This window comes from Equus przewalskii, chromosome 21, assembly GCF_037783145.1.
Source record: "Equus przewalskii isolate Varuska chromosome 21, EquPr2, whole genome shotgun sequence".
NCBI classification, from domain to species: domain Eukaryota; kingdom Metazoa; phylum Chordata; class Mammalia; order Perissodactyla; family Equidae; genus Equus; species Equus przewalskii.
Window position 1 is genome coordinate 30,630,602 of NC_091851.1, and position 576,716 is coordinate 31,207,317.

Sequence of the window (576,716 nt, forward strand, 5' to 3'; positions counted from 1 at the left end):
TGGACCGTTTTCCTGCTCTATGTGGCATCAACTGTGGTCACTTGGTGGTATTCTGTTAGCTGGGCTGGGCTGGGCTGGAGGGCCGAAGATGGCATCGCTCACGTGTCTGGATGTAGGCAAGGACTAGAAAACTGGGCTCAGCTGGGCACCTTCCCTTGTCCACATAGACTCAGGGCCTGTCCACGAAGTGTGCCCAGCAGCCTGGGCAGACTTCTCAGATGGCAGCTCAGGTTCCAGGAGACTCCAAGGAGTTACCAGTCCTTTTTAAAACTGGACCCAGACCTGCAACTAAGATATACAACTATGTACCGGGGGGATTTGGGGAGATAAAGCAGAAAAAAAATATATTGGCAATAGTTGTTAGCTCAGGTGCCAATCTTTAAAAAAAAATAAAAAGTAAATAAACTGGACCCAGAACTGGTGTAGCATCACTTCTTCCATACTCCTCTTTTGATCAAAACAGTAACAGGCCAGCCCAGGTTCAAGGGGAGGAAGAAATAGACCCCACCTCTTGAGGAGAGGAGTGTCAAAAAATTTGCAGCATCCATGAATTCCTGGTGCAGAACTGATAACCAGGCCTCCAGAGAGACTTACCAGGACTGGGAATCATCCAGAGAAAACAGCTCCTGAATCCCTGACCTACAGCAGCTGTGAGAGATAATCTATATTTATTGTTGTTTGAAGCCACTTAGTTTGGGGGTAATTTGTTACACAGCAATAGATTATGAATACATACACCTTCTCCAAACTGTCCTTGCATCCAAGACAGGGTCCTGAGTGGGAAGAAACCAGGGACTGAACCTGTGATGTATTTCAGGACAGGAACTTGAAAAGTTTAAAGAAGTTGTCAGACCACATCTTCAAAATCTGCTATCACAGGGACAGTTCTCATTCATATATTCATTTAACAAATATTGATGAGTGCCTACCACACAACACGCACTAAGCAAAGAGCTGAAGACAGAAGCATGAGCACAAACAGACATGGTCCCCCAAATTACAGGCCTGTCTAAGAATATCCGCTTCTGGACCCTGTCCTGCTTTGCAATGTGTTGCACCCCCAAGGCTGCTACTGCTGGATGAAATTGGGCCCCACGCATCTTTGATTATTCATAACCTCTGTCTATGCCCGTCTTGCACTCTGCTCTTCACTCTACTCCTTGGTTCTGGCCCCTGGGTTCATTTCTTGTTATCAGCCATCAGGCCCATTGCTTGGACCTAGCTCTCTGACTTCTGGCTTCCGTTGTAAGTTCAAACCCCAAGCCAGACGCAGGTGTTGTAGCCACATTCCTAGCATCAGAGCTATGAGCCAGCCCCGAAAGTCCAGGCCACCAGTCCAGAAGTTGTCCCAGCCTCATTCTTCCCAACAGCTTTCAAGGGCCAGTTCTGGCCTCAGCTGAACACAGGGAGTTATCCCTGGGCGCGTGGGCTCCTTGCTTCCCCTCGGGCCCATGAGCCATTGTCCCCGGCCAGCCAGGCGCATCTCAGAAGCACCATCTCCTCGGGCTCTTTTTCTTGCTCTGTCTGGATTGGGCTCATTTACTAAAAATTAGTTGGGAATGAAAAAAGCCCCTAGTTTATTAGCGTGCTATTATTCCCCTCCCGCCATCCCCCTGCAGCATGATGGATTGCCTGGTGAGGGAACGCAGCCCCAGCCGGGGAGTGAGTAAGCTCGGCCCGGTCCCCGGCGCAGACAGATGGGGAGGCCGAGTCCTGACCATGATTGATTAGCTCCGCAAAGCCTGTTGAGCGGAGTTCCATCAAGATTGATGCTTTCTCCTCATAACAGCATTTCCAAAAAGTTTCTATTACATTTTGATTATGTTTATAGAATCTCGCTGGTCCGGGGAAGATGCAATCTCGTTCCCAGTGTGTGTCTGTGTGGGCCGTGGCAGTGCCTCGCACAGCCCTGCCTGCTTGGCCTCTGTCAAAGGACCCTCACTTTCTGGGCAGCAGGAAGGACCTTCGTTGCCCCCCAAGATGAAGTAGAAGGAAGCCAACGTCCACTCTCCCGGAGCACAAAGTCCCGTCTCATGGCAGCTCTAGTTTTCAAGGGCCAACCGCCACAGGTGTTGTAAGGCTGGACCTGAAGGTAAAGAGAAAACCAGAGAGGAGAAGTGTTTCCTGAGAACTGCAGGATGCTGAGAAGAGACTGAACAGCCCCCATTTTTCTGCCTGCTTCCCACGGGCACACTGCAGGGCCTTCTCAAATGTCTGTTAAACTCCATGTTTAAATATTTATACGACTGCATCTATTTGTGAGTGTGTGCACGTGTGTGTGTGTGCATGTGTCACACCTTATCCCACAAGGCATTTGAGTGACTTACAGGAAATGGTGAAAAATGAATAAAGAATAAGAATTAGAACCAGGGAAATGCAAATCAGCCCAGAATGTTAAGACCAAAAGGAAAAAATAAAATATATATGCAGCAAGTAAGATCCCGCACAGTCTTTGTGCTTGGGCCTTTAATTTGGTCTGAGTTTCCTGAGAGTCGAAGAGAAAAAAGGAAATAAAATCAGCTACTTAGGTCCTACCATCATTAATAGAAGAATGAAAAAAGACAGTTCCTGAGGGGACTCTTAGGGTTTCTTCAATTTTGATTCTAAAGGAAATTTCATACTAGAGAGTTCTTACTTAGAAATTGTGAGAACTGTGTTAAAGCAGTTAAACTGTTTCTCAGTCTTGACACTATTGATGTTTGGGGCTGGATAATTTTTGTTGTTGGGGGTCTGTCTTTACACTGTAGAATATTTACCAGCATCCCTGGCCGCTACCTACTAGATGCCCGCAGCACCCCTCTCCTCAGCTGAGACAACCAACTATGTCCCCAGACATTGTCAAATCTCTTCTGGGGTAGGGTTTCTAGATTTAGCAAATAGAAATCTAGGATGCCCAGTGAAATTTGAGCTTCATATAAACAACCAATAATATTTAAATATAAGTATATCCCATGCAATATTTTGACATACTTATACTAAAAAATTATTCAATTTTTATCTGAAATTCAAATATAACTGAGAATCCTATATTTTATCAAGTAATCCCTCCCAGGGGGGCAACATCCTCTGATAGGAACAAGATCCTCAGGAAGCTTTCAAACAGGATACACTGCAAGGTGCCCACTCCCGACATCAGACTTTTTAAAGTGTATTTATAATAGTGAAAAGGTGTTTATCTTCAGTACTTCTATTTATTTATATGTAACCAACAGTTTGTCCTCTGTTTTGTATCTTTTTTAAGTAAAACTCCACTGTGAAATATCTTGCAAGTAAGTTAGACAAATTTTTTTCACCAAAAAAAAACAACCCTGATAACCGCTGTGTTAATGCCCTCGAAATAGCCCTTCAGATAATGCAGCCAGGGGGTTCCAGAAGGCTGTTTCTTGTAGCATCTATAGGAGTCAAGATTATAACTCTAGGGCCGGCCCAGTGGCACAGCGGTTAAGTGCACACGTTCCACTTTGGCAGCCCGGGGTTCGCCGGTTCAGATCCCGGGTGCAGACATGTCACCGCTTGGCACGCCATGCTATGGTAGGCGTCCCACATAGAAAGTAGAGGAAGATGGGCGTGGATGTTATCTCAGAGCCAGTCTTCCTCAGCAAAAGGAGGAGAATTGGCAGGAGTTAGCTCAAGGCTAACTTCCTCAAGAGAAAAAAAAAGATCGTAACTCTACAATATAACCTTTAAAAAAGCAATTCTTTAGAGTTCTCAACACTATCATTCTTCCACACCATTTCCCACTTAATGTAAGGTTAAAATCCAGAGACACTGCTGCAACCCACCCCTAGCCTACCTGCCTGGAATCCCACTGCAAAAAGCGACAGGTGAGTTTCACCTGCTGGCCCTCAACGACCCCATGCTGGCTCCCTGTGGCCACTGGGACTACTAAATAGACTCAAACCATCTTTAGAAATAACCCATTCTTGGATTATTCAATTGTAAAAGCTGGCTAGGCATTTGGAAAAGGAGCAGTTTGGAGGCCTTCTTCTGTCTTCATTTCAAAATGAATTCTAGATGTATTAAAAATCTTAAACATAAAAATGAAATCAGAATAGTACTAGGAAAAACAATATGGGATAATTTTTAGAATTTCAGAATGGGAAAAGGCTCCTTGTGGCACCTTCTGGACACAAGATCCAGGAGCCATTGAAAAAAAGAAAAGATTGAGAGATTTAACTACATTAAAAAAATGTAACTGTCTGCATGGCAAACAGAAAAGGGAAGAGTGACAAATTCTGGGGAAAATATAGGTAACATAAAGTAGAGAACTAGTTTCTCCTTTACATAAGAAGCTTTCACAAATCAATAAAGGGAAAAAATAGAAAACTGGGTTAAAAAAAGTGAATAGAGAGTTCCCAGAAAAAAAAATATATATATAGAAGGCTTTTAAACACATGAAAGAGTGGTCAACCTCACTCAGATACAAATTAAAACCACAATTTTAAAGCTCTTTTTATCTATCAGATGGGCAAAGATCAAAATGCTCAATGACATGCTGTCAGAAAGATTAGAAGGAAACAGACACAGACAGTGTTGTCAGGAATATATACATTGATGCTCACCCTTGGAAGGCATTGTGGCAGCACGTATTCAAATTTCAAATGTGTAAGTCCACTTTTGGTATTTATTCCACAAATATTCTCAGGTATGGGTTCAAAGACGTATATACAACGTTATTCATCAAATCATTCTTTTTATAGCAAAAGTTTGTGAATAAACTAACTGTCCACCACTACCAACTTCTTAAAGAAATTATGGTACATTCGTGAAAAGAAATGCTACGCAGCAATTAAAAAATATGGAATGGCTGTAGGACACGTAGTGATAAGAAATGATCTTCAGGGGCCCACTCCGTGGCCGAGTGGTTAAGTTCGTGTGCTCTGCTTCAGCGGCCCAGGGTTTCACCGGTTCGGATCCTGAGCTCGGACACGGCACTGCTCATCAAGCCATGCTGAGGCAGCGTCCCACATGCCACGACTAGAAGGACTCACAGCTAAAAATATACAACTATGTACCGGGGGGCTTTGGGGAGAAAAAGGAAAATAAAATCTTTAAAAAAAAATAAAGAAATGATCTTCAAGATATATTGTCAAGTGAAAAAAAGAAGGTGCCACAGATGTGTAGAGAATAGTAAGAAAAAGGGGGTATATGTACAAATATGCCTTTCATGTCCATCTCCATATTCTTGTGGACATACGCACAAAAAACTGGTTATATTGATTTTTCTATGGGGAGTAAATATAGGGACCTGGAATTAAAGATGAAAACAAGACTTACTTTTTAATGAATACACTTTTGAACTGTTTGGATATTTTTTATCATGTGTGTGTATTAACTTTTCAAAATGAAACACTTAAAAATTTTTTAATAAAAACTGCCCAACTGCACTTAAAGAAATTTATCTTCTGGAATTAACCAGAGACAGGTGCTAAAATTTATGTTCTAAAATATTTATTATAATATTATTTATAATAATGAAAACTTGGAAACAAACTCAAGGTCCAATAATAGAAGATTACTTTAAAGGAATTATGGTATATTCATATAGTAGACCATTTTACAACCGTTAAAAATCACATTCATAAAGAATGACTTAGGTCATGAGAAAATGATCATAATATATTATTAAGTGAAAAAAATCAGGTACAAAATAGTATGTACAGTGTGATCCTGATTTTTTCAAAAACACACACACAGAGAAATGTTTATGAGACAGGAAGGACATTCTCCAAATATTAGCAGCTGTGTTCTCTGGGTGGTGGATTTGCAGGTAATTTGTATTCTCTTCTTCATACTTTCTATATGTTCCACATTTCCTACGAACAAATATTAATTTTAAAATACAAAAGCATTAAATGTTATATGAAAAAGAGATAAATTCCCATTGGCCCACTAATGTTATATGAAAAAGAAATAAATTCCCACTAAGATGGGTACCAAGTTCCCTAGACTCTCCATGGGGCTTAGAGTCTGTCCTTATTAAATGAAAAAGCTGGGTTCCAGTGGGGGACTGTTTGGGGACAAGCCTAATCTTGGGTGAAAGACTCAGTCTTTCCAGTCGGAGGGCCATGTCTTAGTCCCATGAGAGTCACGTGAAGGTGAGGGGAAGCGGAGGACAGAGGTATTGGCCATTGATATCATCTGGAACTCTTCCCCACGTTTTTGGCTAAAACCATTACCTTTATTTCCAGCAGAAAGCTATAGCAGCGCTCCAAAATTCATCAGGCCTTCAAAGCCCACCACATCCAGGCAGCCCTCCCTGATATCACCTCCTCTGCTATCTTAGGACATAGTATGGGCACCTCTCCTCCAGTCCCTAGTTATTTACTATACCGTAAAAACATTTTAAATTTATTAATAACAGCTATCATTTATTTGGCACTTCATTTTGTACCAGGCACTGTGCTAAACCCTTTACATTCATTAGCCTGTTCAACCTTCACAACAATCCTGTGATGAAGCCTCTATAAATTGTACAGTTGAGCAAACCGAGGCACAGAGGGACCCAGTTACTCAGGATCTTGCAGCAATAATGGGAGCACCACAACTCAGTTCAGAGACTTCAAAGAACATAATCGCCAACTACTACGAAATGCTGAACTCTTTCATGATGTGCATCTCAGAATCAGAGACTTTTTCTACTGGGCAGACCCTGCCAAGTATTCACTTCTTCTTCTGACAGCAGCAACCAAATATGGCTTTGGGAAACGCTCAGCCCTCATTGCATGCAGCATTTCTGGGACTGCCATTCAAGGTATGCCACCCTTCCCATGACCCCAGCTGAGACAATCATATTCATTCTCAAGACTTTGAGTTTCATACGCATGATGCAAAGACAGAAATGGCAGAGGCCCCTTGATCCAACTGGTCTTTGATTCCTGATAACAGCCTAAGAGTTGAACCTACGCTCCGTAAAATTCCTGGGTTTGCTTGGGTTAGCCAGAGTCTGCTCAATTTAGTTTGCAACCTAACCCTACCTGAAAGGACTAGTATCTAGAATATACAAAAAAAAACTCTGAAAATTCAAGAGTAAGACACGAAAATCCTCAACAAAATAAAAATTTAGCAAACCAAATTCAGCAACATGTGACCAAGGGGCACTTATCCCAGAATGCAAGGTTGGCTTACCATACAAAAATCAATCAGTATAATACACCATATTAACAGACTAAAGGACAAAAACAATATGATCCTCTCTATAGATGCAGATAAAGCATCTGAAAAAATCCAATAGCTTTTATTAACAAACTAGAAATATACTTAAACTGGAAATATAAGCAAATTTTCTCAACCTAATAAAGGCCATCTACCAAAAAAAAAAAAAAACACACAGCTTATATTGTACTTAATGGTGAAAGACTGGATGCTTTCTTCCAAAAATCAGAAACAAGACAAGGATGTCTGCTCTTGCCACTTCCAGTCAACACTGTGCTGAAGGTTCTAGCTAGGGCCATTAAATAATAAAAATAAAGTAAAAGGCAGATTTTCCAGATTGGAAAGCAAGAAGTAAAATCATCTCTATTCACAGATGACTTGATCTTATATAGAGAAAATCCTAAGGAATCCACTAAAAAATTATTAGAAAAAATTAATGAGTTCAGCAATATTGTAGGATACAAGTCAATATACAAAAATCAATTGTATCTCTATATACTTGTAATGAATAATCCAAAACTGAAATTAAGAAAAAAATTCCAGGGGCCAGCCTGGTGGCATAGTGGTTAAGCTCGTGTGCTCTGCTTCGGCAGCCAGGGATTCACTGGTTTGGATCCTGGGTGTGGACCTAGATGTATCAAGCCTTGCTGAGGCAGCGTCCCACATAGCAGAACTAGAAAGAGGTACAACTAGGATATACAACTATGTACCAAGGGGCTTTGGGGAGAATAAAAAGAGGAAGATTTGCAACAGATGTTAACTCAGGGCCCATCTTCCCCACCAAAAGGCATACCTTTAAAAAGAAAAAAGAAAAGAAAACAATTCCATTTACAATAGCATCAAAAAGAATAAAACACTTGGGAATAAATTTAGCAAAAGCAGTGCAAGACTCATATGCTGAAAACTACAAAGTATCATTGAAAAAAGTAAAAGAAGACCTAAATAGGTGGAAAAATATCTGATGTTCACACATTGTAAGACAACGTTGTTAAGATGGCAGTACTCCTGAAACTGATCTATAGTATCCCCACCAAAAAATCTCAGTTGCCTCTTTTACAGAAATTGACAAGCTGATCTTAAAGATACATACGGAAATCAAGGAAGAGACAAAACCAACAGATAGAATAGACAAAATCATCTTGAAAAAGAAGAATAAAATTGAAGGACTTGCACTTCTCAGTTTCAAAACTTACTGTACAGCTACAGCAATCAGGCCATTGTGGTACTGGCATAAGGATAAGAATATAGATCAATGGAATAGAATTCAAAATCCATTTTGAATTTTACAATTTATGGTCAATTTATTTTCAGGAGGGGTACCAAGACAATTTAATAGAGAAAGAATAATCTTTACAGAAAGTGGTGCAGGGACAACTGGATCCCCAAGTGCAAAAGAATGAAGTTGGGCCCCTACCTCACACCATATGAAAATTAACTCAAAATTGATCAGTGGCCTAAGTGTAAGAGCTAAATCCTTAAAAGTCTTAGAAGAAAACATAGCAGTAAATCTTCATGTCCTTGGATTAGGCAACGGTTTCTTAGATGTAATACCAAAAGCACAAACAACAAAAGAAAAAAATAAATAAATTGGACTTCATCAAAATAAAAACTTTTATGCATCAAAGGGCATTATCAAGAAAGTAAAAAGACAATCCACAGAATGGGAGGAAATATTTGCAAATCATATATCTGATAAAGGACTTGTATCTATAATATATAAAGAACTCTTACAACTAAACAACAGCAACAAAGACAAATAACCCAATTTAAAAATGGGCAGATTTTTAATGGACACTTCTCCAAGCAATATATACAAATGGCCAATAAGCACATGAAAAGATGCTCAACATCATTGGTCGTTAGGGATGCGGAAATCAGAACTATGATGAGATACAACTTCATATCCATCCGAATGGCTACAATCAAAAATATGGAATAACAAATGTTAGCAAGGATGTGGAGAAATTAGAGCCCCCATACCTTGCTAGTGGGAATATAAAATGATGCAGCTACTCTGGAAAACAGTTTGGCATTTCCTCAAAACATAGCTACCATAAGACTCAGCAATTCTATTCCTATCTATATACAAAAGAGAGCTGAAACGCGTTTTTGAAAAGAAAAAATTGAAACAACACAAATGTCCATCCACTGTTGAATAGATAAACAAAATGTGGTATATCCACATAATGGAATATCATTCATCCATAAATAGGGCTGAAGTCCCAAAACATTCTACAACATGGATAAGACTTGAAAACATTATGCTAAGTGAAAGAAGTCATACACAAAGGATCATATAGTTTATGCCTCCATTTATATGAAATACCTAGAATAGGCAGATCCACAGAGACAGAAAACAGATTAGTGTTGGCCAGGGGCTGGGTGACAGGGAAATGGGAAGTGACCGTAAATGGGTATGGGTTTCATTCTGGGGTGATGAAATGTCCTGAAAATAGATAGTGGTGATCAATGTGCAACTTTGTGAATATACTAAAACCCACTCAATCGTAACTTTAAAATGGTGAACTTTATGTGAAATAGATATCAATAAAGCTGCTATTTTTTAAAATACATCTCAAAAAATATCTCAACAGTTAAAAAAAAAATCCAATTAGAAAACGGGCAAAAGATACAAGAAGACATTTCACAGAAGAGGATATACAGGTGGCAAAGAAGCAAATGAAAAGACGTTCAACATCATTAGCCATTAGGAAAATGCAAATTAATACGACAATGGGATAGCACCTATAAGAAAAACTAAAAAGTAATAACAACACCACATGGTGGCAAGGATCTGAAGAAACTGGATGACTCATACACGGCTGGTGGTACAGCCACCCTGGAAAACAGTTTAGCAGTTTGCTATAAAAACTGAACATAGGAGTACCATATTACCCAGCAATTGCACTCTTGGGTATTTATCCAAGAGAAATGAAAATTGGCATTTACACATAAGTGAAACTGCATGGAAACCCACGCATGAGTGTTCACAGCAACTTTGTTAGTAATAGCCAAAAACTGAAAACAACCCAGATGTCTTTCAACGGATGAATGGTTAAACAAACATCTGTACCATGGAATACTACTTAGCAATAGAAAGGAATGATTTCTTTGGCCTTCTTCTCCCCAAAGCCCCCCAGTACATAGTTGTATATTCTAGTTGCAGGTCCCTCCAGTTGTGCTATGTGGGATGCCCCTTCAGCATCGCCTGATGAGCTGTGCCACATCTGCACTCAGGATCCGAACTGGCGAAACCCTGGGCCGCCAAAGCAGAGCAAGCAAACCCAACCCCTCGGCCACCGGACTGGCCCCAGAATGAATTATTGATACACACAACCTTGATGAATCTTCAGGGAATTATGCTGAATTTTAAAAAAGCCAATCCCAAAGATTTTCATACTGTATGATTCCATTTACATAAGATTTTTTAAAAGACAAAGCTTAGAAATAAATAACAGATTGGTGGTTGCCAGGAGTTGGACACTGGAGGCTGGGGGAGAGGTGGGGAGGGGGTGGGGGGTGGTTATTTAAGGACAACAGGAAAGATCCTTGTGGTAATGGAACTGTTATATATCTTGATTGTGGTGGTGAATACACCAACCTACACATATGACAAAATTGTACAGAACTAAATACACACACATGCATAAGCACAAGCAAAAGTGGGGAAATATTAGTAAGATCTGTGGATTGTATCTATGTCAATATCCTGGTTGTGATACTGTACAAGATACTGTTGTGATGTTTTACAAGATGCTACCACTGCAGGAATATGGATAAAGGGTACACAGGATCTCTCTCTATTACTTCTTACAACTACATATGAATCAACAATTATCTCAAAGCGAAAAGTTTAATTTTAAAACCCCTTATCTGATATGATGGAAGGAAGAGAGGGAGAGAGGGTGGGAGGATAGAGGGAAAATAATTAACAATTACCATGGATTTACCATGATCCAACTATGCTCTTTAATCCCTGATTGGAGATAAATATTATTATTATCCCCACTTTATAGATGAGGAAACTGAGGCTTAGAGAATAACTGTCCTGTTCTCAAAGACACACTTTGAGGAGTCAGGAGGAGTCAAGCCCTGCTCTCTGACTCTCCCTCTGCCTGCCTCCATCCTTTAGGCAAACACAGCCGTCAATCAAACAGGCAATGACTGCATTACTCAAGAGGAAATTGAAGCCAGACTGTAGGATGCAGTCCACAAAATTCATGATTTCTTCCTCTACCCCTGCTCCTTCTACTTGGTCTCTTTTTCATATGGATCGGGTTTTTATTTCTGCATTTATTGCACACGCAAATTACAGATGAGAGCGTCGACTACACAAGTCATTACTCAGGCTTAGCATCTCCCCAACTGCCACTGGACGAGGACTGAACAGCTTGTGGTTAATTTGCTATATAATCACTGCCTGTGACAGGGGGGCAGGGCTGTGCCTGTGCTAATATTAGGAAAGGGGAAGCTGAGCAGAGAGGACTCTGGGGGCATGGGGAGGGAGGGTGGTATTGAACCAGGGGGAAAAGAAGGATGCTAGTGGGGAGCAGAAGGAGGGAGCTCTTCCCCAGTGAGAGGCTTCTGGGAGGGTCTGCTCCTCTGCCAAGGAGTAGAAATTCTCCATCCCATTAGTCACGTCTCCATGGAAGAGCCAACCTAAGCTCCGCCATTCCTGGCCGCTGCCCCTGCTGCCTCAGCTCAGAGAAGGGATATTTGTAAACACATACTGCAACCACTGGGATGGGTCATGGGCAAGAATGGGAAGAAATTTACCAAAAGGCAAGAGTTATACCACTATGCTAGTGTGCTAACAACTCAATAAGAAAAAAGGTCACCAATCCAAGAAAAAATGGGCAAAGGATGTGAACAAGCACTTCTCGGATTAGGAAACTCAAATAGTCTCTAAACATACAAAAAGATGCTCCACCTTAGTCTTAATAAAAAAGAAACGCAAACAAAAACTACCATGAGATACCATTTTTTACCTATCAGATTGACAAAGATCAAAATGTTTGATCACACCCTGGACGGGCCACAGAGTGGAGAAAATCCATGCTCTCAGAGGTCAGTGAGAGTGTCCATTGGCACAGTCTCCATGGATGGCAGTCTGGCAATCTCTATCCAAAGGTTTGCTGCACATACCCGTTGACCCAGAAATTCTACTGCTCTAGAATGTATTCCATAGACATTCTTGCATATATGTATGCAAAGTTGGATGTGCAAGGCCATTCAGTGCAGCATGGTTTATAATAACAGAAGATTGGAGGCAGCCTGAATGTCCATCAACAGGGGACTGCTTAAATAAATTGCCATGCATCCATACAATGGAAATCTTTACGGCTGTTAAAAAAGAATGAGGCAGCTCTTTATGTACGGATATGAAACAATCTCCAAGATATATTGTTAAGTGAAAAAAGCAAAGTGCTGAACAGTGTGATTAGAATGCTGCTATTCGTGAGAGGTTTTTTTGAGGATGTAGACACATAGACATCGACGCTTATAAATGCAGAGGATTCCTCTGGAAGGATGACAATCTTTGCAATATTTGGTTCTGTAGAGGGAAAAAGGCTCTGGGGGCATTCTAACTGATTAGTAAGAATTTTTTTAAAGCCTTGGTTCCTCTTGCCCAAGAATCAACCTTCTTGGCCAGACACTCAAGGCTGTTCATGGTTTGGCTTGAGCCTATTCACCTTGGTCTCCTAGGCGCCACCCCAGCACACTCCTCTCGAAGCACACTGAATTTCTCACTTCTCCCAAAGCACCATGATTTTTATACCTCGGGACCTTTGCACTTGCTGTTTTCTGAGTCTGAAATGCCCCTACACACTCTCATTTGCCATCCACAAGCTTATTCATCTTTCAAGACCCAGACAAACATGACCCCCAGAGTATGGCCTTCCCTGACCTCCCCAAGGAGACTTAGTCCCCCTCCTCTGCGCTCTCATGGCACCCAGACAGGCTTCCATCCTAGTACAAGTGGGATTGCACCTAGACAAGAATGAGCCTGCCTCTGGCCTATTTCCAAAAGAGGGCTACTGATTTGGTCTGTCCCCACTAGGCACCAGCATCTGCCAGCGGGGGTCCGCCCAACGTGGATGCCCACCTCCCCAAAGAGTGGGGAGTAGAACAGAGCCCCGCAGCACAGGCCAGGAAAAGGGATCCCATGGATCCATAACTGGAGATCTCAATGCACATTAATAAGTCGATGCCCCTTAGCAGTCCTGCAAATAAAAACCCCGCTAGGGGCCGGCCCCGTGGCCGAGTGGCTAAGTTCGCACATTGCACGTCAGTGGCCCGAGGTTCACCGATTCAGATCCTGGGCACAGACCTACACACCGCTCAACAAGCCATGCTGTGGCGGCATGCCACATGGAGGAATTAGAATGACTTACAACTAGGATATGCAACTATGTACTGGGGCTTTGAGGGAGAAACAAAAAGAGGAAGATTGGCAAGAGATGTTAGCTCAGGGCCAATCTTCCTCCAAAAAAAAAAACCTGTTAAATCTATTTAGCCAACATGACCCTCACTTTTTAACCACAAAACTTGTTTCCCTTAGAACGGCTATTAACATCCCACAGATCTAGTGTTTGATGGGCAAAGAAAACTTTGTGAAATACTGATCTATAGCAATACCTACAGGGGGTCTTTAATTCAGAACTTTAATGACAATAAAGGGATTTGGCACGTTGGGACTCCTCCTGAAGGAGATCTCCATGCAATGTGCTGACCAGGTGACTTCAGTTTTATAAGTCCTACAACTTTAATAAATACTCAGAGTGTTTCTTGTTTAATCGTCCAGTTGCTCCTTGCTAAAGAACTGGTGACCTCACAAGTAAAGGACAAAGGAAATCGCCACCCCGGTTCAGGATGCCACCAGATCTTGTTTGCCATCCATCACGGGTGCCATCATCGGATCTTGTGTTCCTTGGTATGTGTCCCATGTCCCACCTGTTGCCTGGGACAGTCTCTACCTTGTATCGGGACTTTTAACTCTAATTACAGAAAATTCTCAGGCTCAGTTGCAATTGTTCATTGTTCCCACTCTTAGAAGAGCCTTCACCTTTATCTCTGTGGTTATGGTTATTTCCACTTTCAATGGCAAAAGAATCAAGAAGAACCTTCTCTTCCAGTGGACACTGAAAAGGACCTGCCTCCAGTTACTTCCACCGAAGAATGAGGTCTCTCTCCATCCCCCTTCTGATCTGGCCCATGTGTCTGCCTGTTGAGCAGCCACCAAGGGAAGGGGCTTGGTGCCCCAGTCTTTTGGTGGGAAGATTATGCTCCAAACTGGATCCAGCTTGAAAAGGCTTCCCCACTGTTCAGAGGGCACGCGCCTTTGATGCTTTGAGGGTATCACTCACCATGTACACACCTCTGACCTCAGCCTCTGTCATGAACCATTCACTCCAACCACACACACTCCACTTCCAACTGCCACCACATCTCTCTGAACTCACTGTCCTGGTTATGGTCTTGTCATGCTCCTTAGAGCTATCGTTGCCCTTTCTTTCCAACTCCCTCACTGAGCCACCTTTTTGATATGTCTGGAGAGATATCCAAGTTTGGTCCAGCCATCCAGAAACCCTGCTCCTTAGTGCAGACTCTTGAGGCCAGTGTCCCCAGCAGATTCACGGCAGCCCTGCAAGCCAGACCCAGCCATGTGAGGAAGCAAAATCTTCTTCCCTCTCCACCGCCACAACCTAGACCAGGGCGCCAGTACCTCATCCTGCACATGACAACATCTTCCCAACTCTCTTCCTGCCCCTTTTCCACCCGGCTACCAGAGTGTTTTAAAAATTAAGATCATTCGTTTCTCTGCTTAAAACGGTTAAATGGGGTTTCCCTTCACTCTGTTTCATTTTCAACAGTTTTATGGATCTGTAGTTCACATCCTATACAATTCATCCATAACGGCTTTTAGTATTCACAGAGTTGTGTAACCATCACCACAGTCAATCTAACGACATTTTCATCACCCCAAAAAGAAATCTCTCACACCTTAGCTGTCACTCCCCAGTCCTCTCTCACATACACCCAGCCCGAGTAACCACTAATCTACATTCTGTCTCTATAGACTTGCCTATTCTGGACATTTCTTATACTATGAATATGTGTGCTTTTGTGACTGGTTTCTTTCACTTGGCTTAATGTTTTCAAGGTGTATCCATGTTGTAACACATGTCAGTACTTCATTCCTTTTTATTGCTGAATAATATTCCATTGTATGGATATACCACATTTTGCTTCTCTGTTCGTCAGTTGACGGGTTTTGGGGTATTTCCATTTTTGGCTATTGTGAATAATGCTGATACAAATATCTGTTTATAAGTTATGTGAAGATATGCTTTTATTTCTTTGGGGTATATACCTAGGAATAGAATTGCTGGATCATATGGTAACTCTATGTTTAACCATTCAAGGAACAGCCAGACTATTTTCCAAAATGGATTGCCATTTTGACATTCCCACCAGCAGGATATGAGACCCTTTACACTATGATAAAGACGAATCTCCCTGCCTAGGCCTCAAGGCCCTCTATAGTCTGGCTCCTGCCAACCTCAGTGATCTCATCTCTCCACACACTGCTCCTTGCTCTTTGTTCTTCAGCTACACTGTCTTCTCACTTCCTCCAAAATCTCATGCTCCCTAGACTTCCAGGCCTTTATTAACGCTGTTGCCCCTGCTTCCAGGTCCCTGCCTGATCCCGTTACCAGGATAATCCCTGACCCACCTGAGCTTCTCCTTTGTAGCACATACCACAGTTTCAATTCAATACATAATTGTGCTAAAACTTAAAGAACTGACAACACTAAGTGTTGACGAGGAACTGGAACCCACACATATGGCTGGTGAGAGGGTAAGTGGACCGTATGGTTTAGCAAATCTATTCCTAGGTATTTATCCATGAGTGCATATATCCATAAAAAGACTTGTGCACAGATGTTCATAATGGCTTTATTCATAATAGCCAAACACTGGAGACAACCCAAACACCCATCAATAAGAGAGTGGAACAAATTGTGGTATATCCATACAATGAAATATCACACGGCAAGAAGAGGGAGAGAAAACTACTGACATCCATGCAGATGGATCCCAAAAACATTATACTGAGTGAAAGAAGTCAGACATGAGGGTATGTATTGTACAATTCAATTTACATGAAATTCAAGAACAGGCCAAACTAATCTGTGGTGGTAGAAATCAGAATGAAGAGTGGGAGAGGGGCGTTGTCTGGAAAAGGGAAGAAGGAAACTTTCTGAGATGATGGAAATATTCTGTATGCTCATTAGAGATAGGCATATGTAAAAATTCATCAATCTGGATAGATACATGATAAAGCAAATAGACAAAATGTTAATTTTAGAAGCTAAAGGGTGGGTATGTAATGTCCACTGTACACTTCTTTCTTCCATAATTTAGTGACTTAATACAACAAACATTTATTTCCCACTGATGTAGTAGTCTGGGGCGGGTTTCACTGGTCAGTAAGCAGCTTTTCTCCTCATGGTGAGTCCTAGACCCAAGCTCCTTCCACCTGTGGCTCCGCCATCCTCCGGTACGGTGGTTCTCAGTTGGAAGCAATTTTGTACCCCCACCTCCAGGGAACATTTTCAAGGCCAGAAACACTCTTGATCATCACAACTGAGGGAAAGGATGCTGCCGGCATCTAGTGGGTAGAGGACAGGGATGCTGCTTAACATCCTACAATGCACGGAACAACTCCCCACAACAAAAATATATCCAGTCCAAAATGTTAATTTTGGTGCGGCAGAGAAACCCTGCTCTCACAGAGCTTAGCCTGGGGTCCACAACCCCAAGAAGTCCTTGGAGAGAACTGTATTTCAATATAATTGGTTTCCTTTGAAATCCTATGGGTTTTACTTCGTGCAATCAAAATCATGCTGAGAGAGGGTCCATAAGTGTCACTTTGGTACTAAATGGTCCATGGCACACAAAAAAGTTAAGAATCCCTGCTAGGGCCTTGGCATCGTCTGCTTCCAGCCGGGAGGTGGAGGAAGAGGTTGGAGAAGGCAGACCCACTTCTTAATCCCGTTGGGCCTAAAATTGACACAAAGTATTTCTGCTGATAGTCCACTGATGAGAATAATCATATAGTCCCACCTAGATACAAGGAAGTCAGAAATATAGTTCCTGTCTAGACAGCTGCACCAAAGCATCAGCTCTATTCTGTGAAAGAGGAAGCATGAATTCGGGGAGGCCAGGTAGCCATCTCTACCTCACCTTACCACCTTTAATGATGATGATGATAGTAAATAATAAGAATAATAATCAATGCTAAGGATAATAATAAGTAGCATTCGTTAAGCACTTCCTCTGACCCATTTGCTGTGCTGAGAGCTTTCTAAGCATCATTCCATTCGGTCCTCCATCCTGACTATGAGGTTAGAAGACTTCCGCTCTGTGTCAGATCCTATTCCACTCCTGCCCTCTGTAGACACCCTCATTGCCATGCTCAACTCTCAGGTCTATGCAATACGGGCAGTCATGGTACCTGCCCCCAGAGCCTGAAGAAGGAACACGGAGGCCAGCTGAAGGGGGCATGAGTTTACTTTAACCATATGTCACAGAGACTAAGACCCCAGGAGGCTGACAAGCTGGGCCTAGGTTCTGGATCTCTCGAAGTCCCCCCACTCAAAAAGGGTACTCTTCAGCCTGCTTGTGTTCCCCACTACACACACGTCTGCAACTGAGCCCTACACCAAGAGGCCCCTCCAGACAGAGGAGATCAGCCAGGAGAAATCATCATCAGATCCACTCTCTGTGGATCCACTCCTTGCTGCAGCAGGAAGCCCCCAAATGGTGGTTGTAAAAATATATCTCCCCTCTTTCTGTAGCTTACATTAAGGGAATGAATGATGGAACAGTGTGGTCCAGAGACCAAAAGGCAAGTGAAGGTTTGGCTTTATAATCAAAAGCAAGAGCTTGCTGGCCCAGTGGTGCAGCGGTTAAGTGCGCACGTTCGGCTTCGGTAGTCCCAGGTTCACCGGTTCAGATCCCGGGTGTGGACATGGCACTGCGTGGTAAGCCATGCTGTGGTAGGCGTCCTACATATAAAGTAGAGGAAGATGGGCACGGATGTGAGCTCAGGGCCAGTCTTCCTCAGAAAAAAAGGAGGATTGGCAGATGTTAGCTCAGGGCTAATCTTCATCGGGGGGGAAAAAAAAGCAAGAGCTGATCGCTGTGTCTGAGTTCTCTGGACCAATGGTACATACAGATATTCTCCCATTTTACAGATGGTGGAGCTAAGGCTTGTCTATGTTAAATCAAGAGCATGCAGTTATGGAGCTGGGAGAGATGGCCAAGAGATGGGCTGGGCTCAGGATGGGGGCTCTCAAAGCACTCTGCATGGTGCCTTGGGCTTCCTGCTCAGAAGTGTTGGGTCCAGGCCCAGCACAGCGGTCTTGGACCTGGAGCCCTCCCCAAGCTAATCAGGGGGAGCGCAGGATGGTCTGTGACCTAGAAGCAGCTGTACACGCAGCAGATGGTAATGGCTGCCTCTCAGAGGGTTTTTTTATCACGTAGCTTTTTTTCTTTCACACTGGGAATTTTTTCTAAAATCCTCTAAAAACATGAGTTTTACAGCAATGGAGGTGACTGAGTACTTCTGAGAGATCCAGAGCCCACACTCAGTCTATCAGCCCGCTGGGGTCTTGGCCTCTGTGACACATGAATAAAGTTCGAGCTCTCTGCCTGGAAACAATCCCTGGAGGTGGGCTGCCTCTTCTCCCTCTGTGGCTGGAGGAGCCCTGGGATTCTGGAACACCATGCCCCGGGACCATCTTATCCCAAGCCCCGAGGATAGTGGGCATCAAGTCCAGGAAAGCAAGCACTCAGGAGAATTAGCCCCTAATGCAGGTGACAGTTCTGGTCTCCAAACACAGGTGAGTCCCCCTGGGAAGGAATCAAGAGCAGCATAATCTCAAACAAGTGACTTAACCTCTCACAGCCTCAGTTTCCTCATCTGTAAAATGGAGATAATAATGTTGTCCCCCTCCTGAGCTTGTTGGGGAGATTGAATTAGGCTTGTAAAAGGGCCCAGCACAGGGCTGGATCCAAGCACATCTCCATTGAAAGTTAGCTTTGATGATTACTTTCAAGACATAAGAAAGAGGAAAGTTAATCAAAGGTGCCAAGGCCAGAGAAGATGAGACTCTGAAGCCCAGATGGAAGCATCATGGATGGACTGGCTGGGCCAGAGAAGCCCTTGACCTTACCAGCAGGAAGGAGGGGCTACCCCCAGGTGAGCCAGGGCTGAGAGGAAGGGCTTAGACAGCCAAGCCCCCAACCACAGCTTGGCTCCCACTTCAGTTCTTGCTCCCACTGCAGAGAAGTCTTCTTGTGAAGCCTGCTGGGTTGTATTGTCAAGAGGGGACATACTGGAAAACATCCTTATAGGTATGACACTTCTCTCCTGTAAAGATGCCCTCTACTCAGGTGCAGATGATACTGAGAAGAACATCCTTCACGTTCCCACTCAACATGCTGCAGCCTGTACAGAGCGAGCAGGGCAGGACCCTGAAGGGTAGCTGGCCATTCAAGTAGATGCTCCTCATGGGGGCCAAGGCAAGGAGACTTGGGAGCACTCAGCTGAAGATGCTGACTTCCAGGAGTCCGGATGCAATTCACTGATGTACAGAAGGAGCAAAGGGTGTGTTTCCTGCTGAGTGGGGATGGAGGATGTATTGGACCCTCAGAGGAGAGGTTCTCGAGGTCAGAATGGAACCCTCAGCTTGAACTAGACCTTGAAATACCAAACTCTAAGGGCCTTCCAGATGACAAAGTCTCACTTAAATGGAATTCGTCCTACAACCCAGTGACCTGAAGATTACGGTCCCCATTTTACAGATATGGAAAAGAGGCCAAAAGAAATGAAGTTACATCACTCATTCATTCACTCAACCAATTACTTCAATATTGATCACTTAATATGTGCCAGGCACAGTGCTAGGCACTGAGGAATACAGCCATAAATGGGTCAGGCAGTGCCCTGCCCATAGGGAGCATACAGTCTAGGGAGAAACAATTAACAAAGAAAGAAAGAAAGAAATCATTATTAATTATTCAATGTGATCAAACAGAGAACATGCAGTAGGTTGAATGACTGGCTCCAATTCTCCACCCGTCTCCGTATCAAGACTTTGCCATATAACATTGCAGTCTCTCCCACCAGTGGACTTTGGCCAATAGAATGTGAATCATTATGTCATATGGAGGAATTTGGAATGTGCATGACAGTGAGCTTGCCCTCTTACACTTCAGCCATAGCCATGAGAACTTACCCTTGTCAGCCTGCTGATCTCAGGAGAAGGATCAGAAGCGGATGAGAGCTGAGCCAGTAACTCATGAAAGAAATAAATATTTGCTATCAAATGCCATGGAGATTCTGTGCTTTTTTTTATTACATAGCAAAGCTGATCAACTAGAGTGTGATGATCAATAATGAGATAGGACAATAGGCCATAAAGAAAGACTGGATTTAGACGGGGGGGGGGGGGGGATTCAAATTCTGCAAAAGTAACATTTAAACAGAAAAATTAGTCACTCCTGGACACACATGAGTGCACAATTTGGGAGGAGAGCTTTAAAAGCACAGGGAACAGCCTATGCAAAGGCACTGAGGTAGGGGCCAGCCCCATGGCCAGATGGTTGGGTTCACGTGCTCCACTTCTGCTGCCCAGGGTTTTGCCAGTTTAGATCCTGGGTGTGGTCTCGTCGGGCCATGCTGGGGCAGTGTCCCACATGCCACAACTAGAAGGACCTACAACTAGAATATACAACTATGTCATGGAGGGCTTTCGAGAGAAAGAAAAAAAAAAAGAAGATTGGCGATAGATGTTAGCTCAGATGCCAAACTTTAAAAAAAATAATTTAAAAAAAAAAGAAGCCCTTGAGGTAAAAAGGAGCAGAATGTACTCCAAGAACTCAAAAAAGACCAGGAATCCAGGGGAAAGTTGGTGGCAGGAGATAAGATCAGAAAGGAAGTTGAAGAAGATTGTGCAGACCTGTGGGCCATGGCAAAAAGTTTGCATTCTACTGAAGGGCAGTGGGGAGCTACTGAAGGGTGTTGAGCATGGCAGTGACCTGATACAAGTTCCTTCTGGCTGTTTAGTGGGTAATGGATTACAGGGGCATGAGCCGGGAGAGGGAGCCCGGGAGGAGGCCGTTACAGACATCCGGGGGTAGGTGGTAGCCCAGACTAGGGAGTGACTGCAGAGACAAAGAAAAGAGGACAAATTTAAGAAGCATTTTGAAGGTAAAACTAACAGGACTTGAAAAATAGGCCGACACATACATGTCAATTGATTTTCAACAAAGGTGCCAAGGCAATTCAGTGGAGAAAGAATGCAAAAAAAAAAAAAAGGAAAAATTTTAAAATCTTGGTCCATATCTTGTATCATAATCAAAAATTAACTTAAAATGAGTCATAGATTGGACTTCATCAAAATTAAAATTAAAACTTTTTGCCTCAAAGTATACAATCAAGAAAGTGAAAAGATAACCCATAGAATGGAGAAAATATTTGAAAATCATATATCTGATAATGGTCTAGCATATGGAATATATAAAGAACTCTTATAAGTCAACACTAAAATGACAATCCAATTTAAAAGTGGACAAAGGATGGGCCAGCCCCAGTAGCCTAGTGGATAAGTTCAGCACACTCCACTTCAGCAGCCCAGGTTCGGTTCCCCGGCATGGACATACACCACTCTGTTGTTGGCCATGCTGTGCTGGCAGCCCACATACTAAAAATAGAGGAAGATTGGCATGGATATGAGCTCAGGGAAAATCTTCTTCAGAACAAAAAAAAAGGCAAAGGATTTGAGCAGACATTCTCCAAAGAAGATAGATATACAAACAGCCCAAAAGCACATGGAAACATGCTTAACGTCATTAGCCATTAGGGAAATGCAAATCCCCCAAACCACAAGACATCATTTCCCACCCACTAGGATGGCTATAATCAAAAAGATAGACAATAACGATTGTTGGCGAGGATGTGAAGAAAGTGGAAACTCATCCATTGCCAGTGAAGCTCCTCTGGAAAACAGTTCGGCGGTTCCTCAAAAAGTTAAACACTGAGTTACCATGTGACCCAGCAATTCCATTCCTCAGTATATACACACAAGAAACAAAAGAAATAGATCCTCACAAAAACTGGTATGCAAATGTTTACAGCAGCACTATTCATAATAGCCAAAACACAGCAACAACCCAAATGTCCACCAACAAATGAATGGATAAACAAAATGTGGCACATCCATGCAATGGAATATTACTCAGCAACAAAAAAGAATGAGGTACTGATTCATGCTACAACATTAAAAACATTATACTAAGTGAAAGAAGCCAGTCACAAAAGACCACATACTGTATGATCCCATTTATATGAAATGTCCAGAAGGGGCAAATCCATAGAGACGGAAAGCAGATTAGTGGTTTCCAGAGGTTGGGGAAAGAGTTGAGTGGACAGTGACTGCTAAAGCACACCAGACGGCTTTCTGGGGTGATGACCATGTTCTGGAATTAGAGGGTGGTGATGTCTGTATAACTCTGAATTTACTAGAAACCACTTAATTATTAAACACTTGAAATGGGGGAATTGTATGGTATGTGAATTTTATTTCACTAAAGCTGTTAACAAAAAGAAAGATCAGAGAACCAAATGTAAAACCTAAAACTATAAAACTTCAGAAGAAAATATAAGAAAAAAATCTTTGTACCTTTGAGTTAGGGAAATATTTCTCTCTTCTTTAATTTTGTGTGTGTGTGTGTGAGGAAGATTGTCGCTGAGCTAACATCTGTGCCAATCTTCCTCTATTTTTTTGTATGTGAGACACGGCCACAGCATGGCTTGTTGAGTGGTATATAGGTCCGCGCCCAGGACCCAAACCCACGAACCCTGGGCCACCAAAGCAGAGTGCACAAACTTAACCACTACACCACTGGGCTGGCCCACAAATATTTCTTATATATGACACCAAAAGCATGATTTAAACAAGAAAAATAAAAATTGGACGTCATTAAAATTAAGCACTTTTGCTCTTTGAAAGACTGTTAAGAGAATGAAAAGATAAGCCACAAACTGGGGGAAAAATATTTGCAAATGACATATTTGATAAAGAATTTGTATTCCAAATACATAAAACCTACCAAAACTCAATAATAAGAAAATAAACAGGGGCTGGCCCCATGGCATAATGGTTAAGTTCAGCACCCTCCACTTAGGAGGGCCTGGGTTCACAGGATCAGATCTCGGGCACAGACCTACACCACTTGTCAGCCATGCTGTGATAGCAACCCACATACAAAATAGAGGAAGATTGGCACAGATGTTGGCTCAGAGTTAGTTTTCCTCAAAGAAAAATGGAGGAGGATTGGCAACAGATGTTAGTTCAGGGCAAATCTTCCCCAGCAAAAAAGAAAGAAAGAAAGAAAAGAAACAACTGGATTTTTTTATAGGTAAGAATTGTGAACAGACACTACACCAAAGAAGTTATATAGATAGCAAATAAGCATCAGAAAAATTACTCAACATCACTACTCATTAGGGAAATTCAAATTAAAACCACAATGAGATACCACTCTACTCCTATCAGAATAGTTGAAATTCAAAATACTCACCATAGCAAATATTGGTGGGGATGTGGAACAACTGGAACTCTCATACAGTGCTGGTGAGAGTGTAAAATGGCACTACCACTGAAAAAAGTTTAGCAGTTTCTCAAAATGTTAAGCACATACCAACATATGACCCAGACATTTCACTCCTATGTATTTACCCAAGAGAAATGAAAGCATGTGCTCGTGCACACATTTGTGCAGGAATGTGCATAGCAGCACTGGTTGTAATAACCCAAAACTGGAAATAATCCAAATGTCCATCAACAGGTGAGTGGATAAACAGACGGTAGCATACTCATGCAATGGAATACTAGTTAGCAATAAAAAAGAATGGACTATTGACCCAAGCAACAACATGAATGAACCTCAAAATAATTGTGCTGAGTGAAAGAAGCCAGAAAAAAAGAATGCATTTCATATGATTCCATTTATATAAAATTCTAGAAAAAGTAAAATAATCTATAGTGACAGAAAACAGATCATTGGTTGGCTGGGGATGGGAAGGAGGAGAGATGTAAGGAGGGGCAGGAGGGAGGATTTCTAAGGAGCATGAGGAAACTTTGGGAAGTGATGGATATGTTCATGGTCTTGAATGTGGCGATGGTTTTCCAAGTGTATACATCTGTGAAACTTTCCAATTTGTACACTTTAAATATGTGTGGTTTATTGTAGGTCAATTATACCTCAATAGAGCTGTAAAAAGATTAACAAGACTTGTTGCTAGATTGGACATGGCAGGTGAGGGGGAGAGAAATGTCAGGTGTGACCCCTAAGTTTCTAGCTTGAGCCACTGATGGATGGAGTTGCCGTCTCTGTCTTGGGAATACTCAAGAGGGAAGATGACTCGCCGGGAGCAGGGTGCTATGGGCAGGTGGGAGAGAGAGAGGTCAAGAACTCCATTTTTGACATGTTAAAGTTGATGTCCCAGTGGAGATGTAGAGAAGACGGTTGTGTACATGAGTCTGTAACTGAAAGGAGAGATCACAGTTCGAGAATAGGGAGAGGGTACTCCATGGGGTGGTGGGGGGATGGTGAGCCAAGGTGTGGAGGACGGGAGCGAGAAAGAGAGGATGGCCTGGGCCAGGGATCCTTCCATGGTGGGAGAGGAGGGGGTGGACAGGCAGACGACGGCAGGAGCAGGGCCGTAAAGGCAGATACAGAGACGGGTAGACAGTGCAGTGGAAAGCGGGATGGAAGTGAACTTAGGGGAGGACTTCTGCAGGGCATGTGGTGGGTGAGCTGAGATAGAAGCACCCTGGTGGCCTCTTGGGACCTGCTGGTTCACAGACACAGGCAGAGAAGATGAGAAAAATTGGGAGCCCTAGAAAGGAAACCGATTTGGGGTGCTGGGACAGGAAAAATCAGGTGGTCGGCTCTGAGGCTGCTGCATGCTGGTGGAGACATTCCACAGGCAGCTGGATCCTCAGATTTGAATGACCAAGGAGAGATCTGGGCTGGAGAGAGGGATTCAGAGCTCCCCTGGGAGTCAGTGCCTCAGCCCAGAGGGAGAGTGTGTGGAGAGAGAGACAGAGAGAGAGAAGCAGAAGGCTCAGAGACAGCCCCTGTAGAGAAAGTGAAGATGGAGACAGGTCAAGGTAGGGGAGAAGCGGGGTGAGAACCAGACCCACAGAGTCCCCACATGCCTTACAGGAGCATTCCAGGCCAAGGGTCCAGAGCAGGGAATGCCCAGCACTGGCCACCAGTCCTGAAAAGGGAGGCGTCCTTGTAAGGACGCAGGAAGGAAGGGATGTGCTGCTCCTCCCCAGGACCTGGGACATACAGCACCGCATTGAATGCTCACAACTCCCTCATAAGATCAGTCTAATCGTCCCCAGTGGACAGACGAGAAAACTGAGGGGCAGAGAAATAAGGCGATGTCTCCCAATTCACAGAATTTATATCTAACCCACTTCTGGGGGCTCAATTGCTCCTCTTGGGCACTCAGGTGCCCAGAATAAGGTTCACGGGGGCCAGCTTTGAACCAAGCACCCAGTAATGCCCCCCAGGACAGAAGCACGTCTGAGACAGCTGGCATGAAGGAGGGAGCGCGGCTAATTGCCTGCACAAATTAACTCTAATGTGGTCGGCATTGACGTACTTATCTTTCTTTAATTACATTAATCAATTAATGAAGAAGGTGGCTTCCTCTTATTATGATTTCCGAGGCCCATATGTTCTCAGGAGTCCAGCTGGAGTGTGGGTTCCCCTCTCTGTCCTGGCTTCGGTGGATGACAGGGCAGGCATCAACAGGAGAAGCTGCCCCCAGGCCCTCTCCATCCTGAAGAAGCTGAGCTCCAAGAGAAGAGAGGAGAGAAAATGGAAGCAACGATCCCAGAAGAGGCACCAATGGAAGAAGTCCCAACTCCTTCCCCCGGCATTTGAGGCCTCTCTCCAGCACTATTCATCGCTCCTTTGACCCATGTTTATCATCCTGAGCTGATTGATTTTCTATGAGCTGTTCATGCATGCTTCAGCCTCCACACCCACATGGGTGTCATTGCCTCCACTGGGAAGGCCAGCTCCCAACAGTCAGGAGTCCAGGGGAGGCCAGAAGTTTCCAGTCACCTCCTCCCCAACATCCTATAGAAGGCTTGCCTACAATAGCCCCCTTCATTCACTCATTTTTGATTCAACAAATATTTACAGTCCCTGCTGTCATGTTGCTTCCAGCCCTCTGGGACAGACAGACATTAAACAGATCTATGATTACATAGAACAATGGGTCTCAGTTTGTAAGAATCAGCAGGGGAGCATTTAAAGTACAATGTCCAGGCCCCAGCCCAGACACATTAAAGCAGAATCTCTGAGGGTGGGGCCTGGGCATCAGTATTTTTTTAATTCCGCAGAAGATATTAATCTGCAGGCAGGACTGAGACTGTGTCTGCAATGCTGTCACCAGAGTTGCTTTTCCTAGAGGTTTTTGAGAGTATGATCAGCCAGTTGTGCTTTTTCTAATTCTTGGTTTAAATGGGATGAACTTACATTAGCTAGCCTGTTTTCCGTGTGTAAATAAGTGACACATCATTGAGAGCAGTGCTTCTCAAACTTTAGCACACGTCAGAAATTCACCCTGGAGAGCTTGTGAAAACACAGATTGCTGGACCCCAAAAATCTTAATTTTTCACAAGCTCCCAGGTGATGTTGATGCTGCTGGTCTGGGGACCCCACCATGCGAACCACGGACTGGGAGCAAGGTTTAAAGAAATTCAGGTGGTTTCATTTTTCCCTCCCTCATTAAACGTTTGCTGTTCACAAACTCTCTTTAATCAAACTCTGCTTCTTTCTCCCTTTTTAGGGGTAGAAGCCTGTGAAAGATCATAGCTCCCCATCCCACAGGCTCCTATTTTAACTGCGGGTTCTTCAGGACCAAGGCACTTCCGAATAGACAACTTCTCTTCTTTAACTACCAATTTTATAACAGAGCAGCAGCTCTCAGCATGTGCATCACCTGGGAACTTGTGAGAAATGCAGATTCCCAGGCCCAGTCCAGCCCAGCTGAATCAGACACTCTGGGAACAGAATCCCACCACCTGTGTGCAAATAAGCCATCCAGGTGACTCTGATGAACTCTCAAATTTGCGAACCCCTGGCTTAGAGAAAATGTGTTAACTGACCATTTGAATTCTTCAAGTTCCTACTCACTCTGATCATTGGTATTATTTTGTTCATGAAAATGAAAATAATTTTCTTTCATTTGTCAAGCCTTATCATGTGCTAGAAACACTAAGGACCTGGTTTAACCCCCAGAACAACCCGACCCTCATTGTATCAATTTTATAGATGAGGAAACTAAGTCTTGGAGAGGTTGAGGATTTTGCCCAAGTGCTAAGTGGCAAACTCAGGTGGGTGGGGTTCTTTGCTCTACCTTTTCCAAACAGTAACACCATGGGCACTTACCCCATCGTGTAGCTGTGGTTGATACCTCCATTATGTTGTTCTCCCTCTAACATAAGAGTTTCTTAACACCTCATCCATTTTTCCTGCCAGATACCTGCTTTTTAAAGCTAGTGTTCATTAAAGAAATAAAAATTTGTTTTTGAAAACCTGATCTGTTTTGAACTGCCCAAAATCATTAACCGCCCTGACACGTCATGCATTTTTCTTTTATGAAAATTATGGAACTCAATTGAATTGAAGACATGCAAAGAGCAAACACACACGTTTCCTCCCAGAAATACAATTTAGATGAAAAGTGGAGTTCACAGGTACAACTAGCTTAAGGTCCATATTGCTTGAAAAAGTTGAGCCCAGGGACCATTCTGGTGGCATAGCAGTTAAGTTTGTTCACTCTGCTTCAGCAGCTCAGGGTTTGCTGGTTCATATCCTGCGCATGGACCAGCACACCACTTATCAAGCCACTGAGGTAAGCGTCCCACATATGAAATAGAGGAAGATGGGCACAGATGTTAGCTCAGGGCTAATCTTCCTCCAAAAAAAAAAAAAGTTGAGTTCAAATGGAAAAGTGTGTGACCCTAAGAGTAATTCTCCAATACATTTGGAAGCCTATTACTCGTATCCAAAGGTGTTTCAATCAGCCAGTCAACCCAGCCATCCTAAGTGGCTGAACTGGTCAGCTTGGCTCCCCTGGAAATGTGCTATGGGATAGAGATTGTTCAAAGACAAGGTGATAACTAGTTAGAAATGTCCAACTGCCCTGTGTTACAGTCACACACAGACAGCCTAGGGTGAACAACTGTCCCAGTTTGCCCAGGACTGCCTGATTTTAGCCCTGGAAGTCCTGTGTCCCAGGAAGCGATTGGTCGCCCTCACAAGACTATGCTTGGCTCACCTCAGCACGCATGGGAAGGAGTTGCTGCTCCCCTTCAGCGAGCCATGGGTCCAGTCCCAGGACTCTGAGAGATGGTCCATGGCTCCCTGTGGGGCAGAACATCCTGGCCACCATCAATGGCAAACAGCTGGCGTGTCAAAAGGGATGTGTCTTCGCCAGTTCAGGCTGCCATAATAGAGTACCATAGACTCAGTGGGTGAAACAACAAACATTTATTTCTTATGGTTCTGGAGGCTGGCAGTCTGAGATCAGGGTGCCGGGATGCTCAGATTCTTGGTAAGGGCCCTCTTCCTAGTTTACAGCTGACCATCTTCTCATTGTATCCTCACGTGGTGGAGAGAAAGAGAGCTCTGGTCTCCTTGTCCCCTTATAAAGGCACTAATCCCCTTCATGAGGGCTCTACCCTCAAGACCTCATTACCTCCCAGAGGCCCCACCTCCAAATACCATCATACTGGGGGTTCAGGCATCAACATATGAATGGGGGGCCAAGACAAGCATTCAGTCCAGAGCAGGGTACTTGAGGACAGAAAGGAAACTAGCCTGAGCAGTGCCCTTGTCTCCTACTGACCACCCTCCCGTCCCCCAGATAAACTTGTGAAAGATCTTGCTTGGATGATTCTGGGGCAGGAAGTCCACCCCGGGCCAAGCAACCCTCTCTGAGCTTCAGTTTTCTCATCTACCAAATGGGGAGAATGACCATCTCGACCTCAAAGAATTTTGATGAGCAGTCCATGAAATAGGCCACATAAAATGCTTTGGACCTAGTGCTCTGTAAGTGGCCGTCATTGTCATTATTATCATCCTCCAGGGCCCTGGGCTGTGAGGAGGGGCTGAAGGAGGAAGGAGAGAGGATGGGTCCCTCATCCTCCCTCAGCCATGAAGCAGGAGACCGGAGTTCCAGACCCTACCTGCTTTTCCTCGAAACCAGAGCCAACTTCTCCACTAGGCTCAGGAGCACTGGGCCTGAGGCCAACTATGTTTTAGGACAATATCAAAATGTTTTCATTCCTTTTTATCTTATTTTATTGTGGCAAGAACCCTTAACAGGAGATCTAACCTCAAAAAATTTTTCAGGGTACAATAGAGCGTTGTTGACTACAGGTACAATGTCGTACGCCACATCTCTAGAGATTATTCATCTTACTTAAATGAAACTTTTTCTTAATTGAAATATATTTGACACATAACTTTGTGTACATTTAAGGTGTGTTTAACTGAAAGCTTACGCCTGTCCATTAGTAAGGCCTCATTTTGCCTTCCCCCCAACCCCTGGCAACCACCATTCCACTCTTTGAGTCTATGAATCTGACTATTTTAGATGCCTTCTATAAGTGAAATCATGCAGTTTTTGTCTTCCTGTGACTGGCTTATTTCGCTTAGCGTAATGTCCTCGAGGTCCACCCATGTAGGCACATATTGCAGGACTTCCTTCTTTTTTCAGGCCAAGTAATATTCCATTCTATGTGTATACTGTATTTTTAATTTCTTTTAAAACCAGGAAATAAATGAGCTTTTAGAGTAGACAAAAATGTTTCATTTTTTCCTCTCTTCAAAAGCAAATGAAATTTTTAGGACCCACAAAAATCTATTCCTGTGGGAGGGACCCACAAAGGCAGAAGTGTCTAGGGTTCACAGAAGTGATAAGGCAGCGCTGCTCGAAACCTCACCTGTGCCCACATTTTTGCACCCGCCCGCGTCCCTGTCCTAATTCATGCCTTGTTTGCCCCTCTCCTGGACAGGGGCACAGCCTCCCAGCAGGGCTCCCAGCCTCTTCTCTCAAATCCTCCTTTACCTCCTGCACACAGAGCAGCCACCACCATCTGTCAAAAGCACAAATTTGACCATGTCTTCTCCCTGCTGGAAACCTTCAGTGGCTCCCCATTGCCCTCAGGACAAAGTCCAAACTCCCCAGCAGGACATACAAGGCCTAGGGTGGCAGTCACGTGAGGACCTCCTGCCACTTCCCTCCGCACACCCAACCTGCTTACTTTCACACCTCCACCCTTTTGCATTTGCGATGCCATCTCCCCAGAATGCCCTTTCCCCTGCAAACTCCTAGCCATCCTTCAAAGCCCAGCTCCTCTAAGAGAAAGTCTACACATCCATCATGTTGTGATTTTGAGTGAATGTCTCCTAGAGGTCAGGTGCTGTGTTTTCTTCATCCTCTTCGCTCCAACCACCAACACAACCACAGTGCCTAGCCTAGAGAAGTTGTCCACAGGGTTTGTGGAGGCAGAGATGACGGCCAGCATCTGGGCCCTCCTCTGCACCGCCCCACCCCCAAGCCCCTGCAACCCTGTGGTTTCCAAGTGCCAAGGGACACCCTGTGGCCCTGACTACCCCGTCTTCCTCTGGCAGGCTGGGCATGCAGCACCTCTGGGTGCACAGCTGGCAGAGTAGCCCTGGTGGGGAGAGCTGTGGCTTCACCACCAACATCCCCTCAAGGAGACGCCGTCAGCAGCCAGGATTGAAGAGGAAGCTTCCTACCCTCAAGAAAATCCCAGGGGACATGTTCAGAGACCTGGCCAGGGACCAAGAAACCTGGTTCAGCCTTTGTCTCTGAAGGTGACTGTGCAGCCTTCTGTGCCTCAGTTTCCCCATCTGTTAAGAGTGGATTAGGCTAAAGCCTCTAAAGAAAGGCTTCTTCTTCCAACTCTGGCTGCAAAAGCTCTTCTGGGGCCTCGCATCAGCCCAGACCAAGTTGTCAACACAGAGGGAAGAGCGCCACCTACTGACTCCCAGGCTCCCTCCGGAACACCGAACCACCCAAGGAATCGTCAAAATATGCAATCTTGAAAGTGAGCGATTGTCTGCCTTCTCCCTTTCCAGAGCCACAGCCCCCTCCCCTTCCCTGGCTGAGGGGCTTTGGCTGCACTGCCCCCACACCATCCCCAGTCCCTAAACCCCGGGAAAGCCAGGAGCCTTCAGCCATCCTGCCCCGTGTCAGGCCCACCACCAGGGCAACCCCTAGCCTCCAGCTTCCCTCACATGGGCCGGTGGCTAGAGGTGGAGAATGATGATCCTTATTGTGACTAAATTTCCCCCTGAAGATCTCATTCAAGATGTTAGAGTGAGCGATCATAAAAGGAATTAATAGTTGATTCGCTGTATAATTTCCTAGTTCAATATACTTTAGTGCAGCGACTAAATGAGCCGTCCCGGCCGTTCAGTGGGGCCAGATAGCGACTTCATCACTGGGATCTCAGGCTGAGGAATAAAAGCAATTCTTCTGAAGTAATTGCGTCTAATTAAAAGAAACATTTAAAAAGTGTAACCAAAAGGAATTCATTTCAAATGGAAAATTAATGCTGAAAAATAGCCCTGAGCTCTCTTGTCGCAGCTAATAGCCAGGCAGCCACAGAATAATTAAACTGTTTTGAAATGTCGATACCATCCTCCTCGGGAGAAGATGGGCACGGCCGAGCGTGTCGTGGGCATCGGCAAAGGGGGCGGCTTCCAGAGAAGTGGCCGGCACGGCGACTTGGGGTCAGCCACAGGCTTCCAGGCGGGGTGAGCACCAGGCCACCTGGGACCAGACTGGAGGAGGCTCGTGCCGTGGCACTTAATGAGAGGAGCATCACCTATGAGCACATCTTGAGTGCCAGAGCATCCCACTGAATCCTCAGACCAACCCTGCAAGTCAAGTCTTATTATTAATATTAACAGCATCAGTTCAAAAAGAGGATTCCCAGTGACAAGATATCTTGCCCAAAATCACAGCCATTGTGTAGCAGAGTCAAGATTCGAACCCAGGTCCGCGTGCTCTGGTGTCTGTGTCGATTCCACTGCATTGGATGTTAGGACTCAGCATATGGAAAGAGGTCCCATGCTTGCTAATGCTGTGGTTCTCAGCTGACTCCGGACCTGGGGAGCTTTGAAAAACTCACCCCTGGCTCCACTTCCGGAGATGCTGACTTCATTAGTCTGGGGGCAGCCTGGCCATCAGTACTTTTTAAAAGCTGCCCAGATGATTCTACTATGCATCCCGGGTTGAGAGCCACTGGTCTAACCCCCAGTCAGCTGGCACTCTTCACCAGTGGACATTCCCTGAAATTTTCCCATCCATTTCCCCGGGGCGGGGGGGTTGACCTCATCACAAAAGGGCGGTGCAAATACATCCCTTGCACGGTTGTCACCAAAATGAAATGGACTAAGAGAGACTAATAGAGAGTCAGGCACTTAATAGATGATAAATAAATGTTAGTTTCCAAATGGAGGGCAGCAAGAAGGAAGAACCCAAAAGGAAATGTCTAGGGAGCATTAACTCTAACTTCTGACTCCATTAAAACCTGGGAAGAAAGCTAAATCTGAACAATTTAACAGTGAAGACAATGTGGCCAAAAGCGCTACATTCCACCTTGAATTCAGAATGGAGAAGTCAGCTGGCCTTAGAACCAAACCCGCATTATTGAATGTACACAAAAACCCACTTTTTTTTTCAAGTGCTTACAGTTACTCAAACTAAGCTAAGAGTTGCCTGTGATCAGTGATTGGGGGCATGCTTTAATGAAACACAAGAATAATTTGTAATCTGTGACTTGCTTATATGCTGATGAGCATTTCTAAAGACCTTGAGAATGTTGGCAAAGTAGGTTCAAACGTACACCTAAACCTTATTTACACCATTATGATTCTTGGAAAACATCTTCTTTATACATACGCAAAGATCCCCAGCCACTCTTCCTCAATTGCAAATAGATTCCAGTTTTCAAAGATCATCAGCAAAGCACCCATCTGCTCCATTAATGGCTGAACTCCTGATAAAGCAACCCAGGGTCTCTAAGGGTGATGGAGAACTTTGGAACCAGGAGAAGAAGAGCATCACCTTACCTTCCAATGAAATGGGGCTTACAGTGACCCCAGGATCTTTGCAAGTGTGAGGGACTTCCACAAAGTTCTGTTTTTGCCACTAACTGACCTTTCTTTGCCTGAAGACTTTCTCTGGCCATTGAGTCTACTTTGTCCACCTGTTTGGCAGGCCAGAAGTGCCACCCACACCCCCGGAGCAGCTCTCAACCAAGGAATGGTAAGAGTCAGTGGATAAATACCCCAGCTCCCTTGCCCCTTGTGTGGAAGAACCCTGTGGTGTGTTCTCTGCAGGTTCCCACAGCTCTGGGCCACGATTAAGCCTCGGTCACCCAGTGGGAACTAGCGTGATCATGTACCCTTTATTGGCTGCTTTCCCCTCCGTCTCACTTCCTCACTCCCTGTATTGTCTTCACCTCTCAAATCAACTACATGCATTTGAATCCATGTCCAGTAAAACAGAGGATAAGAACAACACCCTTGAGGTCATCAGGTTGGCAGTTGTAAAGGAGATCCACACCAAACTAGCCCCTGTGCATGCTGCACAGGAAAGAGTATGGGCTTTTGGAGCAGAAATACCTGGGCTCCAAATCTGTCCCAGACATTCCCAGCTGTGTGACTTAGGACACAGTCAGCCTTGCTGAGCCTATCTTTCCTTTACTATAAAATGGGAATGATAATGGACGCACTACACAGCGCCGTTGAGAAGACGCATTGAAATTCTGCAGGTTAGTTAAGCCCTTCGCACAAGCAGGTGTTTATCCAACAGGTGTTGGCGGAAGACTTATTCCATGCCAGGCTCGGGGTACGGCACAGTGAGGTACCCAAAGTTGCTCCCAGGGAGATAAGATGTAAGAAGACAACTCAGTCATGATGTTGCTGGGAAACCCACGGGCTGGGGGCAGCTGGGGGCTGCACCAAGGTCTCCAACAGTCTGGAGCTGTGCCGTCCTATAGGGTAGCTACCAAACACATGTGGCTACTTAAGTTTAAACTAGTTAAAATTAAACATAATTCAAATTCAGTTCCTCAGTCACACTAGCCACATTTCAGGTGCTCAGTAGCCATGTGTGGCTAGCGGCTACCTGCTATAGACTGAATGTTTGTGTCCTCCACAAATTCGTATGGTGAAACTGAACCCCCAATGTGATGGTATTTGGGGTGGGCATTTGGCAGGTGATTAGGTCATAAGAGTGGAGCCCTCGTGAATGAGATTAATGGTCTTATAAAAAAGACCTCGGAGAGCTCCCTAGCCCCTTCTGCCACTTAAGGATAAAAGGAAAAGATGCCTGTCTGTGAACCAGGAAGCAGGCCCTCATCACACAAGGCCAGTGACCTGATCTTGGACTTCCCAGTCTCCAGAATGGTGAGAAATAAATTTCTGTTGTTCATAAGTCACTCAGTCGGATACTTTGTTACAGCAGCCCAAATAGACTAAGACACTACAGTACGGGGCAGCATCAATATGGAACATTCCCACAGGAAGTTCTGCACTGGCCTAGAGTCCGACAGACCTGGGTTCAGACCTGGCATTGCCCTTGCTCGCTGTGAGATTTGGGCACCTGACCTCCTTGAGCCTCAGTTTCTCCTCCTGTAAAATGGGCTGTATTAATCATCTCACCCTGGGCAGCAGGCCTATACCAAGGGCCAAATTTATAGTTATATGTGAAACCTCCTAGACCAGCACCCTGACTGGTGGATCCTGGAAGTACAGACCGTGTTGACCGAATCCACTTCAGCACTGAGTTTTGCCCTTCTTCCTTGGAGATCTTTGGGCCCCAGCTACAGCCCCTCCTTAGTCCATCCTCCACCATCTCTGCCTCTCTCACACCCTCCTTTCTGCCCCACCTTCAAGCAATCCTTGGGGGCTGCACAGACAGAGCCCAAGGCATCAGACACTTGGGGGCTCTGAGAGGGGAGCCTGAGACATGGATGGCCTTAAATGTATGATCTAAGTGAAAGAAGCTACTCCGAAATGACTTTATGCTATATGATTCCAACTGCATGACATTCTGGAAAAGGCAAAATGATGGAGACAGTAAAAAGATCAGTGGTTGCCAGGGGGTTGAGAGTAGGGAGGGAGGCATAGGTGGGGCACAGGGGATTTTTAGGGCAGTGAAACTATTCCATATGACATCATAATGGTGGACATATATTGTTACGCATTCTCCAAACCCACAGAATATACAACGCAGAGACTGAACCCTAATGTAAACTATAGACTTTGGGTGATGATCGTGTGTGGGCGTAGATACATCAGTTGGAGCAGATATACCACTCTGGGGAGGGATGTTGATAGGGAGAGAGGCTCCTCTTGGCAGGGGATGTGGGTACTCTTTACTTCTCACTCAAATTTGCTGTGAACCTAAAACTGCTCTACAGAATAAACTCTATTTTTTAAAAAGATGCAACAGTCTTTCAATACTTTGGTCCAGAGCAAATACCAACAGCGATGACCAGGTTAGAGGAAGAGCCGTCATGTGGGGGGTGAATGAAAAAGACACATTCTGAAACACAATCACAAAAATAAGGATGCGGAAAGAAAAGCTCCAGCCAGGACATGAAGGGAGCAGCATCTAGCTCAGATCCTCGGGCCCAACCTGCCCCGGGGTCTCCTGGCCTTCACCACAGCCAGCCCTGGTCCAGCAAAGTCAAGCCTTTAAGGATGGAATGTTCCTAATCTCCTAGCCCTTACAGCCCCTGTGCCCCACACTTCTATTTCCCTTTATTTGCTCTTTCTTTTCCTTCCACCACAATATGCTCAAATCATCCAAAACTTCCCCTTTATCCCTGAGCCTCCCTAATTAAGCTAACATTATTAGAAGGTTGGAAAAGGAAAAAAAAAAAAAAACCTACCAAATTCTCTTTGCGTTTCAGCAGCTCTTTAATATGCGAGGCAACGAGAGATGAGCTGCTCCTAATTGCCAGTCCCTGGAGTAGCCAGTCAGAAAATGAATTGATGCATTTTTTCCTTATGAACAATGCATGTAGCACAAATTGCGGTGGCCGTCACCAGAGATTTAATTACAAAATATCATTACTTTCACACATCATTTCAGATTTGGCCTGATCAAATCAAAGTGAGGCAAGAGGGAGAGAAAACTGCACTCTTAGCACGGTCATCCGTTGGGGGGTGGCTGGAGCAGGGGCGGGAATTGGCATTGTTGAAATGTCCTCGGGGCCATGGCAGGGGAAACAGCTGCCAGAAACACGGATGGAAAAGGAGATTCCCGGGGTTGAGGGCTTCAGGGAAGGGGAGGTCGTGGGCTGTGGGAGGGTCCCCAGAACCTGAAAAGGACCCCTGAAGGGAGGAATCAGATTGCAGAGAGTGTCACAACCCTGCAGCTGGAAAGCACTGCAGAAACGCCCTTCGTCTGTGGCTTTAAGCAACCCATGTCTCCAGTTCGTTCATTCCACAAATGTTTGTTGAGCACCTGGTATGCGCCAGACACTGTGCTCGACCCTGAGGCTGCAAAATCGTTGGCAAACTAATGGGGTCCTTGTCTTCATCCAGTTCACACTCTGGTCAGAGAAACAGATTTGAATCAAATAACCACAGCAGAGTGACAGACACACAGGAGGGGTAGCAGAGCCAGACTGCCTGAGTTTGAATCCATGCTCCATCACTTACTTAATAGCTATGTGACCTTGGCTAAGTCATTCAAACTCTTGTTGCTTCAGCTTCCTCATCTGTAAAATGGGGATAATGCTAGTACTTACCTCATAGTCGTGTTGAGGATGAGATGATTTAATATTTATAACACCCCTGGAACAGCGCCTGGTAATGTAAGTGTTTGTTGAATAAATACAAATATAAAATTGCAACTGTAGGAAGTAGAATATGTAGTATTCCGAGAACCTATAATAAGAGGATTCAGCCCACTCAGGAAACTCAAGAGGGGCTTAACTAAAATGTGAATGAAGAGGAAGGGGAGACATTAATTAAGGGAAACACTAAAGCAGAGTAGTAATAGCAGAGAGAGCAGCATGTGCAAAGGCCCTGTGGCAGAGGGAGCATATTAAGGGCAAGGCACTGAACAAAAGGCCAACATGGCTGGAGTGTGGAGCTAAGGATAAGAAAGTTGGCAGGGCCAGTTCATGTAGGGCCCTGTAGGTCATGGTTAAGAGTTTGGACTATAAAAATTACCCATGTGCACTGGAGTCTTAGAAGTTTTAGTCATCTCTCAGCCAGCCTCATTTGTGACAATTACAAATATGGCCCCAATTTTCCCCTTCCTGTATCCACATCCCTTGCAAGGTGAGCTTGCAGCTCTCCCATCAAGAGATGAAGTCTATTTCCCCATCCCTTGAATCCAGGCTGGCCTTGTGACTTGGTTTGCCCCACAAAATGTGCTGGAAGTGACATTGTGCCAGTTCTGAGCCCAGGAGTCAAGCAGCCTTGCATGCTTCTGCTTATACTCTTGGAACCTTGCTCAGCCACCATTAAAACAAGTTTGGCTTAGCCTGCTGGAGGATGAGAGACCACAGAGAGCAGAAAAGAGTCATCCCAGCCAAGACCATTCTAGATCAGCCAACAGTGAGCTGACATGGGAGGCGGGCCAGCCGAGAGGAGTAGAACTGCTCAGCCAAGCCCAGCCAGGACCAGCAGAACCATCATCTGACCCACAGAATTATGAGCTGGATGAACAGTTGTTTTTTAAGCCACTAAGTTTCAGAATGGTTTGTTACACAGCAGTAGCTCACTGATATACACAGTGGGTAGGGGCGGGGCATGGTGAGAAATGAGAGAGAGACAGAGGGAGCACCGTAACATTGTGTGATGCTGACACATCTAAGACGTGCACAGAGAGACGGGAACACCTAGGAGGAAGGACTCCATTCTGCAGGGAAGAAAGAGGAGCCACAGTCAGAGAAGGTCTCCAGGAGAGAAAAAAATGAGCTCACATTTGCCCAGGGAGGCCAGATGGGAGGGGCTCCCCAGACAGAAGAAAGAATATGGGCAAAGGCGTGAAGTCAGGAAAAGAGAAGGGGCTCGGTCAAGAGCATGGAGCTTCAGGCCCCTCTAGGACATGCGACGGGGCAGACATGTGGAGCGCCACTCCCAGCTGGGAGGAGCTGGGGAAGCTGCTATGAACACCTGCGATGGCTGTGGAAGATGAGGTGAGGGGCTCGGACAGGGAGCTCCAGGACAGATAGAGTCAGGGCTGGAGGGCCCAGGAGGGAGCAAGTTTCCTCCGCTAGACCCACACAACTCCTGGAAGCGACAGCGGTCACAAGGTGTCCTGGACCAACCCCAAGACAAGACCATTTCCCTGCTGTACGGCTTTAGGCAGGTCTATCCTCTCTGAGCCCGGCTCCTCCACAGGCAAGTGTGTGTCAGACTCTCAACCTGGCTTCTTGGAGGTCCTACCCAGGAGCTCATGAAATGAAGCCCGGGAAGGCACTTTGTAAACTAGAAAACCCATGCACTTGGCTGGGGTGAGGTTATTCTCATTGCTCATTCTGTGTATCTTCTCTGGTTTTATCCAGGAAAGGGAGTTTTCCCAGAAAATTGTGCATCAGTTGGAATCCCAGAGAAAACAGATGGCAAGGGAGGAGAGTTTAATTTCTTTTTAAGTGAGGAGGATGTAGGAAAATCAAGCAGGACGGTGCCATGCCCCAAGGATAGCAACAGTGGGGAGCCCTTACCACACCAGGGCCTGAAGGGACGAGAAGAGAAGGGGCGCAGTCACTGGGACAAGGAGGGACAAGGGGCTGCTGATAGCAGCTGTGGCTCCTGTCACCAACCTGGCAGGGAGGGAGCTGGAGGAATAAATGCCCCAAAGCCTGCTCTCCTCCCACCCTCCAGAACTCCCCACCGGTTGAGCCCATCCAGAAGGTGGAAGGCAAGGAAAAGCAGGTGACACAGTCAGCCACCCAGGGCCAGAGCAGGGTGAAGAAGGTAGACAGTGGACCTAGGGGGCACACAGGAGATGTCCAGAGGCCCCTTCGTAGGAGACGTACAGGCTTCAGCAGGACAAGGCAGACTGCAAGACCTGACATCATGCAGGCCTGGGGCGGGATTACCCCCCTGCGTCCAGCCCCTTCTCCATGCAGTTGTCATTCCAGCAGTTCTCAAAGGGTGGTTGGGGGACACCTAGGAGTCCTTGGGATCCTTTCAGGGAGCCCACAAGGTCAAAACCATTTTCATAATAATAAGATGTTATTTGCCTCTTTACTCTCCCTCTGTCATGAGTGTATAGTGGAATTTTCCAGAGGCCACTTGACGTAGCCACAATTACCTAAAAAGGCTAGTAGAATACTCTTCCCTTTTTCCAACTGCATATTTGAGTGAGGCCACAGTTTCTTCATACGTCTGACCTAAAACAACTTATCACAACTTATCCCATCGAACACAGAAGCAGATACGAGAATCAAGCAATCTCCTATTAAGTCAGAAATTTAAAAGATTTGCAAAAATGGAGAACACTGCCACTCTTCTGACATTTTTCTTGTTTTGGAAAATATATATTTTTTCTGTGAAAAGTGTTATTTATATTGATATGTAATAGGTTAATTATTACTATAAATGAATTAATAATTTTTTTACTTTCTGTTTTAATTTGTGCTACAGTAAGTATTGATAGATATAGGTCACACAAGAAAAACTTTTTGGGGTCCTCAGTAATTTTTAGGTGTAGAAAGGATTCCTAAGATCGAGAAGTTGGGACCCATTGCTCTATCGGATGTTCAGAACAACTATCCATACGAGCTATAGGAACCAGAACTATCGCTGTCCGCCTCCAGGGAGGAGGACACTGAGGCTCAGAGATGGTGCGACAGCTCCCCAGGCTCACACAGCTGGTTGGTGATGCAACCGGGATTCAAATCTGGGCTGTCTGACACCAAGGCACACACACTCTCCCCGCAGCGCCCAGGCTGCAAGAAGCCAGGGGAGCAGAGGATGATGGAACAGCACCTGGCTTCCGCCACCTCCTCCAAGGAGGGAAAATGACAAGGACTGATTGATCTCAATGATCAGCTACAAATGGTCCCTCCATGTGGCCATGTTAATCAGCTTCTACCAGCCAGGATCTGACCAGTTTGAAAGGTTTATAGCAACAATGTGGTGCTGATTTATTTCTCCTTAATAAAAAAGTGATCAAGTGAAACCCGCATCTATCATTCTATTTATCACTCAGGGTGATTTATTAACTAATTACACTTGCAGTGGCCACCGGCTCTAAGTATGGACGACGGGGGGAGGTGGGGTCAGCGTGGCTATCGGTGCTGCCCTAGACCTGCCTGCCGCCCTCCGCTCCAGCCTTGCCACTCACGCCCAGGCAAGATGGAGCTCTCAAATGTGGGTGTCGAGGCTCCGAGCGAGAGGGGAGAGAGAAGAAATGGAGGCACCACCTGGTCCCAGCCACTTACTCCTTCCTCTCCTTGTTGCTGGAGAAGAGAGAGGGTGGGTGCAGTCAGCAGCTCTGCTTCCCCATGCTTCCTCTCAGTTCTTGGGAGGGAAAGGACTTGGGGCAAGATCTGGAGGATATCGATGGTTTGGGGAGGGAAAGATGAAAAGCCAACAGCCCAAAGAGGCGATTCCAGGCTGGTGGGAACCTACCAGAGGGCCCCCCTTCCTTTCCTTGCTGCCCCGCTTAGGGCTGCATATAAAACATGACACCCAGTTAAGTGTGAATCTCCTATAATCAATGAATAATCTTTGAATGCAAGAATGTCCCAGATTTCACATGGATATCCTGTAAAATCAGGCACCCCCAGCCCCAGGGCCTTGAGGGGTCTGTTAGGGTATTCAGCCAACTGGAACTGTGACAACTCCAGGGTCCACAACCATGGCCAGCCTCACTCTGCCCACCTGTTCTCTGCCTTTGAAACCTCCTGTGGGCTTCTGCCTGGGGGCTCTGGGAGGATGTGACTGCTCAGAGCTGGGAGGCAAGCCGCTCAACCTGGCTGAGCTTCATCTGTAAAATGGGGGCACCCATCCCGCCCCTGTCCTTACCCCTCATGTGGCACACGGCCAGGGGGCGTGGACGTCTGTGGGGGCCCATGGTGGGGGCCGTCATGGCTGAACCCCCACCCACCCCATGACAGTCAGGTTCCCTTTAGTCCTCTTGGAGACATAACAGCTTTAACTCCAGACATTTTTTTTTATCATTTTTCTTGAAACCTTAGGTTTGTGGTAGGAAAAGTCAGGAGGTAACTTGGCACAGCCTTTGTGGAAGAGCACGATGCAGTATCTAATAACGTTGAAAATAAGCGTGTGCCGTGTTAAAAGAATGCCTGGCATACAGAAGTGCTAGATGAGTGCCTATAAATCAGTCGGCCAACAGCCACCCCTTTGATGCAGCGATCCACTCCCGGGCATCCAAAGAGCGAAATGCTCGACTCGTGCACACACTGCACTACGGGAGCTTCATCGCAGTGCCATCTCCATCAACCCAGAAAGACCGGAAGCAGCCTGAAATTTATCAAAAGAGAATTAGATAAGGGGACTGGGATGCCATCAAGCTCTGCTGAAGTAAAAAAGAGTGAGGGAAAGATACTTACTAACCTGCCAAGATTTCCAAGATACACTGTTTTTAGAAAAAAAGCAAGCTGAGGAACATTCTAGAACAGGGTTTCTTAGCCTCAGCACCATCAACATTTTGGGCTCGATAATTCTCTGCTGTGGGGCCGTCCTGTGCACTGAAAATGTTTAGCAGCATCCCCGACCTCTGCCCACTGGATGCCAGGAACATCCTCCCCACACGTCGTGATGAGCAAAAATGCCTCCAGACATCAGCAAATGTCCCCTGGGGGTAAAGTCACCCCTAGTGAGAACCACTGGTCTAGACAGCATCAGGGATGTTTATGTGAACAAGAGCAAACAACACGACTAGTATTTCTGTAGGAATTTTGGTAAGTTTGTAAGTGCACAGAGAAAAGTCTGGAAGAAGGGAAGAAAGAAAAGAAGGAAGGGAGGGAGGAAGGAGGGAATCCCAGGTCTGGCCGAGGTGCTATGGAACACAGTGCTGCCTCTCCTTTTCTGTCCTCAGTGTCCTCAAAGCAAGATAAGGGGTCTGCATACGCCCCTCCTGCCCTGTCCTCAGCCAGGGGAGCCCCAAGGTGACCTGCGCCCCTCCAGCCCTCCCCTTTCCTCCCCTCCCTCGAAGCCAGCTGTTACACAGAGAGTGGAAGCCTTGGGCCGCTCCCTCTCAGCAGCTCTGATTGCGCCTCCTGGGGGAGGAGGGGAGCACGGTCTGGTCAGCGCCCAGCTCCACGCTCAGGGCTTGGTCCCGGCTTGATTAAATAATTACACGGAACCTACAGAGTAATCACGCGGTCGTCTCAAGAAGCAAGGAGCACCTTCAGGGGGAGGCCTCTTTAATGATTTGGGGGCGTGTGAGTGAGTGTGTCTGTCTCCTGCCTGTGACAAAATTATCATCATAAGGCCTCATTTGCAAATGCATCCATCACCCCCATCTCATCCGATATATAATGTATATTACATGTAACGTGACCCCTCTTCCACAGCTGAGGAAGTGAGGCTCAGAGAGGTTGGGGTCAGTTCAAGGTCCCCAGAGTCAGGTAGGAGCAAGTCCAGTTCTGCTGCCACTGCCAAGGGCTGGTCCCAAAGGTGATCACATGCCAGGAAGTTGACACAGAGCCAGGATAAGGTTCAGGATGGAAAGAGCCTAAGAGAGATTGTGTTTGTTTTCTGTTTATTGTTTTGTTTTGTTTTTTGTTTCCCTCTAGGATTATTTCTCTCTTTTCAATTTTGGAAAACAAATCTAAAAACCGGCCATGTGAGCCTTCCTAAGGTCTGTTGCTGCCAAGAAAACAGCCCAGCATGCGGGGTGAGAGGCGGGACCCCACTGCAGCTGCCCTGACCCCCACCCCAGGCTGGGGACGCTGCTGGATGATGGGGGTCCCGGGAGCCCTGGGCTCTGCCCTCAGGCTGGGCCCTCCTGGTCATTGGTGAGCTGCCCCCTCTCTGGAATAATGGCCACGGGCGGAGGGCGGACAGGCCTTGACACTCCAGCATCCTTCCGGCCCACTGTCTGGTTTAACTGGGGAGAGAAATAAATGACTAAAGAGAGGTTGGGTCGTTGGGCTCTCTGTGGCCCAAAGGGAGATGCCCACTCCCTGCTCGCTGCTCATCCAGCTACGTGCCAGCCAGCCCCATTGTCTCATTTACACTGGAGCAGCCCAAATTCATTAATAATGATTAGTCTCTCCTCAGAAGAGGCGCGCAATCAAAGGGCCATTAAAATTAAGTGCTGGAGGAGCGGGGTGGTGGGGAAGGGGGCTGGGGGCAGGGTAGAGGAGGGTGGGGGGGGATGGGGAGGCAGAGCTGGGCATGAATCCCCTCCAGACTCCGACACTTCCTTGCTGCAGGACCTTGGGTCGGTCGCATCTCGTCCTGCTGCTGAGGCTCAGTTTCCCCATCTCTGAAACAGAGGGGCAGTTGTGACTATGGTGTCAGTGATAATGTGTGTGGAAGCACCCAGTCAGGAGGAACAACTGTTGGGTGACCCTAATATGAGGCCCTAGGCACCATGACCCTGGGAGGCAGTTAGTGGAATGGGAGGAGGTGATGCCCCCCGGTTGGCCAGATCCCTGAGCAGCCACTTCTCACTGCCCAGCTGCCCTCACTCTGGTCCCTGGGCACCACACACTGTCCACCTCGTCCAGTCTCAGCACCCCCAGGACAGGGCGACAGCTCTGCCCCCTCTTCTGGTCTCTGAGAAGGAGCAGCAGAGGCATCAGGAGCAGCATGGGAGGGGAGAGAGGGGGGCCAGGACACCCCTTGACCTTGGAGGAGGCTGGACCAGACGGGGCTTCCCAGTCCTCAGCTGCCTCTCAGCCCTCAGCTCCCAGCCTGCCCTCTGGTTTCTCGGGGCCTTACGAGCAGAGCAGCCCTGCGACCCCACACCCACCAACTGTCCTCCAACTGCCCTGGGGGACAAAAGACCAAGACGGAGCCCTCTGCCAGGCACCAGGACAGTTAACACAGAGCCCCATGCATGGGCGGGGCTGTGTGAAACACTCTTCTTTCTCAAGAAACGAAATTTGAACAGGAACAAAGAAAGGAAGCGAAAGAAGAAAACAGCATCCTGCAGCGTGTCAGGTCGGGGCCTTCCCTGGGAGAAGGGGACACGTCAGACCTCCAGATGTGCTGACCCCTGGGCTATTCCGCCTCCCGATTCCTCTAGAGGACAGGAAACGAAATCTTCCAAAGGTCCCTATTATGTGCCAAGCTCTCAGCCTTGTTACTTCATCGAACAACCACAAGGACACCACAAGGTTGGTATTAGTCATTCCTGTTTTACAGAGGAAAAAAATCAGAAAGACGAAGCAGCTTGTCCAAAATCCCATGTTTGGGACAGTCACGGTGCCAAAGCCAGGGCTTAAGGCCAGGGTGTCGGGCTCTGGCTTACTGCTGCTTCCACTCTTCCACTTGGCGGCCAGGCCCCGTGGGTTGGAAGAGCTTCTCCAGTATGACACCAATAGGATTACACTCATGCTTCCCATGCCCTCCGTGTGCCCGGCCCCAGCTTTCCGCAGCTTTGAGTCGCTCCATCTTCCCCACAGCCTGAGGAGACCGGGACTATCACACCATGTCATCACGAAGACACTGAGACACAGCGAAGTTAAATGACTTCTCCAAGGTCACGGGATCAGGACATGGCAGAGCCAGGGCTCCACCTGACAGACTGTCACCTCCACAAGGGCTGGGCCCTACTGGCACAGTGCTTGGAACAGAGCGACTGATCAATAAGTAACTGTTGGACGGAAAGGGGAACTGGCAGTGGGAGGGAAGGACGACAGATCAGCACAGCAGTGGAGGGCGATGGGCAAGAGGTGGTGTCCAGAGCCAGACTGCCAGGGTTCGGATCCCAGCTCTGCCACTTTTTACATGCAAGCTTCTTAATTGGTCTCTGTGACGATTTTCTGATCTGAAAAATGATTATAATAACAGTTCTTACCAGCTAGCGTTCTTCAGAGAAACAAGCAAGTTGCTACACAGGCTGGCACCTGGTGAGAGCCCTACACTATTGTCGGTGAGTGGAGGGCAGGCAGGACGAAAGCTTTGGACTGGCCCATAGCTGGGCCCCATAGCGTCCTTATGAGGCCACCAGTGGTGGCCAGACTCCACACTTGCACAAGCCTGAGAGTGAGCAGCTCCTTCAATTCTGCCCCCTGGGCACCTCACCTGCCTCAGCCTAGTCCCCACCCTCGGCTGCCCACTACTTGCAAACTCTCCCAGTCTCCTCGGGTCCGGCTAACTCCACCCAGAGGATGGGGGCTCTCGGACCAGCCCTGCAAGGGTCTCCAGCCTGGGAACAGTGAGCTCCTCATCACTGAGAGGTTAGAGCGGAGACCGAATGGCCACTTAGAGACTTACAGACGGGATTCCTGCTGGGAGGGAGGCTGGAATCCACTTTGAAGCTTTGAGAGCGAGCTGACGGGCTGAGCATCACCCATGCGAATGGTCACAGCGCCACCTGATGGTACTGTGGGAGATGACCCAGCTGGCCCCAGAGGGCAGAACAGAGCATTCTCCAGGCCCGGCCCAGGAGCTTCTCACAAGGGGGGCATTTAGACATTCAACAAATTTTAACCGAGTTCCTAATACCAAACACTTTGATGAGTTGTTTTCATACATAATATTATTAAATTCTAACAACACTCTAAGGAAGGAATCATTATCATTTTTACAGTTGAGGACACCAAGGCTCAGAGACGCAAAGTTACTTGCCCAAGGTCACACAGCTAGCAAGGGGCAGACCCAGGATTTGAGCTCTGATGCCATAGCCTTCCCTCTTAATCGCTAAGCCTCGGAGGATTTAGTGAGAAAGAAAACAGACGCTCCCCCTGGTCTCATGGAGCTTACAGCCTAGTTGGGGAACAGAAATCACAAACTCATTTATTACATGCCCACTGCACATTAGACTCTAGGCTAGGTGCTGGGGATGCCATGGTGAGGAAGATGGCCAGGGTTCCTGCCCAAATAAAGCTGGTGGGGAAAATGAACATTAATCTCATAACCACACAAATAAATACACAACAATGACAAGAGACATGAAGGAAAGGCATGGGTTCTGAGATGGGATGTCAGGGTGCCTACCTGGCCCGGGGGTCAGAAAAGCCATCCCTGGAAAGGCAATGTGTTGAGCTGAGATCTCAAGGATGACCAGGCCTCGCCCAGGCAAAGAGGCACTCCTCTGTTCCTTGGCAAATGAAACCAGTGCTTCATTTTACCCATGTTTTCATTTTTTGTTGCACAGATATAAATCCATAAATAATGCACTGATTATATGCTTTTGCAAATTGCTTTCTAATGCTATATTGCTCTTCAGATCTTTGCATATCAATACATAGAACCATTCATTTTAACTTAGAAGGCCGTCATACCATTGACATCTGCCATATGCACTGCGATTTATTTATCCATGCCCCTGCTGATGACACTTGGGTTGTTTCCAAATTTTCACGCCTACAAACAGTGCTACAGCCACCAACCTCCAAGCTTCTGCATTTCAAAGTGCACGTATGTTACAGTTCTCCTCGGGTACATGCCCACATTCTTTGAAATACTTTTCAACATCATTTGGGTGGGGGTGGGGAGAAAACAAGTTTCTATTAATAAAAAATGTATACAAAAACAAATTCGTTTTCTAGTTTATTTACCCCAGCTGAAGCAGAGTCAAGGTTCTGAAAAACATTTGCCAAAATGTTTTCCACATTTCTGTAGACTTTGTTCTTTCTTCCCTTTTCTTTTATAATTTTTCCAAGACAGACAACTTCTTAGGAGACATCCTTAAAGGGTTTCAAATGATGTTTTTTTAAAAATAATTTGTTTCATAAACAGGACTACCTTTTGCAAGCCTGATTTCAGGATTTCAACTGAGAGTTCTGTGGCCTTGGGCTGGCGGGTCTCAGGGCACGTGGCACCCGCGTAGTTACACCACGTGACCTATGGGCGGCTAATACCTGGAGATGGGTGGTGCCCGGGAGGAGGGGCTTACGTTTCTACCCAAGCGTTTACATGTCGGCCCGTTTGCACGTTGCCCAATCTGTGAGGAGCTTCATGGGAAAACCTGAGCGAACCAGCACCATCCTTCCGGCTGATCCCCATCACGAGTTATGGCTGCAGGTGCACGTGTGAACTCCATATTCGAGGTTTCCAGAGTGTCAGGTCTGAGGGAGAAACCATTGACACAGACCTTGAGGTCCCACAGTAGTCTCTTTGTGCGTGTGTATGGAGGTTGAGAGGCGGCTGCCCAGTTCCCAGCAGCCTGTTTTCTGGCATTGCCCCTGGTTCTCAGAAATATGGTGAAGCCTGGGCGATGCTAGGAAAGTGAAGGGTGAAAGGGACTCTATGTTGAGGCCTTACCACCTTCTCTACCAGATTCATTCACTGCGCACTCTCTCGATCGTCCACTCTGTCAGGAGCTGACCTGAGCTGAGTTGGGCTGAACTTTCCAGTCCGACCCAAGGAGACATCCGATCCAGCAGCAGTTCCAAAATCGGCCACCAGGTGGCAGCACAGCTCCCGCTCTCGCCCGGGTCTCTCACGGATTCCGAGTCGACGGGTCCTCTCAGATCTGCACCCAGACCTCGCCTTTTGGTTCCTCTGCCTGTCTCCGCTGTGTTATTCATTCTGGGTGCCCCTGCCCCCATCAGAAAACCCCTCCAGCTGGATAAGATACTGCAGCTGAGGCACAGAGAATCTCCTGTGCCCCCAGAGAGTCTGTGTTTCCAAAGGAACTGTTCTGTTCCACCACCGTGGAGGCAGAAGGCAGGACTACCAGGCAGCCCTGGAAAACCCAGGAGGTGACATAAGGAGGCTCAGGCCAGTATGCAGCAGAGAGAGGATTCCCAGAGCCCAGTAAAGTAGCCCAGCTCCCTGTCCTGCTTCTGTCCCTTCACCTGTGGCCATAAGGCCTTGAACCCAGGCTCGGCTTCACTCCCTAAAGCCATGGTGGTCTTGGGCCCATCCCAGCCTGGGAAGGTAGGTGGAGGCCCAGGGATCAGTGGTTGTGGCCACATGCCAAGCTCCACCTTCTTCTCTGCCCACCATTCTAGGCAGCCTTGACCTCACTGGCCTCAGACCGCTACTCCCTATGCATCAGCACAGAGGGTCCCCTTGTGAGACCCCAAGTCTCTGGACCAGCACAGATCCATCTGACGGCCCTCGGATGCTGGCCTGGCTTCTGGCCCTTGGCATCCCACTCCCTGGTCAGGGCAGAACAGCCTATCTGGAAAGGTGAGCAAGGACAAGCCGCGACCCTGGAGAGCCTGCCCGAAGCCTGAGGTCTAGCAGGTCCCCAGGTCCACACTCACAGCTCCCTACACAACCCCTTCATCACACATGTGGTGATTGTAATTCCATGACGTGTGTGCTTGTGTGACCTTTTAATGTCCCCCTACCCTGCTAACCTGTAAGCCCCATAAAAGAAGGGGCCGTGTTCACCCCTGTTACCCCCTCACTGAGCACAGTGCCTGACACACAGTAGGTGCTCATAAAATAACTATGGATTAAGTCTAAGAATAAATGGATATCTTCCCGGAAGGGACCTCAAAACCTCTGTAAATTATTTACAAGGCACTTCCCACAGTGACCTCATTTCATTCTCCCCAGAACCTGCGGAGTAGGGATTATTATCACCCCCATGTTACAGTGCATCATTTCCTATCGCTGCCATAACAAATCTCCACAAACTTAGTGGCTAAAACAGCACAGTTTTTTTATCTTACAGCTCTGGGGTCAGAAGTCCCACCCAGGTCCAAGGGGCTAAAATCAAGGTGTTGGCAGGGCTGCATTCCTTCCAAAGCTCTCAGGGAGACCTCCTTGACTGTACCAGCGTGTGGAGGCCGCCTACATTCCTTGGCTCGTTGCCCACTTCCTCCATCTTCAAAGAACTCATGTGATTAGATTGGGCCCACCTGGATAATCCAGGATACTCTCCCCATCCCGAGGTCTGTAACCTTAACCACAGCTGAAAAGTCCTCTTTTCCATGTGACGTAACATATTCATAGATTCCAGGGATTGGGACATGGACGTCCTTTTGGGGGGTGTGGGGGGCAGTCCCCAGACTAACACATACAGATCCAAAAACACTGGTAAATTAACCTGCCCGCCCCCCCCCCCGCCCCCCCCAGCTTGTGACTGGTGACGTGCGGTTCAAACCCAAGTCTTTCGGGCTGCAGAATCTGAGCTCCTTCTCCCTTTGTTGCCCTTGTATGTAAATACCGGGGTCTCTGGACCCCCTTCCAGGAAACAGAAGGGCAGAACACACCAATCCAGCCCCCTTAGAATAGAAACACACTTTTATTTAATTTTATTAATATTTTTAAAAAGTGTTTGTCTAGCCAATGGGAGCTTGTGGGAAAACTTTCTTTTCATTTCCCTTTATTGTCATTGTTTTAACGTAAATACGTCTTTTTCAACTAGGAGAAGAAAGGATTAACCCACCTCACTGCCTGGAGTTGCGGGGCGAGGGGAGCGGACGTGATGCTCCCACCGCTGGATTTAACGCCGCTCCTCTCTGCAATTAAACAAGTGACCAGCAGGTGGCGCGGCAGGCTCACAGCAGGCTTCTCACCCTCTGGACCGTCACTTTTATGCGGGTGCTGAGGTGGCAGGGGTAAAAGAGGTTCTTCCCTTTTCTCCTAAACCAGCTCTGGGAGGAAATGTTCAGACGGGTTCCAGCAGAGCAAGGGCATAAAGTCCAGAGGGCCACCCAGTCTCAGGGCAGCCAGTTTTGGGGTCTGCACTGCCTCATGCCCCATCTTCTGTGCCAGGCACAGGGACCAGAGGTCAAGCCTGCACGAGCTGAATGAGGGGGTCAGGCTTGGTTGCAGCGGAGCAGAACGGAGGAGCAGCTAGTTTACAGGATGCTTAAGATGGCCAAGCACCTTGTGTACTTTTACAAACATTTATTATTTCATCTCTTCTTCCTGTGGCCCAGTATGGGACCCGTCATTAAAAACAGTGAACTGGCTGGAGAGATAGCTGCATTGCCAACATCATTTTTGAATCTCTCCAGATTCTCACATAAAAATAAGCAGGGCAAATTAGTAAAAGCAAAACCCACAGACAACATTTGCTTCAAAATTAGGTGACAACAGTATCCCCATAAACACCAAAATATGAGGCAGGGAGCACACGCCTTGGTAGCCACCTCTATGTTATCAGATGCCCTGTGATCCCCCCAGGAGGCTGTTCCTGGCTTGGCCTCTGCCTTTGGTGCCCCATCTGCTGGCCAGCAGCGGGAAGCAAGGGGGTGTCGGATGGAGCTGAGAAGAGAACCCAAAGCAGCCAGCAAGAATTCACTGGAAAGCATTGAGGGACAATTTGAGAAGAATGACTGAAACTGGGAGGGGTCTTGCCCAGTGTCGGCGTTGGGGAGTCCAAGAGTCCTCGGGGAGCACCGAGGGCCTGGAGACTCCAGCTCTACAAACCCTCAACACTGACCCATTTGGGTTCCCTTCCAGGACACAGCCCCATATTGAGGAGAAGATGCTTGGAGCAGGATCCAAATGGAGGGGGATCGATGAAGACAATCGAGAGGAAGGAAGGAGAAAATCCAGATCGAAGTGGCAGAAGGAGATCGAGCCAGGAAACTTCAGAAAGCAGGCTACCATATATGTGTGCACCACATGAAAACAACAGCAGACGGAGCTCATGAGGTTAGAGATGCCACCCGGAACATCACCTTCAGGTTTAGGAAAACCAATTTCACTAAAACTGGGCAACAAAGGAGTTTTGAGGTCAAATCCCATACAAAGTTAGTTTAAGCCAAAGGAGAATCAGGGGCAAAAGAGCACCCCTAGAAATAATGAAACCATGCCGGCAAGAAGGTTTCTTTGGAACAGATCAAAACCACAGCCTTCTATTTCAAAATGGCCTAAAAGACATTTTTAAATTATGCAAGATATGAAGGAACAACATAAATCAGATTTAGAAAATCTTATAAATAAGGTCACAGAATTCAGGAAAGCATTAGAAATATGAGAAAAAAGATCACTTTAGAAATAGAAGCAACACAAGAGCAAATTAACCCCACCTTAAAATAATGCCTTAAGAGACAAAGGTGAGGGGCCAGCCCAGTGGCTTAGCAGTTAAGTTCTCATGCTCTGCTTCTGCTTTGGTGGCCTGAGGTTCACTGGTTCCAATCCCAGGCACAGACCTATGCTTTGGCAGGCATCCCACATATCAAGTAGAGGAAGATGGGCATGCATGTTAGCTCAGGGCCAATCTTCCTCAGCAAAAAGAGGGAGATTGCTGGTGGACGTTAGCTCAGGGCTAATCTTCCTCAAAAAAAATAAAAAAGAGAGAGAGTGAGACACAGGTGAAAAGGGAGAAATACTTAAATCAACAAGAAATGAAGAAAGAGGATTTTTTTAATATTCTAGAGAAAGTGACAAATATTGAAATTAGGCAAAGAAGTTCCAGCATACCAATAATGAGTCTCTGAAAAGAAAACCAAACCAAGAGAACAGAATACCAAAAACCAGCAGCAATATGCATTCCTAGCACCCAGATAGTGATCACAAAATACTGTTTTCCATTATTTTAGAAAAATAAAAGGCCTTCTTGGAGAAAAGCCTAGATCCAGGTCTGGAACAGAAGATGTCCAAGATGAATCTGGCACATCTTGTCATACAGAAAGAAATGCAGCTCTCAGAGACCACGAGGGTTCTTGTGACAGGACTCAAGGGCCAACTTGAAGAGGCTCTTATTGGCATGGGACAATGGAATGGGCCAATTTGAGCTTCAAAAAGAATAATACTTGTAATTGATTGTAACCCATCAAATACATTTAAATCCTAGAATTCATAATGATGTTGAAAAGAAATTAATTGGTCTCCTTTGGAGGATGATAAAGAACCAATTCACTCTCTTGAAAATTGGCAAATAAAGGGAAAGAATCAAGCAAGTAGCCTACCTTTCTGAAATGAACTGTACCACTGAGTAACAGAGAGTAAATGAGAGGAAGTATCTCTTTCTAAAAGTTTCTTTCCAACTGATAAGTGAAAAAAGGATTGGGGGGCAAGATTGGGATGTTGCCACTGGCAGCCCTTGGTGAATTAATAGACTGATTCATAATGAGCATCAGCAGCTGCTAAGACAGAAAGAGGGACTACCCGGCATTGCGTGCCTCCAGACGAAGGAACACAGCCCACTGAGGATCTAGCCAAAGGGACTGAACCCAAGTCTGATCAAGCCTGTGGATCCAGCTGCCAACTTGCAGGAAGCACAGAGGACAGAGGAACACATGGAACACGTGGAACTGCACGGTGAGGACGAAGCCAGCAAAATCCAGCCTGTGAGAAACTCTACAGGCCAAACACGGTCCTTCTACAAATGGTTTGTGAGGAAAAGAAAGGGCGGAGCGAGGCCTATAGATTAAAAGAGACTTCAAAGATGTGTCTTTTTTTTAATGGGAAATTCTAAACAATAGTATCTAAGGTTACACACTGAGGTGATGAAACAAAGTTTTGCAAGAAAATGTCAGGCTAGTAGTTAATTTCAGGGGCCATGAGAGGGCTCCAACTGGAAAGGGGCACTTGAAGGGAGCTGGCGAAGGGGGTGCTTACGAAGCTGTATTAACTTGGTAGCAGTTATGAAGATGTTTGCTGTAAGATAATTCATTAAACCATACATTTGTTTTGTGTGGTTTTCTGTGTCTATGTTTACTTTACAATAAAACTTTTTTAAGAAAAGACCGAAATGACTGAAATGAACCCTAGTGGTCTCACTGTTCTTTTGATGGATGACAAAGGGAAAACTCAGAGAGGAAAGCAGTTTGCCCAATACCACACAGCTGCTAAGCTGCCCCGCTGAGCTCGAAACCCGAGGGAGTTTCACCTGTTCCTTCCACAAACAGTTGCTGACACCTGCTGAGTTGATTGCTGGGCAAACAGCTGAGTTGAAAGAGCCTGACTTCAGATCCACCTGCCCCGGGAGGGGGTGGGGGTGGGGGTGGGGGTGGGGGTATGGGGGTGGGGTAGGGGTAAGGGACACTTGCCCAGCTGGGTAAAGCCACAGCATGCCCCAGGGCCCCTCCCTTGTGCAGGGCCCATGGGGGGCTCTCAGAAGCTGCGCCCACGCATTCCCACCCCAGACTCTGGACACGGAAACTCATTTGATGAAGTTTCACTTCTGTTTCTTGACACCTCCCAGCTTGTTCCATCCCCTGGAGAGGAGAGAGGGTGTGGAAAAGAGTCCTGGCCTGAAACTAAGAGGTCAGCTTGACCCCCGCTTGCTACCTTGTCCAGGCTGCGGGGGGAGTGCCAATGAGTTGGAGCAAATGCGGGGAAGATGAAGCTGTGCCATCAGCTCTGCAGGCTGGAGCCCCTCCCTTGTCAGCCTTGGTTTCTGGTATCCCCAGCAGTGGGTGTCAGAGAAAAGCAGACGCACAATACATGTTTGTCAATTGAATGAGTGACTGAATTTGTACATCTCTTTTGATCTATTTCATACAGAGTCCGACCCTCAATCCATACTTTTAAAATGTATCATCTTTCCCTCTAAAATGGGAGCTATACTAAAGCTTACCCCTAGGGTCATTGGGAAGATCGAATCAGTTAATGAAGATAAACCCTTAGACGAGTGTCTGGCACATATTGAGCCCTCAATGTTATTCCTGTAAACTAAGAGAAGTTTGTCCAGGGTTAGGACCCAGTCAGTGCGGGATTAGGGGTCAGTATGGGGCGAGGGTCAGAGGTCAGGGGATGGGGAGAGCCAGGTTAGTATGAGGTTAAGATAAGAGGACCAGTTTGTGACCAGTCAGCAGTCAGATTTGTTTAATTAACCATTTATTTATTTAATTCCCACATTGTTCCAGGATGACTCAAGGCAGCTTTTAAAAACGCCGACTGCAGAAATCAGGAAAGAGATGGAAGTGGATGTGATCCTGGCCTGGCGCATTCATGCTGGCACCTGCGGCACTCTCAGCACAGAGCCACCATTCAGTGACAACTCTGAAGTCCACACTGAGAGCGCCGGGTCAAGCAGAGCCAGCCTCCCAGAGTTCTGGTGAGAATTCCGTGAGTTAAGCCGTGCAGAGGGCAGGCGCATGGTGAATTCTCAATAAATGTTTGCTATTAGCTTCAGCACACAGAGCTGAGGTGGACCCTGAGGGCCTGTTTGGAATGTGCAGCTAGCAGTGGGGACCGGCATTTCCTCACTGGCCAGACCGCACATCCTCTCCCCACGAGCAGCCCTCCACCCTGAGTCCGAGTCAAGGGAAGTGGATATTCAACGACACCAGGTTGGGGGGAGCAAATCCATTCCATCAGGGCTGCCCTGACCAGCAGCTCCAGGGTGCCCATTGGCTCTGAGCCGCTCTCCTCAGAATGTGCCTGGGTGGGCTCTGCCGGACCAAACCCCAGCCCCCAGGACACCTCTCTCCTTTATGTTGCGGAATATATTTGGCCAGATGGGGAAAAGTCCGCAAGGCATATTTCCAACGCTGAGCCTGTGTGTACTTGGGTTTGTATTCCTTTCCTGTCGCTACTGCAACAATTTAACCACTTAAACAATAGGTAGCATCTTGTAGTTCTACAAGGCAGAACTGACCTGAAATCAAGGGGCCAGCAGAGCCGTCTTCCTTCTGGAGGCTCCGAGTAGAATCTGATCCTGGCCTTTCCAGCTTCTAGTAGCTGCCCACATTCCATGGCTCATGGCCCTCATGCCTCTTTAAGCCAGCAGTTGCATCACAGGACTCTGCTTCCTGTCCTTATTTCTCCTTCTCTGACTTTGACCCTGCCTGCCTCTTACCAGGACTTTGTGATTCCATTGGGCCCACCTGGATAATCCAGGCTAAAGTTCCCATCTCAGGATCCTTAACCTAATCACGTCTGCAGAGTGCCTTCTGCCACGTGAGGCAACACAGTCACAAATTCCTAGGGTTAAGATGCAGCTATCTGGGGAGACCATTATTCTGCCTAGCACGGAGGCCATCGTTAGAAACTCCTAGGATGCTGAGTCCCCTGCTGTCTGCTCTACCAAGGGGGGCCCTTATGACCAGGAAAACAGCCCTGCTTCCCAGTCCAAAGAAATTTTGACAAAATGTCCTATCAGAAGATAAAGTGAATCATCCCTTTGGATCCTTACAAAGTTTAGACAAGACATTATGCTCACTCTCTGTGGTCCTAATGTTCACCTGTGACACCAGCCAAGGGGCAAGGGTTAAGGACAGCAGCCAGCACTGAGCTTTGCCTGCTGGGGGAAATGTGGAAGACTTTGTGACACCTCCTTGCTCACTTGCGATTAGAAAGACCGTTTCTTTACCTACTGAGATGGCCCAAAGAAGCAATGGCCATTTTGAAAAGCTGCCTTCCAGCTCTGCAGAAAGTATAAAAGAGACGCAAACAAAGAAAACACTGGCGTGCCCAGGGGCCCAGATCATGTCGCCCTCTCCTGCTTTATCTGACTTGCTGGCTCTGGGTCCGGACTCCCAGCCACAGAGACAGTGCAGGAAGACAAGGCAGAGATGCTCAGGAGACCCTCCAGCCCCCAGTCCTTGTAAGCTACCACAGCTAGGAACCAATCAAGTGTCCCTCTTGTAAAAATGGTTCTTTTAGCTGAAAGTCCTAAATCTCCTCTTGTTTAAGTAGCAGGTTGATTGTTGCACTTGATTGCAGGACACACACACACATAGGAAGTGGGCAACCCTCACAGTCTGAAGGGGGAAGTCGGTCAAATATCAAGATCAGAACTTAGTCTGTTAATTGTGGGGTAGGAGTGTGGAGAGAAGGCCGTGCTGGGGAACGAGGACACTGCTGGGGACCACACAATCCCAGGTTACAATCAAGTGTTGTGCCAGGAAGCTGTCCTGTCTCCATCTGGAGACTTTGCACTTCTCTGCTCCAAACAGACTGGGCTGATCCTTGCATTTAACTCTCATAGACACCCTTGTTACTCTCATTTCTATGTTCCTGAGGTGGCCACCTCACTGCATCCCCCAAAAACTAACAATTCAAGAGTAAAAAGGCAAAAAATAGGAAGGTGAAGAAATAGGGACAAAAAGGAAATGGGAGAAGGAAAGTTAAGAACAACCAGGGGTGAGTTTAGTGCAGACAACACAGCTCACCCAGTCCTAGGCATGGGTCACAAATCTGACTCTGAGCTTCCTAGCAACCATTGTGAAAAGGGAAACAAGATCCATCACATGATTCAAAAGCCCTGTTAGCTGAAAGTAAAACCATTTCCTCTGTGGGGAAATATCTATTCATATTATTAGGATGCGGAAGAAATTTATTCTGGAGTTCTCATGGAGAGGCTACTGTGAACAAAATGAATGAACACTGTCCTCAGCAAGATCCTGATGGTAAATCCAGCAACCGGTTTCCTAGGGCTGTTTCTCATAATTCTTCTTGATGAAGGCCCACAGTATAATGCTGAAGCCCAGTTTAGTAAAAACAGTTATTTTCTGGTGAATTCTCCAAAGTTAAGTGCTACAAAATACCTATTCAGATAAGGGTTACTAAGAACAAGCAGTTAAGTGATGGAAGTGGTCCTTTATGAGTTTATGGGTTTGGGAGATGTATAAATTTTTGCCTCTGTGCTTCCTGCAAGTTGGCAGCTGGATCCAGAGGCTTGATCAGATGTGGGTTCAACCCCTTTGGCTAGATTCTCAGTGGGTTGGTAAAACAGTGGGCACCAGTGTGTATGAACTATCAACCACTACACAGAGAAATATGGATTAATTTTACCAACACAATGGTGAGCAAAAGAAATCAGATGTCAGAAGGGATATAGTGTATGATTTCAAACATATAGAAGCATGAAAACAGACAAAACTTAAGATATGCTGCTAGAAGGCAGGAGAGTGTTTGCCTTGGGAGGTTGTGACTGGAAGGGTATGCGAGAAGGCTACTGGGATGCTGGCAGTGAGCATCGATTACATGGATGTGTTTAGTTCCTGAAAATTCTTGTGACGTGGGCACTTTTCGCAATGTTATGTTACATTTCAATAAAAAGGTTTTTTAAGTGGTGTCAGGTCATTACAGCACAAATTTTAAATTAGGGGTATTTGGGGGCACAGGGCCTCAGTCTGTGACCAGGGTTAGAGTTTGTTCTCGGGCTGGAGTCTGGGCTCAGCCAAGATAAGGTTCAGTGTGGACACAGGGTCAAGACCCATCTGTGGCTGGATCAGTCCTCCTGAATGAGGGCTCAGTCACTCCCCATCTTCAGCTTGACCGCTGCCATTCCAAGGTCTGACCACTTGATGTCTCCACTCGACAAACTGCCAAGTGAGGAGCCGGCAGGAGGATAGAGCTGCCTGGCCCTGAGCCAGGGGAGGCTGGAGGCGGTGGCTCTGGGGGAGGACTGGGAAACACCAGAGAATGAATGTGAGTGGAACAGAGCTAGCCAGTGTGGGGCTGACGTCCATCTCCCGTGGAACAGTGGATGGCAGGGGGCACCACAGAGGCAAGGCCAGCTCTGAAGCCCCCAGCTCTGTCCCATATCTCAGTCAGCATTATTTCACTTATTCATTCATTCGTTCCTTCAATGTTTAATGAGCTCTTGCTCTGGACCAGGCACTGAGGATTCCAGGAGGGCAAATGGGCCATGGTCCCTGTCTTCATGGAGCTCCACGATGCTCACACCTCCTTTCGCATTTGCTGGCCTCTCTGAGCCCATCTCCCTGCTCACTTCCACAGCACTCTGCAAGCCCAGAAGACCCTCCCATATTAGAATGCTCCTCCCAACCAGCTCCTCAGCCAGGACCCCCTTTTTCCTGTTTGTTGTCTGTCTTTCCCACTCAGATGGATGTCCAAAGGGCAGGGGCCCTGTCTGTCTTGTAGACTGTCGCAGGGGCCCCGTCTGTCTTGTAGACTGTCGTGTTCTCAGGGTCTGGCCCAGAGTAGATGACCCATAAACATTTGTTGAATGAAAGTGGGATAGCAATGAGACGGTCACTCTATCCCCATAGAACCAAGCAGAACAGAGCAGGGGGGCTACCTCTGGGTCTGGGGCACCAGGCTCCCCAGACTTTGCAATTCTGAAGGAAGGGCTGTTTGTGGGGTGGGTGTGGGTACCTCAATAGAACTGAGAGCTGGAGGTTTCAGAGCTGGGAGGGCTGCAGGAGAATGATGCTGTCAGCCCAGCTCATGGACCTTGGGGCAGTACCACTTCCCCCTTTTCAAAAGTAAACACGGTGGGGGAAGGAAGGGGCAGGCTTCCACGCTACCCTTTGACAGGCCCAGGGAACTGGCTACAGAAACAGGAAATAAGAGACAGCAGAGCTTAAGCAGGACCAGCAGGGGGTGCCTTGCTTGCCTCCACCTCTAGGCAGCCTACCAGCCACCTCAATCCAGCTTTGCCAGATGATAAGGGACAAATAGACCAGCTGGATGGGGGCCTGCTACAATCCCAGGAGGGAGACCTAGGGAATGAGGCAGGGCATGACTTTGGGGGAAACATCTCGTCGGAAGAGAGTGAAGAGCTAGAGCTGGAGCTGGAGGAAGATGCTCCCTGGAGGAGAGAGAGACCAAGACACAGACTTGGGCAACCTCATGGTTGCAGGCAGCTACCCCGGACCTTCAGAGAACCAGTTCTGACCCATTTCCTTGGTCACCAGAAATGGGGATACTAGGATGGGGCTTCTGGCACCAGGTCTTCATTCTACTGCCCCATGCACATCCGATCAACATTTCCATGTATGCTGTTCCTTTGGGGTCTAGAGTGGACCCCCACTGTCCACAGAGCTTTCTGCAATGAAGGAGATGTTCCACAGTCAGGTTTTCCAGTATAATAGCTATCAGCCGCATGGACTAATAGCTACCATATTGGACAGCACAGCTCTAGACTCATGCGTAAGGCGAGCAAAGCTGCCTCCCCATATTTCTTTTTCTCTCCCTCTCCTTCCATTCTCTGGCATCCTACTCTTCTTCCTACGCCTCAAGCTATCAGTCAATAACTATGTTGTAATGGGTTCGAATTTCACAGGCCACAAACTCACGTAAAACAAATATATAAAATACCTTATTTTTCTACCATTGAATTTAATGTCTACTCAAGTGCTCATCCTGCCTAGTGACAGACATTTACTCTAAATAAATTCAGGTTAAGTGCAGTCAAGTGAGAGTTTCCTCCTTCTTTTCTCCCAGAGTACATCTAAGTCTCAGGGCGGGTCAGAGCATGGAGGTGGCACCCAAGCTTTGGGAGGGGAGACATTGGGGGCCTGAGGGGGACCACTGTCCATGGCGGCACCCAGCTATTAGTCCATGTCCTATTCATTCAATCTCTTCTTTAAACTCCAAACTTTCTCTCTCGGTTCTACTATTCCTTTCACTCCTGGAGGGGCAGGAGGGGCAGGAGGGGCAGGTACAGAGTCCCTTCTCAAAGACTCATCCCAGCGTCTAACTCTGCTGTTCCCACCTGCCCACGCCGCATGCTCCCTACCTCCTACTTAACATTTACTGAACGCCTCCTCTGTACCAGGCATACTCTTGAAGCACTTTTAAACCATTAGCCCGTTTAGTTCCAGCAACCCTCTGAGGTTGCATGTGAGAAACTGAGGCACAGAGAGGTAATGCGGAAAGGCTCACACAGAAAGTATTCTTGGGCTAGGACTTTGAAAACCAACATTACGTATGCGTTCCTCAGCAATCCTACTTCTAGGAATCAATCCCAAAAATATGCTGGCTAAAGCCTGAGAGTAATGATGCACAAGACCATTTGTTACAGCACTCTTTTTAATAGCAAATGGCTAGAAACTACCAAACACACATCAACCAGGAATTAAGTGAATAAATCATCGTACGTTTACACAATGGAGTACTATGCAGCTGTAAAAAGGAAGAAGAGCTATCTCTATACACTGTAATAGAATGAACTCAAGAATATATTTACTGAAAGAAGTGTATGTGGTATGCTACCATTTATGTAAGAAGGAGCAAATATAAATAAATATATATATATGATCATACTTTTTAAATTAAAGAAACAAAACAAAAAAACTTAAAAAAAAAAATTACCTATGGGAGAGGGAGAGACCAGAGTGGAGGGAACAGGTATTTCCAGATTCATCCAAATATACTTTATTTTGAAGATTTGGCTATGGAATGGTATAAACGTTCTATATAATTACTAAGACAAAATTGAATTTTAAATAAAGTAACCCCTAAAACTTGAAAGCAAAATGAAACAGAGGTGTCAAACTATGAGTTAAATTGACAGCATAACCAGTCTGAGAAGAATTATTTTAAACGACTATAGGCACAGTCATTTGATTGTATGTTCCCAATCGGATGTACTCAAAGGACAAGAAGCACTGCCAAAAAAAGTGTGGTTTTTTTTAATTTATTATTTTTTTTGAGGAAGATTAGCCCTAAGCTAACAGCTGCCACCAATCCTCCTCTTTTTTTTTTGCTGAGGAAGACTGGCCCTGAGCTAACATCCATACCTATCTTCTTCCATTTTTTATATATGGGATGCCTACCACAGCATGGCTTGGTAAGCGGTGCATAGGTCCACACCCAGGATCCAAACCAGTGAACACCGGGCCATTGAAGTGGAATGTGCGAATTTAACCACTGTGCCACCAGGCCGGCCCCCCCAAAAAGTTTCTAATCTTGAAATGTTTTTGGTAATCATATTATTAGTAAAAATTGTTACTTTATTCATTATGAGATAAAACAAATAAATCTAATGCTATTGCCATTAGAAACCAAGACTTAGCCTAAGAGAAAAGAAATACAAATATAAAATCAAAGAGGTTAAGTAAAAATTCTGTAATATAAATTGAAGTTGAAAATATCAGTGTGAACTCAAAACATCTCAAAAATTTTTATCTCTATCCACTGAAAAGGCCTAGAAACTATTACCAATGCAGTAGCCATGAACACTCCTGGAGAAAAGATCACTAAAGATCTAAATATCATTTCCCATAAAAGAACCAGGGATCCTTGGAAAAATAGCTGATTGAAGGTCTGGGGCAAAAACATTCAAGATGAACCTGGAACATCTTGTCATTCTAGAAAGCAAGGAAACTACAGGATCGTGTCAAAAGAGGCCAATTTGAAGAGGCTTTAGTTGGCCAAAGATGAGAAAATTTGAGCATCAATAAGATTTCCAATCAAACAGGTTTAAAATTCATTAGTTCATAATGATACTCAAAAAAAAAGAGTAAAAAAGAAAACCTCATTGGATTTTCCCTGAGCACGTTAGGGAAGTAACTAATCATTTTGAAAATTGGTAAACAAAGGGAAAGAACCAAGCATTGTTCCTACTTTTCCTATATGAACTGAATTTCATTGTAACCAAATAGTTGGTTAGAGGAAGTTTCTCTTAATAGCAGTGCTTCTGGGGCTGGCCAGTGGCTCAGTGGTTAAGTTGGCTTGCTCCGCTTTAGCAGCCCGGGGTTTGCTGATTCAGATCCTGGGCACAGACCTATGTGCTGCTTATCAAGCCATCCTGTAGCAGGCATCCCACATACAAAGTAGAGGAATGTGGGAACAGATGTTAGCTCAGAGCCAATCTTTCCCAGCAAAAAAAAAAGAAGAAGAGGATTGGCAGCGGATGCTAGCTCAGGGCTAATCTTCCTCAAAAAAAAAAAAAAAAAAAAATAGAAGTGTTTCTGGTAATAAAGGAAAAAAATTTTTAAGAATTAGAATTTTGCATTTTGTATTTCGCAACCTTCAACACAACAATGGATTTAAGTCATGATCATCAATAACTAGGAATTTCACAGAAAGAGAGAGAAATATGCATGATGTGCCTCCTGGTAGAGGTACGCAACATCACCTGTGAAGTATTCTTGCCAAAAAACATCTAACCTGACGTTATCAAGATATTAATCACGTGAAATAAAGGGGTCAAGGGAACATGTTAAATGACACCACAGGGATGCAATCAGCAAAATCCAGAATGCAGGAAACTCTACAAAACAAATACCTCATTTCTTCAATAAATAAATTGAAGACAGAGGAAGGGAGTCCTGTCTATTCCACTTCGGCACTTTCAAAAAGAGAGAGAGGGAAAACCTACAGATTTAAAAAAGCTTGAGACATATCAGTCGATGGACTATGTGGACCTTGTTTGGATCTTGATTCAAACAAACACATCACATGTTTTAAAATTATGCAACAATTGGGTATATTTGAACACTGGACGTTTGATAATCTTAAGAATTTGTTGTTGATTTTTAGGCGTGATAATGGTATTGTGGTTACGTGTTTAAAGTTCTTATTTTTTAGAGAGACATAAGGAAATGTTTATGCATGAAATCATATGATGTCTGATATTTGCATCAAAATAATTCAATAGAGGAGAGAGGTAGATGGGCATATAATAAATTTATCCATGAGTTGACAACTGTTGAAGCTGGGTGATGAGTATGTGGAGGTTCATTATATTATTTTCTCTACTTTTTATATACTCAAAATTTTCTAGCATAAAAAGTTTTAAGGAAAAAAGCTAACATTAACTTATTATTCTTCCTGCATTTCTGCTATAAAAACCACCTCTGAGGCCAAAGGTACTAGTCTGAACCTAACAAAGGTGATGAAAAGACTTTGTTCAGAAAAAGCAATACATTGGTTAATATTTCAAGCAATTTTTTTAAATTGAGGTGAAGTTCACATAAGATAAAATGAACCATTTAGAAATATGCAGTTCAGTGGCAATTAGTACATTCACAACGTTGTACAACCCCCACTTTTGTCAAGTTCCAAAACATTTTCAACCCCCAAAAGGAAACCCCATACTCATTAAGCAGTTGCTCCTCATTCTGTCCTCTCCCAGCCCCTGATAACCACCTATCTGCTTTCTGTCTCTATAGATTTACCTATTTTGGATATTTCATATAAATGGAATCTTACAAAATGTGACCTTTTATTTCAAACTCTGTCCAACCACACATTTAGTGAGCTCTGTTAGGTACCAGGCACTAGCTAAGTGCTAGAGACAAGATGGTGAAGAAGACAGACATGATTCTGCCTTTGTGGGGCTTATTTTGGACATTATAGGCTATTTGCAATTTTTCACTAAAAAAAAATCTTAGCAAAATAAATGGTTAGAGCTCTGGCATTGCTCAAATTCGGAAAGCGCTTCAGGAAAGAAGTGATCAGTTTCAGGGAAAGTGGCTAGAGAGATGGGGTGGGTGTGGCTAAGTCCAATAGACAGCCATTATCCAAATAAACATTTGCCTTAAAGACAGCTATTATGCAAATAAATACAAACAATTAAGTATCTAATTACAAATGCACAAAAGCTGCAGAGTTGAAGAACAGACTCTAAGGGGAAAATAAAAGCAGGTGGGCCTGATCGAGTTTGGGGAATGAGGGAAGTTTTCTCCGAAAAGGTGGCATTTCAGCTGAGCCCTTAAAGAATGACTAGGGCTAAGTCAGGAGAAGAAGGAAGGACAAACCCTCCTGCCCAGGTTAGGGGGCCTGGCATTGAAAGGTCTAAACAGAGGAGTCATGAAACTAGATTTGGGTTTTTGTTGTTGTTTTTGTAGGGGATTTTTATTGACTAAAGTCCACAGTTTACATTAGGGTTCACTCTGTGTGTTGTACAGTCCGCTGGGTTTTGACAAGTGTGTAACAACATGAGTTCACCATTACAGTGTCATACAGACTAGTTTCACTGCCCTAAAAACACCCTGTGCTTCATCTATTCATCCGTCTCCTGCACCCCTTCACTGCTGGCACCCACTGTCTTTTCACCGCCTCCTATGGTTTTGCCTTTTCCAGAATGTCATGAAGTTGGAATCATGTAGTACATAGCCTCTTCAGACTGATTTCTTCCACTTAGCGATATGCATATCAAGTTCTTCCGTGGCTTGAGAGCTCATTCCTTTGTATATGTGTTTGTGTGTGTGTGTTAAAATACACAAAATAAGATTTACCATTTTAACCATCTCTAAGTGTACAGTTCACTGAAACTAAGCGTATTTGCATTATTGTGCAACAATCACCACCATCCATCTCCAGAACTTAGCTCATTTCTTTTTACTGCCGAATAATATTGCATTGTGTGGAGGTACTACAGTTTGTTTATCTATTCACTTATTGGGAGATGATTTGTTTTTAAACAAGACCACTGGCTGCCATGCGGAGGACTGATTGGAGAGGGGCTAAGAATGCTGGCAGGGAAGCTGGGGGGCTAGCTAATGCTGTCGTCCAAGCAAGAGATGATAGTGCCTTCAACCCAGGTGGTCTCAGTGGAAGTGGAGAGAAGTGGACAAATATGAGAGAATGAGTGGAGTGGAACTGGCAGGACTTGAAGATAGATTGAATGTGGGGGTTGAGGGAGAGGGAGGAGTTAAGGAGGAGCCTTGTGGCATGGGTGACAGAGTAAGTAGGTGGTGCTGTCATCGACTGAGATGGGGAAATGAAAAAGGAAGGCAGGTTTGGGAGAAGACCACAAGTTCAGCTTTGGATCTGATGTTTTGAGTCTAAAGTGTCTGGGGAATGTCCAAGTGGAAATGTGAAGCACCCCATTGAACTTAGGGGTTTGGAGCTCAGACCTCTGTCCCCTCCCTTACCAGGTAGACCAGCCCACCCACTGGCTTTATTTCTATTCCTGAACAGGCCAGGTTTCCTCCAGCCTCAGGACCACGGCATTGCTGTTGCCTTTGCCCAGAACTCTTCCCTCAAGATGGCCACATAACCAAATCCTTCTTAACATTCAGATCTCAGGACAAATATCGCCTACTCAGAGAATCCTTCCGCAGACCCAAGCTAAAGTCAGCATAGGAGTTCGCTAGGGATCCACACTGGTCAGAGTTTGCTGCAGCAATGCTACATGGAAAACAATTTCCAGAAACTCAGTGCTTGCAACAGTAGATGTTCATTTCTCACCTAGGGAGCTGTGGGTTGACTGGGGTTCATCAGGGCTCTCCTGGTGTAGGCTGAGCTGAGCTGCAGGCTGCAGGTTGAGTACAAGGCAGCCTCATGTGTCTTCTCATTCTGAGTCCAGGCTGAAGAAGCCCCCACTATCTGGGACTATGGTTTTCATGGCCAAGGACAGTTGTTCAAGAAGAGTGAATGGAAACACTCAGTGTCTTGGAGCTGGCCTCTGTCACTTCCACACATATTCTTTTGGCCAAAGCAAGTCACGTGGCTAAGTCTAGTATCAACAGAATGAGGAAGTATATTCCTGCCATGGTGAGGAGGGCTGGGGCAACTAAATATTTACTGAAAAATAATATAATCTACCACAGGACTCAACTCTTCCGTTCCTAGATGGCCATGTTTAAAGAGTAAACTCTCCACAGTCTTAGGAAATACCGTCCTTTATAAGTGAGTGAATTAAGGAATTAATGAATGGGAGAATGTGCCTTTCAAGGCAAGAAGATTCTCTTCACTCTTCAAATGAGGAACCTGAGGCTCAGGGAAGGGAAGCAACGAGCCCTATAGCACAGAAACCACCTGTGGCAAGCCCAGTCTTTCTAGCACCTTCTACTCAGTTCCCTACACACAGTGAATGAAGTTGGAAAAACCTATTCCCTGGGCAGGGGGCCACATCACCATTCTGCCCTCTCACTGAGGCTTGGCTGACATGCACGTAATCAGGCGGCAAGTACACCAGAGGGTCTCCTCGCTGATTCAATCTCGGGTCTCCCTCAAAAGCCACACAGGACCTTGATTCATCATTTCTGGGTCCCAGAGACCTGAATGTTAAGTGCATGCTGAGCGAATGAGTCATCAGTACAATGGTGGCTTTAACTGCTGATTAAGTGTTCCGTGAAATTCTGTGTCCCACCCCTGCAGTGTCTAACATAGAGAAGGGCCCACAGCAGAGCTCAAGAATTAAGTATAGGCACAGGAAAAGTCTGGAAGGACATGCCTCAGATAAACAGTGGGCACCTCTTTCAAAGCAGGATTAGTTAGGACCTTAACTCTCCACTTTCTGTCTTTATGTAACATTTGAACAGTTCACAATGAGCACAAGTTGCTTCTGCAATCAGAGAGGAAAATGCAGTCTGGAAATAATTTAAAGTTCATACTAGCTTGCAAAAAGCAATCGCTTGCTCGTTGGTCGGGAAACTCCTGAAAATTGTCTTCCTTTAAAATCCTACTCCCACATGTTGTCAGAAGCCTGTTGGCAGAAACACTGAGTCAATTCCCAACCACTCCTTCAGTCAGCAAGCCAGTGAGCACCTACCACACGCCAAGGGCTGAATGAGCCACCAGGGTGACAGGCTGGGGAACAGGTGGTAGCTGGAGTCAGCAAGATCCGCATTCATACCATAGCTGACATGGATGGAGCTGATCCATGGGCCAGACACTGTGCTAAGTGTTCCACCTGGATTATCACGTTTAATCCGCACAACAAGTCAATGCGGTACGAGCTATTATTATCCTGTTTTACAGCTGTGGAAACTGGAGTGCAGAGAGGCGGAGGAACTCACCCAAGGTCACATAACTAGCAGATGGTGGCACTGACATTTGATTTCAAAGCCTGTGCTCTCAACCGCTACCCCAGACAGTAGGAACCTGCCCAGATTCCACAGGCTAGAAGTGGCAGAGTCAGGATTCAAACCCAGCAAGGTTTGTCAGCCTCCGAAGACTATCCTCTTAACTGGTAGGACGTCCTTCTCCCTTCTACCTCTCCCCATTTCTAGATCCAACACCAACACGCTGGGGACCTTGGGGAGCCTGCCTGAGCCTCAGTTTCCATGGCTGAAAATGGGAAGAACGTTGCTTACCCTGGGGAGCTGGAGAGGCTTGTATGAGAGGACGGTTTCTCCCATGGAACGAGGTACACACTCAGTTAAGATATATCTGTGCTCTTCCTGCTTTCCAGGAGTTCGGTGCAGTTAGCCAAGCAGACATGGGAGCAAGCCCGTCCTGAGAGCTCTAGGATTAAGGGGTGTCCTAGTTGCCGTGGGGCCAGAGGCTGGGCACAGGATGAAAAGTCAAGGGTTACTGTGTATCCAGAAAACTCAGCTGAGGGAACACTGGAATAAACATCCCCCAGAAAGAGGGGAGTTTGATTCGTCATCTTTCCTGTTTTCCCGGCATGGCCCAGTCCCAAAGCCTCTTCTTAATCTTGTCAGGATTTTGGCCCTCGGCCCCAGGAAGGAGCTGCCAGGAGGCCCACAGTCAGCCAAGTCTTCAAGGAAGTGATGTCTTCTGTGGGCCAGGAGAAGGGAAGAGGCTTTCTGGGAGCGAGAAGAAGGCAGAAATAGAACCAGGGGAGGGCCCAGCTGGCAGGCCCCTCCTTGAGCCAGTGGAGAAACTGAGGCTTAGAGCAGGACAAGGTTTATTGATTTGCTGGTGGGTCGGGGCAAGTAGCCTATCCTCCTGCCTCGCAATCCTGAGTCTTCTCTGCTGCACAGTACCCCAACTATTCACTCCCTTCCTACTAGAGGGCCACCCAGGCAGGGGGAGCTGCCTTTCCCACAACTTTTTCCAGCAACGTCACTCCATCACTGCACTGGAAACTTTGAAAACACAGATGTGGGTCCCACGGGCCCTGGAAGAGGAAGCGGTAGCTGCAAAGATCTTGGTGGGCTTGACCATGTAGGAAATTGAGATGAGAGACCCTCTGAGACAAAGAATCACTCCTCTCTGAGCACCCACCGTGTGCCTGTGCAGTGCCAGGCACAGTCAACAGGCTACATCATCTAATCCTCACACTAACTCTGGGAAATAGATCCTGCTCCCATTTTGCAAATGAGGAAGCTGAGTCTCATAGGGAAGATGTTTCGTGCCAACTCTACCTCCACCTCATAACTCTTCTCTGAGCTCCAGATCTGGCTATCTACTTCATCTTGGGCATCTCCATTTCTATACCCCCTATGCTTCTCAAACTGAACTTGAACCATCCTAAACTCATCATCTTCCCCTCACACAGACTTCTGTTTTCCCATCACATCCTTAGTCAGAAACTAGGATATCAACCTTGACTCCACCCTCTTCCTGGTCACACCTCCAAGCAGTAGCCTGGACCAGTGGTCACATCTCTGACTCTTTCCCACACACTGGATTTCTTTAATCCAGGGCTTGTAGCATAGTCCAGAAGTTTATCTTCTCACTCCTAAGTGACTCCAAAGCTTCTAATAGCATCCTGCCTCCAGTTTTTCCCTACCCCCAACTATACCCCACCCAAATGTCAAGCTACTTTTTTAAAAATGCAAATCTGCCTAGTCTCATCTAACTGAAAACCTTCAGTAGTTTCTCAAAGCCCTCAAGAGAAATCCCTTACCAGGGCTTACCAGCCTCCAAAATCTTGGCCCTTGCTGCCCTCTCTGGTCTCATGTTGGGTCACTACCTACCCTCTGCCCCCCGAGCCTCAGACATCCTGGAATACTCACAGTTCCCCTTTCATGTCAAGGCTTTGGCACATGCTGTTTTCTCTGCCTTCCCCTGGCTAACTCCTTCTCATCTTTCAGGTCTCAGCTTAGTCACCACTTCCTGACTACCCTATCTTAAGTTTCATGAGCTGCCCCTTCAATGAATTCCCACAGTTCCCCTGTACTTCCTCCGCTGGGCTACCCGCCCCCTCCCTGTCACATGCCCCTGCACAGGCCAACAAAGGCTTCACAACTGTCACGGAACATTGGAGCAGCACTCTCCAATGGGAATATAATGCATGACTCTTGTATTACTATAAATTTTCTGGTGGTCACATTTTAAAAAATAAAAAGAAGTAGATGAAATTAATTTTAATAATACATTTTAATGCAATATTTCAAAAATATTCTATCAATATAAAAATTATACATTTTCTATTTTCTTCTTGTACTAAGACTTTGAAATCCAGTGTGTATTTTACACGCACAGCACATCTCAATTTGGACTAGCCACATTTCAAGTGCTCATATCACCGTGTGCTAGTGGCTACCAGACAGGACAGTGCCCTTTTGGAGGATGCTTAAAGATAACTGACGTGTGTCCTGACAAAGTAAAACAGGGTCTTTGTGCTTCCGGACCTCCCAGAGCCTTATCTGTGCTGATGTAAGATGTGATACTAGGAACAGACCACAGAACATGCAGCCTTTGCCCAACTCATCTGAGCTCAGAGGTCTATTTTTGTAACGCATTTCTGGGGACTGGCGTCCACTGCAAGGGTCTTTGGTAAATACTCATTTAATCACATCCCTGACTCAGTCAATCCCAGGATCCCCACAGGAAGAACTTGGGGCTCAGGGAACCCACCTCAAGTGCCTCTGAGACTGGCACAGAGGAAGCACCCCAAATCTGAATATTGAATTGACAAATTAATTCTGGGAGGCTGCAGAGGAAAGGACTAGAATCAGTGAGCAAAAATTGCAGCATATTTGAGCTCAAACAAGAAAGTTTTTTTGGGGTTTTGTATGTATGTGCACGTGTGCTTTTTAACAGTTTAAAGCTAACTTGTCAAATCTGTCTGGAAAATGCAATAGGTAGCCTTATGAGATCATGATTTCTCTACCACTAGGAGTGATCAAGGCTGGAGTTCTGGGGGCCAGGATACTCCCCAGAGTCTCTAATTTCCCTCTTTCAGAACTAAAAAGAAAAGAAAAAAAAGCAGCAGTGGGCATGAGACCCTTTACTTTAGAGGAAGTGATCAAGATGTGCATGCAGACATACTCTGGACCCTTTATTAAGAACACACTTTGAGATTCTGGAGGCCCAGTGGAGGGTCAGTTTCCAGCCAAAGCCCCTTTGAGTCTATAGCATTTTCATTCAATTCAGAAGATTCTTGATCCACTTTACACACAGTCAACATCTGGCCAATGACTAACTGAATTAGTCAATCATCAATCAATCAAAATGCGTGTCTGGGGTTGTCAAGAGGATGGTCTGTTTCTTTTCAAATTGCTTTTGTTGGACAAAACCAGGCAAGACCAATCTGTGCTGTTACAAGTCATCAGGATACTGGTTACCTCGGGGGTAATGACAGGAAGGAAGCACAAGGGGAGGGGTCTGGGGTGCTGGCAAATTCTGTTTCTTGATTAGGTGCAGGTTACACAGATGTATTCAATTGGTGAAAATTCATCAAGCTGCATTCTTTTGGATATGCACACTTTTCTGTATGTATATTACACTTTGATGAACAGTTTTAGAAATTGCTTTTGTGATAATATACAACTTTATCACACCGAGAAAAAAAGTGTGATTATGATTGACCTAACTAAAATTATCAGGCTGGTCTGAGATTTGAGCTGAGGAGGAAGAGGTTAACCAACAGCCAGGTGTTTCTCGTGTAGGGTCTGAGAAGCAGTTTTGCTGGCTCAGGGGGCAATTAAAGGTTAGCCATGCTGCAGAGAGGCCCCTAACCATTCACAATCAGGCAGCTGATGGATTCAGACGATCCATCTTAGAGCCTCCAGGTGCCCATCAGTAGGATACCTGGAAGCTGGAGCCTTTAAAGGTTGGGTTCCATGTCCCCAGGCCATGCATAGGGCCTGGCACTAAGAAGGTGCTCAAATAGGTTCCTCTCCCTTCCTCTTACCTGGATTTCAGGTATGGCAGTCCCAGAAATGCCAAGGCCTGCTGTCAGAAGAGGCTGGAGTGCCCCCAGTTAGGGCCGGCAGGGATCACAAAGGCTGACACAGCTGGGCTCAAAATGGAAGGGGAAATGAAACTGTTGCATGGCTCACATGTGCTCAAGCAACTGCAAAGAAGCCACCTGTGGTCAGTTGAAGGTGTGGATGGGGGAGAAGGAGGGAGCTTCAGAGAAGTGGGGGAGGTGATGAAGAAGATGCATTTCAGGTGATAGAGGTGGGTGGAGGTTTAAAAAAACCCAGCAGTTAAGAATAACAGCCATGGGATGGTGGGGCAGAGGTAGGTTTCAAGTGGTGGAGAAGGAGAAGGTCAAAGGAAACAGCAGTTTATAATAGGCAACACACCATGATGCAGAAGAAAGAAACCCTGGACTTAGAGCTATACGGTGTTGGAAAAACATCTAACCATGCAGTTCTCTCATCTGTAAGAATGGGACAACTATAGTTCCTTCCTCTTGTGGTTGTTGAGAGAATGAAATCAGCTGATGCGTGAAAAATGTCGTACAAATCTTGTAGCTGCCGTTAATAACAATAACGGTATTGGTAATAATATGATAGGGAGAAGATTCTGCTTCTGAAAGGAAACAAGGTGGGCTGATTTGGAAGCCCAAAAACAACCAGAAATCTAGGGGGAAGGAGAGAAAGAGAAAAAAGACCATCTAGAAGAGGAGTTCTTAATTGGGATGCACTTGAACTTCACTGCAAAATGATGTATTTAAGAGTATTTGCGTTTTTTGGAGGGAGAGGGCCCATAGCCCACATCAATTTCTCAAAGGGTCTATGACCCCTTCTCTCCAAGTTGTTAAGAATTACAGATCTAGAGAAATGAAGGCACAAGAGAGGGAAGCAGACGAGACAAGAGATCCACAATCATCCACGGATGGAGTGAGCCATCTCCATAAACCTAAGACAAGGTTTGCAGAATGGAGGAGAGTCTTGAAAGAAGAGGCAAAGGAGAGAGAGTTTGCTGGAATGAAGACTCAGAGAACCAAGCCAACTCACAGTGGAGATGGGGTGAGGGTGGGGTTTGGGGTTAGCTCTGTTATCACTGTGGTCTGGAAAAGGCTCACAGACGCTGTTGGCTGAAGGCTGAGTGGATGGATGGGCAGGCAGCCCAACCCAGCTGCTGAAGATTGGGGATATACTGGGGCAGACTGTGAATCAGGAAGGGGGTGGGGATAAAAGAGACTTTGTGTCTGGGGAACTGTGAATGGATTGAGTGGAGAAATTCCTTCTGTTTGCCTGGTGTGATGGGGAAAAAACTCTCAGCCAGTGTACAGTGGTCCCCATCTGAAATACTTCTGGCTCTGTGGGTGAGGATGTGCAAGAAGGGCACTCTGCTAGGAGGAGGGACTCTTAAATGTTGTTTAGTGGCTGTGTTAGGGACACCCCAGGGCAGAGTGCAGTGAGCAGAGACTTTGCTATATGAGAGTTGTGAATCTGTATCCTGATCTAGCCATTTCATTCATTCATGCATACATGCAACAAATATTTCTTAAGCACCTACGATGTGCCCAGCTTCCTACTAGTTAGTTGCTGGAGACGCAACGACGAGTAAGAGATGGTCTTTGAGCTCAAAAGTCTTACATCTAGTTGGGGACATGGAATATGACCGTGGAAAATGATAGCTGCGAAGGACATGCACAGGTTGCTGTGGGGACAGAGAGGAAGGGCGCTCGTAATTCTCCAAGTTTCAGTCTCCTTATCTGCAAAATGGGTAGCGTGTCACTCTCTACAAGGAGTTTCCTGGCACATTCCAGGCCTCTGCTTCACACATGTTAGGAGCTCCTTGCAGCCCATGATTAATTAACATATTCAACAAATATTAATTGAGCACCCTAGGTGTGCCAGGCACTGCTGTAGATGGTAGAAATTCAGCATTAAACTAAACAGATAAAAATTCCTGCCTTCATCAAGCTTATATTTGAGCAGGAGGAAAATAAGTAAAATATTTAGTAGGTTAAATAGTGACAAATGCCTTGGAGACAAATAAAGCAGGGCTGAAAGGTAGGGAAGAGATGAGGGGAGGGGGTTGTGATTTTAAATAGAGTAGTCAGAAAAAGTCTTCCTGAAAAGGAGATATTTTAGTAAGAAACCGAAAGAGGCGAGAAAGTAGGTGTTGGAGATATCTGGGGGAAGGATGTAGCAGACCGAAATATCCATGCATGCTAAGGTGCTGAGGCCGGAGGGTGAGTGGTGTGTCGTAGGCATCGTTTGGAGGCCACTGTGGCTGGAGAGGGGTGATCCAGGTGGAGGGAACTAGCAGATGAGATCAGGAGGCCAGGGAGGGGGGCAGGCAGGGTAAGACCTTGGGGGCCATTGTAAGGACTTTGACTTTGATTCTGAGTGAGATGGGAGCTGCTGGAGAGATCTGAGCAGCGGAGTGACAGGATCTTACATTTTAAAAGGATCACTGTCAGGGGCCGGCCCCGTGGCCAAGTGGTTAAGTTCGCGTGCTCTGCTTCAGTGGCCCAGGGCTTCGCCTTCGCCGGTTCGGATCCTGGGCACGGACATGGCACCGCTCATCAAGCCATGCCGAGGTGGCATCCCACATGCCACAACCAGAAGGACCCACAACTAAAAATACACAACTATGTACTGGGGGGTGTTGGGGAGAAAAAGGAAAAAAAAATAAAATCTTTGAAAAGGATCACTGTTTTAAAGGATTATTTGTTCTGAGAATGTTCCATGGGAAGATGAGCAGGGGAGCAGGGGATGCCAGTTAGGAGGCTCCTACATTAAACCTGGCGCAGGTGATGGAGGCTGGGGCTAAAGTGGAAGCTTAAGGAATGAAGAGAAATGTTAGCTTTTGGATATTGAAGATTGTGTCCACAGGATTTGATAACAGATTGGATATGGGGGGCAGGCAGGTGAGAGAAAGAGTCAAGGATGACTCTGAGGCTTGGCCTGAGCCATTAACTGTGAAGGGGAAGACCAAGAGAGGGGCAGAGTTGAAAGGAAAGATAGAAGTTTGGTTTAAGGTGTTATGTTTAGGACCCCCCCATTGGAAATCCAAATAGTGATGTTGGGGAGGCAGCTGGATATACAAGTCTGAGACATTGGGGCACAGTCCTGATTACAGATATGATCCTAGGACTTCTCAGTATGTAATTGGTATTTAAAGCCACAGGAGCAGATGAGATAGTGAATGACGAAGTCTGATCATTGAGCACAGAGGCTCTGCAACATCCAGCAATGGTGAGACTCATCTGCTTTTAACTTGGGGCTTCCAAGACTTGACTTGGACATTCGGTAAGGTTTTGTGCAAATATTTCACCAGTGTTCTGTCTCCCAGTTCTCAATCCACATGCTCACCAGGGAAGGGAAAAGTCCGCAGAGGGGAAAAAAAAGTCAATTTAAAATAGATTGTGTTGGGGCTGGCACTGTGGCCGAGTGGTTAAGTTCGCGGGCTCCGCTGCAGGCGGTCCAGTGTTTCGTTGGTTCGAATCCTGGGCGCGGACATGGCACTGCTCATCAAACTACGCTGAGGCAGCGTCCCACATGCCACAACTAGAACAACCCACAACGAAGAATATACAACTATGTACTGGGGGGCTTTGGGGAGAAAAAGGAAAAAATAAAATCTTTAAAAATAAATAAATAAATAAATAAAATAGATTGTGTTGCCACTTTCCCAAAAATAACAGAAGAGCCATGCTCTGGGTCTGTAGGAGGATTTGGAGTCTTCAGCTTTCTGCCCTCAAACCCTTGAGGCTGGGCTCCCACAGAAGAGTCTGCCCTGAGGGCTCTCTCATAAGGCTCTCAGAATGCTCTTATAATTGATGGTTTACTTGTCTATCTCCTCCTCTGGACTGTTGGTTCCTCCAGGTGAAGCCCCTCTCTAATTCATCACAGTACTGCCACCAGGGCATGGCAGCAAACAGGCATCAGGAAATGTTCATGGAACTTAACCACATTGCAGAATCTGAGGAGGAACACCCATCCCTCGGGCTCTGGGTGTCTTTCTCCAGCTCCACCACCAGAGCCGGTGTCTGTTCTGCTGAACCCATTCCCTGGCACCTGCAGCTGAGTCCTGGAAAGACAGAGACAAATCCTGCAGGGCTGGACTCTGCCCTTTGCGAGGAGACTATGCCCAGGGGCCTGCATAAGCCATCCTGAAAAACGAGTTCTCTGAGTCAATCCTCAAGCAACTTCCGGTGGGAAAGGCTCCAGAACCCGGGGGGGTGAGGCTTGAAGCAGCCTGTGGCCTCTTAGAAGCAAAGAAAGGTGTCTCCTCTGAAGAGAGCTTCATCCTTATCTAATCCAGAATTCCTGCCATATCAGCTCAGTTGTGCTAGCACTTTGTCAAAGGGGTTGGAATGATCCATAGGGCTCTGAATTAGAAATCAGCAGACCCTCTTATTAGATATGCATGTGCCCTTGTCCATCATAAAACAAACAAACAAACAAACAAAACACCTCTCTTAATCCCTGGTTTTTCCAGTTAGTGTATTATGTTCCTCCTCCTGTTTATAGCTAAACCTCTTGAACAACTTGTCTAAACTTGCTATCCTCCACTTCCTCACCTTCTATTCACTTCCTAACTCCGGCCCATCCCTAAAATAAAGCTTTCCTTCTAGGCCCTCCCAAATGACCTCATCTAGTCTAATTACTTCAGATACCACCTTGATGCTGACAACTTCCTGTCCCTCTCCAGGGATCCAAACCCATGTATCCAACTGCCTACTAACATCTTGACGTGGCTAACCCACAGACAACTTGAAATTCAAATGTACAAGCTGAAGTCATCATCTTACCCCCAAACCAGGTCATCCCAAGTGTTCCCTGACTTTGTGATGGCGCCTCTGTCCATATCCTTGGTTCTTCCCCTCTCCCTTTCACTGACACATGTAATAAATCACTGATACATCAGCCTTCTGTCATGAATATTCCTCAAATGCATACACTTCTCTCTATCCTCACAGATTTTTTGTGATCAGGGCTATCATCACCATCATTTTTGCCTAGATGATATAGGCCGTCTTCTTTTTTTTTCTTTGGTGAGGAGGATTGGCCCTGAGCCAACATCTGTTACTAATCTTCCTCTTTCTGCTTGAGGAAGAATTGTTTTTTTGAGAGTTTTTTTTGTAAAGATCAGCACCTGAGCTAAAATCTGTTACCAATCTTCTTTTTTTTTATTTATTTTTTCTTCTTCTTCTCCCCAAAGCCCCCCAGTACACAGTTGTAGATTCTGCTGTAGGTCCTTCTAGTTGTGCTATGTGAGATGCCACCTCAGCATGGCTTGATGAGCAGTGCTAGGTCTGTGCCCAGGATCCAAATTGGTGAAACCCTGGGCCACCAAAGCGGAGCACAGGAACTTAATCACTTAGCCATGGGGCCAGCCCCTGCTTGAGGAAGACTGGCCCTGAGCTAACATCTGTGCTAATCTTCCTCTACTTTGTGTATGGGATGCCACCACAGTGTGGCTTGATGAGCAGTGTGTAGGTCCACACCTGGGATTTGAGCCAGCAAACCCCAGGCCGCTGAAGCAGAGAGTGTAAATTTAACCACTATGCCACCAGGCCAGCCCAATATCAGCCTTCTTAACTGTGCTCTAACAAGCCTCCCATCTTGGCTACTTCAAATGCATTTTCTAGGTAAGTAATGTTTATTAAAATGTATATTGATTACATTCCTCCATTGCTTAAAACTCATCAATGGCTCCCCATTGCTCTCAGGATAAATTCTAAACTCCTTAACCAACTCAAAAGACCCTGCATGAGTTGGGCCTTGCTTACCCCTCCAACCTCATCTCTCACCACCCCTCCTCACATTTTACCCCTCAGCCACACTGAATTACCAGTAGTTTCCCAATGAACCATAGTCTACCCGATTTCCAAGACTTTGCCCATCTGTTCCCTCAACCTCTAGTGCTCATGTCCCTCACTTGCTTCTTTATCCTCCCTAACCTTCCCCTGGCTAATTTATCTTCCCACATTCAGGACTCTGTTTAAATGTCATTCCTACTGGGAAGCCTTGCCTTACTCCTCGATTCTGGCATGACAGCCACTCTAAAGGGTTCCTATAGCAAACATACTGTACTTTATCCCCAGAGCACTTATCACAGGAAGTGACAATTACTTGTTCTCTTGTCTGTCCCACTACCAGGTGTGAGCTCCTTGAGGGGACCTTGTCTGTCTGCCTTATGGCTGAATCCCTAGCACCAGGCATGGTACCTCGCTCATAGTTGGGGTGTGTGTGCAATGGGAACTCCGGGGAAGGAGGAAGGGACAATTACAGAAGTAGGTCTTGGCAGACTCTCAGAGGTAGTAGTCACTAATGTGGAGGGCAGGATCAATTCAAGAGGCTCCAAGGCTTTGAGACTGCCTGATTGGGAGTGGCTGGAGCTATCCACTAAGCAGGGACCATAGAAGGAAGAGGTAGGTTCAGGGAAAAAGTTGAACTCAGAAGCAGAGAACTGTGGTGGACACATATACTAGGTAGAGGGGTAAACATTTCTGTAGCTCCCAAAAGACGTCAAGGCTAGAGATATCCATTTGAGAGGCTATCTACAGAAGTCAACATAGAATCCATAAAACTTCCAAGAGTAGGGTGTATAGAGAGAAGAGAAGGTTGATGGCAGAAAATTTGGGAATGCTTACATTGTACAGGGAGAAGAGGAGGCAGAAAAATGGCATTTGTAGAGGTGGGAGAATTCACAGCCATCGGAGCCAAACTGACAGGGCCCAAAGAATGTGCCCCTCCACATCGCTGAGTGCTGCAGGAAGGTGGAGGAGAGTTCAAGGGAACAGGAAATAAAGCAAAAAAGGCAGCAGGTGTGGACCAGCCTTTCCAAATATTTCAAACAAGGTGAGAGGAACAGTGACCCAAGGACAACTTGCGAGGCAGCACAGGGATTCAGAGACTGGGCTCCATGGCTAGACTGCTTGGGTTGGAATCCTAGCCCCACCACTCAATAGCTGTGTGACTTTGGGCAAGCTAATTTACCCAATCTTCCTAAGCCTCAGTTTCCTGGTCTGTAAAATGGTGGAACTAGCAGTAACCTGTTTCATGTGGTTATGGTGAGGATTAAATGAGATAGCGTAGGTGAAGCATTTAGCACAAGCCAGAGTACACGGTAAGTAATCAATTAATGTGAGATGTTATTTTTAACAAAGTCAAGGGGGGAAATTGGAGAAGGGAGCAAGTGAAGAAGTTGCCATGCAGGAGGGAGAGAAGATGCTGGATTGTGTCAGACTCTGGGGTGGCAGAGAGGATGGGACTGAGGACTCGGAGGGCTGGTTGAAAGCATGGGGAGGAAGATCTTTTCAAAATCCGATCTTGGCTAAGCTGTCACCTGCTGCTTATTAGTGAGGCTGCCATTTTTGTTCCATTTTCTTGGAAAGTCATCCTGAATCAGCTTGGGGTTTTTCTCCCAGAATTTTCCAGTATTTCCTGGAGCCCTGGTTTCTGCCTCTTTGCCTCCCCCTGTCCGCTGGTTCTTGAGTTGGAGGCAGCTGGACATGAGCAGCAGCAGGACATCCCGGCAGCACACCCTGTGAGAGGGAGGTTCAGAGAGAGCTGCTGTCACAACTTCTCCTTGGGCTGTACCCTGGACACAGGCCAATATCCTGCTGTTCCCTTCACAGTCTGCATCTTTACAGTCATTCCACATGACCCGCTTTGGTTAACGATGCATCTGAAACACTTGTAATGGTCTTCTTCGGTCTCCTGACTAATCTGTCTGTCTCCAGTGTCAGCTCTGTTGAACTGTCCCCACTCTGGTACCCATGGTTATTCCCACGCCTGCTCAAAACCCTGTTATAGCTCACCCTGCAGTAGCTCCACTGTCCCTGCGGGAGGCCTCTCCACATTTCCAGCCTCATTCTCTGTATCTTCACATTTACCCTGTGCTCCATCTTGACCAAAGCTATTCACACCATGAGTCTCTGCCTTTGCATAGTCTGCTCTTCTTCCTGCAATAAAGTCCCTTATCTACCACAGGCTAGCTCCTCCTCATCTTTCAAGGATGGCATCCAACTGGAAGCCTTTCCAGTTGGATAATATTGCCCACCACCACCACTGGTCAGTTGGATGTTTCTCCCCCACCCCAGCATTCCCATAGCAACTGGTGGCTGGCCACCTCTTCTGTGATATTCCTTGTGCCTTATGGTAACAGTTGGGGAATATTTATGTCTTGTTACCAAACTAGGAACTCCTCCAAAATGAGGATTAAGTCTTATTAATATCTATATCCTCAGAGCTTAGCATAGTATCTACCTACCTCATAATCCCCATTCTGTTATTCCTCGGGGAATATTGGTTGAATGAATAAATGTCCTTATCACAGAAAGGAGGTCTTCTGGCAGGAAGACAAAGGAGTTACGTGAAAGTGGACTCTCCTCCTTGCCCGAGCCACACAGCCAGGCTCCTATATCCTTGTCGTCTGTCCTCTCATTCCGTGACTCAAGGGTTGACAGCTTTCTGTTCTTTTTATTTGACAAATTTCAACCTTTGTTGAGCTGTTTCATTACTAGCAGGCAAAGGGTATTTCTGGTTGTTGCTGGGATTGCCAGCCCGAGTCTTCTTTCTAGGATGTCAAGCAGGTTCCTTTCTGAGGGCATCCAAATCTCGAAAGGGCAGTGGGTCCTCAGGCAGGGAGAACTGCCAGAAGACATTACTGTCCAAGAACTGGCAAAGTTGAGACTGTGCTAGCACCCAAGGTCAAAATGCCAGGAGGGGTGTCCAGGTGCCATAACGTGAGGGGACCAGAGCTGGGGCCAAAGGGATAACAGAGGCCTTGAGAATACCCAGGAATCAAGTGTAGATTAGGACTGAGTATTATCAGAGCTCTCCGTCTTAAGTGACCCATCAGAGCAAAATCAAAAGGGGGAATTTATTTAAAGGTATAGGAAAGGAGTGAAATAAGGCCTCAGCAGATAGTAGGAACCAGGGCCTTGAACTCCATCAAGCCTTCTCTTCCTCTTCTCTTGTTTTCTTCTCTACTCTTCCTTCTGTCTACCTTCCCTTCAGCTTTCTCTGGCCCTCTTGGCAGAAAATACCACTAGGGCAGCTCCCTAATTTACATGTTATAGATCTAACTGCAAGAAGAGAGACCAAACCACTCTCTCCTTCTCAATTCCAAAGTCTCAAGGAAGTCAGTCTGAGTGGCTCAGCTTGGGTCAGCTTAGGTCAAATGACTGTAGCTGAGGGATGGCAGTATATTTGTACATTTGTGTACATTGTGCAGAAGGACAGGTCCCTGAAAAGCAGAAGTTGTTCAGACAATCCCATAGGTGTTCAGCTCTGGGAGCCAACAGTTGGGCCAAGGTGACAAGAACAATTTCAGGAGAGTCAGAAGCAAACGAGTGGGCTGCATATTGGGCAACCACCGAGATCAGGTGGCCTGAGGTGCAGACATTCCAAAGTGCTCAGTCGCAAAAGGGAGTATGGAAAAAAGGGTTTCTGGGCCTACATAGATTTTGGAGACACTCCGTGCTCTGTCCCTCTTTTTAAGATTCACATAGGTATTAGCATATTGATGACTGTGAGGAGTCCTGTGGGAAAAGACCTGTTTAACTTTAAATCACAACAATGTATGCATTTGTGCATGGAGCCCTTCTGTTAGTGGAATATCTATAAATCATCCACCTTTCCCAGAGTATACTTTGGAAACAGGCCTACAACATCAGCTGTCATCTGCTAGTATTTTTATGGGGGATGAGATGGCCCAGGAGTGAGCAGTCTTGATTTAAAGCGATGCTTCCCAAGCCTCATTTATTTGCCTACGACCTTCCCGGAGTTTGTCTTTTATGTTCCCTCTGTGCTATTTCTTGATATTTTTATTTAAATCAGCCAGCCAACTTTTTTTCAGCCTCATCCTAAACAGTTATATCCTTAAAGTCATGGATGTGATGTGGTGGTTAAAATGTTTTTTCTCATACACATGGAAATGTATACATAACGATTAAAATAAAAGTTTGTCTACGCATTACCTACAATCTTCTCAAGCACTAGTGGTAGATGGCCCATATTATGGGGACACTGGTTTGAAGTGTCAGGAGTCAGAGAGTGGCCATGTGGACTTAGGTAACCAGCCAACCTCTGAGCACTGCCTGCCATACATGCTGGCAGAGAAGTTCAGCCTGTGACAAGACGCCTGGAGACCTGCATGTTTGTGCATGAGGACCATGCGTGGTACGCCATTTTGACGTCTGTGCTCTGTTTTCATGCCTACCCACATCTTCCTTGGAGGGAGCTGGAAAGCAAATACAGATGCTCCCTGGGCTTTAGGGGGTGGTGGTGGAGTAGTGGTAGGAGGCACTGTTATACCTTAAGGCAGTCCTCAAATTATCTTGGCCTAACTGCAGTAAGCACGTTGGAGCCACATGCCTCACTTGCTGGCCTGGGATTGATTCTGAGATGGGAAGACTATGAGGAAAGACACCAAGAGCAAGGCAAAACTGAATCTGGTAGCTTGCTTGAGAGAAAGAGCATAGCTTTGAAGTCAAGCAGACCTGAATTTAAATCCGAAACTCAGCACTTACTAGCTGTGTTCTCAAGCAACTATCTTCTTTTGATAGTCTTTTAAAATTCCATTATTATCACAGTTGTTCAGATGAGGAAACTGGGACTACAGAAGTTAAGCAACCTGCCTGAGGTCACACAACTAATATATAGCAGAGCAGAATTCAAACCTAGATTGGTTTGATTTCTATGTTTGCTCCTAACCACTGTACGACCCTGCTTTCAGGCACGCGTTGATTGCACACCTCTTCTGTAGGATCTGTTGCTGTGTGCTGGGGATCAAGTGCTAAACAAGATAGACAAGGTTCCCATCCTCACAGACTTTACATTCAGTAAGTGAGAGAGACATAAAATCACTGATTATCCCCATTAGTAACTTAATAACAATTGTGATAGGCATTACAAAGGAAAAAGAAACTTGATGAGGAGCAGTTGATCTGGGTTGGAAGGGGGAGTCAGAGAGTACTGGAGAGGCGTCACTTTGAGAAAGTGATATTTAGGTTGAGCTTTGAAGAATTCACAAGAATTAACCCCAAAGTGTTTACCACGAGATGTGATAGAGATGATTTCAATTGCCCATAGATGAACACTTTTACTATTTATTTGTAAATGATTTCATAGACATTATTATTCATAGATATTATTACTTAGGATGAAGGTAAAAGGATCAATAAAAATATTAATATTAACAGTGGAAGTGATCATAGATATGGCAAAATTTACAAAAGTCAATCTTGAATTAAGAAGGTTATGCAGGCCTTTGGCAGCTACACTAAGAATTTTGAACTTTATACTAAGAGTGATGGAAAGTATGATGGGAAGGGGATAATGGTTAGATCTGCATGCCGAAAAGATCACTTTGGCTTCTGTTGGTGTGCAGTTTCCAGAATGGAAACAGGGACCTCTGTTAGGAGTGTATTGTAGTAATCCAAGCAAGAGATAATGCAATCAGCTGGACTAATGAGAAATGAGGGAGAGGAAGATGTCCAGGGTGGAGTTTTTCTAGCTGGGTGGAGGAGGAAGATGATGAGTTCAGCCCTGGAGAAGCTTGTGAGATATCCAAGTGTAGATGTCAGGTAGGAGGCTGTAGGTTACTTATCTGTGACACAGTTTAACTTTAGTAAAGTAGGCGACTTCACAGAGCTATTGTATGTATTCAGAGCGGAGTACTGTAGGGAACGGCAGTTCTTTCTCCAATTCATCTCCCCTCTGCCCCATAGCATGCTAGGGATACAGCGGTGGACAGAGTCAGGTAGTCTTTACCCCCAGGTCTGGTTCCCTTTGGCCCCTTGCACCAGCCCGTTTCTCAGCACAATTCCTGGCTCACAGTCAAGGCTTAATAAATGTATGGAGAATGGACGAATGAAATTAGGCCTCTTGTGATACAGGGCTACATGTACTCAGCTGAAACTGGAGCTAAACCTGACCTTTGGATGGTTGAAAAACTAAAATAAATTTTAGGAAGTGGTTGTGAAATAATCCAGAAGTTGGAAAGCCTGGACAAAGCCTGGGGCTCCTCTTGCAAAGCGGCCTCGGGGTCCGGTTAGCGAGAGAAGGCGAGCTGATGAAAGCTCTGGGGCGGCGGCCGCCAAGTTATTTGCAGCTCCGAGGATCTAACAAGCGGGCTACCAGCTCAGCTCGGCCCGGGCCCGGAGCGGTCCCGCCGCGGCCTTTAAAGGCCCACCACGTGGCCGCGCTGCCGGCCCCCGCCCGGAGGCGGAGTCTCGGCTGCGCCTGCGCACTGCCTATCAGAGGGCGCCCGGAGTTCCGAGAAAATACTCCGGGAGAGGAAGGGAAGCTTGCTCCGGGTGGGCGGCCGTGGGAGGAGTCCGCTCCTTATGCAAATCACAGAGGCGAGCGAGGGCTAGGGGCGGGGCTTCCGATGCAAAGCCGGGAACGCCTTTGGAAGCGCGAGGGGGCGGGCTTCGCAACCCTCGGCCTCTTTCCGCGAGTCTCTGACGTCGCCGACGTCCCATTTAAAAGCGGCCGCGCAGGCGCAGTGAGCCGAAATGCGAACTTAGGCTGTTACACAACTGCTGGGGTCTGCTCTCGCCGCCTGCCCGGCAGTCAGTCCGCGTCGCTGCCGCCGTCGCCTCCTCAGCCGTTCCGGGAGTCTCGGCCTCGCCGCCGTTGCCGCCTACGCGCGCCTCCGGGAGCCTCCGGGAGCCCTCATCCGCCTGCACAGGCCGGTGCCGACCGTCCGCATCTCCTCGGCACCCCTCGCCGCCCGCCGCGCTCGCCGCTCCGGCAGACATGAGCGGAGACCATCTCCACAACGATTCCCAGGTACGGCCCGGCCCTCCCGACCCCGGCCCCGCCCCAGTCCTCCCGACCCCCGGCGCAGGCCCCGGCCCGGCCGCTTTGACAGGCCGGAGCCCCCGGCCACAGGCGGCCGGCCGGAGCAGATCCGCTCCCTGGGCCCCAGGCGAGAGCCGCCAAGTTACACTCTGGGGGGCTGACTGCTCCCTCCGGCCGCCCCCGGGGCCACCTCATCTCTGGGGGCGCAGGGTGGGCTAGGCCCCCGGCCGCGCGCGCTCGCCGCCGGCGGGGCTCCTGTGCCTGTTGTTTCACATTCCCTCCTTTTCTCTCTCCAGATCGAAGGGGATTTCCGATTGAATGGTGAGTGTGCCCCCCGCCCCGACCCCGGGCCCCCCAGCCGCCGGCCGCCCACCCCGCGCCCGGCCCGAGCCGGGCAGAGGACAGACATGGCGTCCCAGAGACTAAGTCCCAGCTCCTCGCTCACCGGCCCCATTGTTCCCATCGGGCCGCCTCTGGACCCCCTTTCCGGGGACCCCAGCTCCCCCAGATCGCGGCCCTCCCAAGAGGGGGCAACGGAGACCCCGCGTCGCCCGCCGCCGGGCCTCGGGCGGCCTTTCCGGGCCCGGATTCCTCCCGGGAAAGTCGCCTTGTCGACAGTCGGGACTTAGTCTCTGCGCCATTTTCTTTTTCTCTCTCCTCTCCTTTCTGTGGCTGTGTCTCTTTCTCTCCCTCCCTCGGCTCCTTCCTCGGGCTGCCCAGAAGGAGCTTTCTGCGGAGCAGAACCGTGTAAATCACAGACCTCACCCGGGAGGGAAGGGTGGGAGGCTCAGTTGTTACTGTTTTTCCCAAAGAGAACTTTATTTTGGGGGGTTATTCCCTTTCTGCTTCTTGTTTGTTTCCTTTTCTGTTTTCAGAATGAAAGATACCCTTCGGCAACTGTTGATTTTTTCCTTTTTCTTTCTTTCTCTCTTTTTTTTTCGGGTAAGATGTGTATGATAGGAATTAGGGCTCTAAAACGAAAGCCACCCTTTGTGGAGTTCGTATTTTGAGGTTGTTTTGCCCAAGTTGTGTTCTTTGCGAGGGTAGTTGTACCTCCCTTCAGAAAGTTTGCAAGTTCTGTATGGGTCATCCAATGTAAATGTTGGACTCCGGCATACTGAGTTTTTTAAAAAAATTAAAGTATTACTGACTAGAACTTTTCGTGTGGCTGAGGTTCCTAAGGCAGTGTTTTTTAGAGACGCAGTTTAGTGTACTTGTCAGGAGGAAGGATTGTTGAGCATCTCATCTGGACCTGGTGTGTTGGCCTTTTCTTTGGGGCTGTGGGGAAGGAAAAAAGATTTTATTTAATGAAACAGAGAGTGGCCAGCCCCCACCCCTGCTTCCTGTTCCTTCTTTTTCAGAAGCTGCTGTTTTTCAGGAATCGAGAGCTAGCTTGCTTTTCCTGGATCTTTATGTCTTTGAACCCTTTTCAGCCAAATCAAGGCGTTTATTCTTTTGAGTGTTTCCACTTCAATTACCCAATGAAGATTCCCCCAAATAAAAAGCTCACCCTGTGGGCTTTTCAACTATCCCGTTGATGGAGAAGCTACCCTCTGTAGTGTGCTGGGAATTCCCACTGAGTCTGACGGTACATAATCCTGCTCAATTGAGTTTGGGTTCCGGGAAACTCTCCAATGGGAGAAGCTGATGAGTAGGTTTTCTGATGTTGTAATCAGCAGTCCATCGTGTTAGCCTGCTCTACTGAGAGCAGCCTTATGTTCAGCTTTTGAAGTGGGGCATCCAGCAGGAGATGGTACTCTGTGAGGAGAGAATCTGGTTAAATTAAAGTGTAGCATGTCTTGAGCGCCTGATATGTTATAAGCACTGTGCTTAGCGCTAGAGCTGAACCTTTGGCCAGAACAGTGCTCCTATCCTCAATCTAGTCTATTGGGGGAGACATAATTAGTTAATTATAAGGTAGGTGCTGGGGCATATGTATACCCAGAATGCTTTGGGAAACTAGGGGACTTAATTTTGTCTGGGGGTGGGGAAATTTCTCAGAAGGTGACTTCTGAGCTAGGTGTTGTGCAAGACCAGGTGCTGAGTGTCAGGAGTTGGAGTATTTCTTAACTATGTTTAGCCAACCTATCAGGATTTTAAAAGAGGTGGGAGATGAGGCCCTACAGTTCAGAAAGCTGCAAAGAGTATAGATATGTTTCTTTGGGATGTGGGAGCAAAGAAAGGATGTGGCAGATGAGGAGGCAAGAAATCCTTTTGACCTCTCTTGGAGGAACGTAAGATCTTAATACAGAAAAAGTGTTATTTTGACTTTCAGACTGGCCTGAGTAGGTAATGTATTCAGTATTGAAACAGAGTTTAGTCTTCTCTCTTGGAAAGTTGACTCCCATGGTTCTCACCTAAATTATACAAAGGAACTATTAAATACTTGAATGATTGTGGGCTGGGTGGGTTATTGATCTTTACTGCCATTTTTATAGAGACTAAGTAAACTGGCTATATGGACTTTCAGGATGTGTTTGTTTGCTTGTAATAGCAGTAATTGCTAATATTTATTCAATGCTTACTGTCTGCCGGAAGCAAATCTCACCTGTTTCTGTGGATCATCTAATTTAATCCTTGGAAAGACCCTCATGAGTTAGGTTCTGTCATCTCCTTTTGATAGATGAAGAAACTGAGTCTTAGGTATATTTACTAGCTTGCCCAAGGGTAGTGAATTGGGCACTCCAAAGCTTACAAGCTTAGCCACTATGCTATATATATGACTCTCATATGAAGAAATTAAAAGCTGCACTTCTCTACTTTCTTACAGAGCTGAAAGGCGGGAGGGAAGGACTTGGTAGTTTGTCACTTACTTGCTTTTTTTCTAAATCTACCCCTTCAAGAGAAAAAGCACGTTGCCTCCCCGCCACCCTAAGGGTCTGACACTGGAGTAATTATCTTTGTAAATATTGTTTAGAAGAAAGATGTAGTGTTAGTGACTGTGTGCTTGCTCCATTAAGTAATACACTGGTAACTAGAGATTGACTTATGGAACTATGAGAGACAGTTTTTAATAACTAAAAATCAATGTTTAATTATGTTCAAGTATGTTGTTATTGATCTTTGTATTAAGAAGAGTTTGCTTAAGCATGATTTTAAGTGGACCTAACCCATCTTACAGGTTAAATGTGCAATTTCATATATTAAAACATACATCCCTCATGTTGCCTGCCCTCATCCCCTAAGATCTAAAAGATTTTTTTCCCTTTGGAGCTCATTCTTTACAGTAGTTAAAACTGTTGCTATTCATATGGAATTTAGAACTTTCTGGTCACACTCAATTGCTGGGAAAATCTGTTATTTGTGAAATGTATTTATATTAAAATATTGACAGTGAGCTGCAAGTTTCAGGAGCATAATTCATAATCTCTTTTACCTAAGTGAAAAGACTTCTTTTCTCAGTGTTGGTACCACTAACTGTAATGGGGCTGAGATGTTATTACAGTACTATGCAGACTGCTGAACTGTCTGGAGAGTGGATAATGGTAACATCAGGTTGGGGGTTAGTGATCCTTTTGCTGTTTCAAGAACTTGAAGTTTTTGCCTGTCTACTTTGGAGTTGTGGGGTTTTTTCCTCCCTGGCATGAGCAAAGTATAATGCTTAATTCCATTAGTGATTATTCTAAGAAATGGTAACATTTGGGATCATGGTTTGACATCATCTTGTGATGATTCTGGTTAGGTTAATGGATTCAAATTGGATGGGGGAATTAAGTAGAAATTGTTTCTGATGCTAACAGATAGTTGTACTTCTATGCTGTTGGGCACAGGTTGGGGGTAGGTGGGAAGGCTGAAAATGTGGCTATCTGAAAATTCCATCACATTTTTTAACTGCAAACTGATGGCACCTTCAAATAAAATTTGGCACATCGTCCTACTCAATCCAGAAACACTTAAGCATTGAACTCCAGTGTTGTCTTTCCTTCCACTGCAGCTAGACTCCTTGGGGCACCTTTTCAGAATTAGTGAGCTGCTGTAGAATCTTTATACCACACTTAGACATTAAGCAGAGTTGCTTATCAACATGTGCTTTTTCAATTACCAGCATATCAGAACTCACAAATTTTAGATTCTGATGTTCCTCGTAAAACAAGAAAATTCAAGAGTTATTAAAGGAATCAGAAATACCTCATGGTGTGAAAGGTGAAAACTAGATAATATTGCTAACTGTCGCTAATTCATACTTTTCTTTGGTAAGTGGATAAAGTAAAATGGAAAATAGGAACCCAAGGTCAGTCCCCAAATCTCCTTTTAACCAGTAGTAGCAAAAAAAGAATTGAGTCTGACGACTTCTTTAACATCAGCGCAAAAATGGGGAATGGTGAGAATTTGAAAGAGCGATTCCTTAATTTGTTCTGGGTCTTAGTGAATTTAGTATCCTTTTATACATTATACAAGTACCAGGGATTCTTAACATGTCTTAAAGCTTATATTCCAAAGTAAGGCTGTTAGGGTTTTTTTTGGTTTGTTTTTGGCATGGGGGAGGGGGTGTGTGTGTGCAAAAAGTGTCTGCCTTTGAGTCTGTAAATGTGTTAGAGAAAACTTTGTGTTGTGTGTTATAGTAACAGTTATCCTCTGCTGCAAATGGTATAGGAAATGATTCTGTTGTACTTTTTGTAGGTATTTCATTTTATGAGCCTTCAGATTATACTGAAATTGTGTGTATTTCGTGTTAGTTGGGTGTGAATGCATATGTACATTACAGATCTTTAACAACTTTTGCCATACTTCCAGTGCAAAGTTAAAATGATTTTCTTCAAACACAAAGTTGTTTCCCCGGAAGTGTGTTTTGTGAGGAAATGCTTCCTTCTCATGAAAGTATGTTGAACTCCAGTAAAGTTCTAGATTCCCTTGGAAAAATGGATTCAAATATAATTATTTACTTTTGAGTGAGGCTTTAGAAGTGCTTGAAATGAGTATATGATGTAGCACCCTGAGGTTAAAAAAAACTTGAAAGAACAGTAAAATATAGTCAATTTGTTGTATTAGGAAGTGGAAGAGAGTCAGTTGAGTGACTTTTCTGTGTCCTGTGGTTTAGATTATCTGACTGCCCCTTAATTATTTTGAAACTTTGCAAATGAAACTTTGCATAATAAGGGCATTTGGGCAAACAATTGAGAATTTGGCTTCTTAAGGTAAAAGGTTTGGGATGAGGGAGGTTCCTAACTGGCCCATAAGAAGTGAATAAGGTATTGTGTTTAAAGGAAGCTTTCAGATTGTGTTTAAATTTTGAGTAGTAATAGTTGGAAGAAGTCTCCTTCTATTTCCATGCCTTGAAAATCTGAAGTTTCAGAAGCAACTTTCCATCCACATGGCTCCAGGCCAGTAGCTGAAGTAGGAAATCTAAAATAGAGGCCATCGGCATGGAATAATTAGCATTTTGCCAACCCCCGCTCTTCCCCCACAACCTGCCTATCTAGGTGTGCTCAGTGTGCTCTGTGTTGATAGCCCAGGGCTTGGGTACCGTGGAGGGGAATAAAGATGGAGGGAGGGGGGCACAGTAGCCTTAGTGTTGTTAGGTGGGAAAAAGCGTATCGTGGAATATTTGTTGGCTATTCATAGTATTTTTGTAGTGTTATAGGAAATAACAGTTTGCTGAAATGATTTAACACCAAGTAGATATTGTTTAACATGATTTTTATTCTGTATGTTCAATAAAGAGTCAAATATTTTTCATACTGGGAGAGAAGTATCTTTGTTGATTATCTCTAGAGTATATAGATTATAGTATTATCAAGCTAGACCACCCATTATCAAAGTTTGTATTAAGTATCTTTATCTCTCATTTATGTCTCTAAATTTAGTAAAGAAAGAAACTCCAAGGGAGATAGGCAACTTAAGTTTTTAGTAGGTATTCATTTTTAATATCCTGTCTTAAGTTTTTAGATCCACTCAGTTATCTCCCTGCTATCTTTACCTTTATGAACTGTTATTGAGAATTTTCCTGAAATGTATGTAAATATTTTTATTTGCATCTCCCTTCTGCCCTCCCCTGTAGATTTAGGGTAGAGGTGCATCTCTCCCGGGTTGTCAATTCTTCTCTGAGCCTTTGAAGTTAACTTTGCTTCTGTGGATTTAAGGAACCCAAGAACTCAGTTCATTAGCATTCCTCAGATACACCTCGATCAGCTCCAAAAAGTGTTAAAAGCAATCAGCATTATTGGGGACTTTAATTCTCTTGTCTTTGTTGTTGTTGTTGAGGGCAAGTTTAATAGATCCCTGGGTATTCTGATATCTTCCTGTATTTTTAGAACAAAAATGAATCAGCCAAACCTTAGTCCCAATATTTTTTTGTAGTTTTCTTAGTGTAACCTAGCAAAGATAGCTTGCCTGGGACCTTTCTTGCAGGAGAAGCTGTTTGGAATTAAAAAAAAAAAAAAAAAAGTTTTAAGTGGAAGGCTAGTCCTACACTTGAATACACTAGAAATGCACCCTTTTGCCACTTAGTCCGAATTTTAATCTTGCTACCATATATGAATGCCCAGATTTATAAAGATTGATAGGCAAAATACTGGTTGGGCAGAAGACTTACCTAGCAGGTTTCAGGATCAGTGAATTAGGGGATCTCATTTGCTAAGAGACCCCTTAACTCTACCAAACTCCTATAAGGTAGCCGCTTTATTTCTTTGTAGTCAGCTGTCTGAGCTCTTGCTCAGCAGCAGAAGGGTAAGTGGGAGTAAGGGAACTAATTTTGAGAACTTAGTAGACACCATATTTTTGTCGATCTGAATTTAATGGGAATAGTACAGATTGCATAGGTTTGTGGGAGAACCCGAGACCAAGAAAGGAAAATTTTTCTTTTTACACGTTCTCACCTCCCTTCTTTGGTAGAATACTGCCTTGGTCCAGATTCCAGAAACCTCACTCAGGCTGTAATTGGAAGGCTTCTATCTAGTACAGGTGTCACAGCCTGCCCTTAATTATCTGCTGATAGACATAGCTTAGACCCCTTCCACCTGGAATGTTAGGTCTTCAGGAGATGCTTTGGTGTCAAGGCTGGAACCAGATTGATGTTGAAAGTTATAAGTGATGAAGAGGGAGGCTATGGAGAGAGATTATGCTCTTGAGCAGCTGTGGTGAAAGAGAGATTAGGAAGAGAAATAAGAAAAATCTGGGTAAGTCCCTGTTCTTAGTTGTGAAACTTGCCCTGGCCACTATACCTTGTTTTCTCGTCCATAACAAGGATATTTCTGTGCTTCACAAGCTATTGAGAATTAAATGAGTATGTGAAGGTACCTCTCTGCCCACATTTTAAAATTTAAACTTTGGTCAGACAGCTGCTATTCTGAAAAGGATCTTTATTTTGAATGTTAGGTTTCAAGTAGTGATGTTAGTGACTCTTTGCTTCCTTCACTGGTATTCCCTGTTAACATTTTAAATCTTCATGACATTTACACAGTGAAAAGTAGCATATAACTGGAGTTGGTTGAGTCTTTACCTAACTAAACTGCATGGCTTGCTGATCTCCTTTGACTGTTAAGCAATCACTGTAAAATAAAAGGTGGTGTATCTATATCTAGGTTTCAGCTAAGTAGAAGCCAGGTGTCTGTCTGGTTCCTCCTTTTCTAAGAATAAGTCTAAGGCAAGATGGTCATTGTTGAAAGAATGTCTTCCAGCAGTAGAGAAGATGGGCTTAGAAATGAAGGAAGTGTAGGGATGTGGCTAATTTCTCAGGACTTTGATATAACTATGGATTTTCTATTAAAGATACCCAGGGCTTATATTTCACTTATATCTCAGTTTAAAAAAGAAAACGATACCTAGAGCTTTACCTTTTATATGCATTTAATAAATGAAATGCCAAGTCCATTATTTATGATTTTTTTTTTTAAACCTCAGAACTCAGTGTGTCTTGTGTTATCATGTTTTTTCAAAGGTGACTATTTTACTTCTCCCTCAAAACATTTTTAAACTGAGAAGACTCAAAGCACTTGAAAGTTACCTTAATTTTTCATTTATTCAAATGGTTCCTTAAAGTGACCAACTCGACTTCTTGTGAAATAGTAATTCTTGGGAACAAGAATGCCTTAAATAATAAAGCTTAGGCATGGGAATCTAAGTAGCTAACTCCATGTTAACAGTTGTGTGTGAGTATAGGCATTTGAGAGATTCTATGAAAAGACTTATCTAATCAGCAGAAATTTCAGTAATGGCTCGTAAGTCTAGGTAATGCTGATTATTGAATTACCTTCAATTTGTTATTTTGGAAGTGCTCCTTGAAAATAAACCAAAGTCATCTAGGGATGTGTTCACTAATGTCCATTTGATTGAGTCAAATAGACTTAGAGCTCTTATACCTTTTGATCAGAAAGATGATCAAGGAAGTTTCACAATAGGAGCGGGCTTCAAAACTAATACTCAGTTAAAAGTAGGCCAGAGAATATAATTTGGTAGGATAGAAATTACAGAATAGGGTGCAATTTTAAAGAGTCTTTAAAAGGATAAATAAATCAGGAACATATAGTTCTTAAAGTATATGGAAAAAACCTGTGGGAAGGTGAATATTTATTAAATACTGCCTGGCTATATTGCCCTCAGTATGTGAGAGTGTCCAAAGTAGGATTGAATAAAAGTCTTCAAAACTTGGGTCTCTCTCTCTTATGTCATGTTTCTCTGACCCAGAATGTGAGTAGTCTTGGGGCGAGGTGAGGGTGGGGGATTGTCCTTTCCCCTCTCCCCACACCAGGCAACCATGATATAGTGGAAAGGACAGAATCTCCATGAGTCAAAGGGATTTGAATTTGAGTTCTTGAGCTTCTGCTCAATAGCAAGGTCTTTGAACAAGTTAATCTCCCAGCCTTCGTTATTCACCTGTAAACTAGCTCTAATACTTACCTCCCAGGATTGAAGATTAAAGAGTATTTGAAGATCACTTTAGGAAAGGTAAAGCTTAGAGCAAAATTTTTAGTTCCTTACAATTTAAAAGAACCAACCAAACAAAGCCTGAATACCTTTTTCAGAGATTGCTTCATTAGTCTTTTGTACGAAGAGAGCATCTTTAATTTCTTTGAATTTGGGTATTGTGAGATTTTACCCCAGAGGGAGGGTCACTGGGGAGGCTTGAGTACAATGCTGTTGCTGTGCATCTGAGACAGGCTGGCTCAGGAGGGTACTACTGACTCGTCTTGACTTTGGCTGTGTATAAACCACTTTGTTTCTTGTAAGTTAAGTTACAGTTTAAGAATCTTTGGCAGGGAATAGCTTTTACGCCTTTGCACTTGGGATGGTGTAATATTTAGAGATCTACTTAGGAAGCTAAAAATTTCATGTTTAATTGCAAATGTAAAATTTAAGTTGCCATATTCATTCATTCAAACATTCAGAAAGTAAATACCAGTAACGACTAGACACACATGAACAAGACAAAGCCATATGGTTCTCAGAACGAACACTTTGTAGTTAGTATGACATAGGTCTGTATACTTGCTTCCTCTAGAGATTCCAAATTTTCCTTGGGCCTCAGTACAAAGGCTTCTGTCATACCAGGGTGAATAGGGATGGAAGGTACTTTCTGGCAGTTAACCCTTCACTATCCATGAAAGAGAGTGATGTCTCCATTTATTCGCAATCCTAGGAGGTTTTTTTTTCTTAAAGAAATTGGAAACCTAGGCCCCTCCATTTCCAAAGATAACCAAACTCGTAACTGTTCTAGAAAAAATTTGGGGGGCAGTATCTATAAGCTTATTAAACCTTTACCTGGAATAGAAGAAGAGTTTAGTTTGAGTACTGCGTATTTATTTCCCATTATCTTTTTATTAGACACTTGTATTGCACGAATTTTAGAAAAGTAGTTTTCAGGTTTCCCTGAACCAGGTAGATTTGTCAGAGTGACTAGAAATGTTCACATTCTGTGTGAGATCCATGTGACAATAGCTAATTCAGCTATTTGCTTGAAATAGTTTAAATCCTTGAACTGAATTGCCTGAAGTAAAGTGTGAAATCACCATCTTCATAAATTTGAAGAACTAAAATCTTAGAGATTAGACTCAGTACTTAAAGTCCTGGAAACCTAATTTTATGAAAGAGTTTAAATATATTACAGTTAGTTACTCCTTCCTAATCTATGAAGTGTCTTGATATGGGTAATACACAAAAGCTGTTAAACTCCTCAGAGGAAGGTTCAGAGTACATAGTGATATTACTCATAGTGATTTGAATAGTACTAGAAAAGTGATCAAGACTAAATGTTGGGCTTACCTGTCCCTTATTCTTACACTCACTACGTTTTCACAGGAATGGATGCACTGTCAGTAGTTGTTGCTGTTTAACATCAGAAATGCATCAAGAATCTCTCAAGGAATTGATCATACCTCAGGATCTGTTTTTTAATTTTTCATGGTTTCATTTTGCCAGGAAGAAAACAAAAAGGGAGAAATGGAACACAAATTGGGTAGTCTGTAACTGCTGGCTTCTTAGACTTGACTTGCAAACTGAAAGCTCTCCGAGGCCAGGCACTGCAACTCTGAGAAGACCCCCAGTTAGCTCCCTTAGCAGTACAAAAGTCCAGGGCAGATAGGGTGGGCTCAGTGAAGGTCCAGCTGGTGATGGTTTGACCATAATTATTACGTTTTCCCCCTTAAAAATCAGATCACCTTCTTCTTCCCTTGAATGCAGTGATATAAAAATGGGTACCAGCAGAACTTAATAGTCCTTTGTAGGTGTTAGCACCACCCTACACTCAGAATGTCTATTAATAGAAGTATCCTTGTTTTCTGTGGGGAAGTGGATTCTAGTTGGGCAAACAAGAAGCTAAAATTTTTCCTCCTTATTATCCTGAAAATACTATAGAACTTCTTTAGGACTGGAGCTAACCTCTAGAATTTAGATGTCAGATAGTGTTTGTGTTGAGCTCAAATTTTTAGGGGAATAGTTTAAAATTATAGTACAATATGATGAAATGTGTCCATAAGTGACTGAAAACATAGTAAAAGTGTTTGCATAAGTAAGACTAGCAGAACATCAAGCAGAATCCAAACTGATGGCACATATGTAAGTATGTATGCCAGTAGGTGCTGTTGTACAAAATTAAAGATAATTTTGCTAAGTACCTTTATTGAAAACTTGATTTTTTTTAAAAGGCCTTCTGCAGAAACCCTATTTCCCAGTAATAAAGTTCAGTGTGCATGCTTCTCCCACCACTCTACAATCGTGTTTTGTTCTGTTCAAGTATTCCTTTTTACCCTGGAATGCCTCTTTAGTCTTTAGAATTTGGTACAATTAAGGTAAGTATACCTAGTACTTATTTTTTACTACTTATTTTTACTACTTATTTTACTTATTATTTTTACTACTTATTTTTAGGAAGACACTAGGTATTGTAAACTTGAAGATTAGAAACATCTCAGAGCCTGTTTCAGTATTGAAGGCATAGTCAAAGATTGTTTCCTGGGAAGTCTGTCTGCAATCACCACTTAACTCCAAGCCAGAAGTAACTACTTTTCTCTGGCTTTCACTGAGCCTTTCTTGTCCTCTTCCAGTTTGTCATTCTAGTCTGGAGAATTTTACATGTTTTGCTTACTTATTAGGAAGTGGGCAAGAGCGCTGTCTCATCCTCTTTGGTCAATACAGATGCTTTCAACAAAAGTTTAAGTTGTGAAATGGGAACCCCTCTCTCTCCTACTTACCAGCTGGTTGAAGATCAAGTGAGAGACATTGAGAGCTTTACGCTAAGTTTTCATTGTTCTCAAGCTAATATGCATAAGACTCACCTGGGAGTGCTTGGTAAAAATATATATTCCAAGTCCTGTGCCTCAAAGTTGATTCTGTAGTGGAACGTACTGAGAAATCTGCATTTTTAATATATTTTTAACAATCCCAAATGATTCTAATTAATACAGGTGACCCATAAATCACCTTTGGAGAAACTGATCTATCTGGAGTTTACTATCTTATTTGGTTAAGGTGTGTGTTTTAGTTCATTTGATTGAGGTACTGCATTGGTTTAGCCTACAGGATTCTTTAAAAAGGACCAGAACAGTGTTTTCCAATGTATGTTTATAAAGCTTGATGCTTATGCCACTATTTAATTTAAATAAATATCGTCTACGTTTCAATGAGCATTTACCTAAATAACAGAGATAGTTAACTGCCTTTGCAGCTGTTTTATTATGTGTCTCATCAGAATCCTAATCCTTTCTCCTACTTCCATGTCTAACAAGCCATTATTTGATCCTGAAGTCATCTTTTAGGATGTATGACTGAGCAGGGCACAAAGAGCAGTAGGTTGTTTTCATACTGTTATTCCTAGCATAGTTCAGGCAGGGCTTTAGAAGGTAAGTAGAGGTATCAGCGTAGTTTAGTGGAATGCTGAGAATCTAATCTATGGAGGTCACTACCTTTAGATTAAATTAGGGGTCTTTAGCTTCTGATGGCCTTGATTGACATGGAAGGATTTGAATAGAGCAGTGGTTCTTAAAGTGTGGTTTCCTGATGAGCAGCATCAGCATTGTCAGAACCTGTTGGAAATGCAAATTCTTGGGCCTCATCCAGACCTACTTACTGGCTGAAACTCTGGAAGTGAGGGCTCAGCCATCTAGATTTTAAGGAGTCAACCAGGTGATCTAATGTGCACTAAAGTTTCAGAACCAGTGGAATAGAGTAAGATTTGAAGTTCACATCTTGGTTTGAGCCTCACGTTTTTAGGAGGAATGAAAAACAGTTAACAAAGTCCACATGCTCACTAGTGAAGTGCAGGCTTTGGAGTTAAACTTGAGTTCAACTCTTGTTAACAGAGTGGCCTTAAAAGCAAATCACGACTCTGATCCTAGTTTTCTCATCTGTAAAAATAGAGATAATAGCTACCTCAGAGTCAAAAGAGCACCTAATAATACCTGGTACTACTATATTCCTAAAGTCAAATAATTGACAAGAATAAGATAAGTTGACTGATCAAAATAAGCTTCTGGTCAAATTCTTTAATCCTGACATTCATATGAAGTCTAGAACTAGTATTGTAGTAATTCAGCCTCTTAAGCAGTGTTCCTTGTTTTTTACAAGTCCCATGGCTGGGCCTTGATACTTGTACTTCCTTATAGTTATGAAATTGGAGTAATTCATAATGGGAGGAAGGTCCTCTGGAACATAAAAAGGAGCCAGTTACATGATTACAGAAAGGTTTCTAAAGAACATAAATGTGTTCAGGCTTACTCATTCCATAGCTATTCGCCTAGAGAGTGAGCCCGTGCATTTCAAGGACAGTCAATAGTGATACTTTAGATAAAGAGGGCTCCTTGGTTGAGTTAGTAATAGGATGCATGAAGCAACGCATTAGCAACTTGACGACACCTTTATCGCCACATGAGGTGTGGACTTGAGGGCATTTTGAGTCCCATGCCCAGTGGAAACAAAGGCAGCTTAGACAGAGCTGTGGATTCCTGAGTAGCACAGGCAGGAGGTTTGTAGTCACTTTCACTACTTCTCAGACATTAAGGGCTCACTTAATAGTAGCAAAAGAGGACAAGCCTGCAGGAATGGGCCTGTCCTAATTGAGCTGGCCTGAGAAGGTACATTTTCAGGTTAGACAAGTCCTTTTTTCTCTTTTAAGTTCTGCCTCCCGGGAAAGGAGAAGCATTTTCAGTGCAGGAATGTCCTTGTGAAAATGTGACTCACTGCAGAGGAGTATATGAAATGCAAATACCCACCTTAAGGGTCTTGTACTGGTTAATTACTTTCAAAGGCAGGAGTAAAATGTTCCAACTTTGCCTTGTATTTAGAGAACAAAGATGAGTTAGTAAAATGGATTTGTTTTCCATACTTCGGGATCCGGACTGGTGAACCCTGGGCTGCTGAAGCAGAACGTGTGAACTTAACCACTGTGCCACTGGGCTGGCCCCTATTTTACTTGAATTTAAAATAGCTACCATGTACTTAGTGGCTGCTATATTGGACAGCACAGCTCTGGATAAAATTTAGATAAGAGTAAAGAGATTCAGGTTTAGATTTTGCTTGGATTATGGGTGGTTGGAGCTCTTGGAACTTAAAAATCCAAAACAGGTTTGAATTTGGTGTGTTATGAGTTTGAATAACAGTCTTCCTTCTGTATGTCTACATTGCCTTATTCTGAGTGACCTGCTAAGAAATCTTATGACTGGTAGGTAAAGTTGTATTTACCAACGCTGTTGGAAGTTCGGACAGGTCTCCATTTTGCTTGACCCCTTCAGTGCCACACAAAGATGAACATTTAAGGTCCTTTGAATAAATTTTCATTTTCTCTCAGCAACCCTATGAGGGTAGGTCATGTCTATTTTGTAATCTACAAAGCAGGTTAACTTATCTTTATTTACACCTTTATTGAACATCATCCTTTAAAAAATGGTTGGTATCAGCCTACAACTTCATTTGAAATTGCAAGTTTTTAGCATGTTGCTAATAGCAAGTTAATTTATATTTGTTAAATTATAGTCAGTAATAAGTGAATGTGTGACTATAAGTGGTAGAGAATCTGAGATTGTAGGCAAGCAAACAGTGCCCAAGAGGTTAACTAAGCCAGCTTCTACACCCCATCTAGGGTCTTCCACTCATTTGCATGCTCATAGTGAATGTAGACTGCATCTTACTTATGAGTAATCTAGCCCACAGTTAACTAGACAGTGTTAGTCTGATGGAACAAAATGGGATTTTGTAGCCTTGGCCACTATGAGGAACACTGACCTAGAGTGAGGTCTCAGGGAACAACTTGAGTAAATTGCTTCAAGACCAGGGACAGATCAGGTCCAGTGTCCTCCAGCTTTAGCCTCAAATTATGATGTTATTTTTGCATTGGGAAGAGGAAATGGAATAGGGATGAAGTAAATAACTTATATTTGAATATTTACTATCTCCACTTTTGAAGAAACTGAGGCTCAAGGCTTGCAGTTTGTGAGTAAGCCACAGAGCTGGGAGGCTAATCCAGGCCTATCTGATTCCACAGCCTGATTCTTAAATGTGACAAGGTAAAGTTCTTAAATGTAAAATAAGGTAAAGGGGAGCCTTGATGACTCGATTGCCTCGAGCTACTAGAGCTACTCATGTAGTATCAGACTAAGGACTCTGATTTCTCATTTACAGTGGATCTTTACCAGACTAATATCATTGACTAATAGGCTCTGTTGCACTTCACACTAATGTGTAATCCTTTTGCTGTTAAGGAAAGCTTGCCTGCCTGTGCAGCAAAGATGCCTGGATAATTTATTTCTTAGCAGTTCAGCTTGTGCTTGGAGCCAGTTATTCCAGAAATCAGTAAAACTTGTGTTTATCTGAGTACTCAAGAAAAAAGATCTTTTTGTTAACCAGGGATTAACTGGAACCACCACCCCCCCCCCCCCCCCCCGCCGGCCCCACCCTTGTTTTAAAAGGATCTCTGAAGTCTGCTTATTTATTGAGGAATTTCATTGAAGGTGGTTAGCACTATGTGAACAAGTACGATGTTGTTCCTACTTCAAGGGGGATAAATAACAAATTTAACCAGCTTGCTGCTTAAGAAGCAGAATTAGCAGTGGGCTCAGCATTGGCCTCCCCTTCACAGTTCTCATTCATGTGACTGACTTTGTCTAGTTTTGCAGAGCCGGAGTGAATTTTAACCACTTTTAAATCAAGTTGCTTAATGCTATTCATGGGCTGTTTGAAGGAAGGAGAGAGGTGAGAGCCAGGCTTAGCATGGGTGTCGTTTAGGAGAAAGCTGAGGAGTTAGAGAGGAAGGGAATCATAGGTACAGCAGGAAGGGTGTTCTTCACTTACACGCTGAGTTTAAGAAGGGCATCTCTCTCTGCAGGGGGCATTGGGGTAGTTTCTGGTCGCTATTAATTAGTGCAGGGTTCTGCAAACTATGCCTTCTTTTGTATGGCCCATGAACTAAGAATGGTTTTTATGTTTTTTACTGGTTGGGGAAAAAATCAAAAAGAGAATATTATTAAATACACCTGAAACTAATATAATGTTATATGTCAATTATGCCTCAATTTTAAACAAGAGAGTGTCATTTCATGACACAGGAAAATTATATGAAATTAAAATTCCAGTGTCCGTAAATAAAATTTTATTGGAATGCAGCCATGCTCATTCATTTATGTATAATTTATGGCTGCTTTTATGCTACACTGGCAGAGTTGAGTACCTGTAACACAGATTGAATGGGCCACAAAGCCTAAACTATTTACTACCTGTTCCTTCACAGAGAAATTTCTCTGACCCCTGGATTGGTGAGGAGTGCCAGTTGCTTACCTGACTGAGTGGCGCTTGTGTGTATCACAGACACTCTTTTCATGTTACTTGGTAGCGTCTAGACCCCAAAGGAATCTGTATAAGCCCACTGTCAAAAGTGTACTGTGTGAGCTTGCAGCTTTATTAAATCTAATCCATCTCTTTTCTAGTCATTCATTTTCCCAACTGAGTCCCACTGGCAGGACTCAAGTTGCCTGTTTCTCTCTAAGCATGGCTGTGCCAGCTGATGTCCAAACAACAAAGAAAATTTCTATTCTAAAGAGCCTGACTACGCTACTCTTTATAAGTTGGGTAACTGTGTCACTCCTTATGTAGCTTTTCCTTCTTCCTTTCACATAGGAGCTGGGGGAGTAGCAAGTGAAAACAGCCTCTTTCCTCCTCAATTGTAGAGACTCAATATTCTCAGCTGTAAATTAAAAAAAAAAAAAAAAAAAAATCCCCAGGGGCTGACTCAGCACCTTGTGCCTGCCTTTTAAAGGAACAGAGAGACCCAGTTGAAATAGAAACTGAAAATAAAATCAGTAGCATGTCCATTATTGCAGGTGGCTGGTATTTGGTATTAATTATTGTTCAAAGGGCCAAGAAACAACAAGGTGAGTAATTTCAAGATATGATTCTGGACAACATAGATTATAGTCACCTGGAGAGCTTGTGTTACAATACACATATCTGGGGATGATCTAAGTCCCAGGTCTCATATACAGTAAAGTTTGAGAACCACTGCACTCCCGCATTTAAAATTTTTCTTTTTACCTTAATCCATTTGAACTAAAAAAGTTTTTAAAGGTTATAAAATTCTTGTGACTGGAAGTGTAAGGGGTCAGTAGAGGTTACTTTACAGATTAGAAAACTGAGAACAGAGCAGAGAAGTAAATTACCTAGGACCCCATCAGGATGTGGCATAAAAGACTTGGAGTTGCTCTGAGGTTGTCTTACCGTTAGAACGTGGAATTGACTTTTAGAACGTGGAATTGACTTTTAAAATGTTATTTAGTTCCCGCCATAATAATGTAACAGTGAGCAGCCTGTTCTGGCTACTAGTTGTTTCTAGAAATGCCAGCTCAGAAGACGTTCTTTTTTATTTTATTTTATTTTATTTTTTTTGAGGAAGATTAGCCCTGAGCTAACTGCTGCCAATCCTCCTCTTTTTGCTGAGGAAGACTGGCCTTGAGCTAACATCCGTGCCCATCTTCCTCTACTTTATATGTGGGACGCCTACCACAGCATGGTGTGCCAAGTGGTGCCATGTCCGCACCCAGGATTTGAACCGGCCAACCCCAGGCTGCCGAAGTGGAACGTGTACACTTAACCGCTGTGCCACTGGGTTGGCCCCTCAGAAGACCTTCTTATAGTTAACTAGATAACGTATACTTTTTTGAAGACAGTTTTGTGGTCCCATCCCTTAAATCTGAATTCTTTTTTTGTTTTTTATTTTTTAATATAATTAATTGGTCCCTGGGAATGATGAACTTGAATTTAAGGAGCATAAAGGAAGGAGTAGGATGGGAGAGAAGGTTGTAAAATAAGTTAAAATAGGGTGCATAGGCAGGAAGGGGCTGAAAAGACAGATTAAGGTAATTGTAGTGTTGTAAAAAAATAAAAGTAGTCAAGGAAATTTAAATGCGGAAGTGGACTGGAAGAGAAAACATCCTCTGACCATTTAACCCTTTTTTGTGTGGGATTGAAGCCTAAAGCAAACGAATTGGCTACTTCATGTTGTGTCTTTTCCAGGATATCTGGCTGCTAATCTCAGAGTTGTTGATGTTTAAGAACTAAGGAAAGTTCTCTTAGATGTTTTTAAGTTAATTTTAAGGCATTTCTTCTGAACATGTAGACACTTTGGAAAATGTGGCAGGTTTTAGAAATTTGAAGTTGTGTTGCAGAGCTGATAAAAACATAATTGAAAATGCTAGGCTTCTATCTTTGAGCAACTCTGTCTTTTAATGCATTGTACTTCTAAGTTTCTGATGATGAAATTTTACCAAGTATTGAATATTGAGGAGAAAGACTTAAGCACTTTGCAAAATAATTGGCAACTTTTATTTGATTAAATTTGACCCCTTTTTTGACCTAACTTCTTAGGAAGGGCTTTTCTAGCTGCAGCATTAGTCTGATTCTGGAACTTCATGGGACCAAGTCCAGGGAAACTTGGGCACTTATGGAGACCCTTTTGTTCCCCCTCCCTTTTCAGAGTTACTTGCTGTTGGGAAGACCTGGGGCAGGTAGTATGCTTATTGTGGAATTTAAGGAGGACAGAGACTTGGTAATGTTTCCTGCTGTATTCCTACACCTAGAACAATGCCTGACATAGAGTTGGCACTCGGAAAATATTTGAATAAATAAATATTGTGAACCCAATCTTCCGTAAGGAGAGATGAAGAAATATTTATACTTTCATCTGCCTTCTCAGCTGGAGTTGTTTTTTGTTTTATTAGCCTGAGAGTATTAGGCCCCCAAGGGGGGAACCCCATTAGTTTCAATAGTGAACAAGTCTGTCCATGACAAAAGGTCTTGTTTATATATAGTACGCATCTGAGGAGAACAAATGATAATTTGGACTTTAAAAATTGGTAATGTCACTAGTTGCTTCTCTCATTCTTGAGTTTTTAAGGATTTTCTTTAGAGCTGAATCCTCCCAACATTTTCCTTTTAAATTCTGGAGCTCTTTGAGCTTTTAGCCAGAACACCCTCTGTCCTGCTTGCTTTTTAACTGTGCTCTGGAATTTTGGAAATGTTCCCATTGAGAATCGCTGTAAAATAGTGATAAGGACTCTTCTATGGGCTACAAATTAAAATCAGCTACGTTAAGATGGATCACTGACAGGGTTTCTTGGATTGAAACTGGACTGACATTGGTGAAGCCTGAATTGAGACAGCTGTGTTGGGGGAGAGGCGTGGGTAGAGTTCCTTCACACCTCAACCCATCCCCCTTCCAGTCATGGCCTTTCAGGCTTCCTGACTGCTTTTAGTTTGGCATTAAGTTCCCAGGGAGATTCACACACCCCTGATATGGACCACATCCTGGATGCCAGTCTTTATCACTGAAACCAGCTTGTTATCTGTCCTAGACAAAACCAGTCTTCTTTTAAAGTGTTAGAACTTACTGGGTGTAGAGTATTAAGTAGAAATGTTGATTTTGTTTAAACTCTAGCTTCTGGGGATGTGGTGGTATCCATGGGTTTGAAGGGTAGGGAGGAAGGAGAAGATGCGAGGATTTATCCCAGTAGAAGTGATTTAACAAATGAGCAGGTAATAAATATCTTCCTTAGAAAATTAATTTCATCAGCCAGTGTTTTCACCCAAATGTTTTTAATGCCCACTTTCCTAATGCACTGGTTGTATATTTGTGTGTGGGAGATGAGCAGAGATTATCTTTGACAAAGTTGTATTGTGGGTTCCTCTTTGGGGAAGACAGCTTTTGTTGAATAACTATTTCCCACCCCCTTTCTCCACACACTTGACTTGATGATGTATTTGAAGGAGGAGCCCATCATACTGTATAGCTGCTTTAAGTCTCAAAACTTGTCAAAAGTCAGTGTAAAGATGTCTGGCTCAAAACATGGCAAAGAGCCCTTCTTTATACCAGAGAAGTCTCTGCCTTTGTTTATAAGAGAGCAAAGGACTCGCCTCTCCTCCCCGTTGTGATTACCCTAATAGTTTGGAAGAATGGTAGAGTGGCAGAATGCTTTTAAGATCATGGAATAGTTGATAAAATGATCAGTAATCTGCTGATTCTTCAGCCTTTTCTTTCTCTCTTAAGAAAGTGTAAATGGTTATGCTTGGGTTGCATTGTGATTGCGTTAGAGACCCTGGGTGGAATAAGCTTGGCAGCACTGTTAGCCACCTACTGATTGCAGCTAAACTAATGGAAATGTGTTTCTACTTGGGGGATGTTAACTGGTATTAACAGTGCGTTGCTTAAAATCGGTAGGTTTTTTAGGCTTTTGAGTATAGGATTGTTAGAGCAGGCCAACTGTTTACTTCTTTCTTCATAAGTGCTTTTCTTTCCTGGATCTATGTACAGGAGAGAAAATCAGACAGCCTTTTATCCATCGTTGGCTGCTTGGGCAAGGTGACTGGGCGTGGTTTTTCCTTAAATGCCTGTATGGAACCTGAACCCCAAGTTATTTGGAATCATTGTGTAGGCTGAATGCAGTTCTATGTAAATTAATCATGAAAAGGGTTCAGTAATAATTGTACCTTATTAACAGTTGTCAACATGTTTATAATTTTGTGGAGGTTAGCCAGGAATTCTCTTACAACCATATACAAACAATTGATTGACTTTTGAAATAAAATTCTTTAAGCTCTCTTAAATTTTCTGAGCCCCAGTTTCTTTCTCTGTAGGAGAGGTGAGTTTACCAAGCTCACAGATAGCAAGTCAGTGATGTACAGAGATCTGAAGCTCTTAATCACTGACCTCTGCTGCCTTCATATAGACCCAGTAGTTAAGTGACTTTTACCCAAGGTCGGTCATAGAGTAAGTGCTAGAACAAGGATTTGAATCGGATCTTTTTCACTCTGTTGAACGAGTCTACTTCCTCTAGCTTCCTTCAGACGTCTCTTCCAGCCTTCTGTGCTACTCTGTGATGTCTCTCTTTGGCATTAAGGTTTAGCTATGATCTTTTGTGCTAACCAGATCATTCTTGAACATAGTTAACGAAGTACTTTATAGGCTTGATTTCCTTTTTCATATAATTTGTGTATGTGTCTGGTTTCCCTAGGGGAGTGAACTCTTCATCTTATGCCTTGGTTTGGCACTGATTTGGCTGCTTGGGGCTGACTGTGTACTTAGTTCCCTAGTTTCCACACCTGCAGCTTCATTGTCATCCTGGGATCAGGCCAGCTTTCAGGAACTTTATAACAGTTGGGTCAAGTTTTGCAGGACATATTTGATACTGAAGTTTCTCATTCCTAGGTGTTTTGTTTCTCTTTTATTTAAGCAGAGGATTAGGACTCTAAAGCTACAAGGAGTGTATTCATATCCTTTTTTAAAGAAACTGCTTTTGGGACACGGCTTTAGAAAGGCAAATTAAGTATAACTCGGGAATTTTATTTTTAATATGCTCCTGACAAGAATCAAATCTACCATTTCCAACCTGGAAGAAGTATATCTCACTTAATTTTGCTCAATCATGAAGATGAGTTTTTCAGCAATAATAATGATAACAGATATTTTGACTTTCGTGGCTCATCTGCTAAGAATGCCCTTTCTCCTCCTCCTACTTTGCTTACTCCCTCTTAGCCTTTAGTAAGACTTACTAGCTCAAACACTGCCTCCTCCAGTAAGCCTTTGTTGACTCCTCATTGCCCTCGCGGATCCAGACTCTATCTCTTCTTGTTCCCTGGTGGAATCAGGCTGTTTTCCCTCATTATATTACTTTTATTTGGAAACAAAGGAGGCAGTTAACCCAGATTCAGTATCTTTACTCTTAAGACTTTTTTCCAAATGCTCATAAATTAAGTAATCCTCCTGCCTTACTGAGAAATAGCAGCAAAGCAGAAAAGTAGAAAATTCTGCCATCGTGTAAGAGATGGAGGTAATGACACCCACGTGTTTCATGTGTAGACATTTGGGAAAATGTCTATTAGCTTTATAAAAAGTTTGCGTTGTTGGGGCCGGCCCAGTGGCGCAGCGGTTAAGTTTACACATTCTGCTTCAGTGGCCCAGGCTTTGCCGGTTTGGATCCCAGGTGCGGACATGGCACTGCTTGGCTAGCCATGCTGTGGTAGGCGTCCTGTGTATAAAGTAGAGGAAGATGGGCATGGATGTTAGCTCAGGGCCAGTCTTCCTCAGCAAAAAGAGGAGGATTAGCAGCAGCAGTTAGCTCAGGGCAAATCTTCCTCAAAAAAGAAAAAAGAAAAAAAATGATTTGCATTGTTTTTAAATATAGGAGCATCATGATGCAACTAAAACACTGTTACTTTAGTGTTAATTATTTGATGTTTGAGATTTTGAGGCTAGGAAAGGAATTTTAATTCATTTCAGCAAGTCTAAAATTTAGAGATTTTCTTCTCTGCTGACTTAATTTCATCTGCCTTTGTGTATACATAGAGCAGCATACATTTTCTGCCTTGGAACTGTATCTTGAGGCTAAACTCCTAGATATAGATTGCTGGGTCAAACGAGAGTGTGTAAGTTAGTTTCGTTGGATATTGCCAAATTCCCCGGTCATGGGGATTATAGGAACTACTTGCACCTTTTCAGAGATGTTAAGAGGCAAAAATGTGTCTTAGATTTGATGAAATCAGTACCACCCAGAGCTGTGAAAACTAGAGGTGATAGGTAAAGTATACTACCTTGTGTAGAGTATATACTTAGTAAGGGGTCGCTATTACTATTACCTTTTGTGAAATGGGGATAATGTTTCTTTATAAGAATGGTAAGAAAATGGAATGAGACAATGTTTGTAAGTACTCTACCATGGTTCTGGCACCTATATTAGTGCCCTTTTTCTTTTGCACGCCTTAGGCCATGGCTGTTTGCATTCATATCTTAATTACCTTACTTGGATTGTCAACTCCTTGAGGGCAGAGTCCATATCTGATGAGTCTTTAGCAGGGTACTTTGGATTTAAGAATATATTTAAAATGGTTATAAACTGAAGTAGCCCTCAGAATATAATTCTGAATCCAGTAGTAAAAGGTTTCCTTTTGTTTTGTACATTAACCATCAAGTCCTTGTGTAATGCTAGCCAGCACCTATGCCTGCAATCGGGAGAAGACACAGATACTTTTCCTCTTGTCATTTAGAAGTCTCTTTACTTAAAATCTTTGTTAACCTCAGGGAACACCTTAGATGACAATAACAAAAGTTGTTGATTCCTGTTCTCTTTATCTATTCATTTACTTATCTATGCTTATCAGTAACTCCAGTTAAGTTAGAGCGAAAGGAATTAACTGTTGCTTGTCTTCTGTCTTGTCAAGGCTGCCTTAGTTCAGGGATCTTCCTCCTATGTCTTCATCTTGAAATTTTGAATGCTAGGATTTGAAACAGTTGTTATCAGGAGGTTATTCGGTGACCTGAATTCACAGTGAATGAGGTTTTCTGATGATTTAATATACAGTGGTTTGCATCTTTCATTTCTAATCTGTCAAGTTCAATACAGTTCTTTTTGCATTTAACAGATGCTTCAAGTGGCAAGATCTTTTCTCCAAGACAATTTTAATAATATCTATTCTTAGATTAAGTCCAGTTAAGGGGAAAAGGGAATGTACTAAAAGTGATCTTCAAAGCCATTAGTATACTGTCTACAAATATTTTCACTGTGAGGGATATACATCAGTATGCCCTTATTGGCTTCGGTTTTTTACTTATTGTCTTCTCTTCTGACCAACATCTTCAGTCAGATGTCCCACTGTTACCTTAATATATTACCATACCTATGATGTGACTTCAGTTACTTGCAGCATTTCACCAGTCTTTTTCCTTCTCCCCATCTTTGTTCTGCACAGCTTTCCTGTGTCTTTGAAGGCACCTTGTTCTCCTACTCAGCTGGACCCAAAGTCTTTGAGTCTTTGACTCTTCCTCTGCGTTTATTTATCACACATAGTGAATGAGTTCCTGGAACTGGGTTCTACTTGCATTTTTCTCAACATGCTTATAGATTTTTTCCTTCCTTCTCAGCCTCTTTGCTATCGCTTTTTTCCTCGACTGCTTCAAAAACCACTAGCTGGTTGTTTTGCTTTTACCTTTCTACCCACACTGCCCTTCAATTAATCTTCCTTAAGTATGGCTTCTATTTTGTTCCTTTTTCTGCTTGAAGTGGCTCCTTGTCATCCTTAGAGTAGGACACCCTGACTCTTGGGTTAGTTTTATCTATCAAACTTTTTACTTACTGCTCCTTAACACAAATCCTCTCTTGGACTAGGCTCGTCTTCTCCTCGCTGTACCCTTATATAATAAGAAAAATAAGGGGTTGGAAGAGAAGAAGCTTAAAGATAGTATTTAACAATAGTGTTTAACTTTTTATTATGAAAAATGTCAAGCATATACAGCAGTAGCAGTAATGACAACCTCTTGCCAGTCTTGTGTTATCTATTCCCAAATCCCCCAGTTCTTCTTGCCTGAGGCTATTTTAAAGCAAATTCCAGACATCATTCACCTGGAAGTATTTACATATGCATTTTTAGAGGTTGTTCATCTATCAGTTTACCTAGTGCAGTTATCTCTACAGTTTCCTTGTCCGTTTGTAATTTAGTTTGTGTACACATTTTTGGTGTTTAGGAAGCATCTCATTCTATTTTGCCTCCCTGTTGTTTCTCCGCAGAAGTCCCAGTCTGCCGTGTGGAGCTGTATTATAGCCCTTCAGATATTTGAAGAAGTGGTCATTTATTTTACCTTTGGGTTCTTGTCACAGCACACATAGCACGGTTGGAGCATTTAGCAGATATGTAGTAACTTCTTTTTAAATTAGGGACACTTACAGTTCAGATATTTGACCGAGGTCATATTTGTATCAGTGGAATTATTCAGCTACAGCCTTAAAGTTTCTTACCAGACATTTTAGTTTTGTGTTCTTAGATTAGCAATCACTTTAGAAGACTTGGGGACCTGGCTTTAAAATAAATTTTGAAGTTCTGTGCATTTAAGAAGATAACGTTATTGGTAGACTAATTATCTGAAAGCTACCTGGAATTACTTTCAATTTATCTTTTACTTACTTTCCTTTTTCTTTAAATTTTAGTGCTTTTTAGTGAATTAAACTTCTTTTTCCTAGTGTACACCAGTACTTGTCAAAATACATTTTTAAAGCTTGGTAATTTTTTTTTTTTTAAAGATTTTATTTTTTCCCCCAAAGCCCCCTGGTACATAGTTGTATATTCTTAGTTGTGAGTCCTCCTAGTTGTGGCATGTGGGATGCTGCCTCAGCATGGCCTGATGAGCGGTGCCATGTCTGCACCCAGGATTCGAACCAGTGAAACCCTGGGCTGCCGCAGCAGAGTGCACAAACTTAACCACTCAGCCACGGGGCTGGCCCCAAAAGCTTGATAATTTTTAAAAATAACTTTTATTTTTTTTAATAGTTTTTGTTTTGAGGAAGGTTAGCCCTGAGCTAACTACTGCCAATCCTTCTCTTTCTTCTGAGGAAGGCTGGCCCTGAGCCAAGATCCGTGCCCATCTTCCTCTACTCTATAGGTTGGATGCCTACCACAGCATGGTGTGCCATGCAGTGCCATGTCTGCACCTGGGATCCAAACCGGCAAACCCCGGGCCGCTGAGAAGTGGAAGGTGCGAACTTAACCGCTGCGCCACTGGGCCTCCCCCTAGAAATAACTTTTATTTTTTATTATGAAAGTGATTCATCATGGGAGAAAGTTGGAAAACACGGTGAAATATACACACAAAAACTCAAGTTGCTCGTAAATTTACCACCCAAAGATAACTGCTTTTCGACATTTTGGTATCTGTCTTTCTAGTCTTTTTTGTATATGTTTGTTTATGTGTTTGTGTGTTGAATTATACAAAGTAATTAAAAAAAAATATTATGTCCCTGCCATATCTCTGAGCCATAATAGCAGATCCCATTGTTTTGTTTCTTGTTTGTTAAATCTGACCTATAGACAAAATCAAACAACACAGACTTCATTCCAGGTTATAGTGCTGGTGTAATGTTTTGTCATTATTATGGTTTTAACCAATAAGTGCTTAGTTTGGGGCAGAAGTAATGGGAGTGTTTGTTACTGTCAGGTAAACCGAGGCCACCAACTTTGTGTATCTGATTGACTCAGCATTTAAAAATTTAGACTTGAGAATTTTAGAAGTTGTAGGGTTCTGTATGCTGCATGGAAGATTGGGTTCAAGTCCTGCTTCTGTTACTGTATGATTTTATTCTTCCCATCTCTGTAGGGTGAGAATTTCTTATAACTAGGGGTATGGTCACGCAAATTTCTGTTTCCCTTGGGCCTGGCACAAAATAGTTGTTTAATGAATTATGCCAAATGTGGCTTCTTTTGCTGTTAGCTAGGAATTGATGAACACACACACTGCCTGTACATTATTATTAGTTATCTATTGCTGCAAAACATGTAATCTCAAAATTTATCTGCCTAAAACAACAAACGTTTGTTTTCTCACATAGTTTCTGTGAACCAAGAATCCAGGAGCAGCATAGCTGGGTGGTTTTGGCTCAGGGTCTGTCATGAGAGTGCAGTCATTACAAGGCTTAACTGAGACTGGAGGACCTACTTCCAGGATGGTTCACTCACCTGGCTGTTGTCAGGAAGTTTCAGTTCCTCACCACATGGGCCTGCCTGAGTATCCTAACAATATGGCAGCTGGCTTCCCCTAGAGCAAGGAGAAAGATCCAGTGCTTTTATGGCCTGGTATTAGAAGTTGTATACTGACATTTCTATTGTATCCCATCTTTTAGGAGTGAGTCACTGAGTTCAGCCAGTATTCAAGGTAAAGGAAATTAGGCCACACCTCTTGAAAGGAGAAGTATCAAAGAATCTGTTGTACGTATTTTAATGCCACAACATGTGTATTGGATACGTAGACTTACAGTTGATTCGTATTCAACATTGGGGTGACCTGACCCCAGAGCACTGAATATTTAATAGGCTCTTGGGTTAATTCTGATGCACACTAAAATTTGAGAGTCACTAACCTAAATAAGTGTAGAGAGGTACCATGTTCATGGGTCAAAAGATACAGTAATATTTTGATGTCACTTGTCTCCAAATTGTCCTGTGAACACGAACTCCTAGCTGGCTTTTTTTTTTTTTTAAGAAATTGACAAACCGAATCTAAAACTTATATGGAAATGCAGAAGACATTGAATAGCCAAAATCATTTTGGAAAAGAATAAATCTAAAGTACTTTTATTACCTGATTTCAAAATTTACTGTGAAAAAAGAACTTACTGTGAAGCTGTAGTAGTCAAGATAGTGTGTGTTTGTGTAAGGTTAGAGTCGAGTCCAGAAATAGACCTACAATTATATGGTCACTTCATTTTCAGTGAAGAGGCCAAGACAATTCAGTGGGGAAAGGGCCGTCTTTTAAAAAAAATGATGCTAGAAAAAACTGGGCATCTTTATAGATTTAAAAATGTATCCTGTCTCTTACCTCTGTAAAACTCCTAGAAACAAAAATTTGTAATATATATATAGATCTAACAAAAAATTGTAATCCAGAATGCATTAAGAGCTTTTAACTCAAGAAGAAGACAGACAAATATTTTTAAAATAGGAACGATTTGGAGAGATACTTAACCAAAGAAGATATATATGAATGGCCAGTAAGCACATGAAAAGACGCTCCTCATTTAATCAGGAAACTGGCTTAAAACCACAGTGTAATTACTACTATACACTTGCTAGAATGGCTAAATTTAAAGACTGATAATAACTAGGTGTTGGTGAAAATTTGTGGCGTTTGGAACTCTAATGCATTGTCAGTGGGAATGTATAATGGTGCAGCCACTCTGGAATATAGTTTGGCAGTTTCCTATATAATTGAACATATACTTACCATATGACCCAGTAATTTTACTACTAATTGTGTACCCAGGAGAAATGAAAACATGTCTATACAAAGACTTGTATGTGAATGTTCATAGCAGATTCATTCATAATAACTACTGCCTGGAAACAACTCACATGTCCCTCAATAAGTGAATGGATAAATAAACTGCAGTATATCCATAGATCGAAATATCATTCAGCAATAAAATCTAACCAACTTCTGATACATCCAGCAACATGGACGAATGTCAGAAATATTATGCTGAGTGAAACAAGTCAGGCACAAAAGAGTAAATCCTATATGATCACATTTATATGAAACTGTAGAAATCGAGACAAATCTAATCCATAGTGCTGGCAGATCAGTGATTGCTTCGAGCTAAAGGCAGAAGATGGGGAGTGGGAATGAGCACAAGGGAAACTTTCTTGGGTGATGGATTTGTTCTAAATTTTGATTGTGGTGGAGATTACACTTATGCGTATGTTTGTTTAGACTTATCACCCTGTGTCTTCAAAATGTGTCTGTTTTACTGTATAGAAATTATACTTCATTAAAGTTGATTTAAAAACAGATATCTCTTGAGATTTCCCAGAAGTTACATAGATAATCCTCTGATTTTGAGAGTCAGTGTTCAAGATTTATCCCTTGGTGTCTTTTGTGGCTTGGTCTTAATATTACCAGATCTAGGGAAAAGAATGCCAAACTCTCCCTTCCGTTTACAGTAGAATTGGCTGCCCTCCTCCTGCATGTTTGTAACACACATCTTATTTTAGAGGCAGGGTAATGGGATGCCTTTTCTGGGCTACTTTTGTGAAATCATTCCTTCCCGTGGAATGTGCTATTATGACCACCATGCCATTTGAATCCTCTCATTGTGCTTCTTGACCAGCTTGTCAAGGTAGATGGGCAGGAGATAGCTCATGACTCCTCCTTTTTTCCTTCTTCTTCTCCCCAAAGCACCCCAGCACATAGTTGTATATCCTAGTTGTAGGTCCCTTTGGTTCTGCTATTTGGGATGCTGCTGCCTCAACATGGCTTGATGAGTGATGCTAGGTCCACTCCCAGGATCCAAACTGGCGAAACCCTGGGCCGCCAAAGTGGACTACACGAACTTAACTACTCGGCCACGGGGCTGGCCCCATGGCTTCTCTTAACTGACTCATCTCTTATGGTTGCAGATTCTCATAAACACAAAGATAAACACAAAGATCGAGAACACCGGCACAAAGAGCACAAGAAGGACAAGGAGAAGGACCGAGAAAAGTCCAAGCATAGCAACAGGTAAGGGTTGAACCAGCAAGTCTCTCATCATTCAGCAGTGGGTTGGATGTGGCTTGGCTCACCTGGAATAGGCCTTAACTTGAGCCAGAGGTAAATAGCATGGATAGTGAAGTAAGCAGAGACTGTATTTGACTCCAGAGTTGCTAAGAGGATGGCCTTGATAATTCAGGCCTTACTGGGAATGCCATTGTTCAGATCAGGATGTAGAAAGCAAGTATGGTGAATTTTCTTTGAATATAAACCTCATTAAAAATACTGTTATGTTTTTTTTTTGCTGAGGAAGTTTCACCTTGAGCTAACGTCTGTTGCCAATCTTTCTCTTTTTTGCTTGAGGAAGATTAGTCCTGAGCTAACATCTGTGCCAGTCCTCCTCCATTCTGTATGTGCGTTGCCCCCACAGCATGGCTGATGAGTCATGTAGGTCTGTGGCTGGGATCCAAACCTGTAAACCTGGGCTGCTGAAGCACAGTGCACTGAACTCAACTACTATGCCACAAGGCCAGCCCCTAAAAATATTATTTTTAGTTAAGTTAGCAATGGCTTCATTATAATACATGATAGTATTTAATCAGGTGTCCAGACTTTGCTTGCCTAGATAAAAGGTGACTGGATTGGAGACTTGATGTATTTTTTTCTTCTTTCTGTACTTTAAAAGGTATAAGTTAAAAATTCTTAACTTGGGCTTCCATGATCTGTGAGCCCGTGAAATAGTATGCAAAAGATTGGGTATATGAAATTTTCCTGGAGAGAGTCTTCCTAGCTTTCATCAGGTTATCACGGTGGTTCAGCTCTTGCAAAAGCCAATGACTACCCATATAAATGAAACTCAGTAGTGCTGCCCTCTGGGATCCAAGCCTCAGAAAAATGTTTTCTTGTCCGTTTTGCCCCCATTTTTTGATGTTGGAGGCAAGTAGTTAAGCCCAAAGACTTAGAGTATCTTTGGATACAGGACCACTTATTGAAAATGAGGACTTATGCTTCCATTCTGAATAAAGGCAGTTGGTTGGTGAGAAAGCCATATGGTATTCCCATAGTGGCCCAGGTTTTGTTAGAAGGGAATGTAAAGATCAATCGTTCATTGGAACAAGTGCCTCCAGCCTAGAGTCTCTTTGAACTACTTTATTAGCTTAGCTTATTGTCTGTAGACAAGTTAAAGTGAGAATTGCTTTGTAACTTTGTTCTTTTTATGAATCATTAAAATTAAAAAAAATTTCGAATGAATTTTTTTCTCCCCAAATCCCCCCAGTACATAGTTGTATATTTTTTTAGTTGAGGGTCCTTCTAGTTCTAGCATGTGGGATGCTGCCTCAACATGACCTGATGAGTGATGCCCAGGATCCAAACCTGCAAAACCCTGGGCTGCCAAAGCGGAGCGCGTGAACCTAACCACTCAGCCACGGGGCCGGCCCCTAATGAATTCTTTTTGTGAATAGGTCTTTATGAATTATTAAAATAACCAGATGAGTTTTTCTCTAATGAGGATGTTTCTTCACAAATCATCTACCACTTCTGTGGTCTTTTCTCCCCACCACTCACTCATTTCTTAACACTTGATCATCTCGTTTCCCTTGTCAATACTCTAGTGAATTTAATCTCAGTGGTTGAATCCAGTCTCAGTTCACATGCGTCCTCTCCAATTTATAGTTGTCCAGCTCATACTAATATCTACCAGAGTTGATTTTAGAGCAAAGAATATTGCCGGGGATAAAGAAGTTCATTTCATAATGCTAAAAAGAGACCAGTTAATCAGGAGGACATAACCATTATAAATGTTTCTATACTAATATCAGAACCTCAAAATATATTAAGTAAAAACTGATAGAACTGCAAAGAGAAACAGACAATTCATAATTATAGTCAGATTTTACTATCTTTTTTTCAACTGATAGTATAAACAGAAAATCATTAAGGATGTAGAAGACTTAAACGTCATCGACCAACTTGCTTTATAGAATTTTACACACAGCAGACTACACATGGAACATTTGCCATGATACGCCATATTCTTGGCCTAGCCCTCCTTCTTAAAACCCACTTTTCCTTCCCTCCCTTCACCGCATCCCCTGGCAACTTCTTTTCTACTTTCTATCTCTGAATTTGCTTGGTCAGACATGTAAGTGGAATCATGAAATATTTCTCCTTTTTGTGTATGGCTTAATTTCCCTTAGCATAATGTTTTCAAGGTTCATTCATGGTGTGCCTATCAGAATTCCATTCCTTTTGATGGCTGAATAATATTCCATTGTATGTCTACATCACCTTTTAAAAAATCCATTCATCTGTTCATAGATGCTTGGGTTGTTTGCACCTTTTGGCTGTTGTGAATAATGCTGCCATGAACAAAACAAGTTTTTGTTTTGTTTTTGTTTTTTAAGATTGGCACCTAGGCTAACATCTGTTGCCAATCTTTTTTCTTTTTCTTCTTCTTCTCCCCAAAGTCCCCCAGTACCTAGGTGTATATTCTAGTTGTGAGTGCCTCTGGTTGTGCTGTGTGGGGTACCATCTCAGCAAGGCCTGATGAGTGGTGCCACGTCTGCGCCCAGGATTCAAAGTGGTAAAACCCTGGGCTGCTGAAGCGGAGTGTGCAAACTTAACCACTCAGCCACAGGGCCGGCCCTTCAAACAAGTATTTTTATCCTCCTTGCCAAGTTTGTGATGTGCTAGTTGATGTGAAGTGCCAAAAAAATATGCAATAATCTTTGACCATGAAGAACTTAATCATTTGAAGAAAGAAAAAGAAATGAAAATTTTTGTTACCAGAAATCTGTCCAAAAAACTTTAAAAAGACAGAATATTTAAAACATAAGCTTTTAAAAATTGATCTCTTCTTTGGCATGTCTTACTACACCAACCATAATTTGCAAATGTGGTAGGGAAAAAAGATTAGGTAGAAGTGGCATAAAAGGCTTTGGAACATAACTTTGGCCCTGCCCTGTTTTACCAAAATCTCCTTTTTAAAAATAAAAGATATGCTTTTGGTATCATTTTTCTTGAAAAGTCCAAATAGTTTAATCAGTCTAGGAGAAGGCCTTGTCCTGGTCCATCTACTTAAGTCTCATGTGATCCTGACTAGGTACCTAACCTTCCTCAGTTTCCTCATTAACACAGAAGGGGCCCATGGGAGTTTAAAAGCTCTTTGTGGACTGCTCTACAACTGTAAGGACATGATATTTTGTACATCTATCAAAAGCATACATTTCCAAGATTCTAGAATAGGTAAATTCAGGAATTTGTTCTATGTAGTTTTGTGCCTTTTAATATTTTCTTCATTTCTAATCAAAATACTTAAGAAAATAATAGCCTAGTTGCCAAGAGGCATTGGAAAAACCTGGCTTGAGTTTCTGTTTACCATGACTAAATCTAGCCCTGGAGCTCTAATTCACATGTGAGTAAGTTTAAGACAGTTTAACCAGATGATGTGTAGTAAGCAGACTTTATTTATATATTTCCTGTTTTGACCTCTCTTGACACAGTAGTACCTTTTTGCAGCAAAGCAAGTGCATTGGTTATATTCCAGTAAAATCCTATATGCCATGTTCCTTTTTAAGTGACTTCTGATCTTTCTAGTAATTTTGGGCTTTTTCATTTTTCTTCTGTAGTAGATTAAGGAAACCTTGAGGATTGTTTAATCTCTTCTGAAGCCCAGAATAGTTAAGATTTAGCAAGTTCTGTTCCAAAATGCTTCACTTTACTCCAATACTTTGCTACTCAATCCTGCCTAATTTCGTGGCTATCTATTATAAGGAAAGAAGTTTTACACTAACGTATTTCTATGTTCCTTCTTCTCTGCTAGATATTAACATCAGTCATTTCTCATTAGGCTACACTTAGGACCCAAATCCAGGAGGCACCTTTCTCTTGCATGGTAAAATGTATGCATACTTGGAGTGTCAGAGAATGGGAAACTACCCTTTCTGCTGAGACAGAATGGAATGTAGACCCACCCCTCAGGGGATCCTATCTTATTCATAATGTTTTCTTTATTGTTCTCACTCAAGGCGCAAAATAAGGGAGAGAGTATTAAAGATCATTCCATCTTACATCTTCGTGTGGACAGAGGTCTGAGGTGCTGTGCCCAAAGTCACATGGCAATGTGGTAACAGAGCAAGGAGGAGAGACTAGGGCTTCCGAGTCCTACTATGTTTTCCTTTCATTACATTATTCTTTCCAGTAGAAAACAAACAAAAAACTCCCTCCCTAAGGGAGGTTAGTTGTGTAGCTAAACTGTGTTTAAGTACAAGCACCTCTTTTCTCATATGCCTGTGGTAGCTCAGGTTTTAAAATACCAGATCATTTCAGGCATTGTCTCTTTCTTTGAGCCCCAAATCCCTGAAGTTTTTGGAGGGAGAAGTATTAGTCTCGTTAAATTCTGACCCTATGAAAACCCCGTCTCTGACTATCTCCTCTTTTGTCTGTAACATCACAGCAAGAGTTTATACTGAAGTCAAATTAAAAATAATTTCTTCTGTTATTTATCTCTGATACTGCTTCTTTCCATTAGCATTAATATTTAAAACTTCAGGTCCTTTTAAAAAATATGTAAATCCTCTCAAAAGAAACAAAGGGAATATTCTTACTAGTGCTGCTAAGGAATCATTGAGCTTGTAGGATCTCACCGGATACTTCTGTATTATCTTTAGTGCTAGACCTCTTATGTAAACAACGTTATTAAAAGCAATTGTGGGGGGGGGGTCCTGATTTTAGAAAATAAGGGACTATCACATGTGAAAAACAAGATTCCTCCTGCTAGTTTTTGACTGTGTATTCTTGCCAATTTTAAACCTGGCACTCAAGCTGGAGTGACAAATTTGTGGAAAGCCAGAGAAGACAGAAAAGCACTGCTGTGAAATAGTGAGGGAAGTGCTTTTCCAGCCGTGTTGGCAGTGCTAATCTATATAGTCACTGTGAGGAACATTGGAGAATAAGGATGCTTTTGATTTCTGGTTTCCCTTCAGTTCCAAATCCTACCTGAATTAGAATTGATAGAATGTGGGATTTTAGGAAAATGCACTAGAATTAAACAACTGGTTCTCAGGGGAAATTTTTCTGAAAGTAATTAAATTTAAATGATGTGTTTACTCCTTTTTCTGTGAACTGTTTACTGAAGCCCTTCGTTTATCTACATATCCCTCTATCAACCTGTCTAGGGGAAATGGACAGTTAATGTAGGTAGGTAGAGAAGGTTGGGTAGTTAAGAAATGAGGAACCTGAGTACCACCACCATTCATGTGGGAATCAGTGTGATGACTAAAATAGATGTCGAGAGGCCAGGTTCTATCTTACTAGCCGTGTGTCCTATATTACTAGCTGTGTGCCCTAATCCAAGCTTGTTTAACTTCTGGGTCTCATTTTCCATTTTGGTCAAGTGTCGATAGCAATACTGTCCTGGTCAAGCTTTCAAGTTTATTGGGGGGAATTCAGTGCAATTATGAAGATTAAAGCTCTTTGGAAACTCTAACATACTAAATAATTGAGGTCATGATGATGGTAGTATGATGATAATGGTGATGATTACTATAAAGCCTGGTGGGATATTATTCAGATAAATTAGAGCTGTGTGTTTTGGTAGTTGAATCTAATTTAGTAGTTACTTGTTGATAGCATCTGATTTGGAGCCCTAGTTTTCAATTATATCCAGCTCTATTATAATGAACTATAATCATTTTTTTAAAGATTTCATGGTGGAAAGGGCGTTTGAGCTAGCCATTGAAAGATGGTAAGATCTTGACAAGGGAGGTGATGGCTAGGAAGAGGGGCATTCCAGACAAGGAGAAAAGCATAACCAAAACATGGAAGCATTGTAATGTACTTTGCTCTGGGAAGAATCCAGTTAGGTAAATGCCTGGGTTAATAGAGGATGGGATAGAAAATGAGGCCAAAAAAAAGTGGCTCGAGGAATAACTGTTAAATGCAATTTCAAGAAGTTGGGTCTTGGTTCTAAAGGGAGCAAGAAGCCATTGAAAATAGTTGAGAAAGTGAGATATAGGACTTAGCCATAAATGGCAGGAGGAGTCTAAGAAAAAAGTTTCCTAGCTTGGATAACTGGGTGGATGTTTACCTTATTAATAGAGATAAGGAACTTAGGAGAGAAATGGGAGTTCAGAATATGTATTGGCTTTGGTATCTTTGGGTGCATCCCTTTATCCTCTCTGGCCTGCAAACAAAGGATTAAATAATTTCTAAGATTCCATTCAACTCAGAGTTTGATAATTCTTGTGATTTTGTTTAGTAACCCTTAATGGTGGTGAGCGTTAAGAAATGTTCATTTCTTAGAGCCTTTTAGAAACTGGCTGCTGCGTTCTTTTCCCAGAGACAACTTTTTTTTTGTGAGGAAGATTGGCCCTGAGCTAACATCTGCTGCCAATGCTCCTCTTTTTGCTTGAGGAAGATTGTCACTGCACTAACACCTGTGCCAGTCTTTCCAGTCTTCCTCCATTTTTTGTGGGATGCTGCCACAACTTGGCTTGGTGAACGGTGCTAGGTCTGCGCCCAGGATCCGAACCTGCAAACCCCTGACCACTGAAGTGGAGCCAGTGAACTTAAGCACTGTGCCACTGGGCCAGTCCTCCCAGAGGCAACTTTTGAGTTTACCTAGAATTTTTTATTTAACAAATATATTTTAAACTTTAATTGTCTGCTTTCCTTGAAGGGGCCATGGATTTCCTCCTTCCGCACAGCTTTGAACCTCTCTAGGGTCTCCCATAGGAATCTGCTATGATTCAATTGGGTGCACCCTGCAGAGGTCTGCTGCCTTAAGGAGTGGGCAAGTAGCTGGGATGAGTTTGTTCCCTTAGCCGTTAGTATCTAAGTCCTATTGTCAGAAGATAAAGAGCCTCCTTTTTACCCCTACCAGTGTTTCCTTTTTGCTTTCTTTGGAAGTAATGTAACAAGAGTGGTCAAGTACGCGAATCCAGAGCCAGACCACTTGAGTTTAAATCCTAGTTATTTCTCATTAGATGTGTTTTTGTGGGTGAGTTACTTAACCTTTCTGTGTCTCCATTTCCACATCTGTACAATGGAGATGTTAGTATTCATCTCAGAGTTTTGTAATGGGGGCTAAATTGCTTAGAAGGGTGTCTGGCACTTAGTGCTGTTCAAGTATCTGTTAAATGTTTTTATTGGTGATAGAAGACAGACCGTTGTTTTTGTTTTCTTTAACAGATTTAAATTGTTTCCTTTGCCCAACATCCTAGCTTCCCAGAATGTCAGACACAGATTTTTTTTTTTCTACAGAGGCAGCAAATGCCTTCTTGAGGCAGAAGGAAAATACTTTTCTCTCCTAGCTTCCAACTGCCATCCGCCTACTTCCACCCTTTCTCCTACCCATTTTCTAAGTGCCTTGGAGGAACCCTCGTCAACCTTCTCTGCTGTCTGCTTGGCTCTAGCAAGAGTCACAGACTAACGGTTTCACCATCATCACTTTAAAAATAGTGTAGATTGCTTTTTTCCTTAGTGAAATTTAGCTAATTGAAGCATAAGACAGGCATGAACACTCTGGAGTAGTGGCTTTGAATCTTTCCATTTGTTCTCTTTGGCACTGAATTTTGCTTGTCCAAGCTCTGCTGTTGTGGTGGATCTTATCCTCAGACAAACATGAGCCCTGAGCCAAGAAGTCAGCTTCTGTGCATAGCCAATAATTGGTGTTTTCTCTCTCAGTGTTCCTGATGATGAAATTCATATTTCATCCAAAAGTGTGACCATTACAGAGATTCTAGGAATGCTAGCTGCTGTCTGTATTTTGGCCTTCAGTGTATCCCAGACTAAACTGATTCTTAAAATATATTTGTTCTTCAGATCTTTGGGTTCCTTACTATAGTGGTCAGTATTAAGCCTTTCTTCCAGTTTATTTTTCTTATTTAGCCCCACTGAAATTTCTTCAATATCTCAATGATGTGTTCTCCAGCCTCTGAACTGGCCAGTATTGTAGCCTTCAGTTGTATTTAAAGCCTATTTTGTAAATTTGACATATTATATCTATTGTGTATGTGAAAATAGCAGGATCAATATAAAGACAAGGGTAACGTCTCTGAAAAATGACAGTCAACATATGAACTCCTCTTATGCACTGGTCAGAATTTCCATCATCTCATGATCAGTGGAAAAGGTGCTACTATTTAAGCCACCATGAAGGTCAAACTAGTTCTAAGCCTTTTGGAAAAAGAGGTACATGTTAGGAAATCTTGAATGACGATGAGTCAGCCTAACTGATCCCAGATTGGCTCTGTTTTCTACTACTGGCCAAATCCTGCTTCTAACTTCCATGGCACAGCCTTAGACATGCTTCTTTATCATAGGACTTTGTCCCCCAAGTGCATTTGCTGCTTATTTCAGGTAGATTCCTAGGAAAGACTGACACTGGGCCTTGCTCTCTGTCAGTACTCCTGCCCTGTGTGAGGGTTATGGATGATGGGGTAAGACTCTTGGTACTCTGCTCTCTATTTCTGGCGGTAGGGACAGGAACAGCACCTGACAAGGATAAGATATTAGCATTATGTTCAGAGGCCTAAAAGGGCTCCACAAACCCTGATTTCTAACAGTCCCCAATGGACTGCCTTGTACCATAAGATGTCCTTAACCCCGAATCATCTGAGCTCACTTAGTATAAAAATCCAAACCTGCTCTCTTACATCTGAACTGTTGGGAATAGAGGAGGGTGAGTTTCTTTTGGAAAGTCAAGTTGATAGTTTCATGTCATTCTGGTCTTTGTGATTATGACCTACAAAGGAGTTACTACTCTAGCAGGAACTTTGAGTTTCCTGAACAGATTTTTCTCTGATTAGCAGGCACAGGAAGTATCATTGACTTTTTTCACTTTCCTGGGGTAGCCTGGGTACTGTCGCATTGCCTTGTCATTTGTTGATTTTTTTTTTTTTTTGGCCTGGTCTCTGTTTGGTGTGTGTGATAATGAACAGCAAAGCTGAAAACTGGAGGACTATGTGCCCATGCTGTGATTGCCAAAAGGCCACAAAGCCAGTTTTCTAGTGAAACAGTCTAATATTCTAAGAATTGCTTTTATTGAAAAAGAGAACAAGAGGGGAAGGTAGAACATAAAGGAAGATAAAGTGTTCCTAATTAGATTCCTGAATCAGCCATAGTTTCATGGCAAGACACAATGAGAAGCAGCTATCCTAAAGGTTTGATCATTTCAAATATCCAAGATCTCTATTCTAGAAAGTATCTACTTTGATGGTAAAATAAAGTTTTGAGCTTATGTATCAAATCTCAGACTGGCCATGCGTTTGTCTCTAACACCAGTTTACCTTAAGTGTTAGGTATCAATTTCATGGAAATATAATGATACTGATTTAGTGGTAGGTGCTCTGAACTTGGCAATGGAAATAGTGAGTTTAAATCCCAGCTTCACGTCTCACACAGTAACTTTGAATAAGACCTTGAACCACTAGCTCCTCTGTTTCTAAATCAGTTTAAGGGGATAATAAAACCTACCTCACAGGAGTGTGGTGAGGTCTGAGTGAAATAATGTATGTGGAAACAGCAAGTACAATGCTTGCTTAGCAAGTAGCTTTTTTCCCCTTACTTTGGGAGGGAAAAGTATGTTCATCCATCAATATTATGGTTGTAATTGATCCAGACTTTTTGCTTTTAGGCAAAAACTTGTGTAGATGACCATTAATTCCTCTTAAGTTAATGTTAAAACACATCAAAACAAAACCAAAAACTGCAGTGCTTGTATAATGGAATAGTAAGCGCAAACATTTTGCTGATAATATCAAAATCATGTGCCTATGATTTCATATGTGTAAATTCCTGAGGAATCAGTTGCAATCTTGGCAACTTTGATATTTTCCCAGTCATTCTAAAGCTGGAGAAATTACTGAGAACTGGAAGTAAGAGTGTTAATGCAGTTGGGAGCCATTTCTGTACAAAGTAAAGGATAAATTTTCTGATAAAACATTGCATTTCATAATTTCATTCTCGTAAATAAAAACAGATTATGAGAACACATTGAGTAGAGAGTGACATGATAATGATGCTGAGAGTAAAAAGCATGGTGGGAAAACTTGGTCCCCATGTGCCTCTAAGCACACTGAAACTAGGCTCAGCCCTCATGAGTTAAAAAGAAGTTTGCGACACTGAAAAAGAGAACAGATTAGTGGTTACCAGAGGAGAAAGGGGTCAGGGGCTGGGTATAAGGGGTAAAGGGGCACATTCACATGGTGACTCACAAAGAAGAATGTACAACTGAAATTTCACAATGTTATAAACTCTTATGACCTCAATAAAATAAAATTTTTAAAAAGTTGTAAAAAGTAAAAACAAAATGTAATATAATGGAATCATACAATATATAATTTTGTGGGGATTGACTTTTTTCACATGGCATAATTCCCTGGAGAGTCATCCAAGTCATTGCCTATTTTAATAGTTTGTTCCTTTTTATTGCTGAATAGTATAATAGTATTCCATGGTATGGAAGTACGATAGTTTGTTTAGCCGTTGGCCTATGGAAAGACATCTGGTTTGTTTTTGGCTGTCATCAATAAAGTTGCTGTGAACATCTGTATTCAGAAGAAAAGAAAAGAAAAGTTTGCTCATGTAGAAACTTGTTACTTCAATGTGTGGCACGTCTAAATAACAACCTAATGAGAGCAACATGGAAGAGTGTATAAACAAGGAAAAGTGGGCATTGTTTTTTTCCCATCTGTGATAGTTCCTGGATCTTCCCTAAACCTGTAGTCTTGTTTCTACTAGTCGCCCCGCCCTCCTGGCTAGATTTCATAGCGTTTCTACTTATTTATTACCCAAACTCTTATCTCAAGTTGGGGTTCTTTTTGTGCACAGAGATGTGTGTGACATCTCTCCTGATCAAAGTTCTGTGGCTCTGTCCTAACTGGTTGCCATGACTTGTTTCTCCCTTTTTGGGCTTTGATGTAGCCAAGTATGCTGGCTAAAACTGTTTAGAACAAACTTCATGGGATGGATGTAGATTTTTACCAGCAATGAGCTCTTTAGGCTATTTTTTCTGGGCTGAAGGTGCTAAATGTGACAAACGGGAAATACAGTCTATGGTGGGAAAGGCAAGAGCTGATGCTGCCTGTAGGTCTGACTGTCCGTGTCAGCTGTTCTGTGTCTGGCGTGGACCCTCAGTTCAAAGCACTTGAATTCAAACTGCCTTTTGTTAACTTGTGGAATATATTGGTTGGTGCAGTGAGCGAGGTTCCTGAACAGCCTCCCCAGTGTGTTCAAGAAAACAGTCATCCGGTGTCCTGCCACCTTAAACTCCAGCTTGTAATTTTTGCTTATTGCTTCTTTAATCTTTGTCCACATGCATATTTTTATATAGTTGCACTCATTTTCTGTAGTCCTTTTTTCCATTTATGTTATAAACATTTTCCATGTATGTTTGTAGGACTCATAAATTATAGCATAAAAGCTACGTAATTTGATATATTACAGTTTCCTCTTTTTGTTACTCACTAAGGTATCTACTTTCTTGATGGCTTTTTGTTTGTTCTTATTTGCTTTTTGTTATGGGAAGCATCAAAATGAATATCTTTATGTAATGTTATTTCCCAAAGAGAAATTTCCAGGGTATGAACATTTTAATGGCTCTTGCTTTGTATTGTCATATTTTGTTTTCCAGAGGAACAGTGCCTTTTTACAGTGCTACCAGTATGTCCACAAACCACTTTAAAGCCATGGCTTTTAAACGTTTAGCACAGGACATGCCCTTTCTTTTTTGATGGATCTTTTCTTATTGTGAGAAAGGACCAAGCAAGACTTAGAAGCTCCCTCTAGAAGTGACTAGCTTCTCCTAGTTAAAGCGAGCAGGAAACGTCCATTGTGTTGGGTTGTTCACTGCACAAAGCCCTGGCTTGGCTACATGTGCGATATGTCTCCAGTCTGGCACAGAGCTACCAAATGCATTTTTGGTGAATTGTTTGATTTACTCCCTCACATCACATGTGAATGCTCAAGTTGGAGCTTTCATTGTAGTTTTTGCTGGTAGAATGTTGTGAGCTTGCTATATATTCTTAGTCACTTGAAAAAAATGTCCTGGTATGTTTAGAATGACTGTTGTTTCTGTATTTGGTTCCTTTGCTCCTTCGAAAAAATAAAAACGTCAAACAAGATAAAGTCTGATGTAGCCTAGAGCCTCTACTTGAACCTTTTGTCAGGACTGTTTATTTAGAGCATTCTAAGTTTCCATGGTTGGTGTTATCTTAGGGTATCTTGTGAGTTGATCTTGTCAAGTAAACCTTTGTGGTCCCTACTCTGGGCTAACTCTTTGTGTGTCTTATTTTTCACAGTGAACATAAAGATTCTGAAAAAAAACACAAAGAGAAGGAGAAAACCAAACACAAAGATGGAAGTTCAGAAAAGCATAAAGATAAACACAAAGACAGAGACAAGGAAAAACGAAAGGAAGAAAAGGTACCGAATTTTCCAGTGGGGAAGGAAAAGTTGTGGGGTATACTTTTCATTTGTTTACCTTTAAAAGCAGGTAATGAAAGTACCTTCATTGCATAGTAAGATCCCTTGGTCTTTGAGTGAAAAGGTCTCTGTTAGGAGACTTTGGAGCCACCACCTTTAGTCTTAAACTATGAAAACCAAAGCCCTTTGCCACTGTATTTCACAGTACCAAATCTGTCCATGTCATTATCTTACTTTATTTGGCAAATGCATAAATTGAGATTGTAGGGTTTCTGGAAATGTCACTTGTCTTTCATGGGGGAAATTAATTCTCTTTTTAGGAGATGACCTAAGGACACACTGGTCCTCTGTTGAATAAAGCTGCGTCCTGAGTGAAAATTTAGTGATGCTGGTGCCCTTTGTCTTTTGGTTCTAGCATAACCAGTACAAGTATTCTAAAAGTGGCTAGGCTTATCTGGCTGCAAATGAGTAGTACTGTGCATAGACTTTAACAAAATTGTTTTTATTTTACTTTCTGAGAAAGTAATATTGGTACCTGGTTAATTGAGACAATATGAAATAGGGAAATACAGTGAAAAATACATCTTCCTTTCACCCTGACTCCTTGTCCTCCATCTTTCCCTTCTGGAAGCAGCCACTATTCTTTCTTTTTTTTTTTTTTGCTTGAGGAAGATTATCCCTTAGCTAACATCTGTGCTAGTCTTTCTCTATTTTTTGCATGCATGATGCCGCCACAGCATGCCTTAATGAGCAGTGTGTAGATCTGTGCCCAGGATCCAAACCCATGAGCCCTGGGCTGCTGAAGTGGAGCATGCAAACTTAACCACTGCGTCACTGAGCTGGCCCCATATACTGACTATTTTTTTATTCTTCCAGAGATACTCTCTGTATATTTGTGTGTGTGTATGTGTGAAGACTTTTGAAAGACCTAGAGTGTCTGGGAATTTGAAGGAGGGGGAATGTTGAATATACTTTGGCTAAATCAGAGAAGGCAGGAAATAGACTATGCTTTTTTGTTTTGCTTTTTATTGTCTCTCTGCACTGCCAAGGGCAAATCCTTGAGAAGTAGAGTATATTTATTGAGGGAGGGGGACCTGCCATTATTTGAAGGTAAAAAGCCACCATTTTGAAGGGAAACATTTCTCAGTAAATTGGGCAGTTCACTCTGAAGAATTGTGAAAAAGGAGTCTTAGAAAGATGTCAAGACCTTTAGTTTACCTGTTCAGTTTTGCTAATAGAAGAGTCACTCTGGGATCAAGATGCCCCAAGAGTTGAGGCCAAATATTTTCAAATAAGAGAGAGGCTTCTTTAAATTTAGTCCTTTCAAGGTACTAATCAGTTCCTGTTATTTTACCTTTCAGGTTAGAGCCTCTGGGGATGCCAAAATAAAGAAAGAAAAGGAAAATGGCTTCTCTAGGTAAGACTCCTCTGCTTCCTTGGCTTCTCTTTCTCTGTGGGTGCCCATCAGTCCAGCTGCCTGTGTTCTAGTGTTGTTTGCACATACCTAAAACACACTGACCTGGCCACCTGCAGGTTTCCAGGGAAGTCGGCAGTGAGACAACTTGGGCTAAGCCGACTTGAGTGTTTCTAGACTCCCTAAAATAAGCCGTTTAGTGAGACCGACAAGCACATTTTCTAGAAGGCTACTTTGAGTGGAGATGGTTGACAGGAAGAGATTTTTTAAATTTGAGATATAATTTACATACCATAAAATTCACCCTTTTAAAGTATACAGTTTATTGGGCTTTAGTATATTCACAAGATTATACAACCTCTCCACTACCCACTATCTAATTTCAGAATATTTTCATCACCTCAAAAAGAAACTCCATACTCAGTTAGTGGTAATTATGAAGGTTCCTGAAAAACCCCTACTTTGAATTCTTCCTCAGTAATATTCAGAGGCTCATATATAGAAGCTTACTTGATCTACGTTTTAGGAATAGATCTAGATTTGAGTGGAAATACATGATCTCTTTTCTAATAGGAGAGGAAAATGCACACCATCTAGAGGTCACTTTTCTTTTACTATTTTTGCCATTTTGATTGTTTTCCTCATCAGCCTCAACTCCCTAAAGTAAGCCTGAAGGTTCCCTGTAGTTTAAAAAAACTAGAAGTTTATGATCATATTTTCTCTCTCACTCCACTGAATGACAGACTGGATTTACTAGAAGTTGTTGGAAGTGTTTGCATTATTGACTAGGACAAAGTGTTTTGAGAATTTTGCTTCCTTGACACTTTGAACTTTCAGTTTTGTTTGAGAACATTTTTGAACATTGTTCCGTGTACTCTGGGTCTTGTAAACCAGAGAAGCAGATGCCCTCTTCAGGCGTGTTTTGTAACTATTCTAGGAATGCAGAATAATACAATTCGAGAAGCATTAGAGCTGTAGGCTGCCCTAGGCATTCTGATTTCTTAGATAAAGTGACTGAGCACAGAGTGACTTTCTGTCAAGAGACCACCTGGGACTTTTATTAAACTAATAAGATTTGAATAGACTGGCTGGACTTGGTGTGTAGTTCTGGATTCAGTTTCAGACTTTCTGGGTTAAAAGATGAGGAGCAGACCCTTTGAGGCAGTGGTCTCTGTATGCACTTTGCTGGTCTGCTTGCTAGTTTGCATGTGTGTCTTTGTAGAGAATCGAGATGCTTTACTGGATGAAACACGGTTTTCTGGTAAATTGTTTTAGAAATTCTTCCTCCAGGCCTAATAACCCTTCCCATGTTTTTTTAACTTCACCCACGACAATACCAGGATCTAGTGTTTACTTAACTAGTTGGGTAGATGACAGTGTTTCTTTCCTTCTGGTGCAAAGCTTTTGGAAATTTTGGACCGTTGGGGCTATGTCAGTGATTTCCATGGTAGGGGGGAACCAACTACAGGTATAGAGGTTGGCATTTGGGCAGTGTGCAAAAATAAGGAACGAAAGCTGATCTCTTTAAACATTCCAATTCTGTTGCAAGCAAGGGAATCCAGTATGCTTGGAGGGTAGAGGGTGGTGGCATTGAAACCCCATGAATATCCTGACTTTCTTTGGCAACCGAATCTGGATGCTTATCCCTTCGACCCCTTAGAGATGGGTGGCTTTGTGTCAGGAGGCCATTCCCTCTGCTGAGTTAGTTAACTCTGTAGGTGCTTCTGACTCTGAGTAATGAGGTTCTGACAAGACATGCCAGGCCAGGGAACATCTCAAGGCTATGGTGATTGCTGGTCTTACGTTTTTTAACTTGTTTGTTCCTCTTTTTTATTTAAGATAGTTGTCTAACAGAATCATGTTTTTAAAGATTGGCACCTGAGCTAACAACTGTTGCCAATCTTTTTTTTTCCTTGCTTTTTCTCCCCAAATCCCCCCAGTACATAGTTGTATATTTTACTTGTGGGTCCTTCTAGTTGTGGCACATGGGACGCTGCCTCAGCATGGCCTAATGAGTGGTGCCATGTCCGTGCCCAGGATCCGAACCTGCGAAACCCTGGGCCGCCAAAGCGGAGTGTGCAAATTTAACCACTTGGCCATGGGGCTGGCCCCCAGAATCATCTTTTTATATTCATGCAAAATCTTAACAAAAACTAGGGCAAAGCACTCTTCTGTGTAAACCAAAGGAGGAAATTGAGCAATGAATAGATTTGGCTTAAAATGACTTTATTTTGTTCTAGGCCTCTCATTTAGCAAGTACACTTCTTTTGTTTTAATGTTAGCTTGGTTATTTTCCCATGTAACTAATGTTATTTTCCCTTAGAACTTTAAGGTACCAAGTTTGGGGAATAAATTTTTATTCTCTTCCTTGTAAAAGCTATATTTTAGCTTTTGGAGCACTAGAATAATCAGTTCAGATCATTCGTGGGGTCAGATACATAATAGATCCCCTGTATAAGGTGAGGAAACAGTTTAGATTTGTTTCTGTTGTGGTTTGGGTCATGCTGGCAAAGGCAGCTAAGATAGAGTGGGAAAGAATACTGACTGAGAGTAAGGAGTCCTGATCCCGAGCCTTGATGTTGCCTGTTCATCTGTAAAATGAGAACAATACTGTCTACTTCACAGGATTGTAGTGAGAATTAAGTAAGAAAAAGTGCTCATGGGAAACCTTTATAACAGGTACAAATGTATGTTGTTACTTTTTTATTAGCTGCTTCTCAGTGAGATCATTTATCCCTACTTTGGATTGCCTAGTATAATGTAGATGTTCCAACGCTCATTAACTAGCAATTTTTTCTCTTTAGTCCACCACGAATTAAAGATGAACCTGAAGATGATGGCTATTTTGCCCCTCCTAAAGAGGAAATAAAAGCATTAAAGAGACCTCGAGATGAAGACGAGTGAGTATTTCTTATTACTTTGATTTCTGAAAACAAAAAGGAGTTTTTTAAGGAGTCAATGTGATGTATATCTCTACAATACATAGAAAACTGCATTAATTGACTTTTACCCATTTGGGATTTGGGATTAATGGACTGGGCAGCTGATTTCTCTTTGAATTATGAAAAGCAGGGTTTGCTAAGCAAGTAAGTAGTATACCTCAGGGTTAAATGGAAAATATATATTTACATTTTTCTTATTAGAAAGGTAATGCATATTTATTGTAGAAATTTCAAGTAATACAGAATTCGTGAAGAATATTTAAGTTATTTAAGTTACTTTAAGTTTATTATCACCTACCACAGATAAGTTTTCACTGTTAAAGCAATTTCTCCTAGGATCTGTGCCTGTCAATACATTCTAAGTGAAGTTTCAGTGTATAGAAGTAATAAAATTGCTCATACTTAGGACAGTTTTTTGGGGCTTATATGTACCTCTTTCTCAGATTCAATCAGTGAGGTTAAATTCTGTTCATTAATTTCAGTCTTGTATAGCTTATTATGCTCCAGGAATCTACAAACGGTTTATTTTATGGTAGAAAGTGGGTAGAAAGGGAGCAGGGAAATACTTAGTGAACTCATTTGTATTCATGCAGAACTTCTTTCCTCCTCTTTCCAGCCGTTTATTACTTTGTGGTAGCCATTGTTGCACTGTACATTTGGTTCCCAGATTTCTGTCTTCTAGTGGTGTCTATTTCTGTATGTATCTCTCTACTCCACTTCCCTTCCAGGCCTGTGTGTAGTATAAAGTTGTTTGTTTTGTCCTAGATAGGGCTATAACTATTGGTCTTTGGTCTGGCCTTCTTTACTTTCTCCATTCCTATTCTTGACTGTAGAATGCCCAGCCAAGAATAATAGCAGCCATGCCTGCTGTGGAGACTTCCAAGAGGAGTTTGGAGGTCCTAGTCCTATTGGTGAGAACTACTGAGTCACAGTTGTGTTAACTGCATATTTATGTTCCCCTTTCTAGTGCTGATTATAAACCTAAGAAAATTAAAACAGAAGATATCAAGAAAGAGAAGAAACGAAAACTAGAAGAAGAAGAGGTTAGTAAAGAGATTTAGGCCCTCTGGGGCTTGAGTTTGAAATAGAGAGTTTTCCATAAAACAACTTATGAAGGCAGTTGGGTTTTAGGAATTTATTGGTCCATTGTAGAGGAAACACTGAGAAGAACTCTTACATGTGTAACAGTGGCTATGGCACCATTGGTTTTAAGATCTCTCTTAGCCTTCCTGGGTGTCTATCCATAACTATGCTGCCAACTGACGTTCTTGGAGAAACTATGCTGTCTTCATAGATACAGAGGAAGTGTTAACAAGAAATCATATTTTGGCTTACAACTCAGAAGAGTTTTCTCTAAGAATGTTTTTTAGTGCTCTCATACCTAACAAAGCTTGCTTGTCACTCACTTTGGGTAACTATCCCTATTTAAAGTCCTTTAATGGGTACCCCTCGGACATGGGATGAAATGCAAGCTCTTTACCACAACTCCACCCAATCTGGCCCCTGTATTTTGTTCCTCTTCTCTGATTTACCTTGTCCAGCCAAACTGACCTTCTTTGCTTCTTTTCCACACCAGATTCTTTTGTGCTTCAGAGCTTTATGTAGTACATGCTGTTCCCTCTGTCTGGAACACACATGTTCTTCCTCCCTTTTTTCTCCTGACTTATAACCTTTTTAAAAATCTCAGTTCAATTTAAGTGCTTTTCTAAGGGTTCTATTTGATGCTTGTGGTAGATTTTAAAATACAATAATATGGTTCCTTCTTTGGATACTTTTTATTTCTTATACTAAAGAATTGTTAGGAAATAATTCAAGATGATGTCAGAAATTCTCAGAGATCTTAATCTTGTACTCTCTGAAGAGGAGAAGGGGTTGAGTGAGTTCTTAGCTCTTAGGCTATGTTTGAAGTTAGCCACTGTTTTGAGCAAAATGGATTCACAAGTATAAAGTTGATAACTTGAAGTATGAGCAGTAAAGATAGTGATAGTAAGGGGCAGTGAATCTTAGGAGAGTAATTTGGGCCAGCCCCGTGGCCGAGTGGTTAAAGTTTGCGTGCTCCGCTTTGGTGGCCCAGGGTTCCCTGGTTTGGATCCTGGGTGTGGACCTGCGTACTGCTCGTTAAGCCATGCTTTGACAGCATCCCATAGAGAAGAGCTAGAATGACTTTCAATTAGGATATACAACTATGTGCTGGGGCTTTGGGGGAGAGGGGAAGCAAAAAAAAAAAAAGAGGAAGATTGGCAATAGATGTTAGCCCAGGGCCAATCTTCAAAAAAAAAGCATAATCTGTCATAGCAGTAGTAAGAATAATACTAGTAATTAAAATTAAATTTAATAAATTTAGAAAATTAAATGTAATAGGTGCTTACTGTATGCCAGGCACTATTCTTCATGCTTTTATATCATTTTATTTAATCCTTACAATGTTTTATTTAATCCTTACAACAACCCTTATAGATAAATATTGCTACTATTATCCCATTTTATAGATAGAGAAACTTAGGTATAGAGAGATTGAATGATTTGCCTTAGGTCACACAGCTACTAAGTAGTAAAGCTGGGATTTGATTCCATGCAGTCTGATTCCAGAACAGCACACTGGCTATCATGTTATCCTGCCTCCTGTAGGACTTTGCTTATCTTTAACTGCACAAGAGGGGTCTTTAATGAATTCATACTAAGAATATTAATGAGTAGGTGAGTCAGAGAGAAATGTTCAGGTCCTGGATTTAGAGAACTGTAGGTTTTCTGACAACTAGTCTGTTCTTGGCAGAAGTTCAAGTTTATGAGAGCTCATTCAAGGATTTGAGAGTGAAATGTTGAGTAATGATTATGATAGTCACTCCACTTTCATGTAGATTATTTATAGACTGGTCAGAAATGTAAGATTTCTGCTCTTCATGCTTTTCTGTATCACTTTTATGCTTAGGCTGCATTTTTGTAAAAACTCTGAGTTTGGAAGAGGTTAGTAATAATAATAACTTAAACCATTGGGAAGAAAGAACAATTGATTTCACTTTTTTATTTTTCTCTTTAGCAACCCTCTCCCTCCCAGGGGTGAAAAAAAATGCAAGCTGAAAGACTGAATTAATACGGTCTTATTATGGCAAGGACCCCAGATGGCAGGATTGGTCATTAAACCTTACTTGCTGGTTGTGGTTTTTTTAATTTCTGGGAATTGTTCTGGAGTCTCTCAGTGACTGCTTATCCCATTTTGAGGCTTGAAAACATACAGTGTAGCCAGTAGTTTCCTGATAGGACCATCTGCATGCCTGTTCAGAAGCTGTTCAGAGAATGTCTTAACTGAAAAACATTTCCCTTTCCTGTGGTGAGTTTCAGCCTAAAGAGTAAACACTGTCTGAGTTAATATGATCCTCTAGTACTTTCTCCTCCCAAACATACTTACACGTTTATATTCTCCATTCCTATTTTAAAATACATGTGGTGTTGTAGTCTTTCCCCTTCCTTCTACCCCAAAGGTCATTTACTTAAAGACCCTGAGTTTATCTTGATTGCCATTCTATCATGTAGTCCTGGAATGTTTATTTAGTCCAGTCATTCCCATGAGTCACATTCTGTTATTTTTCTGGTAAACGTGGGCTCACGTCATGGTCAATAGTAGCTGTATGACCTTGAGCAAGTGACAAAACCTCTGTTTCAGAGTTTCCTTGGTTGTAACTGGAAGAGGTCAAACCAAACTATGAAGTTTTTTCAAATTCTTCTATTTTGTAATTGATTAAGATGACTCAAAACCACGTTTCATAGCTATATAAAGCTTACTGAATAAAGACTTAAATCTTCTTGAATAGTTAGGACAAAGGAAAATACTCTTCAAAAGAGGTTGGCTTCTATTGAGTGGGACCCCCATCTGTTGAATAGTACATTTTTGTCTGTCTGTGTGTTTTGAGGTTTATCTCCTATTTTGGTGAATTGCACTTGTTTATGTTTGATGTTCTTTTTCTGTGCCACTGTGACAGCTAGTCTAGGGTCACAGTTCAAAGAAGAGCCATAAAGAAATACCACCTTAGGAATCGGTAGTCACTTTAGGCCCTCCCAAATACTTGCTTACTGCTTTGTGACTTTGCAAACATCAGTGATAGAAGGTATACCGTTAGACTCAATCAGAAATTTCCTTTCAAATTGTGTATTAAATATCTAATACAAAGCCCCCTATATGCATTATTTGATGGTGTTAAAAGAGATTTAAAGATGAGTAGATTTAAAAGTAAGTGAGGATAATACACTGGGATTAGTCTCTATAATAGTGCTTTCCCAAACTCCCTTTAGGCTAAAAAAAATACAGTTTCCCAACCTCTTCCCCTGAAGAATGAGTGTTTTTAACTACATTCTCAGATAATGTCATTTGTCAGGGAGTTTTGGGAAATACTGCTGTAGAGAAGAGAACCAGTAAATTTTTATTCATCTGTTAAATTGAGAGGATTGGACCTGAGAACCTCCCCAGTTCTAACATTCCGTGATTCCAGTTTTTCTTCCTAATGCCCCCCCAAAACTACTTCTAGAAATGTGGTTGGTCCTTATTTAAGTCCTTTCTCATCATGTTTCTTTGTAGGATGGTAAATTGAAAAAACCCAAGAATAAAGATAAAGATAAAAAAGTTCCTGAGCCAGATAGCAAGAAAAAGAAGCCGAAGAAAGAAGAGGAGCAGAAGTGGAAATGGTAACATCTCAGCACTGGGTTAAAAGTTAAAATGTCAACTCTTATTTCACAACCTAATTAAGCAAGACTATTGAGTTATTAAAATTAATAGCCTGATATTTGGGGAAGGAAGGAAGTACTTATAAGAATCTCTCTAAAATAACATTCTGAAATAAGTTTTGTGGGTCCTAGTGAAAAGCATTAACTAACTCTCAGCCTATAGGTCTCAAAACTAGGTCCCACCCTATTGATCAGAATGAACTATAGAAGTAGACCTGTGTATATGTGGGAGTTAGGCATATAAAGAAAATTGCATTTAAAACGTTAGGGAAAAGATGGATTAATAAGTCATGTTGGGAAAACTGCCTATTTATTTTAAAAAACAACCTCCACAGGAAAACCTGAGCGAGTATTTTTATAATTGTAGAATACTGAAGACCCTTTGAAGCAAGACTTACAACCAGAGCCATAAGGAAAAGATTTATAAATTTGATACATCAAAATTAAAATGCTCTATATGGCAAACAAACTCATGCCATTTAAAAGAATTCTTAAGGGAAAATATTTGCAATATAAAGGGCTAAGCTTCCTAATATTAAAAAAGGTCTTTTAAAAAAATAGGGGGGCCAATTCACAACAATGTGGATGGACCTCGAGGGTATTATGTTAAGCGAAATAAGTCAGTCAGAGAAAGACGAACTCTATATGACTCCACTCATAGGTGGAAATTAGTATATTGAGAAGGAGATCTGATTGGTGGTTACCAGGGAAAAGGGGGGGTGGGGGGAGGGTACGGAGGGGGAAGTGGTGTACCCACAACATGACTAACAAAAATGTACAACTGAAATCTCACAAGGTTGTAATCTATCATAACATTAATAAAAAAAATAAAAAAATAAAAAAAAAAAAAAAAAGGGGGGCCAGCCCTATGGCTGAGTGGTTAAGTTCACGTGTTCGGCTTCAGCAGCCCAGGGTTCAGATCCTGGGCACGGACATGGCGCTGCTCATTAGGCCATGTTGAGGTGGTGTCCCACATGCCACAACTAGAAGGACCCACAACTAAAATATACAACTATGTACTGGGGGGATTTGGGGAGAAAAAAGAAAAAAAAAAAGATTGGCAACAGTTGTTAGCTCAGGTGCCAATCTTTAAAAAAAAAAAAAAATTAAAGGAACAGTCTGATAGAAAGTGAGGAACAGGCAATTCATTAGAAAAAAATAAATGATTAGTAAACATCTTAAAATATGGTCAACTTCACAAGTAATCAAAGATGCAAAGAAAAATAATAAATGAACACCTAATTACCCAGATCTTCCTATTTTTTTTTAAAGATTTTTTTTTTCTTTCCTTTTTCTCCCAAAGCCCCCGATACGTAGTTGTGTATTTTCAGTTGTGGGTCCTTCTAGTTGTGGTATGTAGGATGCCGCCTCAGCATGGCTTAATGAGCTGTGCCATGTCCCCACCCAGGATTCGAACCGGTGAAACCCTGGGCTGCTGAAGCAGAGCGTGTGAACTTAACCACTGGGCCATGGGGCGGGCCCCCAGATCTTTTTATTTTTAACTGTTATGTCTTTTTGTTTAATGTCTCTCAGGTTGGGAAAGACTAATAAGTATCAAAATATATAGGGTTGTGAATATGAGAAAACAGGCATTCACCCTCACTATGGGAGGAAAGATTGAGACAGTCTTTATGAAGGACAGTTTAGCAATAGTTAACTTTGAGAAGTGTTTCGGTGGGAAATTTTTATTTTTTCTATTTAATAAGTTTTTGGTGTTTAGAATTTGGAAATAAACGTGTTATTTATTACACCAGTAATACATGATTTGTATTTATGTTTAAAAAATTCAAATGATCCAGAGGTATACAAGTTAGGAAAAAATGACAGTCCGCTTTACCTCTTTCTCTCATTCCCATTTTTCTTTCCAGCTTTGAGGTAGCCACTATTCATGGTTTGGTGTGTAGACTTCCAGACCAATTTGTATGTATCTACTCTATGGCTTTTATAATTGAGAACGGTAATGTCCCCAACACCTCTGAGGAAAGGGGAAAGATCAGTGACCAGGGAGGTGGCTGGGAGGAGCAGAGCTGCAGTGGCAGAAATGCTCAGCGAAGCTGTGTGATCAGCGTTGTTGGTGTGAACATATGTGGGGTTAAAAGGAAAACCATAGAGCAGAGGAATCCTGGGCCTTTCCAGAGGTCAGAGTCAGAAAACAAAAGAATATGTGTTTTTATTTTTCTCATTTTTATTTCATTTTTTCTTTGAAGCTAATCAAAGGTTTTCAGTGACAGACTATTGAAAAGTTTTTTATGACCTTTAGTAAAGTGATTTTTTAAGATAAAATGAAGTGATTGTATAGGTCAGGGGTTATTATTGAGAGTCAAGAGAATGATGAGTTGGTAATTCATCAGTCTGTTGTGTTTCTCAGGGTTCTGTGGTGGGTGCTCTTTAAGTGTTCGGTTGAATGAACAAGTTCATTTCCTTGTCATCAGTAGCTCTCTGCTATCTTCCCCCTTCCTTTGGAGCCTTGGCTCTTGCTGGGCTTTGAAGCAGAGGTACTCTTGTCCTGGTCTAGCCTTGTGTGTGGAGTTAGGTACCCTTGAAGGGTCTAATAGCCTAATTTTGCTTCTGTGGTTGAAATCCTTGTCACTGTTGCCGCACGTTAATTCTGAGAGGCTGTGACCTTTGGTTTTTATTCTTGTTTTGGTTTAGGAGGGCCTGGTTAGTATTTAGTCCAAGATGGTTGGCTTGGGGGTAAGCAGTCTTTGCTACAGCCTCCAATGCATGCTTTTCTCAAGTCTGACTATTCAGTGTTTTGCATTCTTAAACACAATGGTTGATGGTACACTAAGTTTTCAGAAGTAGAGAACAAGAATGATTAGCCTCTTAACTGATGTCTTGCCCTTTTCTTCTGTCACTATAGGCTGCCTATTATACTCTGAAGTCAGTGGTCCAGTCCTCAGTGACTGCCACTCATGGCCTACTGAGGGAACTTAAATGGCAGGGAACTTAAATGACAGATACTCTCACTTTTACAAATATTCCTCTGGGTATCCCACTAAGAGAATTACACACTTTACTAGCTTGGCAAATGTGCAGATCTTTTGCTTCCCCCTTGAGTCTGCAGGTATGTTCATCCTGCCAAAAACAAACGAACAAGCAAGCAAATTTTGATCCTCAGCTCCCTCTCTTCAGTAATTGTGGGAATGGGAAAATGGTCCAGGTTCCTCTGGGTTTCTTTACTGTATCACATTTTCCCCATAGAAATAATGTTAATAAGTGATGGCAGTATGCTCAGGCTCACCCATGAAAACCTGTTTAACACAGATACCCTGGTTTTTAACTTTTCCTGATTATAGCTGTATAGGGTTTCAGCTCTGCCTTAAGAACACTTTTGTGTCAGAGCTGACCTGTTGGAATGTAAGTCCCATGTTTATTCTAAACAGATTCTTCACCAAAAGACCTAGAAACTGGGTAATTTGTTGCTGGTGTTAGGTGTGACTTTATATAGAGTTTTAAGTTTCTTTTAGCAAAGATAAAATGCTGTAAGGAGTTAGGATATAAAGTAAGGAATTAGTGTTGAAAGACCAGGACTTACCTATACAATCAGTAATAGTGATAAGAAATTTATGGAGTATGGATGGACATTCTCCTCAAATCAGAGAAACTGTCCTTGATTCCAGAAATTAGCTTCTAGAAAGCTGTAGTATATGATCTTTATTTCTGAAACTTTCAACATTAAATATGCATTTTACAATGTACTGTGAGGTGCTTATTAACTGCAAGGGAACTTGATTTCAAGCGGCATATGAATGTTTACTTCCCTGTCTTACACACATTTCTAGCACTTTTCCACCTTCCCCCTTTCAAGCACATTTTGTTATCAAATTGATACCTACCTTCAATTCATAAGTCAAGCCTGCTATAGAAAAATCATTTTGATGTCTGAGTACATGTTTTTCTTAATTTTGTTGGTGAACCGTAGAGGGGGGGCCTAAAAGGCCAACACTGCTGTTTCTGTTTGTACAGTAATAGCTGTTGCTCCAATGACAGCAGCCTGTTGGAGGGTACGTTCTGTCTTTCTGTTTAGACTGAGGTTTGGTGTTGAGTGATTCACTGAATCTCTAACTTAGCTTAAATGGTAAAGAAGTTACTGTGCGTCCTCAGGGTGAACATAATGGAATAGGAGGAATTATAAAAATAGTTTGTAGTCTTAATTAAAAAACATTGGGGCTGATGAGAAGAATGGAACCAAGTCCCAGGATGAGGGAAAATATGGCGTTCTGAATCTCCTCACAGTTACTGTGTGACTGCTACAGAGGGGCTTCTTGTAGCAGTCCTCACATACACGCCTACATACATAATACCTACATATGTATTTTCTCTGATTTGGAGAGTAATAGACTCTGGGGTTTGGGTTGCTGCATCCAGGCTTTTCTATGCCAACATCTACTTGGGAGATCCTGCCACTTTCATATTTGTAAAGTAGTAGGTTGGTTATAGAAGATCTTTAGTGTTTCTTCTGGGTCTAAAATTTTGTTAAATCTTGACTTTGAGGGTTTTTTTTAAACTATTCTTAATATGTGGCAAAATACGAAAACATAAAATTTACCATCTCAGTCATTTTTAAGTGTGCAATTAAGTGGTATTAAGTACGTGCACATTGTTGTGCTACCATTATCTCCACCACCCATCACCAGAACTCTCTTCATCTTACAAAACTGAAACTCGGTTAAACAATAACTCTCCCTCATCCCTCTTTTCCCTTAGCCCCCGGTAACCATCCGACTTTCTGCCTCTGAATTTGATTGCTCTAGGTACCTCATATAAGTGGAAACATACAATATCTGTTCTTTTGTGACTGGCTTATTTCTCTTAAGAAAGTTCCTCAAGGTTCATCCATGTAGCATGTGTCAGAATTGCCTTTTTTTTTTAAGGCTGAATAATATTCCATTGTATGTATAAGCTACATTTTATTTATCCATTCATCTGTTGATAGATGCTTAGATTGTTTCCACATTTTGACAGTTGTGAATAGGGCTGCCCTGAACATTGATGTACAAGTATTTGTTTGAATACCTGCTTTCAGTTCTTGTGGGTATATTCCTAGGAGTGCAATTGCTGGATCATAAGGTAATTCTATGTTTAATTTTTGAGGAACTGCCATATCTTTTCCACTGTGGCTGCGCCAGTGTACGTTGCCACCAGCAGTGCACAAGAGTTCCAGTTTCTCCATATCCCCATCAACATTTGTTATTTTCTGGTTTGTCTTTGTTTTTATAATAGTCATCCTAATGGATGTGAGTGGTATCTCATAGTTTTGATTTATATTTTCCTAATGATTGGTGATGTTGAGTATTTTTTCAGATGCTTATTGGCTATTTGTATACCTTTGGAGAAATGTCTATTCAAGTCCTGTGCCTATTTTTCAATTGGGTTGTTTGGTTGTTGAGTTGTAGTCCTTTATATATTCTGGATATTAACCCCTTATCAGTTATATGCTTTGCAAATATTTTCTCTCATTCTGTGGGTTGGCTTTTCACTCTGTTAATTGTGTTTTTTGATGCACAGTTTTTAGTTTAGTAGCCCAGTTTATCTAATTTTTCTTTTGTTACATGTGCTTTTGGTATCATATCTAAGTGTGGTAAAGCTTTTCCCCTATGTTTTCTTCTAAGAGTTTTAGCTCTTATGTTTGGGTCTTTGGTCCATTTTGAGTTTATTTTTGTATATAGAGTAAGGTAAGGGCCCAACTTCATTGTTTTGCATGTGAATATCCAGTTTTCCCAGCACCATTTGTTGAAAAGACTGTCCTTTCTCTATTGAATGGTCATGGTACTCTTGTCAAAAATCATTTGACCATATATGTTGACTTTGGTTTTATAGTAGTGCTATTGTTACAGCACAGTTCAATATATGTAATTTTTATTTGGTGTTTTTGAACTTTATTTAAAATATTGGACTTGGGAGATGATAGGAAGTAATAGAATATGAATAATTGGCTTTCAGAAGGATTCTGTGGAACTATAGGGCTTTTCATTTTAAGATAGAAATAGTGAAGATTAAAATCTTTAAATAGATTATTAGAATTTTCTAATTATTAAAATATTCTAACTGTAAGACAACTGACTGACTCTTAAAAAAACAAAACAGTGATGGTAGTAAGACAGTTTGTTTAATTCCAGAGAAAGAAAGACTCACTCATATCAACCAATTGCAGTGCATCATCCTTAATTGGATCCTGGTGTATAAAATACATTTTGGATATAATTGGGAAGTTTTTAGTATGGTCTGAGTATTAGAATGATATTGGAGAATTAATTTCATTAGATTTGATAGTAGTATTGTAGTTATGTGAGAATATCCTTATTTTTATAGAGATGTTTGCTGAAATTTTAGAGGTAAGGTACCACATTTCCAATTTGTTTTGAAATGGTTCAGCAATAGGAAATTCAGCATAATAATGATTGTTGTATGTAGGTGATGGCTATATGGTGTTCATTGTATTAATTATTTTTCTGTATGTTTGGCCATTTTTAAAATAAGGTTAAAAAAAGTTATTTCCACTGACCTTTACAGTCACTTTTCAGTGTCTGCTAAATAGCTCTCGATAATGCATAAGTACCTTTAACTCAGTTTACCCTAGCTGAACTATTATTTCCCGCTCTTCTGTTCCATTATGCACTTTCTCATAGGATTGTTTTCTCCTGTATCTTCCCCTGGCATTTCCATTTCCAGGAGGGCTTTTCCTATATGTATTAACAGCATAAATAATACTTCTGTCATGTATTACCATTGGTTTACTGTTATACCAGTATTGTAAGACAACTGTTTCCATTTCCACACCCCCAGTTGTTGAGATCCTTGAGTGATGATCTCTTGTATCCAATATCTTTGAACCAAATTGTTGGAATGTATTTTCCTCCATTCACCTGAGTATTCTATCTTAGTTGTTGTGAATGTTGGCTTTTTCAAAGTGAAAGACACTGGTTATTTTGATCCAGGCCTTGAATGTGGGGCCCAGAGTCACTCCAGAGCATCAGTCAGTTGAGCAGATAATTATGTAGGCATTTAATAGATAATAATCTCTTTATTAGGTGAAGTAATCACTAAATAGGGATATATTTTGTCTTTGTAAGGTGGGAAGAAGAGCGCTATCCTGAAGGCATCAAGTGGAAGTTCCTAGAACATAAAGGTCCTGTATTTGCTCCACCGTATGAGCCTCTTCCAGAGAGTGTCAAGTTTTACTATGATGGTGAGTTATTCCAAGGTCGCCCAATTCTTGGCCAAGAAGAGTCTGCTTCTATTTAGGAATAGAAAATAAGGAAGGATCTTGTGCTATATAATCCTTTTTTGTTTATTTCAGTTCGTTTTATTGTCATTGTAGGGTTTGGGGGAAGGGTCTTCGGGTGTTCACTTAATTCTTAAAGGCCCATTTTGTGCTGACGAAGTACCCTGAGAAAGGGGCTGTTAATGTCTTAACTACATGGTCCCAAAAAGGTCCATCTACATAGCTCACAGAACCTCTTCCACCAGCTAAATATTTTTATCTGAACTTCATTTCTAAGCAGCTACTCTTTCCAAGATTTATTGAAATAGCCATACTTGTAATTTATTTTAGTGATATAATCCAAGCTGACAAACTGCTTATCACTAGAAATAGCACTAGTATTTGGCTGAGGATTAATTTGTCTGCCATCAGTCTCTAGATAGGGCTGGTAGGTGTCTATCACTCACTTTACATAGCACGACACTGTGCCTTTGCTATATGTCCAGTTAAGTGTGATGAGCTGCTTTGAGGAAATGCCCTGCCTGGTTCTCTTAGAACACTCAGAATTGTCCCTTACCTATCACTATTTCTGTCTTTGGGTTGACAAATTTGAGAGTAGTCTTTGACACTCCTATTGGCAGTGTTGGCAGTATAGCAGTATGCAGATGGTAATGCTCAACTGATTTCCTGCATTCCAAGAGTTCTATCCAGAAATGGATAGAGCATTTTTTCTCAAACCTGTATATGCTTAAGATTCACCAGCTGAATCTGGGCCCATTAAATAGGTGTGGAGCAGTATTGGGTGCTTCTGCTGACCAAACTTTGAGAAGCACTGGGCAGGAGAACTGCTGAAAAGTATCAGTGGTGAAGACTCAGAGAGTTCTGGTGCATCTCTCCGTCCACCAGCACTGACCTCAGGGCTACAGATGCTTGTAGGTCAAGGTAGTAGTTTATACTGAAAGGCTAGAGGTCTTGCAAGTGAGAGACATGTCAAACTTGGCAAGTTGGAATTCATTGTTTAAAACTATGTTTATTCAATGTGCCTATGTTCAGATGCCAAGACTCAGCAGTGGGCAGTATTGACTAATCCCTGATCTCATGGAGTTTGCAATCTAGCAGGATCCCATACCCTCAGTGACCAATGCTTTCATCAGATAAGCTTTCTGACCTGTGTTGACCAGAGAGCACAGGACAGAGTTCTACTGTCATCCCTCACAGTTGGTCATTCCTTGGAGACTCTTAAATATGACTCAAAGCCAAAACTCTAATGAAGAGAAAGAGCCTAGAACCTTAAAGAAGACAATCACAAAAGTGCAGATATTCTGTAGCCCTCGTCTGGGCTTACTTCAGAAGCTTCAGAAAGCTCAGCTTGTAAAACTTCACTTTGAGATTCAAAGTAATTTGAGGAAAAGCTAGATTCCTTAGTCTTTGAGTTTCTCTTACTTTTCAAGATGGTAAGCTGAGCCCTGAACCAGTCATCATCACTGGTTGCCAGGTCCCTTCCCCAGTTCTTGTCCAGTCCATCATAGGAGCTCCGGCTCCAGCGCTCTAGCATTTTCTCAGTTGGGTTTCTCTCTGGGATTTCTTCCCCTTGATTGTGTAAACTCTTGCTCTGCAGCAAATCAAGAAGTTGTATTTGACTTATTAGTCAAATTTGATACTGTAAGTCCTGCCTACCCTCTAGGGAAGAGAATTCTCAGACTCCTTTAGAACCTGCCAGGGAGGTGGGGCACAGGCTGGCTGAAGCAGTGAATTGCCTCTGCTAAGAACCTTCAGTTTTCAGCTCTGACTCAGCAGTTTCTTCTTCCTGGAGCTCAGCCTTTTCCACAAAGTGCTACCATTGCCAGGAACCTTCAAGTCATCCTCCCACCACTCTGCTGCTGGGAGCCATCATTTCATCTTTTGACAGCTCATCTAACACAGAGGGTGTCAAAATTGCTTTCTCTTTTGGGACAGAATTAAATAAAATTGCCCAAGAGCCTCCATTTTTTTTTTTTCAGATGCTGTTGGTATTTAGTCTATACCAAACAGACCCAAGAACAGTTCACATTCTTCTTGCCATTTATTTTATTTCATTTCTTTTATTGTTGGTGACTTAATGTTTTCCTTTTATTGGAAATATGTCACAACTTTACTTAACATCTCTGATTCAGACTTGAATGGGGGACTTGTGAAGAAGTGCAGGAAACCCTTGAAAGCCAGCCTATCTTAGAGGCCCAGAGTGTCTTCTTTCAAAGGCAGGAGCTTGGGGGTTTGAGTGGGGAAAGTGGCGCCACCTGTTGGCCTTTTAATTTATGGATTCAAAGCAGGTTCTTTTGTCTACCCCGACAATTTCAATATTGTGCTACAATTTCCTACATCCCTACAGTCAGATAGGATAACTTCCCAACCATCATGAGATGAGGTGTCTTGTGAGTTTTGAAGTGAATGGATTTCTGGTTAAGTTTTAGTTTTCTATAATGAATGTGAAAATCCATGGTGAATTATTAGTACCTATGTAATAGCAAGGCAGTAGAATAGTATTTAACCTCATTTAAGTATAGCCAGATTATTATGTCATGGATTAGTTCCAGATGGTGTTATAAAGTTGGGTTTTCAAGACAAAAATGGAAATTGGCCGTAAGAGTACTGTTAAAAGTAATCCGTTTGCAAAGTAGATTAAACTCCCAAGTACTTTTCCTTTATTGCTTTATTGACTAATTAAGATAGACAAAACCCCCAGGCCCCGTTTAGATTTTCTTTACCAGTTAGCAGTTTTCATTGTGTAACATCAGAACTCCTTTAGAACAGCTTTTGCTAAACATGTTATACAGTGCCAAGAACCCCAGTCATCCCTTGTGCTCTGGATGAGTCCTGTTTCCCTGGAAGAGGCAACCTCATAGTGCCTGTGTTCCAGAGCAGTATATCTCAAAGCCTAGTACGCACACAGCCACCTGAGGGTCTTGTTAAAATGCGCTTTCTAGTTCAGTAGGTCTGGGATGGGGGCCTGAGATTCTGCATTTCTAACAGACTCCCACGTGATGCCGATACTGTTGGTCTGTGAACCACACTTTGAGTAGCAAGGTTCCAGAGGAGGGTCTTATTTAGACTTCTCATGTGGGATATCTGGGCTTGCCTGCTATAGATATATATATATATTTTTATTCATATTCCACCCACCTAACTTTAAAGAAGAAAGATGCCTATTTCTTTTCCCCACAATTCCTTTCTTCCACTCCCTGCCCTATCCCTTCCTCCCCTTCTTGAACAGAGGCTGCTTAGCTTAGCAGTGGCAGGAGTCCCTCTGAGGATTTGATTTTTAAAAACCATTGAAGAGGTGTAAAGGACCCTGCTTGCTGAAAGGAAAAGGAAGAGTGACTGGGCCTGCCCCAGGTCATCCCTGTCCTGAGCAGGCAGCTGGGAACAGTTTACTGGCATAGTCTCCAGAGAATGACCCAGGTAAATATCTGCTAAAGAGAAGGAGAATTTATACAAGTAGATATAAATCAGTATGTTGTCTTTGTTGTTGTTACCATGTGTTACTAGACCTTTATAGACCTCGGGAAGGTAAACCATTAGTAAGATGTCTCCAGAGCTCAATATTTATGCTCAGAACATGAATTATATACCTCAACTTTTGGAACCACTTTTTCCTCTAGGTAAAGTCATGAAGCTGAGCCCCAAAGCAGAAGAAGTAGCTACGTTCTTTGCAAAAATGCTCGACCATGAATATACTACTAAGGAAATATTTAGGAAAAACTTCTTTAAAGACTGGAGAAAGGTATTGTAGCCCATGTATTAATATCCTAGCACTCTTCAGAAATATTAATCAACTACTAAGTAATAAAGCATACTTTTACAAAAAATTCGCTGATGTAAAATTTGTTGAGTTTTATTATAGTAAAAGTTTTTTTTTCCTGTTCATTTGCTTTATTATATAAAGTTTCTAACAAAAATACTTAATATTTCTTTTCTCTCAGCTCTCATTTGGCTGCAGGAGGGAGTTTATCAGATTAGATCAAACAGAAAACTTCAGCTCCAGTTGAGCAAAGGAAAATTTGTCTCTGTAGGACTGCCCTCTGTCTGCTGTTGCAAAGAGAGATGTTAATGTGATGTCCCATTCCCTCTTGATTCTTGCTTATTTGCTTTAGGTACTTTCTGTTCTTGAAACCGCATATCCTGTATCTGCCTAGGTGATTTTAAACAATCTCATTATTCTCAATTCGAATAATGTGGACAGAGGCTGAGCTGAAGTTTACCTTCTGAATAGCTCTGGAAATAAAATTTAATAAGTGAATAGAGCAGGGATAATGTTTCTGAAAGAGAATGAGTGGGAATATTTCTCTTATTAACAATATTCATGTTTCTCTATCTGTGGTATATGCGTAAGAGATTGTGGCAATGTGCCAAGGAGCCCAAGAAACTACCCAGGAGTTACCTTTTGTCAATGATAAGTCATTTAAAGTATTTTTATATTAAAATTTTTATTATAGAACAAATTAATAAATTGTATTTCCTTTTTCAGAACTCACTAATTTAGATTGATTATCTCTCTGGACATCTTTGACTGAAAAAATGGTGTTTTGCTGTAATCACAAAGAAACCTGAGTGCTTATTAGTGTATTTACCTTTATCTTCTCCTTTAACTCCCCCTTCTCTTTTGACTAGGAAATGACTAACGAAGAGAAGAATATTATCACCAGCCTAAGCAAATGTGATTTTACCCAGATGAGCCAGTATTTCAAAGCCCAGACGGAAGCTCGGAAACAGATGAGCAAGGAAGAGAAACTGGTACTACAGAATTTCTTAAACCTCTAGAGAATTTTGAAGTAGTGATTAGTTCATCTAATTTTCTCCTTAGTTCTTAGGACACAGCTTTAGTAATTTCACATGGCTCTCTACTAAAGATTTAGGATTCTTGGCCCAGCAAAGTCTAAATTTTCATATGGGTTTTACGTAGACTGAAAATTGTGAATAATCACTTTGTTTAATGGCTCAATATAAAAACCCTGGTGCTTTTTTGACCTAAAAACCAGTCAGTAACTTCAATAATATAATATTAAAGGATGGAAAGACCTGCCCCACAGTGGCTCCTGGATATTAGCGATTTAGGACAGATAAAATAATATTGGCCGTGTATCTCCCTATTCTTTGATCTATTTTACCCTGAAATCTAGCCACGCTCATCCATCTCCATCTTCCAGCCTTGGCCAACCTCATTCCTGAAAGATCTTTCTACTGTCCAGCTGGGATGTCAGTTTCTTCTAGAGTCCTGGAGGCAAACTATAGGCTCTTTTTGTAAGAAAGTTTTATTACAAGCCACGTCTGCTTGTTCATATATCATCTATGACTGTTTCTATGCAACAGTGACAGAGCTGAATAGTTGCGACAGAGACCATATGACTTTAACCCTAAAATATTTTCTATTTAGAAAAAGTTTGTTAAGCCTCAATGTAGAGGAATCCAGGCTAGGGTTTTGTATTTTCGAATCCAGGCTAGGGTTTTGTATTTTCAAATTGGAGGTCCAGAAGTTAAGGATTTTAGGGATTCTTTGCACTTCAAAGCCCCATAGTTTCAGTATTTTAATGGACTTGCATGTTTATATAATTTAGGCCACTGTATTTATATAGCTCATTGTTTAATGATACCTATTTGACCTTTAGTTTAAAAATTCTTGTTTCTATAAGAATGATAATTGCATCACACTTCAGTCTCAGTCTTTTCCCCAATATTCAAAATTAGTGGCATTTGGTTTATTACTCACTTTAGCTGTGTTTTTAAACTTAAAAACTACTTTGGAGCTTTGTTCTTGGAATAGTGATCCAAAGATAGGGAGATTCAGAAGTATCACCTTGTCAGAGCCCCTGTCGAGGACAACTGCTGCCAGCAAGTTCTGAATCTGTTTTCATCAACAAGGGAGCAGGACTTGGTTAAATTGAATTGCTAAGTATAATATGAACGAAGAATTAGCAGAGGGTAAGGAGGCTCCAGTTCCCTGCACCGCGCCCCCCACCCTTTGTAGCAAGGATCAGAAAGTGTAGAATCTATGTACCCATATATCTAGGAAAGAAACCATGACAGGTTTGTTTCAGCTTGAAAACTCACATGAAATGCTATTCAACTAAGTGTCTCTGGAATCTGTTAGAAAACATGGAGATGTTCTTTATGAGGACTTGTCAGAGACTCTCTGTCCCACATTTTGACAGTACTCAACAAAATGGTGTTAATTTTTAAAGTTATATTTAAAAATACCTAAGTAACATAGTTATGCACATAAATCCTTTAAGAGAATCAGTTTAGAATCGGATTAGTTTGAATTTGAATAGTTGAAGTCAATCCTTATAGGTAGATATCTCAGGGAACTTTTTTATATTTAACTTTGAAAAATCTTTTAGAGGTTTTCCCTTCTTTGAATTCATTTCTCAGTGATTTTTAGACTTTTCTCTACCTTGACCTGTTCTCACAGAAAAGCTAAGAATGTTTGAGTAGAGAATAGCATTTGAACCCATTTTAAGTACTTCCTTCCCGTCTTCCAGAAAATCAAAGAGGAGAATGAAAAATTACTGAAAGAATATGGCTTCTGTGTTATGGATAACCACAGAGAGAGGATTGCCAACTTCAAGATAGAACCTCCTGGGCTCTTCCGTGGCCGTGGCAACCACCCCAAGATGGGCATGCTGAAAAGACGGATCATGCCTGAGGATATAATCATCAACTGTAGCAAGTGAGCAGAGTTCATCCTTTGGGCCAGAAATGAAGTGGGGGGCTTCCTTTGTTCTTGGTAGTTGGCAATATTTCCCATGTTACAGAGGACTGTTTGAGAATGACACAGTATTTCCATGTATAGATCTCCAAATGTTTTTCAGTTATTGACTGGTGAGGAGGAAACTTGGAAATATATGCTCAGCAGATTCATCATATCCTTCAGGTCATGAAAGGTGAAATTGTTCCTCACTTCTCCTCATTTTCACTGCCCTCCTGCTTTGTTATTTCTGCAGAGATGCCAAGGTTCCTTCTCCTCCTCCAGGACATAAATGGAAAGAGGTCCGACATGATAACAAGGTTACTTGGCTGGTCTCTTGGACAGAGAACATCCAAGGCTCCATTAAATACATCATGTTGAACCCCAGTTCACGAATCAAGGTAAGGGGTAGTGAAGAGCTGCAGCAATGAGTGGGGCTAATAATCTCTGTCTTTTTGTTGAAATGTGATGTTCTCAGCCTCTGGAATCACTCTGACAAACTGAAAACCCTTGCCACAAAATAAGACAAGTACTTTCGTGGTTATCATTATCTAGTGACTTCCCTAAGATGTATGCGTTGTCTGCATCACATTGTAATCTTACTCATTTATTAATTCACAAACGTTTACTAAAATCCCAGTACATGCTTGGCACAGTGTATGCATGGTGCTAGGAAGTGTGTTGGTAAACAGATGCAGTCCCTGCCTTCACATTGCTTACTGTTCAGTGGTCAGATTGTGGTGAATAATGTGCTAAATTTATATTGGCTTCAACAGCTCTCTTCCTGTTCCTCACCTTTCTTGGCTCTGAGGAAAGGAATGTAATTGCTCTGAATCCAGAAAGAAGTTGTGAAATCTAGTCTTAATTCTTCTGGCTTCCTAAGGTTTCATCTGGGTAGTTTCCCTGAGGACCAAATGGGATAATATATGTGAAAGCACATCATAAACTGTTGTATACCCATGCGTTGTTATTTATTGATACTGCTATTTAAAGAGGAAAACTGTCTTGGAAGGGCAGTCAGCTCTTGTTAGCCTGCTAGGCACTCTGCTTGGGAGAATCCCACGAACTTCCACCCTCAGATGTACCATGGAAATGTGAACAGCAACCTGAAAGAGAGATGGGCTTCACAAAAAAACTGTCAAGGAATTAGTTCTCTATACACTGTGACTGTTTACATGCAGGGGACTGGGACTAAAGACCTTCTTAATCTTGGCTTGTAAATTATTAAACATCTGTTAAGATATGAAAGCCACAGCTCAAAAGGCTATGTGTCTTGTTGAGACTAAACTACACATTCTCTAGTTTATAGTGCTGTGTTCTAATGAAAAATACCCATCTATATGTTTTCTTCAATTCAACTGCAGAATTTCTCTTTTCCTAGTTTAGAGTAAATATAAAATCAGAAGGAGAACTCTCATGCTGAGCAAAAGTCAAGTCATATAAGGAAACTTTGTATTCTTCTTCTGAAACAGACAAAGCTGGAGGGCTATAAAGGCGGATAAACAATGATTTGAGCCCTCAAAAAACTTGTAGGCTGGTGGGCAAATTGGGTAAGAATTCAGTTAAATTAGAAGAAAGGCAAATGTTAAATGCTTTAGATAAATAGAGCAGTTATTTCCAGCAGTTAGAGATCAGGAACAACTTTATGAAGGAAATCAGGTTACAATTATATCTTAAAAGACAGGTATTCCAAACAGAGAGAATTGTGTTGTTATGGACAGAGGGGAGGGGTGTGAAAAGGAGTAGCAAAAAGAATTATCAAGTGGTGATATTTGCACAACATTGTGAATGTGCTAAATGTCACTAATGGTAAATTTTATGGTATGTGTATTTTACCACAATAAAAAATTTTATCAAAATAATGGATATTGGGTTACTGTTAAAAAAGTATTTTCACATATGTTGACATTTGATTGTCTTAACAACCATACCAGACATATACTAATGCCATAATTTTATAGATAAGTAAATTTAGTCTCTAGGAGGCCAAAAAAAGTTTCCCAAGATTCAATAGTTAGTAACTCTGACTTAGATCATCAGCCTCCTGATGCCTTCCTCTGACATCCTGCCACCAAATTGTGGCCAGCCTTAAATGTCATGCTAAAGGATTGGACCATGTTCTGCATCTGATGGAGAGCCATTGAAGTACTTTGAACAGAGGAGTGTCTTGAACATAATCTCACTTCAGCAAGATTCACAGGCGTTACACATAATACACCAATAAATACAAACTATTGTGAATGCTGCAAAGGAAAAGTATAGGGTACCATTTGAGAGTCTACCAGGGCACCTGATCTGGTCTCTGGGACTCAGGAAGGCCTTTCTGAGGAAGTAACATTTATGACAAGACTTACAGGATGAATAGGATTTATCCACGGAAAGGATAGGGGATTTGTATTTTAGCAACCTGTGATCTAATTGATCGTTCTGACTGCGGTTCTGTGGAGACTCGATTGGACACAAACAAGAAGTAGGGAGACCAGCAGGAGGCTGTCATAGTACTCTAGGCAAGAAGTGGAGGTGACCTAGACAAGCTGATGGTAGAGAGGATGGAGAGAGGGGAAGAGATTCCAAACAGATACACACTGTGTACTCTCACAGGCAGGATTAGAGGTGATTGTAGGAGAGTCTCTGAGGGTTGCCATCCTTGTTAGATAGGCTAGGTGGAGTACCTCAAGGGGAGAGAGCCAGCCAATTTATTCCAGACAATATCCAGATAACTCCTATCACTGTAGAGATTTGTGCAGGTTTCTGGAGGATGGTTACGGTGGTGAACGTAGAATGATGTAGGCCCTGCCCAGAAACTTTACACCCAGGACAGAGTGGCTGATTCTAGTCAACTGAGTTGGGATCCTAAAAGTCATGAAGATGGTTAAAGGCTTGGCAAGTGGTACTCTTGAGGGAAAAAGAAATGTGATTTCTTCAGCTTTCTGCCAGTCCTCATTGGTTATTTCCCACTAAGCAGAACAGTGAGAACTTCAGAGATTGGAGTTTGACAGTGCTTTGAATAGTTTTTAATTGCACTGACAGCAAGGAAAGCATTCTCTTTTTAGATAAAAATAGAAAGATATAAGCATTAGGAGTTTTATTTTTAATGAAATATTTCAAATATACAAGAATAGATAATATAGTGAACACTCATATGCCCACCATCTGGCTGTGTCAAACCTCAGGATCATGTCTGTTTGTTTAGTTAACTTCAGTTCATAAAACGTATTCTGATAAACACAGCTGAAGCCCCCTGCATACCGTTCATCTCCTTCCCTGGAGATTACCATAATGAACTTAATGTTTTCATTCTTGTGTATATTTTTGTGTTTTTACAGTATATTTATGTGTGCGTAAACAATAGGTAGTACTGTTTTCACAAGGTTTAATTTTAAATTAGGTATGTTATTGAGATCGCTGTGCAACTTGTTTATTTCACTCAGCTTTGGTTTTGAGACTTTGTTATCTTGACATCAAATTTATCCATTTTATTTGCTACGTAGCATTCTTATTATATAAAAAATCTGTTCTCTTTTTGAGACATTTAGGGTTGTTTAGTCTTTTGCTATAATAAACAGTGCTGGAATAAACACATTTTCTTTGTATGAATGAAAATTTCCCTTAAAGTTTCTTTATTAGATATTTCCAAATTGTTCTCTAAGTACTTGAACCAGTTTGTGTCACCACCATCCCCTCAACGGTGCATATAAGTTCTTCTTTTCTCCATATCCTTGCTAACATTTCTAAAGTTTCGCTCCACTAGAATGTATTTTTGTGTACAGTATGAGATTGAGATCTAACATATTTTTTTCAAAATGAATAACCGATTGTCCCAGAACTATTTAGTTGTATTACCCCCTGTGTCATATATCAGATTTTACATATGTGTCAGACAGTTTCTGGGCTCTCTGTCCTGTTTAATTAGTTTGTTTCCTCATCAGTAGCATACTGTCTTAACCACTGTAGCTTTATAAGGTTTTATTTTTGGGGGCTGGCCCAGTGGCGCAGCAGTTAAGTGTGCACATTCTGCTTCAGCAGCCCTGGGTACGCTGGTTCGCATCCCGGGTGCAGACATGGCACCACTTGGCAAGCCATGCTGTGGTTGGCGTCCCGCATATAAAGTAGAGGAAGACGGGCAAGGATGTTAGCTCAGGGCCAGTCTTCCTCAGCAAAAAGAGGAGGACTGGCAGCATATGTTAGCTCAGGGCTAATCTTCCTCAAAAAAAAGAAAAAAAAAAAGGTTTTACTTTTGAGTAGGACAGGTTTCCTTCTTCTCATTCTTCAAAATTGTCTTGGCTATTCTTGGCTCTCTGCTGTTGTACATTAATTTTAAGATAAAACACTTCGGAGCTTTTTATTAGAACTGCAGTGAATTTATAGATTAATGGGGGACAATATTGACATTATTTTACTGTCTTCCAATCCATGAATGTGTTAATACCTCTCCATTAATTCATGTCTTTGAATATATCCTCCAATATTTTTTTGTGATTTTCTCCACAAAGGTTTCACACTTTTTTTTTTTGAGGAAGATTAGCCCTGAGCTAACATCTGCTGCCAATCCTCCTCTTTTGGCTGAGGAAGACTGGCCCTGAGCTAACATCCATACCCGTCTTCCTCTACTTTATATGTGGGATGCCTACCATGGCATGGCTTGCCAAGTGGTGCCATGTCTGCACCTGGGATCCAAACCGGTGAAACCTGGGCCACCAAAGTGGAACGTGGCACTTAACCACTGCGCGACCAGGCCGGCCCCTCACACATTTTAAAAACTTTTTTTCTTAGAGATCTCACAGTTGGTAGTGCTATTGAATCAGATTTTTTCTATTACATTTCTGTTTCTTATTACTATAGAGTGGTAATGCTGTTGATTTTGAATATTGATCTTGTATCTGACAAAACATTGCTAAATTCTTATTCTAAAAGTGTCTGTGTCTTTTGGAGTTTCTAGATAGACAATTAAATTATCTATAAAGGAAGACAGTTTTAACTCTTTATTTCCAGGTCTTATACCTCATCTTTCTTTTTGTTAAAAAAACTCCACAAAAACACAATCATCCATAAAACTCTAACCCTCTCGCCAGTCAACAGTTGTCACAGTCAAATATTTGATTAATTTCTGTACTCAGTACCTTCCCTCTGGGTTTACTTCTCTTGTTGAAATACACCCTTTACTGTTTCTTTAGTGAGGATCCATAGGTGGCAAATTCTCCTTTTGTTTACCTGAAAATTTCTTTATTTCCATCCTCATAATCTATCTTTTCTTCAATAAATAATATATATCTCTATCATTGGTGATCTGTGGTTTCACTATCCTGTGTCTAAGTATAGATGTATTTTTATAGATACTCAAACTAGACTTTCAATCTGAGGGCTAATGTATTTTTATTTTAGAAAACTCTGAACCATTATTTCTTCCACAGCTTCTAGGCCATTCCTTCCATTTGCTTCTTTTAGAGTCCTATTAGATGAATGTTGGAGCTTCTCAATCTACACATTTTTTTTTTTAAACTATATTTTCATAGTCTTTATCTCTTTAGACCTAAATGGTCTTCATTTTGGGGAAGTTGTCTAGGACTCCCAATTCACTAATTCTCTTTTTTATTATATCCAACCTAAAGTTTATCCCTTCTATAATTTATTTCAATTATTTTTTGTTTTCAGAATTTCTAATTTTATTTTGTATCTACCTGATTTTATTTCATTTCTGTTTCATAATTTCTTCTCTTTAGTCATACTAAACATATTTATTTGAAAACCTTTGTCAGATTGCTCTTTAAAATGTTACCTAAAGTGAATTCATGTACTAAGTATTGTTTTGTCGACAGTTTTTCTAAGGCATTTTCCTTGTCTTTTGGAATTTCTGTTTGTAAATGCTTTTGACTGGGAAGTGGCTTTGGTCTCTGTATCATTTCTTTTCCTCCTCTTTGCTCTCCACTTCTCTGCTCATTCTTCCCGTCTTAGACGGAGTCTTCCAGCCCAGCTCAGCCCAATCTAACACAGCCCTTGGCTTCAGGTCCCCACTTCTTGTATGGAGCACTTTTATCACTATATGTTTGGAGCAAAGCAATAATTAAAGCATGATTTCACTGACCTGGTCTGATCCAAAAGTCTATAAAGAAGAAGCTTTTTTGTAGTAGAATGTGAAGGGTGGTAGTTGGTGGTTTTACTTTATGGAGGTCTTTAGGTCCAATTTATGGGAGGCTACCATCATGGGGCTTTGTTTTACACTTTTCTGCTTAGCCTCCAGAGATTTCTCCTATTCTAAGATTCTTTGCTTGCTCTTGTACTTGTATTTTACTCATTCACTTCCCGCATGTTATAGGTACTCACTGCTAAATCTAATCCACTGCCAAGTTTGGAAGCATTATCTAGTCTCATAACCTGGAAAAGTAGCCCTTAGTAAAAGTAAGGTTCTTCAAACACCAGTTTTAACTTTACAAACAAAATTTATCATGGTGAGTTTTCTTATAAATGAAGTACAGCAAACTTCAGGACTCATTTAATGTTGACATCATACTGCATTCAATTCTATTAAAATATTCTCAGTGCCAGATACACAATTCTGCCTTTTCTCTTTTTAGAACGTATAATTCTGTGGGGTTTCAAAGGTATATTTGATGACAACCCTTTAAATGTAACCATCCTGGAATTAAAGGGCTAGATTGAAGGAAAATATCTTTATAGAGCTTTATGCTCTTGGGAAGCTCTGCGTTTGGTGAGTTTTATTAGATAAAATAAGACATTTGCTTATTTTTTTAAATTATATTCTGAACCTGACTTCTTGGTATAAAATTCTAAATTTTAAAGTGTAAGAGCTAAAACCTTTCATGTTTCTAGGTGATATGTCATGGTAGAACATCTTCATGACCTTGGAGTAGATTTCTTAGGACACAAACACTAAAAGTAAAAGAAACAATCGATAAAGTAAACTTCATTAAAATTAAAAACTTATGTTCAACAAAGGACACTATTAAGAAAATAAATATACAAGTTAAGACTGGGAGAAAATATGTGCAACATGCATATCTGACAAAAGACTTGTATCTAGAGTATACACAACAATAAAAAGACAAACATCTCCATAAAAAAGAGCAAAAGACTTGACCCAAAGCTTTACAAGATAGAGGAATTGTCAATAAATAACCATGTGAAAGAATACTCAACATTACTAATTATGAGTGGAATGCAGACTTAAACCACAGTGAGATACTAATTCCATTTCTAAGTATTTTTGCCCCAAATGAAATGAAAACATATGTCCACAAAAAGACTTGTACAAGAATGTTCACAGTAGTGCTATTTTCATGCGAGTCCAAAGCTGGAAATATCCCAGTGGTCCATCGACAGAATAAACACATAATGTTATAGTCAAACACAGTAGTGATAGTTATAGAAATACCATATATACCAGCAATTAAAAGGAGTGAACTACTGATAAATGCAGCAACATGGATGAATCTTAAAAACACAATGAGAAGCCAGACACAAGAGTCTCTGTCATTCCATTTATATAATATTCTAGATTAGGCAAAACTAATCTATGATGATAGAAATAAGAGTAAAGGATCAGTAGTCTCTTGTTTGGTGATTAACTGAGAGGGGCATGAGGGAACTTTCTGGAATGATAGAACTATTCTCTATCTTGATGGGGTGTAGGTTACATGAGTCATGAACTGTCAAAACTGGTCAAGCTGTATGCTTAAATCCGTATAACACAAAGTCTTTTAAAAAAAAGATTTGTTCAGAATGAAAGGTATTAGTATTGGAAGAAAATACACTAATGTCTGAAAAAGGATTTAAATATATAAAGGACTCTATTAAGAAAGACAAATATAATTAAAAATGGGTATGTATTGAAAGCTGGTTGGATTTTATCTTTAAACATGGTATAATTATATAGGGCCAGTTTATTGTGTCTTTTATTTAAATGAGGTACGTTTGAATTCAGAATGCCATTCACTCTCTTTGGTGCTCTATAAAATGGCAAACTCACATAGGGATCACCAGCTAAGTGAGAAGTAAAGAGCCCCTTAAGAATACTGGCAAATGTTTTCCAATACAAATTTCTGAGAAAGGATTGGAGAACAGGGTTGGCTCACCTCCCACTTTGCTATCCTGAATCCAAACCTCACTCTACTTACCCTACTGTACTTTAACGAGTAAGCACTTATATTAGAAAGAGAGAGAGAATACAGTGGGCCCACTAGTTTAAAAACAAGTAACCCAAAGAATGTCTTGTATAATTAATCAAGTTAGATTCTTATCCACTACAGAAGGTTGACTGAGGTAGGGGAAGAGGAGAAAGTGTTAAAGGCAGCCCCTGTATAGTGGATACCTTGGTTTACTGAGACGGTTTTCATGAGGACTTTGCCTGGAATACCTAAATAGATATTTTATTTTCCACAGGTAGTCTGAGAAAGCTTGTTCAAAAATGCCTTTTACTCTCTGGATTCTGTTTAGGGAAACTGAAGGCAGCAGGGATTAGCATACTTCCTGGAGGCCAGCCCTCCCGTGCTAGACCTAAACAGGGTGGCTTCTGCGCCCATCCCCATCTCTGTGTTCTTAGTTCAGAGAATCCTGGATCCTTGTGCCAGGGCCCAGCCAACCTGTGAAGAAGAGTTCGTTTTGTGGTATCTTCTGTGAATGACTTATTTGTTAGGTTTTTCTAAACCTTGTTTCAGTGGCATGACTAAGGAACTGAGCAAATGTAACCTTACGGGACTTTGAAGACTCAGAGTCAGGTTTTGGGGGCCTATGCACGTTAGAGTGATGGGAGATTGTCCATTCCTGAGCTGGAGACTGTACTGTTGAAGATGCACCTTTCATGTTCTAACTTTTCTCTGTGTGTGTGTGTGTGTGTAAGAACAGTTGTCATGGAGATTTATTACTGACTTATACATGAGGACAGTTTGTATCGCACCTTTTCTTATTCACCTCTTAAAATGTCAAAATGTACTTAGAAAAATCAGTGAGAAATTTTCAGCTTCCCAATGTCAGGAAATAGAACTTAGATATTTCTTCTGTATCACCAAGTACTAAATCATGCACCCACAACAAGAAGTAGTTACTGAACCTCTCGTTTTGTAGCCAAACTTGTAGATACAACTAGTCCGCACACAGTTTGACAGAGTGCTGATGACTCCTTAGCATACCTGAGCAAGCTCTCATTTCTGAGCGTTTGTTAGAGCTAGAAGTAGAAGACATTTCCTGCTCCATGTACCCCATACTCCTGTGTGCATAGAAAGCCAGTTACCTTGACCACAGTTCTTATGCCTCAAGGACCACGTGTCCATATCATTGGTGGGAACCAGGCATGTATGGGTAGAAATCACTACGCCTTTCCTTTGTTGCGGGGTGTGGAAATTAAGAGCAGAGATTCTTGAGGCCGGCCCGGTGGTGTAGCGGTTAAATTCGCATGCTCTGCTGTAGTGGCCCAGGGTTCACAGGTTTGGATCCCTGGCGTGGATGTAGCACCACTGGTCAAGCCACACTATGACAGCATCCCACGTAAAATAGACGAAAATTGGCACAGATGTTAGCTCAGCGACAGTCTTCCTCAAGCGCGCACGCGCGCACACACACACACACACACACACACACACACACACACACAAAAGACACATCAGAGATTGTTGGGTTCTTAAATTCCATCCCTGTGTTCATGTCATATAGTCTGTTTTAGGCCTTGTAATACTCCCTCGCCCTCTTCGATTTCTTGGATTTTTTTTTCTTCCTTACCCTTTCTCAGCTGATGTTATTATCGGTCCTTGCTTGTGAATCTATTTCTGTTCCACATGGTAGCAGAAATCTCCTGTCACTGTTGATTAGATTCAGTCTTTTCATACTCTTTAAAAAACCTTTATTGGCTTTAGAATAAATTTTTAAACCTTCTACCAAAAGTTCTAATGTTAAAAAAAAAAAAGTCTTCCCGGTAACATTGTTTCCCTCAGTCTAATTGAGAATACTTTTAAATGCAGAAGTTGGAAAATGGTGAATAATTACAGCTGTTCCTGGAAGTCATTGTGTTCCTTAGTAATGACATGTTGTAATTTTTGGTTCTGCTTCCTTGACAGTTCCATCAAACTGAATGGTTGTCTTGAATTTAATGAAATTCAGTCATAGCAGAAAACTGCTCTTGGGTCGCAGATTCAGCAGCAAAGCTGTGAGGCTGATGTGGGAATGGGGGTGTTTATACCCTTTGTGTTGACAGAAGTCAATTTTGGGGACATGCCATGTGGACTTTTCCCAAGAACATAAACATTTTACAGAATGAAAGCCAGAGGCTTTCTTAGCAATTAGATAGGAAGCAGTTGTGTTTGATAGTGAAATGGGACAGCATGAGTTCTCATCAGGTTAAATGCCCTGAAATTTCTCTTCATTACTCTTTTTCTGCCTTGCTTAAGCTCAAGTTCCTCCTCTTTGGTTCAGAGCTCTGAACTTGGATATTCAGTCTGTCTATACTCCACCATCCTTAAGCAGTCTACCTTTGGGGTTGGGTCTTGCAGGGTGAGAAAGACTGGCAGAAATATGAGACTGCTCGGCGGCTGAAGAAGTGTGTGGACAAGATCCGGAACCAGTATCGAGAAGACTGGAAGTCCAAAGAGATGAAAGTCCGGCAGAGAGCTGTAGCCCTGTACTTCATCGACAAGGTGAGAAAATCTTCCTGTCGTATCGCCTAATGTGTTCCGCTGAACAAAGATGTAGAGAGCCTTTACTTCTCCAGGCCCTGGCTAAGTACTAGACAGGCAGTGACAGCCTGGACACTCATGGTCCTGCTCACTTAATCTCTGGTCCAGTAAGGAGGGTAGAAGTGGGGAGAAAGGCGTTCAGTGTCTGCTGCTGTCTGAATACAGTCTGCCTGATGGGAGGATTTGCATGAATCTGAATATGCCAGAAATACTGACTCTTTTTTTTTTCTTTGAGGAAGATTAGCCCTGAGCTAACTACTGCCAATCCTCCTCTTTTTGCTGAGGAAGACTGGCCCTAAGCTAACATCCATGCCCATCTTCCTCTGCTTTATATGTGGGACACCTACCACAGCATGGCTTTTGCCAAGCAGTGCCATGTCCACACCCGGGATCTGGACTGGCGAACCCTGGGCTGCCGAGAAGTGGAACTTGTGAACTTAACCGCTGTGCCATTGGGCTGGCCTAGTCCTGACACTTTCAATGACTATGAGCCACCAAAAAATTTTATTTTACATCACAACTCAACACACATAAATATATTTGTGTTTGTGTGTACTGAAGCAAAAGTCGCACAAAAGAATGCCTTGCCTTTCTATGAACAGTGAATTCTGATTTTTTTTTTTATCGTTTCTTGTTTTAAAAGAGGATGGTCATAACCTTTAAAATTGGTTAAACAATCTGCTAATGTATCACCACCACAGTTTGAAAGACAGTGCCCTGGAAATCAGTTTCTCTCTACTCTTTAGAAGAAAAAGACTTCATGTTTGTCCCCCCAACTTTGCACTGTTTATATTTTAGCACAAATTCTGAATTGTCTCAAAAGTTAAGCAAAATTAAGACCTTTTGAGTCTGATTGCCTAGAATAGAAACACTCCCTCATTTGTTGCTTTGTTTTTTCTTTTTTTAATATATATATATATATTTAAGGTTTTTTTTTTTTTTCCCTTTTTCTTCCCAAAGCCCCCCGGTACATAGTTGTGTATTTTAGTTTTGGGTCCTTCTAGTTGTGGCATGTGGGACACTGCCTCAGCATGGCCTGATGAGCAGTGCCATGTCCGCGCCCAGGATCCAAAGCAGTAAAACCCTGGGCCACCGAAGTGGAGCGCGTGAACTTAACCACTCGGCCAAGGGGCCGGCCCCTGTTGCTTTGTTTTAAAAAAATGTTCTTCCTTCCCTCCATCCTCATTTGAGAGGACACTAAAGTAAAGAGAAGCTTGGATTTCTGGGAAAGTTTAATATCCCCGTGACTCTCCATACTTCATTTTATAGAGGAAGCAGCAGCAGTACAGAATCCAGAATTCCCAGGCCTTGCAGACTGATCTTCTGTCCCTAGAGAGAAGTGGGAGGCTTCTGATTTTGGTTTTCTAGAGACCCTGTGAGATTCAAGTTTCTTCATTCATGCTCATCTTTTTTTCCTCTTTTCCCTGGACAGCTTGCTCTGAGAGCAGGCAATGAGAAGGAGGAAGGAGAAACAGCAGACACTGTGGGTTGCTGCTCACTTCGTGTGGAGCACATCAACTTGCATCCAGAGCTGGATGGTCAGGAATATGTGGTAGAGTTTGACTTCCTTGGGAAGGACTCGATCAGATACTATAACAAAGTCCCTGTTGAGAAACGAGTAAGTTAATGTGGCCCATGTTCACTGGCCTGTTTTTCATTCATTCAACAAACATTTGTTGTGTGCTTTTCGTGTGCTCTGCACTTTGCTGAGCACTGGAAAAAAATGACTTGAAAGAGAAGGGAGAGGTATTTGGTGTCCTGTGTATCTCCTTTTAAAAGCCCCTACCCCTCACCCCATACCCCATGCTACCTTCCTGGGAATGAGGGGCCATCCCTGTAGCAATATTCAATAGAACATGCATTGGAGAGTTGGCCCTCGCAACAAATTCAATGTAAGATAACCCCGCCGCGTTGTTTTAATGATTTAACCACATTTCAGGATAAGCTTTGCTCAACCTCTCCCCATCTCCTGATTGAGCAAAAAGGTAGCCCTTTAATTCCCAGGTCTCTGAGCCCCATAGCTGAAGAGGGTGCTGCAGCTCCATGGTACCCCAAAAGTATTGGGCTTAAACCAGAGACCTACAGAGTGCAGGACCCCAGAAATCCAGCCCTTCAGCAGTCTGATATTTAATCAGTGATTAGTCTTTGCTGTCTGTAGAAATGTTCCAGATTAAATAAAGAGACCTGACAGGTAAATGGAATACCTGAGTTTAGATTGGATTCCATACTGTGGAGGTAAAGGACATCATTAGGTCAATGGACAAAATTGGAATATGGACAGTAAAGTATGTATCAATGTAAATTTATGAAGCTAAGTATGTATGTAAGGAAATATCTCTATCCTTAGGAAATTCTTAGAAAACACACTGGAATATTTAAGGGTGAAGGGCTATAATGTATGTGAGTACATGGTTCAGAACAAATAATTATGTATATACATACTATATGTAGAAAGAATGAATGAGTGGACATGTGCACTGCACAGATGGTAAATGAGGTAAAATGTTAATGGTTGGTGAATCTGGGTAAAGGATATGGGTGTTCCTTGTGCTTTGTGGGGTTTTTTTTTTTTTTTGGTAAGTTTTTAAAAATTGCCATTATTTCCAAAATAAAGGTTTTAAAAATAATAATTAGACTCTGCTTCTTTCTTTTAGGTTTTTAAGAACTTACAACTATTTATGGAGAACAAACAGCCGGAAGATGATCTTTTTGATAGACTCAATGTGAGTGGACAAAGTGGTCTGGTTTGAAGAGGGGCCTAACTAGGGTGTCTCACAAGCTCCTAAAGGAGAGGCTTACCTGGGGGTGACTTGGTCTCTTCCTTCAACCTTTTCTGTGTATCCCATTCACTCTTCTCCCCTTGGGGCACAGTGAATCTTTGGGCAAAGCCCTGAGACTAGGTAGACAAAGTCTGCCTTTTTTCCTCCTCTGCAGAGCCTTTTCTTGGCTGGATGCCCAACCACCTCTGCTGGAGATCCAAGACCTGTCCCCAATATCAGGGAAGATCTTAATAGGGAAGGACAAATTTGCTTTATTGGCCTACTTAAGATGGAAGTACTTCTTAGGGAAGTATCATGCAAGCCTTTATTCTGGAAATCTTTTCCCTCTTTTCCTAATCTCTTGCTAGCAGAGCAGTAAACTTGGCAAGGTTGTGATCGCACTGGCATAAATGTCCTACAGCTTGCCAGAAGGGGCAGGGGGCTATGGCTTTTATCTAAATCCCAACATCCTCTTTGTTGCTTTGTCTCCTCCAGACTGGTATTCTAAATAAGCATCTTCAGGATCTCATGGAAGGCTTGACAGCCAAGGTGTTCCGTACATACAATGCCTCCATCACGCTACAGCAGCAGCTAAAAGAACTCACAGCCCGTAAGTATTACTTGGCCAGACATGGCCCACACGCTTACTGATGGTGTTCAGTGTACTTGGCTCAGCTAAGTCTTAGATCTCTTCCACCTCTTCTCCTTAACATTGTGACTAGAAACTTTTCCCTCCATACTTCTAATAGAGAGCTGAGGCTTAGTTGTATAAACATAAGATCAGTGCTGCTTTCCCCATTCCTACCCCACCTTCTGGATTGGTTTTATGGAATGCTGACAGGGGCTTTCTCTCTGCTCTGAAAATGCCTGCATTTTGTGTTTTATGTTATTTAAAAGCTCAGAGAGTGAAGACAGTGCTGTGATGTTCTGTTAAATTGGAGAGCATTAAGGTTGTCATGGTTACTAAAAAGATACAGGAGCAAGTCCTTTCCCTGAGATTTGTCATTTTTTTTCCCTTTAAGAGTAGGTAGTATTCTTCCTAAAAACCAGCTACCAAAGGTATTATCAAGACCTACCAGCTTTTTTCCTGGAGCCCAGTCACTGCTAAATCTCTGCTGTCCTTTATAAATAGCAAATGGCTTTAGAATATGAGGCACAAAAGCCACAGATGGGTATGTTGAGGGTCAGTATTTTAGGTTGGGGTAAAGAATGCCATGAGACACAAGTAAAAAAAATTCCTTGGATGACATTTTTTTTCTTTTTAAAAATTATACGCCTTGTGGTTTTAAAATGTAAAACTTGTGGTCATCCGTTTGTCTTACCCTCTTCTACACATTCTTTTTGTCCCAATTCCATATTTTCTTCAGGCTACACTGGGTAGGTAGGTGGAGGAGGTGGGCACTGAGGCAAGCAGATGACTCTGAGATTTTGCCCTGTGCCTTGGAGGAACTTGAATTGATCATCTGAGATGAGGCCAGTGAAATCATGATGAAGCACTGCAGAAGGCACACTGTAAACTTCTCTTGGTATACAAACTGACTCTCTTATTATCATGTTTCTTTGTTTACAGCGGATGAGAATATTCCAGCAAAGATCCTATCTTATAACCGTGCCAACCGAGCTGTTGCAATTCTTTGTAACCATCAGAGAGCACCACCAAAAACTTTTGAGAAGTCCATGATGAATTTGCAATCTAAGGTATCTTGGACCTGGATGGTGGGGTAGCAAAATGAAGAGGACCATGTCTGCTGTGGGCAGTAATCTGAAAACAAGAGGCATTTATAATCCATCTTTTTGGGCTTGGATATCAGAAAGTCAGTTCTGGGTCTGTTACGGAAGAAAGTTCCATGCTAAAGATAAACAAATGGACATATGATAGTAGTTATCCCCGATCAAGATACTGAACGTCAAGTACCCACTCTTGAGGAAGTCTTTATTCTGTGGACATAAGTTCTACATTGGCCACTTTCTATTTTGAAAAGTGAAATTTGATGTACCCTCTTTGAAATATTGCTAATTATTGTCCTTATTATACATGAGGATAATGGATATAAAGTCTTCACAATTCCTTGCCGCAGCCCAGAAATACAACCATTTCCAAATTAGATTGTTTCAAATTGAAAAGATGATGAAACAATGATATTTAATTTTCTCCTAATCCTAGCACAACTATTTTTATTTTTACATATTCCACATGAATCATATTTTTATATAGCTCATCATCAGACATCTGTTGAATACTGGCTCTGTGCCCGAGTTGCTGCCCTAGAGGGAGAGACTGAACGTGCAAACAAGTGCATGCTGTTCCTCTTCCATGTGCCTCTCTCCTCCTTGCAACTCTGCCTGGTACTGAGCTTTTAAGCCACAAGGCACTTAACATTTGATGATGAGCATTTCTGTTAGCAATGGCTACATAACTAACCCATTCTAATGTAGTAATCCACATGAGAACTTGCAGATATTTCACTACAGAGCAGACACATAGGGACACATCAGGTTACAAAGGAAACCAATTATCTTGAGATATACTTACCAAATATATTTTGAATTTTGATATGGTAATAGATGTGCTTCCTTAACTTAGTAAGATCTTAAGGTGGGTCTAATAACTGCTGTAAATTTTAAGGTAGTAATGAATATAAATGATACTTCAAGATTTCTACAATTGTAAAATCTTATGAAAATATCTGTATTTTCCATCCACATTCACAAAAATCTATACTTGGACAACCAGTTTAAAAAACTATGGCTGCAGAGTGACATTACCTACACATTTTCAGGCCTAGAACGTTTTCTTTCTGTTGAAATTTCTTCAAGATAAATATCCAGGAGTAGTACATTTGGGTCAAAAGACACACATAATCAGCAGTTCATGCTGCAGATGCCATCTCGCTTTCCTGAAGGGACGTACATGTCCACAGTAAATGAATGTATGTCCATAGACCTTTCAAATCCTTGGACCATATGGTTGGCAGGCAAAGAACCCTATAGATTGCCCATCCTAGCAGCTCCCATTTGCTGCCGCTCTGTTAAATGATGGACATCTGGTATCGTTTACTCTCATGATATCGTTCCAAGACAGAAATAAAAGCATGAATATTCAGGTGTTGTTTACCTAATTCAGGAGACCCCTCCTTGGAGCATGAGGTCGTCTTTTGATCTCACTCTGGAACCACTGTTCGGGCAAGCCCAGGCTGCCTGCCAGACAAGCCCTCCAAGCCCAGGAACCCTCTCCTGTGTGCCCACAAAGCAAACACACGCCCCTGTTTTCCAAGTGAATCAATGGAGTCTTTGATGCTTTGAGAGAATTTGACATAGCCTGCCAATTTACCATTCACAGAAATGGTTAAAAGATTGTGGTTTGTTGCTTTTCTAGCCTAAGAAGAATCTGGCTAGTGGTGTCTGTGATGCTTTTGTGTATAGAATCAGTTCCTTCAGCTTGACTTTGGACAACATAGATGTTGGAAGTAAGCCATTCATAGTAAAATGTATTTAATAATTCTCTCACAATGGTGGCCTCTGTTTCCAGTTGTAGGCTGTGTGTCTGTATATTCTAACAGACAGTTCTAGGCTGAGAGCAACAGCCCTATGTGTGTGAATCATGCATGTATTTATTCAGCAAGGTTCCCTTGACCACCTCACAGGTTAGAAGGTGATAGCAGGTCTGGGGTTCTCCTGCCCTCAGCAGCATGAGCTCACTGGTTTGGGCTCTAGCTCCATGGCGTTGCCTGCTGCTATCCTTAAGCAGAAACTAAGAACAACTTAGGTTCCACAGGGTGCTTTGAGGGATCAAGCAAGAAAGGCTGACACTGCCCTTGTCTCTTCCTTTATAGACTGGGACTCCATGAGATTTCATTTGGAAAAAGAGTTCCACAGCTAAAAATGTTTTCAAATCTTTGTTTTTGAGTGATAATTTCCTTCTCATCTCAGCTCTCCCCTTTTAAAAACAAAATGCCAAAGCCAGGCCATGCCTTCTATTGGCTTGGATCAGACTAGTTGAGCTGTTTGGCCTCCTAGGTACCTTTTAATTGCCATTTTTTAGTCCCTTGGGTATTCTCTTCAGTGCATCTTTTTTTCTTGAGAAGCTGGCAGCTCCTTCCCAGAGTGCTGGCAAACTCAGGAATGAGCTGGGCTCAGAAGATACAAGGATCCTGTCTCTGCTTCATAAAGAGTATCTCCTGCAGTATTCTTGGAATGAACGCTACAGCCTGGCACAGAATCCATTTGATAAATAACTCTCATCTATAGCCCTCCTCCTGGGTCTAACGCCAGTGTTCTCTGATTGGAAGATTAGCACCCACATTCCCAGTCCCAGTGGGTTCTTTTCTCTGAGCTTCTGGAATGGGGCCCTGGATCATTGCCTATAGCATTCTCATTTCTTGAGGGCTCACTGAAGAACATAAATGGCCAAATAACCATTAGTGAATTCTGCAGTCACTGTGCATCTATCTGCTTTTCATGAAGCCGCCCCTGGGTGTTTTTACCTGGCAAACCACTGAGAGAGAGAGAGCGAGCCTGTCTGGTGGAGACAACTTCTAGGTTTCATCTTCTCTGATGGAGCTCTTCTTTTTTCTCTCTGGGCTTATTTTATTCCTAAATCTTACTGCTATTCTTCCCCACGCAGATCGATGCCAAGAAGGAACAGCTAGCAGATGCCCGGAGAGACCTGAAAAGTGCTAAGGCTGATGCCAAGGTCCTGAAGGATGCAAAAACCAAGAAGTATGTGCCTGGTGTTGTGTAAAGCTGGGGTTTGGTTGAGAGAGAAAAGCGGGTGCAGTACCAGCCAGAGGTCCTGGGGCTCTAGCTTTTCTAGGGTTTCTGAGTGATGTCTTTTAGAAATCTCTGTACTTAGGCCTTTCCTGCTTTTATTGCTCCGAAGTGGCAGGGTGGGGTTGCAGTGTTCTTTCCAGAAGCAAGGCCTGACTCTTGATGACTTCCATTCTTCCAGGGTGGTGGAGTCAAAGAAGAAGGCTGTGCAGAGACTAGAGGAGCAGTTGATGAAGCTCGAAGTTCAGGCCACAGACCGAGAAGAAAATAAACAAATTGCTCTGGGAACATCCAAACTCAATTATCTGGATCCGAGGATCACAGTGGCTTGGTAAGCCTTGAGACCTTCTTGAGCTCCTGCTGCTGGCTTGAGAAGGGTGGTGTGGGTCCCAAGAGCATTGTTGGCCTTCATGTGCCATTCCTATGCTGCACACTTTAGTCCTCTGGGAAACCTCTGCCTTCTGCCATGCACACTACAAATGTATTGGAACATCGTGGATGGTCCTAAATGGTCAATACTGTTACACTGCCTTTGAGTGTTTTTATGTGTTTTAAAAAGGCAGGTGTAGTCCCCATTCCTTATGGAACTTGAGGACAAGAATGGAAACTCTAAGCCCTTATTGAAGGAGACATACAAGAGCCCATCTATCTACACTTAACAAAACTTTTCAATAAAATTTTTACAAGTGGAGGAAGAAAGGTTGGAACAAAGAGAAAAAACAAAAATGAGAATACAGATCTGAGCAACCTACACCAAGAGTTAAAGGGACCTTTTAACAAAGGCAGATAAATTCTATCTTTATTTGCCCCCTGCCTGCCACCCTCCCCCCTCCCCGTCATAAAATAACATCCCAAATCAGTGGCTTTTATTTGAAGATGCTTATTAGTTTAGTTGAGTTGTTAAGTTCTGGGCCTAAGTGAAGGAATCATCACCTATGGCACCTACTCCTTTGGGCCAGGGTCCCACCTAGCTCTTGTACCCATTCTAGTCTTTCTCCCTGTTTGGTGCTAGAGGTTTGGTTAGCTTGAGAGGCAGTATAGTGCAGTGGTTAAGTGCATGGACTCTGGAGCCAGACTGCTTGGGTTCAGTTTTCAGTTCCATGCTCACCAGCTGCATGAGAGCATAATCAAATTACTTAAACTCTTTACCTTAGTTTTTCATTTGTCTCTTGTAGTAGCACCTACTTCAGAGGTCATTGTCAAGATTAAATGAGTTGAGCACATGAAGCTCTTAGAATATGTCTGGTGCATTATTAATTCTCATCTTCAGCAGGTGGATGTAAAGGAGAAGGTGGCATGTCCAAGCCCTGGCCTCAGGTCTGGGCTGTTAATTGCTCCAAGACACACTGATCCCCACTTTTTCTCCCTTATTTGCAGGTGCAAGAAGTGGGGGGTCCCAATTGAGAAAATTTACAACAAAACCCAGCGGGAGAAGTTTGCCTGGGCCATCGACATGGCTGACGAGGACTACGAGTTCTAGCCAGTCTTGAGGGGCAGGGTTCTGTGAAAAGGAACAATGTGGTTTGGGGAAGATGGATAAACTGTGAGCCTCACTTGCCCTCGCACCTGAGGGAGAGAGGCGGCAAGTCTTAACAAACCAACATCTTTGCGAAAAGATAAACCTGGAGATATTATAAGGGAGAGCTGAGCCAGTTGTCCTATGGACAACTTATTTAAAAATATTTCAGATATCAAAATTCTAGCTGTATGATTTGTTTTGAATTTTGTTTTTATTTTCAAGAGGGCAAGTGGATGGGAATTTGTCAGAGTTCTGCCAGGCAAATTCATCGTTTCACTGAAGCATTTGGATTCTCTTAGCTACTGTATACGAAGTCCGATTATATTGGTGCGTTTTTACAGTTAGGGTTTTGCAATAACTTCTATATTTTAATAGAAATGAATTCCTAAACTCCCTCCCCTCTCCCCCATTTCAGGAATTTAAAATTAAGTAGAACAAAAACCCAGCGCACCTGTTAGAGTTGTCACTATCTATTGTCATGGGAATCAATTTTCATTAAACTTGAAGCAGTTGTGACATCAGCAGTGTTTTGGTTCAGACACCTGTTCACAGAAAAGCATGATGGGAAAATATTTCCTGACTTGAGTGTTCCTTTTTAAATGTGAATTTTTATTTCTTTTTAATTATTTTAAAATATTTAAACCTTTTTCTTGATCTTAAAGATCGTGTAGATTGGGGTTGGGGAGGGATGAGGGGTGAGTGAGTCTAAGGATAATGAAATAATCAGTGACTGAAACCATTTTCCCATCATCCTTTGTTCTGAGCATTCTCTGTACCCTTTCAGATATTCATCTTTTTCATTTTAAACCCCAGTCTTTCACTTGAAAGATTTTACTGTATAAAAAGTTCCACAGGTCAATAAATTTAGAGGAAAATGAGTATTTGGTCCAAAAAAGGAAAAATAATCAAGATTTTAGGGCTTTTATTTTTTCTTTTGTAATTGTGTAAAAAATGGAAAAAAAACATAAAAAGCAGAATTTTAATGTGAAGACATTTTTTGCTATAATCATTAGTTTTAGAGGCATTGTTAGTTTAGTGTGTGTGCAGAGTCCATTTCCCACATCTTTCCTCAAGTATCTTCTATTTTTATCATGAATTCCCTTTTAATCAACTGTAGGTTATTTAAAATAAATTCCTACAACTTAACGGAAACTTAGTGTCTGCCTCTTTGTTACTCAGGGCCCCACGCCAGAGTGGGGCTGCGGGGCTAGGACTTGGTGTGGGATGTGGTCTGGCTGCTCATATTAGCAAGAGCGGCTCCCTTCCCAGGAGCTGGGGCTGGGCCAGGCCTGGAAGGGGTTGCATCTGTCCTCCTGCTGTGGGTGTGGGTCAAAGAGGAGCCGAAGTCCCCATCCTTAGATAAAGGCAGGCCCAGGAAGTGAAGGAGGGTGCAGAAAACCTACAAGAACAGGTGGGGCACAGGAAATGTATTAGAAGCCCCATGCGAGTCATGTCTATGGGGCAAGTGAATTTGGGAGGCAGATCTTTGAGAGTGCTTTCCATGTGTGCTGGCCAGAAACAGTAGGGAGCTTCTTTGGGTTTGTTTATGTGGCTAAGCTATAGTCAGGATGGCAAAGTAAGGGTACTAAGCCAATTAGAACACTGGATCCCAGAAGCCCTCCTCTGGTGGAATGCAGACTTCTCCTTGTATTGATTGGTTGGTTGAAAAAGAGAGTGGTCTATGACTACTTCCCAGTGCTCTAGTACCCGAGCTGGCCAGGGTCCCTACAAAAATTGTTCCTCCCCTCATCCTAGATATAGCTAAGTCTGGAATTCAGGATGAAGGGTGAGGTCTCCTGGTCAAATGGAGCAGGGAGCAGGAAGGCCAGAGTGGTCAGAATTGGTCACTTAGCCCTTGGCCCTCCAGCTTGCTAGCAAGCACAGGTATATTCTGGGGGAAGAGCCATCTCCTTGATGGTCTCTGGACTCCCTGGGGCTGGGGGCTGGGCTGGCACTGGGCCCACTGCAGAGAATCCTGGAGGGTCCTTCTTGGCAGCCTGCATTTCATTGCCTAGTGAGGGAGGTAGCATTCACCCCAGGGAATAAAGGAATTTATGTAGCCATCATGACTTTGGAGCAACAGACTGCACCTAGGTCTTTCTGAATTCTGTGGTGTTGAGGTAGCTAGACCATTCAATGTAAAGGAGCAACAGAGGGGCCAGCCCTGTGGCCCAGTGGTTAACTCTGGTGTGCTCTGCTTCAGCAGCCTGGGTTTGGTTCCCAGGCATGGACCTACACCACTTGTCGGCAGCTGTGCTGTGTGGCAATGACCCACATACAACATAGAGGAAGACTGGCACAGATGTTAGCTCAGGGTGAATCTTCCTCAGCAAAAAAGAGAGTAGCAACCAAGAAGCTCTTCCAGTGCCCAGTCAATAAGACTTTATAGCTGATAGGTAGGTAATGAGAAAGTGGACCTCAAATTTGGGACTTGAGCAGGACCTGCCACAACTAGGGGACAAACCTTGGTCCACAACTAGAAGTCAGGAATAGGCCTTGCAGGCAGAAGATTTTACTGATGAGCAGCAACCTGTGCCTACCTTTCCCAGCAAGGACCTTCCTGCAAGTCCTCTGAGGACAAGTGCAGGGCAACTACATGCTGGTCAAGGATGACTGTGAAGAGCATCCTGAGTGGTGGCAGCAAGGCCTGGGAGAGCAGCCAGGGAATGGGAAGCTGACCTGGCCACTGAGAATGAGGGAAGAGGCTGGACAGGTAGGTGAGGGCCAGATGTGAAGGGCCCTGAAAGATGCTTGAGCAAAGAGTCAGGAGGAGACCCACCCCCTTGCCTATTTATCCAGTAAGTCTGTTTGTTTCTCCCATTTCCAGCCATGTCTGGGAACAGAGGCCAGATGTACAGTCTGAAAAACTCCCTCCTGTCAGGCCCTTCTGTGATGCTTGAGTCCAGCTGTGGGCAAAAGGAGATGACTTACACATGCTACCCAAGCCAGACAGCTGTGTGCTCACTTGGCTCCTCTCTCCCTCTCTCCCCACATCTGGTCAGCAGGTCCTGTCTGTTCTGTCAGATCTACCTCAGACCTCTGACACATTTTAAAAATGAAAAAAGAAACCTCACAACTCCCAGCCCTTTCCAGCCACCACCCCCTTCCTCTCCATTTCATAAACAAGCACCTGGAATGAGTCATCTACACCACCCAGTCATTCCCCCACTCACTGCAACTAGCTTCTGTCCCATCTTGCCCCCAATTCCCCTTCTCCATTCTGACGCCAGTCACCAATGAATGAATGACCAAGCCAATAAATGGGCTCTGCATTCTGCGTCTTACTTAAATTCTTTGTGGTGCTGGACACTTGACCACCTTTTTTTTTTTTTTTAAGATTGTCACCTGAGGTAACAGCTGTGGCCAATCTTTTTTTTTTTTCTGCTTTATCTCCCCAAATCCCCCCGGCACATAGTTGTCTATCTTAGTTGCAGGTCCTTCTAGTTGTGGCATGTGGGACGCTGCCTCAACATGGCCTGATGAACGGTGCCATGTCTGTGCCCAGGATCCGAACCAGCGAAGCCCTGGGCCGCCTGCAGCGGAGCACACGAACTTAACCACTTGGCCACGGGGCTGGCCCCGACCACTTTTTTTTTTTTTAACAGCTCTACTGAAGTGTATTTTACATACAAAATCCACCCATTTCAAGTGTACAATGATTTTTAGTAACATCACTGAATGGTGCAGCTACCACTATAAATTAGTTTCAGAATGTCATCTCCCCAGTAAGATCCCTCATGCCCACTTATAGTTAATTCCTATTCCTACCTCCAACCTCCATTAACCTACTTTCTCTATAAAGTTGTCTTTTCTGTACATCTCACATAAACGGAATCATACAATATGTGACCACTCCCTTCTTAAAGCACTTTTCTCTGGCTTCTACAATGCCACCCTCTCCTGGTTTTACTCCTATCTCTATCAGGCTCTTGCTTCTCAGTTACCTCTTTTATCGGGTCCTTACCTGCCAGGGTTCGCTTCTCACTGGACCCAGGTGATTTCATTTGCACCTGAAGGAGACAACTCCCAAATCTCTTATCTCCAGCCTAAACCCCTTCCTTGAGCTCCAGACACACACTGCCAACTACATCTCTGTGGGGGATGCCCACAGGCTACTCAATCTTAAATCTCTGGAACTCAGTAACTACTACTTCTAGCCCACTAGGCTGGGTTTCACATCTCAGGGAAAGGTACCACTATCCACTCTGTTCCTCGACTGGAACCTAGGGTAGCCATCACTGCTTTCCTTCTCTCACTTCCACATCCAGTAAATTACAGACTCCGAAATCACCTCCTGAATACCAAATACACTGAATATAGGTATTTACCCCACAGAAAACTTTAAAAACTTTTTTTTCTTCTGAGAAGAGGAAGAGTTTACTTGTATTTCAGTTCTTACAAAATCCCTCATATAATGGGATGAGCTCTCAACTTGTTTTGAACCAAAAAGCACTTTTTGGAGAAAACACATTACCCTGAAATGACCTCAGTCGAGCTAGTTTTGGATGATTATAAGTAGTCCCCTGACAAAATCAGTAAACACAGAGGCAAAGAACTTTACCACAGACCTAGTAATTATTTCTCACAATCCCAAGTATTACATGTAAACAAACCTCTTAAAGATCCCTTTAAATAGTAATACAGTGTTGGGTTTTTTTTAGGTTTGATAATGGTAGTGTAGTTATGAAGACATTTTTTAAAAGGATCTTTTAGAAAAACGCTGAAATATTTATGGATGATGTATTAGAGTTAAGCTTTGCATCAAAACAACATGGAAAGGGTTAGTGGGTAGAGTCTGACATGAAATGAGTGGCCGCCAGTTCATAATTGAAGCTGGCTGATGGGTACATGGAAGTTCACTATACTATCCTGTCTATACTTATGTACATTTGAAATTTTCCATAAAATTTTTTAAGCAATACAGTAAGTGGTTATTATGCACGTCAATATATATCTATGGGAGAAATGAAAAAAAAAACCCGTTTTAATGTTATACAAAAAGGTAATTATGCTCAGGTTAAAATTTCCAGTGATAGCATCACATACTGACTCAAAAAGTATTGTCTCTGCAACAACATGGATGAATCTCAAAAGAGTTTTTACGTTGAACGTGGTCACCAGGGTCTATACCCTATAATTCTATTTACATGAAATTCTAAAACAGGCAAAACTAACCTGTAGTGACGGAAAGTAGATTAGTGTCTGTTGGATGGGGGCAGGGGAGAGTGACTGTAAAGGGGCACCAAGAAACTTTTTGGGGTGATGGAAATGTTCTATATTTTTTGATTGGGTGGAGATCATATAAGGGTATACATTTGTCAAAGCTCACCAAACTTTATACTTAAAATGGGTGCATTTGATTATATGTAAATTATTCCTCAAAGCTGATTTTTCAAAAGTGCTCTCTCTCAAACAAGTTGGAAGGCAGTGAAGGTGATGTTTTCAGAAATTATTAGATAACCCAAAAAGTGGCTCTATGGTGACAACTACATAGAAGTCAAATATTCATGTAAAAAGTCTGAACGTAATTTTTTATAAGAAAGGTAAGAGTGGGAAAAGCAATATTCATAAATTAATATATTGTTTTAAATAATATGTGACTTAAAATATGTATGTGCAACTAAATAAACTGTTATATGTGGACATTTGATTCATGCATCTCTAAAAACGTTTGTATTTTAGTTGCAAAAAAAGCCATAGAACACCTAGAGTGACTTTACTGCAAAAATGAGTGATCACCTTATATCTGGAACCTCCGTATCTTCAGGCATATACACTCTCTCTCACTTTGCTCTGTCTATCCCACAGCCACCAACAGGTCTAGATTAAGGCAGGTGACCCTTCTAAGTACTCGAGGGGCCCTTATCACACTGAATTATCATCTGTTGACAAATTTCTGTTGGTATCTCTTTATCCACTGCTGGAGTGGGAACTTGGTCTGATTCATCTCTGCTCTCTAACTGCTATAGAGGAGGCATCAAGAGTGTTTGTTGGAAGAAAGGGAGAGAGAGAAGAGAATAGCAGGCTGCCCTGTCCTGGCCAGCGGCTAGTAAGGGTTCTCCCCTTCCCTTCCTTCAGTGAAGCAGTTACAGCGTCCTTGCCACCTCCCTGAAGAAGGTATGTCTGGAGCCCAGCTCTCTTGTCTCAACATCCGTGTCCCACTATAGGGGTCCATCAGCAAAGGGGAAGCAGGGTCTGCAGAGAGAGCACAGTTTCTGGGAGCGGCTGGGTGAGGCCTGGTTTTGCCTTGATAGGAAACATGAGGCTCTCAAGGGGCTGAGAGTACATCCCCGGTGAGGAGGAGAGCTAGAGGACATGACCTAAGAAGTGTGAGGCCCAACAACTAAATTGGAACCATAGACAGATATTGGGCCAGAGGTCAGGAGCCTCGACCACAGGTTGTGGGGTGGAGTTCAAGCTGCACTGAGCTGAGTCCTTATTGAGGACTGGCTGTATGCTGAGGTACAGGCTGGCTCACAGACCCAGAGAAGGGCGGGTCAGACATCTCATGTAAGAAACTACTGAGTAGAAATTAAAGAACAGTTTAAAGAAAAGGGATCAAGTTTGATGTGTGGATCAAATTGGACACTGCAAGTCTATAAATCTGCCCACCTTCAATTGTAGAAGGGGCTTCACTGAGCTATACTTTTATATTATACCTTCTGTATTCACATATGGTTATTATAAGGAACAAATGAAAACTTCATTAGCATTTGCTGTTAATCTATTGAGAACATTCTCCACTATTTCAATCAAGTAAGTGTCCATATGAGAAACTTCTTTCATAATTTAACCTCAGGAAAATTTTCTCTCCCAAGGAGTCAGTTACCAGAATAGAGTTTTTGCTTTAGCTACCAGGAAGCTCAGCCACATTTGATTCTCATTAACAGCAGCCATGGCAATCCATACTAACCATATTATATTCCTCCTTCTTATAAAAGTATATCCCATTTCTAAAATACACTATTTTTGTCCTGTAAGTGCTCTACACTTTTTTTTATTTTTATTTATTTATTTTTGAGGAACATTAGCCCTGAGCTAACATCTGCTGCCAATCCTCCTTTTTTTTGCTGAGGAAGATTAGCCCTGAGCTAACATCCGTGCCCATCTTCCTCTACTTTATATGTGGGACGCCTGTAACAGCATGGTTTGACAAGTGGTGTGTAGGTCTGCACCCAGGATCTGAACTAGTGAACCCGGGCTGTCAAAGTGGAAGGTACGAACTTAACTGCTGCACCACTGGGCTGGCCTCCCTCTAAACTTTTTTTAAAGGACTGGAAAAGAATACATTTGTGGCGGGCACAGTGATGTGCCACTCAGATTCCCCTTCAGGGAAGCACTTGTTGCTCCAACTACTGGGAGACCTGTCACCCCGCTAAGATCACCTCAGTTGCAGAGAGCCGTGCAGCAGAGGCTGTGCTCTTCCCAGGGCAGCCCACATCCAATGGCTGACTGACCTGGGGCTGTGAAGGCCCAGCCATTTCAAGCCAGCATGGGATCACAGAGCTCCCTAGGGGCTGGCTGAGGCTGTCATCAGGGCTGTATCACAGCTTAACTTCTCCCTGTGCCCCCTCCTGCCTCCTTCCTCTCTCTTCCAGTGTCGATCCCAAGGGCACTCCTTAATAAACGTTCTTCACACCAACCTCTGTCACAGAGTCTGCCTCCCAAAGAACCCAACTTGTGACAACATTTAACCAAATAAATAAAAGTAGAAAACACATCAGGAAGGGGTATTAGGGGAAGGGTGAGGATACATAATAAAATGTTCACATCTATGTGGGAGGGAACACAGCATTGACTCTGCAGCCGGGTTGCCTGGGTTTGAATCCCATCTCTGCCACCTCTTAGTGTGTCCATGAGCATATCTCTTAATCTCTCCATGTCTCAGTTTCCTCATCTGTAAAATGGGGATAATAAGAGTACGTATCTCATTGTGCTGTAATGAGAAGTAAGTGAGCTAACATGGGTAAAGCAGTTACATACGGCGTACAACATGCCAAGCGCTATTCTAAGTGTTCAGTAAATAAAATTAAAAAAACACCTGTGAGGTCAGGCCCAGAGGGGCTTTGGGCTGGGACTCCTCCCCAGACTCCAGGACAGGTGTGGTGTAGGCCAGAGCATGTTGAAGCATGAGTGTTGACAGAAATAGGCCCAAGAGGGCTAGCCTGGGTAACGTCAGGGCGTGTGCCTTGTGAGGGTGCTGGGCTGCTCCCTCCCAGCCAGCGCAGCTGCACGCACTGCCAGTTACACCCACGTATCCATATATACATGCTGAGCTGGGGGAAGCCCATACTAGCCACACCCTCTGTGCGACCTGCTTTTCCTGAACCTCCTTTGCTGGAGGGAGGCACCTGAGGCCTGGGATGCTGGCTCAGAAGTCCCAGGAGGAAATGGGGCCCTGTTTCCTGATTAAGGGCCTGGCAGAAGACTGAAAACATGAGCTCCTGTTGGCAGGAATTTCTGGAGCCCCTGGGGGCCTGGCTCCGGAGGCAAAAGCAAAAGCAAGGAAGCATGGGCTGCATGTCGGGAAGCTACCAGAAAATGGAGAAATAGATTTTAAAAGTGCATCACGGTCCACAGGCTGCCCAAGTAGGCAGCAGAAGTTAAACGAGGGTTGTAACACTTAGGAGGGGGCCTCCTGGAAAGATGGACAAAGCCAGATAAGCAGAGAGGGGCCCCTACCCGTCTTCCTGGCCTCATCACCTCCCATGCTCCCCCTTGCTTAGCAAACCAGCCTCCTTTCTATTCCTCAACTCACTAAGCTCTTGCTGGCTTCAGGGTCTTTGTAAATGCTGTTACCTATGTCTGTAAAGTACTTTCCTCCAACCCACCTCTGATAATTCACCTAGCCACTTACTCACATCCTTTAGGCCTCTGCTGAGTTCTGGAGAAGTCTTCCTAGTCTACTAGATCTGAAGTAGGTCTCCCTAAAGTTTTATCTAATAGCTCTCTGTTCTTTTGCTTCTAGCCCCCATCACAATTGTCCCTACATAACAGAGTGTTTATCTGTTTAATGTCTGTGAATTCCTGGAGGGCTGGTGCTGGGTTTCTCTTGTTCTCCCAACTCATAGCGCCAATACGTAGCACAGGGATGCTCAGGGGCCACATACAGGGGCAGCATCACTTTAAGCCCAAGCCTGCCCAAGCCACACTCTATGAGCACTCACGTTCTGCCAAGTTCCCTGTGCCTAGGGCCAGCCATGCCTAGGGCCTCCCCGACCCATCCTGATTAGCCAGCTAGCCTCTGTGCCCACTGGGTACAGAACACAAGGACCTATTTAAGCCAGTGGCTCTCTTGTGAGGCAGAAAATGCATGGAGTTACACAGACTTGGGTTCAAATCCCCATTTATTAGTTACGCAGTCTTGGGGCAAGTTGTAGAACTTCTCTGAATCTCAGTTTCCTCATCAGTAAATTGGGGACAATAATCCCTGATTAAAGAGTAATTATGAGGATCAGGTGTGACCACATGTGTACGCCTTATAGCGCTGGGGGTGCATTAGGTCAACTTTAGTTCCCTACCTCCCATTTTAAAGGCCTGTCACTAGGTGGCAGTCCGCCTCAGCCAGTCCACCTTCCCTTAGGTGGCCGAAGCCTATTAGCACAAGCGTCTCAACTTGAGGTTCTCAGCCTTTACGGGCCGGGCCGCACCTGAGGGAATCAACACACCCCCCCTCCCCCTCCCCCCCACATCAAGACAAAGTCAGAGGCAGCCCCAGACACTACTCACCACTCAGCTGGGTAGGCTGCCTGACCACACACTCCTATACTCACAGACTCCAGGAAACCTGGATCTTTCTCTGGCATCAGCTGGGCGCTCTGCTGGGCCTCTCAGCTCTGAAATGCAGTAAGTTGTTCTGCTCTGTCTGGCTCAACATCTGTCAGCCTGGCTCCACCGTGACCACAGGTGTTTTCAGTTTGGGCGGTGCTCTGTGATAAGGGAAGCAATGTGACAGGGGCAGCCAGCTTGCAGGAGTGAGTCTAGAGAATGGCTTCAGGAAGACAAAGAGCGTGAATCGTTCAAATAACCATAAAAAGCCCTTGTAGCTAGAGAGTGGAGAGTGAAGGGGAGGCGGTGAGAGATGAAGCGGGAGAGAGAGAAAGGGGCCAGACCATACAGGACCAGCTGGGCCAGGTAGGGAGAGTGGATTTTATGTGCAATGGGCAGTCATGGAAGGTTTGAGGACAGCGGTAGGGGATCGTGATTTAATTTCACTTTTAAGATTAAAGCATGGAGAACAGATGCAGGCAAGACCAAGAAGGGTAAATAGACTGGGTGAGAAGATGGGCCTTGGGCTTGTGGGCGGAGTGGAGATATCTGAAGGTAGCGTGAACCAGCCTTAATGGATTGCCGTGGGGTTGAGGCAGAGACAGGAATCAAGCATATCTCCGAAGGGTTTCAGCCTAAGCACCTCAGAGGAGTTTACGCCTTGTTGTGAGAAAGCGAAGGCTGTGGGAGGAGCAGTTGGAGGAGGGCGGCGAGGCGCGCGTGTCAAGCAGGGACGTGGAGCAGGCAGTGGGATGCAAAGGAGATACAAATCTGGCGCTGAGGGCGTCTCGGTGGGGGGCGAAGCCATGGGAAAGGTCAGGTCGCCCTGGGAACCGGCGCAGGACCCAGCCCAGAGGAAGAGAGGCTTCTGAGGCCGAAAGGCAGCCGCCAGAGAGAGAGGAGGAAAACGAGGGGAGTCAGGCCAGGAAAACCAAAGCTCGGGAGAGCATTTGCAAGAGGAGAGCGGTGAGGCAGGGCCTGAGCCCACAGCCTGCCGCGTGGAGACAGAGCGGGAGGTGGGCGGGCAGTGGCCCCTGCGAGGGGCAGAGACGAAGGCCACCGAGGGCCGCAGGTCTAAAGGCCCTGCCGGGGACCTCAGGCCTGGGGGGCTTCTCCGAATGACGGGAACCTCGAAGGCCACACAGGCGCCAAGCCCTGGACAGCCGTGGGTCCGGCCGTCCCAGGAGCGGCCTGCGGGCCAGCCCCGCACGACTAGAGGAGAGGGGCGGGACAGACCTGCTGTCCATCAGAGCCCGCCGGCCAATCCGCAGGCTGCCCCGCCCCCGCCCCTCCCCGAAGAGGGCGCGCGGAGGACCCGCCGCCGCCGCCGCCGCCGCCGCCGCCGCCGCCGCGGGTGTGAGGCGGCCCGGCCTGGCCTGGCTCCCTCCGCCGGGCAGCGCGCCCAGGTAACTGGGTTTGGCCGGCGGGCCCAGGGGCGACGCTCCGCATCCTCACCTCTCCTCCCCGTCGCGGCGCGGGCGGCGCTCGGGCGAGCGGGGTTGAGGAAACGGCTGCGGCTGGGCCTGTGCGGGACGGCGGGCTGGGCGGCCGCCTGTGCGTGTGCGACTGACTGGCGGGCCGGCGCGGGGCTGCCGCGCGTGACGGGCCGGCCGAGGCTGCCGGGCTGTGTCCGGAGCCGCTCGAGGAAGCTCCGCAGGACGGAGGACACGCTGGTCAGCCGCCAGCTTCGCGCGCGCCTGCGCGCGCGCCCGCCGCCATTGCGCCCCGGGCCTGTCCGGGGGTCGCGGGGCGCAGGCGCGGCGGGTGGGGGTCCTCCCCACGGCGCGCGGGCGCCTTTGTTCCCGGCGCGCGGGCTGGGGCGGGGCCTGCAGGCACCCCGCCCCCCGCTCAGGCCCCGCCCCGTCTCCGCCCGCAGGAGCCGCCGCCGGGGCCCGCTCGCCGGCCGCCGCAGCCGTCGCCGCCGCCTGCTTCCCCGGCCGGGCCTCCGCCGCCCCTGCCGCCCCCCGTGCCGGAGCCATGGCCGGCGCCGCGTCCCCCTGCGCTAACGGCTGCGGGCCCGGCGCGCCCTCGGACGCCGAGGTGCTGCACCTCTGCCGCAGCCTCGAGGTGGGCACCGTCATGACTTTGTTCTACTCCAAGAAGTCGCAGCGGCCCGAGCGGAAGACCTTCCAGGTCAAGCTGGAGACGCGGCAGATCACGTGGAGCCGCGGCGCGGATAAGATCGAGGGGGCCAGTAAGTGCGCCCCCGCCCCGGGCCCTCGGCGCGCGCGGGGGCGGCGGGGGTCCGCGCTCGGCTCCCGCGCGCCCCGGCCCGCCGCCCGAGTGACTTGGCCCAACTTTCGGGCCCGCCCCCCCCGCCCCCGCCCCGTGCCGGGTGGTCACCGGGGGCGGGGGGCATCCGGGTCTCTGATCACCTGACAACACCCCCTCCCCCAGCTAGGGGGGAGTGTTCCAGGCGCTTTGCGCGGAGGCCTGAAGATCCTAGCGGATTGGAGACCAGCAGGGCAGGCATCAAGTCCCCCACACCCCAGGAGTGGTGTCTGCCGAGGCGAGGGGAGCCATGGCAGTGTCCCCCACTCTCCCTAGGACCTGGGCCAGACCGGACGGTCACCTCTCACCACCCTTTCTCCAAAAAGTGCATTCTTGGTGAAAGCCGCCGGACCCCCAGGCTGAGCTCTTCTTTGCAAAGGAAGCTTTGGGTTCCCGAAGTAGGACTTAGGCAGATGTCGAGGTAGGGCTGGTTTTGGAGCTGGGCCTACTCGATTCCCTCCAGGGGAGAAAGAGGAAAGTCGTCCAGTTTGGTTTGGAGAAGCCTGAGAGAAGGCAGAGGCGGCCTTTCCCGCTGCCGCTTTTGTCTTGAAATTGCTCTCTGTGAGTGGGCAGAGACATCCAAAGCCAGGGCAGGGACCCTTGGTTAAGGGGCCAGGCTCCCCTTGCCCTTGGAGGCTGGTTCCAGAAAGGCCAGCCTCAGTGCCTTGGAGTCAGGTACTCTTTTCAAGAGCTGGCAGCCAGTTTGAGGTCTAGCCCTTTGTGTCCTGCGTCCTGTGTCCCATGCCTGCAGGGAGCGGCTACTCTTGGTTTCCTGCCTCTTTGCCTTCCCAGGCCTGAGCTTGGCTGCCTTTGTGCAGGTCTCAGTTGGGAAGAGAGAGTTTGAAAAGCCCCAGATCTTTCAGAGTGTTATTCCACTTAGCACGTGCCTGTGCTGTGACCGGATGGGCACCCAGCTTTGCCCTCCATTCCCCCGCCTCCAAGGGTGAGAGATGATGTGTCTGCAACGCCAGGCTGTGGGTTGCTTCCTGCAGGGACCCCCAGAGACTGGTGTTAGAGAAAACCAGGCTCAGAACTAGGTCTATGTGGAGGAAGGAGGGTCAGGAAGTGAGACCCCCAAGGGAAGGTCCTACAGACCTCCTTGGGTATGGTGTGCATGCATATAGATGGGTGAGGAGATTGGGAGGAAGGAAGGTCTTGTGGTGAGGCAGCCATCCTCAACTGCACACTCCAGATCTGACACAGTTGCTGAACTTAGAAATGGCAGCTGCCTTCCCCATGCCCGCATGGGCCCTGTCAGCCATTGGGAGAAAATTTTAGTGATTTGAGAAACTGGATTCCAAAGTGGAGGAAGGACAGACACTGCAGAGAGCTGAGATAGTTCTGGGAACTTCACCCAGGCATCGACTCCAGGCATGGCCCCTTGCTTCTGTGGTGCTCCCTGTGCTCTGCTGAATTGGCAGCACTGGCTGGAGGTTCCCAGATAGAAATCTCCTGGATAACAGGCTGCGTTTCAGACCAGCAGCCAATAGGTGCAGCACGGTGGTTGAAGCCAAGGTGGGATTTGAAGCCCATATATTAGTTGGGTGTCCCCTGGCTGGTTCCTTACCTTCTCTGAGCCTTAGTTTCCTCATCTGTAAAATGGAAGTATATATGGTTGCTCTGGGGATTAAATGAGAGTTGATGTAACACACATAGCATAGTGCCTGGTGTTGTAAATGTTGAATAAATGTGAACTGTTATCAATAATGACAATAACAATAATAGACTGTGACTGCCCTCCTAGACCCTGGACTGGGAATGTTGAGGGACGACGAGTGTGGCTGTCCGAGAGGGTGAGGGTGCAGGAAGGAAGGAGGATGGGGACCAAGTTCACATTTTGCTTAGATCGCTACCCAGAAAAGGGGAGGAAATGGTTTTGTTTTGCCCCAACCCATCTACTTACCCACCCACCTACCACGTAGAACAGTGTATAGAGTGAGTGTACGGATATGTGCACATCTGACTTCTAGCTATGACTTTCTTATTTGTATGTTGGGGCCTGAATAGAAGGATGGGGTCTGGAGAGGGAAGAGTTTAGTCTACTGTGTCTCAGGTTTTTGGGGGATGGAGACAGGAATGCAGAGGACCTGATGACCGAGCCCCCAAGGTGGGTCAGCCAGAGGGGTACGAATTCGTTGATCTCATCAGTTAGCTGGGATTTGAGAGGCCTGGAGCATAGCAAAGGGCATAGAAGTCACCCTGGCCCTTTGGTTTTGGAGGCTTGGATTGAAGGAGTCTGGTAAAAAGGCTAGTAGATGCTTGCGTGGAGTTCAGACCTTGCAGATGGAGCCTCCCAGTGAAGCTGCCCCACTTCTGCCCCTTCCTGGGCACACCTTGGTAGTGGTTGTGAGCCTCGCAGCCCCCCTCTGTAGGCCCTGAGGAAGGTTGGGTTGCCATCTGTGTCCTGCGCCCAGGTGCCTGACCTTTTCCTGCTGACCTTGCCGGGTACCATGCGGTGCCTTTAGCCCAAGCAAAGAGAGAGACACTTTTGCTATCCTCAGGGTGTCCGTGGCCCTGAAGGAGAGCCGGTGTGGTTCAATGAACGTGCATAGCACTTGTGTATAGACCTGGTTCTGGCCTGACTCTGAGCCCTCTCACTTTACCACTTGTGAAATGGGACTGGCACCTGCTGATTTCTTGGGAGGTAGTTTGGCTCAAAAGAGGGGTGGGGAAGTGCTTTGGTGCCTGTTGCCATGGTGGTATGACAGGAACCAGGTCGATGTTTGTTTTTTTATGTTGCAGATACTGACATAAGTGAATACAAACCTTCCTGCTGTGTGCTTCGGAGACTTTTCATTGTGTTTGCTTGGCTAATCGTCACAGGGTCCCTGAGGGGTGGTCTCGAGTACCATCACATTTTACAGGCGAGGAAATGGAAATGCAGGAAGTGAATTATGCCACAGGTGATAGTGCTGGTATGTGGCAGTCTCAGCTGGACCCAGCCAGTGGCTGGCTGACCAGTCCCAAGAGGACTCTACTCTCAGGCCCCTTGTCCTTCTGGTCTGTGTTGCTCCTCTGTGAGGAGAAACCTTCATGCTCAGACCGTACATTACAGACAGCCACGGCCCCTCTAGGTTCTTTTCTTTCTGGTGCCTTCTAGAGTGATGGTTCCACTCAAGGGCCATTGTGGGCACAGTGGCCTGGGTGGAGACTCTGGAGGGCTCTGAACGCAAGCCAAGCACGTCTGTGAGGACTTTTGGAGCCACAGGCTTTCATCTTTGATCCTTCTGTAGATACTCTTCTAGATGTTAGGCCCCCTTAGGCAGTAAATGAAAACAGGTCCTTGCCCTCAGGGAAACTAAAACAGACAGTGACAATTCCAAACTGAAACAGACAGTGACAATTCCAAGTTGTACACAGTGGGGTTGGGGTGGCAGAAGAAAGCAAAGTCGCTTGGACAAGGCAGGTAGGCTCAGAGAAGAAGTGATAGTGGGACCTGCTATCTGAGGCTTGACCCCCGTGGCTGTCAGAATAGTGAGGAGACAGACCACGAGGCCTACTCTGAGGGCTAGGCCCAAGGTACCTGAAGCAGGAGGCACGGTGTCATCAGGGGTTTTCTTTCTGCTGGCTGGTTGCTCCCAGTGGGAGAGGGGCAAGAGCACTTGTCCGGATCTCCAGAGCTAGCCATCCCCGCCTGTGTGTTTCCTGTCTGACCGCAGTTTTTCCAGGGGAAGTCAGACCTCTTAGTGTTTCCTCAGTACCCCAAGCTTGCCCTGATGTGTGTGTGGGTTTCCAGACCAGCCATGCCAGGCGCCCTGTCCAGCTGGGGCTCTCTTTCCTGTGAACCTAGGAAAGGGGCCTGCTTCAGAGATGACTGGAAAAGCTGAGCATTCCCAGCATAGGGGCCCCCAACCACCTCTAGCTTCTCCGTGTGTGTGTGTCTGTGTGTGTACACGTACACATACACGTACAATACACGTACATAGATGCACAGTCTTGAGTCACTGGTTAGAAATCTTCGCCACTAACCTTGTTTTGGGTAACCCCTTGAAATGAGGGACGTTTATTTGTTCAATTAATATTGTTTGAACACCTCCTGTTTACCCAGTACTGGGCACTGAGGGTTCAAAAGATGAATAAGACGTGGTCTGTGCCATTGAGGAACTCCCAGACTCTTGGAAGAGACAGATTTGGGAACATGTAATTATAACCCCATGTGTTACGTGCCATAATAAAGGTGTGCACAAAGAGCTCTGTGAGGGCAGAGTACCAAGCTCTGCTTAGCAAGCTGGGGGTTGAGAGGAGAGAGCCAGGGACAGCTTCACAGGGGAGGTGACCTATGAGCTGCACCTATTGAGGAACTTGCCTGTGCCCAGGCTGAGGCACTGGGATGACTGTGCGGGGGTTGAGAGTGCAGTCGGTGTGGTAGAGATGAGGCTGGGACTGGTTGGGGGCAGCTTGGGGAGGGCACGGTGTGCTGTGTTTATGGGTTACACTCTGTCCTGTAGGCAACGGCTGTGAGCAGAGGCTGAAGTGGGGCTGTCTTGCATGTTTGTTGAGGAGGGAGGCAGTGAGCTACTGCAGTTTGCAGGAGAGCTGATGAGCACGGGCAAGACCTTGTTGAGGCAGGGCAGGGATGCAGAGGTAGTGGAGGAGAGGGGCTGGGTCTGGAGGGATGAGACAGCGGAGCATGGGAGGTTAGCATCTGGGCTCTGAGACTGCCTAGGTTAAAATCCTGTTGTGCAGCTTACTTGCTCTGTGACCCTGAGTGTGTGACTTTATCTTTCTGGTCTCCTCATCTGTGAAAGGGGGTTAGTAGCAAACTGCATTCGTCTCATAAGGGTTTTGATGAGAATTTGCATAAAATGCTTAGCATCGAGTGGGCAGTGTGTAAGTGCTTAACATTTGGGAGCTCTGACAAGTAGGAAGATGAGGATTAAGTTCCCCAGGAAGACCTGATAGCGGAACAGAGCAAACACATCTGTTGTATTGATGGGGCTGGTGCCTGGCCACCAAGCCATGTAATTCAGAGACAAGGAGGCCCACCTATCCTCTCTCTCAAAGCTCTCAGTAGCCCTTCTCTTGTCATGGCTGTTTCCCACTGCTGACATTTGCGAGGTGACAGGGCAGTTGGCTGGAAGCAGCTGCTTTGGTATCATATGAAGGTGTCAGTTGGCCTATTTCTGAGTGTCTAGCCCGGAGAAATGCTATCTGAGCACATTGGTGGGGCCTGCCTCTGTCTCTCCTGTCACCACCCGTGTCAGTCTCCATTAACTCATGGCATCTCTTCCCACTCCGTGCCCTTTCCTCTGTGCTTTCAAGAAGGCTAGAGATGGATAAGTTGGAGGAAGTGAGGCCTAATGTCTCAAAGGCCTGATATTAGAGGATAGGAGACTTTCTCCCCCTCTCCACTCCCTCTCTTAGAATTGGAGAAGTCAGTGGGGACTTTGAGGAGACTCCTAGGAGAAATGGACATGGGATAGGAGGAGGGGAATGTTCTGGTGCTCCTCGTGGAGCCCTTTGTTCAGAGAAGCATGGTGCCCGTGCTTCCCTGGGGGAAATCTTTGAGAGCAGCATGGTAACAGGTGACAAGACTGTAGGCAGAGCCAAGGGTGAGGAGTGGCCGCCAGCAGCCGTTAGTAATTGGGCTGCAGTGACCAGAGATATGTGGCTAAAATCATTCAGATTTGGGTTCAAGCTTCAGCTCTTCTGTGACCTTGGGCTTACTTTAACCTATCTGAAACTGATCTTCAGCTGTAAAAATATTTTTTTCCTCACAGAGCTGTATATTAACGGTAGTCAAATGAGGTCATATAAAAGAGTAAGAGATTTTCTGTGAAAGTGCCCAGCACAGCATTTGGGCTCTTAATAAGTATTTGTTTCCTGTGCTTCCCCTTAACTAACTATAGAACTCCACTTCTGTCTGCCACCAGGCTTGGCCACCAGTGGCTGTTCTGACAACCTGCTAGAAGTTTGTTTCCTACTCATTTTCTTTGTTCACTCCCTGAGTCTGTACACAGAGGACCAGGGGCATGGGAAAAATCGGGTATTTGAATAGTGCATTAGAGTTCACGGAGCATTTTCTCATCTCTTGTGTTGTTTGAGCTCCACCACAGCTGCACGAATTGAGGGAGGACAGGAATGATTAAACCTCTCTTACAGATGAGCAAGCCCAGGCCCCAAGGGTAAGGTCACACAGCAGGTTCATGGCAGTGCTGGGACCAGAGCCTAGGATTGCTGATGCCCATGGCAGTACTCAGTTTATTCCTCCACTCTGGAGAAAATGACAATAAGATGGACTTCCCGAGGACCAGAGGTGTTTTTTTATGTGGATAGAGCTATCTGATCTCTACTCTGCCCTCTGGTCAGATGTGTTGTTTGACCAGCCCACACTTCTGTCTGTGGACAAACTGGATTTGAGGCCTCCATCTAGATCCTCTGCTGCCCTCATCTTGCCATGGCACCCCCTCGAGATGCTTTCCCTCACTCCTGCAGGGGGTGAAGGCAGCAGCTGATTTGAGGTGAGAGGACAGAAGAGCCTTGCCCTGACTTGCACTCCTGGCTCATGATGACAACTGCACCTGAGCCTCTGCCAGGGAAATGGGAACCTGGGCTCCGCGCTCTAGGTGCTCTGAGAAGGGCCTTTCCAGACCTGGTAGTAGCTCTAGCGCATGCATTTGTCCGTCTGTTCCTTGTTTGTCCCAATTTATTGTGGGCCCAGCCACTGTGTTAGGCATGCTGAGCTGGACGTGATTACACCAACGTCTGCCTTGCTCACGGAGGCAGTAGGTCTCTAGCCTCGTGTGCTTTCCCTATCACCATAGCTACTTTTTCCTTAAAAAACAGACCCCCAAAAACCCAGCTTTCTTGGGTCTCTGTGGCACACTAACAAGTGAGACACAACTTGTGCTTCCCTGGCTTTGGACTCTGGCATCTGCTGATGTGCCAAGTACCGTGGGGTCCCGGAGTGAACATCAAGGTTAACGTAGATACAGCCAGACAGAAACATAATTCCGGGACCTGGGCACAGCTGTGAAGGAAACAAGCCAGAGGCTGCTGGCAGTCGGGAGAGAGGATGGTTGTCTCTGATATGCACGACCCCTGTCTCAGTGGCTGACAGCAACCCAGGCTCATTTCTCGCTTACGCTACATGTGTCTATCTGTGACAAGCCACTCCACTGTTCCCAGAGAGTGGCCTCGGTGGCTCTGGGTCAGCCTGCTGCTGTAGAGCCTGAACACTCTGGGCAAACTAGACTGGAGAGGGATTCGGAGAATGGAGGCTAGTGAGGAATTAAATCCTGTGACTTGGGCATGGGGTGCAGTGAGGGTGGCTCTGCTGCTGTGGCAGAGTGGACTGCTGCCCGTGTGGGTCAGGAGGCTGCCTCAGTTGCAGTCTTTGAGATAGGTATCCTCGTATTCAGACTTTGAGGTAGTATCACTGTGCCCTTGCCTAATCATCTCCCTACCTTTTCCCAACATGCGTGCCCCTACTTAAGCTTCCCCTGAGCCTAGTCTGTTGTGGCCACAGCTTCCTGCTGTTACCTCAGAGTTAGAGCTACTCATGCTTCTCATCACAGCTCCTCCCCAGAGCTCCTTTGCTGGGTATGCTGGGCCTCGAGAGGGAGTGGGGAATATGGATGCCTGGAAGGCCTCTAGGAAGTGCCCTTGGCCCCCAGAGGATAGAGAAAGAAGTGTGAGAAGGGCGTGGTCCCTGAATACTCTGGAGTTAGGGGAAGAGGCAGTGGGGACGGTGGAGTCCGTTGCTTTTGGGGGAGGCTGTGGTCCCAGGAGATGGGGCTCAGAGAATCTCCACTTGCATCCCTGGCTCAGCTCTTAATGTTCTCTCTTGCTTCCTTGTCAGACTCCTTCCTTTTGAGGTGGTGCTTGGCTGGCCTTTGAGAGGCTGCAGTGGCTGTGTGCCCAGGCACAAGTACTAGCTCTCTCCCCCACTCGTCACCTCCTAGGAACCAGGCCCATCCTGGGGGAAGCAGAGAGGCCTCCTTTTTATAGCCCACATGTAGGCTTTGTGTATAGGCTCTGCTGCTTCCTTCCGGGCCCTTCCCGGTGTTGGCGGGTGGCCCTGGCTTCAGCAAGACTCAGGATGCAGAATAAATGGGGCGGGGCTTTCTCCTGCAGAGACTGGCATCTCCTCTGCTGAGCCCAGCCCTGGCACAGAGGAGACTGGGGTTAGGAAACAAGAAAAAGAGGTGACCTGGTCCTTGATCCTGGGAAGCTTGCAATCTGGAATATGCGGAAAACCGTGAAAGCCCAGCAGAAGACAGTTGTGCCTAAAATGCTGTAGGCTGAACCTGAGGGTCTGGACAGAATCAGCTTCCTCTCTGTAGCAGCCTGTGGGGTCCCTCCCCCTGCTGGCTGGCCTGCCAGCCTTGATTAGAGGATCTGTACAAAGGCTGTGAGGTGCCTGGAAGCAGGGCATGGGCACAGTGACGAGTGGGCAGTCTGAGCTCCAGGCCCTGGCAGCAAACCACTGACCAGACTGGTGAGGAGTTGGGCCACAGCGAATTCGACCACTTGTTTGCGTGAGATCTAATTCTAACTAGGGGTGGGCCGTTCACTTTGGGGTTAGCTTCCTGTTTTCTTGGACACCTGGGGATATGGCTGAGCTAAAATCTTCTGAGGGCAGTGGTTGTTTAAGGGATGCCCCCAGGTCACAGTGTCCTGGGCTTGGCCCTGCCTGTGGGGGGGAGTAGGGCATTGACCACAATGGGACTCTGGCTGTGTAGCTGTGGGTGTGTGGTGGGGGAATTCTAACCCCATGGGATTGAGTGAGTTCAGCCTCAGGCCCAGAGAATGTGGGCCCGAGTTCATGGAGTGACTAACCTAGGAAGGAGGGGAGGAGTTGGCCACAGTTCCCAAAGGCTTCTCAGCCGACTTGGGGACAGAAGGTCAGCTGGGATGTTGGGCAGCAACAGGGGTAGGGGGTGACGGGTTCTTCTCTGAGGCTCTGCAGACCACTTGCGCCTGTTCTCCTTGTGGTCCTCCAGCTGTTTGGAGGCAGCCCTCCTCTTCCTACCCTAGTCCCTTCCTCCGCCCACAGCAGTAATGGAGTATAGTGTGCCTGTGTTCACTTGTCAGTTCCTAACTGGGACTGTGGCCTTTCTTGGGACCTCTTAGCATGTCCGCCAACGAAGTTAGAAAAGGTAGCGTTTGTCACTTTGTCAGGGATTGTATTCAGGGCCTCATGAGGCCAGCAGTGAAATAGAGAGCAGCCCTCCAGGCAGAACAGATTGCCTAGTGCCCGGACTGTTCCTGCGCGGATATCTTCGTCCCTGGCCTGAGAACCGGCCCACGCTGGAAGGGTGAGGCTCTGCAGGCTGGGATGGGAGGTCGGGAGGCAGCTCTCTTAGGACGTGTGCTAGGGGAGGTGAGGCCAGAAGCCATCTTAAGAGGGTAAAACTAGGGAATTAAAATCAGGAAGGGGAAGTCTCAAGGTAGCCATCCCTCTCAATGGGGGAAGTGATTTTGAAGAGTTGAGCTGGGCTTCCTAGAGAGGCAGCGAGCGGATGAGTTCTCTCCTACCTCAGAGTGAGGTCAGAGACTTGATCATGCACTGGGACCTTGCCTCCCCAGGAAGCACAAGAAGGACAAGGAGAGTGGCTTGGCTTGGGCTGGCATCACCCAAAGGAGTGTGGCCAGATGCTGAGGAGGGGCTGGGCCAAGTAGCTCTAAGATGGGAGAGCCTAGTGGGGCGTGCAGAAGAGGGTGGCTGAGCGAGCAGGCCTTCAGCTTCCGTTCATTGCTGAGCATGGCTCCAACCCCCTAGCAAGGAAGGCCAGTGAGGCCCACTTTCCCTCCCCTCTCGTCCAGGAAACCCTGAACGCCCTGTTCCCTGAACAACCAAGCTGCTGCATCGATTGGTGCCTTGGCTTCTGTGATCCCCTCTGCCCGACACGGGCAGCACAGCCTTCCCGACCTGCTTTCTGTGGAGCAGTGGGAGACTTCCCAAGGAGAACTCACTTTCTCTGTGTTCTCAGCACCACAGACATCTCCCTGTTGTTCCACTCTTTGCACGACCTCATGGTTATCTGCTTCCCCATCTGTTTCCTCCACCAGGCAGGGGCTTTCTCAAGGGCAGGAACTCAAATGCCTTATTGATCTCTGTTTATCCAGGACCTGACCCAAGGCCTGACATGGAGTAGATAGATGCCTAATACATGTTTAATCGGATGATAGAATGAAGGGATAAGCCTAATAGACAACTGCTCAGCTCTCTCCCAGCTTTGAGTTCTCTGGGTGGGGCCTCCTTTCCCTTCCTTCCTCTGGGACCTAGGCATGCTGTTCCCACCTCTGAAATGGGTAGGATTAGCTAGCATCCTAGGGAAGAGGGCTGCCTGCCTGGTTGGTGTGAAGGCTCTCTCTGGCTGCCCTGCTTTTTCTCTGCATACCCCATATCAGGGATGGTGACTGCTGTGGGGCCACTGCAGAGGGTCTCTGTTCTGCCATGAACCACTATGTGACCATGACAAGACCCTTTGGGGCCTCCCTTTCCTCATTGTTCGCAAGAGGAGATTCGTCTAGATGATTCATGTACTGACAAGGATCCTTTACATCTGTGACCTGAAGCAGTTAGTACATAAGGGTGCAGGGTCCCATGTAGAAGGATCCCACAGACCTCCATCCAGCTGTCTGAATGGCCTTTTCCTGTTTATCAAGGTGGGAGAGGGGCCGGATGCCGAGTCAGGCCTGGCTGCTCTTCTCGGTCAGGTGTTGGGGGAACAGTGACTGATGAAAAACCCCAGCTGAGAGCAGATGCTGAGCTCTGCCCTTGGTGTGCCCTGGACTCCAGGTTTCGGCTAGGGTTTCCCTGTTTGTGTCCTGGGAGGGAGCTCTGGTCTTCTGTCCCCTGCTGGTCTGGTTTGAAGTTATCTGCTGCACAGGAATGGGAGGGAGATAAGTCCTGGCCTCACCTTCCCTTTGCTCTGTGATCCCGTGGCCCTGTGTCTCCAAGCCTGGATCCTCATCTGTAAAATGGAGGTAGAGAGCTACCCACTGCTCAGCTTTTGCCTTCCTCTAGGTGGGAGCTGGGAGCTGCTCCTGTTTATGTTGGAAGGGGAGGAGGAAGGTTAGCGTCAGAAAAGAGAGGGGAATCGGGGGGAGGGCATCTCACACTCCTTCCAGAGGCCTTGGGCAGTAGGTGGCCAGCTTAGGAGCTGCTGGCCATGCATGCCCCTGGCTCCTGCTGGATCAGGCTCCTTTCCCTCCGTGTCCAGGTTCCTTGTCTCTTCTTCAGCCACCTCCATCCTTTTCCTTCAGAGCTGTGAAGACTCTGTCAAAGCTGCATGTCCCATCCTGGGACAGGTACCCTGGGGTGTAGAGTCCCTTTACCTCTGGCTCCCTGTGAAGGGAGCTCTGGGGTGCAGTGCCCTACTTTTGGGGAGCTGTGCAGGAACCTCTGTGTGTAGGGTGGCAAAAGTATGGGGCCAGGAATTGGCTGGATGGCAGTCGCTTCCCCTTGAGGCTTCCGTTCTCCATCTCAGCATCCTCTGGAGGAGAAGACTCAGCTCCATTTGTGCTCCTTAAGGCCCTGGGTGTGTAGTTTCTTTGGAGGGTGATGAAGGAGATGGCTCACTTGAGGGATAGGAGGACTGGGAATGGCTCGTCTGTTTGCCCAGGCTGTGCGTGGAGAGGGTGCTTGATGAGAGCTCATTTCCGGGAAGATCTGCACGCCTCTCCTGACCCCTGGGACCCACTCTGGTGTCTTTGGCTTAGAGCCAAGCAGGGCATGGTGCTCAGGGAGCCCTGCTTCTTCTGTTCTGTTTTCTCCGGAGCTTCATTAGCTTCCCGTGTTTCCCACTGGCTGCAGGAACCTTTGTGCAGGGACTTCCCAGTGTTTCCAGATTGTGCTGGCCCCCAAGAGCCATGTCCCCCAAAACTGCCTGGTTCTTCTTTTTTCTGTCCCCATAGTCACCTCACTGACCGAAACATTTGCATATTTGTTGTAGTTCCTCAGCCTTTGTTGTTCCACTGCACCACCTCCTCCAGGGAGCCATCCCTGATACCATCTTTGAGCATCTGTGGCCTTTGCTGCCTCTTTTAGATAATTAGTTCTGGAGTCTAACTCTCACGTGTTCATTCCTTCTCCTAAGCACTCTGTAAACGTTCTGAGGCCTCCCCAGGACCTTGGTTTGGGGAATGGAGAGAAGAGTCAGATGTGATTTCTTCCTTGGGGAGATCACACGCCAGTGGCCTAGACACCAGAAAGCACTAGACGGTGACGAGAGTGGTGGAGCACTGAATATGCCACTGGGCTGGGCCTGACGGAGACTTACGTAGGAAGGTAGGCCTGGCATGTGCAAAGGCTCAGAGGTAAGAGGGAGTGCTGGGAGCCGATGTGGGGCTGGGGTCTGTGGATCTCGTTGCCTTGATTGAACTTGGACTCTTTTGAAGGGGCTGGGCTTTCCCCCTACTTCCTCCAGGGCCCTCTGCAGGGCTGGGCACACAGGCCTGGAGGGAAGCAAGAGCTCCACAGCCCCACTGGTGCAGGGAGTGAAAATCCCCAGAGGGGAACGGACCTGTCCAGGTAATATTCACTTACCTCTTTCAGGTTCTTTAGACTTTAAGAAGACTTTTCATATTTATCATGAGTTGCAGTTTTTTTTAATTTGCACAGTATATTTACATGCATTTTTATGTGGGTAGTTTCTATTGCAGTTGACATCAATTAACTGAGATATCTTATAAAGTGAAAACTCTCTAAGAGAAATATTTCAGTGAAAGCATGTTTCATGTCCAGAAATTTGTGATATGTGCCATTTCCTTCTGTTTTTGTTGTGGTGGTGGTGGTAGTGGTGGTTTTCTTGGCCATGTCTTCATCATTTTGGAAGTTTAATTTTTCGTGTATCCTCCTGTCTCTTTCTGGTAAGATCACTCTCGTGTCTCCTGTCTCATTGACATCTCACAGTAGCCTGTGAAGGAGGTGCCAGGCAGCAGAGGTGACCCCAGTTTGCAAATGAGGAAAATGAGGCTCAGAAGTGGGCTCTGCCTCCAGCCCACCTTGCTCATGTTTTGGTCATGATTCTTCTCTGTACATCTCTTTGCCTGATGGGTAGTTAATGAGCCAGTAGGTTTGGGGGACCTCTGTCTGTGTAGGGATGTTTGGAAAGTGGCTTTGTTGAGGGCAGGGGACACTAGGACACGAGTTCCTGACCAAGAAACTTGGGTCTAATTTAGAGTCTTGGATTTGATGCTTGGGCTCCCTGTCCCCTTCCAGGGCCTGCTGTAGTCAAGGTGAAGCCATGTTTTAATCCCCCAGAGCAGGACTGGCTGATTCTCATGGACCATGCTCCTTAAGGAACCCTGAAAAAGGCTTGTCACCCCCTTTCTCTTCCCTGGGGTTCCTGTTATCCTGGGACTCTGCCTGGTCAACAGGAGTGCTGCCCCTCTGCACATCCCTACAGTGGTCATCCTGATGCACTGGAACTTTATGCACTGGTGGGGAACTTGTGGCTTGGCCTGATGTTTGTGGGGGATGGGTCAGGAGCAGGATTCTGAGACACGAAGCAGCCCTGTCTTTAGAGGAGCCGAGCACAGACAGGTTCACTGTGGTCATTTTCCTCTACCCCTTCCCAGGCTCCAGAATGACTTTCTGCCATTTAGCTTGTCCCTGTCATGGCACTCTCTCCTCTCCCCACCCAGCGGAGTGGGTGCTATTCCATGGCCCTTCTCTCCTGCAGAAGCAAGTTCTCAGCTGACCCTGAGAGCAGCAGCAGTAATATCCTTTGTTGCTGTCTAGCTGCACAGCTCCCAGAGTGCTTGAGATCAGTTCTATGACTCAGACGAGGAAACTGAGTCTCTTAAAGGGAGAGTGACTGCCATTACTGGGATGTCCAGAAGGCAGTTACTCTCCAGGCGTGCTTGACCCAGACCTCTGCTTTGAGTAACTGCTGGTCTCTAGTTTCTATGGTCTCAGGCAAGTAGTCTCCCCCTGGGCCAAGAGAGGAGGGAAGAGAGGGTCTCCCCTCTGGTCTTGCCAACTTTGGGTTTTGCAAATTCAGTCTCGTGGTATTCTGCCTCAATGCTTAGTGCTCGCCCCTGCCTCCAGGCAGCGAGCATGTTTCGTTCTGCATAAAAACCAATCTGAGGTTGGGGGCGGTGGTCAGAGCAGTCCTAGGCTGACTCTCCCTTGTGGGTATCTTTGTGTAGTAGTCTGTCTGCATATGAAGGGTTTATGGCTGGCTCACCCTCACTAAAGCCTTGGCTTTATCTGTGACCTACCAGAGAAGAGAGCAGACTTGCCCAAGGCCCAAGCTGTACACTTGGAAACAGGATCCAAAACTTGGTCTTTGTGATTTCGGATCTGTTAGTCTCTCATTCTAGTACCCCACCATATGTGAGGTGGTGGGGTGCACATGCCTCAGCTGTTGGTGTGTGTGTAGGTGGGGTGTTGTGGCTGCAACAGGCTGGGTGCTGCAGGCTCAGGAAGCGGCCTCTGGCTTAGAGCACGTCTGCATTGCTGGTCTGAACTCAGGCCCTGGAGTCTCACCCCTCCTCCATGGTGCCCCATGCCTGCCAGACCCCTTTTTGAGCTTGGAAAATGGCTACTTGGATTTCTTTTCCATGGGCCAAGGCAGCTATTTCCCAGCTTTAGGTTTGAGTATGCCCCCAGCAAAGCCTGGCAGATGGCACAGTTGTCTTCCCTGCTGCCAGCTTACATAGACCCTCCGTCGATGGCACTAGGCACACAGGCAGGGGGCAGGCTCCTTCAGACTCGACTAGGACTAATGGTTCCTGGCAGGGCCCTTACTGCAACTCTGTGATGTAGGGGGAATTCCCAGTTTACTGATGGATAGTCTGAGGCCAGAGGAGTGAGGGACTGCCCAGGGCTGCACAGCTAGAATTGAAGACCTATGTGGTCCTCCTCTGCTAGGCCTGGGCGGCCTTCAGGAGGGGAGTGGTCAGGGCAAGCTTCCTGAAGGGGTGGGAGGAGGCACATCACCACCAGGGCCCCCAGACTTCTGCCCAGAGCACTAGACAGCCTGGCCTGTGAGACGGTCCTCAGCTCTCCTGTGGGCAGTCGCTCTTTACCCCAAAGTCTCTCGAACAGGGCTAGTCTCTATTTCTTCATGAAAGTTTATGGGTGATTAAATGCCAGGGACTGAATCCCCTTCACCACCCAGGCAGCTTATCCTGTTACTGCCCGCAAGGGCCGTGCTTGGAATGGTGACGCCCACACCAATCCTGAAGCCTGGGCAGCTTTGGCATGGGCCTCAGAGATCTGGTCCTTGGACACTGGAGTTCCTGATGGGCTAAGCTGGTTGGGTTCCACCGAGGGAATCCCAGGCCCTCAGGTTGGGGTGAACTTGGGGATGAGCCTTTGACATCAGCAAAAGCTCTACATTCCCTTATGCTACACATCAGACTGGCCTGGCCCACTGGTTGTAGGCTCCTGCCCTTGTACTCAGAAGGTTCCCCATCTCACTTTCTTGTCTCCAGCCTAGCAAGGACCTTTCAGTACCTCTGGCTTTTCTTTTCTCTGCTGTTCCCCTGAATGTTGTTCTCCCATGGTTCTGAGTGGGGAGGAGCACTGGGCCATGGGTCTCTGGGAATAGGATGCTACTCTCCTCTCTTCTGAGCAGTTCTGCTTCTCTCCCCAGGCTCCCAGGTCCTGGGAGGATCTCTCTTCCTGCCCTTCCTGTTCCACTGCAGGTCTGAGTCAGACCATGCTGGGTGGCTCTGCCTGCCCCCTCCCCCCAACTAGGGCAGAAGCCATGCCTGTCCCAGGGAGTCTTCTCCCCATGCTGGCAGTCCTGGGGGACCAGCCCTGGCTCTCTCAGGAAAGGGGACACTGCTGTATTTGTTCTGGGAGGCAGGAGGATGGGGGGTAGGTTGGGAGGTCACACAGGATATGGCTGTTAAGAACCTACTAGAGTGTCGCACTCTGGTGTCACATCCTTTCAGCCTGCTCTTGGCTTGATGGACTTGGAGGGCACCAGGGCCAGCCTGGCTCCTCCTTATGGGGGACGTACAAGGGGCCAAGTGTGGCCAGCAGAGCTTGGGCGACTTGGACGCCTGGCCTGGAGCTGCTCTCTGTTGACCTGGTTCCTTTCTTGGGCAGGAGCCTGTTCTGCCTCTACCTGGTCTCAGTGGAAATGTGCCGGCCCAGGAGCACAGGGCAGCCCAAGAAGTTCACATAGGGCTTAGTGGCAGAGAGTGTGTGTGTCTGTGTCTGTGTTTGGTGTGTCTGTGTGTGTGTCTGTGTGTGTCTGTCTCTGGCTGCATGTGGCCTGAGTGTGTGTGTGTGTATGTGTGTGTGTGTGTGTGTGTCTGTCTGTCTCTGGCTGCATGTGGCCTGACTGCAGACTTCGGACCGACCATCTGTTTGCCAGGTGGTAGCCACATCTTGGACTACCTCAATGACTGGTGGGCAGCTAAGAGGAAGGGCCTAGGCTGTGGACCACGCAGGCCCTGGCCTGTTGCATGTATTTGTGCGTGTGAGGTTGTGTGCCGGTGTGAGAGGTGTGGGAGGAAGATAACAGCAGCTCTGCACCGGAAAAGCATGCTGGTTTCTGTTTCAAAGGGCAGAGTTTGTGGTTATTCTGCAGTTTCTGATCTGGGCATTTCCCCTCTTCAGCTCCTCCTTCCATCCTTGGAAACTCTGTCTTTTCAGGCTGGGTCTTTGTGACTCAATTTCCCCCCTCCCTGTTTACTACCTAAATATAACTGCTCATTTTTAAAATTCCACTCTCATTTTGTTGCCTCTGCCCCCACCTGCTTTTTTCATTTGTTCATTCATTCAGCAAGCACTGGATGGGCCCTGCCTAGCCTAGGGGGAGATGAGGAGCGCACACACATGTAGTGCCAACAGGTGTCAAGGGTATGATTTCTGCAGAAGGATTCTTCCAAGTTGGGTCTTTGGTGGGTGAGAATAGAGCCTGGGAGGTAGACAGTCCCCAGCTGGGGATCAGGATGAAATGGGGGACAGGAAGCACTGGCTGTTCTTGCCCTTGGTCCAGCTTAGTCCCAGAGAAGATGGAGGGCAGAAGCTGGGGAGGTAAATCACTGAGCTCCATCATGAAGGATTTTGGAGGCCGGAGGAGGAGCATGTTCTCCCTTAGTGAGCGGCCTTGGAAGGGATCAGAACACATTTTAATGAAGATTCAGAAGACTCAGGAAAGATGGCCCATTGAAGGTGGGGTGGAGGCAGTGTCAACTGGCAGGAAGGTTGGAGCTTTCAGCTGGAAGACCAGGCCCAAGGGATTTGCCAAGGGCATGGGAGCAGGGCCCAGACAGAATGAGTAGTGTCGTGGCAGGGGAGGTCAGGTTGGGACCAGAAGCAATGCCATATTCGAGGTGGGATAGATGGGGCATAGCTGTGGCTAGAGAGACAGGAAGAGAGCCTGGTGGCCACATTCCAGCCAGGTGGTGTACACTTTGGGCTGAGAGGGCTCCTGGGGTAGATGCTGGCCAGGCAGCGTGCTGTCCCCGCTACTGGCTCCAAATTGTCTAGGCCAGTCTGGGTTGAGAGCATGTGAAGAGGCTCTAGAGCTAAGGGAGAGTTGTGTCTGGTGCTAAGGCAGACTTCTGTTTGACCTGATCCTCCTGAATCTGTCTCTTTGCCTGGCCTGGAAAGTCTGCTCTCTGTCCAGGGTCCCTGCCAGCACCAGGGGATAGTGTGGGTGTGTGCCTGGGGGCAACCCTTCCCTATGCTGCAGAGTGCCAGGGCCCTCTCCAGGCCTGGGACCAGCAGCTGTGGTCTGAGCGGACTCAGGGGAGGGAGCTGGCTGGCATTGAATGAGCTCCCACCATGTGCCACCTATAGGGCTGGGCGCTTTGGGCTATCATAACTACTGATCTTATGAACATCCTCACAATACTGTGGTTTGTTACGTGTGTTCACAGATGAAGCAGTGGGATCAGAGTGGGTGTCACTCTGCTGAGGTCCACGGCTAACATGAGGTGGAGCTGGGATTCTAGCCCAGGCAGTCTCACTCCAGAGCCTGTGCATGTTTTTCTGCCACCCTGCCCTCTAGAGAAATTCACTCAAGCTCTTTGCTTTGTAGATGGTAAAACTGAGACTATGACAAGTTAAATGAGTCACTCGGCGGCGTCTGCCCTTCAGGCGTGTGCTGTGTGAGGGCGGAGGAGTGTGCGCAGGCCCTTTGATAGCCAGGATGGGGGAAATGTCCCCTTGGACAGCTGCTGCCTCGGGGGACTAGACCTTTTCCTGACACTTGCTTGGAGGTGTCTTCAGGAGGCAGGCCATTTCAGTGTGCACTGGTTCTCTGGGCCTGATCCCTGTTTGCTCTCATGGATCCTGAGACCCATTCGGGCCTGCCCAGCCCCCGCCCTACCCTTGGGACTTTACGATTTGGTTTGTGTACTTTGTGTCAGGAAATGGTTCTCACAGAACTGCCTTGGGTCCCCATTTCTCTTTCTAGAGTCCAGCTTTTTTCCAGGTCAGAGTGACTCGCCTGTGTTCTCAGCAAGGGCAGGTACGCAGGATGCAGCTCCCTGCTTCTCCAGACAGCTCGCTGAGACCTCTCAGTTTTTAGCAGAAGTCTGTCCGTAGACTTAGCCCAGGTCTCTTTTATCACCCACTGGGACTGTGAGTGGTCTTGACTCTGCCGCTCAAGGAGGTGTCTCTCTTTGTGGTCTCTCCCTGAGGGAGAGTGTGGGAATGAGTGAAGATACCAGGCTGCCCTTGTTTCGGTGCTGACTCTCTGAGACCCCAGCCTAAGCTTGGCCTCTTCTCTGCCTTCCTAGTTGACATTCGTGAAATCAAGGAGATACGCCCAGGGAAGACCTCTCGGGACTTTGATCGCTACCAAGAGGACCCTGCTTTCCGACCAGATCAGTCGCACTGCTTTGTCATCCTGTATGGGATGGAATTCCGCCTGAAGACCCTGAGCCTGCAAGGTAGGAGTCACGGGGCTGGAGGAGGCGGTCAGGGGAGAAGGGGAGTGTCCGCTGGCTCCCAGCCCTCTCCTCAGCTCACTGTTCACCCCTTGCTTACAGCTACATCCGAGGAGGAAGTGAACATGTGGATCAAGGGCTTAACTTGGTTGATGGAGGATACTTTGCAGGCGGCCACACCCCTGCAGATTGAGAGGTAAGAACCACCTCTGATATGGTTGGGATTAGGGGCAGGAGCATTAGGTTCTAGGGAGCAGGGGCAGGGACGCAGGCCTCCCTGTGCCCAGCACTGCCTGCTGATGTCCTCCCCTAGCCTGGCCCTGGTCAGAGAAGTGGCCCTCACCTCAGGCTTCTCTCCCTCCAGGTGGCTGCGGAAGCAGTTCTACTCAGTGGATCGAAACCGTGAGGACCGGTAGGTACTGAGCTGTGACTCTAGCCCAGCAGGGTGGGTTGGGGCAGCCAGAACAGTAGTCACACCTCTTAGCAGCTGCCTGGAGAACCAGAGGACCAGAGGACCTGCCTCAAGCAGGGCTGAGGGGCGGGCAGTGGTGCCGGCACAAGCACCTTCCTGCAGAAAGCCCTCTGATGGCCTTGGTGCAAGCTGGCGAGAGAGGACAAGGACAGTAAGCTGTGTGTCCTGCCACTGTGAGCAGAGACAGGAAGTGCAGAACTGCCTCTGCATGTCCTAGAAAGAGGGTCAGGGTGGCCTGTAGTGTGTGAGGAGGTGCCTTGAAGCTCATGGCTTTGAGGCCTTGGTGTGACAGCCAGAGGGGCTAAGGAGCAATGCGGGGGATAAAGACCAGGTCATGGTAAGGACCTTTGACTGTTGCTGTGAAAGAGATGAACAACAACGGAGGGTTTTGAAAAGAGGCCTGACGTGACCTGACCTCAGTCACACAGGTTTGTTGGCTGCTGATGGAGAGTCCAGGGCAGGGCAGAGCCAGAGAGCTCGGTTAGGAAGCAGTTTCAACAGTGCACGTGAAAGAGAACAGGGCCAGGTCAGGGTCAAGGTGGTAGGAGGCGGTCGCATTTTGGCTATACCATATTTCGAAGGTAAATCCCAATGGAATTTCCTAACAGATTGATTTTGGGGTGCAAGAGGAAGAGAGGAGTCGAGGATGACAGTAAGCTTTTGTCTTGAGCATCTGGAAAGGTGGAGTTGCCATTGACTGAGATGGTGAAGGCTGTGGGAGGAGCACATTGGGGGCAGCTTAGGAGTTCATTTGGGGCGTGTTAAGATCTGTGATGCCCTTAGATGTCCAGGTAGAGATGTTGAGTAGGCAGGTGGGTAGAATGAGTTCAGGGGATAGAATGAGTTCAGGGGAGAAGTTGGGGCTGGAGATGTTACCTGGGGAGCCTCTAGATGACACAGAAGGCCTTGAGGCTGGAGATCATCTGGGGGTAACATCTGGGGGTGAGCGCAGCAAGAAAAGGGAAGAGGGCCAGTGGCTGGTCCCAGGCTGCTCCAGTGGATACTGGGGATGGGGTAGGTGAGGAGGAGCTGGCCAAGGGAAGTAGCAGCTCGTGAGGTAAGAGGGAAACCTGGAGGGTGCAGAGTCCTGGAAGCCCAGGGAGAAGAGAGTGGTCCGCTGTGCCAGGACTTGTCAAGTGCGGAGAAGACTGAGAGGTGCCCCTTGTACTTGACAGCACAGAAGTAGTGGGTGGCCTAGAGACAGGCAGTGTAGGAGTGGGGAGGGGGTTCAGGGAATGAAAGGGAGCATGGATGGCCCCTTCAGGGCGTTGCCGTGAAGGGGAGCAGAGAAGGGGGCAGTAGCTGGAGAGGTAAGCAGGAGCAAGACAGATGGTTTTAGTGGCAGAGATAACAGGCTGCTGGTGATGCTGATGGGAAAGCGTTCAGAGAGGGTGAGCTTGGTGATGCAGCAGTTTCCTAGCCTGCCAAGTGAGGACCTTGACAGAGTTTGCCTCCTGGGTGGCTGAGGGTCAGATGAGCTGGCGCCTGCACAGAGCAAGTGCTTGCTGAACAGCACTTGTGGATGGTGGCCAGGACCACTCAGTACAGAGCTGAATCCCCTCAGAGAGCTCTATGCTACCTGCCAGGCTCTTGGACAGGAGGAGGGGTGCCTGCCCTCCCCTCCCTGACATCACCTTCCAGGACAGAAAGCCTCTCTTTCCACTCATCTTTTCATCCTGTGCCCAGGCCCAGCAGTGTCCCCTAGCCCCACATCTTGGGCAGGGCCCCCCTGAAGGACAGGGTTGCTTCCCTGTCAGACCCCAGGAGAGTGCCCAGTCGCCAGCAGTGGTATTTGGCTGAGGACGACCTCCCCTCTCCTGTGCTGCCTGGGTGCTGAGGCCCGAACTCCCAGCATCCCAGGGGAATCGCGCTAGCTGCTCCTCACAGGGAGTTCGGGAGGGAGCCCTGCTGGAGCCTGCCTCCCTCTGTCCTGGATGGCCCTCCTGCTGCCTCGGAGAACTGAGGGGCCAGAGGTGCAGCTTGAGCAGGGGCGGGGGGGAAGCTGAAGATTGGCTCCCTTCCCCCCATGCCTGAGCCACTGGACTGAGCCTGGTCACTCCTGGCCAGAATCGTGGGCTTGGCTTTGCTCAGATAGGGAAACTGAGGCCCAGAGAAAGGAACGGACTTCCTTTGGTCACCCCAAGAGTTTTGATCCAGCTTTACCCTCAGGACTTCAGAGTAGTGTTGTTTACCTGTCCAACCCCAGGTGGACTCAGGCCACAGGTCAGAGGTCATGAGAGGTTGGGTAAGGCCACTGAGGATGTCCCTGTTTCCTCAGTATATCAGCCAAGGACCTGAAGAACATGCTGTCCCAGGTCAACTACCGGGTCCCCAACATGCGCTTCCTTCGAGAGCGGCTAACGGTAAGGGCCTGCTGGGCCATCTGCAGGTCGGGCAGGGGAGCTGGGAGCCCCTGGCCAATGGGCCTGACTGGCAGTCCTGCTCTGTCCCGTGCAGGACCTGGAGCAGCGCAGCAGCGACATCACCTATGGGCAGTTTGCTCAGCTGTACCGCAGCCTCATGTACAGCGCCCAGAAGACGGTGCATGAGCCACCTGCCCCCCATGGCCCTTGCCCCGCTCCCCGACCCTAGCCCCAGTCCTGCCTGCCTCAGCCCTGCTGCTCTGCTTGGGGGTTTTTGGGGTGTCATTTCTCCAGCTTTTCTCCTCTTGAGGCCTGCCCCCATCTGCTGCCCCAGCCTTTCTTCCTGAGAGCCCCTTTCCCACGTGGCCTCCAGGGGCTCTCGCTCTGACCAGCTTCTGTCTCCTGCAGATGGACCTCCCTTTCTTGGAAGCCAGTGCCCTGAGGTTTGGTTTGAAGTGGGGAAGTGGGGTTCTCCCCTGGGCCCCCTTCAGCTCTCCTCTGGGTGATTCATGATGCAAGTGGGAGGCAGTGGGAGGGGTGAGCCATGCGGGACCATTCTAGGCAGCTGTGCTGGCTGGGAGGTGGGCTCTTCCTTCCAAGGGGGCCCCTCGTCTGTGGACCATGTTAGCCACCTGGCCACCAGGCACCTCCCTTCTCCCCTGCAGGGCTGGGGAGCGGCCAGAGCTCTGCCGAGTGTCACTTCCTGAGTTCCAGCAGTTTCTCCTCGAGTACCAGGGGGTATGGCTGGACTGGGGCTGGACCAGGGTTCCTAAGAGGGGCCAGACTCATCACTGACTGGAAGCCTCTCACATGTCCCCACCCTCCCCACCCCGACAGGAGCTGTGGGCTGTTGACCGGCTCCAGGTGCAGGAGTTTATGCTCAGCTTCCTCAGAGACCCCTTGCGAGAGATTGAGGAGCCATACTTCTTCCTGGACGAGGTGAGGCCTCCCTTTCACCCCTTCTGTCAGAGAGAATGGGCAGAGCTGACCAGAATTCCACCTGGTTCCCAGGAGCCAGATTCTCCTTAGGGATGATGCCACCTTGTTCCTCCCCACTGCGCACTTGCCCACCCCAGTTGAGACCAAGCACCCTGTCTCCTTCCCACCACCCCCATGCCAGTGGGCTAGGGCAGGGGCTCAGTTTCTCTTTCCTTCCACATTTGTTCCTGGACAGTTCGTCACCTTCCTATTCTCCAAAGAGAACAGTGTGTGGAACTCACAGCTGGATGCAGTGTGCCCAGACACCATGAACAACCCTCTCTCCCACTACTGGATCTCCTCCTCGCACAATACGTGAGTGGCTCTGTCAGCCTCGCCCAGTAGTCCGACCTTGGGCGGGACAGGGCTCACCTGAGCACCCTTGCCTCTCTTTCCCTGTCCAGGTATCTGACCGGGGACCAGTTCTCCAGCGAGTCCTCCCTGGAAGCCTATGCTCGCTGCCTGCGGATGGGCTGTCGCTGCATTGAGTGTGCGTGGGGGCCGGGGCTGGGGGAGGAAGATGGGAGGCCTGCCCACTTGACTGTGGTCATGTTGCTCCCCAGTGGACTGTTGGGACGGCCCAGACGGGATGCCTGTCATTTACCACGGACACACCCTTACCACCAAGATCAAGTTCTCAGATGTCCTGCACACCATCAAGGAGCATGCCTTTGTGGCCTCAGAGTGAGTCGGGGTGGGAGACCCAGGCATCAGTTTGGAATCTAGCTCTCTCCTATGACAGGTCAGAGGGACCCCTCAATGTTCTGTCCCCACTCCTCCTGCGTTTCATCTTCGTCCTACCTCTTGGCTTCTCCTCTTCTCCTGCTGCTTGCTTGAGCATTGCTTCCCAAGTTCCTCCCTGTTGCCTGCATCCTTGGCCCGCTCTCTTCATAGGTCCTTCTCTTTAGCTGGGGAACATAGTCAAGCTCTTCCTGTCCTCAGAAATTACCTCCTTAACTCTGCCCTCTTTCGCCCATTGTCCTACCAACTCCTTTCCCTTCACAGCCCAGAAAATTGTGTGTTCCCTGTGTCCCATTCTGCAGTCCCATTCCCCCCTAAGCCGTGGTCGCTAGTCTTTCATGCCTCACTGAAGGGATCACCAGAGGTCGCCCAGTAGCTGAATTTGGAGGCTCCTTCTCATCTCTCCTGAGCTCATTGGTGCGGGATGTCTCTCTGCACTACTGGGGCAGCCTCCATGCTGGCCCAGCTCTGGGGACACCTATCTGTAGCAGTCCCACCCCTTTCTTTCTGCTGCACCATAGCTGCCCCTGTAGGACCCCTGCCACCCTTCCACTGGCCGGGGCCTGCTTCTTCTCTGGGATAGCTCCCCTATAGGCAGGGCCCCCAGGCCCTTAGATCCTAACACCTCACTCTGAGAGGGGCTGTTTGGACTGAGCCTTGATTCTGCGGAATCGCAGGGTGTGTGTCACTGCACTGGTCCTCTACCCTGCAGGTACCCGGTCATCCTGTCCATCGAGGACCACTGCAGTATTGCCCAGCAAAGGAACATGGCCCAGTACTTCAAGAAGGTGCTCGGGGACACACTCCTCACCAAGCCTGTGGACATCGCCGCAGATGGGCTGCCTTCACCCAATCAGCTCAAGAGGAAGATCCTTATCAAGGTGGGGGTGGTGGGCTGATGGGGGGCACCCACACTTTTTCAGTGCATCCCCCAGGCCGTCGATCCAGCTGTTGATCTAGGCCTGGGTGAGGAGCTGGAGCTGTGAGACTGGGGCCAGCATTGCCATGTCCTTGCTTGCCCCCCACAGCACAAGAAGCTGGCTGAGGGTAGTGCCTATGAGGAGGTGCCTACATCTGTGATGTACTCAGAGAACGACATCAGCAACTCCATCAAGAATGGCATCCTCTACCTGGAGGACCCTGTGAACCATGTGAGGGCCAGGCCAGGCTGGGTGGTGGCAGGCAAGGTGGTGAGAGGGCTCTGTTCACCGGCCCCGCTTTGGTCTCTCCCAGGAGTGGTATCCCCACTACTTTGTTCTGACCAGCAGCAAGATCTACTACTCTGAGGAGACCAACAGTGACCAGGGCAATGAGGATGAGGAGGAGCCCAAGGAGGTGAGGGGCCAGCCCAGGGCTGGGGGCCAGGCCAGGGTCAGAGTCACTGAATGTCTTTGCTGTCACCCTCCCTTTCCCAGACCAGCGGCAGCACAGAGCTGCACTCCAACGAGAAGTGGTTCCATGGGAAGCTCGGGGCAGGACGGGACGGGCGGCACATCGCCGAGCGCCTGCTCACCGAGTACTGCATTGAGACCGGGGCCCCCGATGGCTCCTTCCTAGTGCGCGAGAGCGAGACCTTTGTGGGCGACTACACCCTCTCTTTCTGGTAACCCACTCCCAGTGCGTGTGCTTGTGGATATGGCACCACCAGAGATAGCTGTGGTCCAGTTTGTTTTTGTTCCAGGCTTTCATGTGAAACATCATTTCATCATGTGCATATGCGTCATACACACACACACCTGTGCACGTGTGCACATACCTAATTTTTTGGTTAGTGTGAGGCACCCCTCCTATAGGGGTACTTGAGCTCCTTAGGAGGTTTGCCTCCCACTTTGAGACTTGGTGCTTCGCTTGGGGTGGAGCATGGTGTTCAGGGCTTGGGCCTGCTTCTCACTGCCTCCCTATCTTCCCTCAGGCGGAACGGGAAAGTCCAGCACTGCAGGATCCACTCTCGGCAGGATGCTGGGACCCCCAAGTTCTTCTTAACAGACAACCTCGTCTTTGACTCCCTCTATGACCTCATCACACACTACCAGCAGGTGCCCCTGCGCTGCAACGAATTTGAGATGCGCCTCTCAGAGCCTGTCCCACAGACCAATGCCCACGAGAGCAAAGAGTGAGGGAGGGGACAGGGGGTAGGGTGGGGACCTGGCTGGTGATGGCCACAGCCTGACTTGTTCCGGCCTGTCTTCAGGTGGTACCACGCAAGCCTGACCAGAGCACAGGCTGAGCACATGCTGATGCGTGTCCCCCGTGATGGTGCATTCCTGGTGCGGAAACGGAATGAGCCCAACTCTTACGCCATATCCTTCCGGTGAGGGCTGTGGCCCTGGGGTGCTGCATGTGGTACAGGGCTATGCCTGGGTCTGGGCTGCCCTGACCCTGTATGATTGTTCTGTCTTTGTCAAGGGCCGAGGGCAAGATTAAGCATTGCCGTGTCCAGCAGGAGGGCCAGACTGTGATGCTGGGCAACTCGGAGTTTGACAGCCTCGTTGACCTCATCAGCTACTATGAGAAGCATCCGCTGTACCGCAAGATGAAACTGCGCTATCCCATCAACGAGGAGGCGCTGGAGAAGATTGGCACAGCTGTGAGGGCCTGGTGGTTAAGGGGGCATGGCATAGGCAGGGGAGAGACCAGCGTGGCCCTCCAGAAACTCCCAGGCTAGCTGCTGGGCAGGCCCGGAGTCTAACAGTTACAGGGTAATCTGGATGTACGGGACAGAGAGGCCTGGGGTATTATAGGAGCTCTTATGAGGGCCATTTAGGCCCACTGGGCGCCAGGAAGGTGTCCTAGAGGGAGTGACGTCTGAGTTGTGTCTACAAAGATGGACACGAGTTAGGCAGGTGAAGAGGTATCAGATGAGCATTTAAGCAGAGAGATCCCCGTGAGTCAAGGTGTGAAGTGAGGAGGTCCTGGAGCTCACACGGGGAAAGGGTAGGTCCGAGGCTGGAGGCTTGTCCCCAGGGCAGGGGACAGTAGGCTCCAGAAGTGTAGTTGTGGAGGGCAGAGCTACAAGGGTGAGACCAGTGAGGAAAGAAGGCAGGACTGATGGTGCAGGGGGCGATGAGGGCTCTGGACTAGGGTCGTGGGCTTGGACGGAAGGAAAGAGTCCAGGATGCAAGGTCCACTTGAGACTCTTCTTCTCAATGGACACAGGTGGCCAGGGAGAGGATGGCCATCCACTGGGGGCTCAGAGTTGGAGGGGGCTCAGCAGTGAACGAGTGAGCCACTGAACAAGAACACTGAATGTGTGGTGTCTGGGAGGCTCGCTGCAGATATCTCAGAAACAGTTTGGGCCTCCAGAAACAGCGATTTTAGAATCGTGGGGTGGACCTCAAGGGTAAGAACGTGGAGAGAGGAGGGCATGAGGCCAGGTCCCTGAGGCCATCCCCACTGAGGTTGGGGGACCCTGGTGGACCAGGTGCCAGTGAAGGGGGAGACTTTGCCACCTGGTGAGGAAAACCAGGTAGGGGCCAGCCGCACTGGTAGGGGAGGAGGGCACATGGAATCCAGCATCTCTGGCAATTAACATATCCCATTCTGTCCTGTTTCCAGGAGCCTGACTACGGGGCCCTGTATGAGGGACGCAACCCTGGCTTCTATGTGGAAGCAAACCCTATGCCGACTTTCAAGGTACAGCCTCGGGCCTCTGGGCACAGGAAGCTGAGGAGGGTCCCCTGCTGCTTGGGGCTTGCATCTCTCTGCTCAGGGCCCATCTGTGGTCTTTGTGGAGAAGTGGTGTTTGTGGTTTTCCGAGGCCCAAGAGGTTGTGAGAGATGTGTGGTTGGTGTACGACCGCAGCTTTCCCGGGGCCGACCCCTCCCCAACGCTGTCCCTGGGGGTCAGCACTGACCCTTCCAGACTATTTCCTGGGTATCCCCCATTTCCTCCCTGGGCAGCAGCAGGCTAGGGGTGGGGCACACCGGCCAGAAAACTTAGTTCTTTGTCACTCAGTCCCTCACCTCATGGAGATCTGTCAGACGGGATCTTCCTCTTTTTGCCTTGTTCTCTAAGGAGTACGGAGCTGGGCCCTATTCCTCACCCCCTTCCCTCAGCAGCCAGGGAACCTGGGAGAAGCTTCCTCCTTCTACTTTCTAGAGGAGAAATGATGGGATCCCAGCCATGCCCATAGGCTTCCAGGTCCCAGGGGAGGCACTCAGGGCACCTGCGGACACTCCCTTCCTGGCCTACCAGCCCTGACTTCGAGGGGCAGATCCAAGGTTCCCCCTGTGGCCAGGCAGGGCTTGCAAGATTCCACCTTGATCCTGAGGAGCTTCCGTGTCAGAGGCCCTGGCTCTGTCCCTGGTCACATCTGTCCTGGAGCCTCCTGCTGGGCCAGTAGTGAGGGCTGTAAGTAGGGCGCGTTGCCGGCAGTGCCACCTCCTGCCACCTGGGCCCTGGCTGGGAAGTCCAACCACACGTGTGCACACGTGGGCCCTGAGGCTAGGAGAGTGGCGAGGAGGGACTGTCTGCTTTAACCGGTACTTCTCACCTCTGCAGTGTGCAGTTAAAGCCCTCTTTGACTACAAGGCCCAGAGAGAGGATGAGCTGACTTTCACCAAGAGCGCCATCATCCAGAATGTGGAGAAGCAAGAGGGAGGCTGGTGAGCCCTGGGTCCTGGGCCTGGAGATCCTGGGGTGTGGTGGGCCGGGAGGCACAGGGCCCTGCATGTGCCCCCAGTGACGTATGTTTGCTGGTTGTCCGTCCCACACGTGTACCAGTAGTGCCTCCCTTGGCCTGGCTTAGGTGTGGGGGCCCCCAACAAGGGATACCCTTCTCGTGGGAGTTTGGGGTGGTTGCTGGGGGTCAGCACCCTGTGCCTTCCACAGGTGGCGAGGGGACTATGGTGGGAAGAAGCAGCTGTGGTTCCCATCCAACTACGTGGAAGAAATGGTCAGTCCAGCGGCCCTGGAGCCTGAAAGGGAGGTGAGACCAAAGCTACATTGGTGGGACAGGATTCCCATCCTCAGAGTCTCTTCTCATGCACACACGCATCACACACAGTGTCAGGCGTGCCTGTGCATGCACAGCCTCCCATCACATGCGGTCCAGGCATACCCCCGTGCTGTCCATGATCTCTGACATACACGTGCTGTGTTTATGTAGTCATGTGTACACTGGTAAGATGTATTTGTCGCACACACATAGACATCCCGTCACACATGTATACAGCAGACATGCTGACGCTCTTGTGGGCTTTGATTCCCACAGCACTTGGACGAGAACAGCCCTCTGGGGGACTTGCTGCGGGGGGTCTTGGATGTGCCAGCTTGTCAGATTGGTGAGCACCCATCCCTTCTCTTGTCCATTGTCCCTTGAGGGAAGAAGCCATTGGCTGGACCCCCAAAGGCTGCCCTCACTCTGACTCTCCCCATACTTGGACACCTCTGGCTCCCTTCTTCACCCTCAGCTTTGACCCCTGCATGCTCACCCTGTGCCAGGCACTAATGGGTTGGGTCACGGGGTGCGACAGAGGCTTGGAGACGGGGTGGGCAAGGGCCCATGGCCCAGGTTAGAGGCCTGAGTCAGACAATCCTGGGTTTGAGCCCTGGCCCACCACTCCCAGCAGTGACTTGTCTCTGAGCTACAGCGTCCTCAGGTGTAAAATGGGCTTGGCAGAGCATGACCACCCCCCTCACTGGGTGTGGGAAGGAGGATAGGTAATGAGAGAACTCATTTGAGCCGCTGCCTGGGGTGTGGAGTGGGGGACATAGAAATGCTTGTTGCCAGCTCTCGTCTTCTCTCGCTCTCCCAGCCATCCGTCCTGAGGGCAAGAACAACCGGCTCTTCGTCTTCTCCATCAGCATGGCGTCCATGGCACACTGGTCCCTGGATGTTGCTGCTGACTCTCAGGAGGAGCTGCAGGACTGGGTGAAAAAGATCCGAGAAGTGGCCCAGACCGCAGATGCCAGGGTGAGAACCTTCTGGAGCCCGTGGGGGTGCTCGTGGGGCTGCTGGGTGGGCAGCATGTGAGCCTGTTGGGTGGCTGAGGCCTGTAGGACCCCACAGTAATGGAGCAGCCGCAGGTGTGCAGCCACAGCCCCCACCTCTAGGCAGGGATCCAGAAGAAACAGACATGTAGACAGCGTTGTGGCATTAGGATGTGTTGAGTTTGAGATATTTGTGGGACATCGAAGTGGGTCTGCTTAGTGGGCAACTGGATACATAAGGGCAGAGGTAAGAGGAGAAGTCCTGGGCTGGAGGCAGAAGTGGGTGCCCAGAGGCTTAGGAGGGATGAGGTGGTGTAAACTGCCTAAGGGAGGCTGGGTACTGAATGGTCACAAAGCCTCACTGGGGAGTGCAGCCAACCCTAGGACTCTGAGGTGTCACTGGGGCATGATGGTGATGAGGATCCTGTCCCCTAAGAATCTTGGAGAGCAGGTGTATCCTCAGGAGTAAAGAAGAGGAAGGACAATTCCAGTGTCAGACTGAGGCCAGAGGGCCCTTGTTTACTGTCCAGTGGAGTCTGGAAGGGGAGGAGGAAGGGCCCAGAGCACCCGCAGTGTGGGCATGCCCAAGGCTGGCAGGGGCTTCCTTCTTCTGGACGGGGCTCTAGCCTGGGCTGCAGGGCCTTCTGTGTGTCACCAGCTCACTGAGGGGAAGATGATGGAACGGAGGAAGAAGATTGCCCTGGAGCTCTCCGAGCTTGTTGTCTACTGCCGACCTGTTCCTTTTGATGAAGAGAGTAAGTGCCAAGGGTCAGGCAGGGTGTGCGTGTATTTGGGTGCCCTCCATGGTAGACACAAGAAGAGTGTTTAGTCCCTCTATACGGGAGTTGGGGGAGCTGACCCTCCAGTAACTCCCTGGGTGGGTAGGCTCTCTGTAAGTGTTCTCCCTGTTTGGCCCAGAGATTGGCACAGAACGTGCCTGCTACCGGGACATGTCATCCTTTCCGGAAACCAAGGCTGAGAAATATGTGAACAAGGCCAAAGGCAAGAAGTTCCTCCAGTACAACCGGCTCCAGCTCTCCCGCATCTACCCCAAGGGCCAGCGGCTGGACTCCTCCAATTACGATCCCTTGCCCATGTGGATCTGTGGCAGTCAGCTGGTGGCCCTCAACTTCCAGACCCCAGGTGAGGAGGTGCCCTGTGGGATGGGGTGGGGCATTGCTGGTGGTTGAGCTGGAGGCTGCTATAATCTGGCTCTTCCAGACAAGCCTATGCAGATGAACCAGGCCCTCTTCATGGCCGGCGGGCACTGTGGCTACGTGCTGCAGCCAAGCACCATGCGGGACGAGGCCTTCGACCCCTTTGACAAGAGCAGCCTCCGTGGGCTAGAGCCATGCGCCATCTGCATCGAGGTGGGTGGTGCTCATCTGTGGGCTTCAGGGTGGGAAGGCAGCTGCTCCACTGGGGCTCATTTCAGGAGTCAGGACTGAGGTGCTGATTAATATGACGGGGCGGGGGGGGGGGGGGGCGGCGGCCAGTGGACTGTTCTTGAGCTTGAGGAAGACAACCGTCCTCTGAGGTGGAAAGGCAGCTACGAGTCTCTGCTGTGGTGCTGGGTTCTGAGTGGCCTGGACCAGAGGCAGCTGGGCTAAACACAGCCTGTTCTTGACACTAAGAAGTCAGGCTGTCCAGTGAGGCCAAGTCATGGGTAGCCACTGACAGGAGTAGGCAGAAGATGGGCAGGACGCTAGTGCCATTGGTGAGTCAGGGGCCTATGGGCAGGAACAAGGTAGATGGCACTTAATAGAAGAGAACAAGGCTTGAACTAGAGTGAGCCCCCTTCCCCACCCCCTTGAGGCCTCAGAGCTCTCACTCCTTTGTAGCAGTCCTTAAGTACCCTTGATGCCCCTAGTGAGAAGCTGTGACATAGGCAGCCCACTGCTCTTGGGTTCAGGGTGGGTGGGGTCTGAGCAGAGTCTGGAAGGAGGACTGAGGACAGCATGGGGTGAGCATGTGCTTCTTCCTGGAAAAGAGATTTCTGTTTTTTTCCTGGGGGGGAGGTAATTTAAATATTCCATGTTAAAACACGCATGGATTTAACATGAAGTAGAGTATAAAGACTCACATGAAAATTGTGGCCAAAGCTGAGGCTTCTTCAAATGAATTTTTGTTGGCAACGCTTTTTTTAGGGCCATGAGGGATTTAATGGGCAGTGTCCTTGGGGCCCAGCAGAGGGCGCACTGCCTCCACTGCATAGTGGAGACTTGAAAGGAGCAGAAAGGACAATCCCAGGCTCATCTTTGCCTGCCTTACAGGTGCTGGGGGCCCGGCATCTGCCGAAGAATGGCCGAGGCATTGTGTGTCCTTTTGTGGAGATTGAGGTGGCTGGAGCTGAGTATGACAGCACCAAGCAGAAGACAGAGTTTGTGGGTGAGTCAGGCTTCCCCACTCACTGTCCTCATCCTCCCAGAGACATGAAAGTGCCTCCGCACCAGTGACCCTGTCCTCTCTCGGTGGTGCCCTGATGCCTGTTGCCCTTGCTTTCGCAGTGGACAATGGACTGAACCCCGTGTGGCCAGCCAAGCCCTTCCACTTCCAGATCAGTAACCCCGAATTCGCCTTCCTGCGCTTTGTAGTGTATGAGGAAGACATGTTTAGTGACCAGAACTTCCTGGCCCAGGCTACTTTCCCGGTGAAAGGCCTGAAGACAGGTGAGGACCCTTCCTAGAGACAATGTCCCCGTGATCTGGCTGGTGAGGGGGGCCTTGCTTGGCTCCCTCCTGGGCTGAGGGACAGGCCTTCCTCCTCCTAGGATATAGAGCGGTGCCTTTGAAAAACAACTACAGTGAGGACCTGGAGCTGGCCTCCCTGCTCGTCAAGATCGACGTTTTCCCTGCCAAGGTAACTGCAGCAGGGTGGGGTGAGAGCCGGGCGGCAGCCCCGTGACATGCAGGGGAGTCACTGACCTCTGGTGCACTTGGCCCTTGTTGAAGCAGGAGAACGGCGACCTCAGTCCCTTCAGTGGTACGTCCCTGCGGGAACGGGGCTCTGATGCCTCGGGCCAGCTGTTTCATGGCCGGGCCCGGGAAGGCTCCTTTGAAGCCCGCTACCAGCAGCCATTTGAGGACTTTCGCATCTCCCAGGAGCACCTTGCAGACCATTTTGACAGTCGGGAACGAAGGTGAGGGGGATGGAGGGTAGGTAGCCAGTGTGCACGTGAAGGAAAGGGTGCTGGAGAGACAGGAAGGAGTGGCTCAGTCCTTCTTTGGTACCTCTCCTTGGTAGAAGAGTTATAATTATCTGGTTTGGAGCTGTCCCGTGGGGCTATAAGGCCCTGCTGCCAATAAGGACACTCTTCCCTTCTGTCCAGGGCCCCACGAAGGACTCGGGTCAACGGAGACAATCGCCTCTAGTTGTGTCCCAGCCTCGTTGAGAGCAGCGGGTGCTGTGCGCCTCACAGAACGCCGTGAACTGGGTTCTTTGGAAGTGGGCTGCCGTGGCACCCTTCCTGGTCTTGCAGCCTGGCGCCTGGATTCCAGCAGTGAATGCTAGACAAAAACCAAGCCATTAATGAGATGTATTACTGTTTTGGGCCTCCACACCCCAGCTCTGGGTGAAGGCAAAAACTGTCCTGTGTCTCGCATTAAGCACACATCTGGCCCTGACTTCTGGAGATGGATCCTTCCATCTTGTGGGGCCAGGACCACGGCTGCAGCCCCTTGGAGAGGGAGGCTGCTGCAGCCAGTGGCGCAGGAGGCTGAGAGGAGCCGTTGACGTTCCTGAGAGAGGAAGAGGAGCAGCAGCCTTGCTGGACCAGGGAAACAAAGTTTACATTGTCCTGTAGCTTTAAAACCACAGCCAGGCAGGGTGGGAGGGCAGATGCCCCCACAGTCTGGCCTTGGAGCCAGGGTGGAAGAGCACAGGGCCTGCCTGGAGAGGGGCTCTGCCTGCCCAGAGGACAGCACAGCACAAGGGCACATTGCCCACGGCTGGGAACACTACCCAGCCTGAAAGATACAGGGGATCATGTTAAAAATAGCAGTATTGGGCAGCCCAGCCGCTGCACAAGGGGCCAGAGGAGGAGGTGGCTGAGCCTTAGGGTGCCACCTGGAGCAAGGACAGCAGCAACTCGGAGCCATGGGAGGATGAGGGCCAGAGCTGGGTGTACTGCTCCAGGCTGCACTGTTGCCCAGAGCCAGGGTGCGATCTGATGCCAAGACCCTGGACGTGAGCCTGGAGGACCTGCTCACCAGGGTGGACAAGTTTGTGGGCGTGCTACATGGCGACTTCTCCCACGTCGTCATCAGGGGTGTGCCTCGAGTTTACATGAAGGCCACCTGGATGAGATGCGGCAGGTCTACAGCAAGATGGACAGCCTTTGTCAGAATGATTGGCGTCAGCGTGGCCAGAGTGGAGAAGCAAGTCACCAAGGCAGAGGCTGAGCTGGGGATGTTCCCCAGTACATTCAGGAAACTCCTGCACACAGTCAACGTACCCTCCTTCAGCAAGGCGCCCTCCAGCAGGCCCCAGCAGACCAGCTACGAACCCCCGTCTTGTTCCGGACCAAAGACCACTTTCCCTTGTTGCAGTGAAAGACCTTGGGTGTGAGTCTGCTAGCCAACACTGCAAGAGGACGCTGAGATTATCTCGAGTATTAAATCCATTGAAAATCCTACTAATAGACATCCATGATGTTGGAGAGTATGGAATTTTACAGTTTATTTTTTGCACACCCTATTTCTCACTGTCTTCATTATTTCACGTAGGATGTATGATTTTCTATGTCTTCCACTTCTAACCTGAAAGCTGCTTGGTGGGGGGACTGGAGAAGCAAAATGGATCTGTGCGCTGTGGCAGAACTGTTATTTTTATGGATTTTACAGCTCAACTAACAGTGTTACCTTTTCAAAATTTATATATACTCCTAAAGCCTTGTTATTATTTGATCCTAATAGTGATTCAGTTTTCTATAGCTTACTTTTAGGGTAGATGGTAAATTATTTAACATTATATTAAACTTTCCATATCATGGATAGTAAACCGAAGGAAATTATACAATTTCTGAGAAAATGTATTGATTTATTTAAACTAATTCTGAAGTTGTATTTGAAAATATGACCTCACAATCTTAATTTGTCCATAGCAAACATGTCTATATATGGTTGCAACATTTGGTTTATAATTTAAATATTAATAAAGGTTTTAAATTTTGTTGGAAAAGCTTTTCTTCTGAAAAGGACTTAAAAAAAAAAACGGCAGTATTATTTTTCTTCTCAGTGGTATTGTAACTGAGTTATTTACGGCTGCTCCTTACCCTTGGAGGGAAACCTTGGAGCAGAGCCTTTGAGAGAGTGGCAGGTGGGCTGCCCGTGTTGGAAGGGGTTCAATTTGGGATGTTAAGGCACTGTCAGGGATGGGGTAGTGGGGCAGGAAGAGAAGAAACAGCAAAGCCTATTCTGGTGAGGTGGTTTTTTCTGTTTGGGGTTTTTTGAGGCAAAGAAGACTCACTCAGTATTTTATCCCTTAGGAAGGAAAGCGGGATTGAGGAGTTGCCTGCCTTGTGGGCAGGTGAGGGGACAGGCAGGCAGGTGCTGAGTGAAGCTGCTTCACTTATGGCAATTTCTGTCTAGCAGGTAAAAAGATCCAAAGAAGGAGCTGGAAAGGCTGGGAAGGCAGTCCCACTCGTAAGGACAGAGGCTGGGGTCCAGGCCTCTGGGCACAAAGGTGCCTCATGGATGGCCAGCATTCAGCGCACACAAATCCACTGCCCACGTTTGGGGTCAGGGTCGGCCATTTGCTAGTTCTGCTCCCCTCTTAAGGGCTGACTGCTAAATAAATCATCTTTATGCCCTTTTTTCTTTAACTTGTGTGCTCTTTGGGGGACTCAAGAAAGCCTATTGTCTGGAGACTTAACTAGGGCCAACTGCCTGGTAGTTATTCTGCAATAGAAGCAGGTAGGAAGTTTTGGGTAACTTCCCAGGTCAAGCAGATCTTTCTTTCCTCCTCTGGGCTACAAAAAGGTTTGAGGCCACCCTCCCCTCCAGCTTGTCCACCGAGGGCGTGACTGGGCAGAGTGCAGCCTGCCTGGGAGCAAGCCCAGGTTTCCAGGGCCAGCCAGCTTTGGCAGTGAGCAGGAAGCAACCAGAGTCCTTTCCCAGTTCCACAGAGAACTCTCTGTTCCAAAAAAAAATGGAGCACTCAAATGTTGGTTGCTGGGTGCCACTCTGGTGGCCTCTATACCTTGTAACCAAAATCTCTGTACCCAGAACATGGTTAAAAAGGCCTTGTTCTTCCCTTCCTGTGGCTCTGTTTTCATAGTGGTCTGCGTTGGTATGGATCAAAAATGATGGCACACAGATAAAGAGTGCCTGCCTGATGGACAGATGGGTGGGTGGGGATAGGCATAAAAAGCCAGCCCAGGGAGCCTGAGATCTGTCATTGAAGAGATGCAGGTGAATGTAATCAGTTGGTACTTAAAATGGTAATTAGTATACCCCTGGTGTGATAATACACATACCAAAGCATGGTTGGTGGCTTTGGAGAGACCAGGATTTTTTTTTTTTTTTAAGACAAGCCCAAGGTGGATTTAGAGTTGTAAGTTCAGAGCATCCCTTTCCTATACGACGAGTCAGACCAAAGGTATACATATTTCCCAGTTCACAGATCTGGGGCCAGTCCTGGTCCTTTGTAGGCCTCTCTGAGCATCACCAACTTGGAGAACTGGGATCAGCTTAAAGAATTTCCTGTCATCCACTGAACTAGATACAATAGCCAGTATCAAACAGTGCCGTTGCTCAGGTTCCTGCTGGCCCCTTGGCTTTCTTCCTACAGCTTCATGGTCCTACTGAGAGACAGGAGGGTAGTCTGTTCCTTGGGACAAGAAGGTGGTGGGTAGAAATTAACCTGGGCTTCCCTGATTCATGTTTTCCTGCTCCAGATTCTTATGGTCAGGAGAGAGGCTTTCTCATCAGCAAAAGAAGTAGTTCTGTGCTGGCTGTTCGGTTAGAGGCCCATCTATGTCGTCATAAAACATCCCTGGCTTGCTGGTGTTGACCACTTTAATTTTAATCAGAACACACCTCCATATACTGAACAAGTGTCTTTCTGGAGCATGAGCTGGGAACAGCTCTGCCATCCCTAAAGCAGCTTCACACGGTGGCCCACCTTTCTCTAGGCTCTCCTACAACACTGCCGTTGCCTTTCCTTGCCAATGTCTAGATCATTCTTCCTAGTAGAAAACACGACTCTCAGTCAAAGAGATTCACAGATCAGTTTTCACCTCAAATTCCTCGAGACACACCTGACGATTTTTGGCCCAGGAGGCCCAGCAAGTGTATGGAGCTGGGGAGAGCCCCTCACTTGGGACTGAATGTCGGCCAGAGGCAGGGAGTTGCTTGCCTCAAACCATGCAAACAGGCCACGTCCCTCAGTGTGACAGCTTTGGCTGGCACCGCCTTCCACCCCCTGGGTTATGCATCACCTGAAAAGCTTCTAAAAATTACTGGTGCCTGGGGTCCTAGCACAGGTTTTTTCAAAACCTCAGGTGATCAGGGTTGAGAACCTCCAATTTTAGCAGAGGAAACCAAAAGAGCAGAGTGGGGGAGAGGAAGTCAGTGGTACCAGGGGCAAAGGCAAGAAGTGGACTGGCTCCTTTGCAGGGTCCTCTCTCCTGTCATCATCAACAGGAACTGAGTCTGGCTGGCCAACAGATCAGGGACAAGTAAACTGGGTTCAAAGAGGCAGGCCTTAATTTTCACCCAGGGGACACCCGCATACACACAGCACTGCTTACAATGTCAGGGGCTTTCTGCAGCCTGATCATAGGACTCGGGTCAAGAACTCACTCTAAAGGCTGCCCTGCGGGGAGAAGGCAAGAGCAATTTCCGATCTCAGTTGAGGGTATTGCCATTAACAAAGAACTGTGGCCGTGAGCAGAGAGGGCACATCTTGAACATTGCCTGAAGGCTGAGCCTGGGGCTAGAAACTCACTTGTCTTTCAACTTGAGCCCATCATCTCTCACCATTTCAGTTCTGCTGAGGAAGAATACTGTAACTAGTATCAGGTTATCCCACCAAACTAGCTCAAGGAACAAAACAAGGGCACGCCTCCTTCACATTCCCATTAAACAGATCAAGCCCTATGTCAGCCTGTAAGTCCTCTTCACTGGGTCATCCTCTAATAGTCCCCAGGGGACTCATGCCCAGGGGTCAGTCGAGTTCTGTTCCCTGCCTAGAGGCCACTGCAGCTGTCCCAAGGAAGCCCACAGCAAACCCCTGCTGGCCTCTACTGCAACTCCATCCACAGTTGTGCCCCAAGCGAGCCACTAGCTGAGTCTGCACTCACGATGGGGGTCAGAAGATTGGCTTCAGGGTTCCACACCAGGCCGGTCTAGCTCCCAAGGACTTGCATTTTAGATTCAACACAAAGCTGCTTCCTCAAGACTTAAGTTGGCCTCCAGAAGGGCCAAGTCAGGAACAGACCCTGGTGTCCACCTGGGATCAGAATCACTGGCCTGCCTTGGTATGTCTCTGCCCCAGGTGATTTTATTTCAGAGGTCCCTTTTTCCTTCTGTCACAGGTCCTTACAGTCATCCCAACAAGATTCAATTGCTTTGACTCTTAGACGTTGGGCTTTTAATCCTTGGGTCCTTATGCATATTCGCCAACCCCTGCTTAGCAAATGACAAGCTCTGCTTCTCAGTACTTTTCTCACAGGAAAAGAAAAAGACTTGCCAGTATCCTCTCACCACATACCTCATGACTCCAGGTTTGACTCAGTTTGCCCTTGTCTATTTAGCATAATTTCTGAAACATCTCAATTCTTTCTCGTCAAAGCCATTACAGTGGACCCAGCAGTGTAGGAGACAGGCGAGTTGGAATTTTCCTGAAGTGGGCCGAGGGAAACTACCCACTCATCCAACCAAGTTTAAGGTCAGTCTTGCCTACAGAATAAATCATAAGTGAAGTGATTTTAGCTTTTTTTCTGGCTCCCCCACAAAATAAAGTCAGCAGATGTGAAATGTATTTACGTTTTTATTTAGGAACAATCAAAAGATATGAAGTACCATTTCGGCCCATTTCAAATTGTACAAGCAGTTTGTCCCTGTTCCCCTCCCTTATCCAAATCCACAGATACAAAATTTAGGAAATGTGCAATTTGCATCTTAGAAATAGCAGCATCCCCACAGGGGACCTCGTGAGGCCTGGAGAGACAGCCCAAAAGAGGGCAACCCACTCCTCCCACCTCAGCACAGCCAGGGTCCAAAGGCAAGTTCCATCTTTCTATTAAAAACATTTACCCAGGATACAGAATTCCTGTTCCACCCAGGCCTAAATGAGAGTCAAAGTATGTCTCTCTCTCAATTTGGTCTCTCACACTTGGCCACTGCAGGAGGTGGGACCCCTTCACACAGTTTGGTAAAGTTTCAATTTGCCTCTGGACAAACGGAAACAGGGCAGTTGTCTCTGACTTAGCACCAAGATGATCGCCTCTTCAGCTGTCTCTGGGAGACAGGAAGCACACCAACAGCACACTCCTCAGCAGTCATTCCCCAGTCTGGCTTCTCAGCAGTCTGGCCCTCAGGGAACACAGGGTTTTGCTCAAGACCAGAATATAAATGGGTAGTAGAAGACGAGGAATCAGGACCGTCACGAAGGACCCTGGAGGCCTTTGGCAACCTCCCCACTTCCACAAAGACTGTGCTTGGGAAACTTTCAATGAACAATGGCCGGCCGGGGAGAGGGGAAGGTTGGCATGTTTTCTTTTTAATAACAATTATGGCACAGTCTGGCCCGTCTGACACGGCATTGAACAAAGCAGCTGCTCAGAAGCCCGCGGGAACTGCACTGCCCAGGGCTGACCACCTCTCCCCGGCCCTCGCCCAGCCTCACTGGGCAGCCTGATTACCGTGCCAGGTCCCTGCGGAGGGGCGAGCGGGCCTCTCCTGCTCAGTCAGCTCCAGTCGAGCCAGGGCTCTGCTGTCTTTCAAGCAAACTGCAAGAATGAGCTGTATGGGCAGGAAATAGGGATGAGTGACAGTGTCTCTCTTTAAATACAAAGGAAAGGATTACCAGGTACTGCGTGGGTGGATTCTTACCCTCTAACAGTGCACTCTGGGGAAAGACCAAGCACTTGCAGCTTCTTGTATTCAGTGACTCTGAACAGCCCTAATCCTTCTCATTTCCCCTTCAACTCCAGTCACATTGAGCACTTCCACATTACCCATTTATCATGGAAAGGAACACAAACTATAAAGCATCAGCCAAGAAAAGCTATTCATTAACACACTCCAGTGCTCATGAGTGCGCACGTACACAGCAGAGCCAGTCTCCTGAAAGAGGCACTAACGGCAGGTAAACTTGGACTCCTCTCGGGTACCCTGGCTTGCCACCCGCCCTGAGTGGACAGCAGGAAGGACAATAAGAAGCCAGAAGAGAAGATGACCACAGTGCCCCCCACCACCACCCCCAAGAATGGGCCTGCTGGCTGTGCTCACCCCTCCCTCCGCTCAGTCAGCTCTGGCCCGAGCAGCAGCAGGGGCCAGGTTCTGAGGGCTGCAGAAGCCTTGGGCTGGCAACAACAAAGCAGTAACTCTACATTCTTTGTGGATCCTTGCAGTCCTGCCTTTCAAAAATCAAAGAAGCAGGTTCTGGCCCTGTCCTTGTCTGTATGGTAACCAGGGCCTGCCTAGTCCATTCCAGACTTTGGATGCTCTGGACTTTGGGCAGGTAGAATGGTTGGCTCCTGCTGGATCCAGGCTGTCATGTCTCCAGTCTGGTGAAGGACTGGGGCCCCATTCAAAGGAGAGGCTAGATTTGTAGGCAGGTCACAGAACAGCCAGTCTTGACAAGTGAGCTCAGAACTGAAGAACCAAAAGGCAGGCTCTCCATCCTCTTTAGGGCCAAGTGCTCTGTCTCTGCTCCTTTCACCTCACAGTGATGTGCAGATGCTGGGTCAACACAGAGAGAACTGGGCTTAGAGAACCCCTTCCCAGAGTGACCTGGCACTGGGAACACATAGAGATTTCAGCAGAAACGAATTCGAACCACAGCCTGTCAGTTCCATCTGGACTTACTGCTGGGCTGGGTAGCAAGCCAAGCAGCACTCATGATCACCACTTCCACCGGGCCAAAATCAAAATCCACCACTTTGTTGAGAAGTTGCTCACAGACTCCTCAGCCCTGGTGTCGCACGGCTTGGCTATTCTAAACGGGCCAGAGAAAACAGCATGGTGAGTACCTCAGACTGAAACCTTGCTCGGGGAGGGGACTTCAGGAGAAGGCTTGGGCTCCACACTCCCTGCCTTCTCAGGTGTTGGAGTTTTTCTGAGGGCAGGTGCTCCCTAAGCCACAGGAGATGGCTCCCCAAGGTCTGGGCAGGAAGGCTGGGAGGGCTGCGGCTCCTAGGGAAAGGGACCAAAGAAAGCTGACTCAGGAGACTCTGAAGAGGGGACTCCAGTGTGGAGTGAGGAGAACCGAGCCTTGTTATCCTCCTGACTCAGGCCAGCTGCTGGCTTTGGCCGGGAAGAGTTGGCTGTGCAGACCTTAACATGTGTAGAGGACTTTTCTTCTCCAGCATACAACTTGCAAATCAATGCAATACATGAAAATTTAAACTTTGTATACAAAATGCAAATCAAACCAATAATCTGCCCCTGGTAAACTCTGAGCAAGGAAAAAGGGGGAAAAACCTTTAGGAAAAGCCCAAACTCCAGGTTTGATTTTGTTTCAGATTTTCTTTTTGGCTGCTCCTCCTCTCCTGCAAAGTGCCTTTATCTACTTGGGCTGAGACATCTGACTGACAAAGCTGCTCCCATCCAAGGATTTTGGTCCAAGAAGAGAACAGGAAGACAAAGAGGCAACAGGGCTCAAGACAGGGCAGCACAAGCGGGGAGCTGTGGGAGGAGAAGTGCATAGAAACTTGAGCTCCCAACCAGAAAGACCAACGCCTACCCTCCACAGAAGGCAGCCCGGCATAGATGTCGCAGAGCCAGAGAGGAGAGGGAGGTGACACAGGACCTGTCACTGGACCACTGACTGAGCAGGATAAAACCCACAAGAGCCACATCTCAGCCTTGAGAACACAGAAACTTTCTGGCCCACCAGCCTCCCATAGACAGCTGGGACAAGACCATTAGTACATGTGGGAGCCTACAAGGTACCACCCAACACTGTGCCCAGCTCCCACCTTTTGCTTCCAGAGAGCAGGGTGCGGGGGCCTCGGGTCAAGGCGCTTTGGTCCACCTGAACAGCTGCCAGTCTCTTCCCCAAGAAAGGAGCTCCAAGTCAAGCCATACAGTGCTACCAAACCCCAAAGTGCTGGCAAGTCGTCCAAGTAGTGCTTTCTATTTCAAGAACCCGAGATTCCTGAAAATCAGAACCATCCTCACAAATCAAAAAGCTCCTTAATAGTCAAGAATTAAAATAAGAAATCAAAATATGCAAAGTATATGTATCATAAATCCAGATTTCCTTTATCAGAATGATGATCTAGTTTTACCCATTAAAACTGGATCTACAACCCCATGTAAAAAATATAATGAACCAAACATGTACAAGACATAGGCAACAAGAAACACTGAAATATTTTACTATCTCTGACAAGTCCAAGTGCATACAGAGAAGAGAGGAAAGGTTAGTCACCTCATAAAATAGGCTTTTTCCTCAGGAGAGACTGACCCCACCTTGCCTCTCAACCCTGCAGCCCACGGACTGCCTTCTACCGAAGGCTACATCACAGAATCTAACCCTTCGGTGGTGTGCAAAACCGCAGTGATCTGTCTTGCAACAGGACCACAGGGCTGGCTGCCGCTGTCCCCCATCTCCACTGGACTGTTGGTGCAGTCCCAATTTCCAGGCTAGTGTGGGTGTTTCTCTGTGTCCAGTTGGCTGTGTTCACAGTTTTGCACCTAAAGCCCTGGGTACCTGCTGCAACATCCCTTTAGGCTCCTGTCTCTCTCATCACCACCTCTGATCATCTTATTCTTTCAAGTATGAGGCCCAAATCCCAGTCCAACAGCACAGGAAGGAGGAGGGTCTGTCCAGTCTGCTGGGCTCCTTACCTGGGCAGTCCTGCCACTAGTGGTGTGGCCCTGGTTGTTGGGCAGGGCCAACATCTGTGAGGAAACATGCCTGCAGCACTCTAACTGCTCTACATTTTAAAGACGAGCTTTAAGGTGGCAAGGTGGGTCACTCTGTGTCCTGCATTAACTTGTCCACCATGTAATTTACTTTTTCTGTTTTGCTGTTTGGGTTGTAAATGAAATGTGAATACAAATAAAATAACCAAGAAAATCCTCTTTAAACACATAACCCTTTGGCCAGTGCATGCGGAGCTCTGGGAGTGATGCTGGCAGGGTGGCATCTCAGACACTTGGAGATGGCTTCGTGCTGGCCGCCCAGCTGTGCCCAGTGTCCTAGCACTTCCTCCAACACAGGCTACTTTCCCCAACACCCATGTGCCACTAAGTTCCTCAAGTGTACACGTCAGATGTACATTTCATGAGTAAAGTATCAAATGAGTATCTGCACTGTATATGCATCTATATAAATTAATCCGCACATACATAACACTAAAGGAAAAATTCCAGGTGTCTGTTCTTTGAAGGAAGGCAATCACTCGCCGTTCTTGGCAATTCTGCAAAGAGGCCTTTGGGACTAAATAGCTTCACACCCAAAATGGAAAGGATACAAAAACAGGCTGTAAAATTTGCCAAGTCCTCACAAGTCACCTGTTTGAAACAAATAAGAGGTGGTCCCTACTGGGACAGGGAAAGCAGGAGAAGACACTCGAGAAGAACAATGGTTCAAGGGCTTTTGGTTTCCAAAGAAAGCCCTCTCCTGGAAGGAAGGAGGTGCTACCACCATCTTCGTCCTCAGAGCCAAGCCAGCGAGGCGCCCTGCTGGTCCAGTTCCCTGGGAGGGGTCGGAGAGGACTGTACCTAACCCACCACCAGTGTTTCTTCCCCAAAGCCCCTGCCATCTCTCTGGGGTCTCCTAGTGCTGCCAACCCAGTCTGGGCCCAGGAGGAGTGTGCCCACAAGGCCTTGGTGCTTTGGGAAGCAGGTGCTTGACAGGAGGTGCCACATCTTTGGCTGCCCCACTCTTTACCCACTGCTCTCAGAGCAGCCAGTCTTGGGGAAATAGGGATTTACCATTTAGTACCGCTTTATAAGCAAGTTTCCCCAATGTTTCAAAGGCACCTTTTCCTCGGATTTTCTCAATTAAAAAAACGGATATGAGGGTTAAGCTAAAGTAGATAGAAATCTTGACTCCAGGTTTGGGGATATAAATGTAGAACCTTAAAAACATCCTCTCGAGGACCTGTCCGGTGATGTCCAGCACGCCAGCCAGGCCCTTGGCATGGGGGCCAGGAACCTCCACATGCAGGTCTTTGTGCCGGAGACCACCCGGACTCCGACAGTTCCAAAAAGTCCCCGAATCCCCTCAGCTCTCACTTTTACTACTGGGCAAGTGTGGGCTTCCTTCCCAAACCACATGCAGCTTTAAAGTGAGTGTGGATAAAGGGTTCCATAAACCATGGTGGCCAAAGCTACAGGCTGTGGTTACCCACTTTTACTTTCATCCCTCACCCTTATTTCTTTTTTCAATTTTCCTCTTACTCTAAACATGCCTAGATTTAAAAAAAAAAATGCGGGCACATCGGTCAGTATATTAGGCTTAACAACAAGTGTTTCTTTAGTTGATCTGATAACTGAAAAGTTATGGTCCATGATCCAAACTCCTATGAAAAAGCAGAATTACTGTAACAACTTAATAGAAAGGTAAGCATCATACACTAATCACATAACCAGTCCAGTTTTTAAACTGCAGGGGACAGCAGCTTCTGCATGACTATCCCACAAGGAAAGGCAAGCCTGGCATGACATTTTGCTGGTCACCACTTAACGTAGCAGAGATCTCTTTGAAGGTACTGCTCTCCTCAAGGAACGCAAAGGGGGCACATGAGGGTTCCAGATGTAGTTTTGAGTGTGCTGCCCAACTGTGGAAGGTGAGGGAACACATGGCCCCAGCGATCTCCAGAGAACAGACACAGGGCATTTTCAGAGATGATGTAAAGGACAATGTACTACTTTGCTAACCAAAGTTTCTATGCAATGAAACTGTTTATAATCTGATGTTTTATTAAATGTGTATAGGTGGATTTATATGTTAAAAACTTGATTCTGTGTCTATGAATACGAAATCTGAACTATTTTATCCACTGGAAGGCAAAGGAAAGGTCCTACATTGTGGGAGGAAGAACTGACGAGAACTCTACTCTCCCTGCTTGCTCGGTGGTGGCAGGCCGAAGTTGGTGGCGGGCTCTGGGCTGTCTGCAAGGCCTGTGGAAGCTCTCGTGCGTGCCCAGCGGCCAGGCATGGGAGCGGCATGTTGGGCCCTTCCACGTGGCAGGCAGCATCCCAGACTGGCCAGTCCTTCACAGTAATCGGTTCAAATTCAGTCTGTTTCTGAGGAGAAAACACATGCCTGTCACCTCCACGTCAGCAGCCAGTTACATAGTCCCCAGGACAGCCTAGTCCTTGCCATGCCAAAGAGGCATCGCTGGCTTTGGGGACCTCTTAATTCCATGAGCAGTGCCTTCCTGCCAGCCACTCCCCTACTCTCCAGCCTGAGGGAACGTGAAGAAGGGCATATGGGTTAAGGATGTGATGCTGGCTAAATCCGGCAAGACCTCAAACTCTTCAAGGGACCACTGCCAAACCCCAGGCCTAGCAGCTGGAGCAGGAACTTGTCTTCTCTAGGCTTACTAACCCTTGATCACTTCGGCTCAGCTCCCCATGCCGCCGCTGCCGCCTCTAGAGTCCTGTCCTGATCTGCCTCATCTTGCCGTCTCCCTCCTGGCTCTCCAGAACACACTCTTCTAACATAATGGCAGCTGGGTCTAGTTTCTGAAATGTATTCTACTGATGTCTTCACTTCATTTATAACTTTCAACCCTAAAGTGAAAGTCAGGGGGGCTGCTCAGAGAGGTGCATCATCTGTGACACTTTCAGACATGGTCCTTGCATTGAGGCTGGCTGAGAAAGCTGGGAGAAACCAACTACAGATAAACAGATAAGCCCTTTCTGTACCCACGGTTATCTGCCTTGGAAAGAAGAGGACAATGCCACAATAGCATGTCCACCTGCTGCCACTCCTACTCTGTCCCACCGAGGACACCAACATTTTACTTTGTGTTAGATTTAGTAGTTGAGGGGAGCCAATGCTCATGATTCAAACCCATTCATCCCAACTCCAGGTTAGCTTTTTTAAAATAATTGTGGTAAAATATACATAACATAACTCCTCCCATTTTAACCATTTTTAAGTGTAACATTAAGTGGCATTAAGTACACTCACAATGTTGTGTAACTATCACCCTGTTTCCAGCTACTGAAGAATATAATTTAGTAAAATTTTAATTAAAAAAATAAAAGAAATTAGTTTGTTCCAGTTCCCAGCAGTCAATGCTCCTTTGCTGGCATAGCCAAAACCCGGGGTGGGCATTCCCCAGGAGCCAGGTCCAGTGCTGGAGAAGATGCTGAAGGCAACCAGCCCTGTGAGGCCAAACCTGCCTCCTGGTGCCCATGACACTCCCTGTGACGACCTTGCTGACTCATGGGGGCCTGGAGGAAAACAAGGTCATGTCCAGAAATACCAGGCCCCAGAACCAACTTCTAAAGGTCCACAAATCAGAGAATCTGAGAATCCAGATACTTCCTCAGTTTCCACAGCCTCTTGTGAAGAGCTGAGTTACAACGCTCCTGGGCCATCCTGTGATGAGGCCTATAATGAGGAGACAAATACCTGAGGGTGGGGAAGGAAGGGAGAGGCTGGAAACTCAGGGATCAAGACCCTTGAAAATCAACACCCAGTAACTTGACTTATCTCTGGCTTAAAAACTGTCTTCAATGAAATAATCTTCTAAAGTTTTCTTTCAAGTGATCGATGATCTAGAAAAACTGAGGAACAAAATTCAAGCTTTGGATTCCAATATACATCTAAGAGGGAAGATGATTTTCCGTTACTTCCACATCAGGAAGAAATGCAATAGAAATGCAAATTATAGGATTTTCATCATTAAAGAAAAAAAAAGCACTCCATGTATCTAAGAACAATTAAAGGCTTTCTTTCCTTTGGTTTACCAATTTGAGTTGAATTTCCTCAAAAGTCCTATTGCTCTCTCCTGCCCAGTGGTTGTAGTTCTGCCTGACCCAGATGATGTTTTGGCCTCTTCTCTTACTGCTAAGAAATGGCTTGAAAAGCTTGGACCCTTGTAGGTTCACTATGTTCCTTCCCCTGCACAGGTTTTAAAAAAACATGAAATGATGCGAAAAAACAACTCTCAACCTTTTATCACATTATGCTCCAATGGTTTCTGCCCCCAGTTGCCTTTGAAGCAGCCAGGCAATTTAGTCCTGCTGCCAGGCAGCCTTAGAAACAGCAGATGCCCCCATGCAATAAATTCAGCGCCCATCCATGAGTGCCCCCCACCCCATACCAACAGAGCATAGCCATGGCGCCCATGGACTCCTTACCCAGCTGAAGTCCAGCCTGGGGACTTGGTGTGTCAAAGGGCTCTGAGCTGGCCTCAGGGGCACTGGGTTCCCATGACTCACTGTTCTCGGACACCTCTGAATAGGTTTCACCCATCCCTTTGTGAACTGCTGCAGGGTCGCCAGGTCCCTGGTCCTCACTGCCTGTGTCAGCCACGGCCCGGGTCTCTTCACCCATTTTCTCAGCAAACCACTGCTTAACCTGCTGTGAGCTCATCTGGGTCTTGTCGCAGAGGCTCTGCAGGTCCTCCTCGTATAGCATCTTGTGGGTCATGTAATAGTCTTGCAGCAGCTCCCGGTTGCCAGGGGCGATGACCAGCAGCCCTGGTGGGAAATTGCCTCGCTTGTAGTCTTCGTACCACTTGAGCTGGCCATTCTTCAGGGCATACCTGCTGTCCCCAAACCAGCGCACCACCTCTGGCCGCGGCAGACCTGTCTGGGCCATGATGGAGTCATAGTCCTGGTTGCTTGGCCACTGTGTCTGCACAAAGAGTTGCCGCAGCAAATGCCGCTGCTGGGCTGTCTTTTTGTAGCTCACTCTGCCTGGGGGCTGCTCTGCCAGCTTGCTCAACCCGTCATCTTCAGGCTCACAGGTGCCCAGCCCTGGAAGCTCGCTTTTGCCATTGGCTTCAGTGACCCGCAGGTTCTTGAGGTTGATTTTGATGGGGCTGACTTTACGTTCTGCCAAGGTGTGGTTGCCGGGTGTTTCTGGGGAGCCATTTTCACCAAGGACCCTCAGGTCACTGGCCAGGTCCTCTTCTCCACCCTCCCCCTCAGCAGCCTCCTCCTCTCCCTGAGAGGCACTCTCATCGGTCTTCTTGGTCTCCTCAGCATTCGCTTTTTTCCGTCTCTCTGAAAACCAGCTATCAATCTCTCTTCGAGTCATTTTGGTTTCAGTCCTCAGGCGGTCCAGCTCCTCATCAAGAGGAAGTGGGTTTTGTGCAAAACTGCTCTCCAGGGCTCTGAGCTGCTCAGGGGCTCGCTCCTTGTATTTGGTTGGTGTGAAGTCAGGGGTCTGGTGCCAGGACTGTCGTTTGGCAGAAGGGTAGGTGGCCAGGGTGGCCGCTGTTGGGATGCAAGTCACCTCAGGGGCCTTGGACGATGGGGAGAAGGGCACCTCTGGCACAGAGTCGATGAGGATGGAGCCATGATCTCCAGCCATCATGGCTCTGGAGCCCTTCAGGTTCCGGCAGTGGTATCTCCGATCACTGAACCATTTCCGCACCTCTCTGGTACTGAGGCCAGTCACTTTGGTCAGATGTTCAACTTCACTCTGTCCTGGGAACTGGTTCCGGCAGAAGCTACCTTTCAGAGCTGACAGCTGTTCATGAGATTTCTTATTTTTGTAAATGCTAGCATCAAGGAAGGCTTGGGAAGTTATGCTGGGGCATGCTGTGAGGAGTGATTGGGCTGCATTGACCACCTTCACAGCAGACGTTGTATTTGAACACACAGTGTTAATGGGCGCAACAGTTGGCTGCTTGGGGATGGACGTAACTGCTACTGGGAGAGACGAGCTTGGTGCCTGCAACCCATTGGCCATCAGTGGCTGAGTGACCAGAAGACCCCCTGCTGTGCCCTCTGGCTGTCCCACAACATGGCCTGGTAGAGCAGCCTGGATGAGATGTTGGACATTGCCAGCATTGGCAACCAGGGGAGTATTCAGAACGGTGATTGTGGGCTGAGGTACGGACTGAATGACTGTATTGAACATCTTTTTCCTGGCGTCCTCGATCTCCTCAGGGGACCAGCTGATACCTTGTTTCAGCCTTTGGGCTGTGAACCAGATCTTGAGCTGTTCTTCTGGATACTTGGTGACTACGGTCAAATAGCAGAGCTCAGCTTTGGTTGGGTAGGGGAACTTGTGGAAAGAGTTCTTCAGAAAGCTGTTGGAGTCCATGGCTGCATTGTACGTTGGAATGCTGCTCAGGGGGATCATCACTTTGGGAAGGGACTTGGATGTGGGCAGTGGCTGGTGGGCATGGTGCTGGGCATGCACCGGGGGCTGCTGCTGGAGGGAGAGGAACTGTGCTATACCAGCTGGCAAAACTGGCACTGTTCCTATCAGGGGCCCATTGGCCACATGGGGGGTTTTTGCAGAGTTGGTAGATGCCTGGCTGACTGGGACCGCCCCATTGACAAAGGAGTGGTCTCCCTCTTTCACCTCCGTTTCCCCAGCCAACGGGTTCGGTAAGGCCTCACCAACTGGCTGGCTGGGGACATTCTCCTTGAGAGTATGGATTTTTTTGGCTTCAGGTTTACCTTTCATTATCTTCATGATTGGAGTTTTGGTAATGATGATTTCAGCCTGTCCATCAGTCCCTTCTGCATTGGGCTCAGCCAATAGGTCAGGAGTGCTGGTGCTCTCAGGGACACTCTGCTCTACAACTACATGATTGTCTAGCTTGGCCACATTCCACCCAAAGCTGGCTTCCCCTGAGTGACACTTGGCATTGTGCAGAGAAAGCCCCTCAGGAGTTTTTGCCAGAAAACTGCACTCAGTGCATATAAAGGTTGGGTCTTTATTAAAGTCTGTGTGCTCTGAGTTCATGTGTCCCATAAATTGGGTTATGTCCTGGGATCTGAAATCACAGTATTTACAGGAATATGAATAACCATCCAAAGTGCTCCGATGCCCATTGGCCAGTGCAGTGCCGTCAGTACTGCTGGAGTTCTGGGCTGCCTCGCTGCTGGTGGCAGGTGCTTCTGAGGGCAGATCCTGCTGGGGTCCTTCGTGCAAAGCCTCAGAGGGCTGGGCCTCTGCACTGGCATCCTGCAGCACCACAGTCTTCACGGGGATCATGCATGGGGTGGTGGATTTCCTCTTGCTGGCCATGGTGATAATCACTCTGGGTGATCAGTGGGTGAGAGCTTGTCCTGTTCAAGGGCCTCACAGTACAAATTTCAGCTGTTCCAAGAGGGCCAAAGAAACAGTTTCCAAGGGTAGCTTTTTCAGTTGTTTGCAGAAAGCAAGTTTTCCCTATTAAACCTGGGGAGGAAGAAAAAAATGATTACAATCTCTTAAGCTCTGTCTGTGTATTTCTCAGATACCTAGACACACTCCACTGCTTGCCTTCTATCATTGGGGCCTTTTCATAAGAAGTTTAGCAGTAGCTTGGATGTGAAGTTTGAGTCAGGAGCCCCCCAAACACTAACAGAAAAGTTCCCTAAGAATGACCTGGGGGTGTTCTAATACCATTTGATAGACTTGAGACATGTGTTTTTGTTTTATATCTTCCTCTTTATCCTTGCATTAAGTAACTCAGATTCAACAACAACAACAAAATAATCCTCTTTCGGACCTCCAAATTAATTCTGACCATGTCAGAGTGAGAACAAAAGATCTTAGTGTAATTCTTGTTTAAATGTTTGGGCCAACGAGGGTGTTTCTTTTCACAGTCTTCCCACATATGAGAACAAGATGACGCCTCTGCCTCTCCCAAGCCAGGCCAAGAGGCCAAGTGAGCTGCAGTGTGTGAACTGGCGGGGGGGTGGGGGGAGCTGGCTGCTATCGGAGCTGGGCCTCTCCCTGTGGCCTTTCCCTGCCTGCTGCCCTATCACATCCATTCCAGGCCACGGAAGAGGGATCACCTCACAGTTACTGCCTGTACTCTGGACGACTGTCACTCAGCTGAAGCCAAATGTCGGAGGGTCAGGGGATCCACAGACCCAGTTTGTGGCCCTGCAAGCTGTACATTCTCTCTCTGGGTGCAGCAACTCAAAGTGTGGCCTTCACCTTGAGTGTGCATACTACACGTGACCTTGTATTGTTTTTTTATTTCTTTCAGTGCCTTTACTCCTCCATAAAAAAACCCCAACTCTTAAATCTTTGATCCATTTGAAATTTATTTCAAAACCTAAGGTGACTGATTTTTTACATGTAAAATAATTATAATAATTCTTTCAAGAGACGCCATGAGAAAAGTATTTCTATAATCTCTACTATTAAGATAATATCACCATAACCATTACCTTTCTTTTAGCAAATTGTAATGCTGATAACAACTAAAATATTAGTAATTCTAATATCAAAATCATGTCACATTATCATCAGTATTTGGATTTGATATAAAAATGCAAAGAAAATTAAAATATCTCTAGTCAAATTCTTAGTAAATAAACACAGCAAACTATCTGTTTGTCAAGATAACTCTGACGATCATAATGATAAAAAATAATTACTGTTCAAGAAATACCTGGGGTGAGATAAGGATAAACATACACCCAGATCTAACCACTTGGCACCATTTCCACCACTGGTTTGAAATGTCATGCACCTATTTTTTTACTTAATTTTTAACTGTAGAGATAAAATATAAATATTAAGCAAAATTTAAGAAAATAAAACCACCTATAATTTTTATACTCTTCCATCTAATCCAAATATTTTATACTTTTTTTTTTTTTTTAGGAAGATTAGCCCTGAGCTAACTGCTGCCAATCCTCCTCTTTTTGCTGAGGAAGACTGGCCCTGAGCTAACATCCATGCCCATCTTCCTCTACTTTATATGTGGGACGCCTACCACAGCATGGCTTTTGCCAAGCAGTGCCATGTCCACACCTGGGATCCGAAGCAGCAAACCCCGGGCCGCCAAAGCGGAACATGCAAACTTAACCACTGCACCACGGGGCCGGCCCCCTATACATATTTTTAATGATAATGGGCACACATTTTTGTTTTGGTTTTTCACTGAACATTACATCATAAACATTTTCATTAAGTAAGCTTCATAATCATAATATTCGATAGCTACCTAATCATGTACCACTATGTACTTAACTCATCCTCCTCTGCTACCAAGCGTCTTCTAGTGTCCTACTGCCACAGGTGACAGTGAAATGACCTCTGGGCATATAGGATATATTTCTTCTTTCAAATGATTTTCTGAGGCTAAGTGCACAGAAATGGGTTTACCAGCTCAACAAGTATCAACATTTTTAAGCTCCTCTATACATCGTTGGCAAACATTTTAAATCAAGTGCTTTACAATTCTAAGTCAGGAAAACTAGAAAAATACAGTTATGAATCCAGTGAGCCAATCAGATTTTCAGATAAGTCATTGAAGACATCAAATAAAATATCGGAAAGTAGAAATCACATAAGAAAAAGATAAATTAGACTTCATCAAAATTAAAAACATTGGTGCTTCAAAGGTCACCATCAAGAAAGTGAAAAAGACAACCCACAGAAAACAAGAAAATATTTGCAAATCATACATCTGATAAGGAGCTTGTATCTAGAATATATAAAGAACTCTTACAACTTAACAATAAAAAGACAAAATCCAATTAAAACATAGGTAAAGGATTTGAATAGACATTTCTCCAAAGAAGCTATACAAATGGCTAATAAGCATATTAAAAAAGTGCTCAACACCATTAGTCATTAGGGAAATGCAAATCAAAACCACAATGAGATACTGCTTTACACCTAGCAGTATGGCTATAATCACAACGACACATAGTAACACATATAGGAAAAGATGTGGAGAAATTAAGAGCCCTCATACATTGCTGGTGGGAATACAAAATGGTGCAGTCACTTTAGAAAACAGTTTGGCAGTTCCTCAAAAAGTTAAATATAGAGTTACAATAAGACCCAGTAATTCTACTCCTTGGCATACACACAAAAGAAGTGAAAATATGTCCACACAAAAACTTGTACACAAATATTCACATCATCATCATAATAATAGCCAAAAAGTAGAAACAACCTCAATGTCCATCAACGGATGAATAATAAACAAAATCTGGTATGCCCATATGATGGATTATTATTCATCCATGAAAAGGAATGAGGTAGCGATATATGCCACGACATGGATGGAAACATGCTAACTGAAAGAAGACAGAAACAAAATGCCACATGTTAAATGACTGCATTTGTAGAAATGCTCAGAACAGGCAAATCCATAACAACAGAAAATAGATTAGTGGTTGCCGAGGGAAGGGGAGAATGGGGAGTGACTGCTAATGGGTACAAGGTTTCTTTTGGGGGTGACGAAAATGTTCTAAAATTAGAGAGTGGTGATGGTTGTACAAAACTATGACTATACTAAAAACCACTGAAAAGACATCAAATCCAGAAAGATAGAGGACAGATAGTTCTAGTACTCCGTTCTGTAGAAGAAGGTCATCATTCTCACATCTAAGGTTCAAATATAGGTACGTCACTTCTTTGTGTTACTTCCTGACTTATTTTGGTACTATTTACTTCTGCCCTGGGTAAAGGTGAACGGCAGTGGCTGTGAACATAAGGTTCAAGAAGACAGAGGGAAGAGAAACAAAGACCTGTTAGCTAAAAGCAGCACCAACACAAATGAAGAGACCACGTGCCCACCTGAAGGCCAAGTAGCCAGCAGAATTCAGGAACAGGAAAGCGTCGGGCCCTATCTACATGGCACAGATGCCTGGACACAGGGCCCGTAACTGATATTTGTGATGGGGACTGGGCTTCGCTGAGGAAGTTAAATTATGTTCCTGATATTTTATTTGCTAAGAGAAGATGGATTTGATTTTCGGGAATAGCCCCAATTCATTCAAAACTAAGTCTCAAAGTAGCCCCAAATTGTCTTTCAAATAAATGATCAAGGAGAGTAACACTGCTAACCGTTCTCTGAGTGGGTCAGTTGTCAACACTGAAGGCAATCACAAAATAGCAGTAGTAAGGGTAGTTTACTGAGTGTTTAATGCTGTAGGAAGTGCTTTAGTATACATCCTCTCATTTCACTCTCAGAACAAAGCCAAGAGGAGAAACTATTATCATTTCTCAGACATTTTACATTTCTTTCCCATGTTACAGACAAGAAAGACAAGACAGAGAAGTGCAGTAACCTGAAGGGCACACAGCTAGGAGGCAGCAGAGGCAGGATGTGAACTCAGGCAGTCTGGCTCCAGAGGCTGCAACCTTAACCATTCCACACACTGAGCTCTGAGTAACCACAACGTTGTTGGAATAAGGATTACATGACTTTCCAAAGTGATATTTCTTCCCCCAACGTTTATTAGGAAAATTTTCAAACACAACAAAGTTGAAAGAATTTTACAGTGAACACCCATATACTCACCAACTGGCTGCTTACCATTACTTTTTAACAATATTACCCATTTAGGTAAGTTTGGGTTTATTTGTCATCCATTTTAAAAAGAGTATCCAATAAAAGTGGTGCTTAAAGGGTAAAGCTCCAGTTATCTAGAAAACCATTCACCCAAAGACATTCACGGACCATGTCTGACAAATGAGGCATTAATTACCATGTGGAAACATATCATTTCCTAAGTCAAGCCCTGAGTGAGGAAAGCTGATATAAATGTAAGGTCTTACGCTGCCAAAGAGATTCGTGGAGAAGGGCCAGATGACAATTTCATGTTCATCACTCTTTGCATAATCCTTTCTATACCCTGTCACGAAAACTTCTATCTTGTAAATGGATTTTTTCCTAATGAGAAAATAAGAATGAAAGTATACAACTTCAAAAAAATCTGTCTTTGGGAGTTGGAATTGCTCAGTTCGCTAAATTAGCAAAGCTGCAGCTAACAGACACTATAGTTCAACACTGCAAATACCATACATGTGGGGTTTGAAAAATATATCAGTCTGTAGATCAGATTCTTAAAGTGTTTAGCTTTGAATTATAGCTGAGTTATGAACGCTTTGTTTTTTTAATTCTGAGGAATGAACTGGAAGGACAATAAGAGTTCAACAGAAGAATTCAAATGTTTAGAAAGGCGACACTCAGCAGACTCTTTCCGAGTGTTATCGTAGTCTGGCTGCAGCCTTCCTGGACATACAACCCACAATTTATTGATAAAAACAGGAATAATGGGAGAAGCTAATATGGTTTTGAAATATCAAGTAGACAACAAAAAAGGATATAAAGACTGTGACTACTATAATGAGGTTGATTTGACAGATATAGGTATAGGAGTATTGAATATTCTACAGTAATCAACTTTATAGTCTTTCAAAAACATTCATGAAACACATTTAAAAGCTGGTCATGTGGTATTACAGATCATAGGTAAACCTCAACTCATTCCAAAACAAAATTTGCAAGTAGCATTCCCTTTTTTTTGTTAGCAATATGGATTTACAATGAAATTTATTCCTTTTACTATTTCAAGTTATGCTCTATGTAGAAATTTCTCTCTCAGAAAAAATGAAGAAAAGTGAAAATCCTTCCTGTTCACCCCAGAGATAGTCACTGTTAACAATCTAGTGTCCATTATTTCAGATATGTTTTCTAGGCATAGATTACTAAAACTACTTTTTTTAAAAACCAAAAATGGAGTTGTATTTTTACATTCTGTTCTGCTCCTTGCTTTTCTTCCCACAACAATGTAGTTCACTATCTTTCCTTGTCAGAATCCACAGCTTATCTCACTCTTTTAAACAGTATTCTAATTTAGGGACGCATCATAATTTATTTAACAAATCTGTTAATAGATATTTCCATTTCTCCAGTTCTTTAACTATTATAAACAATGGCTCAATGACTGTCCCTGCATATATTTTTGTGCATTTGAGACTTTCTGAAATTCTGCATTTCTTACAAGTAGAATTGCTGTGGCATTTAAAACATTGTTAGTAAAATACAAAATTGCTCTCCGAATAGACAGTACTGATCTTTACCACCAGAAAATGAGTGGCTTCACTATCAGTGCATATTATTACCATTTTTAGTCTTTGCTAATTTGATACATAAAAAACTGGTCACTATTGTTTTAGCTTACATTTCTTTATAGACACGTCTGAGAATCTTTTCACATGTCATTGACATTTTGTAATAAGTTATTTTTTGTCCATTTTTTATGGTATTTTAAGAGTTCTCTATATATTAAGGAAATCAGCTTTTCATCATCTGTCATAGATGGCGGGGTGATTTACACCAAGTTTGCAAGAATGTCTTAATATTAGGAAATCTCTAAAAACATTAATCTCATTAATAAATTAAAGGAGAACCACCAAAATAGCATTTAATAAGATTACCCTCTCATTTTTTATTGTGGTAAAAAACATGTAACACAAAATTTACTATCTTTATACTTTTAAGTGTACAGTACAATAGTGTTAATTGTATGCATATTGTTGTGCAACAGATCTGCAGAGTTCTTTCCATCTTGTAAAACTAAAAGTCTATACCCGTTGAATAACAACGGGTCTGCTTTGCCCCTCCCCTAACCCCTGGCAACTACAATTCCACTTTCTGCTTCTATGAGTCTGACAACTTTGGATACCTCATCAAAATGAAATCACGCAGTATTTGTCTTTTTGTGACTGGCTTATTTTACTTAGCATAATGTCCAAGGTTCATCCATGTTGTACCATGTAACAGGATTTCCCTCTTTTTTAAAGCTAAATAATATCCCATTGTATGTATTTTCTTTATCCATTCACCTGCTGATGGACATTTAGGTTGCTTCCACCTTTTGGCTATTGTAAATAATGCTGCTATGAACGTGGGTGTACAAATATCTCTGAGTCCCCACTTTCAATTCTTTTGGATATACACCCTGAAGTAGGTTTGCTGGACATATGGTAATTCTATTTTTGATTTTCTGACAAACATCCGTAATGTTTTCCACAGCAGCTACACTATTTTACATTCCCACCAACGGTGATAAGGGTTCCAATTTCCCCACACCCTCACCAATACTTTTTTTTTTTATAATGGCCATCCTAACGGGTATGAGGTGATATGTCATTTGGTTTGATTTGCATTTCCCTAAGGATTAGTGATGTTGAGCATCTTTTCATGTCCTTGTTTGCCATTTGTATAGCTTCTTTGGAGAAATGTCTATTCAAGTCCTTTGCCCATTTTTTAACCAGGTCGCTTTTTGTTAGGTTGTAGGAATTCTTTTATATGTTCCAGATATTAATTCCTTATCAGATATATGGTTTGCAAATATTTTCTCCCATTCCATAGGTCACCTTTTTATTCTGCTGTTTCTTTCGATGCACAAAAGTTTTTAAGTTTGATATAATCCCATTTGTCAATTTTTTTTTTTTAAAGATTGGTACCTGAGCTAACAACTGTTGCCAATCTTTTTTTTAACCCTTGCTTTTTGTCCCCAAATCCTCCCAGTATATAGTTGTATATTTTAGTTGTGGGTCCTTCCAGTTGTGGCACGTGGGACGCTGCCTCAGCATGGCCTGATGAGCGGTGCCATGTCTGCGCCCAGGATCTGAACCTGCGACACCCTGGCCCACCAAAGCGGAGCGGGAGAACTTAATCACTCTGTCACGGGGCTGGTCCCCCATTTGTCAATTTTGGATTTTGTTGTCTGTGCTTTTCATATCGTATCCAAGAAATCATTGCCAAACCAACATCATGAAGCTTTTTCCCTATGTTCTCTTCTAGTAGTTTTATAGTTTCAGGTCTTATGTTTAGGTCTTTAACGTATTTTGAGTTAATTTTTGTGTATGGTGTAAGGTTATGGTCCAACTTCATTCTTTTGCATGTGGATATCTAGTTTTTCCAGGACCCTTTGTTGAAAAGACTATCCTTTCTCCATCGTGGAGCCTTGACACCCTTGTTGAACATCATTTGACCACATATGGGAGAGTTTACTTCTGGGCTCTCTATTCTGTTCCATTGGTCTATGTCTGTATTCATGCCAGTACCATACTCTTTTGATCACTGTAGCTTTGTAATGTATTTTGAAATCTGGATGTGTGAGGCCTCCAGTTTTATTTTTCTTTTTCAAGGTTGTTTTGGCTATTCAGGGTCCTTTGAGACTCCACACAAATTTTAGGATGGTTTTTTCTATTTCTGCAAAACAATGCCATTGGAATTTTGACAAGAATTGCACTGAATCTGCAGGTTACTTTGTTAGTACGGACATTTTAACATTACGTCTTCCAGTCCATGAGCATGAGATGTCTATTATTTGTGTCTTCTTTAATGTCTTTCGGCATTGTTTTGTAGTTTTTAGTGTACAAGTCTTTTGACTCTTCAGTTAAGTTCATTCTTAAGTATTTTATTCTTTTTGATGTTATTGTAAATGAGAGTGTTTTCCTAATTTCCCTTTTGGATTTTTCACATTAGTATATAGAAACACAACTGCTTTTTGTGTGTTGATTTTATGTCCTGTAGCTTTGCTGAATTCTTTTGCTCTAACAGTTATTTTTGTGGAATCTTTAGGGTTTTCCACATACATGATCATGTCCTCTGTCAACAGAGATAATATTACTTCTTCCTTTGCAAGTTGGATGCCTTTTATTTCTTTTTCTTGACTAATTACTCTGCAAAGACTTCCAGTAGTATGTTGAATAGAAGTGGTAAGAGTGGGCATTCTTGCCTTCTTCCTGATACTACAGGAAAACTTTTCAGTTTTTCACCATTATGCATAATGTTAGCTTTGGGCTTTTCGTCTATGGTCTTTATTACATTGAGGTAATTACCTTCCATTCCTAGTTTGTTGAGTGTTTTTATCATGAAGGGATGTTTAATTTTATCAAGTGCTTTTTGTGCATTACGTGAGATGATCACATGGTTTTCATCTTTCATTCTGTCAATGTGGTGTATTATATTGACTGATTTTCTTATGTTGAAGCATCCTTGCATTCCAGGAATAATCTCACCTGGTCATGGTGTATAATTTTTTTTTTTTTTGAGGAAGATAAGCCCTGAGCTAACATCTGCCGCCAATCCTCCTTTTTTTGCTGAGGGAGCCTGGCCCTGAGCTAACATCTGTGCCCATCTTCCTCTACGTTATATGTGGGACGCCTGCCACAGCATAGCTTGCTGAGTGGTGCCATGTCCACACCCGGGATCTGAACCAGCAAACCCTGGGCCACTGAAGCAGAATGTGCGAACTTAACCACTGTGCCAACAAGCCAGGCCCTGTATAATCTTTTTAATGTGCTATTGAAAGTTGTAATATTTTGTTGAGCATTTTTGTATCAATATTCATCAGGGATATTGGTCTGTAGTTTTCTTGTAATATCTTTGTCTAGTTTTGGTATTAGGGTAATGCTGACCTCATAAAATGAGTTTTGAAGTGTTCCTTTCTTTTCAATTTTTGGAAGAGTTTGAGAAGGTGTGGTGTTAATAATTCTTTAAATGTCTGCTATAAATCTCCAATGAAGTCATCTGATCCGGGGCTTTTCTTTGTTGGGAGGTTTTTGATTACTGATTCAATCTCCTTACTACTTATAAGTCTGGCCAGATTTTTTATTCCTTCATGATTCAGTCCTGGTAGGTTGTATGTTTCCAGGAATTTATCCATTTCTTCTAGGTTATCCAATTTGTTTGGCATATAATTGTTCACAATAGTCTCTTGTGATCCTTTTTATTTTTGTGGCATCAGTTGTACTGTCTCCTCTTTTGTTTCTGATTGTTTTTATTATTGGATATTCTTTATTTTTTATTTGTCTGGCTAAAAGTTTGTCAACTTTATTGATCTTTATTTTATTTTATCTTTATTTGTCAAATTCATTGATCTTTTCAACTCTGTTTCATTGAATTTTTTCTACTGTTTTTCTCTGATCTATTTTGTTTATTTTTGCTCTAATCTTTATTATTTCCTTTCTTCTATTAACAGTGGGTTTAGTTTGTATTTTTCTACTTTCTTAAAGTTAGGTTGTTGATTTGAGATCTTTCTTCTTTTTTTAATGTAGGCATTTATTGCTATAAACATCCTTATTACTGCTTTTGCTGCATTCATAAGTTTTGGTATGTTGTGTTTTTGTTTTCATTTGTTTCAAGGTATTTCCTAATTTTCCTTGTGATTTCTTCTTTGACCCAATGGTTGTTCAAGAGTGTGTTGTTTAATTTCCATATATTTGTGAATTTTCCAGTTTTCCTTTTGCTATTGATTTCTAGTTTCATTTAATTGTGGCTGGAAGAGCTACTTGGTATGATTTCAATCTTCTTAAATATGTTAAGACTTCTTTTGTATCCTAACATGTGATCTATCCCAGTACACTTGAGAAGAAGGTATATATTCTGCTATTGTTGGGTGGAATGTCATGTATATATCCATTAGGTACAATTGGTCTACAGTGTTGTTCAAGTATAAACTCTTATTCTTGAAAGGATGTAGCAAATGAAGGAAATGAAGGAAAAAGAAGGAAATGTCCTTAATTCCTACCAGAAACTACAGCAAACATTATACCTAATAGTGAAACATTCAAGTCAGGAACAAGACAAGGATTCCCACTATCATTATTTAACACTGTAATGGGATCCAGACAGTAAAATATGATAAGACAGAGAAACATGAGGAATAGTCAAATCAATGTTTTATTTACATATATATGGAGAAACTGTGTAGTGAGAAAAATCCCCTGAAAAATTATTATAAATAAAAGAGAACTGAATAAGATGATGAGATACATTTGCAACACAGGCAAATCATTAACTTTCCCATATGCCAAAGCCAATCAATTAGAGAAGAAAATGGGGGGCAGGGAAAGAGCTCATTCACATTAACAACAAAATCTAGAAAAGATCTCAGAATACATCTTATACGATGTGCAAAATCTATATGACAGTAAGTACAAAACTTTAATAAGAACAAAAAGGAAGATCTAAATAAATGGAGAGTCATAGCATATTCCTGGAGGTAAAGATTCAGAATTATATAGATGTTAGCTCTCTCTAAATTAATCTCTAAATTCAGTACAATTATAATCACAATCAAAATGCCATCAGGTAAAGCAAGTATTGTAAAATGTTAATGGTAAAATCTAGGTGGTGAGTATATGGATGTTCACCATAAAATTCTTTCAATTTTTCTTTATGTTTGAAACTTTTTATAAAAAAAAAATACTGAGGGAAATGCCACCAGGTTTTTTGAGTGAGTTTGACAAACTGAATCTGAAATTCCTCTGGAAGGGAAAAAGTACAAAATAGCTTTAAAATTTTTAAAACAGAATTATTTAGAGGAACTTGTTTTACCAGACATAAAAAAATATATTTTAAAGCTTGAATAATTAAAACAATGTATTATCAGTATAAGAATTGATATAGATGAATGGATCATCTAGGTACACTTTGAGAATATAGGATTTTCAGACTATGAAAGCAGTGCTATTTTTAAATCAGTTAGGAAAGAGAGAAAAATGAATAAGATTCAGGAAAATTGAGGTCAATCCCTAACTCACATTAAAAAGGACAATAATTTCCAAGCAAATTTAATAGAGAAATATAACCAGAAAAATTACAAACATGTTAGAAAAAATATAGGAGAATTTTTTTTAAGTTGTACTGAGAAAGTTCTTCCTATGCAAGACTCAAAACCTAGAAACTGCAAAAGAAAACGTTGATTGATTTGACTACATAAATATTACAGACTCTTTTGTGTGTGTGTGAGGAAGATCGGCCCTGAGCTAACATCCGTTGCCAATCTTCCTCCTTTTGCTTGAAGAAAATTGTCCCTGAGCTAACATCTGTACTAATCTTCCTCTATTTTGTATGTGGGATGCCACCACAGCCTGGCTTGATGAGTGGTGTGTAGGTCCGTGCCCAGGATCCCCAGGCTGCCAAAGCAGAGCACGAACTTAACCACTATGCCACCAGGCTGGCCCCAGCAAACTTTTGAATACTAAAAGAAATCATTAACAAGGTTTAAACATAAGTGACACACTGGGAGTAAATTTATAAAACATATTATAAATAATTAACATTTGCAATGTATATAAGACAAAAATATTACAGAAAGGAGCAAAAAATGAGCAAGCAAAATACACAAGCTATAAACTAGAAAAGATGCTCAACCTCATTAAATTACTAAATTAGGGAAATTAATATTAAATCAAAAATGAGATTTTTTTTCCCCTTCCTCACAGATTAGCAAAAATCAGAAAGTCAGACCATGTAGTATTCATGCACCATTGATGAGCATATAAATTGGTAAAATTTTTATGAAGGTCAATTTAGCAATAGCTATCAAAATTTAAAAAGGCATATCCTTTTATCAAGTCATTTCATTTCTAAGAACCCACATAGTCTGATGAAGTACAAAAATAAACTCACATGATCACAAAGATATCAATAAAGTAGTTCATTGTATTGTTTCTTAGCACAAACAATGTCCAACAGTAAGACAGTGAGAAAACAAAAACATAGAACACATACTAGGAAATGAAATGCAGCCACTTAAAAGGATTAAGACCTCTGTATACTGATATGTGTACATTTCCAGACATATTTAAATAAAACATGTAATACACTGCATAATATAATATATGATTTCATTGTATAAAGAATAATCTATGTAGACTCGTATTTGAATATGAATGGAATTTAAAAGAACAAAGGATAAAGAGTGATCTATTAAACAGTAAGTGACTTCATTAGGAAGGAGAGGAACATTTACTTTTTTTTAACTTTATGCCTCCTACATTGTTTGAATTTGTTACAATTGTGTTGCTTTTAATTTAAAAATAACAGTAAGGATTAAAATAAATAAAATTAACAGTGCCAGTGAGCAGTATACCCTGCAAATTGGGGGCCAGCATATGGAGTGGCTGTGAGTTGCTCATTTAGAGTTGGGAGGTTTCAGTGTGACATGAGCCACCTTGCGTGTGGAGGGATAAGGTGGAGGAGGGCTCCTGATACCCCAACAGATGCCAAGGCTTAGACGAAACAGAGCCCCTAGTTTGTATCACTGTCTTACCATTTACTTAGTAACTTTGCCTGTTGAAGTCATTCAATTGGAACAATAAATGATAATTGCCATGGATTTACCTATACCAGGGAGGTGGAGGGAATCTAACCACTCACTGTTTTCAAATATCAATTTCAAACCATCAATGGATTTGACCACTTCATTGGACCCTTGACACCCTGAAATCCATAAGGGCACAATTTGATTGAGGAAGAATCCTCAGAAATGCAGTTTTGACACTTGAAAATAGCCCTAGTAACAAACATCCTAAAAACTGCATATTTGTGTGAAGTTGCACACAAATAGCTGAAAAAATTAGTGAATGCCCATGCACTGGAAGTGTCAAAAAAATTGAACTTAGGCCAGATGTGCAAACAAAACAAAACAAAAAACCCAGCAGGTTCTCGCATGAATTCTGTCCAGGATGTAAGTGATAGAATATATGAACACCTTTTCGAGTTGCTGTTTGGCATGAGTCAAGTGATCCTGATAGTGGCAGTGGCTGGTATTGTGAATCACTGCCATAAACTTCAAATTAATCTATGGGTTCCATCTCAAGAGACACCACACACAAGTGGATCAATTTGCACTGATGGCGCCACTGCTACGCTAGAAAGAAATTTCCATGACCAAGCAGCAAACTGGATTTACTTCAATTCCATCACTCAAAGTGCTTCAGCCTACAAAGTGCTTTCGTCTCTTTTGAGCCATCCTCACAGCCTCCTAAGTTGGTTATTTTTGCCCCGTGCCCCATCCATTGAGGAGCTTTTGAGCAAGAGAGGGGAGGCCATATGACCAAAGTCACAAACCAGATTTGCGTGTGAGCCTGATACTCTGATTCTAAATCCTATGTTCTTTTTTAGGCCACATTCACTCTAGATACCAACTGAATAATAAACCCACTTCCTTTAGTTATTTTTACATTATCAATTAATTATTTTGAGCCTTCTTAGAGAAGGCTCAAAGATTTTACAAGCTGAATTACTCCAGCGTTGTTATTTTTTTTAATTAAAATGACTTGAGAAGGCTATCATGATCCTTAATATTTATAACATTTTTACACTATCAGAAAAGGGGACGTATTACTTCTTATGTATGACTAGAGGACTCTATTACAGTGGGGCTAAGTAATTAGACCAAGGTTAGTCAGCAGGAATCTATAACAATAAGGACACAAGGGAAACCGTCCATCCTCAGGAATGTGTGTGGGCAGGACCTTGGCAGTCCAGCAGATCTGTTGGCTAGAATCATCAGATTTCTGCTGAAACAAAGAAAGGAGTTACAAAGAATTCAAGTCTGTTTCAAAGCCCGAATCCTCAAGTGTCAAAGCAGTATCAAGCCCAGAGCGGGCCTCATTCTCCTCTCTGGATACCGAAGGGTCACAATACTTTCTGCATTTAGTAATCAGCATTTAGCGGAGGGCTCAGAGCCAGAGCTCTCTACTTGTTTTTCCCCGTCAAACAATTCCTGTTTCTGTCAAGTCACCAACAAAAACAGCCTGCTCCAGTCAGATGTTATCACCTCTATAGTGAACAGTAATTTATTCTTTCTCAAGCTCAAAAAAGGTGATTATGATATAAATAACAGAGGCTTTAGAATTAAAGAGACTTTAGAGACCACATATTTCAATCACTCATCTTTGCACGAGTCATCTTGAAAGTATCACAACTGTGGTTAGATGGCTAACCACCCAGTATCACTAGGTGGTTAGGATAGCCTATGCTTGAATATCTCCAGAGACAGGGAGGTCAGCACTTATTGAGATTGAAAAGACGTTGGAAATGGTTTCTTGTAGTAAGCACCAAAAAAAAAAAAAAAAAATTACTTCCTGTAGGTTTTAGTCACTAAATTTAATTTTTTACTCAAAAATAGTTGAGGACTTATTATGTGCTAAGTACTACATGTTAGGCTTGGGTATACACAGATTTTTGAAAAGATCCCATCCCTATACTCAAGAAGCTAATAGTCTGTCGTGGTTAATAGGCTATTCACCATTATTCTTGGGTTTGCTCTCCTTCTTGACACACTGGATTTCCCTGCCCACCTGAAGTTAGGTGTAATCAATGAAATGTAGGCAAATGTGGCATCTCTAGGGGTAAGATTTAGGAGAAAGTACATGCTTTGCCTCACTATTTACTCTCTGGCCTGGCAACTGGCAATGTTCCAGACTGTAGCTCCTCTATTCGCCTAGGTCCCAAAGGAAGAAGAAAGCTGACCCACGATGTGCACGTAGTGTGAGAAAGAAATAACCTTTGTTGTTTTAAGCCACTGAGGTTTTTGGAGTTGCTTGTTACTCTAGCATAATCCAACCCATCCTGACTGATACACAGTATAAGGGAAGCCAGACAAACAAATCAACCCAAATTAAACAATAAGCTGAGTGTTGTAGTAGAGGCATGCACAAGACTCAGTGAGGGTGTAGGAAAAGACTTAGCACCCACTGAAGTTTTCTGGAGAACTTGGGTAAGGCCTCACAGAGGGGGCAGCCTTTGAATTAGAGACTGAAGGATGAGTAACCACTACCAAGTAGACATGTTGAGAAAAAGTGCTCTAGACAGAGGGAACACTTTATGCAAAGCCACAGAGGGAAGAGAAAACATGGTATGTTTGAAGAGCTACAAGTAGTCCAGTTTTGCTGGCATATGAAGTCTGAATGCGGTGGATTTACGGTGAAGCTAAAGAAGCTGAAGCTTCTGGGACTTTCACTTGCACGGGCACCTTCCAAGACCTGTATCTATATTTTTATAAATTTATACTTATATTCTTTAAACTTATTTTTTTTCTTACGAGGGCCTTCCTCCTAATGTTCAGGTTCCACAAAAGCTGGATCTGCTTTTGATGGGTTGGAAGGGAATAGGGATATGTTAAAGAAGATCAGTAGACCTGCTAATCAACATTTGAAAAAAAGAATCATGTTCCCTAAGAGTCTTCTTTTCTCCCAAGCCAATCATCCTCATTCCTGCACTTCACGTCATGGGTTGGAATGTTTGCACCATCTCCATTGCTATTCTCTGAATGTGCTCTAATTTGTCCATAGCTCTCTTAAAGAGTGGCACCTGAATCTAAATCTAATACTCCAGATGTAATCTGAATGTATTTATCACTTTCCTTAGTGGAATTTCTTTCTTTCTTTTTTTTTTTTTAAAGGATTTTATTTTTTTCCTTTTTCTCCCCAAAGCCCCCCGGTACATAGGTGTATACTCTTCGTTGTGGGTCCTTCTAGTTGTGGCATGTGGGACGCTGCCTCAGCGTGGTTTGATGAGCAGTGCCATGTCCGTGCCCAGGATTGGAACCAACAAAACACTGGGCCGCCTGCAGCGGAGCGCGCAAACTTAACCACTCGGCCACAGGGCCAGCCCCTGGAATTTCTTGTGTCATACTTAATCCTTCCATAAAAGTTGTTACCCAAATGATGCCAGATGATTTATACTATGAGATTCCCCAGAAAAACATGGACCAGTGCTCTTGAATTTAATACACATCACCAGTACCAGTACCAAAAGAGAAGACTTGTTTGTTTTCATTTAGGTTTGGCACACTTTGAGGAACAAGTTTGGTAGAAAGACAACTAATTCATTTAACAAATATTTACTAAGCACCTACCCTGTGCCAAGGACTGTTCTAAATGCTAGAATATGGGAAAGATAAAAAAGATATAAAACTCTCTGCCTTCCTGCAGGTTACATTCTAGTTTAGGGGAGAGGCAATAAAGCAAATAAATAAGTAAATGAAATTGTGTGAAGAGTAGTAAGTGCAATGGGGAAATAAAGCATGGATGGCGACAAGGAGTGTGGTGGGTAGGGAGGGGATGAGGTTGCAATTTTAAATATGGTGGTTGGAATGGCCTCGCTGAGAATAGGGCATTGGAGCAGAGACTCAGATGAGGAAGTGAGCCATCTAGATGTATGGGAAGAGCGTACCAGGCACAGGCACAAGCTGGTGCAAGGACCTTGAGGTAGAAACGTGTCTGGTTTGTTCAAAGAACAACAAGGAGGCCAGGACAGCTGAGTGAGAGTAGTCAAGAGAGCAGGAGAAGACAAGGTCAAAGAGGCGAGCAGGCAGATTGTGCAGAGCCACTGTGATGACTTGGGTTTCTCTGAGATGGGCAGCACCACGGGAGGACTTGAAGCACTGTGCTCATGTGACTGGACTTGTGCTACAAGACGCCTCTGCTGGCTGTGTTGAGAACAGACTGCAGGAAAAACAAGGAGAGAAGCAGGAAATCTGTCAGGAGGTATGGCAGCAATCCAGGCAGGAGATGACAGCAGTTTGGACCTGGATGGTAGAGATGGAGGTAAAGAGAAGTGGCTGGATTCTGGAAACATTTTGAAAGTAAAGCCAACAAAGTTTCCTAAGGGACTGGATGGAGTGTGTGAACACTGTATCCACAGGAATGAAGGATGACTCCGAGATTTTTTATCTAAGCCACTAGAAGGATGGTATTGCCATCAACCAAGATAGGCTTGAACCTGAGCAGCTTACTGCAAAAAGAAAAAGTAAATCTGTGCTGCTAAGATTGGAAAGTCCCTTTCTAGGTGAAAAACTGGATTGAGCTGGTTTGGTCTAAGCATTTCAGAGAACTAATGGGTCAGGCTGCTAATGAGCAGGGAGGCTGTGCAATGCCAATGTTCCCAGTGAAAAGACTCTGGTCTTTGCCAAAACCTGCTCAAATCCACAGAGAAACTACAGAAAGCAGGGGATGGATGTGGGGGAGATGAAGGGCTGAGGCCAGGGGGAAGCTGGGAGCAAACCCAGAGACCTTGAGAGCCAACTAGTCAGAACCTGCACTCTAGGAGGTGTGGGGCAGCTCCTTCCAAAGTTAAACACATTACATTAAAATGTACTTGCATCCTAAATTTTGTTCCAAGTACAAAAGTAAATTACTTTATTAAATTTAAAACAAAAATTTTAAAAAGCAATATAAATGGTTTGTTCTGGATATGGTTTTACCTCTGAATTACATTTATTTGGTTCTAATTGAATTTTTCCAGTGTGGGCCAGAGAGTTTACAGGCTAAATAGCTTGCAGCTAGCGGGCCTGCTTGAACCTCACAAGGACATTCATTTAAAAAGGAACTCTCTGGTCTCCCCTGTGGATATGATGCTCCTGCCCCTCCTTCCAGGCTCAGTCTGCATTGATGACTTTCTTCAGTGGCCTCACTACAAAGCCCAGCAAGATCTTACCTACAAGAAAGGATGCTTGATTTCACTCACAATAAGAGAAATACTAATTAAAATCACTCTGAGTCTCTTTCTTTCACTTACTTTGGAAAAGCTCAAAACGTTTGACAATATACTGAGTTGGCAAGGGTTTGAGAAAATAAGGCACTCTCACACACTGCTTGCAGGAGTGAAAATCAGTAAAACCTCTGTTGAGAACTATTTAACAATAATAACAAAATCATAAATGCTCATTCCCTTTGGTTCAGCAAGTCTACCTGTAGGAACATAGCCTACGATATACTTGTACATGTGTGTAGTAATGTATAAGGTAATTCACTGTCAACATTGTAATAGCAAAGGATTGGAAATAACCTAATTGTCCATAATAGGGGGATAGAATAATACGCACCTGTAAGAATGACAGAGCACTTTTTACACTGCTATGGATTAATCTTCAGCATACCTTGATATATGCTGTCTTTTACAAAAGCAAAGTGCAGAAGAAAAAACATACATGTGCTTATGTATATATACACTTAAAATATCTCTAGACATGAGAAACTAGTAATAGTGAGAAATAGAAAATACATGAGAAACTAGTAATAGTGGTTGCCTCTGGAAAGGAGAACAGGGAGACAGGGAAGCTTCTCCCTGTGAACCCTTTTAAATTCTAAACAGTGTGAACGTGCTATGTATTAAAAACAGAAAAATAAAATTTGAAAAATATGTAAGTAGAAAAAATGTTAGCGCATTTCCCAAAGTGTGTGGGTTACAAATAACAAGAAGTGAAAAAGTGAGTGGCCAATGGGGTTGGGGCAGAGGTCCTTAAAGAATATGTGACTGGGGTCAAATACCATGTAGACCTCCTTTACATTCAAACTTCTAATAAATACAGATAGGCTTTTGGTTTAACTTCTGTAGTGGTACACATGGGCACTTCATCTACAACTAAATATAACACTTACAACTAAATATATTCCATCTGCCTCCAGCTTAAGGCCATCGTTCTAAAATAACTTAGCAACATCGAAGATGGAGGAATGGGAAAATACATGACAAGCAACCTATTTCCCAAGTGAAAAATTCTACAGCAATCTGTTATCCAGTCTCTGCTTGAGTATCTCCATGGTCTGGGATTATCTCATCACTTATGCCAACTTATTACAAAGTTCGTTTCTTAGTTGGACCTGATTCCCAGGTTTTAGATCTGTTTAGTTTGAACAGACACAGGACAAGTCAACACTCTTCACTATGTGATCAGTCAACTTGCTTTCCATATATCAAGCCTTTGACACAGTTGAAGATAGTCATTTCATTCTTTACTATTCACCTCTGCAGTGTAAGCATTCTGAACTCATTCCACAAACTCTCTAGTGACCTGCTCTTTGAATACATTCTAATTTGTCCATGTTTCTCTCAAAATATGGCAATTAGAACTGAACAAGCATTCAAGACGTAGCTCAATGAGCAGTGAATTAAACGGAAGCAGTGTTTCAATCATTCTACTACCACTACCAGAAATCTATCTAGGTAGAGTTCTGTTGTCTTTTTCTCCCCACACAGATGAGGAAACTGAGGACTAGAGAGGCAAAGTGACCCAGTGGGACAAGGGAACACTGTTGGAATTTGGCAGGACTACGATTTTTTCATCACAAGGACACTTGGGTACACATTTTCAGACACTCATTTACAATTCTGACAAAGGCGTTCTGGGCTTTCTTACCTTTCAATTCTACTTTTTCGTCTTAAGGAGGGAATGTTTCTGTCTCTTGTCCTTTATTATAGCAGTGTCACGTGGGACCACAATTCTGTGGCCAACAAGGCTCTTGCAGATTCCAGGGGGCCTCGGTGGTGATAGCATCTGGGACCCCTCCATGCCTGTAAAACCGCTTTCCCTAAGTATCACAGCCCTTATGAGATCATCTCTGAACTCCCTTTGTAAATGTCTATGTTGGTTCCCAATCTCCACACTGAACAGTCCTATATCAGAGCACCTAACTGTTTCTTTCATAATATTATCAAAATTTGTCACTGGATCTTTATTTGCTTTTTTTTAAAAAAGAATGTATTTTTCCTTTTTCTCTCCAAAGTCCCCCAGGTACATAGTTGTATATTTTTAGTTGTGGGTGCTTCTTGTGGCATGTGGGATACCACCTCAGCATGGCTTGATGAATGGTGGCATGTCCGCACCCAGGATCCAAACCGGCAAAACTCTGGGCCGCAGAAGCGGAGTGTGCGAACTTAACCACTCGGCCACGGGCCGGCCCCTATTTGCTTCTTTTCTCACTTACTGTCTCTCACCCCAGATAGGCTCTAAGCTCTGTAAAGTCAGGATGTATATACACAGTATCCTCAGTATCCAGCACAGTACCTGGCACATAATGATTTTCAGTGAATGAATAGATGAACAAATGGGAGCTGAGAATGGGGTTAAGACCTATAATATCAGACAGAGCTAGGTTTGTGTCCCAGAGGCCCCCATTATGAACTGTATATTTCTGGGCAAACGACTTAATTCCTCCCGATCTGATTCCTCATTGGTAAAATGAAGACAACAATGCCTAGCTCACAGAGCTGACATGATATTCAGTGAACTGATAAGGAGTGTACAAAAGGATTTAGCACACCACCTGGTACACAGTAAATACTCAGTAAATCATAGTTACTGCAGTGATTGCTGCTGCTCCAATTCTACCCCCACCCACTCAGAGGCTGGCCACTGGAAGGTGACAATTAACTGTGATAGTAAAAAGTACACCAACTGTTTTATCCTGCCCACTTTTTTAAATTGTGGTAAAAAACACATAACATAAAATTTACCATCTGGACCATTTTTAAGTGCACAGTAGTGTTAACTATATGCACATTGTTGTGCAACAGATCTCTAAAATGTTTTCATCTTGCAAAATTGAAACTCTATATCCACTGAACAACTCCCTTTCTCCCTCCTCCCAGCCCCGAGCAACCACCATTCTAGTTTCTGTTTCTAAGAGTCTGACCACTTTAGGTACCTCATCTAAGTGGAACCACGCAGTATTTGTGTTTCTGTGATTGGCATATTTCACTTATAGTAATGTCCTCAAGGTTCATCCATGTTGTACCATGTAACAGGATTTCCTTCCTTTGTAAGGGTGAATAATATTCCACTGTACGTATAGACCACATTTTCTTTATCCATTCACCCGCTGATGGACATTTAGGTTGCTTTCACCTTTTGGCTATTGTGAATAATGCTACTATGAACATGGGTGGACAAATATCTCTTCAAGACCCTGCTTTCACTTCTTTTGGTTATATACTGATTTTTCTCTTAAGGTCTCCACAATCCTATGACACCAGCAGATCAGCACCAGTCACAGCGGTCATATTTGCCTTCACCTTTTTGCTCTTGTCACCAAATTATTTCCCTCTCAAGTTCACTCCTCTAGGCCTTTCTGATGTTCTCCAGGTTCCTCTATTTTTAAGTGAATTCAACAGGTCAAATTTTGAATTTATTTCCTTGTCAAAAAGGGAAGGAAGCTATTAAACCCTTCCTTCTCTCTCTCTCTTTTGGAAAATCTTCAGGTCCCTCATCCAGAGTAGGGCACTGCCCCAGGCCTGAGCAGAACAGAGGTGTAAGAGCCCAGGGCCCAGCCCCCTGGAATAGTGCCAGGCTATGGTGCCACCTCAGTTGGCCCAGGACAGTTTTAATAATGTTCACTTTATGAGTAACGTTTTGAATGCTGTTAGTATTTCATCAGGAAGTTATTAGTTTCCCTTGACAGGTAAGATTAAATAACATTCACTGGGTTTATCAGCCTTATGACTTACAGCCAGGATATTTCTATGCAAATCCACTTCCAATCTTATTATGTCCAACCAAAGGGACCAACTGGATTTGATCAACAAAGTTCCACATTTCCCCAGAACTCTTCGGGATCACGGTCAGTTTCACATTATTGTCTAGAGGGGTAGCAGAACAGAGGTGTTGACAGCCAGATGGAAGACACATTGGGGGCCTTCTAGGGATGCTTGGCTCTGTCTTAAGGAGCCTCAGGTTGCCAAGGTCACTCAGGGGTAAGGAGGAGCAATAGGCTTCAGCACCTGAGCTTTCTCTAGTCTGTAAAGCAGTAAAGGCGACCACAAATCACCAAAGAATGGTTGTAATTGTGCAAAATATAAAGTTGCAACAACTGTTTATTCACAACCATCATCAAACCAGGAATAAAGTACACATATCTCCGTATTCTATGATACATGAGTGCTCACATACAGGCACGCACGTGTGCACACGCACTCACCACTCAGGAGAGTGTTTGGGGAGATGTAAATTCTGTTGCAAACTAGTAAGCATATTTATAGTCTTTCCATGACATCAGGAGCCTAAATCAAAAGTTTTTAAGAACTTCTCTTGATGGCATATGAAAACTACGTCATGTGCCTGCCATTAGAAATTTGGTAAAAGTTATATTTGTTCAGCTGTTTTTAAACAAAAGGGCTACTTTAATATTACGTGTTGGTTTGGTGGTGGTGGTGGTGTTTCTATGATAATCTTGGACAATAAAATTTCATCTGACTTTACTTAAAACAACACTTAACTCTCATAAGAATAGAAATCATCCCCTTAATTGGTCCTCTCCCATCGTCCTCCCTCCCCGACAGAGCCAGCTCCCACCGTCCCGCTTATTCAACTTCCTTTCTCAGTCAGTCTCTGGCACACTGCAGGCTCCATTCCTTCCTCCCATTCTGCCCAAACTACTTGCACGAAGGTCGCCAGTCAAGTGGCTATTTCTGACTCCTCAGTGAGTTTCAAAGTCCTTCAGCACCCAAAGGATGTTAAGACCCATGCCTTTACAAGTTCTCCACAAGGGAGCAAACTCACTCCTGCCTAGGACTTCGCAATCTCCTGCACTCAAGTGACTTCTGAATTGTCCTTCCCAGCCTGAACTACCTGCCAAGCTCCAAATCTATCACTTCCAACTGCCATTGGTCCTTGTTGGTTTTTAAAAACTACACACACAGTTTCTGCCCTGCCTTACCTTGGCATTCACCCCTCAGAAAAAAACAAAACAAAATAAGCAAACAAAAAACTCAGCCACTTTGTTCTACTGACTAGATCTTCATCTCACTTCTCACCATGCATCCAGATTTCCAAGCAAGAGATCTGATCTCCAAATCACTCTTACATCCTTTATGCAGCCCTCTCCCATTTTCCCCTTATCTGCCTGCCATCAAATCCTATAAATCTAAGAATGTTTCAAAACTGACCTCTAGTCTCCATCCGTGCCAGACATAGTCCAACAGTTAAGTGCTTAAGCTCTGGAGCCACACAGCCCTGGTTTACGTCCTGATTCTACTATCTACGAGCTTTGGTACCCTGGGCAAGGTGCTTGTGCCTTCTACGTCACCATTTCCTACTCTGTAAGTGGAGATAATAGCCTCAATCTTTCAGAGTTGTTGGAAGAATTAAGATATGGGTATAAGGGGTGCAACACTATGCCTGACACGCAGCAAGTGCACCATAAACAATGGCTATTAGCATCATCCTTGGGTCTTTTACCGTAATTCAGTCCCTTGTCTGTTCTGGCTTGGAGTCCTATAACAACCTTCAAGCTCCCAGCCCTTAGTTCTTTCTCCCCTTCAGTCCACCTCTAATGTTGCCACTGGAGTCAACATCCTAAAAAAACAAATCTGTTCATCCCACTCCTCGGTTTAAAGAATTTCTGCTGGCTTCTTCCTTCCAATTAGAAGATTCTACACATATGCTGTTTGATATCGTTGCCACTAGCCACATGTGGATATTCAGCACTTCAGTTGTGGCTTGTCCAAACTGAGATGTATTATAATGGTAAAATTCACAACGGACTTGAAGACAGTATGAAAAGGAGTGTAAAACATTTCACTAATAATTCCTTTAATAGAACAGAGTTCTTTACTTAAAGCAGAGACAGAACAAATGCTGATCTAGTGTCTTTTAAATCGCCTTTAAATTAACTCTTTGAATCAACATGCTTATATTTTTTGGTAGTTGCTTATTTTTCTTAGTCCCTTTACTCATGCCTCCTTTTTTTTTTTTCTTTTCCCTTCTGAAATGTTTATGGTCTCAGAAGTAATTACATTTTTTTTGGAAAGAGGGGGATTTTAAAAATATATTATGGAAAAATACATATAATGTAAAATTTACTATCTTAACCATTTTTAAGTGTATAGTTCAATGGCATTAAGTTCATTCACATTGTGTATAATCATCGCCACCATCCATCTCCAGAGTTCTTTTCATCTGGAAAAACAGAAATTCTGTACTCATTAAACAATAACTCCTCATTCCCTCTCTCCTCAGCCCGTAGAGACCACCATTCTGTTTTCTGTCTCTATGAATGTGACTTCTCTAGGTACCACTAAATATAAGTGGAATCACACAGTATTTGTCCTTTTGTGACTGGCTTATTTTACTTAGCATAATATCTTCAAGGTTCATTCACCTTGTAGTATGTGTCAGAATTTCCTTCCTTTGTAGGGCTGAATAATATTCCCTTGTATATATATATACCACATTTTATTTGTCCATTCATCCATCAATGACACTTGAGTTACTTCCATATTTTGGCTATTGTGAATAATGCTGCTATGAACATGGGTATACAAATATTACTTCAAGTCCTTGCTTTCAATTCTTTTGGGCATATACCCAGAGGTGAAATTGCTGGATCATATGGTAATTCTACGCTCAACTTTTTGAGTGAACATCGTACTGTTTTCTATAGCAGCTGCACCATTTTACATTCTTACCAACAGTGACAAGGGTTAAAGTTTCTCCACATTCATGCCAAGTCAACATTTGTTATTTTCATATCCTAATGGGTGTGAGGTAGTATCTTGTTGTGGTTTTGATTTGTATTTCCCTAATGATTAGTGATATTGAGCATCTTTTCATGTGCTTATTTGCATAACTTCTTTGGCGAAATGTTTATTCAGGTCCTTTGCCCATTTTAAAATCAGGTGGTTTTTGTTGAGTTGTAGGAGTTCTTTATATATTCTAGATATTAACCCCTTAGCAGATATATGATTTAAAAATACTTTCTTCTATTCCATGGGTTGGTTTTCCACTCTGTTGAATGTGTCTTTTGAGGCACAGAAGTTTTTTACTTTGATGTAGTACAATTTATATGTTTTTTATTTTGTTGTGATTTGGGTATTATAACCAAGAATTCACTGCCAAATCCACTGTCATGAAGCTTTCCCTCTATGTTTTCTTCTAAGAGTTTTATAGTTTTAGCTCTTACATCTAGGTCTTTGATCAATTTTAAATTAATTTCTGTAAATGGTGTAAGATAATGGTCCAACATCATTCTTTTACATGTGGCTATCCAGTTTTCCCAGCACCATTTGTTGAAAAGATTCTCCTTTTCCCATAGAACGGTCTTGACACTCTTTTCAAAAATCATTTGCATGTGCAAGGGTTTACTTCTGGGCTTTCTATTCTATTCCATTGGTCTATATGTCTTTATTAATGACTTTTAATATTAAATACATGTTGAAACAATATTTTGGATATATTGGGTTAAATACATTCTTAAAATTAATTTCATCTGTTCCTTTTTACTTTTTCAATGTAGTTCCTAAAACATCTCAACTCAAATCACACATGTGGCTCACATTATCCTTCCATTGAACAGTGCTGTTCTAGATGCTCTGAACTTGGGCCACCAAGACAGTTTGAAGGGCAACAGTTGACACTATGGGACTAAATGATAGTCTGCAAACTCCCTTCCTTTTGTGTTTATCATTACAGTACTTAGGGAGCAGGAGAGCAGTGTGGTTGAGAACTGAGGTTTTTGAATCAGACAAACTCATGTTCAGTCTTCAAGATCTGCTCTGTCCAATTCAGCAGCCACTAGCCACATATTCCTATTGAGTACTTGAAATCTGGCTAGTGAAAATTGAGATGTGCTGTCAGTGTAAAATTCAGACTAGACTTGAAAGATTTAGTACAAAAGAAATTGATATAAAATATCTCATCAATAATCTTTATATTGATTACATGTTGAAATATTAACATTTTTGGTAGATTGGGTTAAATAAACTATATTACTAAAATTAATTCAACTTATTTATTTTTAATAGATTTTTTTTCTGAGATTTTACTTTCACACTAAAATTGAGCAGAAGTTATAGAGATTTCCCATATCACTCCTGCTCCCACATACGCATAGTTTCCCCCATTATCAACATCCTCCAGAATGGTACATTTGTTAAAATTGATGAACCTACATGGATACATCATTATCACCCAAAGCCCACAGTTTGCACTACAATTCACTCTTGATTTTATATATTCTATGGGTTTGGACAAATTTATAATAACATGTATTCACCATTACAGGATCATATAGAATAGGTTTACTGCCCTAAAAATCCTCTGTGCTCCACCTATGCATCCCTCCCTACCCCCAACCCCTGGCAACCACTGATCTTTTTACTGTCTCCATAGTTTTGCCTTTTCCAGAATGTCATATAGTATGTACCCTTTTGGATTGACTTCTTTCACTTAGTAATATGCATTGAATGTTCTTCATGTCTTCTCAAGGCGTGATAGCTTATTTCTTGTTTATTTTCTAAAATCTTCTTCCTAGAATTTTAAAGACATATGCAGCTCATATTACATTTCTGTTGGATACTTGTTGGCTTGGCATGGGCAGTTTTTCACAGGCTGGCATCTGCCTGCCTCTCTAGCCACTCAAGTTCACACACAGTTCACTGTACCTGACATGCCAGCCTGGCCACACCTAGTTCACTGCACCCTGACATGCCAGCCTCCTTGCCTTCAAGTGTACTAGAGTTCTCTCACTAGAGCCTTCCTTCACTCCCTTATCCCTGAACACTAATTCATGTTCAGATCCAGTTCAAATATGATATCTTCAATGAAGCTTTTCTAAACTTCCACTACACTTAAGTCACCTTTTACAGCACTTTGCACTTTATATCGTAATTTTTTTTTTTTTTTTTTTTTAGTATGTATCTGACTTTCCCTCTAGATTGTGAGCTCCATGAAGTTGAGGACCATGTTTTGTTGCTCTTTGGGTCCTCAATCCCTAACACAGAGCATGACACTCATAGGTACTCACAGATGTTAAGTAAATAAATGAATGAAGGAAACACAACAAAATTCAGATTATACTCTAATAAGAGATAACATATTGACTTAACAATCAGAAAGTTCAGAAAAGTATTTTAAATGCAAAAAACCAAGCTGTAAAAGTATATCAATCAATAGCTAGAATTATTCCCAAGCTAAAATTTGTGTTTCAGATCAAATCAACACCTTAACAATATTTATAAAATATGTCACAATTAATAGATGGTAAACCAGCCTCTAATGGTTAGTGGATTATGACTGGCTTGGAAATGTGGAGAGTGGCTATGGAAACTGGATGGTTAAAACAACCACATTCTGTATCCATTAGCTGACAGCCCAGACCCCATCAGCATAGAGGCACTAAAACTGAGCCTTTGATGTAGTTTCCAAAGAAAGCCACCAAGATGATTAAAGGGTTGGAAAATGAGATTTATGGGGAGCGGTCACAGGAACAGAGACAATTTTGCCTAGACAAGAGAAAAGGCCGAAGGGTGACTTAATAACCATCTTCAATCATTGTTATTACACAAATGATGGTGACCAGATGGTCTCCATTTCCACCAAAGAAAGAATACTGAAAATGGACTTAGGCTGCAGCATAAGAAAAGTTGTCTAGTTTTAAAGAAAGAACTTAATGGCTAGGAACTAGTATGCAGCCAAGCAGATCCAGGGAATGTGTGCTGTAGCCATTTCCAAATGCCTTTATTATGCTAAGAAAGCACCAAATCGATAGGGTATGTTCAGGCCTTCAAATTCCTTTGTTGAGGACAAATCCTCAACTGGGCCATCTTCAAATGAGTCATAACATACAACTATAGGAAAGGAAAGGAAAGATATGAAAATTGAAACACAGCACCCTCTGGTGTACAAAACTGTCTTTCAATCAAAGAAGATTCTTGACATATATCAGTACTTCTCAAAATATAAGGTCCAAACCACGAGAGAGTTGAGAGAAACTTATACCAGGATGGCCCTTATGTTCATTTAATCACTACATCCATCTTTATCAAGCACCTACTGTGCACGTCCCCTTGTGGTACCAGGAAGGCTCTTACACAGGCAACCTCAACTTCTGTAAATATTAAGGATGGCTACCTCCCAATCACCTTCTGAATGCTGAATTCAGGCTGTGATACATCAGCTGGCACATAAACATTTCATGCTGAGGCATGACAATGCTGTCTACCAGATCCTTTGAATTTTTCCCTGCATTCAGGAGTGCATGATGGACAAAAGTTTGGAAACACCTGAATAGGGTGTTCTTCTGACATATCCCCTTTCTCTGTCATAGTGTAGACAGCCCTTCCTTACCAATCCCTCTTTGTCCCCTGAATGCCAACAGGCCACTTTTTACATCCTCCTAGCCTATATGCTCCAAAAATTCTCTAGATCCCTTCCTTTTATTTTTAAACACAAAAGATATTCCATCAGTTCAAAAAGTCAGACTCAATCAAGAATGTTTTGAGGTCCTCTCCATATCTTTAATTATCTTGGTGCAGGGTGGCAACTTCATCTATGTGGCACACATACTTCATTCATGTGACTCACTACCGCTATGTAGCTGGTGTGTCCTAGATGAATAAAACACAGATCCTGTGTCCAAGATTTACAGTCCGTAGATACAGGTGTCAATAGATAAGTTGAAGCTGAAAGCTGTTCAGTGCTAACAGAGGAAAGGAAAAAGGCAATGGAAAGAACAAAGAACTGTCTGGGTGTTCCTCGGGACATCAGAGCAGACCTTACATCCTGTGGGAGCAGATCTTACAGAGTTAGAAGGCATTGTCCAGACAGAGAAGACAGAGCATATATCATTCTAGGTGTAAAGACCTCAAGGCCTAAAAAAAACACGGTTCCCCGGCATGTCGCCATTGGAAGAATGGAGCCATGTGACACACTTTTCCTCCTGTCCCAAAGATCTCCTTGAGGAGACATACGAAATGCATCTGAACAACCTGACTGCTACACATTATACAAAGCACACACCTAAGGGGCAACAAAACAAACAGAAATGACACAGACCAGGTACTGGTCTGATGGAGGTATGAATGGGCTGGCGTGGAGAGCCCTGAGAGGCTAGCAGTCTGGCTGGCATGCTCAACCAGGAATTCCTCTGACACCATTCTCAGCTCCCTTCCTTCGAGCAAGTCAGCAGCCTTGCTCAGCACCTACCTCCTATGTGGCACTGGCAACAATGCATTCTAACTGTGGGTACAAGCTTCTTCCCCCACAAGACTGTGGGCTGAGTCAAGAGCTGGATCTTTTTATCACTATGTCTCTATCACTCAGCACATAAAGAGCTCAAACAGAACTTGATGAATAAGCTAAATAATTCATTCATGTGCATGATTAAGATTTAAAAGAGCAGAGTCCTGGACCTATAATGCCAAACACTTTCCTCTCCTAGTTCACCTTGTTTTGTTCTTCCTCATACACTATCCATCCTCACCTAGTTCATGTTTTCCTAGCCTTTCATTTTATCCTCATAAGTCAACGCCTACCCTCTGTTTGTGGAAAAGGGGTAGATAGTCTTGTCCCAAGTTAAGAGTGACCTATGTCAAACTGAAAAACCACCACGCCAAAGAGGTAACAGGGAATTGGCTTTTCATACACTCAGAAGAATGTGAGATTACTGCCTCGCAAAGGAAAAAGAGAAACCCAACCCGATTACAGTTTGAAAATAGGTCACTGCTTGAATACAGCCCTTTGGGTTACTGGCAACAAGCTCCTTTTGCTTCTGACTCTAATGTCAAAAGAAAGTGGCAGCACAGTCTTAGAATAAAGCCTCCACAGCCAGCTGGCCACCTCAGCCTAGCCTTCCCACTGGTATTCTAGAACCAGCACACATGGCCAGGCAACTACTGGGGAGATCAAGACTTTGTCACTATACATATGCGTTTTTTTTCTTGCTGAAGAAGCTTCACCCTGAGTTAACATCAGTGCCAATCTTCCTCTATTTTTTAGTATGTGGGCCACCAGCACACCATGGCCACTAACAGAGCAGTGTAGGTCTGCGCCCAGGAACCAAACCAGGGCTGCTAAGGCAGTGTGTGCCAAACTTAACCACTAGGCCACCAGGGCTGGCCCAAGCCTTTGTCACTATTGACACGAAATACCAGAGCTGGTAAGTTTTGTTTTGTTTTGAACAAATTAGAAGACAACTCAAGGTTGTCTTTATAATAAGTCTCTCTTGCTTGCATTCAGCTATACTTTAATAGGAAAGAAATGAATAGAGTTCAGCTAGCTCACTTATACCTATACAGGGCCAACAGCAGCCTCTCTTCCATGAGAGAGTTATAATTAGGAATTATTATAATGCTTTACTTGCAGCAAATTCTGTGTGTGTGTATGTGTGTGCGTGGCTGGGAAAAGTGTCAAAATTTTGGTTCTATGGCAAAAGACTGTGTATTGCTCAAAAAAAAAGGGTGAGAATTACTGATCAAGAATCAGTAGTAGTATAGAGAAGGCAAAGAAAAGGGCATTTGAGCAGTATGTTTTATTAGCAAATAGCATATTTCATAATAGGAGTGACTGATATTTATTAAACACAAAGTTCCAGAATGTTCTTCTGGTAGAGTAATTCTAAGAAAGAAGTTCCAGAATGGTCTACTGATGTATTCCTCTATAAAAACAGCCCTGGTTCATTTAGTATGTAGTGTACGTGTCTTTTCTCTCAAAAAAACCTGCAAGATCTCTGAGGTAAGTATTCAGCCCTAGACCACTCAGCTTCAGCAATGGCGATATGCACACAGTGGGCATGTATTAAATATACCAATTACAGAAGTCCACCTGTGGTGTCCTGCTTTACTAGCAAAAAGGGGGCTATAATTACAAGCATTCCTGTCCAATATGCAATTTGTTGCATGGGATTGAACTTTAGTGTGGGTTCCTTGATACTAAAGCACTCAATATCCATGATTTGTTTGCATGTGTGTAGAACTCACAGAACTTAACTGAAAAGTTAAGCTGAACCTTAATGTAGCCATCTAAATAAAATTAATTGGAATTTACATCTCAACTATTTCTAACAGAGATTTGAGATAAGTAATTAGACTAAATAGAAGGAAAACTGGGTGATAAAGGATTTAGAGAAAGAACTAGAGAAAAGGAGGGAGGGAGTGAAATAGCAAGAAAGGAAGAGGAGGAGAAGAAGAGAGGAAAGGGAGGGAAGAAGGGGAGGAGGAAACACTTATCTAAGCAATGGCTTCTCTGCCAAAAACCATTTTGGCAGAAATTTACATGATGCTTTTAACATCTATTCATTGTAAAAACACATGAAAAAAACCTGTAAATTCAGTATTTTACCTAAATTTGTATTTCATTAATTAAAACCTTCAGATAAATTTGAAAAATATTAATATACACACACGAAGCTTCTTTAATTTGCAGAAATATGTAAGCAATTCATGCTTTGCCAAAATGGAGTCCTCCAACCCATTTCTCCTCCCCCAACGGAGAGTCTTGGCCTACAGATTAGAACCACTACTACAGACAAAATAGAAGGAAATTTATCTACCAAGTACTACTGGGAACAATAATGAAATCCAGTTCAAATGGCTTACCTAATAAAGGAGGTTTATTGGCACCTGTAAGCAGAAAGTTCAGACGCTGGGTTTGATGCAGCTGCTCTATGATGAAAGCAGGGGCCTGTTTTCTTTTTCCCTACTTTATTATCCACATCCTGGGGGTAGCTTCCCTAATCACTGCAAGATGGCTATAGCCATCCCAGGCTTCCTGTCCCCACATTATCCAGAAAGACAGAGAGAGGGCTGGCTTTGGGGAGGCCTCGCAAAACACTGAGGAGCCTTCTTTCCAAAGTCCTCTGCAAACATCCTGATGGCCTGAACTGGGTCACATGCCCAACACTGAACCAACCCTCTCGGCAGTGACTGCCACTGGGTTAATCACTGTGGCTAACATGCAAGGGGTTACATGACTGGGTTTAAACAACAAGACCCTTCCCTGGAGCTGAAGGTGGGATCAATCCCTCTCTACCAGAAGGCAAAAATAAACACTGTCTGTTTGCTACAGAAGGGAGTGGGGAAGTAGAGATGTTGGGGGAATGGGGACAATTATAATGTCCTCCACACCTTAGCTAGTACTGAATTTGACTCTCAGATCCCCAGTATCAAGAGCAAACATGGAAATGCATTTTCAGTGACACTTGATCATTTAACAAAGACGAACATTTATTCTTAAACAGAGACAAATTCTCTTGGAGGTAAACTCAAGGAGAAACACGTCTTGGAACTCTATGTAAGGGAAAATGAGTAAAGTTGAGGACAGCAGGCTAAATTGGGAAAGATACAGTGAAACACATTCAAACAGATCATTCTTACATGGATCCTCCAGAAGGCAGAGGATATAACAGTAAATCATAACCAAGTGAAGTTATTTCAGTAGAGGGCTGATAAAATGGTCCAGATGCTTTCCCTTCAAATGATCTAACTTACTGCAAAGAGTAGGGATTGACTTATCTTAGACTCCTTCTTAGGTATCAAATTTCTAAAAATGAGCTAAAATATTTTAAAAACATGACCTCTAGAGTTTTTCAAGTTATTGTCATGATCAGATTATCCTCCGAGTGTGTGTTTGTATGTTTATGTGTGTACCTGTTACTTATTTCAAATAAAAAATAGTTGAGTGCTACTATATGTTCAGTTCTATGCTAAGAAATTGGTGGAAATAGGAGAATTCAAAGTCACAATGTCTCTGCCCTCAAGGAGTATAACCACCACCATCACCACTAACTGAATAAAATTAGTATATGTCAGGCATTGTGCCAACTGCTTTACATTTATTTCCTCATTTAATTTAATCCTCACAATAATCAGATTCTGAGCTAAGTATCATCTGAATTGGGAAACCAAAGACAAACAGCTAAATAACTAGACTCAGGTTACACAAACAGGTAACAGCTGGGATCCAAATTCAAGTCCTTCTGATTCCAAAACTATGTTCTTAACCCACAGCACATCTGGACGGCAAGAAAACAGACATAAACGTCTCGTAAGAGTGAACAGTACAAGAGAGTATATCAGAATGAAGAACTAAGTCCCAGGACATAGAATTAAGTGCTTAGGATTCTGAGGAAACCAAAGAAGACACATCCTGTGAGCATAAGACATATGTTGCTGTTAGTTGTGTGAGCCCTGTTGATGCTCAAGTCCAACTGATCATACATCATCTGTCCCTTGGCCTCTGACCCATGACCTACTTATGTAATATTTCTTCATTCTTTAGCCAATGATAAAAATGGAGGGCCAAAGACATTTCTGCAGGCCTTAGGACATTTCATAGTTATCTCCAAGATGAAATCAGTTCTTTCTTTGATGTGCACAGGCTTCTCTCCATACTAGAGATGAGGCCATATAATAGAGAAAGTAGCTTTGAAATTCTCTGAGCAAATACTAGATGGTATTTCCACTGTTGAATGTTTATACGATTTTTATAACCCCAGCCCTAAGAGTATATGATAATTGCCTTTGTCCATGGGATCAATTGTTACCAATCTAACACTGTGGAAAAACATACATGTAATATAATGTCTGAACAAAATGTAATACTACTTCCTCTGTGCTGGTCTCCATGTACCAGAAAGTCATGGGAGTGAACAGATGCAGTGTCCCTTTCATGCCTCAGTACTCCCCTAGAAAGAAGCTGGTTACCTTAGTCAGGGTGGACCTCCCTATCTTCAGAGTATGCTTCTAGGGCCCCAGTGTTCCAACAAAGGGAGAAACATCTCCTTACCAACAGTAGCAAGTCAGAAGTGTATGGGACTTCCTCTGCTTCCATGAGATTAGGGTAAAGTGTCAACACCCTAGTACTTCTACAGTAAAGAGTATGTGCTACCAGCCCAGTACAGGTAAGGCTTCCACTCATTTTCATAAGGTGTCATGGTGAGGTGCTATCTGGAATTAAGACTGTTTCTATCAAGGCAATGAGAAACAATGCTGTTTTCAAGGTCACATCTGAGAACTTGGATTCATTTTTCAGTTCCAACCCACATTTGACTGACCACTGTGTACCATGTTCTGTGCTAACATCTCCTCATAGTCTTAAACAATCCTAGGAAATGGATATTATCTCTACCTTACCTGTGTGGAAGCTAAAGCTAAGGGAAGTTATGCCTATTGTCACAGAGTTGGAATGTTAGTGTTGGGTATCAGACCAAATCTCCTGATGCCAAGTCCGATGTTCATTCCACATTGTGCTACTGACTCTCCCAGTGTAAGGTTTTGGGTCTTGGATTATTATTATTATATAAACTGGGATTTGGATGTTCATCCTTGTTATAGCCAAGCTCTTACTTTGCTCTCAAAAGAGAAAGAATAAATCATGTTGAAGGGAGGTATCAGAAGGTAAAGGGTAGTAAATGTTGCAGTGAATGAACACAAACAGTTTGAAAATCCTAGGGCAAGGATCATCTTGGACCGAAGTAGGGATAGAGAAAACTTCAGAAAAGTGAGGCCATCCACTGGGAAGGAGGAGCTTTTGAGGTTAACAAAAGCCCCCAACACAGACATGAAGGCAAACAAGCACAAAGAAAGGGACCTGTGTAGGAAACCCCTTAGATCAGGGTTTCTCAACCCTAGTATTGACATTTTAGACCAGATAATTCTTTGTTGTGGGGGCCTTTCTTTGCCTTGTAGGATATTTAGCAACATCCCTGACTTTTCCCACAAGGTACTAGTAACACCTCCCACCCAGTGCCCTTGTTGTGACAAAAAAAAGTCTCCAGACATTGCCAAATGTCCTCTGTTGAGAATTACTGCCTTAGATGAAGATGTGCCAGCAACTGGGACCTGGCTGGATGTGGGAGGAACAGAGTGAAAGGGGAAGGCCACAAATAAGGAAAGGGAACAGATGTGTACTCCAAGTGTCCTCTCATCAACTCCTTCAGGTATGGACTCTGATGACATTAGGACAAATGGAGCCAAATGTGATCCCACAATGGGGTCTCTTTAAAGAATGCACAGCAGGACCCTGGCTAGGGGTAGAACATCTACAGAAGCGGGGAGAGAAAGGATTCTAGACCTAGGCAACCTGGAAAGGGCAAACCCTTACTCTGAAGCAAGAGAGGAAGACACAGGGAATGCCACAGGAGCCTGGAATTCCCAAACATATTTGGGAGGATTTGAGGGGACCTGAATTACGAGAAATTGATCCGTGATGTGTCTGTGACTGCAATGTCATCCTTCCTTCACAGGTCATCTCCCACTCCTGCACCTCTCAGTCTCGGACTGCTATTGCCCAGGAAAAGCAGAAAGGAATTGGGATCTTATTCCTGAGAGGCAGGAAGGCAAAAGGAGAAGGCGGGTGAAGATGAGACAATTTTGAGGTTCAGGAGAGATATACTGACAGAGATCACAAATGGGACCATGTTTCTCAGTAAAGAGAAAACAAAGTAGAACTGGGTCTGGGGCTTGAGGAAAGCAAAGAGGCAGAGAAATGAATACTTACAAAATGCCCACTGAGTGTCAACTCTGAGTAAAGCACATTGCATGAGTTACCACATTCGATATTCACAGCGTCATATAAAACCTATGGTGTGAGTATTATAACCTTTTTATAGTGGAGGAAAGTGAGGCACAGGGAGAGAAGTAATTTCTCTTTGTTGACAGACTAAGGGGCCTCCAGTATGACCAGAGGCCCCAGGCATGGTTTTTGTGCCTCCTCTCGGCTCCAAAGTCCACAGCCTCTTGCTCCATGTGAGCCGCAGCTGCTTGCTTGTCTGTCTGCTCCACTAAACTAGACCGTCAGAGATTGTGTTTTAGTTTCTGTGTCTCCAGCATTTCCCTGTGTGCCAAGCACAGGCCCCAAAGCAATGGAGGAAGCAAGCAAGAGTTAACGCTGAGGCGAACAAAGGACCCGCCAAGGCCCAGCTGTGTGAATTTACAGCAGAACTAATGAGCACACCCAGTTACATAAGTGCTTCTCCCGCTATGCTCGGCAGCCACTTGAGGAAAGCAGGGCTGTCTTTCTTTTACTGTGCTATATATAATCTCTGTTTTGGCAGGAGAGCATGCTACAGTTCCACAGCTCAGTCACATTACATATTAATTTTTTCTTAAAAATCCAGCAAATTTCCTTTTACTAGTGATGTCACATTAATACAGACTTAGCTTAAGATTTAGATAATTTTCCCACATTTCCAGCATTTTTCTATCTCAAAAACATTCATTATTTCTGGTTCCACTTTGAGAAGCAAAGAAAATGGATGCTGAAGAGACAGCTTGCAACATTCTGTAATTATAGCCTTTGATGATGGAACCTCAAGGCTCCAATCCCAAATGGGACAGTATTTCCCTTTGGTAATTAAATAGGGGCTGATCCATTAACCAAAAATATAGATATATTTTTTCAAGAAAATACTTTTGATACGGAGTAGGCCAGGTTTGTTTTTCATTCTTTCCCATCTGCCTCCTGGGCCCTAACCCTGGAATCCATGACCTCATGACCACAGAATGAACACTTCACAGAAAGAATCATTCATTTGTCTTGAGACTTGATTGAAGATGGGTTTTGCTTAGTAAACCTTCTCTTCAACTATTAGGACAGTTACCTGAAAAACGTTTTCTGAGATCTTTAAAAGCATACATTTACTAAAAATAACCATATTAACTTCATGTTAGTCCTAAAAGTTTCTCTAATTTCTGAAAGCCACAGACTGTTATTCTAACATAATTTTTATATATACATACACACTTGAACATCAAAAATTACATTTCTTTAAATATATTCAGTCATTTATACTTTTTGCCAATTTGGTTGGGCCTTCCCCCACATCAGTTCTTCCAAAATAGTGAGATTTTTTAAGAAATAAAATCATGTATCTGAAGTTCTCATGGGATGACAGGTTAAGAAGAAAAAGAAAAATAGGCTTTCAAAATCTGAATTATACTAACAGTAATACTAACATCTAAGTTTAGTAGAGCTATTATTTATAGGCATAGCTCTCAGAGAGAGTACGTGTACATTTTGAGACTTGCTAACACTAGGGGGCTCAACTATAGCAAGTACTATTTAAGGGTGGCATGTCACTGTGGATGGAGTCAGATAAACCTGAGTTTCAGCTCTGACTTGGCAACTTCCTAGTGCAGGTCACTTGGGTCTTGGGTGAACTATTTAACTTCCCAAACCTCAGTTTTCTCTTTTATGAAATGAGAATGGTATCAGTGCCTACAATGTAAGGTTCACTAGGAAAATTAAATGAGATAGTATATGTGAGAGCCTCCTTAATGTGCACGTTGAGAGTTAAGAAGTCTCAGGCTTCCTGCCTCTTTCCTCACTCCCTGCACTCTCCAGTCACCAAGGTGGCCCCTGTGCAAGGTTTCTGAGCACTGTCCCTCTCCTCTCACATGCTGACTGCTGCAGGGACTTCAGCGACCTACACTGCCTACATACACACACACACTCCCCCCCCACCCTCTACGGCCCTCTGCATCACAACCATATTTGACTTTCCAAAACACATAGATTGCGTCTTCAGTGATTCTCTACAGGATAAAGTCCACTCACTCTATCCTGGTGTCGTGGTCCTTTCTTAGTCTGGTCCAACCTGCTTTTTCTGAGTTCACGGTTCCTTGCAAACCTGTCTTCCCACTCCAACTCTTCCCAGGCCATCCCCCTGCTTCCAGCCCTTACACAACCCCCATGGCCTACAGTATAAATTCCAAACTGCTTCAGGTGGCATTTGAGACACATGTTATCTGGTCCCTGTGCCTCTGTAGTTTCACTGTCCACCACTCCTTTCCCTCCTCCTACTTTATACTCAAGCAATTCTACTTATAGTACCTGGAACCTCCATGCTGTCTCATCACTCTTCAACCTTAAATACACTCCTCTTTGCCCAAAATACCCTTATCCTCTCATCTATTTGACAAACTCCTAGACAGTCTTCAAACTTCACTCAAATCCCCTGACTTCTGTGACGATCTGTCAAGTACTGACTCTCTATTTTCTACAGTTTTCTATTACTGCACCTGCCATGGTGTAATTATTTTTCATGTTTTCTTGTAATTCACTAGAGCACTATATATGTCTTCTTTGGGGGAAGGACCCAGGACTCAATCTTGCACAGAGCAGTAACTCAAGAAATGTTTGTACTGTTGAATAGGAGAAGCTTCTAACCTAGTGGGAAGATCAACTGAAATGCAGGAAATACATGCCACCATAGCAGTCTGCAACTGTGAGAGTAGGCAGAGGGAAAATTCTACAACATTCCCATTTAAGACGTTAAAATGTTGGTGACTGCTAGAGCTCAGGAAAAGAAACCCTTTTTATGTGGTTGCAACTCTAATGAGTCAATTATATTTACCTAAAGCCCGTAGAACTCAAAACTGTATTTTTCTCCCCAAAGTCTCATTCTTTTACAAAGTTCCCTGCTCCGTGGAATGATTGTGGGCAATCGCTTTTGCAGTTTTTGGCGATGCCAGTTTATAGCTATGTTTTTCTGTTCACTGAACTGGCTCATTTCTTCAGGAGAACAAACTGTTCTGCAGTGAAGCAGGAATTGGCTGGGTTCTAACAAAAAGATTTTTCCCCCCTGACAGTGTTTTTGCAAAAGACCCAAGTCAATTTATAGCCAAGTAACAAAAGGTCAGAAAGGTCAGGCAAGCAATGGGCGTAATTCCTGTGTGTCACAGCCAATAAAGGAAATGGGTGGGAATAAATAGTATGCAATTTTAACCTGAAATTATTTGTGCAAAACTATTATTGTAAACTATACAAAGAGACCCATGGCTTCCAATATCAAGGATTTCCCACTCTGATATTTTTTAAAGGCACATTTACAGTGGAAGAACTGAGATGACCTCAAATTCCTCATTCGCAAGTGGAAAATGTCAAAATCTTTTTCACACTAATGTATGAAAAAACACGGTCATTGTTTTGCAACCCTGAAATAGAAATGTTCACATGAAAAATTAAATATCTCATAGTGAAATCACAATTAAATATAATTTGCATGGCTGAATTCAATATAAAATTCTTGCCAAAAGAGAGACAAAATTGACCAAAAAGAAAGGATAAGAAAGGGCTCTACAAAGGTGATAGTTTATCTGATTTGCTCATGCTAGAAGTGTTACAAACTACTACACTATTCAAAAAGCATAAGAACAACAACAAATGCCTGCCTTTAAAGCAGACACAAAGAACTGACATCACCAGCCAAGCAAGTGGAAGACAGATGAGTAACATCCTATACTGGGCAGGCAACCAGGCCCAGGCCCATGGGTCTGTGGAATAAGGAAGGCTTTCAGATTTCAAGGCTGTTGGAAGGCCCCCTGTCATGATGTCTACAGTACTGACCATTTAAAAGAGCCTAATCATCCAAAAGATGAATAGTTAAATACAACTCTGTCATGTTCCAGACAAGATGGCATAAACCATTTCTCCCGCAACCTCCTTGCTAAGTACAACTATAAACCCTGGAAATAATACATGAGGCAACCAAAGGAAAAGTCTGAAAGGTGGAAAAAGGAAAGCGAACCGGTTAGGGACTCCAGAACTGGAGGAATGACATAGATGCAGGGTATCTTATGATCACCCACCCCCACCAGTCTAACAAAAGAAGGTGGCCCAGGCCCAATGTTTCCCAAGCCCCAGCCTAGTAACAAAAGGCAGCCCACATAGGCTCATCCTTCCCCATGATAGAATGAGAGTTGCACTGGCAATACCAGGCCAGTGAGCAGCACCAACAAGGAGGATAGTTCAGGGGCCCACTGACAATAAAACAGTTTGGGGAAGCACTCCCCCTCTGCAGGGTCCTCAGAAAGTACACTTCATCCCAACAGGATGGAGACTCCCTTTTCTCACCTAGAGGCACCAGGCAGCATAGCCTGGGGAAACTCCTTCCCCGCATCAGACAGCAACATCAGGGACCAGTAGGAAGCTTAGCTGCACCAGATAATCACCAAACCAAAATAATAACAGCAAAGGCTCTGAAAAGTAAATTGTCATCGGAACCACAGCCCACACAAGTAGATCCCAACCTGTGTGCTAAACCTAAATAGGGCGACTGCCTGATAAAATAAAAGATTTAAGTAGGACCCAGGATCTCCTAACATAATAAACAAAATGTCCAGAATAGAATTGAAAATCATCCATCAGACCAAGAATCAGGAAAATCACAACTTGAATGAGAAAAGCTAATCAACTGATACCAACAGCAAGATTATCTGATGCTGAAATTAGCTTACAAAAGACTTTAAAATAGACATCATAAATGTGCTTCCACAAGCATTTACAAATTCTCTTGAAACAGATGAAAAATAGAAAATATCAACAAAGAAACAGAAATTATAAAAAAGAACCAAATGAAAATTATAGAACTGAAAAATTCAATAACAGAAATAAAAACTTGCTAGATGGGCTTAATAATAGAGTGAAGATGACAGAGGACAGAATCAACGAACTTAAGGATAGAGTGATAGAACTCAGCCAATATGAACAAAAGAGAGAAGATGGGCTGAACACAAATGAACAGAGCCTCAGGCACTTGTGAGACAATAACAAAAGATCCAAAGTTCATATCATCAGAGTCCCAAAAGGAGAGCAGAAAGAGAGCTGAAAGACTATTCAAAAAGATAATGACTGAAAATTTCCCAAATTTGGTGTAAGACATAAACCTATAGATTCAAGAAGCTGGGCAAATTTTAAATAGGATAAACCCAAAGAAATCCATGCCAAGACACATGATAATTAAAGATAAAGAAAAAGTCTTGAAAGCAGAGAAAACCAACACAGTGCCTATAATGGAACACCAACTCAAATGACAACAGATTTCTCATTTGAAACCATGGAGGCCAGAAGGAAGTATCACAACATTTTCAATGCTGAAAGAAAAGAACTGTCAAGCATGAATTCGATAGCTGGAGAAGCTATTCTTCAAGACTGAAGGGAAAAAGACATTCTCAGACTAAGGAAAACTAAAAGAATGTGTTGCTAGAAGACCTACCCTTAAAGAATGGCTAAAGGAAGATTCTTCAAATAGAAAGGAAATGATAAAAGAATAAATTTTGGAGCATCAGGAAGAAATAAAGAACAACAGAAAAAGAATATGAGTACACGCAACAGACTATCCTTCTCCTCATAAGTTTTATATATTTTGTATATTACAAAATATAAAAATTTTATGTAAAATGTTATAAAATATACAAGTTATTTATATTTTATATATTTATATGTTAAATATGTATAATTATATTTTATATATTAAATATATTTTATATACTATATTTACATTATATATTATACTTAATATATAAAATATAATTGTATATTTAATGACAAACAAAAATTATAGCACCAGCTGATACTCAAGGTGATTATATTTAAAACAAGGGAGGGGAGGTAAAGGGATCTAGATGGAAGTAAGGTTTCCACATTTCACTCAAAGTGGTAAAATGTTGATACCAGTAGACTGTTATAAGTCAAATATGTACATTGTAATACCCAGAGCAATCACTAAGAAAATGATACAAAGAGATACACTCAAAAACACTACAAATAAGTCAAGATAATATCCTAAAAAATGTTCAAGTAACCCAAAGGAAAGCAAGAAAAGAGAAACAGATGAATGAGAAACAGGAAACAAAACAAACAACAAAATGGCAGATTAAAACCCTAACACATCAATAACTGCTTTAAATGTAAATAGTCTCCCATTTACATTTATATTGGTAAATATACCAATTAAAAAGTAGAGATTGGTAGAGTGGCTAAAAATACAACCAAACTATATGCTGTGCACGAGAAACTCTCTTCAAATTCAATGAAATAGGTAGGCTGAAAATAGAGCACTGTCCGTAAGATAGATAGACTGTCAATAGCTACTTAAAATTATGCTTCTGAGCAGTTTTTAATGATACAGAAAAATGTTTAGAACATTACATTTTATAAGACATAAGCAGGTAAATATTAAATATTTTCAAAGCAAGATACAAAATGTATATATAGCATGGCTTCACACTATATGTAAACAACTTCTAAATAAATGCCTAAAAAGAAAGTTACCAAGATATCTCTAACAGGAATCTCTATTATCTTCATTATGCTTTCCTGTATTTTTCAGATTATCTACCATAAGAATGAATGGCTTTTATAATCAGAAAACAAGGTTATTTTTTAAAAATTCTCTTCAATTAAAGCAGTCTATTAAAGATAACTGTGTTGCTGCTTGGGGAGGAGAAACTAATATTTATCATTGGTAACTACCATTAACGTGGACCTTTTTACTGGTGAGTTGGCTGCCCACCCCTTCCCTGCTCCCCAGAAGACAGAGACACAGGGCAGAAGGCCTAGAAGACCCAGAAAATGTTCTCTTTGCAAGCTTTGGGCATGGGATCCAAGAGCTGGGAGGCAGGGAGTGGGGAGAGAGCAGACAGGTGGGGGTGGGAGATAGTGTGGCCAGCAGAGCAGGACTGTTGCACATCCGCCTCGCTTCCAGTAGTCTTCAGAGTCACTGCTCTGTCTCCACAGGTCTGACCACTGAGCTGGTCACCATGTTTCCTCACTCTATCACCCAAGGCCACATGAGTATGTCTCAGTTCTCACAGCCCAACAGAACCTAACACAAGTATCACCTCAGCATGCTGGGGGGCCATAGTACAGAAGAAGGAATTCTTCTGTTTTATACTGCCAAGTCAGTATCAATTTAACACTCCCATCTTCCTTTCTTTTTTCAAAGTCTCTCCCTAACTTTATCCAGGAGCCCTGTGACAACTTTCCTACTATAACAGGCCCAATCCTTTCTATGGCATTTCAAGTAGTAAACCTCAAAATAATCTTCAATCCATCCTTACCCTTTGTTTGTATATCCGATCTAGTATTATAGGGAGATTCAGCATAGAATGTAGAAGGTAGCACATATAATGATTTCTAAGGTCCCCTATTAGAGATTTATAATTCTTTTACCAAATGATATCTTTACTCATTCTTAACGCAACTAACAAATGAACCCTATTAAAATCATAGTTGAAAGCTCTGACCAAGATTCTTTCATGTATAAGATACTTCATTGTTGATGTTGCTATGGCCCTATTTAACAGTCTTTGGGATCATTTCAAGACTTCCCACTTATATCACCAATTCTGGAAAAGTTGCCTTTTTCTCTTACTGACGACACGGAATCCCACCTCTAGGGCCATATGCGATAAGTCAAAGCCAACCTTGAATTTAAGGCGCTTTGCAAACACTGTAGAACTATTTTAGTGCTCCCACTTTTGCCATCTCCCATAGTTAAACTGCCAACACATGACGAGGTAACACAATCTTACAAATATCTGAGCACAGATTATTTGAGACTATATTAACTTTTAAAATAAGCTTTTACTTTGCCTGTTGTCTTGCTTTTTTGGGCTAGAGTGAAAACAGCATGAACTTTAGAGTCAAAGAGTGTCCCTATTACTCATTAGCTGCACAACTTTGTAGCCTCTCCACCTATAAAATGGAAATAATTATGCATAACTCTTATAAGGATTAAGTAATATATCACTTATAAAAGTGCTTGTCATATCATAGTTGCTCTCCTGGCTCCATTTAATACTCCTATCTTAGTTTCTTTTTTCCACCTACTTCTCATTTATGTTTCCTTGCTGTATTTTATGAACCTGAATGAGTCATCTTATATTCTTTTGGAACAAAAAGAGCTTACAGTTATGCATCGCTTAACACAGGGGCATGTTCTGAGAAATGTGTCATTACGTGACTTCATCGTTGTGCGAACATTATAGAGTGTATTTACACAAACCTAGATGTGAAACACCTAGGCTATGTGGTACTAATCTTATGGGACCACTGTCATATATGCGGTCCATCATTGACCACAACATCATTATGCAGTGCATAACTGTATAAATATACAACATGAAAACAGCAGACATTCTTCTGAGAAGTAAGAGTGGGCACTGACTGGGAAGGGACATGAAGCAACTTTCTGGGTAATGATATCTTGGTAGGAGTTTGGGTTACACAGGTGTATGCATTTTTCAAAACTCAGCAAATGTACAGTTAAAATTTAACCACAATGAAATGTACAAATCTTACCTCAAAAGAAAAAAAATCTGCAAACAAAAAATGACCTCTCCTTAGTGATATGCATGCTGACGCACTGAGGGAGAATGCATAAAAAATACAACGGACAGGGGCCAGCCCCGTGGCCAAGTGGTTGAGTTCCCATGCTCCGCCCAGGGTTTTGCCAATTCAGATGCTGGGCACGGACCTGGCACAGCTCATCAGGCCATTCTGAGGCATCATCCCACATGTTACAACTATGACTCACAACTAAAATACAGAACTACGTACTGGGGGATTTTGGGGAAAAGAAGGAAAACTAAAAAAAATTTAAAAATTAAATCTTTAAAAACAAAAAATACAACGGGCAAGAGGCCAGCACCATGGCCTAGTGGTTAATCGCTGCACTCCACTTCAGCAGCCCAGGTTCACAGGTTCGGATCCTGGGCATGGACCTACACCACTCATCGGCAGCAATGCTGTAGCCGTGACCCACATACAAAATAGAGGAAGACCGGCACAGATGTTAGCTCAGGGTGAATATTCCTCAGCAACAAAAAAAAGAAGAAATTACAATGGACAGATGGCTGGATAGAGGGATAGGAAGCACAGAGAGTAAAACGTTAATAGTCAAAACCTGGTGGTGGGTGTATGGCTGCTCACTGTAAAATTCTTTCAACTTGGCAGTATGTTTGAAATTTTTCATAATAAAATATTGGGAAAAAATTTCCTATGGACAAAAATGGAAGGCACTCAACACATGTTAGTTCGCTTCCTGAACTCTCTCCTCATCATTATTCATCCATTTGTTCATTTACCTATAAACGCTTATTAGGCATACACTGTAGGACTGCCTAGTACAAGTTGCTTAACCTGAAGCCCTCTGAAACTCAGTTTCCCAACTATGGAATAACAACTCCGTGTGCCTCATGGGATTTTTGTGAGAATTAAGATGAGAGAATAAGAGAATAAGATGAGAGAATTAAGATAAGAGAATTAAGAATAAACTTATAACACTCAGCTCAGTTCCTGACCCATAGCTGGTATTCAGTAAATGCTAGCTGCCATTATGCCAGTATAACACACAGTAAAGAACGTGGGCATTATAACGTATTATTCCAGTATCAAGTAGTGGTTAGAAGGCCTGAGTCCTCACTGATGGCTTGGGTTCAAATCCCAACCCCACCACTTTGCAGCGCTGAAACAGTGTAAGCATTCAATCAATGTTAGTAAAATTCACTGCGCTGGACACTCAGAGGGCATGAAGATGAATGTGTAAGACCCTGACACCTCAAGGAGTTGATAATCCAGGGGAAGGGAAAGCAATGTCAACAGAAGCATCACAAAGTGGTGTGTGATGTGTGCCACAGGAGATGCGCTACAATGGACTTGAGATGCTGGAAAAACAGACTGAATAATGACTGAAGAAGACCAAAGAAGGCTTCAAGGGGGTAGCATTTGATGATCTGGGACTTGAAGGCAGAGAGGGGGAAGAAAAAGCTCCATAATGTGAAAGTACATGGTACAGACAGCCTACTAGGGCTTAATAAAAGGGAGGAAAGGGCAGGTTGGAAGATGCATGACTGGAAAAGAATCAGGATCAGATGGTGGACAGTTCTGCTGATGAATGTAGACTTAGTTTTGCAAAAGTACTTTGAAAAAATGGTCATCCATTCATATAATCAACTAGGTTAGCAGAGGTGAGTCTTCCAAATTAATTGTCAACCAATAATGTTTTCTTGATTTTTTGATCTGATAAATGACAAACACTGCTCATCATTTATCCACTGTACTCTTTATATTGAATAACCAAAAATTCATAAAACCATAAACATTTTACCAACTCGAGGCATGAGGACATATCTTTACTCAGTAAGAAGGCCCAGAGTCTCTGAAGGGAGGGCCAGGGAAGAGCTTATTAACAGTGTTGTGGAATCGAGTTGGTTAGCACCACTCTAGCTGGCTCATTGCTTTGAGGGTCAACTTGGAATCTGACCCAGGAGATTAAATTCAGGGAGAAATGCCCACACAGCAGCAGAGAAGAGTTGGTTCCCTCTGGATGCTGCCAGCTGGCCAAGCTGTGCCTCTCAGAGCTTGCTCTGCCTTGGTACACACATTTCTGATTGCCACAGGCACTGAACAAAACCACTAAGCCTTACCAAACTGTCTTCAACATCAGAGCCTGAGGGGAGTGGCCATGGGAGGGGCAAGTTTTATGATTAAGGGCACCAAACACTGCTTCAAAATTATGTAAATCAAAACATATGAAGTACACATGAAAACACCTTTTCTTTTCAGCACTGTTGCTTATGTTGACGTAAACCAAATCTTTTTAGCAGAGGCACCTTTAAGTGAGGCAGGTGGGCTGACTGGTTCAGGCTCAGAGGAACAATCTCCTGGTCTGTGAGCTCCGTGAGGGCAGGGACCATGAGCATCTTGCTCACTGTTGTGTTCTCAGAGCCTAATACAGTGCCTGGCACGTAAAGCATGCTCACAAAATATCTGCTGACTGAATAAATAACCTAGTCCCCAGCTTTCTAAGTTCAGAAATATGGTGCTTTTTCAGTTCACTGAGATTATTAAATTCTTAACTGAATGGGATAGAAATGGTTTAATACCAACCAAACTCAATGGAGACACACTGGATTCCCCCTCCACCCACCCCACTCCTATATTAGAGGGGGTATAGCTTTCTAGGAGCCTCACTTTCCCTGTAATTTATCCAGAGCTGTCCTCTCCTAATATCAGAGCATCTGGGAAGAAGAATCCCTCATCAGGTTGCTTCCTGAGGAACAAATTAGAGCTTCTAAGAAGGTTTTCAACCTGCATATGTAGCAAGGCCAGCTTTGCAGCAACCAGAATGTCTGTCCCAGGGCAGTGTGGCATCTCCCCTCCTGTGGACAGAGCGAGATGTACTCAGAGAGTCCTACCTTCCAAATCCTCCTAGACTCCACAAAGGCTCCCAATCTGCTGCCCCTTTGCAACATTCTTCATTTGAACATGACATAAACCTCTAGCTTTTATGATTTTTCTGTTCCTAGGGCTTTAACTTGGCTGCTTCCTAATGACCAAGGACGGATTTTCATCGACATATGCCTCCAGAAGACTGCTTGGGTCTAGTCATCTCCACATGGATGTCCACCAATTTTCAGGCCATTTTGGCCTCAGCAGCAAACACTGCAGCAATATCTTCAGAGAACTCCAGGGTACTAAACGATATCTTTGGACCCATGACTCTGCATAAGTCTGGTTTGGAATTTTTTTTCCTTTAGTATCTTGCATTGACTAATTTTCTGCCCACTTGGCCTCATAAAATTTTCAGAAAAATCTCTCATCAGCATAGCTTCTCACTACTGTAATTTTGAGAATGGTCTAGAAAATTCATTATTTCAGGAAATGAGCCTAGAGGCAACGTTGTGGAAGGTCATCAATATCATTTACCCACTCAGAAAAGAGGACTTAACCCTAAAGCTTTCCTTCCTATTCTTAAGCCAGTTTATACGCAGGAAATAGTCTACCCAAATAGTTTAAGGGAAATCAGTTGAACACTGCCATGGGGAGGATGAGGTCACACAGTGGACATTTACAACTCCAGATGCCACATCTGGACCAAGGTTAAAATGGTTCGCTACTGGGGCCAGCCCTGTGGCCTAGTGGTTAAGTTCGGTGCACTCTGCTTCAGCAGCCCTAGTTCATAGGTTCAGATCCCAGGCGCGGACCTACACCACTCATCAGCCATGCTGTGGCAGCAACCCACATACAAAGTAGAGGAAGATCAGCACAGGTGTTAGCTCAGGGCTAATCTTCCTCAAGCAAAACAAGATGAAGACTGGCAACAAATGTTAGCTTAGGGTGAATCTTCCTCGGGGGAAGAAAAATTGTTCGTTGCTGAACTCCTTAAAAACTTGAGGGAATGCTACCTGGTTCCCAGGATTTGCCTATTTCTAGTTTATCAAGTAAAGTTTCAACAGTCTGTAAATTTATCACTTATTTGTGTAGTCCAAATGACAATCAGGAAAAGGTTCTCTCCCCTACTGTTTTCCCCCAGAACAATAACAACAACAACAACAAGAGCAGCTAACAACAATGGAGCACACAACACACACTGGACCCTGTTCGTTCTAAGCATTTCACATGCAGTAGTTCATTTAACCTTCTACAACCCTTGGTAGTAGATATTATTACTGCCTCCAGTTTACAGATGAGGAAACTGAGGCGCAAAGCAGCTAAGTAACTTGTCCAAGGTCACTCAGCTAGTAGCTGGTGGAGCCAGGATTTGAACCCAGGCAGCTTAGTTCCAGAGCACACATGCTTAGCACTACACTCTCCTGTTCTCAAAGAATGCAAGAACAAATTATCATCTGGAAGAGAGAGAGGGTCTATGAATCAGAGTTCTGGAGGAAGCTGAATTGAACAAAAGATTCAAAATGACAGAAGGAAACCACTTCCAGAATGGAAAGACCTGAGAAAAGAAACAAGAAGGAGCTCACAGGGTCTCTCACATAACTAGCAATCAAAGAGGGTCACTAAGACAAAGGCTGGAAACATCTCAAAACAACATGTAGAAGGTAAAGAGAAAAAAAGAACTCCAAGTAAACAACTTAAACAAGCAGATTATGTGAAAGGGAATCCAAAAGAGTTACTTTTGATTTTTTTTAGTAACAGAAGCCCAGAAACAAGACAATCTAAGATATTAGACCACACAAAAAAAAAAAAGAGAGAGAGAGAGAGAGGAACAAATTAGACTATTTTAAGCTGTCATCTGTAAACAAACAAAATGATGCCACCCCCAGACCAAGTGTCCTCTTCACTCCTCTACCAACAAGTTGTCTCCAAGAGCTGAGGTCAACGGCTGCTGTCTGCATTTCCTCAGCTCCTCCTGACTCCAGTGCGAGCTTCCTTAGGTACTCTTTGGGAACTGAGCATACTGGGATCACTATCAGTTTTCTTATTGAGAAAACCAGGGCTTAGATGCTTCTTAACCTGCTGGACATCTGCCTCATCTTTGTATCTCCTGCACCTAGCTCAGCATCCATCCAACTCAGAGTGAGGCCTTGGTGGTTAACTAACTGAATCAAGAATAATAAAATCCTTATGAGTACTAGGCTGAAGCCCAGAAGAATTAGTACACCTCAAAGAAAAATGCAAAATCTGAAAAGAAAAAATAAAGGGTGTAGATAAAGAATAGGAAGAGGGGATGCCAAAACTGGGAGAAACTGAGTTTCCTTATATGGAAGGAAAGGAAAGTTCTTGCTTTTGTTTTGATGATAGTAAATAAATACAGAAACAAATGTTATTTTTAGCACTAAGAGAATTCAAAAGATTGTTCACCTTTAAAATGTGTTTACAAGATCAAGGAAGGGAAAGAACATTCCATAAGACAGAAGGTAAAACAGAAGAAAGACAACTAAGAAATATAAAAATTAAGAGACAAATTACATATAGAAAACATAACAAATGCAATAGTAACCATAAATTAAAGGGGATAAATTCACACATCAGTTATAGAATCTTCAAGATTGGTTGAACAGAAGACAAAATCCAACAATATTCTGCATGCAAGAGACAAGCTCTGAAATAGCAATAATGAAGTTAGAACATGTAACAAAATCACTACACCAGAAATGTACAAGCTATGACAAAAAGAATAGAGGAGAAGCATGGCTTTAAGTATTGCCAAAAAACTAAACATGCAATAAACAACCAAAAACACCTAGATTTAAAAAGAAAGGAATTAGATATTTTGAAAGCAAAAACCAAAATACTTTGGAAGGATCCATTAGAAAATGGCAGGAAGTGCTGCCTATGAGAGGGGAACTAATTGCCTGGGGAACAGGAGTGAGGAGGAAAATGACTTTTCACTACCTCCTTATGTATTTTTAAAGTTTTATATTTCAACTAAAAGTTTCTTTGAAAAGACTAAAAGTGATACTACTAGTAAATTTAGTGCAAAGGAAAAAAGGGAAATGTATGAAATTGGAAAAATAGCACATAAAAAGAGGCAATAAAATTATAGGGAAACACTATATTTATGTTAATAAATTTGGATAAAACTAAATAGATGGATTTCTATTAAAAATGTAAAATTCTAACACTGGCAAAAATAAAATACCTAACTAGACCAACATCTTAAAAAAAAAAATCAAATAACTATAACCCTACAAAGCAACTAGTCTCTGACGGTTTATAGTAAATCCTTTCAAACTCTCCAGAAACAAACAATTCACATTATAGAAACCATGCCTAAAACAGATCAAGATATAGGTTATCTAGGTTATTCTATTAACCTGGTCCTAAAACTGGCTAAAGAAAATTAAGAGAGAGGAAACTATACAAAGCTTACTTAGAATTCATGCTCAAAAATTTAAAAGAAAATGATAGTAAATAGAATCTAGGAATAGATTAAATTTTTAATATGTCATATCGACAGATACCAAAAATTCATTTGTTAAAATCCAACACCTATTCTTAATTTAAAAATTCTAACACTCATAATAAAGGTATATTTTCTCACCCTTATTAGAGTATCTATTTAAAACCAAATGCCAATATTATAACTCAAGGAAAAAATAAGCCATGCAGTCATTAAAAGCAGGCAGAATATGAAGAAGCATTTTATCATCACTGTTAATACAGTATCAGAATTTCCTTCCAATATAAAGTAACATGAAAACAAACAGAATACAAATACAGTAAAGGCAGAGGCAAAATGTTTACATATATAACACCACTGTATACTTATAAACCCAAAGGAATCATTTAAATGGTTATGATGAGTTTAAAGTGACCAGAGTCATCACCATTATAGAAAAATCAAAAGTATTTCCCGTCTTCAAACTTGACCTCACATGAAAATCACCTAGGCAGCTTTTTAAAATCCTGATGCCTATGCTTCAACTCAGACAAATTACCTCAGAAATCTCTGGGGATGCGACCAAGCATTAGTATTTTATAAAGCTTCTGGGGTGATTCTAATGTGCAGCCAAGTAAAGATACCACTACTACATGTTTCGTTATCTAAATATCTAAAAACTGCAATGCAAAAAAAAATTACCATTCATGATATTTGCAAATGGGAAGAGAGATTGCTGTGAGCAAACAGGATTTCAAAAGAAGAAACATGGAAGCAGACACAGTTAGCTACTGTGCAAATGTCTCCAGTCCATTGCAGTTTAGGCAAAGAGGCAGGCAGCTACCCAAGTTACTGGAGGGGGACATGACCCATGGCTACAAAGGAATGATGGCAGCAAGAAGTAGTGCCTGTCGAAGTGTTATTGCGACAGGAAGCAAGCATGAGGATTTAATAGGGACTGAGTTGGTACAGGGTTACCTGCATACCGTTATGAGGTTATATGTGAGATAAACTCCTAGAAATGCAATTGCTGAGTCAAATGGTATGTGCCTTTAAAAGTGAAAGATTAATTTTAAAAGATATTAAAGGTCAAATAGAAAAATCAAGATGTGTAGAATAAACAAAATATCATACTTGATAGGTGAGAAGTGGAGTGGGAGAAATGAGGTAAGCTGGAATAGGCAAGATGGCTCAGTATTACCAGGTAGTAGGTACAGAGACCAACATAACAGAAAATTCCTGGTGATTCCAATTTAGCTTTGCCCTTCATTAACTTTGCCCCCACAGGAGAAATCTGAAGAAGGAGAAGGAGGGCAGGAGCCATGTGGCTATCTGGGAGGAGAAGATTTGAGGCAGGAGCATTTCTGGATTGACTGAAGAACAGCAAGGAGATCAGTGTGACTGAAGCAGTCGGTGCAAAGGTGAGCACTAGAAAACATGCGTACAAGTTTACTCATAAGTAAACTTGCATTATGCCATTTTTAGTTTAGAAGATTGATATACAAAGCCACTACATAATTTTTACTCAACCTTACTACTCAAAGTTAAAGAACGAGTGGCTGGAATATATCATATATCCAACAGTAGTCTTGCTGCAATCCACAAGAAGGCAGAAGTTCCAGAAGCTACAATTGTGAAAAAATTCCCACGGGCTGGGTGGCCCCAGGTTCGTGGAGAAAGAGTGATGCTGCCACGAAGTTGTGCAAGTCAGGACGCTATGCAAAGAACTTCCAGTGTTATACACCATCGATGACTATATCTCCACTTCCTCCACTTTCTTTCCAAAAATTTCTACTCAGCACACTGGAGAAACATTCTTAACTTTATAATGAAAGACAATTGATACATTTCCTTTATTTAAAAAACTTTAAAACAATAACAAAAAACCCACAAAGTCTAAGCTTATGAGTAGCTGAATAACAATACGTAGGGTTCTCAACTCAAAAAATAAATAAATAAAAAATAAAAAAATTTTACTAGAGCACACCTATTTCCCCAAGTGAAGGCTACATCTATTTACATTGATTATTTCCAGTCTGCTTTGTCTTTAGTATTAAATTTAGCATTGAAAAATTTTTCCTATTTCAGAGGGCAGTGCCACACATCTTGCAGCCTGAGAATATGGCTTGCACTCAGACTAAAAATTGACCTTGAACCAAACCTGCACATCACAGAGACACAATAGACAGCTCTTCTTTTATAAACCCAACAGTCAACCTAAGATATAACAGCTTCCTCTCAAGTGATTTAAGAAATCACCTAAATACAATACAGAATACAATACAAATTTTTAGATTAATCCAAAAAAATCATTTGATCAAAGAGCTCAGCAATAAAAACCGAGAGAGGAAAAAATAACGTTTAATAGCAATATAGACTACATATGGCTATAAAGACTTAGGCAGTACTAAGTTACGGTAATTGACATGGCAAGAAACTTGTTAAAATCCAGAAGCATACTATTTACCTGGGAAACATACTTCTTTGTTACTTTATTGGTTTCTCTCTTCACTTTATGCAGCCCCTACGCATCTTTAAAGGTTCTCTTGTTGTTGCTTCTGCAGTTGCAATTCAGTCCTATAAAAGAAACAGCATATCATCACTTCATGAGAAAAAAAGTATATTCTAGAAAGCTGAGTTATCCAGTCTCATCAATCTTCTTTCCTAATTCATTTTCACCAGAACTGTATACAAACAAAAAAACCTAAGGGGTGAGGAGAGTAAAAAGAGGTCATTAAAATACAAACTAGCAATTTAAAATTATTAAAAATGCCAGTGGAAACTGAAAAATATAAATGGAAATAAGGCAAACTCAATTGTCTCTGATAGCATATCAGAATAAGATCATTCACTAAAATCTGTAATTTTAACACTCTTTCCACCAATGAGTCGCCATCTCTCTCTCCTAGCTAAGTTTGAGATGGTTGAGCAGAAATGATAAAATTAACTGATGTGTAGCCTTACAACTTCAAGAATGCACACCATTAAGGACGTGCTGTTTTCTCATGCTCTTCCATTCAAAGCCCTGGGGTTTTCCTGGCATGGATTCTGGAGGTACAAAACATGGTCTAGAGTGTGTGTTCCAGGCCAAGGAACTATGCTCTCTTCACATTTGTTTCTGACCCTCATCCCTATGTCATACCAATCTACCCAGTGCCAATGATGGGCATACAGTAACACTGGGCGAATGAATGAGACAGTAACTATGTTTCCAACAAACACTAGAGAGAGTCAGGACTATGAGTATCTGCGAATGTAAACAAGTTTGCCCCTCAATAAAGCACCCATCACCAAAGCAGTTCCTAGTTATCGTTCACCATCATTCTTATGTCTTTAATGTACACATATCAAGCTTTTAGTCTGTGTCAAGCACTGTTCTAAGAGCTTTAACTACATTAACTAATTCAATCTTTATAACAACCCCTTAAGGTAGATTCTACTATTCTAATTGCCCAGATGAGGAAACTAAGGCACAGACAGGGTTAAGTAAATTATGTAAGGAAATGCACTATTCTGTTGTTTATAGGCATGGCTTCCTGGGCAAATACAATCTTGCAGTAAGCTGCAGTCTCATCCACCTATTTCACTTTCTTTTACTGCAGTCATGGTATAGTAGCTTAATGTCTAGTTTAATTAGCTCTTGTTGGAAAATTTTCCTAATTAATAATTTATTGAAAAACTTAACTTTTAATTCTCCACAACTTAAAAACTGACCTTTTCTTACTTAAAAAAAAAATTATCCAGTGAACATCAAAAAATATAAATCTTCCTAATTTTATGGAGTCAGAAGAAATAATTATTTTAAGCTAAATACTCACATTCACGCACTACATCAGTTTATTACATTTACTCCAGATATTTTTCTCTGTTTACCAGATCCCTTCTAACTTGAAAGTCACAAAGCCCTTACTCAAGCAAGGCATTTATTCTTGTACTCTCTAGTCTAGTCGATTGGGACGTGATGTGAAAGAGGCCAAAAGCTGTGCATTCAATCCACCACAAACTCTTAGCTTCATGTCTACAAACTCTCAGCCTGGATGGCATATTTTGGGTCATAAGAGGAACCAGGTAGGAGTGTACAAGACAACTAGCATAAATACATCGGCTGGAGAAACAAGTCCACATATAACACACGGGCAGAAGCAGGACTATGGGGCAGAAGCATCAACTTTATTCATAAAGAAAAGCTTTATGATCATTGGCAAAGCAGTTTTACCTTTCTGAGTAAAGTCTTCTCAATCTCAGATCTTTTGACAGAATCTAACCTGAAGTCCCTCCTTCCAAAAACAAAACAGGTATAAGATAAAAACAAGAAACTAAGGAATTTAGTTTTTGTACAAGCTCTGATTGATTGATCTGAAAACAGAATTTTCTTATTCCTGACACCAATTCCACCGACAATAAAAAGCACTTGTATGGTTTTAGAAAGTATCACAAAAATCTCTGAAAGTGCAGCATAGCAAACCATCAGAAAAATCTTACTGCAATTCCATTAGTATATCTTAGATTCTTTAAAAATTACACTTAATTTTCATAAAACCAAAAGCTGTTCCATCTCCAAATAATATGAAGTTATTTTAAATATGCTTTTTCAGATTAAATGAAGAAATCAACCAATATCTGTCCAGATCACATTCTCAAACAACACAGGGCCCATTCAAGGTAGAAGTTTTACCAGCTTCTACAAATAAAAGTGAAAAAGCAAAACTATATTCCTTAATAGTTATTTTAGGAAGAAACGTACTTGGGATCATCCGTCTTTGAGTTTTCCTGCCTACAAGTGGAAAGAACTTTCCCAATGTACTAATGCTACAAAGCACATGGGTTCCACCAGTCACAAGGTAACTATGACAGCAAAGCCACAGTTATTTATGAGATCACAAAAACTATGATGTAATTTTTTAAATTGACGTAAAACTCACATAAAATCAACCATTTTAAAGTGTACAATTCAGTGGCATTTAGTATATTCACAAAGTTGTGCAACCATCATCTCTACCTAGTTCCAAAACATTTTAGTCACCCCAAAATGAAACCTTGTATTTATTAAGCAGTCACTATAATTCCCCCTGCACCAGCCCCTGGCAACCACTAATATGCTTTATGTCTCTATAGATTTACCTATTCTGGATATTTCATATGAATGCAATCACAATATGTGACCTTTTGTGTCTGCATGATATCTTGAGGTTCTTCTACATTGCAGCATGTATCAGTACTTCATTCCTCTTTATGGCTGAAAAATATTCCATTGTATGAATATACCACATTTTGTTCATTAATTCACCCACTGATGGACATTTGGATTGTTTTCACCATCTGGCTACTGTTTATAGTGCTGCTATGAACATTTGTGTACAAGTATTTGTTTGAACACTTCTGTCTTCAATTATTCTGTGTATATATCTAGAAGTAGAACTGCTGAGTCATACGGTAATTCTACATTTAACTGTTTAAGGAATCACCAAGCTGTTTTCCACAGTGGTTACCATTTTACATTCTCACCAGAAAAGCACGAGGGTTTCAATTTTTCCACATCCTCATCAACACTTATTTCCTGTTTGTGTGTGTGTGTTTAAATATACCATCCTTGTGGCTGTGAAGTGATATCTCATTGTGGTTTTGATTTGCATTTCCTTAATGACTAATGATGTGGAACATCTTTTCATTTTTATGTTGGCCATTAGTATATCTTCTTTGGAGAAATGTCCAGTCAAGTCTTTGCCCATATTTGAATTGGGTTGTTTGTCTTTTTGTTGTTGAGTTATGAGTTTTTTAATATATTAAGGATACTAGGCCCTTCTTAAATTTGCAAAGATTTTCTCCCATTCTGTAGATTGTCTTTCTACTTTCTTAATAGTATCCTTTGATGCACAAGTTTTAAATTTTGATGAAGTCCCATGTGTCTGTTTTTTTCTTTTGTTGCTTGTGCTTTTGGTATTGTTTCTAAGAATCTATTACCAAATCCAAGGTTATGAAAATTTACCCTTCTGTTTTCTTTTAAGAGTTTTGACTCTTACAATTAGGTCTTTGATCCATCTTGAGTTAATTTTAGTAGACAGTTTGAGGTTGAGATTCAGTTTCATTCTTTTGCAGGTGGATATTATTTGTTGAAGAGATTGTCCTTTCCCCCACTGAATGGTCTTGGCACCCTTGTCAAAAATCAATTGACTATAGACGTATGGGTTTACTTCTAGACTCTCGATTCCATTCCATTTATCTGCATGTCTATCCTTATGCCAGCACCTAACTGTTTTATTATTGTAGCTTTTTTTAAAATTGGGAAGCATGAGTTCTCCAACTTTATCTTTCTTTTTCAAGATTGTTTTTAGTATTCAGAGCCCCTTGCAATTCCATATGAGTTTTAGGATCAACTTTTCCACTTCTGCAAAAAAGGCTGCCAGGATTTTGGTAGAGATTGCACTGAATCTGTAGGTTGCTTTGAGTAGTGTTGCCATATTTATATCAAGTCTTTCAATTCATGAACATGGGATAGCTTTCCATTCTATGATGTAATTTTAAGTCACCTTAAAATGTCCTTGATAAGGTAATGCAATGACTTTCTTTAGTTTTCTGTATCTCTCTGGTAATCTACTAACACCCTGGAATAATCCACAAATACGCAGTTTACACTTGTCATGCCTAGTCCAAGATTCATATCCCAGAGAAGAAGTGTCAATTATGCAGGATCTTACTGTTTGCTTTTGTCTATAGAAAAGACAAGAACTCAAGGATTTGCATTTCCCTGATTTATAGTTAATTTTCATCATCTTCAGTTCCTAGTAGAGGAATTGATACACATCAACCTTATATGTTCACTGATAAGAGTAAGCTGTTTCATGGACTCCACAGAATGGTATTGTGAACTCTCTTTCATATAGTTCACATCCAAAAAAAACGATTATGAAACATTAACTACTCTGCCAAAGATTGTGCTCAAACACACCAGGCTTGATCAGTTAGAGCTTAAAATGTCAACTCTAATTGGGAGGGGGAGAAGAAGACTTTAAAATTCTTTTCTCTAAAAACTTTCGCTCAAGTCTATAAGAGAACAATTGTTTGAAGTTATAAATGTAACTTGGGCTGGACAGAATCTGTTCGTTGCTCTCACATCAAAGTTAGAACTGAAGACAACATAGTAACCCAGGAAAAATAACTGTGGCTTATTCTAAGACTAGTAATTTCAGGGAAATTGTATATTCCCCAAAAGTAAAGTCATCTTAGATTATTAGTCTCAGGGACAGTGATTGCTTCGGTTCCCATGTTTGGTGTCAACTTTTCAAAGCTTCAGTTTGTACCTCCTCTGAACACATGGGTCACGTGGGACTCATGGTCCAGGTGATCCAGTAATATCAAAAAGACTTTTAAGAATAAAACTGCTTATACATAACTTCAATCACAAAATACCATCTGTTGTTGAAATAAACAAGTAGGAACCAAATCCTGGGAAAAAGAAATCCAATTCCACATATTTTGTCATCTATAATGAAACCAAAGGCAATAAAAATATCTTCTGGCAGGTACTCAGAGTCAGTGCCTTGGCAAGGAATGTTAGCTAACGCAAAGTTAGAAGGTCTGATGTTTATTTGTTTTGTTTTGGTTTTTTAACCAGAAAGTTTAAGTTGAAAAGGGAAATGGAAAAAGGAGCCAAGGAAAAAAAATAGACCTGGGCAAGAAATGGGGGCCAGAAGATAAGCAGGTAAGAACCTGACACAAGGAGGTTGCAGACAAACAAGAGTCCAGGGAGGGGACAAGTTGGCCTAGCCTGTATATGGAGTGGACCACTTGCTGACTGAGTCTACTGCCAAGCGTCAGTGGACTCTTTCAGCACAGTTATCGGCAAAGCTGGTTAGTATACCATACATAGCAGATTTACTTTTATGGCATGAGTTTTGCCATAAATTCTTCTAGAACTGGAAAGCCCTTATAACATGGCAGGTGGAGAGGGCACCTTCTCCTTTGGTCCTGCCACTGCCTGATGAGGGCCTTGTCTTCAGAGCCCATATAATTTCCTGTCCTCTAAGACTGTTTTCAACAAGCTAACTGAATAACTGTACTCTCTCCACACTGCCTCAGCTCTTTTTGCACTCTGTTAACCTGAACTCTGTGTCAAGATTCAGAGGAGAGGTGGGATAAAGGGGCAGGGTCCAAGGAAATGGGATAAAGGTCATATTCTCCCTGGTTGGTGGTGACACAGAGGGAAATAAACTCTACAAGGAACAAGATGGGGGAAGGGGGTGCTGTGCCCTTTTCTGTCACCAAGAGAGACACCCTGGGCCTCTCAAACCCAGAACTCACAATTCCCGTTCTTAGGTAATATGCTGAATACCTGAATGTATGATCGCCACTTGAGTTTGGGGGGAGTTTTTTCCTAGTTATCAAATTATACGCCCAAAGAGGCCATGGGTTTTTCACATAGCTTGTATTGGAAGAGCAGCACATAGCAAGTGCTTCAAGTCATCCTGGTGCTCCTTTCCCCAGAAGCCCCAGCAGAAGGGAGCCCAGATTTGCTGCAGGGCCAGTAGTGTGGGAAAGCACCCCGGCCTTGCTCTTGGTGTAGTCAAGACTCAGCATCCTGAGTAACCTCAAACAATTGCTGTGATTTGGTCCCAGTGTTTAGTAGCTCTCTTGGTTCCCAACTGGGTGCCCTGAGTTCTCTCACTACTTAGCTTTTTCTTTTTTTTCCTTTCTGTAAAAGGAGCTCTGAGTAATTTGCAGGCCTGCCATTCCGTGCCCAGGAGCTGAACTCCCGAGGCGTCAGCCCTGCTCTTGGCCAGCCTGCTTTAGTTTTGCTCTCTGCTCTCTTTGTGGTGGTCTTAGTTACAAGCTCCTGGAAACAAGCCCTTAATTGCAGGGCAAATGCCTGATTTGCAAGCACTGCGAGGCAGGAAAAGAGGAGGGTGGCATGTCGGAGTTTATGACACAGCTACAAACTAACCATCCCTGATTTTAAAATAGCCCAAACCTGGACACATCCTACATGTCTGTCAACATGAGAATGGATAAACAAATTGTGGTATGCATACAATGGAATACTACTCAGCAAATTAAAAAAAAGAAGTTTCTGATATACACAACACGGATGAATCAAAATCACGTTGAGCAAAAGAAGCTAGACATAGAATATATTATATGATTCTGTTTATATGGAGTTCTAGAAAAAACAAAATTAATCTATGGTGGTAAAAATCAGAATAAAGAATAACTGGATGATGAAGACTGACAAGAAGGGAGAATGAAAGAACTCTGGAGTGACAAAAATGTTCTAAATAGTACTGATTAGGGTGGTATTTACATGGGTATAAACATTTGTCAAAACTTATTGAACTGTACATTTAAAATTTGTACATTTTGCTGTATGTAAATTACATCTTAATTTTTAGAAATAAAAAAGTTCAAAAGTCTTTATTTTAAAAATGGCAAAAAAGATAGTTTTCTATCATGTTGCACCTATGTGGCTAACATTTTGAGAAAGAGGCAAGATATCTGAAGTACTCAAATATACTTCTTTAGACAAAACAAAGATAAATCTCTTTATCGTAGAGACATTTACATCAATGTATTCATTTAATTCTTAAGACTGAATTACGTAAAGAATTCCCTCAAATTTCTCTTACTCTAACATCCAAGTTAAATATTTTAAGCATATTTTCAGAGCAGAAAGTATAGTGTAGAAGACGGAAAGACTAACTTGATATTTTTAATGTGTGAAAAAAATTTCCCCTGATTATAAGAGCAATACACATACAACACAGGAAAACTGGAAAATACAGAAGAGTAGGTAAGTCTATACTGGGAGAAAACTCACATAATCCAAACCATAAGCATAAAGAAAAAACTTAAAAGTCATCTGAAAAATAGCCACTACCCAGAGATAAGCATTGTCAACATTTTAATACAAACACACACAAGATTTTAACCAAATTGGGATCACAGTGTACATAATGTTACTTTTGTTTCACTTAAATATATGTAACAAACATTTTCCATGTCATTGAGCATTCTTTGCATTTTTTATTACTACTGAGGTTAAATATTTTCATACGATTGTTGGCCATTCTTATTGCTCTGCAAGACAGCTTGGCAATTTAAAAAATGTTGATTTTTTCCTTATTATAATATACTTACTGCAGAAAATACAAAAGAGTATTTAGATTATGGGGGGAAAACTCACATAATCCAAATCATTAAAGCAATTACTACTGTTAATTTTTACTTCTCTTTGCACATACATTTTTCTTATAAAATTGATCTTTCAGATAAATGTTTTAGAGTATATCTTTTTTTCACTTAGCAATATTAAAAACTACACAAGCATTTTTCCTATGTTAGTAAAGTCTTTCTAAACATTTATTTTTGTTAGCTTCATTTTGTTTGTAGAATTTTAGCTACACAGATATACCATAATCTAAAAATCGCTCAGTGTCAGACACTTGAAGATGCTCATTTCATTTTTGTTTTTATTTACTTTAAAATGTAGAGATAAACATCTCTGTATATAAATTATTGTCTTAACCTGTGATTATTTCCTTGGGATAGAATGCCAGGATTTGAATGCCTGGGTCAAAGAGTATGAACATTTTTAAGGCCCATGTTACCAAACTGCATTGAGAGTTATATCAATTTGCATTCCACAAGCAGTATATAAGAATGTCTGTACTTCTACACCTTTGCCAGCACTAAATTCTCTTTCTCTGTCTCTCACAAGCACATGCTCCCCAACCCTCATAACTTGCCCCGACACCTCTCACCATAACAGCCCCCCAACACACGTTGCTAACTTAATATATCAAAATGGTATCTTACAACTTTAAATGCATTCTTTACTAATGAAGTAGTTTTTCATTTGATTAAACCATCTATAATTCTTCTTCTATCCAAGGAATTTATTTGGATATCTGACACTTTTCAGAGGTAACCAAAGAGTATTTGGAGACTTCTGGTTCATGACAAATAACAGAGCATTAGAATGTACTTCTCTCCTCCTTTAAAATGACAAATATAAAAGACTAATTAATTATTTATTATAACAGTGAGAACATATATTATAAAAACATAAAAGTAAGACTAAGTCCACAGCAGCTTAGGATAACCAGGAAAGATGCCATCGGGAGAACAGTGAGGAATTCTTGGCCAAACAAAAAAGCCATCAGAACTGAATGATGGCAGTGCTAACCACGTAGAGGAACCTTCAACTTGAACCAAGCAAAAGAAGAGACTTCTAAAAATGTGAGCATGCCCAAGAGAACTCTGGGGGAAAACAAACCCAAATTCAGAGGCAGTGGAAGCTGGATGTGGAAGTAGAAGTGGGCCAGGGATCATCAGGAGAATAATTAAAGGTCTGTGGAACAGCAGCATCCTCCAATGTTCTCTGAAAGGCTAAGCTGTGAGAAGAGCTCTCTATAATAAAGTGGGGGATCAGCAGTAGGGGACCACCCACCTAAGTGCTAGGACTAGAGAATGAAGAAACAGCACCACAAATGACAAGGCACACACCCACCCAGAACCCTGGCAGGCTATCCTGGCTACTTAAGAGGACCAGAGCTTCTGTACTCTCAATTACTCCTAGAAGAGTAAATCTGTGCTGAGTCCATTTGTGCTGAGGGAACCCACTACAGTTACCACTGTGATCACACAACCAGGGTTCTCAACCCAGGCTGTACATCAGAATTATCTGAGGAGCTTTCAAAATTACAAAGTGACATACAGGTGGCCAACAGGTACATGAAAAGACCCTCAACATCACTAGTCATCAGGGAAATGCAAATCAAAACCACAGTGAGCTATCACCTCACACCTGTTAGAAGGGCTATTATCAAAAAGACAAGAAATAACAAGTGTTGGCAAGGATGTGGAAAAAAGGGAACCCTTGGGCACTATTGGTGGGAATGTAAATTGGTATAGCCACTATGGAAAACAGTATGGATGTTCCTCAAAAAAACTAAAAATAGAACTACCATATGATCCCGCAATTCCACTTCTGGGTATTTACCTGAAGAAAACCAAAACGCTAACTTGAAAAGATATATGCACCCCTATGTTCACTGCAGCATTATTTACAACAGCCAAGATATGAAAACAACCTAAGTGTCCATTGATGGATGAATGGATAAAGAAAATGTGGTCCATACATACAATGGAATATTATTCAGCTATAAAAAAAAAGAATGAAATCTTGCCATTTGCAACAACATGGATGGATCTTGAAGGCATGCTAAGTGAAACAAGTCAGACAGAGAAAGACAAATACAGTATGATCTCACTTATATGTGGATTAAAAACAACAACAAAAACCAAAAAAACGAAAAACAAGCTCATAGGTAACAGAGAACAGACTGGTGGTTGGTGGGAGAATGGGGGGGTAGGTAAAATGGGTGAAGGGGGTCAAAAGGTACAAACTTGCAGTTATAAATAAGTCACGGGATGTAATACAGCTTGGTGACTATAGTTAACACATCTGTATTGCATATTTGAAAGTTGCTAAGAGAACAGATTTTAAAAGTCCTCATCATAAGAAAAAAACTTTTGTAATTATGTATAGTGATGGATGTTAACTAGACTTATTGTGGTGATCATTTCACAAGATATACAAATATCTAATAATTATGCTGTACACCTGAAACTAACCTAATGTTACATGTCAATTATACTTCAATAAAAAATAAATAAAAATAAAACTGGATTGTAGTAAAAATAAATAAATAAATTGTAAAAAACCGCCTGCTAGGGGCCTACTGCAATCCAACTGAATCAGCATTTATAGAGGGAATGGAGAATTAGGTATTTGTATTTAAATAGTATCTAGATAATTTAATGCACCCTTACAATTGAAAAACACTGGTCTGGATCCTCATTTATAAATATGGGCAGAAAAACAACTAAGAATAACACACTAAGAAAAACAATAGATTGAAAAGTGACACCAAATTAAACACAGGAACCAAGCCCAGAGGAAAAAGGGTTAACAACGGAAAAAGACAATAATTTTAGTATTCTCTGAAAGATCTATGAAGATACCATTTCAAAGATCTATGAAGATACTAAGGGGGTTGAGGGAGAAAGCAATACTAAAAGTTACTAGTGGGGAATAAAGAAACAAAACTGCAAACAAGGGGCTGGCCCTGTGGTCGAATGGTTAAGTTCGTGCACTCCGCTTTGGCAGCCCAGGGTTTTGCCGGTTTGGATCCTGGGCATGGACATGGCACCACTCATCAAGCCATGCTGAGGTGGCATCTCACATAGCACAACTAGAAGGACCTACAAGTAGAATATACAACTATGTACCAGGGGGCTTTGGGGGGGAGAGGAGCGGGGGGAGGAGGAGGAAGAGGAGGAGGAGGGGGAGGGGAAGGGAGAGGAAGAAGAAAAGATTGGCAGTGGATGCTAGCTCAGGTGCCAATTTTTAAAAGGAAAAAAAAAAACTACAAACAAAATTAGTTGGGGTTTTTTGTTCTTTGTTTTTTTTTTTGAAGAAGAAGATTAGCCCTGAGCTAACTGCTGCCAATCCTCCTCTTTTTGCTGAGGAAGACTGGCCCTGAGCTAACATCCGTGCCCATCCACCTCTACTTTATATGTGGGACACCTACCACAGCATGGCCTGCCAAGCAGTGCCATGTGTGCACCCAGGATCCGAACTGGCAAACCCCGGGCCACCGAAGCAGAAAGTGCGAACTTAACCACTGCGTCACCAGGCCAGCCCCTAAAATTAGTTTTTAAATCCCTCAACAGAGGTCTGAACAGCAAAAGGTGCAAGACCAAAGATACAAATAGTGATCTGAAAGATTGGAAGATAGAACTGATAAATTTTCCTAAACCAAGAGACAGGAAACATGAGCAAGAAAAGGAAGATAAATCTAGATGATCCAACAGATGTGTAATTTTTTAAAAAGGGAGAGGATGAAGGGAAAGAAATTACAAAAAAAATAACAGGATAAAATTTCTCTGAGTTGAAGAAGGACCTGAATACAGGTTGAAAGGGTCTGCCAATGGTTTATATAACAATATTGAAAAGATAAACACCCAAATACAACTTGTGAAATATTTAAATTGCAAAAATAAAGAGACTCATGCAATCTAAGGTGGGAGAGGATGGCGGGAATGCTAACCATAACAAAAGGAAAATTAGATTGCATCAGACTTCTCATCTATACCACCAGATGCTAAAACAAATGAAGCAATTTCTACAAAGTTTTGAAGGGAAAATAATTTTAAACTTAAAATCCCATATCCCCTAAAACTATCATTTAAGTATGAAAGCAAAATGAAGATATTTTGGGGTATGCAAGAGCTCCATGAAGTTCACCACCCATGCATTTTAGAGAGGGGAAGAGACTCAAAGTTGTACTGTAGTAAAGTTTAATCTGAATTTGAGAAATTAAAGTCAGGGCCAGCCTGGTGGCATAGTGATTAGGTTCATGTGCCCTGCTTAAGTGGCCTGAGGTTGCAGGTTTGGATCCCAGGCACAGACCTGCAGATGCTCATCAAGACATGCTGTGGCAGCGTCCCACATCAAAATAGAGGAAGACTGGCACAGATGTTAGCTCAGGGACAATCTTCCTCAAGCAAAAACAAGAAGACTGGCAATGGATGTTGGCTTAAGGCCAATCTTCCTCACTCGCCCCCCACCAAAAAAAAGAAATCAATGTCAATTTGGGATAAAAGAAGAAGTGTTGATCAAAAAATAAGTAAAATCTATAGTTAAATGTCAACAATTATTGATCAAATAGAATGTGAAGTGCAATGCAACTGCTAATAAGAATTCTTCAAAGAAAACAAGCATAATGTAGAAAATTAATCAGAAACTTTGAAAGAAAAATCTGGCAACCAAAAGAGTAGGAAAAGAGAAGCAGACATAGATTTAAAGTCTTTTCTTATTTGTGGAGGAAACAGATGCTATTTAAATTTTGATGCCTACTGAGAAAAGCTAGGTTCAAATAAAAAGATGTCCTGCTCCAGGAACTGGATTGATGGTGCTGAATGGAGGTGAGAGGGCTCAATATGATGTTATTTAGTCCAAGGCCATGTCACACACAGTCTTATAGGCCAAAGCGGGGATTTTAAAATTCTATCCTAACTGCAATGGGAAGCCATTTAAGAGTTTTAAGGAAGGAAGTAAATCCATGTTTGATTTATATTTCCAAAAAGATCACTCTGGCTAAAGTGTAGACTGCACGGGAGAGAGGCCAGAATAGAAGCCGAAAGAGAAGGTAGATGGCTATTGCAGAAGTCCTGGGCAGTGATGACAGTGACCTGCATTGAGCTGCTGGCAGTGGAGATGGGTTTTCTGTGTGTTGGAGGTAGGATCAGCAGGCCTTCTGGTGGAATGGGTATGAAGGACAGAGTTGTTTAGGATGACTCCCAGGTTTCTGACTTTACCAACCAAGTCCATGAAGGTACCATTTTACCAAGACAGGGAAGACCAGAGATCAGCAAGTTGTCCAAGAAATACTAAATACTCTTTCAGTACTTTTTCTCTGGACTAATTTTTCATTTAAATTCTAGATCTTGTGATATGCTGCAAACACGAAGGACAATCACATAATTTCTCTTCTCATCTTCCCTACCAACTAACAATCTTCCTCAAGCACATATTTTTACGACTATTTAACACTGTGGAAGCAATGCCTCAGAGATCCATTAGACATAAATAGGTTCTCAATGCCTCTAATGAGGTCTACCTCTAAATGATGGTCAAATACCAACTCTAGAATCCTAGGTCTATTATCTGCAGTAAAACTGGGCAAATAAGGAACCTAATAAAATGTACAGTGTCTTATGACTATTTCTCACTAACATTCCTTAAAGATAATTATTTTGATCAGCTAGAGACTGGTTAAGGTGATAACACTCAAAATTTAGTGCATCACCAAAGATACTTCACAACTCTTTAGATGTCCCATCTGTGTGTGTGTGCACACGTGTGCACACACATGCATGCATTCACAAGCCAATGATATTCTATACCCAGGAAATGAAATCTCCTCCCTACCTGCATCTGTCAACTGTAGCAGAGCTTCCCAAAGTCCGTAATATGGAGCTTCTGCCATTCTCTAACTATGCAGTTGAATGACTTCCCATAAAAGCAAGGTCACCCACCACTAATGGCAAAGGCAAGTACATTTCCTGGGGAGGCAGCCACTGAGCATTAATATAACTTATCTACAATCACTGCAAGTCAAAGACAAACATGAGGAATCACATTCTCCAATCTCCAACCTAGATTCTCTTCAGGACACAGCTTCTTTTAGAAACAGTGCATGGAAAGTCATAGAAAAAAGTCTTAGGTGGGAAAAGGATGAGGAGAGAGGTAAAAGAGACAAACTTTACTCTCTTTATCTGCATAATTTTTGGCTGTTAAAAGTACACATACGTCTGTGCATTACTTACATAATTCTAAAAAAGAAAAAAAAGGGAAAAGTTATTACACAAAATCCTCCAATTTTCAAACCTTTGTAATAGAAAAGAGTTTCCCCAAAGTGACAAGAAAATTGTACATGCTTCATAATGTTACAATTACCAAATAAGGAACGCTTATTACATAGTTACTTAAAAAGGAATACAGCTCTTGATCAAATAAATGGATTCATAAATATTTATTTGGAACTTACAAGGAGGCAGGCTCATGCCATCCTAGACTCTCTCTTGCTCTCAGACCACTCAGTTTCCCTTGCTGATCTCCTCTGCTCCAATTGCTTCAAGTCCCACCTTACACACCAACAATCTCCAAAACTGGCTTCCTCTCGACCCCAGAGACAGCTGCCTACTGGATATCTGCTCTTGGATGGCCCACTGCCTCCCAAGTTCAAGATGTCCCAAATCAGAGTCATCATCTCCCTCAGAGGTGATCCATTTCCTTTATTTCATGTTTGACTGCAACTTTAGAGCCATTCATTCTTGAACTTGAAATCTTTATGATGGTAGTGACTTTTTGCTCAGTGCTATCATCCCTTTTGCCTAGAACAATGACTGGCACACAAAAGACACTTAATAAATATTTGCTAAATGAACACATGGCTAAAATTGTATGCTATAAAGTTAATTAAAAATGTAGAAACTAAAAATATCTTGGGATGTTTCCCTAGCCAATGCCAAAGTTTACTGGAAGGGCAGCAAACTGGAGGTCCATAGGCAGAAACTGGACTGCAGAAGACAAGTCTTAGCTGGCCAGAATGATATTTGGGGGGGGGGGGGGGGAATTGTACTTACAGATAGGGTTCAAAAGTTTCCCATAGGTAACTACCATTCCTGTCTTATAACAGACAAATTCCCACTTCTATATGTATGCCCATAACCCCTGGTCTATAGTTAAATATTCTCTATCACCAGAGGTGTTGGGCACAGGCTGAGGTCATTTTTGCACTGCAAGGGTGACTATCCTAAACTATCTTTAAAGCCCCTTTGAGTTTTGGGACTCTATAATTTTCTTTATTTAACTGTATGTATTTTGCAATTATTTAACATTAAGGTGTTAAACTGAATACACACAAATTTTTGGAAAGTTTTAAGAAGAAATCAACACGCATTTTAGACATGATAACTAATAGAACCTAACAAAGAGTCTTGAATGTACAACCACTTTCGATCATCACCAGGCTGCTGGTGAAAGATGACTTAGTTTCAACTTTTTTTTTAATGTAACTGTGCTTCCAATTTCAAGTTCATGAATGAATGACTCCCAAGTCACAAAAAAGGAAATAAAGGAGCTCCTTGTTTTATTCCAAAGTTGAATTTAAAGGGCTGGTTACATCACTGAACTGGATACATATTAGTGTCTCCCTTGGTACATCTCATTTTATTCATAAAGGAGACATCTGTCTTCCTTTGTGTAACATAGCAAGGATATGATCTTGTGCAAATAAAAGCATTGAATATATATGCAAAACATTCCAAAATTTGGATTTTTCCTTACAGCAGTTTTAACAATGTTATTTAGTACTGCCCCATTTTTCACACAATCCAAGGTGCTGGTGAAAGCTTTCTTCCCCCTAGATTACAAATGCTGCAGGGAAATGATCCTGTCTAACTTGTTCACTGCTGTAGTCCTAGTGCCTAGCAGTATGTCTGACAATTAATAGGTGGTCAATAAAAGTTTGAATAAACAGGTAAATAACTAAATTTAATTATGTAAGTATTCACCTCTATCCTAGTTGTAATTTTAGCAAAAAACTAAAAACTAGTAATAAGAAGTCCAAACACATTTTTTCAATGAAGGCAACATTGGTATAAGTAAGAGGGTTTCAAGATGACCAGTTTGAAAGGAAAGCACTCATAGGTTTGACAAAGTTCTGTTAACAGTTGCTGGAAAATCTGCTAAATCTGTAGTCACAACTTTGAATGTTATTAAGTTTCCTTTAAAAAGACTGTAAGTTTGATACAAGAATAAAGCTGGGAAAGGGGCAAAAATGTGGAGATTAAACAACATGCTACTGAACAACCAATGGATCACTGAAGAAATTAAAGAAGAAATCAAATATTACCTGGAGACAAATGAAAATGAAAACATGCCATACCAACTCATTTGGGATGCAGCAAAAGCAGTCCTAAGAGGGAAATTCATTGCAATCTCAAACGACACCTACCAGAATTAGAAAAAGAAGAACAAACAAAGCCCAAAGTCAGGAGGGAAATAACACAAATTAGAGCAGAAATAAATGAAACTGGAAACAAAAAAGACAGTAGAAAGGATCAGTGAAACAAAGAGCTGGTTCTCTGAGAAAATAAACAAAGGTGACAAACCCTTAGCCAGGCTCACTAAGAAAACAAGAGAGAAGACTCAAATAAATAAAATTAGAAATGAAAGAGGAGAAATCACAACAGATACAACAGAAATACAAAAGATTATAAGAGAATACTATGAAAAACTATATGCCAACAAATTGGACAACCTAGAAGAAATGGATAAATTCTTAGACTCTTACAACCTCCCAAAACTGAAGGAGGAAGAAATAGAGAATGTAAATAGACCAATCACAAGTAAAGAAATCGAAACAGTAATCAAAAACGTCACCAAAAAAGAAGTCCAGGACCAGATGGCTTCTCTGGAGAATTCTACCAAACATTCAAAGAAGATTTAATACCCATCCTTCTCAAACTATTCCAGAAAATTGAGGAAGATGGAGCACTTCCTAACACATTCTATGAAGCCAACATCACTCTGATCCCAAAACAAGACAAGGACAACACAAACAAGGAAAACTACAGGCCAATATCACTGATGAACATAGATGCAAAAATCTTCAACAAAATTCTGGCAAACCAAATACAGCAATACATTAAAAATATCATACACCATGGTCAAGTGGGATTTATACCAGGGACACAGGGATGGCTCAACATCCACAAGACAATCAACGTGATACACTACATTAACAAAATGAGAAACAAAAACCACATGATCATCTCAATAGATGCAGAGAAAGCTTTCAACAAGACCCAACATCCATTTAAGATAAAAACTCTCAATAAAATGGGTATAGAAGGAAAGTACCTCAACATAATAAAGGCCATATATGACAAACCCACAGCCAACATCATACTCAATGGGCAAAAACCGAAAGCCATCCCTCTGAGAACAGGAACAAGACAAGGGTGCCCACTCTCACCACTCTTATTCAACATAGTACTGGAGGTTTTGGCCAGAGTAATTAGGCAGGAAAAAGAAAGAAAAGGAATCCAAATAGGCAATGAAGAAGTGAAACTCCTGCTGTTTGCAGATTACATGATCTTATATATAGAAAACCCCAAAGAATCCACTGGAAAACTATTAGAAATAATCAACAGCTACAGCAAAGTTGCGGGGTATAAAATCAACATACATAAATCAGTAGCATTTCTATACTCTAACAACGGACTAACAGAAAAAGAACTCACACAATCCCATTCACAATCACAACAAAAAGAATAAAATACCCTGGGGTAAATTTAACCAAGGAAGTGAAAGACTTATACAATGAAAACTACAAGACTTTCCTGAAAGAAATTAATGACAACATAAAGAGATGGAAAGACATTCCATGCACATGGATTAGAAGAATAAACATAGTTAAAAAGTCCATACTATCTAAAGCAATCTACAGATTCAACGCTATCCCAATCAGAATCCCAATGACATTCTTTACAGAAATTGAACATAGAATCCTAAAATTCATATGGGGCAACAAAAGACCCCAAATCGCTAAAGCAATCCTGAGAAAAAAGAACAAAGCCGGAGGCATCACAATCCCTGCCTTCAAAGCATACTACAAAGCTACAGTAATCAAAACAGCACGGCACTGGTACAAAAACAGGTGCACAGATCAATGGAACAGAATTGAAAGCCCAGAAATAAAACCACACATCTATGGACAGCTAATCTTCGACAAAGGAGCTGAGAGCATACAATGGAGAAAATAAAGTCTCTTCAACAAACGGTGCTGGGAAAACTGAACAGCCACATGTAAAAGAATGAAAATTGACCATTCTTTTTCACCATTCACAAAAATAAACTCAAAATGGATCAAAGACCTAAAGATAAGACCTGAAACCATAAGGCTTCTAGAAGAAAATATAGGCAGTACACTTTTTGACATCAGTATCAAAAGGATCTTTTCAGACACCATGTCTTCTCAGACAAGGGAAACAACAGAAAGAATAAACAAATGGGACTTCATCAGACTAAAGAGCTTCTTCAAGGCAATGGAAAACAGGATTGAAACAAAAAACAACTCACCAACTGGGAAAAAATATTTGCAAGTCATATATCAGACAAATGGGTAATCTCTATACTATATAAAGAACTCACACATCTCAACAACAAAAAAATCAAACAACCTGATCAAAAAATGGGCAGGGGACATGAACAGACAATTCTCCAAAGAAGATATACAGATGGCCAACAGACACATGAAAAGATGCTCATCATCACTAATCATCAGGGAAATGGAAATCAAAACTACAGTAAGATATCACCTTACACCCATTAGAATGGCAAAAATAACCAAAACAAAGAGTGACAAATGTTGGAGAGGTTTTGGAGAAAAAGGAACCCTCATACACTGCTGGTGAGAATGCAAACTGGTGCAGCTGCTATGGAAAACAGTATGGAGATTTCTCAAAAAAAATTAAAAATACAAATACTGTATGACCCAGCCATTCCACTACCAGGTTTCTATCCAAAGAACTTGAAATCAGCAATTCCAAAAGTCCCATGCACCCCTGTGTTCATTGCAGCATTATTTACAATAGCCAAGATGTGGAAGCAACCTAAGTGGCCATCAACTGACGATTGGATAAAGAAGATATGGTATATATATACAATGGAATACTACTCAGCCATAAAAAAGGATAAAATCGTCCCATTCGCAACAACATGGATGGACCCTGAGGGTATTATGTTAAGTGAAATAAGCCAGATAGAGAAAGACAATCTCTGTATGACTCCACTCATAGGTGGAAGTTAAACATGTAGACAAAGAGAACAGATTAGTGGTTACCAGGGGAAAGGAGGGGTTGGGGGTGGGCATAAAGGGTGAACTTACTACAACATGACTGACAAACAATAATGTACAACTGAAATTTCACAAGGTTGTAAACTATCGTAATCCTGATAAAAAGTTTAAAAAAAAAAAGACTAAATCTTTTTTTGAAAAGAAGTAAAGGATAAACAACAGTTTGCTTTATTGAATGCTGATTACATACCAGATACTGTGCTTGGCACCTTAGACACTTATTTCATCTAATCCTCACAAACACTCTATGAAGTAGATATTCATTATCTCCATGTTACTGATGAGCCAAGGCAGGGCACAGATTTCAACCCCGACTATTGCTCTTAACCACTTGGCTACGCTGACAGAACCAAAGTTTCTCTGATCATAAAATCACCAGGGCCGCTGTGAGGTCCAAACGAGCGCATGGAAGAGTGGTTACTGGCACTCAGTAAATAACAGTTACTATTTCCCTTCCTGCGTCTCCTCTCCTACTTTCTTCATCTAGGGGCCACCCATCTCAGCTCCTGAGGCAATGTTCCCTAAGTTGTAATTTGGGAAGATAAGCAGTGACCCAATAATTTGCTTCCTCCTTGCCTACAAGTTTGGGGAGATTTAGGATATTTTAAACAATTTGTGGTATTGTTTGATGCAGGCCACTGAAAAGGAAATAAATATATTACTCATAATTGGGGAAATTAAACACACTGGCTCAGGTCATAGAGCTAGTAAGTGGTGAAGCTGAGATTCAAACCTAGGCTTTCCTCCACCCTCCCACGTAGTGCTCCTTCCACTACTGAAAGGGGAGTCACATAACCTCACGGTGGGTTACCCACATGAAAAAAGGAAGATCAGAGAAAAGAATTCACATAAAACTTTAGGAATATGTGGAAATAGATGAGAAATGTTGCCAGAGAAAAACAAATCCAGAATAATATATATGACTTTGCAGAAGAAGGTGTCTTAAGTACGTATTGTACTAAACCAAGTTGGTACAGGTTTGGAAAGGTTAGCTGGATCAATTTTTTTTTTTTAAGATTTTATTTTTTTCCTTTTTCTCCCCAAAGCCCCCTGGTACATAGTTGTATATTCTTTGCTGTGGGTCCTTTTAGTTGTGGCATGTGGGACGCTGCCTCAGCGTGGTTTGATGAGCAGTGCCATGTCCGCACCCAGGATTCGAACCAACAAAACACTGGGCCGCCTGCAGCGGAGCGCACAAACTCAACCACTCGGCCACGGAGCCAGCCCCTAGCTAGATCAATTTTTAAAATATCTTCTCTTCTAACCAAAGATGCAGTAATTATGATAGAAAGGACTACATTTTTCTTTGTTAATAACTTAGCAAACATAGAGTGTAAGTCCTATATGAAAGCTGTGATTACGTAAAAACAAAAGATAGATTAAAAAATATATCTTCACAACCTATGACAATTTTTATATGGGTAATCAATTAAAAGTAAAGCATGAATCTAAAAAAAAACACATTTTTGAGCAACCAGGAACATTTTAATATACTGAATATTAGGTGATATGAAAGAACTTATTGCTATTTTTAGGTATGTTAATGGCATTATAGTTATTGTTTTTTTTAAGTTCTATTATTCAATCATTACTAATACATTCAAGTCATTACTTTTCAACCTGGATTGAATATCCAGGGCATGACTGCTTATTTTTCACTGAAAATAAAGCAGACTAATTACTATCAATGCGACAGCTTAATTTTTGTTGTTATTATCTTTCTCCTCTGATTGGAATTTTCTAATTTAATGTCTAGTTACAGGATTCAACTTTTATGACATACTTGGAAGATACTGTCTTTAGTATTTAGGAGTCAGAATTATCTAAACACATTAATCAACAGTGGTGAAGTAACTCATTGAGACTAATAATACTTGGGGGATTTTTTGTTTCTTTTTTTAACAGAGTTAGTCAAATTGTGTTTTATATATTTGGAATGCAAACTTACTTATATCTGCTTAATTAAATTGTAGACATATCATAAAAATCTTCAATTATGTACTAGAATAGGTTCAGAATATTTAGTAAAGGACAAGCTTGAGATTAACATTGAATTGGTCCAGAAAAGTCCACTGCTGATACTGTTAGTGCTGGTAATGTTCTGTTTCTTGATCTGGGTGCCGGTTACACAGGTTGACCTGGTTTGTGAAAATTCACCGGCCTCTACACTTACGTTTACTTTTTCTTTATTTACAGTATTATACCTCAATAAAAAAGTTTATAAAAAATATTTTTTCTGTTTAGTTACATACTGAAATATTACAGATGAAATGATAGGACATCTGAAATTTGCTTTCAAAGACCAGAAGATGAGGGGGTCAAGAAGAAGACCGTATATGGCAGTGGGTAGGGAAAAGGATGAAGAGGAGTGGGAAATAAATGAAACAAGCTTAGAAAGACATCAATATTGTTGAGATTATGTGATGGGTTCATGGAGGTTCAAAATACATATTTGACAACTACTATATGAAAAAAATTGTTAAAGGGAAGGCATGTTTGCTGCTGCCAACTATGCTTACATGTGAGCAGGTGAAAGAACAGAGAGACATCTGCTTGACCATGGAGAGCAATCATCACGGATAGAGAGGAAATCTACGGGTCAACTACAGCAGCAACATGTCACTCCTTAACCTGTCCCCCATGTGCTCAAGTGAACTTGGGGCTTAAGGGCTTTAAGAGAACAGGGAGAAAGATTTTTTTGATATTCAGTGAGGAGCATACCTTCCAGAGTGGTAGCCACATCTATCATAATCAAAACAAAAAGAAAAAGTGGCCAACACAGGTAAAATTTAAGGGATTGTATGACTGTGTGTGTGTTGCAATAATTCCAACAACCAAGCTATAAACTGCCATGACTAGGGAACTGGGTAGAGTGCACTCTGAAAGCAACTCTGATACCCTCTCCCCTCAAGAACACTGCATCCCAGAGGCCTGCTCAGGGAAGGAGAATGCTAGTCAGTTTCTAAACACAAACTTTCAGCTCAGAATGATTCAAAGTAAAACTTCTCTTCCAAGAACTTTAGCCAAATGCTTCTTCCTAGTCATCCTATGGCTTTGAGGAAATAAGAAAGAGCTCCTCTCACAAAGAGGGAGGGAATCTCTAATGCAGAAACACACCCTAGTGACCAGGTCACAATGAGCTCTACAAAATAAGCAAGTGTAAATAATTTGTTGTCTAAATTTTGACATAATCATCATCCCTTTAAATGACAAAAAAAGTCTTGGTCACAGTGTTACCTGCCTTGTACAAGAAGCAAAAGAAAAGCACCTGTCCCCTAAACTAAAAGATTAAAAGTTTGTAGTAAAGGGGGATCAGGTGCTCATGACCTCCCCAACCTGTGTTCTACAGAACTCACTTGCCAATATATTACTGAAAGGCTGCCAGCTGCGTGAGTATCTTTCAGCTTAGGAATGTAATTTCAACAATGCATCCATTTTCTCCAAATTTCAATAGGGTAAAAAAATTTGGACACTCCATAACATTTCTTATACAAGAATTTTATCATTCTTTATAACCAATGTTTAAAAATCTAGGTATCTGTTTAGTTTCTCTTTGTGTAACTTTTTGGTATATGAAAGTATACCAGATTAGTAATTAAAAATAATAAAGTGCTCGGTATACATGAGCACTTCATCAAATGTCTAGATGACAAGAAACTTGAAAAGATACCAGATATGGAGGATAACAGCTTCTTGGGATGGAATAAAGGATCCAATCAAACATGCACAGAGAGGTACACAACCACCTGAAAGCTAGTGAAACAGCACCACTCTTGTTTTTTTCATTTACCTAGTGAGGTAGGAGATGAACCTCTGAGTATGGGGTCAAGTACCTGCATCAGATAGTATCTTTTTGGGGCTCTGATGGGTACGGCACAGCCATCCAAATGCTGAAGGATTTGCTCTCATGAACAACTCTACCCAAAAGCTGTGCCTTTCTACTCAAAGAATGACCTGATAGATCTGCAGCATCGGTATCGCCTGGGAACGTGTTAGAAAGACAGACAGAATCTCAGGCTGCACCCAGAACTACTGAAACAGAATCTGCATTTTAACCAAATTCCCAGGTAATGTGTATGCACATCACAGTTTGAAAAGCATGGGATTAGAGGATTACTGTCAATTTGGAGGGAGGTTTTCACAGAGCTCTTCCCTGGGCCTCACCTGTTCCTCACTTTTACTGATGACTCACATGAGGATACTGAAGAGCCCTCACCAAATCCCAAGTGACACTAATCTAGAAGGAAGCACTCAATTGCACAAGCACCTCTTGGAAGAGACTAGGCTTGACAGCAGATACGTGAAACGATCTAAGCAACCAGAGAGTCGCTAAAGAAAAAAAAAATACTGACAGCAAACTGGCCATAGACAATGGTGAGAAACTGACTGGGGGGAAGGGATCTGGAGATTCTATCACGGAGAATGGCTGAACTGAGGATATTAAACCAAGAGGCAACTAAGTGGGAACATCATGGTTGTATTCACACATTTGAAGGGCTGTCTCAAGACATTTCATTCTACAAATGTGTTTTTGAGCATCTGCTCTGTGCCAGGCACTATGCCAGGAGCTAAGGACACAGAGAGCAAAAACCAGAACTGATCTCTGATTTTCTGAAGTTTCCTGACTAGTGGAAGAAACTTATTTGTTATTCCAGAAAGCAGAATTATGGCCGCTGGAAGCCAAAGGGAAGGGCAGGGGCATCATACTAGGAAGCCCTCTGGCCAGAGGACTCCACCTTTGTCAAGGAGTAAATAGACAGAAGTGGCCAGGTTCCCCAGGACTGAGCAGAATAGGTTAGGGAGGAGATGAGTACCTCCTAGGGAGTAGCCCCAGGGACTAACAGGCCAGTGCTAACATTCTAGGGTTGCAGGATAACTGGGGCCAATATCATTAATCAAATACAAGATTTGTTTAGAATTACACTACATTCAATTTAGCCAAGAATAAATTTTTTAAAAATCATGACTTAGGGTTTCAGCTAAACTTTGTATTTAAATGTAAATGATGTCTAATTTCTCTTAGCAATAATTTTTAAAACCTAGGATTTAATAAAAATCCACATTAACATTTTAAGCAACACCTCTGCTTAATGGCTCATTTTAATCGTAATCTTGCTTCTCTCAGCAAAACTACCACCTTTAATGTTCCTTGATATACCTTCAGAGTTGCTTATCCTACTTCTGAGAAATTATCCCAAAAAATAACAATTCCTTTCCCTCTGCCAGAAAGAACCAAAGAGGGAAGGGGTAAAAAACTAGCTGCATGAAGATACAAATGAAAAATGTTTATAAAGAAAAAGAATAAATAAACCACTTAAATGTTCAATAAAACCACCAATCTTTTTCATGGTATGATGCAGGGTAAATAAATAATAATATCCAGCAAGGAGGAGAATGTTTAAGGTAAATTGATAAACTATTATAAATAATTATGAAGGTCATATAGCAACATTAAAAATACTCATAATCACAATAATATAAAATCACACAATTTTAGCCATGTAAAATGTATGCATGTATGCAACAAAAACTAGAAAATTTTAAAGTTTGTTTTCTAGGGTGTTAGGATTCCTCTTTTTTTTAACGTAAAATTTCTATTTCACTTTTTTTTTCCACTTCACTTTTGACTGTTCAATAAATACTTTTACAATGACTGTAGCAGGAACCAAAATAATTTTAACTCATAAGTGTAATAATTTGTACATTAGCAAGAAATGAAATAACAAAGCTGACACATAGTTTGATCTTAATGTTCAATTGGTTCTTTGTCTTTTATAAAGCTATTTAAGTTCACAAACAACCAAAAGTAAAAGATAATGAGATTCATGTTATGAAAAGTGCTTAACATTTGTGGAAAGTAAAAAGGACTTTGTACAGCAGCCGCCTGTGAACTCTGGGTAAAAGCAAAACTAAATTTCTGGACGCTATTTTGCTTTTCACCTTATTTGATCTCACTTAACATCACTCATGCCAAGTTGAGTTTTTTCCTCCTCTTCTCCCTTCTCTTCAAGTTCATAGATGTGAAGAAAAAAAATACACAGCAGCTCTTTTACAGTCCTCCCCTGTTCCTCCAGCAATGCCATGAACTGTGGCTTTCTGGAATGGGCTGAAGAGAGAGTCAGATGTGAAGGCTATCTGGCTACCATCTGCCACACAGGCATCACCAGAACTCAGGTGACTTAGGGCCAAGATATTTGGATTCAAGTTTTCCACATCTATACCATGGAAATATTACTATTTACCTCAAAAGGTGATTGTGTCATGAGAAAGTCCCTAGCACATAGTGATGCTCAAGAAATGCGTATCTCATTCTTTTTTCCCATCTTCCACTACATACATACACACACGCATGCACGGGTTCGCGCGTGTGAGTTCTACTCGTTATGAAATTGCATGGTCCTTATATCTAATATCTTCCTACTGCTCCTCCAGACACACTCTCCACCCTTCTCTACCTTGCTCTCTGTCCCCAGGCTGATCTTTATGATCACATCAACAGGCCCCTGTGCCCTTTGACTTCTGATTGGGTTTGTCCAATGCTAAGTCCTGGAAAGAGATCGGGGGAGGAAACATGAAGTGGGGCTGGGCGAGGAAAGGGAATTCATTCCACTTGGGCTGGGTGTATGCCTCAACCAAAAGTCATTGCTCTTCTCAAGGTGGCTCTTCTAAATGACAATTTCTTCTGGCTTCTGATAACCACTTCATCCCCTTGTCCTACTGGAGCTAGAAGTGGTAATAGCTCCACCATCACTGTAACTCTGGGTACCTGTTCTGTCCCTTGTGATTTCCTCTATATCCTACCCACACCTCTTCAAGTAAACTCTCCGGGATTATCCTAAATTGAGAATACCAACTTTTCCTGTTGGGACTCTGACTAATAAAGTCCTATTTATAGCATTCCAGAATCATTTATACCTCAAATCACAGGGAAGAATGAGCAGTTCTAGAGTTCACCTCAGCCTGAGTTGCACATGCAGGCAAGACCTGAAAATTCTAAAATACCAGGCCTGCAAGGCTAGCCAGTGTTCTCCCAATAGGCCTGAAGTAGTCCCACAACTGAGCCACTCTCCTCAGACCACAAGGGAATTAACATCAGCTCCTAAATCCTCAGGGCCCTGCAAAATGAGGGAGAAGTTCTAGGCATCCACATATTTTAACGCTTCAGTCCAGGCTCAGTCAACGAGTCCCAGTTTTATCCCAAGTTAATAATTGCGTCCAACTCACCAATCTCTTAGGAACTAGGGGAAGGGGAAACAGCAGCCTCCCAAAAGTCCCACCCTTCCAACTGTGCCACTGTTTCAAGTACGGAGTTGGGAAACTGGGCACAAGAACTGACTCTCCAACACCAAAAGGGCTATTTTAACCTCTGAAAGAACGGCCAAAGAGCACGGAATAACCCCACCACCACCACCCTCATACTTTTCTATCCCTCACAACTCCCAGGAAATGTGGAAACTGAGGCTCACAGAGGGTAAGTGTGTAAGGCAGAGCCCGAACTAAATACATACAAGTATCTGGCTGCGAGTCCAACTTTAACTAAAAGAGCCACTCTCTCTCCCATTTGGTCCATGCTACCCAGTCTCCCAAAGGCAAATCAGAAGGAACACTCCCCCCAGTTTAGTACTAGTCCATTATGACAACATTAGACTTTCACTGGTTTAAGACGAACTTATGAGGTCTGGACTGGCCTAAGCATCCCAAGACTGAAGAACTCACAGAGGTTCTGGAGACTAGAACTAAGGACTTCAGCTCTACCATCAGCACCCATCATGTGCAAAGTGCTCTTCTAGGTGCCCCGGTGAGTTGCAAACAACAATCCAACTCTTTCTTTTTAAAATTTACATTAAATTTACACTTTAACTAAGAAGAACAGAGAGCTAAATATAAGACACAAGAGAAGGGAGTTGTACACAGAGCTCTACCCAGCAGGAAAGTGTTAGAGAAGGAGTATAGCAGTGTATTAAGAGCTCAAGGTCTGGGTCACACTGCAGCATGGGAACAAGTCTTGACCTTTCTAAGCCTCAGTTTCTTCGTCATTAAATAAGGTCAATAAGAGTATCTACTATTAATGATATTATTATTAACCAGGGTTGTTGTGACTATTAAACTAAATGATATGTGTAATGGTCCTTGGCACAGTGGCTGGCATGCTGTGAGGGCTCAATCAATGCTAGCTCTTATTACCAGACCCAACTGAAGTTGCTTAAGTCTCCTCTGGTTGGAAATCAAATTCTCCGGCCTTACTGGCATTTTACCTGCACCCCAGGACTTAAAAGTCTTTGTTTTCTTTTAGGGGGAAGTACACTATAACACCACTCAGAGGTGGGTTCCATGAGGATAAGTTTCAGCTGAGAGACAGTTCAACAAGAGATTGAGTCACCAGAAAAGCTAACGAAACCTTGGGATGATCTATTAGGATCACAATACGTAGAATAAGAAAGCAGGTTACATCTGAAGAAACCAGGGATCCAGTGTCTGGAAAGAAGGGCATGGGGGTTATAAAAGAGAAGATTCTAGCTATCTTCAAGTACTTGAAGGGTTGTATATGTTGTATATAGTGGGAAAGACTAAATAAATCCAATGGGTCAAAGTCACAAGACACAGATTGTAGCTTTCTGTGAAGAACAATGTTCTCAGGCTAACACAGAGTTCCACTACATAAGAGGAGGAGCTGGCATCTCACCAGTGGGCATACCAGAAAACCATATGGTCACTTCCTGTCTGACAGTCTGCAATCTTAATGTCATATTTAGACACCAGAAATAAACATAAGTGGAATCAATAGAGTGTGGCTCATGTGTGCAAGCATTTCTCATCCTGATAACAATAAACCCTTGAGAGAGTAATATGGGGGCTCAAATTTATTCCGCTATTACACATACTTACGCAGTCTTATTTCATCTGAGAGAAGATTATAGTTCAAAATAAATAACAACCCCATAGTGTTTTTTCTTAAAAAATAATCAGCCCAATGCTACATCATAAAGGCACAAGTAAAACTTGTAGCACTATTTTGAGTAATGAAGCTAAGAATTTAGTTTAGCCAAAGGCAGTACTGCTTTTTGCTTTTAGGCTTAGCAAACTAAACACTGGAAAAAATCAAGAAAGATTCTAAAAATCGCAGCCACTGGGAAGAAAGTGATTCAACATTTTATTTTCTTTGTTCCACCTGCCAAAAAAGATAAAGTGGGTCTGGAACCGAAAGACAAAAAGAAAGAATTCAAAAGGGTAAAAAAAGACATTTGAAAGAGAAGCATGCGAGTTTAGTGACATTAACCACTCAGAATCTTACTGAAATTCCAGATGTGTGACTTGTATACCTAAGTATATACTATACTGTCTCTACTCATCTTTTCTTATTCGCTTACACATTGAGCTGGTTAGCAGGAGGGAAGGATACAAAGGCAGAAGCTTATTTTTCATTCAGCCTGTTTGCTGCCTTCAAAGGCTATCACAATTTAGCCCAGGAGAACGCTAGTGTTCATCACTGTGGAGGCAACTGTAATGTCAAACCCAGAACTATGGAATCACAAAATACAGGGCACATGTAACAGGTTTTGGCGTAGGAACAAGGCGGTGAAGAATCAAATTACAGGCAATGCAGGTTTTGTGAAACTCTTCTGAAGCAATTCATATTCTTAAATTCTCAGATTCTTTTTCTTTCAGAAGATGAAGACAATTACTGATTCTTTTGAGTTAAATTAATTCCTTCCATTCACAGAAGATATTATACCAGAATTCACAGCCTTCAGACCCAGCGAGAAATGAACGCTCCATTAAAGGACATAAAATCAGGGGTAGATACCTTCATTATAAAGTGTGGCTTTCATCTGAACTGGAGAAAGCAATCTCTGTCCTAGATCACAGGGTATTTTGTTGTAATCCTATCCTTCAAGCACTATTAGACTGAGGAGACAAATAAGTAAATAGGGTACTAAGTGCTATCACATCCACTTTATGCTCCAGGAGAAATACAAAAGGAGGAGAAGGCTTCCTGGAGGAGGGGACACCTGAGATGAAGCTGGAAAGGCAAGTAGGTGTTGTCCTGATGAAGTGGGGGAGGGCTCTTTCTATTCAAAGAAGCACAGAGGAAACCCAAGAGGACCAAGGTCAGAAGCCTGGGGAATGCTATCATTTTAGGGCTGGTTTGAGGATGTGGGGACCACAAAGAGACCACAGGATGAAGGACCAGAGAGACAGAGGACTAAAGAGGAGGTCATTTCACAGCAGGAATGGATCACAATGTGACTGGATGCAAGTCAAGCCAGGCGAGGACTAAAGGCGTGGACGTGGCTAACCACAAAGGGCCTTGGGTGCCCTTTGCCCGAGACATTTCAGGGAAGTGGCAATGACAGAGGCCAGAGCACAGAGGGTTGAGTTGCAGGAGGTGACTAAGTAGAGACCATGGATAAGGCTACTCTCAGGAAGCTTGGTTAAGAACAGGGAGTGAGCTAACAGGAAATACAGGATCAAATTTTCTTTTCCAGCCTGAACTGCTGGTCTGAGCTCCAGACTCATACCTCCTCTCGAATTCCTCCTCTTCCTTCACCCACTACATTCAATATACACTCTGGCCTCCCCTCCACCCATTCTCCATACAACAGCCAGAGTGGTCTTTTTAAACTATAAAACAGACTATCTTACCCGCCACTTAAAATGTACAAAGGTTTCCCACTGCCCTTAGAATACTTAACTCCTTGTCATGGCCTATACGTTCTTGTGTGATCTGGGCCCTGCTTCCCTCTCCAGCATCTTCTCATGCACCTCTCCCTCCTGCTTGTCATGAACCAACCTGACTGCCTTTCAATCCCTGAATGCTCTAAGCACGTTTCTGCCTTAGGATCTTTCCTCAGGCTGCTCCCTCTGCCTGGAATGCTCCTCTCTTGCCCACCATCCTCCAACCAAAGCAGCCAAAGAGCAAGCCACCTATAAAGGAATAGCCACCACAAAAGTCCTCCTCCACCCTGTGCCCAGGGGTTCACCTCAAACCAACTCCAGTGCCCAGGTTTTCCAATCCTCCAAGTGTGATATTTCCTGGCTCTCACCACCAGGGGCTTTGACGGCAAAAGATTCGAGTCCTAGCTCATTTCCCTGCTCCGTTAGTTGTGTGACTTTTGTCAAGGCACCACCTCATCAGTTTTCTCATCTTGCAAAAGATGAAACGTCTGTCTCCCCAGCTGTTAGGAAGTTCGTCTCAGAAGGTGTGTAAACACCCTGGTTCTCACCTACCTATCTCCCCAGACCCAGAGGCCTCTCTCCCACTTTTGCAGTGCTTGCCTTCACCAGGAATTAGTCCTAGGTCCCTCAGCCCTTCCAAAGCTCTGTTCATCAATGCAGGAGGAGTGGCCCCTCTGTTCTGTCCTAAGACTGCACAGGTCCTGCCTCTCTCTCCTCAGAGCCCTCTCTACCACTCTGTGCACAAAAACCTACACACCCAAAATTCATCTCCCATCCAGTAAATGCCTCCTTTCAACCAACTCTCCTTTGGCCCGGTGCATAAAAGCCTCATAGACAATCATACACTCTCTTTCTCTTCCCCGCTGCAGCTCGCTGGACATCAACACCCAGAGCAACCTTGGAAACCACGGTTTGAAGATGGCAGAGCATCCATCAGCCTGGGTCCCCTCAACCCCCATGGCTGATTGAATTGGGAGTGAGCATGAAAATATCTACTGTTTTAAGCCACTGAGATTTAAGCAGGGTTTATCTGTTACAGGAGCTAGCATTTCTCTACATAAGACAGGCTGAATTTAGATAGTCAGAGAGAAGGAGGACGACTCTAGTGATAAAGAAGAAAGCTTATACAAAAGCCTTGAGCTAGGATTACTCACAGCCTGATGACACCACCTCCATTTATATACTATTTATTCTCTTCAAAAGTACTTCAAAATATATCTTCTCATTTGACACAATCATCATCATTGCTTATTATTGTTTGTTATAATTAACAGTTTACAAATGAAGAAACAGACTTAGAGAAGTTAAAGTTATGTCCAACGTCCCATTAGTAGTAAATGGTGGACCCAAGACTGGACCACAGGACTCCTGACTCATAGTCCAATGGCATTTTCATTACAGCATCCAGCCTCTCAAAGCCACACTCTAGTGCTACAGCTGAGATACTCTTGGCTGAAGTACAAGGGTGCTGGAATGAAACAAAAAAAGAAAGGCAGTCTCGCAGAACTGGTTAAAGGCAGACTGTGAAGGACTTTATAAACCTCAGACTGTAGAGTATAACTTTCATCCAATAGACAGTGGGGAACAATAATCAGCCTCCACTTTCAAGTCCCACAACAGTAATTTTATACTTTCACCTCTGTCTTCAAAGACCTTACTGCACCGTCTCCCCTTGGCTATCAGTTGGCATCAAAGGTCCACTTCACAAAGAAAATAGAAGCTTTTATGAGGGCAAAACTTCCAGCCTCCTTCCTTCCATAGACTTATCTGTAACCCCAAATAGCCTTCCCTCTTTCCATACCAAGAGAAAGAGGCATCCCTTCCCTGGCAATACTTCTGACTATCCCCTGTGCATGTCCCTCCATCCATGGAGGAGACCTTGATCAATCATTTGTCCTTTCTCCTCTTGAATCTCTACCTTCTTCCTTTCTTCTAGCTTTGTCCCTTCAGCCTCTGAACATGCTTGAGCCTCTCTCATCCTAAAATTGTCTCTTCCTCAGGAAGCCCACAGTCCCTTCTTATCCTCATACTTCATAACTGAGTTTTCTTAAGAAGCAGCAGCAGCAAACACACATCTCCACTTTATCACCACGGATTCTCTATTCCACCCACTGTAATGTCTTATGACATTGACACGGTCACTTCCAACAATACCTCCTAGGAGCTAAATTCAATGGACATAGTCCAACATTTCTCTTGACCTTTTCACGGAACTTGACAATGCTGACTCAGTCCTTGAAATTCTCCCTTGCCTTGATTTCCATGACCCCACTCTCTCCTAATCTTCCTCTTCTCTGACTACTCCTTCCTTGTATCCTTTATAGGCTCCTCTTCCTCCACCTCCCGCCCAAACGTTGGTGTTTCCTGGGGTTCCATCTTGATACCTCCTCTTACCTTACATACTCTACTCTCTCTGTTTGAAATCACCCACAAACACAGCTTCAACGGACAGTTACACACTGGTAACTTCCAAACTTATATAGCTGCAGTCCAGACCATTGATGTGAGCTCTCCACACCCTGGCTACAATTGCCTGCCAGTACTCCAGGTAGAGTCCACGGACACCACAAACTCAACATGGCTAAAACCACACTAAGCACCTTGCTTACCACACTTGTTCCTCCTCTTTCTGCACCAATGATGAGAGCATTTGTTAAGAACTATATCAGTCAGAGTTCTCCAGAGAAACAGAACCAACAGGATACATGTGCGTATGTATGTATGTACACACACACACACTAAGAGATTTGTTTTAAAGAATTGGCTCCCATGATTGTAGGGGCTGGCAAGTCTGAAATCTATAGGGAAGGCAAGCAGGCTGGAAATTCAGGAAAGAACTGATGTTGCAGTCTTGGGTTTATCGCCCCTCAAATAGGCACTCTGGAGTCAAGGTTTGGCCCTCTCACCTCTATATCCCCAGCACCCTGCACAGTGCCTAACACACAGCAGAACCTCAATAAACGTTGGCTAACGACCAACCAGGTATAAAGTAAAATGCTAATAAATGAGAATGGGACAACAGGATGTGTGGAAGGCACTGAATCGTGGTGAGGAAGAATCAGGAACCTTGAACAAAGGCTGTGCTATAAATCAAGACACAGCCCTTCTGGGGCATTCATTTGCCAGAATTACCTGACCACTACACCTATGACTGAATGAGAACCATCACACAGATAGAAGCACATCCGTTCCAATACTTTATTTGAATGTCTCAAAATCCTGCGAAGTTAGCATGGCAAAGAAAAGGCCAAATTTTATGAGTAAATTGACGTTCAGAAAGACTAAAGGTCTTGTCTAGGTTGCTACAGAAAACACCTACAACGAAAGGTCTTAGTTCTTCAGTAATATGTAAGTAAGAAGGACCATGAAAACAACAAAAGGTCAGAACCAAAAAGGAACCATGCATTTCAAAAATACCTATCTTCCTAAATCTGCAAAAAGTAAAGATATCTTCTACTATTTACAAACAATAGTTTTTATTATAACTTTTATTCTGATAAATTTTTTCTTACTGTGTTATAATTACCATGGTATTGTATTAGATTATTAACATTGTCATATATCTATTGTTGTAGTAATAAGTTTCCGGTTATATAGTAAAATCTAGAAGCACTGTTTCCTGAAATATTGCCAGTATGTATTAAATCTATGGTTCTTTAGGGTTGACTAAGTAGACTATATTAACCCCAGGCACCAAAAATTAGTTGATTTTCTTATTTATTATTAATAAACATTAGAATTAGTGAACTATTAATAATAGTCCACGTATGATTTTTAGGAATTCTTTGAAGTTACATGGCATACTCTGAAGCCACAGAGTAGTAGAAACCCTCCATTAGTCATTCCTATTAAACAAAGCAGGGGCTGATTACCACCCCCCATATTTGCATATATTGTAACTTGACCTTTTCAAAGCTCTTTTCTATGTAGTGTCATTTAAATATTATAAGACTCTTATAAACCTTTTTAAAGGGTTTTTTTCATTCGAGTTGACAGAAAATAGAGGCAAACACCTAAGGTCATATAATTCATAAAAGGCAAAAGCAGGACCAGACACCAGGCCTTTCTGTCTGCTCCCTCCTACAGTTATTCTATAAATCTATCACGGCTTCTCGGCCATGGATCCACCAGACTATAAGTGGCATGAAACCAGAAAGAGACCATGCCTGACTTGCTCCCCACTGGGTCTAGTACAGTACCTGACACCCAAGAAGTACATTATTAGTGAGTGACTGATTTCATTTTCTTAGAGTTGCTTTAGTCACCTGCCTGGTAAAGTGGGACATACAGCAATGCAAATACCTTGGCTTTTAAAATGCTATTGGCATTATCAGGAATAAACAAAAAAGGAAAATACTGTCTTTTCAAAACCATTTATGTTGATACCCAAGGAGATGAGAATTCTGAGCCAGGAACCCATTTCAGCACAAAAAGTAGCAAGTGGTATGTTTTTCAGCTTCCTGGAAAATTAAGTGTTGAATTGATGGGGGAAGTGGAGGAGTGAAAACAGAGTCTTAACATGGGAAAAGGAAAAACTGACTGCAAGGTCTCAGGCAAAATAATGACCATTTGCAAGGGTAGCACAATGGTCCAGCTGTAGCTAACCTACCATGGCAAGAAATGGGCTTGCTAAAGAAGTGAGGATTCACCCAGCACACACATCAGCCAGAAGGAATCCACTCTGTGGCAGAAAGATACAGCCTTAAGGCAGGCCAAGCCCAGAAACAAGGGACATAGAGGCCTGAAGTAGAAGAGCCATTCTGGGCACAGTGCACAGACTTTCTGTAAAACTCTCTGTGCTTAGCCATGCTAGAGCAAGGGAGAACAAGGAGGAGCTGGCCTCCTTCAGTTTATTATGGTCCCAGCCCATAGGGCTCTCCTGCCCTCATTGCCAACCATCCCTGAGAAAGAGACTCAGAAATGAGACAGTGAGTGTTCAAGAGCCCTCCCAACCTGGCAGACTATTCCTTTTCCATGAAGGCCTCACCAAGATCACTTAGAGCTCCATCTTCCTAAACCATATACCCAAACACAGACATTCCATTATCATTCTGATTTTCTATTCATCACCACAGCACCATATTCCCAATTCTTTTGGGATTTGAGATATCCACTATGATCCCAAGATCTTTTTTTTTTTTTTTAATATGTTTATTTATTCCTTTTTCGCCCCAAAGCCCCCTGGTACATAGTTGTATATTCTTCATTGTGGGTCCTTCTAGTTGTGGCATGTGGGACGCTGCCTCAGCGTGGCTTGATGAGCAGTGCCATGTCCGCGCCCAGGATTCAAACCAACGAAACACTGGGTCGCCTGCAGCGGAGCAGGCAAACTTAACCACTCGGCCACGGGGCCAGCCCCCCAAGATCATTTTTTAAGGGCTTCCATAAAAGCCCATCTCCACTATACATTTCTTAATACTTCATATGTTAATTACAGAGACAAGTTATCTAAAATAAAAAGTAACGAGGCGTTCTGGATGAGTGAGTCATTTAGATAACTGAAAGCTAATTCATTCAGCACCAAAATATTTCTGTAGTCTTGCTAAAATAAATGATGCCTTAGTAAACAGAGAATATCAAATATAATAGTTCAAAATTCTACCCAACCTTCAAGATCCAGTCTAAATACAAACACTCCCTACAAGCATCCTCCAATTTCCCCTTGCCACTTCCACCCACCACCAGAAATAACCCCTCTTTCATCTATGAGCCTACATTTTTATTACACCTCCTTCACAGCACACAGCATGGTCTGCTTGAGGTTAGCGATTGAAATGCACCTTGTCTAACTTTTAAAAACTAAGTTCCTTGAGACCAGGGACCTTCTTCTTTAACCACAAGGTACCTAGTTAGCAGGCATACCAACACTTCACAAAGTGAATACCCTTAGTGATTCAAACATTATAAAGAGCATCATAATAGAGCAGAGGCTTCAAGGGCTCCTGAGCTCTGTAGGGCAGGAAAGGGTGATATTAGAGAACATGTTACTATCATTAAAACGCTCATTGGCTTCTGTTCAGTATTTCTCGGCTTTAGGAGAAAACGTTTTTCTAAAAGGGAAACATTCTGAATCCCTAATTTTTTCTAAAATGGAATTACTTTTTAAAAATTTCAACTTGCATACTGAAAGTTCTGGTTGAGTTTGGCATTGCTAAACCTCCACTGCCACATTTTCTAGGTCTCAAGACCTAGTGGCTCCCTGCAGTTCACCAGGGAGATGAGACAGCAAGTAGAAGGATGTAGTAAGTGACAGGAATATCACCAAGATACTAGGCCACGTTTGGCACCCAGTTCACCAGTCTGAAAGCCAGGCTCCTCAGTACCCGCAGTGCTCAGAGGAAGTAAGAAATGGAATACATGATAGAGCAAATCAAATTTTAGGCTCACAGTCCACAGCAACCACTTCTAGCAGGGCTGACAACATTCTTTTCCCAAAGCTTTAATGTTTAGACAAACCAGGTGGTAAGTATAGTTTAAGTATTCTAAACACTGCAACTCAAACTCAAAAGCTCCTTACTAGCAATAGAGGATTTTAAGTGGTCAGCCAAGAATAGCTGACTCCAAGTTCTCTCCCCAGCAGCTATTCTTTTGCAGGATACCTCTTTCTTATCATGTAAAGCAAGAGAATTTTCTTGATGAAAATAGGGAGAATAAGGTGCTAGGACTGACAGTATCAGGATATTAAGTAACTAATCATATATGTAGCCCCTTGGGGATAATAACAGCTCTTGTCTTTGATGGTTTTTAATCCAGCATCTTCAGAGACAGAAGTTACATAAGTTTGTCACATAAGTTAATTTTACAAATAACTGATGCACTAAAACACGCAAGCTTATGATGGAAAGCTTTCCACATTGCCTTACTTACTTCTTAGCCTTTCTCAACTAATCAAACCATAATTTGATCTATTCCTGTTGAACAGGATAACAATTATGATTAATGTATTCAGAGAACACTGAGGTAAACAAGACTGTTCTCTCTACAATGAATGTCCCCAAACTGCCATACTTTGAATTATTTTGTATAGCGTTTCTGTCACCACCAGCTGAATCTTCTTGCTTCTATCAATGTTTGCCTGTAATGGAGGGTCTCTTAACTCACAGCTTCTGATATCACATACAGCTGGAAAGGAAGGTCTTAAGAGTCACGAGCTAAAGCTCACTCCCACCAGTCTCACCTCCTTCAGACCCAGGCAGTCCATTTCCAGACCCTATGTTCTCAACCACTACAAGTGGATTTCCCAAACTTGCCTGAGTATAAAGAATTAACTGGGGCGGGGGGCGGGGGGGGTGTTAAAATACACATTCTTAGTCCCCCTCCTAGAAATTCTAATTCAGTGGGCCTGGGATGGAGCTCTGAAATCTGTATTTTTAACACACACCCTCAGATGATTTTCCTGACCAAATTTAGAAATACAATATTACGTGCCATGGGTGCTGCCCACTTGGAATTGGGATTCCTTCAGAAGCATAATGAACCTGGGACAAGGCCAACTCTTTCCAGAAACCTTGCAACCAATAAAGCTTTGAGGTCACTGCTCTTCCACTGCCCTCAGGGAAAATCCCCTGATCTCTGAGGCTCCTGCAGGCTGTCCATAACACCTCTTCTCTTTGCTGGTACTTCATTCACTGAAGACTTAGCACACCTTCCTTCTCTCAGCCCCAATGTCCTGCTATCCTTCTTTCACCACACAACGACCCAAACAACTTTTCAGCCTCTCAGTTACTGGACCTCCTTGACTTTGCTCATCTCCACTGAGTTCACTTTACTTCAGCCATTTGTGTCTGTGGCAAAACCTAGGAGCCTGTCATGTCCAGTAATTAATTGCTCCAACTCTGAAATCTTCCACTCACATGTCCCTCTCTAACCACATCCTCCTATTACTCCATCATTCCAATACATCCATTCCTTGACTTCATCAACTCTTCTGGCCCTTTTCTCCTCCCTCTTCAGTCTAGACACCCTTACCTAACATGTTAATCAATCCCTGGCCAATACCCTCCGTTCTTCTGCTCCACAGTCCCTCTGCTGCTCACCCTAAGCAAACCCCCACCCTGGCTCAATCCAACTATATGCCTTATTTGCTCCTAAAACCAGGCAGCAGAATGCTAGTGGTAACCCAATCAATGCATGGTCTCCCACCTCAACAGAGTCCTGCATAGAGATCACAGACATTGTCCCAAGGCCTCTCTTCCTCTTCCTGACCTCAATTGTATGTCAAATCTCCTTGTTTTTCCTTTGACCTCTTCCCATTTACTCTTAGCAGATAACCTCACCCTCTATTTCACAGAGATGATGGAAGCCACCAGACTAGCACTTGCTCCTAAAGCCACCAGAAAATGCAACTATGCCCAGAGGGACCATCATAAGAGATGCCAAGCCCATGGTGCCTATACTGGGCCTACTGTTTGCTTGTTTATTTGAAGTAAGCTCCCTGGTGATGATCATTACTGCAGTAAGCAGTAGGTGGTGAGTACCCTCCTGGTGAAAGAAAAAAAAAATAGCCAGGCTCTCAAAAGATCTCTCTACCCTGAGATTCTTTCCTAACATGAGAAGGAGTTTAAAAAGAAGAAGAAAGCTGTCTTACCTGCAAGAATTTAACAAGTTTAAATCCAAACATAAAGGTGCCATACATCAATAGAATGATTATAAATCCCAAGTCAAATAGTTAATTCCCTGATAATTTTTATAAGTTCAAAACTAGAGTCAGTGAGGGGCCACCGCCGTGGCCAAGTGGTTGTTTGCACGCTCTGCTTCAGCAGCCTGGGGTTTTGCCAGTTCAGATCCCAAGCATGGACACGGTACTGCTCGTCAAGCCATGCTGAGGTGTCATCCCACAGAGCACAACCAGAGACATTCACAACTAGAATATACAACTATGTCCTGGGGCACTTTGGAGAGAAGGAGAAGAAGAGGAAGAAAAGGAAAAAAAAGGATTGGCAACAGATGTTAGCTCAGGTGCCAATCTAAAAAAGAAAAAAGAAAAAAAAACTAGAGTCAGTGAAACAATACTGTTAGTTATGGTCTGTCTTTCACTCTTATGCAAATTCTAATTGGTTGACTACAGGTCTACAAGTCAGGGCTACAAGCCTTTTCCTGATGGTTTTTTTCCTCTTTATAATATTAATAGCTAACATTGATTGCTTTTCATGTAAGCTACTCACAATGATTCTGTAAGATAAGAACTATTATTTTTCTCCATTTACAATTGAAAAAACAGACTTAGATATGCTAAGTAATTTGCCCAAGGGCTGACAGCTACAAAGTGGCAATGGTAAAATTAAAACACAGAGCCTGAACACAGACTAATTTATGTGCTTTGGCATAGTGCTTATTAACAGAAACTTCCCAGGAAATGCAACACCCTCACCCAAGCATTCTTATTTCTTAAACTCCAATATATGCTTAGAAACACAAATACAAGGAACCAGCAAATATTAATATTATAGCATATTTCACATTCATATCAGAAGGCAGTAATGAATAAGAAGGAAGTCTCTACAGTCAGATCACGTAGATTCGAATCCTAGCTCCACCACTTTCTTAGCTGAGTAACTTTAAAAATTACTTAACTTCTCTGAGCACGGTTTACTCAACTGAAAACAGAAATGATAATAACCATCACCACCTTAGTGAGTTCTCCCAGAGATTTAAAGATAATGTGTGAACGCACATGGCAATGGACCTGGCACATAGTAAGTGTCAAAAAAAGTTAGCTGTTATAATAATAATTATTATCCAAAATGTATTGAGGACCTTCACCCACTGGATTTTAGGCAGAGCACTGGGTATCAGGACTGTACCATAAACAGGACAAGGCTGTCCTTGGCCTCATAGATCTTGCAGTCTATTGCGGGAGAAGACAATAAAGAAGGAAACAAACATATAAATGAAATACTTGGAATTCTGGTGAAGCGCTAGGCAAGAAATGCACAGGTACTGAGAGAGGGGCCAATGGGGAGAAAGCTACAGCAGAAGGGGTGATCGGGAAAGGTCCCTCTGAGGAGGGACGTTTTAGCTAAGACTGGATGTTTGAGAAGGCTCTTTTTATGAGAAGAGTGGGAGGGAAAAGTGCCAGACAGAGGGAAGGGCCTGTACAGAAGAGGAGGAGAACTTGGCATGTTTGAGGAACTGACGGTACTCCAACCTGACAGAAGCATGGTGAGCAAGGAGCAGAGGTTGGAGAAGGAGGCAGGGGCTGGGCACCTCAGAGGAAGAAGTGTGGATGTGGGTCTAAGTGCAGTCGGAATCCACTAAGCAGGGAGTAAGGAGGGCGAAACGATCTGATTTACTTTTCAGTAGGAGGACTCTGGCTGCCACAGGGAGAATGAGTTAGAAGAAGGCAAGAGTGGAAGCTAGGAGACCAGGTAACAGGCAGAAGTCATTCAGCTGAGAGAGGATGGTGGCTGGATTAGGAGGATAGAGGGAAGGGAGGATTTGACATATCCTGGAGGCAGGGCCAACAGGCCACGCTGATGGATTGGGAATGGGGTGAGGAATCAGGAAGAAGCAAGGACATTTTCAGGTGTCTGGCCTGAACAATGGGTGAACAGTAATGACACTGAGACAGGGAAGGCAGAGGGTAGGGGAAGGCTGGGAGAGAGGCAAGGAAGGGGTCAGGAATGAGGAATACAAATTTGGAAGATTGAGAGGGAGATTGAGAGATCAATTTTGGACATGTGAAGTTTGAGATCACTGTGAGGCAGCAAATATAGATAGCAGGAAGAGGGTGGCTAAAATGCAAGTCTGGAGCCAGAGGAACACCCAGGTGGGAGGTGTAACGGAGGGAGTCATCCGCATCCAGAGGGCATGAAAGTCCTGGGAATGGACATGGTCATGTAGGAAGAGAAAAAATGATGAAAGAAGGGAGGTAGCCAAGTGAGAAAAGAGAAGAAATAAGAAGAAATCAGGTTGGCAATCTAAAACTAAATATAGTAATGCAGCCCATACAAAAACACAGAACTGCCCCAACTACATGCTCAATAAATGCCTGTGGAACAAATAAAAATAAATTCTTAACACATTCCCTTTGGGCCTTTAAAAGAATAAAATTTTCATTTAGGATTTTTCCCTCAACTTCTTGTACATTTGCGGCATAAGCAAAACATTTTTGAAGGTCTCTGTTTGGAGTGTGTTCAAAGGGATCCTTTTCCTTAAGAGCAAAAAGCAAGGATTTTTTTCAAAAACTCACTAAAATTAAAAGTAGCCTACTTGAAATTCAAGCCTTTAAAAAGCTTACACTCACACTATATACTCTCTGTAAAAAATCTTACCCCAAGATACAATTTTTCTGATCCTTTTAATGAAAATGCAATCACGTTTTACTACAGATGTCATTTCATCCTGAAAGATGAAACTGGTACTTTGAAATAGTTCAAGAGTCACATGAGAGAAGTAAAATGCTCAAGAGATCAAGGATTTATTTTAATATGTTTAACAAAAAAAAAACTTAAGTATACCTGCAGGGCCATCCAAAAACTGATAAGCAGGGAGTCGAAAAGGATAGAATTGCCAGGAAAATAAGTAAATATAACAGCTACTCCTCAAATGAAAACACATTAAAGCTGTAATTATATCTCTGGGTATCTGTTGACACACACAAAAAAATCACTACGTTCTCAAGGCTTATACTATCAGTAAGAACTACCAAATGGAAATCACAGCTGTAAACATAACTGGGATACCTGACACTTTTCAAAGATTTTCAGTGTGACATAATGACAACACATAAGAAATAAAGTCAGTAACATTTGCCAAAAACATTCCTTCCCTCAATAGTTCAAGTTAAATCAAGACCGTAATTCTCTTTGAGATCATAAGCCTCACTTGTAAAATTCTTCTTCTTGGGTATATAAAGGAGAGGACTATCCTGACTTTTAAGGGATTGTTACCCCACTTCATGATATAGCTACCTAAAGCCTAGGAGACTACCATGAAAGTCACAGGAATGGATGGAGAATGAGCATTCATTCATTCGTTCACTCAACGAATATTAAGGACTTATAAATGTGTCAGGTGCTGTTCTGAGGATACACCTGGGGAAAAAGTCTCACACTTCCAGGTTAATGAGGGGGAAAGAGGCAATAAACCAACCAATAATATACGTATTTACCAAGTAGTGGTAAGTGCTATGAAGAAAAGAAAAGTGGGGGTTAAGGAGAACAGGGGAATCAGGTGTATTTTACACAGAGTGATCAGGGAGAGCATGATAATGTTATATCTGAGCAGAGACATGAGGCAAGAACTACGATATCCAAGGAATAGAGTTATGGGCAGAGGGAACAGCGAATGCAAAGGCTCTGAGATTGGTGCATGCTTGAAGTTTTTAAGGAATAGCAAAGAGATCCATCTGGCAAGGCTGGAACTAAGACAGGGAGGTAGGTAGTAGGCCACAGCAAAGACTTCAGATTTTACTTTAAGTTGAGAAGCTACTGGAGTGCTCTAAGCAGAGGATCCAACTTACTTTTTTAAAGGTTCACAAAGGGAACACAAGTTCTTACTCATAAAACCAAGACATAGCTCTCATAATCTATTTACAAGTGAAAAAAAACATACAATAAAACAATCTTCTAGTATGGTAGCATTTTTGTAAGAAAAAATACTTATACATGGGAACAAAAGATTAAAAAGATAAATAACAAACTGTGGTTTATTATGGTTTGTGGGATTGTGGGGTTTCTTCCTACGCTTTTGTTTTTCTAGTTTTCTGCCTTAAACATGAATTACTTTTGTAAATTTTAATGTTATCTTAAAAAAGGAAAAAAAACCCCACTGCCACCGTGAGATTACCTGAATCTCTGAATATAGTCTGAAATCTTACTTAAATATGAAAAAAATAAAATACGAAGAACATTTTCTCCAAAAATTACCCTGCTTCGCACGCAATGTTTGCCTCTTATGAAGCGTTGAGCAAATCAGGCACGCTCAATGTATCCAGGTCACAAAACCAACTTGGTTAATATGTTTATCATTACATAGTAGCTCTGTCCTCTACAGCAACTTGATACCATCTTTCCAAGGCAGCAATAGAAGGGCCCTTTTCATTAATTTCCTAAGACTCTTTGATACTACTTTGCCGCTTCTGGATTTTTCCACTGTATGTCTCTTAGAAACAAATTAAGCCCGAATAAATTGTTCCAGCTAATGAAGTGCGCTTTTGGCTCTTTCCCCATGGTTGAGAATTATCCGGCAAAATACCAATTGTTTTCAGGACGCATTTTCTCTCAGTTTCGAAATATTGCAATACGAAGTTACGGCAAATAAAGAACATCAAGATAACGTACAAGAACACGTATAAATGGAAAGCACTGTAATCCTTTTTTAAATTGAAGATGTGTGGAGGTCTCATGAATAAATATACTGTGTGTTCACATGACACAGATAAAAACAGAAAGGAGTGTGCCCTTCCTCCTCCTCTACCTAACCCCCATCACATAACAGCTTCTCACAGGGCACCAGCCCAGGGCAATCACTGCTCAGAAATGCAAACCACGCAACTCAAAATGACTCAAGCTCTCAAACACTTTCCACCTAAACTCCACACGCACCCACTCCTCAATCACTTCCGACAGGCTTCCCTGAAGGAAAATCCCAAACCGGGAAGGCTGAACAAGCCCCCAACTCCGCTCACACGCCACCCGGGAACCCGGAGCCCAGGTTCCCTGTTTTCCTGTGGACAAACAAGGGTCCCGGGATTCGGGAATCTACGGTACCCCGCGCGGTTCGAGTCCCGTCAGCTGCCTCGCCGGCCAGGCGTCCGCTCTTTACACCAGAGGCATGGGCGGCCCCGGCCCGTAGGACGCGGCTCCCGGCCCCAGCCTCGCCGACCCCGGCGCTCAGGCCGCCCCCCGAGCTCCCCTCCCGGCCCTCGGGCGCACTCGCGGCGCAGGCACACTCCGACACGCACCCTCGCACGGTCAGGCGGGCATCTGAGGACACCCCACTTCCCCTTCACAATCCCCTTGTCGTCCTTTCGCAGCTGTGTAGTCCGCGGGGCGACACCGACCCCCAGGGGCAGCAGCACCCACACGCCCCCAGGACGCCTGCGGGGAGCTGGAGGGGGGGTGATGACAGATGGGGCGGGGGCGGGGCTCCGGGGGGAAGGGGCGGAGCCTCCCAGCATGGGGGTGCTGGCGGCTGACAGAAAGACCGGGGGCAGAGGGCGGGAGGGGTTGGCTGACACTGCGGGCAGAGCCGGGGGTCAGGCGTGGCGGGAAGGAGCTCGCGCAGACACAGGGGGCTGACAGGCAGAGAGATACACAGACACGGGGACTGACAGTCGCGGGGCCACACGGGGCCGGCGGGCCGCGGCGGGCGCTCACCTGGAAGCGGCGGCGGCGGCGGCGGCGCCCGCGGCCGAACCGCTCTCCCCGCGCTCCAGGCCTCCCTCCCAGCGGGCGGCCGGCCGACCGGCCGGCGAAGGACCCGCGGAGGCGGCGGCGGGAGCGACGCCGGAGCCGCGGACTGCTGAGCGGCGGGGACGCAGCTGCACCAACCGACTCCGGGACGCTCGGCTCCGCTCGGCCGCGCTCGGCGGCGCTCGGCTCCGCTCGGCCCCGCTCGGCTAGGCTGGGGGCGTGGCCCGAGGCCCCCCGCCCAGGTCGCCTCTGGCGCCCGGGGGGCGGGGCTTTCGTGCGGGCGCAAGCCCCCTGACGTAGCGGGGTGCGGACCTTGCCCCGCGCGCATGCGCGGGCTCTGGTCCCGCTTTTCCCCGCGTGGAGCTTGAAAGGGCGGGGAAGGAGGGGACAGGGGGCGGATGCTGTGCCCCCAGAGGTTCCCGGCTTTTGTACTCCATATCCTGGTCTTTCTAGAGGACTACTTAAGGAAGGCCACACCAGGCTACACTTTCAAAAGGATATAGGCAGGGCAGGGACGCCTGGCCCTTCTCTCCATAGTCGACTGTTTCCCAACAAGCATCGCCTGCGAGTTGGTTTTTGTTTTATCCCACCAACGCTTCACTGAAATTTTTAATCTCTTCTGTTTCTTAACAACAACTTCTGATGACTGATTTCTTAACATTAAATCTTCAGGTACTCGAGGGCTTTCAAGCATCAGTTAGCCCCCCTCAGGCACAACAATGCTATCCTTTCTTCGCAGCTTCTATTGTGTAAAACCTGTAACGCCTGGGATGCCCATGGACCCTTTCTGAGTTTTTGTCACACGTTCCAGGCACGTTATTTTGTTATGGAGCCCAAGTCTGTAGCTATTTGCTCAGAAAGTGGTCCCCACGTTTAGAGTCTGGTGATTAATAAACAGCAAGACCTTTGCAGTCTGACACCTGGGTTGGAATCCCAGAGTGACTTTGGACATGCTATTCAATCTTTCATCCATCAAAAGGCAATGGAAATATTAGTAACTAAGCCAAAGGGAATGATTGCAAGGATAAAATGACAGCACCCACAAAGCTTCCCTCACAGTGCCTGGTGTTCAATAAATAAGGCTGACTTTAACTTCAGGTTGCATTACAACCTTCAGATCCTGAAAACGAGTGGTGGTAGTGGTAGGGGAAATATATAAATATAAGTATTGAGTAATGTGTCAGACATGACATGTCCAAAGCCAAACTCTGGAACTTGGCCCTCAGGTTGCTCCTTTCACAGTCTTCCCCACCTCAGTTAATGTCAATTCCATGCCCCAGGTGGCTTGGGCCAAACCTTGGAGTCATCCTTGAATCCTCTCTTCCTATCATATCCCACATGTAACCTAGTAGCAAAGTCTGTCAGCTCTACCTTTAAAATATCCTTATTTGAGCCCTCATCTTCTCTCTCCTGGCATTTTGCAATAACTTCCTACCTGCTCTCCCTGAATCAATTCTGCTCTCAGAGAGCTTGTTCTCAAGCAGCCAGAGGGATTCTGTTAAAACCCAAGTCACAACATATTTCTCCTCTTCTCTGAAGCCTCCAATGGCTTCCCACCTCACTCAGAGCAAAAATGAAAATCTTTTTTTTCAAGGGCCTCCAAGATCCTATGTGATCTGCTCCCTTACCCTCCCCCACCTCTCTTCATCTCCTTCTATTCTACCCACTTACTCCATCCCTGCCACACTAGCCTCCCTTCTGCTCCTGGAACATGCAGGCTCACTCCTAATCTCCGGATCTTTGCACTTGATGTTTCTTCCCCCCAAGATATAAGGCGTGTGCCCTTACTCCAAATTTCTACTCAGAAGTCACCTCCCCAGAAAGACCTTCCAAGACCATTCTACTAAAATATCCAGTCCCAACCTCCATCACACTCTCTCCCCTCATCCTGCTTTACTTTTCCTCATAGTCCTTATGACCAGAATATCCTCTATAATGTCCCGAGGGCAAGGACTTACTGTTGCTCATCTGCAGCATCTGGAACATGGCCTGACATGGTCAGGTACTCAATAAATGATTCTTGAATGAATAAGAGTATATATGGGATATGTTGCTCCAATTGAACTTCATTTACTAAACAAACTTTGCTAAACATCTATTCCAGTCCTGTGGAATTGAAGAGTCAAAGAAGGCACTCTCCCAACCACTGAGGAACTCAGTATTTCAGAGGAGATAGACATGTAAAGAAGTATTTCTGGAAGAAAATATACAACACTAGATGGATGTGCCAAGCTTTGGGAAGCAGAGAAGGACATAATTAATACTATATAGGAAAGTGTGAAAAGACTTCCCAGAAGAGGTGACATTGGAACTGGGTCTAAAGAACTGATGAGGAGAGGACTCCAGGAAGAGGAAACAGCATGCACACAATACCAGTGTTGGGAAGTGTGTCACAAATAATGTTTATCTAAGGAGGCATATTATTTTCCTTTAAAGAAATAATTTAAACAGATTGCAGGTGATCCCTATAATAATGTCACCTGCACTCATTCACATTCTGACAAGCTTTCTCAAGCAGAAAAGAAACTTCCAGAAGTGTAGTTGACGCAATAGAATTACAACCTGACCTCTATTTTATTGGAATGGGCTACACCTGTGACTTTTTTGTCTCAGGGTCCAGAGGCAAAGAACATGTATCAGTTAGCAGATTGCTGGCTGCAAGTACCAGTAACCCATCTGGCCAGTTAAAAAAAATAAAAGGGAAATCATCTTAAGCCTTTTTGCCAGGAGAGGGGAAGGGTCTCTCAGACCAATGGCAAGAACTCAGTTGTGCTTCTGGATGGATTGGAAGCAGAGCAAGTGTTGCCAGTAGGACACTTCCTGCAAACTTGTTTTCTCTGCTTCCAGTGGGAAATATGTCTACCAACCACTCCCGAGTACATGATACAATTCCAACTAACCATAGAGAGACTAAAAATCCCTGATAATTCCAATTCCAAAACTCCAAAGAAGAGGGTCTAAATGTCCCAACTTCTGTCAACCAGTCAACTGTCCTTCCCCACCCCCCAAACAATCACGGCCAGCTTACAAGTCATTATGTAGTTCACCAGGAACCTACCTCTGTGGATCAAGACCACAAAAACTAATTGTTTTGAGTTGAGGAGATATCTCAATAGAAGTCCCTCACAGAACCATTGATTCCACTTAATGGCAAAACCCCGGGAGACATTTGATAGTGACACGGGAAATGACTATTGAGTTCCTGATTTCTGCACAGTAGAGAGGCCTCTTTTTAGGTAACAATCAAAACAGGAAGTTGCTCTTTTTCCGGAAAAAAACTGAGGTGGTCTCCATAAGCCCTCTGTAGTGGGTATTCTGATGGTCTTCTGTGGAAGTTGACAATAGTACCAGCCACCAAATATTTCTGGTTCGCTTCCCAGGCACATGATAAGATCATCCTTCCTGACAGCTTGGAGTTGGGGGTGGCCATATGACTTCCTTTGGTCAATAAAGTGTGAGTAGAAGTATGTCACTCCCACCTCCAAACTTTAAGAGCTAGGAGGCAATTTTCTATATTCTCTTTCCCTTAGCAGCATCAATAGACAATGCTTGAGCTGCTGATAGCTCCATCAGTCTGGATTCTGGAGTGAGTAAACATAAAATAGTGACCCTGAGAGGCCACAGTGGACAGGCAGTATGAGCAAGAAATAAACTTTTGCTGTTATAAAAACAAGACTGGGGCTTGTTTGTTGCCATAACAAAAAATAGCCTATCTAGGGGCTGGCCCCGTGGCCGAGTGGTTAAGTTCGCGCGCTCCGCTGCAGGCGGCCCAGTGTTTCGTTGGTTCGAATCCTGGGCGCGGACATGGCACTGCTCATCAGACCACGCTGAGGCAGCGTCCCACATGTCACAACTAGAAGAACCCACAACGAAGAATACACAACTATGTACCGGGGGGCTTTGGGGAGAAAAAGGAAAAAATAAAATCTTTAAAAAAAAAAAAAAAAAAAAAAAAAAAAAATAGCCTATCTTGACAGATGTATGTTCCTAACGTCCAGTCTATCCCACTCCCCACTGTACAGCATTGAGGCAATTTGGGTGGGATGGACCCCATCTCTCACATGTGGGTGTGGACTCTGATTGTTCTAAGCCAATTGAAGTAATCTCATCCACCTTGTATTGACTGCTTCAGGATTAGACCTATTACCCAGGCCTACATCTATCAGTACCCAATAGTCACCTCACCACAATAATTAGATAAAACCCTCACTGCCTACCTGGATGTCAGTGAGGAACCATTTGCTGCTGGCAGCTATTTTGCGACCATGAGGAGAGCCAGCCTAAAGATGAAGCCAACAGATGAAATAGGGAAAAGCAGAAAGAACTTAAGAGAAACAGAGTTGGAGTACTGATCAAGGCTTACTTGAATCCCACTCTACCAAGTAAAGTTATGTAAACCAGTAAATTCCCTTTGTTGTTGATTCTAATTTAAGTTGGATTTTCTATTACTTGAAACCACCAGCATTCCAATTATGGCTATTCTGCACAGCTCTGAGCAGTCACCACCATGAGAGAATCACAGGTGGGAAAGAGTCTGAGCTTTGAACAATTGCAGGAAGAGAAGCTGAAAATTCGACATAATTTGTATACCAGCTCCTTTTCAAGATTGAGGTATCACAATGCAGGCAGAGCACAGAAAAGGAATAGTAACTGGCTGAGAACCAAGGATCAGAAGAATCCTAGAGGACTAGTATAATGACAGACCCCTTAGCTTAATCAACAGTACATAGTTCATTTCATAGAGAAGGTTCCATCACTTTCCATTAATCCTTATGTTGCCTTTATGAAGTCTGGAGAGAAAGAATCTAGGAAGTAGTTTAGTGGAGTAAGGAAGTAGGATTTAAATTAAAAACTTCTGGGTTTGAATCCTGTCTCCCCAACTTACTCATTGTGTGAGCTTGAATAACTTAACCCCCTAACGTTGTTATGAGAATTAAATGAGATAATCCATGTGTTGCTATTAATTTAACATGGTGTCTGATGCATTATAAGGACTCAAAGGTAAAAAAGGAAGTCCCATCAGTCTTTTAAAGAAAAGTTCTGAATCCAGTTGTGCCAACTTATTGCCTCTCTGCTCTAAATCCACCCTCCTTTGCCTTGCTTTGTGATACTGGAGCTGAATTCTGTAAACATTTTTCTTTTGCCAGTGGCACAAAACATTGTCAGTAGAGAGTGCTGGAGGGATCCTGCAAGGTATAGGAGCATAAGAGGCTTCCTGATTCAGAATATTCCTGACTCCAGTATGCTCTTCTTGCTCCTACAGCACATAGTTGCCAGTGGTCTATGGAAGACCCAGTGGTGCTCACCCTCTAGTGAGTTTTTCTGCCACCCAGATGGCTAGTTTCTGACCTGTGGTCTGTGGCAGCCCAGCAAACTTCTCCGCCATGCAGTGGGCTGACTTCCTGCTCTCTCCAGCAAGGTCTAAATTTCATTTTTGGGTTGGAGGAGAGGCTCTTGCAAGTTTGCTCTCTCCTTGGCTGACTCAGCCCTAGAGATGGTAGCTGCTCCCTACATTTGTTCTTCCTACATGTATTCTTGGAAGTTCTCTTTTGGCCCTTCTGGTCACTAACCACCCTTCACTAGTTAATAATTCTTGATATTAAATTTTCCTTATTCAAACTACTGATGTGGTTTCTGCCTCCTGAGTGGACCATGTCTGATACACCAGTGGCCTCAACTGCCAACTGGACAAGTTTCTGGAATTAAAGAAGAACTGGCATACGCTGGGGTGGGGGTGGGAAGGTAGAGTCCAACTGTGTCTATACCAGTAATTTATAAAGTCATGACTTCATCCTCAAGAGAACACTATAAGAAGAAAAATACAGTGGTGAGGCCTGATGTCAGAGCTGGTCTTCTGCCAGCCCTCGCAGCTAGGGTTCTGCTGCCTCCCTGGACAGGACTAGGCCAGCCCAGCCCAGGACCTGCGCCAGGCATGACAGGCAGGAGGCTCAGTCCTATCACAGGGTGGGGCCTAGAGTTACATCTTGCTTCTAAGTATGCAGTTTCGTCTGGGCCAGAGATGAACTTGAGTGTCCATGAACCCTCCTAGTTCAAGCCATTAAATGTCCCCACCCACAACTCTCTTTCCCAACAAATGTGTATTGTGCACGTACTGTGTATCTGGCCTTGTGTTAGGGTCTGGGTATGCAGCATGAAATAAAACCAGAGACCTCCATGGAGCTTACAGTCTAGTAAGTAAAGTAGACATTGCTTACATAATCAAAAACATAAATCTTTCATGGTGCCTGGTACCATGAGATCCAGAAATAGAAGCCTTTGGCTCAAAGATGTTTAGAGAAATCACTGGTGTGAGATCTAAGGAGGAAAAATAGGAGTTAAATTAGATGTATTATCTGCTCAGGCTTCCATAACAAAATACTATAGGCCAGGTGGCTTAAACAACAGAAATTAACTTTCTCACAGTTCTCAAAGTCCAAGATCAAGGTTCCAACCAGTCTGGTTTCTGGTGAGGACTCTTCCTGGCCTGCAGATGGCTGCTTTCTTGCTATGTCCTCATATGGCCTTTCCTTGGTTTGAGTGCATGGGGAGAGAAGGAGAGTGAGCTCTCTGGTATCTCTTCTTAGAAGACACTAATCCTACTGGATCAGGGCCCCACTCTTAAGACCTCATTTAACCTTAATTACTTTCTTACTCCAAATACAACCACACTGCAGGTTAGGGCTTCAACACATGAATTTTGGGGGGACACATATATTTAGTCCATAACACTAAGCAAATAGGGGGAAAAAGAATGCTCCCTGTAGAGGGAACAGCATATGCACAGGATCTGTGGCAGTTAAGTGTACATGATGGTTTAAACAAAGAGGAAGAAGGAACACTAACAACAAGGCAGATAATGGGAGATAAATCTAGAGAGGTGGTCACTGGCCCAATCAGGCGTGGCTTTGAAGGTCCTGGTAATAATTTGAGTCATAACCTAAGAGCAATGGGACTTTATTGAAGTGATCTGAGTAGGGACATTGGGTGGAGACCAAAGTGGAAGGCTCAGAATGGATACAGGGAGAACAATAATGAAGACATTCAGAGTGTCCAGGCTCAGCCCAGGCTACACAAGTGGGCATTGGTTGGCCTGAAGGAGACACTGGCCAGCCAGGCTGCCCAGGCCCAGGGAAGAGAATCTGCTTCTGGCCTGGGTGAACAGAGGCCTTGGACTGCAGGTTTACTCCCAGGCACATTCTCAGCTTCTCTGCAGTCCTGGCTTCTCCCCTGTTGTACTCCACCTGGTAGACACTGTGCCATATACAGATCTTCCTTAACTTACAATGGGGTTTTGTTCCAATAAACCCATTGTAAGTGGTATACATCATAAGTTGAAAATGCATTTAGTACACCTAACCTGCTGAACATCATCTTAGCCTGGCCTACTTTAAACATGCTCAGAACACTTACATTAGCCTACAGTTGGGCAAAATCATCTAATACAAAGCCTATTTTATAATAAAGTGTTGAATATCTCATGTAATTTATTGAATAGTACTGAAAGTGAAAAATAGAATGACCATCTGGGTACAGAAGGGTTGGTTGTAAGTGCATCGGTTGTTTCCCTCATGATCGCATGGCTGATGGGAGCTGCAGCTGCTGCCCAGCATCACGAGAGTATAGTACCGCATATTTCTAGTCTGAGAAAAGATCAAATTCAAAATTAAAAGCACAGTTTCTACTGAATGCGTATTGCTTTAACACCATTATAAAGTTGAAAAATCCTAAGTGGAACCATCCAAAGTCAGGGATTGCCTGTACTGCCTTACCCAGACAGCCCATCTCTGAGGTTGGTTCAGTTTCCCTAGCCCTAGTCTGGCCCAGCCTGCCTTTCTCCTTTTCCCACCTTGGACCCTAGCACTAAGGTTCAGTAAGCTGCCCTCTGACCCAATACCAATCCAAGAACTACCCATCCCTTCTCCAAGCTCCTCAATGTGACATTTATATCCTCAGCCAACAATACTCTTTACTTTAATCTAGGGTCCTGAGGAGCTTTCATTCAAGTGAGGACGTGACCTGTAAGCGATCCATTCCTTTCAAAGATGCAGGCTGGTTTCAAGTCATCTGAGTGGTCTAGAAAATGTCAAGCTCTGAATACAGATTAAAGGGATCCTGTTAGCTGTTAGCACTCCCAAGGGGCTAGCCAAAAAAAAATTTTTTTTAATCTCTTTGGAAGAAGTTTACATTGTTCTAACCTTAAAATTGTTTCTACAAACAATTTTTTCAAATGTGCTACAATGCCTAATGCATAATCAAATATAACCAGACACATAGGAGATAAGACGTCATAAGAGAAAATGAATAAAAAAATGAAGACACAGATTCGTGGGGACCCAAAATATAGGACATTATCAGGCTCAGACCAAAGATAACTAGCTTACTACATTCAAGGAAATAAAAGCCAAGCTTAGACAAATCAAAATCATGAGATATGATTTCACAACATTAGAATGCTTATTATGAAAAGAAGAGAAGAAAAAGAAGATAAGTGTTGGAGTAGATGTAGAGAAATTGAAACCTTTGTGCACTATTGGTGGGAATATGAAATAGTGCACCTGCTATGGAAAACAGTATGATGGTTCCTCAAAAAGTTAAACACAGAATTACCATATGATCCAACAGTTCTACTTCTAGGTATACACCAGAAGAATTGAAAACAGGAACTCAAACAGACATTTATACACCCATGTTCATAGCAGCATTATTCACAATAGCTGAAAGGTGGAAGCAATGTGAATATCCACTGACATTATAGGTAAGAAGAAAACACCCAGGGGCAGGCCCAGTAGTATAACGGTTAAGTTTGCACGCTCCCCTTCAGTGGCCTTGGGTTCTCCAGTTCAGATCCCGGGCACGGATCTATGCAATGCTTATCAAGCCATGCTGTGGTGGCGTCCCACATATAAAATAGAGGAAGATGGGCACGGATGTTAGCTCAGGGCTAATCTTCCTCAAACAAAAAAAAGAAGAAGAAGAAGAAAACACCCAGAATAAAGTGTGGAGAGACAATGAAATGGAAAATATAGGAGAAGGTGGGAGACATAGAGGATACAGTGAGGATTAACATATGTTTTAATTGGAGTCCCAGAAGGAGAAAAGAGAGAGAATGAGACAGAAGCAATATTTGAAAAGATAATGTCTGAGAATTTTCTAGAACTCATGAAAGACATCAAGTCATAGGTTGAAGAAGCCACATAAATTCAAATCAGGATAAGTAAAAATAAATCCACACCTAGACAAATCACAGCAAAGCCATAGAAAACCAAAGAAATATAAAACTGGTCTAATGTAAAGGTAATTTGAGTTCAAAAAGAGAAGAGAGTGGGGAAAAAAAGATATTTGAAGAGATAATAGTTAAGCATTTTTCAGAATTAATGCAAGATATTCACAGATTCAAGAGACTCCACAAATAAATAATACATTGAATAAATATAAAGAAAACCACACCTTAGATACAAGATAGTCAAACTACTAAAAACCAAAAATAAAACCTTAAAAGCAGGCAGAATAAAAAATAAGACATATTTCAGAGAAACAACAATTAGAACAACAGCCTGCTTCTCATCAAGAGAAGATAGAAGACTAAAATGGTATCTTTACAGGGGGAAGAAAACTGCCAACCGAGAAATTCTATACTCAGTGAAAATAGCCTTCAAAAATTAAGGAGAAATAAAGATACATATTTTCAGGCCAGAAAAAAACCAAAAAACAAAACCTCAGAGAATTCAATGCCAGCAAGTCTGCATTACAAGAAATACTAGAAGTTTTTCAAATTGAAGAAAAACAATTCTAGATGGAAGCACAGATCTACAGGAAAAAATGAAGATGATGGGAGACGGTATATATGTGGATAAATATAAAAACGACTTTAAATTTAAATTACTATTTAAAGACCATTTAAAACAACAACAATGTATTATGAGATTTGTAACACGTGGAAGTAAAATATGTGACAAAAATAGCAGAGAGGGTAGGAGCAGGAGAGGGTATTACACTGGTTCTCAGATTGTTTGGAAAATTATAAAGTACTAATTAAAATTATACTGTAATAAGTTAAGGATACATACATAATCTCTAAAGCAAGCACTAAAAATATATAAAAAATGGTTTACCTAAAAATCCAGTGGAAAAGGAACTGAAAGCAGGGTCCCAAAGGGATATTTGTACAATCATGTTCATAGCAGCATTATTCACAATAGGCAAAAGATGGAAGCAACTCTAATGTCCATTGACAGATGAATGGCAAAACAAAACACGGTATATATATACAGAGGAATATGATTCAGCCTTAAAAAGGAAGAAAATTATGACCCATGCTACAACATAGATGAACCTTGAGGACATAATACTAAGTGAAATAAGCCAATCACAAAAAGATAAATACTGTATGATTCCGTTTATAAGAAGTATCTAGAATAGTCTAATTCATAGAGACAGAAAGTAAGATGGTGGTTGCTAGGGGCTGCGGGGAGGGAGGAATGGGAAGTTACTGTTTAATGGATATAGAATTTCAGTTTCGCAAGATGAAGAGTTCTGGAGATTGGTTGCACACGGGGCAGGCCCAGTGGCACAGCAGTTAAGTGCGCATGTTCCGATTTGGTGGCCCGGGGTTCGCTGGTTTGGATCCCAGGTGCAGACATGGCACCACTCAAGCCATGCTGTGGTAGGGGTCCCACGTATGAAGTAGAGGAAGATGGGCACGGTGTTAGCTCAGGGCCAGTCTTCCTCAGCAAAAAGAGGAGGATTGGCAGCAGATGTTAGCTCAGGGCCAATCTTGCTCAAAAACAAACAAAAAAAGAGATGGTTGCACAAAAATGTGAATGTACTTAAAACTAGCGAACTGCATACTTAAAAAATGGTTACAATAGTAAATTTTATGTTGTATGTATTTTATCACAATTTAAAAAAAATCTAATAGAGAAGATAAAATGGAATAATAAAATACTTGGCTGATCCAAAATAAGGAAGAAAAAGAAGAAAATAGGAACAGAAATCAGGTAGGACAAATAGAAGACAAATAAGATTATAGACATAAATGGTTTGGAACCATATCTGTAATTATGTTAAATCTAAGTGGACTAAATATTCTAATAAAAAGAAAAAGATTGACAGGCTGAATTTAAACAAACAAAAAACAAGATTCAACTATGTGATGTTTATAAGAGACTCACTTTAATATAAAGACATATAAGTTAAAAAGATAAAAGAATGGAAATATTCCAGCTATTATTTAAGTAAGAAATAATACCTACCTTATACAAATTCTTTCAGAAAATACAGAGAACACTTCCCAACTTATTTTGTAAGGTCAGCAAAATCCTACTACCAAAACCTGTCAAGATGACAAGAGAAAACATCACAGACCAATATCTCTCAAGACCATAAATGCAACAGCCCTAAACAAAATGTTAGCAAATCAAATCAAGCAATAAATAAAAAGGATAATAAATCATGGCCAAATGGAGTTTATCCCAGAAATGCAAATTGGTTTAACATTTAAAAGTCAACCAACCACATTAACAGAATAAAAGAGAAAAATAATTTGATTATATAAATAGATGTTGAAAAAGCATTTGATAAAATTCAATACCTAGTCACAATAAAACTCTTAGCAGCATAGGAATAGAACTTCCTGGGCCAGCCTGGTGGCGCAGTGATTAAGTTCACACATTCCACTTTGGCGACCCGGGGTTCACAGGTTCAGATCCCAGGCATGGACCTATGCACCTGCTCATCAAGCCATGCTGTGACAGCATGCCACATACAAAATAGAGGAAAATGGGCACAGATATTAGCTCAGGGCCAATTTTCCTCAGCAAAAAGAGGAAGATTGGCAACAGATGTTAGCTCAGGGCTAATATTCCTCACCAAAAAAAGAAAAGAACTTCCTCAATCGAATATAGGGTATACAGGAAAAAAATTAGAACTAACATCATCCTTAATGGTAAAATATTGAACTTTCTCCTCCCTAAGGTCAGGAACAAAGCAAGGATATCACCTATCAGCACCTCTAATCAACATTTTACCAGATGGCCTACCCAGAAAGAAAAAGAAAAAGAGGTCATGAAAATAGGAAAGAAAAAAGTAAAATTGTCTTTATTCAAAGATGACATGATTGTGTAGAGAGAAAATCCTAAGGAATCGCAAGCAAACTTTTAGAACTAATAAATGACCGTCTTAGTCTGGCTGCTATAGTAAAATACCAAAGACTGGGAAGCTTACAAACTATCTAAGTTTATTTCTCACAATTCTGGAGGCTGGAAGTCTGAGATCAGGGAGCCACCATGGTCAGGTTCTGATGAAGGCCCTCTTCGCGGCTGCCAAATCAATATACCAAAATCAACCTTACTTCTATATTCCGGCAAATGTCAGAAAATAGTTTTTAAAAAGAACAGTCAAAATAATTTTGAAATAGCAAAAAATACCAAGTACCTATAAATGGGCCTAACAAAAGACATGCAAGACCTCAATGGAGGAAACCAAGAACATCTTAATAGATATTAAAGAATAAATGAATAATGGAGAGAGATTCCATGTTAACAGGTTGGAACACTGAATATTATAAAGCTATCTTTCTAATCGGTCTATAGTTTCAAAGCAGTCCCAGCTGATTTTCATATGGAACTTGACAGGATGATTCTTTTTTATTTTTTTTTAGATTGGTATCTGAGCTAACATCTGTCGCCAATCTTCTATTTTTTTTCCTTCTTCTTCTCCCCAAAGTCCCCCAGTACATAGTTGTATATTCTAGCTGTAGGTCCTTCTGGCTCTGGTATGTGGAATGCCGCCTCAGCATGGCCTGATGAGTGATGCCATGTCCACACCCAGCATCCAAACTGGCAAAACCCTGGGCCACTGAAGCAGAGCACGCCAACTTAACCACTCAGCCATGGGGCCGGCCCCGGGATGATTCTAATATAAAATTTATATGGAACTACAGAAGGCCAACAACAGCTAAGGTACTCTTGAAGAAGCACAAGGTGGAAGGATTTACTCTATCAGCTAATAAGACTTAGAATAAAGCTCTAATAATTAAGACAGTATGGTATTTGCACAAGAGTAGACAAAAACTAGAGAGACCCCCAAAACAGATCAACGATAAAGATAGCATTACACAACAGTGTGGGGAAATGATCTTTTGAATAAATAGTGTTGAGTCAATTGAATATCCATATGGGAAAAATGTCACTGGAACCCTATCTCACAAGTCAATTTCTTAGGCTGGCCTGGTGGCGTAGCAGTTAAGTTCATGCACTTCGCTTTGGTGGCCCAGGGTTCACGGCCCAGATCCCGGGTGTGGACCTACATAATGCTTATTAAGCCATGCTGTGGCAGTGTCCCACAAACAAAATAGAGGAAGATTGGCACAGATGTTAGGTCAGGGACAATCTTCCTCACACACAAAAAAGCCAATTTCTGATGGATTATGGACCTAAATATGAAAATTAAAACAATAAACCTGGCCTGACACACAAAAGATACTCAATAAAGCTTTCTTAAATGAATGAGTGTATATATGGGATGTGTTATTCCAATTTAGCTTCATTTATTCAACAAACAACAAAACCAATTTCTGTGGGATTATGGACTTCAGTACGAAAGGCAAAACAATAAATCTTTAGAAGATAACATACAATAACATCTTCATGACCTAAAAGTAGAAAAAGCTTTCTTAAACAAGACAGAAAATTCACCAACCACAAAGGAAAGATTGATAAAATGGACTTCTTTATAGTTAAGAACTTCTGGTCATCAAGAAACATCATCAATAGAATGAAAGGCAAACCGGAGAGGAGAAAGATTTGCAATGCACATAACTGACAAATGGTTTATATTCAGAATATACAAAAAATACCTACTATAAATAAATAATGAAGACAGACCAAATAGAAAAGTAGGCAAGAACAAGCTCTCCACACAAAGAAAATCCAAATGGCCAGTAAACATAGGAAAGGTGTTTAGCCTCATTAGTATTCAAAGAAATGAACCACAGTGAACAACTAATACAGACCCACCAGATGGCTGAAAGCACAAAGTCTGACAGCATCAACTGCTAGTAGAACTGTTAGCTCTTATATGTTGCTGGGGGGAGCCTACTTGTATAACCATTTTGGAAACAGTTGGCATTACTTCTTTAAGTTAAGCATAGGCATACCTATAACCCAGCAATTCTGTTCCAAGTATATACCTAAGAGAAAGACACGCCCAGGTAGAGCAGTAGACACGTACAAGAATGTTCACAGCAGCATTATTTACAGTAGCCCCAAGTTGGAAACAATCCAAATGTCAATCAGTAGTAGAAAAGATAAATTATGGTATATTCACTCAATAGAATGCTATATATCGCACTAATTGTGAATGATCCACAGCTGCACGCAACAACATGGAAAACGCTTATAAATGATGTGGAGTTAAAGAAGCCAGACACAAGAGAATACACACTTAATGACTGCCTTTACCTAAAACCCATAACCAGACAAAACGAAACATGCCCTGGCCCCTACAATCTTCCGCCACTCCTGTACTCATGAGATACACAGAGTGGTAACAAAAGATGGATTTGAAAACAAGTTGGGGAATCACTCTTTTGTCCCCAGCCACTGCTGGAATATCTCCTGTTTGAAGGGATGATGAGAGAAAACAGTCCTGGAGGTGAGTTGAGGGAAGTTATTGACACAGTTCTCTGACGTGAGGGTGGAGGACAAGAGGCAGCTACCCCTTCTGTCAGAGTCCATTGTGATGACCTGAGTGACATTTTAATAAAGTCACCCAAAGTTAGGGGGCCATAATGACAAATGTCTAGTGTGCTAAACCTTCATCATGGAGACCATAATATGGGACAACAGACATGGGCAATATCTGAGGTCCAAGACACATTAGCAAAATGGGGTCACACAGTTTTCACAAGATTCCCAACAACAAACATAATTAAATTTGGTATATGTTCTCTTTTTTTCAGGGTATCTAAACTTTTTTTTTTTTTGAGGAAGATTGGCCCTGAGCTAACATCTGCTGCCAATCCTCCTCTTTTTGCTAAGGTAGACTGGCCCTGAGCTAACATCCGTGCCCATCTGCCTCTACTTTATGTGTGGGACGCCTACCACAGCATGGCTTGCCAAGCAGTGCCATGTCCGCACCCAGGATCCGAACCGGCCAACCCTGGTCTGCCGAAGTGGAACATTCAAACTTAACCGCTGTGCCACCGGGCCTGCCCCTAAACATTTTTTGTTATTATAACTACGGGATTATATTATATACACTGTTGAACTTTTTTTTAAAACAATAATAGGTGCTAAACATCTGTCCATTTTAATATAGACAGAACTACTTCATACTTTGGGGCATGATGGATATATGAATTATCTTGATTGTGGTGATGGTTTCACAGGTATCTACACATGTCAAAACTCAAATGTATACTTTAAATGTGTGGTTTATTGTACATCAGTCATACTTCAATAAAATCGGAAGAATGTTGTGCTTTAAATCTCTTCTACTGTTTCCTCCTCTGAACACTGTAAGTTCCATCCACGCTGTTATGTGTGTGTCTAATCTGTAGCTTCTTACTGCTGTGTAGAAATAAGCTGTAAAATAAGCAGGTAGCTCTCCATAAAATTAAGACAGCATAGGGCATGTAGTTCAACAATCTCATTTCTCAAAATACATTTTGAAGAGAGTTTGCGCAGGTACAAAAGGTACACATCCACCACGGTTTATTAACTCATTTCCCAGTACCTCCCTTGCCTCCTGTTCACCTAAGCCATGAACAACGCTATCATAAATAACCTCCTCCTTGTCTTCTTATGTACCTGAGCAAAGGTTCTTCAAAATATATTTCAAGGAGAAAGATTGCTGAACTACATGCCCTACGCATACATTATTTTACCGAGAACTACTTGCTTATTTACACAAGGTCTGAGCAAGTTTCCACTCCTGCCAGCTGAGCATGAGCATTCCCAGTTTCTTCCCTTGGGTTTCTGACCCTTCACACTGCAACAGGACAGACGGCCTGGACATGGGTTCCCGGTGCCCCCCTTCAATTTGGTATTCACTTCACGGTTGCTGACAAATAATTCTTCAGGCTGTGGCACATGGCTGCGGCCATTCCCCAGTGCTTAGCAGATGGAATTTCTTCTCTAGTTTTACTTGTTTTTTTAATCATGTTTTTGGGGAAGGGTGCAGGTTAGAGATGGGAGCTCTTGAGCCTGTCTTTCTGGGGCACTCCCCGGCAGCCTTCTGAGGTCCCACCTACATGAAGGAACTGAACCTCGGTGCTTGGGCCAGTGTTTTAAGCTGCAAGGAATGCGGTGACTCAGCTGGTCGCTCAGGGACACCTCGGTGAACAAGGCTAAGGGAGGAAGTCATTACACAAACAGATGGGCTGTAAAAAACAAAAATACTCCACACACCACACTCTGTAAAGCAGTGTGGCTGTGCGTCCCACGACTCAACAGGACCGCTTCTGCCACGTGGCACACAGCTGTCACATACCGCTGGCTGCTCCTCTGAGCTGCCTGGAAAGCTGACTGGGTGGGGTCCCCAGGAAAATCTGTGACTATCTTCTCCCTCCACCCTGTCCACTCTGCCCATTGCTTCCCTCGTCATCTCCCTTCTTTTTCCTTACTCCTTCCTCTTTAACCCTTAAAAAATCTAAAAAGCTGGAATTTAGTATTTCACACCAGCTGGAGACTTGTCAGGGATGCAGTCAGGTCCAAACACTGGCGTCCTGGGAAGGCCCTACTGAGTCAGGCAGAAACCAGCAAGGCATATCACCTGGGCAGGGTGGAGAGAGAGGCCAGGGGAAAATGGGCCAGGAGCAAGACCATCAGATGAGGTCATTCACTCACTAATCTTCATTGGAGACCTACTATGTGCCAGAAAGGTCTTGGGATATATCATAAGATAGATCAAACATCTTGTCCTCATGGGGCCTACAGTCTCATGGGGGGAGACAGACAAACGCCAAATCAGTAATTTATATTAGCATGTGAGAAGGTGATTAGTGCTACTGGAAAAGATTAGAACAGGGAAAGGCAGATGGGTGAGGGTAGAAAGGTGACATCTGAGCAGTCTTGAGGTGGGTGAGGGAGTGAGTCATTTGGGTGCCTGGAGAAAGAGCATTCTGGGCAGCGGAAACCACCAGGGCAAAGCGGGGAGTGTGAGTGGCATGTTTGAGGAGTCGCAAGGAGGTGAATGTGGTGGCTGCAGAGTGAGTGAGGGGGAGAGGAGTGGGAGAGGAGGGTGGAGAGATGGGAAGTGTGAGGCTGGGAGCCATTGGAGGATTCTGAGCAGACATCTAACCAGAACTGACTTTGGTTTTAACAGCATCTTGCTGTCAGATGGCTTTGACCTCTGAGAGTGCAATCCAAGTGGAGCCCAAAATGAAACTGCAGGTCTTGCCAAAGACGTAGAATTTTATGAAGTCAATGAGAGTGATGTTGGAGAACAGCTGGAATCATACAAAGCATTGGCAGATACAGGTCTGGCAGTGTTTAAAAGGACAGTGACAGGGTAGACATTTCAGAAGAATGGTTTAAGTAAGGGCTAAAAGAAGCCTTTGGGAAAACCAAGGAGCCTGGAATTATCTTTGGATAGTTGTGCTTTTTGCAAAATGCAATGCTACATGCAGGATGTCACACCACGCAATCGTGCAATCTATACCCTGCTCCCAAATCATTTAAATTATTCTTGGGTCACACTAAAAATTAGGACAGAGTGGCATGCATGACCAAAACTGTATTAAGTGTAAGATTTTGTTCAGTATACTTTTGGGTATAAATTAATGATTGGTTTCCTTTTTGACATTTGTAACAATGGTTCCTACTACTCCAGGTTGTTATAAAGATTAAATAAGAGCATTCACTCACTAACACATGCAACTCATACTTATTGTGGGTCTTCTTCTGTGTACCAAGCACCAAGTGAGGCTCTGGGGATACAGTGATGAGTAAATAGTGCCCTCATGAAGACAGCATCCCTCAACTGGTATATGTAAATAATGTGTCACATAAAACACTAAGATGAAAAGACATATGTTGCTATGAAAGATTATGTAAGGCAGATTTAACCGAGCTGGAAAATGTATTAGATAGCTATTGATGTATAATAAATCACTACAAACTTAGAAGCTTTGAACAACATATACTTATTATCTCACAGTTTCTGTGAGTGAGGAGTCTGGGCACAGCTAATGGGGTCTTCTGCTTCAGGACTCACAAAGCCACAATCAAGCTGACAGCCAGGCAGCATCCTCATTTGGAGGCTCAGGTGGGGAAGAAGCACTTCCAAGCTCACTCAGGTCATTGGCTGGATTCACTTCCTTGTGACTGCAGGACTGAGGACTCTGGCTTCTTGCTGGAGACCTGCCACAGCTTCTAGAGCCCACCCATACCTCCTTGCCGTGTGGGCTTCCTCAACTTGGCTGTTTACTTCATCAAGTCAGCAAGGAGAGTCTCCAGAGCTAGTCTGATGGCACCTCTTCTATGATGTAACGTAATCATGGGAGTGACATCCCACACCTTTGCCATAGTCTATTGGTTTAAAGCAAGTTACAGGTCTCACTCATACTCAAGCAGAAGGGATTACACAAAGTCAAGAACACCAGGAGGCAGGGATACAGGGAGTCACCTTAGAGTCTGCCTGCCACTGAAGGCTTCCCTGAGGAAGTAACAGGAGAGCTGAGATCAAAATAGTGAATTGGCATTAACTGTATCGACAGAGGAAAGGAAAAACAGTGGCTAGCAACATTGTGTCACTCTTCTGCTTAACAAGCAGCGATGGTTCCTCAATGCCCATGGTTTTGCTCCATATTCAAGGCCAGATAGGCTATCTCTTTGCACTCACTTTCTCCAGCATCCTTGCCGTCACTCACCACCTGCACCCACTTAGACTGCCACTGTCCCTTCTATATATACTCCATCTACACATAATTCAGGCCCAGTATAAATTGATCTTCCCTAAACAATATTTTTGAACATCTATTCAAGTGGAAGGCACCACACTAAACCCTCCTTGAAGTGCAAAGCATAATGAGCCATGGTCCTGGATGCCAGATGGAGGGTGGGGGGCAGGAGATATACCCAAACAAAAAGAGGAAGAATAGGAGGTCCCCTTGCTGAAGGTCCAGCCCACGGGGAAGTTGGTAAGTCCTGCAGAGATTTTAGGATACACAGGAAGCTCCATTTCATACAGTGGTGAATGATCTTTCAGTGTTCTCCCCTAGGCTAGAAATCACAAACGGGTTCCCAAGGTTCAGCCAAAATGACGTTTTTCCGGGAAGGACAGTTGGAGCCGGGAACTGCCCAGCCACAGCCCACACTGCCAAGCAACCTGGCCAGGCCCAGTCAGTCCTTGGCTGGCACCAAAGGCGTCGTTGGCAGGAGTAGGGGATAGCAACAGAAGTCTCCTGCCCTGCAGCCTAGGGATCCCTGACCACATCCAGGGCCTGTCCCGAAAGATTAGGAGCAGAGGTCCCAGTAGCTGCGCAGCCTTAGCCACATCAGCACGGAAAGGGAACATGGATGGAAAGGAAAAGCAACCCAGGCCAGCAGCCTAGAGCCTGACTTCCTCCAGCAGGCAGCCGGTGTGTGTGTTGGGGGGGGGGGGGGGGGGGGGGCAGAAGGCGGGGCCATTAGGGGCGGGATGGATGGGCGGAGCCAGGGCAGGGTGGGGTGGAGGCTGCTTCCCCAGCCCCGCCTCTTAGCCCCGGAAAGAGCGGGCCTTGGAACCACATACCTACCCACTGCTGCAATTGCGGGTGTTTGTCTGCAGATGCCTTAGAGGGCAGAAGCAGCCTGGGTCGAGGGGCAGGCACACCCTGGGGTTCTCCTCGGGCCCGCCCCCCCCCCCCCCCACACTACCTTCCCTGGTGTCCGCTCCACCTGGAGCCAGAGAGCTTTTTCTCAATACCCATTAAAGTTCCTTCCTTTGCTCTGAGGGCAGAGGATCACCTCGCACGATCTGATTCCTCCCCCGCCCCACTGCCCTCGCCTCACCTTCCATCTTTAAGACTGAACTACCCCCAGCTCTGCAGGGCCTTTGCGCAAACTAGTTCCCCACACCTGGAACACTGTTCCCACCATTCTTCATCTAACAAACTACAACTTATTTTCCAGGCCTAGATATCTACTCAGGGAAGCTTTCCTTGATCCCTCCCATCCTGCTTTGGGCTCCTGGGCTTGGCCCACTTCAGCCCTCCTTGTCTTACTTACCAACTGCCTGCCTGCTCCTCCGTTCTTCTCCTTCTTTCCCTTCTTTCTCCCCTTCATCACGGCCTGCCCCACCCCCAAGACTGTGGGGTCGCTGCAGCATCTCCAGTGCCTGGCCCAGGAATGGTGCTCAGTCAGATCATGAACATGCTGCCTGGAGGTCCACCATACCTCTGCCTAGATAGGAGACTCCTGCCATCACTTCATCTCTTAGGCAGCATGCATCAAAAGCCCCTGGTTGGAGGGGGCGTATTACAATACAGATGGCCAGGCCCCACCCCCAGAGTTTCTGATTCAGGAGGTCTGAGGTAGGGCAGGACCTGAGAGTTTGCATTTCTAACAAGTTCCCAGGTGCTGCTGCTGCTCCTGGTCCAGGGACCCCACTTTAAGAATCACTGGGGGGGGGGCAGGGGCCAGGGTGGGGGGGGCAGGGCAGGGCTTACTGGTTGAGTTGAGTTCAGCGCTCTCTGCTTCAGTGGCCCCAGTTTGTGGGTTTGGAGCCCAAGCGGAGACTCACACCACTTGTCAGCCATGCTGTGGCTGTGACCCCCGTGTAGAGTGGAGGAAGACTGGCATGGATGTTAGCTCAGAGCTAATCTTCCTCAGGAAAAAAAAAAGAATCACTACTGGGCCAGCTGATAGTGGTTAAGTTTGGTGTGCTCCACTTCCACAGCCAGGGTCTTGTTCCCAAGTATGGACCTACACCACTCATCTGTCAGTGGCCAAGCTGTGGTGGCAGCTCACATACAAAAAGAGGAAGACTGGCAGTGGATGTTAACTTAGGGTGACTCTTCCTCAGCAAAAAAAAACAAACAAAAAAACCCCAAAACCAATCACTGTCTTAGAGCATCAGAGCATTTCTTCATCAATAAAACAGGGTAACTACTGTCCCTACCATACTAGGTTTTATGAGAAACCAATGAGACAATGCAAATGAAGAACTCAGCATGGTACCTGCACCCAGTAGGTGCTCAATAAGTGTTTGCAATTGTTACTGGGAGTGGGTAGGAGACGTGTCAAGCAGGGACAGCAGGAGCAGAGGTAGGAAAGAGCCCAAGCAGAACAGCTGGGCTGGCAGAAGAGCAAGGCCCAGCACAACAGCCAGGGAGTCCAAGTTGCACTGTGGAAGCAGCTGGGAGCCACACACAGTTCTGGAGCAGGGCAGTGACAGGTGGAAGCTGAATGTGGCAACACTGTGCAGGAGGCTATTGGAGGCAGCAGATCCCATGTGCTGGGTTCTCCTTGGCTATTTGGCCAGGCATAGGGTTGCCAGATTTATAAAAATAAAGGGTATGAAGTTAAATTTCAATTTCAGATAAACAGTGACTAACTTTTTAGTATAAGTATATTCCAAATACTGCATGGGATATACTTATACCAAAAAAAACCCCATTTGTCATTTATCTGAAGTTCAAATTTAACTGGGTGTCTTTTATTTTCATTTGCTAAATCTGACAATCCTAGACAGACATCAACTGCCTGCCCCCAAACCCCCCAGGCTACACACTGGAGGGAGCCAGCCACAGGCTACTCTGCCTCCCTTCCCACCTTCAATGAGGCACCAGGATGGCTGAGGAGCTGCTCTGGTAGTCAGTCTTGCTACCGTGACAAGTGGTCACAGCTGCAGGCCAGGGTGAGCAAGTCCTCCCGCCTCATGCCAGGTTCGCTCAGCAAGGAGCAGCAGGCACAGTAAATAATCCCTGGGTCTGTGACTTAACCAAGCACAGAAAACTACCAAGTTCCATAAAGAAGGAAGGGTCACCTGCACTCGTGGGTTGCTCAAGGAACAAACAGTTGCCCACCGTGGTATAGGCCCACCTGGTGGAGGTACCCATCTGGTGAGTGTACCCAGGGAGAGGAGAAAACAGCCTCTATCTGTAACCCCAGCAATGGGCAAACAAAAGCACCCCTGGTGTTTGCGCACTCAGAGGACACCTCAGAGATGGAGATGCAGACCGCAAGCTAGATCAAGGGTGGTCCCTGACTCGTTCAGCCCAGTTGGGTGTTAGGACAAGTCATACTACCAGAGGCTGCCTCTACTCCCCGACACCCATGATTACCAAATCCCAGATCATTCATAGTTCTGGAAACAAGCCTGTCAGAAATCCAATTTCTGCAACAATCTTTATATCAACTTTTTTTTCTCTAACAAGGAACAATCAAAACAATTTCCATCTTAAGATGGTGCAACAATGCTCCATCTTAAAAAAATACGTGATAAACATTATTGAATGCCTAGTGTGTGTCTTGCCTGTGTTCAGCATTTTATTTAGCTCAGTAGTTCTCAGTCTTGGCTGTACATTACAGTCGCCTGGAGAGTTTTTAAAAATCCCAGTACCCCAGGCATCCGTGTTTGCCCAGAGCATGGTGATTCCAACGTGCAGCCAAGTTTGAGAACCAGTGATTTAGTTTACCCGGTCTAATCCTCCCAATACAATCCTGCAAGGTAGTTTTCATCTCCATTTTGCAGATGAGGAAATTGAGGCTCAAAGGGTAGAGTGACTGTGGCATCTGCAGCTGCAGCCTCGGATCTCTCCTTCCCTCCTCTCTTCTCAGGCTCCCAGGAAGAATTCCCAATGTTTCCAGTGTTTCACTGTTATATATAGTGCTTCCACAGACATGTTGGTGGCATGACACTGCCCTCTGGCCACCTTGAGATAGCTCTGTTCCCAACAGGGCTTTTCTGAGGTACCGAGGGAGACATTGCCTGGGTTCGTGACTTTTGCTAAAGCAAGGATAACCAAGGATCCAACCAGGCCCCGTCATCTTGGGTCACAGAACAATAGCAGCCACCTCTTACTCCCCCGTGCCCAGTACTTTCTGAGTCTGGCTCTCTGCCATTGCGCCCCACCTCTCCGAGCCTTCCTCCCTGCCCTCTCTCTTCACAGCAAACTCCCTCACCTTCTGATCCTTCTCAGCGGATCTTCTTTGCAGGAGCCCTGCAACCTCACACGTTGTCAGAGAGGTCTGATACAAGACAGGCCGCGAACCACAGATCCAAAGGAAAAAACCGTTCCCTGGTCAGAACCTTGCCCGCGGCTCACGGGCTGACCTATCCTTCAGACGTGCGCGCACCTGGACTGACTCGTCCGCTCCTTCCGCGGCGCCTGAGGGAGGAGAGGACGCTCAGCTGGACGAGAAGGTTGGTCACCGCCTGCCCTCTGCTGGCCAGTAGCGGTATTGAGCTCGCTGCCGCTCCGCCAGTGCGTTGGATGGATAGAATGAAGGAGAGCGGGCATTTATTGAGCTCCTGCTGTACATCAGGCACTGAACTGGGCACTGGGGTTCAAGGGCGACCTGCTCTTACGAAGTTCAAATTCAAATGAAGAGGCAGACAATAACCAAATAATCATCCAAGCAAATATGAAATTACAGCTGTGGGTTATGTGAGTGTATGATACGAGGGTCCCGTCCAGTCTCGGGGGTGGGCGAGGGTGGAGGGTCAAGGAAAGCCGCCTCCGAGGAGGGGATGCTTGAGCGCCAGGTGCCTCACAAAGTCATTTCATGTTATCTTGAAAATACTGCAAGGTGGCTATCCCCTTTGACAAAGCAGAAAACGGGCTCAGATTGTGGAAAGAACTTACCCAAGGTCACGCAGCGAGCGGGAAGCAAAGCCAGGTGGGCCTAGGTCGGCCCGATTCGAAAGTCCTCGCATTACCGCTGCTCCTGCAGGTGGGGCTGGTGACGGGCCGCTCGGACATTCCACCAAGCCGCGCCAGAGCTCGGGGCGGGGGCGGGGGCGGGGCGGAGCACGAGTGGGCGGAGCCTGAAGCCTGCCCCCACCCCCCCACCCCCCCTCCCCCCCTCCCCACCCCCCTCCTCCCCGCCTATCGTGGGCATGGGGAACGGGCGGGGGCGGGGTCTTTTCGGGGGGGTGGAGCCTGGGCGGATTGGGGCCTGGAGAAGCCGCCCTTGGCTCTTGGAAGGGGCGGAGCCAGGACCTCACCCTGTCCTAGCGGAGCCGGAAGCGCCAAGTGAGTGCGGGGCGGAGGACACATGCTTGCTGACCCTGTGCACTCAGGTGGAGGCGGTGGCTCCGGGTCCCGAAGGTCCAGTGGGCAGCTCCCCAGGTAGGGCCCAATCCGGGCCAGGGAAGAGGTACCCCTCCCCCCGCCCCGCCCATCTGTCCTGCCATCCGACCCTCGTTCCTTTCTGTCCGCGGGCCTGAGTCCGTCTCTAGCCATCAGAAGGGAGCTCAGGGGTGGAGGGGCCGGCCACATTTCGTCTCTCTCCGCGGCCCAGCGGCTGCGGACTCCCCGGACATCCAGAATGTTGGATCAGGAGAGAATGAGCTGCAACAGCCACTCGGGATGCTGGCCCAGCTTCACCCCAGGCTGAGTGTGTGACCTAGGGGAGGACACCCACCCTCTCTGGTCTGAGTGTCTTCAGTTGCAAAACAGGGTCTGACTCTTGCTGGGCCTGCCGTGAGCCTGGGCGGGTCAGCTGCAGTGTGGCCGTGAAGGCCGGTGAGGAGCTAGGGGTGGCGCTTTCTCCTTTCCAAGGCAATAGGAATGCTTATCCTCCTGCTCCTTCCGGGCTTAGGGTGGAGAGCCACACCTCTACGCCTCCCTAAATCTGGGAGCCCAGAAAGGCTGAGAGCTCAGACGTTGCTCTGGCTTCCCGGTGGTGGGGTTGTACACTGACCCAGGAGAACTGTGGGTATTCCCAGAGTGGGCTCTGAGGCTTGGGTACCCTGTGAGGCCTGCCTGGAGCCCACCTATCCACTTTGCAAACAGTGGGGGCCACCATCGTGCAGGGCCTTGAATGCCACATTAAGTCTAAACTCTCAACTCAGGGCAGGGGCAGTGTGTTGGAGCCTGACCTGTAGTGCCCTCAGGATCAGCCTGGGTGAGAGGGGCTGTCAGGATGCCAAAAAACGATGCTGCTGCTCATAGGTGATGCGTATGGGCATTGACTGCATGTTAGTGCTTTCCCTGAATTATGTCATTAATTACTCACGTATCTCTTATGTTGCAACTGAGGCTCAGAGAGGTGAAGTGACTTGCCCAAGGTCACAGCTGGTAAGTGTCAGGGAGGGGATTAGAACCCAGACAGTCTGGTGCCTCACCCACAGCGTCCGGTTGCCACCCAGGATCTAGGCATCTTGTAATAAAGCCTTGGCCTAGGACAGCAGGAGGAGAAAGGAGGGGCTGGATGTGCAGGAAATTGGGGGATAGGATTCAGAGGGCTCCGGATGGAGGGGTATCCTTGAGTCCTGAGTAATTCAGCTGACTGAGGTCCCTGGGGAGAAGATGAAGTGTTTGATTTTAGACACGTTAATTTGGGGTGAAGGGTGGTATAGGGGAGCCAAGTAGAAGTCTCTTTCATCTGGAGAAGACGAAGAAGGGAGACTGCGTCCTGGGGAGAGGAGGGGAGGGGAGCCCAGGGCTTGGCTCACAGGAGTCCCCCAGATGCTGAGCAGGCAGATGAGGGGGGGATCCACTTGTGGGGTAGGGGGGACAGGGAGAGGAATGAATTTGAGCCTCCTTGTGACATTAGGGCTGAGAAGGGTCTGAAAAATCAAAGCCTTGTTTCACAGAAGGGGAAACTGAGGCCAGCAAGTTGCTTGCCTGAGGACACTCCGTGGGTGGATCAGAGGTAGGACCCAGTGCCCCCTGGGGGCCATCTCTGCATTCAGCTTCTTCCACTACCTCAGTGGATCTCAAATGGGGGTAATTTTGTCCCCCAGGAGATATATAACAATGTTTGGAGACGATTTGGTTGTCACAGCTGGAGGGAGGTTGCTACTGGCATCTGGTGGGTAGAGACCAGGGATGCTGCTAAACATCCTACAATCCCTCCACCCCCAACAAGGAATTATCCAGCCCCAAATAGCAATGGTGTGAAGTTGAGAAACTCTGTACGAGGCTGAGCTGAGCCTGCCCCGCCCCAGCTCTTTTGCCCTCAGCAGGGCAGACAGCTCTGGCCTGGGCCTCCAGCAGGGCAGACCTTTGCCCCCATCCCCATCTCCCCTCCCATGCTTGCGCCTTCATTCCTGGAAACTTCTGGAGTCCTCTCCACTTTTCCTGGGCACAGTGGTCTAGAGTCCTGCCTACCACGTATCTGTTTTTGTCAGTCTGACTGTCTCAGACCTATTCACAGAGTTTGGTGTTGGGTAGGGAGAAACCAAAGTGAAAATTTTCACCTAGCATTTAGTAGGTGCCTAGCAGATAAAGTATTTATTAAATTTGAGTGACATTTTCAGAGTCCAAAGAGCTTCATTTTACCCCAAGTTTTCACTTTAGCAATTCCAGTTGTACTTTATGTTTGGGAAGCTGTGTTTCTCACAAGCTCCTGGGTGATGCTGACGCAGCTGGGCCATGGACCACATTTTGAGCGGCAAGGCATTACAGGCCGGTGCAGAGGTGGGCTGCAGGCCAGGCTGCCCTCTCTGCAGACAACTGTGGTGTGGTTTGGGGACCGTGGAGTGGAAGGAACCAGGGTATGGAGTCAGGAAATCAGGATATGAGTCATCACTCCCTCCCCCATCTGTGGCCTATTAGCTTAAAAGAGTTTGTGTAAGTCACTTAACTTCTTTGAGGGTGGTCTTGCCTGGCAGGTGGTCCTCTAGGGGTTTTGAGGTAGGGTCTGGGAGAAGGACGTATCTGTGGAGGTGGGATGGCCTGGGTCCTGGCAGCCAGAGGGGCCATAGGCCACTGGCCTGGCCAGCAGAGAAGGGGAGATGAGCTGAAGCTGGCAGGCAGGCACCGAGCCAGCGTGGAGGCAGCTCTCATTAGGGCCCTGGCTTTTCTTCGAGGTTGCCACAGCCTCCTGCTTCTGGCTCCCCCAGCTTTGCCTGGTGTGGGAGAGCTGGAGAAACTGGTCTGGCTGGGGGAGGAGGAACAGCTTTGATGGGCTAGGGGCCAGTCCAAGGCCTGAATGTGGGTCTTAGGGCCTGGCCTGCTGGGCTTGGGGCTGTGGAGTGGGGGTTGGGGCTGAGAACTATGGCCTGGTGACACTGGTATCAGGCTGTGGGCCATGGATGGACTTCCCACACATCCCAGGGAAACTGGGAAGGAGTTCAGAGTTTGGGGCCTAAAATCCTTTCACTCCCAGCTATAGAGGATGCCCTGCCTTGAGCATCTGACCCCAGGAATAGAACTGGGCAAAACTTTAGGTATCTGGGGTACCCCCACCCTTGGTTCCCCACAAATCAGCCATGATGGCCCAGAAACGTTCCTCCTAACTCCTAGGACCAGGAGGCAGCAAGACAGCTGAACCCATTTCTCAGATGGGAAAACTGAGACTCCCTTCTCCCCACTTCCTGGGAAGAGATTAGTCTTTAGGGCTGTCGCCCATTACCCAGCAGGGCCCTGGGCCTGATATACCATTGCACCCTAGGGAGATGTGCTGACCCCTTCCTGTTCCCACAGTTGGGCCATCCCAATGGTTCTCACCAGGGGTTCTGCAGCCACACAGGCCTGGGTTCGAATCCTGACTCCTCTCCTCACTAGTTGTGAGATCCTGGGCAAGTCACTCCACCTCTCTGAGCCTCAGTTGGCTTGTCCATAAACAAGAATAATGACACCTCCTCAGCCAGCCTCGCAGGTTGTTTTGAAGATGAAATGAGCCCTGCCAGTGAGCACCGTGGTCATTATCATTACTCATGGCATTTAGAGGCACAGGGCACCCCAGCTTGCCTTACCTGGGCCCTCATTTGACAGATGTGGAGATTGGCACTTGAAGAAGGGAGGTTGCTGTCCAAGAGTCCTGTGGCCAGTCCGTGGGCGAGCCGGGTCTAGAACCCACGTCTCCAGGTGCACCTCCCCTCCGGCAACTGCTAGGCATCTGTGAAGGCGCTCCGAGGGCGACTCCCCGTAAGCCTGGGGCCCCGGGGATCAGGCTGCAGAGCCTCCCCCCAGAGGGAGGTGGGCTGGGCCGTGGTCCCAACACCGCCTCCCTTTGCCAGCACCAGCCATGAACTACATGGGGCAGCTGGCGGAGACGGTGTTTGGGACGGTGAAGGAGCTCTACCGGGGCCTGAACCCGGCCACGCTGAGTGGTGGCATTGACGTGCTGGTGGTGAAGCAGGCAGACGGCTCCTTCCGGTGCTCGCCCTTCCACGTGCGCTTTGGCAAGCTGGGCGTCCTGCGGTCACGGGAGAAGGTGGTGAGTGCTGGCCAGCCGAGGGGACACTGCAGGGCGGGCTCTTGAAGCCATGGCAGCCACTGCAGTCCCAGGAGAAGACCCAGGCCTCTCTCAGTTGGAGATCTGTCCTCTGGACAGGCTTCCTTTCTTTTGTATTTTCTTTGAAAGGTTTGGGTTGGTTTGGGGTTTTGGTCCAAGAGGCTCCCCATTTCCCCTGGAAGCAGCATAGTGGGGCCGTCCCCGGTACTGGGGCCGTCACACCTGGCTCTAGCTTCCTAAGATCTTACCTGTGTGTTCCTGCTAAGTCGCTTCACCTGTGCAGATGGCTACGTTCTCATCTGCCTGGTGATGGCCGGATGATTTGGGGGAATTAAATAGGAACCGATAACATTCTCCCAGGGCCAGGTATGTGGGTGACACTCAAAGGTTAGTTCCTCTCCTTTGGGAAACCTGCGTGTCTTCACTGGGCTCAGGCGAACATGACTGAGATTTTTGTTAGCACCGAGGTCTGGTGTGTGGAAAGGGGTTTGGTGGGCCCAAATCCCCTTTATATTGGGGTGACTGTGAACTTTCCAGGATCCTAATAGGAAAGTGTGACCTTTTGGAGACAGTATAGCCAAATGGTTAAGAGCTGGGTTGTGGACTCAGACCTTCTGGGTTTATAGCCTCACTTGGCCACTTGCCAGCGAATTACTTAACCCCTCCAAGCCTGTTTCCTTGTCTATAAAGTGGGGATAATAATAGGAGCTACTGCAAGGGGTTGTGTGAAGATTAAACCACATAGTCTAGATGAAACACGACACTAAGTACCTAGGAAATGGTCATTCTTACCATTGTTCACGTAGTCAGCAAAGGTTCGGGTACTATCCTGGGGCTTGGGGACACAGCAGTGACAAGATGGATCACATCCTTGTTCTTATGGGGTGTGGGAGAGAGGAGCACAGAAACAAAGGCGTAAACAAGAATTCTGAGACAGTGATACCGTCAACAAAGCCTGGAGAATGGGGAAATATGGGAGGGAGAGGGGACGCAAGGCAGAGGGCAAGCTGAGACCCTCAGCGGGGTGCAGCCAGGCAAAGGTTGCGGGAGAGTTCCAGCAAGTGCAGCAGGGGGCAGCAGGGAGCAGGCGTCTCCAGGACCGGCTGGGAGGCCAGTGGAGGGAGCCTGGGAGTGTCTCTGCCCCACCACGTCCCGTTCCAGGTAGACATCGAGGTCAACGGCGAGCCGGTGGACTTGCACATGAAGCTGGGGGACAACGGGGAGGCCTTCTTCATCCAGGAGCTGCAGAGCGATGAGGTCAGTGCGCTGGCTCCTACACTGGTATCCCCTCTGGATGGGCCTTGGATTTGTCACTCTCCCCACCGCCCCCAGGAGTACCCCATCCTCAAGAGTCTGATACAGGGGCATCAGTTGGGGCTGGCCTCAGGCCCTTGTGATGTGCCGGCAGAGCCTGGGCAGAGGGTAGGTGGTAGGGAGGGCTGACTGTACTTCCCAGGAAAGTTTTCTCAGAAAGGACACTTGAGCTGGGCCCCTGAAGGGTGAAGAGGAGGCCTTTTGATTGTACCCCTACTGTATGCCAAACACTGTGTAGTGGACTCGGAAAATGGGTGACCCTGCCTTAAAGAAGGGTCCCAGTCTAGCCTTGGGAATGGACATGTAAACAACGGATGATAAGACTATTTGGTCATTGCTGTGAAGGGGGTTGGAACTGAGGCTGAGGATAGTCAGGGCAAGCTTCCTGGAGGAGGTGACGCCTGGCTGAGTCTTAAAGGTGAAGTAGGTGTGGGTGGAGAAGGGGATGAGAGGCTGATGCCCAGGTTCCCGCCTGGACAGTGTGGTTCATGCCGCACCCTGACCTGCATGCACCCTGGGACTGGGCCGCTTTCTGTTAGGGGGCTTTGAGGCCAGCAGCAGTTGCAAGGCCATGCTGCTACTGCCTCTGTCCAGCCTGCAGTCCTGTTTCCTGACTCCAAATGAGCTCACTCCACGGCCTAGGGCTCAGGCAGGGTTCAGAATGACTAGGGGGCATGGGTGGCCTCCCCAAACTATAGCCCCCTCAGCCCTGCCCCTGGTCTGCTCCATAGGAACACGTGCCTCCCCCCCTGTGCACATCACCCCTCCCTTGGGGGGGCCTGTCCGGGTTCCCCTTGGACTCGCAGCTGGGCACAGCCAGCGAGCCTGAGCCCGTCATGATGGGCATGGCCTCCACGGGGAGAAAGAAGAGGCGTCGCAGGAGGAAATCCAGGCGGAAGGAGGACGTGGTGGCAGTCGGTTCTAGTTCTGAGGAGCGGGAGGCAGGTGACGAGAGTGAGCTGTCCCTGCTGGAAAAGCCAAGGCTGGAGACCCCAGGGTATGTGGGGATGAGTGGGGGCCGAGGGTGTAGGGAAGCCAACTGGGGTTCAAGTGCTGTTTCCTCTGCTGATCCTGTGTGACCCTGGGCAAGGGCCTTGACCTCTCTGGGCTTTAGTTGCTTTACTTCCCCAAGCCCCTGACACCCAGGCTCCCATGTCCCGCCCAGGGTGCCCTGAACCGTCAGTGACTATTTCTTTCCCTGTGGCCCCTCAGCAGCGTCCAGTCGGAAGGGGAGTCCTTGCCGCAGCCCAAAGACATCTACGCCTTCTCCGATAGCGAGTGGCCGCCCCAGGCCAGGTGAGAGGCCAGGTGGGCTGAAGGCAGGGACTCAAGGCCAAGGTCTCAGACTGCTGTCTGTTTACATTTTTCTGATGAATAATGACATAGAACACATCTAATGTGTTTACTGGCCATTTGTATATTTCCTTTGTAAAGTGTTTATTAAAGTCTTTTGCCCATTTTTTTAATCATGGTAAAATACACATGACACAAAATTTATCATTTTAAGGTACACGATTCAGTGGCATTTAGTATTTTCATGATGTTGTGCAACCATCACCCCTATCTAGTTCCAGAACTTTTCATCCCCCTAAATGGAAACCCTATACCCATTAAGAAGTCACGGCCGTGCCCTTTTTTTTTAAACTGGATTGCCTTCCTATTATTGATTTGTAGGAGTTCTTTATATATTTATATATTCTTTATATATTCTGGATCCAACACAGGCATAAATATGTGTTGCAAATATTTTGTTCCCATGCTGGGGGGCGGGGGGCAGCAGGCTGGCTTGGGGGCCTCTGAGTTCTTGTTTCCTGCAGCTTCTCATTGGGTGGACTAACATCCCCTAAGAGTGACTCGGAGCTGGAGCTGCGGACCCCTGAGCCCAGCCCCCTGAGAGCTGAATCCCATATGCAGTGGGCCTGGGGGAGGCTGCCTAAGGTGAGTTCCTCCTTGTCACCCCTCATCCCTGCCTTTCAGGGGCTCCGTGGCCCCTGCAGGTCAGGAGTGGAGTGACTGAGACTTGGGCCACCTCCTTAAGGCTTCATGGGGTGTGGGAGGCAGGCCTTGCACTGGCCCACATCTTCCCCCACTTGTTTGAAGGTAACCAAAGCTGAGTGGCCCAAGGTCCCTGATGGCAGCACCTGGGCAGCCTCTCCTCCTCAGGGAGAGCCCAGCACCCCCTCCGTCTCTGTGGCTGGCGTCGACCCTTTGGGATCCCCAGTTCTGCAAACAGGGGCTGGCACTGACCTTCTTCAACTGGACACAGAGGCACCCGCTCTGGTGGGTCCCTCTCTCCCTGCCGAGAGAGAGGAAACCAAGACTCAGAGGTCCGGGGATGCCAGCCTCCTTTCTACCTCTAAATCACAGAGCTGGGCTGCTCTGGAGGGCCCAGTTCCCACCGGGCAGCCACAGGGAGTCTCCAAGAGGAAAGGTGAGTGATGGCTAAACTCCTCCCACTGCTTCCCTGGTCTCATGTTATCCTCTGGGTGGACTCTGGGACTTCAAGCACATTTTGAGCACCTACTGTGTGCCAGGCACTGTGCTTGGCACCATCCCTCGTGAGGCTCACAGTCAAGTGGGGCAGACAGATGACGCATGCATACACCAGGAAGAGCATGACGTAGGTGAAGCAGCACAGGATCATTGGCTGGGACGGAGGGCTATTTAAACCATGTGGCCTGGGAAGGCCTCTTTGAGTGGGTGATGTCTGAGCTGAGATGTGGATGATAAAGATCCAGCCAAGTGAGGATCAGGGCAAGAGAATTCTAGGCAGAGGGAACAGCATGTGTTAAGGCCATGAGGAGGGAGAGAGGTTTCATGTCTAGGAACCGAGGCAGCTGGTGTGTCTTGAGTGAGGGAGGGAAGAGGCTCCGGAGAGGAAGCCAGAAAGATGAGCAGAGGCTGGATCACTCTTAGCTCATGTGCTGGGGTTTATCCTACAAGCGCGGGAAGGCAGTAGGCCTGAACTGTCCCAATCGATAGTCACTGGCTATCTGTGGCTATTTAAAATTAAAATTAAATTAATTAAAATGAAATAACACTTAAAATTCCATTTCTCTGTCACATCACATTTTAAGTGTGCCCAGTAGCCACATGTGGCTGGCAGCTCCCATACTGGACAGTGCAGACCTAGGGCATTTCTGTCACTGCAGAAGGTTCTACTGAACCGCGCTGTTTTAGTGCATTCAAAGGAAAGAACACATACTGCTCACACTACTGAGCACATGTTCAGTCTACAGATGTCCCCTCCTCTGCCCTCAGGCTCCCTGAAGAGAAGCCAGCACCTGGGTCCCAGTGACATCTACCTGGATGACTTGCCCTCCCTGGATTCTGAGAATGCAGCCCTTTATTTCCCCCACAGGTGCCTGGGTTCTGGGTGCCTGGGTGTCTTGGGATTGGGGCCTGTGGGGCCAGGGATCGACTATCAAGGGCCTGGGAGGGGAGGGGAATACCTCCTTGTATTCATGTCACTGTTGGCCCCTTTACTCCCAGTGACTGTGGGCTTGGGACCAGGACGTGGAGTGAACCAAGCAGCCAGAAGCCCCTGGGGGACCTCAACCCTGAGCAGGAGCCAGAACCCACTCCAGACACAGTGGACACGATAGTGCTGTCCCTCTGTGGTGGACTGGCTGACAGCCGGGACATCTCCCTGGGTATGTTCAACTGTGGTCTGGGCCCTTCTGAGGGTTGGTACAGAGCCCAGGGCACTGGGGAGGGCAGGCAGGCCCCCAGAGGGTAAGGCAGCAGAGGTGTGAGGCTGGGCTGGGTGCCCCTGCCCTTCTCTGCCCTGTGGAGCCCACACTCAGCCAGCAAGGGCGGGGCATTCCCCAGACCCTGTGAAGCAAATGCTTCACGCTGAGCTATGACTTATCCTGTGAATCCAGGATGGCAAGTGCCTGGGTTGGGAATGGCAGGTGCAAAAACCACACGCCGGGAGGCGCCCTACTAGGTCAAAGACCCAACCTGCACGCGGCCTGGGTGGTAGAGCACTGCGAGCTGGAGAGGCTGGGGTAGCAGGTCATGTGGGATGTGTCAGCCTCACTCCTCACTCTCTGCCCTTGTGCCCAGAGAAGTTCAACCAGCACATCGTCTCCTACCAGGACCTCACCCAAAACCCTGGGCTCCTGGACGACCCGAACCTGGTGGTGAAAATCAATGAGAAGTGAGTGCCGGGCTGTGCGGCTGGCAGCCCAGAGAGTCACCCACCTTCCACAGCCTGTGGTTGCTACAGCCCTGACACCCCATTCTGTCTCTCCAGGCATTATAACTGGGCTGTAGCTGCCCCCATGATACTCTCCCTGCAAGCCTTCCAGAAGAACTTGCCCAAGGTAATGGTTGGAGCACCAATGGGCCTCCAAAAGGGGCCAGAGTCTTCAGGGAGGGGTCCTGGGACAGGAAGTATAGAGTGGGGAGAGATGGGTTTGGGGCTGACTGGCTGCAAGACCCTCTCTGGGAGAGGAGCCACAGGGCCCCTGAAGCCATGCCCCATGCTATGTGGACAGAGCCCCACCCTTCCTTGGTTTCCTGACATGGCTGAATCCTATTGGATTTGAACTTCAAAGCTCAGGGCAAAGCAGAGAGGGATACACATTCGACAGGGACACACCTTCAATGGGGTTTTTGGATCTGAGAGAGGGGGCGTGGGAGACAGAGGGCCCATCCCTCACCTTACCCCAGAACCTCTCCAGGCTGGGCTGCGGTGCTTGCTTGCTTTGTCAGCACACGTGGGTTGAGTACCTACTGTGTGCCAGGCACAGGCGGGGACAGTCCTGCCCTCATAGGAAGACAGGTGAATTTAAAATGCAACTGTGAGTATGTCCTGGGAAGGAGAGGTCCGGGGTGCTTTGAGAGCCAACAATAGGGGGGTTGGCTGAGTAAGTGTCCACTAGGCAGAGATCTGAAGGATGAGTAAGCCCTAAGCAGGCAAGGGGTGGGTCAGATGCTCGGAGGTGGGAAGGAACCCAGCCTCTTTAGTTCCTCCCAGAACCTCCCCACTGTGTGGACCCACCTCTCTGCCCCTCTGGGTGTGGTCCAGGGCCCCACCCTGGCCTGGCTCATTGTTCTCAGCTTGGTTAGACTTGCCCGAAGAGCATCACTAACCAGATGCTGACAGCTGATGCCTCCCTTTAGTGATGCTCAGCTCTATCCTCTGGCTGGCTCTGGGTCTAGGACCCAGAGCCTATGGGAAGGAAGAGGGACGCTCCCCTGCTTGGCTTTTCTCATGTTGCCTGGACATACCCACCACTTGAGGCCCCTGGGAGACTCCCCCAACCTGTTCCCAGCCCAAGTGAGCACCCTGGCTGACCCACCTTGAGCCCATGTCCTCCTGATTTGGGTTCTCCATTCTGTGTTTCTTGCAAGCTAATGTGTCTCCCAGGTAGGCCTGGGCCTGGGCTCTCCCTGGGGTCATCTAGCACAAATCCGATCAGCATTTTTCACAAGGTTGTGTTGCCCCCACCAGAACTGATGGTAACATGCAGAGAGGGAGATTGTTCATGAGATAGGATCACTAACCTTAAGAGTTGCCTATGTTGGTCTTGGAGGTTGAGGGGAATACTGGCTACAGATTGTCCTTCCTGCTGCCACTTGGTGGCATCATGCAGGGAGTACCAGATCTTGAGGAACTCTCAAAGCACTGCCTTCAGCTACTCTAGTAGGGTGACTGATCCACAAGATTGGGAGGCCAGGCCAAGGCTGGGCTAGAGCTAGGGGGTCAGAGCTGGGGTGGAATAGGGGTGGGCAGGAATGGTTCTTGGTGCCCCATGCTTGGCTCCACAAGTCATTGTTCAGAATCCCAGGATGAAGGTGAGTATGCTTCCTCAGCCTCCAGATGTTGATAGCACTTTGCTCTAAGGTCAGACCCAGACTCAGGCTCATGGGGACCCCAAGGGCAATGTAAGGTGGGTTTGCGGTCATGAAAAAATGCCATGGCCTTCATCTGCCCACAGAGCACCATGGACAAGCTGGAGAAGGAGAAGATGCCCCGGAAGGGAGGGCGGTGGTGGTTTTCCTGGCGACGCAGGGACTTCCCAGCTGAGGAGGTAAGTGGTCATGGTCACAGGGCGGGGCCAGCACAGGCAGGAGGTGGGGTTCACTATATGGATGTTCTTCCCACAGCGCAGTGCCCAGAGGGAGGAACCCACAGCCAGGGAGCGGCCAGGGTGAGTCGGATCTCCTGGCTGGGGTTCTGCAGCTGGAGCCAGAGTCTGGGGAACATGGCCATGGGGGCAGGGGCAGGTGTGGAGCCAACACCCCTTCTCCAGCCATGGTTCTTTGTCATTCCTCAATCACTTCTGCACCCCTTCTTTTTCCTGAGAACTGTCCCCATTTCACAGATGGGAAAACTGAGACCTAGAGAAGGTCCCACAGCCAAGAAATGGCAGAGCTGGAAGGGGTGCCCTGACGCCAGACCCAGACAAAGGGCTACTGTATTAAGTTGGGGGGGTACCCCTCTCCAGCAGGGGATTAGTGGCCTTTCTTCCTTTTTTCACATCTTAAGTGACCCAGAATGAAGGTTGGGTGGGGGGTGATCAACGACAGGCTGACTGAAGCCAAAGCAAGTGGGAGTGGGAATAATCCCTAAGACTCACTTCTAGATTTTTCAGGTAAATTTCTCCAAAGCAGGCACTGGCATCCTGGCTCTGGAGAGCGCACTGAGGCCTGGGAGCCCTGGGTCCTGGGTCCTGGCTCCGGCTCTGCTGGCATCTTTCTGGTTGCAGACTGCCAGGCTGCATCCTTATGTCAGCTACTACCCCCAAAATAGGTGGCACCTAGAGGGAGGGGTTTCTGATCCCCTGGGTGGTCTCTGGAGGGGTAGGGACAAGCCCCAGGCTCCTTGTGGCCTGGGCCGAGGGGTGAGCATCTACTGGGAGCGCAGGGCTTTCAGCTGGGGAAGGTGGCCTGAGAGCTGCGCTGCCCGCAGGGAGAAGACTGATGTCCTGAGCAGCGAGGATGACGCCCGAGACAGCCCTGTGATCTTAGAGGCCCCCTCCCCGCCACCCTTGCCTCCAGCCTACACTCCTACCTACAAGAAGTCTCTCCGCCTTTCCTCTCATCAGATCGTAAGTGTGTGCAGGAGCTCAGAGAATTCTGTCGCAGAGGCCCTCGGGGCCTGGCTTTATAGAGCCATGCATTCACCAAAGCCCAGAATCCATCCCCTTGGCAGTCCCTGTGATGACTTCTGCATGAATACCTCTGGGGGCAGGGGGCTCACTTCTTTTTTTTTTTTTAAAGATTTTTTTTTTTTCCTTTTTCTCCCCAAAGCCCCCCAGTACACAGTTGTATATTCTTCGTTGTGGGTCTTTCTAGTTGTGGCATGTGGGACGCTACCTCAGCGTGGTCTGATGAGCAGTGCCATGTCCGACCCAGGATTCGAACCAACGAAACACTGGGCCGCCTGCAGCGGAGCGCACGAACTTAACCACTCGGCCACAGGGCCAGCCCCGGGGGCTCACTTCTTTACATGCCAGCTCATTTTTCTGTCGGATGCTCACTGGAAAAGCCCTCTCTTATGTAGTCCTAAAATATCTGCCTGTAGTCGGTCCGCTGGCTCCGAGTCTGCCTCTGGAAGCTACACTAAAGGACTCAAATGCTGATGACAGACCCCAGGCCCCCTGAGTCAGATCTTTGAGCTAGTAACCAGTGGCTCCTGTAATAAGAATGTTTCCTTCCTGAGTGTGGCTCAGTGGTCAGGGAGGTGTCCAGGAGAGTCTGGCTGGCCTGGTACAGAGCAGCTGCCATCTGTGTGGTACCCAGGGGCTCACACTCAACGTGGGGTCAGCCAGGGCCTGATAGCCTTGGCCACTGGCTGTGGCTGAGAGCTGCCCTGGTCCTTCTCTATGGACCAAGGACAGGACTAGTTCTCTCTTTGAGGGGATGTCACAGGTACCCTAGCCCCAGGCAGTGAAGATCCCCACAGGGCCCCTTCTATGGAGTGGGCTGTCTCCCTGCCAAGAGCAGTGCCAGCCTTGGGGCTGACCTGAGAAATCTGGGCGAGGGCAGGGGCCAGGCTTTGTCTGTCAGCTTCATCCCGAAGGGGCACGAAGGGAGGTCAGGGCTCCTGTGCAGGCTACCCCAGCACCCCCTCACTTCCTCCTCGAGGGTGCCCTCTGCCCACGTGGATGTGTCTACGCATGGCTGTCTCTGAATTCAGGCAGGTTCTCTGGGTTAGGAGGAAGAGGAGAATGAGAGGCTCGTGGGGATCAAAGGCCACACGTGAGGGGGGGCTGTGGATGGCACTTGGCTGTGGTAGACCGCAACTCCCCCACTTTGCTTGGTCCCAGCGTTGCCTGAACCTGCAAGAAGGAGCCAACGATGTGGTCTTCAGCGTGACCACCCAGTACCAGGGCACCTGCCGCTGCAAGGCCACCATCTACCTGTGGAGATGGGACGACAAGGTGGTCATCTCGGACATTGATGGCACCATTACCAAGTGAGGCCCGGTTGGCCAGGGGAGAGAGGAAGGGCCTGGGGCCCTACCTCCCTCTGTGCTGGGTCAGGGGACACGGAGAGAGGCCCTCCTCTCCCGGTGGGCCATACTGGGGCTGCGGGCTGGGCCTCATCAGGCCCCATGCATGGAGCATGAGGGCCATGTGGCGCTGCCTCGGAATGACCCCTTCCTCTGTGGCTCTAGGTCAGACGCTCTGGGCCACATTCTGCCCCAGCTGGGGAAAGACTGGACGCACCAGGGCATCACCAGTCTCTACCACAAAATCCACCTGTGAGTGCCTGGGCTGAGGCTGGGGCTGGGGTCCAGGGAGGGAGTGACAGGACATCTCAGGCCACCCTGGCCTCTGCCCTGGGAAGCCAGGCTTGGGAACCAGCAAGGCTCACAGGAAGAAGCCCAGGGCATGTCCCTTGAGTGCTGAGACCCACCTACTGGTCCTCAGTTCTCCCGTGAAAGACCTATCTCCTGTGGTCTGGGACCTGAGTCTAACTGCTGGCTGTCATGCTGTAGAGGAAGCCTAGAGACTTCAAATCCTCGTCCACCCTGGTCCATCTGGGCCTCAGGACACTGTCCCTGTTCCTTCTATCTGGAACAGCTGCTGAGGCCACCTCTCTCAGGCCTGGCCCAGCTGTTCTCCCTAAGTCTCCTCCCCGCAAAGGCCTCTGGGTCTGAAGGCCAGAGCCCCAGTGTTGGGCTGAGCTGGCTGAAGCCAAAAGGGCACGGGGGGGGGCTGGCTGAACTCTGATGGCTCTGTACCTTCCCTGTCCACCACCCCCAGAAATGGGTACAAGTTCCTGTACTGCTCAGCGAGGGCCATTGGCATGGCTGACCTCACCAAGGGGTACCTGCGGTGGGTGAGCGAGCGGGGCTGCGGCCTCCCCAAGGGCCCCATCCTGCTGTCTCCCAGCAGCCTCTTCTCCGCCCTCCACAGGTAACCACCCCATACATAGCATAAGTCCATGGCCCCTTGGGGGGAGCAACAGGCCCACTGGCAGTCCAAACTGGGCCAGCATCAGGCCTCACTCTGGTGTCAGCTGGGTCACACTCCATGTCACCCGACCCTGCTGTCCTCTGATTGCTAACCCTCCTCGGCTCCCTTCCCTGCCGAGGCCCTGGCTGCCCCAGGGAGGTGATTGAGAAGAAGCCAGAGGTGTTCAAGATCGCCTGCCTGAGTGACATTCGGCAGCTCTTTCTGCCCCACGGACAGCCCTTCTATGCCGCCTTTGGGAACAGGCCTAACGTGAGTGTGTCCCCTCCCTATGGGCTGAGCCACCTCCTCCCCACCTCCTAGCCCACTGGCCTCTCCTTGTCCCCCACAGGATGTCACTGCCTACCGGCAGGTGGGTCTACCTGAATCTCGCATCTTCACAGTCAACCCCCGGGGAGAGCTCATCCAGGAGCTCATAAAGAACCACAAGTCCACGTGAGGCCCAACCCTGCCATGTGTCCCCCACGCCCTGCCAAGTTCCCAGACCCCAGCCTCTCCCTGGGCCCCAATTACCTCCCCAGTGGGGACTCCGTCCCTTGCTCCAGGCTTCCCAGCAGGATGGGGAGTCTCCGCCTGCTGACAGCTCGGGCTCTCAGTGCCGGCCTGGTTCTGCCTGTAGGTACGAGCGGCTTGGGGAGGTGGTGGAGCTCCTCTTCCCGCCTGTGTCCCGGGGCCCCAGCGCAGACCTGGCCAACCCTGAATACAGCAACTTCTGCTACTGGCGGGAGCCACTGACCACGGTGGACCTCGATGCCCTGGCCTGAACCTGCCCTGGCTGCCCCCTCTCCCTGGCCTGGCCCAGAACTGACTGGGTGTCCCAGGGCATAGGGGGTTGGAAGCTGGGTGCCACAGGGCCAACTCACCGAAGGGGAAGAGGGGGCTGCAGGCTGGTTGGCAGCCACCGAGACCACCCCCCCAACCCTGCACCGTCCTATCTCCTGCCTCTGACAGCTGCTCCAGGCCTCAGCATGGCCCTGGCCTGTAGCAGTTAAATGATTGTCACCTGGGCCCTTGCAGGGTTCCCCATGCCCTTGATGTCTCTGTCCCTGTCACCTTGCCTCAACTCCTGATAGGACAGACAGAAGAGGGAGGCCCCACTGAGGCCTGAGGCCTGTGTGCACAGGGCGGCAGCAGTGGGGAGGGGTTTGGTAGCATCTGGGAACAAGATAATGCTCCCCACTCCCTTTGGGGAGTCTAGACTGTGCCCTCTGAAGCCAGACCCTTCCCTAGCTCTGGCCCCTCCCCATAGCTCTTGAGCTAGCCATCACTGCTCTCCGTCGCTGGTACCTCAGCACATCCCAACCCCACATATGCAGTGCTCCTCCGACATCTGGGGAGGGGGATTCTGGGGCAGCTCGAGGGCAGAGGGAGTGGCTCCCACTTGGCCTAGCCTGTGCCCAGCTGCTGGCCCTGTTCCCCTCATCACCAACCCTGCCAGGGTAGGGGGGGGTTGACACCCCTGCCTTTCCCTAGCCTTTGCCAGTCAATTCAATGCCCACACAGCTGCTGAGGGGCCTCCTGCCCAAGGAGCTGTGGGAAGCAGGGCTGACACCCCACGCAGCCCTCCCTCCCACTGTCTTTGGGGAAGAAAGTACCTTTAGACCGGCTAAAAGCTTTAATCCAGGCCTGCCCTCCCCCAACAGCACAACGGTGGAGGGCAGAACACTACACGTCGAGAAACCAGAAGGCAGGGTTACAGGGACCTGCAAAGAGCACAGGAGGGCCTGTGCTGCTGTGGGGAAACTGAGGCCAAGAGCCTCAGCAGAGATGACATCAGGGTTTCTGGGAACTGCATGGGCTGGATGAACACTTGTCCTTTCAGGTTGCCCCTTGGTGGCGTCATACCTGAATTTCTCACCACTTCATGAACATCCAGGCGGGACTGGGGTTTTACAAGGATGTTGGAAACTCAGCCTGGAGCCCTTTCTCTCCAGCTGTGGCCTCCTGCCCAGGGTCTGGCCTCATTCAGGCCATGACATACACGATGACTGCTCTCTGGAGAGAGGCCCTAACCTGTGGGGGTGGAGTTACCCCCAAATGGAAAGAAGAGGACTGTGTGGGGAGTACAGTGCCCTGACAACATCTTTGGGGAGGGAAGGAAAAGCATAAACTGGGGCAGGGTCTCCAAACAGATGGCCTGGACCCCATCCTTTCTTCTGGGTTCTAAAGCTGCCTAAGCCCTCACCCAAGGGGAGGATCAAAAGGAATAAAGAGCACTCTGAGCTGAGACCTTGTGTTTCTGTCTGTCCTGAAGGACCTGTGGGGCAATGGACACCTCTGGTCCTTGGTTCAGAAACAGTATCCATGAAGCTGCCAGGTGTGAGGACAGTGCCAGAGGGCAGCACCTTCCTGCAGAGACTGAGCCCAGATGGCTGGGGAGAGAAGTCGGGGACAACGGGACCAAAAGCCTCCCCAGGCCAGAGGCTATTGCCTGCAGGCGAAGGGAGCTGCGGGCAGACCACGGGCTAAGAATGGACCTGTAGGTCTTTGCACAGGTGCCAACTCTGGTGTATCTGCAGAAGAGCAATTTGCAGACTGGATTGAGGTTTCTTAGGTCCACCCTGGCCCTCAGACATGATGTACTTGCCCTGAGTGCTTTCCTGAATTGTCCAGTTGGTGCAGCACTGAGCATGGATATTGGTGCCTGGGACAGTCACATGGAGCTGAACCAAGACTATTCCTTCAAGGGCCTCTGAAGTGGCATCCATGCTGGCCAGGGGAGGCTTGGAGGCATCATCTGGGCTCTGGGGTGATGTCCCCAGGGTTGGTGGGATCTGGGGGTTGGGTCCTGTCCAGCCAGCCTAGTCAGCCTGCCCTGGCCGTGCCTGCTCAGCTAGCTGGGCCTGGCAGTCCAGTAGGTCATCTCGGAGGCGGGCGATGTCCTGTGCGTGCTGGGCCAGCGTACGATTCAGCTGGTCCACATGGCCCCACAGGCCCTCCTTGGGCCTAAGTGACTCAGTGGGCAAGCTGTCCAAGCCTACAACCAGCAGGCTCAGCTTCCCACACACACTCTCCACTTGGGCCACCCTCTGGTTGAAGTGGCCCACTGCATGCTGGAGTTCCTGGGCTGTGTCCTGGCAGCGGCTTAGCCCACCGGCCACATGGGCCACACCGGCCTTGAGTTGTTCCAGCTCCCCCCTCAGGCTCAGGACCTGCCTGTGGCCAGCCCGAAGCCGTGAGCCTTGGCTGCTGACCTGCTCCTGGATGGCGTGGACCTCGGCCTCCACCTTGCGTTCCCGCTCGTCCAGAGATGTGTTGGCAGCCATGAAAGCATCAGAGTACTGACTGACAGAGTCACTGAGGCCTGTGAGTGACTTGCTCACAGAATTCAGATTGACCTTAAGCAGGGTGATCTCACCTTGGAGTGAGCTGCCTGTTGCTTCTGCCAGCTGCCCCTGGACCTCGGCCACAGTGCCATTGAGCTGCTGGAGCAGGGCTGTGTGGCTGGCTACCTGGCGTAGGAGGGCCTCGCTCCGGCTCTGCCAGGCCTTCACCTCTGCCACGAGGTTGTCCAGGATGGCTGAGGTGGTGCTGGGGGTGCACGAGGTCTCCAGGGAAACCAGCCGTTGTTCCAGTACGGCCAGCTCTGTCTGCACCAGGGGTCGTGCCGACCTGCCTGGTGGGGTGCTGTCATGGCTTAGCTCCCCAGCCAGTGTCATCAGGCGCTCCTCCAGGCTCTGCACACGCTCTTCCAGCATGGTCCTGAAGCCACGCACACCCCATCCCCGCTCCTCCATTCCAAGACAGCAGCCCCTCACTCCACTCTCCGACCCATTGAGGGTCTCCAGGCCCTCAAGCAGCCCACCCACACCCCCCTCGAGCATGGCAGCAGAGAGCCGCGTGAGCTCATCCCTGGTGGGGGGGCCATGGCCCCTTTGGGTCTCTGTGATTGCCTGCAGGTTCCTCTCAAGGTTGTCCACACGGGCACTGATCAAGGCCAGCTGGCTGCAGCAGCTGCCCCCGCCAGCCACACTCAGACCCTGGAGCCGGGTACCCAGCTGGGAGAGTTCCTGGCGCAGAGCCAGCTCCCTGCCATCCAGGCTCTGGTGCAGCCTCCGGCTGGCCGCCTGGCCCTCCTCGCACTGCTGCCGGACCTCCTGTACCCGCAGGTCGCACGCACTCTGAACACCTTGTAGCTTCTGCTCGAAGCCGTCCAGCAGGCTCCCCCAGAGTCGGTGCAGCCGTCGGTCCACGTATTCGTCCAGCAGTGCCAGGGAGGTGAGTGGAGATGGGGGGGCCTCCCGCAGCCGCTGCAGGTGAGCCTCGTGGCCAAGGGCCAGCCCGTGCACCTCGTCCAGCAGCTGCACCTTGGTCCGGAGCGTGTTGCTCACCTCCGTCACCTTGCTCAAGATCTCGTCCAGGGGAGGTGTGAGTGGCCGTCCAGCTCTGTCTCTAGGGTTCACAAACCCCTCGGGGATGACCCCAAAGCCCACAGGGACAGCAGGAGCCCTGGGGTTACCAGTCATCCTGTTGCGGTCTTCATGGCTGGCCACCAGGCCGCTGAGGGTACCATACGCTTGTGCCAGGCGCTGGACATCACCCTCCAGGCGTTCCAGCCGCTCCCCAAACAGCCCGGGGCCTTTCCTTCCTGGGAATGAGGAGGCAAGAAGCCCGGGGTCATCACTGGCCTGGCTCTCAGCTTGTCCTGTTGCCAGGCCACCCAAGAGAATTTTTTCTAAGCTGACCTTCTGGCAGGGCACAGCTTCCTCAGCTTTGGGAGGGGGCCCTGGGGGCCCAGCCTCATGCCCAGCATGAGCTGCATCTTCTCCAGCCCTGCCAGAGCTCAGCCATCCTGGGTCAGTCCCCTCCCCACCTCCCCCAAGAAACCCCATCAGCTTGGAAGGGTCCCTACAGGCAGACTCACCGTGGGGGCTGGGGGCTGCTCTGCTAGAAGGAGGGGGCCTGGGACCTGGGCCCAGATGCCCAGAGGGAATCTGGGGCTCAGGCTCTGGCTGGGGTGGGGTGGTCTCGTGGTCCGTGAGGTGCTCGGGGCAGCCTTCTCCAGCGAGGCCGGGGCAGCAACGCCAGGCGAGGTCCGTCACTGTCTTGTAGCCAACCTTGTATTTGGGTCTGAGTACTGCACGGTACCTGGACCGGGGATGGGGAGAAGGCAGAGCCCTGTACCTGTGGGCTGAGCCTCTTGCCTCCTGGCAGGTGCCCTTGCCCCCTGGCTGGTATTCAAGGCCACTCTCAGACACTTGCATAAGGTCTAAATGTCTCGTCGCCTCCATAACACCGCCAGCATTTTTCCTTTTTCTGTGCTTAAGGTGATGGGGTGGTGGGGTGGAAGTAGGCCTTGCAGAGGCTCAGAGATGGGTCAGGGGAGGGCGCAGGTAGAGGCCCCAGCCCCTCCTGTTTGCTTGGGGAGAAGGCTAGCAGGGATTTAGCCCCAACACTCCCAAGACCCCTGGACCCCTTCTGGCTCATACTACCATCAGAAATTCCACTCTGGCTTTGGTGGGACCTTGAAGAATTCTGACAAAACCCCAGCCCCTCTCCTATGGGTGGGTGAGGGGTACTGCACCAGAGCTGAGGCAGGCAGCCCTTCTCACTGCCTGGGGGCCACTCTTGGCTCCCAGCAGCTCCCCTTAGTTCTCCCCGCTCCTCCTTAGTCTACTCTGGGAACCCGGCTCTGCTCACGGAGGCTGGCTGTAGGGCACCTCTGATTTTGAGCATAGAGGGGAAAACCCAGGGGGGCAGGGCAGTGCTCACCATGGGCCACTCCCTCACCTGTTCAGCCATGTACCTGTTCACCCAACAACACACTGGAGCAAACAGGTTTGTTTTCAGACATGCGCTTGAACCTCTCCAAGTACAGACCTGTGCATCACACATGTGTGCAATACTACAAGTCCTCACAAAGCCCCACCTGTCTGGCCAAACCCCGACAATCTGGCTTCCATTCCCTCACCCCTGGCCTGCCTTCTCCATGGTCACCACAGCCCTCCCTGGGCCTGCACCCTTTGGCATCAACCATTGCCAGTGCGGCCCTCTGCTCTCCCCATCTCCCCTCCTCCCCTACCCCCTTTTGCCTTTGCTGCTTCTTCCTTGCCTGTGCTGCCTCTCCCTGGGAACCTCCCCTGGTCCCCGCTGTGGGCTCCAACCTGAGCTGCCCTTGACTCTTCCCTGGCCCCCTCCATCTAGCCTGTGTGGGGGCTAGGGTAGCTCTTTGGAGTCCAAGGAGTTCCAGCCCTTGTGGATGGAGTTGGCTGCTCCCAGCTGAAGGCAGGCCTGGGGCTTGTGCCCAGGGATTCCGAGTGGGCGAGATAGGGGTGCACTCACGTGACTGTCCCGGGGCACTTGGGCCCCCATCCACACTGCCGGTACTCAGCCTTTATGTAGCTCTCTGCTCCCTCCTGTAGGACACAGGTCACATTCCTGTGCACCACGTAGGCACAGAGGGCCCTGCAGGGGAGAATGGCATCCTTGAACCACATGGCCAGGGCCAAGCCAACTGAGGCTCTTGCTCCCCCTCCCCCATCTGTGGGCCTCAGCAGACCAGACCCCCATCTCTCTTCTGCCCCTTCTCCTTGTTCCTGGGAACGAGGACCCCTGGCCTGGGCTCCAACCCCACTGCTACTCTCTCCAATCCCAGCTTCCATAGTGGGTTGGTCACTGGGCTACGATTATACTGAACCAGGAGCCTGGAGTGGCTGCCCTTCCCATCGTCTGATCTCTGCTCTCCCTGCCTGGAGAAGAGGCCCACCCTGGGCTGCCCCTCAAGCACCTGCCACATTCCCCAACCTCCTCCAACTCCTTCACTGCCTCTCAACTCCTTATCTTGGTATTGAGGCTTCTGAGATCCCAGGTTAGTCTTTGCGACCACACTTCTCCTTCTTCCCTTGACTGACTCCTGGGGAAATGCATCCACCCTGTAGTTTTCTGGCCCCTGCCTCTGCTTCTGGTTGCTTATTCTCAGATTGCTTCTTGTACTGCCTCCTCCAGGAAGCCTGCTCTGATGTGCCCAGGCCCACTGAGTGTCAGCTATGGGCTGGACACTCTCTTCCTACAGTATTTCTCAAATTCAGTTACAGTACAAATTTGGCAGCACCCCAGGCAGAGCCCCTAACTCACCTGACAGACCAGTTCACAAGCCCCTGCCTGCTAAACACCAGAAGCTGAGGCAGGGGAGGGCCAGCAGCCCCCCTCACAGGCCACAGGGGCCGGGAAGGCGGCTGCCTGGCATAAGCTGACCACCTCTGGACTGCTGTTGGGCCCTGGAGCCACAAGACGGACCCCAGACCCAGGGGCCCCCACCAGCTCTGCGGGCCCAGCCACACTGGGGCTCTCAAAGGGTTCCTGGGGCCGGGCTGACTGAGGGAGTGGGCGGGCTTCGGGCGCATGGCTCCATCGCCTACCTGGCGGGGCAGGGGAGGGATGGGAGGCCCCGGCGCGGGAGAGGGATGTGGGCCCGCGTGCTCCGTGCGCGGACCGCCTTCCCTCCTCTCCCTCCACCTGGTCCGCTGCGCCCGGAGTTTGCACACAGCGCAGCTGGAAAATGTTACTTCGCTGGAAAGGTTTCCGCGGGCACTGCCAGGATCCCAGCCGCCGCGCCAGGCCCCCTCGGCTTATTTTCTTCGCCAGTCCCGCAGCCTCCCGGAGCGTGGGGCGCCCGCCTGGCCGGGGGCTCGGCCCGGGCACCGCCCCCTCTGCGCCGCGGCCTTGGGTGCCCGGCGCCTCGCCGCCCCCGCGCGCGGGCCAGGCAGGTGGGAGCCGCGCCGCCCGCGCCCCATCCCTCCCGCTTCCCGCCCGCGGCGCGGCCCGCGCTTACTTGTGCGGCCCTGGGCGCAGCCGCGGGCGCCATCCCGTCGTGTAGAGGCTGTAGCGGGAGGCACCGGGCGGCGCGGGCCGCGCGAGAAGCGGAGTGCCCTTGGCCTGCGCCCCCGAGAGCAGCGCCGCGACGGCGCACAGCCAGACCGGCAGGCGGCGGCGGCCCATCGCGGCCCCGGGTCTCCACCTGGCCCCGCGCGGGAACCCCCGCCGGGTGTCCGCCCGCCGCTCGCCCGCCCGGGTCCCGCCGCCAGTTGCGGCCCCCGGAGCTCGCTGGCCCGGCCGCCTGGCGCTTCGCAGCGGCTGCGTCCCGCGGAGTGGCCGGCGCTGCTCGCGGCTGGGGCCGCGGAGGGGAGGCGGGAGGCGGGCTCTGCGCGGATTAGCATAAACTTGGGGCCGCGTCGCTCTCCTCCGCCAGCCCCCTCTCCGCCGCCAGCCCCCCGCCCCAGCTCTGAGCTGACGCCCGAGGGGCCGCCTGCAAGCAAGAGGTTAAGAAGGGAGCAGCCCCGAAGTGGCAGGGGCGCAGGCCGTCGCGCTGTGGGAGGCCCCAAAACACACCCACCCACCGCCGTCACCCGCATGCACCGGGCGAAAGGCAGAGACAGACCGCTGGAGCAGGCCGGGGCGCGGGGCTCTCCAAGAGCTGCCCACCGCAGGACACACAGTGGTCTTAAAAGCCGGTGTGCGCCCGGGGACCGCGGTCCAGGGCTCTGGAGCTGAGATGACCGTGTTTTGGGGCGCGCCTGCAACACCTCCCCAGCCACCTCCTTGGAATAGGCCCCAGACCGTCCCCTGTTGGCTAGCTCTGCCTCCTTTTCACCGTCATTGTCTGGAGGTGCCCGCCACAGCTGACTCTGCTGATCCCTCCCCGGGCATCTGAACCCCTCCCCGATCTCTAACCCTCCGCAACGCAGTGGCCGGGCCATCCCTCTGGTTCCCCGTTAGGGTCAATGTTATCTCTGTCTCTCTTAGGTATTGGGTGCATCGAGCCCCAAACACGCATCACCTCTCCAGCCCAACCAAGGATGCTCTGCTTCTCTTTGTGCAACTCTCAGCCAGTTAGACCGCACTACTGGCTCATTGTTAGCGTCTGGTCAAAGAAAACCTTTAGGTCTTTCTCCCAAGGAGCTGCTGTTAAGTCAGGCTTCCTCCACATTTCCCTCATGAAGCTGACTCCTGGAACGCAAGAGCTGGCCTGTACAGTCATCTTCAATTAACACCTTGTGGACTTGCTAACCTGCAAAGAGCCTTTTGAATCCTGATTCTGTCATCCAACAGAGTGGCACTTCTTCCTGGCTTCCTCTCATCCACACAGGTAACCAGAGTCTTCTGTGTCTTTACCCAAGTAGATATAGGTGTGTGGAAGGCACGGCACACTGAGGCACACCTGGAGGGACCTCCCTCCACGCTGACTTTGAGGTGTGAATCCACACCCTTTGGGTAAAGTGATGACACCAAGAGTGCTGGAATGAGGTGGCTCTGAAACCTACGTCTGTACCCCTGCCCTCTCCCAGCCACAGGTGCTTGTGGGTCCCATGAGGCAGATGCGTGACCTCAGCAAGCCAACTCTTCTTTCTTGGGGGCTTTGGAATTCATATGGAGGCTGAGGGGATCCGGCTTCCAAGTGGGGGCTGTGTTTGTTTCCTAAGGCTGCTGTAACAAATTGTACCACAAACGTGGTGGCTTAAAATAACACAAATCTCTTCTCCCACAATCCCGGAAACTAGAAATCTGAAGTCAGGGTGGCAGCAGGGCCATACTCCTTCCAGAGACTGTAGGAAAGAATCCTTCCTTGCCTCTTCTAGCTTCTGGGGGGCTCTTGGCAATCCTTGGCCCTCTGTGACTTGTAGCTGCATCGTTCCAATGTCTGATTCTGTCTTGATGTGGCCTTCTCTCTTGTGTCTACATAGCCTTTTTCACATGGCCTTTCTCTCTGTGTGTGTCTCCGTGTCCTTTCCTCTTCTTATAAGGACACCAGTCAATGAATTTAGGGCCCAGTCTAAGCCACCACTGGGGGTCTAGTTGTTAAGATTCGGCACTCCCACTACCATGGCCTGGGTTCGTTTCCAGTCAGGGAACCACACTACCCATCTATTGGCTATAATACTGTGGTGGCTGCGTGTTGCTGTGATGCTGAAAGCTATGCCACCACTATTTCAAATACTAGCAAGGTCACCCATGGTGGACAGGCTTCAGCAGGGGTTCTAGAGTAAGACAGACTAGGAAGAAAGAACTGACCACCCAATTATGAAAAAATTGGCCACGAAAACCCTATGAATAGCAGCAGAGCATTGTCTGATACAGCGCAAGAAGGTGAGAGGATGGAGCAAAAAGACCGGGAAGTGTTCCACTCTGCTGGACACAGGGTCACTAGGAGTTGGAACCAACTCGATGGCACTGTTGTAATTCTAATTCAGTTTGACTTCATCTGAAGTAATTTTATCTGCCAAGACCCTATTTCCAAATGAGGCCACAGTCTAAGGTTCTAGGTGGACAGGAATTTTAGGGGGATGCTATTCAACCCACTACAGGGTCTCTGAGGGGTGGTGAGAGGACAGACTATGGCATGCTGTAGCCATAGCTCTACAGGAGTTAAAGGGAAACTGAGGAAGAGAATTCGCCAGAGAAGAGTGAGGTGGAGTTGAGGGGCCGTGGTACTCAGGGGGAAGTGTGCTGAGTCATTTGGTAACTGACTTCCCCTGTCTGCTTCCAATAACCCACTTCACTTAAGCTAGCTCGACCAGGTTTCTGATCCCAGCAAGCAAAAGATGCCCATCTAAGACAGCCTTTCATCCTTTGCCATAAACCCACCAAATGTGCTATTATAATCTCCAGCCTTTAACGGAGATGTCATGAGCCATTTTGCTTGGGGCAAGATACACAGTATCCATAACATGCTCTTGATCTTGTAACCACTGAATTTCCGCTTCTCGGGAAGCGAGAGACGTCTGAGGGGGAGACGAGGAGAGGCCCCTCCTCACCCTCTGCTGGGTTCTGACTGCCCCGCAGCTCTGCCCAGCCAGCTCTGGGAGGAGACCCCCTCCCCTCCCCAGAAGCTGTGATCCTTTTCCAAGGGGTCCCACCCCTTCCTCACTCCCTTCCCCAGCCCAGATGTGGGGCCCACGACTCCCAGGGAGGAGGCTGGACCCTGTCCGAACTTGGAGAAATTCACATAACAGAGAGCTGAAAGGACAGTGGGACCCTGCTTCCCCCTTTCCCAGGTGTCTGACATCAAACACTACGCTTCCTCTTTAATTGGAACAGTTTGGGGAGCCAGCACTGGGCCCCAACCTAGTAGGGATAGAGGACGTCCGTGGGGGAGATGCTCAAGGTCTTGGCTGGATCCTGCCAGATGCTGGGGTCTCCTCCATAGGTGGTGAGGCCACTTTGCATCTGCCAGACAGGAAACCTAGGGAGGCCAGAGGCAGGGGAGGGAGGCAGTCATGTCCTCCCCCCACTGAGACTGAAGTTTCCACACCTGGATGGAGGCGGGCTGAGGGGGGTCACTCACAGGATCACGCTTTCTGTTCACAGGGACATGCCTGGCCATATCTGGACACACTCAGTCTACCTCCCATACCACTTCCACACACAGTGATGGCACTTAAGTGGGAACCTCTGCCAGACACTGGAGTTTCCCTCCTTCCAGGGGCTTCCTGAAACAGAAGGAAAGAACTGGCTCTTGGGGGCAGAGAAGATGAGAGAATAGATCCCAGGAAGCTGCAGAGAGGCGGGCTTGGTGGTCGTGAGTTACCACGTGGCTCTGGTGCTTGGCAGCCCACTCGCCTGGGATATCACTGCCCTGCCTCTGTGCACTTCTCAGAATCCAAGGAAGCTCCTCTCCCCTCTCCAGCCTCACCCAGGATGTTCTCTCCTTTTTCATCAAGACCCACCACATAAGATCATTGAGCGCCTCACAAAGTTTTGTGGAATGTAGTTCCCTTAAAAGAGACAGAAACAGAAAGCACTGAAACTGCCAGCTTTCTGACACAAGCCCTTCCCCTGCAGAGGAGGCCCCTGCCACTCGGAGAAGCACACCCCTAGAGCCAAGTGGTAGAGGGACCGGCCCTAGGATGTAGGCTCCTGACTCCACCAGCCCGCTGTCTCTGCCCACCACCCCCACCATATCTCCTTTCTTCTGAGCATGCACAGATCAGCCTCCCTACACATGGCGCCACCTCAGGAAGTTCTGTATAGCAAGGCTCTGTGCCCTGGCTCCCTCTCTCCTCAACATAAACATCAGCGTGCTCAAAGCCCAGTTGACATTTTGATTATATCCACACCATCGTAAAGGGTTACTGTCAAATCCACACACATTTCTGCGGCAGGGGTTTGGAGCAACCCCTTCCAACTTGGCAGAAGCACGGGCGTCTCCAGGACTCTGGGAGGGGCAGATGTGCAACCCCAAGGTGAGGGCCTCAAAGGAGTCCAGAAATCATGGAAACTGGACTCTGTGAAGCCCAGATGGACTTCCATTGAGTGAGAGTTGCTTAGAAGCAACTTAAAAATTGTGCAGCGCTGATGGGCTCTCAACATGGACATATGCAAACCAGATGCAATCATTATGCAAATCACATGCAAAATACATGCACAGGCCTCCCAACTATTGCAAATACCAGATGAGGCCCTTGGGGACCCTGAGTTTAGCTGAGCCTTGTTGTGGGGCAGAGAGATGACCCTGGACTTGCCAGTCTCTTATAGTGGGCAGGAAGGACCTGCCTCTGAGGCCATTCACAGGTTGGGGAACGGAACCAGATGGGGAGTCACTCAGACCTGGGTTTGAATCCCAGCTCTTCTACTCACAAGCTGCATGATCTTCATGGAGACACTTCACCCCTCTGAGCCTCTGTCTTCCACTCTGTAAAATGGTTACTATGAGGACTAAATGAGAACATTGGCTAAAGCTCCCATCCACTCAGTTGGGCACATAAGAGATGCTTGGTGAAGAGGGTAGGACTCAAGAGTCCTTCCCCAGGGGATGGATGTCTGGGCTTCTTTCTGCTCACTGAAGTGGCGACTTAACCCTCAGGCCATGGGCAGGACTTTCTCCAAGGGCAGCAGCCCAGCTGTGGGCTTGGGGAAGGTCAGTGTGGGATGGACCAAGAACCCACATACTCCTCACTCGTTCAGAACACTGTAGAGGTCCCCCTCTGGTACCCCACCAGACCCCCTTGCCAGGCCAGCGCACTCATCATTCCTCCATTGCAGGAGCAATGACTTCTAATGCCCACAGGTGCCCCTTCTGCGAATTGCCCTCAGCTGATGAGAGCCACCTCCCCTGGGAAGTTACAACCCTCCTACCCTACAGCCACTGACTGGATGATACAGGGATATGAAAGGCTGGCCCCCTCGCCTCAAGGGGACAGCTCAGCAGTACGGTTTATGTTCCAGGCCTCCCTGGGTCAGGCCACATCTCGACTGTATCTGAGACCCCACTCTTGCTCTGCCTCTTCCTTCGCCTGCTTCCCTCTCTCCCTCACTATTGTGTTTCTCCTGAGAGTCCTCCCTTAATAAATCACATGTTCCTGAATCCCTGTCTTTGGCTCAAGACAGGGAGACAGACCTCCAAGCAGAGAGGGACAATGCATATGATACTCATTACGGTCAAGGACCATAGGGAGCCATGGGGTCACAGAGGAAGAAGTACCTGGGGTGGGAGAAAGGGTCAGAGATGTCTCCCCAAACAGGCTGCGCTGGAGTTCACCCTTGGGGAGGAAACATCCCAGGCGGTGGGCGCAGCACGTGCAAGGCATGGAGGCAGGCGACAGCCCAGTGTGTTTGGGGAACCCTGCAGAGCTGGGGGCAGTCGGGGAGGGGAGCAGGCCCCAAGAGAGCTTGGCAGAGGCCAGACAAGAGGGGCCTTGAATACTCTAGTGAAGTCTGGACTTTATAGCAGAGGAATGATGCATACAGAGCTGCCTTGAAAAATGTCCCCTGGCTGCCACCGCGTGGAGCACGCACTGGAGGCGGGGTGCCAGGGAGGCAGCCACTGCCACGGTCACCCACCAGATTGACAGGGATCGGGAAGTGGGGTGGGGAGGGGAACACGGGCTGGATCCCAGTGGCTTTCAGGACAGAGAACTGACAGGCCTTGGTGGCTGACTTGGGGCCTATGGGTGTGAGAAGGATTCTGGAAAGTGCCAGGCAGAGACGAGACATAACATCAGGACTGGAGCAGGGGTAACGATGTGTGGTCAAGTGAGGGGAGAGAGGAGAGGGTTTAATGAGCTGCACAGGGCAGGAGTTTGCATTCCCTGTGCCAGCCACAGGACAGCCACAGCCAGGCTGAGCCTTGAGAAGGAGACCTCCATGAAGGTGGGCACTGACAAGAGTGGGTGGCACAGCTGGCCGGATTCCGGTGGCTGGGAGCCGCTCCCTTCAGGAGGGCGGGGTGCAGGGCCCTGGGAAAGGCTCACGCCTGCCCTCCTCTAACTCTTCTATTCATGGGCACCAGAGTAAAAACCACACAGGATTATCGCTGGTGACAGACAAGGCAGGCATGCGATGGGCGGACACAGAGAGGCCAAGCCAGGCCGGGGAGGGGGCTACCCTCCACTGGGGTGCGGCAGGCTGGGGGGAGGTCGTTGCCATGGAAAACTCATGCTTGGATAGGCAGAACCTGACCTCCACCCAAACACTGCCCTTATCTCTGACCTGATCTGCCTTAATTCCTTAATTCTCCGGGACATTTGCTGGGCACCCGCTTGGTCCTGGAAGCACAGGCAGGTGGGCCCCAGGCTCTGTGCTCAAGGCACTTGAGATGGCTCAGAGAGGGCTGAGAGTTAGGAGATGTCCCAGGAGGGGTCAGGAAAGGGGCCTGGGGAGGGGAGAGAGGCAAGAGACTCCCTGTAGGGGCGGGGGGGGCGGGGAGGGCGTTCCAGTGAGAGTGAAGAGGCTCAGGAGGGGGTGTTGCTGCAGCGGGAGGGGGAGGGCCACGTACAGGCGGATGCGGGAGGCAGTGCACCAGGATGCTTGGTCTTCAGCCCCCATGAATCTGCTCACTAGCCACTTCCTACACGCCAGTGTCATTGTCTTTCTGCATCAAGCTCCTCTCCTGACAGTCTTCGATGCAGGGGCCACCGCCTGCCCGAGTTTGCTGAATGGATGAATTGTGTGTTTTAGATGGGTCACTCTGTAGCCATGAGGAGGGTGCACTGGGGAGGCTGGTGTGGGGATGCAGGAAAGAGATGCTGGAGATGAGAGAGGGCAGGCAGGATGAGAGAGGGAAGGCTGCCAGGCTTCTGTGAACTGGCCAGAGAGACAGGTCAGGGCCAGGGTCAGAGACACGGGCCGGCACCCTGGCAGGGTCCCAGGCCTCTGTCTCCCGCCTGTCTCGCACTTAGTGCTAGATGATATATTTGGCATCTATTCAAAGGGCTCCCCGCCAGGGCCTGACCACTGTGACCCCCAGAGAAGCCCAGCTGGCTCTTTTTGCTGGGATCCCACCCACCTGCTCTTGCCACCTACCATGTGACCAGTGGGGCCTTTCCCAGGTTGAGCCTCTGCAGCCAGGGTCTCCCACGTTCCTGGCTACACTGGCCTTGGCTGGCAGCCCCAGCCCCTTTGGGAAAGGGCAGGCAGGAGGCTCCCACGGTAGGACTTTATCCCTCCCTTCCCTCCCCTGCCCGGGGGCTGTGCTGGGATTAGGGTACCCTCCTCCCCTGCTGTCTCATCCTGACCATACTGTCCAATGCCCACTGACTGCATCTGCAATCGCAGCGCCTCCTTCTTGCACACTTTCTCCTCTCGTGTCTCCCATGTCTGGTGAAGGACCCCATCGTCCCCTCAGCCACCCGTGGCATCTTTGGGTGGGTGGTGGGAGGGAGACAGGGAACGAGGCAGCAGGGCTGCTTAGGAAGCTGTGCTGGTGCCCAAGGCTATAGGCCTAGAACTGCTGCCACGTACGTGAGGATGGAAGGGAATGCAGAGTGTCTGGAAAGTTAGGAGGAGAACTGGAAAGGCTTGGTGACTTTTGAGGGGCTCCAGGATGACTCCAGGTTTCCAACTTAGGGGTCCTTTTTGCTGTGACAAGGAAAGATGGGAAGGCACAAGAGTGGAGGGAAGCCCAGTTGAACTGGAGGTGCCTGCAGATGCCCTGGAGGAGACAGATGGCCACGACGTGCATGTAGTTGAGGTGTCCAACTTGTCACTGTCCCTTCCCAGCTTGAGGGGCTGGGGTGTGCTCGGCATGGCCCTCAAGTGCAAGGTGAGGAGGCCCATCCCGCACACACCATCCCACTGGTGTCTAGGGTTCCTGTCACAACCACAGAGAAGTGGCCAACTAATGGTACTGGTGGCCTCACTCCTTTCAGATAGCGGGCAGAAGCATCTGGTCAGAGGGCCAGGTTCTGTCTGGGCAGCTGGCTGAGGCCCTGAGCCCCCTGCTACCCTTGAGGCCATCCTTCCCTCGTTCCACTGGCCCTGCACCTCCCAGGAAACTGCTCCACCACTGACCACCTGTTCAACTTTGGGTCCTTGGTATGGCCCATCCTTTTGCCTCTCTCCCCGGCCTCTCCAGGCTTCCTGCCCAGGCACCCTCCTCCTGTCCTCCTCAAACCTCATTCTTCTCCTTTTCCCATAATCAGGACGAGCCCTGATTACCCATTATATCCGGAGCCCAAATTGTCAGCAACAGAAAAAGTGGTTTCCCCCACCTTGAGAGCTCTAACTTGAGACATCCAAGGGCCAGGCAGGTGGCATTCCCAGGAGAAGGAGGGAGATGTCTACATTGAACGCTGGGTGGGGGGTAGTCAACCTCCCCAGAATGGGCTGATGACTCCTAATGCAGGGGGAACTAAAGACCAAAAAAAAAAAAGTTTTAATAACAAAAACAAGTTGAAGGTTCAAAATCTGCTTCGTCTGGTTTGTCTGAAATTGGAAAGAAGTTAACTCATTGGCAAAAGTTGAGACCATGGGAATGAAGAGATCTCCCAAGGAGTTTGTGTGGTGTAAAAAGAAAGCTGGGGATGTTTAAGCTGAAAACCAAGGAAGAAGAGTCAGTCGAGGAGATCAGAAAGATGTGGTCCGAGGAGCAGAGGAGACTGGGGGGAATGGGGTGGGCAGAGAGAGAGAGAGGTGCCAGCCAAGACAAGGGAGATGTTTCCAGGAGGAGACTCACAGAAGCCATAGGTGAGGACTTTGGTTTCCCGACCGAGAGAGAAGGCAGAGGTCCCTTTGCCTGCACCAAGTTGGGCTGAAACAGATGAAGGGTGGTGAAGGGGCGAGGAGTGGAGCCAGTGACTGTGGTGGGAGGAGGGGAGGAGAAGACAAGGCAGAGGAATGACCGAGGTCCAGAGAAGGCTGGGGTTCTGAGAGGGAAGAGCTGAGCGTTCCCAGGCAGAGGGGAAGGAGCCAGGGAGAAGGAGAGATTGGAGACCCAGCGAGAGGGAAGCAATGCCCCCAAAGAGATGGACCCAGGTCTAAGGGAGAAGGGGTGGGAGGAGAGGGAGGGCCAGGAAGGCCTGAGAAGCAGGTGTCATGGGGGGCAGAGAGGGTGGCAGGAAGTAGAAACGACTTCCCTCTGGTGACCTGGGCTTCCTGTGCTAGATGGCAAGTGAGGCTGAGATTTGGGGTGGGGATGGAGGGATGTTTAGATGGGGTCAAGGAGAAGTGAAGGTCTGAGGAAAGACTACAGGGAAAGGGCCCTGGAGAGACTAGATCACAGGGTGTGCGGTGGCTGCAAGGCCCCAGTGACTTCCCCCCGGACAACAGCCCTCGGCAGCTTGAGGCAGGGGGCAGGGGGTGTGCAAAAATATGGCTTGCAGGGCTTAGCTAGGATTGTCAGTGCGAATCTGGGGAGGGAGGGGAGGACCTGGAGGTGTAAGGATTGGGTCTTTCCAAACCCAGATGCCCGGAGGAAACAAATTTTGAATCGGTGAATCGGCAGAAACACGACAGTGTCTTCAAAAATTACCTGCACCCAGGTATGTAAATTAGAATTTGTTTGTTTTGTGGCAATGTAAAAAAAAGAATCGCACATTTTAAATGAGAAAGAAAAGCAACAACGAAGGAAAATATGAACGTTTGGGAACAACTCAACTGATGCTGGCATTTCCGTGTGCCCGTCTCTGGCTGGTGTCACCAGCTTGCCCACTTGCCTGGCTTGTTTACCGCTGTGCTTGCAGACAGTTCCTGCTCTTCAGTTTTTGATGTCGTGACCAAGGTTAGACGTGGTTTCTTTCTTAGTAATTGTGATTATTTAAGTACTGTCTGTTGCCATTTTCCACCAAGAATCTAGAGGCTTCCGAGGGAGTTAAGTGGTGGTACAGAGTTTTCCAGAATCATTAACATCTGGCTCCAAAATAGGGCAAATGATACCACTCCCAGCCAGGTGTCACTGAGTTAAGACAAATGCTGGTTGATACAGCCCATCAAACCCCACAAAAAGTCCTGTGCAAACTATGGGATTTTTAAGAGTCTTGGTAAGCAGAAAGATTTAGCATTTTGCGACTTTGCCAGTTGTCTGCCATAAAAAAGTCAACTGTGGAGAAGCTGAAATGTTTACCAGGAAAAAGAGTATGGCTGTAAGTCTTTTTATGAAGGCATATTTTTGGAGCTGTTGGAGATCCAAAAAAGGACTGAGGAGGAGAAATCTTTTGATCAATGAAGAGTGCTGATTTCTACAAAAGAGTGTAAGTTCTAAATAAATTTCTGGGAAGAATAAAAACTGAAATGTTGCAGGGTTTAGTGACAATAAATGTTTCTCCCAACTTAAAAAAAAAAATGAGTCATGAAACCTAGCGTTGGGTTAACGGAGATTTCTTGTGTATTCTCTACCTTGTAGTGTGTTTAGAAGTTTGCATAATGAAAGATTTTTTTAAATTAAGAAAAAAAGAAAAGGATGGAACAACTGACAACACATCCTGGTCATTTCTCTTTTCCTTCTCATTTTGTAAGCTTTTCTATCTGTTATCTTTCATGGTACTCACTTCCCCTTTCTGGGAAGGTCAATTACATGTCCACAAGGTACCCAGCTGTTCCTGCTACGGAGGGGCTCTCTTTCTTCTTCCTTCTCCCAGACCCAAGAGAGATATTTAAAATGCTTTTTGCTGGCTCCCTTTTTCCTCCTGAACTCCTACCATTTGCCAAGATCATTTAGGACTTTTAGTTGTAGGCAAGCAATAGGTCTTATTGCATCTCCCTTCTGTTATTTTTTTTGTTTGTTTTAAAGATTGGCACCTGAGCTAACAGCTGTTGCCAATCTTCTCTTTTTTTTTTCCTTCTTCTCCCCAAAGCCCCCAGTACATAGTTGAGCACTCTAGTTGTAGGTCCTTCTTCTTCTTTTTTTGAAAGCCTTCCCTTCTGTTTTTTTTTTTTTTTTTTAACTTATTTAGTGCGTATATTACCAATTCCATCTCATCTAGCATTATCCATTTGGAGCTACCTACACATGAATTGGTAGATTCGGGGCTCACCACGGCTTCCTCTTTTCTTCATCGCCCTTGTCTCCAATCGGATTCATCTGTCACCTGATTAGGTTCCTTTCTTGGGTGTTTTCCCCATACAGAGAAATTCTCTGGGCCCTTGCATTTTCCGTGTCTGGGGTAGGTGAATGGCGCCATGGCTGGCATAGGATGCTTTCTCTTTTCTAGCTTTGCAAATGAGATGTGTGGTTTCAGGCTGATTCTCTTTGCTTTCTACGTAACTTGTTCTCTCATTCGGGAAACTTGTAAGAGTTTTCCCTTTAATCATAGAATTCAGGAATCTTCCCAGGCTATGCCTAGATGTCTGTTTTTTTCCATCACTCCTGCCTGGAACTCGATGAGCCCTTTCAAACTCAAGTCTTCCTCAAACCATGGAAAATTTTCTTTCTCGTTTTAAAATTATTTCTTCTCTTCCATTTGTTGTTTTTTTCCTTCTAGGCTTTTATTATTCACATATTACGTCTCCTGGGTCTCTCCCCTCTGAGGCTCTTGCTTCCTCTGTATGATTTCTGTCTTCTATTTTTGCTTTGGGCTGTGAATTCTCTCTTCCACTTTGTTTCCCAATTCTCCAACCTCTTCTCCAATTCATTTTAAATTTAAAATTATGTTTCCTAGTTCAGGAAAGTATTTTCCTTTGCATCTGATTTTTTACAGTGCTGATGGTGCTGTTCTCTTTTTCCTGTTGTTGTGCAGGCTGTCGTTCGTCTCCTCTCCTGCGGTTCTGAGGGACCTGCAGGCTCTCTCTCCTGGTTGCTGGGTTCTCAGGTGTCTATTGTCTTCTCTTTGTCTTTTTTTTTTTTCAGAATTTCAATATAAATTTTTTTTAAAGATTTTATTTTTCCTTCTTCACTCCAAAGCCCCCTGGTACATAGTTGTATATATATATTTTTAGTTGTGGGTCCTCCTAGTTGTGGCATGTGGGACACTGCCCTGGCATCGCCTGATGAGTGGTGCCATGTCCACACCCAGGATCCGAACCTGCGAAACCCTGGGCTGCCGAAGCAGAGCACGCGAACTTAACCACTCGGCCACAGGGCCGGCCCCTCAATATAAATTTTATTAAGTTCCAAATTTTTCCAGCTTTACTGAGACACAATTGACAGATAAAAATTGTATATATTTAAGATGTACAACATGATGTTTTGATATATGTATACATTGTGAAATGAGCACACAATCAAATTAATTAATACATCCATCAGCTCATATAGTTACTTCTGGGTTTTTTTTGGTAAGAATACTTAAGATCCATTCTCTTAGCAAATTTCAAGTATATAATACAATATTATTAACTACAGTCATATTGTTGCACATTAAGTCTCCAGAGTTTACTTATTTTGCATGGCTGAAATTTTGTACCCTTTGGCCAACATGTCCCCACCCCTCCTGCCCCCTCCCCATGCCACTGGCAACCACCATTCCCTCTCTGCTTTTATGAGTTCGACTATTTTAGATTCCACATATAAGTGAATTCATGCAGTATTTACGTTTCTGTGTCTGGTGTATTTCACTTAGAATAATGTCCTTCAGGTTCAAGCCGTGTTGTTACAAATGTCAGGACATCCTTCTTTTTAAGGCTGAATAATATTCCATTGTATGTATAGACCACATTTTCTTTATGCATTCATCTGAAATCATTCCAAGTATCTTTTTCAGACCACAGTGGAATGAAACTAGACATCAACAACAGTAAGAAAATAGGAAAATTCTCAAATACGTGGAAACTAAGCAAACTCTTGAACCACCATTGGGTCAAATGAGAAATCAAAAGGAAATTTAAAAAAATATTGAGACAACCAAAAATGAAAACACAACATACCAAAACTTATAGGACGTTTATCCCTTTTCCTTGCAGCTCTAATCACCCCCATGGCTCAGATCTAGCTCACAGAAGGGCATGCTCTGTGTCCCCATCTCCCAGGGACAGGGAGGGATTCTGCAGGTCCGCCCAAGACCACCCGATGCTGCTGGTGTCTGCTCTCCGGTGGATCCCTGCACCAAGCTCTCTCCTGGAACCTAGCAGATCTGATTGCCACCCAAGGATCTCTCGGCAGCTGGTCCCTGCTGTCTGGCCTGGAGGGAGCCAGCACTCTCAGTCCAGAGGCCCTGCCCAACTGGCCAGTCCTGGCTGCTGGCTGATCCTGGAGCTCTGCTGCAGTAGCATGTTTGGAGTTGGGAAGCAGGGCAGCCCTCATGCAGGAGGTTTAATTAAAGAGGGGTTCTTGGGTTTCATGGATGTTGAAGAAATGATGGGGATCAATCACCTCACACAGGGTTAAAAAAATATATCAGCAAAAAAAAAAAAAAAATAGCAGCAAAGTGGAATCTACAAATAAAATGCACTAGTAGGTCTATGACAATGCATCTAGAATGCAGAGAACACTGAGCCGTATTGAAGGAAGTCTGTGTTCTGCACATCTTTCGGTTCTGGTAATAATGAAGTCTTGTGAGGAAAGGAAAGGACCTCAAATGCTCTCAGTTCTGTTCTTGGCACAAGAGGATGTTCCACTAAGAGTTTTCCAAACCTTTGGAAGTGGGGTGCAGATGAAGTGTGCAGGAGGCAAGGCAGTTTCTTTAAACTGTGATGCAGCTGTGATGACCAATGTTCAGACCACGGGAAGTCACAGGAAGTGACTCTTCTCATCCTGTGGGCCATCAGTGGGTCCAGGTGATAGCCCTGTCTCCAAATCTGATTTTATCTTTTGTTTTAAATTTCTTTACCACATGGTAAGTGTCACAGGAATTTTTTCTAAGGAGCTTCAAAGTGAAACTATAGACGTTTTCTTTGTCTTTAAAAGCCAAAAAAGATCATCATCTGAGAGAAATTAGGAACATTTCAAAGCCACTTGGGACAGAGTGGATAAATTATGCCAAAAAATAATTCCTAAGGACTTCAAAGTTGAAAAATATTTCTTTCAGAAGAAAAGAACTTCTGAAATAAAATAAAATCCGTAATTTGGATTATATATTTCTCTGCCTATCAGGAGAAAAGTATTAAATTAATACCTACTATCAAGGGTGGCTTCCTAGATGATCAGATTTAAATTTGTTCCTTTCCTAGAAATGATTGTGAGAAAGCGAAACAAATTTCTGAACTGCCCCATTCAGATGGAACAGAAAAATAAACAGAAATGGTTGAACATGTGCAAGACTTGTGCAGACTGGAAGCACTTCTGATCCCACAATTCAGAGCGTGTTTTATGAAACTCTGAAAGCACCACTTCTGCTGTGATTGCCTCAGCTTAATTGATCCTGTCGGCTTGTTGACTTGACATGGTCTTCACCACCCTGCTCCTTGGTCTCAGCTGTTATATACGGCAGTGCCGAAAGCTCATTTCCTACTCTTTATGGCCTAGCAATCCACTTCTGCTGCCCTATCATGGGAGAGGTGCTGGCTCTGATGGCCGCAGAGTGGGACAAATCCCAGTAGTGAACACTTCCTGACTCCGTACTCTTTCTGGCCACTGGGAACATGCTGAACTCATTAGTTCATTCAGTCTTCAAGCAACCCTTAGGGAAGGGATTATTAGCCTCATTTCCCGGGTGAGTAAAATGAGGCTCAGAGAGGTTAAGTGACTTGCCCAAGTCACTCAGTGAGTAAGACAAACCCAGAGCCCCTGACGCCAAAGCCAGTGTAATCACTATGTTATTTGTAACCAAACAGAGGAAGAGCTGAGTCCCCCATAACATCACAGATTCATCTGCATTTGCTTTGTACTACTATTCGGTTTGTACTACTTTAATCTCATCTCTAAGAACTTTTCATTTCAGGAGGTATAATGTGTTTTATAAACATTTCAGGATGATCAGACATTCTAGTTCTGAAGGTCCCTGCTGAGGAGGGCTGGCTGTGGAACGTCTTCTCTGTTGCTGGAATGACATAATGGACATACATTAGGGTCAAATGTCGTGAAACGATTCCTTTGTCATTAAAAGTAAATTGCCTCGGCTAAAGAAACTGTGGAATATTTATATAACGGAATACTACTCAGCAATGAAAAGGAACACAGTACTGATTCATGCAGCAACATAAGTGAAGCCCAAAAGCCTTATGCTGGGCAAAATAAGCCTGACACAAAAGAATACATGGTGTATGGTTTTACCTATATGAAATTCTAGAAAAGGCAAACCTAGTGTATTAGTTCGCTAGGGCTGCCACAGACTGGCTGGTTTCAACAACAGAAGTTTCTTTTCTCACAGTTCTGGAGGCTAGAAGTTCAAGGTCAAGGTGTGGGCAGGGTTGGTTTCTTCTGAGGCCTCTCTCCTTGGCTTGCAGATGGCTGTCTTCTCCCTACGTCCTCACATGGTCTTTCCTCCACGTGTGCATGTCTGTCTCCTCATTGCTTCTTATAAGGAGACCAGTTTTACCGGATTAGGGCCCACCCATATGACCTCATTTTACCTCAATCATCTCTTTAAAGACCCTGTCTCCAAATACAGTCACATTCTGAGGTCCTGGGGTGAGGACTTCAATACACGAATTTTGGGAGAACACAATTCAGCCCCTAACACCTAATCTATGGTGAAAATAATCAGAACAGTCGTTGACTATGGTAGGAGTAGGGGGTGGAGATTGACTGGGAAGGGCCATGTCGAACATTCTGGGATTGATGGTAAATTGTATACAGTAATAGAGGGTTGGGTTACACAGGTATCTGCATTTGTCAAACACTGGAATAGGACACTTAAGACTTGAGCATTTCATTGTATGTCAGTTTCACCTCAAAGAAAACCAGAAACAAATATTGAACTCTAGTTAATGATATGCAAACACAGTGTTTAGGGGTGAAGTGTAGTGATGTCTGCAAATTGCTTTTGAATTGATCAATGGGTGAATATGGATAGACAGAGCAGCATGTTAACAACCGCAGAATCTAGGTGGTGGGTATATGCGGTGTTCATTGTAAAATTCTTTCAACTTTTCTCTATGCTTGAAATCTTTCATCATAAAACGCTGGGGTGGGAAACATTTAAAAATAAAATTTCCAGGGCCAGTCCAGTGGTGCAGCAGTTAAGTTTGCACGTTCCCTTTTGGCGGCCTGGGGTTCACTGGTTTGGATCCCGGGTGTGGACCTACACACCGCTTATCAAGCCATACTGTGGCAGGTGTCCCACATATAAAGTAGAGGAAGATGGGCACAGATGTCAGCTCAGGGCCAAACTTCCTCAGCAAAAGGAGGAGGATTGGCAGCGGTTGTTAGCTCAGGGCTAATCTCCCTCAAAAGGAAAAAAATAAATAAATAAATAAAAATAAAATTTCCATTTGAAAATGTTAGCTGGACATTTCTCATAAAGCCTCTTCATTGCTAGATCAAGGGCCACTCAGAGAGAGAACCACCACGACCCCAGGCCAAGGCATTGGTGAGGCAGTGTCCCACCCCAGTGTTTAAGCCCCGGTATGCCTGTGTCCAGGGAGGAAGGGGAGGAAAACAATTCAAGGAGAAATCTGAGGATGCTAGGGAGTTTCAGGGACCAGTTAAGGTGTTCAGGCTGGGTGGAGGAAACTGAGGCATGGAGTTCCTGAAGCATTGCTGTCTAGAATCCAGGGCAGTCTATGATCTGTTTTCATAAGCCATAGTGGAGTAATCAGGCTCAGTGGGGGTGATGGGCGCCAGCATGTGAATGATATGCAGTTGGCAGCACACAGTAGGCACACAAGAGTTTGCTGAATACATATCTGAATGAAATTGGAAAGGGGTCTTCCAAGGACGTAGCCCCCAGGAGACAGTGAAGTTGCCTGTCTGGTGGGGGGGTGTCTGTTCCTGCCTCTGCCCTGGTCCACCTATGGCCTGGCTTGAGACACCTTGAGAAATGGGCCCAGGAGAGGCTGCCTGGCCTCTGGGTTCCTGGACAGCCAGGGTGAGGGCGCCTTGCCACATTCTTAGGAGAGAGCACATCCAAAACAATTTCTTTTTCTAAAAACTCAATGCTAACGGGTTCCAGATGGCCGTTTGTTATATAATGGGGTTTGTTTTAATAGCGTCAACTTCCAGATGTGCAGCCTGGAATCAAGAAGCCCATTGGCCCCCTGAGGACACCGTGAGCCAAGCTGAGAGCTGCCCGGGGGAGAGAGGCAGACGTACGTGCAGAACCAGGCATGGGAGAGGGGCTGGCGGTGCCTTCCCGTTGCCCACTGGGCCACTCACCTGACCAGGCGCTGTCCCCAGACTGGAGGGTGGGGAGGGTTCCGGCCTCCTGTTGATCAGCCCTGACTTTGAGCAGTGGCTCCCAGGGGACAGTCACAGAAAGGGAGCCTGAGGGGTGTATGCTTGGGAATCTGAGTTGTACCGGTGGCACTGGGTGACTTTGGTTAGGGCTCTTGGCCTTGCTGAGCCTCACTGTCCTTGGATGCATAGTGGATTAACACCCTACCACAGGGTTACTGTGAAGAGTGAAGCCAGGTGAGGGGCACAGAGGAGGCCCTGGGAGGCCTCGGGCCTTTCCCCTTGCTCAGGGTGGAAGGACTGGCCTTTGGAACCCAGCACTCCCTCACTCTCCCCACCAGGCTGGGAAGGCCCTGGGCAGCACAGGCAACATTTTCCCCCGGAACACTGGAAACACGCCCATGACGGAGCACTCCCCGCCTCCCCCAGCGGCTTGTTCCACGGCCCCGCAGCTCCAACAGATAGAACATTCTTCCGTTTGCTGAGCCAAAGGCGGCCTCCAGGTGACCCCAGCTGGTCTGAGTGCCCCTCTCTGAAGCCTTGCTGAGCATGACCCCTCCGTCTTCTACCTGGTGGCCCTCAGGTTTGGGAAGACAGCAAACAAGTCTTCCAACCCTTTTCCTCTCAGGTGGCCACGCTGGATTAAGGTTAAGGTGCTGCCCTGAGGAGGGATGTCCAAGATCCCAAACAAGAAACGTCACGGAACCTAAATGCATTCACAAAAGAGAGACACAGCCTTATTCACAACAGCAAAACTCAAGACCGTAAAGAAGATAATCATCCCAAATTAATCCACAAAAATAATGCTATTCCAACAAAATTCTAATCAAATTGAGAGGTGTGCAATATAAAGGTGACAGGGCAAATAAGTGTAGAAGAGTCATTGTTACAGACCGAAGGTGCTCCCTGCTAGTTCATATGTTGAAATCCTAACCCCTAATGTGGGGCCTTTGGGAGGTAATGAGAACAGAGGTCACAACCCTCATGAATGGGATTAATGCCTTCACGGAAGAGACCCCAGCCAGCCCCTTTGCCCCTTTTATGCCACACGGGGACACAGCTGTTGGCAGTCTGCATTTAGAAGAAGGTCTCACCAGAACCCGACAAGGCTGCCGCTCTGATCTCAGACCTCCCACCTCCAGAACTATGAGAAGTAAATTTCTGTTGTGTGAGCCAGCCATGGTACTGTGTTATAGCAGCCGGAAGGGACTCAGACGGTCTGATCTCTCTGCATCTGAAGAACAGTAAGGGAAGGCAGGACTTGCCTCCCAGCTGTTACCATACACGGAAAAACTCTAACACTTTAAACAGTACTAGCATCAGTGCTAATGGTACCCCCAAAACAGCAGAGAGGGAAATGGCACAGAAAATGGCAAGTCCAGAAACAGACCCATCTACAGATGAGAATGGGAAATGTAGGAAAGAAAAGCATTTCAAAGTAAAGCAAACAGCAATGTTAGCCGGTCACCTTTGGGGACAGGGACTTGCTGTGGGAGGGCGGAGAGGGAGTGTTTACTTTTTATTTTATATCTTTCAGGATTGTTTGACTTTTCCAACTTTGTATTATTATTTTTTTAATGTCAACATATTTTTATGGCAATATACATTATCTAGAGATTTTGATTACTTTTGGGTTTTCTCCTTTGTACATCTCTGTATTTAAGAGAAAGCTACCAAGTGTTAGAACACTAATAAGAAAAGGATATACAACAAGCTGCTGACGGCTATCATCCTGGGGAGGCGAGCCCAGGGGAGGGCGTGCATCTTCTAAGCATATATTCCCACGATATTTGGACTTCTCCTCCTCCTCCTCCTCCTTCTTCTTTTCTTAAGAGTGCAAGTATGACTTTAAAAATTGAGAAGAGGAGGAATGAATTTTGAACAAAATAAACAAACCAGTGCAGAAATGATGGATTACTCACTAAACGGGACTGGACAACTGGCTAACAATTTGGAAAAAAAGTAGAGTTAGATTCCTACCTTCCACCAAAATAAACCTCAGATGGCTTAAAGATTTAAATGTTAGAAGTTAAACTGTAAAAGAATCCTAATACGTACACAATTTTAGGATAGGCAACAATTTTCCAAGAAGACGTCAAATGAACAGATTGATGGGTTTAACAACAAAAATACATAAAGCTTCTTTCCATCAAAACAAAATAAAGGTCAAACTGCCAAAAAAAAAAAAAGAAAGAAAAAAGAAAAAAAGAAAAAATGGATATGTAACAAAGAATCAAGAATTTTAATATATAAAGAACTCTTACAAAAATTTCCGCCCACGATTTTTTTTCTAAGCCAAGAATAGAGGGAATTTGACCACAGTGACACCCGAGTTTCCTAGAGCAGGCTGAGGGTGGGAGGGTGTGGCTGAGCCAGAGGGTTCAGAACGGGAGTGGATAGCTCAGTGGGGCAGTTCCAGGGCCAAGGCTGGGTGCCCTCCATGTGGCAGGGGTTCCCCGGTCTCCCTGGCATCTACAGTTCTCTCTGCTGCCAGTTTCTTCTCCAGCCCAGGCTGACACACGCCCCGCCCCAGTACATCTAACATTTCACCATTCCTTCACACACATCAGGCACTTCCCGTTTCCATGACTTTTTGCAAATGCTGGTTCCTCTGCCTGGCTCACTCTTTCTCATCTCTACCAGAAAAGAATCCAACCGCTCCTTCCAGGCTCTGCTCAAATGTCCCCTGTTCTGCAAAACCATCTTTGATCCGCCCAGCCCCTCAAGGAGCTGCCCTTGGGCTCCCACAGCGCCTGCCTGCCCATCATACTCTCCACCCAATTGCACCTTTCTGCTCACCTGTCCTGGTCCCCCTGCTAGATTAGGGGCCTCTCGAGACAGGGGTCTCCGTGGGCTCTCCCTCCCCATCACCAGGTCTGGCATGGGGCAGGTGTTCAACCACTATTTCATGGACAAATGAATCGTACCACGGGTGACAGAGCAGAGCTCTTGAACTGACACTCCCCACACTTGGCTAGTGGAACTTCAAGGTCAATCATGTTATTTCCTAAAACAGTACAATTTTATTTACAATAAGGACACAAGTTATTTAACTACCATGTGATTATGAGACATACATTAAAACAGAGGTGCCAAATTACAGTAAGAGCAAAAGAAAGAAACACCCAGGGGCAGTGGTAGCTAACTGTGCTTGAAAGCCATTGCTGAGTCTGACATCATGGCCTCATACCAGACTCTGCCAGCGTGTCCCTGCCCTTGAGATACTCACGGTATCCAGGGGGAGAAAGAGCTATGATAGCGACATTCCCGAGTTTTATGGTGACACAAGAAGGAAGTGATGTCTGTGCTTACAAGATGATTACAGTTCTGAGGGCAGAGGAGGGGGAACGTGTGATGCTAAAGGCCCCCACAAAGCATTTGGTGTGGCCACTGGGATCCAAACCCACAAGGGCAGAGGGTTTTGTCTTTTTGTTCACTGTGGGATGTCCAGCAACTGGAACAGCATCTGGTGCATAGTAGGCCTTTAGTAAACATGTGTTGACTGAATGACTGGCCTGGAATGGTGTCTGGGGAAGGTGCTTAAGTCATCTCTGGAGGGTGTCCCTAGGCTAAATCCTCTTGAGTTAGAAAACAGGGCTGTTCTCACCGGAGGCTTGGCCTGCAGAGGACGCAGCTCTGAAGGAGCAGAGGTCAGGCTGGGCCTGGGGCAGGGGTGTGGGGAGCAGGGAGAGGCACCTCCAGAATGTGAGGAGGAGGCTCAGAGGGCACCGGGCACCTGTGGGTGGGCCGAGGCGAGGACCGCAAGGCAGGGAGGGCAAAAGGGAGGAGGGGGGCTCCAGAGATGGCAGCCCTGGGGTTCTCACCTGGATTCTGCCTTACTCCCTAGGGCCAGCGCAGCAGAAGCAGGTGCTTGGCCAGCTCGGCCAGGCCCGGAGACCACGTGCACACTGAGAGAAGGCCGCTGTGCACTGTGGCTTCAGACAGAGGATCTGCCTCTGGGCCTTGAGCTTTGTAACAGGGGCTTGAATTTAGGCCTCAAAAAAGTTAGGTCCGTTCTCAAAGTCACCCAGCTAGCGAGGGACAGAGCCAGGACCCAGACCTTTCTAATTCCACAGCCTGATCTTTCTTCACTCTGCCAAAAAAGCAGGGCCACTGGCACACAGCAGGCGTGGAGCCTGGGGCCACAGCTGGGCCTCCGTCTGGGTCAGTGCAGAACCAGGGCCGGAGGTCAGAACCATGGTCATTCTGGGGACAAGACAAGACCAGGGCCAGGGGTCAGAGGGGCCCAGGCTGGAACAACTGGCTTTCTGGGCTCTGTGCAGCCAGCCAGAGACAGTGTCCCAGGGTTGGTGGTAGGGCCTGCTGGAGCCCCCCACTCCCTCACCCGATCCATCCTCTGCCCGCCTGACCTTCCTCCCCAGGGCGAGGAACTGGCCTGGCCCTTTTCCTGGAGGAGGCTGCAGCTGCTCCTGCAGCCGGGGTCCCAGCAGACAAAGGCGCTTTCTTTCCCAACACAAAGTCTCCCCTGCGTGTTGCTCTGGATCCAAAAGCTCCTATGAAGGAAGTGGTTGCCTCCCGTGTGTGTGTGTGTGTGTGTGTGTGTGTGTGTCTGTACGTGGGTGCTGGGTCCCAAGGAGCTGGGTCATCAGGGTAGTCAAGCTGCCTCCCTGCGTTCTCCATCTGCATCCTTTGTGGACACCTTTAGGGGAGTATGCACGTGCATACGTGTTTGCGTGGGTCTGTATGTGTGAGCACGTGTGAGCAAGTCTCTGCAGCCAGATGTGTAACTGCCTCGGTATATATACTGTGTATATTTCTGTATACACCAGCATCTGTCTGTATATGTTTGCATGCCTCTGTATCCGTCTGTACCCAAGTGCTCTTGGGCGTGTGCATATGTTTCATGTGTGTGTCTACATGAGACACCTGGCCCCAGGCCCCCGCCTCTGCTGCCACTGTGCATGCCTCCCCATTGTACCCACCCCTGGCTGCTGCTCTGCAGTGTGCAAGGCCTCCTCAAGTAGCCCCCTTGCTGTTTCCAACACCCCCACCCACTTCTGCCTCTGCACTTGTCTGGGAACAACCTGGCCCCTTTCAGCTCTGGGAGGAAGACAGGTTTGTACAGCTTGGCTTGGCCCACACACTTTCCAAAAGTTCCCTGGCTCCCAGCCGAACTCTTTATAAAAAGGCTCATAGGGGAATAGCCTAATAGGAAGGTGGGGACCCTCCCTAGGGGGCTCAGGACCCCCGCTCTAAGCCCCAAGATGAAATGGGAGCACCAGTCAGCTGAGCTTCAGCCAGAGAGGGAGCCCTGTGTCCTGAGGCTGAGCTTAGTCTGAGGACCCTCCACCCACAATGGGTGGGGGGGGACACAGCATCTCAGGGTCTCATGTCCAGGGTGGCAGAGCTGGGAGGAACCCCAGGGATCAGGCAACTGAACCCCACTGAGCACAGGGGTGGGGCCTTCTGCACGGTCTCCCCTGACTGATATCCGGGTCTCCACCTCTAACGGCACAGGGGTCTGGCCGATGAGCTAGGGTGTTGGAAGGAGGGCCGTCCAACGAAGTAAGATCTGATCCTGAGTGAAGTGCAGGGCACAGGTGGCAGCCTGTCTCCCTGTCTGTCCATGGGGACATGTGAGCTGGTGCTGACAGAGGTGCCACAGCCACATGGGAAGGGCAGACCCATGGGCACCCCGTGAAGAGGAGTCCAGAAGTCTGTGGCCTGGACTCGGCTCCAGGATGCTCCTGGGTGCTGGAATTGGAAGGATGCCCTTGAGAAGGCTGGTTCCTTGGGTCCAATCCCCACGGGTCCCCACTACCCGCCCCCTCCCCTCTTCCCTTCAGGAATCTTTTTCCAGACGAGGGAGGCATGGTACAGGGAAGCCTGGCTCTTTCTTAATTGTTACATTGTGTCCAGGCTGGGAACTGATTCTGAAACTCAAAAGCCACCCAGAGAATCTTTGTTTTTGCTGCTTGTTGTCCTATCTCGTTCCTGAGAAATGAGCACAGACTGGCTGACTGGCCTTGTGTGAAAGGGAGAGTGGAACCAAAGTGTACAGGAATAACCGAAAACAAAAACGCAAGGTTGGACCTCAAGAATATTGTGCCACAAGCTGACTCTGCAGAGAAAGGACCACTCTGGATGGATGGTTCACCTCTTTCACTCCTGCTCCTTACAGAGGCTGAGGGGCTGGCCGGTGGGGGCGGCAGTGGGATGCGGCCCAGCTCCTTGGGCCTGTTTTGGGTGCTGGGTTGTGCACTGAGAGTGCTCCTGGAGGGGGCTCCAAATCCTCCTGCACCCCCACGCCAGGGGAGGGGGCTGCCTCTCCATCCCCTCCCCAAATAGGATGCTAATTATCTCCAACTCTGGGAAAAGGAAGGAAGTGGCTGCAGGGGCTTAGCCAGCAAGAGCACTGGCTTTCCCAGCCCACAGTCCTCTGACTCTCTGTCTCTCTCAGATGCACATCCACACTAGGAGTACCCGAGTCAAGGGCCCTCTTCCTTATATACGTATTTCCTGCTTCCTGATGGGGAAATTTGACAAGGGACTCGGGAGAGAGTAGGAGGGTCTTCCAACCCGTGGGCCCCAGGGGCAGGGGTGGGGGCTTTCCTCAGGCCCCTGTAATCCACCTGACAGGCCTGCACGTCTACCTAACCCCCACCGAAGGCACTCACTTGGGCCTTGGCAGCAGCTCTAGACTCTTTGCTGGCCTGGAAAGTTTGGGATCTGTGAATGGAAAAGCCTGGATCAGAGCTGGAGTGGGGAAGGGGCTAAGGGGGGTCGGTGGGAGCAGTGTCTAGAGTTTTCCTGGTCTAGCTTCCTCTTGGTCAGAGCCAGGAAAGAGGCGTAACACCTCAGCAGTCTTGAGTCACTGCCTGCCCAGCTCGGCCTGGACCCCTCCCCCGATCCTGCTGTCTTCCGACCACTCACACCTGCAGGTGGCTGTAAGTGCGATCACTCACTCTTTTGAAGTCCCTGAGGATTCGCAGGGAACCCAAATGTGTTGGGGACAGAGAAGGGTGAGGCCCAAATGTCGTCCTGAGAGAGTGGTACAGCAGGCACAAACAGCAAGGGCCACAGAGTCAAGAGATCTGATGATTAGACCAAGGAGATTCTGCAAAGCTGCTGCAGTCCCGCCTCCCATCTGATGCTGGCATGTGCTGGGCATCTACCCGACATGTGACTGCAGCGCCTTCCTGGACGGCCCCCGGAGAGAGAGCTCACCCCTCTGGGGGCTGCTTGCTCCCTGCACTGCACTGACCTGAACTCCTGAGCCTTTCCTAGTGTCCTGCTTCTGAGAGCCAGCTGAAGATCCAAGTAGGGGACAGGACAGTCACCTCCCTTAAAAAGCATCCTGATTCTGTATTCTCACGTCACCAGCTGGTTGTATCAGGAGCCTGCAAACGCCCATGGCTCTACCTACCTAAGTAGCAAACTTGTGCTCTGCAAATGATGTTTGTCTGCCTAGAGGATTTCTTTTTTTTTGAGGAAGATTAGCCCTGAGCTAACTACTGCCTATCTTCCTCTTTTTTCGCTGAGGACGACTGGCCCTGAGCTAACATCCGTGCCCATCTTCCTCTACTTTATACGTGGGATGCCTACTGCAAAATGGCTTTTGCCAAGCGGTGCCCTGTCCGCACCTGGGATGCGAACCCCGGGCTGCCGAGCAGCGGAACATGCGAACTTAACCGCTGCGCCACTGGGCCGGCCCTGCCTAGTGGATTTTTTAAAAATTTGAACTTACTGCATACTAAAAATCAGATTTTTACATAAATATCTGAATTTCCATCCTCTATTGAAAAATGAATCAGGGTATCCGGCAACACAGAGTCCACATTCCTGCCTGGCACCACTTGGCTGTGGCTGGTAGCAGCTGTCTCTTCTACTCAGGATAAGAGGTTTCTAGTGTCCACAGTCCCCATCACTTCTTATTGCCTTAAAGCCGGCCCATGACACTCAGTATGTCACCTGCCTCACCCAGCAGGCGTGTGAATTTACAAACACTGCTATATATTGATAAAACGGCCCATGAGGCACTGAGGTCTCCCCAGATGGACACAGATCTGTTTCTTAGCTTGGGTACAGCCATTTGGGCAGGGACAAATGCTCACAGCTCTCCATTTTGCCCATCCCTACGAAAAACACCTGGAGCTGGCTCTCTTCAACCAGCAGCCATCCCCAAAGGGGATGGAAGTGAGTGTGGCTTGCCTTGTTCTTAGTGAATCCTTGGCGCATCTTTAGGGTTGATGTCAAATTTACTAGGCTGCATTTAGCTGAGTCGCCCATCTTCCTTCCTGAAAACTGCAGCATTTCCTCCCTCTTGTCTCCCACACCTTTGCTGTCACCCACGACTGATCAGAGACCGGGAGCAGCTCCATCACAGCTGCTCTTGGCCCCTGGGTGTAACCTACACTGGCTGGCAGGAGACTTGACCTGACTGCACAGCAGTAATCCCTTCAGCATCTCAAATCCCTCTGCCTGGGGCTGAGTCGGGCGAGGGCAACGTCTAGCAGATTTACCAGTTCCTTGGGTCAGTCCTGTCCCCCAACCAGACTCTGAGGTTCTCAAAAGCAGGGTGGTGTCTATCTGTCTCCCGGAGCACAGCATAGCTTGGCAGGAGCTAAGAAGGAGAGAATGGAAGTCCCCAGGAAGTGTCCAGGGGCCCAGTGCCTTTGGGGAGCCAGCCTACCAGCTCTCTGTCAAATGAGGGTTGAGTTGGCCCGGTGGGGCCTGCTAAGGTGTGCCTGCTGCCCTTAGCCACAGGTGTGGGAGCACATGACATGGGGACTCACTTCTCCCTGCATAGACTTGGTCCCAGCTGCTCTTTCCTGTCTTCCTCTGAACTCCGCTTCCAGGATGTGGCTGCCAGTCAGTCTGGGCCAGAGCACCAGCTGAGGGCTCCCAACCTCTGCTTCCTTGCACTCAGTCCCCCACATCTGGCCTTCCCATTGCCTGAGCTCCAGGTGGGAGTATGACCACTGCCAGCTCATCCTCCAGGCCTGTCTTCCTGGGAGACTTCCCTTTGGCCCACTCTGCAAGTAGCCAGCCTACAGCCACTGACCAAGGACTGTCTTGCCGGCCCCTTCCAAGTCGTGGGCAGTTTTGCCTCCTGGTCGTTAAACTTGCTTTGTGTGTCTCCCTCTGCCTGTATCCTCCGAACTCTTCTCTTCCTGCCCTTTTTGGGTTTTCACTCTAAAAACTGCCTCTTCTCTCTTGCCAGCATCTTCAAATCTGTCCTCTGACCCAAAAAGGACACGGGGTGAAGAGGAGAGGGCAGGGCAGGGCAAGGCGGGGCACCTCCAACTTTCCCTCCAGAGTGTAAGTCTGCCTGGGGATGTGGAGGCGGACCCTCAAGAGGCATGCCCAAAGTCCAGGGCTTCTCTGAAGTCTGTTTTATCTTAAAAGTGATGTCACTCTTATATTCCAGTGTATGATTCACATTTACACCACACCACGTTTGAATCAATATAAAGATATTTTAAATGACTCAGTTTTTGCACTGAATCTATGAATAAAATTGATGCTCTAGGACACGGGTCAGCAAACTTTTTCTGTAAAGGGCCAGATAGTAAATATTTTCCGTTTTGCAGGCCATGTGGTTCTGTGACGACTATGCAACTCCACTGTTGTGGGGTGAAAGCAGCCAGATGACACATAAAGGAATGTGTGGCTGCCTTTCAATAAAACTTATTCATGGTCTCTGAAATTTGAATTTGGTATGATTTTCATGTGTCAGGAAGTATTATCCTTTTTTTGATTTTTCCATTATTTAACAATGTAAAGTCCATTCTTAGCTGTGGGCTGTACCAAAACAGGCGATGGGCTGTACTTTGCCGATACCACCCCAGGAAGATAGTGTGTTGGAATCAGACCTACCTCTAAATTCTTGTTCTTCCAGTCACTAGCTGTGCCCCTGAAGGCAGATGACAACCTACCTGGGCCTTGTCCCAATGAAGGCTCCGCACAGTGAGCTGCAGAGTGGGCACCCAGGAGGCAGTGCTGGGGCCACTTGTGGAGAGGCGCTTGTGGCTGGGCAGCCCTGGGTGGAGGCAGGTCATGGCCAGGGCCTGGTGGGTGAGGAGATGCCACCTCCCCCTTCCTGGCAGCTCCTGGAGCACACAGTGCAGCAGTGGTGGGCAATCCATGAACACCTTAGGGCGAGAGGTGAGCAGTTTTCACACCAAAAAGCTGGATGGAAGCTTTCCCAGTGGGAATTCTGGTCCTGCTGCTAGGTCATCACTCAGACCTTCTGGTGGAAAGTAGGCTCTGGCCTTTAGAGAAGGTCTGTGGTCAGGGAAGCTCATTTCACATCATCCACAAGTTGCCTCTCTCCTCAGTCTCAGAGGACTTCTTCCCTGCCCCTGCCCCTTCCCGAAGGCCCTACTAGCTGAGCAGTTACACAAGCCCCTGACATTGTCTCTTTCACTTTCTAAGACTGGACTCTGCTCCTCACATGGCCCCTGAGACACAAGTTGGAGTCTGAGCACCTAGACATCAGGAACGCCCCTAGGCCGGCATAGCAGGATGGGAAGGAGACACCTGTTCCTGCTTCCCTGGCTCCTCCGGTCTTGGGGCTGGGAGCTGCAGCCCAGGGGCAGCATGGCACAGAACAGCGCCCTCCTTGCTGATCATTCCTTTAATGCTGTTGTACAAAGCTGCACCTTCGAGGGGCAGCCTGCTCTAGGCCTCAGAGTAGACGCCCAGCCTGACCTCCCTACTGGTCAGCTTATGGCTCTGGCATCAGTCGTTCTGGGTCCTCAAATCCCAGCTCTGCCATTTACCAGCTGGGTTATTGGGTAAGTTACTTAGGCTCTCTGGGCCTCAGTTCTTTCATCTGTGAAATGGGGATAAACTCAGAGTTACTGTGGGGATTGAAAATAAGGCCATAAAGCACTTAGAACAGGCCCCACTGAAGGACGTGCTTAGTAACTCTGTATTACGACACTGAGTAAGGTTACCAGAGAAAATACAGGATGCCTAGTTCAATTTGAATTTCAGATAAACAAAAAATTTTTTTAGTATAATTATGTACCAAAGATTGCATGGATATACTTACATCAAAAAAATTAGTTTATCTGAAATTCAAATTTAACTGGGGTGTCATTTTCCCCCCTAAATTTGGCAACCCTACACTGAGGGAAGCTTCAAAGATCCAGGAGCCCCTCTGTTTCCAGCCCCACAAGAGCCTCCTCATCCCTTTAGTTCATCCAGACCAATGGGCTTATGTGGAAAGGCCCCTTGTTTCCCGTGTGCAGGCTGTCAGGGGACAGTCAGGCCGGAAACCCTGTCCTGTAGTGGTGGAGTCCAATCCCAGATCCACTCTGTCCTTGCCTTGGGGCTTGGAGCAAGATCTCCCTTATCCTCAATTTGATTACCTTCTTTTTCCAGGCGGACTGGCAAGCTTCACCTCACAGACTCCTCAGAAGGAGTAGACAACGGACTTGAAAATAACAAGCACAGTTTTAAGCACTTAACGCTGATCATTTCAACCAATAAGCCTGTAGATACAGGTTAGGATCACGCCCCTTCTACAGAACAGGCAACTGAGGCTTGGAGAAGGCAGGGCTGTTGCTCTCCCTCCCCCAAGGAAGCCCTCTCTCTTTCAGGAACTCTATGCCCTTGGCCCCTCTCCTCCCCATTCAGGTTCCTCCCTTTGTCCTGGGGGCTGTGGGCCAGCTGAGCTGGGCTCCAACAGGACTGGCCCTGGCAGCATCCACGCATCACAGCCATCCTCAGGTGCTCATTTCCAGGCTGATCTCATGGAACACCTTCCTCATAGGGGCCAGCACTTAATTCACCCCTCTCCCTTATTTCCTATCTTATCCCACATAGCCCACTGAGTTTGTTTATGAGAGTGGTCACAATGCCGGCCCCTAGGCAACACAAGCCACAAGCCCTGAGGACCTGCACTCATGCTCCTGTACCTGAGACTGGGTTTTGAGAAGCCACAGTCTAGAACCAAGGTGCCAGTCACTGCATGAATCCCACTGCTGCCCTAAGAAATAAATCCTCCTGTGGTTTCCAGACCAGGCAAATGAACAGTAATTCTTTCAAGAAACCATTTTAAGGAATTCAGTATAAATGAATCAAGCATAAAGTTTTCCAGAGGATATGACACGACTGTTCCGTTGTTCCCAGTGCCAATGTTCCTGAGTGTAATTCAGTCAGATCTGGTCTCTGAGGTTGAGGGGTCCCGGACTCGTGTCCTAAAGGCTGGAGTGTTCCAACCTCAGGGCATGGGAGCAGGAGTGTTGACTGACCAATGAGATGGCTCTGCAGCCCATCGACTTTCATTGGGCAGACTGTATGCCAGCATCCCTCTACCCGGCAACCAAGATGCTCCGAGGACAAATGAGGTCACTTATGGCAAACACAAACCAACCATTAAAACCCTAGTACAATGCACTGGACTAACTGTACTCTGTCCTTGGATGAGGAGGTAGAATCTGCTGGGACAGGCTCTGAGGTCAAGAGTGACTCTTTCCTACTTATTCTGCATAAATTAATCCTCTACCCAGGAGGGCCCCCCATGTTTCCACTAGAGATCTAAGAAGCCTGCAGTGCATCGTTACTTGAAAAACTGTAGCAGAGGACTCTAAGGCCTTACAGAACAAGGCCCCACCCATCTTCCAGGTTATTCGTCTACCCAGCTATTGGTCCCTGGGAGGGACCCAGCAAGGGTGAGGCTAGTTGGTCTCCTGCTCTCAGTCTCACCAGGGCTTCAGCACTTTCCTGCCAGCCTCCTTGATAACTTCTGACGCAGCCCTTCTGGGGCTTCCTATGTGATGCTTCCTGAAGCTAAGGACCAAAAAGTTCTTAACAAGACTTAAGACCTTTAGCTATTGAGGCATTCTTCAGTTTTCAGGTCTGCTCCAACCCACAGAGATCCCACCCTCTGAAGTCCCAGGTGTGTGATTTGGGACTTCTGGAATGGGGCTTAAGGAAGTGGCCTTGTCGAGGCATCAGCTCTGTGTGTTCAGGCGCCGAGTCCGGGAAGCTGTGCTGTGTAGCACCCCCTTCTAGATGGCACCTGTTTTAACCAGGTGTTCCGGCAGGTCTAGAGACAGGTACGTCAACCCTCATGAATGAATACGTAACAGCCCCCAACACGGCAGCCAGCACAAATGGGGCACTGAGCAAAGAGAGCAGATTCCTGTGTGCATATGACACGTTCACAAAATGCCCAGGCAGCAGGAGACATCCAAGTGCCACTGGATTCCTCAAATACAAATGTGACTTCTAAACTTTTTTTTAAATTCAGGATCAAGACCACAGACAATTTATTATGTAAGACATGGGGTGAAGAATGATCAAGGAAAGTTACGGCTGAGAGTGACATGGAATTAGATGAAAAGGCTCAAGTTTGCTAGAGAGAGTTTAAATTTGGCTTTTGCTCTTGGAAACGAAAAATAATTATAAGAAGCACTTATGCCTTACAGAGCAAATAATCCACAGAGTGTCATTTTCATTTTGCAAACAGGGACACAACAGCAGTCAAATATAAGCCTAAACACCCCAAGAGTTAACATACAGGTTTGAGAAGATATAACAAGGGATTGAGCATGCTGGTGGGTTTTTAAATCAAATCCATATTGAACCCTGTGACCTACTGGAGGTTCTAAGTGGAACCTGGGGAAAGCAGCTTTTCCATATAAAACAACAACGACAACAAAGGAAACCCAGGCTCTGCTGGACGTCTATAATACTTATTTGCAGTAAGGCTTTCAAGATACATGAACTTTTATAGCATTTGTATTTTAAGGATTTAGGGCAAATACATTTTTTTCTACTTGATAAAAAGAAAATTAGTACTTAAAAGGTTCAAAAATATATTGATTGAGTGATTTTTTTTTACATAAATAAATTATATTGATTTTTAGGATTTAACAGCTGAAAAAACCCTTTCTGCTTCCACTGGAGGCAAAACTGAACAAAATGTTAGTTAAATAGAGAGAGCAGCATTTCTAAGAAATCTGTTGTCAGCATTATAGACCATCTATGCTACAAAGATGTTATTAAATAGGATTTACTCAATTACTGGATTCTTTCTTCTTATAAGATCAGTTACAGAATTTCTGATTTATATCTCTGATTCATAAAACCGGGACTCCACTTTTTGTAAATACATCTGATTGATATTTTCAGTCACGATTTAACAGACTTCTTTGAGATGCTCATTTTAACATTTACATAATTTATAATCCCAAATGTATAAAAGACAATGACAAAAGCATCATAAATAAATAATGCAAACTGAAATAGTTATGTCAAACTTTTGGACCTTCTGATAAATAAGCAAAACTGTAACAGAAAAAGTAAAAAATACAGTAAATTGTGACAACAAAAAGTGAAACTGGTACTAGTAACACTTCCAACATTTCCAACGGTCCTGCACAGCCCTGTGCCCCTAGAGTCCTGAACCATGAGCTTATTTCAAGTCTCAGAGTGTGAACTGTCAATAAAGAATAAGACCATCAGAAGGGATGGGACACGAGTGGGAAGGGAAAGAAACGGGGTAAGTGCTGCTCAGGCAGATGCATCCCAGCTCGGGAGCTGAGGAAGAATGAAAGTAGTGTTAATTTGCAACACAGTCTCCACTAATTTGATTTGGAATTTGAGTCCAACTGTAAAATATAAACAGAACAGAGAAAAAATGGAAAGAAGAAAAAAACTTTTCACAGTCGTATTATAAAAGGTGGTACACACGTTTCGACAACCTCAAATAACGTTGACAAAAGGCCCTAGTGAGTGTAAAAGTGTTGAGTGACTATTTTCTCAGAGGCTCCAGAAAGAGCCTTATTCTTGGTGAAGGAAAGCACAAACTAAAAACCCATTCGGCCCTGGTAGTGGTGAGAGCAATTCTTGAGAGAATGAGGTGAGGGCAAAGTGCTGGTCGTGTGCTTGTGAGCAGCCTGCGGCTCCAGGAGGGCGAGCCCCTAGCTCACCCCCATCGCTGGCAGTAACTCAAGGTGTGTGAAGCTTCCTCATACTGAGAAGAACCTTTTAACCTGGGGGAGGGAGAATATATATGGATAAAATAACGCCTAGTCAGTACTTCTTGCTGCAGGTGTCTGAAAAACCATGAAGGGGGAGGTTAGGTTACTACCAGCAAGGTTTTGTTTTATAAAGAAATGAATATATGCATTTTCAACCATTAGTTATATACTTCTGTCTATACTACTCATTTAGTAATCATGATAAAATAGGGAAATACTTTAACTAAAAAATATGCACCAGCACTTCCTTTCTCTGTGCTTTTCAGTTCCCCCATTACATTCTTCCCAGTCAACACAGCTCAGGGAAAAAAGAGCTACTCTCTGTCTCTTCTTCAGCCCTTCAATAGTAAATCCCTAGACAGCTTTCTTTTGCCATTTTTCCTCTTCAAATAAGTGGGAAACTTGGAAGAGAAGGGGGTAGGGCGTGTCACCAAGTACTGTATTAACTACGATTGCTGGAATGAACAACTGGATAACAGAATGAGAATTCTGTGCCTCCTAGACTAGGTCGACGACACTTAATCTAATGAAGTGGCAAGACCCTGCAACTATTAACATCTGTTACCATAGTTCTCAGACAGGAAATTAGGTAGGTAATATTACTTATGGAAACACAGGTTCTTATGAAGGTGAAGTGAGGGAAGTAACAAACCTTTATGGGATAAGAAACTTACAAGTCACAATAATTTCTTAAATGAAAAAGTTCTAATTGCTGTCACTGTTGGAGTCTTTGAGGCCCCCTTCCCTGGGCTGTGCCACATGGTCTCTATCTGGGGGCACACGGGCCCTGGATTCGGGGCAGTTCAGATCACTGCCTGGCTCCCTTTCTGACCCAGGAGCAGGCTCTGGGTTGGGGTTTGGGTTGTCTCCTTTTGTTTTCTTCTTCTTCCTCTTCTGGCTCTCCAGACCAACTATTTCAGAGTGTCTGGCCTGCTGCATGGCTGGCAGAGCCATGCCCATGCCAGGGGAGAGAAACATAGATGGGTAAATGAGTCCAGGAGACACTCCAGGGATGAGAAACGGGTTAAAAGCCACAGGACTACTCGTGGTTATTGCAGGTCCAGATTGATCAGAAAATGGACTAGGACCAGGCTTGTCTTCAGCTAAAGCGTCTGTTTTTACATCATGGCTACTTGGCTTGTCTTCTGCAGTCTTTTCGGTCGTAGACGTACCACTTTTCGTTGTGCTTGACAGAGGCGCTGGAGCAGTGGAAGTGCAGGTAGTCGCCATGGGTGCATTGAGGAGTCCCCCAACACCAAACATCTGGGGCACTGCGGCCATTCCTGGCAGCATCATGGGCAGCATGCTCAAGGTGCTTTTGACCTCTTCCCCTGTGGGCATTGTGGCAAAGCTGGCTGGGAACCCCACCAGCCCTGTGAGGGGTATGCCCGGCATATTTCTCATGTTCTGAAGTCCTACCAGGTCCATCCCAGCAATCAGTCCATTCATGAACAGTGGCCCCATTCCAGAGGGAGAGTCTGCCACGATGGCAGGAGCTTTCAGGAGCTCACTCCGAGGCCGCCTCCCTCTCCTGCGAGGACCTGCATCTCGAAGAACAGGCTCAGGCAGGGTATGATTGAACTTGTTTTCTGGGAGAAACCCCTGAAAAAGGACAAAGAAACACGAGATGCTGAAGGTTACTGGATGGCGTGCAATCAGCAGGGGTTCTGCACTGACCTATCTTGTCCCAGCTCCACGAAGGATCCTAGAGTGGGAGCACCTCCTGCCTACCCACCCAGAGTCCAATGGCTCTCTTTCCTAACTGCACCTGATGGGCTTCTCCCTCAGAGGCCGAGAGCCTGTCACCACCACACAGCGCTTCCAACATGCTCACCACGCAAAAGTGGCGTCCACCGTGTAAAGCTGTGACAGTGCTGGCAGGTAGAGACCAGTATGAGAGATGCTCAGGTCTTAGTCAAGACTTTAAAAAATTTTTTATTTACTTTTTTCTTAAAGATTGCCACCTGAGCTAACATCTGTTGCCAAGCTTCTTTTTTTTCTTCTTTTCTTCTTCTCCCCAAAGTCCCCCAGTACGTAGTTGTACATTCTAGTTGCAAGTGCCTCTGGTTGTGATATGTGGGACACCGCCTCAGCATGGCCTGAAGGAGTGGTGCTTGGTCTGTGCCCAGGATCTGAACTGGCGAAACCCTGGGATGCCGAAATGGAGTGCGCGAACTTAACCACTCGGCCGCGGGGCCGGCCCCTAAGACTTTTTTTTTTGATTCAGATATAACTGACACAACATTGTATTAGTTTCAGGTTGTACAATGTAAAAAAAACATGGAACGCTTCATGAATTTGTGTGTCATCCTTGTGCAGGGACTATGCTAATTTCTTCTGTAATGTTCCAATTTTAGTATATCTGCTGCCAGAGTGAGCACAGTTGAGACTCTTGTGGCTGCGACCTCTTGACCAGATCCCAACATTTGTCTTCCTCATGACACTGGAAGGTTTTTAATTGAAGCCACAAAGCAGAGTAGGTGAGACAGGGTTCTGGAGCAGACAGACCTGAACTTCGATCCTGACTCTGTAACCCCCTAGCTGTGGGACTCAGGCCAAGTCAGTTAACCTCTCAGAGTTGTGGTGACAAAGGACAATAATATCATCTTGTAGAGTTACTGAAAGTGGGGTGTTGAATACATGACCTGACCACAGGAAGAAGTGCTCACTAAGGGACACTGTGAGTTGTGTGTGTGCCCCACTTCCCTCTGGAGGGCAATGACTCTGACACAAAACACGCTGCCTATGTGTTTGAAGAAATGAAGGCACTCTTGAATAAAGCTAGGGAAATACATCAAAATAAGTGATGTTCTGATTTCCCTTAAGGGAGACAATCTATTTCTCCTCTGCTCAGAGGTTTGCTCTCCAGTTTTCTTACTCCAGAATTAAGCCCTTCTGCTCCACGTGGAACTGAACTGTGACTGTGCCTGGGACTTACCGCTCTGCTTGCCCACAGGTCCCCTGGCACAACACCTTTGAATACTTTACCATCACACATCTGGATGATTTCGCTACACAGAACCAGAGGAGAACCTACTGCTTTAAGAGCATCCGTGAGTGGCAGGCAGCACAGTGGAGAGAGTGCCAGCAGGGAGTGGGCCTGCTGCAGCTGCATATGCCCCTCCTCTGTGACGGGCTCAGGAACTTGTGGAGCAGAGAGGACCTGGCCAGCCCCCTGCTCAAGAACTTGCTCTCCTAAAGCTCATGGTCCGGTTGCAGAGGGAGAATTAAATCACTGCAATTAAAAGGTATCTAACTGAATGCATTTCAAAAACGGCGTGAATAACCCTCAGATGAAGAGAGAAATGTTTTCCCCATGGAAAGGGAGGCATTTCTTTTAGGACTCAGCATCTGTAATGCCTAAACCCCTCTGGGTAACTGTGCTCCTTTCCTTCTTTCCATTACCCTCCACTTCTCACCAACATCATTCAGTTTATCAAGGATACATGTCCACAGTGTTAAAGGCAAATTACATTTCTGTTGCTGAACAGTCTGTCTTTTTTACACAGAGGAGCATAAAGACAAAGCCCTTTCTTGTGGGCCCCTGGGAGTCATCTCTGCTTTCTGAGCCACACTAAAGGGAAGCAGCCCTAAGTATCCAGGATTCTCCTCCTCCTATTCTTGTCACAAGTTGCTGTTCTATCACCTTCTCTCTTTTTTTTTTTTTGAGGAAGATTAGCCCTGAGCTAACTGGTGCCAATCCTCCTCTTTTTGCTGAGGAAGTCTGGTCCTGAGCTAACATCTGTGCCCATCTTCCTCTACTTTATATGTGGGACGCCTACCACAGTATGGCTTGCCAAGCGGTGCCATGTCCACACCTGGGATCCGAACTGGTGAACCCCAGGCAGCCGAAGTGGAACATGCGAACTTAACTGCTGTGCCACTGGGCTGGCCCTTATCACCTTCTCTTTGATCGCAGAAATGGTGAGGCTAAAGATGTCCAGGGTGGCCTGGAGGGATCTGTGACCAGATTCGCCCTGGAAAGATGCAGGTCACTATCAGGGCTGGGATGTGGAGATGGGGGTGGGGTCAGCCCCAAAAGGCCCCTGCACAGGGCAGGAGGTGGGAGGGCTCAACAGTGAGGCTCCCGGGCATGATGCTGGAAGAGCCCATGCTTCTCCACGGCTGCCTGCGCTGCCTTTCAGGATTCTAGGGCGTTTGTGTAGACACCTTCCCTTCCTGAGAGTCTGGAGTAAGGTGAGAAGTAGCTGAGACCTCACCAGCCCACAGCTTCCTTGTCTTTGAGGCTCAGAGGCAGGGACCCAGCTGCACTCCTCAGTAGCGCATACTGAACGAGAAAGGAGGTCTAAGTCTCACTAAGAGACACCTGAAGGGCCAGAAAAACCCTTTTATTAGGTCGGGAGTCTTAGAGAATGTAGAGAAAGAAGGAAGGGAGGCTAAGGGTATCCAAGGGCTGAGACTGGTGAACAGGCCTGAGAGCAGTTAAGAAATCTCTTTACAACCCTCCCAAAGACATCTACTTTGAACTCTAATCCAGTAGCTCTGGTGCTTCCATTTGGTTCACTACCTCTCCTTTCCCCTGTTAAAGAAGTCAAATCCTTAGAAAATCCAACAGATCTTTGCTTAAGGGGAGTCGTAGAGCCAGGGTTAGCTGGTGACACCCGTTCAGGTTTTCAGTGCGCTGAGTGCACGTGTGTGGTGGACTCCAAAATGAGAAGCAGCTGGGATGCACTGATTCCCACAGCAGCGAGGGCAAGTGGTTCTCAGTGGTGCTAAGGAGGGGGCAGTGCTAACAGGAGGAGCAGCAGACTAAGGACAGCCTATTCAAGGAGCGGTTACCCTGCCTCAGGCGCTGTGCTAAGGGCTCCATCTGCATGATCTCAGTTAACCATCACCCCGACCCTGTGGAGTCAGTACTGTCACCACAACCATTTTACAGTGAGTTTACAGATTCACAGACACATGAAATATGTGCACTTGAATGTTCCCAAATCTCCAGAAATAATTTTTTTTTTTGAAGTCTGACATCTGTCCTTCAATTTCCCAAAGAATACTAAAGAAAAACCAGGGCTTCATGGGCAAAAAGCTTTATGATGGTCACTTTTGTTTGACTGAGGAGAAACTCTTCTCAAAAAGCCTTGGTTTAGCAGAAGAGGGAGAAACCTCTGATACTGTCAGGTTTGGTGCCCCTTCTTTCTTACAAATCAAGGGGGGCGGGGGCAGGGATTTGTGCCTGGGGGCACAGCTTGTCAGGGACAGAGGAGGCTAGAACCCAGGCCCTGCAGCCCCCAGCCCAGGACTCTTTGCATGCACCACACCACACTCATCTCATTCCCACGTGACCAGCCACCTACAGTCTGTGAGGCTGGTTTGTTCTGGAGTGTGCTGGGTGACTACTTGCTTTGGTTCAGGGGAGGATCACTTGGGGAGCAATTCCTGCCCGGTTCCTGTTTCTAGAGAGACAAGAGGACTTGATGGATTGGGGCCAAGCTAAAAGCCTAATTTCCTACCAGTCTATGTTGAGTCCATTAATGCAAATCGCCTGATTCTGGACTACACCACATAGTCTCAGGCCTGCTGGGCACACCACCTCAGCGCAGGGTAACCACAACTTGACCACAAGGCTTTTCCAGGCCCTCTTCCCTGCAGCCTACCCACAGCCAAGAGCCAGGAAAAGCTGTCGGGGTGTGTCTTTTTCCTTTATACCCACAAATGTTCCCTCATAACTCTCCAGTGGAAGGGCATGTTCGATCTTAGAAGTCTTTCTGTTGGGAAGAAAACAACTCCAGAGCTTGATGAATAACGCCTCTATCTTATTTTCAAACAATACGCTATAAATCAGACGTGCTTTAACATACTTTATTTTGAGCTCATCAAGGCATTTAGGACTGGACAGCTCACTTAAGACAGCCTGCGACCTGCAGACAGACCTTTGGTCTCCCTGGTCCTGCCCACTAAGTTGAAGTCACACTCCTCAGGCATCAGGATATCCAAAAATGTCCCTTCCCTGCCCTTGTTGAGAACCACTGACGTAGAGAGAATGCTGGGACCTTTCAGACCTTGGAACCTGCCAAGAAAGCACAAGCTGGCCACCTTCTCCCCTTCAGATTGGGAGAGCAGCAGCAGAAAGGCCCCACGGTGAAGAGAACAGTTCTTCATCTACAGCAAAGCAAGAGGCATGCTGGCGGAGGAAGTCGGCTCTCACCACTTCCTGTGGGAGGGAGAGTCACTCCAGCCCCCCAGCTGCTGCCCACCCTAGTCAGGTGCCCCTCCCAGCAGCTCAGCGACCACACACAGTGGCCACGTCGGGCTTTGGCAGCTCTCCCGCCTGGTAATTATATAGGCTGGGAACAAACCTGCTTCCTCTTCCAGGGGAGCCTGGGGAGCAGGCAAGGAGAGCAGGGAAAAGGAAAGTCAGAAGTTAAGTGACATGGGAGGCAAATCTGCTTTCCTAGCTGATGACATGGGCATCCCAACCCCAGAAGAGTATCTTGCTTTACCAATACATGGTAGCATTTATTCCAAGGCCCGCATATTCAACTCTAAAACTTAACTCCTGGGTAGAGATGGAGAAGCAGGTGGTGACCAAAACTTCCTTACTCCTCCCAGGAAGGTTGGCAGGTTCAGTCAACAAACATTCACTGAATGAAAACAGACCTAACAACCAAATGCAGTGTGTGAATCCTAATTTAAAAATCTTAAAAACAAAAAAAGTAAAATAAGACAGGAACTAGCTCTCATCGACATTTTTGGGACAATAGGAAGTCTGAATAAGGACTAGATGTTAGATATTATTAAATTCACATGTGTGATAATGGTAACAGTTATACAGGAAAACATTCTTAGGAAAGCATGCTGAAGTATTTAGAGGTGACGTGTTATCTCTGCAATTTAGTGTCAAATGGCCCAGCAAGAATCAAACAAAAAAACTACACAGACACGTAAAACAAATATAACTTACAGAGATAAAATATATGAGGTATGTGCACGTGCACACACACATTTGATGAGCGACCACTATGAACCAGGCGTCCTGAAAGCTGAATTGCGTGGCCTTGCTGCAGCCTGTGGATTGCTAGGTCTGTGTAGCTTGCCCAGCTGAACCACAGCACACAGCAGAAGGAGCTGAAGGAAGACGTTCTTTGTGGCATTTGAATCTGTTGCTAGAAGAAGGGGTAGGCAGACCCTAGAGGGCTCCTGTCCCAGGAGGAGCCGTGTGAGACATGGGTGAGGGGAGACGAACCCTCCTGGAGCCAAGCAGAGCATTGTGCCAGCTCTTCCCCATTGGGAAGGCGGAGCAGCCCTGAAGACCAGGTGGACAAGTGCTTCCTGTTCTTGCCTTAACTGCAGGAAAGGGCCTCTGAGGCAGGGATTGTGTTTATTTAACAAAGGTGGGAAAGTGCATCTCTGGTAAGAGGCTGGCTTGCAAGAACAGCTTAGAAATGGGTTTTCTGGCAAGGGGTCAGAATCTGCAGGGGTGTGATGAACATTAATTTCCAGAGAACATGAGGGAAATTGTTAGACGTGCAGAAACAAATGAGAAAGCCAAAGGGGAAACCACATGTTTTTTTTTGACAAGTCTCTAAACCAAGAGCTCAGACTACAACAAAGCAAGAACTGGGGGTCTCTACTGGACGACTTATGGAGACACTGTGTGCTAAGACAGAGAGAACGTGGGGAGGCAGCATGACAGGGTGAGACAGACAGGAGAAGAACTGAAGCTGAATCAGCTGGTGCAGCACAAGCAGCTCTAAGAAAAGGGGTTGTAGGGACAGTTTTCGAGAATAAAACAAGAGAGGGGAAAAGAGGGCAACTTTTCCAATGTGACCAATTTTCTAACAAGCAGCCCCCCGGGGACTGGCCTAGGCTTCCCTCCCACAGTGGCTGCTGTGGAGCCACAGTGGCGCACGGAGACGAGCGAGAGCAGCTATGCAGAGCTGCCCAAAGAGTAATCATCCAGGTGACAAAATCAGTAACGTTCCTTGAGAACATTAAGTAACAACTTCTTTGTGCACAAGGAGGAGGAAATGACAAGGGTGGGTGGTCTTTGAGAGCTAAAAAAAGAAATCATATCCAGGCAATCTCACTAAGAAGGGAATTAATACTCAAGCAAAGCCATCGTTGGCAGAGCACTGAAGACAGGCGTCCAGGAAGCATGCGGGTTTGGGGAATAACCCAGGAAGAGCAGATCCCCGTGAGGACCTTCAGAGGCTCCCTATTTGGGCAGAAAGCACCTTTTATGCACATTTATGTATAATTTGCCCAAGCTCAACAGATTTTCAGGTTGAAACGTTATTAGTGCCCCCTAGAGGTTATGCATTTTCTATTTCAAATTTGTACTCATCTGCAAACTATAATTAACTCAGATTCGTTATACAAGAAGTATTTTGCAGATGCCTTTGAAGTCTCTTCCAGGCTTATGATTCTATAATAGGAAAAGGGCAGTGCTCGGAGTCAGCTGTTTTTCATTGCCAGTGAGGACACCAGAAGGAAACGTCTTAAATGGTAGCCAGGAAAACTGAGATTAGAAAATGAAAATTTCCAATAATAGAAGTTTGTTGAACACTTGAAACAGACTCCTGACAAGAGTTAATGTATCTTTTCCCTGTAACTCTCCACAAATATGGAGTAAAAAATACGAACTTTCGGGAATGGTTTAAGCACAAACTTAAATGAAAAGATAAAGGCTGAAAACAAATGACTCCGGGAAGTCATACCACTGCCCAAGATGCCCCAGCCCCACTTATCACTACTTATCAACTTTCCATACTGGCCTCTTGTCCTCTCAGAAAATGTCACCCAGCTACCCGCTCCCAGCTGGTGATTTGTTTCTATGAAGGCTTGGCTCTACCATGACATGACCATCTTCCTTACCCTCAGTCCTGGCTCCTTGGAGACAGCAGGAACCCTCTCTTCTCCGCTCAGGGAGTTGACATCTAATTTTCCAGGTTCCTTACAGCGTGGCCTCCTCTGCTTTGGTTTGTCTGAAAAATTCTAGGAGGCAAATGGAAATCAACATTACATTCTGTCACAGATTCTTCTGAGGAGGTTGGTGCTTTTCATCTGGGTTTGCTATTTTCTCATTAATGACCCTCTGCACAGGACTCAATCAAGTTAGGCTGAAGGAAACAGCCACTTGGCCCTCAGCTAGGCTCTCTCCTTGAAGCAAGCATTCCTGCAGTAAGCTGCAAAAACAGGCTGTGTGGGCCTCCTGGCCCTCCGGACTAGAATACCCCAGCAGACCCACCGTCTCCCAGGGCACTGCTTAATTTCTAGCCTTTTCCTCCTAATCATTTTCCCAATTCTCTCTCCACTGCCACCTACCTGGTGGGCTTTGTCTATCTATGTAGGGTGTGCATCCGTGAATCCATTCTCCTTTTTTTCTTGTGAGCTCTCCACCTCTCTATCTTATTAATCAGACATTCCCCAGGACAAAGACAGTGGTGGGGTAAATGAGCAAATGAAGAAAGAAAAACCCAGAGAAGACATCAGTGCTCAGGAGCCCTCTCCTACAGACTCCTAACCTGGAGGATCTATGGCAAAGGCACTGAGAGGACTTGAGGAAAAGTCCCAAAGCAGTAAGTGTAAAACATCCCTGCAAAGTAGTGACATATTAACTTGAAGAGAATACACAAGAACGTTTTCATGAATTGGCAGCATTTATGCAACCTAAAGATCTCTCTGTGAGCTTATGACACTGTGTGGCAATTCTGGAGAGAGAAGGGGGCTGAGCCTAGGCCAGTTCTGTCCTCATAAGATTCTGCATGTCTACCGCTTGGCACAGCATTCTGACATGCACTGTAATTTCTATTATTGGAAAACTTAATCGAAATCTAAACGTAAAAAAAAAACCCCAAACTTTAAAATGATGTTCTTAGTTGACACAGATTTCTCCCAAACTTCCTGGCCTCCCTCTGCATGCTCCTTATCAAAAAGGGCATCGAGTTAGCAGGAAGTAAGCCGCAGTCTCAGGCAGCACCAACACTTACTGCTCCAAAGCCAGGAACTTCTAAGGAGTAGTCAGCCTGTTGTCTCAGCCAGTCAAGCAGACTCTTGCTGGGAATGGCTTTCTCAGCCTGGCTGCTGGCTGCTGGGGCTGGCTCAGGGGCCGAGGTGGCAGGGACTGGCCCTTCTGGGTGTGAGGTGCTTAGGGGGGCCGGTCCTGGGTCTTCATGGACTTCCTGGAAAAAGGAAAAACAATTATGTGCAGTTAATCACGACAGAATGAAAACTAGTTTCTAAAGGAAAAACACATAAGGTGTTCTTTGACTCTTTCTATCTATTTCCACCCTAATATTATAGTCAAGCACTGCACGATGACATTTCAGTCAACAACGGACCGCATATATGACGGTGGTCCCCTAAGATCAGTACCACAGAGCCTAGGTGTGTGCAGTGTGCTATACTATCTAGGTCTGTGTAAATACACTCTATGATGTTCGCACAACAATGCAATTCTCAGAACGTGTCCCCATCCTTAAGTGACACATGACTGTACTCTGCTGGGTTTTTGAAAGAATTATGACCCACACATAAACTCTTGCACATGTTGGCTGTTCCCTCCACCTGAATGTTCCTCTCCTATTCTTGTCTACCTGGTAAACTTTAATTACCCTCTACCTACTCAGGTTCAGTGTTACCTCCTTTGTCACCATCACTGACAAACCCAGGCGATACTGGCTGCTCCACTTCCTGTCCCCCTACAGCACGCTCAGGTCTGCACCCAACAGAAAATGCCACATTGCAATTTACTTACCCATTTCTCTCTCTATAGTTCAAATGCCTATCTTACACATGTCTGTATTCCCACTGCCTATAACTGGGTCTACAAGGTCAGTGCTAAATAAATGCTTGCATAATAAATTTAAAAAATACTCTGTGGCCAAGGGAAAAAATTTATCAGTCATCCCATTGGATTTCTACGATCATTACAGAGAAACTATGGCTTTGTGCCCCTACAAAATGAGACAAGCTTCTTTAAATCTTGCAGTACTGGACAGGGAAAAAAAGCCCTGCCACTTCAGTTTCCCAAATTATATAGAAAGTCTAAGAGGAAGACATATTCCAAACAATATGCCTTAGTAATAAAGCTCTAGACAACAAAGTCCATGGTTCTCTGACCTGCTACTTACTAGCTGGATAATCTTGGGCAAATTATTTAATGCTCATAAGCCTCAAGTTTCCTCCTCCATAAAATGGGAATAATAACGGCACCTGCATCGCTTTGTTGTGAGGATCACATAGGACAAGCAGGTAAAACCCTGAACACAGTCCCTGGCACATAGTAAGCACTTGACAAATACTGGTAATTATTATTCCTTTAAAAATAAGAAAACATGAAATGTGGTTCCTGTTTTGGAGCTCAAAATTCAATAAATAGGAAAAACCAAAATACAAGGAGAAGTCAATGCATTAAGCAGTCTAAGGGGATCTTTCTTGATCAGGTGTACAGTTTCCAACCTTTTCTGCTCTTTACAATGATCTCCCTTGAGTTTAGAATGTCTTAGTGTGATCTCAGTGGATCCTCACAGCAACTCTCTGTGGTAGACGCTGCTGCCCCACTAAACAGAGAAACAAGGTGAGGCTTGGTGGTGTGTTCAGTGTTGCCTAGGAAATCAAGTAGTAGAGCCAGAATCAACATTCAGGAAGTCCTGACTCCTGTTCCTTCTCCCCAGCTCCTGGAAAGCCCACTAACCTGGAGCAACGCTGCTGCAAACTCAACCCTGCTGTCTTGCTCTTCTCATTCAATCACCAGTGGCTCTTCCGAAACACTGGAGGATTTGGATTGTTTCTATTTGAAATGATAAGACCTCCTGGCTCATTTCTCCAGGTTGCATGCAGACTAAGGGCCCTTAATGGATCAATACCTATTTCTAGAAAAGACTAAGAGCAGCTTATAATGAGGACATAATGAAAATAAGTAGGACAACTGATACAGGCATAAAAGATCTATAGACCAAAAACTTTTGTGTCTGAGGAAGAAGGGTTTGTTGCTCAGTGTAGAAAGGTCGATGTTTTTACTTAATGGCTTCATATACCCACCAAGATTCCTGCCTGAAGTGTTTGCTCCTTCAAAAAGATGAGGTCCATCCCTCCTTCAACATGTTTCCGTCTCCCTCTCCGCCTCCTTGAGGCAGCGTCATCTCTTCTGAGGCTTCCATTGATGATCTGTCCGGTCACTGGGTGAATAAGGCCAGCTTGTAGAATCCCAGATAAGTCCATGCCAAGGGCTCCTTGAAGGGAACTGATAGCCCCAATCTTAGGGGTGCTGGTGTTCACTGGGAAAGGTGATGTGGCTCCTGGGGACCCCTCTGATGTGCAGGAGAGGTCCATTGCTGACTCCCCATGCCAGCCGTTGAGGACGATGGGACGGTGCCCATGGGTGGCAGAGAACTGTTCCAGGCTCCGAGCCTTTGCATCCCTCTCCACCTCAAACTCGTAATGACGTCTGTGCTTTTGTTCATCCTTTATGAATACTGGAGCCAAGAAGCTCTCCTGTGAACACACACAAGTGGCAAGAGGGGTGTGAACACCATTCTGTGGCTGAATGCCAGTGCTTCCCCAGGCCTGACTGCCTTGGGCCTGGTAGGATTTGTAGTCCTCTTCTGTGAGGTTCTTCTAACTCAAGCCTTCTCAAACTTTAGTACCAAATCACCTGGCTAGCTTGTTAAAATGCACACTGTACTTCAGTGGGCCTGAGAATCTGCAGTTATAACAGGTTTCCAGATGTTGCTAAACCTGCTAGTTCATGAACTCTTGGAGTTGCAAAGTTATAATTTGGGGAAGCTCAACCTCAGCTGTACATCAGAATCAACTGGAAAGTTAAACAAAAATTCCAAAGCTCAGTCCACACCCTAGACCAATTAAATCAGAATCAGCAGCTCTTCAAGGCCCTGGTGGATTCCAATGTGTAGCTGAGAGTGAGCACCCAGTGTGCTGACAACATATCGCCAATGAATCTTGAGTTTTGAGTTTACAAAACTCATTCCTGCTTTGATTTCCCCTCTTTCTATCAGCTGCCATCCTTCTCTTGATCCTCCAAGTGTTGAACACATGGATCCATTCCTGCCTCCCTTTCCTTATATAGCTATTAGTTATTGCATCATGCCTGCCACTTCTCTCCCCTTTATTTGTATCCACCCTGCCACTAATCTAGTCTAGAACCTTTCTCTTCATCAGGCTGCACTTGGCCTCCCAACCTCTGAGGCACTTCCCTTTCCTGATCCTCATCTCCCATAAATCTGCATACCACTCCAGTTGAGCTGCAAAACGCTGCTCTCATCATCCATTTCCCTGCTCCAAAACTTTTAATAGCTCTCTGCTGCCTACAGGATAAAATCCAAATTCCTCAATTAACACTAATGGCTTTACAAAAACAAACAAATAAATAAATCAATCCTATTCATTCAGTAAATATTTGTTGAATGAATGACTCAGTTGAGAAGCGCAAAGTGTCTCCTATTCTTTGTTTCATGGTCAACACCATTCTCACGGCCGCACCTTCTGGATCTGGGCCACCAATGCTGCACCACTGCTGAAGCTGTGTTCTGATGCCTCTGGCTCCGAGAGGCTGCTTCGAGAGCCAGCACTGCTGGTTAACACAGGGGCAGGCACTGTGCCTGAGGGCTCATACTGCTGGCTGGAGGGCCACTTCCCCTTTAACACCACATGGCAGATATTATCTAGGCGGTTGATTATCACGCGATCCTATAAAAAAGAACACAACCTATGAGGGATAAGTACCAAGTTACCCAAATTCACTTAGTCCCTTGAGATCAAGCGTTAAGTTTTCTAACCAGAAGGAGCTGATTAGAAAAGAGCACACTCAGATGTACCCACTTTACAAGCCTTAAAATAATTTCATAGCCTGCAGGATGAAAATTAAAGTTACAGTGCTGTAAATATGAAGACAACTGACACTTTCGTCTTACGGTCTAATTAGTCAAGTGCATATATCCTTAATGTTCAAATGTTACATAACTAATACCTTTTAAAGATATTAAACATCTCTCTCAGTCTGTTATTCAGAAATACTCTGAAATGTAAAGATAAAGGATTCAAAGCTGAGAATGCTTTGAGTGGGGAATGCAAGCTGCAGGAGGTACCTTTGGCCACTCGGAGAAGGAATAGAGGGTTTTCTCCTGGAGCAGCTGAGCGATGGTGGGAGCCCGAGCCTCCTGCAAGTCCTCCACCAGGTCTCCTGTGATGCCCGATGTCGAGCTCTTGCTCTCTTCTTCTGAGTATTTCCCTGGATAATCTGGGAAGAAAGGTTAAAAACACTCATTGGGTACTTGGGAGATAGTAGTGATCTGAAAGATCAGGGCATCTGATCGTGTGTGTGCATGCGCGTGCGTGTGTCTGAGGAAGACTGGCCCTGAGCTAACATCTGTTGCCAATCTTCCTCTATTTTATGTGGGATGCCACCACAGCCTGGCTTGACAAGTGGTGCTAGGTCCATGCCTGGGATCTGAACTGGCGAACCCGGGGCCACTGAAGCAGAGTGTGTGAACTTAACCACTATGCCACTGGGCCAGCCCCTTGATCTCTATTATTATGATTAGTCCATTCTGTGCTAATTTATTTTAAACTGAATATTAATTACCATGCCTTCTATTTCTAGAAGAACCTTACCAGTTAAGCCATAAAAGCAGATCCTGCTCTAGGGCTACCTATGCAAATCATCTGATAAGAGTTTGCATCTACACCCCAAGATAACAACAACAAAAGAAAACAGAAAGGATATTTTTCTCTGTATCCAAGAGTGAGAGGAGATGAATGACCACAAAGTCACAAAGTGACTTCTACACTGGTATAGTGGGTAAGAGGAAACTAAACACTGTCATACTTTGATACATTTGAAGGGACAGTCTATGAAATGTAACACAGCTAGAGACTGATACTAATGATGAAGGATGAAAAGTCATTAAACTTACAACAAAGGTAAAATAGACCTGATTCATATAAAAAATGATGCAAAGAAACCTAGAACACTTAAATTACTTCACTAACGGAAAGAAATGAAAATGCAATTCATTCTTTCAAGCTTCAGTGGTGAAAGCTTATTATCAATGTGAAGTGGATCTTCAAAGATTCACTTACCAGTAATGACAGGGAACTAAGAGAGGGTAGCAAATTATCCAGGGCAGGAAAATTTGTGAATCTCCTTTCTTGGTGGAATGACAAGGAATGTCCAACCTCTGAAATGTGAAGATGTCACTTTTGACCATGCAACAAGTCTCCTAGGGAGCTGCAGGGACACCTGACCATGAAGAGGGCCTTACCAGGCCAGAGGATTCAAGGATAAACAAGATAGATGAGGCCCTAGCCCTCAAGGCTCTTACAGTTTCATGAGGGAAAGACAGGAAAATGGTGATAAATGACTAACTACAAAGATAAACTGTGGTAAGTGCTATAAAGGGAAAGAAACAAGGTGCTGAGACAGGGAATAAGAGGGGAGAAGTTACTGGTAGAAGGAAAGGCTGTAGAGAGAGCCTCTCGAAGGAGAGAACACTCAAGAAGACAAGGGGGCAATGGGGAAGGGTATTCTGGAGATGCTGCGGAACTAAGAGCCACCCAGGGGAAAAGTACAAAGATGAGGTGGGAGGGGTAGAATCATCTAGACTATGCTAAGTCCTTTAGGCCATGATGGACAATTCAAGCTTTATTCTAGATCCAATGGGGAGCACAACTAAAAGGTTTTAAGCAGAGGAGTTGGATTTAAGTTTTAAGGAAAACCAAATGGTGTGTGAGAGAAAACCCTGGAAAAGGAGCCAGGAGACCTCGGGGCTGGCCCTGACAGCTGTACTAATTCCTGCTCCTTCAGCTGTAGATTTCCAGCCTCAGAAACAGGGCTAACCCTCCCTGCCCCACCTACTCCACCTCTCATCTGTGTGGAGGATCCCTTGTGATGTCTGCAAAAGCACTTTTAAAAGCAGTGGTGCAAGGGATCCCCACCCACAGGTGTGCGCGATGCTCATCAAAGCTTATCAACTTTACTGCTGCCTTCCACCCCAACTCAGCACTGCCCCCAAAGGACATCAGTGCAGGACCAGTCCTTCTCTAAACCATACTCTTCTTTACCCTGTATTCATTGACTATCTGGATTTCCAAGGACTGATTATTTGGTGATATTCCCTACAATGGTACAAAAAGCAATGTGGGTTTTATTAATTCAACACATGATAGTGATCCTTTGTGGCCTCCATGAGAAGGATGGGCACAGTCGTAGACTGGTTCCTCCTGGGTCAGTTGGGGCTACAAGTCGATTAAGCTGCTTTCAATTCAGCTTCTCTGTCCCTATCCCAGCTAGTGTGCAAATTTTAATTTGAGTTCAGAACTCTTCCTATGACAGTCACAAATCACGATGACTAAAACCAAAGGTGGGGTACTTTAAAAATAAAAGGAAGCTAGTTAACCCAAGGGAGTTTAGCTTAGCTCATCTCTCTTCCTCTTTAATATAAAGTCAGTGCTCCAGAAGGGAGAGGCTGTGTCTAAATCCCTGAGCATCGCACTCGGCATCGGGCCAGGCATGAACGGGAATTTTTTTTTTTTGGTAACAATGAGAATAAACAGAACCATTTTTCTTTTTTTTTTTTTCTTCCTGCTTTATCTCCCCAAATCCCCCCGGCACATAGTTGTATATCTTAGTTGTGGGTCCTTCTTTGTGGCATGTGGGACGCCTCCTCAATGTGGCCTGACGAGCAGTGCCATGTCCGCACTCAGGATCCGAACCAGCGAAACCCTGGGCTGCTGCAGCGGAGCGTGTGAATTTAACCACTCGGCCACGGGGCCGGCCCCTAGAACCATTTCTTGTTCACCCTAATATGCCCTCGTGGGTCTGAAGAAATTACAACAACAGTAATGAAGTTAAAACCCATTTGTTGTTGCTCAGGATCTCTAATCATCGTATTTATATCACTGCAAAGCATATAAAAATCTCAGGGCCATCTAGATTCTTAACATTTTAAAATTCCTTCTGACCTGAATCCTTGTCTAAGATTTCCTTATTTAAAAGATCAAATCTATTCATATTTTTGTCATGTTACTTGTAATTTTGTTACTTTTATTTCTGTTGAGTTACTGAAAGGAATCTAAACCAAATGCACCACCATTAAATCACAGGGTTTTGACAATGACATGAATAAATGGTGCTATCTTTGCTCACCTTAATAAAGATCACATTTATTTGTAGTTTTGTGGAATTCCTGAAAAATTAACTATACCTATATTAAATTGAAGGTTCCTGACATTCCCAGGCTGTTCTACTTTAACCACTGTGAAGCACCCTATCTAGCCCAAGAACAAATTGCTTCCCCTTGACACTGCTATCTAGCATCTATTGTACAAAAGCCCACAGTCCCACGGCTGTGTTCAGCAGCAAAAGGGCTCTGATTGTCTACAATCATCTTCAATTGTCTGGAATGACCACAGTTAAGCTACTCTGTCTCAGTTTCAGACCAATGCCTGTGACCTTTGGTTTTAAGCACATCATGAGTGTAGGTAGGTCGTTTCAGAAGCTGTAAAACTCCTAACACTCCCCACTTGCTCTCCTTCCCTGTCATGTGAGCATTGGCTTATCCAAAATACAAGATCCCACATACTGTACCTTGATTATGGCAATTTCCATCTCTGTCATAATCATCTTTACTCTCAAAATCCATGTCTTCTGACTTGAGTTCACTTCCTTCAAGAGTATATGTAAGGAAATCTTTTTTCCCTTCTGCATTTTCTTTCCAAGGTTCTTTTAAAAGTTCATGCTTCATTTGAAATGGCTCTGATGGAATAGCAGTCGGCTCACCTTCCATTGTGATGTTATTAGTTTTGCTTTTGTACAGGTCTGGGTTATAACCCTTGGGTTTCTCCACTTCAAACTCATCATTCTCGAGGCCACGTGTCCACCTCTCCATGTGTTTGCAGTGACACTGACAGGCTGCTTGAGGAAAAGCCCCTGGCGGTCCAGGATTCTGGCTTACGGCTTCCATGCTTACTTTCTTGGCTTCATCTACATGGAAGCCTAGGCTCTTTTCCCTTGGGATATCAGCAGTGGGTTCGGCTAGATGCAAAACCTCTGGCCTTTCCCTCATGCCTGACGCCATGTCTAAGTTTTCCTCCTCATTTTCCTCCTCTTCCTCCTCCTCATCACTGTGGTTCTGACTCAAAATCAATTTATTTTCTAAACTTTTGTTTTCTAATAAATCAATTAATTGCTGATCCGATGACAGGTTTATTTTGGAGTCACAGACACTAAGATTGCACATATCTACAAACCCGCTTTCATTTCCTTGATCCAAGGAACGGGAAGCTAAGCAGTGGGCTTCTAGCTGCCCGATGCTTTCAGGTCTCTGCCCTGCCTCACTACAGCAAAGTTCCCCTTCCTTTGAAAGAGACATCAACAGATGTTTCTCATTTTTAATGTTCATTTGAGCTACTCCTGCTTCTAAACTATCCATCAAAGAGGGACCTGAAGCTAGTTCTGCCTCATGGCTGCCAAGCTGGAGGTTCCCATCTTTGCTTGCTGAGATGGCATCAGCATCTCTTCTGGATTCTGTATTGGTGCTTGGGCTCTCCTGAAAAGAGCCTAGCTCTCGGCTGAGAGCCTTCTTACCATACATCACGCTCTCTAAGGACTCAGGGAGTAGACTGTCATCATGGGTGATGGAAATGACATCCTGAACTTTAGAAATAAAGTTTTCACAAGTCATGTCAGATAGACTGCCCCCAGGTGGATTGAGATGATCACCTCTACCTTCTATTTTCACTAGATTCTCAGGTTCACTTTCAAGGGACTCTGAAGTCCTGTTCATTTGAGTATATGTAAGGGATTCATATAGTTTGGAGTTGGTCTGGTAAAGGCAACAGAGACTTTCTGGTGCCTGGGTGTCAGTTCTTTTATGCTGGGCATAGTTTCTGTAGGCGTCTAGGAAGGAGAGCTGAGGGTCAGTCATGATGTAATAGTCAGTGCGGTTCAGCCCATGTTTGGCGGTACCAATGAGCAGGTCTCGATCATGCTTCCCACACTCCCACCAGACTGGGAGGTAGAGGCTGGGCCTGCAGAGCTGGAGGCGTTCGTGCAGCTGGGGACACTTCAGCACTTGCTCTCGGACCTTCCGTAACAGTTCAATGCGGTACAGAGTTCTTGCGGCCCGTTCCTCGGTGATGGGTTCAACGTAGATGGTGGGATCTGGGGCACCTAGAAAGGTAAATGCAGAGCCTATCACTTAAGGCAGCCCTCGGACACTCACTGCCCACCTGAGCCCCTGCATTTTTGGTCTTACAGTTTAACTCCCTGGCTCCTCAGCATGGCAGTCTTAGGTGTGTGTGCCCCTGCTCAAAAGAAAAGCTAAAAGAGAAGGGAAGGTTTTTATGAAACAAGGACAGACCCAGTGCGGGTGAAAGAAGAGCATGAAAACTTCAGTTCTGGAAATAATACTAGTTCCCATTCAATAAGCATGTACGATGAGCCCGGTACATGCTACTTACTTCTCACAAAAGTTCTATGATACCCCATCATCATCCCTGTTTTAAGGATGAGGAAGGAGGCTGAGATAAGCTAACTTGCTCAAGGTAGCAGAACCAGGATTTGAGTCCAGGTCTCGTCAGTGTGACTCCGAGGTCTAGATCTTTCCAATCTATCCAGCCCGTGGCTTTAATGAAAATGTAGTAACCATGCCACAGGGGGGCAAAAGTTGGGACATCGGTGCATGCTGTCATCGGCTCAGAACCCAACCTGGACAGGCTCAACGTTTGTTTTAGCTTTCCTAAAACATAATCATCCACTCCAAAGCAACATTATCTACAAAGTGAGGCTGAAGAGGGACTAGGAGGAAGCTGCTGCAAATTCCAATCAGGAAGAAATGTCTCAGAAGGGGTGCCTGTCAGATCAGGGGCTGTTTAAATGACAGCCACTTACTTTCTATAGCTACGAGTCAATATACGAGAAAGTTAAAGTTATTAAGATTTAATCTAAGGAAGGTGCAAAGTTCATAATAGGAGAAATCTCTCTGAGATTAAAAAAAAATAAAACTATATTTTGGAGAAGGTAATTAATAGTAGTCCCTCAATATTTCTGTGAGGTTTTAATCTCAATTTTAATTTTTGTTGGAGTTACATAATTTTGGGAGAGATATTTTATCTTATGAGGGTGGACCCAATTAGAAGTACATGAATTTGTGAAAACCCACTTGTCTTTACTTGAATTCTTCAGGTAGACTTCACTTTCATAACTACACCTCAAGTAACTCTGTACCTCAAAAATAAGCCTGTTGTTTCCTTGTCTCATCTGGGATAGACTCACAGAGCTTTCTTACCACTATCTTTCCATGCAGGCAGATGACAGACGTTCCGGCACATGGCCACAAAGCTATAAAAATAGTGTTCCAGGCTCTCATCTGACTTCTTGTCCAAACGGGAAATGATGCGGAACTGTGTCCAGTCAAAAGTTTTCTTTTCTTGATCATAAACAACACCAAAAGAAGACACTGTTCTGTAGAAGTCTGCTTGCTCTCTCCTAGTCCACCTTGAGATAAAATCAGAAAGGGAGAGAGAGCTGTTTTTCCTTCTTTCTAACAAAAAAGCCAACAACTATTTATTGAGCGTCTACTAGGAGAGCCCATGACATTAGGAAAGTAGCTAGAGCTGGTCTGTCTGTTCTGTTTATTTTTGTTTAAGTGAAATTGGGCTGAGAGGATTACAATAAAAACAGCCTATCATCCTACCACCTCTTTCAACTTTTTCTTCTGCTATTTACCTCTTTATTTCTAAATCATGTGTACATACTTGCTATCTCTTGATTCATCAATTTTAGAGATTACCTAGTTAATTTCCTCTTGTGGGAGATAAAGAGTTTCAAAATACTATGTATGCTTAACTATTTTGCTTTATACCCGCCACCCCCCCGCCCCCCCGGCCCCCATATGACAACACAGAATCATAGAATCCTGGAGGGACCTTCCAGACCATTAAATTAACCTCCTTTACTTTACACATGAGGAACCTGGTCCAGAGAAGGGAAACAACTCCCTCAGTCATACACCTCCCCTGATTCCCTATCTCACACTGGCTTGCTTTCTGGTTTTATGTAGACAGGGTGCCCATATCAATTATCTTCTCTAGGATACAAAGTTTCTCTGGTCTTAATATCCTGCAGGATTAAGATAATGACTTAAGGGAGCTGAACTATTATACACCACCACAGTCTTTACGAAGGCCTCTTGGGCACGGTATTCTCCACCTCCAGAGGGAGTCAGGCTAGGAGTAGGGTGGGGAGGTCAGAGGAAGAGTAAGAAACAGGGAAAAAGGGGCCCTGCCCTGGCTCTTCTCTTTGGAGCTGTGAAACCTGGGAGAAATATCTTCCCTGAATTACCAAATTCCATAAAGCCAGAAGGAGTACATAGAAGTAACTGACTTCACTTATGTGGCGTTCTTTTAATTCACTAGATGTTACAGCAAGGATAGAGAGCTATAAAGACCTAACAACTGGGACTTTGTTGATATTTTCTGGTGGCATCATTCCTAGCCTGTGCTGTCCTTCTGTAGCCATTTTTAGCTAACTCTCACATGGACAAGTAACTCCTGGTTATATTTATTTTTCCTTCTGCTAATTTTCCTTCTGGGTTGGCATTTTATGGTACTTATTGCTCTCAAAGGCTTGATAAGGACTGGTAGGTATAATAAGGCAGCTTTAAATGCATACTATTCACTTTGCTGCTAAAGCAACACGGTCTGATATATGCCAGTGTGGTGTTTTTAAACTATATCCCCAGAGACTGGGGTCTAACTTACAGAAGAGGGTCAAATTAGAAAGTCATAAATGTCTGGGAACTGTGAACAGAAGGTACCCTAGATTTCATCAGACTCCCCAGGCAGCACGACGACACTGTCACAGCTGGAGGTTGGATTTAATTAATTCTGGAGACAACCTAACTTCACATGAGAACATCAAACATACTTGTCCTCCAGCTATCTGCTTCCCCTCTTGTCATCTTTACCCACTGGGCAGCTCAGCATGCCTTTGTGGCCATTGGCTTTACCTCTTTTGGGCTTCTTTGTTGATGAGATCCATTTCTGAGGTTCTCCTGAACATCTCTTCCTGGACCCAGTATCCTTGGTTACCTGGCCCCAGAATTTCAGGTCGGCAGAGCTCCTTGCGGTTGCAGCGCTGGTAAACAGTGACCAGACGTCTGAGACGAGCTGTGAGAGCAGATGAAACTGGCCAGGGCGATTTGTCTGGGTCGGAGCCATCCTGGGCTTCAAACATCAGTGAGGATATTAGTATTTACAAACAGAACTAAAATAAAGGTGACTGGTTTTTCTGGTTGTTGTTGTTTTGTCTAAATAAAAACAAATCTGACTCAATAACTTAACCAAAGTAGCTCCTACTTAACAATCAGCTCAGGAGCTACACACAGCTGGAGGGGCTGCAACTGTGCTTTAGAAACAGCTTTAGGTTGTCGTTGGCTCTGTTATCTCTCAAATACAACTCTACCTGTCTCTGGGGGCAGAAATGACTTGAGGACCTTACTCTAAGGCATCAGAACAAGTAGACCCTCTGTAGCCTTCTCCATGTAAAACTATGGGCTTTTGTGTAGCTGGGCCTTCCAAATGCCAAATCCTCCATTAAGTTGGAATCAGAAAAACAAACACACACTAACCAAACCAAACCAAACCAAACACCCCTAACTTTGCTCCAAAAAAAGAGAAAAATCAATGAAACCATGATTCCTTTTTATCTCTCAGACTCCATCCTGACTTCAGATATTATCATTCATTTCATGTTTGAATTTCAGTGCCAGGTGGGGGAAGCCTGCCAGAGCCACGTTAAAGCCTCATGTGTGACTGCAGGAGAGTTTGATGAAGGTCAACTTACTTGGCTTTTTAAAAGAGCCTCCTTAAAAAACAGCATTTTTTATTACATATGAACTCCAGGGTAACTACAAACTGGGACCTTACTTTTCTTTGCCTTCAGAAGGACACAGTCTCACCTGCCCGGCTGTCATCCTTCTTTTCACCAAAAGTGCCATCACCTCCATCACTGGAACTCTCCTAGGGATAAATGAAGCCATCCCATCAGCAAAACTGTAGTTCAGAAGAAACCCACTCAGATAGCCCCTCTACAGGAGTACACACACACAAGAGACATCTCGGGCCCATGAAGATCTCAAAGACCAAGACGGTCCCTGATAAATAAAACTTACTTTTGCACAGTCTTAAAAGAGCCAGAAAGCAGTTTATGTAAAAGAAGTATTTTTTCCTGGAACTGTGTGGAATGATTCTGCCTGTAGAGAATTAGCTTACAGAATGATGAACTGGCATGGTTTCCCTGGCAATTACACTTGACACGCACTATTTTAGCTGTGAATTTAAATATTTGCTTTACCATCGTCACTTGCAATTTAATACTATCATTTCACAAAGGTTTTGCCTGCATTTTTGTGGGTTTTTTTTGCTGTGAAAAAATAACACGCTTATGTTCATTATGGTTAGTTTATTTCACAGCAACAGACGCTATTTTCCTAAAACATGACTGCTCCAGACATGAAACCTGATGGCGCAAAACCCCAAGAATTTAAAATTAAAATCACAATCTGAGTCTCCAGAATCTGGAGTGATATCACAGGCACAGAGCTTATCCAAGTTGGAGTATTTGTCAAGTTGGCTCTAATGGACTCCTTTAGGAACCCTTTCTTGGTCTCAGGAATGGAACTTTAAAAGCTCCTTATATATAAGGCATGTGGCAGCTTGGCAGTGGGAGAAGAGATAGTGCTATTTTCCAACTGGATTCCATTTTTAACATGAAAACTTACTGTTCTTTTGACTAGCGTCATTTGAACTGAATGATGGGAGAGAATAACCCCAGGCTCCAAGAGTTTGGTCATGTTAGAGCACAGGGTCAGACGAGAATATGGATCAGCAAACTGCGGACTGTAGATTGTTTATGTGTGGCCCTCAAGCTAAGGATGGTTTTTACATTTTTAGAGGGTTAAATAAAAGAAGAAGAATATGCGACAGTGACTCTATGTGGCCAAGAGACCTAAGATATTTAGTTTCTGGTCCTTTACAGAAAACATCTGCTGCCTCCTGGACTAGGACACACAGCACAGGAGATCAGCAACCTAGGTACAGTAGGGATGGATAGACACCTATGACTAGCAATAGTTAAAATTCAAAACACTTTCTTGAGCCCCTAATACCATGGAAGGACCTGAAAGAGAAAACTCTGAAAAGGTAAAGAGGAGCAGGGGCACATTTTCTGAATGTAGTTCTTTCTTACTAGAATAATGATAATAGCTAACATTACTCAGAACTATGTGTTACTTAAGCACTGTACAAAACCCTCTACATGGCTTATCTCATTCAGTTATCAGAACTGCCTCACCAGGTAGAAACTACTACTATCTTCCTTTTACAGATGCAGAAAACATGCCTTAGAAAGGTTCTGTCACATGCCTAAGGTCATATGGCTAGCAAGTGGCAGAGCTGGGTTTCAAACACAGTAGTCTGATGAGAGCCTGTAATTTCAACTAAGCTATCCAAAAAGGAGCAAAAAAGGAGCCCGATTGAAAATTTGTTTCGGAGAGTGAAGCATACTCAGAATCGGAGAACGTTAGCTTAATATCCCTTCCTTGGCCAAAACCGTTTCCTGCCCTCTAATGTCAGTGAAGAACAGAAACCTCAGGCTGATCTACTGGACCACTCTGAAGTGGCACTTAAACAGACCATCTCATCCTCTCCCACTACTTAGTTAAAAAACCCTAACCAACCATACATTATATCCTTTCCTGCCATAGAGAACATTTTTGAGTACCCCCACAGAATCCACGAAGATCCTTTGAATGCTGAAATTTATAATTACAGACACTTCCAGACTATTGTTCTACAGCCTATAAAACGCAGGATTCAGGCCCCAGAGCTACCATGCCCTTTACTATGAAGTATGGGTGGCTGATGGGGACTCATCATAACCCAAATCCATAGGGATAGCTCCCAGCTTGGTGCGAGGTAGACACACACAATACGGAGGTTTCCCTTCCAGTCCATCGAACAGTTTCCGCTGTGCAGTTAGTAAACACGAACAACCTTAGGCAAACTCTCCAGTAAGGAAAGACTGCATGATTAGCAAGTGCCTTTTCTGTACCCTGCCCTCTCTTGGAGGCACTTTGTCTCTGTAGAAACGGCAGGACGGAGAAGACCTGGCTCATCAGTAGCCCAAGTGAAAAAGATGCCATAATCTTAGTTAATAACCAGTTTAATGTGAGGGTGTGATGTGCTGTAGTAGGGACAGACTGGGATCTGCATCAGGAAGCCCTGCATCAGAAGTATGCAGTTGAACACATAGTATCTCGACTTCTGGCTACGTGAATCAATCTGAAGGAAATGCTCATCTTAGAAGAGGTATGAATCAATTATTTCAGAGTGAAGGGTCCCAGAGAGTTCTGACAACAAGCATGTCAAAACAAAGGCAACTGATGGGTTACAGTTTGCAATTTCTCCATCTTGAACACGCATGTGGTTGGGAGGCTGACAGTCCTCTACTCTCCAAGCCTTGGACAAATTGCTTCAGTCTCTCTCAAGCTCATTTCTTCATTTACCAAATGCAGATAATATTTTATAGGGTGATCATGGGACACAATTGAGTGGATTATATAAAGTGTTTAACAAATGCTGGCACAAGCAAATGCGCAACAAACAGCTGCTGAGACTTAGGAAATACAAATAAATAGTCCAACTACTAGATAATCAATCATTTATTTCCATCTTTCAACTAAGATGTGTGCTCTAAGGAAGGCTTCATAACAGTAAAAGAGCAGCAATATCGACGACAAAGGTCTATTGAGACTCAGGTAAGTAAGCTGCTGATACCGTACTGAATACTTTATATGCTTTTTTTTCATTTATTCATTATAAATCAGTAAATGAATAAATGACCCCTTTTAGACAGGAGAAAATTGCAGAATGAGGAGATTCATAATCTCATCTAAGATTATACATAGTTATTAAGTGGTGAAGATGGAATTCAAACCCAGGAGTTCTGACTCCAGAGGATGAGCTCTAACCACTGTGTTGTATTGCCTCTGTGGGTGGAAGAGACACTAGGCTGAAGCAAAAGCACTGCCAGTAAGTAAGAGTCCACGCATGTCACTTCTCCACTGGGAGAGGTGAGAGGCTCTGTTTCCTTATCTGAAGACAGAAGGTCCAGCCTCCCTTGCTTGTGCATGCCCCTCTGGGCCTGGCTGCTGTCCCTATTTGGTCTTGGTCGGTGGAGGTGGTGGCAGCAGCAGCAGAGACCTGGTGGGACCTGTAGACCCAGGGAATTTCCTCTCTGCTCTTACAAAACCCTAAGGTCAATGCAACAGGCAATGAGCTGTCTTCTTACATTTAACAAACAATGAGTGTCTCTTGAGTGATACAAATTGTGCTCGGTAGAGGGGCTAGAACAGTGAAAAGGATGGAATCCTTATCCTTCCAGAGCTCACAGTCTGGTGATTATGAGACACATAAATAAATACTGGCCACTTATGAGCACACTGGCTAAGTGCTCCTTAACACAGGGGGAAAACAAGAAACCAACTTTCCCAGACCCAATTCAGGTAGGGGGAGAGACCTCTAAGAGACTTTTGAGCATCATATTGAACAACAAATAAGAGTTCACCAGGAGAACACAAGAGCTCTCTGTGCAGAGGTAACAGGATATACAAAGGCAGATTTAAAAAGATCCCACAGTGGTTTTCATTTTGCAGAAAAATCAAGTATCCTACTACTCTTGCATAAACATCATGTAAAAAGTAGATACACATCAAATGTCATTAACATAAAATTCAAGGATTTTATTATGAAAAGATCGTGGGATTTAGAAAAAGATGTGAGCAGAGGAGACACTGCTCTTGTGTCCTCTAGCTAGTATGACTTTTTTTGCAGCTGATTAAAACTACTTGAGCTTCCTCCTCTCTAGAGCGGGATAAGAATAATGCCTAACTGAAGGGGAAATGTGCTCTGTCAGCTTGGAAATACTCTACTTTCAAATACTATGATTTGAGTTCAGAGAACCCCCAAACTCTTAACTCATTTTAGAAAAGGGTACTGTTTCAGTTTCTAACTGAATTTTTCTTACAATGAGAGTAGACTGTTTTAGCGATTAAATTTCCCTGTCAGAGTTTTTCTGAGCTACTCCATTTACAGACTTTCTGTTTCAGAGAGCACCTGTAGTACGGTGTGCTGCAGAGCAAGGACAAGACATGCTGATTACATGACTACGTTAGTGAAAGTTGTGCTACCACTTATCACCAATCCTGTTAAAAGAGATGTTAATCTCCCTATACACTGGGTTTGACAGAGAAAGATTTGGTTTATAATTCTAAGCTCCAGACCATTCTAAACAGAAGTAAACTTTTAGACTGCTTTAGAAGGTCTCTGTAGGTTCACTGACTCTAGCTGCATCTGAAATCTGTAACTATTTATCAATCACAAGTTCTACTGGTATTAAAACAGAGAGAGCATGGGAGAAGGCAGTAGACTAGATCATCTCAAATGTGCCTCCTAAGTTTAACATCCTGTGATTCTCTGACCACCACATTTCAAGAGGACAACAGCTACAGTGGGCTCTGGAAGGCACTAGAATAGTAAGGAGTCTGGAGATGATATGATATGAAGAAATGCAGGGGAACTAGGGATATTTCACTAGGAAAGAGATTTTAAAAGATTGAGGTAGCTAGCTAGCCTCAAGAACTTAACATGAGAGAGGAAAGAAAGAACAGTTTTGTTCTCTGCAGAACCAGAAGAAAACTAGATAGCATCCATAGCACTAGTGGGGAGCCAGATGTCTGGATCAGTATAAGGAAGTATTACCCAACAACGAAATGGCTTCCTTGGACGGCAGCACATTCCTCCTCTCTTTCCTATGAAATCCTAGAAATACCTACACTTAGCTGGAATGACCCGACAGTGATGTTGTAGAGAGATGGAACACTCAGAGACCCCTCACATGTGTCAGAGCTCTTTGCAATGCTAACATTCTGCCCATCTATTAACGGGTGGGGGCGGGGGGTGGGGGGGGGTGGGCCTTTCTATGCCCAGGTGTGTTTAATTCAGAGGAATTACCCTGGTTACAGACGATAGGCTCTTTGGGCTTCTTTAACCCTGCTTGCTGGCTGATCCATCTGAGACCAGAACCGGGCGAAGGAAACAGCCAACCAGCTGCATCTAAAGATGCACAGGAGGTAAAGGATGAGAGGGAGGGAGGGGCGGGCAGTAGGCTTGGTGCAGATGGTGGCTGTTCCTCTACATTTGTTATTTTAGCAGGTAGACTAGAAGTCAAGCTTAATCTGTTTATAATTTGTCCACCTCAAAATGTGGGAGAAGCCACTCTTCCAATCCATCTGCTTTTCATTATATTCTATAGCCCAGGTTTTAGGGATTTGAAAAGCAAAATAAATAATATAGGTGTTAAATTTTGTAAACAAATAAAAAAGTAGTTGCTGAGGAGTTTAACCGTACTATAAGGAAACTTAAGGTATTTTACCAATTCTGCCACAACCCCTTCAGTGCCCAGATTGCTCCAAGATTGAAGATTGATCAGTTAAGCATGAGAACTTTACTGTGAACAGCTTTCAGAGCTGGGCCTGGCCTGAAGTTGATCTGGTGGCTGCCTTTTCACAGAAGCTGCTGCTGGAAGGAAGGGGCATATATGTACAGCTGAAATACTTTCTACTTTTTTGACTATGAAAATAATACTTCATTAGAAAAAAGAATACCAGAATAATAAAGAATATCTAGTCTGAACTCCATTATCTAGTAGTTGTGAGAATTTGGCAAAGTCCTTTGACTTCCTAAGCCTAAATTTCCTCAGCTCTCAAATGAGAGCTGTAACATCCAAAGTGCTTACTTCACTTGGCTGAGGTGAGGATCAACTGAAACAAACGGAAAAAGTGCTTTGGAAACAGTAAAGTTCCATAAAGGTATAAGGTACTACTTTCAGGTCTTTAGTACTTGACTTGTTTCTATGGGAAAACACACCACAAATTCTAGAAAAAAGAAGTAACAGTACAACTCAGGGACTGGAATGACAGAACTTAGATTCTCACTGTCAAGACCAGAATCCAGCTTCCTTCAGGTAAGCTTCAGGCTGATTTGCTTCAATCTACTGGTTGCCAAACCTTGGGGAGATACGGAAACATATTTTGAAAAAAACAATTATTTCCTAGTTTGGGAAAGTGATGTTACTTTTCAATGATACTATTATAGGAATCAGAGCTGGTCGTAACCAGGTGGCATACGTCATGCCCCTCGTTCCCCTGCAAGAGAGGTGTCAGAGGTAGTCAGCTAAAACAGACGTTTTAAATAAGATCCTCAGTCTCACATTATAATACCCAAAATGTCCAGGTTTCAACAGAAATCACTTATCATACCAAGAATCAGGACGATCTCAAACTTGAATGAAAAAAGACATTCAATAGATGCTAATACTGAAAAGACAGAGATCTTAGAATTATCTGACATAAGAATTTAAAACAGTCATCAACAAGCAATTCTAAACATGCTCACCACAAACGAAAAAACAAAGTCTCAGCAAAGAAATAAATATCCAAAGAACCAAAGGGAAACTTCAGATTTGAAAAATACAATAACCAAAAAAACCCCTCAACGGACAGGCTCAACAGAACAATGGAGGAGAAAGAGAAAAGAATCAGTGAAGTCAAAGACAGAAAAAGAGAAAGTGCCTGATGTGAACAACAGAGAATTGGATTAAAAAAGAATTAACAAAGCCTCAGGGACCTGTGGGACTCTAACAAAAGATTGAACATCAATATTATCAGAGTCTCAGAAGGGGTGGAGAAAAGGCTTGAAGAAATAATGGCTGAAAACTTTCCCAAATTTGGGAAAAGACATGATGTACAGATTCAAGAAGCTGAGCAAATCCCGAACAGGATGAACTCAAAGAAATCCACACAAAAAAGCATCATAATTAAACTTCTAAAAACTAAAGACAAGGAAAGAAAGCTTGAAAGTAGCAAGAGAGAAAAGACACCTTACCTAAAGGAGAAAAACAACTAGAATGACGGCAGATTTCTCATCAGAAACCATGGGGCCAGAAAGAAGTGGCACAACACTTTTCAAGGGCTGGAAGAAAAGAACCGTCAACCCAGAATCCTACATCCAGTGAAATATCCTTCAGGAAAGAAAGGGATATTAAGACTTTCTCAGATGAAGAAAAACTAAGAGAACTGTCACCAGCAGACCTACCCTAAAAGAATGGCTAAGAAATTTCTCTAATCAGAAAGAAGAAACCTTGGAACAACAGGAAGAAGAAAGAACACACTAAACAAAAATATGGGTAAACACAGTAGAGTTTCCTCCTCCTCCTGAATTTTCTAAATTATATTTGATGGTTGCGGCAAAAATTAACATTGTCTGTTATGGTTTACACGTATGTAGAAGAAATATTTAAGCCAATTATATTATAAATGGGGGAGGGTAAAGGGATGAAACGAATTAAGGTTCCTGTACTTTACTTGGACTGGTAAAATGATGATACCAGTGGACTGTGATACATTATGTATACATAATGAAATGTCTAGAATAACCACCAAAAAGCTATTAAAAAAAAAGCCCAACACAGATAAATCAAAAAGGAATCATAAAAAATGTTCAAGTAACCCAAAGGAAGGCAGGAAAAAGAAAACAGAGAATTAAACAAGAGAAAACAACAAAATGTCAGACTTAAGCCATTCATGTATGAATAATTACATTAAATGTAAATGGTTCAACACACCAACTAGAAGACAGAGGATGGCAGAGTGCATGAAAAACTATGGCCCAACTATATGCTGTCTATAGAAAACTCACTTCAGATAGCGATAAAGGCAGACTGAAAGTAAAAGGATAGAAAAAGTCATATCATGCAAACATTAATCAAAGAAAACCAGGAGTAGCAATATTAATATCAGATGAAGTACACTTCAAAGCAAAGAAAACTAGCAGAGCTGCAAAATATGTGAAGCAAAAACTGACAGAACTGAAAGAAATAGAGAAATTCATAATCATATTTGGAGACTTCAATACCCCTCTCTCAACAAATGATGAAACAACTAGATAGAAAATTAGCAAGGATACAGAAGAACTCGACAGTATCGACCAACAGGATCGAGTTGACATTTATGCAACACTCCACCCAAGAACAACACAGTACACATTTTCTCAAGCACTCATGGAACATATACCAAGATAAATCATATCCTAGGCCATAAAATAAACCTTAACAAATTTAAAACAACTGAAATAATAGAGTGTCTTCTCTGAACACAAGAGAATCAAACCAGAAATCAAAAACAGAAAAATAACGGGAAAATCTCCAAACGCTTGGAAACTAAATAATACATGTCTAATAATCCATGGGTCAAAGAGGAAAATTTTTAAAAAATACATTAAACTGAATAAAAATGAAAATACAACATAGCAAAATTTGTGGGGCATAGCTAAAGCAATGCTGCAAGGGAAATTTATAGCACTGCATGTATACATTAAACAAGTGAGAAAGTCTCAAATCAGTAATATAAGCTCCCTCCCCAAAAACCTAGAAAAAGAAGAGGAAAATAAAACCAAAACAGGGGCCAGCCCAGTGGCATAGCAGTTAAGTTCATACGCTCTACTTCAGCAGCCCAGGGTTTGCAGGTCTGGATCCTGGGCATGGACCTACACACCGCTCATCAAGCCACACTGTGGTGGCATCCCACATAAAATAGAGGAAGACTGGCACAGATATCAGCTCAGGGCTAATCTTCCTCAGGCAAAAAGAGGAAGATTAGCAACTGGGCCAATCTTCCTCACACAAAAAAATAAATAAATAAAAAATAAAACCAAAACTAGCAGAAAGAAGGGAATAATAAAGAGCAAAAAATAATGAAATTTAAAACAGAAAAATAACAGAAAATCAATGAAACAAAGAGCAGATTCTTGAAAAAGATAAAAGCAAACATCTTTAGCAAGACTTTGAATAAAGCAAAAGAGAGAAGAGGCAAATTAATTCCTGTTATTGGTAATCTGTAACAGGAATGAAACAGGAACAGCACTACAAGTTCTGCAGACATCAAAAGGATAATAAAAGAATGCTATCAACAACAACACACATAAATTTGAGAACTTAGATAAAACAGAACAATTCCTTGAAAAACACAAACTACCACAACTTACCCAATATATAATAGATAATTTGGATTCATAATTTAAAAACTTGCAAAAAAGGAATCTCCAGGCCCAGATGGTTTCATTGGAGAATTCTACTAAACATTTAAAGAATACCAATTCTAGACAACTTCTATCAGAAAACAAGAAAGGAGGACACATCCAATGCATTTTACGAAGCTAACATTACCCTGATATCAGAAGCAAAGACAGTATTTCTGAAAGACAACCAGAGACCAATACCCCTCATGAACATAGATCAAAAAATCCTTAACAAAATATGAGCAAATAGAATTCAATAATAAAAATTATAAACCATGACCAAGTGGAGTTTATTCCAGTTTATTTAGGCATGCAAGGCTGGTTCGATATTTGAAAATAAATGTAACCTACCATATTTAATAAGCATCTAAGAAGAATTACATGATATTAATTGGGGCAAAAACGCATTTGACGAAATTCAACATCCATTCATGATAAAAGCTCTCGGAAAACTAGGAACATAGGGGAAGGTCCTCATCTTTGATAAGGAACATCTACAAAGAACCTAGAGCTAACTATATATAACGATAAAAGACAATGTCTTCCTTCCAATATCAGGAATAAGGCAAGGATGACTGCTCTCACCACGTATTCAACACAGTGCTGGATTTTGAGGAGCGTAATAAGGCAAAAAAAGGAAACACAAGGCATATAGATCAGAAAGGAAGAAATAAAACTATCCCTTATTTGCAGACAACCTGATTGTGGATGTAGAAAAATCTCAAAAGACCTAAATAACCCTCTTAGAGCTAATAATTGAGTTTAGCAAGGTGGCAGGAGACAAGATAAACATAATACCATTTACAATCACTCCAAAGAAAATGAAATACTCAGATGTAAATCTACAAACATTCAGCAAACAGGACTTGTTTGCTGAACACTACAAAACATGAAAGAAGTCAGAGACTGAAATAAATGGAGAAACATATGGTAAGCTTTAACAGAGTAAAAAATCAATACAGTAAAAATGTCAATTCTCCCCAAAGTGATACATGGGTTTAATGCAATTCCAATTAAAATCCCAGCAAGAATTTGTGTAGATATAAATAAGATTATTTTAAAATTTATATAGAAAGGCAATGAAACAAGAAAAGCTAAAACAATTTTAAAAACCCTCAAAAAGAAGAGAGAGGAATCAGTTTAACCAATTTTAAGACTTATGATATAGCTACAGTAATCAATACTCTATGCTACTGGAAACAGATCCACACAAATATGCTCAACTGACTTTTTGACAAAGGTGCAACAGCAATTCAATGGAGGAAAGACAGCTTTTTAAAACAAATTGTTCTGGAGCAATTGGATATTAACAGGTAAAAAAATGAATTCTCTCCATTTACATGATAATTAACTTAAAATGGATTATAGACTTAAATGTAAAACTCTAAAACTTTTAGGAAAAACATAGAAGAAAATCTTTGGATCTACAGGTAGGGAGAGTTCTTAGACAACATCAAAGCATGATTCATAAAAAGGAAAAACTGATAAGTTGGACTTCATCAGAATTAAAACTTATGTTCCGAGAAAGGCAATGTGAATAGGATAAAAAGACAAACTACAGGGTGGGAGAAAATTATTTGCAAACCACATATCTGACAAAAGACTAGTATCTGGAATATATAAAGAACTCTCAAATATCAACAGTAAAACAAAGAAACAAACAACACAATTAGAAAATGGGCAAAGGACATGAAGAAACATTTCGCTGAAGAGGTATACACATAGTAATTAAACATCATTAGCCATTAGGGAAATGCTAATTAACACCACGACAAGATATCAAAATGGCTCAATTAAAAAACAGTGACAACACCAAAAGCTAGTGAGGATGAGGAGAAAGTGGATCACTCATTGCTGGTGGGAATGTAAAATGGTACAGCCATTCTGGAAAACAGCTTGGCAGTTTCCTAAAAAAGCTAAACACATAACTACCATATAGCCCAGCAATTATATTCCTGGACATTTATCCCAGAGAAATGGAAATGTATGTTCACACAAAATCTGTATGCAAATATTTACAGAGGTATTCATAATAGTCATAAACTGGAAACAACCCAGATGTCCTTCAGCAGATGAATGGTAAAGCAAGCTGTGGTACATCCACACCATGGACTGCTACGTAGCAATAAAAAGGAATGAATTATTGTTAGAGACAACAACCTGCATCAGTCCACAGGGAATCATGCAGGGTAACAACAGTCAATCCCCAAAGGTTACATATGGTATGATTCCATTAAAATAATATCCTTAAAATGACAAAATTTAGAAATAGAAAACAGGGTAGTGGTTGCCAGGAATTAAAAATGAGTTCAAGGCAGGAGGAAAGTGGATGTGGCTATAAAAGGGCAACACGATGGATCTTCGTGGAATGCAGGTCATGGAAATGTCCTGCATCTTGACTCTATCAATGTTAGTATCCTGGTTGTGACATTGTACCACAGTTTTGCAAGATGTTCCCATGGTGGGAAACTGGATAAAGCATGCATGGGATCACTCTGTATTGTATCTTAGAATTGCATCTAAAATCTATGGTTACCTCAAATTCGAAAGTTTCATTAGAATAAAAGTTCAACGTAGTCTGTATGTTGACAATTTTTATAATAAAATGTTAGGGAAAATGCAATGAACTGCAGCAATACAATCAAGTTCCCCAAGTCCACTAACAAGATGAGGATTTCTCTTTGCTATTAAAGACTGTGTGTGGGGCTGGCCCTGTGGCCAAGTGGTTAAGTTTGTGTGCTCTGCTTGGGTGGCCAAGGGTTTCGCTGGTTCAGATCCTGGGCGTGGACATGGCACCGCTCATCAGGCCATGCTGAGGTGGCATCCTACATAGCATAAGCAGAAGGACCTACAACTACAATATACAACTAAGTACTGGGGGGCTTTGGGGAGAAGAAGGAAGAAAAAACAGATTGGCAACAGATGTTAGCTCAGGTGCCAATCTTTAAAAAAAAAAAAAGAAAGATCATGTGGATTACCAATATAGCACATTTGACTCACCATTTGTTTCTGGAGGCCATCTAATTTGTCTTCAGTACTGTCTTCTTTATCCATGTTGCCTCTAAATAAAAGTAAAAAAAAAAAAAGCATCACATACCACCTAGGAGCTATTTTGCAACCAGGATGATTACCAGAAAACTGCCTAAATCACCGACCAAAAGGAACATGAGCAGATCCCTTTCCCTACAAGCCTCAAAATCTTGCTTTCTCCAGTGTCCAGCTTCTACGGGCAAGGACACCTACTCAACTGAGACATCAGTATGAGACTCATGATCTACTCAGGCAAGTTCAGAGGCTGGCTATTCAACAATGATACTATCACTAAAAAGTTAATTACTGCTTATCAGGAGTTATCTGAATATGTGGCTTTGATAAAAGAACAGACTTTAGAGACTGAAGGCTGTGCAAACCAAGCAAGTGCTGATGTGCCAACCCCCAGATGACAGCAGGATGAATCTGCAGACAGAATCACTTACATTTGGCAGCAGTCACTTCCTGAAAGGGAGCTCTGCTGCGACTGCTAAGAAGGAAGGACATTTTGCCATCTACCATCAGACACCTGCCTCCAGGTTAGCTGCCTAACATCTTCTCTCTTACGAGCTTAACTATTGCTGATGCCTATCTGTTTTTCATGATTCCTTTTAAAATTGATTTTGAAGTATTCCTGTCTCAAATATTCTTGTCTTTGCTGCTCAGGTCCTGGAGGCAGGAGAACCTCCTATCTTCACTGCTTAATCACAGAAAGAGTAGCCACTCCACAAAATATAAGCTTTATGCCACATTCAGGTACCTCACCCAGCCCATGTTTGTCTTGACCCAGTGAATCTAACATTAGCATCAAGAGTCACTTGGGCATTTGTTAACAGCTCTCTGAATGGATCTTCCTCACCTGCCCGTAGGAAACACCTTTGGGGCAGAGAATGTTATGGTAGCTAAAGTGTTCTTCCGGGTTAAGGATAGACGGAAAATGCATTTCATCCTTTTCTTGGCTTTAGCAAATGGTTAGAGGCTCCTTGCAGTGCCATGCCCTCATGTCCAGATCTAGCCACAGCCCTAGGCAATGCAAAGCAGAATCTGCTACTTTTAGGGGAGAAGACCATGTCAAAAGCTTACTAAATACAAGCTAAGAGATACATACTATGATTTCCAAATACGTATAAATTTTGGAGAACCACAGTTTTGGACTGTTTATTTAGCTTCCCTATGACTTTAGATATTTGGGGGTTATGCCAACAGTAAATAAAACTCAGCCAAAGGGGATGCTTCCTTACTTTTTGCATACAACCTACGGACAAGATCTAAGTACCATGGCCATCAAACAGTGGCTCCTAAATCTATCCACCTTACTCATGGACCATGCAATCCTTAAATGATGCTGGAATTTCAGGGTCAAGAAGCCTGCACTTGCTGTGCCTCTTCTTAACTTTCTGCTAGGTATGAGAGGTCTGAAGTCTTCCTCGAGAATCCTCTGACCAGACAGGAGATGAGTCTGGCTATGGAGTAGAGCAGGATGGTGGGCAGCTTGGGGAACTCATGAAGGACAGGAACGAATATTTGGTTCCAAGTGCTTAGAAGTCAAAGAAAAGGCCTGAGGCATAGCAAGATAAAACTAAAGCAGCAATTTTGGAAGGCAGTTCCAGCACTGCAAAGTTTAAGGGAGATGCCAAACTGTGAGGAAGAGACTATGAGAGCACTATATATATATGTGGAAGGGGTCAGAGATTTGTAGCATGACATGTCACATCACAGTTGGCCTATGCAGCTTCTCACCTTTCAGGAATGTCTGAGGTCCCATCCGTAACACCTTGTTCTGCAGAAAGGGATTTCTCATCTGGCATCCCAACTTTCTCCAGGAAGCACAGTGCTGGGTCTGCTCGCATGGCGTTGTACCTCTCATACCCTGATCAGGAGTAATGAGGAACATATGAAGTTATGTTAGAACAAAATCTGCCCTGGGCCCTACATGGCCATTTTATTTTCCTTATTAAGTAAAAGCATAACAAAAGAAACAAACAAAAAATACTTTTTTAAGATTAATTGGATCCTATAAGATTTCCTACCAAGGGAATATCCTTGAGCTAAACTGGACACATCTGAGTATGCTTAACCAAAAATGAAAGGTGTAAATATTGTAAATGTAAATATTCTGTCTGTGAAGAGACACAAGATACAAATACAATTCTCACTTGTTTCCTTCTTTTGGACAGCAAAGGGAATCAGGCAAGTTGGTTTTGCAACTTTGTCCCCTCGCCCCCCAACTCTGAACAACCCTGTTATCTCCTAAATGGGCCTTGTTTGCTTATAGTCCAATTTTATCTCATGTGTTAGGAAGGGAAGCTGTGCAAAGTGATGGATGCAAGGCATGAAATATAGAGAGGATTACTGATTGTTATTCGGATTAAAACATATCTATTGCCCCTGTATTCACAATTTGGTATAAAACCCTAATCCACTGGCCAAGCCTTTGGAATTGCCCCTCACCACATCTCCAAAGTCAAAATGGATAGAGCATTTTTGACCCAGAAGAGAGACCTCAAAAGGGAGGCAAAATAATGAAAAAAAAAAATCACTTAATTTGATAAAGTCCACACATGAGAATCTGTCATTATTTTATTGAATCAATGTAATCTTTTAAAGATATAGGATTTCGTTATGTAAAAGATCCAAACCTACTGTTGCATCAAATTATCTTGGGGGGAACCCCTTTCCACATTGCTCCCAGGAAACAAAGTCAATTTCTAGCTCTGTAGTATGTACAGAGAGACCCCATCACAGGTGATGGAAGACGGTGTACCTAAAATGAGAACCAGCTTGGCTGCTAATAAACTTGATTTTACTTTGTTGGATATTCCACTTACATTTTGGCTTTTGTTCTAATATCAGTGTTGATGAGTTCTATCCTTTGCCCTGTAGGCAGCACCTGGTACTTGTTCTCTGAGGAGCTGCAGGTACTTTATCTTTTAATCCAAAGTGACTCTCCTGCCATCTCCATGCCAGTCCTGCCCACGAGAGGCATATAGCAGGAGAAACTGTGGTGCCTTATGTTCTTCTTTATTCACTTATTCCTTAGGGTGATTATTTGATTACTGTCTCTCTCATGAGACTACGGGCTCCTTAGGAACAGAATCTGTGACTGATTTTACTCAATGTTATATATTTAGTACCTAGCACAGGGCCTGACACCATACATATTTGACAAACAATTGACTGGATGAGTCAGTTTTGCCGATTCTCTTCCAATAATCACTGCAAGAAGAACCATTCTCACCCTCTCCCCACGTTCTACTTCAGCTCACGTCTGAACAGAAATGTCCTTGATGCTCCTGTGTTGATGAAATTCCTGCCACTGTCTCTACCTGCGCCTTCCCATGAAAAGAGGGGTGTTTTATCTGACAGATGAGATGGTGAAAGCTTCTTCCACTGACCCTTTACTATCAGGGAGGTTACCTGTCCATTATTGCCCTGTCTTCATGCAATCTGTGCTTTCACAGGGCATGAACCAGGCTAGGTTCCTCCAGGTGCCTACTAAGTGGGCAAGCTTCAACTCTGCAGACTTTGTCTTGTCATGTGTGGGTCTGAAGTCTAGACAGATTCTGCATTTTTATATCTCAATCAGCTATGAAGCTGGAGGCGAGGAAGAGTGACTGATTTGGTTCCCTAGAAAACCCTAACAACTGTCCTGAAAAGAGAGAAGTAGGGGCTGTAACAGCAAAACAAAGAAATAAATAGTAAAATGACAGGCCTTTGAGGGAGTGTAGGCTGCTCGCCTCTTCACTTAGTCTAAAAGCACCTCTCTAAGAATACGAACAGAAATACTAAACTCCGTATCTTAATGAAAATTTCAAAAATCCAGGCTGCCCTAGAGGGGTGGCAATCACTTAATGCACATGAGAGCTGTCAAGAGAATCATTCAGAATATGTTTGCTACTGGGTCCTTCCAAAGATTTCAACCAATTCCTCCACGGGAGTCAGCTTGGAGATGGAACCATGGCTATGTTCTTCTGATGCAAGTAGGGCTGTAGTGGGCTATGTCTAGTGTGGACTTAAAGATCCACAAAACCTCAGACAATGAACAGCTGTGTGTTTCTTAACAAAGAAAATGGCTGCAGGACTCATAAGCTCATACTTATGCCTCCAAGGCATGGAGGCAAGGCAGAGAGGGCTTCCTGATAGAGATTTCTGAAAAGTGAACACCTGACAGCTTGTTTTTCTGGAAATGTCATATCTCCCCAGCTGGTGGGTATCTGGGAGTTTGTCACCTGGGAAGACATGTTGTGTGGGCTTGGTAATACTGAGGCGAGGGCTGAGTTATACAAGCGAGGTCAGGTGTGTTACCGAGATGAGGACAGGTCTAAGCCTATGCTCATGGAAAGTCCCAGGGGCAGCACCCAGCCAGGAGCAGGATCTGATGTGAACTCTGGAAGACTCCAAGGAGGATGGGCCCACGAGGCCAACCATATGCATCTGTCCGACGTAGTCTAGGTTGATTAAATGTCACCATCCAACTAAACAGGTCTGGTCCTATCCAAGAGTGAGTCAGTCTGCATGCGTGGCTTAAGACCAGTCCCCTAGCTCTGGGTACAGAGGCAGGGTTTCCCCTGTGTTTATAGGGTGTCTGCTAAACTCATCATATACCAAAATGAGGCGCTTCAGGCATTGCACACATCACCTTTCTAGCACCTGCCCCTCAGCCCTGACTTGAATACCGAGTTCACCTCAATTGGCACAATCTGGGAAAATTTAAATGGAATGGGTGATGCATCATCTTAAATTCTTACAAGTGTGTTCAGGAAACACTTAGGAATAATTAATTTATACGCCTCAAAGCTACTTCATAGAGAATAAAGTTTTAGATGTAGAAATGACCTTAGACATCATGTGGTTGATCTTCCACTGTTTCTGATATGAGACTAGGAGAGATCAATTGATTAATCTCACTGCCCTAAACCTTGATCAAAGATTATGAAACTAGAAGGTATTGTGCCAATATTAACTTGCCTTTCCTTGGAGAGAAAGGGTCTGGGGCCTCCTTAGAGTCTCGTCCTCTTTTACATATTCTGGGGCTACACTGTTAGCCATATCTTTTGGTGAATTATACCTATCATCATTGTGTAATGACTGTCTTTACCTCAAATTATGCTTTTTTCCTTAAAGATTTTTTCTATGATATTGATTTTGCCATACCAGGTTTTTTTTTTTTTGCCTTTCTGGCGGTGGTGGTTAGTATTTGTCTGGCATATCTTGTTTTATCCCTTAGATGTCAACCTGATTCTATCTCATCTTCTCTTTCTTGTCTCCATTTCTTCATCTCTCAGGAGTATGTTCTTCCAGCTTTGCTTCTCTGGACCAGAGAGCCCTTACTTGGCCTCCTTTCCTCCATTTCTGTGTAGGTATTAAAAACCCAGTCTCTCTGGTCTGCTGTCATATCAGTTCCTGAGTTTTCAGCTCTGGCTTTAACTGATCTCTTACTTGGTAATTTTGCTTTATTTCTTCCCAGTTCAGCTAGGTAGTTTAACACTTGTCATAATTCACCTAGGCTTTCTGTTGTCTGTGGTGTGAGTGTTGGGCTTGGGGAGGGAGAGGAAGCATGTAAGTTCTGTCTGCCATACTGCTGGGACTTCAGATTGTGTCCTCTGTTCACAAGACATTGTCTCCATCAGGGATTCGGCAATGTGCCCTAAAACCACCACTGAAACGAGGCACAGGGTGAACAGACTTTCCATAGACCAAGTTCAGATGCTCTGGAATTTGGACGCCTTCAGCATAGCAGCTTGTCTTCTTCTGGGTTCTTTCCAAAATTAGATTAAACCAAGTTTCAGTTGCACGGTGGTTCCTTGTACTTAACAAGGGGATAACATGCTGCTTCTTCCCACTTCAGAGCTGAGTTCTAGCCCTGCACTGTCCAGAGGAGCCACATGTGGATATTTAAATTTGAATTAAATAAAATTACACAAAGTTAAAAATAAAGTTGCTCAGTTGTACTAAGTTGTATTTCAGGTGTGCAATAGTCACATGCGGCTATTGGCTTCCATAGTGGGTAGTGAGAGACAGGACATTTCCACCATCAAATCTATTGGACAACACTCCTCTAACCTAACCCCAGTGGTTTGACGAGGAGCTCTCAGCAGCACTGGACCTCCCAAAGCCTGCATTTGCAACACCAGAATCCAAGTTTTGAGAGGACTCTTCATTAAAATATGTATAGGCATGGTTGTTAAGTAAATATAACTGGTTGGCCTGCAAATGTTGAAGAATTCTCCTCATAAGGCATGTGTTAGAAGGTTAACCTTGCAAAGGAAGAGCAATAAGCAACAGCAGAGCAGCACCGAGTATCTATTAAGTACCACGCGCTGTTCTAGGCAGTATATTGCTGCATTTAATCGTCGAACAACCCTCCAGGGAGGTTGTTTTGATAGTATCGTCATTGTACAGGTGAGGAAATAGGTCAGAGAAGTTTATGACTCGCTCAAAGTCATGCATTTAGTAAGTGGCATAGTTGACGGAAAAACCCAGGTGTATCTAACTCTTCCCACTTTAAACCCTAGTCTCCAGTTTAAAATTTCAGTTAATTCAACTGGGAGGGAAGATGTGTACCAGGCACATTACAGTGACTATCTTCTGGCACTTTCATTAGTCGTTTTAACTACTGTCTGAAAGCAAGGGCAGGACACAGTGCAAGAAGTAAAGAAAGGGAGCACTTATTTCAGTTTTTAGACAGAAGAACTTAGTGCCAGAAGTGCCAGAACAGTGCCAGAAATGAAGAAAGGGGCACTTATTTCAGTTTTTCCAAACTGCTCAAAAAACTTCTGGATCCTTTATTCTTGGTTACCACATTTTAAAAAAAGGGATGTCCGTGCCATCCTTTATCCATAAATTTTTATACCAAGAGAGCAAAAGATACACTAGGAATATGTGGATTACGTAGATTAACCTTAGAATTCTGCATACATATGAAATGTTGAAACCTGACATTTTCCCAACTTATTTATTCCTTCATCCAAGAAATACTGGGTACCTACTATGTGCCAGGCACTAGGCTAGGTGCTGGGACTGTATGAGTGATTGAGAGTGAATAGTCCCAGGCCTGACAATGTGGAAAGGCTACTGTGAGGAAGATACAGACTGAACAAGCTCTTTGTGGACACAATCACCCTCTTGAAGTTCCTCTCTGATATTAACATTTACTGTTATTTTCATGACTCACATTCATCTGGTTGAAATTCTGAGAGGACAGAGGTGAGGCTCCACATTCTAAGAAAGACATACAAGAGGACTATGGAGTTTTTCAGGAAGGGGAAAACATTCACTGAAATACACACCATGTTTGAACACGCCAATCAGAAGGGACTTATCGGCCTCAGCATCCCACCAATCCACTGGGATCTCCATGTAGTCAATGTCGGGCAGAGGCACTTCTAGCTCTCTGTGGAAGGAAGAGCACGGACTGAGGGTTCCTTCAACACAGGCAGAAAACACAAGAGCTACCGGCCAAACCCTTAATAGTCACATCCCTACTTGCATGCTTAGACACTGACGTAACAAGGATTCAGAAAGTTGTGGGCCAAGGTTTCCTAACCAGGGCTTTCCATCAGGCTCATCCAGTGAGCCATTTCTACATATGTTCTTGATTTCCAGGCTCCACCTCAGGCTGACTGACACAGAATCCTAAAGCACCTCTTGAAGAACTCATCACCAGTCGACCTGGGGTGGGGCCTTGGGATCTACATGTATAAGGTAGTTCTGATGTGCATCTTCAGTTGAGAACTACAGCAAAAACCATCAATATATTGGTCATTTGAACATAGAACACCCCCCAAGTGGTTAAATTCGTACATGATCAAATGCTGAAAAGTGCTCAAATCATCTTGATTCAACATGCAGAGATCTCAAGCACTATCTGAGAACAAGAGAGTCTGCATTGGTACATGCAGGGATATGAAAAGAGCCTTTCAGAGGATAGGTGGCACCTCCTAGCAGCGGTGTCTGTTGGGTCAAAACTGATCAAAAATTGCACTTCCCCTGGACAAAGGGATGAACATAACTCGCCCTAGGGAGCAGACATGCAGGGATTAGCAAGCCTGTACCATCAGCCCCTCTCTCTGTTTCTGTCCATGTTCTGAAAGCTCACATTGACCTTTAGCTCACTGTCTTTATTTGTCTGAGAACAGACCTTACAATTTGAAGCGTTTGGGGTCTCGGGGGAGAACATCTACCTGGATGGCTCCTCCCTCCCAACTCCCAGCTCTCTGAGACGGTTCCTCTGTAGCATTTGAGGAACTTCTTCCATCAGGCTCTTATTGTGACACAGGCTGACTGCCCCTTGCTAGGTCCAGCTCCCTCTGTGGGGATGGTGGTGTTCCCTGGCCCCCACCTTTCCAGGCAGTGCTCCCTATCTGCCTCCACTACAGGGCCCACTGCTCTGCCTGCATGGTGCCATGGGATGAACGACTTTTCTGGGATGAACTGTTATTCCTTCTTCATGGCAACTTCTCCACAATAAGGCACTAAGCCTGAACAGCACAGGTGAGAACCAAGATGGAGGAAAGCAGAGGAAAGGTGGGAAGAGGGTGGGCCATAGACTCACCCTCTCTATGCTCTACCTGGCTTCCATCCATCTACATGTCTAAGAAAGCACATGACAGAGGGATGAATAAGTTCATGTAGATTACTTCTGCCAGGTAACACCTGATATAAGTGGTCAGGTTAAATTCTGCTACATTTATGCAACTCAAAAATTGAATCTTGGGGCCGGCCTGGTGGTGTAGCGGTTAAGTTCGCATGTTCTGCTTCTTGGCAGCCTGGGGTTTGCCGGTTCGGATCCCGGGTGAGGACATGGCACCACTTGGCACGCCACGCTGTGGCAGGCGTCCCACATATAAAGTACAGGAAGATGGGCACAGATGTTAGCTCAGGGCCAGGCTTCCTCAGCAAAAAAGAGGAGGACTGGAAGTAGTTAGCTCAGGGCTAATCTTCCTCAAAAAAAAAAATTGAATCTTTTCACCAAAACACTCAACTTCTCTATCCCTACTAGAAATAACTACAATTAACTACAGAAAGCACATCAAGTAGTAACAGTCATTGTGATGCTTGCTCTTGATTACAAATTACCCCATGAGTAGGGCTGTTAATGTCCTTCACCTCTCATAGGAGCACCTTCTTTAGTGCTCCTATGACCACTAGAGCCATTAGCATTGCCTAATGGAAAGAAAGAGAAAGAAGAAACCATGGCCCTAGGTCATCTCAAAGCAAAGTTGAAATACCAACACTTCTGGTTTCCTGGGGAGCAACAGGCATTGTACAGGGCTGCATACTGCAAATATGGCAAAGGCGAAGGAGGCTGTGTGGTGATCCCACCTAGAAAGTGTGACTCTCTGACAGCTCGATCAAGTGGTAGCTAGGAACTTCACGTCTCATTCCCTGAAATTCGGGGGGATTCCCACAGGATTCTACAGCTTTGGAAATACTAACTTACAAAACTAAAGTGCAACAAATCAAACAGGTCACAAGGTATTATAAACATGATTAGCAAATAGAGGAGAACCACTCAAATGCAGAACAGTACTAAGGCCAAGAATGGGATTCTGAGTAACACTCCAGAGTATACCTGTCAGATCAAGTGTATCAAGTAATTAATACTCATTCTACAATGATTAGTTAAGGTAGAGAAATGACTGTTTTAAAGGAAAGTTTACAACACCACTGGGGGAAAAAACTACTAAAAAAACCTCACCAAAAGTTGTGTTTCTAAGAAAGTTTTCTCCTTTACGTGACTTGTAGGTGACCTGCTTGCACTTCCATCCAAGGGGCTGATCCTGGGCAGGTGGGAATATGGGCCTCCTGAAGCCCAGGCAGGTTTCTCCACTTGCACAAACAGGCACTTTTGGCAATTCTTTAACATTGAGAGCTAAGGCGGACTTGTTTTACCTGGCGGGAGTGCCTTCAAATGCTTTATCAGCTGCTTCTCCCAGTATTTCAGCTTTTAGGTAGTATAGCATCCGGACTCGCAAAAGTACCCTATGAAAGGTGAACACATTAATGCAAGCACATTAGAACCCAGGAGTGCCTGTGAACTGCCACACCCCAGTTGACATAGGGAAATTCTGGGCATTCCCATGTCGTTAGTGATAGGAAGCTGTATGTGAGAGAGCACTAGAAAGACAAAACACTAGGTAATGAAGGCAGCCGTTACTATGATTATCCCCATTTTACACAAGAAAAAGATATCTCATCAGTCATCTGTTAGGTCACCCTGAGAACCATGGGGTGCGGCAGAAACAGCATTCCTCCTGGTCCTTAAAAAGAGTACTCATCCCCCTCCATATGGCCACAATGACCTCTTAGGCAGAGCTGCCTTCCAAGAGGCTGGTTACCAGTTTACTAGTTTCCTGAAGAATGAGTAATGTTGAATGGTGCTGCTTTCAAACACTTTCACTTACACAGAGTTACATGAACATTTGAAGTCTTTTTCATAACAATACTGCCAGAAAGTGATCATGTCTTCTCTCCTGAGGTGCTCAATTCACTGTGATTCTGCATGGACCACACTCAGGCTCATGGGAATGCACTGAACGTGTTTGAGACAAGGCAATTAAGTAAGCTTTTGCTGGGCAACTACTGTGTGCCCTGCACAAGCTGGGTACTATGAGGTACATAACAAAAGTAAACAATTTAACTCCATTCTTGAGGAGCCCACAGCAGTTGAATTGTGAAATAAAACCTACCAAGAAAGAATAAGAGCACAGAAGATGACAGTGGGGGTCAAGGGAGGGGAAGGCTTAATGTATGCAAAACCAGGGTGAAAGTAAGGGCAGGCACAGAGAAGCTGATCATGTTCCAGGAGATGCTCCATACTCTCGGCTAAGCTGCAAAAAGGTTTAGAAGGAGTACTTATAACTTGCTCAACAGCAGTCAAGAGTAAAGGCTAACTATTAAAAACAAAGCCAATTTACATATACTTATATAGGAAGTGATCTCCACACAAGTTGTTTAAAAAAGAGCACAAATAGTATGTAAAGTATGTATTATTTTAGGGGGATGGTAAAGGAGGCTATACATTCACCTACGCTGGTCCATGTCCAGGGTCTCTCTGGAAAAACCAGTATGGGTGGTTGCCTCTGGAGATGGAAACAAGGGAAGTGGAGGTGGGAGCAAAATTGACTTTTGATAAAAATCTTTTAAACACATACATGTCTTATCTATTTAAAAGATGTTAATAATGAAGGGCTGAGGCGTCTAAAAAAACATAATTTCTTAGATCTAGGTAGAAATGCCACTTTCTGGGCTTGAGTTGTAGATGGCAACACACCAAGTTAGAACTTTTAGATTGGAACCCTTACTTTTCTGGTATACCATTCCTCACCTCAGCTGTCAATCAATTCAAATAATTTGGAGATTTTTTTTTGAAATCTGGTATCCCCTTCCAGTCACTCTCCCCACCCACAAATGGACAATCATCATCCTCACCTCTTACAGCTTAGATTTGAAGCAGTTGCTTTTTAACTTTTTAAAGTGCATTTGATGACAATTTCACGTCCCTAAATACTATACTATAATAAAAACAAACAAGGCTTTGAGTACTTACTATGTGCCAGCCGGTATTGGCTTACTGACTCCTCATAACAATGCTAAGAGGTAGGAAATATTATTATCCTCATTTTCTAGATGAAGGAAAGAAGGCACACAGAGGTTAAGTAATTCACCTGCTGGTAAGTAATGGAGCCAGGACTTAAATCCAGGCAGTCCTGATCCCAGAGCCTGTCTTAACCCTTATCTGATATTCGGGTGGCAGTAAATTTGCTAATTAACAGAACCCAGAACTCTAGAAGCTCACAGTCCAGTTATGCTGAAGAAATACTGCCTGTTCGTTGTACTTCAGGACAGAACCAGGACCAAAGATCAAAGGGTAGAAGTTTCAAGGAAGCAGATTTTAAATTCAGTGTACAGAAGGACAGTTAATTAGAATCATCTGGTGATTAAATAAGCCTCACTGAGAAATGGTAAACTCCTGTCACTAGGAAGGCTCAAGCAGAGGCTGGAAGACTCCTTATCAGGATACTGCCCACGGAACTCCCACACTGAGTGGGAAGAGCTACAAGGTCCCTGCCGGCTCTGAGCCTGGCTCTTGCTGAGCCAGAACTAAAGAGGACAGTGGTCTCCATTAGATTCAGAATATAAATGACAGTCACCATCTCCAAACTTGGAGAACTGCTTTACTGCATTATTCTTTGATTCCCAGGGTCAGGCACGCACTCAGGAAAGGTCTTGTGGGTGGTGGTTAGAATGTTAAGGAATTTCTCAAACGTCAGAATTGGTTCTGGCCATCATCTGTGATCATCTCTGCAGGTGTCAAGGAAAGTTCTATGTCAGCCTCTCCAGTTCAGCGTACTCTAAGTGCTACAGATCCACATCTGCAGCTGTGGATGGAGAGCCAAATGCTGTTGCTGTAACTTAATAAGGCAAAACCTGAGTCCTTCGTTCTGCTCTTCATCTTTAGTGAATATAACAATTCTGACCCTGTCATGACTACAAGTATTGCCATTCTCCGAGCCTATGAGGCTTACAATCATGGAGTTAGCTGCTTCCATGTTCATCACACATTACAGATTCTTCCTTAGTCAGTCTCTCATATTTGACCCTTTCTCTCCAATTCTACAGTCAGCACCCTAATCTAAGTCCTCGTGATCAATATTTAAATTACGACAGAACTCTCCTAGTTGGCCATTCAGCTCTAGGTCTACCTACTCCATCTTGCTAACTGTTGCCAGTATAATTTTTCTCCCCAAATACCATTTTTTATCATGTCTCACCTGTTCAAGCAATATAGTTGCTTAATATTTACAATAGAATCCTTGGTTAGCCTGCCATACAAGATGGCTCATCAGTGAGTCCTCTTAGCTAGCCAAGAGCCTCCTCTGTCTGTCTCCCACATGGTGACTCTGATTCAGTCACAAGGAACATGCCATCAAGTCCTGCCCCAGTCAGGCTCTACTACCAACCGTGTGTACCTTAAGACTCAGCTTGAGATCTATTGTCCCCAAAGAGCTTGTGCTTTTGTGTACAGTGGTTTTTATTATGGTATTGGGCATGAGACTTAGCTTCAAATATTTGGAGAGACAAAAGGAAAGGATTTGACTTCATCCATAAAAGAAAAAAAAGACACAACCCAACAACAACTACAGGACCATTAGGTGGATGCTACAGGAAGGAAGGAAAACCCCAGCAAAACAGCCCTAATTTATAAGATAATAAACTCTTTATAACCAGACATGTGCAAGCAGAGATGTTCTCACTGCCTATCTGGAATGCTGGGCAGATGAGTCTAACATGGCCTAGGAAGCTAGATTAGATGCTCTCCAAGGGTCCTTTTAATTTTAATAGATATACTGTATAGTGATGTAAATATCCATGTGCAAACCTGTCATTGTCTTGTGGCTGAGTGCTCTGACTTCCCCAAACTAAACTTTACAAGAACAGAGTTTCATTTTCTATCACTTTTTCCTTGGTCTCTCCCCGCTCCACTGTTAGCCTAGGGATATAAAGAATACTATCTCAAATGCATGTCTGTCAAATACCTGGAGGCCATGAATTGCAATGGCAAACTATAAGAGGAGGCAATTTTGCATGGGAGCTTGGAGTAGTGGCCACTAAGGCTAGTCTTCTGCTCTTGCTAATGTGACCTCAGGGGCAGAGAAGGGAAAAGGAAAAGGAGAGAGAATAGTGAAATACACCAGTGTCCTAAATGGATTTTGAGGGTCAGGTGAGAAAAACCCTTGGGGGTACACACCGCATTGGTAGAGAGGTCAGGTTCTAGGGGAGAAGAGACAATATTAAAGGAGTTAGAGAAGCTTTAACACGAATGAATCCTGACCTGGCTCAGACCACGTATCGTGCCTTTCCAGACCTTGCATGGTGATAGAGGAACATCCAGTGGTCTCCTACGACCCTGTGGGAGTCCCAGGAGTCTGGAAAGTCTGAGTGGAGCTAACGCCAGGCGGTGGGGAAGGGGTGTACTCACTTGTTGCAGTGCTGTTTCAGGTGTTTCTTGTAGCCATCATCATGCAAGACCACCTCAGGGTTGCAGGTGGCCAGCCAGTCTGCATTCTTTAACTCTGGGAGCAGCAGCTGGTTCTTTGTTTTCTTCCCCTTCCTTCCTCTGGGAACTGGAGCAGACAACCCTGAAACAGAAAGGCAGGTTGATCAGCCAAGGCAGCTTAAACATGGGTGTTAGAACAGAGCTGGGCTAGGGTTGCAAAGAGGGAGCCAGGCTGTACTCAGTGGCCCTGGATGACAGACCCCACTCCTCAGTCCACCAAGTAGTGATGGTGGTGAGGAGATGCACCTGGTCCCCCACTTAGTGAACCCCAGCACTGTTCAGTGAGGCAGTAAGAATTTACCAGGTACCCTGTGAAAATCAAGAAAGGCATACCATAACCTGTGCCCTTTGGGAACTTACAACCTAGCCAGGGAAAAACAAATACTCAATTGGAAACCTGAAGGTGAGCTATGGCCAAGCACAGGGAAGGAGAAGCACAGCACAAGAAAAGGCAGAGACAGAGGTGGGAATGGGACGGAACAGTGAAATGCAAAAGACGAACCACAGAGCATGCAGTGTGAATTCCCAATTCAGGGGAGAAACCCCTGTGACGCTCAGGTTAGTGGGCAGGACTGGTCTGTAGCAAATTTCAAAAGGGCCCAACGGTACTTAAAATATCACAAGTAACATGGATGATTCTGAGGAAGAATCATCACGCTTTCCCACAGGCAACGTTCTTAAATATATCTCAGAAAGAGAAGTCCCCCAAAGCCACAGCAACATGGACCAACACAGGAAGAGCGATGGAAGTGCACCAAGTTTGCACTTCTCAGGTATGGCCCTGCCACCTCTCACCTGAGTGGTTCTGGAGGGTCTGGGCCTGCCCATCTTTGGTAGGTGTGATCAATTCCCAAATGAAACTCTTGATCTTCTCGTCCCCCTTGTAATGCTTGACACAGTATACCAGAAGGGCACGGCAAATCATCTCCATGTCCTTTTCATTCAGATGCCACTTGAATCGCCCATGAGTCAGGATGTCCTTCCACCGGCCCCAGCTGAGAGCAGAAATATAGAAGGGTATTGGGGGGAGGAAGGGCCATGCATGCCCTCAACACTGCAGGACAAACAGGAGCCAAGAGTGTTTCTTGTCCTCTGTTGGGTCTTTTAATCGCCCAGAGGGCTTTGTCCTGAAAGGCCTTCGAGGACCCCATGCTATTGTACACCAAATGTGACTAAGGTGACCTGGACATGGGACACTGAGATCGTCATATGACCACTAGAATGTTAAGAAGAGGGATCAAAGTATTTGGAGCAGGGAATAAATTTGGAATTAAAACAGAGTCCAGCTACAATATTCAAAAGCAATGGCGAGTTCCCAGAAGCTAACCCTTCTATTTCTACTAGAGCCGGAGCCCTTAACTGTATCATCTGGTACTCTGACTCCTTATATATCCTTGCGGGAAAAAGGCACGAAATAAGTACCAGGCAGCAAATGAGTAACAGAGATTTGCTGTGACAAGCACATGAGAAAATCATGACGTCTACAATATGGCAGCAGAGCATACAATGACCGAGGGGTACACGGGCAGAAAGTTCTCTCTCGCTCTAACAGATCCTCCATCAGTCCATAACTCCGAGGTGACTGGAGTGACACACTGGACAAATCTCAGGGACTGAAAAACAGAGGGAAAAACAACAACAACAACAAACAGGCAAAGCCAACACCCACCCAAAGATGAGCAGGTTCTTCTCTACTCGGAAGCATTCGGCTCGGAGGTAGCGTCTGGTTTTGTCATTGAGGCGCCTGGACCTCGTGGGCCTTTCATCAGAGTCACTGTCTAACTCTGAAAACTCCATGAGCTCATCCTCCTCAAAAGAGTTGTAGTGTTTGGTCTGCTTTCTCACGCGAGGCCGGTCAATCACTAAGCTTTCCTAGAAACAGAGAGGACTGCTGGAGAGAAAGCCCCTTTTCTCTCTCCCCCAATCACAATGCACCAGCATATCCTGTTGCCGTTCCTCAGGACACATTTGGGAAAGAATCACACTCTGGTCTGATCCTCTAGCAGGACAGGCTCTTCCCAGCACACCTGCTGTGTCTATTGACAAGCAGAGAGGATTCTCTGGGACTTGCTGAAGTTGGCATGTTCCCCAGCCCCCAGTGCTATCCACTACCATCTGCTATTTCTGCAGTCATTCTAACAGGGGTATGGGCAGGCAACGCCCCCCAGTGCCCAGAGTGGCAGTCTGCTCTTGCCAAGAAAGACTGGAGTGGTGCACCCCAGCTGTTATGCCCAGCATGCAGAGGCAATCTGTGCTCTGGAGACAGGTCGAGTCGGAGAATTCCATCTGCTCAGCAACTTTCTGAAGACAAACACAGATTCCTGCTGCTTCATTTTCTCCCTTCCACTGGCACTAACTACTAACCTTTTGTCTTTCACTGAACACGTAATCCCTCACTCAGGTACCTCATTCACTCTTGGTGGCTCCCCTGGCCATAACCATCGCCTCTTTTCTAGTCTCTACCCTTTCATGCTTCTCACCCCTTCTCCCTGTACCCCTTCCAAAAGCTAGCCTAAGCTCCTGAATACTCCTCTACACAGGCCAGATAAATCTCTAGAGTCATCCCTGCTTCAATCACCTCGCTTCCCACCTTAGAACGCTCCAACTGGCTCCTTACTGTCTATAGAGCAAGGGCTTTTCCTTCTCCCTCTCACCCATTGTCCTACACAAAGAGTAACTTCCTGATTATAATCTTGTAAAACACTTACAACAGGTTTTACAAAAGAGACTGCAGAATCTTCCTATTAGGAGAAAAGAGGATGGATTAAACGACCTCTGGCGATCCTACAGAAGAATGCTTAAGGCTGGGTGCTGGTTACTGAATCAGCCAGATATAGCTAGACATAAGCAGAGGTTGTCTCCTGGGTTTATGGGCCCACAAGAGTTCAACACTCACCCAAGAAGACAGGTAGAAAGTGATGTGTGCTCATCACGAAGTGAGGTGATAAGGTCAGAGACGCAGGGAAGGGAAACTAACATTTAAGGAGTGCCTCACACAATGGGCTGGCAGTTACAGTCACAACTGTTATCTCCAACTTGGCAAAGTGGGTATCTTCATCTCCTTTTTTCACATGTCTCAGTGAGATCAAGTACCTTGCCCTAAGGCATACAGCTGGTCAGTGGCAGAGCTGGTTTCATTTCAGGGCCATTCTCTTTCTCATGTTCAGAAATAGGAAAATTCAAGATACTGAAAGAATGGAGGTGAAGCCAACAAACTTTTCTTCATCATGCTACTTTCCTTTTCCTAGTATTCATCGGAGGTGAAGTTCCCTATGTTCACAGGAAGTGTTGAAATGGAGGTAAAATAGTCACAGGCCAAGGATGGGATGCTGGCTTCGGTCAGAGGGCTGAACTTGACCTTTTGGGCCAGTTCCAGGTCTGTTTTTGTCTAATTTCTCAGGTGCCCAGTAGACTGTATGTCTCATGAAGTCATTTTTAAATTATAAGTTAACATTTATCAAGCTCTGCCTATGTGCCAGGCATGTTTTAAGTGCATTACACATAGCATCTCATTTAAGAACTAAGGCTAAGAAGTAAATAATTACTTGAGCTGTGTGGGAATTTATGGTGCTATAAGATATCCCTGAAATGTTCAATGGAATAAAATATTCTTAATGCTGTACCTTTTCATTCTTTGCTTCAGTGTCCAGTTCAGCTATTTTAGCCCATTTCTGCCAGAAGTTTGGGTCATCTAAGGAGATATCTGTTCTGTTTCCTGAAGCCACAAAGCTAGCCTGTGAAGAAAACAAGTCAATAAACTGCACCTGAACACAATACAAACTATAGAACACCTATGTTATTTCAACTGCACCAGAAACTCAAGTATATTATCCACCTGGGTTCAAAAGCAAAACATCTAACAGAGCCTCCAAAATTAATGTAAAAATCTCCAAGCTATTCTTTTTTAAATTTTATTTTAAAGACTGGGTGACGAAATTACAATTTCAACCTACAGGATCATTTTTTGAAACTTAAAACTTGGAAGCCAGAAGACAACCCCTGGAAGGTAATGACAATGTGCTAATTGATGTCTAGTTCTCTGTGAAAGGGTTAATTCTTAAAACTTCTATAGATGTAATTTTCCTTGAAGTTCACCAGTTACCAAATGTCTGCCATAGGAAAGGCACTGGGTTGGGCAGTATGAGGCATACAGAGATGAGAGATGACTCACAGCACAAAATGTCCTACTGAAAAGTCTTACCTAAGTCACCAAACTGGAGATTTGATCAAACAGGTCACAAAGCTCACAGAGCCTGTGGCCAGGGAAACCTGAGAGTGATCTGATAAGTGGTCTGATTAGATGAATTCTAAACGATTAGTGACCTGAAGGGCAGAGGAAAGAGGCACCTAGACTAAATGAATAAAATCCCTTTTCTCATAAAATGAACAAAGTACTTGCTTGAGTTTAAGGAATGGAGAGTTCAACGGAATTTCAACTTTCTGACTCTGATCAAGGATGGCTCCACAAGGGAACCAAGACGACCATTCAAGGGTTTCAGAACAGTCTTTGCGAACAGTGAATAGTGCAAACTGAAGTGTCATCCTGCCCGAGGAAGATCAGCTCCCAAAGGCTATGAGTGATCTTTTCTTTCTATAGCTTCTGACTCATTATTCAGACTCCCTCTAAGAATCTGCATCTTCAGAGTGTCACACAGAATAGATGTGTAGCCAGATAATCTCAACAGTTTACATTTAGAGAAACAGAAGCCTGGCGTTGAGACTCAAAGAATAAACAATTTTCTTTCGCTCCCACCCCAACAGACTCTGAGAAGGACTTATACCTTGGCGAACGTGGATCCTTTCCCTTCAGACTGGATGGTGATGGTATGGGTTCTCCTCTGCAGAATCTGGTCTATGTCTTCTTCACAGAATTTGGAGCCTTCGTCTTCCTCATCCATTAAGGCTCCATAAGCACCTTTCCGAAGCAAGTCTTCTACCTCCATTTTTGAAAGCTGCTGCACCTGGACAGGTCACCAAAGGCTACTCACAAAGTGTAAAATGCACAGGAGAAAAACAGCCTCAAATCTGGCCTTCATGATTCTGTACACAGTTCTTCCACTAATTGCACATGTCAGAAGAATAAAGACATGCACAAGAAGCTTTAGAAAATGAAAACTCAGATAAAGACAAGAGAACTATGGGGAGAACAGGCAGACAATCCTCTATAGGGAGCTCTGGGATAAGACCCACATGACCCAATGGCCCTAACATTCTTCAGGACATTGGTTACTATCAAATGTCACAAGCCATTGAATTATGCACCACCAAAGAGGATACTGTTAATGTTTATTTTATATTTTAGTTTGAGTCTGTATCTTTAAAAACCTCCAGATGTACCAAACGAAAGAATAATGATTTATGTGTTATTAAATAAATACATTAGTATTGGAAATGATGTCATTTCTTAACTAAAGAAAGGATCCCGTGCCAAGTGTGATTTTCTCAACTGCCTGTTGAAAATAGGAAATGAGAGTTCAAAACACCCTTTCCTGGTTCTAATTAAGAATCTGGTTCTCTTTATATCAATCACAAGAGGGAATTCCATGACTCCCAGCATGGGTCACTTGAAGTATTATACTTAGAAACATATGCATAGCTAAGAGGATACAGAATATCTGGACTAAAGACAACTCATTTAGAAGGTTTTAATTCCCAAGCTCTGATGCTGAGCCTAGAGATTAAGGAGATATTCTGCTTTGCTTGCCTATACTTTAGTACAATTTAAGAATCTTAGCTGCAATTTTTATCCCCCCTAGAGAGAAAAAAAAAGATTTTATTTACTGCCATACTTCAAGCTGCTAATTTATTCATTCATTTATTCACTGACCACCATGTATTGAACATCTTTAATATGCCAAGTACTGTTAGGGGCCATGGAGACTACAGATAAAATAGGTTCCATTATACTCTCAGGGAGCTCAAAGTCCAGAGTGTGAGATAAAGCATGGTGACAATCCATATTTAGAGTTAAGAGTGTTAAGATCTACTGACATCTAATGGGCACTGTTAAAAACTGTTTACTGAAGTGTTACTAAATGTTAGGCAATCCTGCCACATAACTGCTCCTACAAATTTCTTTTATCCACCTGCAATTAGTAAAAGTGAATCTTAAAACAAGCATAGGAAGAAGAATCCAGAGAGGTGCGGGCTGCGTGACGAACGCTGGAGGCTCCAGAGCATATTCTGTCATACTCACGCCATTGGTGCTGCCCTTTCGGTTGATGTCCTGAAGAACAGCCTTGTCCAGACCCAGCTTTAGGCTGGCCTTGTCAAACATTTCCCGCTCGTAGGAATTCCGAGTAATGAGGCGATACACCTTCACGGCTTTGCTCTGGCCTATCCGGTGACATCGGGCCTGAGCCTGGGAAAGAAGGAGGATCATATGCATCATGTAGCCTGATATAATGGCAGCAGCCCAAAGAACATGAAAATGTTTAAATATCACGTGGCTCTCCTAGTTATGAGTCACAGGACTGATTTCGAAACGTAATTCACCCAACTGTCAGCTGCCCCTTCAAGGTCACTCATTTCTTCACCCATTATTTACTGCGTGACTACTATGTGCTGGGATAAAGTGATGAGAAGGACAAGGCTTTATACCCTCCCAACTTGTGGTCTGAGGGCAGCTACTCATTCCCAGAACACTGTCCTGCTCTCTTGGGAAATGCCTCAGAGCTGGCAGCATCACTTTTTAGTTTTTTCATTTCACTACAGAAATTTTCAAACACAGACAAAAGTTGAAAAAATGTATAATGACTGCTTATGGACAATGCTGTTTCAACTCCATTACGCCCCTACCCTCCAAGATTTTTAATGAAGTAAATCCTAGGCAACATATTGTTTCACCATTACATATTTCAGTATGTATTTCTGAATATGACTCTTGTAAAACATATTACCAATGCCACACTTAAAAAAATTAATTCTTAGTACCAACTATCTAGCTAGTGTTCTAATTTACTTGCTTATCTCATATACTTTTTTTTCAGTTTGCTTGCTTAGATCAAGATTCAAATAAAGACCATACACTGTAATTGGCTGATATGTCTCAAGTCTCTCTTAATCTATAGATACTCCCCACTTTTGAACTACCTTTTTTTCAAATGTAACTTATTTGTTGAAGAGACCAAGTATCTGTCCTATAGCTTCTTACAGTATACATTTTGCCTCCTGCATCCTGGGTGTGTCACTGAATAGGTTCCTCTATTCCCTGTATTTCCTCTAAACTGGAAGTTATATCTTGAGACTTGATCAGGTCAAGATTTGATTTTTAGCAAGTATATTTCATAGGTGGTATCTGAATTTCCATCAAGAGGCACATGATATATGGTTGTCTTTCTTCTGAATTGACGATCATTGTCTAGATGCACTATTTCATTAGGGACTACATCTCCCTTCATCATTTTTTTGGTTACCCTGATGTACAGTTCACACAGGAGAGACAAGCTAAATGTTTAATTCCTTTATTAGTTTCCAAAATAACACCCTACAAAAGTGACCAATGAAGATTTTTATTGGTTTTGGAAGGAACACAATGAAGTTATGCATTTAAATATATGTGCTGTTTTATTGCCCTGCAGTTGTTATTCTTATTGCTGTTCAAATATAGCCTGGGGGAGCCTCGTCAAGTCAGCTCTTAAGTTTTTTTTGACATAATCCAGTCAAAAATAGAAAAGAGGGAGACTAAAATAAACTCTGACGTTACAGTGGATTTGGAGGTACCACTGTGAACTTACGGTTGGGGGTGTGTGTATGTGTGTGTGTGTGCGCCCATGCATGCAAATATACATATACATACAGATATAGACATGTCTGTGTGTTATATCAAAGATCAGTAGCCTTTGATAGCTCCCTTGCTTTCTGGTACGACATGTTCCACACTCCTAATATATATTTCCTACCCAGACCTGGATGCAGCCTCTTTTCTCAAGGGTCCTAGTTTCTTTTAGTGGGAAATGGTAGTTAAGAGACAACAGTCTGGATGCTCTCGGGGTGCTCACTGCTACTAGGTTGGTCACTGTTTCTAAGTCTATTCAGTAGACAAAAATAGTAAGTGTTGGTGTGTGTACAGTATATACAACCTCGTGTATAGCACATATAAGACAAAATGTATCATGAGATCATACTGATATTTTTAATTCAAATTTAGGATTACTGGATTTTAACTTCATCAACCACACATCTGTATCTCTTTTTAACCGTGTTGAAAAGCTCAGTTCTCAACCACACCACTATCATTACTCATTTGATTTATCCCACAATAAATATAACAGTCTCAGAAAAACAGTAATATTACAATCTCCCAAAAGCCTAATTACTGAAAACAATGTAAGATTTTTGTTTACCCCGTCTCAGGGTTATAGCCCACTAAGTATGTACAGTCAAATTATAGCATTTTAAATACACACTTGGAAGTACGCCTCTTTTGTGTAGTAGCAGGGTTAGCAATTCTGAAACTTACTTTCTGTGTCGTCTAGGATTGAGCAAGTGAGTAAATATACTGGGGGTGATAGAAGTCAGGATTTTCACTTTTGAAGACGACATTACAAATATGGAAAGAAGGAAAACTAGAATAGCTATGTGGTGTCAGAATGGATTTGGAGGTATCACTATTAACACATGGTTAGGTGTGTGCATGTGCATACAAACATACGTATATACAGATAGAGAAACAGATACGGATATGTGTATGTTTTTGTATACATGTGTGAATACACACTTACACATGAATGCACTTTATGTATATGTGTACGCTTCTATTTTGTGTGTGCATGTGTGTGTATTCCAGCTATATCATATCCACTGAGAGGGCTTGGAAGCAGTGGCATCCCAGTAGCAAAGAAACTGTCAGATCTTGGTTTCTAAATACCATTCATCATAAGACAGAACACAAGGGATGTTAGAAAAATGGTTAATTCCAGGGCTGGGGTAGACAAAGTATAGGATGAGCCTGAAATATATTACTGTGCCAGATATAAGGAAGCACTCAAAGAATGATAGAGACATATCAAAACAACACTTGAAACTTGAAGAGGCTTCTGCTGGCTAAGTCTAGGACTATTTGAACATCAAAATAAATATAGCAATGGATTATAACTCAAGGAAAAAAAAACAACCCATGAGTTCATACTGACATACATAAATCAATGAGAGAAAAGGAAAAACTCTTCCTTATAGTAGAATATAACTAACAAATATGGAGTGACAGAGTTAGAAACTCATCACTTTGCAACCATCATAGTGATAACTGATTCAGACAAAAATAATCAATGGAAACTAAAACCAGTGGGTGAAAACTTTGATAAGGAACAAGTATTTTCACAGTCTCAAAGTCTCTCTCCAAAATTACTTATTAATTTCAAAGGGAAAAATAGCTACTTTATAATGGAGAAATCTGGCAGATATCACTTAACTAAGGTATCAAAGTCAATATTATCAGACAAACAGACATCGTGTTCCTCCTGATGTGCTATGTGAAGAAGGACATATCACTTCAGTGGTATTACTAAATCTGAATCCAATACTGAGGAAATACAGACAAACACAAATTGAGGGACAATTTATAAACAATTAGCCTGTACTCTTTAAAAACATCAAGGTCATCAAAGAAAAAGAAAGATCGAGGAACTCTTCCAGATTTACAGGAGACTAAAGAGATATGAGAACTCAACGTAACAGGTGCCCCTGGATTGGATCTTAGACTGGGGGAATAACAGCTATAAAGGACGTTGAAAGAAATGATAAAACTTGAATATGAACTGTGGATTGGAGACAGTATTCTTTCTTATTTCCTGATTCTGAAAACTGAACTGCAGTTATACAAGAGAACATCCTTGCACTTAGGAGATACACACTAAAGCACTGAGAGGGCAAATTACTCTCAATGGTTCACACAAAAAATGGTGTGTGTATGTGCATGCACATGTGCGTGTCTATGTATGTACCCAGAGGCAGAGAGTTAGAGAGGGCAAAAACGATAACGTAAACGGGGCAAAATGTAAACAACTGGTGAATCTGGATAAAGGGTATACCAGGGTTGCAAACTGAAATTATATCAAAATGAAAATGTAAAAAATATTATATATAGATATTTGAAATAATTTCTCTCTTGGGGTTATGCTGTCCACCTGATATATAGCTATATTAAACTGTTTCATTTTGCTTTGAATTTCAGGGACTGATCTTCCCCTCATTAATTTAACCACAATAAAGAGGGTGGAGGAAAAAAACCTAAACCAAGTAACTTTGCAAAATGGTATTTTGATCATATATTGTAAGACTAGTGACCAAAAAACACTATAGACAAATATTATATGCTGGTAAATTTATTCTTCACAGAAAATGGGTTAGCAATTCTGGAACTACTTTATGTGTAGACTGGGATTGAATAAATAAGTAAATATATTGTGTATATATTTGGATGTGTGTATCATGTGGATGATAATGAGATTCAGGCTCTCTCTGCCAGAGAAAGGAGTCACAAATATGGAAGAAGGGGAGACTAGAATGAATTCCGTGGTGTAGCAATGGACTCAGAAATCTCACTACGGATAGATGGAATGAATACAGATGTGTCCTATGAGTGCTTGTGTTAGTACACGTACACTATTTCCTAGCTTTGTCCACTCAGAGAGTGTAGAAGTAACAGCACTCCAGTAGCAATGAGCCAGATATTTAGTAGCCAGATCTTGGTTTCTAAATGCCATTCTCAAATAAAAGGAACCAAGGATCTTTGGAGAAACCGTCAATTCCATGGCTGTGGCAGGAAAAAAGCAACATGAACCTGAGCATCTTGTGGTGCCAGAAAGTAAGGAAGTGCTCAAAAGCTGAAGGAAGTATGTCAAAAGGACACAGAAGCCAACTTTAAGGACCTCCCAATGACCAAATCTGAACAAAATAAATAATGAGAGTAATGAAATACAACCCACAAAATAAAATAAAATGAGTCCATACTGACATAAATAAATAAATGGGGGACAAAGGACAGCTGTCCTTTACAGTAGAATTCCAGTTAATAAATGTAGAACGAATGACTCAAATAGAAAATTACCATTAGCCAAACACCATGGTAATAACTATTGAAGGCATTAGCCATTGACGGATGTTAAAATTAATAGGCAAAGTACGATGAGAAACAGGATAAGTCTCAAAATATCTCCTCTCAAGACACTGATTAATTTTAAATGTAAACATAGTTATTTTACAGTGGAGAAATCTGGCAGACACCACCTCAACCAAGTAATCAAGGATAATATCACAAGTAATAAGATATATTGATGTCATGCATCCCCTGACATGATTCACTGAGAAGGATATAACATCACTTCTATGATATTCTTGCCAAAAATGCAAACACCTATCAGGCAAACACAAATTAAGGGACATTCTACGAAACAGCTGGTTAGTACTCTTCCAAAGTGCCAAGGTCATGAAACATAAGGAAAGACAGGAGCCATCACAGATTGACGAGGCTAAGGAGGTATGACTTCTAACGTGGGATCCTGGATTGGATCCTGGACTAGCAAAATGACATTTACAGGAAACTGAAAGAATATGAATAAGGTCTGTAGATTAAATAAGAGTATTGCATCAATGTTAATTTTCTGTAATAAACAGAATTAATAATTCTTTCAATAATTATACTATGATTACATAAAATATTAACATTAAGAGAAGCTGGGTCCTAGAACTCTGCACCTTTTTGCAACTGTTTTTAAGTTTAAAATGATTTCAGCATAAGAAGTTTTTAAAAATTAATTTTGTTTTATAATGTTGTAAAATACTTAGGATGGTTCCAAAGGCATATTCAGAAAAACTAGCTTCTATCCCTGTCACATCCATCCTGTTCCCTCTCTCTCTCTATAGGTAACCATTTAAAAATAAAGTTATCTGTTTGTTTTATCCTTCCTGGGGGAAGGGGACAGACAGATAGACACACAGCCTTTTTAGATAAATGTTAGCATAGTACACAGTCATATGCTGCACAATGACATTTCAATCAATGATGGACTGCATACATGATGGTGGTCCCGTAAGATTAGTACCATACAGCCTAGGTGTGTAGCAGGCTACACCATCTAGGTTTGTGTAAGTACACTGTACGATGTTCACACAATAATGAAATCTCCTAACAACGCATTTCTCTGTTGTATGCGATGCATGACTGTACATTCTTTTTCCGCCTTATTTTTTTTCAGCCAATAATATATACAAGAGATGACTCCATAGCAGTATGTAGAGATATTCCTCATTCTTTTACCAAAGCTAAATATACAACGGCTTAGTCAATCAGTCTTCTATTCCTGGACACCTAAGGTATTCAGTCTTTGGCTATTAGAATTAGTTGCCATACCTTCTTTTTGTATCTTTAGTGGTAGTAAATCTTCATTATTAGGAGAAGATTTGATGGGTAACTCTGGTAAATAAAGGAAGTGCTCAAGGTAAGCAGTATGGTTTATGAAACCTATAAAGCAGTAATAATATACGGCCGTAAGTACTGACAATGATTTTCTTTTTCTGGCTCATCTGGTGTTGAATGTAAATTACAAGAGGGAGTGTAAGAAATGTTCTGAGCAAAGGCCTAAGAGAGGAATGCTGCAGACCCTTCCAATCACCTTATTGTCCACTTTTCCTTTCTTCCTCACTATCAGAACCCTGATTCTTGTATATGGAAGCAACGTGTTCTACTGAAACCATTTTCAGCCTCCCAGGGTTGGCGAGGTAATGCAGCTCTGGATAATGAGCTGAAGCAGAAGTCTATTAGGGATAGCTAGGAAAGTTCTGCTTTCCTGAAAAAAGCATCATGCCTTCCTTCCTTATTTTTCCCGCCTGGGGTCTGAAGCATCCATCTTAGAACCAAGGGGATGTACACCACACTCACAGAGGAGGATGGTGGAGCAGAAAGAGAGGAACCTGGGACTCTGACAAAATTGTGAAGCCACCTCACTGGTCCTGGACTACCCATCACTGGACTTCTGTTAATTGAGAAAAACAAACCTCTGTTTGGAGGGGCGCCACTGTCACAAGCAGCTAAATGTTACCAGGAGATAAACATATGCTCTCCCAAGATGACTTACCTGAAAGATAACAGGATGAGTTCTGCCACATTTAAGAGACTTGTCATTTTACAGTCAAATCTCGAATAGTTAATTATACATTCCTTATTTTCCTAATCAGAACTCACACATACAAAAACATGGTAGGGTAAGAAATGTTCAGAACTAGGGCAGCAACTGAGATGAAGCTCAAAAAAGATACATCAGCAAAGGGATAAATACAGAACCTTTGGGGTAGGCTACAAGTAGGGGGCATGGTGACGCCCCCACCAAGGGAAAATTATAGAGCTCTAATGCTCTCCTGTTGGATGTGCAGGCTTATAGTTGTTTATCACTTTTTAATACATTTGAGGTGAACAAAGGCCTAAGGGAAACAAGTAGCGACATTCAGGAAAAGAACAAAACAAAACACAACAGGTACAGATCCCAGTGACTACTACAATGGGAAGAAAGGGGCAGTGGCTCAGTTGTCCAAACAGTGACAGATTTCAAATTGATTCCAGTGCTGAATTTACTATTGTCACTTTCAAGTCCAGAACTTGGCAAAACTTTTTATCACATCTTTACAATCATGTGAAAATTAAACAGTTGGTACAAAGAATCCAAGCATAATGTTGATTCCTCTCTTGACTCTTATACTAGTTTTCCAAATCATTAGCTCTATTACATTTAAAAAGCATATTTTAATACTTTGAAATACTATTTGTTCCTCAAATGAAAATCTACATAATCAGAGAGGTTAAAAAAATTATCTAGTCTCATCTGAACCCAACAACTTTTAGCATGCTGGTATAGTCTCCCAGCCCATTTTCTATGCACAAGTTTTATTTCAAGCTCAGCATCTTTACATTTCTCCTGGCACTCTAAAAATCTGCATCTGCAGGCCGCCTACTCATGCAGAAGAGGAATCAGGGGCTATCTATGCAGTATGAACCAGGGAGCAGGGCTATCTATGCAGTATGAACCAGGGAGCAACGGGAATCTTCCCTCCCTCAACCATCTCCTCTGCAGGCCTACGTCTAGCATCTGAAATTTCCAGTTCCAGATCTATTCCTTGGGGTTAAGGTATCATCCCCTCTCAAAATGTAAATGCCTTTGGGAAAGTGCACAAATATCTGCCCACTACACTCTACTTCTACTGTGTGATTCAGTTTATCACCCAAACCAGTCTTGGGGTACTTTTGTTTCTCCAGAGCCTAGGGCTCAATAAATATTTCCAAAGTCAGTCAAGAGCTGGCTGAGAACAGGAAGGAGAGGAGTTGACAGCAGGGAAAAAGGCATTTTTGGGCAGCATAAAAAAATGAGCAGGGAGTGAAAAAAGAGAGGACATTGAAAAGAGAGGTGCGAAAGCACTCAGAAGAACCTGGGCTCACTTTACTTGGGCTGTGCTGTACAGTAAGTGCCCGTCCCACCTCTTCAGGCGTGCCACCTCTGCTCATTCCCAATCTGCGTGCTCACACTTTTTGTTTCCTCTGTCTGGAACATTCTTCTTTCTGATCTCATTAATTTAAGATCCTTCCCCTCCTTTAAGTCTCTGCTCGGAGGTCAACTTCTTAAAGAAGCCTTCCTAGACCATTCTCTCAATCATGGCACCCAATCCCCATCATTCATATTCTATTTTATTTCTTTGCAATAAGTCCTACTATCTATAACTATTTCATTTATTTTTCCTTGTTTATTGTCTCCCTATACCACTAAAATGAAAGATCCATGAGTGCACAAACTATTGGTCTTGTTCACTGCTGTGTTTCTAACACTTTAAATAGTGCCCAGCACACCCTGTATTTGTTCAACAAATACATACTGCATGACTGGATTATGTAACAGAGCATTCACAAATTCTTATTTTCTTCTAGCAAAGAAAAGTAAATTTAATAGAGTCTAGTCCTTCAAGCTCCAGGCATACCTACTGTCAACAAAAAGGTGGAGCCAGTAATACGGTGGCAGCAGAGGAAGTGGCAAAGAGGACCAGCACCTCTCCTTTCTTGGAGCAGTGTGTCAGGCCCTTGGAGTCCTGTTTCCCAGTGATCATGGAAGGGGCTCTGGCTCCTCAGGCTGGATTCCCTCCTCCCTTCCAAAATCCCGTGGGCATGCAGCAGCTGCATTACCCTATGGCTGTGCTCTCTGCCAGTACACCTGTTCGCAGGCTTTCCGAATCTCCCTTCAGGGACCTCATCAACAGGAAGAGAGAACTGTGCAGTCCCACCACTGTTACTCTGAACCCTGTTCAACCCTAAGGAACTCTCGCCTCAAAAAGCAAAAAGCTCCCAGAGAAGAATGAGAGATGTCATGGAGCAACAAAAGAGCAAGGTGCCGGGGCTGGCCCCGTGGCTGAGTGGTTAAGTTCGCGCGCTCCGCTGCAGGCGGCCCAGTGTTTCGTCGGTTCGAATCCTGGGCGCGGACATGGCACTGCTCGTCAGACCACGCTGAGGCAGCGTCCCACATGCCACAACTAGAGGAACCCACAACGAAGAATACACAACTATGTACCGGGGGGCTTTGGGGAGAAAAAGGGAAAAAATAAAAAAAAATCTTAAAAAAAAAAAAAAAAAAGAGCAAGGTGCCTGTGGCCTCTGTGAGGGGAGGCATGGTACCCTGCTTGCTGTTCCCAACAGGCCCGTCTCTGCCCTCAGAACCAGCAGAGCCAGCTTCCTCCAAATGAGAAGAAAAGAAACAAATTTCTCACTGCTTTTTTTCCTTCTCAGGCTACTGTCACCACCCTTTGCCATTTTTTAACCTCAGGTGTTACAGGTATTACAGAAAACCTAGACAAAACCCGCTGCAGGTGACGAACCAGGACTGAATCACAGGTGAGCCTCCTGAATGAAGGTGAGAAAAGGTGAATTTACACTCTTGATTTTTTCACATGCATTGATGCTAACACAGACATATTCGAGGTTTGACGAAGTATGTGGCATTTACCTGACGTCTTTGTGTTAGACCTCACTGTTAAAGGAACTTAAAACTGGTTTACCTCTGACAGACCAAATAAAATGAAAATATTATGGAGGTCCTTCAGTACTAACTCCAGTCTCTTGTTATCCCTATGTAGTGCTCATTTCCTATCCTGGATCTTAACGAACTTGTGCCTTTACTTTTCTGGAAAGGGGGAGGAGGAGGATTTGGGAAGGAGAAAGTACTGCTAGGCTGACAGAACAGACACTACAGCAGGAGTCCTAGTTCCCTATCCACATATTTCTAGAAGGAAATATCTACTCCAAGGAAGTAACACAAGAGAGTCTGTCTCTCTGTCTCTCTCCATCCTCCTTCCTCTCTTTATTCCAAAGGAGAGACTGACCTGATCGGTGAAATACGAGACATGGTCTAAGCTCCTGCAGACTCACCCCACCCCCTCATCTGAGCTGAGGATGAGCAGAGAGCCTTCTCTGTCACTGGCAGACATAACAGGGCAGCCTCTGCTCTGAGGACGACTGCCAGCCGCTCTGGATGGGTAAGGTTAATCTTGGGATGAAGGTGTGCCCATGTGCAGGAGTTTTAGGAATCCTAATTCTGGCCACAGGTCAAGCTGTATCATCTGACCCACCTTCACAACTGATTAAAGCTGATGTTTTGATCCTCCATTGCACTCCTGTGTCTACTTCTTAATTGGTTCAGATCTAGGTATGGGAGAAGGATATAATTTACTGAACTACTCAGACTCTAACAAGACCAAAGGAAACAGCATATGACATTCAATGCCATGTTACGAAGACCTAGATTTAAATACATATATCTCTCTAGCAAGTCCCGAGCCTCTAATTCTATCCCCAAAGCACAGAAAACCCTAGTAAAATGATCAAAAGAGAGGGCTGAATGAATGAACTTTTAATAATAATAACAAAAATGCACCAGAAAAGGTAATACCACTCTCTGATTTTCAGCTGACTTTTCAGAGAATGGAGCTCCATCCTTCAGCTGTGGAAGCTGGTTTGTCTGTAGGCCTGCCTCAGGGACTCAGACCTACTTTAGCTGTGCCCAGCATCCACCAATCACGTTGGCTTCACCTTCAAGGCTCTGAGGGGGTCTGCCTAGAATCAGTCAAGAAACAGTGTCCTGGCACTGTCACTGCTGTCCTGGCTGGGGATAGCCATGGACTGCCCCAGAGCTTTCCAGGCTGTTTGAGACCAGAGTGAACACTCACATTTTCTATCAAGTGAACTCTGACCTCTGGAGCAATGGTAAAATTCCACTAGGGTATGGGGTTAAGAACCTGTTCATAATGGGACTTTCTTTTCCATTGCCCTGACATTTACATCAGGCAGTATGCGCCTCAATCCACTCACAGACAAATGTTCTATGCCAAGCCCATCTTCCAAAGGAGATACGACCATCTTCTATCATAAAAGGAATTGTGGCTCTTCAATAACGTTAAATAACTACAGCTAAAGGAAAGCTTTCACTCATTTACAAAAAATATGTGGGTATGTATATGTATGTGAATGACTATGTGTAAGTTAACATGACCTAACTAGCAAGGACCGTACTGGGGAACAATCTGGTTACATTTTCTACTCTGTAGAGTTAGGAACACATTTCACTGATTTTCACAGCTGATTTAGCTGCAGTCCTGTGACCAAAATGATGATCTCAGAGTCCCAGTCTCCAGACTCTCTCCTCTACATCATATTTATAGAACGTGGACACAAAGGCAAACGACAGGGAGAGGGTGTGTGTTGAGTGTGCATTGTTCTGTGGGTAGTCTCCAGCTCTTGGGCCTGCCTCCCTAGGCCAAGTAAGCACAGAACCTTGCTCCATCTCTGTGGACAATTCAGAACTCAGACGTTCCTTTTTCTACCATATCTTCCCTACAGCCCACCAATCCCACTCCCCAATAACCACTGATCTGATTCCCTGCCCTAAAATTACTCTACTCAATCCTTTCATTTCTACCCATTCTGGTCAGATACCTCAAAAATAAAGGACAGTTCCTCCTAAGTTACAAAACTTTAAATAAAAATAACCAAAAAAGCAGAAACTGGTAGATCTAGAAAGAGCAGCAGTAGCCAGTCTGGAAGACCATGAGTTGAGGAATTCTAACTTGGACCTGGGGCTGCCATTATCACTGAAGCCCCACCCATTTATCATTTGCTACATTCTCAGTACAAGTTCTCACCCTGGATTGCCCATAGTACTGGTGGTCTTTGTCTCTTCATTCAGGTTCAGCATTAGCGAAAGTTCCTACTGAAAGACCTTACACTATCCAGTTTTAGTCTGCACTCCACTGATGTTCCGTTATTCATCTCTTGCCAGTTCCCCAGCAGCAGACATTAAAAACAGCTTTTCCTTGAGCCAGCCCCAATGGCCTAGGGGTTAAAATTCGGCATGCTCTGCTTTGGTGGCTGGGCTCGAAACCACACCACTCGTCTGTCAGTCACCATGCGGTGGCGGCAGCTCACGTAGAGGAACTAGAAGGACTTACAACTATGTACTGGAGCTTTGGGGAGAAAAAAAAGGAGGATTGGCAACAGATGTTAGCCCAGGGTGAATCTTTCCCGGCAAAAAAGGAAACAAACAAATGAAAAAACTCAGCTTTTCCAAAGCTTCTGCCTTCTCCTCTGACCCTAATTCAGGACAGCCCCACCCACCCCCTCTGGCTGCTACACAGACGAATTGATCACCTCAGATGACTTCACCTTCTCCATCAAGCTTGAGCCTTCTCATTCTTGCTCTTTCCTTTTCTTCGCGTTGTACCTATTCAATGTCTAGATTTCACTAGGTGAAGCACCGTGATTCTAAAATCCTTGCCTCTGTCCATGCTAGCCCTATGCTTTCAATTTTCCTCCTGGTAATTCCTTCAGGCAGGCCCAGCTAACATGGCCTCAAAACGGTCACTCAATTTTGGTTTCTTGTACCATCATTCCCCCAGGTACCAAGCCTCACAGTCAGGTGGGTAGTGTAAAGGAGCAGAGAACTTTACAGCTGTCGAGGACTTAAGAAATCATCTGTATCAGGTTCGGCAAGCTTCTTCTATAATAGTAAATATTTAGATGTTATGGGCTATGAGGTTTCTGTTGCAATACTCTGCCATCGTAACATGAAAGCAAACACAAATAATACGTATACGAATGGCTGTGGCTGTATTCCAACAAAACTATTTAAGAAACAGGCAGATAGGCCACAGGCAATAGTTTCCCACTCCTTGATCTGTATCACTATCCTAATTAGGTTCTTACTAGTGACCTGATCAAACATTAGTTTTTGCTTATTATTATTATTTTGGTGTTGAATATGTTAACTCATTTAAAAACTGGTTATTCATTATATCTAGCAACTCATCTTTGACCCAAATATCCCATCACCAGTAGAAAGGCCTGATGGTGAGTTGGTCACATGTACTGATTTTCTTTCAAGTGGGATTTGAACCTAGTACCACACAATTCGTTTTACAATGATTTTTTTTCCTGAGTTTTAGCCAACTATCACCAATTTAATCATGTAATGAATTGGTTTTTCAACTAGTAGACTGCTTTCGTCAAATAAAATGTTATTTGGAAACTCATTAATGAAAAAACCAAAGCAGAATGACTGTGTGAAGTGGTGGGTAGAGAGGAAGCCCAGAGACCCATCAGCTTAGCTCCTTTCCCTTGCGGTATTCCCTCGGGCGGCTCTTCAGTTTTGTGAAACAGCAGCCTCCAAACTTCTTTATCAATCACCTGTATCATGAAAAAGGTTTTGGGGCACCCACTACCCTCCTCACCACACATTCACATTCTGAGTATTAGTAAATGTCCCAAGATACAAAATATACTTAGGTTAAAGTTCATTGTTAATGATAAGATGTAAATCTGTATTCTAGTCTTCTCATAAGTCAGAATCTTTCTGGCTGACTTATTGTCCAATCTGGTCAGAATGTCACTGTTTTTACTTTCAAACAGAGTTGATGAAGCGCTCTGAACCAGAAGTGTTAGCTGTGCCATTGTCTTCTTTGTTTATGCTTGCTTTTTCAAATGTATTAACTCCAATCTTTGCAATAATCCTTTAAAATCACCATTATTGAGTTTGGTTAAAACCAGAAAATGTAGTCTGCAAATGCACTTAACTGGGCACATACGAACTCTAATATGCTGCGTTAAGTGCAGAGCAAATGAACCAGTCACCCTGCTACGCCATGGAACTTTCCCACACTCTGTCTCATTTACTGTATATGACATATGATCATCTAACAAACAAACCAGCGAAAATGCCAGAATTAACCTATACATCAAAAATTAGAGAACTAGTCAAGCTTAATATCTTTATGTCTGATAACAATAATAATAAATAGTAGTTCTATCCTACTGTGAAATACTATTTGATTTAAAGCAAAAGGAAAGAATTACTTTCTGATTAGTGGAAAAGGTCGACATTTACTTTTCATTCAGTTGCACCCCCTGCCTGAGGCCCTAAGCCTGCCATCTGGCTGACACCACAGCATGGAGCATGGCAGACACTCTATAGCCAAGCCAGGCCCTGTCATGATGTTCTTGGGTTCAGGGGCAGCTAAGGCAAACAGCAATCATCCTAATGGTTACCTGCAAGTCATTTTGTGGGTTCCAGTCTGAATCAAATATGATGCAGGTATCAGCAGCTGTGAGATTGATCCCCAGGCCTCCCGCTCTGGTGCACAGAAGAAAGACAAAGCGGTCTGAGTCTGGCTTACAGAACCGGTCGATGGCTGCCTGGCGCAGGTTTCCCCGTACTCGCCCATCAATTCGCTCATAGGTGTATCTGAGGGGACCCAAACGAACGAAAGCCCAGGCGTTAATCATGACTTCAATGGAGAACAGCAAACAATGCAGGAAGCTGCTGACCGATGGCCTTAAGTCCCTCACTTCTAAATTTGGACCAAATGTCAGTAGTCTAGAAGGAATCTCACCCTCTACACATACAGCAGGGCAGACACCTAAAACTGCATTGCACAATGTCCCCCCTCTCAAAACAGAAACCACACCAAAACAAAAAACCAGCCACAAACTAAGGAGGACTAGAAGAACTGTAAACATAAAATATCAGTCCCCACTGCCCAAGCGACTCATGCTCAAGTAGTTCCCAGGTTTTATTTGCACTGAATCTAATCATAAGACCAGGCAAAGCAAATAAAAGCCTCAACCATCTACTTTCAGTGGTGTTCATAGCAAGGAATCAGAATTCGATCAGTCTCGAGCTGCCTTTGGGTAAACGGCAAATGGGAAGAAGACTACACTGACAGGCAGTCCTTTTGTGTCTGGGTCGGTCACGTCTAGCCTGACAGTTCCCCAAAGCTTTAAAGGGCACAGCAAAAACTTCAAGTTCACAGCTGAAACCAAGGTCTTCTAGGCAGTACATTGCCCAGCAAGGAGGATAAATCACAGGAAACCTTTGTGAGCTGTGTCAGGGGGATGGGGGAGTGAGAAAAAAAACTGAAGAATTTTTAAAGGAAAATAAAGTGAGGAAGTAAAACTGAATATCATTAAGAAGGCATAGACCTGTGTGGAAATTTAAGAAATAAAGGTAGAAAGCATGGTGGAGGAGAGGGTAAAAGGAAAGAGAATAAGAAATGAGACTGCAATGGGAGCATGTTACTATCTGTCCATCCAGTAGAAAACAAGAGGGCACCTTTATGATGGAAATCATGGAATTAACACAGAAGTAAAATAGAGTAGCAATCTGGACAGCTGCTGAGAGTCTTATTCTTCTCGTATTTACCCTCTCACAATGAATGAATTAACAAACACATGTTACCCTGGGCCCAATTTTGACCAACAAACAAGAACTCATTGGTAAAGCAGAAGTAATAATAGGAACCTTGTGAGAAAAGGACCAAGTCATTCTAGAACTAACAACAGCCAAGAACATAAATCTTGACAAAAAGCTCATCAGTAGAGCCCATAATTTGGGAAATCATCTCTAAAAATTCAGATAAATAACTGGCAAGAGAATAAGGATAGACACTTGGGTTAGATGACTGTGTGTGTGGATGGCTCTAGAAAACTAAGTTTGGCCACATAATCCTGACTTTCTTGAGGAAAATGAATAGCCATATAAAGAAACCATCCAAGGAAATACATGTAGAGGAACCAGACCAACTCAGACTCATAAGGGACACATACAAAGCAAAGAACCAATTCCGAAAATACTATCTTCCTTTTACAAAGCTACAATGCATCCGTACCCAGAATTACAGGTGTGTATTTCTCCTTTCCTCTTCTTTTTAAATGTAATAAACTTAAGAATAATATATGGGACTAGAATAGCAAATAAATGGGTGGTGGTGACAGGATTGTCATGAAGGGAGACTAAGAAAATCTTGTATCATAAGATAAAAGCTGGGGCTGGCCCCGTGGCCGAGTGGTTAAGTTCGCGCGCTCCGCTGCAGGTGGCCCAATGTTTCGTTGGTTCGAATCCTGGGCGCGGACATGGCACAGCTCATCAAACCAGGCTGAGGCAGCGTCCCACATGCCACAACTAGAAGGACCCACAACGAAGAATATACAACTGTGTACTGGGGGGCTTTGGGGAGAAAAAGGAAAAAAATAAAATCTTTAAAAAGATAAAAGCTAAGGGTTATAATTCTATAAAACCATGAAGCAATTAGATGTCATTATCATTATTATCACTAACAGCCACATCAGTAATATTAGCAGCAAGCTCTTAAGTGTCAAGCTCCGTGCCAGGTACTGTGATACATGCTATATATGCATCATCACATTTACTTCCCACAATAATCCTATGAGGTTGTTTTATTATTATCATCCCCATTTTACACTTAAGGAAACTTCAAAAAGAAAAACAAAAACAACACCACACAAGCAAAATAACCTGCTCAATCACCTAGCAGGTGAATCGCACTAAGATCCATTTGACTCTAAGTCCATATTCTTAACCAGTTTGTTGTATGGCCTTCATATTGTACCCAACATTTCAATGCAGTAGGATAAAAAGATTTCCCTAAAAACTTAAAAGAGAAAATTAAAGATAAATAAGAGACACTGGTAAATTTAGGAAATTTGTAACTCTAGTAGAAAGTGAAAGAAGAAACTATAGGTATCAAAATGATTTTGATAACTCAATGCACCAAGAATCTGTACTGGGTTACTCACAGAAGTTTGGCCAACTATGTGATGCAATGGAAAAAAGCACAGGATTTGGCGTCAGAAGACAGGGTTGAGATTCAATTAAACAATAGCTGCCACCACCTCCACCATCACATGTGAACGACTAACGCTGCAGGCATGGAGGACTCAAGCTTCTTTGACAAGACACCCTCGCTATCAGAGAGGAGCTAGATGCCTATGGATCTGAGCGAGGCAGGGAATGAGCACAGCCTTGAGGAGGAGGAGAAATCAGTAAATAGTGATGATACAACTCGGCCATCACCTAGGGAAAAAATTCCCATAAAATGAGATAGTGTTTTTCCAGCTATAACAATTTTAGAAATTGTGCAGGATGATTGAAACATTACTTCTCATTTCTATCACTTGTTCTGAGGGGGTGCTCTTGAAGAACACAAAACTACAATAAAAATCCATCCAATTATTTAGTACTTTTAAATTGTTCCTCACCCCCCTCACTTCTGAGCCAGATCCTCTGGCTAGGCCTCGCCCCTGTATGAGAGTATGGCATGAAATTAAACAGGAACAAAAACAAACTCACAGCTGTAGTGGCAATGGGGCTCAAGAAAAAAGAAGATCGTGAGAGCTAGCAAGTCTGAATGAAGAAATCAGACATCATAAAATTTTCCGCACCAAACATCAGTGTAGCAATTAACCCTCTGCATCAACTATATTTTGAACAAAATCCCTAGAGTTGACGTGGCTCATCAAACTGTAATTCTGAGTACTGTCAAACATCAATGAGAAGCAGGAGGCACTCTGGAAAACCTCTGTGTGCTCTGTTTAGGGAGGGAGTGGTGGAGTGACTCGTTTTTGGCTCAACAGAAAATGTTGACCTCAGAAGGCCTGAAGGCAAATGAACAACTTTTTTTGTCTCCCAGGAATAATCAGCTAGAAAACATAAAGAGCGAAAAATCTCCCATTCATAATAGCCATAAACATATAAAATACTTAGGATTAAACTCAATAAGAAATATGCAGGACTTGGCAACATGACACTAGGGGCCAGGTTGGTTTGTTCACTATGTCCCCAACACCTACAGAGATTCTAGCACAAAGCACACACTTCGTACATATTTATCGAATCAAGAGTGTATATAAAAGACCTGAATAAGCACAGAGAATATCATGTTTTTCAATTTTGCAAAGATCTCAATCAGACCCTACTAAATGTGTAAAAACCAATTAAAATCCCAACAAATGGATATATGTATATATACAGAAATATACATACGTAAATGTACATATATATGTACATATAATTTTTTTTGGTAGTGAGGGACTAGAGTAGTAAGGATAGATTAAAAAAGAATAATTCTGAAGAATTCTGAAGTTCATCTACAATAATATATGAGCAAAGGAATAGAAATATTGACCAAAAGAATAGAAAGGTTAGACACACACCCAGCATATATACCTCAGTATATTTTATGGAAAGTGTTTTATATGAATGGGGGAAAAGATGGATTATTTAATAAACTAGAAAATCAGACATACATGGAAATAAATTAAATTAGACCCCCATTGTATGCCATTTACCAAAATTACAGAAGGATTGAAGACTGAAATGTAAAAATCAAAGAAATCCAGTTAAAGATTATGAATTATTACATACATTTAATTCTTTTATCTCCCCAACCTCCAGTAAAACAATAGTAAAAGGATTTCTTATAAATGCATAATAACACCCTTCTCCAAATAAGCCCACCAACAGAACAGGAGAAGTCATAACAAAATTCTGGAAGCTGGAAAGTAGGCCAAGTAGGATCTGATTGGCAGAATCACAGGTGAAAAACAACCTAATTCAATACTGCAGAATATCCAAAGGAATCGGGCACTGGTGCCACCTAGTACCCCTGAAAGTAGGGATGCAGAGTCTAAAAACTGGAAATTGGTTGAATATTTGTTGAAGTATTAGGTAGCCTACAGATTACCCACCCCAGCCTTGAGAGAGTAAAAAAGATGATCTGTACCCGTCTTTGCCCTAGGAGATACCAATCACAGTTAAAGATAGAGGCACTATACTGAAAAAAGGGAAGAGAGACAGAGATATTGAGACCTCCCTACTTCTTTCCACCCCTTTCCTACAATCAGCTCCCAGTACGATCAAATTCCCATCCTCTAGACAGGAGAGAAGAAGAGAAACACCCAATATCACTAACATTGGAGGCTCCCCAATGAAAATGGTCAAGCTAGAAGGATAGTGTTCATATATGGAGAGTAAAGTCCAGAGTCAACAAGCCTAGCCCACATACCCAGAGCTTCTAATAGGCTCAACAGTGCCCACCATCTGACAGCCTGAGACCAGACATCTGAGGAAAGTCTGTGATCTGAAACAGAGAAGCTCTGCTTCTGGTATGGAGGGGCAAGGTCATAACACATCAACCCTCGAACAAAACCACCACAACACACAACCAAAACAAAATGAACAAAAAAACCTATCTGAGGGCACTGGAGAGTTAAGGAAAACAGGTATATTTTGGAGAGGAATAGAAACTTGTGGTTTTGGCCAGAAGGAAAGCTACAGTTATGGCAGCAGACATGCAGGGCAGCTAGGAATCTGATAAAAAGGGACTGTCTTTCTGACCAGAGGCCCGAGGGGAAGGAGTCTGGGGCAACCTCTGGCAGGAGTGCCAGCAGGTAAGAAGGGATCTCTAGAAAGTAGAGAGACAGAGATATCCAAACTCTGGGCATGAACTTCCCCTAAGTCCCTGGCTGACCTCTGACTCACATGTGCTTGGGGCAGACTACAAGCAGCCTGGGCTGCTGCCTACCAGAGACATGGACAGAATTTGCAGTTTGAGTCTCACCTAGTTAACTGCCTCCAAATAAAAACCATTAACATCTTCACAGCAATATAACAGAATCTTGAATCTCCACAACAAAACATTCACCATATCTAGGGGAAAATCAATATTATGTAAGCTATGAAGAGACAGGGAAAACGTGACCCATTTTCAAGAGAAAAGACAATCAACTGATGTCAAATCTAAAATGTTATAATTATCAGACAAGAACTTTAAAACAGCTATTAGAATTATGCAAGTGAAGGAATGTACATAATGAACGAAAAGATCGGATCACAGCACAGAAACATGAAACTAACAATCAAATGGAAATCTTAAGACTAAAATACAATCTCTAAAATAAAGTAAGCATTGGATGAGCATAATAAGCATGACAGAAATGACAGAGAAAAGAGTCAGAGAACCTGAAGACAGAAAAATCAAAACAAAAGAAGAGAGAGAAACAGTAAAGGGCAGAGGCTATGGACTTGTGAGGCAATAACAAAAGATCAAACGTCTAGGTAATTGGACTCTCACAAGGAAACACGAGAATGGGGCAAAAGAAAAAAAGAAATCAAAGAAATATTGACCAAAAGCTGATGAAAGATATACACTTAACAAATTTAAGAAGCTCAGTCAACTCTTCACAGGATGAATTCCACATGTCACAGTAAAACAGCTGAAAATCAAAAATTAAAAGAAAATCTTAGCAGACAGAGTAAACAACACATTACATACAGGGGAACAGCGACTTAAATGACTGCAGACTTCTCATTAGAAACCATGGGGCCAGAACACAGTGCAGTAACACTTTAAAGTGCTGAAAGAAAAAAAAAACCTACCCAGAATCCTAATATGAAAGATAGAGATATATACAAACAAAAAGAAAAAAATCTGACTTGGAGAAAACAGACACTGTGAGAAGATTTGTAAAAGTCTACAATGATTAATCTCAGAAAGACAAGACACTGCACCTGTGAAATAACTGGGTGAATTCTATAAAAATTGAACGTTTAGAGATAAAAATGTTCTATAAAATTAAACATATAAGCATACAATGAAAACTTGGGGTTAAAGCTGGAAGATACAGGATTTCTACCAGAAGGTAGAGCAAAATAGAAACAGACGGAAAGTAGAGAAAAGAGAAAATTAGGCGATCAGTTCCGAAGGTGTGACACACAAATAACATTTCTACAAAGAGAAAACAAAACAAAAATAAATAACGAAAGACAAATACAAAAAACTACCTAGAACTGAAGGAGATTAGATTTCAGATGGGAACGACCTACTTAGTATCCAGTTCAATGGATCCCACAAAGAAAACACTTCACTATAAAATTTCACAGCCCTGGGACAAAGAGGATCTATCAAAGCTTCTAAACAGAAAAAACAGGTCACAAATACAGACCAGGAATCAGAAGGGCTTTGAATTTCTCAACAGTTATCCTGGAAGCTAGAAGACAATGGACTAACACCTTCAAAATTCTGTGGGAAAGTAATTTCTAACCTAGAATCTCAAACCCAGCCAAACTATTACTCAAGAATGAGAGGAGACTAAAAATATTTCAAACAAAGTCTCACAATTCACGTTATCATTCACCCTTTGTCAGAAGCTCCCAGAAGTACATGGGATCCACCAACAAGGAGATTTGATTCAAGAGGGAAGGAAAGAAACTTGTCAGCGTGATGAAGGAAGAGAGATCACAGACGACAACTGTGTACTAGGCAGGAAGAACAAATGGCCAGAGAGGAGCAGGACAGAAGACCCCAGAAGAGCTGGCTCTGAGAAGATGAAACTGATGCGCTTGAACACAACAAGAGGAGATTTAAACAACCAGGGCAAATTTTGGAGCTGAATTGTAATATGTACATAGAAAAATAAGAATCAAATAAATAGATAATTTTTAGCTTCAGGGAAAAAAATTGTGCAAGTACGAAATACTAAACAGCACACTACACGGCTGCACTGTAACTTAGCATTTACAGAAATCATAAGAAACACTGACTGCTAATTTAGCCTAAGGATTACACGGCATGTTGGGAAAATGAGAGGACAGCAAGTTGCATATGTGGTGACTACGAGGGCAAGTGAAAGAAGATAAATGCTCATCTTCCATAGTGAGGACAAATAATAACTAGAACTGGAAAAAAATCAAGAAATTACAACTACTAACATTATTTAGACATAGCTATAAATGTCAAAAGAAATAGCATAAGGAGTTTAAAGTAATTTTTTTGGGGGGTGGGAAATATGCGTGGGGGGTGAATTAGGAAATGCAATTTTTCATAAGTATAACAGAATAATTTGGCTCTTTAATTATGTGCATGTATAACTCTGATGAAAATAAAAACTAAATTAAAAACAGAAAATAATGATGATATTATAGCCAGAAGAGCCCTGCTGGATGCAGTTGGGGTGAAGAAACCATAAAAGAATGAAAATACTTCAGAATATTTATATGATTGCATGGTTGGGGGGTGGGGAAGACTTTTTAAGCACACTAATTTAAGCTTAAATTTAAGCATAATAAGCATTTAAGTTTACTTAAAACTGTTTTAAGACTCATGTATTTGACTATTAAAAAACTTAAAACTCCCAAAAATAAACAAAAACCCATACCTATAAACGAAAAGTCAAAAACACTGGGGAAGTATTTGCACTGTATTCAAATACTTCACCATATTCAAAACAATTCTTATCAATTAACAAACCAAAAGGCAAAGAGCAACAGAAAATGGAGAAAGAACACGAATAAGCAATTCACAAAAAAGGAACTATATACAGCTAATATATGAAAAAATACTCATGGTCATTAATAATCAGAAATGCAAATTAAAACAACAGACCATAATTTTGACTTATTGAATTAGGAAATATTAAGAGGCAAAAATAGTATTGTTCAGAGTATGGGGAAAAAAGCATTCTCATGTACTTTTGAAGGGCATATAAGTAAAAATATCTTTCTAGAAGGTGTTTTGGAAACATGTGTCAAATATTTCAAAAAACATGTATCAAGGGGGCCAGCCCAGTGATGTAGTGGTTATGTTCCCGTGCTCTGCTTCAGCGGCCCAGGGTTTGTGGGTTTGGATCTGGGGTGTGGACCTACACACTGCTCATCAAGCCAGGCTGTGGCAGCATCCCACACACAAAATAGAGGAAGACTGGCACAGATGTTAGCTCAGGGACAATCTTAAAAAAAAAAATTTGTGTCAAAATCTATCCTAAGGAAGTAAGTGGAAACATTCACAATGAATGAATATAAAAGGATATTCAGAGTACCTTATAATGCTGCAAAACTGGAAACAAACTTTAGGACAGACTGTCATGCAGATCATCAAAATTATGTTGTAGAGAAGTAAAGAAAAAAATTCGTAACATTAAATAAAAATGTGAGCTACAAAATAGAATGTAGAATATGGTCCAATTCAAACAAATAAACAAAAAAATTAAATACATCTATGCACAAAGGATAAAAGCCTAAAAAGATAAACACTCAACTATGAATGCAGGCTTTGGGCAGGTGTGTCCATATTCAAGAGAAACTATAATATTTAAGCAATTTGGAAACAAAATGTGGAATAAATAAGGAAAAACAGCATTAAAAGAAGCTAAACAAAGACATCTGTCTGTAGCAAAACTCTGTTATTTCACTGTTACTTATTGTGGTGGGTTCTTTAAAAAAACCTGCAAACTCGAAGTTGTATATATTTTGAAGAGGACGATAACATATTTATAAGAAGCAAGTCTTCTAACAATGGGTTCCTAATCTAGTGAATTCATAAAATATCAAGCTGCTTTACTAGTTTTGATTATTCATTATAGCTTTCTCAAATAGAAAAATAATACAAGTCTCAGGAATTCTTCACATAAAAATCTCCACTATAGGGCTCTGAGAAATTCTTCTACTGTCTAAACCAATTTTGGAGAATCATTTATGTAACATTAAATGTCAGCATATCCCATAGTTAAATCTGTCATTTCCTTTAATACTCTTTTTAGAAATTACATGTTATATTGGCAAACAGAATCTTCAAGGATAAGAATAGTTAAAACAGAGATTTGCTATGATTTTACTATATGAAAACAAAGATTTCCTTTAAAATTAGCAATGCCTAAGGCTAATGGTTTCTATGATCTTGAAAAGTCTTTATCACTGAGTGATTTTTTAAAAACTCATTTATTATCTTCAGATCATTAATGTATCCCAATGACTGCACATGTAAGGTACAGTGTACTATTTAACAAATGTAGTACCCACACAGAATCCAAATAACCCACATAACACCACAGGCTTTTTACCTGCATGAGCAATGGAATTTAGGTTCAAGGAATTAGAGGAGTATGAACAAGAAAATAAACTGGGATGCCATGGCCAGTGTATCATAAAACCTTAGAAGGTTTGCTGAGAAAGGACATAAAATATCCCCAAATTCTTTTTCTGCAAGTTGTCAGATTATGCTCTTTTCGACATTTAATATAGTGATGCTTTCCAGGATGTATTTCTCTCATAATTATTATGCAAAAGAAAAAAGTAAATACATTATTTTCTTATCCTTCTTTAATGCTATTTGAATTGTTTTTTCCAACTAAAGCGAATATAAATAAACACACAGAATTTTTTTTTAAGCAATGAAATTCACTCCAGATAATTAAACTTGGGTATATCTGGCCATAAGATTTAACTCTGAATGTTAGCCATTCTTTAAGAGGAGATTCCTTTCCTCCATTTTGGAATGCTTTGTTGTTGTTAAAGCATAATTTTTCAGTAAATCAAAAAGGTATCAAAGAAAGGGAACTGCCCTTAGCATCTGAGGTACAGCTTTGAATAAGTCTCACCTTCTCTGGATGAGATAATCTTCCAGGATATCGAGACAGCGCACCATCTGGGAGAAGATGAGTACTTTGTGGCCACCTGCAATCAGCTTAGGGAGCAGTTTATCAATCAGTACCAGCTTCCCTGCTGCCTGAATCATGGCCTGCAGCTGAAAGTCCGGGGCATCAGGGCTGTGGGTTTTTCGGAAATCTTCTAGAATTTTCTCCTCTGCCCCTAAAAAGGAATGGAACAAAACTATTCCTTGAACAAACTATAAGGTAAAAGCTGCTCTCTGCTTTACAGATCCTAGGAAAAATGAAGTGAATTCTTAGGTCCTGGACCAACAGTCCAATGAGGCAATGCTGTGTGTGCACTGCTGGTCTGTGCCCTCAGCAGAGGGCTCTGCAAGTAGCAGGGCCATCATGCAGAGAACCCAGGTGTTTGCTTTCCTGGGAAGTCTCACTACGTAGAGAAAGGATTTGAGATGTCAAGTCCTAGGCTGACTTGTGCAAGGAAAGAAACCTGCACAGAAAGTTGACAGGAAGACACACCTCTTGATGCCACAAAGATAAGCTGTAAGTAAATCCAAGCCACATTTTGATTTAAAAATTTATCAAAAAGTTTTAGTGTAAAGAAAGCTCCTTAGAGGCCAGCCCCGTGACCGAGTGGTTAAGTTCGCACGTTCCGCTTCGGCAGCCCAGGGTTCGGATCCTGGGTGCAGACATGGCACCACTCATTAGGCCATTGTTGAGGCGGCGTCCCACATGCCACAACTAGAGGGACCCACAACTAGAATATACAACTACGTACTGCGGGGATTTAGGGAGAAAAAAGCAGGAAAGAAAAAAAAAAGAAGATTGGCAACAGTTGTTAGCTCACGTGCCAATCTTTTTAAAAAAAAAAAAGAAAGCTCCTGATAGCTTCTCTAATTAGTACAGTTAACTGTAAATTTATCTGGAGTTTTAATCTCATTGCGACATGATCATTTATTCAACTAAGTAACATAGTTCCCTCTCCCCAAGTGAAAAGTATGGACTAGATTGCCAAGACATAAAGGACAGCAGACTGATGGGTGATAGCCATCCTCTGACAGGCAGCATCGGTACCGGGAGGTTCAAAACTTGGCTCTTTGTACTCGCTAGCTAGACTGCTTAGGCAGATCCATCAACCTCTTAGAACCTCACTTTAATACTCTGTGAAAAGTGAGAATACGTACATCCTAGCATTTAATGGGAACTCAACATGTAAGATCACTGATTACCATTAGCTTTTGGCAGGGGCAGATGCCAGCCCTGACTTGCCCCTGCCTCTTGCACTCACCGTTGATCAGGTAGGGATGGTTACAGCACTTTCTCAGCTCCATCATGGTATTGATGAGGTTGGGCATGTTGTGCTGATTTGCCCCCTTGGACAGGAAGGAAAAGTTCTTCTCCAGGATGGCCCGGTAGTATTTTTTCTGGATATTGGTCAGCTCTACTTCAATAATCGTCTCTTGTTTGGGAGCAAGGTTCTTTTCCACATCATCTTTCAGCCGCCGAAGCATCATTGGTTTTAGGATAGATTGCAATTTCTTCACCTGTTCAGGAAAATGAGACCTGTTCACCTGCCTCAGTCCTGATTTAATGATTACTGGGGTATTCCAACCTTCACTACTATCTCTTCAGCATCTAATCATGGCACTGTGGCAGCAGACTAAATGAAAGATTGTGACTGATCCCTGAACATGGGGAGTTTATAACAGGACTGAAAGAGAAAAAAGGATCTGGTTTTAATTCATAAGTAATTACTGAGAGCCTACGTGGCCAGCTTACAAGATATAAAGGGAGAAAGATACAAAAGACAGTACCTATTCTCTAGGATGGAGAAAACAAACCTCACTCTCTAACATGTACACATGTGCAGTAATTACCAGACTATTTTAAGCCACATTAGGAGGTACAAGTGACATATTACAAAGGGAAGACTTAGATGATGAGAGAACAAAGTAAGAAGTAGAGGCAATCTGGGAGTGGGCGAAATGGAAGGAGGTGGTCAAAAGGTACACACTTCCAGTTATAAAATAAATAAGTCCTGAGAATGTAATGTACAGCATGGTAACTATAGTTAATAATACGGTACTGTATATTTGAAAGCTGCTAAGAGAGTAGATCTTAAAAGTTCTCATCACTAGGAAAACAATTTCTAATTATGCACAGTGATGGAGGTCAACCAGACTTCCTGTAGTGATCACATCATAACATACATACATCGAATCGTTATCTTGTCCATCTGAAACTAACATAACGTTACATGTCAATTACATCTCAATAAACAAAAAGAAGTAGAGGAAATCTGGAAACAGGTTCCTCCTTCACCTTCAAATAATAGCAGCAGCAAACACGTTTCAGGGTAGCAGTATGTAGAGAGTTAATGTTGTAAGGTGACATCTCTCATTCCATCATGCAAGCTGTCACATCAGGGGCACTTTGAGCCTGATAATATTCTTTGCTATGATTTCTCTCTTCTTCTAACAGCCAGGTCCTGACAGCAGATCTCTACTCACTTGACTGCACTGACAAGGTGACTTGCTCCTTTTCCCAAGAAGACAATGACAGAGAAGGGCTTCAAAGTCAAGGCACCTGAGTTAACCCTGAGCTACAACAAGATACCAATAAGATTAATCCTGGTGGGAAAATAAACTAAGGGAGAAAGCAAATGCAAAAGATCAGGTTTCAAGTCATAAAGGGCTGTTGAAAAATCTTAAAACGAGTACAGTCTGCAGAAATAAGCTGTGTGCTATGCTACTGCTTCAGGAAGAAATACGAAATGATTACAGAGAGTGACTTAGAAGAGTCACTTACTGGAGCAGGTTTTAAACGATGATGAATATTTTTTACTTTGGAAACAGATCCTTTCTAGAACTTTTTCATTTACTGTGATTTAAAATATTGACATTTGATGCCATTTTTGTAGTTTTCTCCTAACTAACCTCAATCTTAAATCTAACCCATTTATGAGCTCTTGATTTTAAGGAATCTAATCGCCCAAATGAATAGGAATTACCAAATAAGAACCCAAAGAGAAAAGATACAGCTAGTTGTTAAAGACAGGGACAAATGCCAATCTGCCACATGCTGGGTTCAGCTTTTGCCTTTCACTTGGTTCATACCTTGAATCATTTAGAGAATATTATATGCCAGACACTGTGCTGGTCAATAGAACAAACACAACTTTGGAGAAGATGTGGGCCTTGTCCTCAAGGAGGTCATTGTCTAGGAAGAAGAAAAAATGCATACCACAAAATAAGTGCAATGGGAGAAGAGGATGCATTTCTAATGGTCCAAAAATGGAGAGAGGGTTGGAGCTGGCTGTTGAAGGAACAATAGATACTGCAATTGTAGAGAAGTGGAATTAAATTTGATTACTCACTGCTCTCAAAGCCTGACCTACCACAGAAGTAGAAACAAACAGATTGGAACAGTGTACTCTTGACATCTGTTAGCAAACTTCCCAAACCTTCTCAATCCCCAGATTTTCTGCCCCAACCCACCCTCACGCTACTGCTAGACAAATTTAACAGAACTAATTTTGTCATTCCTGCAATCAACGCCTTGCACTGCTTCTCTAATACATACCCAATTCTTCAACATGTCTTTCAAGATCTTCCCACAATATAATCCTAAATCCCTCTGGACTCATACTCCATAATTCATCCACCCTGCTTCCAGCTCTACCAGATGATTCCCCACTGCTGATTATGCTGAGTTTATTTCCTACGCAAAACACAGTCATGCACTGCATAATGACGTTTTGGTCAACGATGGACCACATCTATGACAGCAGTCCCATAAGATTAGTACCATATAGCCTAGATGTGTAGTAGGCCATACTACCCAGGTTTGTGTAGGTACACTCTTTAAACTGTAATCTCCATGAAGTCCTTCCTGATTCCAGAACAGATGTGACTGTTCTCTCCTTTAAAGTCCCCAGTTCTATTACTTGTTCCTCATATGGCATTTAAACTTGTCTGGCTTATTTCAGTAATCCCTAGTAGAGATTTCTACTCATAGCAGATAGATATTCATTAATACTGGTTGTTTTGAATCACCTTTGAGTCCAATAAGCTAGACTCAGGACTAGATCTTTGAAAACTACGGAAATTTAGGGGATTTGCACAAAACTGGACTTACCGACTACTCTAAGTAAATGACTGCCTTCTTTTCCTCACTATCTGTGTATTTTATTGTACTCAAGAAGATAAGCTTGGGAACATGTTGCAGATTATGTAGGAGGAAGGATGACGGAAACAGAAGAAAGCACCCTGGCTCCTGAGGCCAGAGCTACAAGCAAACTCAGTGAACTTACATGTGAGATGAGTGAAGGCAAGAGGCCTGTTATGTTAACCTAAGATATTTTGGATGGTGATTCATTTATCCTTTGGAGTAATAAGAACTGCTAATTATCAGCTTACCCTCCTCAACATAAACAAAAAACAAATAAAGGAGGTAATGCTCATTTTACCAGTGATGTGAGAACTTGCTAACTCCTGTCCCCACAGTGACTTGCTCTTTCCTTGATGGTGAAGGTAACCATCACACTGTCTAGATTATCTCCTCAATCCTTCAGGCCCCTACTTACCTGTTCCTCTGTTTTCAGATCTCCAAACTCCTCCAAGAAAGCAGTCTCTGAAGGAAATTGTGATGGCTCCAGAAAATTGAGCAAACTGAAGAGCTCCTCCACAGAGTTCTGCAAGGGCGTCCCAGTGAGCAGCACTTTGTGTTCCTGCACAAATTAACAGTACATGATGAATAGCGTTTCAGATACCAAAACACTACGTTTTGGTGGGAAAATGAAGCCAGGGCATGCTGTGCTCAATTTGCGGCAATTCTGTTTTGCTTTTATGAAAAGACAGGATGCCCACATTTCATGGGGGTACAGTCAATAAACAGATCAACTTTCCTTTCACATCACTGATTCCAGCAGCAATTTCATATTAGTTAAAGCAACCATTCATTCACTCATTCGATATTACTCAGTGTCTACCCACCACATACCAGGCACTGTGCCAAGGGAGCATGTTAAAAGGCCATCATCTTTGTTCCAGATCATTCAGGAACCTGGAATCAAGCCAAAACTTACACTTCCAGGTCACAAATTTCATGGAACTTAAGATTCCCCTGGGTCCCTTTGGGAATCAGTCTGTGGTAAAGGTCAAATTGTTGACCTAGTTCATAACAAAAAACATTTGATTCCTACACTACCACAGCTATACAGGGCAAAAAGAAAATCTAGAGTAAACAGCTATGCACAAGTAAGCTACATGCAAAATGGCTAAAGAATGCTTCCTCCATAGTGAATAGAAGGACCCTGTGTTTATGTAAAGAGCTTGCTAACTCTCACCAGGGCCATGAGCTTTAAACCCTCCAGAAGTTTGCAGTTCCTATTCTTCAATCTGTGGGCTTCATCAATTATCACACAGCTCCAGTGAATCTTTTTCAGCTCTGGGCAGTCTGCCAGGATCATCTCAAATGTTGTGATGACAACATGGAACTTGAAGACTCCTGAAAGGGGATTTCCCTGAGGATGACACAACCAAAGGCAAAGCTTTACACCACGGCTACAGAATTCTGCTAATGGGTTACCAGCTGGATTAGAGGAGGTAGCAATACAAATGCTAGGACCTACGTGAGAAGCCAATAAGCACTGCTCGTCCTCATTTGAGAAAAGAGAGAATATAAGAACGAACCAGCTATTTAGATAAGAGAAGAGACCTCATTACATCAGTGAAACAGAAGCAAGAGAGCACGTGCCCTCACAAAGGTGAGACAGATAAGCAGCACGGAAGGCACAGCAAGGAAGCTTTTTACTTATTAATTGCTATGATAAGGAAAGCAGATGGGTGTTGATTCACACATTCCCAGCCAGGAATCAGTCTAAACCACGCACAGCTTGAATGCTCAAGGACACCTTCTTTGTTATTTTTCAGATATAATTAATTTCATGTTAGTAACTTGGTTTCCAGCACAGATTCAAAGTAATGATCCTGATTCACCTGGGACAAGTGCTACCAGGCAGGACATAGCTTTGTCTTTAGCCTGTCGTAGTGTTGCCACCACAATTAAAGAGCAGAGCTGCATCACGTTAGAGAACATCTTGAATTTCTTCCAAGTGTCTCCTTCTGCTGTCTATGAAACCCCTGGAGAGAGCAGTGGCTTTCCTCTGACTGGATTCATTTAATTTCCATCTTGCTTAATTACAAAAACCAGTGCCCAGGACAAGCATACAAGCATACTCAGCAAAGTGATTACACTTAACAAAAACTTAAAAAAAAGATTCTGTTGAACTTTTAACAATTTGAATCTTGTTTTTTCTTATCTAACCCTGTCCAATCTGTTAACTTCCTCTCCAAACTCCTTGGCTGGAAACCCATCCTCTGCACACTAATTCTGCTCACTTTCTTCACTGAGCACATTACAATTCATATAAAATCTTCTGCATGTAACAGCAACTTCTAAGCCAACCAAGAAGCCAAGCTTTCAGTATCCTAAAAACAGCCTTTGGTATATCTCAGATAGTGGAAGCATGCCTTACTATTTTGTGTTTTATCATAAATTAAACTACCAGGGAGGAGCAAGAAGTCTGCCTCTATAAACATAAGACTCTACAAAGTCAGTCAACAGTAACCCAAGGTGCAGGACATTAAAACTCCTGAAGACAAGTGACAGAAAGGCTCCTCTGAACCATGACATCAGCTGTCACTGGGTCTTTGTGATTCGTGGAAGGCTCACCTGTGCATCTCTGTACACCATTTCATACTGCTGGATCATCTGCCTGCTGATCTGGCTGCCGTGGTACACAATTGCGTTCATCTCTGTCCATGTGCGGAACTCCCGCTCCCAGTTAGTGATGGTGGAGAGAGGGGCAATGATGAGGAAAGGGCCATGGATTCCCCTGAGGAATATTTCTGAAAGGAATGTGATGGACTGGATGGTTTTCCCTAGGCCCATCTCATCAGCCAAAATACAGTTTTTTCTGCAGAGAGTAAGAAATACAGATAATTCATCATCACTATAGGAAAGAGGAAGAGCTTGGTTATAACTAAAGAGATACTTCAGAAGCACAGCTTGACTGTAAAGTCATCAGTGAAGGCCTTATCAGCACTTCCCAGAGATGCAACTGAGTTTTTATTATTATTATTATTATCATCCATACCCTGCCTACTTCCAAAAAGGAAGCATGGCAAGTTACAAGAAAATATATGAAATAGGGCCCTTTAAATATAAACTTAAAATACTAAAAATTAAAATAACAATGAGACAAGGAGGAAAAAAAAATGCCTCAAAGCTAAGCCAGTTTCTGTACCTGACAAACTTCATGGAAGCCAAGGCAAAAATAAAAAGATAGTAAGTTACATGGTTCTCATTATCTATCATTTGTGTTACCAAAGAATAAACTTTTAACCCACATAATAAATGCCTCATCAGAGTAAAGACACTGGTCTCTTCTGGTGATCCAGAATCACAGATTGCACAGAACTGGAACACTCGAAGGGGTGTGGCCCCCACCGCTCTCACTTCTCACTGTGCAGATGGGCAACCTAAGACCTGGAAAGGTTGAGTGAGCTGTGCTCTGAGTCACATAATGAAAAAGTTGCAGAGACTATGCTGGAACACAGGTTTCCAGAATCCCTCCTCAGCGTGTTTTCCACTATAACATGGTGTCTTTAAAATCAATACTAGTCTAGGGCACATTCTAGAATGTTAAGAAAATCTCAACCCATCTTTCTCAAATATTATCTGTTTCATCTAGATTCTGACAGAAACTACAGCGCAAAGAGTGCAAAACTGAGTGTTACAGTGCAAGTTCAGAACACCCATGGCTTACAAATCAGCAGCAGAGTTGGGGGCTGGAATACAGATCCATTCCCCTTTTAGAGCCATCTTCTTGCTAAAACCTTAGAGATAGAAAATAGTTTTAAAGGATCTTTTGAGTTTTATTTAACCCAGGTTGAGCCTAGGCTGGACTAGCAAAGAAAAAAAAAAGCATAAAGTCAGTGATGTCTAAAGATCATTCCTTTTCGTTGGAGAAACATCTGACATAAAAATAAAGTCCTGGTATGACTAATGTGCAAAGATTACCACCCTAAATCGATGGCTGTGCTGCACTCTCATATCTGCTACTGCTACTCCAAGCTCTCCAGGCTACGGCAACGATCTACCTCCAGGTACAAGCATTTGGTAAAAAGTGATCCATGGAGACAGGACTAGCTCTGGTTTCTCACCTATTATACCAGTTAAAAAGAAGCCAGTTCATCCCCTCCAGCTGGTACTCCCGAAGCTGGTTACTGTTCTTATACTCGCGAGACTTCTCGAGTTTCTGCCAGGAGTCAGAAGCAGGCCGCTCCTAGTGGAGGAAAGTAGAGAGCACAACACATAGAGAATGACGTTTCTGGAGCATAACATGGAGAAGGACACAGGATAATGGGAAAGGTGGTAAATCTCAAACATGGTCCTAAAGCTGGCTTCAGGCTGCAGTTACTCTCTTCTGACTAATGCGTAGGCCTCATATTTTCTAGATTTCAGCAGATGAAACTAAGAACACCTCTATAAATTTGCAAGTAATTAATGAAGAGAAACAGACCCACCTAAAATCTTAAGTGCTACACTGTTTCACTAGTCTCTTAGATGTCACTCCCATTTATATTTTAATTTCCTTACAAGCCAGTATTAGTCAGGTTTTTTGGTTTCTATAGACAGATTTTCTTTTTGATATTTCTTTGCCTGTGGTATCAGCTCAGGAGAGTACAGTGAGTCAAATACTTTGTTGACTAGCTTCTAGAGTCAGTATTATCAAAAGCCTGGATAATCAAAATTGCAAATTCCTTAAATTTGCCATAAACATAATAGCAGTCTTATTGCTTTATTTTTCCATATGAAACACCAACTTTTAAGCATAGTCGATCTTTTCTCTACTGATATGAAATGCCATGTTTATCATATACTCAGCTCCAATATATCCACACAGCTATATCTAGATTCCTCATTCTGTTCCACTGGACTATCTACTACTGCAATAAAACCATACTTTCTAATTACTATAGCTTTATATGTGATGGGGAATTATTTTTTAAAAATGTTTTGGCTATCCTATCCTCTTTACTATTCTGTATAACTTTAGAATCAATTTGTCAAGTTCTCTTAAAATGCCACTATAATTTCAATTAATCTGGGGAAAATTTAAATCTTTAGGTATTGGGCCTTTCCATCCAAAAATTTTGTTTGTTTAGGTGTCATATTATTTGAACACAGATTTGGTTATTTTCCTTATAGACAAAGTGAGCCCCTAAATTGAACCCCAGGGTCTTAAAAATAAAAAATTCTTAGCTATGCCTGTAATTATAAATAAGGATTTTGAGATTGTAGCTTTTTTTAAACAGCAATTTTATACTCTTCGGTACTACAACAAAGTGTACACTTGAAACATGTTATTACCTAAAACTAAGCCATCTCCATGTGCAATTTAATCAAATATTCCCAAATATAATCACCGATGCTTGGAGATAAGTGCAATCTGCCCATGGTCTTTCAGAACACGTATCACAGCTTACCTACAAAATTACTACAGTTGTAGTTAGTCTAAGCCCTTTGAAATAGGACTCTGTTAAATATTATTATCAGCACATAGGTACAGGTGTTTTTAGAAATAAAGAAGAAAATAATTTATGTCAAAAAAATTAATTTTAAAGATTAAGCTTTTAAGCAAAGATATTCCCATATAAACTTTCCTGCTCTGTTTCCTTAAAGAAATTACATTCTTCTTAATCTACAGGAATCAGTCAGCCTGAAGTCCATGGAACTCATTTAGTGGGCATTCTTCCCTATTCTACTAGATATCATGGGGAGACTTTCCGGAATGTTCCTCATCTCTAGCAACTTAAGCGCTCACTTTTAGCACTGTAGATATTGTAGGATGGAACCTCACTACAGACTTGTAATTTGCTGTCTTTGCAGCACTCTAGACGGAGAGGCATTGTTCTCTACGCTGGTCATTCCTCCGGGTTTCCCCTCCTTCCCCAGCACTACACCTTTTAGGTTAACCAAAAGTTTCAGCCACCTAAGCATAAGACCTGAAATCAGCTTAAGTTTCTGATGCCTAGTCTGACTGGCTCCTTAGTGGTATAGACTACAGGAAACCACCTACCCCAGGGCTCCACAAATATCAATGGCTACTTAGTCAAATTTAAAAGGGGAGAATTGATTCTTGGAGTCCCCAGGGTGGGTCTTGCCTATTAGAAGACTGCTTCTCTATTTGCACAATCATTAGCGACACTCTTTATTTCTTGCTTTCTCAAAATTCTGTATTTTACCTATAAGTAACCAACTTTTACCAAAAAGCTTTTAGATAGAGAATGTCCTATTCATCAAGACTGGTAGAGTCATCTCTAAACTTCAAAGCCCAGAATAAAATCCTGTAAAAAAAAAAAATTATTCAGGAAAGTACCATTTGGAGTCAGCCCTTTTTTTAACATATAAAAAGATGGCTTTAACTATATTTTTAGCTAACATTCCAATTGAGAATTTTTGAGACAAAATTTCAAAATGTGTATTTAAATGAGAGAACAAATAAATTAGAAATAAAAAGAGACACGTGTGAAATGATACCATGGTTCATTGAGAGATGAGGACGGCAGCAGCACAACAGCACAGAAGCAATGGAAAAGTGAAATGGCCTGAAAACACTAGGCCATATCAGAATTCATATTCTTGCCAAATTCATGCAGTCAGTCTGAGGAAGTAAGTGGGATTTAGGCTGAGAGAGTGAGAATCCTGATTACTGCTAGTTGATAACTTAGAATCAGCTTCAGAATGACACTCTCTCTACTCTCTGTTCCCATCCTGGTTTGTCTCTGCATTGTGCCACACACTCCAGTTGGCCTGCTGCTCTATCGGTCCACACGCATACATCTTCGTTGCATTCGATTGTGAGCTCCTAGGGCAGGGCCTGTACCTTCGTTCTCATAGCATCTCACACAGGAATCAACCTACAGCAGATGCTTAATAAATGACTGACAAATTGAATTAAAAATAGACAACAGTTGGGGCTGGCCTGGTGGAACAGCAGTTAAGTTTGTACACTCCACTTTGGGGGCCCGGGATTCACCGGTTCGGATCCAGGGCGCAGACCTATGTACCACTTATCAAGCCACGCTGTGGCAGGTGTCCCACATATAAAGTAGAGGAAGATGGGCACAGATGTTAGTTCAGGGCCACTCTTCCTCAGCAAAAAAGAGGAGGATTGGTAATGCATGTTAGCTAAGGGCTAATCTTCCTCAAAAAAACAAAACAGACAACAGTTAAGAAGTGGATATAGGAGGAGGTAGCAAAGAGAAATTTATTAATCAATCATGTAGACGAGACACTATAAACTGTGTAGGTTTCTAATCACAGCTCTGCATCTCAAGATACCTCTATACACTTCATATGCCAGGAAAAAAAAAAAGCCACAAATGTGGCTTTTGATTGGACTCAAATGTCAAGGCCTTGTCTTCTGAGTCCTAATTTTCCAGTGATGTAAAAACAACAAAGAATACTAACAAGGAACTGGATAAGAGTTTTTCTTATAAAAATGGTGATTTTCTTTTTTTTAATAGAAACATTCTAGCCTACAGCCATATTCTTTAACAACTCTGATCCTCTTCCCAAGTGAGCTACATCTTAACCAGGCTCTATCCAAATTCTACCTCCTTTTAATTGGTGATATGCTATGTACAACTACTTGTCAGGTACCCTGGGACATTTCTGCACTTTGGTAGTAATAATCCAGAGTCAGAAAAACACACCAATTCAACAAACACATATTGAAAATCTATGTTTTCTCTGCAAAGTCCCAGGGATCTATAGCTAAACAGCTCTTCTCCTTAAGAATATTCTAGGGGCTGGCCTGTGGCATAGTGGTTAAGTCTAGCACATTCTGCTTTGGCGGGCTGAGTTTGCAGGTTTGGACCCAGGCATGGACCTACACCACTTGTCAAGCCATGCTGTGGCAGCAACTCACATACAAAATAGAGGAAGACTGGTACAGATGTTAGCTCAGGGCTAATCTTCCTCAAGCAAAAAAAGAGGAAGATTGGCAACAGATGTTAGCTCAAAGTGAATACTCCTCACCACCCCCCTCCCCAAAAGAATATTCCAGTTGACTAAAGCCAAAGGATAAAGACAAAGAAAAGAGATCACTAATAGAGCAAGTGATAAGATATAGGAAACAGGAAAGATACTGACAACTTACTGAGCTTCTTTCCATGCCAGGCATTTCTTATACCTTCTACCTTCTGACACCAAGATATCTAAGCTCATATCCAAGCTTCTTAAATGTCACATACATCAAAATAGAGCCCAGACCTAAAGATGATGTGAGTGCTAACAAACCTTAATTCAGGGAGAAAAAACCCTCAAATGCAGGTTCAATGGGGGGTGACCAACAGTAGGATATCAAAGAAATCACATAGGAGCACATCCAGGGTTGCCAAGCTCGTAAAGTTACGTGTAACAAGAGGTGCCAAACAGAGATATGGATACATTACCACGTGCTTAATTTCAGGAAGAACTTGAAGAGATTCGAATTCTTTAACTTTTGCAGGATCCACGTCTTCCTCTAGCTCCCACGTGCTTTCTTCGTAAGGTAGTGAGCACCACTTTACCAGGTAATGCGTCACCTCCTGGTGGAAACAGGAGAGAAACTTAGGTTCTTTCTACTAGATTAAAGGAGTCCATCACAGTGTGGCTGACCTCTGAAAAACCACCCTACAATACAACACATGAATGCCGTGAGAACAAAGACCACATGTTAACAAACAAGAAAATATGTGCTAAGAGGGGAAGACACTTCAGGAGAGTCAAAACAGCAGAACACCCACCTCTCCTGTTTCTGCATCCTTGGTGTGGGCCACCTCCAAGATGCGATCAACTTCTACATAGTCTGGGTTGAACAAGTCTTCATCAGGCTAATGCAAACAGAGGAGGAGAGTGAAGAAGGGTCCCTGTTCCCTGAAACCCAACATCCAGTGTTTTATCTTTAAGTGCCCCCTACTCTGGCTCCTAGCAGGAAACACATAATGAAAGGCTTTGCTTGAAAATAAAATCACCTCACAGACATTTCTTCACTGTCCCCAAATCCTGCTCTCCATGACTAAACTTAAAGGAATCAACTACATCTGACAGGCTGTACCACGGCCGCGTAAGACTTTCCTGTTGGTCATCACAGTACTGCACAAAAATGAGCACCAGAGAGACTCCCTTTTTCTTACTGCTCCTTGTTCCAAACATCACCCTTGGAAACTCAGTTTCTTTTTCTTTGTAATACCAACAATAGCTAACATTGGAAGCAGCTATGAGGGGGAGCTTCCAGGGGTACTGATAATGTTCTATTTCCTGATCGAGGTGGTGGTTACACAGTTGTGTTTCTTTTGTAAAAATTCATTGAGCTGTACCTTTAGGATATGTTTACCTTTATGTACATTATGCTTCAAAAAAAGTGTACTAACAAAACAATAATAGGCAACATTTAGTGATATTAGTGTATATCCAGAGTTATGCTAAGTGCTTTCATTTACATCTTAAAACTACTTTATGGAGTAGGTGCTATAATTACTTTACAGATGAGAAAATGATTCAGAGAGATTAAACAAGTAATGTGACCAAGGTCACAGACCTGTGTGAACTGGAACATTTACCCAGGTCTTTCTTACCCAGAAGCTCTCCTTCTGAACCACTGAAATGTTCTTATTGTCCTTTAGGCTGGAAGGTACTTTAGGTATTTTATCTTCTAATCAACACAGGAATACTTTTTATAGCATCTCTGGCAAACCCACACTCAGATTCCCTTATTCCCACATTCAGGAATTTACTGCTAAGACCTGACCCACTGCCAAGACAGCTTTACCTCTGCCTGCACAGTAGCAGCATCACGATCTTTATCATTATTTCTATCGAATTACAGCCTAATTGCCTTCCTGTAACTGTGACTCATTGATATGAACTGCTCCCTCTATAGCAGCAGTACCACATTGATTCTCTCCTCTGTGTCGGCTCTTCAATAACCCCCTCCCTATCTGTGTTAACCCCAGGGGTTCAACTCTTCCTTGGATGCCATGTTTCCTGATCCCTTAATGACACAGAGAGCCAATATTTACGGAATAGTGACTACGGGCCAGGTACCATGCTAAGCACTTCTATAAACAGTGAGTCATTTAGTCCTCCTAGGTCTTCTGTGAGGTTGATACTATGATGAGTTCTGCTTTACATTGAGGAAGATACTGAATCTGAAGGAGCTTATGCAATTGGCCCAAGGCCACCCAGCTGTGGGGGTGGGGGGTGGGAGTAGAGGGGTAGTTTGGCTCCAGGCTCCTAGCACTGTGCTGTTCGCTTTCCATCTTTGTCTCAATTGCTCAGCTATGCTAGTCCTCCTGCAGCTGCCCTCAGGTTTTGCAAAGTCCCTCACTGAATGCTGGTACCGGAGTGAACACAACACTTAGGAATGAAGGAGCAGAGCAGAGCAGGCCTGTTCTACTGGTGCAGTCTAGGATTAGTGCTACTTTTTAAGCAGCCAGACCCTACTCTTCGCTCACAGTAAACTTGCGATTAAACTGGCAATATCTTTTCTCCCTAGAACTGCTATCCATCATTTTCTCCACTCCTAAATTGTAAAGATTTAAAAAACACAAATGTAAGACATTACATTTATTAATTAACATTATATTCCATTCATCCTAGCTTGTCCAGGTAAACATGAACTTTGTCATTTATTCTCCCAGCGTGGGTCTGGTTTTCAGAAGGAGTAAGGACTTAAAGTCAGAAGGCCTTCCCCCCACTGTGTGATGTGTGGGAACTCACAGCCTCTTTTGAGTCTCAGTCTCATTCACATGTGCCCTGGCTACCTCATAAAGCAGTTGGAAATAATAGATATGAAGTAGCTCTATTCAAAATCATTTATCTCATAAGAATATTATTTATCTAAGTTATTAATTAAAATGTTAAATAGCTCAAGATCGAAGACAGCGTTATAGGAACTACTTCCCACTATTACCCCTCCTTAATTTCATGATGTCCTCCAATCTTCTCAAAAGCCTTTCCCTCCCACAAGAGTATGAACTCCTGTTACATTATTCTATACACCCTAACATCCTAATACATCCTCTCTCTATTCCCAACCAAGGAAAAATCACTTCCTTGGGAATGAATCAGAAACTAAACACACAGAGCTTCGCAGGCTCTATTAAGGAGTCTGGACTTTATTTCAAGGAAATGGGTAGCACTAAAGGGTCTGGAGGAGGCAAACCCTTGCCTAAGGCAAACTCTCCCCCTCCACCTGGGCAGTCAAATAATTACTGAGCACTGATCCTGTGCCTAGCGTCAGGGATGGAAATATGAGGAAGACATGGGCTTAAAATGGAAGATACAGACATGTAAACAAGCTACTACATTGCAAATACTTGCTAAAATAGAGGTGTGAATAAAACGTTCCAAGAACAGAGGGAGAGTATGCAATAGGGCTTCAACATGGTTTTTCCAATTCTAGTCGTCCCCGTCTTTCTCTAATTCACTTAGAGGAAGGCCATGAAAAACAGTTCTCATGGGCTTTAAAACAATCATGGAGAGGGCTGGGGTCAAAGGTTAAGACTAAAGAGGAAGGATCCCATATTGGCACAAGAATGCTTATTGATATTATCCTAAAAGGATTTTTTTGTCACTTGAGGAAAAGGAGTATAACATGAATAATGAATTGATATACCATAATTTGATGGCATCAGTGTACACTCTTAAGATCTAGTATTTGTGACTACATTTTAAGAACAATTTTTATTGACTCTTTTCTTCAAAAGTTGTCTGGATGAAATGGAAAGATTACATGTTTAAAAATTAAGAAAATAAAAACTACCCTGGTCTCATCAACTGGAGAAAAGTATGTCAGCATTTTCATGTACATTCAAGACATTTTCTCTACAGTATTATGGTGCTTCTTTTCTCCTGCATCCCCCAAAACTGAACTATCCCATGCACTGTAAGAGCCTGACATTTTCAACTAACAGCAGTTTATAACACTAAGACTCTATGTCATTAATAATTTTTCTCCAATATCATTTTTTTAACTATAATTTCCGTTTCATTTTTTTCCAGAGGACAGCTTTTCTTCAGTCCTTAAGGTCTTAGCTCATTACACAGACTTTGGCAGAGGTTGTGGGGCAGCACCTGCAGGTCTAAATTGGGGAGGGAGTGTTCGGTCCTTCCGGGCTTCTCAAGAACGATTCCTGCCTACCCTGCTGTGAATGGCACAACTCACTCAGTAACGGAGTTTCACACAGAGCTTGGGAAGCACATAGACATTGAAGACACTCGCTTTGGAAATGTCCCTGATGACTGCAGCCTCTACTATGTTATGAATGATGAACTTCTTAATGGCCTTGTCCTTGGGCATGCATTGGGCACAGCTGGTGCAGTGAACAGACTGCATGTGGCCACAGCTCTTTTTGGCATGACCACTGTTCCTGCTTTTCTTGGTCATCTTAAGAGCACAGGCGTGAGAGGTCCAATATCATTTTTACTAGCTGCACAGAATTCCATTCTATGTGATGTATCACAATTTAACAAATGTCTATTATCTAGTATTTTGTTTTCAACTTTTCACCAATATAAACGACTATTTATCCTAGCTAAGTCTTTGCACAAAGACTTGATGGTCTCCTTAAATGACAGAATCAGAATTGCTGGGACAAAGGATAGGCACATTTTGAGACTTTTAATGTCTACAGCCATACTGCTCTTCTGACACGTCATACTAAGTTACGCTCCCACCCAGTGATGTACAAGGGTGTCTCTTCCCTATGCCCTCATCAGCAACGGATGATACATATTTTTAAAACATTCAAATGTCTGATGAGTAAAACTAGAAGATTCCCATTTTAATATGCATTTCTTTGACTACTACTGAACTTGACTACATTTTTGTATAGTTAATGAACAACTTTCCCTTATTTTCTGAATTCCCTGTTAATTTCTATTTGGGGTTTTTGTGTTTGTCTTATTGAGTTATAAGAGCATTTCTTATCAGTAAAGCTATTTGTCCTATGTATATGTGTGTGTGTGTGTGTAAATACCAATAGGAAAGTTCCCATACTGGATAAGAAATATGTATGACATGTACATACGGGTGCATGTATATAATTAGGATATGTACATATATATGTATATGTACATAATGTATATACATATTTCCTAATTATTTAAGATTCATGGTGTTTTCTAATGTATAGACACTACAGTTGTTTTTTTTTTTAAAGATTTTATTTTTCCTTTTCTCCCCAAAGCCCCCCAGTACATAGTTGCATATTTTCAGTTGTGAGTCCTTCTAGTTGTGGCATGTGGGATGCCGCGTCAGCGTGGCCTGATGAGCGGTGCCACGTCCGCGCCCAGGATTCAAACTGGCGAAACCCTGGGCCACTGAAGCGGAGTGTGAGAACTTAACCACTCGGCCACGGGGCCAGCCCCATACAGATTTGTTTACTATCCAAATCTATCAATCCTTCCTTTTGCTGTAGGTACCATTCTTAGAAAGTTTATATAAATTTATTTATTTTCTAAGATTTTTGCTTTGTTTTTGTTTTTTACATTCAAACTTTAAGTCTTTTTGGAATAGCCCTTAGTTGAGGAGGGGGAAGAAATGAAAGAATTGCTCTTGCCCTAGTTACTTACAGGTATTCTGACCAAGATGCACATTCTTCTGAGTTGTCAGTTTCCAAGGTTTGATCCTCATACATTGGTGGGTAATCTGTGTTTTTTGGCTTAAATTTGGACTAGCTTTGCTGCACATCAGTGCACACACCTAGCAATTTGACTTGAGAAATAAATCCGCATGGGACTTCAATTTTAAGAAACTTAAACCCCGTATTTAATACTGCAAGGAAAGCAGTGATCAAGTTAGTCAGTAAATATTGCTTCACCTCAGTAAAAATGTGCTTCATCTGGGCTTGTTTATTTCTAAATCGCTTGATCTTCTGTGCGATTCGAGGATCCTTTTCAAGCTCTTCCATTGTGGCCCATTTACAATGTAAGTAGGAACTATCCAAAGACACAAATTATGAGATAAGCACATAACTAGCAAATCATCAAGCTTTAAAATTTTTCAGTAAACAAGGTGACCATTTAACTCAGAAGCAGTGGAGTGGTTGGCAAGCGGGCTTAGAAGAGCTTTGTCCTTAAGGGCAAAAACAGAAGACAAAACAATATAGCAATTCCAAGCAACTGATCACTCTGCAGCTTCTATAGAAACTGGCTCAGAGCACAGGGAGGGCAGGCATATGCAGGCTATCATTAATACATGTTACTGAAAGTGAACAGGTAGCGGACAAAGAAAGAAAAATGCAAGAGGGAGAAAAGGTATAGGCTATAGAGCAGTGGTGCTACACCCTGGTGCAAATGAGAATCGCACAGGGAATTTTTAAAAAACATCAGTCCTTGAGACCTACTCTTACAGTCTGAGTCAACTGGTCTGAGTGAAGCAAGGGCTTCAGTTGTTTTAAAAAACTCTCCAGGTGACTCTACGCGCAGCCAAAGCTGAGCACTAATGCCTCAGGTGAGCTTCAGTCAATCAAGAGCTGTAGGTCATGCCTTAGGGGCCATTCTTGGAAAATATGGAAGATAGTGGTGCGATAAGGGAAAAGAAGTTTTATTCACATAAAACCCAAATACATTAAACAGACGTACAAATTTCTATACTTAACGTAGAATAGCTCCAGGTCGAATGGGGGTTCTCCCGGGTGAACCTGTAACCAACAGCAAGCAGTTACCAGCCCAGATCCCCGTAGATCACCCTTCACATGCCAAAAGAAAACTCTGCCTGGTTTTAGTACAGATTTCTGGAGGATATTTTCACTTCCCCAGGTCTTTTTCTGACAGTTGTGGAGCAGGTTTTCCAAAGGCTGAATACACAGCTAGCTATAGGCTAAAAAATGATCTTCTTGGTGTACTTCCAAGGTCCAATCTGGGACAGCATTCAGCTGATAAACCCAAACTGGCCCAAGGTTCGAGAGCCGTCAGGACCAGAGCCTGGTGCAGCAGTGAAAACATGTATCCCTGGCATCCCCCAATTGTCGCCTCAAAACAACAGGTGTTTACTCTCAAAGTAAGGAAGTTTACTTTCCTAAATACTTAAAGATGGAACTATGCTCTCATTGGCACCAACATACTCTTTCACTCCAGGAACTTTCTCTACAGGATCTCTGGGATGGCCCTGAGATATCTAAAGGAAAAAAAACCCCACAGTGTTTTCATTAGAACTCTTTCCATCTCTTCTTCTTGGCCCTCTGATGACTTTCAATGCGCTACAGCAATGAGGGGATAAATACCTTTGCTAGGATCACAACGGAGAAAAAAATCAGTTTGGGCTATACTGAAATACTTAAGGATTTTATGTCTTAAAATTTTCCATGAGGATAAAAATAAGTGTTGACTAGTCAGACAATGTTCTTGCCTAGCTCTCACTCCAGCCAAGAATGACCATTTCAGGTTCTTTAGCCAACCATCTCTTCACAGACGGTATAATCTGTGCTAGTGATAAAAAAGCCAGAAACATCAGCCACCGACCTCCTGGACAGTCTTAGATGCCAGGATCTTCTCAATGATGTTTGCGTCATCTTCTGGAGGCTCCTGGAGACCAGGGTTAAAAAGAAAGAAAATTACTGGCACCACAGAATCCATGAAATAATTCTATAAGAAATACTACAACAGATATTACTTCATCTGAAAGTTCACTTTGAGTACCGAGGCCTCCCTCCTATCAGCCCACAGAGCGATCAAAAGATCACAAACATTCTAACCTCTGGGCACAACTCTATCACTTTTCCCTCCCACACGAGCAGACAAGTTATTTGCTTTTTAGATTCTTGATTTCAGATTTGCCTTTACCATCACTAAAACTGGTCCCTGAACTTCCTTTCTCTGCAAAGACTGCCTATATGTTGCTGCATAAAATTTTCAGAAGGGCATTATATAAAAGAGTCCGGGGGCCTTAGAATCAGGAGGTCCCAATTCTAAAACCTACCGCTATTGACTTTGGGCAAGTCAATTAACACCTCTTAGTTTCCAAATCTATTAAAATAGGAGTTAAAAATACATATCTCACTAGGTTACTAGGAGGATAAAATGGTATATGAAAACACTTTTGGGACAGTAAGCACTATGCAAATGCAACGTATAATTACTCTCTACTAAATTGTACCATCTTTCCCCTCTGTACCTGGAAATGGCTTTTGTTTCACTGATCATCCTTTGAATACAAATCCCAACTGAAAAAAAATTAATTCCTTCTTTCATACTCTAGATACACATCAATATTTCTAGGCTCCCAATCTCCATGAAATCTCTTTCTACAGACTATTAGATAAAAAATAAAAACTGCATTAAAAATGAACAACTTTAAAAAGGATGCACTGAGTCAGAACACTCTTGTGCTTAGCGTTCTTTCTAGGGTTTTATCTGAGCAGGTTTATTTCAGGGGTTTCATCCACACTATATGACCTCTCCAGATCTAGTATTTATCACAATATGAGACTTAGAACAGTACATGAAAAGAACACTCATCACAACACCGTAACTCTCAAAATAACTATTTGGATTCCTGATCAGAACTTCCCAAAAGGATGAAAGATGCTGTGTATCACTGTCACCAGTCTATCCATTCTAGAGTTCAACTGTCCCAAAGCCGTAACATTAAAGAAAATATATTTTCTAAGATCTTCAATCAAGTTTTTCCCAGAAAAGCGACAGTTAAAAAAAAAAACCAAAAAAAACTGGAACATAGATGGTAGAAAAGAAGTATGGAAATCAGCAGGCAGTGACAGATGCTCCCAAAGGTAACAAATATTCATTACATTCCTCTAGACACATGGCATTGCGCTAGCTGCCATGCCGAAGTTAATCCAAAACAACAAGACTCTTTTCCCACTGCTCAAGAAGGCAAGTGAACTGTACCTACCATACAATAGAAGGAAGGGATGGGAATACAGACTAGGCTTTTGATTTTCTGTGTAAGTATTTGTTCTGCTTGATTCCTAAGAAGGACAGAGAAGGAGGCAGTGTATTGTTGATTGCCTATCTCCTCCCATTACAGTGCAAACCTTTGGAAGGCAAGGATCCTTATTTGTTTTATTCACTGATGTAGCTAGATGTCTCGAAAAGGTCAAGCAGTAGTGGATGATCAATAAATATTTGTTGAATGGCAAATAACAAGGAAGAGGAAAAGAGAGAAGGAAAAACCTGAGGAAATAAAGCATCAAACTCGTCAGAGCTGCAGACTGGACACAGTTACTATTCTTCATCTACATCACTTAATTAAAAAGTCCCCTTTCTCCATACATTTGGACCTATCATATACTCTCAGGATGGCTAAGAGCAAAGGACCAAAGCTAGGTATACTTTCTTGAGCAGCAAAGATTACTACCCTGACTCTGTAGCCAACAAACAGAGCTCTGACTATGCCAAGGGGGCGGTGAGCAAAGGAACAGGTGCTGGGTTTAGAGAAAGTAGATTAAAGAACCAAATTCCTTTCTAACTTCCTATTTCATTTCCTTCTTCTACATTATTTATTGGGTGTCTTTTATGTTTATGCACTGGTCTTACACAAATACATGAGTTATGGTCTTCAACATCAAGGAACTACCAGACATGCTAACATAATGCTTTAAAAGTTATTCAGGTATGGCATACATACAATATGCAGAGATCTCAAGTGTACAACTGATGAATTTTTGTATACACATACACACATTTGTTAAGTACCACCCAGATAAAGTTATATAACATTTCCAACATTCTGGAAGACCCTCGTGCCCCCATCGGAAGTAACTACTACTCAGACTTCTATCACCATTGATTAGTTTTGCCTATTATTAAACTTCACGTAAATGGAATCATACAGTTGTGGTTCATTCTTCTGTATTACTGTGTAGTATTTTGCTATATAAATACACTACCATTTATTTATCCACTCTATTGTTGAGGAATATTTGGGTTGCTTCCAATGTTCATATAAATTTTATGTCTTTTGGTGGACAAATGCACTCATTTAACTTATGTATATGTAGGAGTGGAGTTATGAGGTAAGTGATATGCCCAGTTTTAATGGATATTATCAAAATTTTTTCCAAAGTGATTGTAACAATTTTTACACCCATCATCAATGTACAGGAGTTTCAGTTGACTTGATATTATTAGTCATTAAAATTTGAGCCATTCTAGTGGATGTGCAGTATTATCTCTTTAATTCACATTTTCCTTACAATTGAGGATGCTGAGCACCTTTTTATACGCTTCTTGGCCATGTAGGTATCCTCTCTGTGAAGCTTCTATTCAAGTCATTTACCTATTTTAAAAATAGTCTTTTTGATTTTAAGAGTTCTTTATATATTTCTGAATAAGAGTCCTCTGTCAGATACAGAGATTACGAACATTTTCTAGCAATGTATGGTTTGCCTTTTCAATCTGTAAATGTGTCTTTTGATGAACAGAAGTTCTAATAATCCACCTTACCAATCTTTTCTCTTCTGTATTTTTGTGTCCTGTTTAAGGAATCTATGCTGCCATCGACGTCATTCATTAAGCCACATATGTAACTTTAAATTTTCTTGTAACCACAGTGAAAAAGTAAAAATAAACAGATGAAACTGATTTTAATAATATATTTTATTTAAACCAGTATGTTCAAAATATTATCATTTCAATATGCAATAAATATAAAATTACTAATGAAATATTTTATACTCTTTTTTTCATATTAAGTCTTTAAAAAAATTCAGTGTGTGCTTTACACTTACAGAACATCTCAATTCGGACTAGCCATATCTCTAGTGGCTTAATAGCTACATATGGGTACTGGGAGCCATACTGGGCAAAGTAGCTCTATTTTGGGCCATTGGCCTATTTGTCCTTATGGCACACTACCTTGTCTTCATAATTACAGCTTGATCACAAAGTCTGGATTACAGCAAGTCTTCCAACTTAGTTGTTCTTTTCCCAGATTGCCTTGGCTCTCCTAGCTCTTCTGCATTTCCACCATCAACTTTCACCAAAAAACACCCTACTTAGATTTTGACTGGGACTGAATTACAGACATCTTAACAATATTGAATACATGTATGTCATATATTGCTCCATCTATTTAGGTTTTCTTTAATTTCTTTTAGAAATGTTTTTCACATAGAGGGCTTGTACATCTTTTGAGAGTTATTCCAGGGTATCTAATACTTCGATTCTATTATAAATGGCATTTTACAATTTTCTTTTCCTGATTCCATGTTGCTAGTTTATAAAATAAAATAGATTTTTTTAATATTGTCTTTGTATCCAACAATTTAGCTAAATCCACTTTATCAATTCTGATGGTTTGTCTGTCAATTCCATTGAATTTTCTACACACACAGTCACGTCACCTGCAAATAACGACAGTTTTACTTGTTCCTTTTCAATCTTTAAACTTTTTATTTCTTCTTTTTCCTTACTGCAGTAGCCAGGACCTCAAGTGTATTTCTGAATATAAATGATAATAATGGAATCTTTTTCTTACTCTCAAATTCAGGGAGAAAGCATTCAATATTGTATCATTTAATATAACATTAGCTGTTAGTTTTTATCTAGTGGCTTTTAAGACCTTCTTTCAGTCTTTTGGTTTTCTACCGTTTAAGATATGCCTAGGTATGGTTTTCTTTTTTGCTTGGGGGTTACCTGACATCCAATCTACTGGCTGGTATTTTCCATCAGTTTTAATGGGAATTCTTGGCCATTAATTTTATCTTCAAACACATCTCTGCTCCAATTTCTCCTCCATGTACAGGACTCTAATCAGATATACATCACAACTTTTCACTGCTTCCCTTTTATGCTTTGCTCTGTTCTTTCCATTCATTTTTCTCTCTGTGCTGCGGTTTAGAAATTTTCTATTGATCTGTCTTCAAAGTCACTGAGCTTATCCTCTGCTCTATCTAATCTGCTTTTAAATTCATCCAGTGTTCTGAATTCGGAACAAACTGAAATTCCCACTTCTAGACTGTTGATTTGATTCTCTTTGCAGATTCAACTCTCTACTGGCATTCTATGCTTTAACACTGATTTTGCCCATCTCTTCCTCTATTTTCTTTAATATGTTAATCATAGGGGCTGGGCCGGTGGCACAGCAGTTAAGTGTGCATGTTCTGCTTTGGCAGCCCGGGGTTCGCTGGTTCAGATCCCAGATGCAGACACGGCACCGCTTGGCAGGCATCCCACATATACAGTTGAGGAGGATGGGGACGGATGTTAGCTCAGGGCCAGTTTTCCTCAGCAAAAAGAGGAGGATTGGCAGCAGTTAGCTCAGGGCTAATCTTCCTCAAAAAACAAAAAATATTCTTTGTAAATTTATCCTTTTTTTTCCTTGCAGTAGGTGTTGGCCTGCTATGACCTACTATATCTTACCTGGAAGTAGAAATCCTCTGACATCAACTCTTATTTCTGGAGTTCCCTAAGGCCTAGTTTTTGGAGTTCCTTCTTTTTTCTATCTATACTCATTCTCCAGGGGATATCATCCAGTCTCATGGTTTTAAATACTGGCTACACTGTGATGCCTGCCAAATTTATATACCCAACTCGGAACCTCTCCCTGATACAGACTCATATACATAATTGTTATTTGCCTCTCCACTTGAATGTCTCAGAGATATTTCACACTTAAAATGTCCACAAATGAAACTCCTGCTCACCTAGCCAACCTCCACCCCAGCCCTTCTACCTACAGTTTTCTCCCATCTGAGTTAAAGAGAACTCTACCCTTCTAGGTGTTCAAACCAAATATCTTGGTGTAATCTTCGCCTCCTCTCTTTTCTTTCCATACACCATATCTGATTAGCCAAGAAATCCCGTTGGCTCTACTTTCAAAATATGTCCAGAAACCAGCCATTTCTTACCACCTCCACTGCTTCTACCCTGGTCTGAACCACCTTCATTTCTCACCCATATTCCCAAATGCCTCCTAACTAGTCTCCCTGCTTCCACTCCTGCCCACAAGCCTATTCTCAATACAACATTCAGAATGCCCCTTTTTATTATGTCACTCTTTTGCTTAAACTGCTTAAAAGAGTTCTCTTTTAACTAAGAGTGAAAAACCAAAGTTCTTCCAAAGGCCTACAAAATCCTACAGGATCTGTACCCAGCCTCCCACTTCCTCTGTTACGTTTCAGGTCCCCCTGTCTGTTCCTCATACAGAGCAGGCATGTTTCTACCTTGGGGACCTGGCATAGGCTATTCCCTCTGCCTGATATGCTCTTCTCCCCTACATGACTCCCTTGTCTTTTTACTTTGTTCCTTTCTTCGCTCAAATGTTAGAGGCCTTTGTAAGGCCAGCACTGACCACCCTATTTAAAACTGCAATTTCCATTCCTGAATTTCATATTACTCTTATTCCGATTTTTTTTCTTTCCATAGCACTTACCACCATTGACACTACACAACTTTCTTATTTTTAGGTTTATTGCTAGTCTCTCCCTAGTTATTTCTACCTTGGAAGTTTTGAGCTTTAGCCCCTTGGCCTCCCATCCCACATAGGTTCAAAATCTGGCAACTGTCTGGAGGAAGAGATCACTTGTGTGTTTTTTGCAGACCTCCTTTCCACTTGTTGTAGGCTACCTCCCCGAGGGCAGGGATCTTTGTATCTTTTATTCCTTGATGTTTTCTTCAGCACTCTAAACAGTTCTTGGCATGTAGTAGGTGTTCAACAAATATTTCTGAATAAATAATGTTAAGAGATTTTGCAATACTACATGGCAATAGCAATATAAAGCAAGTGCTACGGGAACACAGAACCCAAAGCACTTGGGAAAATTAGGAGAGGCTTTGGAAACGAAGTGATATGTGAGTTAGATCTTTGTTAGCCAGCATTAAACTTTCATAATTGCTAATCACCTTTCCTACTGACTCCCAAGCCTGTAAAGCTGAGACTAGCAAGCAAGCATTCATACATGTATACATATGCTGAAAGGAACAATGGTCTCTTCCTCACTACCACGTTGCTTCAAATATTCTCTTATTCTTACCTACCATGAAGAATAAAAAAAGATGGTTTCTGAAGGTAGGATTTTGATTGCCAGTTCTCAACTAGGACCAAATCGAAGGAAACTTTAACACATGGATGAAGAAAGCACAGGACTTTACTCTGACTATCGACAGGAAGAAGGGCTTAAACCATTCTTCATTATAGACTATTTTCAAGTAAAAACAAAGGAACTTAAAATAAAATTTCAATCTATTTCTTGGCACTGGTTAAAGAATGGGGGGTGAACACTAGTGTGAAAAACAAACACTAATGGTTATCATCAAAATATTGACAACAGGTTTTTACTCTATCCTAATAAAAGGAAAAGGGAGTAGCATTTCCAAAAGACACATCAAAGTGGAAGGAAACTGGAAAACCAGGATTTCTTTTTCTAAACAGAGATTGTGCATAAGCGTGATCATGTGTGTATAAACACTCAGTGTATACACATACACACAGATATAAACTAAATCTGCTTGCCAAATACACTTCCATAACAACCATCTGTTCTCAATTGCTTGGAATTTTCTCAAATTATCCTTCAAAGACGACCATTTTAATTCATTCACTTTCATGTCAAAGACTCATATAAAATTTTTTTTTCTTAGAGAAAATTTCAAAAATTTTCAACCCAAGTCACACCTAATCTCAACAAACCACCTGATTTGCTTGTATTTAGCTAGCCATAAGGAGAGGCTCCAGTTAAGAAGCAAATCACTCTTCAAGTCACCAAGTATTTACTGAGCACCATGGAGGGCACACAAGTAGCAGCAAACAAGATGCCCAGTCTCAGGGGCTTACACTCAACTCAGGGAAAGCAAAAAGAAACATATTTTTCTTGGAAATGTCCCAAGGTAAATTCTAATTGGTGTGACAGTGACCATAAATTCAACAAGAATACAGAAAGCAAGAACAGCTTGGATGTCACAGAATAGGTGAGGTTTTAGTTGGGCCCTAAAGAATGGCAGCTCATAAGAAGGGAGCAAACAGGAAGGAAGGCCAAAATGAACCCCAAGGATGAAAGAACAAGTCTATGGAAACAGGCTGCATATTTGGAATACTAAGGAACCAGGCTCAGTAGAGCAAAAGCATTATACGGAATGAGGAGCAGAAATAAATGAGGGTGAACAGGTTGTGTGTGGCCACATTTTTTAAAATATCAGGCAGGAGCTTTGCTCTAATATAGGAGTTAAGAAGTAATAACTCCCTTAGATTCTTGAGCAGAACACTGAGAAATGTCCCTAGCATTATGGGAACATTAATCTGGTAATGGATTAGGAAGCACACAGACTTATAGCAGGGAATTACAAAAGTGCATACTGCAGTAAGTTGAACATTGGCCTCAGCACAATGGGTGGCAACAGAAACCAAGAGAAAACAAATACAGAAGACAATCTGAAGAAAGACACGGGCTGGGAAATGATGGTTATAGCCAATGAAGAAATAAGAAAAATCAAAACCATCCACCCAGGCACAGTGGATAGGAGCCTAAGCACTGAACCACACAGCTGGTACAAAGCTAGAGCAACACCAAACAGCAGCAAGTGACCTTTGCCAAGGGGTCTGTCTGCAGACCGGTGTAAGTGCCTACTTGACATGAGAGGGAGACGGATGACAGTGGGAAAAATATACTAACATAAAGAAATGGAGAAAACAAGAGCCTGAGAAAAAGGAAAAATATCTCATTCTTGTTTTTCTAATCCAGGGGTTAAAAATCATACCTGTTTATATAATGAGTTTTAGGAATATTTATTCATTATTCATAATTAAAGAAATATATGATAGGTTCAAGTGAGTGAGCTACTACCTAACATAAAGTGCTACCTACATTAGGTGAAAATAATTATGACAAAAAGTAACACTTGTTTTGCAAAAGGCTTATAATCTGATTAAGGGAACAATCGAGAGTGATATTCAGAACAGTATAGTAGAGGCATTGACAAATCAGAATAGTCACGGGCTATGAACAAGTAGTGCAAGGGTTCCAACTGACTCTTGACTTTGGGAATAAAAATACAACAGTCATAACACCACAAAACAGAGGCTGGAAAGTGCTGTAAGTTTTCATCTGAATAGTTCCTGGGAGTTAATGTAAATTTTACTTTATTGAAACTCTTTCATGACTGATACATAGGAAAAAAAAAAAAAAAAGATACAAGCCCTACCCTAAAGTAGCTCATAGCTTAGGAGAAGGAAACAAAAAACTGGCAGGTGTTTAAAGGACAATGACAAGAGTTAAACATATGAGAGTGCTGGGGAGCACAGAGGAGGGGCACTCATCCCCAGCTCGGGGGGAGTAGGGAGCTTCCTAGGGGAGGTAACAACTGAGCTCAGCCTGCCAGGCAGAGGAAAAGGCCAGACAAAGCAAAGTACTGTCTGCAAACACACAGAGTGAGGCATGGGAGAGCACGATGAGTTGAAGCCTCATACAAATTAAAATCCTTCTGTTCTAAAAGGCAAAATCATACAAACCACACAAATTGTAAGAAGCAAAAATTGAGAGCGCCTTGTAAAAATCCATACATTGTAAATGTACACAACTGTGAAAGTCTGTCCAGGCACCAACATCAGTTTGACAAAGAATAAGAAAGCAAAAAATCACAGTCAGGATGGAAACTTATTTCCAGCACCTGCATCCCATAGCCCAGTCAGGGGACTGTCCTCTACACTCCAAAGCAGGGCTGTGTTAATATGCCAGTCTTGAGCTAGAATGAATCATGTGTAAAGATGTTTTTAGCAACTAACCAGTAGGTAACCAACGTTGAGCCTGCACTCTGGGGCTGGGACCCAGGGGCCAGCAGCCACATAACTGGGCTGAGCATGCTGCTAAGATACTGCAGAGAAATGCAGACAGGACTTTTTGGTGCCAACTCCACAACTTCTCTGCCCCAAGCTAAAGCTAGTAAGCAGGCAGACACCCACCCATCCAAAGGGCCTCAGGAGAGGGACATAAGCAAAAACCTCATAACGTTCAACTGATTTTCTGTGCCACTGGGCACTTTGAAGACTGACTGGAATCCTAAACAAGATCCATGGCTTTCAAGCTTTGCATTAGCCCGGGAAATCTTTGTTCAAACCTCCCCAGGAAGCCCAATATGGAAAACAGATGCAACCAGAGCTGTTTTAGTTCTACAGCAGCTGGGGCTCTATGGAGCACTGATTTTGAAACCTGCTCAAATCCCCTCACAGGCTGTCTAGTCTGCCCTGCATGCTGGGCCAGGCCTGTGGCACAGAGGTCAGATCCACACGGTTGCCTTTGTGAACATCAAGGCCAAAACCACACATCAGGTCCTTTTTCTGGCTTAAATTTAGTAACAATTTTTGAGGAATAAGTAATGCAAATTCAGATTCTATCTTATGTTTTATCATATATAAACTCTCTTTGCTGACCCTTAAAAGGATAAGAGCCTTGTTAAGATACATAAAATTTCCTGAATTTTTTCTGTCAGATCAGCTAATGCTACCCTTCAGCCACCATAGGAGAAGTCATAACAACAACTGAAATATGGTTAACGACTTAGGCTCAATGGCTACTAGGAGAAAATAAAATCCCTTATAGTGTTTTAACTACCAAACCAACCATAAAATCTCCAAGGAAGGAAAACCCATTATAAAGCAATATAATCCTATCAACCTCATAGTAGTCTTGCAAGGGCTGTTCTTAACTATTTGCTTGAAAAGTACTGCAATGACTACACATCATATTATTATTCCTATTAAGTGTTATATTCATTAGCTGGATAACCTTTGGCAGAGAGACATGAAATCAACTCTGACATGCTAGTCACCGATCAACTGCTGCTATGACCTGGATCATTCTGTGCCTGTTTCTTGATTGTTCAAACAGGGACAATGCCTCCTGCTCCCAGCTACTCTCCATGCAAACACAAAGCAAAAAGATTATGTGACATTATGTGAAAATGCTTTAAGTTGGAGGCAAGGTGGTTTAACCAGATAAAGTATTATCAGCTTCAATAAGCCACATTAGTGTCCAGGAGCAAAGGCAGGTATTTGTGCTGCTACTGCACATGCAGAGCATGAATTCTACCAAGTCAGCAACGGTGACTCCATAACAACAGACAGCCTGTGTCCCAGAAGGTGCTGCTGGCAATGATGCCCCTCCTACATGCACAGCCTGCTTCTTCTTTTGCTTCTAATTTCTTCTCTGTAAGCTCCTTGGCACAGACCTCCTCCTTTTTAACATTTACCACTCTTCCTTTCTAGCATCTGAGTACCAGGTCCTAATGCTATCCTCTTTCTCCCTGATATTGCTGCCAATGGAAATTTCTAAAATGCGAGCACGGCCATCCTGCTTCTCTGCTTTAATCCATCAACACCCCCTAACCTTTGTTCCATCTACAGTATAAGGGCCACATACCTTAGCTAATAACAGAAGCCCCATATAATGTGACTCTTCCTACCACTCAGGGCACATCTCCCACTACTCCTCAAATCAGACCTCAACATCCAGCCAAGCTCGTCTATTTGTCATACCACAACCTGTGGTAGCATTTAGGCTGTGGGGCTTTAGTTCATGTTGGAAACACTGCTCCAAACACTCTGACCTCCCTCCTGTCCTGTCCACTCCTTCTGTGTAGCCGCTGTATCTAGCACATAGTTCTAAGGCTGCGCTTACCACAATATTAGTATAGTCATAGGACCCTTCCCCTAGATTAAACTACTTTGAGGCAGGGACCATGCCTTCATACTGTCCTTGTATCCTAGGACCTGGCATTGCAGTGGACTCGCGATATATATTTGTTGAATCCAAGTTCCGACTGTAATTACTAGTTCATGTGATTTCTTTCACTGAACATCTATTTACTACGTATCAGACTTTTACATTCCAATGGGAGAGACAAAGAAATAAAATGAAATCAGAAATCAGGACACTGTTACAAGTTGTGGTAAGTGCTATGAAAGAAACAAACAAGAAGTAAAGCAGCGAATCATCAGGATGAGGGGCAGGGATCTACTTTACATGAAAGAATCAGGAAAGACCTCTCTGAGGAGATACCATTTTAGGTGAAACTTAAAAGACAGTGAACCAGTCATACAAAGCATGTGGTGAACAGCATTCCAGGTAAAAGGGACAATACAGGCAAAGGCCAGAGGTTGGGAGAAAACTGCTAATATAAGGCATTAGAAGACAGCAAGTCTTGGCTGGAGAGTAACAGAGGCAGGGAAAAGTCATTTACGTGAAAAATGGATTGGGTGAAATAGGGAGAGAGCGTGACGACAGAGGGTCCTGCTGGGCACAGTAAGGGGTTTGACCTTAGGAAGCATTTGAAGGTTCTAAGCAGCAGTTAAAATGATCTAACTTATGCTTTAGCAAAGAGTCACAGAACAACTCCGTCAAGTAGGCCAAAATGACTGCCTAGCCAAAGCCAGCAGCCCAGTCCAAAGGCTGTACCTCCGCTTGCCAAGCCAGTGTAGAAGCAGAGAGGGCGGAGGTCCGGCCGGCTCCAAGAACGGCAATAGTTTCCCCATCATCATCCACTACCTTGAAGTCCAGGTCCTCGTTGTATTTTCTGCGCTTCACTTGCCGTCCTGAGCGACGTTTCTGCAGGGCAAACACACCAATCAGAGAGCTGCCCTGTGAATCAAAGGTGAAAGCTTGTACAGGAATACTCTCTCCTACGCTCATTAACATGCAAAGGAGATCTTTATTCCTTTACAAAAGGAATCTTCCTTTAACACAACTCTTTTAAGAACTCAATTCACTCAAAATGGGATCTAGCTAAGGGAGGTGACCCAAAGTGCCAGGATCCACTAAAAAGAAATTACAGTCTCAGAATCCAGTGAGATGTGTGTTTTATTTTTTTTAAAGATTGGCAACAGTTGTTAGCTCAGGTGCTAATCTTCTTATTTATTTATTTTCCTCCCAAAGCCTCCTAGTACATAGCTGTATATTCTACTTGTAATTGCCTCTGGTTGTGCTATGTGGGATGCCACCTCAGCATGAACTGATAAGTGGTGCCACGTGCATGCCCAGGATCCAAATCGCCGTAACCCTGGGCCGCCGAAGTGGAGGGCATGAACTCAGCCACTTGACCACGGGGCCGGCCCCCAGTGAGATGTGTTTTATTCATCAATGGCAGTGACTTTTCTCCTCCTTTCTGGAACTGGTTTCTATTCCAGTAAAACGGGGATGGGAGGTAAACTCTATGGTCTTTGAAGTCCCTTCCAAGACAGCTGGAAGCTCTGATTTTAGGACAATAACATGATAGTTGGTTGGTTTTTTTTGCCACATTCACAATACTTACCATGTACTCCTTAAAAACTAAATAATATCAATTTTATTAAGACTTACTTTGAGAATATCATAACAACCCTTGAAATGCAAGGAGACAACTTAAAGTGTGACAAAACAAGACTCGTGAGTCATCATCTAAGGACTCATCTATAATTAAATAGCTTGTGACCTTTTAGAGAGACGACATTCTACAACAAAGCAGCCCAATGGCTTTCCTCAAACAGAAAAACACATGGTTCATCTTTACTTACATTTGATACCCAAGCAGTAAAAAATCTCCTCAGAACCATTTACCAGCTAGCTCACTCTCAAATACTTAAACCTTAAAAAAATAAAAAGCCAAACCCCATCTCACTTAAGCATTCCCTTCATTTTTACTATCTCACCCCTATGATGTTTAATTTTATACAAAGGATTCCACATAAAAGCCTCTCCCCCAATCCCATATACAGATCACCATCCTAGCAACACAACCCCCTGCCAACTCCCATCAACCCAATGTGCTTGCTCCTCTGCCCAGTAGCCACTAGCCTGAGTTTGTAGGCAGTGAGGGGGTCTCTGCTCTGACTCCCCAGACACCACTGTTTATTACCACTTGACATTAGGAGCCGACACCTTCCTACAATGAAGATCACCTAGAAATCTGAGGGTCCAGATGAAATTTGAAGGTGCAATAAGTTGATCTTATTCTAAATGGTACCCTTGCAGGAGCACAGCCCAATTAAACTGCTGTGGATATCAGAGGAAACAGCACTTTCAAATATTAGAAATCATGTCCAAGAGAGGTTGCCTCAACTCAGGGAGAAAATTCCTACCAATGTCACGGGCACAGGTCGGCACATTTCAAGAAATCTCATTTGGGTGGGCAACTCCTTGTTTCCATGTTTGGTCAAATTTTCCTTACTATTTTGGCAAAATAAATACATCCCTGACTTTTATAGTATCCGAGATTATGAAAATGACCTTGTGCAGACTGGCCCAGCACTGGGAGCCCTAAATGCATTACATACATGGCAAAACGGGCCCCTAAGCCTTACCTAGCTTGTCTCACAAATCCATTTTCCACATTCACTCTCTCTACAGCCTAATATGCTACTTTCCAAGAAGGAAGGAAACATCACTAACACCTGGGAGATTACTACTATAAGGATCAGGATTGCTAGGGGAAAAGCCTGTGGCCTTTTGGTGCTCACCCACCAAAACAGTGAAAGCCCATCCCAGATCTGTGCACAAGGGATGTAGACTAGAGGTAGGGAGAGAGGAGCAACAGGATCAGTGTCAGCAAGATCCCGTCCCGCAGCTGTAACCTTCACCAGGGCTCCCAGTCACAGCTGTACCTGGCTGTCTGCAGACTCAGTGGACTCCTCAGGACTCCGCAGGGATGGGTTCGGCAGGCCCTGATCCAGCTCTAAACTCTCCACTGTGGTTTCACTTTTCCTTTTTCCTTTCTTCTTTTTCTCCACTGGGGTTGGTCCTTGCTCCTTGCTACAAGGAGAAATTCAGAATTAAAACTGTTGGGCAGCTTTTAAAACTAAGATATCTCATGTGATCAAAGTTATATCACATTCTGGAATTCCTGGACAAGGGTAGGCTTTAATGGAGAATCTACAAGAGTTTCTTCCCAGAAATATACAGAGATATGGGAAGAAGTATCTACATGGATGTAGAACCCACTTTTTTTACACCCCTCTCATGACTACTATGGCTATGATTAATGTGATAAAATAATATGAACATCTCCCAAAACCTTTCAGTTTATATAAATGTCTTCTCTTGGAAGTTTAATTGCTTTGCAGATATTGAGAATCATCAAATTTCAATCTGTCTTTAAGTTACATGGGAAGACACATCTCCCTAATCTGTCATAATCCTCTCTTGAGAATACTCTACGTATAAGACTCAGAGCAAGTACTACAACTCAAAAATGAAGACAACACTGTCCCTACCCTTGAGGAGGTTACAATTATGAAAATCCTACAGACCACCTACAGCCACAGTCCAAGGTGGTAGATGAATGCTTCCTGAGAAAGGTGGAGCTGGGCAAAGTCCATCCATCCTGCAGGGCTCTGCTAAGATGGCAAGCTTTCCTCTAAAAAGCCTTTCCTGACCCTCCTAACTGATAAAGTCTCTTTTTTCCACACTCCCAAAGCTCCTTAACTGTGCTTTGCTTAACGTACTCAAATCTGATCTTTCACCAAAATTAGTCATTAACTATGACACACAGTGCCTGGATTCTCTGTAGTTTCTCCATAAACATTTGCCAAATGGATGAATATTTTATACTTCTGTGATCTCTCTTACCAAACTCTAAGTTCCTAGAGGACAGTATTACTTGATTCAGTTTTGTATTCCTCATACTGAGTACTTTTATGCCATATATAGTAAGTATTCAATAAATATTTATTGAATAGGTAGATGGATGCATCAACAGATGGGTAAGATTACTGTCGTTGGGGAGATTTGGGAAAACGCATTTGAGTAGATATATACATAGGATTTTGACAGACAGAAGATAGGAATAACAATAATAACAACAGTTCTTATATAACACTTACTATATGCAAGCACAGTTCTCTAAGTCCTGCTCTTCAGAATAATCTTATAAGGCAGACAGTATTGCCATTTTATCAAGAAGCACAGTGAGGTTCAGCCATATTTCCAGCGTTAACACAGCTAGTCAATGGTGGAGAAAAGATTTCAACCCAGGCATGCTCTTAACCACCATGGTATTCTTGGGGAATGGAAGCGTGTTAAGGACACATTTAATAAGATAGTGTGTGTGGTTAATATGACACGATAAGTGAAGAGAAGCACTACATGATGAAACTGGAAAGAAACCAGGGGTACACCAGGCTAGAGAGAGAGTTTAGAGTTCATTCTGTGTGAAAAGGGCCATAACAGCAAGCCTAGGAAAGAGGGAATGAAGACAGGGTAGATATAGCCAGTGAAAACTCAAAGGTGAAAATCATTTCAAAGATCTAGAACAAGTGGAACCACTAAGTCTTGGCAAGTGACAGAATGTGGAGGATGACGAAAGAGTCAAAATTATTGGTATTTTCCATCAGGTAAGTTTTTGGAAAGCGTGGGGCAAGAGAGGGAAACCAATGGCCTTGTTTAGAGAAGGGAGATTTAGCATGATGAAGCTGTGGCAGGAATACCAACCAGTGTTGACTGTTGAATCAGCCTGCCTCTCTGGAAAATCCTTCACCCCTCCCACATCCCCAAGCAGGTCAGCACAAACTTAACCTACCCTCGATTCCTCAGGCTGAAGACTGGCTTGCCTACCTATCAAGTTTACATGGGAAGACATCAGAAAAGTTCTCCCTGAAAATTATTTTGGTTCAACCCAAAGAAATGAAACTCAAGGGGTCCTGCCATTTTAGAGGATTATACATTTTAACAAGAGACTTGAATTCTCAAGCAGGGGAAAAAGGCAAAATTTCTTCTACTTCTAATCAGTTCAGGACAAGAGACTCAGGGGAAACAGTTCTCAAAGATGGTAAAATTTCATAGGAATATTTATCTCATGTTATGTGGCTTATCACTAAGAAAAGTGTACAGCAATTTATATTGTACAAAGCACTTATGTGTTCCATGTCTCATTTAATTGTTCCAACCCTAGTCCCATGAAGGAGCCAAGGCAGATAAAGCCTCATACTCCAGATGAAGAAACAGGTTTAAAAGCAGCAAAGGCCCCAAAGTCAGCAGCAGAGCAGAAGCCCACACTCGGCTCATCTGACTTACAGCCTGTTGCTTTTTACACCATATCATGTTTCCTCTTTTTGTTTTTTAAACCTGTCTCCCTTTTGATAAATGTAAAAACTTCAAATCTCCTTTAATGTTATTTGAATCTCAAAATAATGACAAAAGAATGAGTAACAAAACATTGCAAAGACCCAAATATAGGAATAAATTCACAAATCAATGGTTGTTGATGGTTTTTTTTTTTATGGATCTCTTAACAAAAGAAGGTTTGTGTTTAATTTTTTGGACACAAATTTAAAGACAGCTGATTAACATACCAAAAGTCACCATAATAATCACATGCTCGGAGCCCCATTTAATTTTATAAAATTTTAAATCCTTCCTCCCAACATCTGAAATCAATTTCATCTATCTACTAAATATAAGTTCACTGTATTAGAAAATTTTATATATGTTTAACCCTCATTTAAATATATGATAATATATATTTAATATTTAATATATATTTACTCTTCATTGAAATATATACATGATAGAAATACGTGCTTCATTGTGAAATATCATACTCAAAACCAAACCAAACTCAAGCCACAATTAAGGAACAGAACCTCAAAATATGAAAGTTTCTATAAGACTTGTATATACTTGCATTCCATATTTTCAGAAACACACTATATAATGAAAGTAAGGAGCAGCCCTAGTGAGGCACTACCAAAGTCAAACCTAGGGCACTGCTAGATTTTCCTATCTAGAAGCTGAGGGGAGGGTAGAGTGGAGGGAACACCTTCTCAAATATATGTCAGTAAAATAGGAAAATGACTGGTGAAGCCTGCTTCCTTATTTGGGAGTAAATAAGAAGATATTCTATCTGCAAAGTCTTCAAAGTTATTTTCTGGAGGTTACCTTTGGCAAAAGAATCAATTCTGAGTTCCAAAAATTCTTCCTGGAGCTCTTCTGATAAAGACAAATAACAGGAAGAAAAGATTCCTTGTAAGTTTATAAATGGGACATCAAGAAAATATGACCTGAATTCATCCTCCTGGAAGACTAGTTGAAATGTGATTTCCCCCACTTTGGAATAAGTTTTGAAAATGTTATGCTTGAGTGTTTTATCAAATCAAGACATTTTAATCTCCAAATTACTCTATCTATAGATAGATTTGGTCCACGAATGCTTGTTTGCTCCTTGAAGTTCCAGGTTCTTCAGAAATAGTGGTCAAATAATATGCAACAAAACTATGTATGAATACACTCTTTGATCCAGCAATTCCATTATAGGAGTATACTCTAAAGATACACTTCCAGGGGCTGGCCCCATGGCCGAGTGGTTAAGTTCACGCGCTCCGCTGCAGGAGGCCCAGTGTTTCGTTGGTTCGAATCCTGGGCGCGGACATGGCACCGCTCATCAAACCATGCTGAGGCAGCGTCCCACATGCCACAACTAGAAGGACCCACAACCAAGAATATAGAACCATGTAGCAGGGGGCTTTGGGGAGAAAAAGGAGAAAAATAAAATCTTAAAAAAAAAAAAAAGACACATTTCCAACAATATGAAAATACATAAGTATGAGATTATTCACTGCAGCATTATTCGGTAATTGCAAAATAATGAAAGCTACCTAAACGTCAAACATAAGTGACTGAATAAATTAGGATACATACAATGGAGTACTATGCAGCTTTAACAACAATTAAGAAAGAAGTCCATGAACTGATATGAAAAGACTTCTAAGATACATAGTTAAGTGAAAAAAGCAAAGCGCAAAAGAGTATCATACGCCACTTTTTGTGAAAGAATAAATGGAAAATAAGAAAATATGCATATATATATTTATATTACAAAAAGAAACAAAGGAAGGATAAATCAAAAAACAATGATTATCCACAAGGGATAGGTGGAGAGAACCAGGTGGAAGGGATACATACAAGAGGGGAGTGACACATCTCTGAATACAGCTTTCTACATAAATTTAACTTTTGGAAGCATGTTAAAATTCTACATAATAAAAAATTTAAAAACTAAAGATGAAAACAAGCTGACACAAATGAATCAAAGTGTGTTTCAAACAAATAACAATCACATTGAACAGAGGAAAAAATCTCAGTTTATGAACACAGTAATAGACTGTATACTCTCAGCTTTTAGGAGAAGTGGGGAGAATAAATCCTGAACTCTTTTGGTAGGTATATAGGTGAAGCAATTCTGAAACCGTATTAGATGTGGTACAGGATTAAGCAAATGAGTAAATGTGTTGATGTTAGTAGCTGGGGTTCTCACTGAGGAAGAGGGAAGATGTAAATAGGACATGCTGTAAAGTGAAGAAGATGTGGTATGAATCTAAATTGGCGGCATCAGTGTGAACTCATGTTTTATTTTTAAGCATATGTATGAACAGGCATGCAAATGTGCATATATATTATGAATATATTGTGTATGTGCAGATATGTGCATGTACATATATGTATATGTGCACTTGTGTGTATTTTCCCCCAGCTTTGACAACTGAAAGAGCCAAAAAGCAAAGATGCCCCGTTAGCAATGCGCACACCTAGCCCCCAGATCTTGGTTTCTAATACCAGGTTCCTCAGAGAAATGGCTGATTACAAGACTAAGGTACGGGAGATACAAGATGAGACTGAAAAACATCCTGCTAAGTCAGAAAGTAAGGGACTTGGCAAAAAAACAAAAGGCAGCATGTTGAAAAGATATAGAAGTCAGCTTAAAGAGCTCTCGCTGGTCAAAACTGAGACGATCTGAGCACCAAAGTAACTGAGGACAGTAATGAATCATAAGTTGTTGAAAACAATAGGAATCTATACCGATGAGATAAATAGATAAAATATGAATAAATAATGGAGAAGGGAAGGCTCTTGCTTACTTTACAATCCAAATGGTAGATGTGGTAGAGTTGGAAAATCATTCTGTAACCACTGCATAAAAGATGAGTACAGTCCAGAATCATCAAGGAAGGCTAAATTCTAGGGAGAAGAACTTGAAAAGAAGCAGGATATTTGCATGATCTTAAAACATCTCCCCACAGATTGTTTATTAGTTGCAAGTGAACAAAAGCAGTAACTAGACAATGGTTATTATATAAGAAAACGGCCTTAATCTTAGGAAAGACACACTGGAGTATTTAGGGATAAAAAGCCATGATATACGCAACTTACTCTCAGATCGTTCAGGAAAAAACATATAAATATATATAAATAGAAGTTATTTTGATATATACCTATTCCATGGCTGGAGTGGATACTATGTGTGTTCCTCTTTTTGCTGATAAACAAGATCGATCCCCTAGACTACAAGAGTGGCTAGGAGGTCAGGCCAGGCTATGGTTTCCTTTCACCACAGTGATTGGTCCAGGGATGGACACATGACCCAGCCAGGCCCATTTGGGAGTCCCTTCCTTAAAAAGAAAAATTAATTTTTGGCAGTAGTGAGTAGGAAAACGAATCTCTTTCCTCCTAGGTCATAAGGCTGTTAAACTGTGAGCTGCACACAGCCACAATTCAACCTCATGAAGAAAAGCAGTTGCAAAGGAGGGAGCTGACACCCAGACAGGTGCAGGGAAGGGTTGGAGACAAAGATCTGGTGGAATCCTCAACTATACCTCCTGGTTCTGATTCCTTAAAAGCCAATGAACCTCCTTGTTATCTTTTTTAACTTAAGTTGGGTTTATGTCACTTGTAAACAAGAGAGTTCTGAATAATACAATTGCCCAATACTCTCACCATGTAATGGCACTTGACGCTGGATCAAAGCACTCTTATTTTTATAATCCAAAGTCTAACTTGATTTTACAATAAAACATATAACCACTTTAAAGAAAGCACCTACCACGTATTTATGACATGCAAGAAACTTCCAATCTATAAACTATACCATCCACGCAGGACAACTATCAGTTATAACCAACAATAGTTTATTAGTAGGCCTCATCCCCAAAGTTCCCTCTTCCTGTATTTACACAGCTTCATCAGCCAAGAAGATTTTATCTATCTTTGCTTTCTGCAGTTTGTATTAGGAAAGTAATTTTTTCGCCTTCCAAATAGGAAATTACATTATAGTATTAAAGCACTCGATACACAGACTTTCTCTCCAGTTCTCAACCCCCAGGTTTCTTCACTAGAACTGAGAGTTAGAAACTCAGTGCTGGACCTGAGTATGAGGAGAAAGATCTGAGTATGTGTCACAACACTATGCTACTACGAGTCTTTTGTTACTCTGCCCCCATGGATTCTAGGTATTGAAAATTTTTATCTAACAAACAAACTGCATTATTTCAAAATGACTTACCTTCCTATTTTAAAATTAAACCTTATAAAATGTCCATCAAAGTCTTAGCAAGAAAATCAGTTACTGCCACAGTGAGGTGCCATGATCCCCAAATTCAGAATGACTGCAAACAGCCCATGATGATAATTACTGCCTTCACAGACTTGCACGCAACTGGACAGTCTAGTCCCAGAACCACTGTTCCACCGTAAGAACAACTCTTCACAGAATCTTCCAGTCCAGGCCTCGCCACAGGCTCTGATCTCCTTCCCAGAAGTACAACATGGAAAACACAGACAACACCCCAAGGAGCTCATTTGCACACTTAATTCAACTTTTACTTAATGTCCACATTAGTTCAGTTCTATATACATAGAACTGAGTTGGGCATAGATTTTTAAAGATACGAGTTAAAAAACCACACAAAAAACTAATTGTTTTGGTGCAGATGTAGTTAACTGTAGACTAAATATGAACCAATCTACCCTGTCCTCAGTCTCTTTAACTGTATCATTAGTACCATCAAAACAAAGATTATACAAGTTTGTGATATTATCCTAGGAAAAATGCAACAAAATGATTACATACTTACAAGATGAAAACCCAGAGTTTTAACAAATAAAAGTGATAAAAGCAAATGAAAATAAAAATTCAAGGGCCAGCTCTGATGGCCTAGTTGTTAAAGTTCTGTGCACTCTGCTTTGGTGGCCCAAGTTTGGTTCCGGGCACAGCATCAGAGCACTCGTCTGTCAGTGGCCATACTGTGGTGGCAGCTCACATGAAAAAAAACAGAGGAAGATTGGTAATAGATGTTAGTTCTGGGCAATCTTCCTCAGGAAAAAAAAAAATCTTTTTAAAAAAATGTAGGATGGCTTCAAATGAAATGTACACGCCGTCCCTATTTGCACCAAATCGCATTTTCCAGTCAGAATCATTTCTGACTGATAACCTCCTTCATTCCAAATATGTTCAAGCCTCTAGGTCTTTATTTATCAACATTAAGCAATAGCAACTGACATCCTGATATGAAAATTGATGAATTTAGATCCTATATATCTCCCTTATTCCTTCCTCTACTCAATATTTTTGTTGTTGAATTCTTTTAGTTTAGGCAATGATGTTTTAAATTTTCATTAAATCTTTCTTGTTTTCTGACTGCTCCTTTTTCATGATAACCCATTCTTGTTTTGCAGACAAAATATCATCTTGAATCTGAGGATGCTAACTTAAAATCTTTATAAGTTCTTTTCCTTGAATTGTTTCTTCTGAGGACAGTTGTCCTATTCATTCCTCTTTTTCCTATTTCTTTCCTTTATGGTTCATAATCTTTGGTGGATTGTTCCTATTTAAAATGAACAAGGTTGATAACACAGGTGGCTGGTGAGGCTCTCTGCTGCTAAGTCGCTTTCTCCAACAAGCCTCATCCCTGAATGGGAGGCCTGGTCTAGGACTCTGCATACTTGAGTGGCTGCCCTCTCTCCCCCTTTTAAGGTATGGGCAGGGAAAGGCAGAGAAGCTAGTGCTCCTATGCCTCCTTCTGTGGATGTCAGTCTCCACCTGGAGCCCTAGACCCTCCCCCAGAGCAAACTGCTCAATATCTTTACAGTAATTGCCTGACCTCAGCCTGGAGCTGACAAACCATGCAGCCACCACTCTGCAGACAGTCCCTTAATCAGCCACTTCCATTTCCGGCCTGCCTCTCATCCCTCCTCCAGGGCTGCCAGGTCCACTATGAGGATGAAGTACTTCTACCTTTGTTATAAACATACCTCCTGCATGTGGTCTGAGCAGGACTCCCTCCACAGCATTTATCCATCAGTAGGGTACCACTGGCCTTCCTTGTCCAGAAATTCCTAACATCTCCCATCTTTGAAGAATTTATTTCCCTCTGTTCTTCTTGGCATTTCATTAATTGGTGAAGAGGGAAAATGAAAGTATGCTCTATCTCCCATCTTAAAACTGGAAGCCCCTCAAAGAACATTTATTCAAATGTCTATTGGTCTTTTTGCTTTTAAGTCTTTTCACATCGATTAATTCCTTTAATATCTGGCTCAGTACTCAACTCTTCCAAGGGACTCCCTAGACCAGAACTGAAACACTCTTAATCCTCTAAATCCTTTCAGTTATTCTGCATACAGTTATACTAGGTTCCTTTGTTTTGTATTTTTGCCTGTTTTTTGAACACTTGCAGTGCTGTTTCTCTAACTCATGAAAGCTCCCTAATAACGGGGCTCATAGATGATACTTCTGTGACATCCTCCTCCACAACTGCATTCCCAACACAAGTGCTCATAAACAAGCAAGGTACACAGGAGGCACTGAAAATAACCTGGATAAATAAATGAGCAGGTATGCAATTATTATTTGCATTATTTGGTAACTGTTCCCTCACAGATTAGGTAAAGGGCCACTATGCACCAGACTCTAACTTAGAAAGCCGTGGGGCGTACAGAGTAAGCACTAAGGTGCTCTTACGAAAACAGGAATGGAGATTTAGTCCAAAAATTCAGAGGTGGGTCTCTGACATTATCATTTAGAGTTCTTCCCTACTTAACACAAAGCCCAGGGGGTTCTAAGCACAGGGTCCCTACTCAGAACTCAGAATTTTGCCTTCTTTCTTCTAATAAATGATCAGAATGTAAAAATGAGCCTCCTAACAGACAGAGTCCTGTCAAGGGATACTCTTGAGCCTAAGCACAGCCTCAACAAAGATCTGTACTCTAAACAAAGACAGGTGACTGACCTTCACACAGAAGGCAAGCTGAACTGCCTGAACTTTACTTCCCCTCCTGCATCACACTTATCAGCTGACGCACAGCTCTACCAGGTACATAATCAGAATGTCTGAGGGTTAATGTCCAGAAGCAACCATCAAAGAAGAAAATCAGAAAAGGTAAAACCTTTCTTCCAGCATGTTACTAAACTTATTGGATGCGGGGGAAAACTCTCCCCTGGGTTCACAAGCCAAAACAAATGAGGGTAAAAAGCTGAGGCACAGAAATTGGGCTAATCACACCATTCATTTCCCTTCCTCTTTTTGGTTTTTTATTCTGAGTCGATGTTAAATATAAAAACATAAGTATGCTCCATTTTCCCAGTGATCTGTCATCTGTTTCTCAAAGGATGGTCTAGAACCAGCTACATTCTAATTATCCGGGAGACTTTTGAACTGCAGATTCCCGGGTTCCACCCCAGAGCTAATAAATCAATCATGCTTTCTGGGGATGTGGACAGGGAATCACTTTTATAACAAGCTATCCAGGTGACTCCTTAGGCACAGCAAAGTCTGAGAACCAGAGATCCAGGCAGACAGTCCTCCACTTGGGCCAACACACTGACTAATTTCTTGACTTTCAAGAGAGAATATAAACCATTCTGACATGTGTGGAAATTCAACCAAGAACATGAACACCAACACTCGAGACCCTGGCTTGCAAAACAACCTCCAGCTCAGTCAAAACACTTGGCTCCTGACTTAAAAGAGTGCAACCGAAAGTGCTGACAATCAACCTACTCCTCAGGTACTCCCTAGATACCGAGTAAGGGCACAGACGGCCGCATACACACTGAATGGGTCATCTTTCCTCCTCACCAAGGTGTGCTTCAATGCCATGAGCTAACTTTACTAAAGGCTACTTCCACGAAGAGAAATATGAAATTCACAGGCACACAGAAGCACTTGATGCAAAAACTGTTGCTGAAGACAGTATCCATTACGTTACATACTGCTCCCCAGTGAGAAATTTCTTTCTCAACTGGTAAAAATTTTGCTTCTCTGAGGAACTGGCACGATGCTTTTCTAATACCAAAGCATTTTCCCAAAGCCCTTATAAAGATTATATGACCCCACACAATCTGACACCTGCTTACCTTTCCAATTCCCTTGCTGTAGCTACACAGGCCATGCGTGTCTACATATGTATAGGTCTGTGTGTGTTTGTATGTACACAAACATGTACATCTGTGTATGTCTTCTTATGCCAGTGGCCCCATCCTCTTTGGGAAAAGATACTATAATTAAAAAAACAGTACAAAGTAAGCTATACTAAGTGAAATTTAAATTTCATAGTCAGGGAAATGACAAAGAGCCTAACTTGGATTCCTGGAGGAGCTTTCTTGCTTAAATTTTACACAACGAAGGAGTGAACTAAGCTCACATTCCAAGATAATTCAGAGGGAAATGAAGAAAGAGCAGTTTAACAAAAAGGGGGTAGAGGGTTCTCCTACTTGGGCATTTTGGACTTTTATCCCTCTAAGCAGTAAATGAATATTCATCACTATTATCATTCCTGAAAAGGAAAATCTGTTAGACTCTATGTATCACCTCTTGAGGAGAGAAGACATGTTCAATGATCTATTTGCTGCCTCAAATACAAAGAGAAACAGCAGACGAAAAAGTTAGAGCCATCTTAGTCCTTGAGAGGATATTGTGGAATGTGCAAACTGAAATTCTATAGAAGAGGGGCCATTTCCTACAAATAAAAAACCAATTTCTCTGACACTGGAATCTCCTCACCATTTTCCATTCCTGACCTTCCCTGGCAAGGCATAAAGACATGCAAAGCTGTGGGAGACAAAAGTGGGTTTTACAGTCAGGTGAGCCTAGAGGCAAATCCTGATGGTGCTGTTCATTAGCTTTGTGCCTTAGACAAGTTACTTTTAAAATTTTCATTTCTTTAATTATAAAATGGAGACACCTACTGTTATTTAATGATGGGAGTTACTATATGATATCTTTTATAGGTCTTATTTTCAAGAAGAACAGCTCCATCCATTTTTTCTAGCAAAACAATTAAAGTACATATATAAAATATACATTTTTATAATAGACAAATTATATTATAATACATATTTATGTGTTCTGTGTGTCCAACAACCTGACAAACCTCTCTGGTGACCCACCCCCAGGGACACAAAAGACACTGATCTCAGGCACTTAACTATTATTGAGGAGACAAGTCATACATATAGTCATCCCTTGGTATCCATGGGGGATTGGTTCCAGGAACCCCTGTGGACACCAAAATCTGCAGACACTTAAGTCCCTTATATAAAACGGCGAAGTACAATGAATACAGTCAATTGAACTATGATCCTTAGTTGGTTGAATCTATGGATGCAAAACCCACGGATATGGAGGGCTGACTCTACATGTAAATAACTGTTTATGATTGAAAGGTAGCCTATTACAGAGGTTAATGTACAAGACTGGGAATCAGGAGGTCTGAGTTTATGACATACCCTTATAAACAAGTCACTTCTCTGTGGGTCTCCATTTCCCCGGCTGCAGACCACAGGGTTAGACTACATCTTTTATTTCTTCTCACATCTTAAAGTCTCTGATTTATAATACAAAATGAGGCTCCAGGTACTAGAGAGGACAGGTTAGCACACCGGTTTGGGGAAGTTCTGTGGAGGAACTGGGTCTTACACTCAGACTGAAGAATGGAAAGGACTTGGGATACTGAGAGAAGGACAAAGGGCATGATGGTTCAGAGAAACAGCAAGAGCAATCAAAGGAGAAACAAGACCTTTTAGAGCTAATGAGATCAATCTAGCTGGCAAAGTCTGTCATCAGGGCCAGGAAGGCAAGGAGAGGTCAGACCCCAAAGGGTTTCCATAACAGAGAAAGGAGTCTGGGTTTTGTCCTGGAGGCAATAGGAACAATCAGAAGTTTCTAAGCAGGTATAAATTGTTAAAGGGAATCCCATTTCCCTGTCCGTTTTCATGAGGAAAATCATGTTTACTCTCAGGGACGTAACAATACTGAAAACATTCTCAGCCCTTCTTCAAAATCCTCTCACTTCTCTAATTGGGGAGCTACCAGACTGGTGAGACTGGGAAAAGGAATGGCGCATACACGGGCCCAGCATCCTCACTTTGCTTCAGAAACGAGCCTGCAGTTCTGGTCAATAAGCTCAAAAACTGAGAGAGTAACAACAAGTCCAATGCTGGCCCCAAGCCGGTGGAAGTTCTTTAATCTAGTTTATCAATAATAAAGCTGATAATTGTACCTCTGCTCCTGCTGACTATTTCCCAACTGATTTGGAATGGAGAGGGGGAAAGAAGGGGTTTGATTTTTCTACCACCACCACCACCAAACAGAAATAACAGCAATGCTTCAGAAAGATTAGCCAGGTGGCAGCTGGCAAGATGGACTGAAGGAGGAAAAGACTGGAAACCCATAAATCAGTTGTGCAGCTCCTATAATAATCTAAGCATTAAGTGAATCATTCGTAACCATCAAGTATTATCCAGAGTCTAATCAATACCTGCTCAAATCAAAACATGTACTTTAGCCAATCTACAAAAGAGTAAATCAAAGAGCACAAAAAACTGAGACTCAATTACAAACATATATTTTTTTACCGATTAATGTCCTTTCATAACTAAAACTGGTTTTTTGCTTTTTTTTTTTACAGATTGGCACCTGAGCCAATCTTTTTTTTTTTTTCTTTTCTTTCTGCTTTTTCTCCCCAAATCCCCCCAGTACTTAATTGTATATTCTAGTTGTGGGTGCTTCTAGTTGTGGCACCAAAACTGCTTCTGCTGACCAGTGGAATCATTAATTAAAGGCCCAAAGCATTTTATAAATATATAAAGGAGAAGAAAGGAAAGGTTCACCAGTCCAGAACCCTATCTGGGCTACATAGAAAAATTCTATTATATTACAAGTCAATCTTACATGGCCCAAAAATGAAGAGAGAGAAAGCCTCAGGTAACCTGCCCACATTTCTAGAGAGATAACTAGCTCCACCTGTCAGCATCCTCTCATAGGTTGTCTCCCGGATTTCTAAACCTCAAAAGGTTCTGTTGCCTTCTAAGATAGTACCCTTGAAACACTACCAAGCACTTCTCCAACTAACTTGTATTTTATACAAACTAATTAGATAAAAATCAGGTTCCCTTAACATTACTACATATACATTTAACACCCAACCTTCTTTTGTGAAATGCCACACTGTCCCGAAGTGGAATTTGCAGCAATGCCTACATACTCATTACCCTGTTTCAGATCCCATACAAAGTAAATGTGAATTCCTTAAAGGAGGGGAGTTGATAAAATTTTAAGTACCAGGGGCTGGCCCCGTGGCTGAGTGGTTAAGTTCGCGTGCTCCGCTGCAGGCAGCCCAGTGTTTCGTCGGTTCGAATCCTGGGCGCGGACATGGCAGTGCTCATCAAGCCATGCTGAGGCGGCGTCCCACATGCCACAACTAGAAGGACCCACAACGAAGAATATACAACTATGTACCGGGGGGCTTTGGGGACAAAAAGGAGAAAAATAAAATCTTTAAAAAAAAAAAATTGTAAGTACCAGAGACCACTGGCTAAAGTGAGGGCCGGCTCCGTGGCCGAGTGGTTAAGTTTGCGCGCTCCGCTGCGGTGGCCCAGGGTTCAGATCCTGGGTGCGGACGTGGCACCACTCATCAGGCCACGTTGAGGCAGCATCCCACATCCCACAACTAGAAGGACCTGCAACTAAGATATACAACTATGTACGGGGGGGGGGGGGGGGGTGGGGGTTGGGGAGATAAAGCAGGAGATAAAAAAAAGATTGGCAACAGGTGTTAGCCCAGGTGCCAATCTTTAAAAAAATAAATAAATAAAGTGAGCTCAGATACCTATGGCTTTCTACTGCCTTGTACACTCAAACCAGACTCCTTACTGGGGCTGTGAAAACTCTCGTCTAATTACCCTAATTCTAAAACACTATCCATATTCCTCTTTGTTTTCTGTAATAACCAAAATAAGTCACTTCACTAGCTCACGTCAGATTCTCCTTCACATGTTATTTCCCTGAAGAACCACTTCAGCTTCTCCAAAGTAATTTGGAGATGAAAGCTATTGGCAGAAGACAGAAATTCACTCTGCCACTCCATACACATATCCGAGATCAGAGGATGCGCACCAGGTTCACTGAGAAATGAAGCCTGTACGTTTCTCATTAGTCAGATCTTGATTTTACCTAGCCTGCTTGACTTTCTGGAAGGTATTTTAGGTCCATTCTTGTCAACTACATTCCTAGGATCCCATCTAAGCTTCTATGATAGACAAAAGATGAGATCTCCTGGAAGCCAGAAGGGAGTGAGTATCATAAGGCAGTTCTAACTTGGATCACGAAGTTATCCATCTGGTCCCAACAAACTGTCCACCTGAAAATGAACTGAACCATATAGTACATTCCAAGTTGCAGCAAACACCACCTAAAACGCTTTCTCTCTTTTAAAACTTACTTCTTCCAAGCCTGACCCCACACAGGTCTGATGGCCTCATTACTTTACATTCTGTTAGCATTCATAGCAACCTGCCTTTTTCTAGGTTCCTTGGTCTACGTTCTGCCTCTGCCCTTAGATTTTAGAAACAAATTCCATACGACAGAAGTTATATATTTTCTGTTTTGTATGTCCTCAAAAGTTTATAGACAATGTTCTGCTTGAAGAACTTAGAAAGAGACAAAACGAAAACCATTACATTTGTATACAGATGACAAACACTGAATTCCCTACGAGGGCATTTGGGTCCTGATAGGATCTATAGCCAGGGTCCTCCATATCACCCACCTGGCAGTGAATCTGCAGTCATGCCCTCTAATCTCTCTACGAGTCACTACAGTCTCCTCTGGTCTCACTGACTCAACCTTTCCTGAGCAGCTACTGCTGAGTCAGGCACTGTGTTAGATACTGAACAAGAGAAACAGACCAGAAACGGTCCTGCACTAGAGAGAGCAGAGCCTAGGGAAGCCAGGCAGTCCTTTTCTGTCTGGAACTCTGCGCACCCATGGCTCTCCCAGACCGCCCGCACTACTGATCCCCAGGCGTGTGCACCCTCCAGACAGCTGCTCCTCTGCCACACGACACTGCTACTGTTCCAAAAATCACTGCCCTCCCTCCATCATACCTGTGATGTCCCTTCCTTTACACCCTGTGCACACTAACATTATTTTAATCCTTCTTAATCCAAAAGGAATGGCAAGAAATTGCAGGGCCAGTATTAATTAAAGTTATCCTTCTATCATTAGGAGGTGAGAAAAGTGGTTCATTTTGGCTAAAAGTAGTAAAGTTATGTCCAGGGGCTGGAGTAAGGCCAAAGGCAAACCCCTCTGTGGAGGCAGAGCCAAGTGCCCCGAGCAGGGAGAAAGGGGCGCACCTGGACTTCCTGGACTTCGTCCTGGCTGCAGAGTCAGTGCCGCTCCTCTTCTCTTTGGCCTCCTTGGTGCCCGAGGCCTCCCGGGGCTTCCGCGCTTTCTTTGCTCCGTCCTTCTGCTTGGGTTCCTTGGGCTCCTTGGGCCTCTTGGGCTCCTTGGCCTTCCTGGGTTCCTTTGGCTCTCTAGGTTCTCGCTTCCTCTTTGGCTTGGGCTCCCTGTCCTTGCTTCCCTTTGCTGCCCCCTCTTGCTCTCCTGGATCCTTTTTCTTCCGTTTCTTCTTCACTCCAGTGCCTCCTCCTCCACTGTCCTCCATTCCATTGTGGGATGTCATTTTCCTAGGAAAAAGGGTCTCAGCTTCCTCTTCAGCAGCATACAGGTCCTTCTGGGGCAGACAATGACTGGCAACATCTTCAATTTTCTCTTCCTGATCAGTGCTGTGGTCAAACGGGGAAGGGGATTTGTAGTCAAAATTGACAGAGGCATCTGACATTGGGGAGTGATTCAGAACTTTTAAATTTGACAACTGCAAAAGAGAGAGAGACACGTATATTACTCTTCCACTGCATGCTTCATACAAAGAATGTTAAGTTTGAATGCATGGATTTGTTAGTTCCTTCTGTGCTAGGCATTGGGGATACAGTGCAAACAGGACACACGTTGTGTTTGCCTTTGTCCTTGTGGAGCTGTACCAAGCTGTTGTTAGCATATTAGAGATGTACGTAACTAGCATATAAGAAATTAGTATGTAAAAACCCGAAGGATTTCCACGTTACTTACAGAAATCTGAAACACCTTTTAAGTCCACGCCTAGAACAGGCAAGAACAACAGTCTCCCACAAAATACCTTTAGATGCCACTAGCAGACACAAATCCTAGGCACAACGTTCTGCCTCAGGATGGCATTTATCATGCTAATACACAGAAGTTTTGTTCAAATGTATTCACAAATAAAGGTGCTAACACTGGGGTGATAAAGACGCAGGGTCAAACTCAGTGTGTTGCTTTATTTACCCAAATCTTAGCTCTCATGTATCACCAGGCAGCATCAACATTCAACTGGTTTGACTTTCAACAAAACTACACCTTTTATTTCTAACTAAAAATGGTGTTCTTCTGTATGAGGAACTTCTTTAATTTAGCCATCAGACTCAGCACCAACCTTTGGCCACTTGCAAAAACCAAGCATGAGTATAGGAGGAAGCTGCACAGTGACAGATGCCATTAGAAAGAAATGTGTCACAGGTGCTGAAGGCAACCCTAAAAAGGAAGTTTCAAAGCTGTTTTTGAGCACCATAAAATAAAGGTGCAGCCTCCCAACGTGACCACTTTTAAGAAAACATCTTTTGGACGCAGAAGTTCTACTTTCAGGTCTGGTATCGCAAAGTACATTTGTTATTTCGTAACCAAGCTAAGGTTGGTGATAATCCAAGAATAACATGGGTGCTGGTTTCAGGCAACATCACACTCTCCTGGATCAGGACAAGAAATAAATAACTTAAGGAGAGCCTCAGAGGGACAAGCTGGCTTTCCAGGAAGAAAGTTACAACCATCTTTGGATGATGGCTTAGGAACAGCACCATTTGTGAGTAGCCTGCTCTCCTAACAAGAGGCCTGGTGTGTGCTAAAGAGCACAGACACTTGCCCAGGTGGTGTGGTTTCCCTCCAGTCTTCTGGTTACCCAATCTGTGCTCAGACTTCCTGGCCCACCCTGGGAGTGATGGAGAGTGCAAAATTCAGCTGCATATTTCCCCTTCTGTTTTTCCCAGTTCCCCTTCCTAGTCTGATACTCCCAAACATAACATTGAGAATCCCACGAGAAAAAGATGAAAGAAAAGAAGGATTTTTTGGATCTTTATCATAAATAAAATCCAGCCTCATAAACAAATCTAAATCCAGAGGGAATGGGTCATTCTGGCAGGACTCACTACTTAGAAAAAACAAGGAAAACTCATCAGTTTGACTATCTCATTGCTGATTCAGTACTTAAGATGGCTTAGGAAAAGGAGGAGGTAAGTAAACTTAAAAGGAATTTAAAATCAAATGGAAGAAAACAGTAAATTTTATGTTTTGTGATTTTTACAATAGTAAGAAAAAAAGGAAAACACAAGGCAACAAGAAACCCAACAGTGCGGTAACAGGTACCCAGTTAAGGATCAGATCCTGTGACTGCATAGCCATCCCTGGGATATTACTGAATTCTGTGCCAGTGACACGTGACCCTCAGGGAACAAGTTTTTGCTTACCATGCAAGGGTGGACACACTTATAAAGCAAGAGATACAGGTTTACTCAAGAAGTTTTCAAAGACAACTCATTAGACACCTAATTCCACCAAGTCAGCTCTCTGTACGTCTCTTCAACGCATACCTCACGTCACGGGCTCTCTTCTGAAAGATAGGGCTCTCCAGAGAAGCTAAGGCAGGTGGAGGTAGATGTGGTAACTGGACAATCATTAGGCAATAACAATAGCAGCAGCTAACATTTATTGGACACATATCATATGGATGCACTCAGAATTATGCAAGGCCTGTTTGATGGTATCTCTAATGTTTACAACAATCCTACAAGGTTAGTGTAAAGACACCTATTTTGTATATAGGCAAATGGAAGATTACTGATGTTAAGTGATGTGCCCAAGGCCATAGAGCTAGTGAGCGGAGAAGCTTGGATCTGAACCCTTGGCCAAAAGCTAACACTCATTTCACTGACCGTTTTATGAAGTCCCAGGGCACCATAACGATGATTAGACTTGATTAAAAGCATGATTAGACTTGGTTAAAATGTTAACTGTAATGATGTATAGAACCACTTTAGGAAAAGTTCAGGTATGTCTTCATAAAGCTAAACATACACCTAACTGATGTCCCAGCAATTCCACTCCCAGGAATCACAGACAGTCATCAAGTCCACCCCCTCATTTTACAGATAAGATAATCAGTTCAGAGAGATGAAGCAACCTGTCATGGTTATATTCCTAGGGAGTGGCAGAGCTGGGACACCCTAGAGGGAGAAGGGAAACCCAAGATATGCAGCACAACTTGTCAATGCTGAAAAAGGGGAAGTATCCCAAAAGGCAGATATTAGTAATAAAAAATGTAAAATTATAATCTTGAAAGTCAATAATCCACCAGAAATGTTTTTATTTTTAAGGCACCTATTGGGAGCTTGGAAAAGATAACTGCTGAGGATCAAAAAAATATGACAAAAAATATTTCTTCCATGTGTCTCAAGGTCAGTGGGGAAAAAGGCAAAGAGCCTAAATAGCAAAGAGCATACTAAAAAAAAGTGGGCAACTCTCACTTCTTTTTTTGTAACTTTCTGAAAGTTATTATTTGTTTTTATCTGCATCCCATGATTTATATAAACTTCAGGAGACAGTGACTTTGTGGTATTCCCTATTATCTTTGTGGCCTACAGGAAAACTCAATCACATGGTTATTGGATGAAATGAATATTCTCAATTTGAAAAAGAGAAAGAAAAAAGTCTACAAAATTGTACATGTAAACATATTTTGTTTCAGCTTCTACCAAGAGGGACATTAGGTCACCACTTTGAAAATGGCCCTAAAAGGAAAAGACGAGATGTGGACCACAATACCAACAATATTTTACATTATACTGACAATGTAAATAGAGACAAGCATTTAGGAACACAAGGATGAAATGGGAGAGAGGCCGAGTGATAAAACACGCAAGATTACTAGCTCATAGACCACATTGTTAGTAATAAAACCCATTTGTTTGACTCAAAATTATCAATCTACAGTATTTCTGGAAAAGATACTTAAAGATTTGAATCTAGATAAACTGGATTCAGGTCAGTTGTAAAGGATTTAAGAACTAATGAAATATAATGGACCAGGGCAATGGTTCCCAAACAAAAGTACAAGGACAAACCTGGGTTATCCCCCTAAGAATCATTTAAGTACCTGAAAGTCAAAATAGACTCTAATTAAGAAAGTCATCCATGCTACAACATGGATAGACCTTGAAAACACTATGCCAAGTGAAAGAAGACAGGCACAAAAAACCACATACTGTATTATTCCATTTATATGAAATGCCCCAAATCGGCAAATCCATAGAGACAAAAAGTAGATTAGTGGTTGCCAGGGGCTGGAGGAAGAGGAAATGGCGAGCGTCTGCTAACGGGCATGAGGTTTCTTTTGGGGGTGATGAAAATATTTCGAAAGCAGTTAGCAGTGATCTTTACATAATCTTGTGAATATACAAAAACCACTGAATTGCATACTCGAAAGTGTGGATTTTATGGTATGTGAATTATGTCTCAATTTTTAAAAATCCAATATAAGGATATCCAGAAAATAGTCCTCTCATATGTTGCTGGCAGGAGTGTCAGCTATTAAAAGCCTTTTTGCAGGAGAGTGTAGCACTAATACTAAAATTTTAATTGCTTTTAAACTGAGAAATTTCTCTTTCAGAACATAAGTTAAGGAAACATTTAGGTACTCTAAAGGTTTATGTATAAGAATATCCGATACAGAATCTTTAGGCAAATGCTTAAACTAACAGCACATCTAGCGTATGGAATAATACTATGCAGCCGTTATTATACAAAGTTTTAGTTAACATAAAAAAAAAAAGTCCACAACATGTTGGAAAGCAAAAAAAGAAAACCTATGATGTAATCCCATTTTTGTTTTTAAAAATGCTCTATCAACACTAGCTTTTAAAAATAAATTTAGGATACACAACAGATATTAACCATCATTGTGCCTGGGTGATAAGACTGTGGGCAACTCTCACTTCTTCTTTTGTAACTTTCTGAAAGTTATTATTTGTTTTTACCTGCATCCTATGACTAATATAAGCTTCAGGAGGCAGTGACTTTGTGGTATTCTCTATTATCTTTGTGGCCTTCAGGAAAACTCAATCACATGGTTATTGGATGAAATGAGTATTCTCAATTTGAAAAAGAGAAAAAAAAGTCTACAAAATTGTACATGTAAACGAAAATGACAAATACCTGTATATAGAAGAAAGAGAATGAACAAAATGTTAATAGTAATCATTTGAGTCTGTGCAAATTTGGTTGTTTGATTTTTTTAAATAGACATCTAAATTTTCAATAATGAGAATATTAGTTTCATGATAGCTGTAAAGAAAATTTTTCACATATATGTAATAGAAAAGTTTTAAAGACTTTAATAATAAACCAGAAAAATTATTTTGCCAGACAATTCATGCTCCTCCAGATCATGAGGATTCAGGAGCCAAAAGTAGAATATGAGAGGGGCTGGCTCTGTGACTACATGTGACCCAGTGCAGGGCAGCTGGAAGGGCCCCCGCACATTCTTCACCCAGAAGTGCTTCCTCGCAACGTCAACCCAGTGATGAGCAAGGCCCAGGCAGCTCCTGCCACTGGTCTGCTTTAGTCTTCCATCTTCTCCAGCAGGGAGATCAAAGTGCTCTATGTTTAGGCTTAATACCAAGAAATTAGCTAAACATAAATGAGTGGAAAAGCTTATCTAAATTTGAGACCTTCTGTCTTTTCTAAAAGTCCAAATAATAAAAATGAAAATACAAAATAAGAAGTAATTGCTACTATTAATGCATCAGTTTGTGGACATTTCAGGTAGCTAAAGTTATTTTTCAATTAAAATTAGGATTGTTTTATTTTTTTCACCTTCGCTTTCTTCTGAAAGAATATTTCTTATAGTTACTCAACTGTGGAATATACTAAAGGCAGAAAATCCCACATATCCTTGCCTTTATCAAACTGCCATTGTACTGAAACTCATTCATGTGACAAACAGATTTGTGCTGACTGAGCAAGACCTATCTGAGGAGGGGCAACACAATGTCCGTGTGTGTGTGTGCGCGTGCGTGCGTGCGTGCGTTTGCGTGCACTCTGTGTCTCCTCTGGGATTTTTTCCCCCTGCGTTTAGTGTATTCGATGCATCCTTACCCCAGAGTCCTAGGCTTTAGGCAACAAAGCAGGTATGTTGATCCTGATGTGACTCCTCACACAGTCACAGCTGGTTAGCACCAGGGGGAGGTGAGTTCAGTTTCAGGTATCTAAGGATGACTCAGGTAGAGGTGTCCAGGAGGCTCTTGGATATACATTCCAAGAGAAATTTTTACATGAGTGAATTACACTGCCCAGGAAGAATGAACAAAGGGAGAAGAGGAAACAGGACCAAAACCTGAGGAATACTAATATTTAAGGGTCCTCAGGGGAAGTATACCTACAGACAGGTGAGAAGGAGCAGTCAGGTAAGTGATACAAGTCGGAAAAAAGGAAGAAAGTATGGTAACACAGGAGCCTGAAGATGAGAGCATTACAAGACAGAATGATCACAGGTGTCAAATGTTGCTGACAAGGACTGAACATGGCCAATAGATTTGGCAATGTAATTTGTGCAAAACCTCTCCACCCTAAAGTCCTTGGATCTGGCATTCCTAGTCCCCACCTCTATTTTTTTATTTTTGCACTTAAAACAGGGAGTGGGGTGGGTGGTGGTGGATTTTTCTCTTAATGATGTTTCATGAGTCTTAGAAATTTGACTTCTCCAAATCTGCAGGCAAAGTCAACCTAAACCTTGTTAATTCTAGGCAGTAACAAAAACTGAGAGCAGGTAGATTGTTAAACTTAAGATGCTGACAGGGAAGAGTTAGGAGGAGAGAGGGAAAATAATACTGAGTAAGTGCCTTTGTTGTTTTTAGATACTAAGAGTTTTACTTTCAAACAACTCTGGCTTTGAGCAAACCAAAACCTCAAAGTGATTCAATTTCCTAATCTGCCAAAGTGGAATCATATTTGTTCCACCAGCCAAGGCCAGGGGAGACCTCTTCTAGAATGTTTTTGTGATATCTTCTAGGCCAAGAAGAGGCTCAACAGATACCTGCACAATGAATAAGACTATTTTCCTACTCTTCCTTCCTGGCCCACCCGTAATTTTATCTCTAGTCTTGAGCCACCAGAGCCTCAGAGCCCAGAACTTAGGTCAACCCTGGCCCATATCACTACCACATACAAAGGCCCAGCAAGACCCTGGCCTGGAATTAGAAATACTGTATACACGGCTAGGGATTGGTTCTTTTTATATATCCCAACCTTTTAGTCACTCTGAGTAATCAGAATTGTTTCGATATTTTAAAGATAAAATAGATGTCAGCAATGATGGTAATAGCTGATTTTATTAAGAACTGACTATTAGGCAGTGTACTAAGTTTCTTAAATAGATTATGTCATCAAAACAACTCTAAGAGGAAGTATACTATGGTTCCAATTATAACTCCGTTTTATAGAGTAGAAGTTCAGAGAGGTTAAATAACTCACCCAAAGTTACACAGCTAGTAAGCAATAGAGCTAAGATTTGAACCCAGGTTTGACTCCTGCTTTCAAGAGCCACGGCTCTTGACCATTTCAAGATACTGCCTCACATCCTGGACACATCAAACTTCGCAATAAGAATCAGCAGGAATCTCTAACCACCTCTACTTTATTTCCATCATCCATTCTCCAACACGACTGTATCTTCTTAACCTTTCCCCAACTTTCAACTCAATAACTTTTCCTCTTCTATCCATTTCTTCATAAATCCACTTGTACCCCAGATCAGAGTAAGAGAATACATGAAGAATAAACAATCTAGTAGAACACAAAATATTAAGTGTTTTCTAAGACTTTTCAACTTTACCCAGAAGGATCCCAAGATGAGGGTTAATGAACATCAAATTTGGACTTGATAGCTACCAGAAGACCTACAATCACCATCCTAAGAACACATTTTGTTAACAAGCAGCACTGTATTTCCTTTAACCCCACAATATGAGAACTTTTGATCTTTGGTCACTAAGTATTACCTACTTTCCAAAAACTTGCAAAATTTATCCAAAACCATACTACCAGTAAAGGGATGGGCTAGCAGAGGGACCAGACAGTGAGTTAATGAAAAACCTACAAACCATATCAAAAGTGGAAAGAAGTTCCCTGTTGTATTTCTGCATTTTTCATAATACTCAGAATACTAGCTTTGGGCTAGTTTTCCCAGGGGTAAACCAAAGTTAGGTAGAGGAAGACAATTCTCCACAGTCATATCAACACTTGTATGTGAGCTAAAAATGTCACAGGTCCTAGATTTTTCATTGCCACTTGAGGGAGTCCAAAGGCCTCGTCACCAGAGCTTCCCAGACTCCTCTGGTCAGGAAAGGAAATGAGGCAATTCCATTCAGCGATTTTAAGTAGTCTTCCTTATTCCAACGTTTTCTAGATGTAAACAGACTCGAAGCCTCTTTATTCATAGGCTTTAAAAGTTAAGATATAGAAGGGCTGGCCCCGTGGCTGAGTGGTTAAGTTCGCGCGCTCCGCTGCAGGCGGCCCAGTGTTTCGTTGGTTTGAATCCTGGGCGCAGACATGGCACTGCTCATCAAACCATGCTGAGGCAGCGTCCCATATGCCACAACTAGAAGGACCCACAATGAAGAATACAGAACTATGTACTGGGGGGCTTTGGGGAGAAAAAGGAAAAAAAAAAATAAAATCTTAAAAAGTTAAGATATAGAGAATAGACTGATGGTTACCAGAGGGGAAGGGGATTGGGGGAGGGGGAAAGGGGTAAAGGGGCACATGTGTATGGTAACAGAGAGAAACTAGACTTTTGGTGGTGAACACAGGTAGTCTATACAGAAGTTGAAATACAATGATGTACATTACACTTGAAATTTAAATAATGTTATAAAATAATGTTACCTCAATAAAAAAGAAAACCCATAAATAAATAAATAAAATTTAGCTTATTTCCATTGAAAAAATATTGTTCTGTGTCCATCTCAGCTAGCAATATATTGGAAATCATCAGTAACGTGAGCTGAAAGAACCACTATGTAATATATAATTACTATAATACATAATTACTAAGTAATATTTTAGTTAAAAATTATATCTTCTTAGTTACTATTTATTTTGGTTTCTACTTATAAATACTATAAATGCATGCCCTGGTAAACCCTAGGATTCTAATCAAGATGGACCTCTGAGGTCATCTAACCCAAACTCCCATCTCAGGCTCTCTCCTAGGGACAGAAAGCTTTCTGCTCACAAGGCATATACCACAGCTGCTCAACTTCCGAGGACGGCCTTCTTTAGATGGAGCCTGTCCTCGTCAAACTCTTCCCATGCATCCATTCTCATCCACAAGTCCAGCAACAGATATGTTCATTCTTTTACACAAGATGCTTTTAATTCTTCCCTTCTTCAGGCTACATAATTCTAGTTTCATCTATCACACCTCATATGAAATGCGTCAATTCTTTTACCATCCTGGTCACTTTGCTCTGGCCTCCCAAGTATATGATTCAGAACACAAAATGAATTAAGACGACAGCAACAACAAAATCTGCTAAGATATGTCAAAAGACAGGGAAAAGCATTTAATGCTCAGATTTCTTTTCTGGTTTTGGAGGAGGGAGGAGATGGATATGGTCCATTTTAAGTCATTTTAAAACACGATTCCAGGGTGAGGCTGTTTAGAATCTTGGTTCTACTGGGCAATTTACTATCTACCCCTCCTAATGCATGTTGAAAGAGGCCTTCCAAAATGACTACCAAATAGAAGGTCTGACTATGGGGCCAGCACCATAGCTGAGTGGTTAAGTTCTCGCACTCCGTTTCGGCGGCCTAGGGTTTCGCCGGTTCGGATCCTGGGCATGGACATGGCACTGCTTGTCAGGCCATGTTGAGGGGGCGTCCCATATGCCACAACTAGAAGGACCCACAACTAAAATATACAACTATGTACTGGGGGAACTTGGGGAGAAAAAGCAGGAAAAAAGATTGGCAACAGTTGTTAGCTCAGGTGCCAATCTTTAAAAAAAAAAAAAGGTCTGACTAATATTAGCCCTCAACTTGGGACCCTATGTAGGGTGAGGCTGAAAAGTCTAAAAAAAAGAAATAGTTACTCATCCATATGATCGACTTTGGCATTCTTCTTCTTTCACTATTCTGGATTGTGGATCATTATCTGGAGACCTATGTTGGTGGTAAACATCCTCCTAGAAATCTGAGTTCCCATCTTACCCTCAGCAGAGCTCATCTGGGGCCAATTCGTTCAGGAATTTGACGGCCAGCTAAATCCACTACACTTCTTTATCTTCGTATATCTTTGGTCACCACAAAAAGTTTAGCACACTATCTACAGGTCTTTCCACTCTCCCTTACTACCACATGCTTCATCTTCCCAAACCACCCATATACTACTCTCTTCCTCCCAAGCTTTCCTCCTGGTTCCTCAGAAGCAACGTGACTGAACCCTGGCTCTCCCCCAGAAGACACCACCTCTTTTAAAACACTCTCAAATTCTTTGGTGGGGCTAACATTCTCCACACTCCCACACTCTCCAGTTCCAGAGTATCACTCCCTCATCCACAGTGTAAAACCCTGGCTCCTATGAGGCATATGCCATCCCATACTATAACTGTTTGTAACCAGACTGTGTTTCTTTCTTTTTTTTTTTTTCTTAAGGAAGATTAGCCCTGAGCTAACATTTGCCACCAATCCTCCTCTTTTTGCCGAGGAAGACTGGCCCTGAGCTAACATCAGTGCCCATCTTCCTCCACTTTATATGCGGGACGCCTACCACAGCATGGCTTGCCAAGCGGTGCAATGTCTGCACCCAGGATCTGAACCGGCAAACTCTGGGCCGCTAAAGCGGAATGTGTGCACTTAACCGCTGCGCCACCAGGCCTGCCCCTCTTTTTTTTTTTTTTTTTTAAAGATTTTATTTTTCCTTCTTCTCCCCAAAGTCCCCCAGCACAGAGTTGTATATTTTTAGTTGTGGGTTCTTCTAGTTGTGGCAAGTGGGACGCCACCCAGCATGGCCTGACGAGTGGTGCTAGGTTCCCACCCAGCATATGAGCAGGTGAAACCCTGGGCTACCGAAGCAGAGCGCACAAATTCAACCACTCAGCCACGGGGCCAGCCCCCGTGCAGACTGTAAGTTTCTTAAGAAAAAGAATTAACTTTCAGTCTCTGTTGTAGCTGGCCCCAAGTAAACATTCAAATATTTCTTAATGAATAAATGCTGAAAAACTCAACAAATATTTGTTTAGTGAATAAATTATATCCACATTCACTCTACGGAAGGAAATGGGGCCTAACAATCTGAAGATTTTTGAGATTCCCACAGCACAGCTGAAGAAAACTCTTCCCACCTCACTTTTTCATTTTGTAGAGGACTTAGAATGAGGGGCTCTATCACCTGACTCTCAGTCATGGGGTGAGGAGAGAAAGTTCTCTCCTAATTACTGCAAGTCTGGGTTAACCTCCTGGTCATAGCTCCAAGTTTTAATTCTACATTTCTATTGCATTCATTGCTTATTAACGTTCCTCTACAATGGAGACATGCACCAAAACCCCTCTTACTCCTTAAAATTACAAGTGTCTGCAGACCATATCATATATCACATAATATTTATATTTTGTACTTTTCTCAGTACGAAGCAAGTAGCTGGGATGAATAAAAATCAGCATTTCTTTATCTAGGTTTGTCATCACTAACATTAGGATGTGTTCCCCTACAAAGAAATATTTTCAGCTGTACTATATACATCAATAGTGCTACAAGGGTTTTCAATGATTAGAGTTCACATTTTATTTCTCTAGCTAATTTTTTCTGCCTAATACTGTTTAGTCGTCTTAGGAGTTTAAAATATATTTATTAGAAGAAGTTTATTTTTTAATATTGATAGAAGACTACAGCCCCTGAGTGATTCACTTTCAAATGTTTTATTAAAGTCTGTTTTTCTTGTAACACTTCTTTGGGTAACACAAAGTCAATCTCTAAACCCTTTATTCTTGGCATACTACTCCTGTCATGCCCTTTCTGGTTAATAAGAAGCATCACCGTTTATTACTGAGTTTTGACTAACCTGTAAAATCTATCACCTCAGTTGAATTTACCTTGAAAAGATTTTGGACAAAGAAATGAGGAATTTTCAAGATCAGAAAGTATTTACATGTCATTTTTCTCCAGAGAAGAGGAAAAACGAATTAAAGGGAATGAAAGTTTTTAAAGAGTAGACATTTTATTTGCTGCTACTCCTAACACCTTAGAATCATGGTAAGAGAAAAGACAGAGTTTGATGGTTAATTTTATTGTTACAGTCAAAGATTTCCTTGCCAGTGACATTCTGAATGCCAAGTACCTGGTGATAATCATTTAATCATGTATGATTGCTCCATTTAAGTGACAGAAAAACGAGTTGAAGTTGTCCAAAGTTACACAGCTAAGTGGCAGAGTTAGAGTTTTAATCCTGTTCTACTGAAAGCAAAACCCAAGTTCATTCCAGAATACGGGCCTCCTCTGTTAGGCAATTAGCTCTCTCCACACACACTCAACCCTGGAGCCTTGTGGATTGCTTAAGCATGAACGTCATTGTCTATTTTCATGCTCTGCAACTTCTTGCAGTTCAGTCATCAGTATGGCCTATTACCAGTACCTATAAGAGAAGCAGAATCAACTGTCTGAAAGTGGCTCCACTTAATTAACTTGCTCCTCTACCATATCTAATATTAACTTTTAAATAAAAATCTCACCCTGTTCATCAACATTACTCTGAAGTCTAAAACGAAAACCCAACTAACTGAGGCTACGTAATAGCTGGGTAACATATCAAAGATCTTAATATGAACCAGTAAAATGTCAAAAGAAACAAGGTTGGGGTAATTTTGGTAAAGAACGTTTTTACTGAAATAAAAGCTTACCTTAAAGAATGTTTAAAAAATTAAACATGCAGATTATTTTAAGAAATATAAACCTGCCCATGTATCATAAATGACAATAGTTTTGAGGATTTGGGGTTCTCTTCAGTAACGTGTGCTTTTTAACAGCAGCATAATATTTCACTAGGTGGATGTGTGATGATTTAAATAGTCCCCTTTTCGATGGAAATATAGGTTCTTTTGCATTTTCGCTATTATAAACAAAGTAGCAACAAAAGCCCTTGTACACCTAGTTTTGCACACCTGTCAGAGTATATCCACAGGACAAATTCCTGGCAGATGGAAGTGCATTCTCTATAGTATTTATCTATCAGCTGACAACTTTATAGAGCCAGGACAGGAAGAAATCAGTGTGCTGACAGTGTTTAGTCACTGCTCTTCCTGTTAAGAATTGGCAGCAGATGAGTCAATTATTTCCCAAAATAGGTTGTTATGATTTGGTTTCACAAGGACCTATCCAGTGGGCACAGACCAGAGAGAGGGTAGTCCTTGTAACCACATCTCTAGGTCACCCTGTATCTGACCAGTCAATGCTCCCTGGAAGCAGAGAGGAAAGTGGCTGGTCCACCCAACCTCTTTGCACAGGGTCTCAGTGAAAGGCAAAGATTCAGATCTCCCCAGTTACCAGGTTGTCATTCAATTCTGTAAAAGGAAAACCAGCCCATCAGAGATACCCGTTTCTAAGAGACAGAGATCGGTCGTCTCATTTCACCTCCTTGAGCCACAGTGGTTGGCTCAGTTCACTATTATTTATTATTATTTATCACATGAGTTCACTATTTTCTCTAGGGGGAAACTTCCATAGATCATTAACAATAAGAATTTTATAAATGAGAATGTGTTTAGTTTAATCAAAGATCCAAAATGATAAATATATAAACTATAAAAAATTGATCAAATCTCTCTTTATAAAAACTTGGAAAGCTGTTCCAGGGTGGAAAAATTTCTCTTCCACACAGCTAATTTTGAATAATATTTTGATTTACAGCTTTCATTACATTTATTCCTATATGGAGCTGACCTGAGCGTAAGTGAAAATCCATATATGAAGTCATTCAGAACAGAGCTCTCGGCTACCACGTGGAGAATGGGAAACAGAGGCAGCAGGTAACTACCAGAGGCTGAGAGATGTGCCAAAACTACCAGAACCTTCTCTTGTTAAAAAAGCAGCAGTATATGCTGGACGCATTCACTTAAAAGATATGTGATATTTACCTGCTTCTCTTTCTTCTGTATTTTCATTATCACTTATTGAAGAAAGATATTTATTTCTGTAAAACATAAAAAAAGGCAAAGATTATGGTAAAATCCAAAATAAAACATTTTAGATTATCTCACAATCAACTGTGACAGAGGAGGAAAACACAGTACAGAGGACTACTTCTACAGAAGATGTATAATCACTGGTCTTCCAGCTCCACTACCCCCAGAGCCCTAAGGATAGCCCTAACCTTACCTAACTCAATCCCCAAACTTAATTTATTGTTCCAGATGGGGTGGAGACAGAAAGATACTGTCTCTGTAGATAAAATAAGTTATAAAAGATGCTGGCATATTAAATTGCAAAGGAAACTGAAAAAGGAACCAAAAATAATGACACGACTACAATGAGAGGACTGGAGGAGAGGGAGCAGAAATAAGCTAAGCCCTCATTCTTTTGGAAGAAAATCAAGAAATAATATATACAATTGATAAATCAAGAAACAGAAATACACACAATAAAAAAAAAGAGCTAAATGTGTTGAAAGTAGTTCTCTTGAAGGACTAAGAGGCGTTGGTGTGAGACAGGACAGGTCACCCTTGCCTTTCATCAGATACTCTCCTATATTATCTGATGTTTTAACTCATATACATATATTACTTGACAAAATAAATTCCACCCCAATATTTCATATGATTTTTTAAATGACTGATATGATTGCACCCAGGACTTCGGCCTCCCTCTTCACTCCAACCACAGCGCCCATGAGGACACTCAACTTTTTCTCATAAATGACTTTTGAGCACCAAGCAATAAGAGCCCAACAATTGGCTTTACGGGTCTAAAAGCGCATTGGGGCATCATGAGGAACAGAAAGAACCCTAGTCTAGGAAACCCAGAATGCGGCGCTGCCTGAAGCACTAACTAGCAGTACTGCCTTGGGTTTGAAGCTCCCATCTTCCACATATACAAACAACGGAGGGATCATAGAATCTGAGCTTCTTGTTTGGGCCCGGATGTAGATACTGCCTCAAATTTATTGTTTACTTTGATTTCCTGGACATCCCACAGAGCTACAGAGCACCACACCCTCAGGAAATCATCCCAGAGGCACAGAATTATCCTTATGTTCATAATTATTTCTCATATCCAAATGAAGGTGATGTGTAGAACTTTAAGATTAAAGTGAGATTAAAATTTCTGAGCTCATGGTGTGTTTGACACAAACTGAGAAAAATGAAGGAGTTGTATTCTAATTATCCTTGAAGCCACAAGTAACACTTTATCAGTTTAATGTCTATCAATTTAGGGTTTTTTCCTCCAAGAGGTAGGCATTTTCTATAAAAAGGACCATAAAATGCTACCAGGATACTGCTGCTTGCAAAGAGCACAGCAGTCACGGAGGTAACAAGCTGCAAAGCGTGTACAGTCAGGGCCCAGACCTCTTCCTAGAGGAAGCGGGAGGAGGGCAGGGAAGGAACTGGCCATATCAGGAACAGTGACAGTCAAGGCAGTAAACGATGCTTCTATGAATCAGTGTGGATTGTGATAGAACAATTATTCGCCTCAAGGAAAGCATAGATTCCAGTGAAATTGTTAAGTACTCTGAATCAGAGCAGTTAGAAGAATTTTACCCCCAATCTTCACTAAAGTGGAGTCAGTTCTAGGTAACTTATGTTAGTACAAGTTTATCTCCTTTATCACTCAACTTCAAATTATCAGACTCCAGAAAACCAACATTCTCAATCGTCACAAACTGCTACAAATTCTGACATGAATAAAGAAGTATGAAAATAAATTCTAGCTAATAAAACAGGGTATTATCAATAACCAGACATATGTTCTCAAAATTCTGCCCAAAATGAAATCAATCATTTAAAAAACACAGAAAAATTCCACCAATGTCAATAAAAATTACTTCTCACTATATAAGGAACAAGTATAATGCAGTACAGACATCAAAATCACAATTTCCTATTAAGTACCAAAAACCAGCATGCAAATAAGCAGGATCACAACAATGCCAGGAATGTGGGGGAAACAGGTCCAACTTATCATTGCTAATGGCACTTCTAATTGTTTCAAGCTTTCTGAAGAATGCTCAGGCAAAGTGCCACTAGATGTATAAACTGTGGCAGTCCTTTTATCTGCCAATTCCATTTTAAGGAATACATCCCAAGGATAAGCCAGTAGGAAATAAACCTGAGCCTTAGAGGAAGCTCAGGAACGAGGTGGGGTGAAACGTGACAATGCCTATCACAGCAGAGCTTGGGCACTGGAGAGAGCTGTGGAGATCACGCTGGCCCCCCACTCCCTGGGCCTGTGTTATCATAGGGCCTGAGAAGATCATAGAAGGCAGATGAGCAAAAGCTGCAAAGACTAGGGAGGAGGTGAGGCTGACCCGAGTATGGCTTGAATTTGATTACTCAGCAAAGAGAGAAGGCTTGCAGGAAAAGAGGTAGGTGAAAGATTCTAAACCAAATCTTCCCCACCCCGCCCCCGAATTTGCTCAAATGCAAGATATTGCCCCTGGCATCTTCAGCAACATTCATGCTGCATAGATAACCCCACCTCATTCTCTGAGAGAAAGAATGTATGTGTGAAATCCAAGTGAGTGGGAGTGACGTCACTATAAGAATAATTGCTCTAGGTCAGTGAAAGGAATCTTTGGCAACCTTCATGTTATTATTGTGAAATCATTTATAGCATCCTAATGGATTGTCACACACCAGCATGCCACCACCCCACAAGATAACAGATGTCATCAACATCAATAGGTTTTCAAAAAGTCATTTTTTGACTTTTATTCCTCCAAATAGTACCTAATAATATACAAAGCACTCTCTCTTAGGTTACCTCTATATTTTCACCTCCTTTATGGCACACGTTTAAAAAATACAAAACTATGTAATCTTCCTGTAAGGCTAAATTCTATGTAGCACAATGGATGAACAGATACACCCTAAGCATGTACTTCTGTGTAATACCGGAAATGGTTTTATAGCCTCTGTTGTTGCGTTGCCATCACTCAAAAAGCTGTGATTAGATCCTTTTGGCTCAATAAAGAACAAATTAAACAGTAATTTCAGGGTGCCACAACTTAATTAGAAATATAATACAGACATATTATGAAACTCCTAACTATGTGGGCATTCAGGAAATTTGTCAACAGGAGAAAAAATAATGTGTATAATTTCTGAACTATATGAAAACTGGTAGGACTCCGGCTCTCTTCACTGCCTTTCAGTGTTTATGTAGGAATGCAGCATTTAATTACCTTCACAAGAAGATAAGCTGCTAGCAATGTAAAAAGCAAATATAAAAATTCCCATTCCTTCTAACACTCACCCACTAACGATGCTTCCATTAAGAAAAATGGGTGCCAGGTTTCAAAAAGAACATTTTGAAAGTTATTATTTTCTTTATTACTGTCTCTCTCTCCAGTTCAAACATTCTGCAACAAGAACTGTCCCATTTCCATGTTCCTCAGTGCTGTGTTACGGGACACTTGAAAATAATAAAACATTGTGTGCACACTACTCCACCATTCATTCACAGAAATTATTTAAACTTACTATATCTTGAGAATTCTGCCATCCCAACAATCCCCACTCAGTCCAAGGGGTCTATTTCATTACAAGAGGGTGTGTTTATGCAAACACAGACAAGTGCACACATAGCAGACCACTACCACCATTCTTTACATTCACAGAGACAGCAGAAGACACAACTGATGGCAGGAAGGACAGGGACTTTTGCTGTTAACAGGCCCCCATCCTTACACACTATCAGGAACTTTGGGGAAAAGAATACACGGTAAGCAACTTTAAAAATCACTTACACCTCAAATTTTCCACAGTGAACATGTATTTTTATAATCAATTTTATGCTCACCCTGAACCTCAAGGTTGGTTCCTAACAACCACTCTAACAACAGCTGGCACAATAAGGGAATGCCACACTGTTCCAGGGTGGGGATTTTAGAAGGGAATAAGAATAGGACATAGGGAATAACTCACTTGGGAAGAGTTAATCAAAAAGGCAGCAAGGTCTTGGGGAATGTCACCTTCCTTAAACCACCTCTTATCAAGACTCTTGACATTCTTGACCACAGAGAGGGTCCAATGGGTGAGAGATCCCTTAACTTCTCCCTTCCTCACCTTACCATCCTCCACAAACTGGACAAATTTATCTACATCTTTGCTAGGCTGGAAGCAATCTACAGGAGGTTAACAGCAAGAATTTGAAGTGCCAAAAAGCAGAGTGCGAATCCAGGCTCTGATAATGATCAGCCAGGTGAAACCTCTCTCAGACTGTTTCCTCACCTGACAACATAACCTCATACAGTTTTAGGAAAATTAAAAGGGATGAGAATCTATAGTGTCTGTCACATGGTCAATACAAGCTGTATGGCAGTCATTAGCATTGCCTGTCCTAATGGACTTCACCCTCTCTCCTGAGGACAAACCAACCCTTCCATCAGTACTTGTTTCCCACGTCTCAGACACCTCAGACTCTGGATTACTTTGCACTCTGTCTTTCCTGATTTCATTCAGGTCTGTCCTCAAATGTCAGCTTCTCAGTGATGTATTCCCTAACTGCTCTATATGAAGCACACCTTCTCCTCCAACCTCACCCTCTGTCCTCTTACCCTAATTTAGTTTTCCTCCTGGCACTAGTTACTATCTGACATTATGTCTAGTTCATTATAAATTTATTTATAAATTTCCTGTGCACACACAGGAATCTAAGCTTTGCTTTATTCATGCTGTAACCCCTGAGTCTGGAACAGCACTGGGCTCCTAACAGGTGCTCAATAAACCTTTGTTACATGGAAGAATCATTTCCTCTCCTTAAGTTATGACGAAACCTCTCTCTATAGTTCTTCTCTCCTCCAAAAAGAAATAGGTTCAACTCTATCTTAAGATAGTAACTAAGCTATCAAATCCTCCATACACCTAAATTTTCACTTCCTCCCATATTACTTCCCTAAAGATGCTCTTAGCAATGACTCCCTACTTGCCAAATCCAAAGGGCATTTTCAGGCTTTATTCTACTTTCTTGCAGCATCTTAAACTCTGGGCTATTTTCTCCTCTTAAAATTCTCATCTCACTGGTTTCTTGGAGGCCATTCTCTCCCCATTTTGCTCCCTTTGAAGCAGGCTTCCGAAGCTCAGCTTCCTCCCTAGGCTCCTCCTACTATAAGGCCTAACCCTTAAATGTCAGTGTCCCCAGGGTTTAATACTCTTAATGCCAGAAGGGCTTCTTGAGTTCTCTACTCAAGAACTCAAGAATTCTCCATCTTCATCTCTCTACACCATGACTACCACACATTTCCAAATCTAAGCCTTCCTCCTGACCTCCAAGTGGGCATATCCAACCACATCCTGGCCAGTTCCAACTAAGTATTCCACAGATTCCACAGAAACCCACAACTCTTCCAAAATCACTCAGTATTACCTTTACGCACACACACATCTGCTCCTATGTCTCCCACTGGAGGCTAACGTCTCACGACCTTTATAACTCCTGAATCCCTTGGTTCCTCCCTCGTCCACTTGTTTAGTTTATTCCCACATTTTTTTTGTTGTTTTTTTACCTGAAATAGCCTCCTTCATGCCTCCTACTCTCATCCCATTACCCTCATTGCATCAACAGTATGTTTTCCTAAAGTATAAACAAAATCAGATAGTATCGCTATAGTGTCTACAGAAAAAAATTACTAATTCCTCATAGCCCCGAGCCATACAGAACCTATCTGGTCCCGGTCCTTGTCTACTGTTTTGACATTGCCTTCCACCATTCATCCAACTATATGTAACACTTGCAGGTTCCAAAACCAGCCCGTTAACTCATGTCTTTGTTCAGGCTATGCCTCCATTTGGAAAATCATTCTACCAATCTTCCTCTCCAACCTCTTAATCTTCAAAACTCGGCTGTGGTATCATGTCCTCTGGGATGTCTTATCCGACTTCCCCTAAACCCTGAAGGCATCTCATGAAAAACACTAAACTACAGTAGCTGTATCACCAAGATAGCATCTTTTCCCTGTCTGTGAGTGCCATCAGCTCTAAGTGCCTAAGCACCCTCCGGGAAGGAACTCTTCTGCAGTATGGAGCTCAGTGCCTGACATCCGGACTCTCAAATTATTATCCGTGGAATGAGTGACTGAATAAATGGGAAAGCTATGTTTACAGAAAAGGCTTTGAGCTCCTGCTTTCTTCATCATAACTGGTGGCCTCTATCTTTTTTTCCTTTCCTGTTTATTCTGTTCTTCTAGTCCAATCAAATTTCTCAGCATTCTTCATTCATACTTTTCCAAAGTAATACATGTACTTAGCTTAAGAATTGAAAAGCTTAAAGCAAAAAATAATATTCCCCTGACTCAACTCTTCCCCATTACTGATTCTCTCTTCCCAGAGGTAATCATTTGACCTTTAGCTGTTCCTTCTGCTACTTTCCATCATATTTCTAAAAAATATGCTAATAATACTATTAGATTTTTCCCCAATTTTAAACATTATTCTATTGGCTTCTTCCTATGAAACAGGAGTTAGTGAATATTTTTATAAAAGGCCAGATAACAAATATTCTAGGCTTTGTGGGCCACATGGGTCTCTACTACAGCTATTCAATTCTGCCATTGTAGCACAAAAAACGTCATAGACAATATGCAAACGATGGGTCTGCCTGTGTTCAAACAAAACTTTATTTAGAAAAACAGCCCCCTGCTATGCAAAATGAAGTGTTATCCTCCCAATACAGTTATTATCACCACTATTCATTGAATCAATATTCTGTTCACAGCCAAGCCATGAACTATACTGTGCTAAAAAATTTTGTGTGTGTAATTTTCCCTAAAGATACTAAGTACCTCATTTCAAAATTTGCTTTGTTTTCTAAGAATCACTAACTTATCCCAAAATGCTCTCAAAAAAGCTTAAAACTCCTCTCAATCTACGTTGAATTTTTTCCGTGAGTCATTGTATCTGGAGTCTATTCCCTCCAACCTGCTTCAAAGCAGGCTGGGACTTGTCATCACCATCCTTCTGGGGATTCATTCCCTTTGTCCCTCTCAAGAGTGGACTCCTATGTTTCTTCTCTCTAGGTTTACACTCTCATTTTGGTGAATCACAATGTTCATGAACTCTCTAGGAAATACATGAATGAGAGGTAAATTTTTGAGACTTTCATGTCTGAATATGTTTCTCTTCTACCTTGATGGTTTGGTGGGTAGCAAACCACAGGTTGGAAGATCAATTTCTCCTCAAAACTTTGAGAAGCACTGCTCCATTGTCCTCTTCCTTGTATCACCTCTGTGAAGGAAGCTGAACCATTCTGATCCCTAAAATCATTTGTATACAACCTCCCTTCTTCTCAGAAAGCTTTTAGGATCATCTTTTCACAATGATGTGCCTTGGGGCTATTTTCATCCAGGAGGTTGGGCACCTGGTGGATTCTTTGACAATCCGAAAATTCTTCTCTCATTCTGAGAAGTCCTCTTGTGTTATTTCTTCATAATTCCCTCCTTATTGCTTTCTTTTAACAGAACTCCTTTTACTGTATTTAAATGATGGATCTTCTGGGTTGTACCTCTAATTTTCTCTCATTAAAAAAAATATTTTTTTCTCTCTTCATGTTCTACTTCCTGGAAGGCCTCCTCAACTTTAGTTTCCAACCCTTATTTTTTTTTATGGCTAACACTTTTAACATTCAATAATTCTTGTTTTGTACTGTTTTGTTTTTATAGTCTCCTACACTCATGCCAACAAACCAACAATGGAAGGGCATTCAAATGACAAATGGTCACTCTTTCCTTTCAAAGAAGACCCTGTGATCTAGTGGAAACATTTCTGCACAACTAGAATATTCAAACTGGTTTGAGAAATGCTTCTGTAACAATTTTAAAGATTTCCTATATTTTCAAGGCTCTGGATGAGAAGTTTTATTTTCCATTAAAGCTGTCACAGCAAAATACATTGAGAAGAGACATTTATCTATCTATCTATCTATCTATATCTATCTTCTACCTTGATGGTTTGGTGGGTAGCAAATATATATATATGAATTCTTTCTGATGCCTGAGTTTTCTTTGGAACATAGAGAATTTGTAAATTACATTGGCTTCTGTGAAAAGTTACCTTTTGTGTACACTTTAGGCTAGAGCACATTTGCAGAGGTTGATCTTTGATGCTCTGTGCTACAGGCATCTTAATCTCGTGAGTACAGGTCAAAAGCATTCACATCTGTAAGACCAGAAGGGGACCATGAACAGGGACCATAGCTACTTTAACTACTATTATATATCTAATTCCTAGCACAGTATTTCGTGAATGAATAAACTAAATATATCAATATTACACATGTATTTATCAATGGTGGCTCAAAAGAGAGGACTACTAACCCTTCTCTCCAAAAATGTAGATGCCTAACTTGAAATATCTGCCAAACATTACTAGTGGGAAGGTACCATCACAACTTCCACACTGAGGCAGCTCTTTGTTTCACTGGCTGGAAAGTACATTACTGCCACTAACATTAATTTAAGATGCTCTGCTCCTCAAAGTGTTTTAAACAGTCAATGTATTATAGCAAAGGCTTTGTTACCCTGTACGTGGGTAATGCAAGCCATAAGGCAAATCAGGAGTAATGATTTTAATCCTTGTCTGTGAGAAGACATAATCAGCATTAAGAGTAATGATAACCTTCTAGTAAACTCTTGTTACTAGATCAAGAGTTTTAGAAAAGTCCATTTTGAGAGGTTTCCTATCTTTTACTAACTCCTCAGGCTATTTAAACTAATTAACATTGACTTAACCACTGTCTTGTGTTGCTAAAATTCCTCACTAAAATCTGTTGTACCTGAGATGGTGTAAAGGCACAAACTAAGAAAGCTCTCTTCATGGACTACAAATATTTCAACAATGCTGCATTCACAGAATCAGAACTGAATGGGACATCTGAGACCACATGGCCAAACACTTCGATTCTGATGATGAATGAGACAGATCTGCATAACACAGGAAAAGAAATATCAACTCCAAATCCCAGTTCATCTCTTCAGAAAAAATCTTTCAACTCCTAATTTGGTGATAAAAATCAACTTGCTTGATAAGAATCATTACTAAGGGTAGTAGTAGAAGCAAGCAGCCAGGCACTACCAGAGCTATCAAATATCACACTGTAAACTAAAACGCGACTGCACTTTTTTTTCATCAGACCCTATGCCATGTCAACTGACCCAGATCAGGAAGGGTCACATCTGTGAACCCAGGACTGAAGAAACCAATCTCCTGACAGCCGAGCCCAGTCAAGGTCCAGAGTCCTGAAAATGCAAGCTATAACCTTACATGGGAAGACAAAGGGTTTTATAAATGACACTCCGTATACTGTCTCAAGAGGCCTCACCAAGATCCAGGGAGTGACGTCAGCTTCATGGTGGAGTGAACTTGCCTGGGACTTTCTTCCCTTCAACATACAACAAAAAGGGACATCCATACTCCAACAGAGGACATCCTAACACAGCACAAAAACGTCGGGGTGACACACAGCCATACGATGGAAGGCGGAGAGGCTGTAGCCCCCCTCAGAGGGGCTGGAAAAGGGTAAGACAGAACTTCGCTCCCTCCCCTAAAGACTGCAATCTGTGACCATGAGGAGGCTTTGTGAGGGAAGGAAGGGAGGAAGAGAAGTTTGTTCATGAGAACATCAAGGACCCCAGAGGGCCCATGCAGCTTAGAAGCTAGACCTCTACCAGTGCAAGAGCTTTTGGTGTAGGGGGGTGACCTCATCAAGCCAACACCCCAGGAAACCAGAGAGTGAGAGCAGAGCAAGAAAGCCTGGAGAGCATGCAGGATAAAGCACCCCTCCTCCAACTCACCCCACGCTGCTCCACTGCCTGGGATATTGGCTGAAAGCAGAGGGTTCAGAATATGCAGCTCTTGACCCACACCCAGTGGCGACAGGTGGTAACTGCAACCAAATAATATCAGGATGCATAAGATCCGACCCACTTCCTCTAGCAATATCAAACACTATATCAAATCTCCAGACCAGAGAGAAAACGACAAGTACCCAGAATTCACTCCTGAGGACACAGAGATATGTAATCTAAATGACAATGAATTCAAAACAGCTATCATCAAAAAACTCAACGAGGTAAAAGAGAATGTAGAGAAACAATTCAGCGAGTTCAGGAGCTACTTCACAAAAGACAGTGAAACTATAAAGAAGAATCAATCAGAAATATTAGAGATGAAAAACAAAATGGAATAGACAAAACAAAATACGGATTCCTTGAATGCTCAAGTTGATACCATAGAGGAGCATATCAGCATAATCGAAGACAGAAATGTCAAAATGCTCCAGACAGAGGAGGAGAGAGTGCTAAGACTAAAAAGAAATGAAGAAAGACTCCAAGAAATATCTGACGCAATTAGGAAATGCAACATAAGAATTATAATTCCTATAATACCTATGGTATTTAAGAAGGAAGAAGAGAAGGCAAATGGAGCAGAAACCATGTTCAAAGAAATAATAGCAGAGAACTTCCCAACCCTAGGGAAAGAGAGGGGAAATCTGTGTGGAAGAGCCTTCCAGATCTCCTAGATATTCAACGTAGAAAGACCCACTGCAAGGCATATGGTACTAAAACTGGCAAAAAGGAAATGACAAAGAAAGAATACTCAGGGCAGCAAGGCAGAAGAAAATAACCTACAAAGGAACTCCTATCAGACTTTCAGCAGATTTAATGCAGAAACCTTACAAGCTAGGAGAGAATGGAATGACATATTCAAATCTTTAAAAAACAAAAACGTTCAGCCAAGAATACTCTATCCAGCAAAAATATCCTTCAGATATGAGGGAGAAATAAAACTTTCCCAGACAAACAAAACCTAAGGGAGTTCACAGCCACGAGACACACCCCCCCACCAACAAGAAATCCTCAAGAAGGCCCTCATATCTGAAAAAAAAAGGGGGGGGGAGGAGAAAGGGATTACAAAACACAGAGTAAGGAGGTAAACAGGTAGACAGAATCAGAATAGGAAGCAAATACTCAAGTATAGCATTAAGCTAACGGGAAGGAAAACACCAAAAACAAAGATAATCCTGTCATTTTAACCACAAACTCACAACACAAGATGGAATAAGATGTCAGAAAAACAACTTAGGAGGTGACGAGGAAAGGGACTGAATCGGTTTAGACTAAGGAAATAAGAGGCCATTAGAAAATTGACCATCTTATACATGAGATTCTGAATACAAACCTCAGGGTAACCACTAAACAAATAAGCAGAAAAGAGACACAAATAATAAATAAGGAGAAAACAAAGAAACACATTATAAAAAACTACATAATTCAATGGGTAGACCAAAACACACAGGACAAGCAAGAAACAAAGGAAATGCAGGAAAACTGGAAAACAAGTAATAAAATGACAGAATTAAGCCCTCATACACCAAGAATTACCCTAAACGTAAATGGATTGAATTCTCCAACAAAAAGACACAGAATGGCGAGATGGAAAAAAAAAAGCAAGACCCAACAATATGCTGACTCCAGGAAACACCAGTCAGCTCCAATGACAAATACAGGCTCAGAGTGAAGAGGAGGAAGACGATACTCCAAGTTAATGGCAGACAAAAGAAAGCAGGTGTCACAATACTTATATCAGACAAAGAAGACTTCAAGATAAGACAGGTAAAGAGAGACAAGGAGGGGCAGCATATAATGATCAAAGGGACAGTCCATTAAGAAGAAATAAGACATAAATATCTATGCACCCAACATTGGAGCACCAAAGTTCATAAAGCAACTATTAACAAACCTAAAAGAAGATAATAACAACACACTAAAAGTAGGGGACCACAACACTCCACTCACATCAATGGATAGATCATCCAGACAGAAAATCAACAAGGAAACAACGGAATTAAATGAAAAGCTAAACCAGTTGGACTTAATACACATATACAGAACACTCCATCCAAAAAACAGCAAAATACATGTTCTTCTCAAGTGTGCGCAGAACATTCTTAAGGATAAACCATATGTTGGGAAATAAGGCAAGCCTCAATAAATTTAAGAAAATTGAAATAATAATAAGCATCTTTTCTGATCACAATGCTATAAAGCTAGAAATTAATTACAAAAGTTGAGAAGGGGACAAATATGTGGAGACTAAACAACAAGCTGTTGAACAAACAATGGATCATTGAAGAAATTAAAGGAGAAACAAAAACTATCTGGAGACAAATGAAAATGATAACATACCACAGCAACTCATATGGGATACAGCAAAGCTGCAGTAAGAGGAAAATTCATCACAATACAGGCACATCTTAACAAACAAGAAAAATCCCAAATAAGCAATCTGAAATTACACCTAACTGAATTAGAAAAACAAGAACAATGCCTAAAGTCAGCAGGAGAGAAATAATAAAAATCATAGCAGAAATAAACACTATTGAAATAAAAAAAGCAGTAGAAAGGATCAAGGAAACAAAGAGCTGGTTCTTTGAGAAGATAAATAAAATTCACAAACCCCTAGCCAGACTGACAAAGAAAAAAAGAGAAAGCTCAGATAAACAAAATTAGAAATGAAAGAGGAGAAATAATGGGCACCACAGAAATACACTGGATTATAAGAGAATACTACGAAAAACTATATGCCAACAAAATGGATAATCTATAGGAAATGGATAAATTCTGAGACTCTTACAACCTCCCAAAGCTGAATCAAGAAGAAACAGATAATCTGAATAGACCAATCACAAGGAAAGAGATTGAAACAGTAATCAAAAGCATCCCAAAGAATAAACCACAGGATCAGACGGCTTCCCTGGGGAATTCTACCAAACTTTTAGAGAGGACCAATTCCAAAAAATTAGGGAAGACGGAACACTTTCTACACATTCCATGAGGGCAACATCACTCTGATACCAAAGCCTGACAAGGACAACACAAAAAAGGAAAACTGCAGCCCAATATCACTGATGAACATAGATGCAAAAATCCTCAACAAAATTTTGGCAACCCAAATTCAGCAATACATTAAAAGGATCATACATCATGATCAAGTGGGATTTATAACGGGGACACAGGGATGGTTCAACATCTGCAAATCAATCAATGTGATATACCACATCAACGAATTGAGGAATAAAAACCACATGATCATCTCAATAGATGCAGAGAAAGCATTTGACAAAATCCAACAGCCATTTATGATAAAAACTCTTAACAAAATGGGGATAGAAGGAAATTACCTCAATATAATAAAGGCCAAAATGACAAATCCACAGCCAACATCACACTCAATGGGAAAAACTGAACGCCATCCCCCTGAGAACAGGAACAAGACAAGGATGCCCACTACAACCACTCTTATTCAACACAGTACTGGAGGTTTTGGCCACAGCAATTAGGCAAGAGAAAGGAATAAAAGGAATCCAAATAGGGAGTGAAGAAGTGAAACTCTCACTGTTTGCAGATGACATGATCGTTTTTGTTTTTTTTAAGATTTTATTTTTCCTTTTTCTCCCAAAGCCCCCAGGTACATAGTTGTGTTTTTTTGTTTGTTTTGAGGAAGATTAGCCCTGAGCTAACATCTGATACCAATCCTCCTCTTTTTGCTGAGGAAGACTGGCCCTGAGCTAACATCCATGCCCATTTCCTCTACCTTATATGTGGGACGCTTACCACAGAATGGCTTGCCAAGCGGTGCCATGTCGGTACCTGGGATCCAAACCGGCGAACCCCAGGTCCCCAAAGCGGAATGTGCAAACTTAACCACTGCGCCACCGGGCCGGCCCCTAGTTGTGTATTTCTAGTTGTGGGTCTTTCTAGTTGTGGTATGTGGGATGCCACCTCAGCATGGCTTGACAAGCAGTGCCATGTCTGTGCCCAGGATTCGAACCGGCGAAACCCTGGGCCACCAAAGCAGAGTGTGCAAACTTAACGACTTGGCCACGGGGCCGGCCGCAACATGATCTTATATACAGATAACCCTAAAGAATCCATCGGAAAACCATAGAAATAATTAACAACTACAGTAAAGTTGCAGGGTATAAAATCAACTTACAAAAATCAGTTGCTTTTCTATACTTTAATAACAAACTTACAGAAAGAGAACTCAAGAATACAATTCCATTTACAATCGCAACTAAAAGAATAACGTACCTAGGAATAAATTTAACCAAGGAGGTGAAGGACTTATACAATGAAAACTATAAGACAGTACTGAAAGAAACTGATAAGGACACAAAGAGATGGAAAGAGATTCCACGCACATGGATTGGAAGAATAAACATAGTTAAAATATCCATACTACCCAAAGCAATCTACAGATTCAATGCAATCCCAATCAGAATCCCAATGACATTCTTCATGGAAACAGAACAAAGAATCCTAAAATTCATATGGGGCAACCAAAACCCCCGAACTGCTAAGGTAATCCTGAGAAAAAAAGAACAAAGCTGGAGGTATCACAATCCCTGACTTCAAAATGTACTACAAAGCCATAGCGATCAAAACGGCATGGTACCTAGTACAAAAACAGGCACAGAGATCAATGGAACAGAACTGAAAGCCCAGAAATAAAACGGCACACCTACGGACAGCTAATCTTCAACAAACGTGCCAAGAACACACAATGGAGAAAAGATGGTCTCTTCAATAAATGGTGTTGGGAAAACTAGACAGCCACATGCAAAAGAATGAAGGTAGACCATTATCTCATGCCATACACAAAAATAAACTCAAAATGGATCAAAGACTTGAAGCTAAGTCCTGAAACCATAAAACTCCTGGAAGATAATATAGGTAGTACACCTCTTGATATCAAACTAAAAAGGATCTTTTTGAATACCATGTCTTCTCAGACAAGGGAAACAAAAGAAAAATAAACAAGTGGGAGTTCATCAGACTAAAGAGCTCCTGCAAGGCAAAAGAAACTAGAATCAAAAGAAAGAGACAACACACCAATTGGGAGAAAATATGCGCAAATCATACATATAACAAGGGGTTAATCTCCACCATATATAAGGAGCTCACACAACTGAAGAATAAAAAAGACAAACAGCCCAACCAAAAAATGGGCAGAGGATGTGAACAGACATTTTTCCAAAGAAGATACACAGATGGCCAATAAATGCATGAAAAGATGTTCAACATCACTAAGCATGAGGGAAATGCGAATCACAACTACACTAAGGTACCACCTTACGCCTGTTAAAATGGCTATAATCACTAAGACTAAAAATAACAAATGTTGGAGAGGGTGTGGAGAAAAAGGAACCCGCATACACTGCTAGTGAGAATGCTAACTGGTGCAGCCACCATGGAAAAAAGCATAGAGATTCCTCAAAAAAACTAAAAATAGAAATACCATATGACCCAGCTAGCCCACTACTGGGTGTCTACCAAAACAACTTGAAATCAACAATCCAAAGTAACATATGCACCCCTGTGTTCGCTGCAGCACTGTTCACAACAGCCAAGACATGGAAACAATCCAAGTGCCCAGTGACTGATGATTGGATAAAAAAGATGTGGTATATATATATACAATGGAATACTACTCAGCCATAAAAAATGACAAAATCATCTCTTTTGCAATAACATGGAAGGACCAGGAGGGAATTATGCTAAGCAAAATAAGCCAGACTGAGGAAGACAAACACCAGATGACTTCACTCATACGTGGAATATGAACAAACACATGGACAAAGAAAACAGTTCAGTGGTTACCAGGGGAAAAGGAGTGGGGAGTAGGCACAAAGGGTGAAGAGAAGCACTTACGTTGTGAGAGTCAAGAAAAAATGTACAACTGAAATCTCACATTGATGTAAACTATTATGAACTCAATTAAAAAAATTTAATAAATTTAAAAAAAAAAGGCCTCACAGTAATGCAGACCTTTTGACTTGTGACATTTTAATGCCTTTTGTGGAGGCATAGTAATACCTGCAGACTCGGAAGTGAAGATGTCTAGGGATCTAGGTTCTGAACAGGGCGGTAGTACCATTTATACCATTTATGCAGTCTCTCTGGGGTCTTAGTTTCTTCATTTGTAGAAGAGGCACAAAAACCACCTCTTGGGAGAGAGAATGGGTGAGTTCTATTTTGGACAGGCTAAGTTTGAAGGAACAGTCAAGACTGAAGCATGGTGAATGGAGGGAACTTAGAGCTCTGGCAATGCAATCTTTTTATCTTAAGATAATGCAACTAAGGGTCAGAGATATCTGATTGCCCAAAGGCTCATAATTATTCAGAAATACAAGATTTAGATTTCCTGGGTTCCAATTCAGCCCTCTTAGCATTACATCAAGTTGCCTTACAGGCAAATGAAAATAGCCTGAGTGAGAGGTCAGGATTTCGAGATGTTCTATTTTGGGCACTCAGAGAACGGGCAGAGGTTACAAAGATATTCTATAGTAAAATTACAACAGTCTAGAAAAAGAAAAAAAGAAAGCCGATGTGGCAAAAAAACACAGGATGTAGCAGAGGATGGTTTTGATCATAAGATAAACAGGAAGCAACTAAAACAGCCTGATAAAACTATCATTCAAGAGCACCTTTTAAGCACATTTTAGACAAGATGGATGGACCCTTCAGATAATATTATGTATATAGGAGCAAAATATTTCATACAAATAATTCATATAATATAGATAAAATCTTTATAGATATAACCGCAAGTAATTGTTTAAATTCTTTACCTACTTTCATAATGCCTCCCATCTGACTTCTGAATTGTTAAATGAAATTGTTTGGAGGTAATTTACAGTAAGGAACAAAGTCTATCTGATAACTATCCAAGACAGCAGGAAACAAAGTAAACACATTAACAGAATCATAATACAGACAATACTCAGCAGAGTTTTTACTTTGGGACAAACAGTAAAAGAAAAATCACATATTTACAGTCATTCAGGCTCAGAATTCTTTATTCTACAGGAAACAAAGAGCCAACCCAAGTGCACACCAATCCACAATCTGAAAACATCAACTAATGTGTGGAATTCCTAGCACTAAAAGATGGGCTGGGGCTGGCCCCTTGGCCAAGTGGTTAAGTTCACGCGCTCTGCTTCAGCGGCCCAGGGTTTCGCCGGTTTGAGTCCTGGGCGCGGACATGGCACCGCTCATCAGGCCATGCTCAGGTGGCGTTCCGCGTACCACAACTAAAAGGACCCACAACTAAAATATATACAACTATGTACTGGGGGTCTTTGGGGAGAAAAAGGAAAAATAAAATCTTAAAAAAAAAAAAAGGCTTTTCCTCTACTTCTACAACTCTGCTGTATTAAAGTAAAATAAAAACCCAGGATTCTTCCACAGTGTTTTGTCTCTACTGTTTAAAGAAAAGACAAATAACAGATTTTGAACCTGACACAAATTTTCTCCCATTAAAGTTTTAAGGTGAAATCCTGAAACCTAACTTCCACATCTTACATTAAATCGCCTGCTGCAAACCCAAGAGGATGCTGCACCCTGATGGATTCCACCGTCATTTCAGTCTCCTAAAAGCTGTTCAACTCCCACACTTTGCTGAGAGTCTAAGAATTTTTGCTTAATAGAAACTGAGAAGGATTTTTTTAAGCTTTGGATTTTTAAAAGATGAAACAGTTTCTTAATAATGCTTTCCCACCCTCAATTTCCTCTTCCCCCAAATCTAAAAGGAATAGAGTACTAAGATAAATGCAGAACCAGTCTGTGGAGGAATACATAAACCAAGATGCTGCATGACGTGACTGAGACGTATGTAGAAAGTTCTCCTGTAGGGGCCGGACCCATGGCCTAGTGGTTAAGATCAGCGCGTTCTGCTTCGGTGGCCCAGGGTTCAGTTCCCAGGCATGGACCTACATCACTCGTTGGTGGCCATGGTGTGGGGGCAACCCACATACAAACTAGAAGAAGATTAGCACAGATGTCAGCTCAGGGCGAGTCTCCCTCAGCAAAAAAAAAAAAAAGTTCTCCTGCAAAAGCAAGCACGGAGCACTGGGTGAACAGTGAGGTGAGTGGCTGGCAACAGGAATCTCTTGCCAATAAAATGCCATGGTTCTCCAAATCTGGTTTACTACACTAAGAGCAAAAACTGCAGGAAATAAGGAGAATACTCAAGAGGCCAGCTTAGGGAAATTTAAGCCAATTGACTAAAATCTGTTAACACCATCTACATTATTTGTGGTCCACCTGATCTGCCTACAAATTGGTACAGATTGTTGTCACCTATTTTACATTATCAGCAAACAACATATTGTTAAAATTACTGACTTTTAACACCTAAATAATTACTTAACTAGAAACTCCGCAAGTTTTCAGATTGGCATGTGGCACTATTTTAGGAGGACTCATCTAAGAGATGACAAAATTCATGCCAAGAATGAGTAAGAGAAGCACAGAAAAGAGTCTGTTAGTATACTAGGTAAACAGTATCAAGTCTCAGATCAAACGACAATTATTTTGAAATATAAACTTAATACCCATCATCTCCCACTTATATTACATTATATTTACACTACTTATTCCAGTGCTTGTTTCCATCATCAGCACAAGCACTAAGAACCAGCTGTAGTGATGTAAGACTGTTCTTGAGGGGCTGGCCTGGTGGCACAGCGGTTAAGTTTGCACGTTCTGCTTCAGTGGCCCGGGGTTTGCCAGTTCGGATCCCAGGTGAGACCTATGCACGGCTTGTCAAGCCATGCTTTGGCAGGCATCCCACATAAAAGTAGAGGAAGATGGGCACGGATGTTAGGTCAGGGCCAGTCTTCCTCAGCTGAAAAGAGGAGGATCGGCGGAAGATGTTAGCTCAGGGCTAATCTTCCTCAAAACATGAAAAAATAAAAAAAATTTTAAAAAAAGATTGTTCTAGATACAGATGACCAGTTTGGAGGACAGCAAATTTCCAAACTGCCACTCTGGAGTATACGTGCAGAATGAGATTCACACCTTCAATCACAAATACCCTTTTTTTAAGATGCTAAAACTGCAAAAGAATCCCTTTATTGGTGGCATAGTATAAGCCCAGGCTAGTAATAAAATGAAGTCAACAAAACTCAGGAAACTCTCTCATTAGCCTGGATGTGAGAGTATCAATTCTTAAAGGCTCAAGAGAATCCTAAAGGAGTTGGTGACAAAGCTGCACGTTACACAGACAAGTATAATAAAGGCAGCCCTCAATCAGAAGAATACAAAATAATAACCGTCCAGAGGGCCAAGGGACCACATCAGATTCACCTTTGGGTATACATATATAATAAATAGCCATACATTGGTGGGTGAGCACATGGACTGAATTTATAACTGAAAGGGCCCACTGGCTAGTTTTACCACTCACAATATTTTCTTCCCACTTCCCTCAAATGACTTAAGGGTCAAAAAACATAAGGAGACAATTTTTGCAAGGGAATCACTCTAAGTTCTCAGCTTTCTGTTACATGTTTGTGTAAGTCTTGCCCTGGCCAAAGCCTCTCTAGACACAAGAGTACCAGGGGCCGCTGAAAGTGCAGAAACAATCTCATATCCTACTTATGTGGAGGTATCAAGCTCTGTACACAAAAGTTGGTAATTCCAAGTCTATTACTGGTATTCACTTTAATTTGACTTCACAACAATTGGGCTTTAAAGCTAATTTCACTTTAAAATTCACCCTAAATTCTACACACAGTGTAACGCCAGAGTTTCTTAGCAACCTTTGCTTTCTAGGAATGTGACTCCCATCTAGATTTCACACGCATCTCCTGGATCCAGGTTCAACTCCCAACTTGGTGGATTCCTCGGATTCTGCACCCAGAGTTACCTACCTCTGGTAACAAACCACAGGGCTGACCTGCTTCTGCTTGCAGCTTTTAAAAGCCACACAGTGAATCTCTCCTATCATCACTAACTCCTGACCCAAACATCGATGGCTCCCATTATCATTAACCCTTACAGGAGAGTTACCACTTTGGATGTCCAAATCTCTTAGCCAGCAAAAAAGGGATCTGGTGATTTGTCAGCTGCCACAAGAAAAAGGGTATATCATCACAGAGATAAAAGCAAAGATAATGCTTACAGAGGAGAGCAGTGACATTTTATTTACACCAAGTACAAAGACATATCTGAAAGGCCATAAAAAATCTTAAAAGCTGGCATTCAATACTTGGTAAGAAGAACGGCAGCAAAATGAAGTGTAAGTTGCTCTAGAGAAAGCCTCAGTATTAACAATTTGATCCCAAACGAAAAGAAGGCAGTTTGGCAATTAATATTTTTGCTGACTGAATTAGATACCTATTTTTTGACATGAAGTTGGACAACCGTCAAACATGTATTAAAAAATAAAACCCTGGATTTTTTTCTATTTCCCCTATTCTAAACTGGATCTGTTTTTTAAGTTTTTACTTTTGGAATCAGACAGTATGACACTTTAACTTTTATTGAAGTATAAGATGCATTTAAAAAAAGCATAGCTCTTCACAAACTGGTACACCCATGTAACCAGTATCCACATCCAGAAACAGAATATCATTGGCCCTAGGAAAGCCCCATCCCTGCTCCTTTCCGCCAAGGGTAACCACTAGCCTGACCTCCTTCTTCTTCTTCTTTCTTTTTTTTTCGGTGAGGACGACTGTCTCTGATTAACATTTGTGCCAATCTTCTTCTAATTCTACATCTCTAGCATATATAATAAATAAATACCAAGAGAAAATAACTATGGGAAATGAATCCTGAAAAAACATTAATAAATTCCCTATTTTACTGAGTTCTCCATTATCTAGGTGAATAAGAAAGGTGGGGTTTTTTTAAAAATACAGAACAGTAATAAATTCATTTTTTATTCAAGAAAAACTTATTGAAAAGGAAAGACTGCACAGAAGTCAGGAAGATGATTGAGGAAATCTGTTTCTGTTAGAAGGCATGAACATCTTTACTAAAATGTGTTAAGTACTTTAAGAAATTCTCTAAATTTGGGAAAAATTAACCATGCAACAATGATTACCAAAATTGTATAGTGTCAATATTTGATTCTGTAAATAGAATAAATAAAATTAAGAAACATGTCTTTAAACTCATCCTCAGTCTATACCTAGAGAATCAATCCCTTGAGGCCTTTCTTGTTAAATTTTACCACTGGCACACAACTGCTTAAAGCTTCAAACATAGACTAAAAAACTAGATAAATCCATCTTCTTCAGCTCCTGACCTGAGGAAACTTCGTTAGTTTTGTATAACTCTTATCCCTGTCAATGATATCCAACTGTTCAAAAAATCAGATTGTTAGAACAATGTTCAGATTCTTGAAGATCTAACCATTTTCTTATCCACGCAGATTAACCTTTTATCAGATTAATACAAAACAAACAATTCAAATATAAAAACATAGAGAAAAGTAGATTTTTTTGTGAAAAAGCATGACCGCTCAAATTATTTATTCATTGTTCCCATTTGAACTGCCATTGGTGGAAATAATAAATTCACCTGCTAAAGTAAAAACAGAAGGAGGGATGGCAAAAGAGGGGAAGAGTGATTTAACAGTTTGTTAAAATATGAGACACCTCCCTTCAATTAAAAATATCACCTGGCAAAGAGAGAGAGAGAAACTTGGGACAAGGCAATCTATAGTGCCTCCTGTCTTAGTTTTATAATCAAGCCCTATCGTTGCTATTTATCATGATTTGGAGAATCTGAAAAATTGTTATTATGGTATTAGACACTAGCTATATGGTTTTCTGCTCCGAAGATAACCTGAAACTGCGTGGCTAAAATCTAGGTGGCTATTTAGAGAGCAAGCAGCTTGAACTCCAAGGCAAAGAGGGTCCAAAGGCCAGAGCAGTATCCTGTGTGAATCTGACTGCAACCTCAAGCTGTCTGTTAGGTTTCCCTTGTGACTCTTCCATCTATTCTGACCTCATAAATCCCTCTATCTCAGACGATAATACCTCAGAAATCTGGGGGCTGTTTCTGCCTCCATTTAAAGTCAAGTTAAAGGATTCAAAAAAGGTTTTAGAGTAAGAAGGACCTTCCTAAAGGGAAAACCCTACACATTTGCTCCTCCACGTAGACATGTTATGTGTGTATGTATCTCTATTTACACACAAGCAAACAAAATACATATATATGTACATTATTTATATATGAATATAAATATAGTATCCTCCAGGGCTAGTAGGACAGTACACTTGAGATATTTTTCTAGTAATAGAGACATGATATAACCCACTCTGCCCTTCTGCTAAGAGCAAAAATTCTGCAATCAAACTGTCTGGGTTCAAACCCTAGCCCTTGCCATTAAGCTGTGTGATCAGAGCAAATCACTTAACCTCTCTGCCTTGGTTTCATCATATGTAAAACAGGGACGATAATCACGTGAGGATTAAATAAATTAGCACAAGCAAATTACAAAGTACAGTGTCTGGCACATAGGATATACTATATAAGGTCAAATATTACCGCTCATATTTATACAACAACCATCTAAGTAGAATTACAGGAAAAATATGTGACCATAGCAGTGAGAATAAACGATCTATATGGATTCATGATCCAGTCCCCAACCAAAGGAACCTTAGAACTTCACTATGCTTGGAGCAAGCCCCAATGTAGATAAAAATATTTCAGACATGCATGATAATCTAAAAGCAGGAGTCTAGCTCAAAATCTGTTCCCATAAAACCTTTTAAAGACAACTCATTCAAAAACAAACCAACAGAGGGGCATTTAATTTAGATAAACACACAATTTTTAAATACTATTTTCTACATGACACTTCTTTTACTAGACATAATCAGAGAAAAAAATACATTGCATAAATGAATTTTCCAGATACCTCAAGAGTTTACTCACAGTTTTTTTTAATTTCTTAATCAAAAATTTTCATTTTATTTTTTACAAGTTTCACAGTCCTAAAATTTAACAATGAAACAAATGATTCAGGCAACAATCATTAGCGAATGTTAAACTAAGACCATTAGATGAAGGTAGACAGACCTGGAAACCCAGAGGTTGTCAGAATGTCACCCCATGGATTTTGTTGGTCAATGGGAAAAACACAACTTGACAACAAAGAGCTATACAAACATGAACTCACCAAACAATCTTAGTATACAAAGTAGGACAACCAAATATTATGGTCTTCTATTGTGAACTGGAAGTACAATATATGACCTATGAATAATAAAAAATAGTAACAATTATAAAAATAGTTAAGCCTCCAAATCTAACCACCTGTTTACAGGTAATAAGGAAAAGAGTAACATGTTATATGACACAAGAATACAATCAGCAAAATCCATAATGTGGGGAAGGGGAATGACCCAGTTTCTTCAACAAATAAATGGCATAACCAAAAAAAAAAACAGAAGAGAGAGAAAGAAGGTGAACTATTATAGATTAAAAGACATTAAAGAGACATACCAATCAAATGCATTAGGTGGGCTTTATCTGGATTGATTCAAAGAGTTAACTGTAAAAAAGTCATTTTTGAGAAAATCAAGGGAAGAGATTCTGTATTAGGTAATATTAAGGAATTAGGTTATAAGGAATTTGTTGGGTATGATAATGTGCTTTTTTATAAAGTTTATATGATAGATATGCATGCTGAAATATTTATAGATGAAATGATAGGTTGTCTGGGATTTTCTTTAAAATATTTTAGGTCAAAAAGGAACTGAGACGGGACATATAAGACAAGAATGGCATGAAGACTCATATTGTTCTCTCTACTTTTATGAGTGTTTGAGATTTTTCCATAATAAAAATTTTTTTAAAGGTTAAAGGAAAGAAGAGACAGGAATTCATAACCAAATCTAAGTTTGGCCACCATCCACAAGGCATGGAAAACTACAGAAAGCCTGGATGTAAAATAAACTCAAAAGAAGCTCAGAGTAGTGGCCTCTGAAGACTGTGTGTGAGATACGTTGGGCAGATTTCTTCTGTCAGCAGAAATTCTCTCTACAACATTCATACGGAGGTGTGCTTTCCATTAGACAATGTTCTACTACCAAGGTGTAAACCAGCTGTCTTGATACCAGACTGAACTCTTCCAGCCTCTTTACCATGAGAAAAGCTATTCAAGGAAACTGACACCCAAAAAGTATATTTTTTAAGAAGATGTATACACTTCCAAGTCTTTAGCAGTTTGTCTCTTTCTACTTTTCAGTTTTTCCAACATTTATATAAATATTTATATATATTTGTGTGTGTATATGTGTGCGAGGAAGATTGGCCCTGAGCTAACGTCTCTTGCCAATCTTCCTCTTTCTGCTTGAGGAAGATTGACCCTGAACTAACATCTGTGCCAATCTTCCTCTACTTTATGTGGGATGCTGCCACAGCATGGTCTGACGAGCAGTGCTAGGTCTGCGCCAGGAATCCAAACCCACGAACTCCAGGCCTCCAAAGCAGAATGTGCGAACTTAACCACTATGCCCACCAGGCTGGCCCTCTAAATAAATATTTTTGTACAAGTTCAAGAAATAATCTTTAGTACAATAAAAAAAATCATTGTTGTTAAAAAAAAGTTTAAATAAACTTCCCTTCTTCCAATCCCTTCTCTGTCTCCACTGTTCCTAACATAGTTCATGCTGTGCTATCATCACCTCATACTTGGTATCAGAGTAGTTAAAACGTTGACTGATTATACCACAGATTTACAGGTAAAATATATCACCGCCCATTTCCTTCCAAAACTTAAAAAACATATGAATAATTATCTTAGCCCCACATATAACAGTAGCATACTGCATTTACAGAAGAGGGTCCTGCTAAAATGTCATAACCACTAATCTAATAAAGGGGTTCAGTAACACAGACACCAGGGCTATGGAAAGAATAATTCTCTTTGATGTGTAACTGTGTTTTGTACTCTTTATTGTTAGGTAAGGAAAACAGTGAATGCAGAATACTGCACCTTACCAGCCTTAATATTTTCCCTAGAGCTGTCTGCCAAATATTTTGAATAACTCTCACCAGGTTATCGTCAACTTTCTATGATTCCCTCTGGGCTGTATATATTTATTGAACACGATTTGCTCAATAATGATGGTAAAATGGAAGAGACACTAAAAACGAACAATAATAAATGATGCCTAAAGGTAAGGATGGATATAGTTTTAACAAATAATTGAAAATGAGCTGTAAGATGAAGTAGCTTTGGTCCTAGGGAAAGCTAATCTGGGAAACCTATTTCTGTATTGATCTTCTTCCCCTCGGAATAGGATACACTGATCTAGGGTAAGAGAGAACTACACATTCCACTGTTGCTAGCAAGATAGAAATTAATTGGCTCTGCTCCCTTTCTGTTGTTAATATTCCGAGTAAAGGGTACTTCCTTAATTAATAAAGAAGTAGTTAATATTTATCCACAGTGAGATAAATGGTTTTTGAATATTAAAAGTCCTCCTACTGAAAGAATTTAGCTTTTAAAAACTTAAAACTGGATTTGCCTAACATGTATTGTTAATTATAATTAAGGGGGGCCAGCCCTGTGGTCAAGTGGTTACGTTCTCACACTCTGCTTCGGTGGCCCAGGGTTTTGCCAGTTCAGATCCTGGGCGTAGGCCTAGCGCTGCTCGTCAGGCCATGCTGAGATGGCGTCCCACATGCCACAACTAGAGGGACCTACAACTAGAATATACAGTTATGTACTGGGGGGCTTTGGAGAGACGAAGAAAAAATAATTCAGAAACTGGAATGCAGCAACTAACAGTTATTGCATTATTTTTCCTTATCATCATAATAATCTCATGAGATATGGACTATTATTATTCCCATTGTACAGATGAAGAAACCAAAGCACAGGGATACTAAGTAACTTGTCAAAGAAATATTATTGATGATGGAATAATATCATCATCATCACTACTCAAAAGTGTTTTAGGGATAAACAGAAAAAGCAAAGCTATTAATTAGTAACTTATTCCAAAATCTATTAGCATCTTTAAATCTTGTGAAGAAATATTTGCTGAGCATCTACTGCGAGCACAACATTGTGCTAGCTACTTACTAAAGGACATAAGAAGAGAAGCAGAAGGCAGCTATTCCCTCTCAAAATCTCACTGTCAAGGTAGGGAGACAAAATCTACATATAAAAGAAGTAGAGAAAAATGTGTGTCTTCCCCATGTAAGAGCTACCTCCTCATAAATTCATCTGTGGCCAGCCTTCACTTCTCATCCTAGTGCATTTTTTAGATACATTATAGTTGACTGTGGAAAAAGAGAAACATCTTCCCACCTATGGTGGGGGGGGGGGCACGGCAGCGTGGACTTCTGGCTAAGGAATAAAAATCATTCAATAATCTCAATTTAATTCTAACCAAAGACTTATGCCTAAAATGTAGGTAAAAGACCACAGAGATCCTAACATGAGTAAGACATTCTATCTACTTTTAGGGAACCACAGCCTAGTGAGAAAAGACAAACCTGCTAACAAACGTCATTTGGTGTAGAAGACAAGAGAACTAAGGAAGAGTTTCAGATACAGTGGGAGCAGAAATAAAGGAAGAAGCAACTACAAGGGGAAGTCTTGATAAGGTGATTCCTAGGGATGCTACAAAAAGAAAAGTAGGGGCTGGCCCCATGGCTGAGTGGTTAAGTTTTTGTGCTCTGCTTCGGTGGCCTGGGGTTCATTGGTTCAGACCCTGGGTGTGGACCTATGCCACCGCTAATCAAGCCATGCTGTGGCAGCATCCCACATAGAAGAACTAGAATGACCTACAACTAGGATATACAACTATGTACTGGGGCTTTGGGGAGAAAAAAAAAAAGAGGAAGATTGGCAACAGATGTTAGCTCAGGGCCAATCTTCCTCACCAAAAAAAAAAAAAAAAAGGAAAGGAAAAGTAAGATAGAGAAATGTGAAATTTTATAATAAATAAGAATAGTAAGATTATGCTCTTAGTCCTAGAATAGGTCCCGAATAGTCTACATACACAAATGTGATGACTTCCCTCCCCCAAAAACCTACCCCTAATGCAAGAGTAGTCTCAATATCAATATTTAATGTCCACCTCAGTCTCTACTATTCTGCAATAATGTCTGGTAACAGATCAAAAATTACAAGATATACAAAGAAGTAAAGGAGCGGGGTGAAGGGAAGACAAAGCAATCAAGAGAATTAGACTGAGAGATGACCCAGATGTTTATCAAATAGTGAATTAAAAATAACATGATTAACATGTTAAAGAATTTAGCAGACAATATGCATGAACAGATGGTAAATTTCAAGGGAAAGATAAAATACGTAAGAAAGAGTCAGACAAATGCTATCTTTTTTTAAGGTACCAGAGATGAAAAAAAAAATTCTTTTCATGGACTTACCAGAACACACAACATAATCAAGGAAGGAATCAATGAACTTATCACACTAGAAATCACCCAAACTAAAACACAAAGAAAGAAAAATGTGTGTGTGTGGGGGGGGGGGGGGGGACACAGAAAGAACATTGAAAAGAGCTGTGGGATATGATCAAATAATATCATATACATGTAACTGGAGCCCCAGAAGGGGAGAAGGGCAACAAAGCAGAAACAATGTTTGAAGAAAAAATGGCTGAGAACTTTCCAAAAATAAAGTCAACAAATCACAGATTCCAGACGCTCAGAGACCCCTACAGAATAAATATAAACAAGTAAACAAATAAATACAATAAAGAATAC

General features: G+C 43.7%; 6 protein-coding genes, 3 long non-coding RNA genes, 1 other non-coding gene and 1 pseudogene across 41 annotated transcripts in view; 3 read left to right on the plus strand and 8 right to left on the minus strand.

Annotated features, from left to right (window-relative positions):
• Positions 1-651: 651 nt before the first annotated feature.
• LOC139078228 (uncharacterized) lies at positions 652-67,287 on the minus strand. The gene is made up of 2 exons (XR_011531103.1): positions 67,029-67,287; positions 652-2,086 (listed from the first exon to the last, which is right to left on the minus strand). It is a non-coding gene; the product is annotated as an uncharacterized lncRNA (long non-coding RNA).
• A 15,741-nt stretch (positions 67,288-83,028) lies between these two features.
• Positions 83,029-168,796, plus strand: TOP1 (DNA topoisomerase I). The gene is made up of 21 exons (XM_070589233.1): positions 83,029-83,567; positions 83,876-83,900; positions 112,422-112,524; positions 124,797-124,920; positions 126,282-126,337; positions 129,139-129,234; positions 130,244-130,319; positions 133,847-133,953; positions 141,069-141,184; positions 144,838-144,959; positions 145,847-145,969; positions 147,715-147,902; positions 148,177-148,321; positions 158,417-158,560; positions 160,032-160,217; positions 161,254-161,322; positions 161,854-161,968; positions 162,929-163,056; positions 165,983-166,077; positions 166,307-166,456; positions 167,503-168,796. Exons 1-21 carry the CDS (start codon positions 83,535-83,537, stop codon positions 167,603-167,605), a joined length of 2,304 nt encoding a protein of 767 aa, XP_070445334.1. The 5' UTR covers positions 83,029-83,534; the 3' UTR covers positions 167,606-168,796.
• Positions 168,797-174,625: 5,829 nt separating this feature from the next.
• On the minus strand, positions 174,626-179,233 carry LOC139078229 (uncharacterized). Its single transcript, XR_011531104.1, has 3 exons — positions 178,868-179,233; positions 177,418-177,573; positions 174,626-175,541 (listed from the first exon to the last, which is right to left on the minus strand). It is a non-coding gene; the product is annotated as an uncharacterized lncRNA (long non-coding RNA).
• Positions 178,704-214,159, plus strand: PLCG1 (phospholipase C gamma 1). Of its 4 annotated transcripts, none has more exons than XM_070589220.1 (33): positions 178,704-178,818; positions 179,289-179,606; positions 198,347-198,499; positions 198,599-198,692; positions 198,861-198,908; positions 201,247-201,331; positions 201,426-201,509; positions 201,740-201,774; positions 201,997-202,069; positions 202,169-202,270; positions 202,506-202,624; positions 202,714-202,799; positions 202,873-202,993; positions 203,763-203,931; positions 204,079-204,201; positions 204,284-204,385; positions 204,466-204,653; positions 204,963-205,163; positions 205,242-205,361; positions 205,457-205,637; positions 206,606-206,683; positions 207,551-207,654; positions 207,881-207,977; positions 208,263-208,332; positions 208,807-208,964; positions 209,640-209,736; positions 209,900-210,124; positions 210,203-210,351; positions 211,255-211,369; positions 211,489-211,650; positions 211,752-211,840; positions 211,933-212,120; positions 212,310-214,159. In XM_070589220.1, the coding sequence occupies exons 2-33, from the start codon at positions 179,390-179,392 to the stop codon at positions 212,350-212,352; spliced, it is 3,876 nt and encodes a 1,291-aa protein (XP_070445321.1). In that variant the 5' UTR covers positions 178,704-178,818; positions 179,289-179,389; the 3' UTR covers positions 212,353-214,159. The 4 variants fall into 4 exon arrangements, with proteins under 4 accessions (XP_070445321.1, XP_070445322.1, XP_070445323.1 ...); XM_070589221.1 differs by having other exon boundaries at positions 211,936-212,120; XM_070589222.1 differs by lacking the exons at positions 178,704-178,818; positions 179,289-179,606 and adding an exon at positions 187,786-188,123.
• On the minus strand, positions 208,158-212,034 carry LOC139078232 (uncharacterized). The gene is made up of 2 exons (XR_011531105.1): positions 211,906-212,034; positions 208,158-210,711 (listed from the first exon to the last, which is right to left on the minus strand). It is a non-coding gene; the product is annotated as an uncharacterized lncRNA (long non-coding RNA).
• A 3,795-nt stretch (positions 214,160-217,954) lies between the features above and the next one.
• ZHX3 (zinc fingers and homeoboxes 3) lies at positions 217,955-350,294 on the minus strand. 10 transcript variants are annotated; one of them, XM_070589231.1, is made up of 4 exons: positions 350,065-350,294; positions 282,222-282,331; positions 226,480-229,486; positions 217,955-224,409 (listed from the first exon to the last, which is right to left on the minus strand). In XM_070589231.1, the coding sequence occupies exons 3-4, from the start codon at positions 229,331-229,333 to the stop codon at positions 224,399-224,401; spliced, it is 2,865 nt and encodes a 954-aa protein (XP_070445332.1). In that variant the 5' UTR covers positions 229,334-229,486; positions 282,222-282,331; positions 350,065-350,294; the 3' UTR covers positions 217,955-224,398. The 10 variants fall into 10 exon arrangements, with proteins under 10 accessions (XP_070445332.1, XP_070445327.1, XP_070445330.1 ...); XM_070589226.1 differs by having other exon boundaries at positions 217,955-225,727; positions 350,065-350,221; XM_070589229.1 differs by lacking the exon at positions 350,065-350,294 and adding an exon at positions 326,238-326,524.
• A 48-nt stretch (positions 350,295-350,342) lies between these two features.
• LPIN3 (lipin 3) lies at positions 350,343-367,582 on the plus strand. 15 transcript variants are annotated; one of them, XM_070589239.1, is made up of 21 exons: positions 350,343-350,454; positions 354,145-354,297; positions 354,390-354,589; positions 355,769-355,864; positions 356,653-356,918; positions 357,134-357,217; positions 357,739-357,859; positions 358,022-358,352; positions 359,183-359,282; positions 359,414-359,574; positions 359,990-360,083; positions 360,180-360,249; positions 361,870-361,962; positions 362,039-362,082; positions 362,844-362,982; positions 364,204-364,352; positions 364,554-364,640; positions 365,146-365,298; positions 365,493-365,607; positions 365,687-365,790; positions 365,975-367,582. In XM_070589239.1, exons 3-21 carry the CDS (start codon positions 354,398-354,400, stop codon positions 366,117-366,119), a joined length of 2,544 nt encoding a protein of 847 aa, XP_070445340.1. In that variant the 5' UTR covers positions 350,343-350,454; positions 354,145-354,297; positions 354,390-354,397; the 3' UTR covers positions 366,120-367,582. The 15 variants fall into 15 exon arrangements, 12 of the variants coding, with proteins under 12 accessions (XP_070445340.1, XP_008535446.1, XP_008535433.1 ...); XM_008537211.2 differs by having other exon boundaries at positions 350,364-350,550; XR_011531107.1 differs by having other exon boundaries at positions 350,380-350,454; positions 364,204-364,317.
• On the minus strand, positions 366,952-373,603 carry EMILIN3 (elastin microfibril interfacer 3). 2 transcript variants are annotated; one of them, XM_070589247.1, is made up of 4 exons: positions 373,127-373,603; positions 371,638-371,760; positions 370,220-370,443; positions 366,952-369,943 (listed from the first exon to the last, which is right to left on the minus strand). In XM_070589247.1, exons 1-4 carry the CDS (start codon positions 373,291-373,293, stop codon positions 368,157-368,159), a joined length of 2,301 nt encoding a protein of 766 aa, XP_070445348.1. In that variant the 5' UTR covers positions 373,294-373,603; the 3' UTR covers positions 366,952-368,156. The 2 variants fall into 2 exon arrangements, with proteins under 2 accessions (XP_070445348.1, XP_008535540.1); XM_008537318.2 differs by lacking the exon at positions 373,127-373,603 and having other exon boundaries at positions 371,638-372,086.
• Positions 373,604-404,109: 30,506 nt separating this feature from the next.
• The window catches only part of CHD6 (chromodomain helicase DNA binding protein 6), a 203,103-nt gene continuing 30,496 nt past the window's right edge, over positions 404,110-576,716 (minus strand). For 2 of the 5 annotated variants that reach the window (XM_070589234.1, XM_070589236.1), the window contains 36 exons: positions 549,094-549,149; positions 535,137-535,657; positions 519,343-519,490; positions 517,163-517,312; positions 505,278-505,340; positions 504,399-504,457; positions 503,636-503,753; positions 498,557-498,643; positions 498,224-498,358; positions 493,925-494,046; positions 492,432-492,675; positions 491,044-491,220; positions 490,282-490,425; positions 486,985-487,240; positions 485,688-485,898; positions 475,506-475,701; positions 461,136-461,300; positions 459,721-459,900; positions 458,563-458,673; positions 456,609-456,811; positions 455,735-455,934; positions 454,862-455,021; positions 450,772-450,861; positions 448,167-448,270; positions 442,618-442,747; positions 440,848-440,908; positions 428,613-428,673; positions 427,662-427,878; positions 425,940-426,148; positions 423,239-424,822; positions 419,739-419,890; positions 419,134-419,340; positions 417,676-418,128; positions 415,623-415,814; positions 414,508-414,627; positions 404,110-407,274 (listed from right to left, as the gene is read on the minus strand). In XM_070589234.1, the coding sequence (XP_070445335.1) occupies positions 406,378-407,274; positions 414,508-414,627; positions 415,623-415,814; positions 417,676-418,128; positions 419,134-419,340; positions 419,739-419,890; positions 423,239-424,822; positions 425,940-426,148; positions 427,662-427,878; positions 428,613-428,673; positions 440,848-440,908; positions 442,618-442,747; positions 448,167-448,270; positions 450,772-450,861; positions 454,862-455,021; positions 455,735-455,934; positions 456,609-456,811; positions 458,563-458,673; positions 459,721-459,900; positions 461,136-461,300; positions 475,506-475,701; positions 485,688-485,898; positions 486,985-487,240; positions 490,282-490,425; positions 491,044-491,220; positions 492,432-492,675; positions 493,925-494,046; positions 498,224-498,358; positions 498,557-498,643; positions 503,636-503,753; positions 504,399-504,457; positions 505,278-505,340; positions 517,163-517,312; positions 519,343-519,490; positions 535,137-535,657; positions 549,094-549,120 (8,154 nt within the window). In that variant the 5' untranslated portion in view covers positions 549,121-549,149 and the 3' untranslated portion in view covers positions 404,110-406,377. Of the gene's footprint in view, positions 407,275-410,655; positions 411,701-414,507; positions 414,628-415,622; positions 415,815-417,675; positions 418,129-419,133; positions 419,341-419,738; positions 419,891-423,238; positions 424,823-425,939; positions 426,149-427,661; positions 427,879-428,612; positions 428,674-440,847; positions 440,909-442,617; positions 442,748-448,166; positions 448,271-450,771; positions 450,862-454,861; positions 455,022-455,734; positions 455,935-456,608; positions 456,812-458,562; positions 458,674-459,720; positions 459,901-461,135; positions 461,301-475,505; positions 475,702-485,687; positions 485,899-486,984; positions 487,241-490,281; positions 490,426-491,043; positions 491,221-492,431; positions 492,676-493,924; positions 494,047-498,223; positions 498,359-498,556; positions 498,644-503,635; positions 503,754-504,398; positions 504,458-505,277; positions 505,341-517,162; positions 517,313-519,342; positions 519,491-535,136; positions 535,658-549,093; positions 549,150-552,427; positions 552,679-572,148; positions 572,226-576,716 lie in introns of those variants that run through there. The other 3 variants (XM_070589235.1, XM_070589237.1, XM_070589238.1) reach the window with 3 other exon arrangements.
• LOC139078349 (U6 spliceosomal RNA) lies at positions 407,947-408,053 on the minus strand. The gene has a single exon (XR_011531286.1). It is a non-coding gene; the product is annotated as a U6 spliceosomal RNA (small nuclear RNA).
• LOC139078234 (small ribosomal subunit protein eS26 pseudogene) lies at positions 501,733-502,336 on the minus strand (annotated as a pseudogene).

Excerpts from the sequence above, each read along its gene's own strand:
- LPIN3 (XM_070589239.1), top strand. The coding sequence starts at position 354,398 with ATGAACTACATGGGGCAGCTGGCGGAGACGGTGTTTGGGACGGTGAAG. Across the intron at positions 357,218-357,738 it reads GAGTGGCCGCCCCAGGCCAG|CTTCTCATTGGGTGGACTAA; the intron begins GTGAGAGGCCAG and ends TGTTTCCTGCAG. Across the intron at positions 365,791-365,974 it reads ATAAAGAACCACAAGTCCAC|GTACGAGCGGCTTGGGGAGG; the intron begins GTGAGGCCCAAC and ends TTCTGCCTGTAG.
- TOP1 (XM_070589233.1), top strand. The coding sequence starts at position 83,535 with ATGAGCGGAGACCATCTCCACAACGATTCCCAG. Across the intron at positions 126,338-129,138 it reads AAGGAAAATGGCTTCTCTAG|TCCACCACGAATTAAAGATG; the intron begins GTAAGACTCCTC and ends TTTTCTCTTTAG. Across the intron at positions 141,185-144,837 it reads TGTCAAGTTTTACTATGATG|GTAAAGTCATGAAGCTGAGC; the intron begins GTGAGTTATTCC and ends TTTTTCCTCTAG.
- ZHX3 (XM_070589226.1), bottom strand. The coding sequence starts at position 229,333 with ATGGCCAGCAAGAGGAAATCCACCACCCCATGCATGATCCCCGTGAAG. Across the intron at positions 225,728-226,479 it reads CCAGGCTGGACTTCAGCTGG|GCCTCATCACAGGATGGCCC; the intron begins GTAAGGAGTCCA and ends TCCTCATTATAG.
- PLCG1 (XM_070589220.1), top strand. The coding sequence starts at position 179,390 with ATGGCCGGCGCCGCGTCCCCCTGCGCTAACGGCTGCGGGCCCGGCGCG. Across the intron at positions 204,654-204,962 it reads GACTACACCCTCTCTTTCTG|GCGGAACGGGAAAGTCCAGC; the intron begins GTAACCCACTCC and ends ATCTTCCCTCAG. Across the intron at positions 207,978-208,262 it reads CCCTGGAGCCTGAAAGGGAG|CACTTGGACGAGAACAGCCC; the intron begins GTGAGACCAAAG and ends TGATTCCCACAG.
- EMILIN3 (XM_008537318.2), bottom strand. The coding sequence starts at position 371,957 with ATGGAAGCTGGGATTGGAGAGAGTAGCAGTGGGGTTGGAGCCCAGGCC. Across the intron at positions 370,444-371,637 it reads AAGTGCCCCGGGACAGTCAC|GTACCGTGCAGTACTCAGAC; the intron begins GTGAGTGCACCC and ends TCCCCGGTCCAG. Across the intron at positions 369,944-370,219 it reads AGCAGCCCCCAGCCCCCACG|GAAGGAAAGGCCCCGGGCTG; the intron begins GTGAGTCTGCCT and ends CCTCATTCCCAG.